The sequence below is a fragment of the Ranitomeya variabilis genome, chromosome 2 (genome assembly GCF_051348905.1).
Source record: "Ranitomeya variabilis isolate aRanVar5 chromosome 2, aRanVar5.hap1, whole genome shotgun sequence".
Lineage (NCBI taxonomy): Eukaryota > Metazoa > Chordata > Amphibia > Anura > Dendrobatidae > Ranitomeya > Ranitomeya variabilis.
In genome coordinates, this window is record NC_135233.1 from 935,896,068 (window position 1) to 936,445,479 (window position 549,412).

General features: G+C 45.9%; 3 protein-coding genes across 3 annotated transcripts; all 3 read right to left on the reverse strand.

Moving 5' to 3' along the window:
• Window positions 1-30,709: 30,709 nt before the first annotated feature.
• LOC143808244 (vomeronasal type-2 receptor 1-like) lies at window positions 30,710-357,770 on the reverse strand. The gene is made up of 6 exons (XM_077290698.1): window positions 357,341-357,770; window positions 236,425-236,716; window positions 203,717-204,580; window positions 121,267-121,491; window positions 59,930-60,053; window positions 30,710-32,605 (listed from the first exon to the last, which is right to left on the reverse strand). Exons 1-6 carry the CDS (start codon window positions 357,580-357,582, stop codon window positions 31,608-31,610), a joined length of 2,745 nt encoding a protein of 914 aa, XP_077146813.1. The 5' UTR covers window positions 357,583-357,770; the 3' UTR covers window positions 30,710-31,607.
• A 79,461-nt stretch (window positions 357,771-437,231) lies between these two features.
• On the reverse strand, window positions 437,232-442,078 carry LOC143804003 (uncharacterized). Its single transcript, XM_077281750.1, has 5 exons — window positions 441,594-442,078; window positions 441,130-441,193; window positions 440,637-440,799; window positions 439,723-439,964; window positions 437,232-438,916 (listed from the first exon to the last, which is right to left on the reverse strand). The coding sequence occupies exons 1-5, from the start codon at window positions 442,076-442,078 to the stop codon at window positions 438,809-438,811; spliced, it is 1,062 nt and encodes a 353-aa protein (XP_077137865.1). The 3' UTR covers window positions 437,232-438,808.
• A 27,926-nt stretch (window positions 442,079-470,004) lies between these two features.
• Window positions 470,005-483,315, reverse strand: LOC143804005 (extracellular calcium-sensing receptor-like). The gene is made up of 5 exons (XM_077281751.1): window positions 483,001-483,315; window positions 482,016-482,813; window positions 479,203-479,430; window positions 478,910-479,033; window positions 470,005-470,927 (listed from the first exon to the last, which is right to left on the reverse strand). The coding sequence occupies exons 1-5, from the start codon at window positions 483,313-483,315 to the stop codon at window positions 470,017-470,019; spliced, it is 2,376 nt and encodes a 791-aa protein (XP_077137866.1). The 3' UTR covers window positions 470,005-470,016.
• Window positions 483,316-549,412: the final 66,097 nt, after the last annotated feature.

Here is a 549,412-nt window from a genome sequence, read left to right on the forward strand (position 1 = left end):
ACCCTATGTCGTCTTATAGGGCCGGTGAATATGTGCCTTTTGGGGGGGGGGGAGTGATCCTGATGAGGACGAGGGGGCGTCTCACAGGAAAGTGAGTATCCCCCATTACCTTATCATAGCGCTGCAGCGTGGGGTCTCTGTGCTGGGAGCGGCGGCTGCTGTGCTGTGCTGTGCTGTGCTGTGGCGGCTCCTCTTCTGCAGTGTGGGGCCTCTGGTGCTGTGGGGCGGTGGCGGCGGCGTATCTTCATACAGTCGGGGCTCCTCCGGCATCTCAAAGACTGGAAGCCCCGCCGGCAACTCCATGGGTACAATGCGGTCAGGTGGCCTCCGGGAAGATGGCCGCTGCTCAGATTCAGATCTCGTCCCGAGATCTCGGGAGACGAGATCTGAATCTGAGCAGTGGCCATTTTCCCGGAGGCAGCTCAATAGGTGCGATGCGGTGGCCCGGCCGCTGGGGGCTGCGCATGCTCAGATTCAGATCTCAACGAGATCTGAATCTAAGCAGCGGCCATTTTCCCGGAGGCCAGCGCATTGTACCGATGGAGTTGCCGGCGGGGCTTCCAGGCTGAGATGCCGGAGGAGCCCCGACTGCATGAAGATACGCCGCCGCCGCCACCGCCCCACAGGCCCCACACTGCAGAAGAGGAGCCGCCACAGCACAGCAGCCGCCGCCGCTCCCAGCACAGAGACCCCACGCTGCAGCGCTATGATAAGGTAATGGGGGATACTCACTTTTCTGTGAGACGCCCCCTCGTCGTCATCAGGATCACTCCCCCCCCCACCCACCATATACACCCGGCGTACAAGGCGATTCCCGGCGTACAAGACGACCCCCGACTTTTAAGAAGATTTTCAGGGGTTAAAAAGTTGTCTTGTACGCCGGAAAATACGGTACATTAAAAAACATTCTCATTATTATTTATTCATAACCTAGGACACTAAAAAATATTAATAACAAAAATTAGATAACTTAAAATAAATTTAGAACAAGTCCTGAATTAAATCACAAATAGTAAAACAGAGTATTCGAACCTGAGAACTTCACATAGTAATTCCATTTTGTGGGTTATTCTAGTCATTGTGCCACGGCATACTGATACGTTCTTTCCAATTTCTCATGACGAGTAATACTAGAAACCCCCCATGGGATCAAAAGTAAGTTGTTATTGGAGTGAGGTTTAGTGATTATCACCACCCTTCGGTTCGAGATTTTGTTAAGTCATAAAATATCTGACATTACATTTAACCCTCCAGGCTCGGTTCGAGATTTTGTTAAGTCACAAAATATCTGACATTACATTTAACCCTCCAGGCTCAAGGGAATTCAAGGTATATATCCAAAAAACCTCTTTCTTATTAAGTGACTGTATGCGATTGGGGACATGTGCAGGAACATGATCAATAGGGTGAACATGAAATAGTGAAGGATTGCAGTTATGTGAAATACTGAAGTGTTTGGAAAGACCATGTTTAAGGTAACCTATTTTAATATTGTGTCGGTGAGAATTCATACGGAGGTGAAGTGGTTGTGTGGTCCTGCCAACATATATCTTGTTGCAAGGACAGGTAATAATATAAATGACATAAGAAGTGATACAGGTGAAATGGTGACTGATTGGAAAGGGGTGAGGGAAGGAGGGATGTTTAAATGCTGTACTGGTATGTGCAATAATATCACAGCACCGACAATTCTTATGATTTTCAAATGTTTTCATGATTTTGGGCAGGTAAAAGGGATTCAACATCATATCCCCACAGGAGATCATCCACCCATAAAAGAGAGGTACCGTCCTGTACCCCCAGCTCATTATCAGTGTGCCAAAGACATGTTGTGAGTAGTGTTGAGCGATACCGTCCGATACTTGAAAGTATCGGTATCGGAAAGTATCGGCCGATACCGGCAAAGTATCGGATCCAATCCGATACCGATACCCGATACCAATACAAGTCAATGGGACTCAAGTATCGGACGGTATCCCTGATGGTTCCCAGGGTCTGAAGGAGAGGAAACTCTCCTTCAGGCCCTGGGAACCATATTAATGTGTAAAATAAAGAATTAAAATAAAAAATATCGCTATACTCACCTGTCCGACGCAGCCGGGACCTCAGCGAGGGAACCGGCAGCGTTGTTTGTTTAAAATTTGCGCTTTTACTTGGTTACGTGAAGTCCCGGCTTGTGATTGGTCAGGGCGGCCATGTTGCCGGGACGCGGACCAATCACAGCAAGCCGTGACGAAATTACGTCACGGCTTGCTGTGATTGGTCCGCGTCCCGGCAACATGGCCGCCATTAACCAATCACAAGCCGTGACGTCACGGGAGGCTGGACATGCACGTATTTTGAAAAGCGCGCGTGTCCAGCCTCCAGTGACGTCCCGGCTTGTGATTGGTTAATGGCGGCCATGTTGCCGGGACGTCACTGGAGGCTGGACACGCGCGCTTTTCAAAATACGCGCATGTCCAGCCTCCCGTGACGTCCCGGCTTGTGATTGGTTAATGGCGGCCATGTTGCCGGGACGTCACTGGAGGCTGGACACGCGCGCTTTTCAAAATACGCGCATGTCCAGCCTCCCGTGACGTCCCGGCTTGTGATTGGTTAATGGCGGCCATGTTGCCGGGACGTCACTGGAGGCTGGACACGCGCGCTTTTCAAAATACGCGCATGTCCAGCCTCCCGTGACGTCCCGGCTTGTGATTGGTTAATGGCGGCCATGTTGCCGGGACGTCACTGGAGGCTGGACACGCGCGCTTTTCAAAATACGCGCATGTCCAGCCTCCCGTGACGTCACGGCTTGTGATTGGTTAATGGCGGCCATGTTGCCGGGACGCGGACCAATCACAGCAAGCCGTGACGTAATTTCGTCACGGCTTGCTGTGATTGGTCCGCGTCCCGGCAACATGGCCGCCCTGACCAATCACAAGCCGGGACTTCACGTAACCAAGTAAAAGCGCGAAATTTAAACAAACAACGCTGCCGGTTCCCTCGCTGAGGTCCCGGCTGCGTCGGACAGGTGAGTATAGGTGAGTATAGCGATATTTTTTATTTTAATTCTCTTTTTTACACATTATTACATTAATGTTGTTGCGATACCCGATACCCGATACCACAAAAGTATCGGATCTCAGTATCGGAATGCTCAACACTAGTTGTGAGAGATGAAGGAGGCTGGGGTAGTGAGAGACAGTTGTAGCCCTTGGGCAGCTCCATTAGTCCTCGTCAGGAAGAAGGATGGCACAATGAGGATGTGTGTTGATTATAGGCAGCTAAATCGCATTACACATAAGGATGCATACCCACTGCCCAGGATAGAGGAGTCCTTGGCTGCTTTAAAATCTGCTAACTACTTCTCTACCTTGGATCTCACCAGTGGGTACTGGCAGGTTCCCATGGCAGAGGCGGACAAGGAAAAGATGGCCTTCACGACGCCGGTGGGTCTCTGCAAATTCAACTACATGCCCTTCGGATTGTGCAATGCCCCGGGAATGTTCCAGAGGATGATGGAGTGCTGTCTGGGGCACAAGAACCTTGAAACCGTGTTGCTATACCTGGACGATGTCATCGTCTTCTCCAAGACTTATGAGGACCATCTGAAGCACCTGGCCGAGGTGTCCGAAGCCCTGTCCAACTTTGGCCTAAAGGTAAAACCGTCCAAATGCCATCTGCTAAAACCCAAGGTGCAGTACCTGGGCCATGTAGTGAGTGCCCAAGGGGTGGCCCCAGACCCTGACAAGGTCACTGTGATCAAAGACTGGCCGAAGCCCGGCAACCTCCATGAAGTCCGGCAGTTCCTCGGGTTGGTAGGCTACTACAGGAGGTTTATCAAGGACTCCACCAAGAAGGCTGCGCCATTGCAAGACCTGTTGGTGGGCCAATCCAAGAAAACCAAGGGTAAGAATACCCCATTTGATTGGAACGATGGACTGGAAGGATCTTTCACTTGTTTAAAGTTGGCGCTGATGGAAGAAGAGGTACTGGCCTACCCTGAATATGACCAACCGTTTGTGCTGTATACGGATGCCAGCAATGTGGGACTGGGAGCCGTGTTGTCCCAGGTCCAGAAAGGCAAAGAGAGGGTAATCGCTTACGCCAGCAGGAAACTTCGTCCCACTGAAAGGAACCCTGACAACTACAGTTCCTTTAAGCTGGAATTCCTCGCCATCATTTGGGCTGTGACGGAGAGGTTCAAGCACTACCTGGCCTCAGCAAAATTCACCGTCTTCACGGATAATAATCCACTAACACATTTGGACACAGCAAAACTCGGTGCCTTGGAACAGCGGTGGATGGCCCGGTTGTCCAATTACGACTTCACCATCAAGTACCAGGCAGGGCACAAGAATGCGAATGCCGATGCATTGTCCTGGATGCCCAACTTGCCAGAAATGGGAGAAGACCCGGAAGCTTTTGAAGAGCTTGAAGAGGTAGAGCTGCCCGCTTTCCATCGCCCCAAGGCCACCCAGTGTTCCCATGTGGAGGACAGGCGCAAGAACTAGCAGGATGCCACGCTGAATCCTCTGCCCCACCACGGATGGGCAGAGACCCAGGATAGTGACCCAGCGATCCGTCGGGTGAAAGAGCTCCTGACGCAGGCAGGCTTGCATCCCGGCCCGGATGATCCACAAGAGACACAGCAGCTGTGGAAGGGGAGAGGCAAACTGTTTATTCACGATGGTAAGCTGTGCCAAAGAAGCATCGACCCACGCACTCATGAATTGGTATGGCAGATAGTAGTCCCAAGGCAAGATGCGCCAATGGTTCTGGGAGCGTACCACGATGGGGCTGGACACTTCGGATGGAGGAAGTTGGAGAGTCTACTCCGTGGGAGGTTCTACTGGATCGGCATGAAGAAAGCCATCGAAAAGTGGTGTTGAGAGTGTGGCCCATGTAGCCTACGCAGGAAGGACCGTGACAGCCAACGGGCTCCCTTGCAGCCTATCATCACCAAACGGCCGCTCGAACTGGTAGCGCTAGATCATGTGAAGCTAACACCTAGCCGGTCAGGCTATGTCTACGCTCTTACCAACGTGGACCACTACTCTAGATTCTGGTAGTTGTGCCTGTCAAAGATCTGACGGCCAGGACAGCCGCCAAAACCTTCCAGCAGTACTTCTGTAGACCACATGGGTACCCGTAGAAGGTACTGACTGATCAAGGGCCAGCATTTGAAGCGGAGGTGTTCCAGGAATTCTGCAATCTGTACGGGTGTAAGAAGATCAGAACAACACCGTACCATCCACAAACCAATGGGATGTGCGAGAAGATGAACCAAGTGGTAATCGACTTACTGAAGACGTTGCCTGTGGAGGAACGGAACTTGTGGCCAACAAAGTTGCCTGACTTGGTAGACATGTACAACCACATCCCAGTGAATTCCACCAACTGCACTCCAGCATACCTGATGCGGGGAAGATCTAGCAAGTTACCTGTTGATCTAGACATGGGGGTCCTAACCCCCGAAGAAACCTCGCCAGATGCAGACTGGGATACAGAAAGGCAGCAAAGGTACCGCAAAATACAGGAATGCGTGGAAAGAAGTCTAGCCCAAACCAGACAAAAACAAGAAAGGGACTACAACCAGCATGCTCCTGCAATTCCCTTGTCACCCGGTGAGCAAGTACTCAAACGGAAGAGAAGGTTACACAAGCTTGACGACCAATGGGAAGCGGAACCATCCTGCCATACGATTTTGACAATACGAAGGTCTGTCTCATCAGCAAAGATGGAGGAGAAACCTCAACAGCAATATCCAGAGACCACCTTAAAATATGCCCTGATAAGTTGAGAGAGAGGGAAACAGATCCAGGAACCTCTCCACCTGTAGAAGAGGAGAAGATGATACACACTGTTCTTGGTGATTTTCCCCAGTCTTGGACTCAAATAAACCAGGCCATCGTGGTACCTGTTTTAAAGTTTCGTCAGCTGAAACCACCAGAACTAAATGTGGTGCCAGATCATCCGGACCCACAATCACAGCTCTGCCGCAGAATGTAACTGTATCAGTGTGCTACGCGTGCCGATACAGTTACAGTAGCGTAGCTCTGGGTGGACTCCTCAGAGCACCGGGGCACCCGCACCCTCTGCCCCCCCCCAGTAGCTACGTTACTGGCTGTAGCGAATGGGCAACCACTGCATTGACTGGCACAGGGAAGAGGCATCGGTGTAGCAGTTGGAGAGGAATATGATCCTGGCTGCTGCATTCAGGATGGATTACAGAGAGGAGAGTTTAGTAAAAGGGAGAATGATTAGTACAGTTAGTTAATAGTCCAGATGAGAATGAATAAGAGCAACAGTAAAAGTTTTTGCAGCTTCAAAGTTGAGAAAACGTCAAATTCTAGAGATTTTGTTGAGGTGAGGTATAGATGGCATGAGCGATTGAGTGACCAGTTATGGGGAGTGAAGGATAGATCATAGTGAAATATTACACCAAGACAGTGGGCATGCTGTTGGGGAGTAATGGAAGAGCCACACACTTACATTATTATATTGGGCTTAGGAAGGTTAGCAGAGGGAGGAAGCATAAGCAAGCAGTTCATTATATACAGTAACTGGTTCAGTTTTAGATTGAGAGAGTACATGATGTTAGAGACAGCAGAAAGACAATCACTGATATTTTGTAGTAATGCAGAGGTGATGTGTATAATTAAGTGTCATCAGCAGGGCCAGACTGGGACTAAAATTCAGCCCTGGCATTTGAGGTTACACAGGCCCACTTGTCGCCTGGTGACTGTATAATATCTTTGTACACTTGTAGGTTACAAGAACCGAGGGGAGTGTAACACGACTATATATATATATAATTGTCTAAGGGTTATTCTGTCTGTCCTGGAAATCCCGCGTCTCTGATTGGTTGAGGCCGCCAGGCCTCGACCAATCAGCGACGGGCACAGTGTTGACGTAGATGTCATAATGGTTGCCATGGCGACGATGATGTCATAAAGGTTGCCTCGACCAATCAGCGATGGGCACAGTCTGCCGCGAATTCTGGAATCATCATTGTCCATATACTACGGGGACATGCATATTCTAGAATACCCGATGCGTTAGAATCGGGCCACAATCTAGTATAACATATAATCACAGCTGTATCCAGCATTACAGCTCAGTCCCCATAGAATGTAATGCAGCACAGCCCCCATAGAATGTTATGCAGCACAGCCCCCATAGAATGTAATGCAGCACAGCCCCCATAGTATGTAATACAGCACAGTCCCCATAGAATGTAATACAGCACAGCCCCATAGAATGTAATACAGCACAGCCTCCATAGAATGTAATACAGCACAGCCCCCATAGAATGTAATACAGCACAGTCCCCATAGAATGTAATACAGCCAGCCCCCATAGAATGTAATGCAGCACAGCCCCCATAGAATGTAATGCAGCACAGCCCCCATAGAATGTAATACAGCACAGCCTCCATAGAATGTAATACAGCACAGCCCCCATAGAATGTAATACAGCACAGTCCCCATAGAATGTAATACAGCCAGCCCCCATAGAATGTAATGCAGCACAGCCCCCATAGAATGTAATGCAGCACAGCCCCATAGAATGTAATGCAGCACAGCCCCCATAGAATGTAATGCAGCACAGCCCCATAGAATGTAATGCAGCCAGCCCCCCATAGAATGTAATACAGCACAGCCCCCATAGAATGTAATGCAGCACAGCCCCCATAGAATGTAATGCAGCACAGCCCCATAGAATGTAATGCAGCACAGCCCCCATAGAATGTAATGCAGCACAGCCCCCATAGAATGTAATACAGCACAGCCCCATAGAATGTAATGCAGCCAGCCCCCCATAGAATGTAATGCAGCACAGCTCCATAGAATGTAATGCAGCACAGCCCCATGGAATGTAATGCAGCACAGCCCCATGGAATGGAATGCAGCACAACCCCCATAGAATGTAATGCAGCACAGCCCCATAGAATGTAATGCAGCCAGCCCCCTATAGAATGTAATGCAGCACAGCTCCATAGAATGTATTGCAGCACAGCTCCCATAGAATGTAATACAGCATAGCCCCCATAGAATGTAATGCAGCCAGCCCCCCATAGAATGTAATGCAGCACAGTTCCATAGAATGTAATGCAGCACAGCCCCATAGAATGTAATGCAGCACAGCCCCCATAGAATGTAATGCAGCACAGCCCCCATAGAATGTATTGCAGCACAGCTCCCATAGAATGTAATACAGCACAGCCCCCATAGAATGTAATGCAGCACAGCCTCCATAGAATGTAATGCAGCACAGCCCCCATAGAATGTAATACAGCACAGCCCCATAGAATGTAATGCAGCCAGCCCCCCATAGAATGTAACGCAGCACAGCTCCATAGAATGTAATGCAGTACAGTCCCATAGAATGTAATGCAGCACATCCCCCATAGAATGTAATGCAGCACAGCCCCCATAGAATGTAATGCAGCACAGCCCCCATAGAATGTAATGCAGCACAGCCCCCATAGAATGTAATGAATGTAATGCAGCACAGCCCCCATAGAATGTAATGCAGCACAGCCTCCATAGAATGTAATGCAGCACAGCCCCCATAGAATGTAATGCAGCAAAGCCCCCATAGAATGTAATGCAGCACAGCCCCCATAGAATGTAATACAGCACAGCCTCCATAGAATGTAATACAGCACAGCCCCCATAGAATGTAATGCAGCACAGCCCCCATAGAATGTAATGCAGCACAGCCCCCATAGAATGTAATGCAGCACAGCCCCCATAGAATGTAATGCAGCACAGCCCCCATAGAATGTAATGCAGCACAGCCCCATAGAATGTAAAGCAGCACAGCCCCATATAATGTAATGCAGCCCCCCAAAAGCCCCACAATCCAGTTATCACTGTTTGAGATATAGATATATATATATATAATTAAAAAAAACACTCTCCTCATCTCTCCTCGTGCCCCGCGCTGCTCCTGACTCCGGTCTCAGCAGCTGCCGTCTGCCCGCCTGACAAACAGCAGGTACGCGATGATATGACGTCATTGCGCATCCGCAGTGTCAGCACGAGGCAGAGCAGGGAATGATGGGAGAGGGAGCGTCAGCAGATGCTCTCTCCTCCATCATTGCATTGAACTGTACCGGCGTCTATGACGCCAGTATAGTTGAATGCGGGGCGGGGACTATGGCGACAGCGGGGGGGAGTGCGCCGACAGTGGGGGGAGTGCGCCAACAGCGGCACACTCGAGCGGCCCACTACTGCCACCGGTCCTTCTGGCATTTGCCAGAACTGCCCAATGGCCAGTCCGGCCCTGGTCATCAGCATATGGATGTGCTGAAAACCAAATCTAATGATAATTTATCATATAGAGGCAGTGTAGAGGGAAAGAGGAGGGGACCTAGAGTTGAACCCTGAGGAACCCCATCAGTAAGCCAGCAAAAGATACAATGAAGGAGCCATCAGAGAGGCTGGAGGAGAAGAAGAGAGCAGTATCCTTGAGCCCAATAGAGAGGGGCATAGTGAGGAGGAGCTGGTGATCCACAGTGTCCAATGCCACAGAGAGATCCAGGTGCATGAGTAGGAGGTATTGAGCATTAGATTTAGCTGTTAATAGCTCATTAGTGACTTTAGTAAGGGCAGTTTCAGTAGAATGTAAAGAGCAGAAACGGACTGTAAAATGTCTAGAAAATCCCCTTACTGTCCTCTCACACTATTATCCACCATACTGTCTCCTCAAACTATTCTTCCATACTACTCCCTTACACTTTTCTCATCACATTGTCCCTTCACATATTACACCCCATACTGTCCTATCACACGTTTCTCCCCCCATGCTAACCCCTAACATTATTCCACCAATACTGTCCCCTCATACTATTCCCACTAATAATACCCTCTCACACTTTTCTCCCCTATACTGCCCCTCACACTTTCCCCCATACTGACTTCTCACAATTTTCCACTCATACTTTCTTATCTAACTTCCTCATACAGTCTCCTCACACTATCCCCCTCCATACTGTCCCATCACACTTATTTCCCCATACTATACATTCACACTTTCCTCCCCATATTGTCCCCTGTCCCCTTCCACTTTTCCCCCTCACAGTATTCCTCTATACTGTCACACTTTTCTGCCTATACTCTCCCATCACAATTTCTCCTCATATACTGTCCTATAACACAATTTCCCCCATACTGTCCTCTCACACTCCCCCATACTACCCCTCACAGTTTTTCCCCCATTCTGTCCCCTAGCACTCAGCCCTCCCTTGACTTATCCTTTGTGTCTAGCTATTGCCCCATATCACTTCTCCCCTATGCCTCAAAACTACTGGAACAACATGTCCATCTTGAACTGTCCTCCCACCTCTCCTCCTGCTCACTCCTTGACATTTACAGTCTGGCTTCCGACCGCACCACTCCACTGAAACTGCCCTGACTAAAGTCACTAATGACCTGCTAACTGCCAAATCCAAGAGACATTGTTCTGCTTTTGACACAGTGGACCATTGCCTCATACTACAGAGTCTCTCATCTCTTGACATCACAGACTTGGCCCTATCTTCGATCTTTTCATACCTAACAGACATTATATTCAGCGACTCCCACTCACATACCACTTCCTCATCTTGTCTCCTTTCTGTTGGTATCCCCCAAGGTTCAGTTCTATGGCTCCTGCACTTCCCCATTAACACCTTTGGCCCGTGACAGCTAATAGAGTTCCACAGCTTTCAGTATCATCTCTTTGCTGATAACACCCAGATCTACCTCTCTGGTCCCGATATCACCTTCTTACTAACCAGAATCCCACAATGTCTGTCCACTATTTCATCCTTCTTCTCTGCTAGATTTCTAAAACTTAACATGGACAAAACAGAATTCATCATCTTTCCCCATCTCACTCAACCCCCAAACAGACCTATCCATCAAAGTCAATGGCTTCTCACTCTCCCCAGTCCCACAAGATAGCAGCCTTGGCGCAATCCTGAACTCTGATCTCTCCTTCAACCCATATAGCCAAGCCCTTTCCACTTCCTGCTGACTTCAACTCAAAAATATTTCCAGAATTCGTACATTCCTTAATCAAGAATCTGCAAAAACTCTAATCTATGCCCTTATCATCTCTACTACTGCAACGTCCTGCTCTGTGGCCTCCCATCTAACCCTCTTGCACCCCTCCAATGTATCCTAAATTCTGCTGCCCGACTAATCCACCTGTCCCCCCACTATTCCCCAGTCTCTACCCTCCATAAATCCCTGCACTGGCTTCCCATTACCCAGAGACTCTAGTTAAAAACCCTAACAATGACATACAGAGCCATTCACAAAATGTCTCCTCCATAGATCTGTGATCTAGAATCCTGGTACTTCCCTGCATGCAACCTTCGATCCTCACAAGATCTCCTTTGCTATTCCCCTCTTATGCCCTCTTCCCACAATTGCATGCAAGATTTCTCCCATGCATCCTCCCTATTCTGGAAATCTCTACCCCAACATATCAGACTCTCGCCTGCCATGGAAACCTTCAAAAGGAATCTGAAGTCCTACTTCTTCCGACAAGCAAACAACCTGCAGTGACCCTCGTTCCACTATACCACTGCATGACGAGATCTACCCTCACCTACTGTATTGTCACCCATCCCTTGTAGATTGTGAGCCATCAAGGGCAGAGTTCTCTCTCCTCCTGTACCAGTCACTTTGTTTTGTTGTATTGTTTAAGATTATTGTACTTGTTTTTATTATGCATACCTCTTTCATATGTAAAGAGCCATGGAATAAATGGTGTTTTAGTATTAAATAATAATAAAATAATAATAAAATTTTTTCCCATCTTGTCACCTAACACGTTTCCCCCATACTGTCCCATCACACGTTTCCCCCATACTGTCACCTCACACATTCCCCCATAACGTTCCCTCTAACTTCCCCCTAGCTGTCTCCTCACACTTTTACCCCTCATACTGTCCACTTACACTATTCCCCCCATTCTTACCGCTCAGACTATTTCCCTCCATATTGTCCAGTCATACTATTTTACCCCCATTTTCCCAAATCATCTCTCCTTACACTTCCTCCATATTGCATCCTCATACTATTCAACACATACTGTCCCCTTACATTTTTTCTCCCTCCATACCGTCCCCTCACACTTCCTCCCATACTGTTTACTAATCTTTTCCTCACCATACAGTCTCCTCACACTATTCCCTTCAATATTGTCCCATTGTTATGGTAGTGTAGTGTAGGCTAGACGATGGAAACTAGGACCTATGCTGCTTGCCATAGGGCGCTTCACGTTCCTCCTAAAGAACCAGAGGGTAGAGCAGAGTGCAAATTGCCTATAGAAGGGTAAAGTATGCTGAAATAGAAAGAGGTCCCAGAGTGAGCAAAACAAACCAAGAAATACAGAATAAAGAATTAAGCATGTACTATTAGAGTATATGCCACCTACTTCCTAAAAAAACAGCAGAGAGGTGCATGGTAAAGAATATATCTAGCAGAGAGCTAAACCCTAGCTGGTCTTTCACGGACTGATTTAAACTACAGAAGTATGGCTGGACATCCAAGTGAGACTATCACCAGCAGGAAATACCAGCAGAGGGAAATAATATAGGAATATAGGGGTGATAGGGCAGCTAAATGAGTAAATTAAAACACCTGTTATCCTAAAAAGACTGAAGCAAGGATAGCAATCTAAATGACTGAAAAAAGGTGTATCTGTTGTGGCTCGGCGGACAGAGAAGCCGGCCACAAAGCACAGACTCAAGGGTTTGAATCCAGATGCATGACACACATCAGCAGTATGGCTGGACATCCAAGTGAGACTATCACCAGCAGGAAATACCAGCAGGGGGGAAGTATATAAGAGTGATAGGGCAGAAAAATTAGTAAATTAAAACACCTATTACCCTTAAAAGACTGAAGCAAGGATAACAGAAACTAAATGCCCAGAGAAAAGTTGTATCCGCTGAGGTTCAGCGGACCTAGAAGCTGACCACAAAAAACAGTGTCAAGTTTTCAAGCCCAGGTGCATGACACCCATCAGACATATGTTCCAGATACTGCCCATTTACACATTTCTCCACCCATTCTTTCCCCTGATACTATTCCTTCACTTTTTTCTGCCACCCATATTGTCCCCTCTCACATTTCTCCCTATACGATCTCCTTTAACATTCCACCATACATTCTCCTCAAACTTTCCCTCTTATACTGTCCACTCATACTATTCTCCCTCCATATTTTCCACTCACACTATTCCCCTCCATACTGTCCAATCACACTATTCTCTTTCATATTGTCCAGTCACACTTTTCTCTGATACTTACCTTTCCTCCAATTCTATCTACATACACTTCTCCCATTTTGTCACCTCATGCTATTCCCCACATACTGTCCTCCACACTTTTACCTCCCCATACTGTCCCCTCACACTTTTCTACCCCTTACAGTCCCCTTACACTTTCCTCATACTGTCCCCTAACATTCACACCCATACAGTCCGCCTACACTTTCCACCTCATACTGTGACTTCACACTACATTCCATTCACCCCATACTGTTTCGTCACACTATTCCCTCACACACTGTCCATTATACTTTTCACCCACATTCTGCATCCTCAGATTTCTCCCCCATAGTGTCCTCTCACACTATCTACTTATACTGTCTTCTCGCATTCCCCCTATACTGTCTTCTCAAATTTTACCCCTCATAATGTCCCCTCATACTTTTCTCTTTCCATACTTTCACCACACACTATTCCCCCTTACTATCACATTACACTTTTATCGCGCCATACTGTCTCCTCACACTTTTATTCCCACATACTTCCCCTTTCTTCACCCCATACTGTGCCCTCACACTTTCGTCCCCATAAAGTCCCCACATTTCCTAGCCATACAGTCTCCTCAAATTATTACATTCAATATTGTCCTATAACACATGTCTCCCCTTACTGTCCCCTCACACATTTCTCCCTCTATATTTCCCCTGACACTGCCCCCATACTGTTTTTTGTAACTTTATTCTTCCCTCATTCTGTCCCATCATACATTTTCCTCCCCATACTGTCCCCTCACACTATTCCTCAATTCTGTCTGTTCACAGTATTCCCCCTACACTGTCACCTAGCCCTTTTTTTTGTAGTCCGAGTCTTCTCACTTGTCCCCATCTTCTCACTTGTCCCCATATCGTCCACTCACACTCCCCCATACTGTCCCCTTATACTTACCCCCGTACTGTCACATCTTACCATTCACCCCATAGTGTCCCATAACATAATTCCTCTATAATATCCCACTCACATTCCTCCATACTATACTCTCCCCTCATACTGTTTCTTCACACTTTCCCTAATATTGTCTCCTCACTCTCCCACCCCATGCTGTTTCTTCAAACTTTTCTCCCTCTGATACTTTTCCATCACACTTTTCTCCACCTATACTATCAACTCACATTTTTCTTCCGACATACTTCCCTCCTACTCTCCCAATATTGTCCCCTAACACTCTCACATTTTTCTCCTCAAACTGTCATCTCACTAATTTCTCCACATACTCTCCCCTGACACTATCCCCACCATACCAATTCATCACACTATACCCACATACTGTGCTCTCACACCATTTCCCCATACTGTCCCCTCACAATTTCCCTCCATACTATCCTTTCACACTTTCCCCCATTCTGCCCTTACACAACACCTCATACTATCACCCACTCCCACACTATACTGTCCCCTCACTTTTCTCCCTCAATACTGCCCCCTCACACTCTCACACTCACCCCATACTGTTCACTCACATTTTCCCCATCACTTTCCCATCACACATGTCTCCCCCAAACTGTCACTTCACACTCACCCCATACTGTTCACTCACATCTTCCCCAACACTTTCCCATCACACATGTCTCCCCCAAACTGTCACTTGACACATTTCTCTTCCCTCACACTTTTTTCCCAAACTGTCCCCTGACACTACCTTCATACTATTCCTTGACATTTTTCTCTTCCCCTAATCTTTCCCCTAACACTTCTGTCCCCCATACTGTCCCCTCACACTATTCATTCCCCATGCTGCCACCTCATATTTCCCCCCCCTACAATACTGTAACTTCACACTTTTCTTTTCCTATACTATTCCCTTATAAATTACTCCCCCATGCTGTCCCCTTACACTTCTTACCCTCAAAATTTCACCTGGGAGACACCTCTGACTGCTGCATTAGGCAGTCTGACTAAGCCACCCTGCTGGCTGTGCCCGGGGCAAATGCGCTGCCTTCCTTCCACTGGAAACTCTCCTAGTTTAATAATACTGCCTGTCAGCTTTTCTTTTATTGAGATTTTTTATCTCACAAAACTCAAGTTGTGTTATTTAGCAAATAAGAATGCTAACTGGATTATTCGCACTCATAACATAACTCTAACAAAGGAGGACAGTGTGGGAACTTTGAGTCTATTAGGACCCAACATGATGACTGTAACTGCATGACTGCAAACTTGCACTCTGGAAACATCTAAATAGTCTACTGTTGTATGTGTCAGCAGTAACATAAAGTCTTTATTTACACATCAGTATTTTTTAAAAGAATTTCATCAGTATTTATGTGTCAAAACCAGAAGTGTCTCCAAAACACAGAACGGGTGTAAATCCTTAAATTATAGTTTTCTATGCAAGTTCCACTTCTGGTTTTGGCATACAAACACAGATACAAAATACTGACTAAGTACGGACGTGTGAATAAGCCCTACAACATGAATATATAATTTCATTTTATTCTATTAATACAATTTTTTAAAGCCGATATTATTTTTTTATTTAAAAAAAACTGGATCCACTAATATTGGAATAACACACAATTATTTTTATTAAATAAGTGTATGTGTATGTATTATAGTAGTCTAATTGCTTTCCATACAAATTTGTTTTACACAAATTACCACTGTTGCTAAGCATTATCACCATACAGTTACATCCATATATATTTGAAATTGACAACATTTTTCTAATTTTGGTTATAGACATTACCACAATGAATTTTAAACAAAACAATTCAGATGTAGTTGAAGTTCAGACTTTCAGCTTTCATTTGAGGGTATCCACATTAAAATCGGATGAAGGGTTTAGGAGTTTCAGCTCCTTAACATGTGCCACCCTGTTTTTAAAGGGACCAAAAGTAATTGGACAGATTGAATAATTTAAAATAAAATGTTCATTTCTAGTACTTGGTTGAAAACCCTTTGTTGGCAATGACTGCCTGAAGTCTTGAACTCATGGACATCACCAGACACTGTGTTTCTTCCTTTTTGATGCTCTGCCAGGCCTTCACTGTGATGGTTTTCAGTTGCTGTTTGTGGGCCTTTCTGTCTGAAGTTTAGTCTTTAACAAGTGAAATGCATGCTCAATTGGGTTGAGATCAGGTGACTGACTTGGCTATTCAAGAATATTCCACTTCTTTGCTTAAAACTCCTGGGCTGCTTTAGCTTTATGTTTTCGGTCATTGTCCATCTGTAGTATGAAACGACGACCAATCAGTTTTGCTGCATTTGGCTGGATCTGAGCACACAGTATGTCTCTGAATACCTCAGAATTCATTTGGCTGCCTCTGTCCTGTGTCACATCATCAATAAACACTAGTGACCCAGTGCCACTGGCAGCCATGCTTGCCCAAGCCATCACACTGCCTCCGCCAGTTTTACAGATGATGTGGTATGCTTTGGATCATGAGCTGTACCACGCCTTCACCATACTTTTCACTTTCCATCATTCTGGTAGAGGTTGATCTTGGTTTCATCTGTCTAAAGAATGTTCTTTCAGAACTATGCTGGCTTTTTTAGATGTTTTTTAGCAAAGTCCAGTCTAGCCTTTTTGTTCTTGATGCTTATGAGTGGCTTGCACCGTGCAGGGAACCCTCTGTATTTACTTTCATGCAGTCTTCTCTTTAAGGTAAATTTGGATATTGATACGCCTACCTTCTATAGAGTGTTGTTCACTTGGTTGGCTGTTGTGAAGGGGTTTCTCTTCACCATGGAGATTATTCTGCGATCGTCCACCACTGTTGTCTTCCGTGGGCGCCCAGGTCTTTTTGCATTGATGAGTTCACCAGTGCTTTCTTTCTTTCTCAGGATGTACCAAACTGTAGATTTTGCTACTCCTAATATTTTAGCAATTTCTCGGATGTTTTTTTTTTGTTTTCGCAGCTTAAGGATAGCTTGTTTCACCTGCATGGAGAGCTCCTTTGACCGCATGTTTACTTCACAGCAAAACCTTCCAAATGCAAGCACCACTCCTCAAATCAACTCCAGGCCTTTTATCGGCTTAATTGAGAATTACATAACGAAGGGATTGCCCACACCTGTCCGTGAAATAGCCTTGGAGTCAATTGTCCAATTACTGTACTTTTGGTCCCTTTAAAAACAAGGGTGGCACATGTTAAGGAGCTGAAACTCCTAAACCCTTCATGCAATTTTAATGTGGATACACTCAAATGAAAGCTGAAAGTCTGAACTTCAACTGTATCTTAATTGTTTTGTTTAAAATTAATTTTGGTAATGTCTATAACCAAAATTATAAAAATGTTGTCTCTGTCCAAATATATATGGATGTAACTGTATATACAATGGGGAAAAAAGAATTTAGTCAGCCACCAATTGTGCAAGTTCTCCCACTTAAAAAGATGAGAGAGGCCTGTAATTGACATCATAGGTAGACCACAACTTTGAGAGTCGAAATGAGAAAACAAATCCAGAAAATCACCTTTTCTGATTTGGCAAGATTTATTTTGCAAAATATGAAAATATGGTGGGAAATAAGTATTTGTTCACCTAAAAACATGCAAGATTTCTGGCTCTCACAGACCTGTAGCTTCTTCTTTAAGAGGGTCTCTATCCTCCACTCATTACCTGTAGTAATGGCACCTGTTTGAACTTGTTATTAGTATAAAAGACAGTCACACTCCAAACTCCACTATGGAGAAGGCCAAAGAGCTGTCGAACACCAGAAGCAAAATTTTAGCCCTGCACCAGGGTGGGAAGACTGAATCTGCAATAGGCAACAGCTTGGTGTTATGAAATCAACTATAGGAGCAATAATAAGAAAATGGAAGACATACAAGACCACTGATAATCTCCCTCAATCTGGGGCTCCACACAAGATCTCACCCCTCTCAAAGTGATCACAAGAATGGAAAGCAAAAATCCCAGAACCACATGGGGGGACATAATGAATGACCTGCATAGAGCTGGGACAACTGTAACAAAGGCTACAATCAGTAACACACTACGCCACCAGGGACTCAGTTCCTGCAGTGCCGGATGTGTCCCCCTGGTTAAGCCAGTACATGTCTGAGCCCGTCTGAAGTTTGCTAGAGAGCATTTGGATTATCCACAAGAGTATTGAGGGAATGTCATATTGTCTGATGAAACCAAAGTAGAACTGTTAAGTAGAAACAAAACTCGTTGTGTTTGGAGGAGACATAATGCTGAGTTGCATCCAAAGAACACCATACCTACTGTAAAGCATGGGGGTGGCAGCATCATGCTCTGAGGCTGATTCTCTGCAAAGGGACCAGGGGCGACTGATCCGTGTACATGAAAGAATGAATGGGGCCATGTATCGTGAGATTTTGAGTGGAAACCTCCTTCCATCAGCAAGGGCATTGAAGATGAAACGTGGATGAGTTTTTCAGCATGATAATGATCCTAAGTACACTGCCAGGGCAACGAAGGAGTGGCTTTGTAAGAAGCATATGAAGGTCCTGGAATGGACTAGCCAGTCTCCAGATCTCAACCCCATAGAAAACCTTTGGAGGGAGTTGAAATTCTGTGTTGCCCAGTGACAGGCCCAAAACATCACTGCTCTAGAGGAGATCTGCATGGAGGAATGGGCCAACATACCACCAACAGTGTGTGCCAACCTTGTGAAGACTTACAGAAAACATTTGACCACTGTAATTTGCCAACAAAGAATATATAACAAAATATTGAGATGAACTTTTGTTAATGACCAAATACTTATTTTCCACCATAATTTGTGAAATAAATCTTGCCAAATCAGACAAGGTGATTTTCTCGATTTGTTTTCTAATTTTGACCTCATGGTGGTCTACCTTTGATGTCAATTACAGGCCTCTCTCATCTTTTTAAGTGGGAGAAATTGCACAGTTGGTGGCTGACTAAATACTTTTATTTCCCATTGCACAGTAGCGATGCAGACCACCACAAGGTTAAAAGCAAATATAATTCATTAGGCCGGAGTCCCACTATCGTAGAATACATGCGAGTGCTATGCAAAAAAACATTGCATAACACTCGGACCAGTGTTAATCAATGGGGCAGCTAACGTCACCAGTTAGTTTCTAGGGTGTATTTAGTGTGCGTGTAAAATCGCAGCATGCTGCGATTGTCATCGAGACTCAGCCAAGATTCGCCAATGCATTCGGACCATGCTCGCGCCGATGAGTTCATGTGAGTTCATTGGCTGTGAAATCGCAGGACCTGTTAGACGGAACGGTGGGCAGAACTTTCTCACGCTCGCAGTGTTGTCAAATAGTTAATAGGAGTACACAGAGAGACACTGAACACATGGCGCTCAGAGTCTGCTGGATGATAGACTGTATGGTCGCATCATCGCATCTTGCAACCATGCAGACTGTCATCTAGATGTAGCAGAGCTAGACCAGTTGTGTGACAAATGGATTAGCAGGACCTCTGCGGAAAAGTGAGGAATATTGTTTGTTTGTTTTTTAACTCTTTTGCAGGTGACGAGGGCATCGAGGGAATCGACGAGGTCATAAGTATGGTTTAATTAAGATTATTAAAGCAGTCTGTCATTCGTTCAATTAAAGGACTTTTTTCTGGGTGTCTCTGTTTTCTTGCAATGTGATTATGTGGTTAATAATGGGGGCCTCTTATATATTGACGCCTATCCATTACTAACCTCAGGGCTTGATGTCACCTGGCACTACAAAGGTGACATCAAACCCATCAACTATCACCCCACTTGTCATCGCTACAGGGCAAGTGGAAAGAGCAAGGCTAAGTGCCAGAATTGGCACATCTTAGAGATGCGCCTTTTCTGGTTCAGCTGAGAGCTGATTTTGTTTTTAGCCTGGGGGCATACATGGCCCTTTCCTAGGCTATTAATATCAGCCCACAGATGTCTGCATACCCTTTGCTGGTTATTAATTATAGGCGGGAGCCCACGCCAATTTTTTTTTTAAATAAATCTTTTATTAAATACATGTACAGTAATTTGCACACATTGCACTAATTGTATTTGTCACTAACATCTATATATGTATCTATTGTATATGTATATACTGTATGTAATCCTTCTGTTCTATCCTGTCGGTAATTTTACAGCACATGGCAGATGAATTGCTGGCTTTTCTTCTGTCTATCTATCTATGTAATATATATATACATATATATATATATATACAGGAGTTGGACAAAATAATGGAAACACCTAACGTTTTGGCATCATAATCTTCGAACATATTATAAACATGCAAACTGTGACATATGGTAATGTTTTGTAGTTGATTATTTGTGTTATGTGATATGTGTATGTAAATTAACTGTTTGTTTTGCATAATTGTAGAAGATTGATGAAAACCTGATACCAATGGCAGACCTCTAGGATTTTCAAAGAGGCCAAATTGTTGGTGCTCGTATGGCATGCACTAGTGTAACAGAAAGTGCCCGAATGCTTGGTGTGTCAAGAGGTACTGTCTCCAAAGTAATGACGGCATTTGTAAGAGAAGGAAAAACGTCCGCAGCAAAGCACAGGTCCGGCCGAAAGTCGAAGTCGACTGAGAGAGACCGTCGGACTCTAAAGCGAATTGTGAGAGAGGATCGCAAGACCACGGCTCCGAAAATCACTGCTGAGCTCAATGAACACCTACAGAACCCAGTTTCCACGAAAACTTGTTAGTCGGGAGCTGCACAAATCTGGATTCCACGGAAGAGCTGCAATTAGAAAACCGCTGCTCACAATGACAAATGTTTCCAGTGGAAATGTGATATTCTCAGACAAATCATCGTTTACCCTATTATCGACCTCCGGCCGAGTGTACGTTTGGAGACAGCCGAAAGAATCATTCCATCCAGTCTACCTTCTCCCAACCATAAAACATGGTGGAGGGGAACGCCATCTTTCAGGATGATAATGCACCAATTCACACAGCTAGAATCATTAAAGCATGGCACGAGGAACATTCTAATGAAGTTGAGCATCTCATCTGGCCCCCTACACCATATTAAACTAAGGTTTATTGATGTTTCCAGGTGTTTCCATTATTTTGTCCAACCCCTGTATATGTATGTATATATATATATATATATATATATATATATATATAGTACAGACCAAAAGTTTGGACACACCTTTTCATTTAAAGATTTTTCTGTATTTTCATGACTATGAAAATTGTACATTCACACTGAAGGCATCAAAACTATGAATTAACACATGTGGAATTATATACTTAACCCCTTACTGACATCGGACGGGATAGTACGTCCGATGTCAGCTCCCCTGCTTTGATGCAGGGCTCCGCGGTGAGCCCGCATCAAAGCCGGGACATGTCAGCTGTTTTGAACAGCTGACATGTGCCCGCAATAGCGGCGGGTGAAATTGCGATTCACCCACCGCTATTAACTAGTTAAATGCCGCTGTCAAACGCAGACAGCGGCATTTAACTGGTGCTTCCAGCCGGGCAGCCGGAAATGACGGCATCGCCGACCCCCGTCACATGATCGGAGGTCGGCGATGCTTCTCCATTGTAACCATAGAGGTCCTTGAGACCTCTATGGTTACTGATCGCCGGTAGCTGTGAGCGCCACCCTGTGGTCGGCGCTCACAGCACACCTGATTTTCTACTACATAGCAGCGAACAGCAGATCGCTGCTATGTAGCAGAGGCGATCGTGCTGTGCCTGCTTCTAGCCTCCCATGGAGGCTATTGAAGCATGGCAAAAAATAAAAAATAAAAAGTTTAAAAAAATGTGAAAAAAATAAAAAAAATATAAAAGTTTAAATCACCCCCCCTTTCGCCCCAATCAAAATAAATCAATTAAAAAAAAATCAAATCTACACATATTTGGTATCGCCACGTTCAGAATCGCACGATCTATCAATAAAAAAAAGCATTAACCTGATCGCTAAACGGCGTAACGAGAAAAAAATTGAAACGCCAGAAGTACGTTTTTTTGGTCGCCGCGACATTGCATTAAAATGCAATAACGGGCGATCAAAAGAACGTATCTGCACCGAATTGGAATCATTAAAAATGCCAGCTCGCCACACAAAATAATAAGCCCTCAACCGACCCCAGATCATGAAAAATGGAGACGCTACGAGTATCAGAAAATGGCGCTTTTTTTTTTTTTTTTTAAGCAAAGTTTGGAATTTTTTTTCACCACTTAGGTAAAAAATAACCTAGTCATGTTAGGTGTCTATGAACTCATAATGACATAATGGAGAATCATAATGGCAGGTCAGTTTTAGCATTTAGTGAACCTAGCAAAAAAGCCAAGCAAAAAACAAGTGTGGGATTGCACTTTTTTTGCAATTTCACCGCACTTGGAATTTTTTTCCCGTTTTCCAGTACACGACATGGTAAAACCAATGATGTCATTCAAAAGTACAACTTGTCCCGCAAAAAATAAGCCCTCACATGGCCAAATTGACGGAAAAATAAAAAAGTTATGGCTCTGGGAAGGAGGGGAGTGAAAAACGAACACGGAAAAACGAAAAATCCCACGGTCATGAAGGGGTTAACAAAAAAGTGTGAAACAACTGAAATTATGTCTTATATTCTAGGTTCTTCAAAGTATTGCATAAGAAAGGAAGGAGGGCACTCACCGATCTGAAGCTTGACTTTGCTTTATTAAATGTTCATTAAAACATCATGGCCGGAGGGTAAACAAGGAGCTCCTGTGAGCAGTGTGAAGATGACAGCTGTTTCGCGCTCTCACTGCGCTTCCACGGGTCTGTATCAGATCCTTGTTTACTCTCCTGGCCATGATGTTTTAATGAACATTTAATAAAGCAAAGTCAAGCTTCAGATCGGTGAGTGCCCTCCTTCCTTTCTTATGCAATGCACTGATTTTCATGTGATTTCTGGAGGAGCACCCGGTAGCTTGTGGTGGAATTTGGACTGCTTTTCTGCATGAAAGCACTTGATGTGCACAGAGGCTGAAGGTCTCCAAGTGGAAGGTAGTGCCATCCCTCTTTTTTCTTTTTCTTTCGTCAAACAGTTCTTCAAAGTAGCCACCTTTTGCTTTGATGACTGCTTTGCACACTCTTGGCATTCTCTTGATGAGCTTCTAGAGGTAGTCACCGGGAATGGTTTTCAATTCACAGGTGTGCCTTGTCAGGTTTAATAAGTGGAATTTCTTGCCTTATAAATGGGGTTGGGACCATCAGTTGTGTTGTGCAGCAGTCTGGTGGATACACAGCTGATAGTCCTACTGAATAGACTGTTAGAATTTGTATTGTGGCAAGAAAAAAGCATCTAAGTAAAGAAAAGCGAATGGCCATCATTACTTTAAGAAATGAAGGTCAGTCAGTCTGAAAAATTGGGAAAACTTTGAAAGTGTCCCCAAGTGCAGTGTCAAAAACCATCAAGTGCTACAAAGAAACTGGCTCACATGGGGACCGCCCCAGGAAAGGAAGACCAAGAGTCACCTCTGCTTCTTAGGAGAAGTTTATCCGAGTCACCAGCCTCAGAAATCACAGGTTAACAGCGGCTCAGATTAGAGACCAGGTCAATGCCACACAGAGTTCTAGCAGCAGACACATCTCTACAACAACTGTTAAGAGGAGACTTTGTGCAGCAGGTCTTCATAGTAAAATAGCTGCTAGGAAACCACTGCTAAGGACAGGCAACAAGCAGAAGAGACTTGTTTGGGCCAAAGAACACAAGGAATGGACATTAGACCAGTGGAAATCTGTGCTTTGGTCTGATGAGTCCAAATTTGAGATTTTTAGTTCCAACCACTGTGTCTTTGTGCGATGCAGAAAAGGTGAACAGATGGAGTCTACATGCCTGGTTCCCACCGTGAAGCATGGAGGAGGAGGTGTGATGGTGTGAGAGTGCTTTGTTAGGGACACTGTTGGGGATTTATTCAAAATTGAAGGCATACTGACCCAGCATGGCTACCACAGCTTCTTTCAGCGGCATGCTATTTCATTCGGTTTGCGTTTAGTTGGACCATCATTTATTTTTCAACAGGACAATGACCCCAAACACACCTCCAGACTGTGTAAGGGCTATTTGACCAAGAAGGAGAGTGATGGGGTGCTACGTCAGATGACTTGGCCTCCACAATCACCTCACCAGACCTGAACCCAATCAAGATGGTTTGGGGTGAGCTGGACCGCAGAGTGAATGCAAAAGGGCCAACAAGTGCTAAGCATCTCTGGGAACTCCTTCAAGATTGTTGGAAGACCATTCCCGGTGACTACCTCTTGAAGCTCATCAAGAGAATGCCAAGAGTGTGCAAAGCAGTCATCAAAGCAAAAGGTGGCTACTTTGAAGAGCCTAGAATATAAGACATAATTTCAGTTGTTTCACACTTTTTTGTTAAGTATATAATTCCACATGTGTTAATTCATAGTTTTGATGCCTTCGGTGTGAATGTACAATTTTCATAGTCATGAAAATACAGAAAAATCTTTAAATGAGAAGGTGTGTCCAAACTTTTGGTCTGTACTGTGTGTGTATATGTATATATATATATATATATATATATATATATATATATATAATGTGTGTGTGTGTGTGTGTGTCACTGACATCTATATATCTGTATGTATATATCTGTTCTATTCTAACCTGTCACGATGTGATTATACTGTGCGTGGCACATGAATTGCCGGATTTTATTCCATCTATCTATTATATATAAAGCTCTGGCAAAAATTAAGAGACCACAAAATGTTCAGTTTGTCTGATTTTTCTCTTTATAGGTATATTTTTGAGTAAAATGTAAATTTTTCATTTATTCTATAAACTACCGACAACTAGTGTTGAGCGATACCGTCCGATACTTGAAAGTATCGGTATCGGATAGTATCGGCCGATACCGGCAAAGTATCGGATCTCGCTGATTCCGATACCCGATACCCGTGCAAGTCAATGGGACACCAAGTATCGGACGGTATCCTGATGGTTCCCAGGGTCTGAAGGAGAGGAAACTCTCCTTCAGGCCCTGGGATCCATATGAATGTGTAAAATAAAGAATTAAAATAAAAAATATTGATATACTCACCTGTCCGGAGGCCCCTGCACCTTACCGCTGTTAACCGGCAGCCTTCTTTGTTTAAAATGAGCGCGTTCAGCACCTTCCATGACATCACGGCTTCTGATTGGTCGCATGCCGCTCATGTGACCGCCACGCGACCAATCACAAGCCGTGACATAATTCTCAGGTCCTAAATTCCTCATTCTAGGAATTTAGGACCTGAGAATGACGTCACGGCTTGTGATTGGTCGCGTGGCGGTCACATGAGCGGCACGCGACCAATCAGAAGCCGTGACATCATGGAAGGAGCTGAATGTGCTCATTTTAAACAAAGAAGGCTGCCGGTTACCAGCGGTGATGTCCAGGGGCCTCCGGACAGGTGAGTATATCAATATTTTTTATTTTTATTCTTTATTTTACACATTCATATGGATCCCAGGGCCTGAAGGAGAGTTTCCGCTCCTTCAGACCCTGGGAACCATACACTGGAAACTTCCGATTCCGATTCCCGATACCACAAAAGTATCGGATCTCGGTATCGGAATTCCGATACAGCAAATATCGGCCGATACCCGATACTTGCGGTATCGGAATGCTCAACACTACCGACAACATGGGTTCGAATTTTCAAGCAATACATTTTGTACTTTTTTCTGAAAAGAAGTGGTAAAAAAACCCAAAAATAACAGTGCTTTCAGACCTCAAATAATGCAAGGATAACATGTACCGTATTTTCCGGCATATAAGATGACTTTTTAACCCCTAAAAATTGTCCCAAAAGTCGGGGGTCGTCTTATACCCCGGGTACGGCGTGTGCAGGGAGCGATCCTGGATGTTCCCAGGGTCTGAAGTAGAGGAGACTCTCTTCAGGCCCTGGGATCCATATTCATGTAAAAAATAAAGAATAAAAATAAAAAATATGGATATACTCACCCCTCAGATAGCCCCTGGACCTCACCGCTGCAAGCGTCTGCCTCCGTTCCTAAGAATGCAGTGAGTGTAGGACCTGCGATGACGTCGCGGCTTCTGATTGGTCGCGTGAGCGGTCACATGAGCGGTCACGGGACCAATCACAAGCCGCGACGTCATCGAAGGTCCTTCACACTGCATTCTTAGGAACGGAGGCAGACGCTTGCAGCGGTGAGGTCCAGGGGCCGTCGGAGGGGTGAGTATATCCATATTTTTTATTTTTATTTTTTACATGAATATGGATCCCAGGGCCTGAAGGAGAGTCTCCTCTCCTCCAGACCCTGGGAACCACACACCGTATAAGATGACTGGGCGTATAAGATGACCCCCGTCTTATACGGCGGGCATATCCCAAATTCCATATTTTATATGGAAAAGTTGGGGGTTGTCTTATACGCCCAGTCGTCTTATACACCAGAAAATACGGTACATAACCAGTTAGAAACAACAATACTAATGTTTCAATTCAGGAAGAGTTCAGAAATCAATATTTTGTGGAATAACCATGACTTTTAATCACAGCTTTCATGCGTCTTGGCATTCTTTCCACCAGTCTTTCTCACTGCTCCTGGTGCAAAAATTAAGCAGTTCTTCTTTGTTTGATGGCTTGTGACTATCCATCATCCTCTTGATTACATTCCAGAGGTTTTCAGTAGGGTTCAGGTCTGGAGATTGGGCTGCCTATGACAGGGTGTTGATGTGGTGGTCTCTTAATTTTTGCCAGAGCTGTATATATACAGTGGGAACAGACAGTATTCAGACCCCTTTAAATTTCTCACTCTTCGTTTCATTGCAGGCATTTGGTAAATTCAAAAAAGTTCTTTTTTTTCATTAATGTACACTCTGCACCCCAATTTTGAGTGAAAAAACCCTACAAATGTAGAAATTTTTGCAAATATATTAAAAAGGAAAAACTGAAATATCACATGGTCATAAGTATTCAGACCCTTTGCTCAGTATTGAGTAGAAGCACCATTTTGAGCTAGCATAGCCATGAATCTTCGTTGGAATGATGCAACAAGTTTTTCACACCTGGATTTGGGGATCCTCTGCCATTCTTCCTTGCAGATCCTCACCAGTTCCATCAGGTTGGATGGTGAACGTTGGTGGACAGCCATTTTCATGTGTTTTCAGAGATGATCAGTTAGGTTTACATCAGGGCTCTGGCTGGGCCAGTCAAGAATGGTCACAGAGTTGTTTTAAAGCCACTCCTTTGTTATTTTAGCTGTGTGCTTAGGATCAGAGCTGCCACTAGGAATTTCAGGGCCCAATACTTGCAAAATTTTTGGGGCCCCCTTGAGAGTCCACCCAGGCTCCACTCCAGCTCCGCCTCCACCCCTCAAACCATCCACAGTCCAACCACCCTCTCTTGGGAATAACTCCACTTCTGCACCACATCCTCACAAATTACACATTTGCAGTTCCCATCACCAGATAACATACATAGCCAGCAGCTTTTGTTTTGGCCAAAAGATTTTTTAATCCGCCACCATGACAAGGTAGATTCTTCTTGACTGGGCTCTACTCTACTGTAACTTAAGAATATAGCAAATAAATGTTGTAGTTTAAAACGTAACCTTTACTAGTTAGTTTGTATAAAAAGAGGTTTTCACCCCAATAAATATTCAGTGAACCCATGCACTAGTCCAGAAATATATAAAAAATGTCAGAAAAACATATTACTGTTCCCTGTCTGGGATAGACTACAGATCATATAGCTCCCTGTTTTGGAAGAAAGTTATGACTTCTGTCACATCATCCAAATCATTCATGTGAATCAACCACAAGCCCTAATCCTAAATGGGGAATTCCATTGAGCTTAGTAAACCATGTTGTTCACGTATATTAAACACAGGTTGTATAAAAAAGGAACAATCTCACCACTTGCTAGTTTCCATCCTTGGCTACAACATCAAGGAGTAGGGATCCAGGCAATAACCTTGTCAGTCCCTATTATAAGGCCGAACTGGCACCCCAAAACTCCTGCCCTTATAAGGGTAGTCCACAGCTAGGCCTGTCATTAGCCAGCCCTGGACTGACCCTGTGTGCCTCCCGACGCGTTTTCTCAACTGCTTGATTCATCAGGGGACTGGCACATATATTCTTCATCAGGAGTAACTGGGCAGCATATCCCTCCCCTGGGGATAGCTAAGAGGCAATGGTATTGCCTCTTGCCTTTGTCAGGGAGCATTGTATAGTGTCAGTACACAGGTAGCACACTGACTCACCGGTGACATCTCTAGTTGAAGTCCTTCATCTTTGCTTTTCATCTTCATCCAGTGCACACCACCATCAATTCATCCAGCCAGGACTCGTCACTGCAGAAAATAAAAGTTATCTAGAGCATATTCCCCAATTTTTCCCCAACCTCTATACTACACCAGATGAATAAAAAATCATCCATATTAGTATAATGTACCCTACAGTCATATATAGTATAATGCACCCACATAGTAGTATAATATACCCCATAGTCATATATAGCATAATGCACCCCCATAGCGATATAATGCACCCCCATTGCAGGATAATGCACCCCCATAGCAATATCATGCACCCCTATTGCAGTATAATGCGGCCCCATAGCAGTATAATGCAGCCCCATAGCAGTATAATGCATTCCCATGGTATAATGGAGCCCCATGGTATAATGCAACTCCTTTCCCTTCCTCCCCTCACCTCCATAGTATAATGCAACTCCATAGCAAAATAATATGCCTCAATTTGCAGCTTTAAAAAAAAAAAAGTTTTTCCTTACCTGGCCGAGCTCCAGTGGTGGCCTACTCTCTGATTCAGATGAGGTGTGCAGCATCGTTCCGGCGTATGACAGTGACATCATAGGTCGGTGACGTGAACGCTGACGTCAGCTGCCGGCCTGTGATTGGCTGGCGGCTGTTAACTGTTGCTGTGCGGGAGGAAACTCCTGCACGGCAACAGAATGTAACTGATCGTGTGTCGGAGGACGCGTGATCAGTTACTGAGACGGCAGGATCCTGCCACTGAGCCCCAGTGGGCAGAACAGAGAGGTCCGCTGCTGGCCCTTTCTGCTTATTGGGCCCCATACACCAGTAAGGGCAGTAATGCCCTGATTACGGCCCTGGCTACAGATAGTGAGGGGAACAGAGGTTACTTCTCTCTGTGTGTACTGTGTAAGGGATCTTGTAGAAAACTTAGCACTCAGGTAAATGTTGTAAGCTAATAATTTTATTTTGTGTAGGCAATCCAAAAATTAAGAAACATTTCGGTCCTACAATGACCTTCATCAGTTAGACAGATTGCAGTGTGCACAAGGTTGCAGGCAGAAAGGAACGCTCAGGATATGCATGTCACAAAGAAACAAAATAATACAAGTGCTAAAACAAGCTCAGTCACAATGTTTTTAAAATTCTGTACTTTATTTTATGTTTTGATCAGAATAAATCACAACCAGATTTTGTATTTTACTTGTATTTTATTAGTCCCACAAATTGCATCTTCTCATTTTGTCTCTTTATGTAGTATGTTATAAAATTGTTTTCCTAGAAAGATGTGCTGCAGAAGAAACCAGCACAAATGTAACTTCAACAGAAATATACCTTCCAAATGCTCTTCTCGCAGGTTATATTAATGTAATTAAATCTAAGAGTTAACTGAGATTATATGGTGGACATCTGATCAAAGTAAACATAGCTATAAATTTACATTTATTTACCAGAAATAAAAAGCGGTTGAAATGCATATCTTGCGATGAGTTATATACAGCTCTAATACTTATACACTGTACGAAATGTTATGAAGCTAGCACATTTTCTTTTTGTTAGGTTTCAATAAGTTAATCACAGGGTGCCTTGCTATTGTGACACCCTGAGGACAGTTGCAATCTATGGAGTAACGCAGCAGTAAGTATTAAAGCTCTGCAGCATCAGAATAGGGTAAAATAATAATTATTGAAACTAATGAGCTGTCTATGCAATGCATAGAATGGTTGGGTTGCTTAGAGTGAGGGAGGGATGGTCTTTCTAATCATTCTACACTCTGGGTAAGAGACCCCCTTTATGAGCGCAGCATTTATTATTGGATTTTTTTTATACCAGTCATTCATCTCAACATTGCTACATAAAACATTAAAGAAGCACTCCCATCAAAATGTTTCTCCTCTTAATATATTGCAATCATCATATTATATAACACTATATACTTACAATTGCTCATTTTGTTTTTCTACCCAGCTAATTCTTCTGTTTTTCCATTAGATCTATGACATCATGTGAGTAGAAACTGACCAGTTGAATCCTTCTGAGCTCTATGTAGAGACAGGAAGTCAAATTTCCCTGTATGAGTCAACAGTGACTGCAAAAGTCCCTGGCAGGGGGAGGAGGGAGCAGCTGGGTCAGGCGTTGAAGAAGGAATGATAAATGCAAGGAAAAGAGACTTCCTGTTTCTACATAGAGAAGAGAAAAGAGAAAAATTATCTGGGTAGAAAGACAAAATAAGTAATTGTAAATACACAGTGCTATATAATATGATAATTGTAATATAAATATATTAAGAGGATAAAAACTTTGATGGGAGTGCTTCGTTAAGGATATTGTGAAACACAAATTTTCTTTAGAAATAAAAAAGGAAAAATGATTACAATAAACAATGACAAACGGTATTTCCTTAAAAGAATAACTCTTAATTCATGTTATCTCCAGACTATCTACACAAGTAATATTAAAATCTGTGCTCATTTATATTACTATACATCCACCCATCAGTAATAAAACGTAGACAGTTCACATTTTCTTATAAGTGACCTCTGATTTTTGTTAGTCCCTATTCACACTGCGTTTCTGTACTGCATCATCAGGTTCAATCTGAACCCTTCTGACAGTGGGATTCAGACAAATCCAAAAGAGCCATAGGCTGCTATGACATAAACAGAATTCACATGAGTTCCATTTTTACTATTTAATGAAAGCGTCATTTTAGACAGGCAGAGAAACTTTGCTGATTACCATCTTAAAACAGGATTCAGACTACCCCAGGATGCTCTTCAGAAACGCAGTGTCAACAGGACGCTATGCAAAGTACATGGTAGACAATATGTGCTTCACATTTTTATATCCACTTTGCTTTTATTTATTATTTTTTTTTTCTTATACCTTATATATTTATGCTGTATTATTGAAACATTTATAAAATGAAAACTGCACATCCCCGTTAGGGTTAATTCAGATTCATAAAGCATGTTTGTGGTATTGTTGCCACCATCCTGTTTTTTCCTTTATCTAGGACCGAAATTGTATCCAAATGAGAGGGAAGATATACTCCTTCTCCCAAGTTTTGGATCCAATCACAGTTTTAGCAAAAAAAAAAAATATACCTTTATGTATTAATGTAATATTTATGTACTCTTAACACCAAGACACGGCCTTTGGTTAAGCTACAAAAACATTAATCATCGTGCACAATGGAGGACACTGTTGTAATATTCATCTCACTAGTAATAGAGGCTGATGTTGCTGGTGCACTTTTGTCATTAGTCGTAGCTTTACCGCCAACAATTTCTTCAGTGTTTCTCTCTGGTTTTATTAGAATGATATATCCTTTAGGGACATAAATACAACCAAGTAACCCAAAGCTTGATGCTAAAATGGCAAATATTTCAACAGCTACTTTGAATTTACCTCTTGTGCTTAAATAAGCTGGAACGAAGGATATCCAAACAATGAAGAAGACCAGCATGCCAAATGTGATAAATTTAGCCTCATTGAAATTGTCTGGAAGTTTTCGAGATACAAAAGCAGTTATAAAGCACAGTATAGCCAGGAGGACGTCAAACCCGAACATGGAGCACAAGAATTCAATGGAACCTTCATTGCACTCAAGAATTATCTTGATATTTTGGGACTCCATGTTTTTGTAAACCCAAGGAGGCGTCAAAATTAGGTAAGCTGTACATATCCCGACTTCAATTGTTAAGCCAGTGATGGCAACAATTTTCTGATACAAAGGCTTGAAGTCTATCGGTTTAGTTTTTTCAGCCATTTTTGATTTGGCAGCTCTCTTTGCTAGCATCAAAACAATTGTTTTACCAAGTATGCAGGAAAGACACAAAGAAAACCCTAATGCTAGTGTAGTTTGTCTCGCCATACATGACCATTCCTCTGGTTTCCCAACAAAAAGAATTGAAGTCATGAAAGTACAGACCAGTGAAACTTGAATAAGAAAACTCAAGCTGCGGTCATTTGCCTTGACCAGGGCAGTTTCTCTGTACATGATGTAAATAATGGTAAAGGCGATAACTAAAGAGGCACCGAAAACAGCAAGAAATATCAGCGTTATCCCCAAAGCTTCATCTGAAGCAAGAAATTCCACTTCTTTTAGCACACACTCATTCCTGTAGGCATTAGACCAGTAGTCCGATTCACATGATATACATTCTCTTGCATCTGAAAAACAGCCAGAGCAAAGAGTAAAATAATTACATTCTAAAACATACCTGGATCATATCCTTTTCCTTTACTCTCATACAGTATCTGACAAATATACCAAAAAGCCTGTCATTTATAGTTTAATATATAAATACTGTGACAACTTTAAGGTAAAACTACTTTTTCAGGCACATTTTATCCATTGATTAGAGTAGAGGCAACAGGTGTGGTCGAATATATATTTGTATGATTTGTATTTTTACTACTTGTTTTTGGTAGCACCTGCTAGAATAACCAGCATGTCGGCAGCAAGAAGTAAAAGGGAAGAATTCTGATCAATCTCAGAATATATACCAAGTGTATGCACAGGGCAGGAGACAGGTAAGGTGTGTAAGATTCTAACCAACAAGGTTCTTGTTCAATTTGATGCAAAATGTATTTCCTATGTCTCTTTATTTCATCTATAGTCATGCTCAAGAGCGTTGCACCTTTGAAAGTGTTCCAGAAAATGAATTCTCCCAATAAAGCATGGCAATTACACATGTTTTGTTTTACCAACTTTTTTCCTTTGTGTGTTTTGGAACAACACAAAAAACAGAGAAAAGAAGGAAAATTGGACATAGTTTCCCACAAAACCCCAAAACTGGGCAAGACAAAATTGTTGCCACTTTTTCAAAAATATGGGTAAACAACTTTGTTTCAAGTATGTGATGCTCATTCAAACTCACCTGTGACAAGTAACAGGTGTGCACAATATGAAAGCTTTCATGCTCTACATTTCTGAAACATTCCAAACCATCCACTACCGCTATACAATGCACAACACTTGCACAAATAACTGAATCGCCTGCTCATTCTCTATATACTCCTTAAATTTGTAGTTGGACTTGGCACATCTTTTCTAACCCTGGCCTTCCTTCCACTGGTAAACCTAAAACTATCTTCCTGCTGCACAGAGAAACTGTTCTAACCTAATCTTATTAACATTCATTGCATACGTTCTCCATTCTTCCTTATTGTCAGCGTTACTTAAGGTTCAGTCCTAGGCACACTACTCTTTCCTAAATACACTGCCCCCATCGGACCAACCATCAATAGATTTTATTTTCCAGTACTATCTATATGCTGATGACATCCAATTATACACATCTTCTGATATCACCCCCACCTTAATACAAAACAGTAATAGAAAAAACAACTCACAGACGTAAACAGCATGGCAGAGTGTTATAATACACCACAATGGGGAAACAAATGTGTTCACATAGGAATAAATCCTAGCCTGCTGTAATCCAACGGACCTAATAGACTGGACAAGTCGTGAATACTGAATAGACAAAAGAAAATGGCCAAAGGCCTGGACAAACAACCAAAAAGTCCATATATAAATAAGTACCAAAATTACTTTATTAGAAAATAATGTAAAAAACAATACAGACACAGGATATAGAAATAGCGCAAGGGAATGACAATCATAGCCAAAGAGTACGAAAAACAAGCTAGTGTGGATGGGCCCGTGGAACCCTCACATCTGAAATGCTATTGCTGTGTGTGGTAAGACTGATACCACGGTAGTCTGATATAGGTAATAAACCATAAATCAATTATATGTATAATTTATGCCCCCTGAGGAAGGAGAGTATCCGAAACGATCGTTGGGGTGTGTGGACGGCCCCGTTGCTCCCTCACATCGTATTGCTGTGGTATGTAATTTTTGTTCAAATGTTTGTGCTTACTGGGATTGCTAGTGAGTTTTCTTTTAGCTCTTCCTGAATGTAAAATGCTGCTGCCAATTTTGATATATTTTTGCATTGTCAGCATAAGGTTTCCCGGTTGTGGTCTGAGTTTCTTAAATTACACATATAATTGATTTATGGTTTATTACCTATATCAGACTACCGTGGTATCACACACAGCAATAGCATTTCTGATGTGAGGGTTCCACGGGCCCGTCCACACTAGCTTGTTTTTCGTACTCTTTGGCTATGATTGTCATTCCCTTGCGCTATTTCTATATCCTGTGTCTGTATTGTTTTTTACATTATTTTCTAATAAAGTAATTTTGGTACTTATTTATATATGGACTTTTTGGTCGTTTGTCCAGGCCTTTGGCCATTTTCTTTTGTCTACTTAATACAAAACAGCAGAGATTGTCTGTCATGGGGTTACAGCGACTGTGTGGAGCCAGAAGACCTCAGAGTCTCATTGCTCCTACTCCGGCGCTGACAAGTAGCACTTTTCCTTCATTTTAAAGTTTATTCCTTCTGGCAGAACAGGGGTTAATTGGTCATGTTGAAAATCTCTGTGCTCACAACTGAGCTTGGTTAGCCACTCCTTTCCCCTTTATAATCTGGGCTCTGTTACAAATCCTTGTCAGAGCTAGGAGGTCATATGAGAAGGAGAGTTAAACCAGTTATCAGTGACTGTTGCTTGGTTTGTGTGTGTAGTAATTCCCTGACCTTCTCTATTTTGGTTTAGTCCCCTACCTCCATGCCCCAGTGCATTCCTCTGTTATATGAGTGAATATTTTGTATGCCTGGAGTTTTTTGTTAACTCTTGTTCGTATAGCCTTATTTGTCGGGTTTGTGTACTACGGTGCACAGTAGCGCCCTTCTTCCCTGGGTGGGGGAAGAGAACAGACAGAGGGCTAACTCAGGCAATAAGGCAAGGGTGAAGTTTCCATCATCTTCACCTTCAGAAGTACCCTGGGGAGTAGGGCGAGCTAAGGCATCCCGTAGTGTTAGACAGGGACGAATGTCTACAACATCACGCTCTCCCTCTATTGAAAGCTAAATCTCTCCAAAACTGAACTTTTTGCATTTCCTTCCAATTCTAACTTGCCTATATAAGATATTGCAATTTCATTGGGTGGTTCAGTCATAACTCCCAAGCACCACACTCGCTGTCTAGGGGGGATATTTCACACAGAACTTTCTTTTATTCCCTATATGCAATCACTTACTTGCTCATGTCACTTGCACCTTAAAGACATCTCAACAATCTGACCTTTTCTCACCTTTGAATCTGCTAAAAGTCTTATTGTTGGTCTTCTTCATTCTCCTCTTGACTTCTGCTACTATCTATTAATTAGTCTCCCTCTTACTGAACTTTCTTCTCTTCAATCTATCCTGATTGTGGCAGTGAGGGTCATATTTCTGTCCAGCTGCTACACTGATGTTTCCACCTTGTGCCAGTCATTGAACAGGTTACGAATCCACGACAGAGTTCAATATAAACGTATCTATCTCACCTTCAAAGCTCTCCACAGTTATGCACCACCATACATCTCCACCCTCCTTTCTGCATTTCACCCTACCTGTGCTCTGCTTTCTGAGTAACATCCTCCATAATCTGAACATCCCACTTCTGGCTTCAAGACTTCTCTCATGCTGCACCAGTTTTCTGGAATGTACTAACCCAGATTATTAGATTAATACCTAGCCCCACATTTTTAAGTGGGCTTTAACCCCTTAACGACCGCCGATACGCCTTTTAACGGCGGCCGCTAAGGGTACTTAAACCACAGCGCCGTTAATTAACGGCGCTGTGGAAAAAGTGAATAGCGCCCCCCAGAGTCCGATTTTCTCTGGGGTCTCGGTTACCGGGGGTAGCCGAGACCCCAGAGAACATGATTCGGGGTTTTTTTACCGACCCCCGAGTTGCGATCGCCGGTAATTAACCGTTTACCGGCGGTCGCAAAAAAAACCCGCGATTTCCTATTTAATTTCTCTGTCCTCCGATGTGATCGCACATCAGAGGACAGAGAAATGGGGTCCCCGATCGCCCCCGATGGCCCCCCGATACTCACCTGTCTCTCCCGGTGCTCCTCGTGGCTCCCGATGGGCGCCGCCATCTTCTTCCGGCAAAAAAATGGTAGGCGCATGCGCAGTGCGCCCGCCGGCTGGCACCCGGGAGATCTTTGGGGTCTCGGCTGCTGGGGGTAGCTGAGACCCCAAAGAACATGATCGGGGTCGGTTTTTACCGACCCCTGTTTTGCAATCGCGGTAATTAATTGTTTACCGGCGACCGCAAAAAAAAAAAAAAAGCGATGTGTAATTCTCTGTCCTCTGATGTGATCGCACATCAGAGGACAGAGAAATAGGGGGATTCGGGGACCCTATCATACTTACCGGTGTCCCTGGGTCCTCCTGTGTCCCCTCCTGCCTGCCAGCTTCTTCCTATGGAAAGAAAATGGCGGGCGCATGCGCAGTGCGCCCGCTCTCTGCTGCCATCTGCCGGCCGGCAGGAGAGAGGAGTTGGGGCTAAAATTAGGGTTAGGGTTAGGGTTAGGGTTAGGGTTGGGGCTAAATTTAGGGTTAGGGCTAAATTTAGGGTTAGGGTTGGGGCTAAATTTATGGTTAGGGCTGGGGCTAAATTTAGGGTTAGGGCTAGGGTTAGGGTTGGGGCTAAAGTTAGGGCTAGAGTTAGAGTTTGGGCTAAAGTTAGGGTTAGGGTTGGGGCTAAAGTTAGGACTAGGGTTGCGGCTAAAGTTAGGGTTAGAGTTGGGATTAGGGTTTGGATTAGGGTTGGCATTAGGGTTACGTTTGGGATTAGGATTAGGTTTGGGATTAGGGTTAAGGTTAGGGTTGGGATTAGGGATGTATTGGGATTAGGGTTAGGTTTGAGGTTAGGGTTGAGATTAGGATTAGGGGTGTGTTGGATTTAGGGTTCTGATTAGGGTTATGTTTTTTGGGGGGTTAGGGTTGCGATTATCCTTAGGGTTGTGATTAGGATTATGGATCAGGTTGGCATTAGGGTTAGGCCTCTTTCACACTTCAGTCTTTTGGCATCAGTCTTAAACCGCCATTTTTGTCAAATAGCGGATCCGCCATTTTTTTTTGGCGGATCCGCTATTTTCCCATAGACATGCATTAGCGACGGATTGTGGCGGATGGTCGTCCGTTCCATCCGCCATGCGACGGATCCGTCGAGATTTGGCGGACGTCATCTAGACATTGACGGCCATTGTAACGTTGTCTGTCTGCGCCGAAATGGCGGTTCGCGACGGATCCGTCGCATTCGTCATTCCATAGAATGGCCGCCTATGGGCGACGGATCCGTCGTTACCGTCACTTCGGCGGATCCGTCGCCCAATCTGCTTTTTCAATTGCGCATGCTCCAAAAAGTAGATACTTTTCCCAGACAACCCCCAAGTAATGGATCCGTCAAAAAAACGGATCCGTTAGAACCGTTTTCTCAACAATTGTGACGGATCTGTCGATCCGTCACTATGTCGGAGCTGACTGACGCCAAACAACTGAAGTGTGAAAGAAGCCTTAGGGGTGTGTTGGGGTTAGGGTTGGAGTTAGATTTGGGGGGTTTCCACTGTTTAGGTACATCAGGGGGTCTCTAAACGCCACAGCCAATTTTGCGCTCAAAAAGTCAAATGGTGCTCCCTCCCTTCCGAGCTCTGCCGTGCACCCAAACAGTGGTTTACTCCCACATATGGGGCATCAGCGTATTCGGGATAAATTGGACAACAACTTTTGGGGTCCAATTTCTCCTGTTACCCTTGTGAAAATAAAAACTTGGGGGCTAAAAAATCTTTTTTGTGGAAAATTTTTTATTTTTTTATTTTCACAACTCTGCATTATAAACGTCTGTGAAGCACTTGGGCATTCAAAGTTCTCACCACACATCTAGATAAGTTCCTTGGGGGTTCTAGTTTCCAAATGGGGTCACTTGTGGGGGGTTTCTACTGTTTAGGTACATCAGGGTCTCTGCAAACGCAACATAATGCCCGCAGACCATTCTATCAAAGTCTGCATTCCAAAACGGCGTTCCTTCCCTTCCGAGCTCTGCCGTGCACCCAAACAGTGGTCCCCCCCCCACACATGGGGTATCAGTGTACTCAGGACAAATTGGACAACAACTATTGGGGTCCAATTTCTCTTGTACCCTTGTGAAAATAAAATCTTGGGGGCTAAAAAATCTTTTTTGTGGAAAAAAAAATATTTTTTATTTTCACGACTCTGCATTATAAACTTCTGTGAAGCAGTTGGGCATTCAAAGTTCATAACCACACATCTAGATAAGTTCCTTGGGGGCTCTAGTTTCCAAAATGGGGTCACTTGTGGGGGGTTTCTACTGTTTAGGTACATCAGGGGCTCTGCAAACGCAACATAACGCCCGCAGACCATTCTATCAAAGTCTGCATTCCAAAACGGCGCTCCTTCCCTTCCGAGCTCTGCCATGCAACCAAACAGTGGTTTACCCCAACATATGGGGTATCAGCCTACTCAGCATAAATTGCACAATAAATTTTGGGGTCCAATTTCTCCTGTTACCCTTGAGAAAATAAAAAATTGCAGGCTAAAAAATCATTTTTGAGAAAAAAAAAAGGATTTTTTTATTTTCACGGCTCTACTTTATAAATTTCTGTGAAGCACTTGGAGGTTTAAAGTGCTCACCACACATCTAGATAAGTTCCTTAAGTGGTCTAGTTTCCAAAATGGGGTCACTTGAGGGGGGTTTCTACTCTTTAGGCACATCAGGGGCACTCCAAATGCGACATGGTGTCCGATCTCAATTCCAGCCAATTCTACATTGAAAAAGTAAAACGGCACTCCTTCTATTCCAAGCTCTGCGGTGTGCCCAAACAGTGGTTTACCCCCACATATGGGGTATCGACGTACTCAGGAGAAATTGCACAACAAGTTTTGTGGTCTAATTTCTACTGTTACTCTTGTCAAAATAAAAATTTGGAGGCAAAAAGATCATTTTTGTAGAAAAAATGCGATTTTTTATTTTCACGGCTGTACGTTATAAACTTCTGAGAAGCACCTGGGGGTTTAAAGTGCTCACCACACATCTAGTTAAGTTCCTTAAGGGGTCTAGTTTACAAACTGGGGTCACTTGAGGGGGGTTTCCACTGTTTAGGCACATCAGGGGCTCTCCAAACGCGACATGGCGTCCAATCTCAATTCCAGCCAATTCTACATTGAAAAAGTAAAATGGCACTCCTTCTCTTCCAAGCTCTGCGGTGCGCCCAAACAGTGGTTAACCCCCACATATGGGGTATCAACATACTCAGGAGAAATTGCACAGCAACTTTTGTGGTCTAATTTCTCCTGTTACCCTTGTGAAAATAAGAATTTGTGGGTGAAATGATCATTTTTGTGTAAACAAATGCGATTTTTTATTTTCACGGCTCTACTTTATAAACTTCTGTGAAGCACTTGGGGGCTCAAAGTGCTCACCACACATCTAGATAAGTTCCTTAAGGGGTCTAGTTTCCAAAATGGTGTCACTTGTGGGGAGTTTCCACTGTTTAGGCACATCAGGGGCTCTCTAAACGTGACATGGCATCCGATCTCAATTCCAGCCAATTCTGCATTGAACAAGTCAAACGGCGCTCCTTCTCTTCCAAGCTCTGCGGTGCGCCCAAACAGTGGTTTACCCCCACATATGGGGTATCGGCGTATTCAGGAGAAATTGCACAACAACATTTATGGTTAAATTTCTGTTTTTACACTTGTGAAAATAAAAAAATGGTTCTGAAGTAAAATGTTTGCAAAAAAAAGTTAAATGTTCATTTTTGCCTTCCACATTGTTTCAGTTCCTGTGAAGCACGTAAAGGGTTAATAAAATTCTTGAATGTGGTTTTGAGCACCTTGAGGGGTGCAGTTTTTAGAATGGTGTCATACTTGGTTATTTTCTATCATATAGACCCCTCAAAATGACTTCAAATGTGATGTGGTCCCTAAAAAAAAAATGGTGTTGTAAAAATGAGAAATTGCTGGTCAACTTTTAACCCTTAACTCCCTAACAAAAAAAAAATTGTTTCCAAAATTGTGCTGATGTAAAGTAGACATGTGGGAAATGTTATTTATTAACTATTTTTGTGACATATCTCTCTGATTTAAGGGCATAAAAATACAAAGTTTGAAAATTGCAAAATTTTAACATTTTTTGCCATATTTCCATTTTTTTCATAAATAATCGCAAGTAATATCGAAGAAATGTTACCACTAAGATGAAGTACAATATGTCACGAAAAAACAATCTCAGAATCAGCAGGATCCGTTGAAGCGTTCCAGAGTTATAACCTCATAAAGTGACAGTGGTCAGAATTGTAAAAATTGGCCTGGTCATTATGTACCAAATTGGCTCTGTCACTAAGGGGTTAAAAACACATCTCTTTAGTCAGGCCTATCAACTCCCTTCATTAATCAAACTCTTCCCTGTTCCCCCTTTCTAAATTTTCCCAGAATCTGTTCCCTCCTATTCATTTGTTTCCTCATCCTCCAGGCATCCAATAGCTCTTTGTAACTACACTTATAACGATAATAGCTGATGACTGGTTCATGCAGTTTATTTTAAATGTCCTATTTATTATAATGATGGTTGAACCATACATGACAAGCATATTACCTATTGTGTGCCCCCGTTTCCTTGTAGATTGTAAGCTTGCGAGTGGGCCCTCGTTCCTTCTGTTATTGTTGAACTATATGTTACCTGGTAATGTCTTTATTATCTGTACATGTCCCTGTTTAATCGTAAACTGCTGCGGAATATGCTAGTGCTATACAAATATAATTATTATTATTTAGAATGATGTGGTTACCAGCACAATTTTCCACTATCCATAAACCTATAAAGTATGTTTAGAGCAACTGATTTATAAAATAGTAAATGACAATAAGATATTGGTGCAATTATTTGGTAATAAAGTATTTACATTATGTGAAAAAGTTTATATAAAAAAATTTAATGTGTGATGCCTAAACTAGGGTCTGGAGGAATGCAGGTAGTGCATAACATTGTTGTTTTTTCTTTGGTAGTCTTCTCGTCCTTGTGGCTTGTACTACCTCTTCAATAGGCATGGTTGTAGGTTTAGCCTAAAGTTTTTTTCTAAAAAGGTTATGTGTAGTGATGAGTGAGCGCTAAAATGGAATAGTCGGGTACTCGGGAATTAAGGTCTAAAAACTTCTGAAATTGATGTAAACACTGCTCAAATGACACAGGGACATCATGGGGATCGCCCCTGGAAGCATTTCTGATGCCAAGGTCACAGCTGTAAGCAATGTTGTCAGAGTTTCACGCCATTTTTACAGGTGCACCAAAAAACATACAAAAACGAAGCCAAAATGGATTTTGCTGGGAAATATGTTAAGGTACATCCTTTCCAGGGTAATGACTTGTATATAAGGCAAAATAATTAACCCCTGTCCAAAATGTTCCTCCACCACTTGGACTATGTTCACATGCAGCGTTTTTTATGCGTTTTTCAACTTTTACATTGCTTTCAACCAATACAAATGCATTCACTGGAAAATGTCATTGTAACATTTAACAACCCTAGCTGGCCATGTGGTGTGTGACACATAAGAGAAATATCTTGTTTCATTTATGAAAGACGGACTCAATCTTAAAGTCTCAAAGCCTATTTTTAGAGGGGCATCAGGCGGAATTAATATTCTTAAAGGGCTACTATTAAACAATGGGTCTCCTATGCTGTTATTGCCTATGAAGTGAGTGGCTGGGCTGCCAACAATTACAACAAACCCCAATACCTCTTTCATGAGAGGTACAGGATGGCTTCCTGAAAAAATTTGCATTGAATGCAAGGCCTGCCCTGCTATCAAGTCATATGCACCCCAATAAGCCTTTGAGTCCAGTTACTGGATGGCCACACTAAAAGCCACTTCACATTCTTCAGTTGGTCCTGCCTTATTGTTTTCTTATGCATTACCTGCAAGCCCTTCCCTGCTATCAAGTTATATGCACCCCAATAAGCCTTTGAACCCAGGTACTGGATGGCCACAGGAAAACCCACTTCACCTTCTTCACTTGGTCCTGCCATACTGTTTTCTTATGCAAGTTCCGCCTTGACCCAAATTTGCATGCACCCCAATCCCCTTTGGAAGAAACATGGAGGAGGGCATCATAAAAAACTGTCCCATAACAAAGGAGTGTGTCTCCTAGACTTGTAATGCCCATACACTAAGTGTATGGGCTGACAAACATTTCCCCATGGGGGGTAAATTTAACAAAAATATTTAATTGGGATCACAGACACCCTTGCCAAAAAATTGACTGTCTGTAGCAGCACGGAACACGTGAACCCTGGTGATCTAGTGGTGGAAAATGATGAGAGGTGGAGGAAGGCTTCATTAAAAACTAGGCCCAATGATAAGGAGCGCGTCTACTAGGCTTGTAACGACCATACACGAAGTGCATGGGCTGAGAAACATTTCTCCATGGGGGGTACCTTTTTTAAAAATCTTTTATGGACATCAGAGACAGGCTTGGCAAAAATTGTACTGCCTGTAGCATCACAGAACACATTAAGTGTGGTGATCTAGTGGTGGAGAATGAGGAGACATTGCTGAAAGGCTCATGAAAATCTAGGCCCAATGTAAAAGAGTGTGTCTCCTAGACATGTAATGCCCATATACGCAGTGAATGGGCTGACAAAAATTTCCCCAAGGGGGATACATTTTTAAAAAATATACTATGGGCATCATAAACACCCTTGCCAAAAATTGGACTGCCTGTAGCGGCACAGAAGACGTTAAGCCTGGTGATCTAGTGGTAGAGAATGAGGAGACAAAGATAAATCATACTGAAATAAAATTAAAAAAAAGGATGTGAATCCACCGATGAAAGTAAATAACAAAAAGGAGGAGCGAACACAGGTTCATATATACAGGGGCGGACCTACCGCCGGTTCAACCGGTGCAGCCGCACCGGGGCCCGGAGGTGGAGGGGGGCCCTTGCAGGCAGGGCCGGCGTTAGGGGAAGGAAGACCTGGCAGCTGCCTGGGGCCCCCACTCCCCCAGGGGCCCCCAGCTAGCGGCAAGTCACGCAGCCGCTATGGGGCCCCTATGAGGCAGGGGGGCCCGCCTGCCGCCAGCGCCGACTCCCCCGCCGCATTGAACTATACCGGCGTCTGCCGGTACAGTTCAATGCAATGATGGAGGAGAGAGCGTCACCTGACGACGCCCCCTCTCCCATCATTCCCCGCTCTGCCTCTGACACAGCGGGTGCGCGCGCACTCACTGTGTCCCAGGCAGAGCAGCGGCAGCCACTGACACAGGAGCAGGAAGGAAGCAGCGCGGGCTCGGGGAGAGGTGAGGAGCTTGTGTTTTTTTTTTTTTACTGGACTGTGGGGCCATTCTCAGGAGGGGAGGGAAGGGGGAATGAGCATGCTGTATACTATTGTGGGTTCTGCTGTATACTACTGAGCCCTGTGTTGTTACTGTGGGCTCTGCTTTATACTACTGTGGGCTCTGCTTTATACTACTGTGGGCTCTGCTTTATACTACTGTGGGCAGTGCTGTATACTACTGAGCCCTCTGCTGTTACTGTGGGCTCTGCTGTATACTACTGTGGGCTCTGCTGTATACTACTGTGGGCAGTGCTGTATACTACTGAGCCCTCTGCTGTTACTGTGGGCTCTGCTGTATACTACTGTGGGCTCTGCTGTATACTACTGTGTAGGCAGTGCTGTATTCTACTGAGCCCTGTGCTGTTACTGTGGTCTCTGCTGTACACTACTGTGGCCTGTGCTGTACACTACTGTGGCCTGTGCTGTACACTACTGTGGCCTGTGCTGTACACTACTGTGGTCAGTGCTGTATACTATATGGAGGACTATGGGAAGTGTATAATACTATATGGAGGACTATGGGGTGTATTATACTAAACAAGCAAAATGCTGCATATTCATTGGGTGATTGGATTGTTTATGCTGGAATAAAAATCCTTGTTCTCAGCAGCACATCACCGGTGTAAACTGTAGATATGCTGCTGATAACATGATGCTGTATGGTGATCTGTAGTGATCTAATAGTGATTGTTCTGTCCCCTTCATGCTTTCTCAGATGGTGGAAAGAGGCAGGGAAACAAGCGTCCATGACTTCAGTATTGTCGATCACACTCGTTTAGCGGCCTGAGATCAGCGCAGGTAAATACAACCGAAATGCTTCTGTATGATGTGCAATATGCTAGCATTTGGGGCCCCATTTTAAACTTTTAAACACTATGGAGCATCATGTGCGGTCATTATACAGTATGGAGCATCATGTGTGGTCATTATACAGTAAGGAGCATCATGTGTGGCCATTATACAGTATGGGGCATCATGTGCGGTCATTATACAGTATGGAGCATCATGTGCGGTCATTATACAGTATGGAGCATCATGTGCGGTCATTATACAGCATGGAGCATCATGTGCGGTCATTATACAGTATGGAGCATCATGTGTGGCCATTATAAAGTATGGAGCATCATGTGGGGTCATTATACAGTATGGAGCATCATGTGCGGTCATTATACAGTATGGAGCATCATGTGTGGCCATTATACAGTATGGGGCATCATGTGCGGTCATTATACAGTATGGAGCATCATGTGCGGTCATTATACAGTATGGAGCATCATGTGTGGCCATTATACAGTATGGGGCATCATGTGCGGTCATTATACAGTATGGAGCATCATGTGCGGTCAATATACAGTATGAATCATCATGTGCGGTCATTATACAGTATGGAGCATCATGTGCAGCCAATATACAGTATGGAGCACTGTGGCCATATTTTTTTGTTTATAATTATTCTTTATAAAACAGTGTGATCAGCAGTGCTAAATGGATGTGGTTGGGACGTGGATATGGGTGTGACTAGTTATGAATGGGTGTGGCCAGAGGCGTGGCCTAAAATTTGCCGCGGCGCGCGTTGCGCGCCGCACACTTTTCCCCCTCTTTCCCTTCTTCAAAACTTGGGAGGTATGATGCTGGGCAGGGAGGGGGGCCCAGACACATTTCTTGCACAGGGGCCCAAAGCTGGCAGTGTCCGCCACTGCATATATATGATGCCAGCTTGTGTCCAACGAGATATGTTTGTCCCTAGCAACAGCTCAGAGACAGGGATATAAAAAAATATATAACAGTATTCCAATATTTTCATATTGTAGAGGTATACACTGGGTCATAAAAGGACGGTGCAGAGATATAAAAACTGGAATATATACAGTTAAGTCCATATATATTTGGACAGAGACAACATTTTTCTAATTTTGGTTATAGACATTACCGCAATGAATTTTAAACAAAACAATTCAGATGCAGTTGAAGTTCAGACTTTCAGCTTTCATTTGAGGGTATCCACATTAAAATTGGATGAAGGGTTTAGGAGTTTCAGCTCCTTAACATGTGCCACCCTGTTTTTAAAGGGACCAAAAGTAATTGGACAATTGACTCCAAGGCTATTTCATGGTCAGGTGTGGGCAATCCCTTCTTTATAATAATAATAATAATCTTTATTTATATAGCGCCAACATATTCTGCAGCGCTTTACAGTTTAACAGTTTCAAACACAACAGTCATAATTAACAACGTTAACAATACAAGAATTAAAGCGAAATAAGATGACCCTGCTCGTGAGAGCTTACAATCTACAATGAGGTGGGGGAGATACAAAGCACAGGTGTGTATTTACAATGATGTATTTACAATGATGGTCCAGCCATCTTCAGGGGGTGGGGGATAGATGGGGATAGTGAATGGGCTACACACACACAAATATAAAATGAGTTTGATTAGTGAACGTGGTAGGCCGCTCTGAACTAATGTGTTTTGAGCGAGCGCCTAAAACTATGCAAATTGTGGATGGTCCTAATATCTTGGGGCAGAGCATTCCAGAGGATTGGCGCAGCACGGGAGAAGTCTTGGAGTCGGGAGTGGGAGGTACGGATTAGTGCAGAGGTTAGTCGGAAGTCATTTGCAGAGCGCAGAGGTCGGTTAGGCCGATAGACAGAAATGAGGGAGGAGATGTAAGGGGGTGTCACACTGTGGAGAGCTTTGTGGATGAGAACAAGTACTTTGAATTGTATCCTGTAATGAATGGGCAGCCAGTGTAATGACTGGCGAAGAGCAGACGCGTCCGAGTAACGATTAGCCAGATGGACGACCCTGGCTGCTGCATTAAGGATGGACTGGAGAGGGGAAAGTCGCGTGAGGGGGAGGCCAATTAATAGAGTGTTACATTAGTCCAGGCGGGAGTGTATCAGGGAGACAGTGAGGGTTTTTGCTGTTTCCATGGTGAGAAAAGGGCGGATTCTAGAGATGTTCTTTAGGTGTAAGCGGCATGAGCGGGCAAGAGATTGTATATGGGAAGTGAAGGGGAGTTTGGAGTCAAACATAACACCCAGACAGTGCGCCTGCTGCCGGGGTGTTATTACGGTGCCACCCACGGAGAGGGAAATGTCAGATTTAGAGAGGTTAGTAGATGGCGGGAGCAGAAGAAGTTCAGTTTTGGAGAGGTTGCGTTTCAGATAGAGAGCAGACATGATGTTGGAGACTGCAGACAGACAGTCAGTGGCGTTCTGTAGTACAGCAGGGATAAGGTCAGGGGATGACGTGTATAGTTGTGTCATCAGCATAAAGATGATACTGAAAGCCAAATCTGCTGATGATCTGTCCAATTGGGGCTGTGTAGAGGGAGAAGAGAAGGGGGCCAAGGACTGAGCCCTGAGGTACCCCGACAGTGAGAGGAAGAGGAGATGAAGTGGAGCCAGAGAACAGAACATTGAAGGAGCGGTCAGAAAGGTAGGAAGAGAACCAGGAGAGAGCAGTGTCCTTAATGCCTAGTGACTGGAGCCTAGAGAGTATGAGAGGGTGGTCAACAGTGTCGAAAAATGCAGAAAGGTTGAGAAGAATGAGCAGAGAGTGGTCACCGTTACGTTTTGCTGTCAGAAGGTCATTGGTCACTTTGATGAGTGCAGTTTCAGTCGAATGTAGGGGGCGGAAACCGGACTGTGAAGGGTCTAGGAGGGAGTGAGTGGAGAGGTCACGGGTAAGGCGGGAGTAGACCAGGCGCTCCAAGAGTTTAGAGATGAAGGAGAGATTGGAGACTGGTCTTTAGTTAGTTGGGCAGGATGGGTCGAGAGCAGGTTTCTTTAGTAATCGAGTAATGATAGACTGTTTGAAGGAGGAGGGGAAAATGCCAGAGGAGAGGGAGAGATTAAAGATTGTAGTTAGGTGAGTTGTGACGACTGGAGAGAGAGCCTGGAGGAGGTGTGAGGGAATGGGGTTGGTGGTGCATGTAGTCGGACGAGAAGAGGAGGAGCTTGGAGACTTCTTCTGTGATGGGATCGAATGTGGAGAGTGAGCCAGGGGAAATGCAGGGAGGGATGGGAGTCACTGAACTTTGTGATTGGGAGCGGATTTCCTGACGGATATTGTCTATTTTCTCTATAAAGTGGGAGGCCAGGTCATCAGCACAAATGTCTGTGATAGGGGCTTGTGCTTTTGGCCTGAGGAGGGAGTGAAAGGTGTCAAAAAGTTTCTTGGGGTTGTTGGATAGTGAGGAGATCAGGGTGGTGAAGTAGGTCTGTTTGGCAAGGTGAAGGGCAGAGTTATAGGTCCTTAACATAAATCTGAAGTGTATGAAGTCTTCTGGTGTGCCTGTTTTCCTCCATAAGCGTTCAGCACACCTAGAGCATCGCTGGAGAAATTGGGTTTGCGATGTGAGCCAGGGCTGTTTCACTCTGTGTTTGGAGGTTCTGAGGGTGAGGGGCGCTACTTGGTCCAGGGTGCTTCTAAGAGTGTCATTGAAGTGATGTACAACCAGATCAGGACAGGAAATAGAAGAGATTGTAGATAATGATGAGTGTAGGGAGTCTGAAAGTGTATGAGGGTTAATGGCATGTAGATTTCTGAATATGCGGTAGGTAGGAGTGTGCTGGGGTGGATGAGGATTTATGAGTGTGAAGGAGAGAATGTTGTGGTCAGAGAGGGGAAGTGGTGAGTTATCTAGGTAAAAGATTGAGCACAGACAAAGACCAGGTCAAGGGTGTTACCGTCCTTGTGTGTTTCAGAGGTTGAGAGCTGTGAGAGGCCTAGAAATGTGGTGAGTGATAGAAGCTGGGATGCAGATATGGACGTGGGGCTTTTTATGGGGATGTTGAAGTCTCCCAGGATAAGGGTTGGTAGTTCTGAGGACATGAAGTGCGGCAGCCAGGCAGAGAAATGGTCCAGGAAGTGGGTGGGTGAGCCTGGGGGCCGGTATATGACCGCTACTCTGAGGGAGAGGGGACGAAAGAGTCTGATGGTGTGGACCTCAAAAGAAGGGAATGAGAGTGATGGAGCTGGGGGGATGACCTGGAAGGTGCATTGTGGGGAGAGAAGTATGCTGACTCCACCACCATGTCTGTTTGTAGGTCTTGGGGAATGTGAGAATTGTAAGCCACCATGGGAAATGGCAGCAGGAGAGACCGTTATGTCATTCTCAATTAAGCAGATAAAAGGCCTTGAGTTGATTTGAGGTGTGGTGCTTGCATTTGGAACATTTTGCTGTGAAGTAAACATGCGGTCAAAGGAGTTCTCCATGCAGGTGAAACAAGCCATCCTTAAGCTGCAAAAACAGAAAAAACCCATCCGAGAAATTGCTACAATATTAGGAGTGGCAACATCTACAGTTTGGTACATCCTGAGAAAGAAAGAAAGCACTGGTGAACTCATCAATGCAAAAAGACCTGGGAGCCCACGGAAGACAACAGTGGTGGATGATCGCAGAATAATCTCCATGGTGAAGAGAAACCCCTTCACAACAGCCAACCAATTGAACAACATTCTCCAGGAGGTAGGCATATCAATATCCAAATCTACCATAAAGAGAAGACTGCATGAAAGTAAATACAGAGGGTTCACTGCACGGTGCAAGCCACTGATAAGCATCAACAATAAAAAGGCTAGACTGGACTTTTGCTAAAAAAACATCTAAAAAAGCCAGCACAGTTCTGGAAGAGCATTCTTTGGACAGATGAAACCAAGATCAACCTCTACCAGAATGATGGAAAGAGAAAAGTATGGCGAAGGCGTGGTACAGCTCATGATCCAAAGCATACCACATCATCTGTAAAACACGGCGGAGGCAGTGTGATGGCTTGGGCATGCATGGCTGCCAGTGGCACTGGGTCACTAGTGTTTATTTATGATGTGACACAAGACAGAAGCAGCCGAATGAATTCTGAGGTATTCAGAGGCATACTGTGTGCTCAGATCCAGCCAAATGCAGCCAAACTGATTGGTCGCCATTTCATACTACAGATGGACAATGACCCAAAACATAAAGACAAAGAAACCCAGGAGTTTATTAAAGCAAAGAAGTGGAATATTCTTGAATGGCCAAGTCAGTCACCTGATCTCAACCCAATTGAGCATGCATTTCACTTGTTAAAGACTAAACTTCAGACAGAAAGGCCCACAAACAAACAGCAACTGAAAACCACCGCAGTGAAGGCCTGGCAGAGCATCAAAAAGGAGGAAACACAGCGTCTGGTGATGTCCATGAGTTCAAGACTTCAGGCAGTCATTGCCAACAAAGGGTTTTCAACCAAGTACTAGAAATGAACATTTTATTTAAAATTATTTAATCTGTCCAATTACTTTTGGTCCCTTTAAAAACAGGGTGGCACATGTTAAGGAGCTGAAACTCCTAAACCCTTCATCCAATGTTAATGTGGATACCCTCAAATAAAAGCTGAAAGTCTGAACTTCAACTGCATCTGAATTGTTTAAAATTCATTGTGGTAATGTCTATAACCAAAATTAGAAAAATGTCTCTGTCCAAATATACAGTATATGGACTTAACTGTAAGAATAAATGGGAAAATTAAACGTACATCTCATTTTGATGACAGTTCCCCCTGGGGGAGTTTATTTTGGTTTCTAATTAGTAACAGGCATCTGAAATACACTATTGCACAAAAATTGAGTGACTTTTGCGTCACAGAATACGGTCACCCTGGTGTTGTACTGGTTGTGGATGATGAGGATGAGGATAAAGAGGATAACACCAAACAGCCGAAATCAGGAAGTGGATAGCAATGTGTGGTTGGGGAGAGGTGCATGACAATACACCTCCACAAAAAAGACAATGAATTGCAGGCTATGTTTCGCTGTTTTCACTTGGTGGTGTACAGAAATCTTGCCCAATCCAGCCCTTGTTCCTTTTTATAAGGTCAGCCTGTCAGCATTTTCAGTTGACAGGCGGATGCGCTTATCTGTTATAATTCCACCAGCAGCACTAAAAACCCACTCTGTCAGAACACTAGCAGCAGGGCAGGCTAGGACATCCAAAGCATAGAGAGCCAGTTCATGCCACGTGTCCAGCTTGGATATTCAAAATAATTAAAAGGCACAGAGCAATCACGGAGGACGTTTGTACGATCTGCAAGGAACTCCCTCAGCATCTTTCCAAACATTGCACTTCTTATGACAGCACCCCTTGCCTCTGTGCCAGCTCGATGGGAGGGTCTGAGAAAACTGTCCCAGAACTTTGCCATTGTTCCCCTGCCTGAGCTAGATTGTACTTCTGTCTCTCTCGCTTGGACTCCTTGGTTGTACAACAAACTCTGATGTCTGCTGCCAGCGTTCTCACATGGGAATTTTCTAAGTAATTCTGCTACAAGGGCCCTCTGGTACTGCAACATTTTAGTACACCTCTCTGCCTCTGGTAGAAGAGATTGAAAGTTCTCCTTGTAGAGTGGGTCTAGAAGTGTCACCAACCAATAATGAGTGTCACGAAAAATTTTTATAATGCGAGGGTCACGTGAAATGCAGCGCAATATGAAGTCAGCCATGCGTGCCAGACTGCTAACAGGTAAGGCTTCCATGTCCTCACCAACAGGACGACTGACCATGCTGTCCTCCTTCTGCTCCTCCTCCCTGTCCTCAGGCCATCCCCGCTGAACACATGGTATAACAGCTGTGCTTGTAGTACTGTCTATAGTGCATGAAAGTAGCTCCTGTTCTTCCCCCACCTCCTCCTCATTGCCTACCAATCCACGTTGGGAAGACATGAGGCTGGGCTGAGTGTTATCCCCCTGTATGGTTCCTTGGTCCATGTCCTCGTGCTCTGCTTGTAATGCATCCGCTTTAATTGTGAGCAGAGAGGTTTTCAGAGTGCTGAGAAGTGGGAAGGTGATGCTAATTATGGCATCATCACCGCTCACCATCTTGGTGCAGTACTCAAAGTTTTGTAGGATGGTACATATGTCTCACATCCATGTCCACTCCTAAGGTCTTATGTGTGGTGTCTGAACTGAAAATCGATGGCCTTATTGATGTTGGTAGTCAACTACTGCCCTCTTCTGCTCACAAATCCTTTCCAACATATGCAGCGTAGAGTTACAATGCGTGGGGACAACACACAACAGTCGGTGAGCCGGAAGCTGCAAACGCTGCTGAAACACGGCAAGGGAGGCTGAAGCTGTAGCTGACTTTCTAAAATGGGTAGACATATGGCATACTTTCACTAGTAGATGCAGAAGCTCCGGGTAGCTTTTCAGAAAATGTTGAACCACGAGGTTAAGCACATAGGCCAGGCAGTACGTGTGTGAGCTCACCTTGCCTCAGAGCCGCCACCAGGTTCTGGCCATTGTCACACACGACCGTGCCTGGCTGTAGGTTCAGCAGTGTCATCCAAATATCTGACTGCTCTTTCAGCGCTGTCCACAACTCTTCTGCATTGTGCAGTTTGTCACCTATACAGATTAGCTTCAGCACAGCCTGTTGCCTCTTGGCTGAGGCAGTGCTGCAGTGCTTCCAGCTTCTGACTGATGTGTTGATTTCAGAGATGGAGGCTGAAGAGGAGGAGGAGTTGCAGGAGCTGTAGACTGTGGGGGAAACCTTGATTGATGTAGGGCCCACAATCCTCGGCATGGGGAGGATGTGTTCCATCCCAAGGTATGACTGGGTCCCGACTTCCACTATGTTAACCCAGTGTGCCATCAGTGAGATGTACCGTCCCTGCCCACAAGCACTTGTCCATATGTCCGTGGTTAGGTGGACTTTCCCAGTAACAGCATTGTTGAGGGCATGGGTAATGTTGTGGGACACATGCTGGTGTAATGCCGGTACGGCACACCGGGAGAAATAGTGACGACTGGGGACCGAGTACCTTGGGATGGCCGCCGCTATCAGGTTGCCGAAAGCTTCCTTCTCAACGAGCCTAAAAGGCAACATTTCAAGTGCAAGAAGAAGAGAAATGTTAGAATTTAGTAATGTGGCCTGTGGGGCGATGACTGGGGTACAGATAACTGAAGGCTGTGCTGGGACAAGGACATGGATGGACTTGATGATGGTGCTGCTTGACTGTGGGCAACAACAGGTGCAAGGCTAGTGGCATCTTCACATGCACAGTGGACTGGGGATTAGCTTCTAAGTAAAACAGTTGAAGAAGCAGTGGTGTCACCTGCAGACAGTGTTCCTGGAGCCTGGGGTTCAGCCCACAAAGTCGGGTGCTTTGCTGCCATGTGCCTGATCATGCTGGTGGTGGTCAGGCTGGTAGTTTTGCTACCCTTGCTGATGCGGGCATGGCAGGTGCTGCAAATGGCCTGTTTGAGTTTATTGGCAGAGTAGCCTCCTTCCCCATGTGTGCTGCTGTCCTCGCTCTGCATGTCCTCCTGCCAGGTTGGATCAGTCACTATGTCATCCACCACTTCGTCTTCCACATCCGCACCCTGCTCCTCCTCCTGACTTTCTGACAATTGTGTCTCATCATCGTGCACCTCTTCTGACACTTTCCCACCGTCGTCTTCGTGTGCCCGTGGCTGGTCAAAGCTTTGGGCATCGCTACATGCAATCTCATCTGGCCCCACTTCAAGTTGACCGGCCGAGAGTATGGAATGTTGAAAGGGAAGACTGGACAGCTCTTCGGAGTGTCCAAGTGTGGGATCAGTTGTCTCATGGCATTCGGCATGGTGGGAGGAAGGAGGATCAGGGTGAGGAATATCCGGTCCACACTCATGGCTACTCAGACTTGACTGTGTGGAAGACAAGGTGGTGGTGGTGACTAAGTGACTTGAAGCATTATCCGCTATCCAACCAACAACCGTTTCACACTGCTCTGGCTTCAATAGTGGTGTGCTGTGATCCTTTAGAAACTGGAACAGGAAGGTTGAGCGAGAAGATGTGGATCTTTGTTGTTGTCCACTTTCAGATTGGCTATGGCCTCGTCCTCTGCATGCACCATCAGCATCACGTCCACTTCCCTCGCCTTGCCCATTTTAAATGGATTACTGAACTATTTCAAAAGCTCAACACAAATGTATTTATTTGGAGCAAAATTATATCAGATCAGTATGCCTTCAAAGCTACGATTTTTCCACCACAGATACAACAGGCCTCAGCCTGACATAACGAACTGTATACATTTTTTTTGTTTTGTTTTTTAGAGATTTTTTTTTTTAAACGAGTGGATCAAGGCTAGCAGACAGAACTATGGAACTTATGCCTGCGAAGCTACGATTTTTAGAACACAGATACACCAGGCCTCAGCCTGACATAACAGACTGTATAAAATATTTTTGGGGGGTGAATTTTTGAAAAAAAAAAGAAAGAGGAGAACAAGGCTAGCACACAGAACTATGATACATATGCCTGCAAAACTAAGATTTTTCCACTATAGATACACAAGGCCACAGCCACAGATAACAGACTGTCTCATTTTTTTTTCTCTTGTATGTGAAATTTGTCAAAAAATGAAAAATGAGTACAACAATGCTAGCAGACAGGACTATGAAACGTATGCCTGAGAAGCTATGATTTTTCCACCACAGATGCAACAGGCCTCAGCCTGACATAACAGACTGTATACATTTTTGGGGGGGGTTGGAGAATTTTTAAAATAAAAAAAAGAGTGGAACAAGGCTAGCAGACAGAACTATTGAACTTATGCCTGCGAATCTACGATTTTTCCACCACCGATACACCAGCCGTCAGCCTCAGATAACAGACTGATGTAAATGTGGCCTTGATCTTTTTTGGACACAACTAAATTGTGTCAACAAGTTGGCTATGACACAAAAAAAGATTTTTTTGGGGTACTCACATCTGGTGTCTGGGACAAAAAAAAGGTAGATTTGCGCCTTCTTAGATTTCAATAGCCTGGCTGTAGTAGGCAGTGTGAACAAGCAAATAAATGTTAAAATAAGGGGTCTATGTATTGCTTTTGAATAAAAGAAGCAGGTATCAGGTGAAGAAAAAAAGCCACAGAAAACCGCAGCTAGATATATATTAACCCCTTCACCCCGAAGCCTGTATTCAACTTCCTGACCAGGCCATTTTTTTCAATTCTGACCACTGTCACTTTATGAGGTCATAACTCTGAAACGCTTCAACGGATCCTGGTGATTCTGAGATTTTCTCATGACATATTGTACTTTATGATAGTGGTAAAATTTCTTCCATTTGACTTGCATTTATTTGTGAAAAAAAATGAAAATTTGTCGAAAATGTGGAAAATTTTGCAATTTTTAAACTTTTTTTGCCCTCAAATTAGAGAGTCATATCATGCAAAATAGTTAATAAATAACATTACCCACATGTCTGCTTTACATTAGCACAATTTTGGAAACAAGTTTTTTTTGCTAGGAAGTTATAGGGGTTAAAAGTTGACCAGCGATTTCTCATTTTTACAACAAAATTAGCAAAACCATTTTTTTAGGGACCACCTCACTTTGAGGGGTCTATATGACAGAGAATGCCCAAAAGTGATACCATTCTAAAAACTGCACCCCTCAAGGTACTCAAAACCACATTCAAAAAGTTTATTAACCCTTCAGGTGCTTCACAGGAATTTTTGGAATGTTTAAAAAAAATTGAACATTTTACTTTTTTTCACAAAATTTTTACTTCAGATCCAATTTGTTTTATTTTACCAAGGGTAACAGGAGAAATTTGTTGTACAATTTGTCCTGAGTACGCTGATACCCCATATGAGGGGGTAAACCACTGTTTGGGCACATGGCAGAGCTTGGAAGGGAAGGAGCGAAATTTGACTTTTCAATGCAAAATTTGCTGGAGTTGAGATCGGACACCATGACGCGTTTGGAGAGCCTCTGATGTGCCTAAACAGTGGAAACCCCCCACAAGTGACACCATTTTGGAAAGTAGACCCCTAAGGAACTAATCTAGATGTGTGGTGAGCATTTTCAACCTCCAAATGCTTCGCAGAAGTTTATAATGTAGAGCTGAAAAAAAAATCATATTTTTTTCACAAAAAATGATATTTTTGCCCCAAATTTTTTATTTTCCCAAGGATAACAGGACAAATTGGACACCAAAAGTTGTTGTGCAATTTGTCCTGAGTACGCTGATACCCCATGTGTGGGGGTAAACCACTGTTTGGGCACATGGCAGAGCTCGTAAGGGAAAGAACGACATTTGACTTTTCAATGCAAAATTGTCTGGAATTGAGATCGGAACCCATGTCGCGTTTGGAGAGCCCCTGATGTGCCTAAACAGTGGAAACCTCCCACAAGTGACCCCATTTTTGAAAGAAGACCCCCTAAGGAACTTATCTAGATGTGTGGTGAGCATTTTCAACCCCCAATTGTTTCACTATAGTTTAGAATGTAGAGCCGTGAAAATTATAAAAACATTTTTTTTCCACAAAATGATGTTTTAGCCCACAATTTTTTATTTTCCCAAGGGTAACAGGAGAAATTGGACCCCAAAAGTTGTTGTCCAATTTGTCCTGAGTATGCTGTTACTCCATATGTGGGGGGAACCACCGTTTGGGCGCATGGCAGAGCTCAGAAGGGAAGGAGCGCTGTTTTGGAATGTAGACTTTGATGGAATGGTCTGCGGGCGTCACGTTGCATTTGCAGAGCTCCTGATGTACCTAAAGAGTAGAAACTCCCATAAGTGACCCCATATTGGAAACTAGACCCCCCCAAGGAACTTATCTAGATGTGTTGTAAGAATGTTGAACCCCCAAGTGTTTAGCTAAAGTTTATAACGCAGAGCCGTGAAAATGAAAAATATATATTTTCCACAAAAATGACATTTTAGCCCCCAAATTTTTATTTTTCCAAGGGTAACAGGAGGAATTGGACCCCAAAAGTCGTTGTCCAATTTGTCCTGAGTATGCTGATACCCCATATGTGGGGGGAACCACTGTTTGGGTGCACGGCAGAGCTCAGAAGGGAAGGAGCGCCGTTTGGAATGCAGACTTAGATGGATTTGTCTACAGGCACCACGTTGCATTTGCAGAGCCCCTGATGTACCTAAACAGTAGAACCCCCACACGTGACCCCATATTGGAAACTAGACCCCCCCAAGGAACTTAACTAGATGTGTTGTGAGAACTTTGAACCCCCAAGTGTTTCACTACAGTTTAAAACACAGAGCCGTGAAAATAAAAAATCTTTTTTTTTTCCACAAAAATTATATTTTAGCCCCCAGTTTTGTATTTTTCCAAGGGTAACAGGAGAAATTGGACCACAAAAGTTGTTGTCCAATTTGTCCTGAGTACGCCGATATCCCATATGTTGGGGTAAACCCCTGTTTGGGCGCACGGGAGAGCTCGGAAGGGAAGGAGCACTGTTTTACATTTTCAACACAGAATTAGCTGGAATTGAGATCGGACGCCATGTCGCGTTTGGAGAGCCCCTGATGTTCCTAAACAGTGGAAACCCCACAATTCTAACTGAAACCCTAACCCAAACACACCCCTAACCCTAATCCCAACCATAACCCTAACCACACCACTAACCTTAATCCCAACTCTAATCCCAACTGTAAATGTAATCCAAACCCTAACTTTAGCCCCAAACCTAACCCTAACTTTAGCCCCAACCCTAACCCTAACCCCAACCCTAACCCAACCCCAACCCTAACCCTAACCCGAACCCTAACTTTAACCCCAACCCTAACCCTAACTTTAGCCCCAACCCTAACCCTAACTTTAGCCCCAACCCTAACCCTAACTTTAGCCCCAACCCTAACCCTAACCCTAATGGGAAAATGGAAATAAATACATTTTTTAAAATTGTATTATTTTTCCCTAACTAAGGGGGTGATGAAGGGGGGTTTGATTTACTTTTATAGCGTTTTTTGGTGGATTTTTATGATTGGCAGCCGTCACACACTAAAAGATGCTTTTTATTGCAAAAAATAGTTTTTGCGTCACCACATTTTGAGAGCTATAATTTATCCATATTTTGGCCCACAGAGTCATGTGAGCTCTTGTTTTTTGCGGGACGAGATGACGTTTTTATTGGCATCATTTTCGGGCACATGACCTTTTTTGATCACTTTTTATTCCGATTTTTGGGAGGCAGAATGGACAAAAAACAGCAATTCCTGAATTTCTTTTAGGGGGCGTTTATATCGTTCCGCGTGTGGTAAAATTGATAAAGCAGCTTTATTCTTCGGGTTAGTATGATTACAGCGATACCTCATTTATGTCATTTTTTTATGTTTTGGCGCTTTTACACAATAAAAACTTTTTTATATAAAAAATAATTGTTTTTGCCTCGCTTTATTCTGAGAGCTATAACTTTTTTATTTTTCTGCTAATGATGCTGTATGGCTCCTTGTTTTTTGCGGGTCAAGATGACATTTTCAGTGGTACCATAGTTATTTATATCCGTCTTTTTGATCACATTTTTATGGCAGTATGATGATAAAGCATTGTTTTTTGCCTCATTTTTTATTTTTATTTTTTGCTGTGTTCACTGAAGGGGTTAACTGGTGGGATTGTTTTATAGAGCGGGTTGTTACGGACGCGGCAATACCAGATATGTGTTCTTTTATTGTTTGTTTTTTTATTTACATAAATAAATGGATTTATTGGAAAATATATTGTTTTTTCTTCATTTGGGGATTTTTTTTTATTTTTATACATTCTTTTTTTTTTTTTTACACTTTATAACATTGTCCCAGGGTGGGACATCACTATATTTCATCAGATCGCTGATCTGACACTTTGCATAGCACTGTGTCAGATCAGCGATCTTACAGGCAGTGCAGGAGGCTTTCCGGAGCCTGCTCTGAGCAGGCGCCGGCAAGCCACCTCAACGGAGGACCCGGAAGGAGCCCCGTGGCCATTTTGGATCCCTTGTCCCTGCGCAATGCCCCTCCAAGTCACTGTCACTACTGACAGCGGCATCAGAGGGGTTAAATGCCCACGATCGGTGCTAGGGCCTTGCTGCAGGGTGTCAGCTGTCACATACAGCTGACGCCCGCATGCGATCGCCGCGGTGCTCACTGTGAGACCGCGCGATCGTGCCGCCGTACTAGTACTGTGGTTTGCGGGAACTTCGTTCCCGCAGAGCAGTACTAGTACAGCGCATGTCGGGAAGAGGTTAAATAAGCAGCAGCAGCAGACAGTAATGGAGCTTTTGGAGGTATGCCATGAGAGCTATGTACTCACATACAGTGCCTGCAGGCCTTGCACTGATGTGAATATGCGCACATAGACTCCCCTGCCTACCTAGCGCTGCAATCTCAGGACCCCCGAATTAGCCCTAAAAATGACTGCTGGTTTCTTAGGAGTTGTGGAATGAACAGTTGCGGAGCAGAATGCGGCGAGCAGGGCAGCGCCAGGTCTCTTATAGACCAGATGATGCTGTGCGGCTAGCCAATTACTGTAATACCACAACAAAGATGGCTGCGGCATTACAGTGCATGGCTGACAATTCCTCCACTGTCATTGGTGCTCTAAAGAGCACCAGAATTGCAGGGCAGAGACCCGAGCTCCCACCGAATAATCCCGGAAATACTCAGTGCTCGCCGAGTACACCGAGCATAGTGATACTCGGGCGAGTACCGAGTAGTGGCGAGCACGTTCGCTCATCACTAGTTATGTCCATGTGACCTTTAAGTGAATATATCAGCATCATGTGGGGCCTTGCTACGTTGCCAATGTGGGAACCAAATCAAGTGGCTTTATATGTAAAAGCAGGTCCAGTTCTTATGGGCGCAAACCTTACTTTGAATGGCCACCGTGTAAAACAGTGAAACAATCAATAGTGAAAAAGCATATTGCTGCTGGACTCACCACATTTATTTTTCTGCTCCAAAGCTAATATAGAAGGGTGCCGCTTCGCTACTTGCCCGCAGTGAATATCAAACGAACGTGAAAAAAAGCCAAACCGAATATATTTAAAATTGATTTTCTTTATTGTTTCCAACATTAAAAATTATAGATTTTCCTACATTAAACAGTTATAGATCTAAGACCCCATAAAGATCATAGACCCCATCTCTATGATATAAGGGCGAGGTTACCGCAGGAAACACATAAGATCATAGAGATGAGGTCTATGATCTTTATGGAGTCTTAGATCTCTATGATTAAGGGTTCCTGCCGGAAATGCGTAAGATGTATCCATGATGAAGCAACGCAAGTAACTTTTTAACGGCGGAATCAATAAAGAAGAAACAATTTTAAATTTACTCATGTGCCAGCTTTGTTTTTTTTTTCCTTTTGCCTAGTACAGCGAAACTTCTTCAAAAATAAATATCACCTCTTTGCCTCTAATAAGACAACTCTTTTAATTCTAACAGTAAAATACATAACATTTCAGAAAATATTTTACCTGTTTCGTTGGTAATTTCTCCATCTGCACATGAAATACAATCAAAACAGCAAACTGGTTCTCCCTGTCTTATGCCTTTTCTTGTGCCTGGAACACAACTAATACTGCAAACCGATACCGGAGACTGGAGTGAATGTGAAAATATTCAGCATGTTAGGAGGAAATATTAAAAGTTGTGCCATTTTATAATTTAGTTTTATTGGTATTTGAATACGCATCTTTTTACTTATTAAGTACTGTAGATAAAGCTTACTCCCCAGCTGCTGTAAAAAAGGCATTAACTAAATATGTTTCCCCAAATGCTGTAAAAACTTTTAGTGCTGCGCCATAAAAGTCTGTTATTTATTGATTCATTATAAGAGTTTAGCCAACTATTGATAACTTTGAAAATGTTTGTAGACCGTTCACAATAGTGACTTATTTGATATGCAGTCATGAGAAAAAGTGAAAATGTACACCCTCTTTGAATTCTATGGTTTTATGTATCAGTACAAACACTCCTCAACGTTAAATTTGCAACACAAAGAAAAAAAAAATTGTGGAATTATGGAAGTCAAAGGATTGCTACACATGTTAATGATATGCAAATAAGGAAACAATTTAAATACACTTTTCAAAACATTTGATTTTTTCAATTGCGAGTATGAATGCCACACGCAGAAATACACGTCGCACATGCACACCTTGACTGCTATCAATGAGATTACTAATGGTTGCCTGAGGAATTTTGTGCCATATTGAATGCACTTGGATAAGTAAATCATTAAGATGCTGACTAGTGATGAGCGAATATACTCTTTACTCGAGATTTCTCGAGCATGCTCGGGGGTCCTCCGAGTATTTTTAGTGCTCAGATATTTAGTTTTTCTTGCCGCAGCTGAATGATTTACATATGTTAGCCAGCATAAGTACATGTGGGGGTTGCCTGGTTGCTAGGGAATCCCCACATGTACTTATGCTGGCTAACAGATGTAAATCATTCAGCTGCGGAAATAAAAACTAAATATCCGAGCACTAAAAAATACTCGGAGGACACCCGAGTGTGCTCGGGAAATCTCGAGTAACGAGTATATTCGCTCATCACTAATGCTGACAGCTCACTTTGCAATTGCTAACCAATGACGTCACAGATTTGTGCTATGGGAGACAAGTCCGAAAACTCTGTAAGATATAGTAACACGTTTAGGTCACGCAGGCTGCTCACAGTAGCATGAGCAATGTGTGGCCTGGCATTGTTATGCTAAAAAACAGTTCCTGTGATAGGTTAGAAAAATGAATGTACCACTAGTTCCACCACAAAATCATCGTGAGGCCCCAGCTATAAGTGTAACTGGAATGAAAACAATAGGGGTCCAGCTACTGTACATCATACCTCCCCATGCTGTGACCAGTGTGATGTCTTCTTCATGGCGTTACCCACGTTATCTCGAAATAGGAACCGGAGGCTGGTATGGAGTAATGGAGTCTGGTATGGAGGTAGCGAAAAGTCCCACTGTTGTTTTGTATGCAATGATAGCCGGAGTTTGGTCATTAGTCAGCAATTAAAAAGGGAGCTGCTAGTGAGCCCAAGTGTATTTACAGTGGTAGAACATTCCTCAGACAACCATTACTAGCCTCATTAATAACATGCCAAAATGTATACTGTTAGTGCATGTATTTGTGCACGAGTATTTTGTTTCCATGTCTATATATCATGTGATTTTCATAATTTCACAACTTTTCCTTTTTGGTGTTGCAATCTAAATGTAGATGAGTGTGGTAAAACATACCTAAAACGTCTTGTCCTTGTAAAGTCTTAAAATTCATGTCTAAGCAGAGGATGTCACAGATTTCCTCTCAGCACTGCCACCTGCAATCTCCCATTATCCAGAGGACTGATGAAAGTCTTGTTGACAAAAATGTTTTATTTTTTTCTGAATATTCTATGTTTAATAAAATACTCCTGTTGGCCTAGCAGCATTTTCAGTTCGCAGGAGGATGAGCCTATCAGTTATTATGTCCAAGGTGGCACTGAAAACCCCTCAGAGAAAATACTAACTGTTGGGCAGGCCCACACCTCCAAGGCGTAGAGGGACAGTTCATGTCACCTGTCCAACTTGGATACCCAATACTTGTACAGCATTGTGGAATCACGGAGGATACTGGTGTGGTTGGCTAAGTACTCCTTCACCATACTCAAAAATGTTTCCCTTATTGTCAGACTACCTCGGGTATAATGGTCTGGGGGCTGGGAGGGTCTAATGAAAGAGTCGTAACCTTTGATAGTGTTCGCCTGCCTCTGTTGGACCTGGTATGTGACTCCCTCCTCTTTTCTCCATGGTTGCCCAAGGATCTATGACCTCTGGCAATAGAGTTGTCAGATGGAAATTTTTGCACTAATTGTTCTACTAGAGCTTTCTGGTATTGCACTATTTTACTAGCCCTATCTGCCACAGGAAGGAGATATGGAAACTTCTCCTTGTAATGTGGAGAAGGGTGAACAACCATTAATCATTGTACGACAAAATGCATATAACACAAGTGTTACAGGGAAGGCAACAGGACATAAAATCAGCCATGTTTGCCAGACTCCAACAGGCAAAATTTCCCTGTCCTCACCAGGAGGACGACTGTCCATCTCCTCTTCCTCCTCTTCAGCCTATCCATGCTGAACAGATGGGGTAAGTGGGACCGCTAGTATCCTTACAACTTCCCCATTGAAAAAGCTCATGCGAAACATGAGTCTGGGGTTGGTTCCTGGGAATCTCTTGGTCTGTACACCAGCACCATACACCATGCGTAAGTGTACTTGATTTTACTTACTCTGGCACAGGTATGCATGCCTATTCAATGCCTCCCCTTCACATATCAAGTTTACAATAATAGCAATACCTCTCAGTAGGGTTGAGTGACTTTTACTTTTTCAGGATCGAGTCGGGTTTCGCGAAACCCGACTTTGTCAAAAGTCGGGTCGGGTGAAATCGGCCGATCTTTGTGAAAAGTCGGGGGCCGACTGAAACACGAAACCCAATGCAAGTCAATGGGAAATAGAAGTCAGCAGTGAGTGGAGGACAGGAAAACACATACAGAGCCTATTTTAATGTCAAAAACATCAATTATTGTTACTTAAGCTTGTCAGTCTTAATTAACCTTATAATAATAGTTAGGTATTGAAAATTGGGGGTCATTTGGTTAAAGTTGTGGGGGGGGTGGAGGGCTGGCTCAATTTTATCTTGGGCCCAGGAAATGTGGAATACGTCACGGCAGTGGAGCAGGGAGAGGTAAGTATTTCAACTTTGCAAGTGCTGTGATCCTGAGCAAGCGGGGGGGCACACTCGTTCGCATTGCCACTGGCACAGGGCCCCTCAAAGTACGGCGTTGTGATTGATGGCGGGGGCGCCTCCCACCGGCACAGACACTTTTGCGTACTATGAGGGGCCCTGTGCCAGTGATGTCGCCAATGAGTATGCCCCCCCACCTGATGAAGGAACCTGCACTTTCATCTGCACCTTCCTCTTTGTCCCCATGTAAGGTGGTATAGTATGCGGGAAGGGGAACCTGAGTTTCAGCAGGGTCAGATTCAGGCTGTGTAGAGTGCAAGGGGAATGTAGTGGTCTGTGTCAATGTACTAGCAGACTCATCTAGCAGTGGCTGGGCAATGGGCGGGAATGAGGAGGAAACACAGATATAGGCCCAAAATAAAAAAGTAGGCTAAAAGCTGTTAAAAATTGGTAACAGGAGTTAACAGACGGCATTGGTTTGTTCAGTGGAGGAGAACAACAATCAGCGGCAGACACCGTTAGTAGGCCCAACCAAACAAGTAGGCCAAATGCAGTTTCATATTCGAAATATAGGCAGAAAGCCTGAAGATTGAAGCTCAGCTTTGTGTAGAAGAGGAAAACAAGAGGCTGCAGCAGACAACGTTACTAGGCCCAAACCAAGAACTAGGCCAAATGTAGTTTCATATTGTTGTTACAGGCCGAAAGCCTGAAGCTTCAAGCTCAGCTTTGTTTAGTAGAGGAAAACAAGAGGCGGCAGCAGACAATGTTACTAGGCCCAACCCAACAAGTAGGCCAAATGCAGTTTAATATAAAAAATATTTAAACGAAAGCCTGAAGATTGAAGCGCAAGAAAAATAAACCAGGAGAACACCAAAGAGCGGCAGACAATGTTAGTAGGCCCCAACCCAACAAGTAGGCCAAATGCAGTTTAATATTTGAAACGGGACAACAGTTGAAGTTCAGCTTTGTTCAGTGAAGGAAAAAAAAGATGCAGCGGCAGACACCGTTATTACGCCCAAATAATAAAGACAGTGGTAGTAGGTGCAAAGTATTAAATGGAGTCCAGGGCCCCTGTATATTTTAACTATCATCTATCATTTCAAATAATTCGTATTGGCAGTGCCATTTCAGGTTTTACCCGCACAGACTACACAGTGGTGGAGCTGGGAGAGGTAGTATTGCAAGTGGTAGAGCACAGTTCAATCTGGGGGGGGGAACACTCTCTCGTGGGCGGCGGTACTGGCACAGGGCCCCTCATATAACGATGGTGTAATATGAGTTGTGGTTCAGTGTCTCCCCCCCAAAAAATGAGGAAGTCTGGTGGAAGAGGCCGTGGGCGGGGGATGCCAGCTGGTACTGATGGTGCTGGTGGTGCTGCATCTCCTGGTAGTGGCAAAAGCACAGTAGCACCTAAGGCAGGAGGTGTTCAGCCTGTGTCATTGCCTGGCTACACAAGGCCTCGAAGGCTCCCTTACCTGGGAGTAGGAAAACAGCTTTTAAAGCCGGAGAAGCAGGAAAAAGTGTTGTCTTTCCTTGCTGACTCACCCTCTAGCTCTTTCGCCTCCTCTTCCCAAAGTTCTAAATGTAAGAGCAGCCAGTCATCAGTGGATGCTCCCGGTCAGGAAAAAGACGTTTCCTTGTGTCCTTCTCCCAAACCAAAAGTGAAGGATGCAGCAGGCGACACTACAGGTTACTCCATGGAGCTCTTTACACATACTGTGCCTGGGTTCGAAAGGGAAATTGTACACTGCCAATTACAAGAAGAATAGGACATGGATTGCACTGATGCACAGCCACAGCTAGATTGTGATGCTGCTCTATTGACTCTGATCACTACATTGCCCTCGCAGTTTACTGAGCCAGAATGTGACCCTGATGAGACTATGGTGCCCTGTCCCGAACGCTATAGCACCTTACACGGTGACACTGAGGAAGGTGCACATGACATTGAGGAGGAGGTGATAGATGACCCAGTTGTTGACCCAGATTGGCAGCCATTGGGGGAAGAGGGTGCCGCTGCCACTAGCTCAGAAGCGGAGGAGGATGATCCGCATCAGCCATCTACATTGCAACAGCTGTCATCTGGCAGGCCCGTATGAGGCCAAAAATGTTTGCGAAAAACAAAAACAGGTTTAGGAGAGCGTGGCCATTCGGTGAAAGTAGCACAGCGCACAATGCCTGAAAAGGTTTTCGATAGTAGGAAAAGTGTAGTGTAGCAATTTTTTAACCAAGATCAGAATGATCAGTCAAAAGTTATCTGTAAGAAATGCTCCAAGACCTTTAGCAGAGAGAAGAATCTTCAAAATTTAAATACAACGTGCATGCTTAGACATTTAACCACCATGCACTTGCAAGCCTGGACTAACTACGAAACGTCCCGTACCATTGGTGCACCTGCTCGGAGTGAAGGTATTCAGCAATGCTACATTGCTTCCCTCACTGTAAGCCCACCGGTTAGGACACCACCAGCAGCAAATGTGGAGGTATCGTCGTAAGGCCAAAGCAGTCAGGGAATCACAAGGTTATTGGTAGGAAAGACTCTATGTTGGCCAACAACAAGAATACCATAACAAACTCTCTCTCAATCCGTCATGTCCACCACCACCACCACCGCTAGTTCCACCATATGCAGCTCTCCAGTCCAGCTCACCCTACAAGAGACTCTCATTAGGAAAAGAAAGTACTCATCCTCTCATCCGCGTACACAGGATTTGAACGCCCACATTGCCATACTAATCTCATTACAGATGATGCCCTACCGTTTGGTTGAAATCGAAGCTTTCAAAGACCTGATGGCCCACGCAGTACCACGCTATGACCTACCCAGTCGACACTTCTTTGCGAGAAAAGCCATCCCAGCCCTCCACCAGCATGTCAAAGACCGCATTGTCCATGCCTTGAGGCAATCAGTCAGTGGAAAGGTGCACCTCACAACAGATGCATGGACCAGTAGGCATGGCCGGGGACATTACGTGTCCATCACGGTGCACTGAGTTAATGTGTAGGATGCAGGGTCCACAGGGGGCAGCCATAGTGCGACAGTTCAGCCTATCCCACAGTCTCAGGAAAAAGTTGGCATACGGCGTTCGCCACTTCTCCTCCTAATCCTCCTCCAGAAGCGAAAGCTCGTGCACAGAGCACAGTCGCCCTACCACTCCATCCGCAGCTGCCAGTGTTGCACACGGGGTGTCCCATTATCGAACAGCTAGTGGTAAGCGTCAGCAGGCTGTGTTTCAAATGAAGTGTTTGGGCGACAACAGACACACCGCGGAAGTACTGGTGGAGTACTTGCAGCAACAAACTCAGTCATGGCTGGGCAGTGTACATCTTGAGGCAGGCAAGGTATTCAGTGATAACGGAAGAAATTTTATGGCTGCCATAGCCCTTTCAGAACTGAAATACATACCTTGCCTGGCTCACACCTTTAACCTGGTGGTGCAGGGCTTCCTCAAAAATTATCCAAAGTTACCAGCCCTGCTCCTGAAGGTGCGAAGACTTTGCTCGCACATCCGCCGGATGCCCATACACTCCAGCCGTATGCTGAACCATCAGCGATCGCTGAATCTTCCCCAGCACCGCCTAATAATCGACGTTGCAACAAGGTGGAACTCCACACCACATGATTCAGAGGCTGTGCGAACAGAGGCGTGCTGTTATAAATTTGTGGGAGGATACACGGGCAGGCACTTGGATGGCAGACATGGAGTTGTCTGGTGTGCAGTGGTCGACGCCATCATAAGCATTAACATCCCACTTATGCGTCTGCTGATGCAAAGTTTGACGCACATTAAGGAGCAGGCGTCTGCAGCCGAGGACGAGGGAAGCCTTGATGACAGTCAGCCATTGTCTGCTCAGGGAACTGTCCAGGACGAATTGGCGGACGAAGAGGATGCGGAGGAGGATGATGGGGCTGAATATGTATGGGAGGAGGATGATTCTCAGGTGGCAATAGAAACTGTGGCATTGGAAGGTCTGGTACAGGTTTATTGAGGGACACAAGTGATGTTGATTTGCAAGAAAGTGGGCCTCAACCCAGCAGAAACAGTTAATTCACACCTGGAACATTGGCCCACATGGCTGAGTATACCTTGCGTATCCTAAAAAGGGACCCCCGCATTTTTAAAATGATGACCGATGATGACAACCGGTTGGCCTGCCTCCTGGATACAAGATATAAAGAAAAACTGCAAAATATCATGCCACATGAGAACCTAGTTCAAATATTGGCTACCAAACAAGCAACTCTTGTAGACCGTTTGGTTCAGGCATTCCCAGCACACAGTGCCGGTGATGGTTCTCACACGAGCTGCAGGGGGCAACATGGCAGAGGTGCTAGAGGTGCAGAAATCTGAAGTGGCGTTGGACAGAGGGGTTTTATGACAAGGTTGTGGAATGATTTCGCAATGACCGCTGACACGACAGGGACAGCTGCATCGATTCAAAGTGACAGGAGACAGCATTTGTCCAGTATGGTTACAAACTACTTTTCCGCCCTTATCAATGTTCTCCCTCTCAGGTCATTCCCCTTTGATTACTGGGCATCTGAACTAGACACCTGGCCTGAATTGCCAGAATATGGATTACAGAACCTCGATTGCCCTGCTGTCGGTGTGCTTTCAGAAAGAGTGTTCAGTGCTGCTGGTTCAATACTGACCGAAAAAAGGACACGTCTGCCTACCAAAAATGTTGATTAGCTAACCTTCATTTAAATTAACCAATCATGGATTTCACATTCTTTTGCCCCACCTTCCCCTGCTGACACGTAGCTTGCCTGAAAGATGACTTGCTTTTGGGGGGAGACACAGAACCCCAACTCTGGCCCTGTGGTATAACACAACACTATGAACGTGGAAGAAAGTGTCTGCCTGATATACGACGCACTAGCAGTACAGCTGAATATACACTGTGTGAGAAATACTATCTCACTTTTGGTGGGAGACACTGAACCACAGCTCTGGCCCAGTGGTATAACACAACACTATGAACCTGGCAGAAAGTGGCTGCCTGATATACGACGCACTAGCAGTACAGCTAAATATACACTGTGTGAGAATTTGAATCTCCATTTTTGGGGGGAGACATTGAACCCTAACTCTGGCCCTGTGGTATAACACAACACTATGCACGTGGCAGAAAGTGGCTGCCTGATACACGACGCACTAGCAGTACAGCTGAATATACACTGTGTGAGAATTTGAATCTCCATTTTTTGGGGGGAGACACTGAACCCTAACTCTGGCCCTGTGGGATAACAACACTATGAACGTGGAAGAAAGTGTCTGCCTGATATACGACGCACTAGCAGTACAGCTGAATATACACTGTGTGAGAATTTGAATCTCCATTTTTGGGGGGGAGACACTGAACCCTAACTCTGGCCCTGTGGGATAACACAACACTATGAACGTGGAAGGAAGTGTCTGATATATACAACACACTAGCAGTACAGCAGAATATACACTGTGTGCGAATTTTAATCTCCCTTTTTTTTTGGGGGGGAGACACAGAACCACAACTCTGGCCCAGTGTTATAACAGTAAACTATGAACGTGGCAGAAAGTGGCTGCCTGATATATACGACACACTAGCAGTACAGCAGAATATACACTGTGTGCGAATTAAGAATCTCCCTTTTTGTTGGGGGGAGAGACACAGAACCACAACTCTGGCCCAGTGATATAACAGTAAACTATGAACGTGCCAGAAAGTGACTGGAATTATTATTTAAAAAAATAAATAAATAAATAAATAAAAAAATACAATACTAAGCTCCCTACAATGAGCTCAGGACAAGTATGGCAGCAATAAAAAGGACTGCTGAACACAAAAATGTGGACAAATAAACAAGATAGGTAACTGTGCAGAAAGGAGCAACAGGAATTTTGCTTTTAACCCCTTTCTGACATCTGACGTACTATCCCGTCGAGGTGGGGTGGGCCCGTATGACCACCGACGGGATAGTACGTCATACGCGATCGGCCGCGCTCACGGGGGGAGCGCGGCCGATCGCGGCCGGGTGTCAGCTGCCTATCGCAGCTGACATCCGGCATTATGTGCCAGGAGCGGTCATGGACCGCCCCGGCACATTAACCCCCGGCACACCGCGATCAAACATGATCGCGGTGTACCGGCGGTATAGGGAAGCATCGCGCAGGGAGGGGGCTCCCTGCGGGCTTCCCTGAGACCCCCGCAGCAACGCGATGTGATCGCGTTGCTCCGAGGGTCTCCTACCTCCCTCCTCGCCACAGGTCCCGGATCCAAGATGGCCGCGGCATCCGGGTCCTGCAGGGAGGGAGGTGGCTTACCGAGTGCCTGCTCAGAGCAGGCGCTGGTAAGCCTGCAGCCCTGCACAGCAGATCGCCGATCTGACAGAGTGCTGTGCACACTGTCAGATCACCGATCTGTAATGTCCCCCTCTGGGACAAAGTAAAAAAGTTTTAAAAATTTTTTTTCCACATGTGTAAAAAAATAAATAAAAAATAAATTCCTAAATAAAGAAAAAAATATATATATTATTCCCATAAATACATTTCTTTATCTAAATAAAAAAAAACCAATAAAAGTACACATATTTAGTATCGCCGCGTCCGTAACCACCCAACCTATAAAACTGTCCCACTAGTTAACCCCTTCAGTAAACACTGAGAGAAAAAAAAAAAAAAACGAGGCAAAACAACGCTTTATTACCATACCGCCGAGCAAAAAGTGGAATAACACGCGATCAAAAAGACAGATATAAATAACCATGGTACCGCTGAAAACGTCATCTTGTCCCGCAAAAAACGAGCCACCATACAGCATCATCAGCAAAAAAATAAAAAGTTATAGTCCTGAGAATAAAGCGATACCAAAATAATTATTTTTTCTATAAAATAGCTTTTATCGTATAAAAGTCAGTCAAATAAATTTGTGAATAATATGTGTGTATATCCATATATACACACACACACCTATTGTGTGCAGCAAAATAAATCAATTCATAATAAAGTGCAATAGTGCAATAAAAAATAAATTGCATACAAAACAACCAGTGTGTCCACAAAAGTTGTGAGCCAAAAACAAAAAACAAATAATTATATATTACCCAGTAAAAGCGCTGCCAAATGTGCCAAAATATATTATGAATACTGACCAGTTAGGAGTACCACTGCCCTGCACACACCACTCCAACGCCGTTTCGCTCACTGCTTCATCAGGGAGATTTTGCTGCACACAATAGGTGTGTGTGTGTATATATGGATATACACACATATTATTCACAAATTTATTTGACTGATTTTTATCACATATTATATTATTAAATTATCATTTGCTGCATTATATATATTTTTATGTTTATTATACTGATCAGTTTGGACTTGCCCTGTCTTGCACATACGGGATTTTTATATATATTTTTTTTTATCTATCCCTAAGTAAACCTCGATTGGAGGAGATACATATTATCTATAGTTGTATGTTTTATATTCTTAATAAATAAATATCTGTTGTAGATTATACAATTTTAGTAATAATAAAAATTTCCATACGTTTTGGTGATGATTTTTGTGATTGCAATTTATTTTTAATAAAAAAATATATTTTATTTAATATAATCTGGTCTGATGGAATTTTTTAAGGGTTCATTTCTATAGTGTTTTTCCTCAGTTTATAAAAATTATTATCTCTGGTGTTTCTTTCTATATAGGTTGTTGTTCAAATATGGAAAAATTATAGCTTTCAAAATGTGGTAACGCCAAAAATATTTTTTGCAATAAAAAGCGTCTTTCAGTGTGTGACGGCTGCCAATCATAAAAATCCGCTAAATAACCCGCTATAAAAATAAATCAAACCCCCCTTCATCACCCCCTTAGTTAGGGAAAATTAAAAAAATAAAAAAAATGTATTTATTTCCATTTTCCCATTAGGGTTAGGGCTAGGGTTAGGGTTAGGGCTAGGGTTAGGGCTAGGGTTAGGGTTAGGGCTAGGGTTAGGGCTAGGGTTAGGGCTAGGGTTATTGCTAGGGTTAGGGCTAGGGTTAGGGCTAGGGTTATTGCTAGGGTTAGGGCTAGGGCTAGGGTTATTGCTAGGGTTAGGGCTAGGGTTAGGGTTATTGCTAGGGTTAGGGCTAGGGTTAGGGCTAGGGTTAGGGCTAGGGTTAGGGCTAGGGTTAAGGCTACAGTTAGGGTTGGGGCTAAAGTTAGGGTTAGGGTTTGGATTACATTTACGGTTGGGAATAGGGTTGGGATTAGGGTTAGGGGTGTGTCAGGGTTAGGAGTGTGGTTAGGGTTACCGTTTGGATTAGGGTAAGGGGTGTGTTTGGATTAGGGTTTCAGTTATAATTGGGGGGTTTCCACTGTTTAGGCACATCAGGGGCTCTCCAAACGGGACATGGCATCCGATCTCAATTCCAGACAATTCTGCGTTGAAAAAAGTAAAACAGTGCTCCTTCCCTTCAGAGCTCTCCCGTGTACCCAAACAGGGGTTTACCCCAACATATGGGGTATCGGCGTACTCAGCACAAATTGGACAACATCTTTTGGGGTCCAATTTCTCCTGTTACCCTTGGGAAAATACAAAACTGGAGGCTAAAAAATAAGTTTTGGGGGAAAAAAAAGATTTTTTATTTTCACGGCTCTGCGTTGTAAACTGTAGTGAAACACTTGGGGGTTCAAAGTTTTCACAACACATCTAGATAAGTTCCTTGGGGGGTCTAATTTCCAATATGGGGTCACTTGTGGGGGGTTTCTACTGTTTAGGTACATCAGGGGCTCTGCAAATGCAACGTAACGCCTGCAGACCAATCCATCTAAGTCTGCATTCCAAACGGCGCTCCTTCCCTTCCGAGCTCTGCCATGCGCCCAAACAGTGGTTTACCCCCACATATGGGGTATCAGCGTACTCAGGACAAATTGGACAACAACTTTTGGGGTCCAATTTATTATGTTACCCTTGTAAAAATACAAAGCTGGGGGCTAAAAAATCATTTCTGTGAGAAAAAAAGAGGAATTTTTATTTTCACGGCTCTGCGTTATAAACTGTAGTGAAACACTTGGGGGTTCAAAGTTCTCACAACACATCTAGATAAGTTCCTAGGGAGGTCTAGTTTCCAATTTGGTGTCACTTGTGGGGGGTTTCTACTGTTTGGGTACATCAGGGGCTCTGCAAATGCAACGTGACGCCTGCAGACCAATCCATTTAAGTCTGCATTCCAAATGGCGCTCCTTCCCTTCCGAGCTCTGTCATGTGCCCAAACAGTGCTTCCCCCCCACATATGGGGTATCAGCGTACTCAGGACAAATTGGAACAACTTTTGGGGTCCAATTTATTATGTTACCCTTGTAAAAATACAAAGCTGGGGGCTAAAAAATCATTTCTGTGAAAAAAAAGAGGAATTTTTATTTTCACGGCTCTGCGTTATAAACTGTAGTGAAACACTTGGGGGTTCAAAGTTCTCACAACACATCTAGATAAGTTCCTTGGGAGGTCTAGTTTCCAATTTGGGGTCACTTGTGGGGGGTTTCTACTGTTTGGGTACATCAGGGGTTCTGCAAATGCAACGTGACGCCTGCAGACCAATCCATTTAAGTCTGCATTCCAAATGGCGCTCCTTCCCTTCCGAGCTCTGTCATGCGCCCAAACAGTGGTCCCCCCCCACATATGGGGTATCAGCGTACTCAGGACAAATTGGACAACAACTTTTGGGGTCCAATTTATTATGTTACACTTGTAAAAATACAAAGCTGGGGGCTAAAAAATCATTTCTGTGAAAAAAAAGAGGAATTTTTATTTTCACGGCTCTGCGTTATAAACTGTACTGAAACACTTTGGGATTCAAAGCTCTCAAAACACATCTAGATAAGTTCCTTAGGGGGTCTACTTTCCAAAATGGTGTCACTTGTGGGGGGTTTCAATGTTTCAGCACATCAGGGGCTCTCCAAACGCAACATGGCATCCCATCTCAATTCCAGTCAATTTTGCATTGAAAAGTCAAATGGTGCTCCTTCCCTTCCGAGCTCTGCCCTGCGCCCAAACAATGGTTTACACCCACATATGGGGTATCGTTGTACTCAGGACAAATTGCACAACAACTTTTGTGGTCTAATTTCTTCTCTTACCCTTGGGAAAATAAAAAAATGGGGGTGAAAAGATCATTTTTGTGAAAAAATATGATTTTTTATTTTTACGGCTCTGCATTATAAACTTCTGTGAAGCACTTGTTGGGTCAAAGTGCTCACCACTAGTGTTGAGCATTCCGATGCTGCAAGTATCGGGTATCGGCCGATACTTGCTGTATCGGAATTTCCGATACCGAGATCCGATATTTTTGTGATATCGGGTATCGGTATCGAAACAACATTAATGTAAAAATGTGTAAAAGAAAGAATTAAAATAAAAAATATCGCTATACTCACCTGTCCGACGCAGCCTGGACCTCAGCGAAGGAACCGGCAGCGTTGTTTGTTTAAAATTCGCGCTTTTACTTGGTTACGTGAATTCCCGGCTTGTGATTGGTCAGGGCGGCCATGTTGCCGGGACGCGGACCAATCACAGCAAGCCGTGACGAAATTACGTCACGGCTTGCTGTGATTGGTCCGCGTCCCGGCAACATGGCCGCCATTAACCAATCACAAGCCGTGACGTCACGGGAGGCTGGACTTGCGCGTTTTTTTTAAAAGCGCGCGTGTCCAGCCTCCAGTGACGTCCCGGCTTATGATTGGTCACGGCGCCATGTTGCCGGGACGCGGACCAATCACAGCAAGCCGTGACGAAATTACGTCACGGCTTGCTGTGATTGGTCCGCGTCCCGGCAACATGGACGCCATTAACCAATCACAAGCCGTGACGTCACGGGAGGCTGGACACGCGCGTTTTTTAAAAAGTGCGCAAGTCCAGCCTCCCGTGACGTCACGGCTTGTGATTGGTTAATGGCGGCCATGTTGCCGGGACGCGGACCAATCACAGCAAGCCGTGACGTAATTTCGTCACGGCTTGCTGTGATTGGTCCGCGTCCCAGCAACATGGCCGCCCTGACCAATCACAAGCCGGGAATTCACGTAACCAAGTAAAAGCGCGAATTTTAAACAAACAACGCTGCCGGTTCCCTCACTGAGGTCCCGGCTGCGTCGGACAGGTGAGTATAGCGATATTTTTTATTTTAATTCTTTCTTTTACACATTTATATGGTTCCCAGGGCCTGAAGGAGAGTTTCCTCTCCTTCAGACCCTGGGAACCATCAGGAATATCGTCCGATACTTGAGTCCCATTGACTTGTATTGGTATCGGGTATCGGTATCGGATTGGATCCGATACTTTGCCGGTATCGGCCGATACTTTCCGATACCGATACTTTCAAGTATCGGACGGTATCGCTCAACACTACTCACCACACATCTAGATAAGTTCCTTAGGGGGTCTACTTTCCAAAATGGTGTCAGTTGTGGGGGGTTTCAATGTTTAGGCACATCAGGGGCTCTCCAAACCCAACATGGCGTCCCATGTCAATTCCAGTCAATTTTGCATTGAAAAGTCAAATGGCGCTCCTTTCCTTCCGAGCTCTGCCATGTGCCCAAACAGTGGTTTACCCCCACATATAGGGTATTAGCGTACTCAGGACAAATTGTACAACAACTTTTGGGGTCCATTTTCTCCTGTTACCCTTGGTAAAATAAAACAAATTGGAGCTGAAATAAATTTTGTGTAAATAAAAGTAAACATTTAACTTTTTCAAACATTCCAAAAATTCCTGTGAAACACCTGAAGGGTTAATAAATTTCTTGAATGTGGTTTTGAGCACCCTGAGGGGTGCAGTTTTTAGAATGGTGTCACACTTGGGTATTTTCTGTCATATAGACCCCTCAAAATGACTTCAAATGAGATGTGGTCCCTGAAAAAAAATGGTGTTGTAAAAATGAGAAATTGCTGGTCAATTTTTAACCCTTATAACTCAATAACAAGAAAAAAATTTGGTTCCAAAATTGTGCTGATGTAAAGTAGACATGTGGGAAATGTTACTTATTAAGTATTTTGCGTGAAATATGTCTGTGATTTAAGGGCATAAAAATTCAAATTTGGAAAATTGCGAAATTTTCAAAATTTTCGCCAAATATCCGTTTTTTTAACAAATAAACACAAGTTATATCGAAGAAATTTTACCACTATCATGAAGTACAATATGTCACGAGAAAACAATGTCAGAATCACCAAGATCCGTTGAAGCGTTCCAGAGTTATAACCTCATAAAGGGACAGTGGTCAGAATTGTAAAAATTGGCCTGGTCATTAACGTGCAAACCACCCTTGGGGGTGAAGGGGTTAAAAAAGCAGTTGATTTGCACAGCACCGTGCACACAGCTATGCATCTGCTGCACTAAAATACGACCTCCACTGTCCCTGCACAAAAAGGTGGTGTGGGACAGTGAAAATCGCTCCAGCACAAGCGGTTTGGGGGTTAATATTGCCTCCCTAACTCTGTCCCTGCTTCTGACGAAGCTGCAGCAACCTCTTTCTATGCTCAGATCAGCAGAAGTAAGATGGCGGTCGGCGTGCATGCCCCTTTATAGCCCCTGTGACGCCGCAGACAACAAGCCAATCACTGCCATGCCCTTCTCTAAGATGGTGGGGACCGAGACCTATGTCATCACGCTGCCCACACTCTGCGTCCTCCTTCATTGGATGAAAAACGGCGGTGACAGCGTCATATGAAACGCGACTTTGGCGCGAAGATCGCCGACCGTATGGCCGATCCCACTGTAGGATCGGTTCGGGTTTCATGAAACCCGACTTTGCCTAAAAGTCGGCGATTTATGAAAATGACCGATCCGTTTCGCTCAACCCTACCTCTCAGCACTTTATGTTTACTGTATGATATGGTTCTGTCCACTTGAGTGGCCAAACTTTAACATTTGCACAGTGATAGCTATTGTTTATATGGGTTTCTAATACTATGTATCTATGTAAATTGTGGAATAATCTCTTACCCTAACCTTGCATTCCCGGGGTACTTATCTACCTCTATATTTATGTTTGATATGTCACATCATGTATAACTGTATCAATAAAATTATGTTAATTTTATGAAGTCAGCACTCCAATCTCTTTTGTTTATATCCTTACAACGGAAACATCTCCTGGTACTATCAGGGTTGCTCATGTTTTTCAAGGAACACCAACTGGAGGAATTCAAGCCCAACTTCTGGAAAGAAACCAAAGACCATCCATAAACTGGTCCGAGGCAAGGACTCAAGCGAGTCTATTCCAGAGCTCCCAGAATAGACTCCTGAGTCTTTGTTAAAAAAGGTGGCTTCTATCAGGTTAATCAACGGGCACAAACACAGGACCTGGATGGCTATTCAGGGGGTTCTGCTCTGAGAACTTTCATGCTTGCCCATGGACTGTGTAATACTTGGGGTTCACATACAGTCAGCACTGTTGTGAACTCTGTTTTTGGGCTCCCTCTTGTGGTCACAAGTGGTACTGTGTGAGTGCTGTCTTTGGGCTCCCTCTGGTGGCTCTTTGTGTCTTTCTGCAGGTCTGAGGCGGATCAGCTGTCTCGTTATCTGTTAGCTGGTTTCCTATTTAGCTCACCTGGACTTTCAGTGTTTGCCTGCTGTCGATGTATTCAGTGCTATCTTGATCTCTTCTGACTTCCTTCGCTATCAGTCTCTCCAAGAGAAGCTAAGTTTTCTGTTTGGTTATTTTTTGCTCATTAGTGTTCAATATGTTTCTGGGTTATTTCCTTGTCCTTGTCCAGCTTGCTAATATGTGATTTCCTTGCTTGCTGGTAGCTCTAGGGGGCTGAGTTTCTCCCCTCACACCGTTAGTTGGTGTGGGGGTTCTTGTATTCTCAGCGTGGATATTTTGTATAGGGTTTTTTACTGACCGCACAGTTCCCTGCCTGTCTTCTGCTATCTAGTATTAGTGGGCCTCATTTGCTGAATCTGTTTTCATTTCTACGTTTTGTATTTTCCCCTTACCTCACCGTTAATATTTGTTGGGGGCTTACTATATCTTTGGGGTCTTTTCTCTGAGGCAAGTGAGGTCTTACTTTCTCTATAGGGGTAGCAAGTTTCTCAGGCTGCGTCGAGACGTCCAGGAATTTAGGCACGTTCACCGGCTACCTTCAGTGTGTTTGGTTAGGATCAGGTTTTGCGGTCAGTCCAGTTACCACCTCCCTAGAGCTCGTTCTATGTTCAGTAACTTAGCTAGTTCATTCTGTGATCCTCAGCCACTAAGGATCATAACAGTACAGCAGGCCATAAAGTGTTTAATGCATCGCAGAAGTGGGATAAGAGAAGTCCTGAGTACAATTTTTTTTTTCCTCTCCCTTTGCTGCAGTCTGTCCAGCTTCTCTCATCCCCTTAATCTCTGGGTGGCTTTGAGTTCAGCTGCAGACATGGATATTCAGAGTCTGACTTCTAGTGTGGATCATCTTGCTGCATTCAGGATTTTGTTGTTCACAGTCCTATGTCTGAGCCAAAAGTACCTATTCCTGAGTTGTTTTCTGGAGATAGATCTAGGTTTCTGAATTTTAAGAATAATTGTAAATTATTTCTTTCTTTGAGACCTCGTTCCTCTGGTGATTCCGCTCAGCAAGTTAGAATTGTTATCTCCCTGTTACGTGGCGACCCTCAAGATTGGGCTTTCTCCCTGGCGCCAGGAGATCCTGCATTGCTGAATGTGGATGCGTTTTTTCTGGTGCTTGGTTTGCTTTATGAGGAACCTAATCTTGAGAACCAGGCAGAAAAGGCCTTGCTGGCTCTCTCTCATGGCCAGGATGAAGCTGAGGTGTATTGTCAAAAATTTCGGAAATGGTCGGTGCTTACTCAATGGAATGAGTGTGCCCTGGCTGCAAATTTCAGAGAAGGTCTTTCTGAAGCCATTAAGAATGTTATGGTGGGGTTCCCCACGCCTGCAAGTCTGAATGACTCAATGGCTTTGGCCATTCAGATTGATCGGCGTTTGCGGGAGCGCAGATCTGCGCACCATCTGGCGGTGTTTTCTGAACAGAGACCTGAGTCTATGCAATGTGACCGAATTCTGACCAGAATTGAGCGGCAAAATCATAGACGTCAAAATGGGTTGTGCTTTTACTGTGGTGATTCAACTCATGTTATCTCAGCATGCTCTAAGCGCGTAAAAAAAAATCGCTAAATCTGTCACCGTTGGTACTATACAGCCTAAATTCATTTTGTCTGTTACTTTAATTTGTTCTTTGTCATCCTACTCGGTTATGGCTTTTGTGGATTCAGGTGCTGCCCGGAACCTGATGGATTTGTCGTTTGCCAGGCGCTGTGGTTTTGTTCTGGAGCCTTTAGAATTCCCTATTCCACTGAGGGGAATTGATGCTACACCATTGGCTGAGAATAAGCCTCAGTATTGGACTCAAGTGACCATGTGCATGACTCCTGTACATCAGGAGGTGATTCGCTTTCTTGTGCTGCATAATCTGCATGATGTTGTCGTTTTGGGTCTACCATGGCTGCAGGCCCATAATCCAGTTCTGGATTGGAAAGCTATGTCTGTTTCAAGTTGGGGTTGCCAGGGGATTCATGGCGATGCTCCTTTGGTGTCAATTGCTTCTTCCACTCCTTCTGAGGTTCCTGAGTTTTTGTCGGACTACCAGGATGTATTTGATGAGCCCAGATCCGGTGCCCTGCCTCCTCACAGGGATTGTGATTGTGCTATAAATTTGATTCCTGGTAGTAAGTTCCCTAAGGGACGACTTTTTAATTTGTCTGTACCAGAACATGCCGCGATGCGGAGTTATATAAAGGAGTCTTTAGAGAAGGGACATATTCGCCCGTCCTCCTCCCCTCTTGGTGCAGGATTCTTTTTTGTGGCCAAAAAGGATGGTTCTCTGAGACCTTGTATAGATTATCGTCTTCTAAATAAAATCACGGTCAAATTTCAGTATCCTTTGCCATTATTATCTGATCTGTTTGCTCGGATTAAGGGGTCCAGTTGGTTCACCAAGATAGATCTTCGTGGTGCGTATAACCTTGTGCGTATTAAGCAGGGGGATGAATGGAAAACAGCATTTAATACACCCGAAAGCCATTTTGAGTACTTGGTGATGCCTTTTGGACTCTCTAATGCTCCTTCTGTGTTCCAGTCCTTCATGCATGACATCTTCCGAGAATATCTGGATAAATTTATGATTGTGTATCTGGATGACATTTTGGTCTTTTCTGAGGACTGGGAGTCCCATGTGAAGCAGGTCAGAATGGTATTTCAGGTCCTGCGTGCTAATGCCTTATTTGTGAAGGGCTCAAAATGTCTCTTCGGAGTACAGAAGGTTTCCTTTTTGGGTTTTATTTTTTCTCCTTCTACTATTGAGATGGACCCAGTCAAGGTCCAGGCTATTCATGACTGGACTCAGCCTACATTTGTTAAGAGTCTTCACAAGTTCTTGGGTTTTGCTAATTTTTACCGTTGCTTCATTGCTAATTTTTCTGGCGTGGTTAAACCCTTGATGGATTTGACCAAGAAGGGTTCTGATGTGACTAATTGGTCTCCTGCGGCCGTGGAAGCCTTTCGGGAGCTGAAGTGCCGGTTTTCTTCGGCTCCAGTTTTGTGTCAGCCTGATGTCTCTCTTCCTTTTCAGGTCGATTTGCGCTCGGGCTAAGCCTTGCTGTTCTCGTGCCAGCGGTTTGCTTTTGCCTTTGCCTGTCCCGAAGAGGCCTTGGACGCACATTTCCATGGATTTTATTTCGGATCTTCCAGTCTCTCAGAGAATGTCTGTCATCTGGGCGGTGTGTGATCGTTTTTCCAAAATGGTCCATTTGGTGCCCTTGCCTAAGTTGCCTTCCTCCTCCGATTTGGTTCCTCTATTTTTTCAGAATGTGGTTCGCTTGCACGGCATCCCTGAAAATATTGTGTCTGACAGAGGATCCCAGTTTGTGTCCAGATTTTGGCGGATCTTTTGTGCTAAGATGGGCATTGATTTGTCTTTTTCGTCGGCCTTCCATCCTCAGACAAATGGCCAAACCGAGCGAACTAATCAGACCTTGGAAACTTATTTAAGATGTTTTGTTTCTGCTGATCAGGATGATTGGGTGACTTTTTTGCCATTGGCCGAGTTTGCCCTTAATAATCGGGCTAGTTCTGCTACTTTGGTTTCGCCTTTTTTCTGCAATTCTGGTTTCCATCCTCAATTTTCCTCGGGTCAGGTTGAGCCTTCTGACTGTCCTGGGGTGGATTCTGTGGTGGATAGGTTGCAGCAGATTTGGAACCATGTGGTGGACAATTTGAAGTTGTCACAGGAGAAGGCTCAGCGCTTTGCCAACCGCCGTCGCGGTGTGGGTCCCCGACTTCTTGTTGGGGATTTGGTATGGCTGTCTTCTCGGTATGTTCCTATGAAGGTCTCCTCTCCTAAGTTCAAGCCTCGCTTCATCGGTCCTTATAAGATTTTGGAAATCCTTAACCCGGTGTCATTTCGTTTGGACCTCCCAGCGTCGTTTGCCATTCATTACGTGTTCCATAGGTCTTTGTTGCGGAGGTATGTGGTGCCTGTGGTTCCTTCTGTTGAGCCTCCTGCCCCGGTGCTGGTTGAGGGCGAATTGGAGTACGTGGTGGAGAAGATCTTGGATTCTCGTATTTCTAGACGGAGGCTTCAGTATTTGGTTAAGTGGAAGGGCTATGGTCAGGAGGATAATTCCTGGGTTGTCGCCTCTGATGTTCATGCGGCCGATTTGGTTCATGCCTTCCATGTGGCTCATCCTGATCGCCCTGGGGGTTTTGATGAGGGTTCGGTGACCCCTCCTCAAGGGGGGGTACTGTTGTGAACTCTGTTTTTGGGCTCCCTCTTGTGGTCACAAGTGGTACTGTGTGAGTGCTGTCTTTGGGCTCCCTCTGGTGGCTCTTTGTGTCTTTCTGCAGGTCTGAGGCGGATCAGCCATCTCGTTATCTGTTAGCTGGTTTCCTATTTAGCTCACCTGGACTTTCAGTGTTTGCCTGCTGTCGATGTATTCAGTGCTATCTTGATCTCTTCTGAATTCCTTCGCTATCAGTCTCTCCAAGAGAAGCTAAGTTTTCTGTTTGGTTATTTTTTGCTCATTAGTGTTCAATATGTTTCTGGGTTATTTCCTTGTCCTTGTCCAGCTTGCTAATATGTGATTTCCTTGCTTGCTGGTAGCTCTAGGGGGCTGAGTTTCTCCCCTCACACCGTTAGTTGGTGTGGGGGTTCTTGTATTCTCAGCGTGGATATTTTGTATAGGGTTTTTTACTGACCGCACAGTTCCCTGCCTGTCTTCTGCTATCTAGTATTAGTGGGCCTCATTTGCTGAATCTGTTTTCATTTCTACGTTTTGTATTTTCCCCTTACCTCACCGTTAATATTTGTTGGGGGCTTACTATATCTTTGGGGTCTTTTCTCTGAAGCAAGTGAGGTCTTACTTTCTCTATAGGGGTAGCAAGTTTCTCAGGCTGCGTCGAGACGTCCAGGAATTTAGGCACGTTCACCGGCTACCTTCAGTGTGTTTGGTTAGGATCAGGTTTTGCGGTCAGTCCAGTTACCACCTCCCTAGAGCTCGTTCTATGTTCAGTAACTTAGCTAGTTCATTCTGTGATCCTCAGCCACTAAGGATCATAACACAGCACCCCGTTTTTGTAATGGGGCTTGTGGGGAAAACAGAAGCAAAGCAGAAAGTGACCCCAGGACTTACATGTTGGCGGTTAATTCATTTAATCGAATTACACATGATCCACACAAAACGTTTCAGCCCATCCCAGGATTTTGTCAATTGTGGGGAACCATATACAATGAAGATATATATGTACAAAAAATCCAAGGAAGTGACATCATACGATACGATACACTTTATTGATCCCGGGAGGAAATTACATCATAGTCATTAAAGAAAGAAACCATACAAAATAATACATCTCTCATAAAAAAATATATAAAAAATCAAAAGAATTATAAATATCATATATCACCAAGAGTCAATAAATTCCTATATAAAAGGAAAAATTATACCAACATAAATAATCATAATTGTAACATCTTCTCTGTTTGTAAAATGTGTTTTGAAATAAGAAATAGTTTTACATGAAACTAATTCCAGAAGTTCAATAATTAAATCTTTTTGTATCTCAGGAAAACTCTTCATTTCCAGAAGCCACCTAACCGCATGGTCTTAAAAAAGATTATGAAATTAATCGTTAAATGTTATTTGGTTCTTCTGGATTTTCCTTCTTGAATCCTTTTCTCATTTATTTTTTCATTTTTTAGACATCCTAGATGCATTAATTATATCTCCTTGGAAATTATGTCTTTGTGGAATTTCATACATTGTGGATGGACATCTATCTCTTGTTGGATTCTGATTAGAGATTTTTAGGTCATATACATAAGAGCATATGGATAGAATGGAGATTTACCGTATTTTTTGGACTATAAGACGTATTTTTTACTGCAAAAATGTGAAGGAAAATGGGGTTGCGTCTTATAGTCCAGATGTCCCTAATCTGGCCGTGATGGGTAGGTGGGGGAGCTGCAGCAATGGAGCAGCGAGTCACAGGAGGCAGGAGCTGGCTGCGGCAGCTAACTCCTGTGCCCAGTGCTAAAGAGAAATGAATATTCAGTCCATTCCACACCCATGGGAGTGGAAAGGAGTGAATATTCATTTCTCTTTAATAGCGAGCACAGTGTTATCCGCAGCAGCCGGCTTCTTGCAGCTGCCGGCTTTTGAGTGTGCTGGCTACTTAAGGCAATGAATATTCACTGCATTCCACTCCCATAGGCGTGGAATGCAATAAATATTCCTTCCTTATAGTAGCGGCACACGTGAAAGCCCAGCAGCTGCAGGAACATGGCGGCTGTGGCTGACACTGTGCTCGCTAAAGAGAAATGAATACTCACTGTGCTCAATGCACACAGTCCCATCGTGGAGAACAGTGAATATTCCGGCAGCTGTCCTCAGCTGTCATGCGCTGCTTACAAGCATAAATCAGCTGCTGGCACCAGAGCAGGACGTTGCAAGGGCGCACAGGGAAGGTAAGAATGTTTTTTTTTCTGCTTGGGGCAATGCTTACCATGATGGGGAAGGGGGCCAATCATACCAGGATAAGGATGGGGCCATGCATACCAGCATAAGGTTGGGGACAATCATAACAGGATAAAAATGGGGCCATGCATACCAGGATAAGGATGGGGCCATGCATACCAGGATAAGGATGGGGCCATGCACATCAGGATGAGGTAGGCCAGTCATACCAGGATAAGGACGGGGCCATGCAAACCAGGATAAGGATGGGGCCATGCATACCAGGATAAGGTTGGAGTCAAGCATATCAGGATAAGGTTAAGGTCATGTGTAGGGAGGTTGTGCTGTTATGGACAGTAAGGAACATGCTGACACTTTAAGAGACAGCACCCCCTTGTCTGCTGTGATGGAATGTTCTGCTCCCCCTGCAATAGACTGTGTAAGGCTGGTTTCACATTTGCGTTTTTGCCGCTGCGTTTTACCGCAAAAAAACGCATGCGTTTTTTCCCTATATTTAACATTAAAAACGCATGCGTTTTTTGTGCATGCGTTTTGCCGCATTTGTCGACGCATGCGTTTTTTCTCTGCTTGCGTTTGGTTGCAGAAATGCAACATTTAGTAATTTCTAGAGGCGTTTTTTTGCCACAAAACAACGCATGCGTTTTTTTGCGGCAAAAAAAGTATTGCTGTCTATGTAAACGCATGCGTTTTTAAGCACATGCATTTGTTTGCACACTGCTAAGCCACCCCCCACCATCACGGTGATAAAGGGATCCAAACCCTAACCCTAACCCTACACCTAATCCTAGGGATCCTAACCCTACCCCTAACCCTAACCCTAACCCTACCCCTAACCCTACCCCTAACCCCACCCCTAACCCTAGGGATCCTAACCCTAACCCTAACCCTACCCCTAACCCTACCCCTAACCCTACCCCTAACCCTAGGGATCCTAACCCTAACCCGGATCCTAACCCACTATAAATAGAAATAGTTAGGGTTAGGGGTAGGGTTCGGGGTAGGTTTAGGATCTGGGTTAGGATCCCTAGGGTTAGGGGTAGGGTTAGGGTTAGGATCCGGGTTAGAGTTAGGATCCCTAGGGTTAGGGGTAGGGTTAGGATCCGGGTTAGGATCCCTAGGGTTAGGGTTAGGGTTAGAATCCTTAGGGTTAGGGGTAGGGTTAGGGTTAGGGTTAGGATCCCTAGGGTTAGGGGTAGGGTTAGGGGTAGGGTTAGGAGCCATAGGGTTAGGGGTAGGGTTAGGGTTAGGCCCTAACCCTACCCCTAACCCTACCCCTAACCCTAGGGATCCTAACCCTAACCCTAGCTATTTCTATTTATAGTGGGTTTTCTTGTTGATTTTGATGATTGGCAGCTGTCACACACTTCTCAGCATGCGTTTCAAAAACGCAAACGCAGGAAAAAACGCATGTAAACACGGCAAAACGCTGCGTTTTTTTGCAGCATGCAAAAATGCATGCGTCTAAAAAACGTAGCGTTTGCACGCGTTTACATGCGTTTTTTCACCACCTGCATTTGCATTTAAAACGCTGCGTTTTTAAACGCAAATGTGAAACCACCCTTAATTAACTGCCTGTGCTAAGGGGAGGAGTAAAGTCTTGGGAGTGTGTGAGCAGGAGCTGCTGCAGAGAACATCTGTGCTAAGCTTGTACCTGTAAAAGAGGTCCCACAGCCTGGGACAGAGTGGACTCGTGAAATTGGACGGACTCTTCGGGTGCAGCAAGGGTGGCTGTCCTGTGCTAGTTTGAGAAGCCACGAAGATACCGAGAAAGGGATTTACAGTTTCCAGGAGCACCTTCAGGACCCAGAAGCAAGGAGAAGACAATGTTTCACGGAGCTGGCAGAGAGCCATACACACCACCGTACTAAACTGTTCGGAGCCCCCCAGGACTGGATCTGAGTCCCAAACATCACTGTGAGTTTGTTCCTGTTTTGTGCACATGTCAGGGCCTAGTGTAGGCTTCAATACACAGAACATGGCAGCCATGTGACCTGCTTAGTAGAGGCCAGGGAGGCTATACGTAGAGTAGCATCATTCTTTGTTTACTGTTTGCATTTGCTTGTGTGACATACAGTATATTGAGTCTGTAATAGTTGGAGCACCATGCTATTTGACAGCCCAGCTAAAGAATTCAACTCTTGTAAATTATCTTTTACCATTGCATACCCCTGTTTGCACCTTCCTCGTCCACTTCATTCCTTGCCTTCCAATAAATTTACGCTTTGTTGTTTGCCCCTCATCATGTGTATGGTAGTCTCCCTGCACTGTGGTGGTCCCCTGGCCATCACTTCAAGTGGTGCTGCGAGCAGGGTACTGTCACCAAGATGGAGGAAGCAGACAGCAATGGCAGGAATTCTAACATTAATGGGGATGCTGTGGGCATTGGTGGAACCACTGCAAAGACACTCCCTATGGGCACCATATTTAGTGGGCTACCAAAGCTTGACGGCAATAATATGCCACTGTCCAGCTGGGAGTCCCGGCTGCAAAGCACCCTGAAGATTTATAACATCAGCCCAGACCTTGAAGCGGACATTGCTTTAACTGACCTAGAGGGAGCAGCCCGTAGAAACGTCTGCCTACAACCAGAACTCATCCGTAGTACCCTGTAGGAGCTAGTGAAGTTCCTGGAAGAGATCTACGGTGAGACTGCTATTGTGGGACACCTTCACGCCAAATTTTTCTCTAGGCTGCAGCGGGAAGAAGAAGGAATTTCTCAGTATGCAACAGCACTGCAAGAAGTGTTAGAAGAGGTGCAGAGAAAGGAGTTGGATGGACTTCACGGCATGGGCTCTAAAGATCGGATACTCCGGGAGCAATTCATTCTGGGACTGCACAGCACATCTTTGAGGCGAGCACTGTCAGAATGGGTCTGGGCAGATCCGGCTCTTACATTTCCTCAAATCCTGTCGGAAACAGTGGCCCGAAGTAAAGAAGAAAGCTACGCGTCTGGGGTGATGCGTCCATCAGGAGGTGCTGGTCCAGGTGGTGCAAGACTAGCAGCGATCCCTTGTCAACGTGCAAGAGAATCTGACCCAGATGGAGCGAAAAGTAGGGGAACTACAACAGTCTGACCCATCGTACTCATGCAACTATTCTTTGCTCTGACCGATAAGGGATAAGTGGGAGCAAGCCCCCTCCCGTCAAGCATCAGAGGCATGAGGACAGGCTCGAGGTGCTCCCCGGCGAGGAGGACACATCCAATGCTGGGAATGTGGAGGACGGGGGCACCTTGCCAGAGACTGTCGGAACTATGCTCAAGGCCAGTGGGAGCCACCGTTAATCTACCAACCCCTGAAGTAGTGTGGCACTCTGCGGGGGAGGCGAGGAGAGAGGCCGCTCCATATCATAATGAACACTTGATTGCTGGGTGTCCCATCCTACGTGCAGAATTCGAGGGTGCTCTAGTGGATTGCTTGATAGATACTGGGTCACAAGTGACAACGATGCCAGAAACGTATTTCAAGCAGCATTTCCATGCCCTGGCCAAGCCAGAAAAAGAGACATTGATCCGGTTATTTGCTGCCAACCAACAACCGATCCTGGTCACAGGGGTCGTGTGGATGAATATTTGAATCTGTGGACAAGAAGTGGGGAGAAAAGGGATCCTGCTAGTCCCTGAGCCTATCACAGAAGATGTGCCTGTAGTACTGGGAATGAATATCCTACGTGAACTCGATCAGATTATGTTTACCAAATGGGGACCCGGATATTGGAAGAAGGCTACTACACAAAAGCCTACTCAAGAAGCCCAACAATGACTGATCTGCGTCTGTGGGATGCAGAAGATTGTGCCATCTTATCAGACGGTAGGGGTCATCAGGACCTCTGATAAAGAGCCTGTAATCCTGCCTCCCGAGCGAGAAACTATATTATACCTTTCAGTGGGGACTCATCGCAACCTCAACGGGTTGGAAGTGATTGTTCAGCCTGTGGTAGGCGGAGGAGTGGACCAAGAAGTCATGATAGCTCGTACGATAGCTGTGGTCCAGCGAGGACACATCCCCATAAGAGCTTTGAATGTGGGCCCCGGGAGGTCACCTTGCCACGAGGGACAGATCTGGCCCTGGTGTACCTACATAAGGGTGAAGTGGTGAGTCAGAAGGAGATATCTTTATCACCGAAAGAAGGTGCGTGGTGGATCCTAGGAGTTGCTGCGGGGGCCGAAGAGACGCCATCCCCGGAATGGAGTGGACGGGTCATCCTTGATCAAATGGAAGTGGATGTGATGGCCCTGGGCCCTGAGCGTGTGCAAGCGATAGAAGCTATGCTGTGGGAAAATCAGGCTGCATTTGCCTGTCACGCCAAGGATTTTGGCTGTACTGAAGCCAACAGGCATGAGATACCGACCGGGGAAGCTCGTCTAATTCGAGAATGATACCGGCAGATCCCACTCAAGATGAACCAAGAGGTGAAGACATTACTGAGGCAGATGCTGGATTCAGGAGTAGTCACAGCCCTTCGGCAGCCCCGGTGGTGCTCATCAAGAAAAAGGATGGGACCATCCGGTTCTGTGTAGATTACAGGAAACTCAATGCCTGCACTGTTCGAGACTCGTATCCTTTACCCGCATCAAGGAATCCTTGACAGCGTTGGGGAAAGCCAAGTACGTCTCCACCTTGGACCTAGCAAGCAGATACTGGCAAGTAGCCATGGCAGAGAAAGACAAAGAAAAAAACACCTTCATCCTCCCTATGGGGCTGTTTGAGTTTAACTGGATGCCCTTCGGGCTCTCCAATGCTCCGAGTACGTTTCAAAGGCTGATGGAAATGTGTATGGGAGACTTAAATTTTGAGGCTTTCCTGATCTATCTGGATGATATCATTGTGTTTTCAGCCTCATTCGAAGAACACCTTGCCCGGCTTGGACAGGTACTCGGAAAACTGTGGGCTCATAATCTGAAGGTGAAGCCAAAGAAGTGCCACCTCTTCAAGAGAGAGATCGAGTACCTAGGCCACATTGTGTCACAAGATGGAGTTCTACCCTCACCAGAAAAAGTGACTGCTATACAGAAGTGGCCAGTCCCTCGAACAGTGAGAGAACTCCAGGCCTTTCTGGGGCTCGCTGGGTACTACCGCCAGTTTGTCAAAGACTTTGCAAAGGTGGCGGGTCCTCTGAATGAGCTGCTGAGGGGGACCGCTGAAGTGCCGAAGACCCAGTACATCCCTTGGGCCCAGAGACAAGACGAGGCCTTCCAGGCTATAGCGAATGCCCTTACTTCAGCCCCGATTTTGGCCTATGCAGACTTCGATCAACTGATCCTGTTGTACACAGATGGTAGCCTTCATGGACTTGGTGCAGTACTTTTGCAGATACAGGATGGACATGAGAGATTTATCGGGTATGCCAGAAGGTCCCTGCGAGACAGCGAGAGAAACCCCCACAATTACAGCTCAATCCGGTTAGAGATCCTGGCCCTGGTGTCTGCCTTGACAGAGATATTTGCGGGATTCCTGACTTGGACCAAGATTCAAGTTCGAACAGACAATAATCCCCTGGCCCACCTTGAGAATGCTGAATTGGGGGCCTTAGAACAACGGTGGGTGACTCGCCTAGCCAAATTTGACTTTACCATCCGTTATCACTCTGCTACCGAAAACGCAAATGCTGACAGGCTGTCAAGAGTGACTGTGGAGACTCCAGTGGGGATCTCGATGAACAACTCAAAGAGGAGGAAACCTCAGACTTTTGTAAGTTCAAGCCCACAGTGGTTGCAGCCCAGTCAAGAAGGGAGGCCTGCACATTACCTCGGTCCCTGGGGAGAACCAATGAGGAATGGGGACATGTTCAGGATGAAGACGAAGGGCTGAGACAGATGAAATAGTGGGTAACTCAGAAGCGGAAGCCTGGCAAACAAGAGAGAGATGATCTGGATGCTGAAATGAAGAGTGTCTTACACCAGTGGGATAGACTGGAAGTGCGAGTATCAGTGCTGTATCGTAAGAGACAACAGCCAAAAGATATGGAAGTACGGTGGCAGGTGGACATCCCAGGAAGAATGGCTCAAGAAGTAGCTAAAGAAGCCCACGAATTTGGAGCTGATTTCGGGCCCACAAAGACCTACCAATGGTTACAGCAGTATGTGTATTGCCCCCGGTTGGAGTCTGTGGTGGAAGAGGTTTGCCGGCAATGTTGAGTATGCGACCTCATTTAGAGTACCGAACAGAGGGCACCCATCCAGACCATACAAACTAAGGAACCGCTAGAATTCTTGATGATCGATTATCTCCTTGTGGGACACTCGGCCCGGGGGCTACAGTACTGTTTGGTGATGACCAATCATTTCTCCAAGTACGCAGTAGTCACCTCAACTAGAGATCAGACTGCGGAGTCGGCAGCGCGAGCCATCTTTCAAGACTTCATCCGGGTGTATGAGTGCCCAAAGCGCATCCACTCCAACCAAGGCGCATGTTTCCAAGGCAAGGTGATGGAAGAACTGAATCGTATGTATGGCATCGAGCGGTCCCGGACCACCCCTTACCATTCTAAAGGCAACGGAGCATGTAAATACTTTAACCGTACCCTACTTCAGATGCTGAGAATGCTGCAATAGGATAAGAAGGCATGTTGGCCAGACTACCTGCCAGAGTTGGTCTGGACCTACAACAATCGGGTCCACTCCACCACGGGTTATAACCCCTTATCTACTGCTGTTTCGAAGAGCTGGACGAGAGATCATTGAGCTAAATTTGGAATAGCCAGAGGAGCTGATGGAGCGAACTGTCACTTCATGGGTGAAAGAGCATCAGCAACGATTACAAACGATACGGCGGTTGGCGGGTCAGCAGCTGCAGGAAAAAGAACATATGAGCCGTAAACCGACTCAGGATTTGCCGCTCCAACCCGGAGACTGAGTATTAGTCAGAAAGAAACGCCCCAAGAGAAAACTAAGTGAGAGATGGGAAGTACAACCTTACAGAGTAATCGTGCGAGTGTATGCTGATGGCCCGGTCTACAAGGTGTAGATTGAGAGTGGGGCATCCGCCCCTAGAGTACTTCACAGAAATATGCTGCGGCCTTGATGATCTGAGGTCTGTTCTATGCCACCTGAAGGCGCTACTCCACTTCCTGACTCTATCGTGCCTGATGGTGAAATCAATCATGAGTGGTGGACCGTCCCTGACACAGTAGGGGGTCCTCAGCCGTACAGAGATGGTAATCTCATGGATGTACCACTACCACCACGTGAGGACGAGACCAGACAAGAGCCCACTATGACTCCTGCAGCAAGTGTTCCTCTGGAAACTAGTCAAGCCTTGCTTGACAGCCAAGAGCTCTGTAGATCCCAGAGATCTAAAGCAGGGGTTACACCAGTCCGATATGTAGAACAGTGTACTCTGTCTGTTTTTCCAACTTTGTTGCCTCCTCTATAGGTGTTGTTTCCAAATTGCACGTTCCTTTATTACACTGTGACCTTGATGTTGTGATGGCTGAGGACGACCATCATTAAGTAGGGAGGCATGTAGGGAGGTGGTGCTGTTATGGATAGTAAGGAACTTAAGGTAGTTTAAGAGACAGCACCCCCTTGTCTGTTGTGATGGAATGTTCTGCTCCCCCTGCAATAGACTGTGTGAATGAACTGCCCTGTGCTAATGGGAGGAGTTGAGCCTTGGGAGCGTGTGAGCAGGAGCTGCTGCAGAGAACGTCTGTGCTAAGCTTGTACCTGTAAAAGAGGTCCCACAGCCTGGGACGGATGGGACTCGTGAAAATGGACGGACTCTTCGGGTGCAGCAAGGGTGGCTGTCCTGTGCTAGTTTGAGAATCCACGAAGATACCGAGAAAGGGATTTACAGTTTCCAGGAGCACCTCCAGGACCCAGAAGCAAGGAGAAGACCACATTTCACGGAACTGGCAGAGAGCCATGCGCACCACCGTACTTGACTGTTGGGGACCCCCGGGACTGGATCTGAGTCCCCAACATAACCATGACTTTGTTCCTGTTTTGTGCACATGTCAGGGCCTAGTGTAGGCTTAAATAGATAGAACACGGCAGCCGTGTGGCCTGCTTAGTAGAGGCTAGGGAGGCTATACGTAGAGTAGCATCATTCTTTGTTTATTGTTTGCATTTGCTTGTGTGACATATATTGAGTCTGTAATAGTTAGAGCACCTGTGCTATTTGACGGCCCAGCTAAAGAATACAACTCTTGTAAATTATCTTTTACCATTGCATACCCGTTTGCACCTTCCTCCACCACTTCATTCCTTGCCTTCCAATAAATTTACCCTTTGTCGTTTGCACCTCATCTTGTGTACGGTAGTCTCCCTGCACCGTGGTGGTCCCCCGGCCATCGCTTCACATGCATACCAGGATAAGGATGGGGCCATGTATACCAGGATAAGGATGGGGCCTTGCATACCAGGTTAAGGATGTGACCATGCATACAAGGATAAGGTTGGGGCCATGCATACCAGTATCCATGAATGCCAGGATAAGGATGGCGCAATGCATACCAGGATAAGGATGGGGCCATGCTTACTAGGATAAGGATGGAGCCACGCATACCAGGACTGAGATGGGGTCCCTGCATGCCAGGATAGGTATTAGGGCAAATCATTCCAGGATAATGATGGGACTATGCATACCAGAATAAAGATAGGGCCATTCATACCAGGATAAGGATGGGGCCATGCATACCAGGATAGTTGGAGCACCGTGCTATTTGACAGCCCAGCTAAAGAATGCAACTCTTGTAAATTATCTTTTACAATTGCATACCCCTGTTTGCACCTTCCTCCTCCACTTCATTCCTTGCCTTCCAATAAATTTACCCTTTGTTGTTTGCACCTCATCTTGTGTACGGTAGTCTCCCTGCACCGTGGTGGTCCCCCGGCCATCGCTTCACATGCATATCAGGATAAGGATGGGGCCTTGCATACCAGGTTAAGGATGGGGCCATGCATACAAGGATAAGGTTGGGGCCATGAATACCAGTATCCATGAATGTCAGGATAAGGATGGCGCAATGCATGCCAGGATAAGGATGGGGCCATGTATACCAGGATAAGGATGGGGCCATGCATACTAGGATAAGGATGGAGCCACGCATACCAGGACTGAGATGGGGTCCCTGTATGCCAGGACAGGTATTAGGGCAAATCATTCCAGGATAATGATGGGACTATGCTTACCAGAATAAATATAGGGCCATTCATACCAGGATAAGGATGGGGTCATGCATACCAGGATAAGGTTGGGACCATGCATACAAGGATAAGAATGGGGCCATGCATACCAATATTCATAAATGCCAGGAATAGGATGGGGCCACGCATACCAGGACAGAGATGGGGTCCCTGCATGCCAGGATAGGGATTTGGGCCAATCATTCCAGGATAATAATGGGGCCATGCATACCAGGATGGAGATGGGATCCCTGCATACCTGGATAGAAATTGGAGCCAGTCATACCAGGATAAGGATGGGGCCATGCATACCAGGATAGGGATGGGGCCAATCATACAAGGATAAGGATGGGCCATGTATATCAAGACGGAAATGGGGTCCCTGCATGCCAGGATAGGATTTGTGGCCATGTATACCAGGATGGAGATGGAGGCCCTGCATACCAGGACAGAGATGGGGGCCCTGCACACCAGGATGGGGATGAGGGGGCCATGCATACCAGGACAGAGATGGGAACCCTGCATATCAGAATAGAGATAAGGCAGCCATGCATACCAGGATGGGGGATATTAAGTATAGAATTAATCACATTTTTTGCTTACATTTTTTTTCTAATTTCCTTCTCTAAAACCTAGGTGCATTTTATGGTCCAGTGCGTCTTATAGTCCACTGGTCAACACAAAAAAATCATCAAAGATAATATGCCTGTTTTATGGAGTTTGATGAGCTAATTCCAAAAAAAGTTTAGTTTTGCTCTATCGCATAAAGTTTCTGAAATATAAGTATTTTTGTTTTTACGTTATTTCTGCATTTTCAATGTACCGTATATACTCGAGTATAAGCCGAGATTTTCAGCCCAAATTTTTGGGCTGAAAGTGCCCCTCTCGGCTTATACTTGGCGGCAGGGTCGGCGGGTGAGGGGGAGAGAGGTCTGTCATATATTCACCTGCTTCCGGGGCTCCTGGCGCTCCCCCTGCCTGTCCCATGGTCTTCGGGTGCCGCAGCTCTTCCCCTGTTCAGCGTTCACGTGGGACCGCTGATTAAAGTTATGAATATGGACTCCACTCCCATAGGGGTGGAGCCGCATATTCATTTCTCTAATGAGCGGTAACGGTGACCGCTGACAGAGGAAGAGGCTGCGGCACCCGGAGACCATCTGTCCGGGATAAGGAGCCAGGGACGCCGGGAGCAGGTGAGTATTACATATTTACCTGTCCACGTTCCACATGCCGGGCGCCGCTCCGTCTTCCCGTCCTCTTGCTCTGACTGTTCAGGTCAGAGGGCGCGATGACGTACTAATCTGCGCGCCGCCCTCTGCCTGAGCAGTCACTGCGGAGAGACGCCGAGACGGGACGCTGAGGAGCTGCGGGAGAGGTGAGTATGTCATTTTTTTTTATTGCAGCAGCAGCATTATATATTGCACAGCTTTATATGGAGCATCTATGGGGCAATAATGAACGGTGCAGAGCATTCTATATGGCACAGTTTTGTATGGAGCATCTATGGGGCCATAATTAACGGTGCAGAGCATTTTATATGGCACAGCTTTATATGGAGCATCTATGGGGCCATAATGAACGGTGCAGAGCATTCTATATGGCACAGTTTTGTATGGAGCATCTATGGGGCCATAATGAACGGTGCAGAGCATTATATATGGGGCAGCTTTATATGGAGCATCTATGGGGCCATAATGAACGGTGCAGAACATTCTATATGGCACAGCTTTATATGGAGCATCTATGGGGCAATAATGAATGGTGCAGAGCATTCTATATGGCACAGCTTTATATGGAGCATCTATGGGGCCATAATAAATGGTGCAGAGCATTCTATATGGCACAGTTTTGTATGGAGCATAATGGGGTCCTGTACACCCTATAAACCAGGTATAGCTGCAACACCCTCTTAACCTCACTCAGGGAAGCCCTGGGGATATATTGAAGTATAGACTCCCACTGGGACTCCGACAAGGGCCCCACATCCGCCACCAATTTCTCCTTAATCCTTAACGGATGCTTCAATAAAAAGGTATCCATCAGACCCCTGTACATCAAGGTAATGAACCCCCTCGTACTCCTCCGAGGCCCAATAAGATTCAAAATGCTATCTGACTGCAGAATCACACGCGACCCTTCATTTTGATAGTTTAGGGCGTGTCTCAACTGCAGGTACTGCTTCTGGGATAAAGGAAACTCAATCCTAAGTGTCTCTAATGTTTTAATAGCATCTCCATCAAGCAACTGAGACACAAACCAAATGCCAATTCGCTTCCACTGACCAAAGCCCCGTAGTCTCATAAGCTCTGCCAATCTAGGATCAAACATTCTGTTACTCCCCTCCACTGCTTAATTTTCTGCCAGACTTTCCCCATCATAGCTGTTGTGAATTCTGCTCTTGGGTTCCCTCTGGTGGTTGTTGGTGGTAATGCAGTTGTCCCTGGGTTGTAATGCCTCTCAGGTGTCCCTGCTTATTGCTTTCTCACTGGGTATTTAGGGTTGCAGTATCCATTAGTCCTTGCCAGTTGCCCATTGTTCTTGGAGGTTTCACATCTCTGTCTGGTTCCTCCTGCCCTGCTGCCCAAATCAGCAAAGATAAGTTCTGGTTTTTGTTTCTGCAGCCCTCATGCTGTGGGCTTTACAGTTTAGTGCTATTCAATGTTTTTTCTTGTCCAGCTTAGACTGTGTAAGGATTTATTCAGTCAAGTTGGATTCTCAGGAGATGCAGATATACATTCCATGTCTTTAGTTAGATGGTGGAATTTTTGTATTTTCTGCTGTGGATATTGTTTAGTGTTTTAATACTGACCGCTTAGTATTCTGTCCTATCCTTTTCTATTTAGCTAGAGTGGCCTCCTTTGCTAAATCCTGTTTTCAGTCTGCGTGTGTTTTTCCTCTCCTCTCACAGTCAATATTTGTGGGGGGCTGCCTATCCTTTGGGGTTTTTCTCTGAGGCAAGATAGTATTCCCATTTCTATCTATAGGGGTATTTAGTCCTCCGGCTGTGTCGAGGTGTCTAGGATTGTTAGGTACATCCCACGGCTACTTCTAGTTGCGGTTTTAAGTTCAGGGTTTGTGGTCAGTACAGGTTCCACCTTCTCCAGAGAAAGTTTTATGCTGCTCCAAGGTCACCGGATCATAACAGTACAACTGGCCCATAATGAGTTAAATGCATCTCAGAAGAAGGGAAGAAAGGTGTTGAGCCATTTTTTTTTTCTGTAGTCTGCTTTGTCTTTCCTTCCCTCTTTACCTCTGGGTGGCTGAGTTTTTTGCTAGCATGGATGTTCAGGGATTAGCTTCTCGTGTAGACCAGCTTGCTGCTAGGATACAAGGTATTTCAGATTATATTGTTCAGACTCCGGTTTTAGAACCTAAGATTCCTACTCCTGATTTGTTTTTTGGTGACAGGTCAAAATTTTTGAGTTTTAAAAACAACTGTAAACTGTTTTTTGCTCTAAAACCTCGATCCTCTGGTGATTCCATTCAGCAGGTTAAAATTGTCATCTCCCTGCTGCGTGGCGATCCTCAGGATTGGGCATTTTCCCTGGAATCAGGGAATCCAGCCTTGCTTAATATAGACGCCTTTTTCCAGGCTCTAGGATTATTATATGATGAACCAAATTCTGTGGATCAAGACCTTGTTGGCCCTGTCTCAGGGTCAAGAAGCGGCAGAATTGTACTGTCAGAAATTTAGAAAATGGTCTGTGTTGACTAAATGGAATGATGATGCTTTGGCGGCAATTTTCAGAAAGGGTCTTTCTGAATCAGTTAAAGATGTTATGGTGGGGTTTCCCACGCCTGTCGATCTGAGTGATTCTATGTCTCTGGCCATTCAGATTGATCGGCGCTTGCGGGAGCGCAGATCTGTGCGCTCTGTGGCGTTGTCCTCAGAGCAGATGCCTGAGCCAATGCAGTGTGATAGGATTCTGTCTAGAACGGAACAGCAAGGATTCAGACGTCAGAAGAGGTTGTGTTTTTATTGTGGCGATGCTTCTCATGTCATTTCGGTCTGCCCTAAACGAACAAAGAGGATCGCTAGCTCATTTACCATCAGTACTGTACAACCTAAATTTATGTTATCTGTGTCCTTGATCTGCTCATTGTCATCAGTTTCTGTCATGGCATTTGTGGATTCAGGTGCCGCCCTGAACTTAATGGACTTTGAGCTTGCCAGGCGTTGTGGTTTTTCCTTGCAGTCTTTGCAGAACCCTATTCCTTTAAGGGGCATTGATGCTACACCCTTGGCTAAAAATAAGCCTCAGTTTTGGACACAGGTGACCATGTGCATGGCGCCGGTCCATCAGGAAGATTGTCAATTTCTCGTGTTGCATGGTTTGCATGGTGCTGTCGTGCTGGGTTTTCCGTGGTTGCAGGTACATGATCCTGTGTTGGATTGGAAGTCTATGTCTGTGATTGGTTGGGGTTGTCAGGGGGTTCATAATGACGTCCCTTTGATGTCAATCTCTTCTTCCTCTTCAGAAATTCCAGAGTTTTTGTCTGATTTTCAGGATGTATTCGATGAGCCCAAGTCCAGTGCCCTTCCACCGCATAGGGACTGTGATTGTGCTATTGACTTGATTCCAGGCTGTAAGTTTCCTAAGGGCCGACTTTTTAACCTGTCTGTGCCTGAACATACCGCCATGCGGAGTTATGTTAAGGAGTCTTTGGAGAAAGGGCATATTCGGCCATCTTCTTCACCGTTGGGAGCGGGATTTTTTTTTGTTGCTGAGAAGGATGGTTCCTTGAGACCCTGTATTGATTATCGCCTCTTGAATAAGATCACGGTCAAGTTTCAATACCCTTTGCCTCTGCTTTCCGATTTGTTTGCTAGGACTAAGGGGGCTAGTTGGTTTACTAAGATTGACCTTCGGGGGGCATATAATCTTGTTCGTATTAAGCAGGGTGATGAATGGAAAACTGCGTTTAACACGCCCGAAGGTCATTTTGAATACCTTGTGATGCCATTCGGGCTCTCTAATGCTCCTTCTGTTTTTCAGTCCTTCATGCACTATATCTTCCGGACTTATCTTGATAAATTCATGATTGTATATTTGGATGACATTTTAATTTTTTCCGATGATTGGGAGTCTCATGTGAAACAGGTCAGGATGGTATTTCAAATCCTTCGTGATAATGCTTTGTTTGTGAAGGGGTCTAAGTGTCTCTTTGGAGTTCAGAAGGTTTCTTTTTTGGGCTTCATTTTTTCTCCCTCATCTATAGAGATGGATCCGGTTAAGGTTCAGGCCATTCATGATTGGATTCAACCCACATCCGTGAAGAGCCTTCAGAAATTTTTGGGCTTTGCTAATTTTTATCGCCGTTTCATTGCTAACTTCTCCAGTGTGGTTAAACCCTTGACCGATTTGACGAGGAAAGGAGCTGATGTGACGAATTGGTCCTCTGCGGCTGTCTCTGCCTTTCAGGAGCTTAAGCGACGATTTACTTCTGCCCTGGTGTTGCGTCAACCGGATGTTTCTCTTCCGTTTCAGGTTGAGGTTGACGCTTCTGAGATTGGGGCAGGGGCCGTTTTGTCTCAGAGGGATTCTGTTGGTTCCTTGTTGAAACCGTGTGCCTTCTTTTCCCGTAAGTTTTCGCCTGCTGAACGCAATTATGATGTCGGCAATCGGGAGTTGTTGGCTATGAAGTGGGCGTTTGAAGAGTGGCGACATTGGCTTGAGGGAGCTAAGCACCATATTGTGGTCTTGACCGATCATAAGAATCTGATTTACCTCGAGTCTGTCAGATGGCTGAATCCTAGGCAGGCTCGATGGTCCTTGTTTTTTTCCCGTTTCGATTTCGTGGTCTCGTATCTTCCGGGTTCTAAGAATATTAAGGCTGATGCCCTCTCTAGGAGTTTTTTGCCTGATTCTCCTGAGGTCCTTGAACCGGTCGGCATTTTGAAAGAAGGGGTGGTCCTTTCTGCCATTTCCCCTGATCTACGACGGGTTCTTCAGGAATTTCAGGCTGACAAACCTGACCGCTGTCCAGTGGGGAAAATGTTTGTTCCTGATAGATGGACTAGTAGAGTGATTTCTGAGGTTCATTGTTCTGTGTTGGCTGGCCATCCTGGTATTTTTGGTACCAGAGATTTGGTTGGTAGGTCCTTTTGGTGGCCTTCTTTGTCACGTGATGTGCGTTCTTTTGTGCAGTCCTGTGGGACTTGTGCGTGGGCCAAGCCTTGTTGTTCCTGTGCTAGTGGGTTGCTTTTGCCATTGCTGGTCCCTGAGAGGCCCTGAACACATATTTCTATGGATTTTATTTCTGATCTTCCGGTTTCCCAGAGGATGTCGGTTATCTGGTTTGTTTGTGACCGGTTCTCTAAGATGGTTCATTTGGTGCCTTTGCCTAAATTGCCTTCCTCTTCTGATTTGGTTCCGTTGTTTTTCCAGCATGTGGTTCGTTTGCATGGTATTCCAGAGAATATTGTGTCCGACAGAGGTTCCCAGTTTGTTTCTAGGTTTTGGCAAGCCTTTTTTGCTAGGCTGGGCATTGATTTGTCTTTTTCTTCTGCATTCCATCCTCAGACAAATGGCCAGACCGAGCGAACTAATCAGACTTTGGAAACTTATTTGAGATGCTTTGTGTCTGCTGATCAGGATGATTGGGTGGCTTTCTTGCCGTTGGCCGAGTTTGCCCTTAATAATCGGGCTAGTTCGGCTACTTTGGTTTCACCCTTCTTTTGTAATTTTGGTTTTCATCCTCGTTTTTCTTCGGGGCAGGTTAAGCCTTCTGACTGTCCTGGTGTGGATTCTGTGGTTGACAGGTTGCAGCAGATTTGGGCTCATGTGGTGGACAATTTGGTGTTGTCTCAGGAGGAGGCGCAACGTTTTGCTAACCGTTGTCGGTGTGTTGGTTCCCGGCTTCGGGTTGGGGATCTGGTCTGCTTGTCTTCCCGTCATGTTCCTATGAAGGTTTCTTCCCCTAAGTTTAAGCCTTGGTTTATTGGTCCATATAGGATTTCTGAGATTATTAATCCGGTGTCTTTTCGATTGGCCCTTCCGGCCTCTTTTGCTATCTATAATGTCTTCCATAGATCCTTATTGCGGAAATATGTGGTGCCCGTTGTTCCTTCTGTTGATCCTCCGGCCCCTGTGTTGGTTGATGGGGAGTTGGAGTATGTGGTTGAGAAGATTTTGGATTCTTGCTTTTCGAGTCGGAAGCTTCAGTACCTTGTCAAATGGAAGGGTTATAGCCAGGAGGATAATTCTTGGGTGTTTGCTTCTGATGTCCATGCTGCTGATTTGGTCCGTGCCTTTCATCTGGCTCGTCCTAATCGGCCTGGGGGCTCTGGTGAGGGTTCGGTGACCCCTCCTCAAGGGGGGGTACTGTTGTGAATTCCGCTCTTGGGTTCCCTCCGGTGGTTGTTGGTGGTAATGCAGTTGTCCCTGGGTTGTATTGCCTCTCAGGTGTCCCTGCTTATTGCTTTCTCACTGGGTATTTAGGGTTGCAGTATCCATTAGTCCTTGCCAGTTGCCCATTGTTCTTGGAGGTTTCACATCTCTGTCTGGTTCCTCCTGCCCTGCTGCCCAAATCAGCAAAGATAAGTTCTGGTTTTTGTTTCTGCAGCCCTCATGCTGTGGGCTTTACAGTTTAGTGCTATTCAATGTTTTTTCTTGTCCAGCTTAGACTGTGTAAGGATTTATTCAGTCAAGTTGGATTCTCAGGAGATGCAGATATACATTCTATGTCTTTAGTTAGATGGTGGAATTTTTGTATTTTCTGCTGTGGATATTGTTTAGTGTTTTAATACTGACCGCTTAGTATTCTGTCCTATCCTTTTCTATTTAGCTAGAGTGGCCTCCTTTGCTAAATCCTGTTTTCAGTCTGCGTGTGTTTTTCCTCTCCTCTCACAGTCAATATTTGTGGGGGGCTGCCTATCCTTTGGGGTTTTTCTCTGAGGCAAGATAGTATTCCCATTTCTATCTATAGGGGTATTTAGTCCTCCGGCTGTGTCGAGGTGTCTAGGATTGTTAGGTACATCCCACGGCTACTTCTAGTTGCGGTTTTAAGTTCAGGGTTTGCGGTCAGTACAGGTTCCACCTTCTCCAGAGAAAGTTTTATGCTGCTCCAAGGTCACCAGATCATAACACATAGCTATTGTTGGGATTTTTGGGGGGTTAATTCTGAATCTACGTGCTTCGAGACTGGCTAACAATGGGCCCTTCCCCACCGCATGTTCAATGATTATCCCTTCCGAAGAGCTTTGATCTGGCTTTCCCCAATCTACCATATGCTGGCATTGGGATGCTATATAGTAGATCCATGGATTAGGGACCGACAGACCATCCTCATCCTTTGCAGATGTCCTAATTTAATGCGCGCCCATCCACCCTTCCAAATTAAGTCCCTAAATAGAGTATTGATCCTATAAAATTTACTCTGAGGCAGCCACACTGGAGCATTATGCAATATGTAGAGGAGATGAGGCATAAGTATCATTTTGATCAAATTGGCTCTACCTGCGACCGACAGAAATAGCTTCTTCCAAGCCCCAATCTTCTGCTGCAATTTCCCAAGCAAAGGAGTCAGGTTGAGCCGCACACAGTCCTCTATTTTGTCCGAAACCACGATGCCAACATATTTAAACTCATGTACGACCCTTAAGGGAACCCCAGGGTCTAGTGTCAGAGGAGCGTCCATGGGCAACAGCACAGACTTATCCCAGTTAATAGTCAATCCGGAAAGAGCCCCAAATTTTGTAATACTATTCATAACGGCCACTAGAGACTCCTGCGCATCTTCTGTGATAGAAATATATATATCATGTAGATCTCACTTGCATGTATACTCCTCTATAATCAAATATATACATTATAATCAATGGTTTAAAATGGCTGACACGAACTGATATAACCTAGACAGATCATAAAATGGCTGACATGAACTGATATAAGCCTGATATAACCCAGACAGATCATATGGGGTTTTCCATCCCAAAAAGCGGAATAGTGTCAGATGTATTAACTGCTGATCAAATGTCTCAACTCTGTCCTACATGCAGAGAGCTACATTTTACTTGCTTGGTCAGCAGTCATATGAGCATTAATCACAATATTCCATATATGTTTAGATAACCAATGACAGAGGAGCTAGACAGTATGGTAATTAAATAACCACCCCTAACAACCCCTAACCACTCCTTTCTATCTGCTATCATAAAACTATGTATGTACAATAAAGTATCAGTATTGATGGAATGTTGTTCTGACACAATGGTGTTGCAGTCTCATTCCTTTGAGCGCTCAAAATACTCAGTCTAATTGGGAGCGGCCACAGCACACACAGAGGGATAAATTTATCCAACCCAAATATTTCCATAACATAATGGCCCCCAACAGCGAGGCAAAAGGACAAAACGCACGGGATCCTTCTGACTGGAGACATGGAGGTTTTAGCCGCGGCCTTGGTTCAGGGGATGGAGACTGCGCAGCTCCATAAGGTAAGAAAATGTTATCATCTTACCTGAAAGTCCCCTGTGCCCAGTCCGGGTCTATACCTCTTGCCGGTCAGGTGTGGTCACCAATTCCCAGGTAGTGTAAAAAGTCCGAAGCCAAATCCTAACCCTGGGAGGTGTCTGCTGTGTGCCGTGTATGTGTTCTGTGTTTGTGTAAAATCCGAGAGAAGGAAAAAGTGACTTTTGTTTATGGTGGCTGGGTAACAGACAGCAGGAGGTCAAATCACTGAATAAGCTATCACAGATTCCCGTGCAATAGGAGAGACAGAAGGTCTCGGGACAGGCAGTTCCATGTTCCAGGCTCGGATGGTGATAGCTTTGAGGGCTACCACAGATTCCCGTAGACGGCGGCCAGTCAGGACGACCGGAGCGGAGGGTGGTAGAGTCCGGTATATGCCTGTCAGTGCGATTGATAGTTGTCTGTTCCCAGCGCAACCTGCACGTGTCACAGAATTTAAAAGGGCATCTCTCGGATTGTCTATCTGTTTCTGTCTGTCAAGTGTTGCTTCTTTAAGAAGCATGAAATAGTAAAAGAAAGTTTTGGTTTTTTTTTCCTCTCTTGAACTTCCTCTTTTTTCAGCTGCGAGCAGAGATGTATTGTAAATCACACTGTCACATCTGTTTTTTTCCCTGACTGTTTTCAGCTGCAATGCCGGCTATGTGTAGCTATTTGTGAAGAAGTGATTGTATCTATCATTTTTGGTGCGACATACGTGTTTTCAGATACGTTATTTTAGTGATATTGGATACAGCAGCATATAAAAAGAGGAAGTGTGTCTCTGACTGTATTTGAGCGCAGAGATTCTAAAAGAAAAAAGGAGAAGAGAAAAGCCGTTTTAATTTTTAATTTTTTTTTACTCTCTTAAAGGGTCTTTTTCTTTTTTGCGGCATTTTAAAGTTTTTTAATTAAGTTTTCCTCAATCTTCAATCTCTTTACCTTTTTACTTTTTTTGGGGAAAAAGTTTTTTTCCCCTTCCTTTTGTATCGAAATTTTGAGTTTTTGGTTGTGAACTAAGTTTGACGGTTTTATTGTTTTGGGGTTTTTTTTTGAGTTTTTAAATACTCATTTTTAGAGGATTTTTGGTGTTATTTTCTTTTTCCTTTATTGTTGTTTTTTTTATTATTTTTCTTTTTGCCATGGGGAATAAAGTGGCCAAGCAACAGGAGAGTCTTTTATTTCCTGATGAGCAAACAGCCCCTAGATAGTGGCAGAACACGAAGGTGTTAAGTATGTGAAGAATTTTGGAAGGTATAAAGTACGTGAAATTCATTAGAATGGCAGACTTCAAGCTGCGGAGTGGCATGACGTAGAAAGGAAAATAAGGGAAGTTAGTTGATGTTAGATTGCTGAATACTAATACATGGTATGAAGTAGCAGCAGAGCTTACATCGTTTAGGTGGTACAGAAAGTTATGTGAGCAAACCAGGAAGTGATTTTTGTGGGTATAAGACGGGAGAATCTGCGCAGTAGGTAGTTATTTTTTGCACAGTATGTGGCGCACCCCGTCTCTCCCTACAGGGAGAAGGCATAATTGCTCCTCTCTATTATTCTTGTTGTTCTCCTCTATCCTCTTTTTTCTCTGTCAGTCTTTTCTCTCCGCATTCTTCTCTCTCTCTCCTTTCCTCTCCTCTTCCTCCACACGTTTCTCTCTCTCCCCCTCTCTATCTCTCTCCTCCATACCCTCCATCTTCTCCTCCCTCTTTCTCCACTCCCCCACCACACCTTTCTCCTCCTTCTTTTCCTTCTCCACACCCATCTCTCCTCACCCTCTCTTTCCCCTCCTTCTCCACTCCTCTCTTCTCCTCCCTCTTCTCCACATTCTCTCTCCCCTCCTATTAATCCTTTGTCTCACTCATCAACCCCTCCTCCTTCTTCTTCCTCTTTTTTTTCCTCTTCGTTGCCGGCCCAATTCAAACAATATGGTGCTTACAGCACAAGGTTCCCCTTCCATGTCCCTGGCACAGTCTAGCCATTGCCATTTGTGATATCAGGGAAAGAAGGTGAAAGCCCCCCCTACAGTGGGCAGCCCCAGACACATCAGGTAGCAGACAGCTCAGCCCTGGGTGCAGAGGGGGGAGGACTGATATCACCATGTATTGATAGTGTACAGCTCCAGCACTGGTCAGAGCTGCCTACATTCACACCAACATAGAACTATAAGCCTAATCCATTATAGCTTCAGCAAGGGGGAGACATCCTCACATAAAAAAGCAACTTCTAAGTCCAATATCAGTCAGTGTACGACCCCAGTACAAGCTATCACAACTATTCCTCTGATGAAGATGAAGAGGGAACATCATACATGCTGTCCAGTACTATAAAAGAAACCCACAGGCACCAAGAATGCAAGGGCAGATAGAGGCACCACCATTACACTAAGTGCACTGCACTTCAAGTCAGGTGACAATCTTCCAGACCCAGGGATGCATCCCATGCCATTTTACCGAAGAATGTAGCAGAAGCAGTAAACATATGAAGCCACCTGATATGCAGCCACCTGGAATGATCTCTGGGCCATGAATGAAAATAGAAGCAGGTGATGAACTCTGGCCAATCATGAAGGAACAATTCAAACTTCCAGCAGAATCAGACGTACACGCTTGGGAGTCAGGGCCACAGCTAATTGAACAGCTCAGAGAGTGGGCCAAAGGCAGATTGGCAGGACAAGCCATGACATGAGCCAAGATAAGACAGAGTCTGTAAAGAAGTTTCATGGCAGAGTAATGCAGGTATTTCAAGACTTGGGCTTCACCATTCATGACCAGATACACAGGCCTTTGTACATGGACTGAGACAGCCAATTAGGAAACCACTGATAGTGGCTAGGCCTGAGAACAGGTCAATAGCAGTGGACTGACCCAGCAAAATGGTTGATGTGCGCCTAGGAGACTGTTTATTGCTAATTGTTGCCAAAACTGCCGCCATTATAGCACCACAAAGAGCGCGAAGAAGGAAATGGGTGCTGTGCTGCTGAGAACGCCAGAAGGGGAGCCAGAGGTGAAGACGCTGCAAAGTGCCGACCAACACACCAGAAGAACCGCTGCAGACTCCAGAGAGGAGACACCGACCTCAATAAGGTTAGCAAAGGGGAGAAGCTATGTCAGACCAGGGGTAAGAAGTGACGGCAGATGCAGCCGCAGCCCCTGTAATGCCCCAAGACCTTGGGTTGGATGCAGCCGCCGGTCTCATGGCACCCCCGGGCCTCGTCACTGACGCACCTGCAGTCCCCATCTTACCACCGCAGCTTCAATCAGCAGGCCGGACCCCACTGCAGTACCCATCATGCCGTTGTCCACAGTAGCCAAAGGGATTAAGTCCCAACCAGGGGTGCAGAAGACAGCCCCTCTCATGGTGACCACTAACCTGGAAGCGCAACCACCCTACGGAGACAGAAAGTGTCAAGTGTTACATCTGTGGCAAGTTTGGCCATTACCAGAACCAGTGCAGGGCACCCATGCCCCCGAAGAGACTGGACCCATGCAACCCAAGAGTTGGTCCAGAGAAACCGGTCAAGGAAGAAGTGCAGAAAGCAATGAAGTACCCCGTCCAAAGGACAGAGGCAAGCAAGCCAGGTCCGCAAGACACTACGCTCCTGACATGTAAAACTTCATCTGCAAGACCAATACCTCAAATTACCCTTAAAATGGATGGCGTTGTCAGATCCAAAGTGGTGCAGCCAGAAGTGTGATGACACCTGTGGAACTCGCTGATCCCACCTGCCTATCAGAATCCTCTGTGTCTCGCATGAGCATTGGTGGTCAAGTCAGACATTCTCAGCTTACAAAGCCACTGAGCGTGTGCACTCAGCCAGGACACTCTATCCTGTCCCAGTTTGTGGTGTCAAGGAACTTCCACTCAACCTGCTGGGAGCGAACCTACTGCAGAAGCTGAAGGCAACCACAGTGTTCCAGGAAAATGGGTCCGTGACACTTTCTTCATCCCTGACCCAAGAAGAGTCATGCTGGCGGCCCTACAAGAACCTTAAGCAACTGATGAGGCCTACTCAAGGAGGTACTGGACGTAGTACCAGAAAGTCTATGGTCTAAGGGACCCCAGCACGTGAGAAAACCTCAAGTTGCCCCAGTACGGGTGTCACTCAAGCCATGTACCCCGTACCCTCGTAAGGCCCAGGCCAGGCCTAGAGTCAAGCTGCCTCTGACCAACTGAAGGTCTACCTGGAAATAGGAATCATTGTTCCTCGCACATCGCCTTGCAATACCCCGCTTTTCCCCGTCAAGAAAAAGACTGTAAAAGGAGAGCCAGCCAAGTTCAGAATGGTATATGACCTGTGAGCTGTGAATGACGCCACGGTGTTTGAAACTGCAATTATGCCGAATCCGCACACTCTGCTCTCAAATGTGCCTGCCACAGCAAAAGTGTTCACAGTGAACAACCTGGCTAATGTTTTCTCCAGTGTTCCCCTTCATCCGGAAGACCAGTTCCTGTTTGCCTTAATGCACCAGGGGGGACACCACACATGGACAGTGATGCCACAGTGGGCCCAGAACAGCCCTCCACAGTTCACCAAAGCAATGTCCACAGTCCTCACCAACTGGGTCACAGACCATGCAGAAGTAACCCACCTACAATACATGGATGATCTACTCCATTGTGCAATTGACTGACACGTGTAAAGCCCATTCCTTGTATCTCATACTCTACCTGGCGGAGCAGCACTGCAAGATCTCAAAGAACAAGGTCCAGTGGTGTCTGAAGCAAGTTACGTTCCAGAGACACTGTATTGCTCACCAGGCGAAACGCCTGACAGATGACCGGAAGACCACAGTGGAGAAGATGGTTCCTCCAACAACTCCGAAGGTGCTACAGGCCTTCCTTGGTCTAGTTTCGTATTGCAGAGCCTGGATCCCTGATGCCTCAGACCTAATGCAGCCTCTGTGTGAATACGTCAGCGTGACCCCGTTCCTCCTGACAGATGCAGCCCTCAGCTCGTTCAAGAAGTTAAAAGACTCTGTAGTCTCAGTGCCAGCACTAGGCCTATCTGACTATGAGAAGCCATTCCGTCTCTACTTGATGAGAAAAGAAGGCCTTGCTACTGGAGTCCTGACGCAGCTTTAGGGGGGAAGGCAGAGACTTTCGGACTACTTTTCAGCTCGCCTGGATCCAGTTGCAAGGGGAGCCTCTTCCTCCCGCTTGAGAGCAGCAGTTGCAGCACACGCCCTCCTGGACAGGACTACTGACATCAGTGGAAAAAAACATTGGAAATCCTGGCTCTGCATGACATCTCAGCAATCCTCAACCAAACCCAGCCAAACCATCTCTCCGCCTCCAGGCATCTTCGCCTCCAGTGCTCTCTACTCCTGCCCGACAATGTCACAATCTCCAGATGCACAGTCCTCAACCCGTCCACTCTACTCCCACTCCCAAGGGGGGATACAGATATGGACCCTCAGATAAAAAGTCTGATCAAAATCTGCATGATACCTTCGGCAGGGATCTGAATTTGCTCCGGACGGATGACCATGATTGCTTCAGCATCATGCAACAGGAAACAGCAGGACTATCCAAGGTAGTAGAAGAGCCACTGACCAACCCAGAGTTGATCCTCTATGTGGATGGCTCCAGATTTGCAGATGATGAAGGAAGATTAAACACGGGATGTGCAGTGACCAGCAATCAAGAGATCCTGTGGTCCAGAAGTCTGCCGCCCAGTCTGTCAGCCCAGGAAGCAGAACTGATAGCGCTGATGAAGGCCTACCAGATGGCAGAAGACAAGACTGAGAAAATGTATACCGATTCAAGGTACTTGCATGGCATAGCACACGACTTTGGACCCATCTGGGCTGCAGGGGACTTCATCACAGCAAGCGGAACAACCATGAAGCATCATGGAGCCATTAAGGACCTGCTGAACACACTTCAACTTCCAAAAATGGTGACAATACTAAAAGTCAAAGCGCATGGAAAACTGAACACAGTAGGGGCACGAGGCAACAACATGGCGGATATGGCAGCCAAAGAAGCAGTCAAGGGAAAACAATATGGAAAAGTGGAAGAGGTCGTAGAGCCGGACGGCTACTACAGGACGGCTGAAGACAGGAAACCTGACAAGATGACATCCTGGGATCTGCTCAAAAAAGCTGCAAGAGCAAGCCCCAAAGGACAAGAAGGAATGCTGGATGCAGAAGTGAGCAACACATGAAGAAGGAAGGGTATACTCAATGGACTACAAACCTTGTTTACCCCGAAGCATGTACCCTATGGTGGTCCAGTGGGCACATGGGCCCACACACAGATTAAAGACACAGATGAATGATCCGATTGGTGCTTACTGGTTTGCCCCAGAAATCTCCACCCTTACAGCCAAGTTCATAAACAGCTGTCTGACCTGTGGCCAATGCAACCCTGGAAGAATGGAGAAAGTTCCCATACACCATCTTGCCAGACCACTGTACCCCTTCCAGAGGATCCAGATAGACACATCCAAATTCCGCCAAGTGGAGGTTTCAAATATGCAATTGTGGCCGTGGACATGTTCTCAGGATGGCAGCCAGAAGCTTTCCCAGTGAAGAACCAGTCAGCAAAGACTACTGCAAAGAAGCTACTCTCAGAGACGAGATATGCAGCTATGGGGTCCCAGAAGTGATAGAGAGTGACCAGGGACCCACATTCACAGCAAACCTCACATGAGAGATCTAGTCAGCAGTAGGGTCAGACTTAGGCCTACACACTCCCAATCACACTACTCAGTGTTAGGCACACTCCCAGAGGCCCAGAAAAGCTGTTACCATATGAAATTTTGTTTGGGTCTAGTCCTAGGTTAGGGGTATCCTTTCCCTCAGCAGCTGATTATGCAATATGATACTTTGTCTGCTTATGTAAATTGAACTCACCAAGAAACTTGCTAACATCCATTCTCGAGTTTTTTCTCCATTCTCAGAACCAGATTCAGTGTCCGGTACGCACTCCTCAAAGCCAGGAGACTGGGTGTTGGTGAAAAAGTTTGTAAGGAGAACACCACTCGATCCCAGATTTGATGGTCCTGTTCAAGTGCTGCTGATGACACCAAACTCTGTGAAACTGGAGGGAAGACCCGCTTGGATCCACTCATCGCATTGCAAGAAAGCTCCCCTACCAGAAGATGACATCCAAGCCAGAATGATGTTGCGGCCTGACCGAAAAGATGACCTACCTGATAAAGACTACACATCGCTCACTACACATGCTATTGACTAAGAGACTGATTGCAACGAACCCCCGTTAGGGACAGATCTCCTGACCGCCCATTTGCGAAAAGTCTGTACGGAGTGGGGCACAGGCGTTAGGCTTGTGTCAGTTCGCCGACAGCACAAAAGAGTTGCAGCGCTTTGGGACAGGAGGCTAGGATTAGGGCAAGTGATATCTAAGGGGGGCTTGTGATAGAAATATATATATCATGTAGATCTCACTTGCATGTATACTCCTCTATAATCAAATATATACATTATAATCAATGGTTTAAAATGGCTGACACGAACTGATATAACCTAGACAGATCATAAAATGGCTGACATGAACTGATATAAGCCTGATATAACCCAGACAGATCATATGGGGTTTTCCATCCCAAAAAGCGGAATAGTGTCAGATGTATTAACTGCTGATCAAATGTCTCAACTCTGTCCTACATGCAGAGAGCTACATTTTACTTGCTTGGTCAGCAGTCATATGAGCATTAATCATAATATTCCATATATGTTTAGATAACCAATGACAGAGGAGCTAGACAATATGTTAATTAAATAACCACCCCTAACAACCCCTAACCACTCCTTTCTATCTGCTATCATAAAACTATGTATGTACAATAAAGTATCAGTATTGATGGAATGTTGTTCTGACACAATGGTGTTGCAGTCTCATTCCTTTGAGCGCTCAAAATACTCAGTCTAATTGGGAGCGGCTGCAGCACACACAGAGGGATAAATTTATCCAACCCAAATATTTCCATAACATAATATTTCCCTGGTGGTCTAGTGGTTAGGATTCGGCGCTCTCACCGCCGCGGCCCGGATAGCTCAGTCGGTAGAGCATCAGACTTTTTATCATTACATGTCATCTGCGTACAGGGCTATTTTTTCTTCATAGTTTCCATACCAAAACCTCTTTATGTCCTTATCCCTCCATATCGCCACCGCCAAGGGCTCAACAGTAATTGCAAACCGCAAAGACAAGGGGCACCCCTGCCGCGTTCCCCTATATAAAGGGAAATCCCCCGACAAGAGCCCATTTGACCGTACCTTAGCTCTCGGAGACGCATACATCAGCTGCACCCATCTTATAAATCTCTCCCCAAAACCCAGAGCCTTCATAACCTCCCACAAATATCGCCATTCCACACAATCAAACTCTTTAGCAGCTACTAAAGACACCACAACCCTCTGACCTATATTATCTGTCTTTACCTGCATATTGAGAAACAATTGTCTAAGATTACACGCTGTAGAACTACTGGGCATAAATCCCGATTGGTCCGGATGTATTAATGTCAATATCACCTTGTTAAGACAATTAGCCAACATCTTGGCCAGGATTTTGATATCTGTCTTGAATAAAGAGATTTGGAGATAAGAAGCAGGATCTTTACCCTGTTTTGGCAGCACAACAATTATCGCCTCACGCATGGAACGAGGCAACTCCCCCTCCACCAGACCAGCAGCATACACCTCCAACAAGGCAGGAAGCAATATCTCTTTATACTTTTTAAACACCTCCCCCGGGATCCCATCCACCCCTGAGGCTTTATCATTAGGCATAGAGACCAATGCGGCGTCAAGCTCCTCCAGATTAAATGGTTCCTCAAGAAGTCCCCGATTGGCTGCTGAGAGTCTGGGGAGCTGTACTTCTGTCAAGAAGCCATCCACCTCCTCCATCGTTGGCCATACCCATGATTTATAAAGATCCGAATAATACTCCGTCATCACCTCCAAAATTGGTTTGCAACCAGTGTGCTCCTTCCCATCCCTTCCCTTTAAAGCGACTATATGGGTGGAGTCTCTCTGTGCCGCCACTATTCTAGAAAGGAGATGGCTCGCCCTGTCCCCTTCTTCAAAGTATTTAGCAGTTTAAAACATTCTCCTACATTAAGCCTTTTTCATTGCCATCTGACATACTCTATTCTGCGCAACCGACAATCTCCCCTGTACCTCTGGGGACTGATCGGTGATTAATGTCTCCTCAGCCTCCTACAACTCTCTTATCAACATCTGATCCTTCCTGCCTGTTTCTGCCTTGACTCGAGATGTCCCCATAATACAAAGCCCTCTGAAATAAGCCTTCATAGCCTCCCATACCATCAATACTGAAACCGAGCTCGCATTAATTTTAAAATATTCCTTAATGTCCCCCCATGTGTCCATCTAAGTCAATAAGGTGTAGCCAGAACGGATTCAGCCTCCACATACACCCCCTAGCAGGTGTATCTTCCACTCCCTCAAGTATCACACTCATGGGGGAATGGTCCGATATTGATCTAGCCATATACGTTGCTTCCCCAACAAGGCCCAACATCTGTGTATTGCCCAAGGCCAAATCTATTCTTGACAAGGAAGTGAAAGAGGATGAAAAACAGGAATATTTGTACACCCCAGGATGAGAAATCCTCCATAAATCATGCAGGGCAGTTTCCCTCAGGACAGCACCAAATGGTGTACAATTACCACCCGACTTCAACGGCTCTCGTCTCCCCCTATCCCAGTGTGAGTCCGGAATGTTGTTAAAGTCCCCTATTATCAAAAACAGTATCCCTGGTGTCTCCTCCATTATCTCCAGAACTCTGTGAAGCACCGTTCCACAATATGGTGGTGGAATATAAATTGAAACCAGCCACATCAGACATTCATACAATTTACAAAGTAAACATACGAATCTACCTGACTGATCTATAATCGCATTGTGATACACAAAAGGTACCCCAGCACAGATGAGAATGCTGACCCCCCTGGAATATGCTGAATATGTGGCATGGTACCGCACCTGTACCCATGTCTTAGCCAGAAAATGCATTTTCTCCTTTATCATATGAGCCTCCTGCAGACAGATCACTGACGGCTTGGCATCATTCAAAAATTTAAACACAGCTTGCCGCTTCACACCAGATGCCAAACCCCTGACATTCCAACTCACAATTCTCACTCTTTCCAACATTTTACCTCCTCAGTACATATTGTCCCACATTCTTTCATCCAGTTGCAGCCGAAGCCACAACCACAGTAACCATGGTGATGCACATTATACAAAAATTTCCCCAGCCCCACCCCCCTCCCCCCCAAACAACAGAAAAACATTCCCAACAAATCCCCATCCCATGCTTTCATCCCCTCCTAACACAGAGGGGAGAGCGCACTTTATGCGGAACAGTCTGTTAACCACGTCCAACAGTCCCAAACAATTGGGACTCTCCTATGACTTGTGGATTGCAGCCTATTTAAATTTCAAAAACTCAAATTTTCCCCCAAAAAAACAGAAAAAACTCGAGATCCAACAAGGGCCTGTCCCCACCTCAAAAAAACACAAAAAGGGGGGAAAAAAGAGCCAATGGATCCCTTCAAAAAAGGGCAATAAGTAGTGTTGAGCATTCCGATGCTGCAAGTATCGGGTATCGGCCGATACTTGCTGTATCGGAATTCCGATACCGGGATTCCGATACTCTTGTGGTATCGGGTATCGGGTATCGGAACAACATTTTATTTTAATTCTCTCTTTTACACATTTTAACATTGTTAAAATGTGTAAAAGAGAGAATTAAAATAAAAAATATCGCTATACTCACCTGTCCGACGCAGCCGGGACCTCAGCGCAGGAACCGGCAGCGTTGTTTGTTTAAAATTCCCGCTTTTACATGGTTACGCGAACTCCCGGCTTGTGATTGGTCAGGGCGCCCATGTTGCCGGGCCGCGGACCAATCACAGCAAGCCGTGACGAAAATACGTCACGGCTTGCTGTGATTGGTCCGCGTCCCGGCAACATGGCCGCCATTAACCAATCACAAGCCGTGACGTCACGGGAGGCTGGACTTGCGCGCTTTTGAAAAAGCGCGCGTGTCCAGCCTCCAGTGACGTCCCGGCTTATGATTGGTTGCGCCGCGATCAACCAATCACAAGCCGGGAGGCTGGACACGCGCGCAATTTTAAAATGCGCGCTTGTCCTGCCTCCCGTGACGTCACGGCTTGTGATTGGTTAATGGCGGCCATGTTGCCGGGCCGCGGACCAATCACAGCAAGCCGTGACGTATTTTCGTCACGGCTTGCTGTGATTGGTCCGCGTCCCGGCAACATGGCGCCGTGACCAATCATAAGCCGGGACGTCACTGGAGGCTGGACACGCGCGCTTTTTCAAAAGCGCGCAAGTCCAGCCTCCCGTGACGTCACGGCTTGTGATTGGTTAATGGCGGCCATGTTGCCGGGACGCGGACCAATCACAGCAAGCCGTGACGTATTTTCGTCACGGCTTGCTGTGATTGGTCCGCGGCCCGGCAACATGGGCGCCCTGACCAATCACAAGCCGGGAGTTCGCGTAACCATGTAAAAGCGGGAATTTTAAACAAACAACGCTGCCGGTTCCTGCGCTGAGGTCCCGGCTGCGTCGGAGAGGTAAAGTATAGCGATATTTTTTATTTTAATTCTTTCTTTTACACATTTATATGGTTCCCAGGGCCTGAAGGAGAGTTTCCTCTCCTTCAGACCCTGGGAACCATCAGGAATACCGTCCGATACTTGAGTCCCATTGACTTGTATTGGTATCGGGTATCGGTATCGGATTGGATCCGATACTTTGCCGGTATCGGCCGATACTTTCCGATACCGATACTTTCAAGTATCGGACGGTATCGCTCAACACTAGCAATAAGAGAAACAAGAATAAAAAAGAACAGTTCTATCATCCCGCTGATTCTTTTAATTTTGCTTGAAGCAAATGTTGCTCGTTGCTGTTCAGCCTTCCGAGTGCTTCCTTATCCTTTGTGAAGAAGTGCACTTTCCCTTCAGCGACCACTCTCAATTTGGACGGGTATAGCATTGAGTAAGTGATGCCAATCTCCCTCAGCCTCTTCGTGATGTTGCCAAACTTTGCTCTTTGCTTCTGCACCTCTATGGAGAAGTCCGGAAACAGCCATTTATCTGCAAATTCAGGTTCTCTCTGGCATGTCTGAGAATGGCGTCTGTGTCACGGTATTGCAGGACCTTGACTAGCACTTGTCTAGGAGGACGCCCAGCGGGAGGGGATCCGTAGGGACGCGGTGTGCTCTTTCAATAGCGTATATCTGAGATAACTTGTCGGCTCCAATATGGTTTAGTAGCCATTTTTCAAAGAACTCCAACAGCGCCGCGCCTTCCGTCTTTCCAGGCACTCCAATCAGCCGCACATTATTGCGCCTGGACCTATTTTCAAGGTCATACGTTTTCGCTTGTATGGCAGAAATCGCAGAACTCATGCATTTTGTAGCCTTATCTGCTTTGGCAATATAGTCCTCAGCACTGCTAATGCATTTTTCCACCTCATCCATTCTTTCCTTAGTCACATGCATTGAATGTTGCAGTTTGGACAAGTCTGCCTGCAGGACCCCCAACTGCGCAGCCACATTGGTGATAGTAGCATGACTGTGAAGGACCACCTTAAACACATCCTTCAGAGTGGGCTCCTCAGGAATTTGCAGTCCACTGATGCATATTGCAGTGCCCTTCATGGTTCCCCCACTCTCCTCCTCCTCCTCCTCTTGCACACCAGTTCGGCCCCTGCCATCACTGTCTTCTCCCTCCTCCTCCCCAGCTCCTCCATATCTCTATGCCCTACCGGCTTATCTTTCACCTTGCCTGTCACCGCCGGGCTCCAGATCTCCTCCGTCTGTCAGGCGAAGCGTCGCAGCCTGGCTGCTGCGTCTGCTCCCCTGGAATCCTCCCCCACCTTCACCGCCTCCTCTAGCCGCATTTCCTCTTGGCCGGCGCCATCTTGTGTCTTTCTCTCCTGCTCCCCCGCAGTTTTCCTGGAGCTCCTTCTGCCGGTCATTGCCCCGCAGGCACACAGATCCGCAGGCACCACACCGGTCACAGGTTCCCCTGATAATTTCAGGTACCTGGCCCTGATTTTACAGGCTGCAATCCTGCATATAACTAATACTGAGCGGGAGCTCCTTCCGAAGATGATCGCTCACATCGCGTTCCGGCCACGCCCCTCCCTCAAAGTTTTGTATAGCCTCACAGATATCAGATATCCATGCCCACTCATCGGTAGTTATATATGGAGGCTGACCAGAATACCTATAGACATGTTGTAGCAAGTGGTCACTTCACACACTGGTCTGTGAGCTGGCACTTGCAAGAACTGCTGTAGCACTGCCCGTCTGTAACTGACTTGCTGAAATGGCTACAAACATGGCATACCTTCACAAGTAGCTCAGACAGGTCTGGTTAGGTTTTCAGAAACCACTGAACCACTAAGTTGAGCGCTTGGACCAGGCGTAGTATGTGTGAGAGGTTGCCAAGCATCAGAGCCATCACCAGGTTACAGCCATTATAACACGCGACAACGCTTTGTTGTGGGTTTAGCTGCGAGAGCCACAGCTCTGTCTGGTCTTATACCTTTACACAACTCTGCAGTGGTGTGCTGTTTGTTTTGTCAGCCTGTTGCTGCTTCACCGAGCTAGTGCTTCCAGCTTGTGACTGATAGGGACTTCCATTCGGAGGTGGAGGATGAGGCCCTCCAAAATGTAAGGACCACCTGCTGCCCCCTCCAAAATTTTTGCTTGAGGACGGCCTGATGGCCCTCTAAAATTTATCAGTAAGGGCCGCCTGATGGCTCTCAAAAATGTTTGACTGAAGGTGAGGTGGAGGAAAGCCTAATGGAACTATGGCCTGCAATCCTCGTCGTCGGTAGCACGTTTGCCGTCCCATGGTGATTCACTCCCAGCCTCCACAAGGTTCATTCAGTGTGCCATCAGGGAAATGTAGCATCTTTTGCCACAAGCACTTGTCCACGGATCGGTCCTTAAGCAAACCTTCCTAGTAACTGCATTGGTCTGGGAATCGGTGATGTTATGGGACACTTGCTGGTGTAAGGCGGAGACGGCACACTGGTAAAAATAGTGGCGGCTAGGGACCAAGTACCAAGGGATGGCCACGGCCATGAGGCCTCAGTGTCCACACACCTAAACGTCAACATTTCCAGGCTAAACAGTATCGCAATATGCCCATTTAGTGTTTAGGACTGTGGGTTGGTGGCTGGGTTTTTTCTTTTGCATACCAAGGCCTGCGGTAGAGACAGATGAATGCAGTGCTGGGCCAAAAAAGTTGACATGGTTGCTGATGGTGCTTGTGAATAAGTGCAGGGTAGGAGACATGCGTGTCAGCATCCTTGACAGGGTATCGGCAAGCAGTTAGCACAGTGGAAAGCCAGTGGTGTTGACCACAAACACTGATTGTGTACCCAGGTATTCAGCCCACATAGCTGAGTGATTTGATGACATGTGCCTGAGCATGCTGTTGGTGGTTAGGCTGGTAGTGGTCTGGCCCTTGCTCATCTTAGAATGACACTGCCTGCAAATGGCTGTTCTTTTATCAGCAACAATTTCTTTAAATATGTGCCAGACACAGGAACACCCGACCCTTGGCTTGAGAACTTGCCGAATGTGAATATTCATTGTAACAGTTGCCTGCCTTCTCCTTCAGGCTACCCCATGGCCTCTGCCTGCTTGTTGCAGTGCTCCAGATCCCTCCCACTCTACGCTGCTGTGCTCACTGTGTATGGCTCCTTCCCATGTTGGGTCAGTTACTTCATCTTCCACCACCTCGTCTTCCACTTCCACCATCTCTTCCTGCTGACTTGTTGACATAACAACATCACCTGTTGACAACTGTGTCTCATCATCATCTACCTCTTGGGACACTAATGGCCGTTCCCCACTGTCATCTTCTTCTGACTTTGGTTGCTCAAATATTTCGGCATCACTACGCATGATCTCCTAATGTATCTGTTGAAACGTGCAGGGTGAGAGGCCAGAATCAACAAATGGAAAAAAAAAAAGCTCCTTCGAGTGTCCGATTGTGGGATCACTTGTCTCCTGGGACTCCATGGTGTGAGGAAGGAGGATGAGGGTGAGGATTATGTGGTCCAGACTCCTGGCTAGTGAGACTGGAACGTGTGGAAGAAAGGGTGATGCTGGGAAACAGACTATAAGCATTATCTGCCATCCAACTTACCACCTGTTTGCACTGTTCTAGCTTCAAGAGTGGTGTCCCGTGCCCCTATGCAAAGTGGAACAGGAAGCTGGATCTCATGGATGGCTGCCTTTGTTGTGCTCCCACCTGCAAACTGTATGGTGTTTTTTTTTAATATAAAATATGTAGCCCTGAACATTAATTTAGGGCCGCCGGCTGGCCCTCCAAAATTTTTGCATGAGGGCCATTTGCTGGCCTCAAAAAATTATGAATGAAGGCTACCTGATGGACCTCCAAAATTTCTGACTGAGGAATGCCTGATGGCTTTCCAAAATGTTTGAGTGAGGGCCGTCTGATGGCCCTTCAAAATTTATGACTGATGGCCTTCCAAAATGTATAACTGGGGCTGCCTGATGGTCCTCCAAAATTTATGAGTGAGGGCAGCCTGACGGCCCTCCAAAAATTTTGAGTGAGGACTACATGGTAACCCTGTTGATATGGTGTAGGAGAAGGAGGACAAGAAAAGTAATAAATCATGAACCATATAACCTTTTTGACGTGAGAAGGGATGCATGGAAATATACCAGAAGAAAAAAAATGAATTGCCTTTATGTTAAGTTATGCTTAAGTTATGCTTAGAGAAGTATTTGCCAATCCAAGCTTTGTCCATTTTGAGATCATTCAGCCTGTCAGCATTTTCAGTTAACAGGCGGATGCACCTGTCAGTTATTATGCCCCCCGCGACACTAAATACCCATGGAATCAGCTTAAGCATAGAGGGATCAGTGAATGCGGCCTGTAAGACTCCGAATTGGCTCCAGTTTGTGGAGACTAAAATTATTAGTGAGAACCACTTAATAGCCCTCTAAAATGTATGACTGAGGGCCACCTGATAGCCCACCAAATTGTATTACTAAGGGTCACCTGATGACCCTCCAACATTTATGACTGATGGAACTCCAAAAAGTATGACTGAGGGCCACCTGATGGCCCTACAAAAATTTGGAGAAAGGGCCATATAATAAACCTGTTGCTATAGTTTAGGAGGACAAGAAAAAATAATAAACCACGAACCATACACCCTTTTTGGGGTGGGAAGAGGTGCATGGCAATACACCAGGAAAAAAAAGAAACTTTTCAATTGGCTTTATATTTCGCTGCTGCCATCTGCTACAGTTGAGAAGTCTGGCCTAATCCAAGTCTTACTAATTTTGAGAACAGTCAGCCTGCCAGCATTTTCAGTTCACAGGCCGATGTGCCTATCAGTTATTATGCCCCCAGCGGCAGTAAGAGCCCACGTTATCAACTTAAGCATGGAAGGAGCACTGAATGAGGCCTGAAAGAGTCTGTATCAACTCATAGTGAGAGCCACCTGATGGCCCTCCAAAATCTATGACTGAGCGTTGCCTGATGGCCCTCCAAAAATTTGGAGCGAGAGCCGCATGATATGGTTGATATGGTGTAGCAGGAGGAGGAGAAGGACAAGAAAAATAATAAATCATGAGCCATATACCCTTTTTGGGGTAAGAAGGGGTGCATGGGAATACAGCAGAAGAAAAAAAAATTGAATTGCCTTTATGTTGCGTTGCTGTTATCCAGTGGAGTTGAGAAGTCTTGGCCAATCTAGGCCTTGTTTATTTTGAGAACAGCACTTTCAGTTGACAGGCGGATGTGACTATTAGTTAATATGCCCCCAGTGGTACTAAAAAACAACTAAATCTACTTAAAGAGGTTGTCCACTACTTTTACAATGATTGGCTATCCTTAGGATAGGTCGTCAATGTCTGATTGAACGTGGTCTAACACTCGGCACCCCTGCCGTCAGCTTTTATCGGTGTCGGCGAAAGCAGCCGCCGGCTGGAGGTACTTACTTGCAGAGCTGGCCGTCTACTTGTAGTGTCTAGGGCTTGGTACTGCACATCCACCTCCTATTCACATCAATATAAAAGTAGTGGACAACCTCTTAAGCAGTGATGGTGCAGTGACCGTGGTGTGCGAGCCTCAGATTTGCCTTAACTCCATGAAAAAAGATAGATGCATTCATTCAATGGGAAACATGACCAAATCCACTTTTTGTGTGAATAAATGGACAAAGGATATGTGGTGTTCTTTCCCCAGGATAGGTTGGAGAAGTTTCCCCCACATGGTTCATGAATTTTCATTGGCAAAGTTCCCAAGGAATAAAAAAAATGTTTTGAAACCCCTGCTTTAATCTATTTGAAGTCTAAGGCCTGCCGGATGCCCTGAGCTGGCTCAAGATGAACTGCCGCCCACCTTAGCTGTAACAAAACCGGAGTTGGCTGCCTGAAAGTCCTTATTGTTCCACTTGTACCCCTAGTAGTGGCCTCGAATCCAAGACTCCTTGCTGTTGGCCACAGAAGTCCAACTCCTTCTATATGTAAATGTTTTCTGAGGCTACTCTACATGTGTTTCAGGGTGTATTGGAGTGCCTCCTTCTAATGTTTGGAAGCCCTTGAACACAGTGCATATGCTTTACCAGTCTAGGAGTTCCACTGCTTCCAAATTGTGAAAAAAATGTTTTCTGAGGCCATCCTCAACGTGTATTCCATAGTGTAATGCAATCCCTCCTTTCAATTTTTTATAAGCCTTGCACTTACTATATAGGCTTTAACAGTCTAAGAGCCCTACTCCTTACAAATGGGAATTTTTTTTTTTACAAATCTCATGCACAAGATTCCTTATTCTTTATTTTTCCTTACTGAAATTGGAAAACTGCATTTTTGAAAGAAGGACCATATCAATTCTTTCAGTGTTTTTGCAGTGTTTTCTCACCATTTAAAGTCATGAGAAAGTACAAAAACGCTATGTGTGAACATAGACTCAGAAGTGGAGAAGATATACTTTTTGTTTCTCTTTTTTAATTGCCTTATATGCAAGTAATTATATTGGAAAGAATGTTTTCTAACCTTTTTGTGTAAAATGCACTTTATCTTCAGTTTGGTATGTTTTATTTTTAGTCCGTTATAGTGGCGTAATACTCTGACAACATTGTTCCCAGCAGTGAACTAGGAGTAAGAGATGCATCCAGGCATTTACTCCATGCTGCTCTCATTTCATTTCCGCGGTGTTTCCTTCCGTCTCAGCGACATCCTGAGAAGGTATGCCATAAAAATGAGTCGAGAACCAAAGCAGTATGACCTGCTTGTTATGAATAACGAACATTCAAGCATTTTAATCACTGTTGATAATATTTGCAAGAAAGTATGGTACAGTAAATTTACCTTAAGGTCTGATCATGCAATACTCCAATAAATACAGCTTAGACTCTAAAGGCTTTCATCTTGTTGAATTTTCATGTTAATAACATTACATTGAAAAAAGGACTGAAACGAATATGGCTTACTTGGAAGTGTTACCAGTAGCATTGGACGAATTTACTCAATTGAAATTTAACGCCATCTGAATATCCCTCAAAATGGTGGCCACCTACAGTCACCATTTTGATGAACAAACGAGGGCTGACAAAAGGTTAAAATCAAAATAACTTAATACTCGCCTCACCACTCACCATTCCTGGCACCCTCATTGCCTCCGGTGTCTTCTGTTGACCATCTATTCTTCAAGGCCTCTTCCTTCAGAATCATGTGCCGATATCTTCTCTCTAGAAAAGGACCTCTGGCTAGAACAAAGCTTAGAAGATCACCGCATGTTGTAACAAACAACGTGTCATGACCTCAGAGATGTCATCAAGGATGGAAGTCCTGTTATAGATTAAAGACACCAGCGCTCAGAGATCATGAGGCTTCGTAACGTTGTGGCGTCATATCTCACACTGACCTTCGAGGCCTGGTCAAGGTCAGAAATCTTGTTCTAGAGTTAAGACATCAGCATGCTTATGCAGAAAAAAGATGCCCTAAGGACTGGATTACCAGACAGCATGCAGCCGTGTCAGTGAAAGTGTCGGGACAGATAAGTGATGAGGTGAGTATTAGGTTTTTCCATTTATTTTTTACAAGTCAAGGTCATTTTGATCTATGCTCTGGGGTCTGGAGAGACCCCATAGAATAAAAGATAACATTTAATTCACAGAGAATAGCTTTTGCTGTGAATCCAATTTCACAGTAAAATTCATGCAATTTGGCAGATATCAATCTCACCAAATCTGTTCATCTCTAGTTACCAGTAGAAAGCACCTTCTTTCAGAAAGGAGAATGGCAGCTAAAGTTTGTAAACTCGCTTCTGAACAAACCATGAGACAAACACAGCACATCAGCAAAACATTTTACACCAACTGCCAATCATACTTTTTCTCATGACTGTATAAGCACCATTTTTTTATAATTACATTTTATACTTCAATGGTTCTGTAAAAATTACAATTAATGTTCTACATTTGGTACCTACCACTCCATATTGGGTGTTCCAGAATATTGTGCTGTTGTCTATTTTAAGTTCAAAATTTTCTCCTTTTAATTTATAAAATCCAATTTTTGTAAAAGATACACTGTTATTTGTATGCAACTGCCAGTTTAAGATGTCATAATATCCATCTACATCTCCTGATGGATCAAACTTGATGGATTCATTAGTGAAAACTGTAAATTTTGCATTCCTCAAATAGTACATAAGCTGTTGGAAAATATAAAGAAATCTTATTAACACATAAACAATAGAACATATTCATTGTGCATATCAATATGTTTTTTCCACCTTTCAAAATGTTATAGGGTCATTATTTAGAGGGGGTTTTGCAGATATACAGTATATGGCATATCTAGAAAGGCATTTTCTGGCAAAGTAAAGCTGACCATAAACATAGCTGATGGACGGACGATCGTCTGTGATAAGCATTCATTTGTTTTAATGGAAAGAGATGAGAATACTGTTGCCAAACATTTCGGCATAGCAGCTGGTCTCTTCTGAAAACAAAAGGATCTGGTGTTATATAATTCCAAATGCCCAATCCTTCTCCCTCCCAACATCAGTTGATGACACATCAGATGGTCAGCAAGTCCCACCTGAAAATCAACACTTTTGGTAGACTTTATCTAATGTGTTTCAAGGCCTAAAGCCTTTGGAGTAGAGGCTAACTATCAAAGATAGACATAATTTCAGGGCACCAATGATCCTATTATCCTCACTCCTGTGCTTAACCACCGTGCCCGCCCCTTGTTGACATTACCATTACAACATCCTTCAGGCTGGCCACCAAAGCCGAGCCTGTTCACCACCATGAGGTTTTACATCCTCTTTTAATGAAAATGAGTCCACCTTGACTACAACTTCCACCTGACTCCTAAACCATCACCAAAAGAGGCCATTTGACACCTTAAATGGACTCAACCGCCATCAACCATGCCTATTCAAGCCAAGCTATGTAAATACTGTGTAAATGTGTAACGAAATTTCAGAGCAACGACAGATTAATTTACACAATGGAACTCTTCCAAATTGTGATTCATATTTTGCTGTAGTTACCAAACTAACAGTCACTAAAAATCCTGTAATGGGGAATGTGGAAAGTAAACTATAATAAAGGGAGAGACCACAGTCTAAATACCTGTATAATGACTTCTGTCATGCCTCAAAAACTATTATGCTGCATGTTTTGTAGTCAGTTCTAAAAATCCACCAATTCACAGTTTTTGGTTCTAGAAACCACCATTATGTACAGTAGCTGTGCTGTACATTAATAATTTTTTAAACCCACTTACTACTAACGGAAAAGTGATGAGTATATGTAAAGAGAAAGATATTATAAAGAGAGTACTTAACCCCTTAACGACCGATACGCCTTTTAATGGCGGCCGCTAAGGGTACTTAAACCACAGCGCCGTTAATTAACGGCGCTGTGGAAAAAGTGAATAGCGCCCCCCAGAGTCGGATTTTCTCTGGGGTCTCGGTTACTGGGGGTAGCCGAGACCCCAGAGAACATGATTTAGGGGTTTTTTACCGACCCCCGAGTTGCGATCGCCGGTAATTAACCGTTTACCGGCGATCGCAAAAAAAAACGCGATTTCCCATTTAATTTCTCTGTCCTCCGATGTGATCGCACATCGGAGGACAGAGAAATGGGGTCCCCGATCCCCCCGATGGCCCCCCGATACTCACCTGTCTCCTCCGGTGCTCCTCGTGGCTCCCAATGGGCGCCGCCATCTTCTTCCGGCAAAAAAATGGCGGGCACATGCGCAGTGCGCCCGCCTGCCGGCACCCGGGAGATCATGATCGGGTAATTACCGGCGACCGCAAAAAAAAAAAAAAGAAGCGATGTGTAATTCTCTGTCCTCTGATGTGATCGCACATCAGAGGACAGAGAAATAGGGGGATTCAGGTACCCTATCATACTTACCGGTGTTCCTGGGTCCTCCTGCGTCCCCTCCTGCCCGCCGGCTTCTTCCTATGGAAAGAAAATGGCGGGCGCATGCGCAGTGCGCCCGCTCTCTGCTGCCATCTGCCAGCCGGCAGGAGAGAGGAGTTGGGGCTAAAATTAGGGTTAGGGTTAGGGTTAGGGCTAGGGTTAGGGTTAGGGCTAGTGTTAGGGTTAGGGGTTAAATTTAGGGTTAGGGTTGGGGCTAAATTTAGGGATAGGGTTGGGGCTAAATTTAGGGTTAGGGCTGGGGCTAAATTTAGGGTTAGGGCTACGGTTAGGGTTGGGGCTAAAGTTAGAACTAGAGTTAGAGTTGGGGCTAAAGTTAGGGTTAGGGTTGGGGCTAAAGTTATGACTAGGGTTGCGGCTAAAGTTAGGGTTAGAGTTGGGATTAGGGTTTGGATTAGGGTTGGCATTAGGGTTACATTTGGGATTAGGGTTAGGTTTGGGATTAGGGTTAAGGTTAGGGTTGGGATTAGGGGTGTATTGGGGTTAGGGTTAGGTTTGAGGTTAGGGTTGAGATTAGGATTAGGGGTCTGTTGGATTTAGGGTTCTGATTAGGGTTATGGTTGTTTTGGGGTTAGGGTTACGATTATCCTTAGGGTTGTGATTAGGATTATGGATCGGGTTGGCATTAGGGTTAGGCCTCTTTCACACTTCAGTCTTTTGGCATCAGTCTGAAACCGCCATTTTCGTCAAATAGCGGATCCGCAATTTTTTTTTGGCGGATCCGCAATTTTCCCATAGACATGCATTAGCGACGGATTGTGGCGGATGGTCGTCCGTTCCATCCGCCATGCGACGGATCCATCGAGATTTGGCAGACGTCATCTAGACATTGACGGCCATTGTAACGTTTTTTGTCTGCGCCGAAATGGCGGTTCGCGACGGATCCGTCGCGTTCGTCATTCCATAGAATGGCCGCCTATGGGCGACGGATCCGTCGTTACCGTCATTTCGGCGGATCCGTCGCCCCAATCTGCTTTTTCAATTGCACATGCTCCAAAAAGTCGATACTATTCCCAGACAACCCCCAAGTAACGGATCCGTCAAAAAAACGGATCCGTTAGAACCGTTTTCTCAACAATTGTGATGGATCCGTCGATCCGTACCTATTTCGGAGCTGACTGACGCCAAACAATTGAAGTGAGAAAGAAGCCTTAGGGGTGTGTTGGGGTTAGGGTTGGAGTTAGATTTGGGGGGTTTCCACTGTTTAGGTACATCAGGGGGTCTCTAAACGCCACAGCCAATTTTGCGCTCAAAAAGTCAAATGGTGCTCCCTCCCTTCCGATCTCTGCCGTGCACCCAAACAGTTGTTTACCCCCACATATTTTGGGGTCCAATTTCTTCTGTTACCCTTGTCAAAATAAAAACTTGGCGGCTAAATATCTTTTTTGTGGAAAAAAAATATTTTTTATTTTCACAACTCTGCATTATAAACGTCTGTGAAACACTTGGGCATTCAAAGTTCTCACCACACATCCAGATAAGTTCCTTGGGGGGTCTAGTTTCCAAAATGGGGTCATTTGTGGGGGGTTTCTACTGTTTAGGTACATCAGGGGCTCTGCAAACGCAACATAATGCCCGCAGACCATTCTATCAAAGTCTGCATTCCAAAACGGCACTCCTTCCCTTCCGAGCTCTGCCGTGCACCCAAACAGCGGTCCCCCCCACACAAGGGGTATCAGTGTACTCAGGACAAATTGGACAACAACTATTGGGGTCCAATTTCTCTTGTAACCTTGTGAAAATAAAAACTTGGGGGCTAAAATTCTTTTTTGTGGAAAAAAAAATATTTTTTATTTTCACGACTCTGCATTATAAACTTCTGTGAAGCAGTTGGGCATTCAAAGTTCTCACCACACATCTAGATAAGTTCCTTGGGGGGTCTAGTTTCCAAAATGGGGTTACTTGTGGGGGGTTTCTACTGTTTAGGTACATCGGGGGCTCTGCAAACGCTACATAATGCCTGCAGATTATTCTATCAAAGTCTGCATTCCAAAACGGCGCTCCTTCCCTTCCGAGCTCTGCCGTGCACCCAAACAGCGGTCCCCCCCACACAAGGGGTATCAGTGTACTCAGGACAAATTGGACAACAACTATTGGGGTCCAATTTCTCTTGTAACCTTGTGAAAATAAAAACTTGGGGGCTAAAAAATCTTTTTTGTGGAAAAAAAAATAATTTTTATTTTCACGACTCTGCATTATAAACTTCTGTGAAGCAGTTGGGCATTCAAAGTTCTCACCACACATCTAGATAAGTTCCTTGGGGGGTCTAGTTTCCAAAATGGGGTCACTTGTGGGGGTTTTCTACTGTTTAGGTACATCAGTGGCTCTGCAAACGCAACATAACGCCCGCATACCATTCTATCAAAGTCTGCATTCCAAAACGGCGCTCCTTCCCTTCTGAGCTCTGCCATGCGCCCAAACAGTGGTTTACCCCAACATATGGGGTATCAACCTACTCAGCATAAACTGCACAATGAATTTTGGGGTCCAATTTCTCCTTTTACCCTTGAGAAAATAAAAAATTGCAGACTAAAAAATCATTTTTGAGGAAAAAAAGGATTTTTTATTTTCACGGCTCTACTTTATAAATTTCTGTGAAGCACTTGGGGGTTTAAAGTGCTCACCACACATCTAGATAAGTTCCTTAAGGAGTCTAGTTTCCAAAATGGTGTCACTTGTGGGGGGATTCCACTGTTTAGGCACATCAGGGGCTCTCCAAATGCAACATGGCGTCCGATCTCAATTCCAGCCAATTCTACATCGAAAAAGTAAAACGGCACTTCTTCTCTTCCAAGCTCTGCAGTGCGCCCAAACAGTGGTTTACCCTCACATATGGGGTATCGATGTACTCAGGAGAAATTGCACAACAACTTTTGTGGTCTAATTTCTCCTGTTACCCTTGTGAAAATAAAAATTTTGGGGCAAAATATCATTTTTGTAGAAAAAATTGGATTTTTTATTTTCACGGCTCTACGTTATAAACTTCTGAGAAGCACCTGGGGGTTGAAAGTGCTCACCACACATCTAGTTAAGTTCCTTAAGGGATCTAGTTTCCAAAATGGGGTCACTTGTGGGGGGTTTCCACTGTTTAGGCACATCAGGGGCTCTCCAAACGCGACATGGCGTCCAATCTCAATTCCAGACAATTCTACATTGAAAAAGTAAAACTGCGCTCCTTCTCTTCCAAGCTCTGCGGTGCGTACAAACAGTGGTTTACCCCCACATATGGGTTATCAACATACTCAGGAGAAACTGCACAACAACTTCTGTGGTCTAATTTCTCCTGTTACCCTTGTGAAAATAAGAATTTGTGGGCGAAAATATCATTTTTGTGTAAACAAATGCAATTTTTTATTTTCACGGCTCTACTTTATAAACTTCTGTGAAGCACTTGGGGGCTCAAAGTGCTCACCACACATCTAGATAAGTTCCTTAAGGGGTCTAGTTTCCAAAATGGTGTCACTTGTGGGGGGTTTCCACTGATTAGGCACATCAGGGGCTCTCTAAACGTGACATGGCATCCGATCTCAATTCCAGCCAATTCTGCATTGAAAAAGTCAAACGGCGCTCCTTCTCTTCCAAGCTCTGCGGTGCGCCCAAACAATGGTTTACCCCCACATATGGGGTATCGGCGTATTCAGGAGAAATTGCACAGCAACATTTATGGTTACATTTCTGTTTTTACCCTTGTGAAAATAAAAAAAATGGTTCTGAAGTAAAATGTTTGCAAGAAAAAGTTAAATGTTCATTTTTGCCTTCCACATTGTTTCAGTTCCTGTGAAGCACGTAAAGGATTAATAAACTTCTTGAATGTGGTTTTGAGCACCTTGAGGGGTGCAGTTTTTAGAATGGTGTCACACTTAGTTATTTTCTATCATATAGACCCCTCAAAATGACTTCAAATGTGACGTGGTCCCTAAAAAAAAATGGTGTTATAAAAATGAGAAATTGCTGGTCAACTTTTAACCCTTATAACTCCCTAACAAAAAAAAATTTTCATTCCAAAATTGTGCTGATGTAAAGTAGACATGTGGGAAATGTTATTTATTAACTATTTTTGTGATATATCTCTCTGATTTAAGGGCATAAAAATACAAAGTTTGAAAATTGCAAAATTTTAAAATTTTTGGCCATATTTCCATTTTTTTCATAAATAATCACAAGTAATATCGAAGAAATGTTACCACTAACATGAAGTACAATATTTCACGAAAAAACAATCTCCGAATCAGCAGGATCCGTTGAAGCGTTCCAGAGTTATAACCTCATAAAGTGACAGTGGTCAGAATTGTAAAAATTGGCTCGGTCATTAAGTACCAAATTGGCTCTTTCACTAAGGGGTTAAAAGCTGTAATTGTAAATAACTCCAAGGACCCACTAAAAAGGAAACACAAATAACTGCTCCTTTTTTATATGTATTATATAGATACATATAATGACCAGTAACAGTGTATTCATATGATAGCTTATTCTTAAGTTTAATTGAAAATGTAGGTATCTCTCACTAATAAATGCTAATTTTAAGAGCTCTTTACCAAAACCATTTTCCAAAAAAACAGTTCCTGAAATGTATGAGATATGAAATAAGTGAGGATGAAACACTATGTACGTACGTATGGGTTAGAGTTTGCAACCAAGGTATACAACTGGTTGATGTTGGAAAATATCCTATCGTATGGTCGGATACAGTCTTTGATGGGCAATGCTGTGTTATATGGTGAAACGATAAATGAGAAGCCGCCTGCTCCTCTGCTAACAGAGCAGTATGATGAGCCAACAGTGCCCCTCTACACAGTATAATAGGCTTACAGCTCCCCTATATACAGTATGATGGGCCCACAGCTCCCCTATACACAGTATGATGATCTCACAGCTCCCCTATACACCGTATGATGTCCACAATGCTCCCCTATACACAGTATGATGAGCCCACAGCTCCCCTATACACAGTATGATAGGCCCACAGCTCACCTATACAAAGTATGATTGGCCCACAGATCCCCTATGCACAGTATTATGATCCCACAGCTCCCCTCTACACAGTATGATGATCCCACAGCTCCCCAATACACTATATGATGTTCCCACTGCTCCCCTATACACAGTACAATGAGATCACAGCTCCCCTATACACAGAGAAAAGGCTGACAGAGCTCCACTATAAAAAGTATAATGCCCCCTAGAACTCGTCTACAGCCACAGCTCCCCTATACACAGTATGATAGGCCCACAGCTCACCTATACAAAGTATGATGGGCCCACAGATCCCCTATGCACAGTATTATGATCCCACAGCTCCCCTCTACACAGTATGATGATCCCACAGCTCCCCAATACACTATATGATGTTCCCACTGCTCCCCTATACACAGTACAATGAGATCACAGCTCCCCTATACACAGTAAAATGCTGACAGAGCTCCACTATAAAAAGTATAATGCCCCCTAGAACTCGTCTATATACAGAATAATGGGCCGACAGCTTCCCTATGCACATTATAATGCCTTCACAGTTCCCCTATACAAAGTATGGTGGGACCACAGCTCCCTTATACACACTATGATGGGCCCACAGCTCCCATAAATACCGAGTGTTACGATACCCGGGTAGTAATGCTGCAGGGGAAACTGCACCCAGCAGCAACGGAGCTGGACCAGAAACCGGGTAACTAACATGATCACCAACGGGACCTTTCATATGAGACAGAGTGATCAGGTAAAGCAAAAGGACCTAAGATCATGTGACAGAGTGGGAGGCGGTCAGGGGAGGAGCCAGATGTCAGGAAACAGAGAAGGAACAAACATAAAGGAATAGTGAAACAATCCGAGGTTGTAGCCAGGAGATTACAAGATACTAACAGGGAGAGTCAGGGAATAGTCAGAACAAGTCAAGCCAGGAGTCATAAATCCAGGAAAACGAATAAAGCACATGACAGCAAGACACTAAGCAAGCAAGAACACACTTCAGAGGTCAAGCATACAGACTGCAGAAAAACCTATAGCTGACAAGGATACCCGGTTAGGAGCGAGTATAAATAGCCCTCCCATCTTGAAAGAGAGGCTAAAAACATCAACTCTGAGAGCACAGGACATTAACCTTGTCCTAACCATGACACCGAGTTCCCTAATACATAGAATGATGTCCCCATTGCTCCCCTAAAACACAGTATAATAGTTAATAGCGTTCTGACACCGTTCGGTGCCCACAATGAGAGCCCATCTGCCAGGAGGTAATTAACTTTATTCCTCCTAGTAGCCTTGCTCTTCCAGTCATAGGGACAGAGCTGGCATGGTTTCAGTCACCGCTCTGTGTATAGAGAGTGGCAGCTGTAACCGTGACCTGCCACTGACTGACAGCTGGCTCAGCAGCCTCTACCACCAGGTAGCTGCACTACTGGTGCTCTATAAACAATAATGCTTTATAAGTGACCAATTAACATTTAATAATATCTTCCTATTCCCCTTATGTACAGTAATAGTGGCTCCAGTATCACTGATTCCAGCAGGCAGTCATTATTATTATTATTAGACATTTTTATAGTGCCATTATTTCCTTGGCACGTTACATGTGAAAAAGGGCAAATATAGACAAGTACAATAAACATGAGCAAAATCAAGGCACACACAAGTACAGAAGGAGAGAGGACGCTGCCTGCGAGATCTCACATACAGGGGATGGGTGAGGATACACTAGGAGAAGGTAGAGCTAGTTGTGTGGTGGTTCAGCAGACTGAGGATCACTTCAGGCTGTAGGCTTGTTGGAAGAGGTGGATCTTCAGGTTATTTTTGAAGGTTTTTGTGGTAGGTGAGAGTCTGATGTATTGGGGTAGAGAGTTCCAGAGTATGGGGGAAACACGGGAGAAGTCTTGTATGCGGTTGTGGGAAGAAGAGATGAGAGGGGAGTAGAGGAGGAGATCTTGAGAAGATCGAAGGTTGCATGTAGGTAAGTACCTTGAGACCATGTTTCAGATGAATGGAGGAGACAGGTTGTGAATTGCTTTGTAAGTCATAGTTAGGGTTTTGAACTGAAGGCTCTGGACAATAAGAAGCCAGTGAAGGACTTGGCATAGGGGAGAAGCTGGGGAATAGCGGGGAGACAGGTGGATTAGCTGGGCAGCAGAGTGTAGGATGGATTGGAGTGGTGCCAGAGTGCTAAAGGGGAGACCCGGGAGTAGGAGGTTGCAGTAGTCGAGGTGGGAGATGATAAGGGCGTGCACCAGTGCTTTTGTAGTTTTGTGGTCCAGGAATGCGTGGATCCAGGAAATATTTTTGAGTTTGAGACAGCAGGAGGAGGCAAGGGCTTGGATATGCGGCTTGAAAGAGAGGGCTGAATCGAAGATCACCCCGAGGCACCGAGCATGTGGGACTGGTAAAAGTGAGCAGCCATTGACATTGATGGATAGGTTTGGTGGAGGGGTGGACTGAAAAGGGGGAAAGAGGATGAATTCTGTTTTGTCCGTGTCCAGTGTTAGGAAGTGAGCAGAAAAGAAAGCTGAAATAGCAGACAGACATTGTGGGATTTTGGTCAGTAGGGAGGTGAGGTGAGGTCCAGATAGGTAAATCTGCATGTCATCGGCGTAGAGATGATACTGCAAACCGTGGGATTCTATGAGCTGTTCCAGGCCAAAGATGTAGATGGAGAAGAGTAGGGTCCTAGAACTGAGCCTTGGGGAACACAGACACACAGGGGGCAAGGTGCAGAAGTGGTGTGGGAGAGGGAGACTCTGAATGTCCAGTCTGTTAGATATCACGAAATCCAGGATAGGGCCAAGTCTGTGATGCCAAGAGATGAGAGAACCTGTGGCAGAAGGGAATAGTCCACAGTGTCGAAGGCAGGTCCAGGAGAAGGAGGACAGATTAGTGTTGCTTGCTCTTGGCAGTTAGTAGGTCGTTGGTGACTTTAGTTAGGACAGTTTCAGTTGAGTGATGTGGTCAAAGCCAGATTGTAACTAGTCAAAGAGGGAGCAGGAGGAGAGGTGGGTGGACAGTTCAAGATGGACATACTGTTCCAGTAGTTTTGAGACATAGGGGAGAAGAGATATCGGGCAATAGCTAGACACAGAGGATGGGTCGGGGGAGGGCTTTTTGAGGATGGGTGTGATCGAGGCATGTTTGAAGCATGAGGGAAAGACACCATTTGTAAGTGAGAGGTTGAAGAGGTGTGTTAGAGCTGGGATGACTGTGGATGGGAGCGGGTCAAGCGTGCGAGTGGTGAGGTGTAGTGATGAGGGAGTATACTCGTTGCTCGGGTTTTCCCGAGCATGCTCGGGTGATCTCCAAGTATTTGTTAGTGTTCAGAGATTTAGTTTTTGTTGACACAACTGCATGATTTACAGCTACTAGCCAGCCTGAGTAGATGTGGGGGTGGCCTGGTTACTAGGAAATCCCCACAAGTAATCAAGCTGTCTAGTAGTTGCAAATCATGCTGCTGCTGCAAGGAAAACTAAATCTCCGAATACTAACAAATAATCGGAGACCACCCGAGCGTGCTTGGGAAAACCCGAGCAACGAGTACACTCGCTCATCACTAGAGAGGTGTGATTTAGTCATGAGACGACTCCTTCGGCTTCTCTCAATTCTCTTCTATTGAGAGAAGCTAACCCTTTCTAGTCGACATATGCACATAGCAAACATGTGGTCGCATGACTGCCTGATAAGGTCAGTGATATTCGGGAGAGCAAGCGCTCCCTGTCATGATTTGGCAGTCTGCAGTTACAGAAAGTGCAGACATTTATTCCAAGACTTTATAAATATTATAATAATAAATTACTTATTATTAACCCGTTAATGAACACTGATACGCCATTTAACCACTTTACCCCCAAGGGTGGTTTGCACGTTAATGACCAGGCCAATTTTTACAATTCTGACAACTGTCCTTTTATGAGGTTATAACTCTGGAATGCTTCAACGGATCCTTGTACTTCATGATAGTGGTAAAATTTATTTGATATGACTTGAGTTTATTTGTGAAAAAAATGTAAATTTGGCAAAAATTTTGAAAATGTTTCCATTTTCCACATTTGAATTTTCATGCCCTTAAATCACACAGATATGTCACACAAAATACTTAAAAAATAACATTTCCCACATGTCTACTTTACATCAGCACAATTTTGGAAAAAAAAAATTTTGTTAGGGTGTTATAAGGGTTAAAAGTTGATCAGCAATTTCTCATTTTTACAACTTTTTTTTTTTTAGGAACTACGTCACATTTGAAGTCACTTTGAGGGGTCTATATGATAGAAAATACCCAAAAGTGACTCCATTCTAAAACCTGCACCCCTCATTGTGCTCAAAACCACATTCAAGAAGTTAATTAGCCCTTCAGGTGCTTCACAGGAATTTTTGGAATGTTTTAAAAAAATGAACATTTAACTTCTTTTCACAAAAAAATGTACTTCAGATCCAATTTGTTTTATTTTACCAAGGGTAACAGGAGAAATTGGACCCCAAAAGTTGTTTTTCAATTTGTCCTGAGTACACTGATACCCCATATGTGAGGGGGAACCACGGATTGGGTGCATGGCAGAGCTTGGAAAGGAAGGAGCGCCGTTTTAGAATGCAGACTTTGATGGAATGGTCTGTGGGCGTCATGTTCCATTTGCAGAGCCAATGATGTGCCTAAACAGTAGAAACCCTCCACGTTTGACATCATTTTGGAAACTAGACCCCCTAAGGAACTTATCTATATGTTGAGAGAACTTTAAACCCCCAAGTGTTTCACTAAAGTTTATAACGCAGAGCCGTGAACATAAAAAATCTTTTTTTCCCACAAAAATGATTATTTTAGCCCCAAATTTTTATTTTCACAAGGGTAACAGGAGAAAGCGGACTGCAAAAGTTGTTGTCCAATTTGTCCTGAGTACGCTGATACCCCATTTGTGGGGGTAAACCACTGTTTGGGCGCACAGCAGAGCTCAGAAGAAATGAGCACCGTTTGACTTTACAATGCAAAATTGGCTGGAATTGAGATCAGACGCCATGTTGCGTTTGGAGAGGCCGTGATGTGCCTAAACAGTGGAAACCCCCCAATTCTGACTCCAACCTTAACCACAACACACCCCTAACCCAAAAACACCCCTAACCCTAATCCCAACCCTAACCATAACCCTAACCACACCCCTAACCCTGACACACCCCTAACCCTAATTCCAACCCTAACCCTAATCCCAACCGTAAACGTAATCCCAACCCTAACCATTATCCAAACGTGTTATTCCATTTTTTTTTTTTGGCAGTATGATGATAAAGCATTGTTTTTTGCCTCTTTTTAATTTATTTTTTTTAGGGTGTTCACTAAAGGGGTTAACTAGTGGTATAGTTTTATAGGTCGGGTCGTTACCGATGCAGCAATTCTAAATATGTGTACTTTTATTGTTTTTTTATTTATTTACATAAAGAAATGTATTTATTGGAACAATAATAGCTACTCGGGGTAGCTGAGACCCTGGAGAACATGATTTGGGTCGGTTTTTACAGTCCCTAGTGTTGCGATTGCCATTATTCACCGAATAACAGCATCCGCAAAAAAAAATTAAGATTTCCCATTTATTTCTCTCTCCTTTGATATGATGTAGCACATCAGAGGAGAGAGAAATGGGGTCACCTGAGCCCCCCAGGTACCTCATGTGTCCCCCGATCCCTCCAACTCTGTCCCCTGGCACACGGTGTTGTCTTTCAGGAAGAAAATGAAGGGCGCATGCGCAGTGCGCCCGCCGAGATCTGCCAGCTGGCACCCGGCAACAATAGATTTTTCTTATTGATTCATTTTGATCAGTGATAGACCCTATCACAGTGACCAAAATAAAAAACCCAAACCCCCCTTTACCACCCCCTTAGTTAGGTAACAATAATAAAATAAAAAATATATTTTTTTTCCATTTTAGTTAGGATTGGGGCTAGAGTTAGGGTTAGGGTTGGTGTTAGAGCTAGGGTTAGAGTTGGGGCTGGGGTTAGGGTTGGGGTTAGAACTAGGGTTAGGGTTGGGCTAGGGTTAGGGTTGGGGCTAGGGTTAGAGCTATGGTTAGGGTTGCAGATAGGGTTAGGGTTGTTGTAGGGTTAGGGTTGGGGCTAGGGTTAGTGCTGCGGCTAGGGTTAGTGTTGAGGTTAGAGCTATGGTTAGGGTGGGGGCTAGGGTTATAGCTAGGGTTACAGTTGGGGCTAGGGTTAGGTTTGGGGTTAGAACTAGGGTTAGGGTTGGGCTAGGGTTAGGGTTGGGGCTAGGGTTAGAGCTAGGGTTAGGGTTGTGCTAGGGTTGGGGCTAGGGTTAGGGTTGTGGTAGGGTTAGGGTTGGGGCTAGGGTTAGTGTTGTGGCTAGGGTTAGTGCTGCGGCTAGGGTTAGTGTTGAGGTTAGAGCTATGGTTAGGGTGGGGGCTAGGGTTATAGCTAGGGTTACGGTTGGGGCTAGGGTTAGGTTTGGGGTTAGAACTAGGGTTAGGGTTGGGCTAGGGTTAGGGTTGGGGCTAGGGTTAGAGCTAGGGTTAGGGTTGTGCTAGGGTTGGGGCTAGGGATAGGGTTGTGGTAGGGTTAGGGTTGGGGCTAGGGTTAGTGTTGTGGCTAGGGTTAGTGTTGGGGTTAGAGCTAGGGTTGGGGTTGGGGCTATGGTTACTGGTGGGGGTTGGGTTTAGGTTTGGGTTGGGGTTAGGGTTGTGGTTAGGGTTGGGATTAGGGTTATGGTTAGGGTTGGGATTAGGGTTAGGAATGTGTTGGGGTTAGGGTTGGGGTTAGATTTGGGGGTTTCCTCTGTTTAGGTACATCAGGGGTCTTCAAACCGACATGGCACCAGCCACTGATCCCAGCCAATTTTGCGATCAAAAAGTCAAACTGTGCTCCTTCCCTTCTGAGTCCTGCCATGTGCCCAAACAGTGGCTTTCTCCCACATACTAGGTATCGGCGTACTCAGGAGAAATTGTACAACACATTTTGTGGTCCATTTTCTCCTGATACCATGGTGAAAATAAAAGAGGCTGTTCCAAAGTAAATATTTTGTGAAAAAATGTTTTCCTTCCACATAGCTTTAGTTCTCGTGAAGCACCTGAAGGGTTAACAAACTTCTTGAATGTGGTTGAGGGGTGCCGTTTTTAGAATGGTGTCACTTTTGGGTATTTTCTGTTATATTGACCCCCCAAACTCATTTCAAATGTGAGGTGATCCCTAAAAAAAGGTTTTGTAAATTTTGTTGGAAAAATTAGAAATCGCAGGTCAACTTTTAACCCTTAAAACATCCTAACAAAAAAAAATATGTTTCCAAAATTATGCTGATGTAAAGTAGACATGTGGGAAATGTTATTTATTCACTAATTTGTGCGATGTGACTCTCTGATTAAAAGGCTTAAAAATTAAAAGTTTGAAAATTGCAAAATTTTCCAAATTTTTGCCAAATTTCAGGTTTTTTCCAAAAATAAACGCAAGTCTTATCGAAGAAATTTTACCACTAACATGAAGTACAATTTGCCATGAAAAAACATTCTCAGAATCAGTGGTATCCGTTGAAGCATTCCAGAGCTATAACCTCATAAAGTGACACTATTCAGAATTGCAAAATTTGGCCCGGTCATTGAGTACAAAATTGGCTCTGTCACTAAGGGGTTAAGTTATTAAAGCACTACTCCAGCTGGGGGGGTGTTAACCGCTGGAGTGATGCTTTAAGCGCAGGTCCCCTGCCCCGGTCATATACTCATCCTCCGGTGTATTAACCATTTTTTGGTACCGCTCCAGTCCCTCGGCTCAATCTTGTGGGTGCAGCTTCTGAATGGCCAGAAGTTAGAAGCTGAATCACAAGCTCTCAATGTAAGTCTGTGAGAGCAAGAATGAGGTCAGAGCGAGGGTCTCTTAGACTTACATTGATTAGTGACCTCCATGAAACACTGGAGCTGCAGACAGGTAACAAACTGCAGGAGATGGAGCAGCGGTAAAAACAGATGAAAATGCCGGAAGGTGAGTACCTGACAGGGAGCTTGGATTTGAACCCCTTAAGGACCAGGGGTATTTCCGCTTTTGTATTTCTATTTTTTGCTCCCCTTCTTCCTACGGCCATAAATTTTTATTTTACCGTCAATATGGCCATGTGATGGCTTGTTTTTTGTGGGCCGAGTTGTACTTTTGAGTGGAACCATTGATTTTACCATATCATGTAATGGAAAATTGAAAAAAATTCTAAATGCTGTGAAATTGCAAAAAAGTGCAATTCCACAATTTTGGGGGGGATTTTTTTTTACCAAATGCTAAAACTGACCTGCCATTATGATTCTCCCAGGTCATTATGAGTTCAGAGACACCAAATATGTTCAGGTTCTTTTTAATTTAAGTGGTAAAAAAAAATTCCAAAGTTTGTAAAAAAAAATAAAATGTTGCCTTTTTCCGAGACCCCTAGCATCTCCATTTTTCGGGATCTGGGGCCGTGTGAGGGCTTATTTTTTGTGCGCTGATCTGTCATTTTTATTGATACTATTTTGGTGCGTATACGATCTTTTAATCGCCTGTTATTGCATTTTATTGCAAATGTAATTCTGGCATTTCGATTTTTTTCTCGCTACGCCGCTTACCGATTGGATTCATTTTTTTTTATGTTGATAGATTGGGCGAATCTGATCGCAGCAATACAAAATATGTGTTTATTTGATTTTTTTATTGCTTTATTTTGAATGGGGCGAAAGGGGAGTGATTTGACCTTTTCTATTTTTTCTATTTTTTTAATATTTTTAAAAACATTTTTTTTTGCTTGCTTCAATAGTCCCCATGTGAGACTAGAAGCTGCGATCATCCGATCGCATGTGCTGCAGCCCAGCTCTATGTAGCATATATGCTCACTTGCTATGAGTGCCGACAGCTGGGCGGTGCTCATAGCTATTCGCCGCTATGACAACCACAGGGGTCTCCTGCTGACCCCAGGTTGTCATGCCAACCCATCGGCGACCCGGGGTCATGTGACACAGGCGCTGATGGGAGGAGGTAATGACGTGCTTCCTGGGCGTGCATGTTAACTGCCGCTGTCAGAGATTGACAGCAGCATTTAACATGTTACCAGCCACGTGTGAATAGCGATTCCGCCTGCAGCTGTTAGGAGCACATGCCAGCTGATAGGATCAGTTGTCATGTGCCGGAAAAAGGTGCGGGCTCAAATGCTTTAAATGCAGCTCATGGTTACTACATGGGGACTTTTTATTCTAATATTCGTAAAATACCCGGCTGGTAAGTATAAAAAGCCCCCTATCTCCCCATCTCCAGCCTTCCCAGACAGCAACTATTACATGTGATGGAGTGCATATAATCTCATAACAAAACAGCATAGTAATCAGCCTCCCAGTGCCCTGTCCCCTGCTCACCCACCTCCACTTCAGCCCCCACAATACCCCATGGTCTCAAATTCACCCTCCAGTGCCCTGTCACCCCTCCCCCCTTCAGCTCCCACAATATCCCCATTCTCCCCCTTGAACCATGTCCCCCCTCCCAAACTCCACTTCAGCCACAACAATACCACTATTGTCTCACATTCACCCCCCATTGCCCTGTCCCTCCTCCCCCACCTCAGCCCCACAATACCCCATCATCTCACATTTAGCCCCCAGTGCCCTGTCCCCCCTCCCCCACCTCAGCCCCCACAGTACCCCATCATCTCACATTCACCCCCTGTGCCCTGTCCCCCCTCCCCAACTTCAGCTCCCGCAATACCCCCATTCTCCCCCAGTGCCTTTTCCCCCTCCCCACCTCTACTTCAGCTCCTGCAATACCCCCATTCTCCCCCCAGTACCTTGTCCCCCCTCCCCACCTCCATTTCAGACCTCACAATACCCTATTTCTCTCGCATTCACTCCACAGTGCCATATCCCCCTCCCCCACCTCAGCCCCCACAATACTTCATTGTCTCACATTCACCCCCCAGTGCTCTTTCCCTCCTCCCCCATTTCTGCCCCCACAATACACCATGGCCTCACATTCACCCCAGTGCCCTGTCCCCCCTACCCCACCTCAGCCCCCAAAATACCCCCATCATCTCACACACATTCATCCCCCAGTGCCCTTCCCCCACTTCAGCTTCCACAATACCCCGATAGTCTCACATTCACCCTCAGTGCACTGTCCCCCTCCTCCACAATACCCCCATGGTCTCACATTCACCCCCCATTGCCCTGTCCCCCCTCCCCCACCTCAGCCCCCAGAATACCCCTATCATCTTACACACACATTCATCCCCCAGTGCCCTGCCCCCCTTCCCCCACTTCAGCTTCCACAATACCCCATCATCTCACATTCACCCCCCAGTGCCCTGTCCCCCTCCCCTACCTCAGCCCCCACAATACCTCTATTTTCTCACATTCGCCTCACAGTGCCCTGCCCCCTATCCTCAGCCCCCACAATACCCCCCATCCTCTCACATTCATGCCCAGTGCCCTGACCCCCCTCACCCACCTCCACTTCAGCCCCCACAAAACCCTCATGGTCTCACATTCACCGCCCGGTGCCCTGTTCCCCCTCCCTCACTTCAGCTCCCACAAAACCCCTATTCTCCCCCAGAGCCCTTTCCTCTCTCCTCCACCTCAGCCCCCACAATGCCCCTATCGTCTCACATTCATCCCACAGTGCCCTGTCCCCATCCCCCAACCTCAGCCCCCACAATACCCCCATCCTCTCAAATTCACCCCACAGTGACCATGACATACTTCCATTCCCACTTACTGATCAAGTTTGTAGGCAGTGAGGCAGGACCAGGGAGTGTCTGAGTGAAACGCAAGGTGAGCACTTGGACCCAGCATTCCTGATCCAATCCAAGCCTGCAGAGAGTGAAAAAAAATTGCAGCCCAGGACAAGCTCCATCACCAGGTCAGACAGCACCATACACTGCAGGAGTGAAACTCTGCAACTGGCCACTGTGCTAGACAGAGTGCAGAGTCTCCGTCAGACAGGAGCAGACATTTAACTGCTCTCCTCCTGTGCTGTGTTCTGCCTCATCACGGGAGTGTCAATGGCTTCCAGTGGGCCTCTTTATGTGATGGGGCCAGGGACGACAGCCCCCTCTGCCTCTCAGTAGCTACGCTACTGTGTAGCAGACAAGGAGGTCACATATAGAAACCACATATATAGTGAGAAGTGATAACCTGAATACACAGGATCTATATACACAGCATAATCAGTATGTCAGACAGAGATGGGGTCACATACAGGTCACCAGACTCCATAAATGGGAAGGGGGCTAATAATCAGCACACAGCAGGGTCAGTGTACACTGACATGACGGGCCACCTGTCTTCATTATACACATAACTCCCACAACCTGTCTCTAGTACATGTGACTGCCCAGCTCCACCATAGCGAGCATAGTGATGGTAGACACTGTATGTGTCCATGCTCTGTCCTCCCACTATTACACAGTAATGGCAGACACTGTATGTGTCCATGCTCTGTCCTCCCACTATTACACAGTAATGGCAGACACTGTATGTGTCCATGCTCTGTCCTCCCACTATTACACAGTAATGGCAGACACTGTATGTGTCCATGCTCTGTCCTCCCACTATTACACAGTAATGGCAGACACTGTATGTGTCCATGCTCTGACCTCCCACTATTACACAGTAATGGCAGACACTGTATGTGTCCATGCTCTGACCTCCCACTATTACACAGTAATGGCAGACACTGTATGTGTCCATGCTCTGACCTCCCACTATTACACAGTAATGGCAGACACTTTATGTGTCCATGCTCTGACCTCCCACTATTACACAGTAATGGCAGACACTGTATGTGTCCATGCTCTGATCTCCCACTATTACACAGTAATGGCAGACACTGTATGTGTCCATGCTCTGACCTCCCACTATTACACAGTAATGGCAGACACTGTATGTGTCCATGCTCTGTCCTCCCACTATTACACAGTAATGGCAGACACTGTATGTGTCCATGCTCTGTCCTCCCACTATTACACAGTAATGGCAGACACTGTATGTGTCCATGCTCTGTCCTCCCACTATTACACAGTAATGGCAGACACTGTATGTGTCCATGCTCTGTCCTCCCACTATTACACAGTAATGGCAGACACTGTATGTGTCCATGCTCTGTCCTCCCACTATTACACAGTAATGGCAGACACTGTATGTGTCCATGCTCTGACCTCCCACTATTACACAGTAATGGCAGACACTGTATGTGTCCATGCTCTGACCTCCCACTATTACACAGTAATGGCAGACACTGTATGTGTCCATGCTCTGACCTCCCACTATTACACAGTAATGGCAGACACTTTATGTGTCCATGCTCTGACCTCCCACTATTACACAGTAATGGCAGACACTGTATGTGTCCATGCTCTGATCTCCCACTATTACACAGTAATGGCAGACACTGTATGTGTCCATGCTCTGACCTCCCACTATTACACAGTAATGGCAGACACTGTATGTGTCCATGCTCTGTCCTCCCACTATTACACAGTAATGGCAGACACTGTATGTGTCCATGCTCTGATCTCCCACTATTACACAGTAATGGCAGACACTGTATGTGTCCATGCTCTGTCCTCCCACTATTACACAGTAATGGCAGACACTGTATGTGTCCATGCTCTGACCTCCCACTATTACACAGTAATGGCAGACACTGTATGTGTCCATGCTCTGACCTCCCACTATTACACAGTAATGGCAGACACTGTATGTGTCCATGCTCTGTCCTCCCACTATTACACAGTAATGGCAGACACTGTATGTGTCCATGCTCTGTCCTCCCACTATTACACAGTAATGGCAGACACTGTATGTGTCCATGCTCTGACCTCCCACTATTACACAGTAATGGCAGACACTGTATGTGTCCATGCTCTGACCTCCCACTATTACACAGTAATGGCAGACACTGTATGTGTCCATGCTCTGACCTCCCACTATTACACAGTAATGGCAGACACTGTATGTGTCCATGCTCTGACCTCCCACTATTACACAGTAATGGCAGACACTGTATGTGTCCATGCTCTGTCCTCCCACTATTACACAGTAATGGCAGACACTGTATGTGTCCATGCTCTGTCCTCCCACTATTACACAGTAATGGCAGACACTGTATGTGTCCATGCTCTGACCTCCCACTATTACACAGTAATGGCAGACACTGTATGTGTCCATGCTCTGACCTCCCACTATTACACAGTAATGGCAGACACTGTATGTGTCCATGCTCTGACCTCCCACTATTACACAGTAATGGCAGACACTGTATGTGTCCATGCTCTGACCTCCCACTATTACACAGTAATGGCAGACACTGTATGTGTCCATGCTCTGACCTCCCACTATTACACAGTAATGGCAGACACTATATGTGTACTTCCTCTGTCCTCCCATCATTACCAACTAAGTGCAGATAGTGTATGTGTCCATGCTCTGTACTCTCACTATTACACATTAATGGTATACACTGTATGTTCTCAAGCTGTGTCCTCCAACTTTTACACAGTAATGGCAGACACAGTATGTGTCCATGCTCTGTCCTCCCACTGTTACACAGTGATGGCAGACACTACGTATCCATGCTTTGTCCTCCCACTATTACACAGTAATGGCAGACACTATGTGCAAAAGCTCTGTCCTCCCACTTTGACACAGTAATGGCTGACACTATATGCTCATGCTCTGTCCTCTCACTATTGCACAGTAATGGCAGACACTGTATGCTCATGCTCTGTCCTCCCATTATTACACAGTAATGGCAGACACTGTATGTGTCCATGCTCTGACCTCCCACTATTACACAGTAATGGCAGATACTGCATGTGCCCATGCTCTGTCCTCCCACTATTGCACAGTAATGGCAGATACTGCATGTGCCCATGCTCTGTCCTCCCACTATTACACAGTAATGGCAGATACTGCATGTGTATGTATATACTGTTGTACAGTATATAAAGCTTTCCCAGACTAGTGTTTCACTGGTTGGGCCCGGTCCATTTGTCTGCCCTTCACACTGAGATCAGCATTGGCACATGGTTGTCACGGGAGACCTAGGTAGGAAAGAGCTAATAACCCCGGCCCCTGCGATTTCCCTCAGACTAGGGAAACCCTGACTGACCCTCTCCCAGAGTTTACACTGATGCTGTGCATGTCTGGGCCTCCACCCTCGCCCTATCTCCTGTTTCAACCCTAGGCTGAAACTACCACCCACCACCCAGTGAAGAGACCACACTCCAATATCCACAGTTAGCACAGACAAGGATAACGGAAAAATAAGCACCACGCCGCAGTCACTCAGGAATACACTATAAGTGCAAAGGGCAAAACAAATACAAATATAGGAAGGAGAAAATAAGACAAAGGGAAATACACCACCAGGAAAGATACTCCAACTACTAGCTCACCACTCCAGACCGAGATAACCACGCACAAGACAGGAGCTATAATCGGCGACGCCCAATGTTCAGGAGAACTATTTAAAGGCAGTGGGCATGGCCCAGCTTCCAATCTGAGCACCAGGTAAATTAACCCCGGACCAGCTAGATAGAATCTAGCTGACGCCAATGAGCGCATAGTGGACAAAAGCAGAATTACCGCTGTCTGTCGAACGACCTGGTCTGAACAGCGTCCGACATGACAGTACCCCGCCTTCTACAAGGGACCCCAGGGCCCTCACGACTTATAGGACGCGGCTTGTCCGGATGGCGGCGGTGAAACAACCTGACCAGCCGATCCGCATGAACGTCCGAGGCTGGTACCCAGGACCTTTCTTCCTCAGGCCCATAACCACGTCAGTGTACCAAGTACTGTAAAGTGCGGCGCACTACACGAGAGTCAACCACCTTGGAGACTTCAAATTCCAAATTACCATCCACCAAGACTGGAGAAGGCATTGGTGTCGCGTCCACAAGACCCACCACCTTCTTTAACAACGATCTGTGGAACACGTTGTGTATTTTATACACCGTACGAAGCTCCAACCGATACGCTACTGGGTTAATGACAGCGGCGACCTTAAATGGACCAATAAACTGTGGACCCATTTTAAGGGATGGTATTTTGAGTCTTATGATTTTTGTGGATAACCACACCCAGTCATCCACACTCAGGTCCGGACCTGGCACACGCCTACTGTCAGCCACACATATGTACCTAGCAGCCACACTCAACAGGCGCTGTTTAACTCTCCTCCAGACTGATGATAATTGTGCTCCTAACTGGTCTTCCTCCGGGACGCCGGAAGAGCCCCCCTGGGCCCTGACTTAAAGTACAAAATTGAGGATGAAGCCCGTAAACACAAAAAAACGGAGACTCCCCAGACGACTCCTGGCGGTGATTATTGATGGCAAACTCAGCCAAAGGAAGGAACTTCGACCACTCCTCCTGGTTATCCGAAACAAAGCAGCGTAAGTACTGTTCCAAATTTTGGTTCATACGCTCGGTCTGACCATTTGACTGAGGATGAAAGGCCGAAGAATGAAACAACTTGATCCCCAGCCGTGAACAAAATGCTTTCCAAAATTTTGCCACAAACTGAGACCCCCTATCAGAAACAATGTCAGACGGAACCCCATGAAGTCTGTGCACCTCCTGCACAAATACCTGAGCCAGAGTCTTAGCGTTAGGCAACGAAGGCAAAGACACAAAGTGCGACATTTTAGAGAACCGATCAACGATCACCAAGATGACCGTGTTCCCAGCTGAGGAGGGCAAGTCAGTGATAAAATCCATGGAGATTTCTGTCCATGGCTTACTAGGTGCCTCGAGAGGAAGTAGTGTGCCAACAGGACGGGAGCGGGGCGTCTTAGTCCTAGCGCACGTGGTGCAAGCTGACACATATGAGACCACGTCCTGTTGGATCTTGGGCCACCAAAACTGATGTGACACCAACTCCAAGGTACCCCTAACCCCTGGATGGCCAGCCAGGACAGCATCATGATGCTCCGCCAAAACCTTTAAGCGGAGATGAAGCGGTACAAACGTTTTGTTGATGGGAAGCTCAGATGGTACCTCCTCCTGGGCCTCGGTAATCTCAGCCTCAACCTCGGTAGTGAGAGCCGAAACCACAACACCCTTTTGGAGGATGGGTACTGGATCTTCCCGAGGCTCTCTGTTGTGAATTAGACTTTTTTGGCTCCCTCTTGTGGTCATTAGTGATATGACTCTGGGATTGTCTTTCTTCAGTTTGGCACCCACCTGGGTCGTTAGTCCAGGGGTGTTGCTATATAAACTTCCTGGATCCTCAGTCCAGTGCCTGGCATCGTTGTAATCAGATCCTTTCTGTTTGCTCCTGTCTGCTGGTCTTGGTTCTTGCAAAATTAAGCTAAGTCCTGCTTCCTTGTTTTTTGGTTATCTGTATTGCTCTTATTTTCTGTCCAGCTTGTACTAAATGTGATTCCTGATTTTGCTGGAAGCTCTAGGGGGCTGGTATTCTCCCCCCGGGCCGTTAGACAGTTCGGGGGTTCTTGAATATCCAGCGTGGAAATTTTGATAGGGTTTTTGCTGACCGTATAAGTCATCTTACTATATTCTGCTATTAGTCAGTGGGCCTCTCTTTGCTAAATACCTAGTTCCTTCTTACGTTTGTCTTTTCTCCTTACCTCACCGTTATTATTTGTGGGGGGCTTGTATCCAACTTTTGGGGTCTTTTCTCTGGAGGCAAGAAAGGTCTATCTTTTCCCTTCTAGGGTTAGTTAGTTCTCCGGCTGGCGCGAGACGTCTAGAACCAACTTAGGCACGTTCCCCGGCTGCTGCTATTTGTGGTGCTAGGATTAGATATACGGTTAGCCCAGTTACCACTGCCCTATGAGCTGGTTTTTTATGTTTGCAGATTTGGTATGTACTTTTGAGACCCTCTGCCATTGGGGTCATAACAGTATGCCAGGCCAAAGTTGAATGTTTAATGCATTGCAGAAGTGGGATAATAAGAAAGGAAATTCTGAGTTTTTTTTTTTCCTCTCTTTGTTCCTCCCCTTTACCTCTGAGTGGCTTGTGCTTGCTGCAGACATGAATGTCCAGACCTTGATTACAAGTGTGGATCAGCTTGCTGCTCGTGTGCAGGGCATACAAGATTTTGTTACCAGTAGTCCAATGTCTGAACCTAAAATACCTATTCCTGAACTGTTCTCTGGAGACCGATTTAAGTTTAGGAATTTCAGGAATAATTGTAAATTGTTTCTATCTCTGAGACCCCGTTCATCTGGAGACTCAGCTCAGCAAGTTAAAATTGTTATCTCTTTCTTACGGGGTGACCCTCAGGATTGGGCCTTCTCACTAGCGCCAGGAGATCCGGCATTGGCAAATATTGATGCGTTTTTTCTGGCGCTCGGATTGCTTTACGAGGAACCCAATCTTGAAATTCAGGCAGAAAAAGCCTTGCTGGCTATTTCTCAGGGCCAGGATGAAGCTGAAGTGTATTGCCAAAAATTTCGGAAATGGTCCGTGCTTACTCAGTGGAATGAGTGTGCTCTGGCCGCAAATTTCAGAAATGGCCTTTCTGAAGCCATTAAGAATGTGATGGTGGGTTTCTCCATTCCTACAAGTCTGAATGATTCCATGGCGCTGGCTATTCAAATTGACCGGCGTTTGCGGGAGCGCAAAACTGCTAATCCTCTGGTGGTGTTGTCTGAACAAACACCTGATTTAATGCAATGTGATAGAATTCAGACTAGAAATGAACGGAAAAATCATAGACGTCAGAATGGGTTGTGTTTTTACTGTGGTGATTCTACACATGTTATATCAGCATGCTCTAAACGCCTTACAAGGGTTGTTAGCCCTGTCGCCATTGGTAATTTGCAACCTAAATTTATTTTGTCTGTGACTTTAATTTGCTCATTGTCTTCCTACCCTGTTATGGCGTTTGTGGATTCAGGTGCTGCCCTGAGTCTTATGGATCTGTCATTTGCCAAGCGCTGTGGTTTTGTTCTTGAGCCTTTGGTAAATCCTATCCCTCTTAGAGGTATTGATGCTACGCCATTGGCGGAAAATAAACCGCAGTTTTGGACACAGGTAACCATGTGCATGACTCCTGAACATCGGGAGGTGATTAGTTTTCTTGTTCTGCATAAAATGCATGATTTGGTCGTTTTGGGTCTGCCATGGTTACAGACCCATAATCCAGTCTTGGATTGGAAGGCAATGTCTGTGTCAAGTTGGTGCTGTCAGGGAATTCATGGTGATTCCCCGCCGGTGTCTATTACTTCCTCTACTCCTTCGAAAGTTCCTGAGTATTTGTCTGATTATCAGGATGTATTCAGCGAGTCCAGGTCCAGTGCTCTGCCTCCTCATAGGGACTGTGACTGTGCCATAGATTTGATTCCAGGTAGTAAATTTCCTAAGGGAAGACTATTTAATCTGTCTGTACCTGAGCATACCGCAATGCGTTCGTATATCAAGGAGTCTCTGGAGAAGGGGCATATCCGTCCATCCTCTTCCCCTCTTGGTGCGGGATTCTTTTTTGTGGCCAAGAAGGACGGATCTTTGAGACCTTGTATTGACTATCGGCTTCTGAATAAAATCACTGTTAAATTTCAGTATCCTTTGCCTCTGTTGTCGGATTTGTTTGCCCGGATTAAAGGTGCCAAGTGGTTCACCAAGATAGATCTTCGTGGTGCGTACAACCTTGTGCGCATTAAGCAAGGAGATGAATGGAAAACTGCATTTAATACGCCCGAAGGTCATTTTGAGTACTTGGTGATGCCTTTTGGGCTCTCTAATGCTCCTTCAGTGTTTCAGTCCTTTATGCATGATATTTTCCGGAAGTATCTGGATAAATTTATGATTGTTTATCTGGATGATATTCTGGTTTTTTCTGATGATTGGGACTCGCATGTAGAGCAGGTCAGGATGGTGTTTCAGGTTTTGCGTGAGCATGCTTTGTTTGTTAAGGGCTGAAAGTGTCTCTTTGGAGTACAGAAGGTTCCCTTTTTGGGTTTTATTTTTTCCCCTTCTGCGGTGGAGATGGACCCAGTCAAGGTCCGAGCTATTCATGATTGGACTCAGCCCACGTCAGTTAAAAGTCTTCAGAAGCTCTTGGGTTTTGCTAACTTCTACCGTCGTTTTATCGCTAATTTTTCTAGCGTTGTTAAACCTTTGACGGATATGACCAAGAAAGGTTCTGATGTTGCTAACTGGGCTCCTGCAGCCGTGGAAGCCTTTCAAGAGTTGAAGCGCCGGTTTACTTCGGCGCCTGTTTTGTGCCAGCCTGATGTCTCACTGCCCTTTCAGGTTGAAGTGGATGCTTCTGAGATTGGGGCAGGGGCCGTTTTGTCGCAGAGAGGCCCTGGTTGCTCTGTAATGAGACCATGTGCCTTTTTCTCTAGGAAGTTTTCGCCTGCTGAGCGGAATTATGATGTTGGCAATCGGGAGTTGTTGGCCATGAAGTGGGCATTTGAGGAGTGGCGTCATTGGCTCGAGGGTGCTAAGCATCGTGTGGTGGTCTTGACTGATCACAAAAATCTGATGTATCTCGAGTCTGCTAAACGCCTGAATCCTAGACAGGCCCGCTGGTCATTGTTTTTCTCCCGTTTTGACTTTGTGGTCTCGTATTTACCAGGTTCAAAGAATGTGAAGGCTGATGCTCTTTCAAGGAGCTTTGTGCCTGACTGTCCTGGAGTCGTAGAACCAGTTGGTATTCTTAAAGAGGGAGTTATCTTGTCAGCCATTTCTCCGGATTTGTGACGTGTGTTGCAGAGATTTCAGGCTGGTAGACCTGACTCTTGTCCACCTGACAGACTGTTTGTTCTGTCATGATCTCTGCAAGCAGAGATCATAGCAAGCCTATAGAGGGACAAGCTCTCGGAAGATGGAACTATACTGACCATGAACTAAGCCTGCCGCGCAACTAGAAATAGCCAGGTAGCATTTCCTATTTATCGCTAGATGCCCAGCTCTGGCCTAAGACCTAAATAGCTAGCAGAGGGAAATATTAGACCTGGCTCACCTCTAGAGAAATATTCCAAAGAAGACAGTAGCCCCCCACATATAATGACGGTGAGTTCAGATGAAACAACAAACGCAGCAGGAAAATAGTCTTAGCAAATTTGAGGTCCGCTTACTAGATAGCAGAAGACAGATAGTATACTTTCATGGTCAGCAGAAAAACACTAACAAAACACCATCCAGAGATTACCTTAAACTCTGGCATTAACTCATAACGCCAGAGTAGCAATCCCTGATCAACGAGAGCTTTCCAGACACAGTAACAAAACTTCAGCTGTGAACTGGAACAAATAGGCAAAACGAAACATGGACAAGGTCCAACTTATCAGTAGTTGTCTAGAAGCAGGAACAAGCACTGAGAGGCATCAGATAACATTGTTGACCGGCAAGAAACCACCAGAGAAATGAGCTTAAATAGCGACACCCACTACTGATGGAACCAGGTGAAACAGGAAAGAGGATGACAAGTCCAATTCCACAAGCGGCCACCGGGGGAGCCCAGAATCCAAATTCACAACAGTACCCCCCCCTCAAGGAGGGGGCACCGAACCCTCACCAGATCCACCAGGGCGACCAGGATGAGCCCTATGGAAGGCACGAACAAGATCAGAAGCATGAACATCAGATGCATTGACCCAAGAATTATCCTCCTGGCCGTAACCCTTCCAGTTGACCAGATACTGGAGTCTCCGTCTGGAAACACGAGAGTCCAAAATTTTCTCCACAACGTACTCCAACTCACCCTCAACCAACACCGGAGCAGGAGGCTCAACTGAAGGTACAACAGGTACCTCATACCTGCGCAACAACGACCGATGAAAAACGTTATGAATGGAAAAGGACGCAGGGAGGTCCAAACGGAAAGAAACAGGATTAAGAATCTCCAATATTCTATAAGGGCCGATGAACCGAGGTTTAAACTTAGGAGAAGAGACCCTCATAGGGACAAAACGAGAAGACAACCACACCAAATCTCCAACACAAAGCCGAGAACCAACACGACGATGACGGTTGGCAAAACGCTGAGTCTTCTCCTGGGACAACTTCAAATTGTCCATAACCTGCCCCCAGATGTGATGCAATCTCTCCACCACCGCATCCACTCCAGGACAATCCGAGGATTCCACCTGACCGGAGGAAAATCGAGGGTGAAACCCCGAATTACAGAAAAACGGGGACACCAAGGTGGAAGAGCTGGCCCGATTATTGAGGGCGAACTCTGCCAATGGCAAAAAAGCAACCCAATCATCCTGGTCAGCAGAGACAAAACACCTCAGATATGTCTCCAGGGTCTGATTAGTCCGCTCGGTCTGGCCATTAGTCTGAGGGTGAAAAGCAGATGAAAAAGACAAATCTATGCCCATCCTGGCACAGAATGCCCGCCAAAATCTAGACACAAATTGGGTACCTCTGTCAGAAACAATATTCTCAGGAATACCGTGCAATCGGACAACATTCTGAAAAAACAGAGGAACCAACTCAGAAGAAGAAGGCAACTTGGGCAGAGGAACCAAATGGACCATTTTAGAGAAACGGTCACAGACCACCCAGATGACAGACATCTTCTGGGAAACAGGCAGATCTGAAATAAAATCCATCGAGATGTGTGTCCAAGGCCTCTTAGGAATAGGCAAGGGCAACAGCAGTCCGCTAGCCCGAGAACTACAAGACTTGGCCCGAGCACAAATGTCACATGACTGCACAAAGACTCGCACATCTCGTGACAGGGAAGGCCACCAGAAGGATCTTGCCACCAAATCCCTGGTACCAAAAATTCCGGGATGACCTGCCAATGCAGAAGAATGTACCTCAGAGATGACTCTACTGGTCCAATCATCCGGAACAAACAGTCTATCAGGCGGACAACGATCCGGTCTATCCGCCTGAAACTCTTGCAAGGACCGCCGCAGATCAGGAGAAACGGCCGACAAAATTACTCCCTCCCTAAGGATACCTGTGGGTTCAGAATTACCAGGAGAGTCCGGGTCAAAACTCCTAGAAAGGGCATCTGCCTTAACATTCTTAGAACCCGGTAGGTATGACACCACAAAATTAAAGCGAGAAAAAAAATAAAGACCAGCGCGCCTGTCTAGGATTCAGGCGCCTGGCAGTCTCAAGATAAATCAAATTTTTGTGGTCAGTCAATACCACCACCTGATGCTTAGCCCCCTCTAGCCAATGGCGCCACTCCTCAAACGCCCACTTCATGGCCAAAAGCTCCCGATTCCCAACATCATAATTCCGCTCTGCGGGCGAAAATTTGCGAGAAAAGAAGGCACAAGGCCTAATGACGGAGCAGTCGGAACCTTTCTGCGACAACACTGCCCCAGCTCCGATCTCCGAAGCGTCAACCTCAACCTGAAAAGGCAGATTCACATCAGGCTGACGCAACACAGGGGCAGAGGCAAAACGGTGCTTAAGCTCCTGAAAGGCCTCTACAGCATGAGGGGACCAATTAGCAACATCAGCGCCTTGTCTGGTCAAATCAGTCAGTGGTTTAACGACATCCGAAAAACCAGCAATAAATCGGCGGTAAAAGTTGGCAAAGCCCAAAAATCTCTGAAGACCCTTAAGAGAGGAGGGCTGAGTCCAGTCACAAATAGCTTGCACCTTGACGGGATCCATCTCAATGGAAGAGGGAGAAAAAATATACCCCAAAAAGGAAATTTTCTGGACCCCAAAAACGCACTTAGACCCCTTCACACATAAAGAATTAGACCGCAGAACCTGAAAAACTCTCCTGACCTGCTGGACATGAGAGTCCCAGTCATCAGAAAAAAATCAGAATATCATCCAGATATATTATCATAAATTTATCCAGAAAATCGCGGAAAATATCATGCATAAAAGACTGGAAAACTGAAGGGGCATTAGAAAGACCAAAAGGCATGACCAAATACTCAAAGTGGCCCTCGGGCGTATTAAATGCGGTCTTCCACTCATCCCCCTGCCTGATCCGCACCAAATTATACGCCCCACGAAGATCAATTTTAGAGAACCACTTAGCACCCTCTATACGAGCAAACAAATCAGTAAGCAATGGCAATGGGTATTGATACTTAACAGTGATCTTATTCAGAAGCCGATAATCAATACATGGTCTCAAAGAGCCGTCCTTTTTTGAGACAAAGAAAAACCCAGCTCCCAAGGGAGAAGAAGATGGACGAATATGTCCCTTTTCCAAAGACTCCTTTATATATTCCCGCATAGCAGCATGTTCCGGCACAGACAGATTAAACAACCGACCCTTTGGATATTTGCAACCCGGTATCAAATCTATGGCACAATCGCACTCACGGTGCGGAGGTAATGACCCAAGCTTGGGTTCGTCAAAGACGTCTTGATAATCAGAGAGGAACTCAGGGACTTCAGAGGGAATGGACGACGAAATAGAAACCAAAGGTAAGTCCCCATGAATACCCTTACATCCCCAGCTCAACACAGACATTGCTCTCCAGTCCAAGACTGGATTGTGAGACTGCAACCATGGCAATCCCAGTACCAAATCGTCATGTAAATTATACAGCACCAGGAAACGAATAATCTCCTGGTGATCCGGATTGATACGCATGGTTACTTGTGTCCAGTATTGTGGTTTATTATTAGCCAATGGGGTGGAGTCAATCCCCTTCAGAGGAATAAGAGTCTCCAAAGGCTCTAAATCAAAACCACAACGATTGGCAAAGGACCAATCCATAAGACTCAGAGCGGCGCCAGAGTCAACATAGGCGTCCGTGGCAATGGATGACAAAGAGCAAATCAGGGTTACAGACAAAATAAACTTAGACTGAATGGTGCCAATGGAAACAGACTTATCAAGCTTCTTTGTACGCCTAGAGCATGCTGATATAACATGAGTAGAATCCCCACAATAGAAGCACAATCCATTCTTCCGTCTAAAATTCTGTCGCTCGCTCCTGGACAGAATTCTATCACACTGCATACTTTCTGGCGTCTTTTCCATAGACACCGCCAGATGGTGCACCGGTTTGCGCTCCCGCAAACGCCTATCAATCTGAATAGCCATTGTCATGGACTCATTCAGACCTGCAGGCACAGGGAACCCCACCATAACATCCTTAACGGCATCAGAGAGACCTTCTCTGAAAGTTGCCGCCAAGGCGCACTCATTCCACTGAGTAAGCACAGACCATTTACGGAATTTTTGGCAGTAAACTTCAGCTTCGTCTTGCCCCTGAGATAGTGCCATCAAAGTTTTTTCTGCCTGAAGTTCCAAATGAGGTTCCTCATAAAGCAAGCCCAAGGCCAGAAAAAACGCATCCACATCGCGCAACGCAGGATCCCCTGCTGGCAATGAGAAGGCCCAATCTTGAGGGTCACCCCTGAGCAAGGAAATCACAATCCTAACCTGCTGAGCAGGGTCTCCAGCTGAACGAGACTTCAGGGACAAATAAAGCTTACAATTATTTCGGAAATTCTGGAAGCTAGCTCTATTCCCTGTGAAGAACTCCGGCAAAGGAATTCTCGGCTCAGATACCGGAGCATGTACCACAAAATCTTGTAAATTTTGTACTTTCGTGATGAGATTATTCAAACCCGCAGTTACACTCTGAAGATCCATTATTGTCAGGTGCACACAGAGCCATACAGAGATTAGGAGGAGAGAGAGAAAAAAGACTGCAGCAAGGCAAACTGGAGGAAAACAAAAAAAAAAAAAAAAAAAAAAAAAATTCCAGCAGACTTCTTATAACTCTCCTTCTCAACCTGGGTCTTTAACACTTTACAGGCCGGTCAAACTGTCATGATCTCTGCAAGCAGAGATCATAGCAAGCCTATAGAGGGACAAGCTCTCGGAAGATGGAACTATACTGACCATGAACTAAGCCTGCCGCGCAACTAGAAATAGCCAGGTAGCATTTCCTATTTATCGCTAGATGCCCAGCTCTGGCCTAAGACCTAAATAGCTAGCAGAGGGAAATATTAGACCTGGCTCACCTCTAGAGAAATATTCCAAAGAAGACAGTAGCCCCCCACATATAATGACGGTGAGTTCAGATGAAACAACAAACGCAGCAGGAAAATAGTCTTAGCAAATTTGAGGTCCGCTTACTAGATAGCAGAAGACAGATAGTATACTTTCATGGTCAGCAGAAAAACACTAACAAAACACCATCCAGAGATTACCTTAAACTCTGGCATTAACTCATAACGCCAGAGTAGCAATCCCTGATCAACGAGAGCTTTCCAGACACAGTAACAAAACTTCAGCTGTGAACTGGAACAAATAGGCAAAACGAAACATGGACAAGGTCCAACTTATCAGTAGTTGTCTAGAAGCAGGAACAAGCACTGAGAGGCATCAGATAACATTGTTGACCGGCAAGAAACCACCAGAGAAATGAGCTTAAATAGCGACACCCACTACTGATGGAACCAGGTGAAACAGGAAAGAGGATGACAAGTCCAATTCCACAAGCGGCCACCGGGGGAGCCCAGAATCCAAATTCACAACATTGTTCCTGATAAGTGGACCAGCAGAGTCATTTCCGAGGTTCATTCCTCGGTGTTGGCAGGGCATCCGGGAATTTTTGGCACCAGAGATCTGGTGGCTAGGTCCTTTTGGTGGCCTTCCTTGTCACGGGATGTGCGGTCATTTGTGCAGTCCTGTGGGACTTGTGCTCGAGCTAAGCCTTGCTGTTCTCGTGTCAGCGGGTTGCTCTTGCCCTTGCCTGTCCCGAAGAGGCCTTGGACACACATTTCCATGGATTTCATTTCAGATCTTCCGGTGTCTCAGGGCATGTCTGTCATCTGGGTGGTATGTGATCGCTTTTCCAAGATGGTCCATTTGGTATCTTTGCCTAAGCTGCCTTCCTCTTCCGATCTGGTTCCTTTGTTCTTTCAGAATGTGGTTCGTTTACACGGCATTCCTGAGAATATTGTGTCTGACAGAGGATCCCAGTTTGTTTCCAGGTTCTGGCGATCCTTTTGTGCTAAGATGGGCATTGATTTGTCGTTTTCGTCTGCCTTTCATCCTCAGACTAATGGACAAACGGAGCGAACTAATCAGACTCTGAAGGCTTATTTGAGGTGTTTTGTTTCTGCAGATCAGGATGATTGGGTGACCTTCTTGCCGTTGGCTGAGTTTGCCCTTAATAATCGGGCTAGTTCCGCTACTTTGGTTTCGCCTTTTTTTTGCAACTCTGGTTTCCATCCTTGTTTTTCCTCGGGACATGTGGAGCCTTCTGACTGTCCTGGGGTAGATTCCGTGGTGGATAGGTTGCAGCAGATCTGGAATCATGTGGTGGACAACTTAAAGTTGTCACAGGAGAAGGCTCAGCGTTTTGCCAACCGCCGCCGCGGTGTGGGTCCCCGACTTCGTGTTGGGGATTTGGTATGGCTGTCTTCTCGATTTGTTCCTATGAAGGTCTCCTCTCCTAAATTTAAGCCTCGCTTCATCGGTCCTTACAAGATATTGGAAATCCTTAATCCTGTGTCCTTTCGCTTGGATCTTCCGGTGTCGTTTGCCATTCACAACGTGTTCCATAGGTCTTTGTTGCGGCGGTACGTTGTGCCTGTGGTTCCTTCTGTTGAGCCTCCTGCTCTGGTGTTGGTTGAGGGCGAGTTGGAGTACGTGGTGGAGAAGATCTTGGATTCTCGTCTCTCCAGACGGAGGCTTCAGTATCTGGTCAAGTGGAAGGGCTATGGCCAGGAGGATAATTCCTGGGTGGTTGCCACTGATGTGCATGCGGCCGATTTAGTTCGTGCCTTTCACGCTGCTCATCCTGATCGCCCTGGTGGTCCTGGTGAGGGTTCGGTGACCCCTCCTTAAAGGGGGGGTACTGTTGTGAATTAGACTTTTTTGGCTCCCTCTTGTGGTCATTAGTGATATGACTCTGGGATTGTCTTTCTTCAGTTTGGCACCCACCTGGGTCGTTAGTCCAGGGGTGTTGCTATATAAACTTCCTGGATCCTCAGTCCAGTGCCTGGCATCGTTGTAATCAGATCCTTTCTGTTTGCTCCTGTCTGCTGGTCTTGGTTCTTGCAAAATTAAGCTAAGTCCTGCTTCCTTGTTTTTTGGTTATCTGTATTGCTCTTATTTTCTGTCCAGCTTGTACTAAATGTGATTCCTGATTTTGCTGGAAGCTCTAGGGGGCTGGTATTCTCCCCCCGGGCCATTAGACGGTTCGGGGGTTCTTGAATATCCAGCGTGGAAATTTTGATAGGGTTTTTGCTGACCGTATAAGTCATCTTACTATATTCTGCTATTAGTCAGTGGGCCTCTCTTTGCTAAATACCTAGTTCCTTCTTACATTTGTCTTTTCTCCTTACCTCACCGTTATTATTTGTGGGGGGCTTGTATCCAACTTTTGGGGTCTTTTCTCTGGAGGCAAGAAAGGTCTATCTTTTCCCTTCTAGGGTTAGTTAGTTCTCCGGCTGGCGCGAGACGTCTAGAACCAACTTAGGCACGTTCCCCGGCTGCTGCTATTTGTGGTGCTAGGATTAGATATACGGTTAGCCCAGTTACCACTGCCCTATGAGCTGGTTTTTTATGTTTGCAGACTTGGTATGTACTTTTGAGACCCTCTGCCATTGGGGTCATAACAGCTCTCCCCCCGGAAAACACCTGGACAGAGCATCCGCTTTAGTGTTTTTAGAACCAGGTCTGTAAGTGACAACAAAGTTGAACCGCGTGAAAAACAATGCCCAGCGAGCCTGCCTGGGAGACAGAAGCTTGGCAGACTCCAAATAAAGCAAATTTTTATGGTCGGTAATAACAGTAACCTCATGAACCGAGCCCTCCAAGAAGTGTCGCCATTCCTCAAAGGCCAATTTGATTGCCAATAACTCTCTGTTGCTGATATCGTAGTTACGTTCGGCGGGCGACAGTTTCTTGGAAAAATAGGCGCATGGACGCAAACCGCTCAAGGATGAGCCTTGTGATAGCACCGCCCCCACACCAACCTCAGACGCATCGACTTCTACAACAAAAGGTTTCGATACATCTGGCTGCACAAGAATGGGAGCCGAAACAAAACTGTTCTTAAGGAATTCAAATGCGCACACAGCAGCCTCAGGCCAAACGGAGAAATTGGTACCCTTTTTAGTCATGTCAGTTAGCGGTTTAGCAATGATGGAAAAATCCTTGATAAACTTCCTATAGTAGTTAGAAAACCCAAGGAACCGCTGAAGTGCTTTTAGGTTATCAGGCCGTTCCCAATGCAACACCGCTTGCACCTTAGCGGCGTCCATTTTAAAACCAGAAGCAGACACAATATAGCCCAAGAAAGGCAACTTCTGTATCGAAAATACACATTTCTCCAGTTTTGCATATAGCTTATTCTCTCTGAGAAGCTGTAACACCTGCCTGACATGATGTAAATGAGTATCACGGTCGCAAGAATATATGAGGATGTCATCTAGGTACACAATAACGAATTTCCCCAAAACATGCGAGAACACATCATTTATGAAATGTTGAAACACTGCAGGTGTGTTTGTCAACCCAAATGGCATCACCAAATTTTCAAAATGACCCTCAGGGGTATTAAAAGCCGTCTTCCACTCATCACCTTGACGGACTCTTATGAGGTTGTACGCCCCCCTGAGGTCAAGCTTGGTTAACCACTTAGCACCTGCCACCTGGTTGAACAAATCCGGTATCAATGGCATAGGGTATGGATCACGAACCGTAATCTGGTTTAACTCCCTGAAATCCAGACACGGCCATAGTCCGCCATCTTCCTTCTTAACGAAGAAGAACCCTGCTGCCACTGGTGAGGATGAAGGCCTGATGTGCCCTTTGCTCAAACTTTCAACAGTGTAATCCTTTAGCGTTTTTCTTTGACAGCAGAGGACAGATATTAATAAAATGACCAGTTTTACCGCAGTAAAAACAGGCTCCCTGCTTCCTGAGTACAGCGGCTCGATGCTTAACATGTGATACCCCTGCGATTTGCATAGATTCTGTGGGCTCACCTGCAGCAACCTCACGTGAACCTAAACCTTCTCCCACAGGCGGCGTCTCATGATCCCCCCCGACGCAAATGGTGATCAATGCGGACAACAAGACTCATAGCGGAATCTAGTGAAGCAGGAGTCTCGTACATCAGGAGGGCTTTTTTAACCCTATCAGAAACTCCATGAATAAAGTGACTCCGCAGCGCGGGATCATTCCACTGTGTGTCGACCGCCCAGCGGCGAAATTCAGAACAGTACTCCTCTGCAACACGCTCCCCCTGGCGAATAGTGTGTATCGTAGATTCTGCTAGAGCCATTCTGTCCGGATCGTCGTAAATGTGTCCTAGAGCAGAAAAAAAACTCTCCACAGAGTTAAATGTAGCAGAATCAGACGGCAAAGAAAACGCCCATGCTTGGGGATCCCCGCTTAATAATGACAACACCAGGCCCACACGCTGAGCCTCATTACCGGAGGAGATCGGGTGCGTACGGAAATACAGTTTGCAAGCTTCAAGAAAAGAAACAAATTTACTGCGTTCCCCAGCAAACTTTTCAGGCAAAGGAAACTTAGGCTCAGCAACTTTACCTGTAACTCCGGCTTGCACATTAGATACTGCTAGTCTCTGTTGCTGCACTGCCCCCCCTCAACTCAGTGACCTGTAGGGACAGCGCCTCCAACTGGCGGGTTATGGAAATCATGGGATCCATGGAAATAATGTTAGCCGATTATAATGTCACGGGAGACCTAGGTAGGAAAGAGCTAATAACCTGGGCCCCTGCGATTTCCCTCAGACTAGGGAAACCCTGACTGACCCTCTCCCAGAGTTTACACTTATGGTGTGTATGTCTGGGCCTCCACCCTCGCCCTATCTCCTGTTTCAACCCTAGGCTGAAACCACTACCCACCACCCAGTGAAGAGACCACACTCCAATATCCACAGTTAGCACAGACATGGATAACGGAAAAATAAGCACCACGCCGCAGTCACTCAGGAATACACTATAAGTGCAAAGGGCAAAACAAATACAAATATAGGAAGGAGAAAATAAGACAAAGGGAAATACACCACCAGCAAAGATACTCCAACTACTAGCTCACCACTCCAGACCGAGATAACCACGCACAAGACAGGAGCTATAATCGGCGACGCCCAATGTTCAGGAGAACTATTTAAAGGCAGTGGGCATGGCCCAGCTTCCAATCCGAGCACCAGGTAAATTAACCCCGGACCAGCTAGATAAAATCTAGCCGACGCCAATGAGCGCATAGTGGACAAAAGCGGAATTACCCCTGTCTGTCGAACGACCTGGTCTGAACAGCGTCCGACATGACAATGGTAAGGTTTTTGCTTGTTATGTACCTAGCTACAGCAAGGTTTTTGCTAATTTTTTCTCTTGTAGGTTTTATATGTTTTATGGCCAATGTGAACATGCGCTTATGAGCTGCATGTGTACCATCTCAAGTTAAGCTCAATTTTTGTGTTTTTTCTTTGTATTATTGCATTCTGTGCAAGCTGGGGTGTGGCCTCCCTGTTTCTGAGCTGGAGATTGTATATAAGGCTTTCCCAGACTGGTGTTTCACTGGTTGGGCCCGTTCCATTTTTCTGCCCTTAGTCACACTGAGGTCAACATTGACACATAGTAAGGTTTTAATATTAGACAGTGTAGGATCGTCCCCATCAGAGTTACCTTGTTGTGGTGGGATGGCTTTTATGCTATTTTTGATCAAAAACCGTTTTAATAAAAACTCTGCTATTTAAATGCACTTTTTGCTTTTTATTTACTTTGTTACAGCAGGGTTTTTGCTCATTTTTTCTCTTGTAGGTTTTATATGTCTGTAATGGCAGACACTGTATGTGCTGAAGCTCTGTCCTCCCACTATTACACAGTAGTGGCAAATGCTATATGTGTCCAAGCTTTGTCCTCCCACTATTAGGCCGGCGTCACACTCAGCATAAGACAATACGGAGAAGTGTTCCCAAAATAGTGATCCGTAGGCAGGGTGTGTCAGCGTATTTTGCGCATGGCATCCTCCGTATGTAATCCGTATGGCATCCGTACTGCGATATTTTCTCGCAGGCTTGCAAAACCGACATCTAATGGATTTATGTGCTCAAATGTTCGGGAAAACATATATACAGTATATATATATATATATATATATATATATATATATATATATATATATATGTCATTGAGACACATATATATATATTCTGTATTTATATTTAATTCAGCGCGATATCTGTGAAAAGCCGGTAATTCAATTGCCGGCTTTTCATTTCTCCTTCACAAACCCGACAGGATATGAGACATGGTTTACATACAGTAAACCATCTAATATCCCCCTTTTTTTGCATATTCCACACTACTAATGTTAGTAGTGTGTATGTGCAAAATTTGGGCGCTGTAGCTTGTAAAATAAAGGGTTAAATGGCGGAAAAAATTGGCGTGGGCTCCCGCGCAATTTTCTCCGCCAGAGTGGTAAAGCCAGTGACTGAGGGCAGATATTAATAGCCAGGAGAGGGTCCATGGTTATTGCCCCCCCCCCCGGCTACAAACATCTGCCCCCAGCCACCCCAGAAAAGGAACATCTGGAAGATGCGCCTATTCTGGCACTTGGCCACTCTCTTCCCACTCCCGTGTAGCGGAGGGATATGGGGTAATGAAGGGTTAATGCCACCTTCCTATTGTAAGGTGACATTAAGCCAGATTAATAATGGAGAGGCGTCAATTATGACACCTATCCATTATTAATCCAATTGTCTGAAAGGGTTAAAAAAACACACACACACATAATTAAAAAGTATTTTAATGAATTAAACACACAGGTTGTTTTAGTATTTTATTGCTCCCACGGGAGTGGGAAGAGAGTGGCCAAGTGCCAGAATAGGCGCATCTTCCAGATGTGCCTTTTCTGGGGTGGCTGGGGGCAGATGTTTGTAGCCGGGGGGGCCAATAACCATGGACCCTCTCCTGGCTATTAATATCTGCCCTCAGTCACTGGCTTTACTACTCTGGCGGAGAAAATTGCGCGGGAGCCCACGCCAATTTTTTCCGCAATTTAACCCTTTATTTTAGCAGCTACAGCGCCCAAATTTTGCACATACACACTACTAACATTAGTAGTGTGGAATATGCAAAAAAAAAAGGGGATATGAGATGGTTTACTGTATGTAAACCATGTCTCATATCCTGTCGGGTTTGTGAAGGAGAAATGAAAAGCCGGCAATTGAATTACCGGCTTTTCACTAACACCGCTGCGTATTTCTCGCAAGTCACACTGCTGGCCCATGTGGAATCCGTATTTTTCTTGCCCCCATAGATTTTCATTGGCGTTTTTTTGCGCAATACGCTGACAAACGCAGCATGCTGCGATTTTGTACGGCCGTAGAAAGCCGTATAATACTGAACCGTAATATATACGGCTGATAGGAGCAGCCCCATTGAGAATAATTGTGCCGTTTGTTTGGCGAGTTTTATGGACGTATTTTCTGCGCTCTTACGTCTGTAAAACTCGCTAGTGTGACGCCGGCCTTACACTGTAATGGCAGACACTATGTGCCCATGCTCTGTCCTCCCACTATTACACAGTAATGGCAGACACTGCATGTGCCTATGCTCTGTCCTCCCACTATTCGACAGTAATGGCAGACACTGTGCTCAAGCTCTGTTCTCCCACTATTACTTAGTAATGGCAGACAATATACTGTATATGCTTTTGGTCTGTCCTACCACTATTACACAATAATGGCCAATACTGTGTCCATGCGCTGTCTTCTCACTATTACGCAGTAATGGCAGACACTGGTATCATTTTTTCCAGAGTAGAAACAGTATAATAGACATTTGACACACCTTCTACTACAGGCAAACCACCAGATGGAGACCTGTCATGATTCCAATGGCAGGGAATCACCAAAAGGGCAAGCACAAAAATAGGACAAGCTCTAGGGTGATGGAACCTGAGCTGACCGCGATCCTGAACTTAACACAAACACTATCAGCAGCCGGGGAACGTACCTACGGGGACTCTAGACGTCTCGCGCCAGCCGGAGAACTAACTTCCCCTAGAAGATGAAAAGCAGACCTTTCTTGCCTCCTAGAGAAATACCCCAAAGGGATAGCAGCCCCCCACATATAATGACGGTGAATTAAGAGGAAGGCACATACGCAGGTATGAAAACAGTTTTAGCAAAATGAGGCCCGCTACAGCTAGATAGCAGAAGGATACAAAAGAGATCTAGGCGGTCAGCGAAAAACCCTTTCTTCAAAAAACCATCCTGAAATTACTGGGACCCATGTGCCAACTCATGGTACATGGGGAGTAATTTCAGCCCACTAGAGCAACCAGCAGCAAAGATTCATATGTATGCAAGCTGGACTAAAAACATGATAAGGCAGAACACAAAAAACAGGAAAATCAGAACTTAGCTTGTCCAGCAGATTATAGGAGCAGGTAGCAGAGGCAAACAGAGACACTCTGATTACATTGATAGCCGGCAAGGGAATGACAGGAAAGCCAGGTTAAATAGGAAACACCCAGCCTATGATGGACAGGTGGAAACCAGAGACCGCAACCCACCAAAGTCACCCAGTACCACTTGTAACCACCAGAGGGAGCCCAAAAACAGAATCCACAACAGTACCCCCCCTTGAGGAGGGGTCACCGAACCCTCACGAGAACCCCCAGGGCGATCAGGATGAGCTCTATGGAAGGCGCGGACCAAATCAGTCGCATGAACATCAGAGGCGACCACCCAGGAATTATCCTCCTGACCATAACCCTTCCACTTAACCAAATACTGGAGTTTACGTCTGGAAACACGAGAATCCAAGTTCTTCTCAACAACATACTCCAATTCTCCCTCCACCAGCACCGGAGCAGGAGGCTCAACCGAAGGAACAACGGGCACCTCATACCTCCGCAATAACGACCGATGGAACACATTATGAATAGCAAACGATGCTGGGAGATCCAAACGAAAAGACACAGGGTTAAGAATCTCCAAGATCTTATAAGGACCGATGAACCGAGGCTTGAACTTAGGAGAAGAGACCTTCATAGGGACAAAACGAGAAGACAACCACACCAAGTCCCCAACACGAAGTCGGGGACCCACGCGGCGACGGCGATTAGCAAACTGCTGAGCCTTCTCCTGAGACAACTTTAAATTGTCCACCACCTGATTCCAAATCTGATGTAGCCTGTCCACCACCACGTCCACTCCAGGACAATCCGAAGGCTCCACCTGACCAGAGGAAAAACGAGGATGAAATCCCGAATTACAAAAGAAAGGAGAAACCAAAGTGGCAGAACTAGCCCGATTATTAAGGGCAAATTCGGCCAGCGGCAAAAAGGCAACCCAGTCATCTTGATCAGCAGAAACAAAACACCTTAAATAAGTTTCCAAGGTCTGATTAGTTCGCTCCGTCTGGCCATTCGTCTGAGGATGGAATGCAGACGAGAAAGACAAATTAATGCCCATCTTAGCACAAAACGTCCGCCAAAATCTAGACACAAACTGGGATCCCCTGTCAGAAACGATATTCTCCGGAATCCCATGCAAACGAACCATGTTCTGAAAAAACAAAGGGACCAACTCAGAGGAGGAAGGCAACTTAGGCAAGGGTACCAAATGAACCATCTTAGAAAAGCGGTCACACACAACCCAGATGACGGACATTTTCTGTGAGACAGGGAGATCTGAAATAAAATCCATGGAAATGTGCGTCCAAGGCCTCTTCGGGATAGGCAAGGATAACAACAACCCACTGGCCCGAGAACAGCAAGGCTTAGCCCGAGCACACACTTCACAAGACTGCACAAAGGTACGCACATCCCTTGACAAGGAAGGCCACCAAAAAGACCTGGCCACCAAGTCTCTAGTACAAAATATTCCAGGATGACGAGCCAATGCAGAAGAATGGACCTCGGAGATGACTCTACTGGTCCAATCATCCGGAACAAACAGTCTTTCTGGTGGACAACGATCAGGTTTATCCGCCTGAAACTCCTGCAATGCACGTCGCAAGTCTGGGGAGACGGCGGACAATATTACCCCATCCCTAAGGATACCAGTAGGCCCAGAGTCTCCAGGAGAGTCAGGCACAAAACTCCTGGAAAGAGCATCTGCCTTCACATTCTTTGAACCTGGCAGGTATGAAACCACAAAATTGAAACGAGAAAAAAACAATGACCAACGAGCCTGTCTAGGATTCAGACGCCTGGCAGACTCAAGGTAAATCAGATTTTTGTGATCAGTCAAGACCACCACACGATGTCTAGCACCCTCAAGCCAATGACGCCACTCCTCAAATGCCCACTTCATGGCCAAAAGCTCCCGATTACCCACATCATAATTCCGCTCGGCGGGCGAGAATTTTCTAGAAAAGAACGCACATGGCTTCATCACCGAGCCATTGGAACTTCTCTGTGACAAAACCGCCCCCGCTCCAATCTCGGAAGCATCAACCTCAACCTGAAAAGGAAGTGAAACATCTGGTTGACATAACACAGGAGCAGAAGAAAACCGGCGCTTAAGTTCCTGAAATGCCTCCACAGCCGTAGGAGACCACTCAGCAACATCAGCACCTTTCTTAGTCAAATCAGTCAAAGGTTTAACAACACTGGAAAAATTAGCAATGAAACGACGATAAAAATTAGCAAAACCCAAGAACCTCTGAAGACTCTTAACAGATGTAGGTTGTGTCCAGTCACAGATCGCCTGAACCTTGACGGGATCCATCTCAATAGTAGAAGGAGAAAAAATGTACCCCAAAAAAAGAAATCTTCTGAACTCCGAAGAGACATTTTGAGCCCTTCACAAACAAAGAATTGGCCCGCAGGACTTGAAACACCTTCCTGACCTGTAGAACATGAGACTCCCAGTCATCAGAAAAAACCAAAATATCATCCAAATACACAATCATAAACTTATCCAGATATTCACGGAAAATATTGTGCATAAAGGACTGAAAGACTGAAGGAGCATTAGAAAGTCCAAAAGGCATTACCAAATACTCAAAATGGCCCTCAGGCGTATTAAATGCGGTTTTCCACTCATCACCCTGCTTTATCCGCACAAGATTATACGCACCGCGAAGATCTATCTTAGTGAACCACCTAGCCCCCTTAATGCGAGCAAACAAATCAGTCAATAATGGCAATGGATACTGATATTTGACTGTAATCTTATTCAGAAGGCGATAATCTATACAAGGCCTCAGGGAACCATCTTTTTTAGCCACGAAAAAAAAACCTGCTCCCAGAGGGGACGAAGATGGACGAATATGTCCCTTTTCCAAGGACTCCTTAATATAATTCCGCATAGCAGTATGCTCTGGCACTGACAGATTAAATAAACGACCCTTAGGGAACTTACTGCCAGGAATTAAATCTATAGCACAGTCACAATCCCTATGAGGAGGGAGCGAATTGAGCTTAGGCTCCTCAAAAACATCCCGATAGTCAGACAAAAACGCAGGGACCTCAGAAGGAGTAGATGAAGCGATTGAAATCAGAGGTGCATCATCATGAACCCCCTGACATCCCCAGCTTAACACAGACATTGTTTTCCAATCCAGGACTGGATTATGAGTTTGTAACCATGGCAGACCAAGCACTAGTACATCATGTAAATTATACAGTACAAGGAAGCGAATCACCTCCTGATGAACGGGAGTCATGCGCATGGTCACTTGTGTCCAGTACTGCGGTTTATTCATAGCCAATGGTGTAGAGTCAATTCCCTTCAAAGGAATAGGAACTTCCAGAGGCTCCAGACTAAAACCGCAGTGTTTGGCAAATGACCAATCCATAAGACTCAGGGCAGCGCCCGAATCCACATAGGCATCGACGGAAATGGATGACAGTGAACAAATCAGAGTTACAGACAAAATGAACTTAGACTGCAGAGTACTAATGGCAAAAGATTTATCAACCTTTTTTGTGCGTTTAGAGCATGCTGATATAACATGAGCTGAATCACCACAATAAAAACACAATCCATTTTTCCGCCTATAATTTTGCCGTTCACTTCTGGACTGAATTCTATCACATTGCATAGTCTCAGGTGCCTGTTCAGAAGACACCGCCAACTGGTGCACAGGTTTGCGCTCCCGTAAACGCCGATCAATCTGAATGGCCATAGTAATAGACTCATTCAGACCTGTAGGCGCAGGGAACCCCACCATAATATCCTTAATGGCCTCAGAAAGACCATTTCTGAAGTTTGCAGCCAGGGCGCACTCATTCCACTGAGTAAGCACCGACCATTTCCGAAATTTTTGACAATATACTTCCGCTTCATCATGCCCCTGAGAGAGGGCCAATAAAGCCTTTTCAGCCTGAATCTCCAGGTTAGGTTCCTCATAGAGCAATCCCAGTGCCAGAAAAAACGCATCCACACTGAGCAATGCAGGATCCCCTGGTGCCAATGCAAATGCCCAATTCTGAGGGTCATCCCGCAGGAAAGATATAACAATCTTGACCTGCTGAGCAGGGTCTCCAGAGGAGCGAGATTTGAAAGAAAGAAACAATTTGCAATTGTTCCTGAAATTCAAGAAGGTAGATCTATCTCCAGAAAAAAACTCTGGAATAGGAATTCTAGGTTCAGACATAGGAGTGTGAACAACAAAATCCTGTATGTTTTGAACCTTAGCAGCAAGATTATTCAGGCTGGAAGCCAAACTCTGGACATCCATGTTAAACAGCTAAGGTCAGAGCCATTCAAGGGTTAAGAGGAGGTAAGAAGCAGCTAGACAGCAATTAAGGGCTAGGAGCAAAACTCTGAGGAAAGAAAAAAAATCCCCCTCAACACTTCTTTTTCTCCTGCTTCAGCCAAAACAATTAACACTTTCAGGCCGGCTATACTGTCATGATTCCAATGGCAGGGAATCACCAAAAGGGCAAGCACAAAAATAGGACAAGCTCTAGGGTGATGGAACCTGAGCTGACCGCGATCCTGAACTTAACACAAACACTATCAGCAGCCGGGGAACGTACCTACGGGGACTCTAGACGTCTCGCGCCAGCCGGAGAACTAACTTCCCCTAGAAGATGAAAAGCAGACCTTTCTTGCCTCCTAGAGAAATACCCCAAAGGGATAGCAGCCCCCCACATATAATGACGGTGAATTAAGAGGAAGGCACATACGCAGGTATGAAAACAGTTTTAGCAAAATGAGGCCCGCTACAGCTAGATAGCAGAAGGATACAAAAGAGATCTAGGCGGTCAGCGAAAAACCCTTTCTTCAAAAAACCATCCTGAAATTACTGGGACCCATGTGCCAACTCATGGTACATGGGGAGTAATTTCAGCCCACTAGAGCAACCAGCAGCAAAGATTCATATGTATGCAAGCTGGACTAAAAACATGATAAGGCAGAACACAAAAAACAGGAAAATCAGAACTTAGCTTGTCCAGCAGATTATAGGAGCAGGTAGCAGAGGCAAACAGAGACACTCTGATTACATTGATAGCCGGCAAGGGAATGACAGGAAAGCCAGGTTAAATAGGAAACACCCAGCATATGATGGACAGGTGGAAACCAGAGACCGCAACCCACCAAAGTCACCCAGTACCACTTGTAACCAACAGAGGGAGCCCAAAAACAGAATCCACAACAGAGACCCAACTCGGAGTTTCCACATTTAAAAAAATTATTAATTGTCACACACCACTAAAGTGCATCAATTTCCACAGAGTAGAAACAGTATAATAGGCCTCTGACACACCTTCTACTACAGGCAACCCACCAGTTGGAGTTCAAAATTGGAGTCTCCACTAGGGATGAGCAAATAGCTTTGGCTAACTTCTTATCAGAATAGCTATAGTGCTTACCGAATAGTTGCATCGGGAACCTGGATACCAGGAGCACTCCCGATGATCAGCTGTTCGGCACCTCAGCTGCACGTGTCGTGGCTGTGTGACAGTCACATCACATGCATGGAGAGAAGAAGGGTGCGGAAGTCCTTCATCTGTGCCCACTCCGCAAGCAAGATTTGCACCTAGACTGGACTGCGTTGGCCCAGGCTATGCAAAAGAACATACTGCACCAAGGTTCATTGCTGCTGCCACAGTCGCTGCAACATGTGCAGAGTGGAATTCCACTGTGTCAGATCATTGCAAATCAAACAGTTAACCAGTAGGCTGAAAGACCTCTGTAGCAATGCAAGTCGATGACCTGCGGTGTACAATTGTCAGAAGTGAGCACACAGAGACCGGGCTTTCTGCAGCAGCGCATTCAGGCCGGGATAGTAATGGAGAAATTGCTGTAACACAAAGTTGAGATCGTGAGCCATGCAAAGCACGTGTGTGAGGTTGTCTTGGCGTAGGGTCGCTACCAAGTTTGCAACATTATTGTACAGGGCCTTTCCTGGCTCCAGGTTCACCCATTGCTCTAACTCGGCCTGGATAGCTGTCCACAGCTCTTGAGCTGTGTCACTGCAATTCCCAAGTCACATTCATTTGAACGCTGCCTGATTGCAGTGAGCCATGGCTGCACAGTATTTAGGTGTGGGGGATTCTATCTGCACTGTTAAGGGAGAGATTGAGGGCACAGGTGGAGGCCCTAGAGGAAGTGGAGGAGAATTAGTGAAGGAAGTGCTAGATACAAAGGTTTGTCCCACAAACCTTGGTTATTCAAAGACTTGCGTAGCAGCCTCTTGAATGCCTGCCCCCACAGCCACTCAGTGCCCAGTCAGTGAGATATAACACCCCTGCCCATATTTGCTCGTCCTGGAGTCAGTGGTGAAATGCACCCTGGAAGACATAGATTTTTTCAGGGAACAGCTGCTGTGTCACGGGAGTACTGGGTAGACTAAGGCTGGTTACCCGGGCCCCTGTGATATCCCTCAGGCTAGGGAAACCCTGTCTGTCCCTCTCTCAGAGGTTACACTAAAGGTGTGCATGTCTGGGCCGCCAGGCCTGACCCTGTCTCCTGTTTCAGCCCTAAGCTGAAACCACCACCCGCCACCCAGTGAAGAGACCACACACCAATCCCCACAGAAAGCACAGACAGGGAAAACTGAAAAACGCACCACGCCGCAGTCACACAGGAATACACTATAATGTGCACAGGGCAAAACAAATACAAATATAGGAAGGAGAAATATGACAAAGGATAATACACCACCAGATACGATATTCCTTCTCCTAGACCACCACTCCAGACCAAGATCACCAGGCTAAAGACACCAGCTATAATCGGCGACGTCCCAAAGTCAGCACAACTATTTAAAGGCCGTGGGCGTGACCCAGTCTCCAACCAAATTACCAGTTAGATTAACCCCGAGCAAGCTGGATAAAGTCTAGCCAACGCCACTGAGCATGTAGTGGACGTAAGTGGAATTACCGATGTCTGTCGGATGCCCTAGTGTGAACAGCGTCCGACATGACAGTATCCCGCCTTCTACGAGGGACCCGAGGGCCCTCACGACTTATAGGACCCGGCTTGTCCGGATGGCAGTGGTGAAACATACTGACCAGCCGGTCCGCATGTATGTCCGAGGCTGGTACCCAGGACCTCTCTTCCGGCCCATAACCACGCCAGTGTACCAGGTACTGTAATGTGCGGCGCACTTCTCGAGAATTGACCACCTTAGAAACTTCAAACTCCAAATTGCCATCCACCAAGACTGGAGATGGCATAGGCGCCATGTCCACAGAACCCACCACCTTTTTTAATAAAGATCTGTGGAACACGTTGTGAATTTTATATACCGTAGGGAGTGCCAAACGGTAGGCTACCGGGTTAATGATGGCGGTGACCCTAAATGGACCAATAAACCTTGGACCCAATTTCAAGGATGGAATCTTGAGTTTTATGTTTTTTGTGGACAACCACACCCAGTCACCCACACTCAGGTCCGGACCTGTCACACGTTTACTGTCAGCCACTCGTTTGTACCTTGCACCTACACTAAGCAAGCGCTGTTTCACTCTCCTCCACACAGATGCCAGTTGTGCTCCTAACTGGTCCTCCTCCGGGACGCCAGAAGAACCCCCTTGACGCAGAGTACAAAACTGAGGATGGAGCCCGTAAACACAAAAGAATGGGGACTCCCCAGACGATTCCTGGCAGTGATTATTTATAGCAGACTCAGCCAAAGGAAGGAACGTCGACCACTCCTCCTGATTGTCAGAAACAAAACAGCGTAAGTACTGCTCCAAATTCTGGTTCATACGCTCGGTCTGACCATTTGACTGAGGATGAAACGCAGAAAAATGCGACAACTTGATCCCCAGCCGTGAGCAAAGAGCTTTCCAAAATTTTGCCACAAACTGAGTACCCCCATCAGACACAATGTCAGACGGGACCCCGTGAAGTCTGACCACCTCCTGCACAAATACCTGAGCCAGAGTCTTAGCGTTAGGCAACGAAGGCAAAGACACAAAGTGCGACATCTTTGAGAACCGATCCACAATCACCAAAATGACCGTGTTCCCAGCAGAGGAGGGCAAATCTGTGATAAAATCCATGGAAATCTCCGTCCATGGCCTACTGGGTACCCCGAGAGGATGTAGTGTGCCAGCAGGACGAGAGCGGGACGTCTTAGCCCTAGCACATACATGCTGATACGTAGGAGACCACGTCCTGTTGGATTTTAGGCCACCAAAACCGACGCGACACCAACTCCAAAGTACCCCTAACCCCTGGATGGCCAGTCAGGATAGCATCATGATGCTCACCCAACACCTTTAGGCGAAGATGGAGCGGTACAAACGATTTATTAATGGGAAGCTCTGGTGGTACCTCCTCCTGAGCCTCGGTAATCTCAGCCTCAACTTCGGTCGTGAGAGCCGAGACCACTACACCCTTTTGGAGGATGGGTACCGGATCTTCCCGAGGTTCTCCCCCTGGAAAACACCTGGACAAAGCATCCGCTTTAGTGTTCTTAGACCCAGGTCGGTACGTTAAAAAAAAGTTGAACCGCGTGAAAAACAATGCCCAGCGAGCCTGTCTGGGGGACAGACGCTTGGCTGACTCCAAATACAGCAGATTTTTATGGTCGGTGATAACTCTAACCTGATGGACAGACCCCTCCAAAAAGTGTCGCCATTCCTCAAAAGCCAACTTGATAGCCAACAACTCCCTGTTGCCGATATCGTAATTATGTTCGGAAGACGACAGCTTCTTGGAAAAAAAGGCGCAAGGACGCAACTCGCCCAAGGATGAGCCTTGTGACAGCACTGCCCCCACTCCAACCTCAGACGCATCAACATCCACGGTAAATGGTTTGGATACGTCCAGTTGCACCAGAATGGGGGCCAAAGCAAAACTGTTCTTCAGAAATTCAAATGCGCGCACAGCAGCCTGAGGCCAGGCGGAGAAATTGGTACCCTTTTTCGTCATGTCAGTAAGCGGTTTAGCAATGGTAGAAAAATCCTTGATAAACTTTCTATAATAGTTGGAAAACCCAAGGAACTGCTGGCGTGCTTTTAGGTTATCAGGCCGTTCCCAATTCAGCACCGCTTGAACCTTAGCGGCGTTCATTTTAAACCCTGAAGCAGACACAATATAACCCAAGAAAGGCAACTCCTGTACCGAAAATACACATTTCTCAAGTTTAGCATAGAGCTTATTTTCCCTGAGTAGCTGTAACACCTGCCTCACATGCTCTAAATGAGTATCACGGTCGCATGAATAAATGAGAATATCATCTAGGTACACAATAACGAATTTCCCCAGAACATGCGAGAATACATAATTTATGAAATGTTGAAAAACTGCAGGCGCGTTTGTCAACCCAAATGGCATCACCAAATTTTCAAAATGACCCTCAGGAGTATTAAAAGCCGTCTTCCACTCATCACCTTGACGGACTCTTATGAGGTTGTACGCCCCCCTGAGGTCAAGCTTGGAAAACCACTTAGTACCAGCCACCTGGTTGAACAAATCAGGTATCAGAGGCATAGGGTATGGATCACGAACCGTAATCTGGTTTAACTCCCTGAAATCCAGACACGGGCGTAGTCCGCCATCTTTCTTTTTAATGAAGAAGAACCCCGCTGCCATCGGCGAGGACAAAGGCCTGATGTGCCCTTTGCGCAGACTCTCAGCAATGTAGTCTTTTAACGCTTGGCTCTCAGGACCAGAGATGTTGAACATCCTAGCTTTCGGCAATTTGGCCCCTGGTTTAAACCTATTAGTACAGTCATAGGGGCGATGTGGTGGCAATTAGGAGCAACCCTTCTCTGAGAACACATCCGCAAAATCCAGCAGTGACTCAGGAATGCTTGGAGTCACAGCGGACACACATGTGGCCAGGCAATTCTCCTGGCAAAATCCGCTCCACTGAATTATGTCCTGAGTTTTCCAGTCAATCATCGGGTTGTGCATAGACAACCATGGAAAACCCAGAACCATTTGTGCAGGAAGATTACTGAGCACCCTACATGTAACCTGCTCAGAATGTAGGACCCCAATGTGGAGTTTAATCTCAGCCACAAACTCAGTAATCTCCCCCTGTGGGAGAGGGGTGGCATTGATGGTGACCACCCGGATAGGATGAGGCAATTTTTCGACTGTGAACCCGGCCGTGCGCGCAAACTTCTCATCAATGAGATTAGCGGCCGAACCACTATCCACAAAAACAGTGATTGGCAGCTCTCTGCCAGCGACAATAACTCTGGCAGGAAGCATACATTGGGAGACCACCATGGAGGATATGCATAAGCTCAGATTGGCCTCCTCCACACCCTCTGAGCTTAGTAGTTTTCCGCCGTTGCGCTTTTTCTTTGAAAACAGAGGACAAGCATTTACATAATGCCCCTTTTTACCACAGCAAAAACAGTCCCTGCTTCCTGAGCGAGGGGGCTTGATGATGCGACACCCCTGCGATTTGCATAGCCTCCGTGGGCTCACCTGCAGCAACCTCACGTGCACCTACGACCTCCCCCAAAGTCGGCGTCTCTTCAGATTGGTAAGTATTCTCTGTCACATCTACACGTGACAATTTTTTTTTCTTTTTCAGAACAGTTCTTCAACTGCGGCAGAGCAGGAGCAGCGTGGCCACGGTCATGTAACAAGGCGGCGTGTAAGTATACCTGACTTATTGTACTCTGTTTATTGTATCCTGACTTTACTATTCTTGGCTGTTCATTTCTTTACTTTGCCCTTTCTTTACCTTTTTTTCTTGACTCCTTTTTTTTTCTTGACTTTGAATATTCTTGCCTGTTTTCTGTCTCTGTTGTTTTCGTTCTTTTTCTTATGTTAATGAGTCAAACATTAATGTATTTATTTATTTTCTAGGTTCCAGAATGGGATGAGGACGTCATTGACAATGACATCCTCATCTCCCTGGTCCATGAGCGAGTCCCGTTGTGGGACACCCGGGTTCCGCAGCACTCGGACAGCGTGACGATCCGGCGACTATGGAATGAGGTGGCCCAAGCGATGTGGGATGGCTGGGACAACGCCCTGGCTCGAGTCCACAAGGTATTTCATAAGTATTGCAATGCGGTGTGATGCAGCAGTGACCTTGGCCAGGATCACACAACTGTGTATGATGAGAGAAACTCCTGAGAGTTTCTCTGATCACACAGAGTTGTGTGATCCCAGCCAAAAAGTGCATTGTCTAGCCATTTTATTTTTAAACAGTGCTCAAAGTCAGAACAGAAGTCGTTGGCTTTCGATGAAGGATCGCTTCAACAAGGACCTTTGTCAAGAGAGCCGGGTTCCCAGTGGTTCTGGAGCAAGGATCAGAAAATATAAGCATCACCGCATGCTGGCATTTTTGAGACCGGTCCTTGCCCAGAGAACGTAAGTATTTTTGTCTTGCATTGGATTGAGTTGTATTGCCTAATCTGTATTTTTCAATTCCACGGGTGTTGGCGCTTTTACTATTATAAATGTTTTGTACTAATGTTTTTTTTTTGTTCACAGCACCTGGAGCAGCACTCTTGACCCTCGTTCTGGAGCAGTCCTTCATAAAACAGCCACAGACCCGTCCCAGCCATCCAGCAGCACAGCAGCAAGTGGGCATGCAACACAGACTAGAGACCAGGAAGCTGGTCCATCATGTGTTCCCCTGTCCCAGTCCTCTGCCTCTTTTTTTTGGGCTCTTCCCGGCAGCGGCATTTGGCCTCGGACAGGTCACTCATGCCCGAGTTTTTGCACTTGAGCTCGATCTTTCATGATGGACTCAAGGCGATGGGAGGCAGACTGGATAGTGGCTTAAACCATATGAATACACTTATCCAGGATGTCACCAGAAGCCTTGACCAAGTGAATGTCGACCTCCAAAGGCCAGCACATCATTTGTTTAATCAGATAGAAAAGGGCATGTCGGAACACCTTACTCCTGATCTCCAGCTAAGTGTCATGCAGGCCTGCAATGCTGCTTATGTGCAGGCTATGCAGCAGACTCAGTATTTTCAGCAGCCACTGGTGGCATTTCTACATGTGCCAACACTGTCATGCTTGACCTCAATGCCGAGCTCTGCTGCAGGATTTCCTTAGTATTGCATAGGCGAAGGAATTAATGCTTGAGCAGGTGATGAAATTATCACCTGTGCAATACTAAGGAAATTCTGAAAACATGACCTGTTGTGGGGTCTTGAGGACTGGCGTTGAGAAACACTGACGTAATCTATTTCACAGAAACTGAAGAGACAATGGAGGTCATACAAGGCGTATCTATACTCACCTGGACAGGTGTCAGAAATAGTGAATTCACGAGGCTGGGTTTTTTTGCATCATGAAGTCATTTCTCACACATGAACTGGTGAATATAGATCTGCTTTGTATTATACCTCCATCGTCTCTTCAATCTGCGTCCAATAGAAACTGCAGAACAGATTCAGGATGTAATGACGTCAACTACCTTACCACTAACAACATAAGTGGTTTTTAAAGGACAGACATAGGAGTCTCGGTACAGGTATCAAAACACGTTGTTTATTAACAAAAAATATTAGTAACATTTAAAACATAACTGGTACAGACCCAAAACCAACAGCAAATTTTACACAATATCATCTTGCTATGCCACACGTCCGATGTCAGACACAAAATAGGCAGCAAATTGTTCCGCATGTGGGCATCTTCAACAGTTGACCGCAGACGGTGATGCTGGTAATCTGGCAATGGGTTTGCAACTGGTTCATCCTGTTCAATGTTGGGTCGCTCCTTAGCCATTATGTAATTGTGGAAAACCACGCAGGCTTTGACAACTTCATCGACTGTCTCCATTTTTAGATTAATGGCTGTCCCAAGAATGCGCCATTTTGAGACAAGAATACCAAAGGTACACTCAACTGTTCTTCGGGCCCTGGTCAGTCTGTAGTTATAAATTGTTTTAGTGTGGTTCAAGTCCCGACTGGAATATGGCTTCAGTAGGTTTTCACATATCTGAAAGGCCTCATCCCCAACCATAACAAATGGCATCGGTGGGCCTTGAGTGTTGTGGAGAGGTCGTGGCAGGGGAAAATTAAAATTTTTGCCATACAAACGTCAGCCCATATCTGAATTCTTGAAAGTCTGGGAGTCATTGCCACTGCCAAAAGCTCCAATGTCCATGGCGATAAAGCAACAGTCTGCATCTGCTATTGCCATGAGCACTAAAGAAAAATATTTCTTGCAGTTAAAGTACTCCGATCCAGATCTGGTGGCTTTGATAAACCGTATGTGCTATTTCCATCTGATAGCCAGCATAAGTACATGTGGGGGTTGCCTAGCAACCAAGCAACCCCCACATGTACTTATGCTGGCTATCAGATGTGAATCATTCAGCTGCGGCAAGAAAAACTAAATCTCCGAGCACTAAAAAATACTCGCTCGAGAAATCTCAAGTAATGAGTATATTTGCTCATCACTAGAAACTAACCTAAGGCAGAATCAGTGAGAGATGAGGGCAGACTATATCTATCTATTGCTGATAATGACAGACTGCTACAAACTACAGATTTTCATCATTTTTGCAGTTTTGCGATAGGTCAGCTGTAAATCACAAGTTGATCACATCTCATGTGAACATTCTCACCTTGCACCTCAAATATCATAGATCTGAAACTTTGTGATGCTGCAATTGGCAATTTTCTGTGTGGGCAATTTTCTATGTGGGCAATTTCCCATGTGGGCAATTTTCCATGTGGGCATTTTTCTTGTGGGCAATTTTCCCGTGGGGATTTTTCAGGGAACCTTCTATTGGAGCAGGTGTAAACCCGCAGCGGAATGCGCACAAAGAATTGACGTGCTGTGGAATATAAACCGCTGCGTTTCCGCAAGTTTTTTTCCACAGCATGTGCACTGCAGATTTCCTTTTTCGCATAGGTTTACATTGTACTGTAAACTCATGGGAAACCGCTGCAGACCCACAGCTGCGGAAACGCTGCGGTCCCGCAGCAAAATCCGCAGCATGTTCACATACCCTGCAAGTCTGATGTATCAAATTAATCAATTAACTAACCACTACAGTAAACACCATAAAAAGAAAAAAATAAAACACCAGATTTGTTGCTTTTCAGGCACCACACTTCCCTAAAAAACATACAGCAAGAAGCGATCAAAACTATGTATCTACCGCAATATGGTATCAATAAATACTATCAGCGCAAATCAAAAAAATAACCATTAAAAAAGATCCTGCAGCAGAAAATTAAAAATGTTACAAGTCTTTGAAAATTACAACAAAAAAACTAATTTTTTTCTTTACAAACTAAAGATTTTTTTCCACTTAAAGGAAAGGTGCCGCATTTTATTTTTTGTATTAAAAATAATTGTTTATATTATCAATTATTTTTCATACAAACTTCCTTTTTTTAACTTTAACATTTTTTTATTATTAATTTTTTTTTAAGCCACTGGGCGCCGCCATTTTGCTTTGCAGGAGTGTAAGTGAAGCTGCACGTCACTTACACTCTGCATTTATGGCAGCCCAGGGCATAGAGATCTGCGGTCGGGAGCCGACTCTATTCCTAGCATTATAATCTGCTCCCTGCTCTGGTCTGGCCACGCCCCCTGAGCCGTCCACAGCACGGCAGAGGCAGGAGACCAGCGCCATCTTCCTGGAGCTCACACTGCAGCTGTGAGCTCTAGGCCAGCTTCCCAGGATGATCGCAGGAGCCCTGCAGTCATAGGAGGAGGAGACCATGGACGGGAGGGAGGAGACCATGGACGGGAGGGAGAAGCACTCAGCAGGCAGCCGTGAGTATCAGTGGGGAGGGGGAGAGGGAATCTAATCCTCTCCTTTGTGGTGCTGACTCTGAGCAATTATCTCCTCCCATGTATGTTACTGAGCTGTGTATCTACTCCTCTCCTGTGTGATACTGTCTGCTTAGCCATGCATCTAATCATCTCCTGTGTGATACTAACTGAGCTGTGTACCTAATCCTCTACTGTGTGCTGAGCCATGCATCTAATCCTATACTGTGTGATACTATGCTGAGCCATGCATCTAATCCTATACTGTGTGATACTTTGCTGAGCTGTGTACCTAATCCTATCCTGTGTGATACTGTGTGCTGAGCCATGCATCTAATCCTATACTGTGTGATACTATGCTGAGCCATGTATCTAATCCTATACTGTGTGATACTATGCTGAGCCATGCATCTTATCCTATACTGTGTGATACTATGCTGAGCCATGCATCTAATCCTATACTGTGTGATACTATGCTGAGCCATGCATCTAATCCTATACTGTGTGATACTTTGCTGAGCTGTGTACCTAATCCTATACTGTTTGATACTGTGTGCTGAGCCATGCATCTAATCCTATACTGTGTGATACTATGCTGAGCCATGCATCTAATCCTCTCCTGTGTGATACTAACTGAGCCGTGTATCTAATCCTATCCTGTATGATACTGTCTGCTGCGCCGTGTATCTAATCCTCTCCTGTGTGATACTATGTTGAGCCGTGTATCTAATCCTATCCTGTATGATACTGTTTGCTGAGCTGTGTATCTAATCCTGTCCTGTGTGATACTGACTGCTGAGCTGTGTATCTAATCCTCTCCTGTGTGATACTGTGCTGAGCCGTGTATCTAATCCTATACTGTGTGATACTGTATGCTGACCTGTGTATCTAATCCTATACTGTGCTGACCTGTGTATCTAATCCTCCTGTGGAATACTGTCTGGTGAACAGTGTATCTAATCCTATCCTATGCATTCCTTTCTCCCCTGCATGTCTTTCCCCATTGCACACACAACTCTATGCGTGCGATAACAGGAGCTGCAGGGGTCATGCTGTATTATGGCATTATGTGAGATCTATATGACGGTATTATGTGATCTGTATGGTGGTATTATGCTTGATCAGAATTGTGAGAATTATATGGTGGTATTGTGTGTGATCTATATGGCGGTATTATGTGAGATCTATATGGCGGCATTGTGAGAAGTATGTGGCGGTATTGTGTTATCTATATGGCGGTATGCGAGAACACTGGCGGTATGTGTGATCTATATGGTGGTATTATGTGAACTGTATGACAGTATTGTGTGATCTATTTGATAGTATTGTGTGTGATCTATATGGCGGTATTATGTGTGATCTATATGGCGGTATTATGTGAGAACACTATGGCAGTATTATCTTCAGAAAGCGGACCCATTCTATGGTGGTTCTGGCTGAGCACCTGCACGCGGGTCTGGGGTAATAGAGGGGGCAGCATGACCTCCAGTTAGGTGCAGTCAGGGCTGGTGAGGCAGCTTTAGAGAGGGGTCTCATTTTTATCGTTACTATATGGCTACATTTCCCCCCAGCGTCACCCCAGACTGCGCCTGTCGTCTCACTTTCACACATCGCCAAGACAGGATCTGAGGAGCCCGACGTACCGACGCATGCTGTGAAAGAAATGCCCGACGTGGGCAGCAGAAGCAGTCTTACAACGCTTCCGCTGCCCCATTGCAAGGTCCGGGCAGGAGGGGGCGGAGTTTCGGCCGTGCATGCGCGGTCGAAAATGGTGGGACTCGACAAACAAAAAAAGTTACATGTAACTTTTTTTGTGGCGGCGGTCGCACGACGGTTGCAACGTGTGGCAATACATCGCAATGCGTCGGTAATGTTAGTCTATGGGGAAAAAATGCATCCTGCAGACAACTTTGCAGGATGCGTTTTTTCTCCTAAACGAAGTAAAGTAGCCTAAGGCTGCCGTCACACTAGCAGTATTTGGTCAGTATTTTACCTCAGTATTTGTAAGCCAAAACTAGGAGTGGGTGATAAATACAGAAGTGGTGCATATGTTTCTATTATACTTCTCTAAGTGTTCCACTCCTGGTTTTGGCTTACAGATACTGAGGTAAAATGGTGACCAAATACTGCTAGTGTGACGGCAGCCTTACTCTGCAGTCACCAACAAAATGGCTGCTCACTGGGTTCCTGAATATCATCCTCTCATCCCTTAGCAGACACCCAGAAGGGGAGGAGAGGAGACATCACACACGTCAGCAGACTCCGCCCATAATTACTGCAGTGCAGTAATGTGAGCTAGTTGTACACTAGGTTTTTCTGAAATTTCAGCAGCTGCTCCCCCTAGTGTTTAAAAGTGGAAATTCCAAAACTTTTCAAATTATTTTTCATATTTTACTAAATTATAAACAAATGATAATATTTTTTAAGGAAATGTAAACATTAATTCTTTACATTTTTACAATTGCTGTAAAAAAAATTTTTTTGATGGCACCTTCCCTTTAAATACAAAAAAAGCTATGCATGTTTGGAATTGATGTAATCATACTGACCTGGACAATTATTTTTTCAGGTTATTTTCACCATGTAATCACTGTAAAAACAAATCCCCAAAAACTATGACAGAATTAAATTTTTTTCACCATTTCATCTCATGTATGGTAAAATGAATGATGTCATTGAAAACTATAACTCATCATGCAAAAAACAAACCCTGATATGATTGTTATAAAATTAAAGGCTATACCTCTTGGAAGAATGGGAAAAAAAAAGTTAGTGCAAAAATTAAAAATCGCCCGGGGCATTAACCCCTTCCCGACATTTGACGTACTATCCCGTCGAGGTGGGGTGGGCCCGTATGACCGCCGACGGGATAGTACGTCATCACCGATCAGCGGCGCTCACGGGGGGAGCGCGGCCGATCGCGGCCGGGTGTCAGCTGCATATCGCAGCTGACATCCGGCACTATGTGCCAGGAGCGGTCACGGACCGCCCCCGGCACATTAACCCCCGGCACACCGCGATCAAACATGATCGCAGTGTACCGGCGGTATAGGGAAGCATCGCGCAGGGAGGGGGCTCCCTGCGGGCTTCCCTGAGACCCCCGGAGCAACGCGATGTGATCGCGTTGCTGCGAGGGTCTCCTACCTCCTTCCTGGCTGCAGGTCCCGGATCCAAGATGGCCGCGGCATCCGGGTCCTGCAGGGAAGGAGGTGGCTTACCGAGTGTCTGCTCAGAGCAGACGCTTGGTAAGCCTGCAGCCCTGCACAGCAGATCGTCGATCTGGCAGAGTGCTGTGCACACTGCCAGATCGATGATCTGTGATGTCCCCCCCTGGGACAAAGTAAAAAAGTTAAAAAAAAATTTTTCCACATGTGTAAAAAAAAAAAAAAAAAAAATCCTAAATAAATAATAAAAAAAAAAAATATATTATTCCCATAAATACATTTCTTTATCTAAATAAAAAAAACAAAACAATAAAAGTACACATATTTAGTATCGCCGCGTCCGTAACGACCCAACCTATAAAACTGCCCCACTAGTTAACCCCTTCAGTAAACACCGTAAGAAAAAAAAAAAAAAAACGAGGCAAAAAACAACGCTTTATTACCATACCGCCAAACAAAAAGTGGAATAACACGCGATCAAAAAGACTGATATAAATATCCATGGTACCGCTGAAAACGTCATCTTGTCCCGCAAAAAACAAGCCGCCATACAACATTATCAGCAAAAAAATAAAAAAGTTATAGTCCTGAGAATAAAGCGATACGAAAATAATTATTTTTTCTATATTTTAGTTTTTATCGTATAAAAGCGCCAAAACATAAAAAAATGATATAAATGAGATATCGCTGTAATCGTACTGACCCGAAGAATAAAACTGCTTTATCAATTTTACCAAACGCGGAACGGTATAAACGCCTCCCCCAAAAGAAATTCATGAATAGCTGGTTTTTGGTCATTCTGCCTCACAAAAATCGGAATAAAAAGCGATCAAAAACGGTCACGTGTCCGAAAATGTTACCAATAAAAACGTCAACTCGTCCCGCAAAAAACAAGACCTCACATGACTCTGTGGAGCAAAATGTGGAAAAATTATAGGTCTCAAAATGTGGAGACGCAAAAACTTTTTTGCTATAAAAAGCGTCGCTGGTTTCACACTTGCGTTTTTGTCTGCAGCGTTTTTTGCACAAAAAAACGCATGCGTTTTTTCCCTATATTTAACATTGAAAACGCATGCGGTTTTTTTGTACGCGTTTGGTCGCGTTTTCAAACGCATGCGTTTTTTTTCTGCATGCGTTCATTTTCAGAAATACAACCTGCAGTATTTTCTTGCGTTTTTAAGCACATGCGTTTGTTTGCGTTAAAAACGCATGCATTTAAACACACTGAAAAGCCACCCACCACCATCAAGGTGATAAAGGGATCCAAACCCTAACCCTAACTCTACCCCTAACCTCACCCCTAACCGTTTAATGAACATTTTCTGACAGTCATAGTGCCACGTATTTCAGTGCCACGTATTTCAGTGCCACGTATTTCAGTGCCACGTGTTTCAGTGCCACGTATTTCAGTGCCACGTATCACATATTTCAGTGCCACGTATCACGTATTTCAGTGCCACGTATCACGTATTTCAGTGCCACATATTTTAGTACCACGTATTTCAGTGCCACGTATTTCAGTGCCACGTATTTCAGTGCCACGTATTTCAGTGCCACGTATTTCAGTGCCACGTATTTCAGTGCCACGTATCACGTATTTCAGTGCCACGTATTTCAGTGCCACGTATTTCAGTGCCACGTATTTCAGTGCCACGTATTTCAGTGCCACGTATCACGTATTTCAGTGCCACGTGTTTCAGTGCCACGTATTTAAGTGCCACGTATCACGTATTTCAGTGCCACGTATTTCAGTGCCACGTATTTCAGTGCCACGTATCACGTATTTCAGTGCCACGTATTTCAGTGCCACGTATTTCAGTGCCACGTATTTCAGTGCCACGTATTTCAGTGCCACGTATCAGTGCCACGTATCACATATTTCAGTGCCACGTATTTCAGTGCCACGTATTTCAGTGCCACGTATTTCAGTGCCACGTATTTCAGTGCCACGTATTTCAGTGCCACGTATCACGTATTTCAGTGCCACGTGTTTCAGTGCCACGTATTTAAGTGCCACGTATCACGTATTTCAGTGCCACGTATTTCAGTGCCACGTATTTCAGTGCCACGTATTTCAGTGCCACGTATTTCAGTGCCACGTATTTCAGTGCCACGTATTTCAGTCACGTTTAGGGTTAGGGTTAGGGGTAGGGTTAGGGTTAGGGTTAGGGCTAGGGTTGGAGGTAAAGTTAGGGTTGGGGCTAAAGTTAGGGTTGGGGCTAAAGTTAGGGTTAGGGTTTGGATTACATTTACGTTTGGATTAGGGTTGGGATTAGAATTATGGGTGTGTCAGGGCTAGGGGTGTGGTTAGGGTTACCGTTGGGATTAGGGTTAGGGGTGTGTTTGGGTTAGGGTTTCAGGTAGAATTGGGGAGTTTCCACTGTCCAGGCACATCAGGGGCTCTACAAGCGCGACATGGCGTCCAATCTCAATTCCAGCCAATTCTGCGTTGAAAAAGTAAAACAGTGCTCCTTCCGAGCTCTCCCGTGCGCCCAAAAAGGGGTTTACCCCAACATATGTGTTATCAGCGTACTCGGGACAAATTGAACAACAACTTCTGGGGTCCAAGTTCTCTTGTTATCCTTAGGAAAATAAAAATTTGGGGGGCTAAAAATCATTTTTGTGGGAAAAAAAAGATGTTTTATTTTCACGGCTCTGCGTTATAAACTGTAGTGAAACACTTGGGGGTTCAAAGTTCTCACAACACATCTAGATAAGTTCCTTGGGAGGTCTAGTTTCCAATATGGGGTCACTTGTGGGGGGTTTGTACTGTTTGGGTACATCAGGGGCTCTGCAAATGCAACGTGACGCCTGCAGACCAATCCATTTAAGGCTGCATTCCAAATGGCGCTCCTTCCCTTCCGAGCTCTGTCATGCACCCAAACAGTGGTTCCCCCCCACATATGGGGTATCAGCGTACTCAGGACAAATTGGACAACAACTTTTGGGGTCTAATTTATCCTGTTACCCTTGTGAAAATACAAAACTGGGGGCTAAAAAATCATTTTTGTGAAAAAAAAAAAGAATTTTTATTTTCACGGCTTTGCGCTATAAACTTTAGTGAAACACTTGGGGGTTCAAAGTTCTCAAAACACATCTAGATAAGTTCTTTGGGAGGTCTAGTTTCCAATATGGGGTCACTTGTGGGGGGTTTGTACTGTTTGGGTACATCAGGGGCTCTGCAAATGCAACGTGACGGCTGCTGACCAATCCATTTAAGTCTGCATTCCAAATGGCGCTCCTTCCCTTCCGAGCTCTGTCATGCGCCCAAACAGTGGTTCCCCCCCACATATGGGGTATCAGCGTACTCAGGACAAATTGGAAAACAAATTTTGGGGTCCAATTTATTCTGTTACCCTTGTAAAAATACAAAGCTGGGTGCTAAAAAATCATTTTTGAGAAAAAAAATAAAAATTATTTTCACGGCTCTGCGTTATAATCTGTAGTGAAACACTTGGGGGTTCAAAGCTCTCAAAACACATCTAGATAAGTTCCTTAGGGGGTCTACTTTCCAAAATGGTGTCACTTGTAGGGAGTTTCAATGTTTAGGCACATCAGGGGCTCTCCAAACGCAACATGGCGTCCCATCTCAATTCCAGTCAATTTTGCATTGAAAAGTCAAATGGCGCTCCTTCCCTTCCAAGCTCTGCCATGCGCCCAAACAATGGTTTACACCCACATATGGGGTATCAGCGTACTCAGGACAAATTGCACAACATTTTTTGGGGTCCAATTTCTTCTCTTACCCTTGGGAAAATAAAAAATTGGGGGCGAAAAGATCATTTTTGTGAAAAAATATGATTTTTTATTTTTACGGCTCTGCATTATAAACTTCTGTGAAGCACTTGGTGGGTCAAAGTGCTCACCACACATCAAGATAAGTTCCTTAGGGGGTCTACTTTCCAAAATGGTGTCACTTGTAGGGGGTTTCAGTGTTTAGGCACATCAGGGGCTCTCCAAACGCAACATGGCGTCCCATCTCAATTCCAGTCAATTTTGCATTGAAAAGTCAAATGGCGCTCCTTCCCTTCCAAGCTCTGCCATGCGCCCAAACAATGGTTTACACCCACATATGGGGTATCAGCGTACTCAGGACAAATTGCACAACATTTTTTGGGGTCCAATTTCTTCTCTTACCCTTGGGAAAATAAAAAATTGGGGGCGAAAAGATCATTTTTGTGAAAAAATATGATTTTTTATTTTTACGGCTCTGCATTATAAACTTCTGTGAAGCACTTGGTGGGTCAAAGTGCTCACCACACATCTAGATAAGTTCCTTAGGGGGTCTACTTTCCAAAATGGTGTCACTTGTAGGGAGTTTCAATGTTTAGGCACATCAGGGGCTCTCCAAACGCAACATGGCGTCCCATCTCAATTCCAGTAAATTTTGCGTTGAAAAGTCAAATGGCGCTCCTTCCCTTCCAAGCTCTGCCATGCGCCCAAACAATGGTTTACACCCACATATGGGGTATCAGCGTACTCAGGACAAATTGCACAACATTTTTTGGGGTCCAATTTCTTCTCTTACCCTTGGGAAAATAAAAAATTGGGGGCGAAAAGATCATTTTTGTGAAAAAATATGATTTTTTATTTTTACGGCTCTGCATTATAAACTTCTGTGAAGCACTTGGTGGGTCAAAGTGCTCACCACACATCAAGATAAGTTCCTTAGGGGGTCTACTTTCCAAAATGGTGTCACTTGTAGGGAGTTTCAATGTTTAGGCACATCAGGGGCTCTCCAAACGCAACATGGCGTCCCATCTCAATTCCAGTCAATTTTGCATTGAAAAGTCAAATGGCGCTCCTTCCCTTCCAAGCTCTGCCATGCGCCCAAACAATGGTTTACACCCACATATGGGGTATCATCGTACTCAGGACAAATTGCACAACATTTTTTGGGGTCCAATTTCTTCTCTTACCCTTGGGAAAATAAAAAATTGGGGGCAAAAAGATCATTTTTGTGAAAAAATATGATTTTTTATTTTTACGGCTCTGCATTATAAACTTCTGTGAAGCACTTGGTGGGTCAAAGTGCTCACCACACATCAAGATAAGTTCCTTAGGGGGTCTACTTTCCAAAATGGTGTCACTTGTAGGGGGTTTCAGTGTTTAGGCACATCAGGGGCTCTCCAAACGCAACATGGCGTCCCATCTCAATTCCAGTCAATTTTGCATTGAAAAGTCAAATGGCGCTCCTTTCCTTCCGAGCTCTGCCATACGCCCAAACAGTGGTTTACCCTCACATATGGGGTATCAGCGTACTCAGGACAAATTGTACAACAACTTTGGGGGTCCATTTTCTCCTGTTACCCTTGGTAAAATAAAACAAATTGGAGCTGAAATAAATTGTGTGTGAAAAAAAGTTAAATGCTCATTTTTATTTAAACATTCAAAAAATTCCTGTGAAACACCTGAAGGGTTAATAAACTTCTTGAATGTGGTTTTGAGCACCTTGAGGGGTGCAGTTTTTAGAATGGTGTCACACTTGAGTATTTTCTATCATATAGACCCCTCAAAATGACTTCAAATGAGATGTGGTCCCTAAAAAAAAATGGTGTTGTAAAAATGAGAAATTGCTGGTCAACTTTTAACCCTTATAACTCCGTCACAAAAAAAAATTTTGGTTCCAAAATTGTACTGATGTAAAGTAGACATGTGGGAAATGTTACTTATTAAGTATTTTGCGTGACATATGTCTGTGATTTAAGGGCATAAAAATTCAAAGTTGGAAAATTGCGAAATTTTCAAAATTTTCGCCAAATATTCGTTTTTTTCACAAATAAATGCAAGTTATATCGAATAAATTTTACCACTAACATGAAGTACAATATGTCACGAGAAAACAATGTCAGAATCGCCAAGATCCGTCAAAGCGTTCCAGAGTTATAGCCTCATAAAGGGACAGTGGTCAGAATTGTAAAAATTGGCCCGGTCATTAACGTGCAAACCACCCTTGGGGGTGAAGGGGTTAAGGGATTAAATGTTTTTTAAAGGAAACCTGACAGGTCCCCCAAATTACCAGTATATCCATATTCCTGTACAAATTCCCTGCCCAACAGTCGCTTTATAATACTTGACACATTAACAGATCGTTAGAAAAAGTATTACTAAAGTCTGTTTTTAATATACCAATCTCCCTTTGACCAGTCGATGGGGCGTTTGTTTCCCCAGACTAGTAGTCCCACTCAGTATGTAATCACATGTGTGCTGAGACCAACGAAAAAGGCTGACATCAACAAAGGAGAAAAGAAGTGCAGAAGCCTAAAAAATTAAAATGTTTCACTATTTAACTGGTCTTCCTTTAAGAGCATTTATATTAGGGCTCATTTCCACTTGAGAGAAAAAAACCGGTCCGATTTACGGACCGAAAAAACTGAGGTAAATCATGCGAGTGTCATGGAATTTTTTTATTGCAACATCCATATGACATCCGTATGCAATCCGTGTGCTATGTGATTTTAACATGAGCTTTTACATACAGCAGTTCTCTGACATTTACACATTGTTGTACAATGAAATATTCTTCAAAACACACACACACATATATATATATATATATATATATATATATATATATATATATATATATATACAGTACAGACCAAAAGTTTGGACACACCTTCTAATTTCAAGATTTTTCTGTATTTTCATGACTATCAAAATTGTAAATTCACACTGAAGGCATCAAAACTATGAATTAACACATGTGGAATTACATACTTAACAAAAAAGTGTGAAACAACTGAACATGTCTTATATTCTAGGTTCTTCAAAGTAGCCACCTTTTGCTTTGATGACTGCTTTGCACACTCTTGGCATTCTCTTGATGAGCTTCAAGAGGTAGTCACCAGAAATGGTTTTCACTTCACAGGAGGTGTGCCCTGTCAGTTTTAATAAGTGGGATTTCTTGCCTTATAAATGGGGTTGGGACCATCAGTTGTGTTGAGCAGAAGTCTGGTGGATACATAGCTGATAGTACTACTGAATAGACTGTTAGAGTTTGTATTATGGCAAGAAAAAAGCAGCTAAGTAAAGAAAGACGAGTGGCCATCATTACTTTAAGAAATGAAGGTCAGTTAGTCTGAAAAAATTGGGAAAACTTTGAAAGTGTCCCTAAGTGCAGTGGCAAAAACCATCAAGTGCTACGAAGAAACTGGCTCACATGAGGACCGCCTCAGGAAAGGAAGACCAAGAGTCACCTCTGCTTCTGAGGATAAGTTTATCTGAGTCACCAGCCTCAGAAATCGCAGGTTAACAGCAGCTCAGATTAGAAACCAGGTCAATGCCACACAGAGTTCTAGCAGCAGACACATCTCTACAACAACTGTTAAGAGGAGACTTTGTGCAGCAGGCCTTCATGGTAAAATAGCTGCTAGGAAACCACTGCTAAGGACAGGCAACAAGCAGAAGAGACTTGTTTGGGCTAAAGAACACAAGGAATGGACATTAGACCAGTGGAAATCTGTGCTTTGGTCTGATGAGTCCGAATTTGAGATCTTTGGTTCCAACCACCGTGTCTTTGTGCAACGCAGAAAAGGTGAACGGATGGACTCTACATGCCTAGTTCCCACCGTGAAGCATGGAGGAGGAGGTGTGATGGTGTGGGGGTGCTTTGCTGGTGACACTGTTGGGATTTATTCAAAATTGAAGGCATACTGAACCAGCATGGCTACCACAGCATCTTGCAGCAGCATGGTATTCCATCCGGTTTGCGTTTAGTTGGACCATCATTTATTTTTCAACAGGACAATGACCCCAAACACACCTCCAGGCTGTGTAAGGGCTATTTGACCAAGAAGGAGAGTGATGGGGTGCTACGCCAGATGACCTGGCCTCCAGTCACCAGACCTGAATCCAATCGAGATGGTTTGGGATGAGCTGGATAGCAAAGTGAAGGCAAAAGGACCAACAAGTGCTAAGCATCTCTGGGAACTCCTTCAAGATTGTTGGAAGACCATTTCCGGTGACTGCCTCTTGAATCTCTTCAAGAGAATGCCAAGAGTGTGCAAAGCAGTCATCAAAACAAAAGGTGGCTACTTTGAAGAACCTAGAATATAAGACATATTTTCAGTAGTTTCACACTTTTTTGTTAAGTATATAATTCCACATGTATTAATTCATAGTTTTGATGCCTTTAGTGTGAATTTACAATATTCATAGTTATGAAAATACAGAAAAATCTTTAAATGAGAAGGTGTGTCCAAACTTTTGGTCTGTACTGTATATATATTTATTTATATTTAATACAGAGATAGATAGCAGAAAAGCTGGTAATTCAATTGCCAGCTTTGGCTATCTCCTTCCCAAACCCGACAGGATATGAGACATGGTTTACATACAGTAAACCATTTCATATAGCTTCTTTTTTTACATATTCCTCACTACTAATGTAAGAAGTGTCTATGTTTAAAATTTTGTGGCTCTAGATGTTAAAATAAAGGGTTAAATCACGGAAAAAATTGGGGTGGGCTCCTGCGCAGTTTTCTCCGCCAGAGTGGGAAAGCCAGTGACTGAGGGCAGATATTAATAGCCTAGAGATGGACCATGGTTATTGCCCCCCCTCTGGCTAAAAACATCTGCCCCCAGCCACCCCAGAAAAGGCACATCTGTAAGATACGCCTATTCTGGCACTTGTCCACTCTCTTCCCACTCCCCTGTAGCGGTGGGATATGGGGTAATAAAGGGTTAATGTCACCTTGCTATTGTAAGGTGACATTAAGCCAGGTTAATAATGGAGAGGCGTCAATAAGAGACCTATCCATTATTAAGATGTTTTTAGCCAGGGGGGCCAATATCCATGGTCCCTCTTCTCTAGGCTATTAATATCTGCTCTCAGTCACTGGCTTTCCCACTCTGGTGGAGAAAATTGCGTGGGAGCCCACGCCAGTTTTTTCCGTGAATTAGCCCTTTATTTTAACACCTAGAGCCCCCAAATTTTACACACAGACACTTATTACATTAGTAATGAGGAATATGTAAAAAAAGAAGGGATATGAAATGGTTTACTGTATGTAAACCATGTCTCATATCCTGTCGGGTTTGGAAAGGAGATAGCAGAAAAGCTGGTAATTCAGTTGCCGGTTTTTGCTATCTAGCGCTGTATTAAATATATATATATATATATATATATATATATATATATATATATATATGTATATACGTGTCTCACTGACATATATATATATATATATATATATATATATATATATATATGCATATATATATATCTACCTATATTATGTGTAGACATTTATTTTATCTATTCTATTCTAACCTGTCAGTGTGATTTTACTGTACACCGCACTGAATTGCTGGCTTTTCAATGGACACTGGTGTGTAAAAATCGGACAGCATTCGCATGGTCCGAGTGCTGTGCGATTTTTTTTCTCGCACCCATTGACATACATTGGCGAGTCTCGTCCGAGAATCGCAGCAATACGCAGCATGCTGCGATTTTTTTCTCAGTCCGATTTCAGCTGAGAAAAAAATCACAGATGAGATGTCACCCATTGAATAACATTGGTCCGAGTGCAATCCGATTTTTTATCGGATTGCACTCGTCCGTTTTTCTCTCAAGTGGAAATGAGCCCTTATAGTGAGATACACAGTTAATCCCTCTCTAATTTGTAACCACAAGGTTAAGATTTAATGCCAATCTGTTATAAGGTAAAAATAGTCCTATCAGCCTGACTCTTTACCCACATGGAAGTGACATCACTATCTCGGTCCGTTAGCAGAGTATAACCGCTTGGGTCAACCGGCAGTGGTTGCCTTTCCGCTTGCCACTGGCTGGAGCTGTGAAGGGTTAAACTAAGATCAAAACTAAAGGCTTCATTTTTTTGCTTGAAACTCTGTCCTGTTTCTCACAAAGATAACATTTTGTTACTTAATTAGGCTATGGTTTATAATTGGTGTAAAGACCTTGAGTGTTCTAACTCGAGCCAGGGAAGGGACTCGGGGGTGTATCGCTAGATAAGACTTTGAGGCACCTGTTAACATGTTGTTTTATGCCAAAAAGACACAACCATATATGTAGTTTCCGTTTTTTCTGTATCCTCATAGGTTAAGTTTTTCCTGCATTTTTATAGGTTAAGTGCTGAAAGTGTGTTTTTATACTATTGGTTGAAGTAGAATTTGCTAACATGATAAAAGTACAACACAATAAACGGGGGCTAGGAATCTCCTTTGATTCTCCCAAACAGAGCTACGTCTCCGTCTGGTCATTCTCAGTTGCCGGCAACACCCTGTTAATTAATTTGAAAATCACTAAGGTCAACCGTGAAGGGTCACTTTAGATCCTCCCTCAACAGCTTGGCGCCCATACGTGGGGCTCCCAATTAGGGACTCCTCTTCCCCGGAGGACAACAAGACAAAGGACCCTCGGACCGGACACAGGCACTGGAAAATTGGGACTGATCATCCCCCACGACAACCACGGTAAGTTGGCAGTTATACTGTTCAGACTGACCGTTTGGTGTGGTTTTCCTGTGTTTGTTGCTGCAAAGAGGATCTGAGGTTGTCCCCTATGGTGGGGTGATTCTTGGGTGGAATCATATAGAGGTGTAGTTCCGTTGGGGGCCCAGTGCTCGAACCGTACCTCATAAGGGACAGACACCCCGGATTGACCAGTGATTGTAATTCTCTTTTCAGTCAAAATATCCTGAATTCCTGATCATTGTTAGAATCAGGCACAGTGAGGTGATCGAAGATTGGGTAGGATACGTAACTCAGGAATATATAGAAGTATACAGTATATATCCAGGAGGTGTCCGGAGGGAAGTCTAAGACGCCCTCCTCCTTTCACTGAGTACCGCGTTTTTGGGTTGTCCCAGTGAGGGACAGAGAGACCCGTGGAACAACCGTAAGGCCACTCGGTATTGTGCACAAGTAAAGTCAGGATATTTAGCTCAAAAGGTGAATCATGTTTCCGTGGAACAAAAAGAAGACTGAATTTGCGTGATGGATCTGATACCGTTAGTCTTATGATTCAAAGACGGGGAAAGAAATCTGTTAGGAATGCAGGAAAAATATTCTCAATTATGGGTTTTCCTAAGGGCGGGAGGCTACAGCCTACGTTATGGGACGAAGGTATCAGAAAGAACAAGGGAAGGTTGATTGATAATGGTTTGTTTAAAGATGCTGTGGAATTCCGTGGTCTGGCACATGAATTATGTGACGAAGGGTATGTGGAGGTAGAAGAGGAAGTGAGTTCTGATTGTCTCTGTTATTGCTACGTGGAAAAAGGAAAGCTGTCTACTCCTATGATAAAGTCTGGATGTTTTGTGGTGCAGGAAGGTATTGAGAAAGCGATTGAGAATAATGTGTCAGAAAGACAAACAATTAAAAATGATGATCTGGAACAGGGGGTCTCCCTGCTAGATGATATGGTCCCTCCCCAGGAAATCAAGCCTCTTCTCCCGACTGTAAGCTCTGTGCCCCTTAACCCCAAAGCTCCAATATATCCTGGGTTGTCAAAATCCAGTGCGCCCCCACCCTATGATCCTGCTGGGTGGATTTGTGATGTACGCACAGTTACTAATTCTCAGTGGAGACAGGTCTGTTACAATTGTGAAGCAAGAAGACCCGGAGTTGTAGCCCCCACCTTTCCCTTGCTAAACGCTGACGGCACTTATTATCAGCCACCGCCAGCACCGGTCCCTGCTATGCCTAGTATTGCTAGTGGTTATGAGTTTCCACCCCCTCCTACTTTGGTCACCCGCTCAGAGACGGGATATACAGAGGAGACAGAAGATTTCCAGGAAATGTATTCTAATGTTTTTCCTGGACCCCACCGTCATGATGTGCTCTTTAGGATAGGGACAGGGGATCTTACGAAGCAGCACGTTGGGGCCATAGTAAATGCCGCAAATAATCAACTCCACCATGCTGGAGGACTGGCTGCAACAATTTCACAGAAAGGCGGACCCATGATACAGGGAGAATCTATTTCATATATACAAACTTATGGCCAGGTAGAAACAGGACAGGTCGCAGCAACCAGAGCAGGACAGCTGCCGTGCCAATATGTGATACATGCAGTGGGACCACGATATGATCCTACCAATATCCCAAGATCCCAACAATTACTTACTGAGGCTGTCCAGAATGCAATCTTGCATACCTCCTCTGTCCCCCCCAGTACGATGCCTCAACGTACAATGGCCATACCATTAATCTCTGCCGGTATCTTTCAATATTCCAGGAAGGATGCTGCCATGATCATAGTATCAGCAATAGAGCGCTGTATACAGGAAAACCCCATAAAATTGGAGGAGGTCCGATTTGTCCTTGACAGCCGCCTAACGGCCCATCAGGCAATACAATCTCTAACTGTAACAGAGCCTCCTGCCCCGCTTCCGCAGCAGATGCCTCTTGTACCCGTACTACCGCCACCTCCTCCCGCCTCCGAGTCAGTAATATCAGAGTTTGGAGAGGATGATGTGGAAACTACTCCTGACAGGCCAAAGTATACCCCCTTTTCTCCATCCCAGATAGACACCCTTTGTAACCAGTTACCCGATCCAGAAACATCCCCCATGGCCTTCTATAGACAAATAGCAGCGAATCGAGAGATTTATTCCACTCCCCGAAGAGATCTGTTACACTTACTCCAGGTGAAGGCTGGAGAGGGGTATTTTCCAATTATTGAGGGTGGCATAATGTATAATGTGAACCTGGATGGGGGAACCTATGAGAGTGGTGTTGATTTCTGTAATGCTTTAAAGGTTTGGGCACAAGATAGACTAGCGGACCAAGCTACCTCCCTCACAGATGTCACACAGGACAAGGGGGAGAGTGCCGAGAAGTTCTATGGGCGTCTTATGGTAGTGTTTAAAGATTTGGGATTCTCATTGTATAATAAAGCCCATTCACACCTTTTTGTGGCAGCTTTGATGTCTGGCCTTAAATCTGAATTGAAAGAGGCAATAATGTTAGTTAGACCTGACATCGAGAATTCCACTCCGGATGATGCATTAAAAGTAATTAAAAGTTTTCAGAAAAATTTAGCACGTTCTGCATCAACAGGGAAATCAAGGGTTAAAACTGTAGCTGCAGCAATCTCAGCTCCAATTTCAGCTCCAATTTCAGCCCCCACCCCAGGTACAAGCACGCAGCTGGCTCCTTATCAGTGGCCTGCCCAGCAGCAAACTCCAGTTCCAGCCCTCCCACCTTATACGAATTCAGTCCTCTACTCAAATATCCCTTTTAACACTATGTCTGGAAGTATCGCTTCCCAGCCCCGCCGCACCAATTCTCGCTTGCAGTGTTGGCGCTGTGGCCGACCCGGTCACTTTCAGAGAGATTGTCACACCCCTGCTGACAGATGCTACCCTCAAGTTCCCCCTTCCAGTCACAACCTGAATACAGGGAACCCCAGAGGATACCCCAATTACAGACAGCCTCAAAATCCTGATAATCGCCCATACTGAAGGGGTGGCCAACCAGGGTCTGCCATCACAATGTCCTCCACGAAACCTGGGGCATGCTCATCTGTCACGCTTCCTGTCGGGGACACCCTTGTTAAGTTCATGGTAGACACTGGGGCGGCCAACTCTATAATCAAGTCATCAGATGTACCTACAGACATCCCTATTCAATTCTCAGACCAAGAGCTTGTTTTAATTGGAGTAGATGGCAGACCCAATAAACATACTCTTACAAAACCCATTCCTGTGGGGCCTTTCCCTGAAGTTACTGCCCAGTTTGTAATCTCTCCCACATGTCCTGTAAATTTACTGGGGGCAGATTTATTATCACAGTTCCGCTCCAGAACACAATTCCAAGATGATGGTCAGATGGTCCTCACATTATATAACCCCTATGCAGATAAAGATAGTGAGGAGATCTGTATCCTACATGCCCTTCCTACGGTTATGATGGCCCTGATAGGCCCAGATCCACCCCCAATAATGCCCGAGGACCAGCGACTCGCCCCCTATCTCTCAGAGATACCACCTAAACTTTGGTCAAAAGGGCCAGATGATATAGGGAAAATGCCTGTAGAACCAGTAAAAGTGTTTCTCAAACCTGGTGCCCCTTTTCCCAAAGTCCATCAGTACCCTTTGAAACATGATCAGGAGCAGGGCCTCAAGGGGCAAATACAAACATTACTCGATAATGGTGCCCTGGTACCCTGTGTTTCCCCATGTAACACGCCCTTGTTTCCCGTTAAGAAATAGACACCACCCGGCCAACCCCCTGTGTACCGGCTGGTACAAGATCTACGGGCAGTTAATGCAGTTACTGTTCTAGAAACTCCGGTGGTGCCTAATCCACATACTCTCTTGTCCCAGATACCTCAGGATGCTGCTTGGTTCACAGGCATCGACCTCGCCAATGCCTTCTTCAGCATTCCATTACACCCAGATTGCCAGTTTCTGTTTGCATTCACTTATCAGGGACAACAATTGACATGGACAGTTATGCCACAAGGGGCCCAAAACAGTCCCAATCAGTTTACAAAAAATATGGGCGAGTGTCTTTTACCCTGGCAGTTAGAACATCCCTATGTCACGCTGCTTCAGTATGTGGATGATCTTTTGTTGTGTGCACGAACAGCAGAGCAGGAAGCCATTGCTGCCACTGTTAGCCTCCTCAGTTATCTGGCAGATCTGAACTGTCGGGTTTCGGCCTCGAAACTTCAGTTTTGCCTTGGTCAAGTGATATTTTTGGGTCACTGTCTCCTTCAGGGTGCCAGACACCTCACAGAAGAAAGAAAAATAGCCGTCAGCTCCCTTCCTTTCCCAAAAGATGAGACTGAACTCCAGCGTTTTCTTGGACTATGTACTTATTGTCGTCAGTGGATACCGGATGCATCCCGCATAATGCAACCTCTCTACAATGCCTTAAAAGACGGTATAATGAACTATAAGGAAAGATCACCAGTTTGTATGGAAAGCCTTTATCGTGCCTTCTCTGAATTAAAGCGACTTATTGCATCTGCCCCTGCCTTGGGCATCCCGGACTATACTCGACCATTCCATTTGTATGTGTCTGAGAATGAAGGACACGCAGCAGGGGTACTCACACAGTCGCATGGCAATAGGCAACGACCAGTGGGCTATTATTCGGCCCGCCTCGACCCTGTGGCCCGAGCATCACCAAGTTGCATGAGAGCAGTTCACGCCACTCACTCGTTGCTTGACAAGACTGCAGACATAATTCTTGGACATGAGACGCACATTTTTGCCCCGCATGATATCGCAGCAATACTGACACTCCAACAGCCAAGACATTTGACCGTACAACGACACTTGCGGCTGCAGTGTTCACTCCTTTTGCCTGACTACGTCAAATTGCATCGCTGTACTACAATCAACCCTGCTACTTTACTGCCGGTCCCCAAGAAGGATGGCAGTGATGATGATTACCTCCAACATGACTGTTCCCAACTTCTGACTGAAGAAACAGCTACTCCGCTAAATGTCAGTGAAAATCCACTTCCAAATCCTGATCTGGTGTTATACACGGATGGTTCAAGATATGCTGATGAGTTTGGCAGATTCCACACCGGATACGCTGTTACTACGGAAGACACTGTGGTGCACGCAGCTGCACTCCCTCCCTCACAGTCAGCACAAGAAGCAGAACTTCAGGCTCTGTCTACTGCATGTGTTTTGGCGGGCTAATATATACACGGACTCACAGTATGCATTTGGTATTGCTCACGATTTTGGGGCTCTATGGGCCAATCGAGGGTTTATTACTACTGCCGGAACTCCAGTGAAGAATGCTGAAGCTGTTAAAACCCTCATGGACTCAATCAAATTACCTACCCAGGTGGCCATTATCAAGGTCAAGGCACACGGTCCTAGGAACAGTCCACAGAGTGTTGGTAACGCTTTTGCGGATATGCAAGCAAAAGCCGCTGCTCTTCTGCCTGTTGAACTGACCATACCTACTATGGTGACCACACGCTCTCAGCGTAAACAGTTACAAGAAACACTGACTTTACAGGAACCTGATGATCCACGACAGACTGAGGTTTTCTGCCGGACCCCACGAGACCGCTTACTGACGATGCAGAGAATGTCTCCAAATGAAGAAGTGAAGCAGTGGAAGGCTGATGGAGCATGTATGGACAATGGTCTCTGGAAAAAGGACCAACTTGTGTGCCTCCCTAAGCGGATGTACCCTGCTATTGCCACGTGGGGACATGGGCCCACACATCGAGGAAAAAACCAGGCCCTTGCCCTGGTACAAAAATTCTACTGGGCTCCAGGTATTTCTACAGTCCTGACAGCACTCAACCGTGCATGTAATATCTGTTAGACCTGCAATCCCGGTCAACTTCAATGTGTACCCCCGAAACACCTTGCTAAGCCCGACTATCCTTTCCAAAGGCTCCAGGTGGACCACATCACGTTGCCTAAGTCTGGAAGGTATGAATATTGTCTGGTGGTTGTCGACATGTTCTCCAGTTGGCCAGAAGCATTCCCTGTTACCAACATGACTGCAAAGACCACAGCGAAGAAACTGGTGATGGAAGTCATATGCAGATATGGTGTTCCAGAAGTCGTCGAAAGTGACCAAGGCCCGGCCTTTTCTTCTCATGTGTATCAGGAGGTTCTGACAATGCTTGGATCCACTGTAGCCCTCCATACTCCGTACCATCCACAATCCAGTGGGAAGGTTGAGAGGTTGAACGGCACACTGAAGGGACAATTGACCAAAATGATGCAGGAGACCACGGCTCCATGGCCAGAGCTCCTACCCATTGTACTGTACCACATTCGCACTACCCCTATTGCAAAACATGGCCTGTCCCCATATGAGATATTGTTTGGTGCTAGGCCCCCAGTTGCAAATTTCCAGCCTCAGCAGTTGTCAGAGGAAACTGACCGTACTGTTCAATATGTTATTCAGCTCAGTAGAAATCTTGCTAACACCCATGCTCTAGTTTCTTCTTCCCTTCCAGATTCAGCAGAAACAGACACTTGTCACAACTTGAAGCCTGGTGATTTTGTGGTCGTGAAAAGGCATGTCAGAAAACACGGACTAGAACCCTTGTATGACGGTCCTCCTCATCACCCCTACGTCAGTGAAACTGGAAGGAAGGCCGACGTGGATCCACGCATCGCACTGCAAGCTGGTCAAACAGACTAGTAGCAAATATGAGAACATAATGTTTTGGTTTTTCGCATCTCCATATTATTATTGGTAACCGCATGGGACAGCCTAAATTCCCCAACTTCCTTGAATAATAAGTTTGTACAACATCATGAAAGATTACTGAGAGATTTGTTGGATAATTCCCAGTCTCTGGCAGATTGCTGGATTTGCACTCATTCACCAGTGTCAGCCACAAGTATCCCTTTTTTGGCTATTCCTGTCCCACCTGAGGAGTTGTTTGCCTGGACTAACTGTTCTGACACATTCGCTAACAATGCCACAGATAATGCTAAATTATGGAATACTACTGTCGGTATACCTATTGTGGGATGGGTGGGGTACCCCTGGTGGCAAGGTAACCTTTCAGGAAGCGATACACACCTTCAATATCTAGCCTATAAAGGAGCGACTTGGGTACCTAAGAATAAGACTAGCCTAACCAATCTAGGGCAAGTTCCAACGTATGGTTTACAAATTAGTTTTGATGTGACCTCATACTCTACTGATGCTTTCAAACCAATAATGTTAGAAAGAATGATACATAATACGTCATGGAAATTTTCTAGTCTGTTTTTACAAGGTTCGAAAGATATCTGCGCTAGCATTCCTGGCAATATACCTTGCAATGAGTCCTCTGGATATGTGCCAGGAACCCCCACTTGTGGGAATCCTAATGTAGGTTATTGTAGTCCTCTAGGACAGTCTCCACCTTGGTGCATGCTCCAGAATGTCTCAGCCTTCATAGACTTAGCGCATAGATTGGTACTGCAACATTCAGCCTTATGGGATTTACCTGTTGATATGTTCTGGGTGTGTGGAGACAATGCTTATAAATGGTTGCCAGTAGGGGTAAAGGGCACTTGTACTATAGGTCGATTGACCCCGGCCACCTTTGTCCTCTCAAGTAAACAGTTGGATACACAGGCTATACCCAAACATACATTGTACAAAAGAGCTGCAGATAATTCACCCCGCCCTTCGGGAAGACCACATGTAGTACAAATGGGTATAGCCAATAAAATTGTCAGTTCTATTTTCATTTACCCTATGATTACACAAATGTGGGATAAATTGGTTAGGGCCACAGACTATCTAGATGATCAAATTTGGGATATATTGGATATACTTAATACTACTGTTGCTGTACAAAAGCAACTTATTATAGTCACTAATCAACATACTGTAGTACTGGATTACTTAACAGCAGCACAGGGTGGTATGTGTCAGGTTATTGGACCCGCATGCTGTCATTATATAGATCCCAATAGCACTATGAAGTTAAAGTTAAAGTTAGAGGATATTCAAAGACTTAGAGATCAATATGATAAAGACAATGACCGTAATAAGGACAGTTGGTGGGCAGACACCTTCTCCTTTCTTAATCCAGCCAATTGGTTTAAGGGATTTGGGGGCTGGATAGCTGGAATCTTGCAAAGTTTGTTACACATTGCTGCCTTTATCCTTGTTATGTATGTAATACTAAAACTTGTTTTTTGGTGTATTCCTGTATGTATTAGGAAATTCTGCACTAGGACAGCTAATGATGATACCAAAAGCGCTGCCACCCCTGCTCTTCTCTACACCGATTTCACAAAGTTATCTGATGAAGATGTTGAAGCCAAGCGCATGGCTACTTTCAAAAGATCCCCACCATTGTCATCAACAATTGTTATTCATAAATTCTAGCATACAGGGGGGACGGGTACGCCGCAACAGCCATGGCTGGTAACATGGCACCAGTCATGTGAAGACCAACCAGTACCCCTCGAGCTTATAGCTTGGGATAGTACCTCTGATGCTGGACATTAATTACCAAAATTTATCTAGGGGGGATTGTGAAGGGTTAAACTAAGATCAAAACTAAAGGCTTCATTTTTTTGCTTGAAACTCTGACCTTTTTCTCACAAAGATAACATTTTGTTACTTAATTAGGCTATGGTTTAAAATTGGTGTAAAGACCTTGAGTGTTCTAACTCGAGCCAGGGAAGGGACTCGGGGGTGTATCGCTAGATAAGACTTTGAGGCACCTGTTAACATGTTGTTTTATGCCAAAAAGACAAAAACCATATATGTAGTTTCCGTTTTTTCTGTATCCTCACAGGTTAAGTTTTTCCTGCATTTTTATAGGTTAAGTGCTGAAAGTGTGTTTTTATACTATTGGTTGAAGTAGAATTTGCTAACATGATAAAAGTACAACACAATAAACGGGGGCTAGGAATCTCCTTTGATTCTCCCAAACAGAGCTACGTCTCCGTCTGGTCATTCTCAGTTGCCGGCAACACCCTGTTAATTAATTTGAAAATCACTAAGGTCAACCGTGAAGGGTCACTTTAGATCCTCCCTCAACAGAGCTGCGCTAGTTTCATTGGATAACTGCACAGCATTCACTTTGAAGTTGTACGCGTGGATACCTGCCTCTTGTATCCACATCCTGCGGCCCTGCAGGTTTCCCTATCTGGGATCAACATGCCACTACACCTTCGCATATCTCTCTGGCAGACTGGAGAGAGACCACGAACATAACCTGCCTCCAGTGTGAAGCTTCAGCAGCAGGCACAAGATCCTGTCCTCTCACCAATGCTCAGGTCTTGACAGCTGCCCCTGCAGCGGCCTACGTACTTTGGACTCCTCTACCTCCACCGCGTGGATCAGCAGTACCGCTAGCAATCCTGCGGCAGGCAGGAACAGTACTACATGGCGCAAATTCTCATCTCTGCCGATACCCAGGCATTGGGACAACGCACGCCACGCTTCTCCTACACAGCTACAGGAGCAGGTAATATCTCTCTCGCCTTTGCATATTATTCATTAGTTATTTGCCATTTAGGGACTGCTTTGTAGCCTTTCTCCCTATCTGGTGACCATCTCTCCATACAGACCACCAATCCTCCATTGTAAGTACTGGTATGTAGGGTTGAGCGACTTTTATTTTTATAGCATCGGGTCGGGTTTCACGAAACCCGACTTTCTCAAAAGTCGGGTCGAGTGAAATCGGCCGATCCTATAAAAAAGTCGGGGTCGTGGTCGGCCGAAACGCGAAACCCAATGCAGTGCAATGGGATACTATGGTTCCCAGGGTCTGAAGGAGAGAAAACTCTCCTTCAGGCCCTGGGATCCATATTTAAGTGTAAAATAAAGAATTAAAATAAAAAATATTGATATACTCACCCTCTGACGCGCCCTGGTACTAACCGGCATCTTCCGTTCCTAAGAATGGCGCTTGAAAGACCTTTCGAATGCTTCACGGCTAGTGTTGAGCGATACCGTCTGATACTTGAAAGTATCGGTATCGGAAAGTATCGGCCGATACCGGCAAAGTATCGAATCTAATCCGATACCGATACCCGATACCAATACAAGTCAATGGGACTCATGTATCGGATGGTATTCCTGATGGTTCCCAGGGTCTGAAGGAGAGGAACCTCTCCTTCAGGCCCTGGGAACCATATTAATGTGTAAAATAAAGAATTAAAATAAAAAATATTGCTATACTCACCTCTCCGACGCAGCCTGCACCTTACCGAGGGAACCGGCAGCGTTGTTTGCTTAAAATTCGCGCTTTAACTTCCTTACGTGAAGTCCCGGCTTGTGATTGGTCGCGCGCCGCCCATGTGGCCGCGACGCGACCAATCACAGCAAGCCGTGACGTAATTTCAGGTCCTTCAGGATTTTAAAATTACGTTCCGGCTTTGTGATTGGTCGTGTCGCGGTCACATGGGCGACGCGACCAATCACAAGCCGTGACGTCACGGGAGGCAGGACACGTGCGCATTTTAAAATGCGCGCGTGTCCAGCCTCCCGTGACGTCACGGCTTGTGATTGGTCGCGTCGCCCATGTGACCGCGACGCGACCAGTCACAAAGCCGGAACGTACTTTTAAAATCCTGAAGGACCTGAAATTACGTCACGGCTTGCTGTGATTGGTCGCGTCGCGGGCGGCGCGCGACCAATCACAAGCCGGGACTTCACGTAAGGAAGTTAAAGCGCGAATTTTAAGCAAACAACGCTGCCGGTTCCCTCGGTAAGGTGCAGGCTGTGTCGGAGAGGTGAGTATAGCAATATTTTTTATTTTAATTCTTTATTTTACACATTAATGTTGTTTCGATACCGATACCCGATACCACAAAAGTATCGGATCTCGGTATCAGAATTCCGATACAGCAAATATCGGCCGATACCCGATACTTGCGTTATCGGAATGCTCAACACTATTCACGGCTTGTGATTGGTCGCGGCGGCCCACGTGACCGCTCAGCGACCAATCACAACAAGCCGTGACGTAATTCTCAGGTCCTAAATTCCTCATTCTAGGAATTTAGGCCATGAGAATTACGTCACGGCTTGTGATTGGTCGCTGAGCGGTCACGTGGTCCGCCGCGACCAATCACAAAGCCGTGACGTCATCTAAGGACCTTCACACGCTAATTCTTAAGAAGGAAGGCTGCCGGAAAGAAGCCGAGGGTGAGTATATTCCTATTAGGTATATACTCACCCTCGGACGCACCCTGCTTCTTTCCGGCAGCCTTCCTTCTTAAGAATTAGCGCGTGAAGGGCCTTAGATGACGTCACAGCTTTGTGATTGGTCGCGGCGGCCCACGTGACCGCTCAGCAACCAATCACAAGCCGTGACATAATTCTCATGGCCTAAATTCCTAGAATGAGGAATTTAGGACCTGAGAATTACGTCACGGCTTGTTGTGATTGGTCGCTCAGCGGTCACGTGGGCTGCCGCGACCAATCACAAGCCGTGAAGCATTCGAAAGGTCTTTCAAGCGCCATTCTTAGGAACGGAAGATGCCGGTTACCAGCGGTGATGTCCAGGCTGCGTCGGAGAGGTGAGTATATCAATATTTTTTATTTTAATTCTTTATTTTACACTTAAATATGGATTCCGATACCGAGTTCCGATATCGCAAACATATCGGAACTCGGTATCGGAATTCCGATACCAGATTCAGAAGATCGCCGACCTCATGGCCGACCCCACACAGGGGTCGGGTCGGGTTTCATGAAACCCGACTTTGCCAAAAGTCGGCGACTTCTGAAAATGGCCGACCCGTTTCGCTCAAGCCTACTGGTATGCATTTAGCACAACTGGACTTTTACCTCCAGACTATCTCACTTGGGTTATTGCAAGTACATACAGTATTCCCCTTGGTCTAAAGTGCCGTTTGGACAAATTTTTTAATTTTAACAGTCATTACCCTTGAAAACAGGTGGTAGTTATCCAGCAAACTAGGCAGCTAAGACCAGGTTTTACGGATTCGAGCGCCAGTGGTTTTGATACTTAATGTGTTCATCTGTTTTATTTTAGTTCACCAGTGAGCAGAGAATTTTATATTTTTATTTGATTCATCATTTGTGAATGTTTGAATGTGGTAAACTTTGGCACAAATGTTCTCCATTCCATCCCCAACATGGAAGAGATTTTAAGGATACACTCTCCGCAAGGAGAAACGATACTTCTTGGATCCCGGTCAGACGCCTCTCAATCAGCCAAACCAGATCTCCACTTTGCACTGATGAGGGGCAGTACCCCGAAACACAGTGTCTGCAAATTGAGATTCTGGTTTGGCTATTATCCTAAGTCATGTGACAAGGCTCGTTAAAGGGTCGACATTGACTGTTAGGATTGCTACTTCCTAGAGGTGACACTAGAGTTCTAGTCCCCTTCCTCTTTGAAGAGACAATTTGCATATTTCCCAGAGGAGCATTGCGGCTTTATGTCTCCTCACCTCGACATGCTTATCATGTCACTCTCCGCAAGGAGAAATTATACTTTTTCGATCCCGGTCAGATGCCTCTCAATCAGACAAACCAGATCTCCACTTTGCACTGACGAGGGGCAGTACCCCGAAACACAGTGTCTGCAAATTGAGATTCTGGTTTGGCTATTATCCTAAGTCATGTGACAAGGCTCGTTAAAGGGTCGACATTGACTGTTAGGATTGCTACTTCAGAGAGGAAGAGGACTAGAACTCTAGTCCCACCTATTGGAAGAGACAATTTGCATATTTCCAAGAGGAGCATTGCGGCTTTAAGTCTCCTCACCTTGACATGCTTATCATGTCACTCTCCGCAAGGAGAAACGATACTTCTTGGATTAAGGATACCCCTGTAATTTTTATGCAAATTTTGCTACATTTTAGCAGATCATGCAATTTTTTTTAGCCAAAAAAGTTACAAAAAAACAAAAAGGAAAAGCATTTTTTATTTTGCCGAACATTCATGAACGGCATATACAATTTTGAAAAATTTGGAGGAAAAAGATTGATGAATAGCACAAGACTAAAAAAGAAACGTGACTTCAAAAAATGCAAATGATGAATCAGACCCAATTTATCAGCAAAATGTGAACAAAGTTCAATACGGGGTTGTCTTTCATGCTACACTTCAAAACTGTTGGTGATTTACGGTAGTTTAATTTATTCTACAATTATTATTTTTTATTTATTATTATTTTTTTCTGTACATTTGAAATGCTATCTAAGGATATGTCATGCAGAAAATGAGGAATATGGTGATTCAGAGTCCGCTCTGCCTAAGATTTGAAGCACTTTAACCGCTGGGTTTTGGAGCAGAGCTGCCATAAAAAGGTGTCATATGCACATACCATAAAATGAGTTCATGGTGTTCAAAAACTTGAATAATTAGTTCTTCTCACATCCACTTAAAATAATTTTAAATTCAAGAATCTATAGCATAAATACTGTATCTGTTTATAGATACTGCTTTATTTAAGCTACACCTAAAATAGTCATGTCAAGGTAATACACACTAGGCCTCATTCACACATCCTTGTTGCACGTACATGTTCTATCCAGCTTTTTTCATGGATATAACACGTGCCTTTTATAACCTATGGTGCTATTCCCATGTCCGTCTTTTGCAACGGACCGTTTGTCCATGCAAAACTCACGGAGACATGTCCATTTTTAACAGTATCACGGATAAAAAAGGCCAACACAATTCTATGGGTCACTGAAAAATAGTTCAGCACTTGGATGGCATCAGAGTGCTGTTCGTATTTAGCATGGCAAAGGATAGGAGAAGCCTTGAAATGTATCAATTTATCCATTCATGATAAACACTGATAACACACTGATGGTAAAAAAGACACACTGATCCAAAACACTGATGACACACGGTATGTGTTTAAACACAAAGGTGTGAATGAGGCCTTAAACCGTGTTTATATTTCTTTTGCACATTCACGTCTCATTGGTAAATACTTACTTGCCATGGTTCAAAATCAAGCAAATTTGCACAAGTTTTATCGGGAAAAGGCCCTGATCCTGGCACACATGCATCCAAATCATGGAGAGCAGTAGCAATGGTGTAAATAGACTTGTAAACGCTGTAGGTGATGCGCAGTTCGGACACATCAGTATAAGTATTCAGTATATCTTTAAACTGCTCTCTTCCAGTGCAGAGCTGGGGAGATATGTTTCTTCTCCGTCCTGCTACAATTGCTTCTATGCTTATATTGGTATAGAAAGCTGCTCTTTGTGTTGGCCAGGTACAATTAAAGGCTTCTTCCCAGAACTCATAGACCAAATCATCAGTTCCATGTTCAGGGTGAATGTTAAGGAGAAAGTTCTGAAAACCTGGAATTTCTGCTCTACGAATAGCAAACCCAATGGTTCCTCGAAGGAATGAAAAGTATTCTGGCTTAGCTATCAGTGCAGATGTTGTCCAGGCTTCACTGGATAAATAAGTTTTACCAGTAATATTAGTTGCTGCCAGAGCTTCCATTAATGGACTAAGGTCAATGTCTGATGAAAAGATGACAATAACATTGGCATTCGACCCACGGATTACCTTTACAATGCCATCTATAGTTTCTTTGCTATAGATCCTTGGCAGTGTCTCAGAGAAAGCAATGCATACACCATTTTTTTCAACCTCTTCTTTGAAAACCTTGATGCCATATTTCCCATAGTCATCATCTGCAGCAATTGTTCCAACCCATGTCCAACCAAAATATGTGACTAGATCAGCAAAGCCTTTGGACTGGGCTTGGTCACTAGGGATTGTGCGAAGAAAAGATGGAAACTGAAACTTGTCACTGAGAACTGAGCAAGAAGAAGCATATCCCACCTGTAGATTAAGAAAAGAAATATGTATTCATAAGAAAAACCTCTGTGTATTAGGCATACTCATTTATCATGAAATAAGTGATCTGACTACTTCATACAATATGTTGAGGCTGAGCACTACAAATTCTGAAAATTAGTTTCACCCTACAATATAAATTATGAATGCTAAATATTTCTAAATAATAAATAACAATAATTCATTAGACATTACCAAATGTTTAGTTGGTGGGTTCCACATCTATTAGACATTTATAGCATATACTGTATATATACCATAAATATATGAGATTGGGATATCCCTTTAATTTTCTATAGCGGTTATGTACTATATATATAAATTGGACTATTGTTGTAACAGTTCTGATGACATTGCATAGTGGAAAAACTTACAATAAGGGACAAATCTTTAATGGGGATACATGTAACATCTCATAGGAATGCAAAAGAAAAGGTACCCTATATACTCCAGTATAAGCCGAGATTTTCAGCCCATTTTTTCAGGCTAAAAGTGCCCCTCTCGGCTTATACTCGAGTCATTGTCCCAGGGCGTCAGCGAGGGAGGGGGAGAGGGAGCGACAGGAGTGGCGGCTGTCACATCATACTCACCTGCTCCCAACATGGTCTCTGCACTTCTCTGCTTCTCTGATGGTCTCCGGCACCTGCAGCTCTTCCTGTCTTCAGCGGTCACGTGGTACCGCTCATTAAAGTAATGAATATATGGACTCGACTCCACTTCCATAGGCGTGGAGCGCATATTCATTAATTAATGAACGGCACCATGTGACTGCTGAACACAGGAACAAGTTGCCAGCACGCACCGGAGACCATCAGAGAAGCAGGGACATACAGAGACCGCATCAGGAGGGGGTGAGTATGAAGGGGGAGGGTGAGCCATGCGATATTCACCTGTCCCCGTTCCACTGCCGTGCTGTGTCTTCCGCGTCCTCTGGTTGTGACGTTCAGGTCAGAGGGCGCGATGACGTGGCTAGTGCATGCCCTCTGCCTGAACAGTTACTGCAGAGACCCAGAAGACACAACGACGAGCAGCGGTGGAACGGGGACAGGTGAATATCGCAAGTGATGTGTCCTGAGCCAGCGGCGACTACCGCATCTGGCCTCCATAGCGCGTCTGTGTCCCCACCTACTCAGGCCCCCGGCACTCGGCACCCAACGTCGAGAGGTGAGTGTGTCTTTTTTTAATTTTTCTTTTAATTGCAGCAGCAGCATACGGGGCATATTATTCTATGGAGCTTCTTATAGGGCCATAAACCTTTGTGCAGCATTGTATGGGGCAAAATATTCTATGGAGCATCTTATGGGGCCATCAATCTTTGTGCAGCATTGTTTGGGGCATAATATTCTATGGAGCATCTTATGGGGCCATCAACCTTTGTGCAGCATTATATGGGGCATAATATTCTATGGAGCATCTTATAGAGCCACCATTAACTTTTTATGCAGCATTATTTTGGGGCATATTTTAATATGGAGCATCTTATGGGGCCCATCATGAACTTTATGGAGCATTATATGGGGCTCCTGATTCAATATGGATATTCACAAACGCTTATGAGTTGCCCACCAGGGCAGTGGGGTACTCGGTACCGGGTCCAGTATTAAAGGGAAAGTCACGGTGGCTGCGACCTGGTCCGTGGACCTGGGCGCCCAATGAAGGGGACAGTCTTTTAAGGGAAAAGTGTTTATAGTCTGTCGTGACGCCACCTGTGGTGTTCGGTCAATAGTGGGACTGATGCTGCGTTACAGGGGTCCTCTGGGGGATGTTATTGAAGCACTGATGGTACACTTCCCACAGGTGAAGCAGGGTCCCCAGGGGTCCTAAGGTGTATGGTGGGGGATGATGGTTGCTGGTAAATGAGTAAATGACACAAGTTGTAAGTCTTTACCTGGTTTACTGTAGTTGGCAGGCCACAGTCCAGCAACAGGTACATAGGAGTCCAGGCAGCCCGGAAACAAGCGGAATCCCCTTGGCAAGTCAGGTTAGGAGCCTTCCACTCTGTGCTTGCTAAAGTCCCTTGCTGCCTGAAGTGTTCCAAACAAGGTCCTAATTCTTTTCAGTTCTTTCTCCCGTCCTGGGACAGGTACCTGTATGGCAGGCAGCTTGAGCCATTCTTTCTGGGGTCTCTACACGGTGACTCCAGGCTCCAGGATGCTGCTGTGCCACAGGAGTAATTTGGGCAATGTCTGTATAATCTTATGCCCTCCAGTTCTGCAGAGTGTCCTGTAGTTCCACTCTAGCCTCGGGCTCCTGGTACCCGGTCTCTGCGCACTGACTCATCGGATGCCTATTCTCAGCCTCCTTGAGCCCTAAATCTCTCCTTTGCTCCTTTCCGGTCTGTCCTCGCTCACAGACTGTCTGTACAAACTGAACTCACTCCTCCTCCAAACCAGGATCCTTATCCAGGGAAGCTTCCCTAAAACAGGGTTTTGAGCTCCCCCTCCTGGCCTGGATTTGGAAAGTGTTGTGTGTGTGATAACCTGCCAAAGGGAATCTCACTTGTCTCCAGGCATAGCACTACCCTCCCCGAGAGGAAGGCAGCACTACTGTGGTACCCAAACTCCTGGGGTGCCACACTTAACCTACTGATGTCTCAATTAATTTTACTTTTATTGGTAACTATTTTTATTTTTGACATTTACCAGTAGCTGCTGCATTTCCCACCCTAGGCTTATACTCAAGTCAATAAGTTTTCCCAGTTTTTTGTGGCAAAATTAGGGGTCTTGTCTTATACTTGGGTCGGCTTATACTAGAGTATATACAGTATATTGATTAATAAAAGTGTGTTAGGCATTGGTTATTATAAAAGCATCAAAGCATTTGAGAATTTTCAGGCACAATGCTAAATAAGGCAAAAAGTAATGGGTCCAGAAAATTCTTATCTTCTCTCGCTGCCAACTTTATCTTTCAAAAGGTAGAAGAGAGAGCAAGAGGATCTGGAATCTTGGACCTAATTCTTACCAACAGGGAGAAAATGGATGAGGAAGTAAAGATGGCTGTTAATTATAATAATAATAATAATAATAATTTTATTTATATAGCGCCAACATATTCCGCAGCGCTTTACAAATTATAGCGGGGACTTGTACAGACAATAGACATTACAGCATAACAGAAATCACAGTTCAAAATAGATACCAGGAGGAATGAGGGTCCTGCTCGCAAGCTTACAAACTATGAGGAAAAGGGGAGACATGAGAGGTGGATGGTAACAATTGCTTTAGCTATTTGGACCAGCCATAGTGTAAGGCTCGAGTGTTCATGTAAAGCTGCATGGACCAGTTAACTGCCTAAGTATGTAACAGTACAGACACAGAGGGCTATTAACTGCATAAAATGTATGAGAACATGATACGAGGAACCTGATTATGTTTTTTTATGATAGGCCACACAGGGATCGTTAGGTTAATGCATTGAGGCGGTAGGCCAATCTGAACAAATGAGTTTTTAGGGCACGCTTAAAACTGTGGGGATTGGGGATTAATCGTATTAACCTAGGTAGTGCATTCCAAAGAATCGGCGCAGCACGTGTAAAGTCTTGGAGACGGGAGTGGGAGGTTCTGATTATTGAGGATGCTAACCTGAGGTCATTAGCGGAGCAGAGGGCACGGGTAGGGTGGTAGACTGAGACCAGAGAGGAGATGTAGGGTGGTGCTAAGCCATGGAGTGCTTTGTGGATGAGGGTAGTAGTTTTGTACTGGATTCTGGAGTGGATGGGTAGCCAATGTAATGACTGGCACAGGGTAGAGGCATCGGTGTAACGGTTGGTGAGGAATATGATCCTGGCTGCAGCATTCAGGACAGATTGGAGCGGGGAGAGTTTGGTAAGAGGGAGGCCGATTAGTAGAGAGTTACAATAGTCCAGACGGGAATGAATAAGTGAAACAGTAAGAGTTTTTGCAGAGTCGAAAGTAAGAAAAGGGCGAATTCTAGAAATGTTTTTGAGATGCAGATAGGAAGAGCGAGCCAGTGATCGGATGTGGGGGGTGAATGAAAGCTCGGAATCAAGGATGACCCCAAGGCAGCGGGCATGTTGCTTTGGAGTAATGGTGGAACCGCACACGGAGATGGCAATGTCAGGCAAAGGTAGGTTAGTAGAGGGAGAGAACACGAGGAGTTCAGTTTTTGACAGGTTCAGTTTCAGATAGAGGGAGGACATGATGTTAGAGACAGCGGTAAGACAATCACTGGTGTTTTCTAAAAAGGTCGGCGTGATAACAGAAGAGGTGTATAATTGGGTGTCGTCAGCATAGAGATGGTACTGGAAACCAAATCTACTGATTGTTTGTCCAATAGGGGCAGTATACAAAGAGAAGAGGAGGGGGCCTAGGACTGATCCTTGAGGAACCCCAACAGTAAGGCCATGTGCACACGTTAAGTATTTTTCGCGTTTTTTTCGCTATAAAAACGTGATAAAAACGCGAAAAAAACGCTTACATATGCCTCCCATTATTTTAAGTGTATTCCGCATTTTTTGTGCAAATGTAGCCTTTTTTTCCGCGAAAAAATCGCATCGCGGAAAAAAAAGCAACATGTTCATTAAAATGCGGAATTGCAGGGGATTCCGCACACCTAGGGGTCCATTGATCTGCTTACTTCCCGCACGGGGCTGTGCACACCATGCGGGAAGTAAGCAGATTATGTGCGGTTGGTACCCAGGGTGGAGGAGAGGAGACTCTCCTCCACGCACTGGGCACCATATAAGTGGTCAAAAAATAAGAATTAAAATAAAAAATAGCGATATACTCACCCTCGATGTCTTCCCGCCTCCACTGCATGCTGCCGCTTCGGTTCCTGTAGCTGATGTGCGGCGAAAGACCTTGCCGATGACGTCACTGTCCTGTGATTGGTCGTGAGCGGTCATGTGACCGCTCACGTGACCAGGACGTCACGGAAGGTCCTGCGCGCACACACCAGCTATAGGAAGACGAACGGACGCCGCTGATGAGATGTCTGGGTGAGTATAAGCATTTTTTTATTTTTTTTATTATTTTTAAACATTCTCTCTTTTACTATAGATGCTGCATAAGCTGCATCTATAGTAAAAAGTTGGTCACACTTGTCAAACAGTATGTTTGACAAGTGTGACCAACTTGTCAGTCAGTTTTCCAAGCGATGCTACAGATCGCTTGGAAAACTTTAGCATTCTGCAAGCTAATTACGCTTGCAGAATGCTAAAAAAACGCGAAAAAAACGGAAAAAAAACGCAAAAAAAAAATGCGGATTTCTTGCAGAAAATTTCCGGTTTTGTTCAGGAAATTTCTGCAAGAAATCCGCAACGTGTGCACATACCCTAAGGGGAAGGTGAGAGGAGGAGGAACCAGCAAAACATACAGTGAAGGATCGGTCAGAGAGATAGGAGGAGAACCAGGAGAGAACGGTGTCCTTGAGGCCAATGGAGCAGAGCATATTGAGGAGGAGCTGATGATCCACAGTATTGAATGCTGCGGAGAGATCCAAGAGAATTAGCATGGAATAGTGACCATTAGATTTAGCTGTTAGTAGGTCATTAGAGACTTTAGTGGGGGCAGTTTCAGTAGAGTGTAAAGAGCGGAAGCCAGATTGAAGAGGGTCGAGAAGAGAGTTATCTGAGAGATAGCGGGTAAGACGGGAGTGGACCAGGCGTTCGAGGAGTTTAGAGATGAAGGGAAGATTAGAGACAGGTCTATAATTAGCGGCACAGTTTTGGTCGAGGGAGGGTTTTTTAAGTAATGGATGTATGATGCTTAAATGAGGAGGGAAAAATACCGGAAGTGAGAGAAAGGTTGAATATTTTTGTTAGGTGAGAGGTGACAGCCGGGGAAAGTGACTGGAGGAGATGTGACGGAATGGGGTCTGTTATGACCCCAATGGCGAGGGTCTCAGAGGAACGTGGAAGTCTGCAGAATACAAAAATCCAGCTCATAGGGCAGTGGTAACTGGGTTGACCATATATCTACTCCTAACGCCAACACTAGAAGTAGCCGGGGATCATTCCTACGTTGATTCTAGATGACACGCGCCAGCCGGAGAATCTAGCTACCCCTAGTAGAGGAAAACAAAGACCTTTCTTGCCTCCAGAGAAGGGGACCCCAAAGCTGGATAGAAGCCCCCCACAAATAATGACGGTGAGGTAAGAGGAAATGACAAACACAGAAATGAACCAGGTTTAGCACAGAGAGGCCCGCTTACTGATAGCAGAATAAAGAAAGGTAACTTATATGGTCAACAAAAACCCTATCAAAATCCACACTGGAAATTCAAGAACCCCCGAACCGTCTAACGGTCCGGGGGGAGAACACCAGCCCCCCTAGAGCTTCCAGCAAAGGTCAGGATATAGTTTTGGAACAAGCTGGACAAAAATACAAAACCAAAACAAATAGCAAAAAGCAAAAGGCAGACTTAGCTGATATAACTGGAACCAGGATCAGTAGACAAGAGCACAGCAGACTAGCTCTGATAACTACGTTGCCAGGCATTGAACTGAAGGTCCAGGGAGCTTATATAGCAACACCCCTAACTAACGACCCAGGTGCGGATAAAAGGAATGACAGAAAAACCAGAGTCAAAAAACTAGTAACCACTAGAGGGAGCAAAAAGCAAATTCACAACAGTACCCCCCCCCTTAGTGAGGGGTCACCGAACCCTCACCACGACCACCAGGGCAATCAGGATGAGCGGCATGAAAGGCACGAACTAAATCGGCCGCATGAACATCAGAGGCGACCACCCAGGAATTATCCTCCTGACCATAGCCCTTCCACTTGACCAGGTACTGAAGCCTCCGCCTGGAGAGGCGAGAATCCAAGATCTTCTCCACCACGTACTCCAACTCGCCCTCAACCAACACCGGAGCAGGAGGCTCAGCAGAAGGAACTACAGGCACAATGTACCGCCGCAACAAGGACCTATGAAATACATTGTGAATAGCAAACGACACAGGAAGATCCAGACGAAAAGATACAGGATTAAGGATTTCCAATATCTTGTAAGGCCCAATAAAACGAGGTTTAAATTTGGGAGAGGAGACCTTCATAGGAACAAAGCGGGAAGAAAGCCATACCAAATCCCCAACGCGTAGTCGGGGACCCACACCGCGGCGGCGGTTGGCAAAGCGCTGAGCCTTCTCCTGTGACAACTTCAAGTTGTCCACCACATGATTCCAGATCTGCTGCAACCTATCCACCACAGAATCCACCCCAGGACAGTCAGAAGGCTCCACATGACCCGAAGAAAAGCGAGGATGGAAACCAGAGTTGCAGAAAAAAGGTGAAACCAAGGTGGCGGAACTAGCCCGATTATTAAGGGCAAACTCAGCCAACGGCAAGAATGTCACCCAATCGTCCTGATCAGCAGAGACAAAACACCTCAAATAAGCCTCCAAAGTCTGATTGGTTCGCTCCGTCTGTCCATTAGTCTGAGGATGGAAAGCAGACGAAAACGACAAATCAATGCCCATCCTACTACAAAAGGATCGCCAGAACCTGGAAACGAACTGGGATCCTCTGTCAGACACAATATTCTCAGGGATGCCGTGCAAACGAACCACGTTCTGGAAAAACACAGGAACCAGATCGGAAGAGGAAGGCAGCTTAGGCAAAGGAACCAAATGGACCATCTTGGAGAAGCGATCACATATCACCCAGATAACGGACATGCCCTGAGATAGCGGAAGATCAGAAATGAAATCCATGGAGATATGTGTCCAAGGTCTCTTCGGGACAGGCAAGGGCAAGAGCAAACCGCTGGCACGAGAACAGCAAGGCTTAGCTCGAGCACAAGTCCCACAGGACTGCACAAATGACCGCACATCCCTTGACAAGGAAGGCCACCAAAAGGACCTGGCCACCAGATCTCTGGTGCCAAAAATTCCCGGGTGACCTGCCAACACCGAGGAATGAACCTCGGAAATGACTCTGCTGGTCCACTTATCCGGGACAAACAGTCTGTCAGGTGGACAAGACTCAGGCCTATCAGCCTGAAATCTCTGCAACACACGTCGCAGATCCGGAGAAATAGCTGACAAGATAACTCCATCTTTAAGAATACCAACAGGATCAGCGACTCCAGGAGCATCAGGCACAAAGCTCCTAGAAAGAGCATCGGCCTTCACATTCTTTGAACCAGGTAAATACGAGACAACAAAATCAAAGCGGGAGAAAAACAATGACCAGCGGGCCTGTCTCGGATTAAGGCGTTTAGCAGACTCGAGATACATCAGATTTTTGTGATCAGTCAAGACCACCACACGATGCTTAGCACCCTCGAGCCAATGACGCCACTCCTCAAATGCCCATTTCATGGCCAACAACTCCCGATTGCCCACATCATAATTTCGCTCGGCAGGCGAAAACTTCCTAGAGAAAAAGGCACAAGGTTTCATAACAGAGCAACCAGGGCCTCTCTGCGACAAAACGGCCCCTGCCCCAATTTCCGAAGCATCCACCTCAACCTGAAAGGGAAGTGAGACGTCAGGCTGGCACAAAACAGGCGCCGAAGTAAACCGGCGTTTCAACTCCTGGAAAGCCTCCACGGCAGCAGGAGCCCAGTTAGCTACATCGGAGCCCTTCTTGGTCATATCTGTCAAAGGTTTCACAATGCTAGAAAAATTAGCGATAAAACGACGGTAGAAGTTAGCGAAGCCCAAGAACTTCTGAAGACTCTTAACTGACGAGGGCTGAGTCCAATCAAGAATAGCTCGGACCTTGACTGGGTCCATCTCCACAGCAGAAGGGGAAAAAATGAACCCCAAAAAGGGAACCTTCTGTACACCAAAGAGACACTTTGAGCCCTTGACAAACAAAGAATTTTCACGCAAAATTTTAAAGACCAACCTGACCTGCTCCACATGCGAATCCCAATTATCAGAAAAAACCAAAATATCATCCAGATAAACAATCAAAAATTTATCCAGATACTTCCGGAAAATGTCATGCATAAAGGACTGAAAAACTGAAGGCGCATTGGAGAGACCAAAAGGCATCACCAAGTACTCAAAATGACCTTCGGGCGTATTGAATGCGGTTTTCCATTCCTCACCTTGCTTAATGCGCACAAGGTTGTACGCACCACGAAGGTCTATCTTGGTGAACCACTTGGCACCCTTAATCCGGGCAAACAAGTCAGACAACAGCGGTAAAGGATACTGAAATTTGACAGTGATCTTATTTAAAAGCCGATAATCAATACAAGGTCTCAAAGATCCGTCCTTTTTTGCCACAAAAAAGAATCCCGCACCAAGAGGGGAAGAAGACGGACGAATATGTCCTTTCTCCAGAGACTCCTTGATATATGAACGCATAGCGGTATGTTCAGGTACCGACAGATTAAACAGTCTTCCCTTAGGAAATTTACTGCCTGGGATCAAATCTATAGCACAGTCACAGTCCCTATGAGGAGGCAGTGCACTGGACTCAGACTCACTGAAGACATCCTGATAATCAGACAAATACTCCGGAACTTCCGAAGGCGTAGAAGAAGCAATAGACACAGGCAGGGAATCCCCATGAATACCACGACAGCCCCAACTTGAGACTGACATAGCCTTCCAGTCCAGGACTGGATTATGGGTCTGTAACCATGGCAGCCCTAAAACAACCAAATCATGCATTTTATGTAAAACCAGGAAACGTATCACCTCGCGGTGTTCAGGAGTCATGCACATGGTAACCTGTGTCCAATACTGCGGTTTATTTGCAGCCAATGGTGTAGCATCAATACCCCTAAGAGGAATAGGATTTTCTAATGGTTCAAGAGTAAAACCACAGCGCTTAGCAAATGAGAGATCCATGAGACTCAGGGCAGCACCTGAATCTACAAACGCCATGACAGGATAAGATGACAGTGAGCAAATCAAAGTTACAGACAGAATAAATTTAGGTTGCAAATTACCAACGGTGACAGGACTAACAACCTTAGCTATACGTTTAGAGCATGCTGAGATAACATGTGTAGAATCACCACAGTAGTAGCACAAGCCATTCCGGCGTCTATGAATTTTCCGCTCATTTCTAGTCAGGATTCTATCACATTGCATTAAATCAGGTGTCTGTTCAGACAACACCATGAGGGAATTTGCGGTTTTTCTATCACATTGCACCGAATTAGGTGTCTGTTCAGACAACACCATGAGGGAATTTGCGGTTTTGCGCTCCCGCAACCGCCGGTCAATTTGAATAGCCAGTGCCATAGTATCATTCAGACCTGTGGGAATGGGAAAACCCACCATAACATTCTTAATGGCTTCAGAAAGGCCATTTCTAAAATTAGCGGCCAGTGCACACTCGTTCCAATGTGTCAGCACGGACCATTTCCGAAATTTTTGGCAATACACTTCAGCCTCGTCCTGCCCCTGAGACATAGCCAGCAAGGCCTTTTCTGCCTGAATCTCAAGATTGGGTTCCTCATAAAGTAAACCGAGCGCCAGAAAAAACGCATCAAGATCAGCCAATGCCGGATCTCCTGGCGCCAGCGAAAAAGCCCAATCCTGAGGGTCGCCCCGTAAGAACGAAATAACAATTTTTACTTGCTGAGCAGAATCTCCAGATGAACAGGGTCTCAGGGACAAAAACAATTTACAATTATTCACGAAATTCCTAAACTTAAACCTGTCTCCGGAAAACAGTTCAGGAATCGGTATTTTAGGTTCTGACCTAGGATTTCTGATAACATAGTCTTGTATGCCCTGCACACGAGTAGCCAGCTGGTCCACACTTGTAATCAAGGTCTGGACATTCATGTCTGCAGCAAGCATAGCCACTCTGAGGTAAAGGGGAAGAAGAAAAAAAAAAAACTCAGAATCTTCTTTCTTATAATCCCTCTTCTGCAATGCATTAAACATTTAATACTGGCCTGGCAAACTGTTATGACCCCAATGGCGAGGGTCTCAGAGGAACGTGGAAGTCTGCAGAATACAAAAATCCAGCTCATAGGGCAGTGGTAACTGGGTTGACCATATATCTACTCCTAACGCCAACACTAGAAGTAGCCGGGGATCATTCCTACGTTGATTCTAGATGACACGCGCCAGCCGGAGAATCTAGCTACCCCTAGTAGAGGAAAACAAAGACCTTTCTTGCCTCCAGAGAAGGGGACCCCAAAGCTGGATAGAAGCCCCCCACAAATAATGACGGTGAGGTAAGAGGAAATGACAAACACAGAAATGAACCAGGTTTAGCACAGAGAGGCCCGCTTACTGATAGCAGAATAAAGAAAGGTAACTTATATGGTCAACAAAAACCCTATCAAAATCCACACTGGAAATTCAAGAACCCCCGAACCGTCTAACGGTCCGGGGGGAGAACACCAGCCCCCCTAGAGCTTCCAGCAAAGGTCAGGATATAGTTTTGGAACAAGCTGGACAAAAATACAAAACCAAAACAAATAGCAAAAAGCAAAAGGCAGACTTAGCTGATATAACTGGAACCAGGATCAGTAGACAAGAGCACAGCAGACTAGCTCTGATAACTACGTTGCCAGGCATTGAACTGAAGGTCCAGGGAGCTTATATAGCAACACCCCTAACTAACGACCCAGGTGCGGATAAAAGGAATGACAGAAAAACCAGAGTCAAAAAACTAGTAACCACTAGAGGGAGCAAAAAGCAAATTCACAACAGGGGTCACTGGTGCAAGTGGTTGAGCGAGAAGATGCAAGGAGCCCGACTACTTCTTCTGTAACTGGCTCAAAGTCAGAGAGTGAACTAGATGCAGTGGGGGAGGGAGGACAGTGCATGGTATGAGGTAGGACGTAGTGATCATGCTATCCTCAAACTTTGGATTACAAGAGGAGGAAGACAAGGGGGACTCAGACTTTAAGGTTGGACTTCAGAAAGGCAGATTTTACTAGACTCAGAAAGAGGGTAGGAAAGGTCCAATGGCTGTATGTTCTAAAGGACAGAAATGTCCAAGAAGGATGGGAGATTTTGCTAAATGAAATTCTCACGGTACCAGAAAAAAACGGCGCACAGCCATAGAGTTATGTGCAATTTAGAGGGTGCAAATAGCAGTAATAATTGCACAAAAAAAAAGGGGGGGAGAAAAAGACACTGCTATAAAGGAATGCACACCATCAATTATATAAACATACAAAACAACACTTTATTGGCATAAGAAATAAAAACAATTAAAATCAATACGTCACTACGGACCACCTGGACAACCGATACATATACACACCAAATAGTATGCAGCCTGTCAATAAATCTCATTTACATAGGCAGTTGTAGTAATAGCATCCTACCTAGCGGCTCATGGGGAATCTAAATAACCACAAAAGCTCCCATATATATAGTGGGACATTAGTCCGAGCTATAAGGGCATGGTACCCGCAGCAAAATGCAACCCACCTATGTTAAGACAAGCTGAAGTGTCCAGGGGGCCGAGTGGACCGTGACCCCACGCGTATCGCCTCCCGAATGAGGCTTCGTCAGGGGAAGTACCTAGCCTACCAATATGACAGTGTATATATACATGCATCATCAATGCCTTAAGCACCTACCGGTGTGTCAAAAATCGTAACATGGGAGCGGGGCTAACGCGTCACTCCCAGCCGGAAGTGACATGCCCCAGAAGGCCCAACGGTAAAGCACATAGAGCGCCTGCGCCCGTAAAAGATAGAGACCAGCACAGGGATCGCGCATGCTCAGTAAAGTGCGGAGAAGCGTACTCAAAAGTTTTTTTTGCTTTAGGACCTTTAATGGAGTTTGTAACATTGATCTTGCTATATATGGTCTGGCTTTGGCTCATGGGGGGTAACTCAGGCGACCCGGATCGGCTCATGGGGATAGATACAATATATGTGTTTTCTTGATATGTGGGACGGACCCAACTGGGCCATCTTGGGCACATATTCCCAAGGCCTTTTTGGTTAGGATGGGTTGGTTCAATTTATGAGCCCCCTTTTGGTCCTTACATTATATATGGGCCTTCTTTTTCTTCCCTCCCCTTTCCCCCTTCAAAAAGCACCCTCCTGCCATTCCCATATCCTCTATTCTTATTGGTTTTAGAGGATTGTTAGCCAGGTCATTTTAAAACCTTTAGTGGACAATGTGGTATATATTATACAGTACAATTCTATCTCATAGGAAGTACAACGTCTGTTCATTGAAGTACACTATAAACTTTTACTCATATTTTTTATATATTATAGGCAATAAATAAATATTTATAACATGGATTGCTTTATATTATCATTGAATTATGGTGGTGTATGATGTATGTCTGACTCCCCTTTTAGGGTGATATGAGAACTTTTGTCGTGGTTATATGACCTGAGTGGTACTGTGCATACATGTGGTTCATATGTGCCGGGTATATATGATCGTGACCTTATAGGGATGATGTGATTATGTGTACCTTTGGAGAGCAGGTGTGGTGTTTGTATGTAGGTGTGGATCATGGTGTGTGGTGTGGTTACATCTGTGACATTGTTTGGGTTGTTCCACACACCTTCTTGGTCCATGATATTAAAGCATTAATACATCTTATTCCTTATAAAAACTCTCCTTTCCATATATATTTGCTGGACCAGAACTTGGTATAAGGGCCCTTTTGTTTATTTTTATTTTTGCCCCCCTATCTGCGTGTGCTCGGGAATTATACCCGGTTGCACGCAGTGGGGTCGCTTATTCCACTTACATGTGGGCACATATGTATCATTGGTTTTACCATGACATAATCTCGTATGTGCGCCAATCTATTCATACAGTGTGTTCTCTTATTGTGGCCATACAGATGAGCTGATCCAATTGGATTTTTTTATCCTGGCGGTTCTTGGCTGGGATTTCAATGGTATGCGTACGTATTAAAGTAATACCATTTTATCCCTCACGGGTGTTGTTTCTTATTGGATGTTTGTTTCATCCTTGATAATGTCTTCCTGGATATTATGGCGCACGCGCGATCCAATTGTAGGTCTATTGATCTATGCACGTGCATTGGAGCTGCGTGCACCTTATCCCCTAATATGATACTTTTGAGTACACTTCTCCGCACCTTACTGAGCATGCGCGATCCCTGTGCTGGTCTCTATCTTTTACGGGCGCAGGCGCTCTATGTGCTTTACCACTGGGCCTTCTGGGGCATGTCACTTCCGGCTGGGAGTGACGCGTTAGCCCCGCTCCCATGTTACGATTTTTGACACACCGGTAGGTGCTTAAGGCATTGATGATGCATGTATATATACACTGCCATATTGGTAGGCTAGGTACTTCCCCTGACGAAGCCTCATTCGGGAGGCGATACGCGTGGGGTCACGGTCCACTCGGCCCCCTGGACACTTCAGCTTGTCTTAACATAGGTGGGTTGCATTTTGCTGCGGGTACCATGCCCTTATAGCTCGGACTAATGTCCCACTATATATATGGGAGCTTTTGTGGTTATTTAGATTCCCCATGAGCCGCTAGGTAGGATGCTATTACTACAACTGCCTATGTAAATGAGATTTATTGACAGGCTGCATACTATTTGGTGTGTATATGTATCGGTTGTCCAGGTGGTCCGTAGTGACGTATTGATTTTAATTGTTTTTATTTCTTATGCCAATAAAGTGTTGTTTTGTATGTTTATATAAATGAAATTCTCACTGCACAATCAGTAACAATGATGAAAAGAAAGAAGAATTGGAAGCATTTAAAGAGACCAGGATGGATGAACACAGAACTTAAACGGCCATGTGAGGGCTTATTTTTTGTGGGACGAGTTGTACTTTTGAACGACATCATTGGTTTTAGCATGTCATCTAATATTTAAAGCTGAATGTGTGTATGTGTGTGTGTGTGTGTGTATGTCCGGGATTGGCATCTGAACCGTCGCAGCTACAGCCACAAAATTTTGCACAGTCACACGTCTGGACCCCGAGAGCGTCATAGGCTATGTTGTGAGGTGAAATTTTAACCCCGCGCTTTCCAATTCACCAAACAATTTTGCCCCTATCTACATAATGGGGAAAAAGTGAAAGGAAAAGTGTTGGAGGCGTCGCAGCTACAGGCACAACATTTTGCACAGTCACACGTCTGGACCCCGAGAGCGTCATAGGCTATGTTGTGAGGTGAAATTTTAACCCCGCGCTTTCCAATTCACCAAACAATTTTGCCCCTATCTACATAATGGGGAAAAAATGAAAGGAAAAGTGTTGGAGGCAAATTAACAGCTTCCAGATGTGAACAAGGGGGACTTAAAGAATGACAGCGATGGCGCCAAAGAGTATATACTGTACAGTTGCTAAGGTGGGGCCCCGACATGGGATAATCACCACACCACCACGGGGATATGAACACACACACAAAATGCGCCACACACTACCACGTGCTCGAACACATATACCACCCTCAGCGCACATTTCACCACACATACACCAACCTCGCCACATAAAAGTCGAAACACAAGTCGCCGCTCAAAACTCGCCATGCGCAAAACTCTCCACATGCAAAACTCGCCACACGTGCAAAACTCGCCACATGGAAAACTCGCCACACGCAAAACTTGCACACGCGGAAAAATTGCCACATGCACAAAAGTTGCAACACATGCAAGAGTTGCCTCACACAAAACTTGCACATACTCAAAAGGCACCACACATAAAACTCGCTACGCGCAAAACTCGCCATGCGCAAAACTTGCTGCACACAACTTGCTACACTAACCTGTCACATGCAATTCGACACACAAAAAGTTGCTACACGCATGTCGCCACACAAAACTCATCTCACAAAAGTCGCTACATGCATGTCGCCACACGCAACTCAACACACACAACTTGACACACGAAACTCGCCCTAAACCACACACAAGTCTGGTATTATCCTTCAAAAATAAAAATCTGATTAATAAGCAGACAAACTACAAGAGCAACAAATGTACCATATAGGAATCCGGCAGCTGTCAGTCACATGACCAGTCTATTATGTGTATGTGTGAGCTAATATATACTGCCAGGGGGTGGGCTTCCTGTAGGCTGGGGATTTATCAGGCTGCCAATTTAGCTTACAAATACTGAGGTAAAAATACTGACCAAATAACGTGTGAACGAGGTCTAAAACAGGAGGAGATGACATACAGATATATACTATATACAGGAGGAGATGACATACAGGTATATACTATATACAGGAGGAGATGACACACAGGTATATACTATATACAGGAGGAGATGACACACAGATATATACTATATACAGGAGAGATGACACACAGGTATATACTATATACAGGGGAGATGACACACAGGCATATACTATATACAGGAGAGATGACACACAGGTATAAAGTATATACAGGAGGAGATGACATACAGGTATATACTATATACAGGAGGAGATGACACACAGGTATATACTATTTACAGGGGAGATGACACACAGGTATATACTATATACAGGAGGAGATGACACACAGATATATACTATATACAGGAGAGATGACACACAGGTATATACTATATAGAGGAGGAGATGACATACAGGTACATACTACATACAGGAGGAGATGACATACAGGTATATACTATATACAGGAGGAGATGACACACAGGTATATACTATATACAGGAGCAGATTACCTACAGGTATATAGTATATACAGGAGGAGATGACATACAGGTATATGCTATGTATAGGAGGAGATGACATACAGGTATATATTATATACAGGAGGAGATGAACACAGATATATATACTATATATAGGTGAGATGACACACAGGTATATACTATATACAGGAGATTACATACAGGTATATCTAATATATAAAGCTAAATGTGTGTATGTATGTATGTGTGTATGTCCGGGATTGGCATCTGCACCGTCGCAGCTACAGCCACAAAATTTTGCACAATCACACGTCTGGACCCCGAGAGCATCATAGGCTATGTTGTGAGGTGAAATTTTAACCCCGCGTGTTCCAATTCACCAAACAATTTTGCCCCTATCTACATAATGGGGAAAAAGTGAAGGGAAAAGTGTTGGAGGAAAATTGACAGCTGCCAGATGTGAACAATGAGGACTTAAAAAATGAGAGCGATGGCGCCAAAGAGTATATACCGTACAGTTGCTAAGGTAGGGCCCCGACATGGGATACTCACCACACACCGGGATATGAACACACACACAAAATGCGCCACACACTACCACGTGCTTGAACACATATACCACCCTCAGCACACATTTCACCACACACACATCAACCTCGCCACATAAAAGTCGAAACACAAAAGTCACCACTCAAAACTCGCCACGCGCAAAACTCGCTACATGCAAAACTCGCCATATGCAAAACTAGGCTCACGCAAAACTCGCCACATGTGCAAAACTCACCTCATGGAAAACTCACCTCATGCAAAACTTAGTAAAACCGCACAGTAATGACACCAAAGTATAAAAATAATAATAAAATTTTATAAAAATATGTATATATATATATATATATAATATATTATAATTGATGGACCACCACGTGTGCGATATTTGTAGTGAGAAACCACTAGAAAATGGAAACCAAAGCTCCCGACGTAAGGACCTGAACCAATAAGAACAGGACAGGGAATATTAATAATATTAATTAATTTATTTTATTAAGTGACAATAGTGACAAACATTAATTGAAAATATATAGACAATTAGGGTGCACACTAATTAGCCGTTGGCAGCCTGGGGTCATTCCCTTGCTCTACCATTGTAAGTAACTGGCATTTTTCCATAAGCACATAGCACTTTTTGGCCCTTTGGTCATTTTCTGGCACCTTATGTATGTTTAATGGTGGTTCAACTCTTGCACATAGCACTTATATATATTTTCTTCATGGTCACTTTGATATTTGAGAGTGAATTGTTCGGAGTTCTTTTGTGATATCCTTATATCACTGGCACAAATTGATTTTTATACACATAATTTTTATATATATTTTTTTATTATTTTTAGTGTGTATATTGGGATAATGTGCCATATATGCTATAACTTATTATGAGGATCTGGCTTGCCCTATAAGTGTTGCGGCCTTTAGTGTGCACAATAATCTTTTTATCAATATATGTATTTTTATAATTAATTTTATGTCTATATATTTTCAATTAATGTTTGTCACTATTGTCACTTAATAAAATAAATTAATTAATATTATTAATATTCCCTGTCCTGTTCTTATTGGTTCAGGTCCTTACGTCGGGAGCTTTGGTTTTCATGCAAAACTTGCACACACAGAAAAATTGCCACATGTACAAAAGTTGCACCACATGCAAAAGTTGCCTCACACAAAACTTGCACATACTCAAAACGCACCACACATAAAACTCGCCACGTGCAAAACTCGCCATGCACAAATCTTGCTGCACACAACTTGCTACACTAACCTGTCACATGCAACTCGACACACAAAAAGTTGCTACACGCATGTCACCACACGCAACTCAACACACACAACTTGACACATGAAACTCGCCCTAAAACACACAGAAGTCTGGTATTATCCTTCAAAAATAAAAATCTGATTAATAAGCAGATAAACTACAAGAGCAACAATTGTACCATATAGGAAATACGGCAGCTGTCAGTCACATGACCTGTCTATTATGTGTATGTGTGAGCTAATATATACTGCCAGGGGGAGGGCTTCCTGTTGGCTGGGGATTTATCAGGCTGCCAATAGCAACCAATCACAGCTCAGCTTCTATTTTGCTACAGTTAATTAATCTGAGCTCTGATTGGTTAATATAGGCAACAAAGACATTCTCAGTATAACAAAGCTAATATATGTTAAGAAATGCTTCTATTAGCTTAGTTTTTGCCTTTTAATAATTACATTTCTATCTATTTGTTTTGTGGTTTTTGTGTGCAGAATAAATTTTTGTTAACACATTCTATTTTGCTAACAGCAGTCATTAACCCGAGCGAAGCCGGGTAGTACAGTTAGTTTTTTATATAAGTGGTGAAAAAAATTTCAAACTTTGCTAAAAAACAAAAGCGCCATTTTCCGATACCTGTAGTGTCTCCATTTTTCGTGATCTGGGGTTGGGTGAGGGCTTATTTTTTGCACCCCGAGCTGACGTTTTTTAACTATACCATTTTGGTGCAGATACGTTCTTTTGATCGCCCATTATTGCATTTAAATGCAATGTCACGGCGACCCAAAAAAATGTAATTCTGGCGTTTCTAATTTTTTTCTCGCTATGCCATTTAGCGATCAGGTTAATCCTTTTTTTTATTGATAGATCGGGCAATTCTGAACGCAGCGATACTAAATATGTGTATATTTGTTTTTTTTTTAATTGTTTTATTTTGAATGGGGAGAAAGGGGGGTGATTTAAATTTTTACATTTTTTTTATTTTTTTCAATTTTTTTTAAAACATTTTTTTTTACTTTAGCCATGCTTCAATAGCCTCCATGGGAGGCTAGAAGCTGGAACAACTCAATCGCCTCTGCTACTTAGGAGCAAAGCTCAGATCGCTCCTATGTAGTAGAGTGGGGTGGCGCTCACAGCAATCCGGCATCAACAACCATAGAGGTCTCCAATAGACTTCTGGTTGTCATGCCTATGCATCGCTGACCCCCGATCACGTGACGGCGGCATTTAACTAGTTAATAGCGGCGGGTGAATCACGATTCTACCTGCCGCTATTGCGGGCACATGTCAGCTGTTTAAAACAGCTGACATGTCCTGGCTTTGATACGGGCTCACCGCCAGAGCCCGCATCAAAGCAGGGGATCTGACCTCGGATGTACTGTCCTGTCTGAGGTCAGAAAGGGGTTAAGTAAGGCTTGCAAGGGAGACCAAAAGCAATTAAAAAGGATTTCAGGGGCATATCAAAAGGAAAACAAAAGTCAAAGATGCTATAGGATTTTTACAGGATGAAAATGGTGAAGTGGTCAAAAATGATGCTGCAGCGCCCCAGAGTCCTGGTCGTTGCAGTAATGTCGCTCTGCCACTAAGGGGAGTGATGTTACGTCTGATTGCACTAAAGGAGTTTCTCTGACCAGGTAACACTCACACTACACTTCACACTCCGGCCACCAGGGGGGGTGGTTCTATCTAGTAGGCCACTCCTCACACTCTGGTAAAACTGGGGGTTGGACAGGAAGACAGAGAGAGAAGTAACTGGGAAGAGCTAGTGAGAGGACCTGTCAGGGATGGGATCCTGGCAGACTCCTAAGAGCAGAACTAACCAGTGAACAACGGGAATACAGTAAAGAGGAATTAGGACCAGAAGGAGTCGTGCTGTTAGACCGAGGCAACATCCTTCTGAGGCGCAAACAGTCGGTGGCCGGAACGCCGAGCAAGTAAGAGACTCTAAGTACTACTGCAAACCACGGCCGGACAGCCAATTATAGGTTGGCTGTCTCACACAAATCACCTAAGCAGACAACGGAGGCAGCTGTGGGAGAGGGGCGACTCTAGGGTCCCGGAAGAACTCCAGGCCTACCCCGTCATACGGGTGCGTCCTACCATATCACCTGGGGGACGGAGAGAACGAACATGAGAGACAGGCAGAATCAGTTGTGAGGACTATCCCGGGAGCTCAGCAGGGAAGAACTACAACACCCAGCGCTAGAAGGTAGACACTGATTCCCACCTGTAAAGGGAACTCTTGATGTGCCTTTGGACCGGCCGGTCTTTGACAGCCCTGTTGACAGGGCTCTGGACTGAGGACTCTAAAACCTTCAGTAAAGAGGTAAAGAGACTGCAACCTGGTGTCCTCGTTATTTACTACGACCTACACTACACCATCTACATCATCCCATACCTCCATCTTTATTGTACGCCCCACAGCAGGGTCACGGACCGGGTCTAGCCACCGTGACAACCCCAGAACAGAGACTCAGAGGCCCGGTACCGGGTACCTCTCGGCCCTGGGGACGCTACAAACTGGCGTCACGAACAGGATCTACTTAAGCCTGAAGAATCAGGTCATGTGTGCCTTGGAATTATGATTTATTGTGCTTGGACTGTAACTTATTGCAAAGACAGTGCGTCGACGATTGCCGCCAAGAGTTCTCGCCACGATTCGCCATCGCAGTGTGCGGAGGGAGGAGACACAGCTTCGTGGGTGGAACCGGCCAAAAGAAGCGCGGAACGAGAAAGCGCGGTAACGTGCCGATCCCGGAAGAGGAACCCCGATCTCCAGCAGGTTAGTGGAGGAAGGGCCAGCCATGTCCGAGTCGGGAGGAGCGGAGGAGGAGGCCGCAACCGGGGACACAGGGGCACCTCCGGGCCCCGCAGCGGGCGAAGCCGCGGCCCTAATACCACCACCGGTTGCCGCAGAACCCGCTGCCCCCAGCAGTCAGTCGGACACTGCCGCTACCACAAAGGCCATAATGCCCTTCTCTATGCCGTACCTGCCCGGAGCGGCCTGGCTCCCGCGATACTCCGGGGAGTCGCATACATTCACTGACTTTAAGGAAGGGCTCTGCAGCCTGCTCGAGTTCTATCCCCTGACAGAGCCTCAGAAGGTTCATATGATAACCGGCCAACTCTTTGGGGCGGCTCTGAGAGAATTGAAGTCCTGGCCCGCCGAGGATAAGGGAACTGCACAGCAGATTTTCGCAAAGCTTAAAGCCACCTTCGATACTCGCACTGCTACAGAAATTAAACTGACCTTCTATGGATGCAAACAGAGACCGCAGGATAGCTTACGGGACTATGCCCTTAATCTCCAGGAGGCGATGCGGGCCATTAAGCAGAGTGACCCCGGCAGCATGCAGGATGAGGATAAACTCCTGAAGGAGCGGTTCATTGAGGGGCTCCTGTGCAGACACCAGCGGGGCCAATTGCACTTCTTGGCCATGCAAAATCCAGACTTGACTTTTGCGCAATTCAAAGATAAAGCTATCCAGGCATTGCAGGAGCGACAGCCAAGCCGTGCAGCACCTCCCCGGCGCCCCGCTCTCACATACCACCAGGAGGTGGCGTCGGATGCCCCAGTCGCCGCCGAGACCGATGCCCAGAGCCTAGAGGACGACTCCCCTGCAGGACTTCGCCTCCAGATGCAGGAGCTAACCAAGAGCATTGCTGCCCTGGCCCGGACGGTGCAGTCCCTACAGGAGGCCCCCAAGGAGAAGATCCAGTTGGCCTCCAGACCAGAGGATGTCCCTTGGATGCGACAGAGGAGGACTCCGCCGACCAGAGGCCGGAACGACGATCGCTTCCACCAGGACGGACGACCCATCTGCCGCCGCTGTCACCAGGTGGGCCACCTTGCAAGGTACTGTCCTTTAAACGAGCAACCCCTGGGGCAAAGGGCCAACCCCCAGCAGTAGGACGGTAAGGCCCGCAGCATTGGAGAACCAAGTACATTGGAGGACGACCAGTTCTCCCTGTAGTAGTTGATGGAATTCCCTTGAACGCTTTGCTGGACACCGGTTCTCAGGTGACGACTATACCTTACGTGCTTAATAGACGGTATTGGGAGGACACCAATATTACTTGTGGCCCTGACGATGATTTCACCATAATAGCCAGTAATGGTCAGCCGTTGCCACAAGTGGGGTATAAGGAGGTCACCATCAAGGTGGGGCGGGTGGAATTGAAAACCCAAGGGATTGTGATTGTTGATATTGACCGTCGAGAATGTAATCCCATGATGACTCTTGGTACTAATGTTATAGAAAATTGTCTTGCAGAAGTTATTGTTTTATTGCAACAGGTGGCAGAAACCGCTGGCCACAGTGAGCAATGTGCCCTGCAGAAGGAAATCAGAGCTCTGATGCAGAGACAGCAGGTAGAGCTGACTGGTGGTGAGATTGGTCGTGTCACTGTGAGTGATTCAAACCCCATCGCGATACCCCCCAGGAGTGAAATGTTAATATGGTGTCGGGCAGCCATAGGCCTCAGGGGAAAGGACTACCAGGCCTTGGTAGAACCCGTATATTCAGACAATAGGCCTACTATTCTGACAGCCCGGGGGGTGGTCGACGTCCGCCAGGGGACGTGTGCCCGTACGTGTCCTCAATTGTGGGGAGGAAGAGGTTCACCTCACCAAGTATGCCACGCTTGCCAAATTGTTCACTGTTAATAATAGTGTGATACAGACACCTGAACCCTTGGTCCCGTCAAACGTGGCGGAGGACAACGGTTCTGCAGAGCACTCGAAAGACTGGTGTCGGGAATTGCATGTGGGCACTGACTCTACCCCATCCCATCAAAAGCAGGGGGCCTACAGGGTGGTACACGAGTACGAGCAGGTATTCAGCAAATACCCCTTAGATTTTGGGCAGGTGAAAGGGATCCAACACCATATCCCCACGGGAGATCACCGACCCATAAAAGAGAGATATCGCCCTGTACCCCCAGCTCATTACCAGTGTGCCAAGGACATGTTGCGGGAAATGAAGGAGGCTGGGGTGGTGAGAGACAGCTGTAGCCCCTGGGCAGCTCCGTTAGTCCTTGTTAAAAAGAAAGATGGTACAATGAGAATGTGTGTTGATTACAGGCAGTTGAATCGCATTACACATAAGGACGCATACCCACTGCCCAGGATAGAGGAGTCTCTGGCTGCCTTAAAATCTGCTAACTACTTCTCTACCTTAGATCTCACCAGTGGGTACTGGCAGGTTCCTGTAGCGGAGGCGGACAAAGAGAAGACGGCCTTCACGACACCAATGGGTCTCTGCGAATTCAATTACATGCCCTTCGGATTGTGCAATGCTCCCGGGACGTTCCAGAGGATGATGGAGTGCTGCCTGGGACACATGAACTTTGAAACCGTGCTGCTGTATTTGGATGATGTCATTGTCTTCTCTAAGACCTACGAAGACCATCTGAAGCACCTGGCCGAGGTGTTTGAAGCCCTGTCCAACTTTGGCTTAAAGGTGAAACCGTCCAAGTGTTATCTGCTAAAACCCAAAGTGAGTACCTGGGCCATGTGGTGAGCGCTGAAGGAGTGGCCCCAGACCCCGACAAGGTCACGGTGATCAAGGACTGGCCAAAGCCCAGTGACCTTCACGAAGTCCCGCAGTTCCTCGGGCTGGTAGGCTATTACCGGAGGTTCATTAAGGACTTTACCAAGAAGGCCGCACCCTTGCAAAACCTGTTGGTGGGCCAACCAAAGAGGACCAAGGGGAGGAACACCCCCTTTGATTGGAACGAGGAGCTGGAGGGATCCTTCACTTGTTTGAAGTCGGCACTGACGGGAGAAGAGGTACTGGCTTACCCCGAATACGACCAACCGTTTGTGCTGTACACAGATGCCAGCAATGTGGGATTAGGAGCCGTGCTGTCCCAGGTCCAGAAAGGCAAAGAAAGGGTGATCGCTTACACCAGCAGGAAACTCCGTCCCACGGAAAGAAACCCTGATAACTACAGTTCCTTTAAGCTGGAATTCCTTGCCATCGTCTGGGCAGTGACAGAGAGGTTTAAACACTACCTGGCCTCCGCGAAATTCACCGTCTTCACGGATAACAATCCGCTAACGCATCTGGATACTGCCAAACTCGGGGCCTTGGAACAGCGGTGGATGGCCCGGCTGTCCAACTACGATTTCACCATCATGTACCGGGCAGGACACAAGAATGCCAATGCCGATGCCTTGTCCCGAATGCCCAATTTGCCAGAAACGGGAGAAGACCCGGAGGCACTTGAAGAGGTGGAGCTGCCTGCATTCCATCGCCCCAAAGCCACTCAGAACTCTCATCATGTGAAGAACAGGCACAGGAACCAACCGGATGCCACGCTGAATCCCCTGCCCCATCACGGATGGGCAGAAACTCAGGATGGTGACCCCGCGGTCCGTCGGGTGAAAGAGCTCTTGACGCAGGCAGGGTTGCATCCCGGCCCAGATGATCCACAGGAAACCCAACAGCTGTGGAAGGGGAGAAGCAAACTGTTTATCCATGATGGCAAGCTGTGCAGGAGGAGCATCGACCCACGTACTCATGAATTGGTGTGGCAGATAGTGGTGCCAAGGCGAGATGCGCCAATGGTTCTGGGAGCCTACCACAATGGAGCCGGACACTTCGGATGGAGGAAGCTAGAGAGGCTACTCCGAGGGAGGTTCTATTGGATTGGCATGAAGAGAGCCATTGAGAAGTGGTGTCGGGAGTGCGGTCCATGTAGCCTGCGCAGAAAGGACCGTGGCAGCCAACGGGCTCCCCTGCAGCCTATCATCACCAAACGGCCGCTCGAACTGGTCGCGCTGGATCATGTGAAGTTGACACCTAGCTGGTCCGGCTATATCTACGCTCTTACCATCGTAGATCACTACTCCAGATTTCTGGTGGTTGTACCTGTCAAGGATCTAACGGCCAGGACTGCCGCCAAGGCCTTCCAGCAGTACTTTTGTAGGCCCCATGGCTACCCGGAGAAGGTACTGACTGATCAGGGACCAGCATTCGAAGCAGAAGTGTTCCAAGAGTTCTGCCAACTGTACGGGTGTAAGAAGATCCGAACCACGCCGTACCATCCTCAAACCAATGGGATGTGCGAAAAGATGAACCAGGTGGTGATTGACTTATTGAAGACCTTGCCCGTAGAGGAACGGAACCTGTGGCCGACAAAGTTGCCTGACTTGGTGGATATCTACAATCACATCCCAGTAAATTCCACCAACTGTACTCCAGCGTACCTAATGAGGGGAAGGCCTTGCCAGTTACCCGTTGATCTGGACATGGGGGTCCTAGTCCCCGAAGATACCTCGCCGGATGCAGATTGGGATGCAGAAAGGCAGCGAAGGTACCGCAAAGTACAGGAGTGCGTGGAAAGAAGTCTCGCCCAGGCTAGGCAAAAACAGGAAAGGGACTACAACCAGCACACTCCTGCGATTCCCCTGTCACCTGGTGAGCAAGTACTTAAATGAAAGAGGAGACTACACAAGCTCGATGACCAATGGGAAGCAGAACCGTATACCATCCTGCCATCCGAATTTCGACAACACGAAGGTCTGTCTCATCAGCAAGGACAGAGGGGAGACCTCGACAGCGGTATCCAGGGATCACCTTAAGGTCTGCCCCGATAAGTTGAGAGAGAGGGACACGGCCCCAGGAATCTCCCCGCCGGTGGAAAAGGAGAAGATGATCCATACCGTCCTTGGTGACTTTCCCCAGTCCTGGACTCAGATAAATCAGGCCATCGTGGTACCTGTTCTAACGTTTCAACAGCCGGACCCACCAGAAACAGTGGTGGTACCAGATCATCCGGCCCTGCAACCTCAATAAGCCCTACCTGAAGATGCCATGCCAACCGTTGAACCGGCAAATCCTCCCTCTGCTATCGGTGAGCCTGCCGTACCTACTGTTGCCAGCAGCAGCAGCCCTGAGAGCTTCAGCCTGCCAGTGCTACCCAGACTCACTGAAAGTGTAGCTAGAAGGCAGTACACTACACCAGGGGTAGCAAGTATAGTGGGCCCTGTTAGGCCAGTAGCAACCCCTGTGCTGCGAAGGTCCACATCCAGCACTCAGAATCAAATTCCCCTCCGCTACAAAACTTAGAGATACTAATAAGGGCTGTTATTTAGTTGAAAATGTTTGTGTATATATCTTTTGTTACAGGTTTTAAAATGGACAATAGAGTAATGGATGGTGAATTGCTCCACAAACTTCTAAAAGGGGACCCCTTTGTTTACCCGGGGTCCCCGCTGTTTCAACCACTGAACTGAGAGTCATAAACTGTGCATGACCTAACTTTCGCAACGTTCAAGAGTCCTCACCTCCCATAAAGGGAAGCACTGCTATGTTTAATTGTTTATGATATTTCAAAATTTTGTGTGTTTTCTGTTAACATGTAATGTTGTTCTTGTTTTCCCAGTCCGGGAGTACTGGATGTAACCGGGGGGGTAATGTCGCTCTGCCACTAAGGGGAGTGATGTTATGTCTGATTGCACTAAAGGAGTTTCTCTGACCAGGTAACACTCACACTACACTTCACACTCCGGCCACCAGGGGGGGTGGTTCTATCTAGTAGGCCACTCCTCACACTCTGGTAAAACTGGGGGTTGGACAGGAAGACAGAGAGAGAAGTAACTGGGAAGAGCTAGTGAGAGGACCTGTCAGGGATGGGATCCTGGCAGACTCCTAAGAGCAGAACTAACCAGTGAACAACGGGAATACAGTAAAGAGGAATTAGGACCAGAAGGAGTCGTGCTGTTAGACCGAGGCAACATCCTTCTGAGGCGCAAACAGTCGGTGGCCGGAACGCCGAGCAAGTAAGAGACTCTAAGTACTACTGCAAACCACGGCCGGACAGCCAATTATAGGTTGGCTGTCTCACACAAATCACCTAAGCAGACAACGGAGGCAGCTGTGGGAGAGGGGCGACTCTAGGGTCCCGGAAGAACTCCAGGCCTACCCCGTCATACGGGTGCGTCCTACCATATCACCTGGGGGACGGAGAGAACGAACATGAGAGACAGGCAGAATCAGTTGTGAGGACTATCCCGGGAGCTCAGCAGGGAAGAACTACAACACCCAGCGCTAGAAGGTAGACACTGATTCCCACCTGTAAAGGGAACTCCTGATGTGCCTTTGGACCGGCCGGTCTTTGACAGCCCTGTTGACAGCACTCTGGACTGAGGACTCTAAAACCTTCAGTAAAGAGGAAAAGAGACTGCAACCTGGTGTCCTCGTTATTTACTACGACCTACACTACACCATCTACATCATCCCATACCTCCATCTTTATTGTACGCCCCACAGCAGGGTCACGGACCGGGTCTAGCCACCGTGACAACCCCAGAACAGAGACTCAGAGGCCCGGTACCGGGTACCTCTCGGCCCTGCGGCAGTGGGGGCGCTACAATGCTAAGAAGGTCAAACTTTTAAATTCCTATTTTGCATCTGTGTTCTCTAAGAAAACAATTGTAACATCAGCTGATCTTTAAGGTGCCATAGAGGAATAAAGAATTCAAACTATCTATAAACAGAGAGATAGTGAGGGAACACTCAGTTAATATTAATGAATTTAAGGCTATGTGCCCACGTTGCAGAAATGCTGCGGAAATGTCCGCAGTATTTCCGTAACTCCCTGCTGCGAGTAAAACACATGCGGAATTCGCACACATTTTCCCGCAAAACACAAGCGTTTTTAGCTTGCAGAATGCTTGCATTTTCCAAGCGATTTGAAGCATCGCTTGGAAAAGTGATTGACAGGTTGGTCACACTTGTCAACCATAGTGCTTGACAAGTGTGACCAACTTTTTACTATTGATGCTGTACAGATAGGAATAGTGGATTTCTACTGTGCTGCAAGATCCGAAAACACCTATGCAGCATCAACAGTAAAAGATAGAATGTTAAAAATAATAAAAAAATTAAAAATATGGTTATTCTCACCTTCCGACAGCCCCCGATCTCCTCAGCGGTGCTCCCGGTATATTCCGTTCCCAGGGATGCTTTGCGCGAAGGACCTTTGTGACATCACGGTCGCGCGACCGCGACATCATCCCAGGTGATTTGCGCAATACATGCCGGGGAACGGAAGCCACCGCGTGCACCGCTGAGAGCCAGGAGGACTCTGTGGGCCATCAGAAGGCAAGTATATCCATATTTTTTACTTTAATTCTTTTTTTTACAGAAATATGGTTCCCAAGGGCCTGGAAGAGAGTTTCCTCTGCTCCAGACCCGGGTACCATCCGCACATGAAGCGGTCACTTTACGCATGTTGGGTATAGCCACATGTGTAAAGAGAGCATTTTAATGCAATCCTATGGCTGCGGAATTGACGCGATTCCGCAGAAATAATGAACATGCTGGGGATTTTACCGCTATGCGATTCCGCAGCGGGAAAATCCGCAGCATGGGCACAGCAACTGCGGAATCCCATAGGAGTGCATGAGAATGCGGTTTTTAAGCGTTTTTATGCATTTACGCTGTGGCAAAAAACGCGGCAGAAACTCATAAAAGCGCACCGTGGGCACACAGCCTAAATCTCCTGGTCCACATGAATTGGGGTCTCGAAATAGTAAATCCCGACTTCAGCAAAGCATTTGAGCAGTATCTCATACTATCCTTATTGAAAAATGACCAAGTATTGGATTATTGGATTGACAAGGCTACAGTTAGATGGATTCATAACTAGCTCAATGATCGTGCTCAAACAGTGGTAATAAATGGTTGCACATCCAATTGGAAGAGTGTTTCAAGCGGGGTACCACAAGGCTTTGGCCTCAGTGTTGTTCAACATCTTTAGAAATTATCTAGATAAGGTAACTGAAGGGACTCGGACATATTATTCGAGCACGCCCAAGATGTTTGGATAGCACCCGAGCATGCTCGGATAACACGTTACACGAGCATGTTCTCTCATCACTAGTAAATAGGAATTATCTTCAGCAAGCCTTGTTTTATAGCTCCATAATCTGTGAGGCAGCAAAGCATATTGCACATTTAATCACGTATAGGGCTCGTGCAGACGACCGTAGTTTCAGTTCGAGTACTATCAGACAAAACATCAGATCACATTCGGATTATCAAATGAGTCTGTGCGCATGTCTGAGGAAAGAAATCACAGCATGGATGTTTTGCTTCCAATAATCGGACCATACTTGACCCAAGTCTGTGGGTCCGTGAAAAAAAATCGGACCATACTCAGATGAATTTGACAAGTTGATAGAATGGAGAAAGAAGTTGAAGAAACTTTTTATTATTATTATTCTCCACACCTGAGAAATATGGATCCCCCTCTGATCATACTGTGATCAAACTCATCAAACCCTAATCAGTCTTATAAGGGGGTGATTAGCATATGACCGTTTTTCTCAGATGTGGAGAATACGGTAATGTGACCCTAGCCTTAGGCTAAGTTCAGACGAGCACATAAAAAACATCAGTTTCATCCAGAAAACACAGACAATTTTTTTTTTCACTTGTCATGTGCATGCAATCCATTTTTTTTACAGCAGCTGTTAATTACAAGAACATTTACAGTTTCTTATTTTATAGAATTGTAATGTATCTGTGAAAAAAATGAATGCTAAATGGTGGCTCCGTATGGAATCCGATTTTTTTTTTGTGCACTCAGACTTGAATTAGTGAGTCTCGTCTGATGCACGGAAAAAAAAAGTGCATGCTGTGATTTTTGTCACATTTTTGTACATTTGGTCAGTAAAAAAAATCTCTCATCTGCACTGCCTGATTGAATACATTAGTCCTTGTGCTGTCCGTTTTTTCACAGACAGCACTAATATTGATAATATGCTGGTGTGAAGCTACCCTTGTAAAGAGCGTGCAACCAATAATACCAATGCCTATCCGATAGAGTTATATATGCTACACTATGTCTACTAGTCTTAGATCTTAGGTCACATGATCTGTGTGACACGTCCCTGTGCTGTCGACATTCTTCTCGGACAGCAAACTGACCCATAAAGGTTTATTGATCTATACACACAACAGTATTAAAAACGGGTCCAAGTCTCCAGACATGGATGAAACTAGAAATGCAGACTTACCTCAGTTTTCCATCCAAGTATTTTCCATTTTTAACTGATTCATTGCTAAGAGTCAATGGATAAAAAAGATCAATCTGTTTCAGTGAAAAAGGGAATGAAGAAAAAGCTGATGCAACTAAGACGCAACTAGGATTAAACTACCGTAAGATGTAGCTAGGATGACACCTGAGGAAATCATTCCCTTTCTCTCAGATGGCAACTCTCACCCAGATGTGTGAATGCAGACCTGCATATGAGAAATAGTGAGTTTCATTCAGAAAACTGATGATTTTTATTCAATTTACATTCATGTGCCATCCTTGCGTCTGTTTTTTCTGTCCATGTGATGTTCATGTCCAATCCATTTTCATTCAGCTACCTTAACATATGTACATGATCAAATCCAGTTTCCTCTGTTTATAGTAGAAACTAGAAATAGGCCCGATGCTATCGCATTGGGAGTGCGGTGAAATTAACATTGCGTTACCGCGCATGCGTGGGTAGAGCGGTTAGAGTGCGCAGTTGTGGCTGTTACTGCACGGGAATAGTCACTTGCGCAGGCACAGTTCGTGGTCTTGCAGCCACAAACTGGGCAAGTGACATACATGTCACCGCTATTCCCGCGCATGTGTAGTAATGACGCGGCTGTTATTGCGCCTGCATGGGAATAGCGCAGACGTGTGTGTCACTTGCGCAGGCGCAAGTAGCACTGCCGCAGTGCCTTATGGGATTTGGGGACAGCAGCCAGAAGTCCCAACTGGCAATTATATATGTAGATGTATCCATAAAAATCGGACTTTCTGGGTGGTATCCGTTTTTTTGTTTTTTTTTCTTACCCATAGACTTGAATGCTGAGTTTCATCCGAGACTTGGGAGAGAGTGCTGCATGCTGCCATTTTTTTCCCAACAGCACCAATGAATAACATGGGTCAGTGCACTGTCCGTGTGCTATCCTATCCTCGCCCTCCACAAATCCAGTCCACAAACAGATCCCATCGAGGTACATCCAAGGAATGCACAGACATCGTCATACAATACATATGGGCATCCAGTGTTGTATGCTATGCTTATTACATCCAAACAATGACATTAAGCATTTGGTGAAGCTTTTATAATGTATATAAACACACAATATGAGAGCTAATCTTTCACTCATTATAACATGTTCTTTCCTAAAACTCTGTACCTTGTCAGCATGGCAGAAGCTAGACCTGATCTATCTAGCCACGGTACTACCATAAATCATTACATTTTCTCACCACTCCTCTTTTTATGTATATTCTTTTTTGCAAACAACTTTATTCACAAATTCCTTACGTGAAGGAGATGATTCTTTCAACCAACATTGATCAATAAGCTTTAATATGGTCAGGAGCTGACAAGTCTTTCTTATATCCTGGGACACACACATATGGAGTTCACTGTACTGAAAATTTACATACTGAATTAATTAACAATATTTTAAAATTTTATATAATATACATATAAAGTCAATGAAGAATTTACCTGTGGAAAATAATAGAGCCCGAGTATTCTGGCAGTGGCAATGGACAAAGCTGATCCTCCTGCTCCAATCACAGCTGCTAATGGTGCTCCCGCACTGCAGCGGAAGTTTGGGTGGGTTTCATTCTGTCCAGTAAGAAATGATAAGGTGGCTTCAACAGATTTGGAGATAGTAAAGCATGTATCAAAAATTTGGTAACCTAAAGTAATGTTTGGTAGAATGTCTGTGCGTTTATTAATTTCATCAATAGCAAACATCATGGCTCTGGTCCAACGTAAAGCCCGAAAATTGAACCTGCATAAAAAAAATAAAAACGTATCTGTAACTAGTTACAATGGTAGAAAGCAAATTAAATTTTCAAGAACTTCAGACTGCAATAGATGCATTATGTTCTTCTGCTTCAAGAAAACCATAACTAAAACATTGAAAGTCTAAAGGATCAGTCCTCCATATTGGACTTTACTGTTACCATCCATATATTAGAATGAATTTGTTTTAGTCTTTTTCATCTGGCCTTAGTCACTTAGTAAGTAGCAGTTATATCCTTTAGTAAGAACTGTGCTCACTTTTTTCCATGATTGCCATTCTTATCAATATGTTCCTTTATGCATACATCATCTGTCAAATTCCATATACTGCTATAATAGATGAATGTGGATAAAATCCGCGCTGCTGCGACAAATGATGGTTATAAGATGTTCGGGTGATTTATTCAACGCGTTTCGAAGCACATGGCTTCTTCTTCAGGAAGTTTCCACAGAAAGATATCAGTTCTCTCATAATTGATTGGAAACAATCCTGGGGATAAAACCCTATTTGCGCTTTTTTTGTCTCCTACCTTTCTATACTAGTAAATTCCATATACTGTAACTGCCATAAAATGATATTGCTGTCATGCAAATATACAAAGTAGGTTTTAGATTTGTCACCTTTAAATTGAAATTGTCACCATGAAAATCCAGTCCAATATGCAGGTCCCATGCAAGGGGAGCTGAGCGGACTGATATATAGTTTTGTAAGAATATATTCACTACAACCTGTTTTAATCCTTTAAACCTCTGCTTTTTCTGGGACTTTCGGTCCAGTGGGCCGTCCTGTCAGTGACTGACAGCTATCTCTGTAAGCACACATATACAAAATAAAATGGCACTGATGAGACCGCCCATTAAGGAGGATTAAAGAATTAATGTCATGAGTGTGTCACGCCTACCTGAGAGATCTGGGGGTAGAACATCACTGCATATTGGGAATCGCAGATCTTCCCTTTAGCCTGGGTGTTTGGATCCCATATTAAATTAATTTGATTTTCTTTGGTGCTGAAGAGGTTAATGATTATTTCTACACTGGTCAGAAACATGCAGCTCCATTTCAGCTGCTCCTGATCTGGTCGTTATCTCTCCTTATAAAACCTGGCCAGACCCTCTCTGACCTGCTGGTGAAAGCTCTACTTCTTTGCTCTTAGGAGATGCTGTGCTGAATAAGAGTCTGTTGTTGCTATTGGGAATACATCTTCCTGTCCTCTAAAGCTAAATAGTTGAATTTTGGAGTTGGAGTTGTGGTGTTTTGTAGGTTGCTGTTATATGTGTGTATTTATCTCCTGTTCTCTTTTCGTATTTAGTTTATTCCTCCCTGTCCCTAGCCTCCTCCTCCTTATTATTGGTTAGTGCTTTTGTATTATAGCAGTTTTCTGTTATCCCTGTTTTGGTCTTTGTGTCTGGTTTACCTTTCATTTCTTTCCCATGCCTTATGGGGTGGGGGAGTGGACAGATTAGGGTTTTTACAGTGGTATAGTAAGGTCAGACACTTGGACTCTACCTTTTAAGAGTACCCCCAGAACAGGGATAGATAGGGTCCCAGCTCCAGGGACTGTTTGAGGCCCCTCTTCCTTACTGAAGACCATCACAGCATGGCAATTAAAACCCAAGTGATATCGAATCAATCTTTTCTCCTAAAATTATATATCAATCTTCTCAGCTTCTCCTACTCTATAACATGGTGCCTACAGATTAGACTGCATATTAATGGTGACAGGCTCCCTTCAACCCCTTAACGACCGCCGATACGCCTTTTAACGTTGGCAGTTAAGGGGCCTTATTCCTTAGTGCCCCTTTTTAACGGCGCTGAGAAATAAAGGTATAGCGGCCCTCAGCTTTGGAAAATCTCCGCTACTGGGGCTAGCTGAGACCCCAGAGAACATGATTCTGGTCGGTTTTTACCGTCCCCAGTTTTGTGATCATCGTTATTCACCGAATCACTTATTCTTTCCGCAACGTGTGAATCGGGATTTTGTAAAAATGCAATTCACTTGTATTGTGCTGTAAAGTGCTGCAGATTTGGTGTGTGGAACCTGTAATGTAAACTGGCTACAGACCCTGAAAGTGTGAACATGACCATCTAGGAAATATTACCCCCATACTATTACCGAAGTCCACTATACCAAGACCAATATGCCAATAATACCACATACAGGAAATAAATAATACTGATAATTATTACAAATCACTGTACTAACACTAATATTAGCCCAATACAATGACTGTATAGTGGAAGGTATTAGTATATACAGTGCAGGTAACTCCAGAGGCTCACCAATGATGTCTCTTGTTGAAGTAATTTATTTTCTCATTTTCTCTTTTCTCATTCATTATACCAACTTCTACCAGCAAGGACTCGACACTGCGACATGTAACAATCATTTCCACTTTTCCCTTACTATTCTACAGTGACAGTACCTCCCTTTTGTCCCACAGTATAGAAGGGATGTTCCCCTGTTTCCTCTATGCTTTAATAATGCTCATGTCCCTTTTGTACCCAAGTACAATAGAATTTCCCCCACCATAACACCCATACAGAAGTATTGTCAATCTAACATACCCCTTGCAGGTGTAACGATCTTCTTTGTGGCCCCGATATAATAGAAATATTCCCCTTTGTAGCTCCATACATTAATAATGTCTCCAAATATGGTTCCTATATAGTACTACGTCTCCCTATGTAGCCACCATACATTTATAATACAATCCTATGTGGCTCTCATGTAGTAACATTGCCCCTATAAGGCTCTGGCAAAAATTAAGAGACAACTGCAAAATTTTCAGTTTGTCTAATTTTTCTCTTTATAGGTATAATTTTGAGTAAAATGTAAATTGTTCTATTAGTTTATAAACTTCTGACAACATGTCTCCGAATTTCCAAGCAATAATTTTTGTATTTTTTACTGACAAAGAAAAATGGTCAAAATTAAAAAAACAAAACAGGGCTTTCAGACCACAAATAATGCAAAGAAAACAAGTTTATAATCATTTAGAAACAACAATACTAATGTTTTAGCTCAGGAAGAGTTCAAAAATCAATATTTTGTGGAATAACCATGATTTTTAATCACAGCTTTCATGTGTCTTGGCATGCTTTCCACTGGTCTTTCACACTGCTTCTGGCGCAAAAATTTAAGCAGTTCTTTGTTTGATGGCTTGTGACTATCCATCATCCTCTTGATTACATTCCAGGGATTTTCAATGGGGTCCAGGTCTAGAGATTGGGCTGCCCATGACAGGGTTTTGATGTGGTGGTCTCTTAATTTTTGCCTGAGCTGTATGTGGCACCTATCTAAAAGTAATAAATTCACTGTGCCACTGTGGTCTGCCCCCACAGTGCTCCTCGTACTATACTATATTCTACTCTAACCTCACTCCCACGCCAAATGGCTCTCTTTTCTTCCTCCTTCTCCTGACTGGCTCCCTTCCCTGCATTTATCGTACAGCAGTTAGCCTATCAGAGGCCCACAGCTTCAGAGTATGCCTATGATTCTAGAGCAGGGGTGGGGAATCTTTTTTCTGCAAAGGGCCATTTGGATATTTATATCATCCTTCAGGGGCCGTTCAAACTCCGCCCACAAAGTACATCCTGACTCTGGCACTGGTTTCAGGACATAATCTTTCATTGCATGCCCTTCAATGTTCAGTAGTGAACACTGTGTGCGTGTGCTAACAGAGCAAGAAGAAATTAATGAGCTTGTGGCAATCAAAATACAGCTTTTTGCCCAAGAGAATCTGCTTGAAGGCCTGATAAAAGGTCATTGAGGACCGTAACTGGCCCTGGGGCCTGAGGTTCCCCACCCCTGTTCTAGAGTAAGTGCAGGGCAGGGAGTCAATGGGTTGCTGCTCTGCAATAGTTTTTAACTGGAGGTACGTATGAGGATGCACTTGAAAAACAAGGCTGGCTCTGGCAAGCCCCCTCCCACACAGGCCTGTTAGCAGTCGCAACTCCTGTGACCGTGATTACTACCCCTCTGTGCAAGGCCTGATATAGATGTAAATGAGTGGAAGAGCTGTCTGCACCTTTTCTGAAAAATAGAAAAACATTTGTATGAATATGATGCAATGGCCTATTTTACCTGTTGTTTTATATATTTTCTGTGTTGCAACAATTAGGTAACCTGTAGACAGGGAGAAAGCGGTTGTCTGGCCTAAAATTAAATTCTGGAATCACTCCGTGTGACTGCAGACTTTTAAATCCCCCCAGCGTACCTGCTGGGCGCTGCAAGGATTCGCCGATTTTTGAGCTGTGAACAGTGGTGATGTATGCGATATGCATACTCCCGGCAGCTAGAAGGAGTAAGCTACAATGGTACCAGACTCTTTCACATATTTTCAAGGTTACTCCCTGATACTTAAGGGTTAAATGTATTTTGATGCATTTGTATATGCTAAAGGTATAATACCATTCTGGGGCAGAAGTTAGCTGGGACAGCATTAACTGAAGTGGCCAGCCCAGTTGGGAGGGGGAACTGAGTGTTAGTGACAGAGGTAGGAAGGGACCGTCAGTTAATCCGATAGCAGTAGTGAGTTCGCAGCAGTACTCTTGGCTGCTAGGGACAGCATGAGCCTAATATTCGGGGCAGTGGATTGCCGCAAATACCCTTCCGTGTGATTCTGTCTAATGGCCAAGGGCAACCACAAGATGGATGTTGGGGGTCAGGGACACACTCAGCTTGTGAAACTATAGGAAAAGATGGACTCAGACCACATGGGGCGGAAGATATTGCAATCTAGATATACTGCTAGAGGTGAGGAAGATCCCAAAGGGCTAGGAAAGCCAGAGAGGGGGATATGCTACCTATCCCGAGAACCAGAACTAAAGATGTATCCGGTACATGTGGGAAAGATGACAACCCGTTGGGCCTTATCCTTTGAACCTGCTTGTAAATACTGTACAGACTGCCATTCTCAAAGTAAAAGCTTGGTTTCTATTAACCATATTTCTCCTGGGTTATTTGCTGCCCTTGTTCGAGAAGAAGGATTCCTGGAGTCTGAAGAGGCCTGCAGGCCAAAAGTAAGTGGGAAGCACCACATACACAGCAGCACACCAGGACTGAGACACACTGTCTGTAGGCTGCCAGAGAGAGTCGGGATCAAAGCTCGCCCACGACTACCTTGCTGTTGTGAATTTGCTTTTTGCTCCCTCTAGTGGTTACTAGTTTTTTGACTCTGGTTTTTCTGTCATTCCTTTTATCCGCACCTGGGTCGTTAGTTAGGGGTGTTGCTATATAAGCTCCCTGGACCTTCAGTTCAATGCCTGGCAACGTAGTTATCAGAGCTAGTCTGCTGTGCTCTTGTCTACTGATCCTGGTTCCAGTTATATCAGCTAAGTCTGCCTTTTGCTTTTTGCTATTTGTTTTGGTTTTGTATTTTTGTCCAGCTTGTTCCAAATCTATATCCTGACCTTTGCTGGAAGCTCTAGGGAGCTGGTGTTCTCCCCCCGGACCGTTAGACGGTTCGGGGGTTCTTGAATTTCCAGTGTGGATTTTGATAGGGTTTTTGTTGACCATATAAGTTACCTTTCTTTATTCTGCTATCAGTAAGCGGGCCTCTCTGTGCTAAACCTGGTTCATTTCTGTGTTTGTCATTTCCTCTTACCTCACCGTCATTATTTGTGGGGGGCTTCTATCCAGCTTTGGGGTCCCCTTCTCTGGAGGCAAGAAAGGTCTTTGTTTTCCTCTACTAGGGGTAGCTAGATTCTCCGGCTGGCGCGTGTCATCTAGAATCAACGTAGGAATGATCCCCGGCTACTTCTAGTGTTGGCGTTAGGAGTAGATATATGGTCAAACCAGTTACCACTGCCCTATGAGCTGGATTTTTGTATTCTGCAGACTTCCACGTTCCTCTGAGACCCTCGCCATTGGGGTCATAACAGTTTGCCAGGCCAGTATTAAATGTTTAATGCATTGCAGAAGAGGGATTATAAGAAAGAAGATTCTGAGTTTTTTTTTTTTCTTCTTCCCCTTTACCTCAGAGTGGCTATGCTTGCTGCAGACATGAATGTCCAGACCTTGATTACAAGTGTGGACCAGCTGGCTACTCGTGTGCAGGGCATACAAGACTATGTTATCAGAAATCCTAGGTCAGAACCTAAAATACCGATTCCTGAACTGTTTTCCGGAGACAGGTTTAAGTTTAGGAATTTCGTGAATAATTGTAAATTGTTTTTGTCCCTGAGACCCTGTTCATCTGGAGATTCTGCTCAGCAAGTAAAAATTGTTATTTCGTTCTTACGGGGCGACCCTCAGGATTGGGCTTTTTCGCTGGCGCCAGGAGATCCGGCATTGGCTGATCTTGATGCGTTTTTTCTGGCGCTCGGTTTACTTTATGAGGAACCCAATCTTGAGATTCAGGCAGAAAAGGCCTTGCTGGCTATGTCTCAGGGGCAGGACGAGGCTGAAGTGTATTGCCAAAAATTTCGGAAATGGTCCGTGCTGACACATTGGAACGAGTGTGCACTGGCCGCTAATTTTAGAAATGGCCTTTCTGAAGCCATTAAGAATGTTATGGTGGGTTTTCCCATTCCCACAGGTCTGAATGATACTATGGCACTGGCTATTCAAATTGACCGGCGGTTGCGGGAGCGCAAAACCGCAAATTCCCTCATGGTGTTGTCTGAACAGACACCTAATTCGGTGCAATGTGATAGAAAAACCGCAAATTCCCTCATGGTGTTGTCTGAACAGACACCTGATTTAATGCAATGTGATAGAATCCTGACTAGAAATGAGCGGAAAATTCATAGACGCCGGAATGGCTTGTGCTACTACTGTGGTGATTCTACACATGTTATCTCAGCATGCTCTAAACGTATAGCTAAGGTTGTTAGTCCTGTCACCGTGGGTAATTTGCAACCTAAATTTATTCTGTCTGTAACTTTGATTTGCTCACTGTCATCTTATCCTGTCATGGCGTTTGTAGATTCAGGTGCTGCCCTGAGTCTCATGGATCTCTCATTTGCTAAGCGCTGTGGTTTTACTCTTGAACCATTAGAAAATCCTATTCCTCTTAGGGGTATTGATGCTACACCATTGGCAGCAAATAAACCGCAGTATTGGACACAGGTTACCATGTGCATGATTCCTGAACACCGCGAGGTGATACGTTTCCTGGTTTTACATAAAATGCATGATTTGGTTGTTTTAGGGCTGCCATGGTTACAGACCCATAATCCAGTCCTGGACTGGAAGGCTATGTCAGTCTCAAGTTGGGGCTGTCGTGGTATTCATGAGGATTCCCTGCCTGTGTCTATTGCTTCTTCTACGCCTTCGGAAGTTCCGGAGTATTTGTCTGATTATCAGGATGTCTTCAGTGAGTCTGAGTCCAGTGCACTGCCTCCTCATAGGGACTGTGACTGTGCTATAGATTTGATCCCAGGCAGTAAATTTCCTAAGGGAAGACTGTTTAATCTGTCGGTACCTGAACATACCGCTATGCGTTCATATATCAAGGAGTCTCTGGAGAAAGGACATATTCGTCCGTCTTCTTCCCCTCTTGGTGCGGGATTCTTTTTTGTGGCAAAAAAGGACGGATCTTTGAGACCTTGTATTGATTATCGGCTTTTAAATAAGATCACTGTCAAATTTCAGTATCCTTTACCGCTGTTGTCTGACTTGTTTGCCCGGATTAAGGGTGCCAAGTGGTTCACCAAGATAGACCTTCGTGGTGCGTACAACCTTGTGCGCATTAAGCAAGGTGATGAATGGAAAACCGCATTCAATACGCCCGAAGGTCATTTTGAGTACTTGGTGATGCCTTTTGGGCTCTCCAATGCGCCTTCAGTTTTTCAGTCCTTTATGCATGACATTTTCCGGAAGTATCTGGATAAATTTTTGATTGTTTATCTGGATGATATTTTGGTTTTTTCTGATAATTGGGATTCGCATGTGGAGCAGGTCAGGTTGGTCTTTAAAATTTTGCGTGAAAATTCTTTGTTTGTCAAGGGCTCAAAGTGTCTCTTTGGTGTACAGAAGGTTCCCTTTTTGGGGTTCATTTTTTCCCCTTCTGCTGTGGAGATGGACCCAGTCAAGGTCCGAGCTATTCTTGATTGGACTCAGCCCTCGTCAGTTAAGAGTCTTCAGAAGTTCTTGGGCTTCGCTAACTTCTACCGTCGTTTTATCGCTAATTTTTCTAGCATTGTGAAACCTTTGACGGATATGACCAAGAAGGGCTCCGATGTAGCTAACTGGGCTCCTGCTGCCGTGGAGGCTTTCCAGGAGTTGAAACGCCGGTTTACTTCGGCGCCTGTTTTGTGCCAGCCTGACGTCTCACTTCCCTTTCAGGTTGAGGTGGATGCTTCGGAGATTGGGGCAGGGGCCGTTTTGTCGCAGAGAGGCCCTGGTTGCTCTGTTATGAAACCTTGTGCCTTTTTCTCTAGGAAGTTTTCGCCTGCCGAGCGAAATTATGATGTGGGCAATCGGGAGTTGTTGGCCATGAAATGGGCATTTGAGGAGTGGCGTCATTGGCTCGAGGGTGCTAAGCATCGTGTGGTGGTCTTGACTGATCACAAAAATCTGATGTATCTCGAGTCTGCTAAACGCCTTAATCCGAGACAGGCCCGCTGGTCATTGTTTTTCTCCCGCTTTGATTTTGTTGTCTCGTATTTACCAGGTTCAAAGAATGTGAAGGCCGATGCTCTTTCTAGGAGCTTTGTGCCTGATGCTCCTGGAGTCGCTGATCCTGTTGGTATTCTTAAAGATGGAGTTATCTTGTCAGCTATTTCTCCGGATCTGCGACGTGTGTTGCAGAGATTTCAGGCTGATAGGCCTGAGTCTTGTCCACCTGACAGACTGTTTGTCCCGGATAAGTGGACCAGCAGAGTCATTTCCGAGGTTCATTCCTCGGTGTTGGCAGGTCACCCGGGAATTTTTGGCACCAGAGATCTGGTGGCCAGGTCCTTTTGGTGGCCTTCCTTGTCAAGGGATGTGCGGTCATTTGTGCAGTCCTGTGGGACTTGTGCTCGAGCTAAGCCTTGCTGTTCTCGTGCCAGCGGTTTGCTCTTGCCTTTGCCTGTCCCGAAGAGACCTTGGACACATATCTCCATGGATTTCATTTCTGATCTTCCGCTATCTCAGGGCATGTCCGTTATCTGGGTGATATGTGATCGTTTCTCCAAGATGGTCCATTTGGTTCCTTTGCCTAAGCTGCCTTCATCTTCCGATCTGGTTCCTGTGTTTTTCCAGAACGTGGTTCGTTTGCACGGCATCCCTGAGAATATTGTGTCAGACAGAGGATCCCAGTTCGTTTCCAGGTTCTGGCGATCCTTTTGTAGTAGGATGGGCATTGATTTGTCGTTTTCGTCTGCTTTCCATCCTCAGACTAATGGACAGACGGAGCGAACCAATCAGACTTTGGAGGCTTATTTGAGGTGTTTTGTCTCTGCTGATCAGGACGATTGGGTGACATTCTTGCCGTTGGCTGAGTTTGCCCTTAATAATCGGGCTAGTTCCGCCACCTTGGTTTCGCCTTTTTTCTGCAACTCTGGTTTCCATCCTCGCTTTTCTTCGGGTCATGTGGAGCCTTCTGACTGTCCTGGGGTGGATTCTGTGGTGGATAGGTTGCAGCAGATCTGGAATCATGTGGTGGACAACTTGAAGTTGTCACAGGAGAAGGCTCAGCGCTTTGCCAACCGCCGCCGCGGTGTGGGTCCCCGACTACGCGTTGGGGATTTGGTGTGGCTTTCTTCCCGCTTTGTTCCTATGAAGGTCTCCTCTCCCAAATTTAAACCTCGTTTTATTGGGCCTTACAAGATATTGGAAATCCTTAATCCTGTATCTTTTCGTCTGGATCTTCCTGTGTCGTTTGCTATTCACAATGTATTTCATAGGTCCTTGTTGCGGCGGTACATTGTGCCTGTAGTTCCTTCTGCTGAGCCTCCTGCTCCGGTGTTGGTGGAGGGCGAGTTGGAGTACGTGGTGGAGAAGATCTTGGATTCTCGCCTCTCCAGGCGGAGGCTTCAGTACCTGGTCAAGTGGAAGGGCTATGGTCAGGAGGATAATTCCTGGGTGGTCGCCTCTGATGTTCATGCGGCCGATTTGGTTCGTGCCTTTCATGCCGCTCATCCTGATCGCCCTGGTGGTCGTGGTGAGGGTTCGGTGACCCCTCACTAAGGGGGGGGTACTGTTGTGAATTTGCTTTTTGCTCCCTCTAGTGGTTACTAGTTTTTTGACTCTGGTTTTTCTGTCATTCCTTTTATCCGCACCTGGGTCGTTAGTTAGGGGTGTTGCTATATAAGCTCCCTGGACCTTCAGTTCAATGCCTGGCAACGTAGTTATCAGAGCTAGTCTGCTGTGCTCTTGTCTACTGATCCTGGTTCCAGTTATATCAGCTAAGTCTGCCTTTTGCTTTTTGCTATTTGTTTTGGTTTTGTATTTTTGTCCAGCTTGTTCCAAATCTATATCCTGACCTTTGCTGGAAGCTCTAGGGAGCTGGTGTTCTCCCCCCGGACCGTTAGACGGTTCGGGGGTTCTTGAATTTCCAGTGTGGATTTTGATAGGGTTTTTGTTGACCATATAAGTTACCTTTCTTTATTCTGCTATCAGTAAGCGGGCCTCTCTGTGCTAAACCTGGTTCATTTCTGTGTTTGTCATTTCCTCTTACCTCACCGTCATTATTTGTGGGGGGCTTCTATCCAGCTTTGGGGTCCCCTTCTCTGGAGGCAAGAAAGGTCTTTGTTTTCCTCTACTAGGGGTAGCTAGATTCTCCGGCTGGCGCGTGTCATCTAGAATCAACGTAGGAATGATCCCCGGCTACTTCTAGTGTTGGCGTTAGGAGTAGATATATGGTCAAACCAGTTACCACTGCCCTATGAGCTGGATTTTTGTATTCTGCAGACTTCCACGTTCCTCTGAGACCCTCGCCATTGGGGTCATAACACTTGCTTGAGCATCTTACATTTGGCGTAGTCGGCAGGATGTGACTACTGCACAAAGAAAGCGAGGAAGATATGGCATATGGCATAGATGGAAGGGCGCTGGAATACATGCGGTCCAAGATGGCAGCCCGAAGCATGGATTCCAAGATGGCGACGGTGAAGAGAAGAAACACTGCCTATTGTTGGCATGGACGGCACCCAAAAGCGCGAAAAGATGCTCAGCCCCCACCAGTGACTGCCCGAAGAAGGATGGGTCCAGTGAAAAAGGGCCTGCCCAGAATAGGAGATATGTTCTGGAGGAAGACATGGCGCAGCTTGAGATGTGGCCCACTGTGTGAGAAAATGCATTGGAAGGCGGCACGGCTGAAGGCAGAGTCGCTGAGAGTAAAGTGTGACCCGGCGGTCACATCAAAGGTTCGGCCCAGGAAGAAAACGAGTCAAGCGTGCAGGAAATGCTCAATCGGAATGCGTTTGGCACCATTTTCCCTGTGTCAAGTGAGAGGTGAGACATGCTGCAAGATACTCTCACTGAAAATGGCTTCTGACCCCATGCTGTGAGTGAGCTGTATCTCAGTCTGGAGGGCGCCAGTGATGAGGAGATGGAGGAGTTTATTACCCCCAAGGCCGCTGCTGGAAGCCTGTGTACAGCGGGAGCCGTTCCAGAGCAGGTGCTGCCACCGCCAATGCTGCTCCAATGGCTGGCAATGCCTCAACCAGATGTGGGTCTCCTAGCCCACGAGCTCCACATAATTTGCTGGACCTAGATACCAGCAGAAGAGACCCCTTCAGCTGAAATGGAAGAATCCAGAGAGGGCGTGTTGGTGACTTGCTTTAAAGAGAAGAGCGGGTACGTTCTACCACAAGCGGTTACAGAGCCAGTCCCTATGGAAGAGTCAGAGAGTCCTGTGACCATCAGTGACTCGGAGTAAAGGATGGGTATGGTAGAGGAGGCTCTGGAAGTTAATTGGAGAGTAATTGAGCTGGATATGATGGAGAACCCCCCATGGTGGGCCAGTGCAGCTCTAGACTAAAATGGCTGGGTGAACACGCTACACCAAAGATGGTAAAGGAGGAACGGAAATGGACTGATGTATTTCTGCGGCACTGGCTGGAGGGTTCCCATGTGGGAGTCAGGGGAAAACTCCCAGACTAGGGGCCTGGTCCTCGAGTATTATGTCAATGAGGGATATGGACTCCTGGAGGAGGACTTCACTGGCGACGAAGTTTACATCAGCCGCGATGCAATGAAGCGGAAGTACTTTCCATCTCGCCTGCGCAACTTATACCCCGTTGATGTGGTGTGTTTTGTGAAGTGCGAGTACAAACGGGATGGTACGCTGCTGTAGGATGCTAGCAGATACGTAGGATGCAGTGACACACAGGAGGCAGAACAAGGGTTAACAGGTTCTTTATATATATAGTAAAAGTAATGGTATAAGCATGGGGGTAAGGAATGTGATTGGAGGATAGGGGGAAAGTCAAATGCAATGGAATGCAACAGGTTAACTTATCAGTCTCTGTGCGCTGGAGGAAGGTGGCTGGAATATCCCACAGCGGTGCCTCAGGCGGCACGAGATGTCTCTGTTCCGGTCCCGCAGATGAGCGATGCACTTTCTCCTTGTGACGACGAATCCGCCGGATTCTTTGGCACACGATCTCCTTATCCATGCACACAGTGAGGCAGAGGTGATGGTCGGCGGCACAGGAGAAGAAGCAGAGAGTTCAGTGAGCAAGGCTGCAGTAGGAGCACACAGTCCAGCGGACACAGCCACAGGCATGGGCCACAGCAGGAACCGCAAGGATGGGACTAAATGGTGCCTCCACGGTGGTCACTACCCGGAGAGGAAGTCTCTCTGGGCTGAGGATAGGAAGCATCAGCAGTCTGGCTAGCTGGGGGTAAAGGCACAGCTAGCGGGCGTGTGTTCGTGAAGAGGGAGTTAACCGTCTTACTACTCACAAGCTCGGTCTCCACCAAGTGTCCTGTCTTCCTGCTCAAACTGCTATTTAAGTCTGACCCGCCCCCATCAGTCAGATGCCCTGTACTGCTCCGGTCAGCAATCTCTTCCCCCTGCAACACTGGTAACAGGCCTGATGGTTCCGGACCAGATACGCAGGAGAGACCATCAACTTGGTTCTCCTCCCTACACTACCCCGGCTCGTTTTCCATAGGCAAGACTCTTTGAGAAGTGTATGGCCGTCTTCTCTTCCTCTGTGCAAATTGTTGCCAGACGAAGTTCTCATGGCATTCGGGGGGCTTGCCAGCCGTTGTTCGCTTGGAGCGGCTCAGTTCAGAAGAAGTAGTGGAGCCCTCTCTTGTGGGGCCGAATCCGGCTGTAAGGAAGGAGCCATAGGGGAGCTTGCATCCTCTGCTTCTAATCTCTCGGAGCTTATTCCTGGATGCCTTCTTCGTCCTCTGCTTCTACCGGCATATGGACCATTTCAGGAGCTCTTCTTCTATTCAAACAGGGCTCTTAGACAAGCATGGTCGGAGCATGTTCCTATGAAGAATTCGAGTGGGGGCATCTTCTCTTCCTTCAGGTTGAACTTCATAAAAAGGTCCCTCTGGACTAACTCTTCTCTTCACCCGATACGGGTCTTTCACCCAATGATTTTCCAGTTTGTCTCGAGGGCGCTTCTCCCATACTAAGACACGGTCTCCAACTCGAAACTCTGTGGCTCCGGACGAAGTCCTCTCTGCGTGTTCTAGTTCCTGTAACCTGGTCTGGACCAACAGGTGTAAGGTCTTCAGGCAGTGTCGATGTTCTCAAACCCAGGAGGACACCCCCATCCGTGGGCAGTCCTCTTCTGGGTCCAACACCAACTCAGTGATTCCTTTTCCGTCTCGGCCGAATAGAAGGGAATAAGGTGTATATCCCATGCAGGGCCGCCATCAGGGTATTACTGCCCTGACTGGCATATGGGGCCCGGTGGGCAGAGGGGGCCCACATCAGGCCCCGTCTCATCTGTTCACCGGGCCCCTACCGGCAGGCTAAACCGGGCCCTTAGCAGCACTGAGGCAGCAAAGCTATTGATGTGCGGGCCCGTGCCCGCACGTCAATAGTTAACAGCCGCCAGCCAATCGGAGGCTGGCAGCTGACGTCAGCCGCAGTGCGCATGTTGCCAGCGTTTGACATCATTGTCAGCCACCGGTGAGTGCCGGCTTCAGCTGAGTGGAGGGAGCTTCGCCTTCGCAGCAGGAGCGCAGCAAGGTAAGAACTTTTTTTTTATTATTATTATTGAGAGCGGCGGTTCGGGGGGCCCCGGGGCAGAATGCCAGAGACACGGGGCAGGGGGCACAATGCTGGAGACACTGGGGCATAAAGCTGGAGACACTGGGGCACAATGCTGGACACACTGGGGCACAATGCTGGACACACTGGAGGCAGACTGCTGGACATACTGGGGGCACAATGCTGGAGACACTGGTGCAGAATGCTGGACACACTGGGGGCACAATGCTGGACACACTGGGGACTGAATTCTGGAGACACTGGGGGCACAATGCTGGACACACTGGGGGCACAATGCTGGACACACTGGGGGCACAATGCTGGACACACTGGGGGCACAATGCTGGACACACTGGGGGCACAATGCTGGACACACTGGGGCAGAATGCTGGACACACTGGGGCAGAATGCTGGACACACTGGGGCAGAATTTGGACACACTGGGGGCAGAATGCTGGACACACTGGGGGCAGAATGCTGGACACACTGGGGGCAGAATGCTGGACACACTGGGGGCACAATGCTGGACACACTGGGGGCACAATGCTGGCCACATTGGGGGCAGAATGCTGGAGACATAGGGGGCATAATGGAGAAACGAGGCATGATTGGATCATGAGGCAGGATGGATACAATGGAGACAGATGGGGCAGGATGGGGAGATCATATGGGGCAGAATGTATACTCATGAGGGCAGGAAGGAAGAACATATGGGTGACACCAGGAATGAGACACGAGGGCCAGGATGGTGAAAATGATTACCATAGGGGCTAATTAAGGGATATTATTACTGCAGTGATGTATTTATTTTATTTTTTGAGTATACTGTTTTAAATGAGGGGGCAGGCCTGTTACTGTGTTGAGTGACACTATGTTGCCTCTTTTTCTTCATGTGGTGTAATGTAGAAGTTGGGAAAAATTAGTTATTGTGTTCTACAAGCAGAGCTCAAGATAACTGTGTTATTTCCTGCAGAGATGAGCCCTGGCTGGAATAAGTGATGGTGGTCTGTGCTGGATCAAAAACAAAGATGAAGGACTTCACCTAGAGACATCACTGGTGAGTCACTGTGTTACCTGTACACTGACACTATACACTGTATACTATATACAGAGCTCCTGTGTATAATATCACCAGGAATCACTGTATTACCTATATATTATATACAGAGCTCCTGTGTATAATACCATCAGTGATCACTATTACCTGTACACAAACACTGCACACTAAAGTACAGATCTCCTGTGTATAATGGCACTGATGGTGATAGTATTGTGTTTTTTTTTTATTACTGATCAGAATTGTAGTATTCAGTCACTATGTGGTGGTAATATGTGGTCTGGACATGGTGTTGCGGTATTTGTCCCTTGTATGTGCTATTTGGTCACTATGTGGTGGTAATATGGTGCCTGGTCATGGTGCGGTGGTATTTGTTCCTTGTATGTGATATTATTCGGTCATTGGTGGTAATATGTGGTCTGGACATGGTGTAGCGGTATTTGTTCTTTGAATGTGATATTATTGGACATTTTAAAAATTGAAAAATAAATAAAAATATACCTAAATTGTATTGCATATTTTAACAAATATTTAATAGGTTACAGTAGAGTAGGGCCCAGCCAAAAGTGTCTACTGTGTTATGGTGGCGGCTTAAAAAATCTTTTGGCCAAAACAAAAGCTGCCGGCTATATGTGTGATCTGGCGATGGGAACTGTTAAATGTGTGATTGGTGAGAAGTGGAGTTTTTCCAAGAGAGTGGTGGGACTGTGGACAGTTTGAGGAGTGTAGCGTGGTGGCAGGGCTGGGGTGGAGGCTGGGTGGAGTCTCAAGGGGGCCCCAAAAATTTTGCCAGTATGGCGCCCTGAAATTTCTAGTGGCAGCCCTGATCCCATGGTTCGGTGTATTCGATTATTGTACACCCACATCAGTTCTGAGATGTATTCTGGCCACCCGGCATTCTGATCTTCCTCTAGAGTCCTTAACATCTGGATCAGTGTACGGTTGAATTGTTCACATGCACCATTACCTTGAGGGTGGTATGGTGTGGTGCTGGATATGTCAATCTGGTACAGACGGTGCAATTCATTCATTACTTTTCCCAAGAAACAAGCTCCCTGATTGGAGTGAATTCTCTTCAGACACCCATAGGGTTGAATTAAGTTCTTACATATTGCATATGCAGCAGACTCTGCAGTCTGATCCCGTGTTGGAGTCACCATGGCGAACTTTGTAAAATGATCCACCATTACCAGGCAATGTTCGTGGCCCTGATGGGCTGGTCCAATGGTCAGATAGTCTATTGTCAGGAGTTCCAGAGGAGCGGAGGTTATAATGGACTGAACGGGAGCCTTCTGTTCTGGCAGCTTAGTCAGCTCACATGTCCGGCACTTTCTACAGGCCTCGTCCACTTTCGCCTTCAACTGAGGATGGAAGATGAACTCTTGTAGCCATTGGAAGGTCTTCTCTGGACCAAAGTTGGCTCCTTGCTCGTGTGCAGTGACAGAAATTTCAGCTAGTGATGTTGTTGGAATGAGGACTTGTCAGGTCACATTCAGCTCGGTCTGCAGTTGCGCTTTTCGATATAGTAAGCCATTCTTCATTCGTAGTTGTTCCCACTGTCGTAGGATCCGCAACGCCTCTGGGGACAAGGTTCCCCTTTCCGACGAGCTCAGTAGTCTCTGAGAAGCAACCCATCATCTTAGTAAAGCCAGTTCACCATTTCTTGCTGAAGCTGAACCCACTCATCTCGAGTTCGTCCCAGTATGTCATCTTGGGCTGGGGTATGTATCTGTCCCTGTGTTGCCACCACCATCCTGTCGGACCTCCAAAATCTAGGGACCTCTTCATCCTCTAGCTCTTCATCTCTGTCCCACTCGGGTCTGGTACTCTTCCTCCAGGACAGGTCATCGGCGTGGGTATTTTCTGTCCCCTCCTGTAGGCAATTTTATAATGGAATTTTGCCATCCTGGCTACCCAACGCTGTTCCAAGGCCCCCAGTCTCCCATTCTCCCGATGTGCAAGCGGGTTGTTATCGGTCCGCACCAGCACTTCAGAGCCGGACAGATATTCCGCAAATCTCTCCATCATAGCCCACATCAAAGCTAACAGCTCCAACTTGCATTCAGAATCGTGAAGGGACCGACTGGCGTAAGCGATCACCCTCTATCTTCGGTCCTGCTTCTGCGACAACACAGCCCCAAGTCCCAGCAGACTCCCATCAGTGTGGAGAATGAACAGTTGAGAAAAATCTGCGTAGGCCAGGATGGGAGCTTCGGTGAGTGCCCTTTTGAGATGTAGAAAGCCTTCTTTTGGAGGCTCCTGCCAACAGATTTTCCAGTTCTTGCCACCAGGGGGTACCTTTTTCAACAATTCCTGTAAGGACTTTGCCCGTTGAGCGAAATTCTTCACAAACCGCCTGTAATAACCGGTCAGTCCCAGGAACACCGGCACATCTTTCACGGTCTCTTTAGTGGGCCAGTCTTGAATCACGGTGACCTTCTCTCTGGAGGGTTCCACCCCTTCGGAAGAAAGGACATGACCCAGGTATTCAATCTATGTGCGGAACAAATGACACTTCTGGGGCTTCACCTTTAGTCCATGCTTCTGAAGGCGGGCCAACACTTGTTCCAGGCATTGCAGATGTTCCTCAAATGAAGCTGCGAAGACTATAATGTCATCCAGATAGATCAGTGTCAACTCAAATTCAAGTCCCCCAGGCACCTCTCCATGAGATGTTGGAAAGTTCTGGGAGCATTGGCTAGGCAAAACGGCATGCGGTTGAACTCGTATAGACCCATGGGAAGAAAGAAGGCAGTCTTTGCTCGATCTTCTTCAGACATGGGGACTTGCCAGTAGCCGCTGGCGAGGTCCAGTGTAGAGAAGAACCTGGCTTTCCCCAGAGCAGACAGGGACTCCTCAATCCAGGGCAGCAGGTACAAGTCCCTCACCATACAGGCATTAAGTTTTCGGTAGTCCACACAAAACCGCAAAGAGCCATCTTTCTTTCGCACCAACACAATTGGAGCAGCCTACAGACTCTGGCTCTCTCGGATCACACTGGCCTGCAACATGTGATTCAGCATGTTTTTCACTTCCTGGTACAACTGTGGGGGAATTTGTCGGTAACGCTCTAGTATGGGCGCTGCACTTCCAGTTAGTATTTTCTGTGTGCAATGGCTGCAGTGCAGCCAAAATCATCTTTGTGGAGGGCAAAGACTTCCTTATACTTCCCCAGCAGAGCTCCTACCTGTCGTACCTGAGCGGGCTGGAGTTCGGCCAGTTCAGCCCGCATTTATTCCAATATGGGCTGGCCTTCCTTGATGTAACGAGGTTCTGACACTGAAATGGAGTTCACTGACAGTCCAGGAGTCTCCAGGTTGTGCCTCCAATTGCACTGTTTGAGGGGGCATTACTTCTTCCTGTATGTTCATGATTCGGGCCACCGCACTTCTGGGAATGACAGTAATGTTCTGATCTTCTAAGTTAATGCACCGCACCAGAACAGTTCCTTCCCTTACAATGGCCAACGTACACGCCACCAGGAGTACCGTGGGTAGTTGTTCAGAAGAGGATGGTTTGATATGGACCTCAACCCCCTCCAGGAGAACACAATCACGAACGGGCAGGGACAGCACTGTTTTGTCATGGTGGAAGTACAATCTTGGTGGAGGCCGGAACAATTACTTTCCCTAGCACTCCCCCTCGCTGTTAGACTCCTGCGCTTGTGCCACTCATGTCAGTTGCGAGAAAATTCTTCTCTGTGGTGTGTGTGGGCCCCATTGTTTCAAAGTCTCGTTAGAGGGATCTTTGAGGAGAAGGCTTCCAAACTCCTTCAGCACATTCATCACCAAGGTTACGACGGGTCCATAGTTCCACAGATGGATACTTGCATCCATACCACCCCTGTGACCGGGATGCGTAGTTGGTTGGCCGCCATTAACTTTATCTCAGAGCCCCATTCAGGTTGGTTTTCCCGGGGAAAATGTTTTCGGTAATAAGCCTCTAGCATCGTTGTCACCTGCGAGCCCATGTCCACCAGGCATCGCACTGCACATCTGTCCATTTCTGCCCATATCAGGGGGCATGTTGACACTAAACTTGCGGGACTTCCACTACTCTTCCTTACTTCTTCTGGCTCTGGGCGGTGTCCCCCCAGCTCAGAGCCCTCTAGTTTAACAGGCGACGAGACGTCACTCTTCCGCGGCGAGTGCACTCTCGTACAATGTGTCCATTCTCTCCGAAGTTGTAACACATGATAAGCCTCGGTCGACAAAGTATTCTGGAGTCATGGCGGGGCTCTGGGCCCTCCCTGCCCTCTGAAGGGTTACTGGTAGCCTCTGTTTTTCTCTTGATGTCAGCCAGTTCTACTTTCACACTCAGAAATTCTCTTCTCAGTTCTTCTACCAACTGGGGTTCAGCAATAGCATTAACAGACACCCCCATGCTCTGGACCTTCCCCATCAGGACTGTCAGGCCCTGCTCCTGTTCACGCATGCGTGCCTCACTCCCTACTTCAGGGACAGTCATTTGGGGGTTAACCCGTACACATTCTCGCAGGGCTTGTTTTGTCAGCACGTCTCTCAAGCCTGTCACTAGGAGGTCTTGTAGCATTATGTCTGTGGGTCCTACTCCCCTGCCATCTTTCCTAATAATTGCGGTGTGTAGCTCTTGCAAGGCATTCATATATTGGGTCACGGTCTCCCACTCCTTCTGAATCCTACTAAAAAGTCGCATTCTCAGTTCCCCTATGTCTGTGGGGTCCCCGTGGGTCTCCTCCAAGACCTTATTAAAGGTATCCCGGTCTCGTGGGGTCCGTAACATTACTGAATCCCTGGCTTCTCCATGCAGGGCCATAATGGCATAATGGCCACCTCAGCCTCCAGCGTGGGGGTCATGGGGTGCATTCTCATCATGCCTCGAAGGCACTCTGTCCAGCTCCAAAGCATAGTGTTGCTCCCATGAACTTGGGCAAATTACTCAGCATGGCCCCCAAGGAAAGGCTAGCCCTGGGGCCACCCCAAACTACTTGGTCTGCTGCCTGCATGCTATTGGACTGCATCCTGTCGACTACGCCACTTGTAGGATGCTAGCAGGTGCATAGGATGCAGTGACACACAGGAGAACAAGGGTTAACAGGTTCTTTATGTATAGGAACAGTAATGGTACAAGCAGGAGGGTAAGGAATGTGATTGGAGGATAGGGGGAAAGTCAAATGCAACAGAATGTAACAGATTAACTTATCAGTCACTGTGCGCTGGAGGAAGGCAGCTGGAAGATCCCACGGCGGTGCCTCAGGCGGCCTGAGATGCCTCCGATCCGGTCCCGCATATGAGCGATGCACTTTCTCCTTGCTATGACAAATCCTCCGAGTTCTTTGGCACGCGATCTCCTGATCCGTGCACATGGTGAGGCAGAGGTGATGGTCGGCGGCACAGAAGAAGAGAGTTCAGTGAGCAAAGCTGCAGTGGGAGCACACAGTCCAGCGGACACAACCACAGACACGTGTCGGTCCTCAGCAGGCACCACAAGGATGGGACTAGGCGGTGCCTCCGCTGTGGTGAGCGGAGCGAAGGTCTGTACTCTATCCTGGTCACTACCCGGTGAGGAAGTCTCCCTGGGCTGAGGGTAGGAAGAGTCGGCAGTCTGGCTAGCTGGGGGTATAGGCACAGCTAGCAGGCGTGGGTCCGTAAAGAGGGAGATAACCGTATTACTACTCACAAGCTCGGTCCCCACCAAGTGTCCTGTATCCCCGCTCAAACTGCTATTTAAGTCCGACCCGCCCCCATCAGTCAGGTGCTCTGTACAGCTCTGGAAAGCAATCTCTTCCCCCTTCTACACTGGTGAAAGCCCCGACGGTTCGACCATCAACTTCTCCTCCCTGCACTGCCACAGTGGAGCACCCCTATACTTGGGAAGACACCCTAGAGAGAGACCGGGAGATCTTCACTCAGAAGGCCCAGAGGGAGGCCCAGAAGAGGGAGGCCAAAGAGGCCAGGCAGAAATGGGCCAGGGAAGCCCCAAAAGAGCGTCGTGACTACTGCGAAAGGCAGCGACTTTGATTCGGAAGCTATGGAACTTGACCAGCTAAATGAGAAGCCGTTAATCAGGGATGGGCCGATCAGAGGACGGGACCCTTTCACTACCATGGGGGGGCAAGCTGCTGGCTTACCTTGAGGATCGGCAAATGAGTCCAAAATGCTGGGGCTGAGGTAGGAACCAGTGCCGCCACTTGACAGTTAATACAAGAATTTCATGTGGTGAGTTATGGGCCCACCCAAGTGGAAATGCAGCCGCTGTGGAGGAAGATCCCGATACAGTGAAATTTCCCAACCAGCCATGGCGATGGAAAAGACCACCATCTCCCACTGCTTGGGCCGCTTTCATGGAGGAGAGGAGGAAGGGCCAAGCAAAGCCCTGACTGGACATAAGGGCAAGTAGTATCTTCTGTAGCAGAGTTGGAGGAAGCTGCTGTGAGTTGGGGCAGTACCTCATCCTGAATAAGGACTGTTCAGGACTGTTTTTGGTTGGATTAAATAAAGGGACGGTTCCTTTTCCCTTTGAGCTTGAAGAGGCCAAAGTTCAGTTAAATGACTGTTTTTACAGACTGTTTTGCTTTGTTGCGCTTTTTCTGCTGGAATAGCAGAAGCTGGCACTCTCAGCGGGTTGTTGCAATATTTCCAACCAGGATTGTACCGCTCTGCATTATGTTGCAACTGGATGCAATTGATGTGCTGGCCTACAGGCCATAAGTGTTAAAAAAAAATATCAACATTATGTTCCAGGGACCTTACAGAGAAGGACCGGTATCTGTGGAAAGGCTAACGGACATGGACTGTCACATATATGGTTCCAGGGCCCTTAACCGAGAAAGACCAGTTTTAAGGAATGGGGGGAATTTTTTTCCCCATGGTGGAGTTACTCTTTGCCACATGGGGTTTTTTTGCCTTCCCCTGGATCAACATGTTAGGTGTCATGAATCCCAATGGCTAGGGATAGCACAGGACAAGCAAAGTACAAATATATTACGGACGAGCTCTAGGGTGATGGAACCTGGGCTGACCGCTGCCCTACGCCTGACAAACGCAACTAGAGATAGCCAGGGAGCGTGCCTACGTTGGTTCTAGACGCCACGCACCAGCCTAAGAGCTAACTAGCACTGCAGAGAAAATAAAGACCTCACTTGCCTCCAGCGGAATGAACCCCAAAAGATATAGTTGCCCCCCACATGTATTGACGGTGAAATGAGAGGAAGGCACACACATAGAGATGATATATATAGTTTTAGCAAATTGAGGCCCGCTGTAAACTAGAAAGCAGAACAATACAAAAGGGGACTGAGCGGTCAGCAAAAAACCCTAATCAAAAAAACCATCTTGAGATTACAAGAACCCATGTGCCAACTCATGGCACATGGGGAGAACCTCAGTCCACTAGAGCTACCAGCTAGCATAGAGACATAATAAGCAAGCTGGACAAAAAAACCAAACAACTGAAAATCAGCACTTAGCTTATCCTGAAAGATCTGGGAGCAGGTAGGCAGGAACCAAACAGAGCACATCTGAATACATTGATAGCCGGCAAGGGAAATGACAGAAAGGCCAGGTAAAATAGGAAACACCCAGCCACTGATGGACAGGTGGAAACCAAAGGCCGCAACCCACCAAAGTCACCCAGTACCAGCAGTAACCACCAGAGGGAGCCCACAAACAGAATCCACAACAGTACCCCCCCCTTGAGGAGGGGTCACTGAACCCTCACGAGAACCCCCAGGGCGATCAGGGTGAGCTCTATGGAAGGCGCGGACCAAATCAGTCGCATGAACATCGGAGGCGACCACCCAGGAATTATCCTCCTGACCATAACCCTTCCACTTAACCAAATACTGGAGTTTGCGTCTGGAAACACGAGAATCCAAGATCTTCTCAACAACATACTCCAATTCTCCCTCCACCAGCACCGGAGCAGGAGGCTCAACCGAAGGAACAACGGGCACCTCATACCTCCGCAACAACGACCGATGGAACACATTATGAATAGCAAACGATGCTGGGAGATCCAAACGAAAAGATACAGGGTTAAGAATCTCCGAGATCCTATAAGGACCGATGAACCGAGGCTTGAACTTAGGAGAAGAGACCTTCATAGGGACAAAACGAGAAGACAACCACACCAAATCCCCAACAAGAAGTCGGGGACCCACGCGGCGACGGCGATTAGCAAACTGCTGAGTCTTCTCCTGAGATAACTTCAAATTGTCCACCACCTGATTCCAAATCTGATGTAGCCTGTCCACCACCACGTCCACTCCAGGACAATCCGAAGGCTCCACCTGACCAGAGGAAAAACGAGGATGAAACCCCGAATTACAAAAAAAAGGAGAGACCAACGTGGCCGAACTAGCCCGATTATTAAGAGCAAATTCGGCCAGTGGCAAAAAAGCAACCCAGTCATCTTGATCAGCAGAAACAAAACACCTCAAATAAGTTTCCAAGGTCTGATTAGTTCGCTCCGTCTGGCCATTCGTCTGAGGATGGAATGCAGACGAGAAAGACAAATCAATGCCCATCTTGGCACAAAACGTCCGCCAAAATCTAGACACAAACTGGGATCCCCTGTCAGAAACGATATTCTCTGGAATCCCATGCAAACGAACCACGTTCTGAAAAAATAAAGGGACCAACTCAGAGGAGGAAGGCAACTTAGGCAAGGGCACCAAATGAACCATCTTAGAAAAGCGGTCACACACAACCCAGATAACGGACATTTTCTGTGAAACCGGGAGATCAGAAATAAAATCCATGGAAATGTGCGTCCAAGGCCTCTTCGGGATGGGCAAGGATAACAACAACCCACTGGCCCGAGAACAGCAAGGCTTAGCTCGAGCACACACTTCACAAGACTGCACAAAGGTACGCACATCCCTAGACAAGGAAGGCCACCAAAAAGACCTGGCCACCAAGTCTCTAGTACCAAATATTCCAGGATGACCAGCCAACACAGAAGAATGGACCTCGGAGATGACTCTACTGGTCCAATCATCCGGAACAAACAGTCTTTCTGGTGGACAACGATCCGGTTTATCCACCTGAAACTCCTGCAATGCACGTCGCAAGTCTGGGGATACGGCGGACAATATTACCCCATCCCTAAGGATACCAGTAGGCCCAGAGTCTCCAGGAGAGTCAGGCACAAAACTCCTGGAAAGAGCATCTGCCTTCACATTCTTTGAACCTGGCAGGTATGAAACCACGAAATTGAAACGAGAAAAAAACAACGACCAACGAGCCTGTCTAGGATTCAAACGCCTGGCAGACTCAAGGTAAATGAGATTCTTGTGATCAGTCAAGACCACCACACGATGTTTAGCACCCTCAAGCCAATGACGCCACTCCTCAAATGCCCACTTCATGGCCAAAAGCTCCCGATTACCCACATCATAATTGCGCTCGGCGGGCGAGAATTTTCTAGAGAAGAATGCACATGGCTTCATCACTGAGCCATTAGAACTTCTCTGTGACAAAACCGCCCCCGCTCCAATCTCGGAAGCATCAACCTCAACCTGAAAAGGAAGTGAAACATCTGGTTGACACAACACAGGAGCAGAAGAAAACCGGCGCTTAAGTTCCTGAAAGGCCTCCACGGCCGCAGGAGACCAATCAGCAACATCAGCACCCTTTTTAGTCAAATCAGTCAAAGGTTTAACAATACTGGAAAAATTAGCAATGAACCGACGATAAAAATTAGCAAACGCCAAGAACTTCTGAAGGCTCTTAACAGATGTAGGTTGTGTCCAGTCACAAATCGCCTGAACCTTGACGGGATCCATCTCAATAGTAGAAGGAGAAAAAATGTACCCCAAAAAAGAAATCTTCTGGACTCCGAAGAGACACTTTGAGCCCTTCACAAACAGAGAATTGGCCCGCAGAACCTGAAACACCTTCCTGACCTGTAGAACATGAGACTCCCAGTCATTAGAAAACACCAAAATATCATCCAAATACACAATCATAAACTTATCCAGATATTCACGGAAAATATTGTGCATAAAGGACTGAAAGACTGACGGAGCATTGGAGAGTCCAAAAGGCATTACCAAATACTCAAAATGGCCCTCAGGCGTATTAAATGCGGTTTTCCACTCATCACCCTGTTTTATCCGCACCAGATTATACGCACCGCGAAGATCTATCTTAGTGAACCACCTAGCCCCCTTAATGCGAGCAAACAAATCAGTCAATAATGGCAATGGATACTGATACTTGACTGTAATCTTATTCAGAAGGCGATAATCTATACAAGGCCTCAGGGAACCATCTTTTTTTGCCACAAAAAAAAAAAACTGCTCCCAGAGGGGACGAAGATGGACGAATATGTCCCTTTTCCAAGGACTCCTTAATATAATTCCGCATAGCAGTATGCTCTGGCAGTGACAGATTAAATAAACGACCCTTAGGGAACTTACTGCCAGGAATCAATTCTATAGCACAGTCACAATCTCTATGCGGAGGGAGCAAATTGAGCTTAGGCTCCTCAAAAACATCCCTATAGTCAGACAAAAATGCAGGGATATCAGAAGGAGTAGATGAAGCGATAGAAATCGGAGGTGCATCATCATGAACCCCCTGACATCCCCAGCTTAACACAGACATTGTTTTCCAGTCCAGGACAGGATTATGAGTTTGTAACCATGGCAGACCAAGCACTAGTACATCATGTAAATTATAAAGTACAAGGAAGCGAATCACCTCCTGATGAACGGGAGTCATGCGCATGGTCACTTGTGTCCAATACTGCGGTTTATTCATAGCCAATGGTGTAGAGTCAATTCCCTTCAGAGGAATAGGAACTTCCAGAGGTTCCAGACTAAAACCGCAGCGTTTAGCAAATGACCAATCCATAAGACTCAGGGCAGCGCCCGAATCCACATAGGCATCGACGGAAATGGAAGACAGTGAAAAAATCAGAGTCACAGACAAAATGAACTTAGGCTGCAGAGTACCAATGGCAAAAGATTTATCAACCCTTTTTGTGCGTTTAGAGCATGCTGATATAACATGAGCTGAATCACCACAATAGAAACACAATCCATTTTTCCGCCTATAATTTTGCCGTTCACTTCTGGACTGAATTCTATCACATTGCATAGTCTCAGGTGCCTGTTCAGAAGACACCGCCAACTGGTGCACGGGTTTGCGCTCCCGTAAACGCCGATCAATCTGAATGGCCATAGCCATAGACTCATTCAGACCTGTAGGCGTAGGGAACCCCACCATAATATCCTTAATGGCCTCAGAAAGACCATTTCTGAAGTTTGCAGCCAGGGCGCACTCATTCCACTGAGTAAGCACCGACAATTTCCGAAACTTCTGACAATATATCTCCGCTTCATCATGCCCCTGAGAGAGGGCTAATAAAGCCTTTTCAGCCTGAATCTCCAGGTTAGGTTCCTCATAGAGCAATCCCAATGCCAGAAAAAACGCATCCACACTGAGCAATGCAGGATCCCCTGGTGCCAATGCAAATGCCCAATTCTGAGGGTCGCCCCGCAGGAAAGATATTACAATCTTGACCTGTTGAGCAGGGTCTCCAGAGGAGCGAGATTTTAAAGAAAGAAACAATTTACAATTGTTCCTGAAATTCAGGAAGGTAGATCTATCTCCAGAAAAGAACTCTGGAATAGGAATTCTAGGTTCAGACATGGGAGTGTGAACAACAAAATCCTGTATGTTTTGAACTTTTGCCGCGAGATTACTCAGGCTGGAAGCCAAACTCTGGACATCCATGTTAAACAGCTAAGATCAGAGCCATTCAAGGGTTAAGAGGAGGTAAGAAGCAGCTAGACAGCAATTAAGGGCTAGGCAGCAAAACTCTGAAGGGAAAAAAAAAAAAAAATTTCCCTTAAACACTTCTCTTTCTCCTGCTTCAGCCCAAACAATTAACACTTTGTGGGCCGGCTATACTTTCATGAATCCCAATGGCTAGGGATAGCACAGGACAAGCAAAGTACAAATATATTACGGACGAGCTCTAGGGTGATGGAACCTGGGCTGACCGCTGCCCTACGCCTGACAAACGCAACTAGAGATAGCCAGGGAGCGTGCCTACGTTGGTTCTAGACGCCACGCACCAGCCTAAGAGCTAACTAGCACTGCAGAGAAAATAAAGACCTCACTTGCCTCCAGCGGAATGAACCCCAAAAGATATAGTTGCCCCCCACATGTATTGACGGTGAAATGAGAGGAAGGCACACACATAGAGATGATATATATAGTTTTAGCACCAGTACCAGCAGTAACCACCAGAGGGAGCCCACAAACAGAATCCACAACAGTTAGGGCATGTTAGGTTAGGCTATGGGTTGAACTAGATGGACTTACAGTCTTCCTTCAACCTAAATAACTATGTAACTATGTAACTATGTAACTATGTAAGAAGTGGACGTCGAGAACAACTTGCCATCTGTTGTTTATAAAAATTACTGATGTTTATAATCCCTGTCTCTGCACTAACATTTCTTTTAAGGTCTAACATGGTCAGGAACGACCATGATTAAAGTGTGGGGGAATTTAACAGTGGTGGGAACTAATGGATTACTCCCTGATACTTAAGGATTAAATGTATTTTGATGCATTTGTATGTGGTAAAGGTATAATACCCCTCTGGGGCGGCAGTTAGCTGGGACAGGGTTAACTGAAGTGGCCAGCCCAGTTGGGATGGGGAACTGAGTGTTAGTGACAGAGGTAGGAAGGGACAGTCAGTTAATGTGACGGCAGTAGTGAGCACGCAGTAGGACCTTTGGCTGCTAGGGACAACGTGAGCCTAATATTCAGGGCAGTGGATTGCCACAAATACCCTTCCATGTGATTCTGTGTAAAGGCCAAGGGTATCCTCGAGAAGGGCATCCTCGAGATGGACATCGGGGGTCAGGGGCACACTTAGCTTGTGAAGCTACAGGAAATGATGGACTTAGATCACATGGGGCAGAAGGTATTGCAACCCAGATATACTGCTAGTGGTGAGGAAGATCTCAAAGGGATAGGAAAGCCGGAGAGGGGAATATGTCGCCTGTCCGGAGAACGAGGGCTAAAGTTGTATCCGGTACCTGTAAGAGAGATGACAACCCGTTGGGCCTTATCCTCTGAACCTGCTTGTAAATACTCTACAGACTGCCATTCTCAAAGTAAAAGTTTGTTTTTTATTAACCATGTGTTTCCTGTATTATTTGCTGCCCTGGTTCCAGAAGAAGGATTCCTGGAGTCAGAAGAGGCCAGCAGGCCAAAAGTAAGTGGGGAGCACCACATACACAACAGCACACCAGGACTGAGACATACGTTGTTTGCAGGATGCCGGAGCGAGTGGGTACCGAAGCTCTCCCACGACTTATTTGCTTGGGCATCTTACACTAACAAATCACTTGAGGCCGGAATAGATGTCAACAGCAACCCCCCAGAGTACTCGCACACATTCAGGGGTACCATAACCAGGTACTTTGGTACCGTGATGCAAAACTCGCCACGAGAGGTCCTTTACATAGAATTTTGTGATCACTATGAAAAAAATAGTGTCTACTGCTCAACTGTAATTTTTCTGTGGGTGTTTTATCACATACAGATTTCGAACCAGTTTAGCTAAGCTAAATTGCGTATTCAATCTGAATTAGATGGGTTATTTAAAAAGCAGCAATGCTGCAAAATGTAAAAAAAAAATTATACTCACCGTCGGATCCAGGACTATGTCTCCAATATTCACAACTGGTATACTGTATACATTGGCTGCAGATGTTTCTTAACCAGTATACCTACTGCTGAGGCCAGTGATTGACTGCAGACAATGTAAACCAAATACCAACATATTGAATTGACCCTGGAACTGAGAAATTCATTATGTTGGCAATATTGCTGCTTATGGTCAACTTCTGTAATCTCATCTGCCAGAAAATTGATCTGACATGATTAGAGTACTGAAAACAAAAGAAGAAACATGCAGCCATAAAGTCCCATAAAATGTAACCTTTATTAAGCAACATTTAAAATTACCAAAAAGGACCACAATGGTGCAAAATAGGGGAATACATAAGTGTAAATGGCCATAGAAAACGGGTCGGAACATAAACACTAATCCTGCTATGACATACTAGTAGGACAAATTATGATGGGTATCCATAGCTGCAAAAACAAGTATTGAGCCAGTGCCACAGCTTTGCTAATGATAACATCAGCCATCAGATGTGAATACATTACCGAGTCTATGCAGGATAGGTAAGTGACCGGACCCGACCCCGACGCGCGTTTCGGAGCGGGCAGCTCCTTCCTCAGGGGGCATGTGTGGTCACTGTGGCATGTGTGTATATATACACATCGCCAGCCGGAAGTGTGCAACTCACCAGCGCACCGCAGAAGACCACCAAGCACAATGTGCGGTATCCCGCACAGCCGCCGGCGCCGGAAACACGTGGGGCCCCACGTGAACACGCGCCGGATGGAAGGAGGGAGACCACACATAGCCGAGCAGGACCGGTGCATGCGCACAGGGGAGAGGCACAGACGGCCATACTGGAAAAGGGCAAGAATGAGGGCAAAACCACACAAGAAGAAAAAACTAAAGTGTAATATATTAAACATACCAAGTCTAAATATCACAGGTGCAGCGAAAAATATTAAATATAAGAAAGACACGCACCTACTAATACCGTATAGCAGTAGACCACTATATTAAATGGAAAGGTAGGCTACACCAGTACAGCGCAAAAATAGATTTACATACTACTACAAAGCCATATGTTATATCAATGGTAGTACTCCGTCAAAGTAATATGTAGCTCAGCAAACTTGGAGCCTCCTGTTCCCGTGACCCGACTGCGGTCACGTTTTCTTTAAGATTCGGCACTCCGTCCGCTTCTCCTCAGTTGCTCCCGTCACCCACCAGGCCTCTTCTGCTGTGGGAACCCATGGCTCATCCAGATAGATGTCACGGGAGGATGCAGGTGACGAGGCAGGAGTCAGTGTAGGATCTGAGGTGGGCACAGGCCTCTCACTCACCGGAGCTGCGGTTGGCTGCGACGGTCCTCCATTGCGGCCTCGTGAACTTGGAATCACGGCTGCGATGGGCCCTCTGTCATGGTTCTCAATGGCAAGAGACCGTAGTAAAGCATACAAAGGACTAGCTCTTGGAAGATGGGAACTCGAGCTGACTGTGAGCTAAACCTACCGCACAACTAACAGTGGCCGGGTAGCGTGCCTACGTTTTATCCCTAGACGCCCAGCGCCAGCCGGAGAACTGACTGACCCTAGCAGAGGAAAATACAGACCTGGCTTACCTCTAGAGAAATTTTCCCCAAAAGGCAGACAGTAGCCCCCACATATAATGTCGGTGATTTTAGAGGAAATTGACATACGAAGTATGAAGATAGGTTTAGCAAATTGAGGTCCGCTTACTAGATAGTAGGAAGACAGAAAAGGGAACTACACAGTCAGCTGAAAACCCTTTCAAAACACCATCCTGAAATTACTTTAAGACTCTAATATCAACTCATGACACCAGAATGGCAATTTCAGCTCACAAGAGCTTCCAGCCTCAGAAATATTCAAACACCGAGAACTGGAACAAAAATGCAAAACAAACTTAGGACTCAAAGTCCAACTTAGCTGATAGTAGTCTAGGAGCAGGAACATGCAACAGAAAGGCTTCTGGTAACATTGTTGGCCGGCATAGAAATGACTGAGGAGCAAGGCTAAATAGACAACTCCCACATCCTGATGGAAACAGGTGAACAGAGGAGATGAAGCACATAAGTGCAGTACCACCAGAAACCACCGGGGGAGCCCAGAAACCAAATTCACAACAGTACCCCCCCCTCAAGGAGGGGGCACCGAACCCTCACCAGAACCACCAGGGCGATCAGGATGAGCCCTATGAAAGGCACGGACCAAATCGGAGGCATGAACATCAGAGACTGTCACCCAAGAGTTATCCTCCTGACCATAGCCCTTCCACTTGACCAGATACTGAAGTCTCCGTCTGGAAACACGGGAGTCCAAGATCTTCTCGACAACGTACTCCAACTCACCCTCAACCAACACCGGAGCAGGAGGCTCAACGGAAGGCACAACCGGTACCTCATACCTGCGCAACAATGACCGATGGAAGACATTATGAATAGAAAAAGATGCAGGGAGGTCCAAACGAAAGGACACAGGGTTAAGAATCTCCAATATCTTGTACGGGCCGATGAACCGAGGCTTAAACTTAGGAGAAGAAACCTTCATAGGGACAAAACGAGAAGATAACCACACCAAGTCCCCAACACAAAGACGAGGACCAACACGACGACGGCGGTTGGCAAAATGCTGAGTCTTCTCCTGGGACAACTTCAAATTGTCCACCACATGCCCCCAAATCTGATGCAACCTCTCCACCACAGCATCCACTCCAGGACAATCCGAAGACTCCTCCTGACCGGAAGAGAAACGAGGATGAAACCCCGAATTACAGAAGAAAGGAGAAACCAAGGTGGCAGAACTAGCCCGATTATTGAGGGCAAACTCCGCCAAGGGCAAAAAGGCAACCCAATCATCCTGATCCGCAGACACAAAACACCTCAAATAAGTCTCCAAGGTCTGATTAGTTCGCTCGGTCTGGCCATTAGTCTGAGGGTGGAAAGCAGATGAAAAAGACAAATCAATGCCCATCCTAGCACAGAACGCTCGCCAAAATCTAGACACGAATTGGGTTCCCCTGTCATAAACGATATTCTCCGGAATACCATGCAAGCGCACCACATTTTGAAAAAACAGAGGAACCAGCTCGGATGAGGAAGGCAATTTAGGCAAGGGAACCAAATGGACCATCTTAGAAAAATGGTCACACACCACCCAGATGACAGACATCTTCTGAGAAACAGGGAGATCAGAAATAAAATCCATGGAGATGTGAGTCCAAGGCCTCTTCGGAATAGGCAAGGATAACAACAATCCACTAGCCCAAGAACAACAAGGCTTGGCCCGAGCACAAACATCACAAGACTGCACAAAACCTCGCACATCTCGCGACAGGGAAGGCCACCAGAAGGACCTAGCCACCAAATCCCTGGTACCAAAGATTCCAGGATGACCTGCTAACGCAGAAGAATGGACCTCCGAGATGACTCTACTGGTCCAATCATCAGGAACAAACAATCTACCAGGCGGGCAACGATCAGGTCTATCCGCCTGAAACTCCTGCAAGACCCGTCGCAAATCTGGGGAAACAGCAGATAATATCACTCCATCCTTAAGGATACCTGTAGGTTCAGAATTGCCAGGGGAATCAGGCTCAAAACTCCTAGAAAGGGCATCCGCCTTCACATTTTTAGAACCCGGTAGGTAAGAAACCACAAAATTAAACCGAGAGAAAAATAACGACCAGCGCGCCTGTCTAGGATTCAGGCGCCTGGCGGACTCAAGATAAATCAAATTCTTGTGGTCGGTCAATACCACCACCTGATGTCTAGCCCCCTCAAGCCAATGACGCCACTCCTCAAAAGCCCACTTCATAGCCAAGAGCTCCCGATTACCAATATCATAATTTCACTCAGCGGGCGAAAACTTACGAGAAAAGAACGCACAAGGACTCATCACGGAGCAGTCGGAACTTTTCTGCGACAAAACCGCCCCAGCTCCGATTTCTGAAGCGTCGACCTCAACCTGAAAAGGAAGAGTAACATCAGGCTGACGCAATACAGGGGCGGAAGAAAAGCGGCGCTTAAGCTCCCGAAAGGCCTCCACAGCCGCAGGGGACCATTCAGCAACATCAGCACCCTTCTTAGTCAAATCAGTCAACGGTTTAGCGACATCAGAAAAACCAGTTATAAATCGACGATAAAAATTAGCAAAGCCCAAAAACTTCTGAAGGCTCTTAAGAGAAGAGGGTTGCGTCCAATCACAAATAGCCTGAACCTTGACAGGGTCCATCTCAATGGAAGAGGGGGAAAAAATGTACCCCAAAAACGAAATCTTTTGAACCCCAAAAACGCACTTAGAACCCTTTACACACAAGGAATTAGAGCGCAAAACCTGAAAAACCCTCCTGACCTGTTGGACATGAGAGTCCCAGTCATCCGAAAAAATCTAAATATCATCCAGATACACAATCAAAAATTTATCCAAATATTCACGGAAAATGTCATGCATAAAGGACTGAAAGACTGAAGGGGCATTTGAAAGACCAAAAGGCATTACTAAATACTCAAAATGGCCCTCAGGCGTATTAAATGCGGTTTTCCACTCATCCCCCTGCTTAATTCGCACTAAATTATACGCCCCACGAAGATCAATCTTAGAGAACCACTTGGCCCCCTTTATTCGAGCAAACAAATCAGTAAGCAGTGGCAAAGGATACTGATATTTAACCGTGATTTTATTCAAAAGCCGATAACACAGGTCAACAAAAAAAAATTTTTTTTCTGGTGTCCAAAATATTTTAATGAATTTGGGGTATTTTTGGGGTGCTGATTCTGAATATGCTATCAGTTTTGCCAGATTGGCTCAAGTTTTTGACATTTTTGGTATCTTATTTATAGCACTTGTTGGTAAATGCGACGCATCATCTCGTTAATTTCTTTGGATTAGTACTTGAACTGAGCAGTTCTCAATATAGTTTTGTGTTAATTAGTGTTCTAAAAGTTTGTTCATAGCTTGATTTTTGCACTAACTTTATGTTGTTGTCTGTTTTCCAGTGAAAAGCATGAACTCATCAAGAAGAAGTTGTTTTAACGATCCAGACTCATTCTGTTACATTTGTGGTGAATATACACTGCCAAAACATAGAAGAAACATAACAGACTTCGTAAAAAAAGTGTATTTTGCCTATTTTGGGGTTATGCTTGGGGACCAAGACAAGTTTTGGGCACCACACATAGTGTGCAAAGCATGTATCGAATTATTACGAAAATGGAGCAAAGGACAAAGAAAAAGCTTCAAATTTGGTGTTCTAATGGTGTGGAGAGAGCCAAAAAATCATCATGATGACTGTTATTTCTGTGCAGTGCAAGTGCAAGGATTCAATAAGCATAAGAAACGAAAATGGGAGTAACATGGAATCTGCAAGAAGGCCTGTCCCTCATTGTGAAGATGTGCCTGTACCTGTGTTTACCATAAATAACAGTCATCATGATGATTTTTTGGCTCTCTCCACACCATTGGAACACCAAATTTGAAGCTTTTTCTTTGTCCTTTGCTCCATTTTCGTAATAATTCGATACATGCTTTGCACACTATGTGTGGTGCCCAAAACTTGTCTTGGTCCCCAAGCATAACCCCAAAATAGGCAAAATACACTTTTTTTTACGAAGTCTGTTATGTTTCTTCTATGTTTTGGCAGTGTGTATTCACCACAAATGTAACAGAATGAGTCTGGATCGTTAAGACAACTTCTTCTTGATGAGTTCATGCTTTTCACTGGAAAACAGACAATAACATAAAGTTAGTGCAAAAATCAAGCTATGAACAAACTTTTAGAACACTAATTAACACAAAACTATATTGAGAACTGCTCAGTTCAAGTACTAATCCAAAGAAATTAATGAGATGATGCGTCGCATTTACCAACAAGTGCTATAAATAAGATACCAAAAATCTCAAAAACTTGAGCCAATCTGGCAAAATTGATGACATATTCAGAATCAGCACCCCAAAAATACCCTAAATTCGATGAAATATCTTTGGCACCAAAAATGCTGTTGACCAGTGTAATCAATACACGGCCTCAAAGAGCCATCTTTTTTAGATACAAAGAAAAAAACGGCTCCTAAGGGAGATGACGAAGGACGAATATGTCCCTTTTCCAAGGACTCCTTAATATATTCCCGCATAGCAGCATGTTCAGGCACAGATAGATTAAATAAACGACCCTTTGGAAACTTACTGCCCGGAATCAGATCTATAGTACAATCGCACTCTCTGTGCGGAGGTAGTGAACCAATTTTAGGCTCCTCAAAAACGTCACGATAATCAGATAAAAATTCCGGAATCTCAGAGGGAATAGATGACGAAATGGAAACCAAAGGTACGTCCCCATGAGTCCCCTGACATCCCCAGCTTAACACAGACATTGCTTTCCAGTCGAGGACTGGGTTATGAGATTGCAGCCATGGCAATCCAAGCACCAACACATCATGTAGATTATACAACACAAGGAAGCGAATAATCTCCTGGTGATCCGGATTAATACGCATAGTTACTTGTGTCCAGTATTGTGGTTTATTACTAGCCAATGGCGTGGAGTCAATACCCTTCAGAGGTATAGAAACTTCCAGAGGCTCTAAATCAAACCCACAGCGTTTGGCAAAGGACCAATCCATAAGACTCAAAGCGGCGCCAGAGTCGACATAGGCGTCCGCGGTAATAGACGATAAAGAGCAAATCAGGGTCACAGATAGAATAAACTTAGACTGTAAAGTGCCAATTGAAACAGACTTATCAACCTTCTTAGTACGTTTAGAGCATGCTGAAATAACATGAGTTGAATCACCACAATAGAAGCATAACCCATTTTTTCGCCTAAAATTCTGTCGTTCGCTTCTGGACAGAATTCTATCACATTGCATAATCTCTGGCGCCTTCTCAGTAGACACCGCCAAATGTTGCACAGGTTTGCGCTCCCGCAAACGCCGATCAATCTGAATAGCCATTGTCATGGACTCATTCAGACCTGTAGGCACAGGGAACCCCACCATAACATCCTTAATGGCATCAGAGAGACCCTCTCTGAAATTCGCCGCCAGGGCGCACTCATTCCACTGAGTAAGCACAGACCACTTACGAAATTTTTGGCAGTATATTTCAGCCTCATCTTGCCCTTGAGACAGGGCCATTAAGGCTTTTTCAGCCTGAATCTCTAAATGAGGTTCCTCATAAAGCAGCCCCAAAGCCAGGAAAAACGCATCCACATTGAGCAACGCAGGATCCCCTGGTGTCAAAGCAAATGCCCAGTCCTGAGGGTCGCCCCGGAGCAAGGAAATTACAATCCTGACCTGCTGTGCAGGATCTCCAGCGGAGCGAGATCTCAGAGACAAAAATAATTTACAATTATGTTTGAAATTCTGGAAGCGAGATCTATCCCCGGAGAAAAATTCAGGTAAAGGAATTCTAGGTTCAGATATAGGAGCATGAATAACAAAATCCTGTAAACTTTGAACCTTCCCAGCGAGATTATCCAAACCTGTAGCTAAACTCTGAGGATCCATATTAATCAGGTGAAATCAGAACCATTCAAGGATTAGAAGGAGAGAGAGACGAAGGCTGCAGTAAGCAGAGATGCTAGAGAATCAACTAATGAGCAAACTCAGGAAAAAAAAAAAAAAAAATTCTCTGCAGACTTCTTTTCTCTCCTTTCTTCTGCCAATTATTTTAACCCTGGGCCGGCCAAACTGTCATGGTTCTCAATGGCAAGAGACCGTAGTAAAGCATACAAAGGACTAGCTCTTGGAAGATGGGAACTCGAGCTGACTGTGAGCTAAACCTACCGCACAACTAACAGTGGCCGGGTAGCGTGCCTACGTTTTATCCCTAGACGCCCAGCGCCAGCCGGAGAACTGACTGACCCTAGCAGAGGAAAATACAGACCTGGCTTACCTCTAGAGAAATTTTCCCCAAAAGGCAGACAGTAGCCCCCACATATAATGTCGGTGATTTTAGAGGAAATTGACATACGAAGTATGAAGATAGGTTTAGCAAATTGAGGTCCGCTTACTAGATAGTAGGAAGACAGAAAAGGGAACTACACAGTCAGCTGAAAACCCTTTCAAAACACCATCCTGAAATTACTTTAAGACTCTAATATCAACTAATGACACCAGAGTGGCAATTTCAGCTCACAAGAGCTTCCAGCCTCAGAAATATTCAAACACAGAGAACTGGAACAAAAATGCAAAACAAACTTAGGACTCAAAGTCCAACTTAGCTGATAGTAGTCTAGGAGCAGGAACATGCAACAGAAAGGCTTCTGGTAACATTGTTGGCCGGCATAGAAATGACTGAGGAGCAAGGCTAAATAGACAACTCCCACATCCTGATGGAAACAGGTGAACAGAGGAGATGAAGCACATAAGTGCAGTACCACCAGAAACCACCGGGGGAGCCCAGAAACCAAATTCACAACAGCCCTCTCTCCACCACTTCCGGCTTCTGTATCATTCTTTCCGGCGCCAACTCCTCTGCATTCGCGGTGTCTCTGCTCTCAGTAGGTAACTTGATGGGTAATGGCGTCCCTCTTCCAGGCACGCAGTCTTGCTCTTCTCGGATCCACCCATTTGTGGGTGGAGTTACTTCTGACTGCGCCACCAGTTTCTTCATGCTCCGCTGGAAAGGCTGAAGCTTCCTCTTTGCCCGCATCCATTTCGGGTGGGCATAAATAACAGGGGGATGGGGCCTCCATCCTTTTGTCGCCAATTTCCTTCCATGATGCCCACGAAAGGTGGCACTGCCATCCATCTTTAACTTTTTCATGGCTGTCATCTTCAAAAGTTTCTTCACTTTCAGCACACATGGTATCGGGATCCTGCCGACTACGCCAAACGTAACAAGTGGTATGGGGTGGTAATCATGGACGAGTCTATTAACCCCTTAAGCCCCAAGGGTGGTTTGCACGTTAATGACCGGGACAATTTTTACAATTCTGACCACTGTCCCATTATGAGGTTATAAATCTGGAACGCTTCAACGGATCCTGATGATTCTGACATAGTTTTCTTGTGACACATTGTACTTCATGATAGTGGTAAAATTTATTTGATATTACCTGTGTATATTTGTGAAAAATACGGAAATTTGGCGAAAATGTTGAAAATTTCGCAATTTTCCAAATTTAATTTTTATGCCCTTAAATCACAGACATATGTCACACAAAATACTTCATAAGCAACATTTCCCACATGTCTACTTTACATCAGCACAATATTGGAACCCAAATTTTTTTTTGTTAGGGAGTTATAAGGGTTAAAAGTTGACCAGCAATTTCTCATTTTTACAACACCATTTTTTTTAGGGACCACATCACATTTGAAGTCATTTTGAGGAGTCTACATGATAGAAAATAACCAAGTGTGACACCATTCTAAAAACTGCACCCCTCAAGGTGCTCAAAACCACATTCAAAAAGTTTATTAACCCTTCAGCTGTTTCACAGGAATTTTTGCAATGTTTAAAAAAAAAATGAACATTTAACTTTTTTTCACAAAAAATTTACTTCAGCTCCAATTTGTTTTATTTTACCAAGGGTAACAGGAGAAAATGGACCCCAAAAGTTTGGGCGCATGGCAGAGCTCAGAAGGGAAGGAGCACCGTTTGACTTTTCAATGCAAAATTGACAGGAATTGAGATGGGATGCCATGTTGCGTTTGGAGAGCTCCTGATGTCCCTAAACATTGAAACCCCCACAAGTGACACCATTTTGGAAAGTAGACCCCCTAATGAACTTATCTAGATGTGTGGTGAGCACTTTGACCCACCAAGTGCTTCACAGAAGCTTATAATGCAGAGCCGTAAAAATAAAAAATCATATTTTTTCACAAAAGTGATTTTTTTCGCCCAAATTTTTTATTTTCCCAAGGTTAAGAGAAGAAATTGGACCCCAAAAGTTGTTGTGCAATTTGTCCTGAGTACTCCGATACCCCATATGTGGGGGTAAACCACTGTTTGGGTGCATGGCAGAGCTCGGAAGGAAAGGAGCGCGATTTGACTTTTCAATGCAAAATTGACTGGAATTGAGATGGGACGTGTTATGGACCTGGTGGTTAGGAGAACCCGAAATGACCTGATGGTTAAAATGGAAAACCTGGGACAAGCTCTGAGGAAGTGGTAACTCTACTGACCGCAATCCCTAATCCTGTCACACACACTAGAAATAGCCGTGGAGCGTACCTAACTCTCCCTAGACGCCTCTTCACAGCCTAAGAGCTAACTACCCCTAAAGATAGAAATAGTAGCCTACCTTGCCTCAGAGAAATTCCCCAAAGTAAAGGTAGCCCCTCACAAATATTGACCATGAGTTAAGAGGGAAGTAACAAACACAGGAATGAAACAGATTTTAGCAAAGGAGGCCGAATCTTCTCTAGAAAGACAGAGGATAGGAAAGGGAACTATGCAGTCAGTATTAAAAACTACAAAAACCACGCAGAGTGTGCAAAAAGACCTCCACACTGACTCACGGTGTGGAGGTGCAGCTCTGCACCCCCAGAGCTTCCAGCTAGCAAGGAAATATCATAATAGCAAGCTGGACAAAAACATAGCATGTACTGAGAAATATATTCAAAAAAACAATGAACAGCAAATGGACTAGCAAGGACTTAGCTTCTGCTGGAGTACACAGGTCATCAGAGAAATCCAAGAGAGATCTGAACCAGTACTGAGACATTGACAGCTGGCATGAACTAACGACCTGGGCAGAATTAAATAGGGAAGTCAGCAGCAGCAATAAACGACGGCAGCTGAGAAAGCCAACCTCAAAGATCAGCAGTTCCACTCAAAGCCACCAGAGGGTGTCCAAGGACAGAACTCACCAAAGTACCATTCACGACCACAGGAGGGAGCCCGAGAACGGAATTCACAACAGTACCCCCCCCCTTGAGGAGGGGTCACCGAACCCTCACCAGAGCCCCCAGGCCAATCAGGACGAGCCAAATGAAAGGCACGAACCAAATCGGCAGCATGGACATCGGAGGCAACAACCCAGGAATTATCCTCCTGACCATAGCCCTTCCATTTAACCAGGTACTGAAGCTTCCGTCTCGAAATACGAGAATCTAAAATCTTCTCCACCACATACTCCAACTCCCCCTCAACCAACACCGGAGCCGGAGGATCAACGGAAGGAACCATAGGCGCCACATATCTCCGCAACAACGACCTATGGAACACATTATGGATGGCAAAAGAAGCTGGAAGGGCCAAACGAAACGACACAGGATTGATAATTTCAATAATTTCAATAAAACGAGGCTTGAACTTAGGAGAAGAAACCTTCATAGGAACATAACGAGAAGACAACCAAACCAAATCCCCAACACGAAGTCGGGGACCAACACAGCGACGGCGGTTAGCAAAACGTTGCGCCTTCTCCTGAGACAACGTCAAATTGTCCACCACGTGAGTCCAAATTTGCTGCAACCTGTCCACCACAGAATCCACACCAGGACAGTCAGAAGGTTCAACCTGCCCTGAAGAAAAACGAGGATGAAAACCAGAATTACAAAAAAAAGGCGAAACCAAAGTAGCCGAACTAGCCCGATTATTAAGGGCGAACTCGGCCAATGGCAAGAAGGTCACCTAATCATCCTGATCAGCAGAAACAAAGCATCTCAGATAGGTTTCCAAGGTCTGATTGGTTCGTTCGGTTTGGCCATTTGTCTGAGGATGGAACGCTGAAGAAAAAGACAAATCAATGCCCATCTTAGCACAAAAGGACCGCCAAAACCTAGAAACAAACTGGGAACCTCTGTCCGACACAATGTTCTCCGGAATGCCATGCAAACGAACCACATGCTGAAAAAATAATAGAACCAAATCAGAGGAGGAAGGCAATTTAGGCAAGGGTACCAAATGAACCATCTTAGAAAAGCGATCACAAACCACCCAGATGACAGACATCCTTTGAGAGACCGGAAGATCAGAAATAAAATCCATGGAAATATGCGTCCAGGGCCTCTTCGGGACAGGCAAAGGCAAAAGCAACCCACTGGCACGAGAACAGCAAGGTTTGGTCCGAGCACAAGTCCCACAGGACTGCACAAAAGAACGCACATCCCGTGACAAGGAAGGCCACCAAAAGAACCTAGCAACCAAATTTCTGGTACCAAAAATCCCAGGATGACCAGCCAACACTGAACAATGAACCTCAGAAATAACCCTACTAGTCCATCTATCAGGGACAAACAGTTTCTCCACTGGACAGCGGTCAGGTCTATCAGCCTGAAACTCCTGCAGCACCCGCCGCAAATCAGGGGAGATGGCAGACAGAATCACCCCCTCTTTAATAATACCAGCCGGCTCAGGGACTCCCGGAGAATAAGGCAAAAAGGGCATCAGCCTTCACATTCTTAGATCCCGGAAGGTATGAGACCACAAAATCGAAACGGGAGAAAAACAGTGACCATCGAGCCTGTCTAGGGTTCAACCGCTTAGCGGACTTGAGGTAAGTCAGATTCTTGTGATCAGTCAGGACCACCACGCGATGTTTGGCTCCCTCAAGCCAATGTCGCCACTCCTCGAATGCCCACTTCATAGCCAACAACTCCCGATTGCCGACATCATAATTATGCTCAGCAGGCGAAAACTTTCTAGAAAAGAAAGCACATGGCTTCATCAAGGAGCCATCAGAACTTCTCTGAGACAAAACAGCCCCTGCCCCAATCTCAGAAGCATCAACCTCGACCTGAAAAGGGAGCAAAACATCTGGCTGAGGCAACACAGGGGCCGAAGTAAAATGACGTTTAAGCTCCTGAAAAGCCTCAACGGCCGCAGGGGACCAATTCACCACATCAGCGCCTTTCTTCGTCAAATCAGTCAAAGGCTTAACCACACTAGAAAAATTAGCGATGAAGCGACGGTAAAAATTAGCAAAGCCCAGGAACTTCTGAAGACTCTTCACAGATGTACGTTCAGTCCAATCATAAATGGCCTGAACTTTAACAGGATCCATCTCGATAGTAGAAGGGGAAAAAATGAAGCCCAAAAAGGAAACCTTCTGAACTCCAAAGAGGCATTTAGAGCCCTTCACAAACAACGCATTAGCACGAAGGACCTGGAACACCATCCTGACCTGCCTTACATGAGACTCCCAATCATCCGAAAAGACCAAAATATCATCCAAATATACGATCATGAACCTATCCAGATACTTCCGGAAGATGTCGTGCATAAAGGACTGAAACACAGATGGAGCATTAGAAAGCCCGAATGGCATCACCAGGTACTCAAAATGGCCCTCGGGCGTATTAAATGCTGTTTTCCATTCATCGCCCTGTTTAATACGCACAAGATTATACGCCCCTCGAAGGTCAATCTTGGTAAACCAACTAGCTCCCTTAATCCGAGCAAACAAATCAGACAACAGAGGCAAAGGGTACTGAAATTTGACCGTGATTTTATTGAGAAGGCGGTAATCTATACAGGGTCTCAGAGAGCCATCCTTCTTGGCCACAAAAAAGAACCCTGCTCCCAACGGCGACGAAGACAGGCGAATATGCCCTTTCTCCAAGGACTCCTTTACATAACTCCGCATAGCGGCATGTTCTGGCACAGATAAATTGAACAGTCGGCCCTTAGGGAACTTACTACCAGGAATCAAATTAATAGCGCAATCACAGTCCCTATGAGGAGGTAGGGCACTGGACTTGGGCTCATCAAATACATCCTGGTCATCCGACAAAAACTCAGGGACTTCAGAAGGAGTGGAAGAAGAAATTGACATCAAAGGAACATCACCATGTATCCCTTGACAACCCCAACTAGACACAGTCATTGATTTCCAATCCAGTACTGGATTATGAACCTGTAACCATGGCAAACCCAACACGACAACATCATGCAAATTATGCAACACCAAAAAGCGAATATTTTCCTGATGTGCGGGAGCCATGTACATGGTCAGCTGAGTCCAGTACTGAGGTTTATTCTTGGCCAATGGCGTAGCATCAATCCCCCTTAAGGGAATAGGACTCTGCAAAGGCTCCAAGGAAAAACCACAACGCCTGGCAAACTCCAAGTCCATCAAGTTCAGGGCAGCGCCCGAATCCACAAATGCCATAACAGAGTAGGACGACAATGAGCAAATCAGAGTAACAGATAAGAGAAATTTAGGCTGCAAAGTACAAATGGTGACAGACCTAGCGAACCTCTTAGTGCGTTTAGGACAATCAGAGATAGCATGAGAGGAGTCACCACAGTAAAAACACAGCCCATTCTGACGTCTGTGTTCTTGCCGTTCAGCTCTGGTCAAAGTCCTATCACATTGCATAGGCTCAGGCCTCCGCTCAGAGGACACCGCCAAATGGTGCACAACTTTGCGCTCGCGTAAACGCCAATCAATCTGAATGGCCACAGACATTGCCTCATTCAGACCAGCAGGCGTGGGGAACACCACCATAACATCCTTAAGGGCTTCAGAAAGACCCTTTCTGAAAATTGCTGCCAGGGCACACTCATTCCATTGGGTAAGCACAGACCACTTTCTAAACTTCTGGCAATACACTTCTGCTTCATCCTGACCCTGACATAGAGTCAGCAAGATCTTTTCTGCCTGATCCACAGAATTAGGTTCGTCATAAAGCAATCCAAGCGCTAGAAAAAATGCATCCACATTAAGCAATGCAGGATTTCCTGGCTCAAGAGAGAATGCCCAGTCTTGCGGTTCACCACGCAACAAAGAAATAATAATCTTTACTTGCTGAATGGGATCACCAGAGGAGCGGGGTTTCAGAGCAAGAAACAGTCTGCAATTATTTTTGAAATTCAAAAATCTAGATCTATCCCCGGAAAACAAATCAGGAATTGGAATTCTAGGCTCTAACATCGGATTCTGAACTACATAATCTTGAATACTCTGTACCCTAGCAGCGAGTTGATCCACACAAGAGGACAAACCTTGAATATCCATATCTACACCTGAGTCCTGAACCACCCAGAGGTTAAGGGGAAAAGAAAGACAAAACAAGCTGCAAAGAAAAAAAATTGACTCAGAACTTCTCTTTTCCCTCTTTTGAGATGCATTAACACTTTGTGGGCCAGCTGTACTGTTATGGACCTGGTGGTTAGGAGCACCCGAAATGACCTGATGGTTAAAATGGAAAACCTGGGACAAGCTCTGAGGAAGTGGTAACTCTACTGACCGCAATCCCTAATCCTATCACACACACTAGAAATAGCCGTGGAGCGTACCTAACTCTCCCTAGACGCCTCTTCACAGCCTAAGAGCTAACTACCCCTAAAGATAGAAATAGTAGCCTACCTTGCCTCAGAGAAATTCCCCAAAGTAAAGGTAGCCCCCCACAAATATTGACCGTGAGTTAAGAGGGAAGTAACAAACACAGGAATGAAACAGATTTTAGCAAAGGAGGCCGAATCTTCTCTAGAAAGACAGAGGATAGGAAAGGGAACTATGCGGTCAGTATTAAAAACTACAAAAACCACGCAGAGTGTGCAAAAAGACCTCCACACTGACTCACGGTGTGGAGGTGCAGCTCTGCACCCCCAGAGCTTCCAGCTAGCAAGGAAATATCATAATAGCAAGCTGGACAAAAAGCAATGTACTGAGAAATATATTCAAAAAAACAATGAACAGCAAATGGACTAGCAAGGACTTAGCTTCTGCTGGAGTACACAGGTCATCAGAGAAATCCAAGAGAGATCTGAACCAGTACTGAGACATTGACAGCTGGCATGAACTAACGACCTGGGCAGAGTTAAATAGGGAAGTCAGCAGCAGCAATAAACGAGGGCAGCTGAGAAAGCCAACCTCAAAGATCAGCAGTTCCACTCAAAGCCACCAGAGGGTGTCCAAGGACAGAACTCACCAAAGTACCATTCACGACCACAGGAGGGAGCCCAAGAACGGAATTCACAACAGGGACGCCATGTTGCGTTTGGAGAGCCACTGATGCGCCTAAACACTGAAACGCCCCACAAGTGAAACCATTTTGAAAAGTAGACCCCCTAAGGAACTTATCTAGATGTGTTATGAGAGCTTTGAACCCCCAAGTGTTTCACTACAGTTTATAACGCAGAGCCGTGAATATAAAAATTCTTTTTTTTTTCCACAAAAATTATCTTTTAGCCACCAGTATTGTATTTTCCGAAAGGGTAACAGGAGAAATTAGACCCCAAAAGTTGTTGTCCAATTTGTCCTGAGTACGCTGATACCCCATATGTGGGGGGGAACCACCCTTTGGGCGCATGGCAGAGCTCGGAAGGGAAGGAGCGCCGTTTGGAATGCAGACTTAGATGGAATGGTATGCAGGCGTCACATTGCGTTTGCAGAGCCCCTAATGTACCTAAACAGTAGAAACCCCCCACAAGTGACCCCGTATTGGAAACTGGACCCCCAAGGAACTCATCTAGATGTGTTGTGAGAACTTTGAACCCCCAAGTGTTTCACTACAGTTTATAACGCAAAGCCATGAAAATAAAAATAAAAAATTCCACAAAAATTAATTTTTAGCCCCCAGTTTTGTATTTTCCAAAGGGTAACAGGAGAAATTGGACCCCAAAAGTTGTCCAATTTGTCCTGAGTACACTGATACCCCATGTGTTGGGGTAAACCCCTGTTTGGGCACACGGAAGAGCTCGGAAGGGAAGGAGCACTGTTTTACTTTTTCAACGCAGAATTGGCTGGAATTGAGATCAGATGCCATGTCGCGTTTGAAGAGCCCTGATGTGGAAACCCTCAATTCTAACTGAAACCCTAGCCCAAACACACTCAAAATCCCAACCACACCCCTAACCCCAACCACACCCCTAACCCCAACACACCCCTAACCCTTATCCCAACCCTAACCACACCTCTAACCCTAATCCCAGCCATAACCCTAACCACACCCCTAACCCTGACACACCCCTAACCCTAATCCCAACTGTAAATGTAATCCAAACCCTAACTTTAGCCCCTATCCTAACTGTAGCCCTAACTTTAGCCCCAACTCTAACCCTAACTTTAGCCCAACCCTAACCCTAACTTTAGCCCCAACCCTAACCCTAACTTTGGCCCCAACCCTAACTGAAGCCCTAACCCTAACTTTAGCACCAACCCTAACCCTAACTTCAGCCCCAACCTTAGCTGTAGCCCTAACCCTAGCCTCAACCCTAACCCTAGCCCTAACCCCAACCCTAGCCCCAACCCTAACCCTAGCCCTAACCCTTGCCCTAGACCTAACCCTAACCCCAACCATGGGAAAATGGAAATAAATACATTTTTTTTATTTTATTATTTTCCCTAACTAAGGGGGTGATGAAGGGGGGTTTGATTTACTTTTATAGCGGGTATTTTAGCGGATTTTTATGATTGGCAGCTGTCACACACTAAAAGACGGTGTTTATTACAAAAAATAGTTTTTGCTTCTCCACATTTTGAGACCTATAATTTTTCCATATTTTGGATTTTGGTCCACAGAGTCATGTGAGGTCTTGTTTTTTGCAGGACGAGTTGACGTTTTTATTGAAAATATCCGAAAAAAGGGAAGTACTACTCAAACGTATAAAATGGAATACTTTATTAATTAATTTATTAAAAAGAACAAAGATAATAAATATATATATATGATACTTAAAAACAAGGGGGCAGGGCAAAGTAAACCAGAGCAATCCAGATACAGGGATATTAACCACATAAGAAGATTTTAATCATAATAAGATTTTTTGTGGTGTGTTAGATAAATACATTTTATACACCAGCAGGTGTCGCCACAGCACACATAATAATATAGAGGTAGTCAGTTGATAGAAATAGAGCTGCAACGAAGAAGTCTATGCAAAAATGCTATGGTGGATAAATAAATATAAAGTGTCACTACATGTGCAGTACTGGATAAGTAAATAGGTAAGAGTTAATCAATCTCCTAAGGGAAATATATAACAGTGAGGTATCTTATGCATGTGCAATTATATGTGCCAGAGACGCAAGTGTGAAGCAGTTTAGGAGAATTCAAACATAGCAGCAAAGTTGCAGTTTACAGGTACCTGCTGGTGGGTGTTGGTAGGTGGATCGCAGTGGGCAGGGAAACCCCGACGCGCGTTTCGCAAAGTCGCTTCTTCCTGGGGGTCTTGGTAAAGTGGGGGACTGATTGGAAGCCTTATATGTGCGGCGGTTGTCATGGCGCTGGCGCAAATCGTGCTCCAAACAGGAAGCGGTGGGTCCGGCGTCCCACGTCACAAAATCCCGCCCCACTCCGACATGTCAGAGAGGTGGGGAAGGAGGAAGCGACGCTAGGGGCACGTTACCACGGCAACCCGCAAAGGCCGACGTGCGCAAGCGCACCACGCTGCAGAAGGGAAGCGCAGGAGCGCTGGGATTAGGGAGCATGTACAGAGGAATTAAGCTATTAACGCAAAACATGGGTAGTATAACGGGTGGTGGGGGCACGGCAAATGACTGGGTAATGCATAGATGGAAGTGCAGTTGTGTATGGCAATAAATATAATCGATAAGGGGATACAGTGATAAAATGATAGAACAAGAGACTGAACTATATTTGCATGGGGAAATGGTTATATAGAACAAGTGGATAAAGTGATAAGTGCATAGAGTGTGGGCATAATATGAGGATACAGCACAAAAAATCAAGGTTTAAAATGAAAGAAGCAGTGCATGATGAAAAAAAGTGAAACCAAAGAAAAAATGAGAGCATATATACAGTTGTACGCATACACGCAAACATTTATATAGATAATAATATATGCACACATATAGATAGAGATAATACAAAGAAAAAAATATAAATAAAGTAATTAATAGTGTTTTCTTATTCCCCGTAGATGGAGCCGTCAACCGTGCACGCTCTCCGACGTTTTTATTGGTATCATTTTCGGGCACGTGACATTTTTTGTTCGCTTTTTATTCCAATTTTTGTGAGGCAGAATGACCAAAAACCAGCTATTCATGAATTTCTTTTGGGGGGAACGTTTATACCGTTCCACATTTGGTAAAATTTATAGAGCAGTTTTATTCTTTGAGTCAGAACGATTACAGCGATACATCATTTATGTCATTTTTTATGTTTTGGCACTTTTATACGATAAAAACTATTTAACCCCTTTCTGACCTCGGATGGGTTAGTAAGTCCGAGGTCAGAAGCCCCGCTTTGATGCGGGCTCCGGCGGTGAGCCCGCATCAAAGCCGGGACATGTCAGCTGTTTTGAACAGCTGACATGTGCCCGTAATAGGCGCGGGCAGAATCACGATCTGCCCGCAACTATTAACTAGTTAAATGCCGCTGTCAAACGCAGACAGCGGCATTTAACTACCGCTTCCGGCCGGGCGACCGGAAATGATCGCATCGCCGACCCCGTCACATGATCGGAGGTCAGCGATGCTTCAGAATTGTAACCATAGAGGTCCTTGAGACCTCTATGGTTACTGATCCACGGTAGCTGTGAGCGCCACCCTGTGGTCGGCGCGCACAGCACACCTGCATTTCTGCTACATAGCAGCGAACATCAGATCTATCAATAAAAAAAAGCATTAACCTGATCGCTAAACAGCGTATCGAGAAAAAAATTCAAAACGCCAGAATTACGTTTTTTTGGTCGCCGCGACATTGCATTAAAATGCAATAATGGGCGATCAAAAGAACGTATCTGCACCAAAATGGTATCATTAAAAACGCCAGCTCGGCACGCAAAAAATAAGCCCCCAACCGACCCCAGATCATGAAAAATGGAGACGCTATGAGTATCGGAAAATGGCGCAATTTATTTTTTTTTTAGCAAAGTTTGGAATTTTTTTTCACCACTTAGATAAAAAATAACCTAGCCATGTTAGGTGTCTATGAACTCGTACTGACTGACTGGAGAATCATAATGGCAGGTCAGTTTTAGCATTTAGTGAACCTAGCAAAAAAGCCAAACAAAAAACAAGTGTGGGACTGCACTTTTTTTGCAATTTCACCGCACTTGGAATTTTTTTCTCGTTTTCTAGTACACGACATGGTAAAACCAATGATGTTGTTCAAAAGTACAACTCGTCCCGCAAAAAAATAAGCCCTCACATGGCCAAATTGATGGAAAAATAAAAAAGTTATGGCTCTGGGAAGGAGGGGAGTGAAAAACGAACACGGAAAAACGGAAAATCCCAAGGTCATGAAGGGGTTAAGGCTGGGTTCACATTGCGATAACAGCAGCCCGTTAAACACATACGTTAACAGGCTGCTTTAACGCAAGTGCCGGCATGGCTGTCCGCTAGCGCAGATAGAGCATCTGCTAGCTCTATCTGCGCTAGCGGTGACGGACCCGGAAAAGTTGCAGCCTGTGTCTCAGGGTCCATCACTCAATGACGGAACATCGCTAGCGCACGCCCATTGTGGGCGTGCGCTAGCGATGCGTCCGACATTGCATTCAATGCCGGTGTTAACGGACTACGTTACACCGCGTTATGCTGTGGTGTAAAGTAGTCCGTTTAACGGACGCGCAGAACGCAATGTGAACCTAGCCTTATAGAAAAAATAATTATTTTTGCATCGCTTTATTCTGAGGACTAACTTGTTTATTTTTTCACTGATGATGCTGTATGGCGGCTCGTTTTTTGCGGGACAAGATGACATTGTCAGTGGTACCATGGTTATTTATATCCGACTTTTTGATCGCGTGTTATTCCACTTTTTGTTTGATTTTGTATGATAATAAAGCGTTGTTTTTTGCCTTTATTTTTACGGCGTTCACTGAAGGGGTTAACTAGTGGGACAGTTTTATAGGTGGGGTCGTTACGGACGCGGCGATACTAAATATGTGTACTTAAATTTTTTTATTATTTAGATAAAGAAATGTATTTATGGGAACAATATTTTTTCTTTTTACACATCTAAATATTTTTTTTTTTTTACTTTATAACGTTGTCCCAGGGAAGGACATCACACTATAGGGTCACATCGCTGATCTGATACTTTGCACAGCGCTGTGTCAGATCAGCGATCTGACAAGCAGGGCTGCAGCAGTGCCTGCTCTGAGCAGGTGCTTGTAAGCCACCTCCCTGTGGAGTGCCCCCAGTAGGGCAGTGGGGTACTCGGTACCGGGTCCCTCGGTTCTCAGCGGGGATGTCACGGTGGCTGACCCTGTCCGTGGCCCTAGGGGCGTCCGTATTAAAAGGGAAAGGTCTTTAAAGGGATAGTGTTCGTGACGCCACCTGTGGTATTCGGTCAGGGTGATCGACGCTGCTTGGGGGTCCGCTGGGGTGATGTTATGGCAGCTAGATGGTATACCTTCCCACAGGTGAAGTGCATCCCCAGGGCTTCCCAGAGTGTAGATGGTGGATGGTGTAAGGCGTGGTGAATAACGAGGACACATGGTTGCAGTCTCTTTACCTTTTACTGGAGGCTTCAGTGTCCACAGTCCTGGGCACCGGATCACAGGGTAGGCAGAGTCCGGTTGGTCTGAAGGCAAATCCAGAGTCTCCTTATCCAGATGGAATGCAATAGCCTTCCTATGCGCACAGCAACACAGTAGGTCCTCACTTACTTAAGCTCTAATGAGATCCTCACTGTTGTTACTCTTCTCTCTCTGTTCCCCGTGGTCGGATAGAACAAAACCCGTATGACTGATGGCCTGAGGCTTGTTTATAGGGACCCTAGAGATGCCCCGACCCCCACAAGTTGCCATCGTGTCTTCTTAGGTATTAAGGTCGAGCAGCCAACTTGGAATTGACTGTCCTGCCAGTCTCTGAAGCAATGGCGTAGAGCACTTTACTCCCTCGGTATTCTGGCTACCGGAACGCGCACCAGAAGGATGCAGCTCCTCTCGTCTACTATCCTCTCTGGTATCCACTTGTTGCTATGCCTTCGTTTCTCACTCACTACAACACGCTTCCTTTCAATGTCTCTCTCTTTGGATGCTGCCGCACGTGGGGCAGGCGCAGCTCCGTAGACCCTCGTCCTCCTCAGACCGCAGTCTGGATCTGACTGGAACTCCCTCCAGCCAGCTCGGTCTGGAGACCTTTCTCTCTCAGTCTCCAGCCAGGAACTCTCTAACTTTCTAACCAACCCACCAGTTTTACCTAACTGTGAGGAGTGGCCTAGTAGATAGAACTTTTGCACCCCCTGGTGGACTGGAGTGTGAAGTGTGTGGTGTGTCTGTGATACCTGGACAGGAGATCTCCTTTATTGCCTCCAGACGTAATATCACTCCCGCTGGTGGAGGAATAATACTACTGCAGCAACCAGGACTCTGGGGCGCTGCACCTACAGGACCCGGAACTAGCCCCGTGGCCATTTTGGATCCGGGGCCTGCAGGGAGGAGATGCTCGGGAAAAGGTGAGCACATTGCCTTGTACCGAGGGTCTCAGGGAAGCACACAGGGAGTCCCCTCCCTGCGCGATGCTTCCCCATGCCCCCGGAATGCTGCAATCATGTTTGATCGCAGTGTTCCAGGGGCTAATGTGCGAGAAGCAGTCCGTGACCGATCCTGGCACATAGTGCCGGATGTCAGTTGCGATAGTCAGCTGACACCTGGCCATGAGCGTGGCAGATTGCATATGACGTACGATCTTGTCACTGGGGATTAAGTCCCAGGTCACCTCGACGGGATAGTACGTCATATGGGATTAAGGGGTTAAAGGGAACCTGTCACCCCGTTTTTTCCGTATGAGTTAAAAATACCGTTAAATAGGGCCTGAGCTGTGCATTACAATAGTGTATTTTGTGGACCCTGATTCCCCACCTATGCTTCCGAAATACGTTACCAAAGTAGCCGTTTTCGCCTGTCAATCAGGCTGGTCTGGTCGGATGGGCGTGGTGACATCGCTGTTTCTTCCCCCAGATCTTGCTTATTTTTCCGTTGGTGGCGTAGTGGTTTGCGCATGCCCAAGTGCCGAATCCACTGCATAGGTGAGGAAAAAGAGCGCGATCTGCGCTATTACCCTGGTGATCGGTGGGGGCGGCCATCTTCCTGTGGCCGCGTGTGCGCAGATGGATCGCTCTGCTACCCGGGGCTTCAGGAAAATGGCTGCGGGATGCCGCGCCTGCGCAGATGGAGATCGCGGCAGCCATTTTCCTGAAGCCGAGATGCGAACTCTGCTTCAGGAAAATGGCCGCCGCGATCTCCCTCTGTGCACACGCGGCATCCCGCGGCCATTTTCCTGAAGCCCCGGGCAGCAGAGCGCTCCATCTGCGCACGCGCGGCCACAGGAAGATGGCCGCCCCCACCGATCACCAGGGTAATAGCGCAGATCGCGCTCTTTTTCCTCACCTATGCAGTGGATTCGGCACTTGGGCATGCGCAAACCACTACGCCACCAACGGAAAAATAAGCAAGATCTGGGGGAAGAAACAGCGATGTCACCAGGCCCATCCGACCAGACCAGCCTGATTGACAGGCGAAAACGGCTACTTTGGTAACGTATTTCGGCAGCATAGGTGGGGAATCAGGGTCCACAAAATACACTATTGTAATGCACAGCTCAGGCCCTATTTAACGGTATTTTTATCTCATATGGAAAAAACGGGGTGACAGGTTCCCTTTAAGCAACACTCAGAGAACACCCCGGCACTTTGCACATGGAGAGTTGAGTACTCGCTGTGTCTGCTGGAATTCTAGTCCCATGAGTCAGTTCTTTTCCAATAGTTGAACTTTACTAAACAGCAAGGCATCTATCACATCAGCAGCACAGTTCACACAGGGCAATGTTTCCTGTACTTTCCCTGCCTTGCAAGCAGACTTTATTCTCTCTGCGCTTTCCTTTCCTCTGCCATCCGGGCAGTCCCTTTGGACAGTTCATGTCCCATCTGTACCTTCAGCATCACCAGCTTGAGCTGGTGCCCAAATGTACTATTTTCCAGCATGGGGTCCCTTACTGCCGTCTGCAGCTTTATCCCCATGGCTTGTAACTGTCTCCTGAACTGCATGCACCCTGCCCTTAGGCAGGCTGCCCCGAAGTCTGCTTCCAAACAGGAAGTCCCCTTCCTATATCTCCCTTGTCTGTGCTTCTCTCCTCCAACCCCTCCCTTCTGAATAAACCCTTGCTGCCTGTGCCTAAACTAATACTATTATCTATCCTAGCCTCTATCTCTACTGTGCCCCCTTCTATTCTAATCCCGCTATTACTCTATGCTACTTCTATCCCTAATCCTATACATATACAGTACAAACCAAAAGTTTGGACACACCTCATTTAAAGATTTTTCTGTATTTTCATGACCATGAAAATTGTAAATTCACACTGAAGGCATCAAAACTATGAATTAACACATGTGGAATTATATACCTAACAAAAAAGTGTGAAACAACTGAAAATATGTCTTATATTCCAGGTTCTTCAAAGCAGCCACCTTTTGCTTTGATGACTGCATTGCACACTCTTGGCATTTTCTTGATGAGCTTCAAGAGGCAATCACCAGAAATGGTCTTCCAACAATCTTGAAGGAGTTCCCAGAGATGCTTAGCACTTGTTGGCCATTTTACCTTCACTTTGCGGTCCAGCTCACCCCAAACCTTCTCGATTGGGTTCAGATCTGGTGACTGTGGAGGCCAGGTCATCTGGCGTAGCACCCCATCACTCTCCTTCTTGGTCAAATAGCCCTTATACAGCCTGGAGGTGTGTTTGGGGTTATTGGCCTGTTGAAAAATAAATGATGGTCCAACTAAACGCAAACCGGATGGAATAGCATGCCGCTGCAAGATACTGTGGTAGCCATGGTGGTTCAGTATGCCTTCAATTTTGAATAAATCCCCAACAGTGTCACCAGCAAAGCACCCCCACACCATCACACCTCCTCCTCCATGCTTCATGGTGGGAACCAGGCATGTAGAGTCCATCCGTTCACCTTTTCTGTGTCGCACAAAGACACGGTGGTTGGAACCAAAGATCTCACATTTTGACTCATCAGACCAAAACATAGATTTCCACTGGTCTAATGTCCATTTCTTGTGTTCTTTAGCCCAAACAAGTCTCTTCTGCTTGTTGCCTGTCCTTAGCAGTGGTTTCCTAGCAGCTATTTTACCATGAAGGCCTGCTGCAGAAAGTCTCCTCTTAACAGTTGTTGTAGAGATGTGTCTGCTGCTAGAACTCTGTGTGGCATTGACCTGGTCTCTAATCTGAGCTGCTGTTAACCTGTGATTTCTGAGGCTGGTGACTCAGATAAACTTATCCTCAGAAGCAGAGGTGACTCTTGGTCTTCCTTTCCTGGGGCGGTCCTCATGTGAGCCAGTTTCTTTGTAGCGCTTGATGGTTTTTGCAACTGCACTTGGGGACACTTTCAAAGTTTTCCAAATTTTTCAGACTGACTGACCTTCATTTCTTAAAGTAATGATGGCCACTCGTTTTTCTTTATTTAACTGCTTTTTTCTTGCCATAATACAAATTCTAACAGTCCATTCAGTAGGACTATCAGCTGTGTATCCACCAGACTTCTGCTCAACACAACTGATGGTCCCAAACCCATTTATAAGGCAAGAAATCCCCCTTATTAAACCTGACAGGGCACACCTGTGAAGTGAAAACCATTTCCGGTGACTACCTCTTGAAGCTCATCAAGAGAATGCCAAGAGTGTGCAAAGCAATCATCAAAGCAAAAGGTGGCTACTTTGAAGAACCTAGAACATAAGACATATTTTCAGTTGTTTCACACTTTTTTGTTAAGTATATATTTCCACATGTGTTAATTCATAGCTTTGATGCCTTCAGTGTGAATTTACAATTTTCATAGTCATGAAAATACAGAAAAATCTTTAAATGAGAAGGTGTGTCCAAACTTTTGGTCTGTACTGTATACAGTACATGGCAAATACATGACATAGTACATAAACATTACATTTCACATTAAAGAACAATGAAGTGCCACATGTGACATAGATGAACAGTATTCAGGGGAGAGAAGGTACATGAGGGTCTCCGCCACCTACTTACACTGTAATAGTACATCCCTGGTCAGATAGGCCCAGGGCACAGGGACGTATTATTGCGACAAATGTCAGAAAGGGGTTAAAGCACTGTAGCAGAACGGGTGACATATACCAGGATGGGGGATATATACCAGGATGGGGCCCAGGATAAGAGACATATACTGTATACCATGATGGGGGGTAATGTATAAATATCAGGGTGCAGTCCATGATAAGGGATATGCATACCAGGATAGGGCCAGGAAGGAGAACATACAGTGGCTTCTGAAAGTATTCAGCCTCTTGGCATTTTTCATGCTTTCCTACTTCACAACCTGGAATTTCACGGTTTTCTTTTGCATCAGTTCATGTAAAGAACAACTGTGAACATTTGGTTTTCTTTATATTATGAAGCAAACAACAAATAGGACAAAATAACTGAAAACTTCAGTGTGCATAACTAATCACCCCCCTAAAGTCAATACATAATAAAGTATGAGTTTTCCACATCTTGCCACTGGGATTTTTGCCCATTCCTCAAGGCAAAACTGCTCCACCTCCTTCAAGTTAGATGGTTTCCTCTGGTGAACAACAGTCTTCGAGTATGACCACAGATTCTCAATGTGATTAAGTCTGGGTTTTGACTAGGCCACTCCAAAACATTGACAGCTTTAGTCTTAAGCCGCTCCAGCATTGCTTTAGTGGCATGTTTTGGTTCATTGTCCTTTTGGAAGGTGATCCTCTATCCCAGTTTCAAATCACTGACAGACTGAAACATGTTTTGCTAAAGAATATCCCTGTATTTCGCACCATCGATCTTCCCCTCATTTTGGATCATTTTCCCTGTTCTTGCTGCCAAAAACATCCCCACAGCATGGTGCTGTCACCACCACATTTCACTGTGGACGTGATATTCTTAAGGTGATGAGTTGTGTTGGTTTGGCTCCAGACATAGCATTTACCTTGGTGACCAAAAAGTTCAATTTTGGTCTCGTCTGACCACAGCACCTTCCTCCATACATTTGGGGAGTCTCCCATATTTATTTTGCTAACTCAAAACCAACCATACAATTTTTTGTGTGTAAGTAAAGGCTTATTTTCTTTCAACCCTTCAGTAAAGGCCACCTCTATGGAGTGTACTGCTTATTGTGGTCGTATGGACAGATACTCCAGTCTTTACTTGGCAGCTCTGCAGCTCCTTCAAGATTAGATTTGATATCTGTGCTGCCTCTCTGATTAATGTCCTCCTTGTCCGGGCTGAGAGTTTTGGTGGGCAGCCCTCACTTGTCATGACCGCGTATGCCGAGTACGGTCTTTCCTTTATGTAAAAGCCTAAACCACCAAACCCTGACCCACCGTCCCAACCCTCTCCTTAAATAAAAACACAACCAATAATATACTTTTTGGATATTTTGGCCACAGCGGCCAACTTTATTAACAAAAATAACATAAACATTAATACAACAATATATATAAATTCGAGGGGAGGGTTCTTGGAGCTAAAAGATATGGCAAAACCCCACAAAAGAAGAACGACCACCATATTACCCTCAGCCCTGCATCCCAGCTCGAGGGCACCGTTCATCCCGTTCCGCGAAGAGAAAAACCACCAACAGCTCCCAGGGTAAAACCCCGTCCAGAGCCCATACCAAAATGCCAGATCAAACCCCACAACATTTTAAATTGCCTGTAATTATGTTCCAATTCCTTCCCCCAACCAATCAGCGTCAACTCTAAGAACCCCCACCCCCCCACCACACACGAACAGCCCTGACCACCTCAGGCTCGTGAGTGCCCCAACGCCACCAACGCCCTTTCAACCCCTTCTTGTAACGCCAAAGTCCACAAATCAATACCAATCGCATTTAAGTGAACTCCGTCCTCCAACCAGTAGTTACCAACCCCCGACTCCAATTCAAAATGCCTAACGCTAATTCCCCCATTTCTGGAAACGAAACCCGAAACTGCCCTATTCAACTTGACCCTAGCTCTGTTAATACCCTTCAAAGATCTCGCCACTTTCCACCGCTTCCTAGGCACAACATCCGACCACACGATCAACACACCAGGAAATGATACCTGTAACCTCAAAAAGTCAAACCGTATGTCCCTGATCAACTCTCTGACGGGCCGTACTCCCAAATCGTTCCCCCCCAAATGCACAATCAAAATATCAGGCTGTCTATCCAAGCGGACAGCCTTGGAAAATTCAGCAAGGGCCCTGCTGCAAACCATCCCCCTATATCCCAACCAACGAATGACCACTTGCCGCCTACTAAAACCCAGCTGCCTACCGTCCGGCCTGACCTCGGCCCGCAGCGCCCCCCAGTGAACGAACGAATGTCCGAAGATCCAGGCTAAGTAGGGGGAACCACCTGCAACAAGATACACGAAGAAAAACCACTAGAATCAAATACAAATTCGTAAAAAACATCAACTGACATTAATGACGAACATAACTTAAGTAACGATTCGAAGTCCACCTGCCAATTCGACGTATGTCATCCGCGCCCAAACCCAAACAATCAGCTTCCGAAGCCGCCCCGATACGAAATGAATGCGACCCGAACAAATCCGGGGAAAGACCCAACTCCCGCAAACCACGTTTTAACACTGCAATAAACTGAAAACGTGATAGAAATGACCCCTCTGCGTGACACAACAAGGAGCCTGCTCTGCCTGGCCACAATCGCCAGTATACATCCAAACATCCCCTAGGGCACATCAAAGACCCGTTAACCCTCCCCAACACCACACGTTGTCCTCTCCCGAACTGGTCAGTCTTTGAACTCCGAATCCAAAAAACGATCCCCCCCATCCAAAACTCCACATCCTCTGCCAACAAACCCCCTGCCCTATCCCTGGAGCTTGACACCAGCTCCCCAACACGCATTGCCCCAAAAAATGCTAAAGAAAAAGCAAGTCGAAACAACGCCAACTCAAAATTAGAACTACAAATAAACTCCAAAACTTCGCCCAACCGTTCCAAAAGGCTAAAAGAAATGGGGCGGCGCCGGTCAATCGTCTGCTTACCTCTCCTAAAACCCCTAAGCGCCTGTCTAACCAAAAAATGTTTTGTAACATCCGCCAACCCCTGCAACTTAAAAGCAAAAGCCAGTCCAGCAATGAATTTATTTACTTTAGAAATCGACCAACCTACCTCGGCCGCCTTGCCGATAAAAAATAAAACCGCCAACATCCTATCTTCCTCGGATGCCAACTGGCCCCAAACAGATACCCAACTTTGCCATACCCGCCACGAAGCTTCATATGATGACCAGGTTTGGCTCGTAACAGACTCCTGAATCATCCGGCCCGCTCGTCCATAATCATGCTCCATAGATGTGAAGGGCATTCCTCTCCCGAAATCTCCGCATCCGGCGCCAATTCCCGAAAACGCTCCCACTGGAAACGAGACAATGCATCAGCTATTGAGTTCTGCACACCTGGTACATGCACCGCCGAAATACACGCATTCAACCTGAAAACCAACTCCCTCACCAACTTAATCACGGGGGGGGGACAAGGCCGACAGACTGTTAATCACCGCCACAACGCTCATATTGTCGCAATGAAAACGGACCCTTCTGTTAGCAAACATTGCCCCCCAAATGAAAACCGCCACAACGATAGGAAACAATTCTAACAAAACCAGGTTTTTTGTAAGGCCCAACTCCCTCCAATGAACCGGCCAACGTCCCGCACACCACCGACCTCTGCAATAGGCCCCATAACCGGCCGAACAAGCTGCGTCTGTGTATATCTCTCAGTCAAAATTGGTTAAGACCTCCTGTTGAATCAATGACCGCCCATTGTAATTGCTCAAGAAACGTTGCCACACTAGCAAGTCGTCCTTGTGTTCCTTATTCAAATGAATAAAGTGGTGCGGCTCCTTCACCCCCGCCGTCGCAACAGATAACCTGCGACAAAATATCCTCCCCATGGGTATGATCCGGCATGCAAAATTCAATCTACCCAACAGAGACTGCAACTCCTTCAAGGTCAGCTTCCGCATCCTCCTAGCTCTATCCACCTCTTGCTGCAGGAGGGCAAGCTTGTCCTCTGGCAACCGACACTCCATTTTCTCGGAGTCAATTAAAATGCCCAGAAAACTCAAAACTGTACTGGGACCTTCCGTCTTTTCCGCCGCTAACGGAACCCCAAAACGCTCCGCAACCCAAAACATAGCCGTTAACGCATTACGGCATACCGTGGAATCAGGCGGACCAATAAACAAAAAATCATCCAAATAATGGATAACTGACTGAACTCCCGCCACTTCCCTAACCGCCCACTCCAAAAAAGAACTGAATGTCTCGAACAAGGAACAAGAAATGGCACAGCCCATTGGTAAACATCTATCCAAATAGTAACCACCATTCCAAAAGCAACCTAACAACGGGACGCTGTCCGGGTGCACCGAAAGCAAACGGAAAGCCGATTCAATATCCGTCTTTGCCAACAAAGCCCCAGGGCCGAACCTCCTCACCCACTGCACCGCTGCGTCAAATTATGTATATTCAACAGAGCATAGCTCTTGGGCGATGCCATCATTTACTGACCGGCCTTTTGGATACGACAAATGCTGAATCAACCGAAACTTATTCGGCTCTTTCTTGGGCACTACCCCCAAAGGGGAAACAACCATCCCTTCCATCGGTGGGTGCAAAAACGGCCCCGACATCCTACCCAACTCCACTTCTTTCTGAAGCTTAGCATCCACAACCTCGGCATGCAACATTGCCGACCGCAAATTCTTAATCGGGAAAGGAACCTCATGACCCGGGGGAGGAATCCTAAAACCATCTGCAAAACCATCAAAAATAATGCCCGCTTTTTCCTGATCAGGGTACCTATTTAGAAAGGGGGCCATCTCGTGAAGCCTCACCGGGCTCTCCCCCTTGACTGGCACCCAATGCTGGCTTTCCTTTCCCCTTCTTAAAACATTTTGAAGCCCCATGGGAGCTTCCGTTACAGTGGGAACACACATGCTTAAACTTACAGGTATTCCCGTATTTACACTGGCCGTCATTAAACTGCCAGCAGGTTCCGGACTTTTCCTTTGTTCCCTGAGTACCCTGACTACTGCTTCCATGTCCCGCCTGCTGGTTGCCACTACCTCCGGCCCCGTGAAAGGACTGCCCGTGTCTAGCAGGGGCCATAACCTTCAGCCAAAGGCCTATATCCTTCTGGTCCCACCTAATCTCCGGCCTCACCGCCTTTATCTGCCTAAACTGCTCATCATACCGCAGCCACGTCTGACCGCCATATGTACGATGCGCCTCCCCAATTGAATCTAAATAACAAAACAAACCCGAGCAGTTCTCGGGCGCCTTCTCCCCCACCACACTCGCCAATATTGCAAATGCCTGCAACCAATTCAAAAATGTCTGCGGAATTAACCGCCACCTCCGTTTTTCTTCCTCCTCCTTCTTGTTATCGTCCTTTTTCCCCTTTATCTAAGTTAAACTTCTCTAAAGGGAGCAGGGAAAAAATATCCACGTACTCATCCCGCCAAATCTTCTCTTTTACCTCCTTCAAATGCGCTCCCAGCGGTCCCTCGAAACACACATAAACTTCCCCTTTCGCTCTATCGTCTAATTTAACCGTATCGCCTTTTTCCTTTTCTGTCTGAACCGAAACGGATACACCCGACGATGCTACCTCCAGCACCCGACCAGGGCTTAACAACCCACTCCCCGAAGGGGGTTCCACCCCTCGCCCAGATATCCACGCCTCAATCGGCGATGTAGCGACCTCAGTCACAGCCCCTGCATCTAGTCTACGCAAAATTTGCGACACACCTTGCAATAAGTCTCGCAGGCCTGGCACCTCCGCCACACAGCCCCCCCTATCTTCCTGCAACCCAGCCCCTGTGGGCGACAAACCAGACATAGAATCATACTCACACCGCTGTGCGGGTGCTGTGTCCCGGCCAGCCGGACCTCCGGATCCCTGTCGCGCCGTCCCTCCGTGACGATCGCTGTCGTTCGCTGATACCTCCTCGCTGCGTCGCTGCCCCAGGCCCACACCCCTGGCCTCCTCGTCACCAGGGGGGACCCGAGCGTGTTGGGATCACTGCTCCACTAGCACTCTCTGCCCCAGGCCCGCGCCCCTGGCCTCCACGTCACCAGGGGGGACCCGAGCGTATTGGGATCGCTGCTCCGCTAGCACTCTCTGCCCCAGGCCCGCGCCCCTGGCCTCCTCGTCACCAGGGGGGGACCCGAGCATGATGAAGCTGTTGGACCGATCCACTCCTCCGTCCGCGGCCAGTATCCCCGGCCACCTCGCCATTGGATGAGTTCCGGGTACGCACTGTTCTTTCTTCGGGAGACCTCCTAGGTGACCGCGACTGCTCCTGGTGTCCCAACCCGGGCGAGCCAGCCCGGTCGTACAAGCTTCCATCCTCCCGAGCAGCCAGCTCAACGCTGCTGCCTGCTCCTATATCCTCACTGCGCCGGGCCCTGGTTGCAGGCAGCTGAGGGGCTCTCTGCTGCTGCCTGCCTGCAGCTTGAGTCGTTCTGGAAGCGATCCCAGCAGGCACCCTGGAAGGGGCTGCGCTGGGGGTGCCTGCCGCAAGTGGAGGGGCCGCATTACTCACTGCCGCCGCTGACCGTCTCTGCTGTGTGCCTCTTCTTCCCGCTGCTGTTGAATGCCTGGGCGCCGGGGGCCTGCTGGAAACAGGGGGAGCGGCGGCTGCGTGCTGTCTGGATCGCGCAGGCCGCACTTCCGGTCCGGCGCTCCCAGCAGCAGCAGCATCGATAACCTGGTCCTGACGCCGGGTGCCTGCAGGCCGGGTGGGTGGATTCCTGCCGGAGCGGGAGCGCTGAGAGGGGGTAGCGCTGCTGGACTCACCGCCCGCAGGGTCCCTGGAGGGGCTCCGGAGCCTGCGCCTGCCACGCGCCACCACTTCGGGTGAAAGTCTCTCTGGGGGCCTGGTTCTCCTGCCCCTTGTGCTCACACCGGATCCCTCTGCCGCTCCCAGGATAGATGACAGCTGGTCTTCAAGCCAGCCTCCCCTCCTGGACCGGGCAATCTCCTGAAGCCGGGACATCATGGCCCCCGCAGACTCCATGGGGTGTGTCTTCCTCAGCCTGGATTAAGGTATGGAATGGCGGTTTTCCCGCACTTTCCCAACCAACTCCCCTTATAGCTCCTCCCCCCCATGCTATCCTCCTATCACAAGCCATGCATTATTTAAAAGCCCGGCCAGCTCAAAGCAGTCATGGGGGGCCTCCGTCCAGCTGCGCCCTACTCCTGCCCCCATCTGGTTTGTTGTGGTACCATGTTCTTTCCATTTGATGATAATGGATGTGATTAATCTCCAGGGGATCATCAGAGATTGGGATTTTTTTTTAATTACCCACCCCTGACTTCTCAAACAACTTTTTTCCAGAGTTGGTTGGAGCTCAACCTTGGTATTCATGGTGTTTTTTTGTTAGTGGTGCCTCTTGCTTAAAGGGACTCTGTCACCTGAATTTGGAGGGAACAATTTTCAGTCATATGGGCGGGGTTTTCGGGTGTTTGATTCACCCTTTCCTTACCCGCTGGCTGCATGCTGGCTGCAATATTGGACTGAAGTTCATTCTCTGTCCTCCATAGTACACGCCTGCGTAAGGCAAGATTGCCTTGTGCAGGCATGTACTACGGAGGACAGAGAATGATCTTCAATCCAATATTGCAGCCAGCATGCAGCCAGCGGGTAAGGAAAGGGTGAATCAAACACCCGAAAACCCCGCCCCTATGGCTGAAAATTGTTCCCTCCAAATTCAGGTGACAGAGTCCCTTTAATGGTGTTGTAGCCTCTGTGGCCTTTCAGAAAAGGTGTATATAGGCTGACAGACCTTGTGACATTAGAGTGCATACATATGAACTTCATGTCACTAAGAATGTGACTTATGAAGGTAATTGCTTGCACTAGAATTTTTACGGGCTTCGTCGCAAAAGGGGTGAATACATGTGCACATGCCAATTTTTAGTTGTTTGATCCCAGAAATTTAATTCATGCCTATATTTTTCTCACCTTACTTCACCAACTTAGACTATTTAGTGATGATGCATCAAACACAAATCACATTACAAAAATATTTAAACACAGGTTGTAATGAAACAAAATAGGTAAAAAGCCAAGGGGGGCAGATACTTTCACAAGCCTCTGAATATACTGGGATTGTGGCCATACAGTGGGAAAAATACATATTTGATACACTGCCGATTTTGCAAGTTTTCCCACCTACAAAGAATGGAAAGGTTTGTAATTTTTATTGTAGGTACACTTCAACTGTGAGAGACAGAAGCTAAAAATAAAAACCAGAAAATCACATTGCATGATTTTTAAATAATTAAAATGTATTTTATTGCATGAAATAAGCATCTGATCACCTACCAACAAGCCAGAATTCTGGCTCTCACAGACCTGTTAGTTTTTCTTTAAAAAGCCCTATAATTCTGCACTCATTACCTGCATTAATTTCACCTGTTTGAACTCGTTACCTGTATGAAAGATATCTGTCCACACACTTAATCAATCACACTCTAACCTCTCCACCATGGTCAAGACCAAAGATCTGTCTAAGGACACCAGGGACAAAATTGCAGACCTGCACAAGGCTGGGATGTGCTACAGGACAATAGACAAGCAGCTTGGTGAGAAGGAAACAACTGTTAGCACAATTATTAGAAAATTGAAGAAACAAGATGCCTGTTAATCTTCCTCGGTCCTGGGCACGATGCAGGGTCTCGCCTCGTGAGGTAAGGATTAGTGACTTGTTACTCGAGATTTCTCGAGCATGCTCGGGGGTCCTCCTAGTATTTTTTAGTGCTGGGAGATTTAGTTTTTCTTGCCGCAGCTGAATGATTTACATCTGTTAGCCAGCATAAGTGCAATGTGGGGGTTGCCTGGTTGCTAGGGAAATCTTGAGTAACGAGTATATTCACTCATCATCACTAGTAAGGATGATTCTGAGAAAGGTCAGGAATCATCCCAGAACTACATGGGAGGACCTGGTCAATGACCTGAAGAAAGCTGAGACAACAGTCTCAAACATTACCGTTAGTTACACACTACGCCATCATGGATTAAAATCCTGCGGGCATGCAAGGTCTCCCTGCTCACACCAGCAAATGTCCATCTGGATGATCCAGAGGAGGCATGGAAGAATGTCATGTAGTCAGATGAGCCAAAAATATAATTTTTTGGTATCAACTCCACTCGCCGTGTTTGGAGGAAGAACAAGGATGAATACAACCCTAAGAACACTATCCAAACCATGGAACATGGTGGTGGAAACATTATACTTTGGATGTGCTTTTCTGCAAAGTGGACAGGATGACTGAACTGTATTGAAGGGAGGATGGATGAGGTCATGTATCGGGAGATTTTGGCTAACACCCTGTTTGGACTGGCGGAACTTACCAAATAATAATTAGAGAGGATATGAGGTGCGTTCGCAGTCTGGGGTCCACCATGCAGAAAGGACACCTGCTACTCGGTAATGGCCGACTAGATGGTGGTATAATGAGAATACACACACGGGTTAGCTTCACCCGGTATGAAGGAAGCGAACCCTGTTGCGTCACAGGGCTGCGATACCGCACAGAGAGCGCAAGTAAAGAGTCACAGAACTCTGTCCCAAGACGCGAGGAAAGAAGTCCTCTAGACCTCTACGCTCGACACCGCTACTGTGGTGTCAGGGATAGAACTGAACTAATAATTAATCGCACAAGAGTGCGTACAGCGCCGCTCTGGCAGATGCCACTAACCACCCTAACAAGGGCCAGGAAAGCACACTAAGCGCACGGCACCGCACTGGCGGTCGCTGCTGGGAGACACTGAATTGCGTGCTGGATGTGCAGAGTAGCACTGTCTGGCTCTAGGTAGTTTCCACCATTCGCGAGCAGGCAACAACACTAAGGGTGGGAATGATTCGGAGCTTTCATCCATCAACAGGCATACATCCACACACACACATTAGCAAGTTTACACTAGCGCATGGCCGAGTGGCCATGCAATCCTTTTATAGCAGTAGCGCTCTGGGACCTTCCTGATGGTCCAATAGGAGCCGCAACAGGACCTGAGCATGTGACCCCCGACCTCCAATGGGAGGTCGTCCCAGGAGCATGCTCAGTATGGGAAAATCAGGACTTAGTCCCAGAAAGGCCTGCTCGTTGCTGATCAATGCTGGCTACAAAGGCAGAGCCTGGAAAGGCAGCAGTAACCATTCACACAGTATCAGCTTGAGCCAGACGCTGGGACTGACATCTCCACTGAGCAGGTTCCACTGTGGCTGGAGGAGAATGGGAGACCGCAGCGGACATGGTTCGAGATTCTCCCTGTGCAGCGGAGGGAACTTGACACCTAACACACCCTCCTTCCCTCAGTAAGACCATTGAAGATGGGTTGTGGCTGGGTCTTACCGCATGACATTTACCCAAAACACACACAGCCAGGGCAACTAAGGAGAATTTTAAGGTCCTGTAGTGGCCTAGTCAGTCTCCAGACCTGAACAGAATATAATTTTTATTTTTTAAGATTATGTCTCTTAAGGTACCGTCACACTAGGCGAGGTTGCAGCGATATCGCCAGCGATCCGTGACGTTGCAGCGTCCTGCATAGCGATATCGCTATGTTTGGCACGCAGCAGCGATCTGGATCCTGCTGGGATATCGCTGGTTGCAGGGAGAGTGGACGAACTTTCTTTCATCGCAACTCTCCCGCTGACACCGCTGGATCGCCGTGTGTGACGCCGATCCAGCGATGTCTTCACTGGTATCCATGGTAAACATCGGGTAACTAAGCGCAGGGCCGCGCTTAGTAACCCGATATTTACCATGGATACCATGGTAAAAGTAAAAAAAAAAAAACACTACATACTCACCGTCTGTTGTCCGTCACGTCCCCTGGAGCTTGCCGTACTGACTGTCTCAGCGCCGTCCGGCCGTAAAGCAGAGCCCAGCGGTGAACCTGCAGTAACAGCGGTTCACCGCTGGGCACCGCTGTTACGGCCGGCCGGCGCTGAGACACAGTCAGTGCGGCAAGCGCCGAGGGACATGAAGGACGACAGAAGGTGCGTATGTAGTGTTTTGGTTTTTTTTAACATGGGGACTTCGGCATCGCTGAAGACAGTTTCAGCGATGCCGAAGTCGCTTGGTCGCTGGAGAGAGCTGTCTGTGTGACAGCTCCCCAGCGACCACACAGCAACTTACCAGCGATCACGTCGCTGGTCGCGATCGCTGGTAAGTTGCTTAGTGTAACGGCACCTTTACAGTTGAAGTTTACCTATGATAAAAATTACAGACGACCTCTCCATTCTTTTTAGGTGGGAAAACTTACAAAGTCAGCAGTGTATCAAATACTTATTTTCCCCACTGTATAAACCAGGATATGGCCCAGGATAAGGGACATATAAACCAGGATGGAAGATATGTATACCAGGTTGGGGCCCAGGATAAGGGACATACACTCACCGGCCACTTTATTAGGTACACCATGCTAGTAACGGGTTGGACCCCCTTTTGCCTTCAGAACTGCCTCAATTCTTCGTGGCATAGATTCAACAAGGTGCTGGAAGCATTCCTCAGAGATTTTGGTCCATATTGACATGATGGCATCACACAGTTGCCGCAGATTTGTCAGCTGCACATCCCAAAGATGCTCCATACAAGGCAGGATGGATCCATGCTTTCATGTTGTTTACGCCAAATTCTGACCCTACCATCCGAATGTCGCAGCAGAAATCGAGACTCATCAGACCAAGCAACGTTTTTCCAATCTTCTACTGTCCAATTTCGATGAGCTTGTACAAATTGTAGCCTCAGTTTCCTGTTCTTAGCTGAAAGGAGTGGTACCCGGTGTGGTCTTCTGCTGCTGTAGCCCATCTGCCTCAAAGTTCGACGCACTGTGCGTTCAGAGATGCTCTTAGGCCTACCTTGGTTGTAACGGGTGGCGATTTGAGTCACTGTTGCCTTTCTATCAGCTCGAACCAGTCTGCCCATTCTCCTCTGACCTCTGGCATCAACAAGGCATTTCCGCCCACAGAACTGCCGCTCACTGGATTTTTTTTCTTTTTCGGACCATTCTCTGTAAACCCTAGAGATGGTTGTGCGTGAAAATCCCAGTAGATCAGCAGTTTCTGAAATACTCAGACCAGCCCTTCTGGCACCAACAACCATGCCACGTTCAAAGGCACTCAAATCACCTTTCTTCCCCATACTGATGCTCGGTTTGAACTGCAGGAGATTGTCTTGACCATGTCTACATGCCTAAATGCACTGAGTTGCCGCCATGTGATTGGCTGATTAGAAATTAAGTGTTAACAAGAAGTTGGACAGGTGTACCTAATAAAGTGGCCGGTGAGTGTATATATCAGAATGGAGGATATATACATACCAGGATTGGGGGGCTCCCAGTTCAAATCTTGCACTGGGGTCCATAGAACTCTAGTTACGCCACTACACAGACCAGTACAGTATATATAGGCCTACATCCAAGGTGGACATTAGTAATTACTAGTGATGAGCGAATATACTCATTACTTGAGAGTACCCGAGCACGCTCGGGTGACCTCCGAGTATTTCTTAGTGCTCGGAAATTTAGTTTTAATTGCCGCAGCTGAATGATTTACATGTGGGGGTTGCCTGGCTGCTAGGGAATCCCCACATGTACTTATGCTGGCTAACAGATGAAAATCATTCAGCTGCGGCAATAAAAACTAAATTTCCGAGCACTAAAAAATACTCTGAGGTTATCCGAGCATGCTCGGAAAATCTCGAGTAACGAGTATGTTCGCTCATCACTCGTTATTACTAGTGTTGAGCATTCCGATACCGCAAGTATCGGGTATCGGCCGATACTAGCGGTATCGGAATTCCGATACCGGGATTCCGATACTTGGCGCGTATCGGATACCGGAATCGGAAGTTCAATGATTCAAAATTCAGAAATTCAGCCAATGAGAAAGATTCCAAGTGTGGGCACATCCTGTTTAGCATGGAGGGCATGAAACTACTGGCAAGGCTGTGATTGGCTGCTGAAATGATGTCATGATGCAGTTTAAAAGTCGCTGGCGCCATTTTCCGATCACTCTGCTGTGAATTCAGTTAGTGACAGGACGCTGTTTGCTGACTGAGGGACAGTTTAGAGATAGCGATTTGCTTCTTTGTGCTTTCCAAAGGCTAATTTAGCAACCGCTGTGTTCACCTACTATTCACCTTGCTTTTGCCTTGTAGCGCTGTTTTCACAGCGATCTGCAAGGTCTGTGTGTGTGTGTGTGTGTGAGTGCAGCCCACTCTCTAGTCTGAGTGCAGCCACATAGGCCATCCATAGCTGGTTGTATTCAGTTCAGGGAGGGTGGTTCATTGCCTCATACTGTCCTTTTTTTTTTTTTTTTTGAAGTAGTGCAGGCTGCTGCACATTTTTTCCAAAAATTCCTATTAGTGTCTTTCCACCCGTCTCCAGCTAATTTGTGGAAAAACACTACATAGGATAAAGTAGAGGAGGGTTTTTGGGCCTTGCAGCGCCGTTTACGGCTGTCTGCACGGTCTCCGTGTGACTGCAGCTCGCCCTGTAATCTGTGAGCAGCTATAGCCTGGTTGTCTCCAGCTCAGGGTTTTTCACTGCGTCATACCGCCAAATCAATTTTCTTTTTTTTCAAAGTAGTGTAGTCTGCTGCTAATTTATTTTAAAAAATCCTATTAGTGTCTTTCCACCCGTCTCCAGCTAATTTGTGGAAAAACACTACATAGGATAAAGTAGAGGAGGGTTTTTGGGCCTTGCAGCGCCGTTTACGGCTGTCTGCACGGTCTCCGTGTGACTGCAGCTCGCCCTGTAGTCTGTGAGCAGCCGTAGCCTGGTTGTCTGCAGCTCAGGGTTTTTCACTGCGTCATACCGCCAAATCAATTTTCTTTTTTTTCAAAGTAGTGTAGTCTGCTGCTAATTTATTTTAAAAAATCCTATTAGTGTCTTTCCACCCGTCTCCAGCTAATTTGTGGAAAAACACTACATAGGATAAAGTAGAGGAGGGTTTTTGGGCCTTGCAGCGCCGTTTACGGCTGTCTGCACGGTCTCCGTGTGATTGCAGCTCTATCCGTTGTCAGTTCAGCCCCCAAAAAATAAATAAATAATAAAGTTCACCAAACACACCAGTTACACACCACTTTACATTTGTGTAGGCCACATTAGCTCATATTCAAGTCTAGTCCACACTTTAGAAAATTAGTGTGTCTTATACCTGTTAGGAGGAGTTGCTCAGGAATAAGCACACAAAGCCGTTAGTACTTTTCTGCTTATCTTTATCAGTCAACCAAGATGAAGAAGGCAGTGAGTAAGGCACGTGGGCGTGGGCGTGGGCGCGGAGCAGGGAGGGGACGTGGGGATTCTGTGCCTGCTGCGGGCACCGGTGAGTCATCAGCACCCACTTTCACAAGGGAACAGTCGTTCATGCGCAGCTTTGTCGCCGAGCGCCGTACACCGCTGCTGCGTGAAGACCAAATTGAAGCCGTTGTGGGATGGATGGCAGCTAATGCATCAACTTCCATTAGTGCCACATCCTCTCAGACACAGAGCACTGGAGAGCAGCCATCTGTCTCTTCACCACCTGCAAAATTGCCCAGGCAGACAGAGATCCCAGGACAGGAGCAGTCTCTACTTCTGTTCTCTGAATCATCTCTTGGCTTGGAAACAGGGGGCCAGCCAAGCAGCATTGGAGAAATGGAAGAAGAGGCAGGGTGCAGTGATGCCCAACAGCTTTTTCTGTCTTCCTCTGAAGAGGCGGGTGGGCCAGTGGCTCCGGTCACCACCTCGCAGGCCGCATCAGCTGATGATGACACTCAGGTGCCACTTACTGGTGCGTGCTCTGCTGCTGAGACTACCCAGGAGGAGCAGTTGGGGGCAGAGGGTAGTGTAGATGATGAGGTCCTTGACCCATCTTGGCGTCAGGGACAGGAAGGTGGTGGGAGCAGCTCTGAGGAAGAGATTCCCCGTACGGCCCAAAGAGGGAGAGGGAGGGGGAAGACTGCAGATCCTGCAGCCTCCGCTTTGGCACCCGTAAGGAGCATGTCTCTTCCAAAAGGGGGGCTCCCAAGACTTGCAGTGCCTGGTCCTTTTTTGACACAGTTGCAGATGACATTTGCTATGTCAGATGCAAGGTGTGTCATCAAAAAATCAAAAGAGGTCAAAAAGTCGCCAACCTCAATACCTCCAACATGTGGAAACATGTGCGCAACAGGCACCCGGCGGAGTTAGACAAACACACTGAAGAGCTAGGCCAACCAACAGCGGCAGCTACCACCTCTTCAGCTCGTGTTGCCTCTTCCTCTAGCTCACACGCAGCTGGTTCGGCTTCCTCCCAGGATCGCCGTGGAAGAACCTCTGGCCCTGTTGTCCAGAGACCCGCTGTCATTCCACCCGCAGCACCACTTTCCCAGTCAACCACACACTCCCAGCCCAGTCTACAGCCATCGGTAGTACAGGCATGGGAGAAAAGGCGGCCTTTCTCGTCAAACCACCCACGAGCACAGGCTCTGACTGCAGGCATTGCCAAACTTCTGTCACTGGAAATGCTGTCATTCAGGCTGGTGGAGACTGACAGCTTCCGTGACTTGATGTCATTGGCAGTCCCACAGTACAGTGTGCCCAGCCGCTTTTACTTCAGCAGGCAAGCCGTCCCTGCCCTGCACAAGCATGTGGAGGGACACATAAAACACGCGCTACTGAACGCCGTCAGTAGCAAGGTCCACCTCACCACCGATGCGTGGACCAGTCAACATGGACAGGGGCGATACCTTTCCCTCACTGCCCATTGGGTTAATGTCGTTGAGCCGGGTACAGACCGTGCGAGTGGCGCAGGACGTGTCCTGCCCACTCCAAGGATTGCAGGAATCCATTCTGTACGCATTGACTCCTCCTCTTACACCAGTTCCTCAGAATCATCGCTGCAGGAGCCGTCACAGTCCACCTCCACATGGACCCGTGATGAACGTGTACCTGTTACGACTGACATGAGCACAGCCGTGGCCAAACGTCAACAGGCCGTCTTGAAATTAATTTTTTTGGGGAATCGTAGCCACACAGCGCAGGAGCTCTGGAATGCCATCAAGCAGGAGAGCGATGTGTGGTTTGAGCCAGCGAATCTCCAGCCAGGCATGGTAGTGTGTGATAATGGCCGAAATCTGGTGGCAGCCCTGGGCCTCGGCAACCTCACTCACATCCCATGTCTGGCACATGTGCTCAATTTGGTCGTGCAGAGTTTTTTGAGGGACTATCCGGATCTTGATGCACTGCTGCACAAGGTCCGCCTAGAGTGTGCTCACTTGCGGCGTTCCAGCACGGCAAAAGCGCGCATTGCGGCTCTGCAGCGCCGACACCGCCTGCCGGAACATCGCATCATATGTGACCTACCTACCAGGTGGAATTCCACGTTACATATGTTGGAGCGGTTGTGTGAGCAGCAGCAAGCTGTAATGGAGTACCAGCTGTATCAGGCGCAAAAAAGTCGCAGTCAGCGCCGTACAGACTTCACAACCACAGAGTGGGCCACTATGAAGGATGTCTGCCAGGTTTTGCGTCCCTTTGATTATTCCACGCGGATGGCGAGTGCAGATGATGCACTAGTCAGCATGACTGTCCCCCTTATCTGCCTGCTTGAAAAATCACTGCAAGCGCTAAGGGATGATGTTGTGGAAGAGGTGGAGGATGAGGATTCACCACTTCCATCATCTTCTGGACAGTCAGCGCCACGTGGTTCCTCACAAACGCGTAGGCAGGGGACAGTTTGTGAGGAGGATGAGGAGGAGTCAATGGAGGAGGAAGACATCCGTCCAGAGGAGGGAGTTCCCGAATTGTCCAGTACTCAGTGTGTACAGCGAGGGTGGGGTGATGACGAGCGGGCAGAGATCACGCCTCCAGCTGGGGACAGCGTTTCTTGGGCAGTTGGCAGTCTGCAGCACATGGTGGATTACATGCTGCAGTGCCTGAGAAACGACCGCCGCATCGACCACATTCTCAACATGTCTGATTATTGGGTGTTCACCCTCCTCGATCCTCGCTACCGGGACAACGTAGAAAGCCTCATCACACCGTTGAACCGGGAGCGAAAAATGCGGGAGTACCAAGACACACTGGTCAGTTCCATCATCTTCTCCATTCCAACTGAGAGAAGTGCTGCTAGTGCATTCCAAAGCAGCTCAGTGCGTCCAGGCAGTGGTGGAGGCTCTGCACAAAGAGGGAGCAGAAGCAGTGCCTCTGCCCAAGGCAAGACCAGTATGGCCGAACTGTGGCACAGTTTTCTGTGCCCGCCACAAAAGTCTACACCATCACAGACGGCTCCAGTCAGCAGGAGGCAACGGTTCCGTCAGATGGTGACAGACTACATGTCTTGCCCTCTTGCTGTACTCCCAGACGGCTCTTCCCCTTTCAAGTTTTGGGTCTCAAAGCTGGATACATGGCCAGAGCTAAGCCAGTATGCATTGGAGGTGCTGTCTTGCCCTGCGGCCAGTGTATTATCGGAACGTGTCTTTAGTGCTGCAGGTGGTGTACTAACTGACCGTCGCATGCGACTATCCTCCGATAACGTTGACCGGCTTACTTTCCTGAAAATGAACAAGGCCTGGATCTCGCAGGAATTTGCCACTCCTCCTCCTGATTAAATAATTAGGTCACTGTATACGTTATCCAGGTCTCCTGTTGTGTTCATCTTTCTACCACCTGAACTTAAATTCCTGGGCTCCAACACCGCCAGTTGAGGCTCAGATGTGCCGTCTGCACAGTCAAAACATACGACCCAGTGTTATTGGGTTTCAGTAACGTCAGCTGATCCCCAGCTGTGTAGCCGGCAATGTGTCATGCGACCGCCACGCTGACACAACAACTGAAATGTAAGGGAATCTGTCCCCCCCCCCCCCCAAGGCGTTTGTTACTGAAAGAGCCACCTTGTGCAGCAGTAATGCTGCACAAGGAAAAAGGTAGCTATTTTGGTTTTGCTCCTTGCACACGCAAAACTTAACACTTATAAAATGTGTCCACTGATACCGTAAAACCGTCCCGGAGGTGGGACTTTCCTTCGTAATATGACGCAGCACAGCCGTCATTCCTACCCCCCCGGCGCCGCGCCCCGGCTCCTCAGCGTTGTTTGATTCCGTCCCGGAGCCTGCGCTGTTATGTTATCCCGTGGCCAGGCACACTTAGCGCTGCCCGTCTTCTGGCATCATTTGGTGTCAGGCTGGCTGCGCCTGTGCGGCCACGCTGGCCGAGAGCCCGCCTCGCAGTGTCTTCTGATTTAATCCCACTGGGGGCCTGGGATCTATGGACATGCGCAGTGCATATCTGAACCTCCACCTCTCACTCATCTCCCTATGGCTTCTTCAGACTGTTCGGTGTCAGCTGGTCCCTAATAGCATGCCACGGCCGTGACACCGCACAGTCTGAAAAAGAAGCCGTAGGGAGGGGAGTGAGAGGCGAGGATATGCACTGCGCATGGCCATGGATCCCAGGCCCCCAGTGGGATTACATCAGAAGACACTGCGAGGCGGGCTCTCGGCCAGCGCGGCCGCACAGGCGCAGCCAGCCTGACACCAAATGATGTCAGAAGATGGGCAGCGCTAAGTGTGCCTGGCCACGGGATAACATAACAGCGCAGGCTCCGGGACGGAATCAAACAACGCTGAGGAGCCGGGGCACGGCGGCGGGGGGGTAGTAATGATGGCTGTGCTGCGTCATATTACGAAGGAAAGTCCCACCTCCGGGACGGTTTCACGGCTTCAGGGGACACATTTTAAAAGTGTTTAGTTCTGTGTTTGCAAGGAGCATGATGAAAAGAGCCACCTTTTCCTTTTGCATCTTTTGTGCTGCACAAGCTGGCTCTTTCAGCTACAAACGCCTTGGGGGGGGGGTTAAAGGTTCCCTTTCGACTTTCTCAGGCTTCGGCCTACATTGTGTTCCTCTGCTTTTCCACCTGCCCCTGGGCTCCAACACCGCCAGTTGCCGTCCAGAAGTGCTGTACGCACAGTCAACAGTCCCTCCTCTGTTATTGGGGTTCAGTAACGTCAGCTGTTCCCCTGCTGTGTGTGTGGCAATCCCTCCTACCTCCTCCTACCTCCTCCAACCTCCTCCTCCTCCACCTGTCCCTGGGCTCCAACACCGCCAGTTGCCGTCCAGAAGTGCTGTACGCACAGTCAACAGTCCCTCCTCTGTTATTGGGGTTCAGTAACGTCAGCTGTTCCCCTGCTGTGTGTGTGGCAATCCCTCCTACCTCCTCCAACCTCCTCCTCCTCCACCTGTCCCTGGGCTCCAACACCGCCAGTTGCCGTCCAGAAGTGCTGTACGCACAGTCAACAGTCCCTCCTCTGTTATTGGGGTTCAGTAACGTCAGCTGTTCCCCTGCTGTGTGTGTGGCAATCCCTCCTACCTCCTCCTACCTCCTCCAACCTCCTCCTCCTCCACCTGTCCCTGGGCTCCAACACCGCCAGTTGCCGTCCAGAAGTGCTGTACGCACAGTCAACAGTCCCTCCTCTGTTATTGGGGTTCAGTAACGTCAGCTGTTCCCCTGCTGTGTGTGTGGCAATCCCTCCTACCTCCTCCAACCTCCTCCTCCTCCACCTGTCCCTGGGCTCCAACACCGCCAGTTGCCGTCCAGAAGTGCTGTACGCACAGTCAACAGTCCCTCCTCTGTTATTGGGGTTCAGTAACGTCAGCTGTTCCCCTGCTGTGTGTGTGGCAATCCCTCCTACCTCCTCCTACCTCCTCCAACCTCCTCCTCCTCCACCTGTCCCTGGGCTCCAACACCGCCAGTTGCCGTCCAGAAGTGCTGTACGCACAGTCAACAGTCCCTCCTCTGTTATTGGGGTTCAGTAACGTCAGCTGTTCCCCTGCTGTGTGTGTGGCAATCCCTCCTACCTCCTCCAACCTCCTCCTCCTCCACCTGTCCCTGGGCTCCAACACCGCCAGTTGCCGTCCAGAAGTGCTGTACGCACAGTCAACAGTCCCTCCTCTGTTATTGGGGTTCAGTAACGTCAGCTGTTCCCCTGCTGTGTGTGTGGCAATCCCTCCTACCTCCTCCTACCTCCTCCAACCTCCTCCTCCTCCACCTGTCCCTGGGCTCCAACACCGCCAGTTGCCATCCAGAAGTGCTGTACGCACAGTCAACAGTCCCTCCTCTGTTATTGGGGTTCAGTAACGTCAGCTGTTCCCCTGCTGTGTGTGTGGCAATCCCTCCTACCTCCTCCTACCTCCTCCAACCTCCTCCTCCTCCACCTGTCCCTGGGCTCCAACACCGCCAGTTGCCGTCCAGAAGTGCTGTACGCACAGTCAACAGTCCCTCCTCTGTTATTGGGGTTCAGTAACGTCAGCTGTTCCCCTGCTGTGTGTGTGGCAATCCCTCCTACCTCCTCCTACCTCCTCCAACCTCCTCCTCCTCCACCTGTCCCTGGGCTCCAACACCGCCAGTTGCCGTCCAGAAGTGCTGTACGCACAGTCAACAGTCCCTCCTCTGTTATTGGGGTTCAGTAACGTCAGCTGTTCCCCTGCTGTGTGTGTGGCAATCCCTCCTACCTCCTCCAACCTCCTCCTCCTCCACCTGTCCCTGGGCTCCAACACCGCCAGTTGCCGTCCAGAAGTGCTGTACGCACAGTCAACAGTCCCTCCTCTGTTATTGGGGTTCAGTAACGTCAGCTGTTCCCCTGCTGTGTGTGTGGCAATCCCTCCTACCTCCTCCTACCTCCTCCAACCTCCTCCTCCTCCACCTGTCCCTGGGCTCCAACACCGCCAGTTGCCGTCCAGAAGTGCTGTACGCACAGTCAACAGTCCCTCCTCTGTTATTGGGGTTCAGTAACGTCAGCTGTTCCCCTGCTGTGTGTGTGGCAATCCCTCCTACCTCCTCCAACCTCCTCCTCCTCCACCTGTCCCTGGGCTCCAACACCGCCAGTTGCCGTCCAGAAGTGCTGTACGCACAGTCAACAGTCCCTCCTCTGTTATTGGGGTTCAGTAACGTCAGCTGTTCCCCTGCTGTGTGTGTGGCAATCCCTCCTACCTCCTCCTACCTCCTCCAACCTCCTCCTCCTCCACCTGTCCCTAGGCTCCAACACCGCCAGTTGCCGTCCAGAAGTGCTGTACGCACAGTCAACAGTCCCTCCTCTGTTATTGGGGTTCAGTAACGTCAGCTGTTCCCCTGCTGTGTGTGTGGCAATCCCTCCTACCTCCTCCAACCTCCTCCTCCTCCACCTGTCCCTGGGCTCCAACACCGCCAGTTGCCGTCCAGAAGTGCTGTACGCACAGTCAACAGTTCCTCCTCTGTTATTGGGGTTCAGTAACGTCAGCTGTTCCCCTGCTGTGTGTGTGGCAATCCCTCCTACCTCCTCCTACCTCCTCCAACCTCCTCCTCCTCCACCTGTCCCTGGGCTCCAACACCGCCAGTTGCCGTCCAGAAGTGCTGTACGCACAGTCAACAGTCCCTCCTCTGTTATTGGGGTTCAGTAACGTCAGCTGTTCCCCTGCTGTGTGTGTGGCAATCCCTCCTACCTCCTCCAACCTCCTCCTCCTCCACCTGTCCCTGGGCTCCAACACCGCCAGTTGCCGTCCAGAAGTGCTGTACGCACAGTCAACAGTCCCTCCTCTGTTATTGGGGTTCAGTAACGTCAGCTGTTCCCCTGCTGTGTGTGTGGCAATCCCTCCTACCTCCTCCTACCTCCTCCAACCTCCTCCTCCTCCACCTGTCCCTGGGCTCCAACACCGCCAGTTGCCGTCCAGAAGTGCTGTACGCACAGTCAACAGTCCCTCCTCTGTTATTGGGGTTCAGTAACGTCAGCTGTTCCCCTGCTGTGTGTGTGGCAATCCCTCCTACCTCCTCCAACCTCCTCCTCCTCCACCTGTCCCTGGGCTCCAACACCGCCAGTTGCCGTCCAGAAGTGCTGTACGCACAGTCAACAGTCCCTCCTCTGTTATTGGGGTTCAGTAACGTCAGCTGTTCCCCTGCTGTGTGTGTGGCAATCCCTCCTACCTCCTCCTACCTCCTCCAACCTCCTCCTCCTCCACCTGTCCCTGGGCTCCAACACCGCCAGTTGCCGTCCAGAAGTGCTGTACGCACAGTCAACAGTCCCTCCTCTGTTATTGGGGTTCAGTAACGTCAGCTGTTCCCCTGCTGTGTGTGTGGCAATCCCTCCTACCTCCTCCAACCTCCTCCTCCTCCACCTGTCCCTGGGCTCCAACACCGCTAGTTGCCGTCCAGAAGTGCTGTACGCACAGAGCCAAACACCTCGCCAATGTGTTAGTGGGGTTCAGCACCGCCAGCTGTTCCCCTGCTGTGTATACGGCAACGTGTACTGCGACCGCCACGCAGACACAACAAGTTAAATGTAAGGGAACCTGACCCCCCCCCCCCCCAGGCGTTTGTTACTGAAGGAGCCACCTTGTGCAGCAGTAATGATGCAAAGGGAAAAAGTGCCTCTTTTCGTGATGCTCCTTGCACATGCTGAACCAAACACTTATGAAATGTGTCCCCACACAGCGTTAAACCGTCCGGTAGGTGGAACTTTCCTTTGTCGTGTGACGCAGCACAGCCATCATTTTTACCCCCTTGGCGCCGTGCGCCCCCTCCTCAGCGTTGTTTGAATCTGTCCCGGAGCCTGCGCTGTTAGGTTAGCCCTTGGCCATGCACACATGTTGCGCTGCCCGTCTTCTGACCTCATTTGGTGTCAGGCTGGCTGCGCCTGTGCGGGTGCGCTGGCCGAGATCCCGCCTCGCAGTGTCGTCTTATGTAATCCCACCGCGGGCCTGTGATCCGTGCCCGTGCGCAGTGCATATCCTCTCCTCTCACTCCCCTCCCTACGGCTTCTTCAGACTGTGCGATGTCAGCTGGTCCCTAATAGCATGCCACGGCCGTGACACCGCACAGTCTGAAAAAGCCGTAGGGAGGGGAGTGAGAGGAGAGGATATGCACTGCGCACGGGCACGGATCACAGGCCCGCGGTGGGATTACATTAGACGACTGTTGTGAATTTGGATTCTGGGCTCCCCCGGTGGCTACTGGTGGAATTGAACTGGTGTCTTCATCTTCTCTGTTCACCTGTTCCCATCAAGATGTGGGAGTCGCTATATAACCTTGCTGCTCTGTTAGTTGCTTGCCGGTCAACAATGTTATCAGAAGCCTCTCTGTGCTTGTTCCTGCTCCTAGACAACTACTAGATAAGTTGGACTCTTGTCCATGTTTGTTTTTGCATTTTTGTTCCAGTTCACAGCTGTAGTTTCGTTACTGTGTCTGGAAAGCTCTTGTGAACAGGAATTGCCACTCTGGTGTTATGAGTTAATGCCAGAGTTTTAAAGTAATTTCTGGATGGTGTTTTTGATAGGGTTTTCAGCTGACCATGAAAGTGTCCTTTCTGTCTTCTGCTATGTAGTAAGTGGACCTCAAATTTGCTAAACCTATTTTCATACTACGTTTGTTATTTCATCTCAACTCACCGCCAATACATGTGGGGGGCCTCTGTCTCCTTTCGGGGTATTTCTCTAGAGGTGAGCTAGGACTAATATTTTCCTCTGCTAGCTTTATTTAGTCCTCCGGCTGGTGCTGGGCATCTAGAATCAACGTAGGCATGCTACCCGGCCACTGCTAGTTGTGCGTTAGGTTTAGTTCATGGTCAGCTCAGTTCCCATCTTCCAAGAGCTAGTTCCTATATATACTTATGCTATGTTCTCTTGCCATTGAGATCATGACAGTTTGACCGGCCCTCAAAGTGTTAATTGTTTGGGCTAAAGCAGGAGAAAAAGAAGTGTTGAAGGGAAATTTTTTTTTTTTTTTTTTTTCCTTTTCCCCTCAGAGTTTTGCTGCCTAGCCCTTAATTGCTGTCTAGCTGCTTCTTACCTCCTCTTAACCCTTGAATGGCTCTGTGTCCACCTGTTTGTAATGGATCTTCAGAGTGTAACTGCAGGTTTGAATAATCTCGCCACGAAGGTACAAAATTTGCAAGATTTTGTTTGTCATGCACCTGTATCTGAGCCGAGAATTCCTTTGCCGGAATTTTTCTCGGGGAATAGATCCGGGTTTCAGAATTTTCGAAATAATTGCAAATTATTTTTGTCCCTGAAATCTCGCTCTGCCGGAGACCCTGCACAGCAGGTCAGGATTGTGATTTCCTTGCTCCGGGGCGACCCTCAAGACTGGGCTTTTTCATTGACACCAGGGGATCCTGCGTTGCTCAATGTGGATGCGTTTTTTCTGGCCTTGGGGTTGCTTTATGACGAACCTCATTTGGAGCTTCAGGCAGAAAAAACTTTGATGTCCCTATCTCAGGGGCAAGATGAAGCGGAAATTTACTGCCAAAGATTCCGTAAATGGTCTGTGCTTACGCAGTGGAATGAGTGCGCCCTGGCGGCGACTTTCAGAGAGGGTCTCTCTGATGCCATTAAGGATGTTATGGTGGGGTTCCCTGTGCCTGCGGGTCTGAATGAGTCCATGACAATGGCTATTCAGATCGATAGGCGTTTGCGGGAGTGCAAACCAGTGCACCATCTGGCGGTGTCCACTGAGAAGTCGCCAGAGAGTATGCAGTGTGATAGAATTCTGTCCCGAAGCGAGCGGCAGAATTTTAGACGGAAAAATGGGTTGTGTTTCTATTGTGGTGATTCTACTCATGTTATATCAGCATGCTCTAAGCGCACTAAAAATTTTGGTAAATCTGTTTCCATTTGCACCTTACCGTCTAAATTTATTCTATCTGTGACCCTGATTTGCTCTTTGTCATCTATTACCACGGACGCCTATGTCGACTCTGGCGCCGCTTTGAGTCTTATGGATTGGTCCTTTGCCAAACGCTGTGGGTATGATTTAGAGCCTTTGGAGACTCCTATTCCTCTGAAGGGGATTGACTCCACCCCATTGGCTAATAATAAACCACAATACTGGACACAAGTAACTATGCGTATTAATCCGGATCACCAGGAGATTATTCGCTTTCTGGTGCTGAATAATCTACATGATGATTTGGTGCTAGGATTGCCTTGGCTGCAATCTCACAACCCAGTCCTCGACTGGAGAGCTATGTCTGTGTTGAGCTGGGGATGTAAGGGGGCTCATGGGGATGTACCTGTGGTTTCCATTTCATCATCCATTCCCTCTGAAATTCCTGAGTTCCTGTCTGACTATCGTGACGTCTTTGAAGAATCCAAGCTTGGTTCGTTACCTCCGCACCGAGAGTGCGATTGTGCCATAGATTTAATCCCGGGTAGTAAATACCCAAAGGGTCGTTTATTTAATCTGTCTGTGCCTGAACATGCTGCTATGCGAGAATATATAAAGGAGTCCTTGGAAAAGGGACATATTCGTCCATCGTCATCTCCCTTAGGAGCCGGTTTTTTCTTTGTGTCAAAAAAAGACGGCTCTTTGAGACCATGTATTGATTATCGGCTTTTGAATAAAATCACTGTTAAATATCAATACCCATTGCCGTTGCTGACTGATTTGTTTGCTCGCATAAAGGGGGCCAAGTGGTTCTCTAAGATTGATCTCCGTGGGGCGTATAATTTGGTGCGAATCAGGCAGGGGGATGAGTGGAAAACCGCATTTAATACGCCCGAGGGCCACTTTGAGTATTTAGTGATGCCTTTTGGTCTTTCTAATGCTCCGTCAGTTTTCCAGTCCTTTATGCATGATATTTTTCGCGATTATTTGGATAAATTTATGATTGTGTATCTAGATGATATTCTGATTTTTTTCGGATGACTGGGACTCTCATGTCCAGCAAGTCAGGAGGGTTTTTCAGGTTTTGCGGTCTAATTCTTTGTGTGTGAAGGGTTCTAAGTGTGTTTTTGGGGTACAGAGGATTTCCTTTTTGGGATATATTTTTTCCCCCTCTTCCATTGAAATGGATCCTGTCAAGGTTCAAGCTATTTGTGATTGGACGCAGCCCTCTTCTCTTAAGAGTCTTCAGAAATTTTTGGGCTTTGCTAACTTTTATCGTCGATTTATTGCTGGTTTTTCGGATATTGCTAAGCCATTGACCGATTTGACTAAGAAGGGTGCTGATGTTGCTGATTGGTCCCCTGATGCTGTGGAGGCCTTTCGGGAGCTTAAGCGCCGTTTTTCCTCTGCCCCTGTGTTGCGTCAGCCTGATGTTGCTCTACCTTTTCAGGTTGAGGTCGACGCTTCTGAAATCGGAGCTGGGGCAGTGTTGTCGCAGAAAAGTTCTGACTGCTCCGTGATGAGGCCTTGTGCCTTCTTTTCCCGTAAATTTTCGCCCGCTGAGCGGAATTATGATGTTGGGAATCGGGAGCTTTTGGCCATGAAGTGGGCTTTTGAGGAGTGGCGCCATTGGCTTGAGGGGGCCAGACATCAGGTGGTGGTATTGACTGACCACAAAAATTTGATTTATCTTGAGACCGCCAGGCGCCTGAATCCTAGACAGGCGCGCTGGTCATTATTTTTCTCTCGGTTTAATTTTGTGGTGTCATACCTACCGGGTTCTAAGAATGTTAAGGCGGATGCCCTTTCTAGGAGTTTTGAGCCTGACTCGCCTGGTAACTCTGAGCCCACAGGTATCCTTAAGGATGGAGTGGTATTGTCAGCCGTTTCTCCAGACCTGCGGCGGGCCTTGCAGGAGTTTCAGGCGGATAGACCTGATCGTTGCCCACCTGATAAACTGTTTGTTCCTGATGATTGGACCAGTAGAGTCATCTCTGAGGTTCATTCTTCTGCGTTGGCAGGTCATCCTGGCATTTTTGGTACCAGGGATTTGGTGGCAAGGTCCTTCTGGTGGCCTTCCCTGTCACGAGATGTGCGAGGCTTTGTTCAGTCTTGTGACGTTTGTGCTCGGGCCAAGCCTTGTTGTTCTCGGGCTAGTGGATTATTGTTGCCCTTGCCTATTCCTAAGAGGCCTTGGACGCACATCTCGATGGATTTTATTTCAGATCTGCCTGTTTCTCAGAAGATGTCTGTCATCTGGGTGGTGTGTGACCGTTTTTCTAAGATGGTCCATTTGGTTCCTCTGCCCAAGTTACCTTCTTCTTCCGAGTTGGTTCCTCTGTTTTTTCAAAATGTTGTTCGTTTGCATGGTATTCCTGAGAATATCGTTTCTGACAGAGGGACCCAATTCGTGTCTAGATTTTGGCGGGCATTCTGTGCTAGGATGGGCATAGATTTATCTTTTTCGTCCGCTTTCCATCCTCAGACGAATGGCCAGACCGAGCGGATTAATCAGACCCTGGAGACATATCTGAGGTGTTTTGTGTCTGCTGACCAGGATGATTGGGTTGCTTTTTTGCCATTGGCGGAGTTCGCTCTCAATAATCGGGCCAGCTCTGCCACTTTGGTGTCCCCGTTTTTCTGTAATTCGGGGTTTCATCCTCGATTTTCCTCTGGTCAGGTGGAATCTTCGGATTGTCCTGGAGTGGATGCTGTGGTGGAGAGATTGCATCAGATCTGGGGGCAGGTGGTGGACAATTTGAGGTTGTCCCAGGAGAAGACTCAGCTTTTTGCCAACCGCCACCGTCGTGTTGGTCCTCGGCTTTCTGTTGGGGATTTGGTGTGGTTGTCTTCTCGTTTTGTCCCTATGAGGGTCTCTTCTCCTAAGTTTAAGCCTCGGTTTATCGGCCCGTATAAGATATTGGAGATTCTTAACCCTGTTTCCTTCCGTTTGGACCTCCCTGCATCCTTTTCTATTCATAACGTTTTTCATCGGTCATTATTGCGCAGGTATGAGGTACCGGTTGTGCCTTCCGTTGAGCCTCCTGCTCCGGTGTTGGTTGAGGGTGAGTTGGAGTACGTTGTGGAGAAAATCTTAGACTCTCGTGTTTCCAGACGGAGACTCCAGTATCTGGTCAAGTGGAAGGGATACGGCCAGGAGGATAATTCTTGGGTGAATGCATCTGATGTTCATGCCTCCGATCTGGTTCGTGCCTTTCATAGGGCCCATCCTGATCGCCCTGGTGGTTCTGGTGAGGGTTCGGTGCCCCCTCCTTGAGGGGGGGGTACTGTTGTGAATTTGGATTCTGGGCTCCCCCGGTGGCTACTGGTGGAATTGAACTGGTGTCTTCATCTTCTCTGTTCACCTGTTCCCATCAAGATGTGGGAGTCGCTATATAACCTTGCTGCTCTGTTAGTTGCTTGCCGGTCAACAATGTTATCAGAAGCCTCTCTGTGCTTGTTCCTGCTCCTAGACAACTACTAGATAAGTTGGACTCTTGTCCATGTTTGTTTTTGCATTTTTGTTCCAGTTCACAGCTGTAGTTTCGTTACTGTGTCTGGAAAGCTCTTGTGAACAGGAATTGCCACTCTGGTGTTATGAGTTAATGCCAGAGTTTTAAAGTAATTTCTGGATGGTGTTTTTGATAGGGTTTTCAGCTGACCATGAAAGTGTCCTTTCTGTCTTCTGCTATGTAGTAAGTGGACCTCAAATTTGCTAAACCTATTTTCATACTACGTTTGTTATTTCATCTCAACTCACCGCCAATACATGTGGGGGGCCTCTGTCTCCTTTCGGGGTATTTCTCTAGAGGTGAGCTAGGACTAATATTTTCCTCTGCTAGCTTTATTTAGTCCTCCGGCTGGTGCTGGGCATCTAGAATCAACGTAGGCATGCTACCCGGCCACTGCTAGTTGTGCGTTAGGTTTAGTTCATGGTCAGCTCAGTTCCCATCTTCCAAGAGCTAGTTCCTATATATACTTATGCTATGTTCTCTTGCCATTGAGATCATGACAGACGACACTGCGAGGCGGGATCTCGGCCAGCGCACCCGCACAGGCGCAGCCAGCCTGACACCAAATGAGGTCAGAAGACGGGCAGCGCAACATGTGTGCATGGCCAAGGGCTAACCTAACAGCGCAGGCTCCGGGACAGATTTAAACAACGCTGAGGAGGCGGCGCACGGCGCCAAGGGGGTAAAAATGATGGCTGTGCTGCGTCACACGACAAAGGAAAGTTCCACCTACCGGACGGTTTAACGCTGTGAGGAGACACATTTCATAAATGTTAGGTTCCGCATGTACAAGGACAATAATTAAAAGAGCTAAGTTTACCTTTTCCAGCATTAGTGCTGTACACAATGGCTCTTTCAGCTACAAACGCCTGGGGGGGGGGGGGGGGTTAAAGGTTTCCTTTCAACTTGCTCGAGTGCAGGCTTCGGCCTACACTCCGCTCCCCCTGCTCCTCCTGCTGACCCTGGGCTCTAACACCGCCAGTTTTTGCCCAGATGTGCTAGCTGCACAGAGAAAAACACCAGCCAATGTGTCAGTGGGGTTCAGCACCGCCAGCTGTTCCCCTGCTGTGTAGCCGGCAACGTGTCCTGCGACCGCCACGCAGACACAAGAACTGAAATTGAAGGGAACCTGTCCCCCCTCCCCCAGGTGTTTCTATGTTTTACAGCTACCTTGAACAGCAGTAATGCTGCATGTGTTCAAGGTGGCTCAGAAACGTATTCTCCTCGCACATGTGGAACTGAAAACACGTCTGAAATGTGTCCTCTGTGTGACCATTTAACCGTCCCGGTGGTGTGACTTTCCTTTGTAATGACACGCTGCAACCCCCTTGGTAGCGCTGCCCGTCTTCTGGCATCATTGTTTGGCTGGCTGCGCCTCTGCGGCCGCCCTGACCCACACAACGCCCCTCGGTGTCTTATTTATTGGGACTGCGAGGGTGTGATTGATGGGCAGGATCAGTGCATCAGTTCGCCTGTCCCTCCTCTCCTTCCGCCTTCTTCGGACTGTGCGGCTTCATGGCCGTGGCATGCGATAAGGGATCAGATGACGCCGCACAGTCTGAAGCGGGTGTAAGGACCCGAGTGTGAGAGGCGAACATATGTGCTGCGCCAGGCCCTGAATCCCAGCCCCGCAGTGTTTTAACAATGTTAAGACACTGCGGGGCTGGGATTCAGGGGCATCGCGAACCGCACCGGCCGACATTACATGATGCCAGAAGATGGGCAGCGCTAACGGCGCTAGGCCAGGGGATAACACGACAGCGCAGACTCCTGTACAGCAAATAACAACGCTCGGGAGGCTGCACCCAGCACCAAGGTGGGATTCTTGACACCTGTGCTGCGTCTCATTACAAAGGGAACTCTCGCCTCCATTACACAGTTTGACTGTATAAAGGGCTAAATGTTATACGTGTTCCATTCAGCGTGTGCAAGGAGAAAAATTACAAGAGCAACCTTTGACTTGCGCAGCACTGCTGCTGCATAAGCTGTGGCTCTTCTACTTTGTAACCCCTGAGGGGGGGTTAAAGGTGACTTTTGAAATCGGTTCAATTAGGCTTCGGCCTACACTCTGCTCCACCTGCAGAGCCCGGGCTCCAACAACGCTAGTTGCTGTCCGGAAGTGCTGGCTGCACAGAGCCAAACACCTCGCCAATGTGTCAGTGGGGTCCAGCACCGCCAGCTGTTCCCCTGCTGTGTAGCCGGCAACGTGTCCTGCAAAAGCCACGCAGACACAACACACCCAAAGCTGCCGCCTGTGCAGGCTTCGGCCTACACTCCCCTCCCCCTGCTCCTCCTCCTCCTGCTCCTCCTCCTGCTGTCCCTGGGCTCTAACACACCGCCAGTTGGGGCCCAGATGTGCTAGCTGCACAGAGAAAAACACCAGCCAATGTGTCAGTGGGGTCCAGCACCGCCAGCTGTTCCCCTGCTGTGCAGCCGGCAACGTGTCCTGCAAAAGCCACGCAGACACAAGAACTGAAATTGAAGGGAACCTGTCCCCCCTCCCCCAGGCGTTTTTACGTTATCCAGCCACCTTGTACAGCGGTAATGCTGCATGTGTGCAAGGTGGCTCAGAAACGTATTCTCCTCGCACATGTGGAACTGAAAACACGTCTGAAATGTGTCCTCTGTGTGACCATTTAACCGTCCCGGTGGTGTGACTTTCCTTTGTAATGACACGCTGCAACCCCCTTGGTAGCGCTGCCCGTCTTCTGGCATCATTGTTTGGCTGGCTGCGCCTCTGCGGCCGCCCTGACCCACACAACGCCCCTCGGTGTCTTATTTATTGGGACTGCGAGGGTGTGATTGATGGGCAGGATCAGTGCATCAGTTCGCCTGTCCCTCCTCTCCTTCCGCCTTCTTCGGACTGTGCGGCTTCATGGCCGTGGCATGCGATAAGGGATCAGATGACGCCGCACAGTCTGAAGCGGGTGTAAGGACCCGAGTGTGAGAGGCGAACATATGTGCTGCGCCAGGCCCTGAATCCCAGCCCCGCAGTGTTTTAACAATGTTAAGACACTGCGGGGCTGGGATTCAGGGGCATCGCGAACCGCACCGGCCGACATTACATGATGCCAGAAGATGGGCAGCGCTAACGGCGCTAGGCCAGGGGATAACACGACAGCGCAGACTCCTGTACAGCAAATAACAACGCTCGGGAGGCTGCACCCAGCACCAAGGTGGGATTCTTGACACCTGTGCTGCGTCTCATTACAAAGGGAACTCTCGCCTCCATTACACAGTTTGACTGTATAAAGGGCTAAATGTTATACGTGTTCCATTCAGCGTGTGCAAGGAGAAAAATTACAAGAGCAACCTTTGACTTGCGCAGCACTGCTGCTGCATAAGCTGTGGCTCTTCTACTTTGTAACCCCTGAGGGGGGGTTAAAGGTGACTTTTGAAATCGGTTCAATTAGGCTTCGGCCTACACTCTGCTCCACCTGCAGAGCCCGGGCTCCAACAACGCTAGTTGCTGTCCGGAAGTGCTGGCTGCACAGAGCCAAACACCTCGCCAATGTGTCAGTGGGGTCCAGCACCGCCAGCTGTTCCCCTGCTGTGTAGCCGGCAACGTGTCCTGCAAAAGCCACGCAGACACAACACACCCAAAGCTGCCGCCTGTGCAGGCTTCGGCCTACACTCCCCTCCCCCTGCTCCTCCTCCTCCTGCTCCTCCTCCTGCTGTCCCTGGGCTCTAACACACCGCCAGTTGGGGCCCAGATGTGCTAGCTGCACAGAGAAAAACACCAGCCAATGTGTCAGTGGGGTCCAGCACCGCCAGCTGTTCCCCTGCTGTGCAGCCGGCAACGTGTCCTGCAAAAGCCACGCAGACACAAGAACTGAAATTGAAGGGAACCTGTCCCCCCTCCCCCAGGCGTTTTTACGTTATCCAGCCACCTTGTACAGCGGTAATGCTGCATGTGTGCAAGGTGGCTCAGAAACGTATTCTCCTCGCACATGTGGAACTGAAAACACGTCTGAAATGTGTCCTCTGTGTGACCATTTAACCGTCCCGGTGGTGTGACTTTCCTTTGTAATGACACGCTGCAACCCCCTTGGTAGCGCTGCCCGTCTTCTGGCATCATTGTTTGGCTGGCTGCGCCTCTGCGGCCGCCCTGACCCACACAACGCCCCTCGGTGTCTTATTTATTGGGACTGCGAGGGTGTGATTGATGGGCAGGATCAGTGCATCAGTTCGCCTGTCCCTCCTCTCCTTCCGCCTTCTTCGGACTGTGCGACTTCATGGCCGTGGCATGCGATAAGGGATCAGATGACGCCGCACAGTCTGAAGCGGGTGTAAGGACCCGAGTGTGAGAGGCGAACATATGTGCTGCGCCAGGCCCTGAATCCCAGCCCCGCAGTGTTTTAACAATGTTAAGACACTGCGGGGCTGGGATTCAGGGGCATCGCGAACCGCACCGGCCGACATTACATGATGCCAGAAGATGGGCAGCGCTAACGGCGCTAGGCCAGGGGATAACACGACAGCGCAGACTCCTGTACAGCAAATAACAACGCTCGGGAGGCTGCACCCAGCACCAAGGTGGGATTCTTGACACCTGTGCTGCGTCTCATTACAAAGGGAACTCTCGCCTCCATTACACAGTTTGACTGTATAAAGGGCTAAATGTTATACGTGTTCCATTCAGCGTGTGCAAGGAGAAAAATTACAAGAGCAACCTTTGACTTGCGCAGCACTGCTGCTGCATAAGCTGTGGCTCTTCTACTTTGTAACCCCTGAGGGGGGGTTAAAGGTGACTTTTGAAATCGGTTCAATTAGGCTTCGGCCTACACTCTGCTCCACCTGCAGAGCCCGGGCTCCAACAACGCTAGTTGCTGTCCGGAAGTGCTGGCTGCACAGAGCCAAACACCTCGCCAATGTGTCAGTGGGGTCCAGCACCGCCAGCTGTTCCCCTGCTGTGTAGCCGGCAACGTGTCCTGCAAAAGCCACGCAGACACAACACACCCAAAGCTGCCGCCTGTGCAGGCTTCGGCCTACACTCCCCTCCCCCTGCTCCTCCTCCTGCTGTCCCTGGGCTCTAACACACCGCCAGTTGGGGCCCTAGGAAGACAAGCTTGAATAGGTCCCCATCCGGGTTCCAGTACCGTCAGCTGGTTCTCGGCAGTGTCTTTTGCTCTTGTACCTTCTGCTCCCCATCCTGGTTCCAGTACCGTCAGCTGGTTCCGGGCAGAGCCTTTGGCTTAGGTGCCTCCCTCTGGGTATCCGAGTTCCACCAACGTCAGGTGGTCCTTGGTAGTGCTTTCAGGCACGGGTACCTCCTGCTTAGTAACCGGGTTCCAGTAACGTCAGCTGGTCCTCGGTAGTTCCATTGGCTCTTGGACCTTCGGCTACCCATCCGGGTTCCAGTACCGTCAGCTGGTTCTCGGCAGTGTCTTTTGCTCTTGTACCTTCTGCTCCCCATCCTGGTTCCAGTACCGTCAGCTGGTTCCGGGCAGAGCCTTTGGCTTAGGTGCCTCCCTCTGGGTATCCGAGTTCCACCAACGTCAGGTGGTCCTTGGTAGTGCTTTCAGGCACGGGTACCTCCTGCTTAGTAACCGGGTTCCAGTAACGTCAGCTGGTCCTCGGTAGTTCCATTGGCTCTTGGACCTTCGGGTAGCCATCCGAGTTCCAGTTCCATCAGCTGTTTCTCGGCATTTTCTCAGCCTTCTTGTACCTTCTGCTACATTTCCAAGTTCAAGACCCGAAAGACGATGACCCGGAAGACCACCCCTAAGATGATGACGACACCAGAGACGACAACCACCGAGATGACGACGACCCTGGAGACGATGACCCTGAAGACGACCCCGATGACGACGACCCCGATGACGACGACCCCGATGACGACGACCCTGGAGATGACGACCCTGGAGATGACGACGACAACCTGGAAGACCGAGAAGCAGAAGAACAAGAGGCTGCAGAACAAAGAGCAGAAGAACATTAAGCATAAGACTAAATATCAGAGCAAAAGATATTATCTAAATTATAAGCAGAAGAAGACTAAGCAGTGTATGGGGGTGAGTCCGTTCCTCCTCGTGGTGCCCCTGGATAAAGCCTGATGCTGCAGGCCAAACTGAACGCGGACAAATGTAACTGTTTTGTGACAGGCAGAACGGAAGGTGTAATCTTCAAACTTTTATAGATAACAACTACGGGAATGCCTGTCACAAATAAGAATATGATGAAGAAGTTGAATATAAAAAAGATAATAGTTAAATAAAAAGAATATGAACAATGTAAAAAAAAAAATATATATATACGTAGAAAAGAAGAAGATGAATAAGGTGAAGAAGTTGATGTCACAGAAGCTGATGATGAGGATAATGAAGAAGAAAGTGTGGGAGAAGTAAAAAATAGGGTGAAGGGCGTGGAAGTAGTGAAACATCAATATCTGACAAAATAAATAAAAAATTAACATAGTCAAATTCTTTCTAACGCCGAACGTCATAAAAAAATTAAAAATACTGCTATTCTATTTGATTGGGATAAACCCCTGTGCCTTTAATGTCTCCGCCACCTCCCCCAATACATCCTACATTATTCTTAGTTGTTTTCCTTCATGTAGAATTAACCTACAAGGAAAGAAAGGGTTTATTTTAATTCCGATATTTTCGTCCCATTGACTTGCATTGGGATCGGGTATCGGTATCGGATTGGATTCCGATACTGTGACGGTATCGGCCGATACTTTCCGATACCGATACTTTCCGATATCGGAAAGTATCGCTCAACACTAGTTATTACCTTTTCTGGGTTATAATGAGTTTGATAAATGTAAATGGGTTGTCCCACAAACATTTTAATTAATAGAGCTTGGATAGGGATGAGCGGACTCATGGATGTCTGGGTTCGTTAAGTTCGGATGAACTGTATTTCAAAGTTTAGAAAGTATTGGCCACGGCACTCAGGGATTCTTGGGAGGTGCTCAAGTAGGGGATCCAACCCGTAGTAGCAAATATAATAATTCTTGGCACTCAGGAGAAATTTGTAGAATGATTCAAAAAGTAGATTTTTATTCTAGTGCATCCAGCTCAACATATAAACGTTTTCGGTCTCGACAACTGAGACCTTCATCAGATATGGTTGTCAAATGCTGGAGGACACTGGTAGTGTGTATGAGTCACACACTGTGTGTGTAGCCGAGGAGCGGGAGAGCAATGCGTCTCCCTCCTGCACAGCAGCGCAGCGTCCTCTCCACCCCTGACAGCGGCAACATCCAGCGCTCCTCACTTTGCGAGTATCTCGCATTACCACAAGCGCCTATACTGCCGTCCAGTGCTTTCAGACGCATTGCTCTCCCGCTCCTCGGCTACACACACAGTGTGTGACTCATACACACTACCAGTGTCCTCCAGCATTTGACAACCATATCTGATGAAGGTCTCAGTTGTCGAGACCGAAAACGTTTATATGTTGAGCTGGATGCACTAGAATAAAAATCTACTTTTTGAATCATTCTACAAATTTCTCCTGAGTGCCAAGAATTATTATATTTGTATTTCAAAGTTTGGCATGTGAACTTGACCCCGAACCCAATAGATGTCAATGGGGACTCGAACTTCGGTGCTTTAAAATGGCTGTAAAATGGTCATAGTAAGGGCTAAGGGGCTGCAAAAGGAAGCAAAATGGGGGCTAGAGAAGAACAAATGCCCTGCATGACTTAAATTAACAGAATAAAAAATAAGAAAATCTATATATATAATTGTCTAAGGGGTACTTCCGTCTTTCTGTCTGCAACTTATGTCACGGATATTCATTTGCTGATTGGTCTTGCCAGCTGCCTGTCATGGCTGCCGTGACCAATCAGCGACGGGCACAGTCTGATTAGTCCCTCCCTACTCCCCTACAGTCAGTGCCCGGCGCCCGCTCCATACTCCCCGCAGTCACGGCTCACACAGGGTTAATGCCAGCGGTAACGGACCGCGTTATGCCGCGGGTAACTCACTCCATTACCGCCGCTATTAACCCTGTGTGACCAAGTTTTTACTATTGAGGCTGCCTATGCAGCCTCAATAGTAAAAACATCTAATGTTAAAAATAATTTAAAAAAAAATCTTTATATACTCACCTTCCGCCGCCTTTCCGACGCTCCGGTGACCGCTCCATGCAAGCGGCAGGTTCCAGTGCTAAGGTTGGTGTGCGACAAGGACCTGCCATGACGTCACGGTCATGTGACTGCGACGTCATCACAGGCCCTGCGCGCCTGCGCGAGAAGGACCTGCCATGACGTCACAGTCATGTGACCGCGACGTCATCGCAGGCCCTGCGCGCCTGCGCGAGAAGGCCCTGCTGTGATGTCACGGTCTTGTGACCGCGACGTCATCACACCCTCGGACCGGAAGCTGCCGCCTGAACCGAACACAGGCGACAGAACTACAAGGGGCCCCTCAGAAGGTGAGTATATGTTTATTTTTTATTTTTTAACCTGTGACATACGTGGCTGGGCAATATACCACGTGGCTGGGCAATATACTACGTGGCTCTGTGCTGCATACTACGGTACGTCGCTGTGCAATATACTACGTGGCTCTGTGCTGTATTGTTATGACCCCAATGGCGAGGGTCTCAGAGAAACAAGTAAGTCTGCGACGTACAAAAATCCAGCTCATAGGGCAGTGGTAACTGGGTTGACCATATATCTACTCCTAACGCCAACACTAGCAGTAGCCGGGGAACATGCCTACGTTGGTCGCTAGATGTCTCGCGCCAGCCGGAGGACTAACTACCCCTAGAAGAGGAAATGACAAACACAGAGATGAACTAGATTTTAGCAAAGAGAGGCCCACTTTACTAATAGCAGAATGTAGTAAGATAACTTATATGGTCAACAAAAACCCTATCAAAATCCACGCTGGAGATTCAAGAACCCCCGAACCGTCTAACGGCCCGGGGGGAGAACACCAGCCACCCTAGAGCTTCCAGCAAGGTCAGGAAACAGATTATATACAAGCTGGACAAAAATGCAAACAAAAACAAATAGCAAAAAGCAAGAAAGCAGACTTAGCTTAATCAAGCAGGAACCAGGATCAGAAGACCAGAGCACTACAGATTAGCTCTGATATCAACGTTGCCAGGCATTGAACTGAAGGTCCAGGGAGCTTATATAGCAACACCCCTGACCTAACGACCCAGGTGAGCATACAAGGGATGAATGACATACCCAGAGTAAAATCACTAGTAGCCACTAGAGGGAGCCAAAAGGTAAATTCACAACAGTACCCCCCCCTTAGTGAGGGGTCACCGAACCCTCACCAAGACCACCAGGGCGATCAGGATGAGCGGCGTGAAAGGCATGAACTAAATCGGCCGCATGCACATCAGAGGCGACCACCCAGGAATTATCCTCCTGACCATAGCCCTTCCACTTGACCAGGTACTGAAGCCTCCGCCTGGAGAGACGAGAATCTAAGATCTTCTCCACCACGTACTCCAACTCGCCCTCAACCAACACCGGAGCAGGAGGCTCAGCAGAAGGAACCACAGGCACAACGTACCGCCGCAACAAGGACCTATGAAATACGTTGTGGATGGCAAACGACACCGGACGATCCAGGCGAAAGGATACAGGATTAATGATTTCCAATATCTTGTAAGGACCAATGAAGCGAGGCTTAAATTTGGGAGAGGAGACCTTCATAGGAACAAATCGAGAAGACAGCCATACCAAATCCCCAACGCGAAGTCGGGGACCCACACCGCGGCGGCGGTTGGCAAAACGCTGAGCCTTCTCCTGTGACAACTTCAAGTTGTCCACCACATGCCCCCAGATCCGCTGCAACCTATCCACCACGGAATCCACCCCAGGACAGTCAGAAGGCTCCACATGTCCCGAGGAAAAACGAGGATGGAAACCAGAGTTGCAGAAAAATGGCGAAACCAAGGTGGCGGAACTAGCCCGATTATTAAGGGCAAATTCAGCCAACGGCAAGAAGGTCACCCAATCATCCTGATCAGAAGAGACAAAACACCTCAAATAAGCCTCCAGAGTCTGATTAGTTCGCTCCGTTTGTCCGTTAGTCTGGGGATGGAAAGCGGATGAAAACGACAACTCAATGCCCATCCTACCACAAAAGGATCGCCAGAACCTGGAAACAAACTGGGATCCTCTGTCCGACACAATATTCTCAGGAATGCCGTGCAAACGAACCACGTTCTGGAAGAACACAGGAACCAGATCAGAAGAAGAGGGCAGCTTAGGCAAAGGAACCAAATGGACCATCTTGGAGAAACGATCACATATCACCCAGATGACAGACATGCCCTGAGACACCGGAAGATCAGAAATGAAATCCATAGAGATGTGTGTCCAAGGTCTCTTCGGGACAGGCAAGGGCAAGAGCAACCCGCTGGCACGAGAGCAGCAAGGCTTAGCTCGAGCACAAGTACCACAGGACTGTACAAATGACCGCACATCCCTTGACAAGGAAGGCCACCAAAAGGACCTGGCCACCAGATCTCTGGTGCCAAAAATTCCCGGGTGCCCTGCCAACACCGAGGAATGAACCTCGGAAATGACTCTGCTGGTCCATCTAGCAGGCACAAACAATCTGTCAGGTGGACAAGAGTCAGGCCTACCAGCCTGAAATCTCTGCAACACACGTCGCAGATCTGGAGAAATAGCAGACACGATAACTCCTTCCTTAAGAATACCCACAGGTTCAGCGACTCCAGGAGCATCAGGCACAAAGCTCCTAGACAGAGCGTCGGCCTTCACATTCTTAGACCCTGGTAAATACGAGACCACAAAGTCAAAACGGGAGAAAAACAATGACCAGCGGGCCTGTCTAGGATTCAGGCGTTTAGCAGACTCGAGATACATCAGATTTTTGTGATCAGTCAAGACCACCACACGATGCTTAGCACCCTCGAGCCAATGACGCCACTCCTCAAATGCCCACTTCATGGCCAACAACTCCCGATTGCCCACATCATAATTTCGCTCTGCCGGCGAAAACTTCCTAGAGAAAAAGGCACAAGGTCTCATAGTAGAGCAACCAGGGCCTCTCTGTGACAAAACGGCCCCTGCCCCAATCTCCGAAGCATCCACCTCAACCTGAAAAGGAAGTGAGATGTCAGGCTGGCACAAAACAGGCGCCGAAGTAAACCGGCGTTTTAACTCCTGGAAAGCCTCCACGGCAGCAGGAGCCCAGTTAGCTACATCAGAGCCTTTCTTGGTCATATCCGTCAGCGGTTTAACAACGCTAGAGAAATTTGCGATAAAACGACGGTAGAAGTTAGCAAAACCCAAGAACTTCTGAAGACTCTTAACTGACGAGGGTTGAGTCCAATCATGAATAGCTCGGACCTTGACTGGATCCATCTCCACAGCAGAAGGGGAAAAAATGAACCCCAAAAAGGGAACCTTCTGTACACCAAAGAGACACTTTGAGCCTTTTACAAACAAAGAATTTTCACGCAGAATCTCAAAAACCATCCTGACCTGCTCCACATGCGAGTCCCAATCATCAGAAAAAACCAGAATATCATCCAGATAAACAATCAAAAATTTATCCAGATACTTCCGGAGAATGTCATGCATGAAGGACTGAAAAACTGAAGGTGCATTAGAGAGACCGAATGGCATCACCAAGTACTCAAAATGACCTTCGGGCGTATTGAATGCGGTTTTCCATTCATCGCCCTGCCTAATGCGCACAAGGTTGTACGCACCACGAAGGTCTATCTTGGTGAACCACTTGGCACCTTTAATCCGGGCAAACAAATCTGACAACAGCGGCAAAGGATACTGAAATTTAACAGTGATCTTATTTAAAAGCCGATAGTCAATACAAGGCCTCAAAGATCCGTCCTTTTTGGCCACAAAAAAGAATCCCGCACCAAGAGGGGAAGAAGAAGGACGGATATGCCCCTTCTCAAGAGACTCCTTGATATATGAACGCATCGCGGTATGTTCAGGTACCGACAGATTAAACAGTCTCCCCTTAGGAAACTTACTGCCAGGAATCAAATCTATTGCACAGTCACATTCCCTATGAGGAGGCAGTGCACTGGACTTAGACTCGCTGAAGACATCCTGATAATCAGACAAATACGCCGGAACTTCCGAAGGCGTAGAAGAAGCAATAGACAAGGGCAGGGAATCTCCATGAATTCCATGGCAGCCCCAACTTGACACTGACATAGCCTTCCAGTCCAAGACTGGATTATGGGTCTGTAACCATGGCAAACCCAAAACAACCAAATCATGCATTTTATGCAGAACAAGAAAACGTATTACCTCCCGATGTTCGGGAGTCATGCACATGGTAACCTGTGTCCAAAACTGCGGTTTATTTTTTGCCAATGGCATAGAATCAATACCCCTAAGAGGGATAGGATTTTCCAATGGCTCAAAAACAAATCCGCAGCGCTTGGCAAATGACAGATCCATAAGGCTCAGAGCAGCACCCGAGTCCACAAACGCCATGACAGGATACGATGACAGTGAGCAAATCAAAGTTACAGATAGAATAAATTTAGGTTGCAAATTACCAATGGTGACCGGACTAACAACCTTAGTAAGACGTTTAGAGCATGCTGAGATAACATGTGTAGAATCACCACAGTAGTAACACAAGCCATTCTGGCGTCTATGAATTTTCCGCTCATTTCTAGTCAGGATTCTATCACATTGCATTAAATCAGGTGTCTGTTCAGACAACACCATGAGGGAATTAGCGGTTTTGCGCTCCCGCAACCGCCGGTCGATTTGAATAGCCAGGGCCAGAGAATCATTCAGACCTGTGGGAATGGGAAAACCCACCATCACATTCTTAATGGCTTCAGAAAGGCCATTTCTAAAATTAGCAGCCAATGCACACTCGTTCCACTGGGTCAGCACGGACCATTTCCGAAATTTTTGGCAATACACTTCAGCCTCGTCCTGGCCCTGAGACATAGCCAGCAAGGCCTTTTCTGCCTGAATCTCAAGATTGGGTTCCTCATAAAGCAAACCGAGCGCCAGAAAAAACGCATCAATGTCAGCCAATGCCGGATCTCCTGGCGCCAGCGAGAAGGCCCAATCCTGAGGGTCGCCCCGTAAAAAAGAAATAACAATTTTTACTTGCTGAGCGGAGTCTCCAGATGAACAGGGTTTCAGGGACAAAAACAATTTACAATCATTCCTGAAATTTCTAAATTTAAATCGGTCTCCGGAAAACGGTTCAGGAATCGGTATCTTAGGTTCTGACATAGGACTTCTGATAACATAATCTTGTATGCCCTGCACACGAGCAGCAAGCTGGTCCACACTTGTAATCAAGGTCTGGACATTCATGTCTGCAGCAAACACAAGCCACTCAGAGGTAAAGGGGAAAAGAAAAAAAAATGAGAGAGAGAAAAAAAAACTCAGAACTTTCTTTCTTATAATCCCGCTTCTGCAATGCATTTAACATTTAATTCTGGCCTGGCAAACTGTTATGACCCCAATGGCGAGGGTCTCAGAGAAACAAGTAAGTCTGCGACGTACAAAAATCCAGCTCATAGGGCAGTGGTAACTGGGTTGACCATATATCTACTCCTAACGCCAACACTAGCAGTAGCCGGGGAACATGCCTACGTTGGTCGCTAGATGTCTCGCGCCAGCCGGAGGACTAACTACCCCTAGAAGAGGAAATGACAAACACAGAGATGAACTAGATTTTAGCAAAGAGAGGCCCACTTTACTAATAGCAGAATGTAGTAAGATAACTTATATGGTCAACAAAAACCCTATCAAAATCCACGCTGGAGATTCAAGAACCCCCGAACCGTCTAACGGCCCGGGGGGAGAACACCAGCCACCCTAGAGCTTCCAGCAAGGTCAGGAAACAGATTATATACAAGCTGGACAAAAATGCAAACAAAAACAAATAGCAAAAAGCAAGAAAGCAGACTTAGCTTAATCAAGCAGGAACCAGGATCAGAAGACCAGAGCACTACAGATTAGCTCTGATATCAACGTTGCCAGGCATTGAACTGAAGGTCCAGGGAGCTTATATAGCAACACCCCTGACCTAACGACCCAGGTGAGCATACAAGGGATGAATGACATACCCAGAGTAAAATCACTAGTAGCCACTAGAGGGAGCCAAAAGGTAAATTCACAACACTGTATACTGCGTCACTGGGCAATATACTACGTGGCTGGGCAATATACTACATGGCTGGGCAATATACAACGTCACTGGGCAATATACTACGTGGCTGGGCAATATACTACGTAACTGGGCAATATACAACGTCGCTGGGCAATATACTACGTCGCTGGGCAATATACATAGTTATTAAAGTTGAAGGAAGACTTTAAGTCCATCTAGTTCAACCCATTGCCTAACCTAACATGCCCTAACATGTTGATCCAGGGGAAGGCAAAAAAAACCCATGTGGTAAGAGTAAGCTCCACCATGGGGAAAAAAATTCCTTCCCGACCCCACATACGGCAATCAGACTAGTTCCCTGGATCAACGCCCTATCAAAGAATCTAATATATATACCCAGTAACATTATACTTTTCCAGGAAGGTATCCAGTCCCCTCTTAAATTTAAGTAATGAATCACTCATTACAACATCATACGGCAGAGAGTTCCATAGTCTCACTGCTCTTACAGTAAAGAATCCGCGTCTGTTATTATGCTTAAACCTTTTTTCCTCCAGACGTAGAGGATGCCCCCTTGTCCCTGTCACCGGTCTATGATTAAAAAGACCATCAGAAAGGTCTTTGTACTGTCCCCTCACATATTTATACATTAACATAAGATCACCCCTTAGCCTTCGTTTTTCCAAACTAAATAGCCCCAAGTGTAATAACCTATCTTGGTATTGCAGACCCCCCAGTCCTCTAATAACCTTGGTCGCTCTTCTCTGCACCCGCTCCAGTTCAGCTACGTCTTTCTTATACACCGGAGACCAGAACTGTGCACAGTATTCTAAGTGTGGTCGAACTAGTGACTTGTATAGAGGTAAAATTATGTTCTCCTCATGAGCATCTATTCCTCTTTTAATGCATCCCATTATTTTATTTGCCTTTGTAGCAGCTGCCTGACACTGGCCACTGAATATGAGTTTATCATCCACCCATACACCCAGGTCTTTTTCATTGACGGTTTTGCCCAGAGTTTTAGAATTAAGCACATAGTTATACATCTTATTCCTTCTACCCAAGTGCATGACCTTACATTTATCCCCATTAAAGCTCATTTGCCATTTATCAGCCCAAGCTTCTAGTTTACATAAATCATCCTGTAATATAAAATTGTCCTCCTCTGTATTGATTACCCTGCAGAGTTTAGTGTCATCTGCAAATTTTGAAATTCTACTCTGAATGCCCCCTACAAGGTCATTAATAAATATGTTAAAAAGAAGAGGGCCCAATACTGACCCCTGTGGTACCCCACTGCTAACCGCGACCCAGTCCGAATGTGCTTCATTAATAACCACCCTTTGTTTCCTATCCCTGAGCCAGCTCTCAATCCACTTACACATATTTTCCCCTATCCCCATTATTCTCATTTTATGTAACAACCTTTTGTGTGGCACCGTATCAAAAGCTTTTGAAAAGTCCATATACACTACATCCACTGGGCTCCCTTGGTCCAGTCCGGAACTTACCTCTTCATAGAAGCTGATCAAATTAGTCTGACATGAACGGTCCCTAGTAAACCCGTGCTGATACTGGGTCATGAGGTTATTCCTCTTCAGATACTCCAGTATAGCATCCCTTAGAATGCCCTCCAGGATTTTACCCACAGTAGAGGTTAAACTTACTGGCCTATAATTTCCGAGTTCAGTTTTTGTCCCCTTTTTGAATATTGGCACCACATTTGCTATACGCCAGTCCTGTGGTACAGACCCTGTTATTATGGACTCTTTAAAGATTAAAAATAATGGTCTATCAATGACTGTACTTAATTCCTGCAGTACTCTTGGGTGTATCCCATCCGGGCCCGGAGATTTGTCAATTTTTGTGATTTTTAGACGCCGCCGTACTTCCTGCTGGGTTAAGCAGGTAACCTTTAATTGGGAATTTTTATCACTAGTCATATTGGCTGCCATGGGATTTTCTTTTGTAAATACTGATGAAAAAAAGTCATTTAGCATATTGGCTTTTTCCTCATCCTCATCCACCATTTCACCCAGACTATTTTTAAGGGGGCCAACACTATAATTTTTTAGTTTCTTACTATTTATGTAGTTAAAGAATATTTTGGGATTATTTTTGCTCTCTCTGGCAATGAGTCTCTCTGTCTCAATCTTTGCTGCCTTGATTTGCTTTTTACAGAATTTATTTAATTTTCTGTATTTATTTAATGCCTCCTCACTACCTACTTCCTTTAATTCTCTAAATGCTTTCTTTTTGTCCCTTATTGCGCCCCTTATAGCTCTATTTAGCCATATTGGTTTCCTCCTATTTCTAGTATGTTTATTCCCATACGGTATATACTGTGCACAGGTCCTATCCATGATGCTAATAAACGTCTCCCATTTTCTTTGTGTATTTTTATGCCTCAGGATATCGTCCCAGTTAATTGCACCAAGATCCTCTCTCATCCGTTGGAAATTTGCCCTCCTGAAGTTTAGTGTCTTTGTCACCCCTCTACTACACATCTTATTAAAGGAGACATGAAAACTTATTATTTTGTGATCACTATTCCCCAAGTGACCCCCAACCCTTATATTTGATATGCGGTCTGGCCTGTTGGTTAATATTAGGTCTAGCAGTGCCCCCCTCCTTGTTGGGTCCTGAACCAGTTGTGAAAGGTAATTGTCTCTCATAGTTGTCAAAAACCGATTACCTTTACTGGAACTGCAGGTTTCTGTTCCCCAATCTATTTCAGGGTAGTTGAAGTCCCCCATAATAATGACTTCTCCTTGAGTCGCAGCTTCATCTATTTGCTTTACGAGGCTATTCTCCATTGCTTCCATTATTTTTGGAGATTTATAACAAACCCCTATCAGTAATTTATTATTTTTTCCCCCTCCCCTTATCTCCACCCACAGGGACTCTACATTTTCATTAGATTCACCTATATTATCACGTAGGATGGGTTTTAAGGTCGATTTTACATACAGACACACCCCACCCCCTCGCTTATCTGTATGGTCATTTCTGAAAAGGCTATAACCCTGCAAGTTAACAGCCCAGTCTTGGCTCTCATCCAGCCATGTTTCAGATATCCCCACCATGTCATAATTATGTTCCAACAACATTAGTTCTAATTCGTCCATTTTGTTGGCGAGGCTTCTGGCATTAGTATACATACACTTGATGTTCCTCTCTGTACCTCTATTCTTTCTGAAATTACTAACTGTTCTAACCCCACCCCCCATGCCCATACTACGTGGCTCTGTGCTGTATACTACGTCACTGGGCAATATACTACGTGGCTCTGTGCTGTATACTACGTAACTGGGCAATATACTACATCACTGGGCAATATACTACATAACTGGGCAATATACTACGTGGCTGGGCAATATACTACGTTGCTGGCCAATATACTATGTGGCTCTGTGCTGTATACTACGTAACTGGGCAATATACTACGTGGCTCTGTGCTGTATACTACGTAACAGGGCAATATACTACGTAACTGGGCAATATACTAAGTGGCTCTGTGCTGTATACTACGTAACTGGGCAATATACTACGTCACTGGGCAATATACTACGTCACTGGGCAATATACTACGTAACTGGGCAATATACTACGTGGCTGGGCAGTATACTACGTTGCTGGGCAATATACTACGTGGCTCTGTGCTGTATACTACGTAACTGGACAATATACTACGTGGCTCTGTGCTGTATACTACGTAACTGGGCAATATACTATGTCACTGGGCAATATACTACGTCACTGGGCAATATACTACGTCACTGGGCAATATACTACGTAACTGGGCAATATACTACGTCACTGGGCAATATACTACGTCACTGGGCAATATACTATGTCACTGGGCAATATACTACGTGGACATGCATATTCTAGAATACCCGATGTGTTAGAATCGGGCCACCATCTAGTAAATAATAATCTTGAACCAGCAGGTAGAGGTCCAAGTTGAAGAGGAGGTGGTGTAGGTGGAGGTGGACGTGTCGGTGTATGTGGAAGAGCAGGGGAGGAAGTATTCAACACTGCTTTTGTCTTGTTTTATGTTTTGTTTGTTTTTATTGTTTTTTGTTGGGGTGCGGTTAGGAAACTGATTTAAAAAAACATAGGAAAATTACTTAAAATAACATAGAATAAAAAAAATATAAAAAATAACAATCTAGAACCAGGAGATGGAGGTCAAAGTGGAGTAGTCTACCTAGGAGGTAGAGGTGGATGTAGTGATGTAGATGGAAAAAGAAGGGGAGGAGGTAGCCAACACTGTTTTTGAGTTTTTATTTTTTTTTTTAGTGGGGGGGGTTTAAGGAACTGACTTCAAAGAACACATAATAAAAAAAAAAAAGAAAAGAAAAAATAACAACCTAGAACCAGGAGATGAAATTTCAACTGGAGGAGTAGGTAGAGGTGGACATGGGGGTGTAGGTGGAAGAGGCAGGGGAGGAGGTATCCAACACTGTTTTTGTGTACTGTTTTTTTTTTAGGGAACTGTTTTTGAGTTTTTTTGTTTTTTGCTTGTTGCATGTTGAGAACATTTAGCATGCAAACCACGCATTTCTTGTAGTCAACACATTGGCTTAAAAAATGCCAAGCCAGGAAGTTTCTTTGTGCTGGCTTTGGTTTGGTCATTTTGTAGGCACGATGGGCAATAGCAAGTGACGTTTTGGCTAGAGGTTTTCTGCTGGGGCTCAGACCGCTTGGCTGATTTGCAAGGGGGTGAAGTGGAAGCCAGATGACCATGGTCCTTCGGTTCCAACTCTGCAGGGGACTGGGTGGAAGATAATGTGAAGGACCTGGAGGCACTGTCAGACTTCCAATCTAACATTGCCTCACCATGTTCTAGCCTCACCACTCGTGTACGGTACTCAGCCCTACGAAATGACACAAAACGTCCTGTTGCCTGCATGCACCAGAGGAGGGTATTTCAAGTGAGCACACAGCAGGCACAGAACGACCACGTCCTCTCCCTGCAGCAGCTGCTCTACCAGCAGCACCCAATCCACAAACTTGTCCCCTATTTGATGCTCTCCTCATTTTTTTGTGGTTTTTATGCACAGTACTCTTACACACACGAGTGCAGAGTACAACAATTTGCTTTTAAGCACAGTAATCCCACAGACACAGATAAATAGGGGTGAGTTGTGTCAATATTTGTAGTGCCTCTAAAAAAGATATGTACATTGTACCCAATGCCATCAGACACAGAAGCAGATTAAAAAATAGGCAATAGACCTACCGGTAATTATGTTTCCAGGAGTCCATCCTGACAGCACCCTGGAGGACGTCCTCCTCCCCCTTGCTGGGACAGGAAACACACAAGAGTTTAAAAGGTCATGTCCCACCCCAATCCTCAGTGTTGTAACAGGAACCGCCTCATGGAAATGCAAAAAGTACTTTAATGGTAAATAGAACACATTACATCATATGCTCAAAAACACATTACATCATGCATATAAATATCAGACCAGGGAGTGAACAACCAGTGCTGTCAGGATGGACTCCTGGAAACATAATTACCGTAGGTCTAATGCCTATTTTCCAGGACGTCCCTCCTGACAGCACCCTGGAGAGTACGAAAGCACCTCCTCAGGGTGGGATTACCGCTTGGAGAACTTTTCTCCCAAATGCAGTATGTTGACCAGACAAAACATCAAGTTTATAATGTTTACAAAAGGTATTGGCACTAGCCCATGTTGCTGCCTTACAAATCTGCTCCAGAGAGGTGCCTGCCCTCTCAGCCCAAGAAGTAGACATCCCTCGTGTAGCGTGTGCATGAAGACCCTCCGGAGGTGGAACCCCTTCAGACTGGTAGGCCTCAGAGATCACAGACGTGATCCAACGAGCGATAGAGGCCTTAGAGGCCTTCTTTCCCTTATTCTTTCCCCCGAACAGAATGAACAAATTTGGGTCTATCCGCCATGAGCTGGTGGCCGCTAGGTAATCTAAGACTGCCTGTCTGACATCAAGGGAATGAAGGGCTTTTTCTTTTGCGTTAGGAGGATTATTACAAAATGAGGGTAACACAATTTCCTGATTTCTGTTCTTTGCCGATCCTACTTTTGGAATAAATGAGGGATCTAGTTTAAGGATTAAACTATCCTCTCTAATCTGTAGGTACGGGTCCCTAGTACACAGGGCCTGAATTTCCCCCACCCTTTTGGCCGTGGTGACTGCCACTAAAAATGCTGTTTTACGTGTGAGGATTGATATTGGCATATTATCAGCCGAGGCGTATGAGTCTTTACATAGGAATCTGAGGACCAAGTTGAGGTCCCAGGGAGGCGTCAACTGCCTAATGGTGGGGCACAACCTCTGAGTAGCTCAGATAAATCTGACCACCCATGGGTGAGATGCTAGGGGATAGTCAAAAAAATAGCTAAGTGCCGAGATCTGCACTTTCAAGGTGCTTGGTCTAAGACCCTTGTTGAACCCAGCCTGCAGGAAATTTAGGATTCTAGGTATGTCAGGAGTGTCTGCCGCAACCTCAGACCTGCCACCTTCCAGACAGAAACGCTTTGAGATCTTTAAATATATTGCCGAAGTGACTGGCTTCCTGCTGGATTTAATAGTGGCTATCACTTGGTCTGATAAGCCTCTTGCCTTCAGGATGTCCCCCTCAGGATCCATGCCGAGAGATGGAGTTTCTCTGGATTCGGGTGATAGACTGGACGTTGGTGGATTACATCCTCCCTGAAAGGTAGCTCTATTCGGTTCTCGATCGCCAGGTCCGCTAGCAGAGAGAACCAGCTCCTTCTTGGCCAGTATGGAGCAATCAGGATAACCTGAGCTCGATCCTTCTTGATCTTTCGGAGAACGGCTGGGATCAGTGCCAGAGGTGGAAACGCATACGAGAGGCGTTCCGTCCAGTCCTGGCTCAGGGCGTCTACCCCTTCCGGGAGGTCCCATGGGTTGAGAGAGAAGAATCTTGAGACCTTTGAGTTTCTTCTGTTTGCAAACAGGTCTATACTGGGAGTTCACCAGCGAAGACATAACTAATGGAAGATATCCTGGTTGAGTTCCCACTCTGTTGCGAACACGTGTCTTCTGCTCAGATAGTCTGCTATCACGTTCTGAGAGCCCTCTAGGTGAATTGCAGAAATGGATAGGACCAAATTTTCTGCCCAGCGAAATATTCTTCCTGCTAGATACTGGAGCAGATGGTGTCTTGAGCACCCCTGATGTTTCAGGAAAGAGACCGTTGTCACATTGTCGGATAGTATCCTGACTAGTGTTGAGCATTCCGATGCTGCAAGTATCGGGTATCGGCCGATACTTGCTGTATCGGAATTTCCGATACCGAGATCCGATATTTTTGTAATATCGGATATCGGTATCGAAACAACATTAATGTAAAAAGGTGTAAAAGAAAGAATTAAAATAAAAAAAATCGCTATACTCACCTGTCCGACGCAGCCGGGACCTCGGCGATTGTAAGCGGCAGCGTTGTTTCTTTAAAATTCGCGCTTTTACTTGCTTACGTGAATTCCCGGCTTCTGATTGGTCAGGGCGGCCATGTTGCCGGGACTCGGACCAATCACAGCAAGCCGTGACGAAATTACGTCACGGCTTGCTGTGATTGGTCCGCGTCCCGGCAACATGGCCGCCATTAACCAATCACAAGCCGTGACGTCACGGGAGGCTGGACACGCGCTTATTTTGAAAAGCGCGCGTGTCCAGCCTCCCGTGACGTCACGGCTTGTGATTGGTCACGGCGCCATATTGCCGGGATGCGGACCAATCACAGCAAGCCGTGACGAAATTACGTCACGGCTTGCTGTGATTGGTCCGCGTCCCAGGAACATGGCCGCCATTAACCAATCACAAGCCGTGACGTCACGGGAGGCTGGACACGCGCTTATTTTGAAAAGCGCGCGTGTCCAGCCTCCCGTGACGTCACGGCTTGTGATTGGTCACGGCGCCATATTGCCGGGACGCGGACCAATCACAGCAAGCCGTGACGTAATTTCGTCACGGCTTGCTGTGATTGGTCCGAGTCCCGGCAACATGGCCGCCCTGACCAATCAGAAGCCGGGAATTCACGTAAGCAAGTAAAAGCGCGAATTTTAAAGAAACAACGCTGCCGCTTACAATCGCCGAGGTCCCGGCTGCGTCGGACAGGTGAGTATAGCGATATTTTTTATTTTAATTCTTTATTTTACACATTTATATGGTTCCCAGGGCCTGAAGGAGAGTTTCCTCTCCTTCAGACCCTGGGAACCATCAGGAATACCGTCCGATACCTGAGTCCCATTGACTTGTATTGGTATCGGGTATCGGTATCGGATTGGATCCGATATTTTGCCGGTATCGGCCGATACTTTCCGATACCGATACTTTCAAGTATCGGACGGTATCGCTCAACACTAATCCTGACGTGACAATTTTCCAGAGTGTGTCGATTTCTTCTCAAGGCCTCCCAAACAGCATACAGCTCTTTGAAGTTGGAGGAGCTGTGAATGACCTATGCTGGCCACCTTCCTTGTGGGATCTTGCCCTTTAGATGGGCTCCCCATCCCCATGCACTGGCGTCTATAGTGACTACTATGTATGGGGAGGTAGACCACAGTACTCCGAATCTTAAGTTCTCTGGCTGTGTCCACCAGAGGAGAGACCTTCGTACTGGAACTGTTAGCTTTAGAATACTGTCCAGTGAAAACTGGCGACGGTCCCATCTGGAGAGAATTAATCTCTGCAGAGGTCTTGAATGAGACTGTGCCCATCTGACACATGGTATGCAAGCCGTCATTAGGCCTAGTACTCTCATGGCCATCCTTATTGAGGCTCTGTTCTCTAATAGGAGCCTGATCTGGGTCTGGATTGCCTCCAGCTTGTTCTCGGGCAGTAGGGATATCCTGCTTCTGGAGTCTAGACACACTCCCAAGAAGGTCTTCCTGTATTCCAGAGTCAGGTCGGACTTCTGCCAGTTTATGACCCATCCTAATTGTTCCATTACCGATATGATCCGGCTCCTGTGGGCTGATAATGTCTCTGGCGATCTTGCTACAAGGAGAAAGTCATCGAGATATGGAACTATTAAGATCCCATGGTTTCTCAGGAATGCGACGATCTCCGACACTAGCTTTGTGAATATACGAGGTGCCGAGGCAAGCCCGAAGGGAAGGCATTGAAACTGGTAGTGACAGGTCCGGGACGGCAGAGCTACAGCAAACCTCAGAAGCCTCTGAGATGAGGGGTGGACGGGTACCTGATAATAGGCACTCTTCAGGTCGAGAGTGCACATCACAGCATCCCGGTCTATGAGGTGAATTGCCGATCCTATGGACTCCATACGGAACCTTTTGTACCTGACCCAGGCATTCAAAGGTTTCAGATTTATTATCGTGCGGGAGTCGCCCGATGGTTTTGTGATGGAGAATAGGGAAGAGTAGTGTCCCTGGCCTACTTCTAGTGACAGGACCGGAATTATGACCTGTGAAGAGAGCATGTCCTGCAAATCTATCAGCATGGCAGAATCCTGTACGACCACCGTAGGTGCAATGTATCTTTCTGGAGGAGGGGAATAGAGCTCGATGCTGTATCCCTCTGCCACTGTCCGGAGGACCCACTGATTCTGAGTGACTCGGGACCAATTTTCTGCAAAGTGGCGGAGTCTTCCCCCGATATATGTGTTTTGGACTTAGAGGAGGGGCTAAAGAAGAAACTCCTGTTCTTATTGCCCTGGCTACGGGAACCCCTATAAGATCCTCTATTGGATCTACCCCCTCTGAAATCATACTGCCTCCTGAAGAGGAATCCTTTCCGAAAGGACTGAGACCTCTTAGGTTTGTCCTCTGGAAAACCTTTCTTTTTATCAGAGGCAGATTCTAGAATGGTATCTAGAGAAGGACCAAATACTCTTGACCCTGAAAAGGGGATTGAGCAGAGCTTGGTCTTAGGGTACCGTCTCACAGTGGCACTTTCGTCGCTACGACGGCACGATCCATGACGTTCCAGCGATATACATACGATCTCTCTGTGTCTGACACGCTACTGCGATCAGGGACCCCGCTGAGAATCGTACGTCGTAGCAGATCGTTTGAAACTTTCTTTCGTCGCTGGATCACCCGCTGTCATCGCTGGATCGGTGTGTGTGACACCGATCCAGCGATGTGTTCGCTTGTAACCAGGGTAAATATCGGGTTACTAAGTGCAGGGCCGCGCTCAGTAACCCGATGTTTACCCTGGTTACCATTGTAAATGTAAAAAAAAAAAACACTACATACTCACATTCCGGTGTCTGTCACGTCCCTCGCCGTCAGCTTCATTCATCTCCTCAGCCTGGAAGAGGTATTTCCTGTGGTGGCCCTGGCTCCCTGAGGGGAGCTCCCCCTCTTCTTCTGAGACTGAGTCCTCTGGGTCAGACCTGTCCTCAGAACTAAACTCCGTCTCTCTCAGGTCTCACACTCGTCTGTCTCTCTTGTGGCCAGGGATGGGGCTGGACTGCCCTGAAATACTGGACAAGGAAGCCTGGACTTCTTCCCAGATTAGGGACCTCATCTCTGACAAAAGTGAAGATTGTTCGTCCCTCATAACCTTAGATGTGCAAGATGCACACAAGGTCTTGCCATGGGAGTCCGGGAGTTTCAAGTGGCATATAGGGCACCTGTTGGACTTTGTAGAGACCTTGCCGGATTTCTTAGCTGGAGCGGGGGGGACAGCGGGGGTTCCCTTATCCTTAAATGACATAAGATAGGGAGTAAAATAGGGTAGGGCTGCTTGAACGTGTAGTGAGGGAAGTCTGCGCTATGCGCACTTACCCCTTCCTCGCCTGGCATGTCTTCCATGGCACCTTTACAGAGGTAGAAGGTCCCCATGACTCTGGACGCTGGATAGGAGCATCCTTGCTGCCTTGCTGCTATGCGTTCCAACAGTGGAGTGCACGCACTTCCCCGCCTTTACAACATCACCGGAAGTGACGGTCACCGGATGCCGCGATACCGGAAGTGACGCAGTTCCCTTGGAGTTCCGGAAGACACCAAGCAGGGCGTGACGCCGCTCTGGATGCCGCGACTCCCTGCCACGTGGAACAGCGTCTCCTCCTCTGGGAGGAGCGGCTGCCACCAGGAGCCTCGTCCCGCTCCTGGTCTTTGGAGCAGAGGGACTCCCCACCCGGAGAGTTTCTGCCCTGAGCCACTTGACAGGGGGAAGGGTATTGGCAAGCCGCAAGATCCCCCTGAGCTCCGGTAAGCCTGCGCAGCTTCTCTCGTGCGTCCCTCCTTGCAGGGACAGGAAAAACACTGAGGATTGGGGGTGGGACATGACCTTTTAAACTCTCGTGTGTTTCCTGTTCCAGCAAGGGGGAGGAGGACATCCTCCAGGGTGCCGTCAGGAGGGACGTCCTGGAAAAAAATGTTTTAATGCACAGTACTCCCACAGACACAGGTTCAGATTAGAAAAATTTGGTTTAAAGCACAATACTCCCATAGACATGGGTGCAAAGCAGAAAAATTTGTATTTACACACAATATTCCCACAGACACAGGTGCAAAACAGAACAATTATTTTTTATGCACAGTACTCCCACAAACACAAGTCCAGAGTAGAAAAATCTGTTTTTACGAACAGTACTCCTACAGACACGGGTGCAGAGTAGAACACTATTCACCCTGTGCAGAGGCGGGAACTCGACCCCTAACGACTGGGCTTCCACGTAATTTTAATAACCAGCAGAGGGAAAGCCCACAACTGGGGGATGATTTTACTTATCTGGGAAAGGGGACAATATCCCCAAAGATTCCCAGGATATTATTAACAGCTTACAGCTGTTTGCTTAGTCTTTACTGGTTAGTTTACGGGAACCTCAGAAAATAAATGATGTAGGGTCCCCCTATAAATTCTAACCAGTAAAGTCTAAACAGACAACTGTGGACTGATATTAATAGCCTGGAAAGGGGCCAGGGATATTGTGCCCCCTCCCAGGATGCCAACATCAATCCTTAGCCGCCCCAGAAATGATGCATCCATAAGATCTTATTGTGCCATTTCTGGGGCTGCTGAGAACTGATGTTATTAGCCTGGGAGGGGAGCCAATATCCCTGGTCCCTTTCCAGGCTATTAATATCAGTCCGCAGTTGTCTGTTTAGCCTTTGCTGGTTATAATTTATAGAATTTATAGGGGGACATCATTTTTTTTCTGGGGTTCCCGTAAACTAACCAGTAAAGGCTAAGCAAACAGCTATAAGCTGTTATTAATATCCTGGGAACCTTTGGGGATATTGCCCCTTCCCTGACTATTCGCTGTATAATTGGCTGAATTATGCTACAGTAATAGACAGTGCTTATTAGTAGTTTTTCATTGCAGCATGTGAGTTGAGTGTAGAAGGTGAACCCTACAGTACTTTTTGGTCTGTCTTAAAGTTGGGTCCTCATCTCCTTTCTCCAGTCTTCTCCTGAATCTTCTCCTGAAGATTGATTTTTCAGACCAGCGAAATCATCACACAGCTGGCCTGACCTTTGTCTATTCCGATGCCGCAAGCAGACACAGGCTTTGCCATTGCAGCATGGGAGTACAGATTTGACATTTGTCTAGGAAACTGGCTACTTCTGATAGACTATAGAATTAAAAATCCATCCATTCTTGAGAACAGAGATTTTTAATAGTAAGCAAATGCAAATTTGTTTTTACAAGCACTTTGTAATTTTAACCGATTTATGAACATGAGATCCCGAGTTTCACAGCCTCAGAGATATTTATGAAGTTGCCACACTCGGATTGGGAGACCTTCAGCCAGTCCTTCAATTACGGTCCGTGCTTGAACCAATTTGCAAGGACCTCTGAATGAGTCCGAAGTAGATGTCTCCCTATGTTTTTCTGTTTTTATAAATCCCAATCATTTTATTATAAAACCTATCATTTCCACTGTGGTAGGAGCCTGTACTTGTGAGTATATTGTAATGAGCTTTAAACATAAAAGGGATGTCCCACAACGGACATATATCAACTTCCCACATGATAGCTGTTAAACATTTGATTGCCATTAGCTGATTTCATTAGCACTATAGACATTGAATGTATCAGCATGGTGGGCATCTAATTACTGCACCAGGCAAAATTCTCACTGTGATCATGCAGGGGTCATTTTAGTGATTAGTAGGAATCCCGGCAATCTGACTTTTTTACCTATTCTCTGTTTGGAAGATAAATATCTTTTGTGGGAAAACCCCTTTAAATGATGAAATAGTGACTTTATAACAAATATCACAACATATGGCTCATCCAAAATCGGCTCACCTGAATTTTATTCAGGGATGAAGGATATGGTAGACTTTTTATAGACAAGGATGGTGGAAGTGCCTTATCCCACCTTTTTAATTGAGGGTTATCCTTCCTGATTATAGAGCTGAGGTTATTAGGATCAAATCTCACCTGAATATCACAGCTGTTGCTGCCGTTACTCTACCTGTCAATAACACTTAACATATTTAACCATCTGGTCCAATTTACTTTACTCTTATGCAAATCGAACATTAATTATAAACTTCAATCTATGGTAAGAAAGATGAAACTACCAAAATATGGCTATATTGCATTGCAGTAATGGGCACCTACTCATGGCTCCTGATATTTTTCACACCCTACTGTTATGCTGTATTACGAATACCAGGTTCATACCACACTACTGAGAGTAGATCTGACATTATCAATGATGGTTGTAAATGTGATGGTAAAATATTTAACGGTGTTTGCATACCAAGGTTAATAATGGGTGCAGAGGTTGCAAAAAATAATATAAAAATGAAGTGCAGGGAAATTTGATGTTTCATAAAAATTACCCCATAATGTTATCCCTGCAGACATAACAATATACTGTGAGGCAGTGACTCGTGTCACAGGTAGGGGTCGCTGTGTGTTCTCCCCAGGTTGTGCATGGAGACGGATGAAGTCCATAGGTGTGCATGGCAGTCATGGATTTCCGGTCTGGGTTTTCCATGTTGCTGAAAGCCACAGGTTTGTTTGTTAACCCTGCAGTAAGGAGTGTGGGTGTGTCAGGTGTCAGGTGCAACGTCAGTGTCAGTCTGGTGTGTGCTGAGGCCTGCAGAGCACTGGCTGTCTGTGTGAAGTGGCACAGGCCATCGGAGCCAGCAGCTATGGCAGCTGAATAGCCTGGTACCCGCAGTGTACATAGCGATGCAAGTCGTCCATGGTTACTGGTCTCGGATGTGGACAGTCCTGTGCCCGCAGGTGTATCGAAGGTGGATGTCCTGTGAACAAAAGAGAACTGGCATGTGTAACGATTGCAAACAGGTGTATATGGTGCACGGCTGCTATCCGGAGGATATCCTGGGCTGTGTACGGTTGTGTGAGTAAAGAGACAGTGATACAGTGATGCAGGACACCCACGGGAACTAGTCAGAGGAGGACTAGCATGTGTAGTGTCTGCAACATGTAAAGCTGTGTTTGGAGACTTTAATATGGCATGCGGTCGCCCAGGGAGATTGGACACTGGGAAGTCCAGCCTGTTTAGGGACTGCAATCTAAAGCCATATGATGTGTAGTGCTATGAAATGGGCACTGAGACAAGATGCAACTGTGTGTATTGAACGTGTACTGTAAAATGAAATGCACCTTTATGTGTGAAGTAACATGCAGCGCCCCAGAGTCCTGGTCGTTGCAGTACTGTGGCTCCGCCGCTAAGGGCGGCTATGGTACGTCTGATGGCACTGAAGGAGTTCCTCTGACCAGGTATCACATACACCAATACATTTCACAGTCGGGCCTCCAGGGGGAGCTAAGGGTGCTATTTATTAGGCCACTCCTCACCGTGTGGGTAAACTGGGGGTCAGGCAGGGAGTAAAGGTACCTTCACACGAAGCGACGCTGCAGCGATAGCGACAACGATGCCGATCGCTGCAGCGTCGCTGTTTGATCGCTGGGGAGCTGTCACACAGACCGCTCTCCAGCGACCAACGATGCCGAGGCCCCCGGGTAACCAGGGTAAACATCGGGTTGCTAAGCGCAGGGCCGCGCTTAGTAACCCGATGTTTACCCTGGTTACCAGCGTAAAAGTAAAAAAAACAAACAGTACATGCTCACCTGCGCGTCCCCCAGCCTCTGCTTCCTGACACTGACTGAGCTCCGGCCCTAACAGCACAGCGGTGACGTCACCGCTGTGCTTTCACTTTCAGTTTAGGCGCTCAGTCAGTGTCAGGAAGCAGAGGCTGGGGGACGCGCAGGTGAGCATGTACTGTTTGTTTTTTTTACTTTTACGCTGGTAACCAGGGTAAACATCGGGTTACTAAGTGCGGCCCTGCGCTTGGTAACCCGATGTTTACCCTGGTTACCAGTGTAAAACATCGCTGGTATCGTTGCTTTTGCTTTCAAACACAACGATACACAGCGATCGGACGACCAAATAAAGTTCTGGACTTTATTCAGCGACCAGCGATATCACAGCAGGATCCTGATCGCTGCTGCGTGTCAAACGAAACGATATCGCTAGCGAGGACGCTGCAACGTCACGGATCGCTAGCGATGTCGTTTCGTGTGAAGGTACCTTTAGACAGAAAGCTGACTGGGTTGGAACCAGACAACACCTTGTGGCAGGGGGTGTTGTGGGGAAGATTCGGTAGGGTCCCTGTCAGGTTTGGGACCCTGACAGAGGCCTGGCTACAAGAAAGAACGTCACGGGACCGTGCCTGCTCAGCATAGCGGCGGTGCCCTAAGAAAGGATCAGAAGCGAGATATATTGTGCTGAGTGAGAAACGAGATCAAAGCAAGAAGAGAGAATACCAGTAGGAGTCGTGCTGTAAGACCGAGGCAACATCCTACTGAGGCGCACAACCGGCGGCCGGAACGCCGAGGAAGTATTCATATATCTAGCTCCAAGTAATACTTCAAACCAACGGCAGGGCAGTCAGTCACAGGCGGGCTGTCTCACCTAAATCACCTATGCAGACTTGGGGGGCAACCTGTGGAGAGGAGCGACTCTAGGGTCCCGGAAGAGCTCCGAGCCTACCCGTCATATGGGTGCATCCCAACCATAACACCGGGAGGGACGGAGGATTAGCAGGACATCATCTAATCGAGTTGTTGTGAGGGAACACGAGAAACAGACACAACAGTTGTGGGGACTATCCCGTAAGCACAGCAGGGGAGGACCACAAAACATAGCGCTAGCAGGAAGGCACAGATTTCCACCTGCAAAGAGAACTCTGGAGGTGCCATTGGACCGGCCGGACTTGCGCAGCCTGGTGAACCGTATTACGGACTGAGGACCCAGAGACCTTCAGTAAAGAGGTAAAGAGACTGCAACCTGGTGTCCTCGTTATTTACTGCACCGCACCACCACCACCATCCACATCCATCACATCATTTACTGTACGCCCCTCAGCAGGGTCACGGACCGGGCCTAGCCACCGTGACAACCCCAGAGCAGAGACTTAGAGGCCCGGTACCGGGTACCCCTCGGCCCTGCGGCAGTGGGGGCGCTGCATAACACATTAAAGAGACTTTTGTGTTTGAACTTTGTGGGTCACTGCCTCTTCACTGCTACGGTGCTACCGCAGCATTACAATACTGTTTTAAAAAAAAATCCATGTGTAAAATGTATATGCTGCAATACAGAGGCAGACATTTTATTGCTGCAGCCTGTGCAGTTTCACAGGGGCCCAAGAGGTAAGGGGGCCACTACTACGTTCAAAGAAGGTGAAATTGTGCATTGCGATGAGCTGTTCGACTGCACACATCAAGTTGTATAGTCTTAATATAGGCACTAATTGTGACAGAATTGGAAACATAAACCCCTCATCAAGCCCCATATCTGTAAAGGTATCTCTAAATAGTACCAGATTAGCATGTTCAAGTATTCAGCTGGGCCACACCATAATACATTTCCAACAAGAGCAAAATGAGTCTGGAAGAGCTAAAAAAAACCCTCACAATCTTTTATTTCAAGCAAATTAAAAAATAAATAGTGAGGTTCCAAAATTTGATGAAAAAAGTGATGACAGGGGTTTGACAACTCTCACTACCAGTGAGCGTTCCTAAATTACTCCCCATTAGTCCAGTTGTATGTCTCATGTGTCGGGCATGCTGTCAGCATTACAACCATGCAGGCATGGTCATGACATCAGACAAAAGGAGAAAGCAGGGTAAGTGTATGTGCACATGAGGTCCTTTAGACACCAGCGTATCCACTACCACTAAGTTTTTGATGCAGAAGATGCTTCAGGAAAATGGTGATTTTCCTGAAGCATTTTTATTGCCATTTTTTTTCTGCCATTTTTGTATGTCCCTCAGTCCCTAATTTGCCTCAGGTTTTCCACTAGCATAAAATTTGCAAAAATTCCTAATTTTTTACACCAGAAAACTGGTTCATACACCTTGGTACATACCACATATAGAAAACCAAAAATGAAAAAACCCTTAAAAAGTAACTTTTATTCGTATTCATTAAAAATCAAGTGTAAACCTAACATAATGTAACACTGCATTCCTAACACATGCGGTCTGGATGGCAAGATTTCCATTACAGCATTGTTCTCCACCCTGAATCTATCCCCTGATGAACCCCTTATCCTACATACAGGGAGAGAAACAGGTCGGGATGGGGTACTCTAATATAAGTCTATCATCTAAATTTACGGTTATAGGCAATTGGTCTGCTTACCTGTCCTTACTGTGTACTAATTCTAATGTGGACATGCTGATGGTTTATGGTTAAAGTCTGGCATTTCTAATTGATGATTTTGTGACAAGCACTGACCTTTGAAGTGCTTGCGTTTATGGCTAACAACTTTGCATATACAGCTCAGACAACTATTAAGAGACCACTGCAAAATGTTCAGTTTGTCTGATTTTTCTCTTTATAGGTATATTTTTGAGTAAAATGTAAATTGTTCTTTTATTATATAAACTTCTGACAACATGTCTCCGAATTTCCAAGCAATAAATTTTGTATTTTTTTCTGAAAAGGAGAAATGGTCAAAATAAAAAAAAATAAAAAACTGTGCTTTCAGACCTTAAATAATGCAAAGAAAACAAGTTCATAATCATTTAGGAACAACAATACTAATGTTTTATCTCAGGAAGAGCTCAGAAATCAATATTTTGTGTACTAATAACCATGATTTTTAATCACAGCTTTCATGCGTCTTGGCATGCTTTCCACCAGTCTTTCACACTGGTTCTGGAGCAAAAATGTAAGCAGTTCTTTGTTTGATGGCCTGTGACTATCCATCATCCTCTTGATTACATTCCAGAGGTTTTCAATGAGATTGGGCTGCCCATGACAGGGTTTAGATGTGGTGGTCTCTTAATTTTTGCCAGAGCTGTGTATATAAAAAAAAAAAGATTCCAATCACTTACTGGATCTAAACTTCATCTGACATGATGTATGTGCGTATATTTGATCTGTATTCAGCACCTATATAGATGCATATTTGGGAGATATATGTACTGGGCACCTTATTTAACAGCATTTGGTGTCTGTATATATGTTCATCAGATTTATTAAGTCTATCCAATCCTACTGTTCAGCCAAGCACAGTATATACAAAAATTTGTTATAGCACTTAAGCACTTTATTTGGGTGTTGGTGGAAGCATTTTTGGGAGGTGTATTGAGGGTCAAGTATCGACATCCTACATTGAGCGGTGGAGGCAAATCGAACAATTAGGGTGCCAACTTCCTCTGCCAGTAAGGGTAACTAAGGGTAAGATACTTCCCTTTTCCCTTAGGTCATTTCCTGTATTGAATTAATTGTGTTGAACATACTGACCTGGCGATATATACTTTTTATGACCCATTTTTTGTCCTGATCGGCATTATATTATTTTTTCACTTTATTTTAACTAATGCAAATAAAAGTTAGTTTTAAGGGTTGGTTTTCTGTGATTTATAAACCTTTGTCCACATTATTTAGGTGTTCTAAATATCACATATGTCTTCCAGCTTCTAGCTACTCTGGCAGGGACTTTTATATTTATTTAGGGCTCAATCAGGCGAGTCTATAATCGTTCCATGTGCTGGCCATGGGCGCCATGGATCGCACACAGCAGACGGCCCCGTTATAGCCTGTAGTAGCATGCACTACTTTGGCCCATTTTACGGACCACAATAATGCTTTCAATGTGAAGACAGCTTCAACACCAGTTCACAATGTGGACAAGAATACAGAGCTGCACAGAAGCTGCACCATTATCTGCCCTATGTTAAACACAGTAAAGCCAACTAACAAAAACACAATATTTTATGCTAAGAGGGCCCTTTAAAATATGATACTGATAGATCGGTTGTGAGTTGGCACTAATATTTCCACAGTAATCAATTTAATGTGTCATCAAGTCTTCACACACGCACGCACGCACACACACACAGTACATACTATCTTCCTCCTTTCATTTCTAGAGGGAAATTAATAGTCTCTCTATCCTTATATAGTTAAAAACAATACTTGAAGAACCATATGGATCTATTAGGCTAAGTTCCCACGAGGAGTATTTGATGTTTTTTTCTGATGTGTATTTTTGTGCACAAAAGACGCAACATATTACAGTTCCAAAAGGATGAATGACATTTACATAAATCTCATGTCCACTTAGTGGAAAAAAAGCAGATAAAAAACACAAGTGTGTCTTTAGTTCTTTTCTGCAATGATAGCGCAATTTGCACGTCTTAATAAAGTATTATCAAAATTCAGCAAAAGGGAAGTTTTTAAAACAAAGTTTACATTTAATGTAAGTTTACATCATGATTGGGAAGGTGTTCCCGCAAAATGACGTAAATTTACATCATGGCACTCATGCGGGCATAGGAGCTGCACATGCACGATTGCCGCTGGGAGCTCGGCATAAGCTGTAGCCGAGATCCGGCTGTCACTGCTAGGAGCACCACCCATGCCACTTAACCCCTATTTGCAGCGATCGTTAGTGATAGAAGCATTTAGAAGGTTGGAAGAGGGAGGGGACTCCCTGTCATTTCAGACCGGCACCCCCACGGCGTTATCATGAGGGCTCAATCGTTGCCATGGCCATGCTGAGAGCAAGGTCTAAGAGGCTTCTATCAGGGCAGCACTGACAGGTATAATGCAATGCAATGCTGGTACACTGCAATGCTTTATAACAGCGATCAAAGTGATAAAAGTTAAAGTTCCATAGAGGAACTAAGTAAAAAAGTTTTTAAAAAAGTATTAAAAAACTGTAAAAATATTAAAAATAAAAACATTGAATAAATAAATAAAAATGAAAAAAATATTAAAACAATAACTAGGTAAAAAAAAAACCTAAATAAAACAAATACAGACATTTTGTATTACCACGTACAGAATGCCCTGATCTATAAAACTGTCACATTAGTTAACCCCTTCAGTGAACACCGTAATACATTTTTTAATGAAAAACATAGCAAAATACAATGCTTTTTCATCATAATTCCAAAAAAGTGGAATAAAACATGACCAAAAAGTCAAGTGTAAATAAATATGGTATCACTGAAAACATCATCTTGTTCCGCAAAAACAAGTCACAACATAGCTTTGTAAGCAAATAAATAAAATAGTTATAGCTCTCAGAATACAGTGATGCACAAACTATTCTTTTTTCTATAAAATAGTTTTTGTTCTTTAAAACCAGCAAGACATGAAAAAAAATTATATAAATGTGGTATCGATGTAATCGTACTGACCGAAAGAATAAAGCTGTCTTATGTTTACCATATGGTGAACGGCATAAAATAACAAGAAAAAAGCAATTCCTGAATTGCTGGTTTTTGTTTATTCTGTCTCCCAAAAATCAGAATAGAAAGCGAGAAAAAAAGGTCTTGTGCCCAAAAATGGCAATAATAAAAACAAATGTCAACTCGTCCCGCAAAAAACACGCCCTCACATGACTCCGTTGGCAGAGCTATAGAAAAATTATAGCTCTCAGAAAATGCCAATGCAAAAACTTTATTTTACAAAAAATAAGTGTCTTTTAGTGTGTGATAGCAGCCAAATATGAAAAAACAATATAAATCTGATATCTCTTTAATCGCACTGACCTGAATAATAAATTTGTCTAATCATATATACCGCTCCAGGAATGTGTGATTGCAGCCAAACATGAAAAATGCATATAAATGTGGTATCTCTTTAATCACACTGACCCGAATAATAAATTAGTCTAATCACATATACCACACCAGGAATGGTGGAAAAAATAAATACATCAATTCTCAACCTGCTGCTGATTTGTTCATTCTGTTTCCCAGTAAAGCTTGTATCACATGCATCCTGCACTCTGTGCTAAGCGCTCACATCTGAGGTTCTGTGTAAATCTCTAAAATATGTCATTCAGATGGAACCCCACATGAAAAGTTCCCTATAATGAGGCAGATGGAGTCGCTGTGTACGCCGTCTGTCCGCCTATGATCCTCCGGTGTCAGTCTTTTTGAGCAAGCATAAAAGCGTGATCAGCCACAGTTTTATGTAACTCTGAAAAGATGGACACAGCTAAACAGAAGCCAGATGGAGTCTAAAGTAACTCTGCTGCCTCATTACAATGAATGGGCCCATTAGGGTTTCATCTGAATCACGTCATTCAGAGATTTAGGATGGAATCACATCATCATGGTGTTCACATGCTCACTACACCCCTAGATGAATGCAATGGGGTTGTGTTGTAAAATGAGATCAATTATGAGAGGTTCCGCTGCTCTGGCACCTCAGGGGCTCTGCCAATGTGACATCACACCTTCAAGCAAAATCTGAACTCCAATATGGCACTTCTTCCCTTCTGAGCTTTGCACTGTGCCTCAAAAGTAGTTTTTGACCACATATGGGGTATTGGCATACTTAGGATAAATTGTGCAACAAATTGTACCATTTATTTTCTCCTATTATCTCTTTTGAAAATTAAAAAATTTGGGTCAAAGCAACGTTTTAGGGGAAAGATGGTTTTTTGCCATTTATTCAGTCTAAAGCTATACAATTCTATGAATGGCCTGAAGGTTAAAAATGCTCACTACACCTATAGATGAATTCCTAGCAAGGTCTAGGTTACAAAATGGGGTCACTTGTGAAGTTTTCTGTTTTGTCATGTCAGGGGCACTTCAAATGTGACATGGCATATGCAATCTATTCCAGCCAAAATTGAGCTCCAGAATTCAGTTGGCGCTCCTTCCCTTCGGAGCCCTTTCATGTGCCTAAACAGTTAGTTTTCCACCACATATGGAGTATTGCTGTACTAAGGTGAAATTGTGCAGTCCATTTTCTCCTTTTACATTGTAAAAATTTGGGGAAAAACTAACATTTTTTAGGGAAAAATTAATCTTTTCATTTTAGCGATCAACGTTATAAAATTCTGTGAAGCACATGTGGGTTTCTAGACAAGTTCCTTGTAGTTTCCAAAATGGGGTAATTTGTGAGGTTTTTCCACTGTTTAGGCGCATCACGGGTTCTGCAAACGCGACATGGCATCTGCAATCTATTCCAGACAATTTTGCACTTCAAAAATCAAATAGTGCTCTTTCCTTTCCGAGCCCAGCCATGTGCCCAAACAGTAGTTTCCCCCCACATATGGGGTATCTGTTTACTCAGGAGGAATTGCCCAACACATTATACACTGCATTTTTTCCTGTTACCCTTGTGAAAATTAAAAAATTGAGGTTAGATCTACATTTTTGTGGGCAAAAGTAAAATTTTAATTTTTTCCTTCCACATTGCTTTAATTCCTGTTAAGCATCTGAAGGGTAAATAAACTTGTTGAATGTGGTTTTGAGCACTTTGAGGGGTGCACTTTTTGAAATGGTGTCAATTTGGGTATTTCCTGTCACATAGGCTCCTCAAAGTCACTTCAAATGTGATGTGGTCCCTAAGTTGCTGATAAACTTTTAACTGTTCTAACTTCGTAATAAAAAAAATTATGTTTAAAAAATGATGCTGATGTAAAGTAGACATGTGGTAAATGTTATTTATTACATATTTTGTGTGATAGAAATATCTGGTTTTAGGGCATAAAAATTAAAATGTTTGCCAAAATTCCGATAATTTCACAAATAAATGCAAAAAAACCTGCCTAAATTTACCACTGACATGAAGTACAATGTGTTGTGAAAAACAATCTCAGAATCAATGGGATATGTTGGTCAGGAAGGTGAAAACAGACTCTGGAGTGAAGGGGTTAAAACATGAAATGCCAAAGAGACAAAACCCACAGCTGAAAAATGTCCATTTAAAAGAACGCAATAAAAAAATGCAAATAACCTTTATTCCTTTATTAGCTAATTGGTGCTGAAATGCTCCAGAAAATCTGCATAATCAAAAATGCACAACTCTCATTGTGAGAACTTAGCCTTAGATAGCAGATGCGAACGTCAGCTATGACCTCCCTGAAGATGCTGCTATTTACCGGATGCATCCCTGACTGACCAAATCTCACAAACTCTACAAGTCAGCAAAGAGTAAAATGTAAGATCCAAGTTCTAAATCATTATCAGTTCATTAAAAGTTATTTCACATTTATTGAATCCCTCCAATGTTTCTGCACCTTAGTGAATAACTGGTAAAACATTATTACATTTAAATGAAACACACACACATATATATATATATATATATATATATATATATATATATATATATATATATATATATATATATATATATATATATTAGATAAAAATATAAAGAAGGGCTACTACCTGGTCTCCTTTTTAACATCACATCTATGATTTATTGTTTGACGCCTCTGCTAAGTAATGATAACAGTTTGGACTTACCCTTCACATTTCGGGGATTTGGGTTCTTCCATGTCAGTGTCATTAGTCAAGATGGTCCTGAAGTGGAAGGGAAACATGCCGCCAATGATAAGTTCATGGTTCTTAGATTCTACAAATCCATGGAGGTCAAATTTTCCGATCAGCCTGCACTCTTGGCCACATACCAAATTCTGGTTCAGTAGACATATGACCAAAGCCACCACTATATGGAACATCTTGTGGCTCTTTAGCTTGGTCGTCATGATGATGAGGATGATGATAAAAGAACACCGTTTTGATCAATATCTGAGACTCTCAGTTAGTATCCAAGCTTTACAATAAAGACACCTTTACAGTTGTTGACCTGTAAAGGTATAACAGGGTGTCCCCGGGATAAGAAGGCCTGATGCTTCCTCACGCAGATCATGGCACATTTGTCAGTCAGGAGAGAAACAGCTGTCAGCAGGTAGTGATCCCGATGCTTCGCTGTTCATTATGTTAAATACACCTGCAGGTATTCCTGAGGGATCTCTCTGCTTTCTTGATTGGCTAGAAACATAAGTCATGAATGAAAGGTTTAAAGTATCAGATGTCACCTAAACATATGTTATATCAACCCTTGCAGCTACTGAAGATATTGCTATTGTTGGAGTCACACAGTCAGGCTTGTAAAGTTCAACATTTCAATAATATTATTACATTTGCAGATTGCTCATAATGCACTTTCCTAATATAATATTCAGTGAATTTATATGTGAACTTCACACTCCCCTCATGTAAGGGTTAACACAAGTAGCTGATAACCAGGGGATTCAGCATCTGGACTTCTAGCTGACTTATAGATCTGGTTGTATATGAGCAGGGATCTTCATTGTGAATGAAACATTATACAGTACACTGTAATAATCAGACATACTTTCGTAGAGTTAATATTTTCCTTAAAATACTTAAAATATTGTCTGGGACTAAACAACTGATGGTCTATGCCTGGGCTGTCACCAGGAATTTCAGGGCTACATAATGACAACATTTTGGGGCCCCCTTGAGACTCCGCCAAGGCTCTACCCCAACTCTGCCTCCACTCCTCGAACTTTCCACAGTCCCCCTGCCAGCGTCAAACTGGAGCACCTTGGGCCCACCAGAGAAAATCATTCTTGGGACCCACTAAGTAGCTACATAGAAATAAATACAAGACCAACAATTGTGCCTTAAAATGCGCTAATATCAGGGTATAATATAAGGTAGTACACGTCTTAATTGTGTAGCAGGGGTTGGGGTAGCCCCTCGTAGAAAATAAAGTAGCCCCTCATAGAATATACAGTAGACCCCTTCATAAAATATAATGTAGCCTCCCTCATAGAATATAATGTAGCCTCCCTCATAGAATATAATGCAGCCCCCCTCATAGAATATAATGCAGCTCCCCTCATAGGGCATAGTGCAGCACCCCACAAAATATAATGCAACCCCTCATAAGGTATAATGCAGCCCCCCCAATAGAATATAATGTAGGACCCTCATAGGGTATAATGCAGACCTCCTCATATAGTATAATCACAACAGGAGGAAAAAAAAGGAGGAAAAAAACCTCCACTATTCTGGAAAAAACACCACAGAAAAACAGTCAAATGTGCTTACGTGTCTAGGCCTCAAATCAAATGCACTTTCATGGTGCAGTGGGCCCAAGTAAAGATGGCGACTACACAGGTGCGGTAATACCAAATGAGACAGCCAGCCTACAATCAGGGATTGGCCGCTTGGCACACCAGTGCAAATAATCTGCAGCAGTGTTCACACAGAGTATGCACAGCATCTGGATCATAGCCTATTAGTTACGCCCTGTGGCGGCTGCCCAGTGCTAACTGAAAAGCGTCCCGTGTGAACAGAGGCCACAACTTACAAAGCCCAACTGCACCTCAAAAAGTAAAAAGTAAAAAAAAGTGCATAAGAACATATCAAAATATATCAAAAGATTATTTATTTGCACTGGTGTGCCAAGCGGCCAATCCCTGATTGTAGGCTGGCTGTCTCATTTGGTATTACCGCACCTGTGTAGTTGTTATCTTGTTATCCGGCTGTCACTACTAGGAGCACCACCCATGCACTTAACCCCTATTTGCAGCTATCGTTAGTGATAGCAGCATTTAGAAGGTTGGAAGAGGGAGGGGACTCCCTGTGATTTCAGATCGGCACCCCCACGACGTTATCATGAGGGCTCAATTGTTGCCATGGCCATGCTGTGAGCAAGGTCTAAGAGGCTTCTATCACTGCCCATGCACCATGATAGTGCATTTGATTTGAGGCCTAGACAGGTAAGCACTTGTGCCTGTTTTTCTGTGGTGTTTTTTCATATAGTATAATGTAGCCCCACCACAGAATAAAATGTAGCCCCCTCAGAGTATAATGCAACCCCCTCATAAGGTATAATGCAGCTCCCCATAGGGCACAATGCTGCCCCCCTCATATAGTATGATGTAGCCCCCACAGTATATAATGTAGTCCCCTGAGAGAATAATACAGCCCCACACAGTATATCTTGCAGCCCCCACAGAATATAATCCACAGAATATAATGTAGCCCCCTCAAAGTATAATGCAGCCCCCTCCACCTCCATTATTGTTCTCCCCCTCCACCCCCATCATTGTCCTCATCACCACCTCCATCATTGCCTTCTCCCCCACCACCCCATCATTGTCCATTTCAACACCTCCATCATTGCCTACCCCCACCACCCCCATCATTGTCCTTTCCACGACTACCATCATTGCTTTCTCCCCACCATTTCCCATTTCAGCACCTCCATCACTGCCTCCCCCACAACCATCATTGCCTTTTCCCCCTGCACCCCATCATTGCCCATTCCACCACTCCATCATTGCCCATTAAAACACCTCCATCATTGCCTACCCCCACCACCCCATCATTGTCCTTTCCACCACAACCATCATTGCTTTCTCCCCTACCACCCCATCATTGTCCATTTCAACACCTCCATCATTGCTTCCCCCACCACCCCATCATTCTTTCCACCACCATCAATATTGCCTTCTCCCCCACCACCCATATCACTGCTCTCTCCATCACCCACATCATTGCCAATCTCCAATACACACATCTCTAATACACACACAGCACCGCACCACTCTGTCATACACACACAAAGCACCGCACCACATACACATGCACACACGCAGACAGACACACAGCACCACTCACCTCTCAGAACGTTCCCCGCAGCACATCCCGGCAGCATCTTCGTCGTCAGCTACTTTCTGTCTGAAACAGCCACACGCTGAATGATGATGTCATCCAGCTGCGCTGTGTCAGACAGGAAGCACTGGGCAGCGGGCAGGAAGCAGGACGGCATTGGATCCCTGCAGCTCTGATCTGCTGCCAAGCTGCAGGGATCCCTCCCTGCCTGCCAATTGCCCTCAGGGTTAGCTGCCCAGCAGGGGCCCACCTCTGGGGCCTGATGCAGCTGCACCAGCTATACATGCAGGCAGTTTTAGCCGCAGCCTGTGGCTAACAGTGCCTGCTGTTAAAGTGAAATGAATGTTCTCTCCTCTCCATGCCCATGGAGACGTGGGGAAGCGTGAATATTCATTTCTCTTTAGCAGCGGGGACAGGCTCCTGTCTCCAGCAGCTGCTCTGCTGGCACCGGGTGGGCACCCTTGACTCAGGGCCCCATAGCTGATGGGTGCCACTATTAGCGACACGCCACAGGCTGGGGGCCCCTGGAGCAGTGGGGGCCCTAGGCAACTGCTGGCCAGTATGCCAGCAGGTGTCAGTGCCTGGGCCCACCGGAGAATCCTAAGGTTCTCTGGTGGGCCAGTCCGACCATGCCCACTGCTCACTCTTGGAAAGACTCCACTTCCAAATACACATTAACAGTTCCCATCGAACATCATATCACACAAATAGCCAGCAGCATTTGTTTTGGCCAAAAGATTTTTTAAGCCACAAAGGTAGACTCTTTTGGCCAGGCCCTACTCTACTCCAACCTATTAAACATTTCTTAAAGTACCCAATACTCTTTTTAGGTATATTTTAAGTGTCACCCTCCCAGTCATACTCACCCTCCTGGTGCGGTCCCTGGCAGCTTCTACGATGCGATGGTGCCTGGTGCCGGTGGCTTGTTCCTGTGTTCAGTGGTCACTGGTACTGCTCATTAAAGTAATGAATATACGCTCCACCCCTATGGGAGTGGAATCGCGTCCATATTCATTACTTTAATGAGCGGTACCACATGACTGCTGAACACAGGAAGAGCTTCCGGTGCCCGGAAACCATCGGAGAAGCAGGGACATGCAGAGACACGTCGGGAGCAGGTGAGTATAATGTGACAGCTGCCGCTCACCCTTCCCCGCCGACCCCTGGGACAATGACTCGAGTATAAGCCGTGAGGGTCACTTTCAGCCTAAAAAAAATGGGCTGAAAAGCTAGGCTTATACTCGAGTATATACAGTACATGTTTTCATCTTTTGCATTTTAAAAATTGCAAAAAGTAAAATGCTAAAGTTTGTGCACCCTTGGAGATTTATTTATTTATACTTTGCTTATATAGTACTATCATCTTCTGCAGCACCTTACATACGTTATCATTAGTGTTGAGCGATACCTTCCGATATCGGAAAGTATCGGTATCGGAAAGTATCGGCCGATACCGTCAAAGTATCGGATCTAATCCGATACCGATACCCGATCCCAATGCAAGTCAATGGGACGAAAATATCGGAATTAAAATAAACCCTTTATACACTTGTAGGTTCATTCTACATGAAGGAAAACAACTAAGAATAATGTAGGATGTATTGGGGGACGTGGCGGAGATATTAAAGGCACAGAGGTTTAGCCCAATGTAATAGAATAGCAGGATTTTGCGTTTTTTTTTATGACGTTCGGCGTTAGAAAGAATTTGACTATGTTATTTTTTTTTTTAATGTCAGATATTGATGTTTCACTGCTTCCACGCCCTTCACCTTTTTTTTTACTTCTCCCACGCTTTCTTCTTAATTATCCTCATCATCAGCTTCTTTGACATCAACTTCTTCACCTTATTCATCTTCTTCTTCATCTTCTACCTATTATTTTTTGGGTTACATTGTTCATATTGTTTTTAGTTTACTATTATCTTCATCATATTCTACTTCTTCATCATATTCTTATTTGTGACAGGCATTCCCGTAGTTGTTATCTATAAAAGTTTGAAGATTACACCTTCCGTTCTGCCTGTCACAAAACAGTTACATTTGTCCGCGTTCAGTTTGGCCTGCAGCATCAGGCTTTATCCAGGGGCACCACGAGGAGGAACGGACTCACCCCCATACACTGCTTAGTCTTCTTCTGCTTATAATTTACATAATATTTTTTGCTCTGATATTTTGTGTTATGCTTAATGTCCTTCTGCTCTTTGTTCTGCAGCCTCTTGTTCTTCTGCTTCTCGGTCTTCCAGGTCGTCGTCGTCTCCAGGGTCGTCGTCTCCGGGGTCGTCGTCATCGGGGTGGTCTCCGGGGTCGTCGTCATCGGGGTGGTCTTCAGGGTCATCGTCTCCAGGGTCGTCGTCATCACGGTGGTTGTCGTCTCTGGTGTCGTCGTCATCTTAGGGGTGGTCTTCCGGGTCATCGTGTTTAGTCTCTTGAACTTGGAAATGTAGCAGAAGGTACAAGAAGGCTGAGAAAATGCCGAGAACCAGCTGATGGAACTGGAACTCGGATGGCTACCCGAAGGTCCAAGAGCCAATGGAACGACCGAGGACCAGCTGACGTTACTGGAACCCGGTTACTAAGCAGGAGGTACCTGTGCTGAAAGCACTACCAAGGACCACCTGACGTTGGTGGAACTCAGATACCCAGAGGGAGGCACCTAAGCCAAAGGCTCTGCCCGGAACCAGCTGACGGTACTGGAACCAGGATGGGGAGCAGAAGGTACAAGAGCAAAAGACACTGCCGAGAACCAGCTGACGGTGCTGGAACCCGGATGGGTAGCCGAAGGTCCAAGAGCCAATGGAACTACCGAGGACCAGCTGACGTTACTGGAACCCGGTTACTAAGCAGGAGGTACCCGTGCCTGAAAGCACTACCAAGGACCACCTGACGTTGGTGGAACTCGGATACCAAAGGGAGGCACCTAAGCCAAAGGCTCTGCCCGGAACCAGCTGACGGTACTGGAACCAGGATGGGGAGCAGAAGGTCCAAGAGCAAGTGTCTGCGTGGCTTTTGCAGGACACGTTGCCGGCTGCACAGCAGGGGAACAGCTGGCGGTGCTGGACCCCACTGACACATTGGCTGGTGTTTTTCTCTGTGCAGCTAGCACATCTGGGCCCCAACTGGCGGTTTGTTAGAGCCCAGGGTCAGCAGGAGGAGGAGGAGCAGGAGCAGGGGGAGGGGAGTGTAGGCCGAAGCCTGCACTGGCGGCAGCTTTGGGTCTGTTGTGTCTGCGTGGCGGTCGCAGGACACGTTGCCGGCTACACAGCAGGGGAACAGCTGGCGGTGCTGGACCCCACTGACACATTGGCGAGGTGTTTGGCTCTGTGCAGCCAGCACTTCCGGACAGCAACTAGCGGTGTTGGAGCCCGGGCTCTGCAGGGGGAGCAGAGTGTAGGCCGAAGCCTACTTGAACCAATTTCAAAGGTAACCTTTAACCCCCCCTCAGGGGTTAGAAAGTAGAAGAGCCACAGCTTATGCAGCAGTAGTGCTGCACAAGTCAAAGGTTGCTCTTTTAATTTCGCTCCTTGCACACGCTGAATGAAACACGTATAACATTTAGCCCTTTATACAGTCAAACTGTGTTGGAGGCGCGAGTTCCCTTTGTAATGAGACGCAGCACAGATGTCAAGAATCCCACCTTGGTGCTGGGTGCAGCCTCCTGAGCGTTGTTATTTGCTGTACAGGAGTCTGCGCTGTCGTGTTATCCCCTGGCCTAGCGCTGTTAGCGCTGCCCATCTTCTGACATCATTTAATGTCGGCCGGTGCGTTTCGCGATGACCATGAATCCCAGCCCCGCAGTGTCTTAACATTGTCAAAACACTGCGGGGCTGGGATTCAGGGCCTGGCGCAGCACATATGTTGGCCTCTCACACTCGGGTCCTTACACCCGCTTCAGACTGTGCGGCGTCATCTGATCCCTTATCGCATGCCACGGCCATGAAGCCGCACAGTCCGAAGAAGGTGGAAGGAGAGGAGGGACAGGCGAACTGATGCACTGATCCTGCCCATCAATCACACCCTCGCAGTCCCAATAAATAAGACACCGAGGGGCGTTGTGTGGGTCAGGGCGGCCGCAGAGGCGCAGCCAGCCAAACAATGATGCCAGAAGACAGGCAGCGCTACCAAGGGGGTTGCAGCGTGTCATTACAAAGGAAAGTCACACCACCGGGACGGTTAAATGGTCACACAGAGGACACATTGCAGACGTGTTTTCAGTTCCACATGTGCGAGGAGAATACGTTTCTGAGCCACCTTGCACACATGCAGCATTACCGCTGTACAAGGTGGCTGGATAACGTAAAAACGCCTGGGGGAGGGGGGACAGGTTCCCTTCAATTTCAGTTCTTGTGTCTGCGTGGCTTTTGCAGGACACGTTGCCGGCTGCACAGCAGGGGAACAGCTGGCGGTGCTGGACCCCACTGACACATTGGCTGGTGTTTTTCTCTGTGCAGCTAGCACATCTGGGCCCCAACTGGCGGTTTGTTAGAGCCCAGGGTCAGCAGGAGGAGGAGGAGCAGGAGCAGGGGGAGGGGAGTGTAGGCCGAAGCCTGCACTGGCGGCAGCTTTGGGTCTGTTGTGTCTGTGTGGCGGTCGCAGGACACGTTGCCGGCTACACAGCAGGGGAACAGCTGGCGGTGCTGGACCCCACTGACACATTGGCGAGGTGTTTGGCTCTGTGCAGCCAGCACTTCCGGACAGCAACTAGCGGTGTTGGAGCCCGGGCTCTGCAGGGGGAGCAGAGTGTAGGCCGAAGCCTACTTGAACCAATTTCAAAGGTAACCTTTAACCCCCCCTCAGGGGTTAGAAAGTAGAAGAGCCACAGCTTATGCAGCAGTAGTGCTGCACAAGTCAAAGGTTGCTCTTTTAATTTCGCTCCTTGCACACGCTGAATGAAACACGTATAACATTTAGCCCTTTATACAGTCAAACTGTGTTGGAGGCGCGAGTTCCCTTTGTAATGAGACGCAGCACAGATGTCAAGAATCCCACCTTGGTGCTGGGTGCAGCCTCCTGAGCGTTGTTATTTGCTGTACAGGAGTCTGCGCTGTCGTGTTATCCCCTGGCCTAGCGCTGTTAGCGCTGCCCATCTTCTGACATCATTTAATGTCGGCCAGTGCGTTTCGCGATGACCATGAATCCCAGCCCCGCAGTGTCTTAACATTGTCAAAACACTGCGGGGCTGGGATTCAGGGCCTGGCGCAGCACATATGTTGGCCTCTCACACTCGGGTCCTTACACCCGCTTCAGACTGTGCGGCGTCATCTGATCCCTTATCGCATGCCACGGCCATGAAGCCGCACAGTCCGAAGAAGGCGGAAGGAGAGGAGGGACAGGCGAACTGATGCACTGATCCTGCCCATCAATCACACCCTCGCAGTCCCAATAAATAAGACACCGAGGGGCGTTGTGTGGGTCAGGGCGGCCGCAGAGGCGCAGCCAGCCAAACAATGATGCCAGAAGACGGGCAGCGCTACCAAGGGGGTTGCAGCGTGTCATTACAAAGGAAAGTCACACCACCGGGACGGTTAAATGGTCACACAGAGGACACATTGCAGACGTGTTTTCAGTTCCACATGTGCGAGGAGAATACGTTTCTGAGCCACCTTGCACACATGCAGCATTACCGCTGTACAAGGTGGCTGGATAACGTAAAAACGCCTGGGGGAGGGGGGACAGGTTCCCTTCAATTTCAGTTCTTGTGTCTGCGTGGCTTTTGCAGGACACGATGCCGGCTGCACAGCAGGGGAACAGCTGGCGGTGCTGAACCCCACTGACACATTGGCTGGTGTTTTTCTCTGTGCAGCTAGCAGTACCGGGCCCCAACTGGCGGTGTTAGAGCCCAGGGTCAGCAGGAGGAGCAGGGGGAGCGGAGTGTAGGCCGAAGCCTGCACTCGAGCAAGTTGAAAGGAAACCTTTAACCCCCCCCCCCCCCCCCAGGCGTTTGTAGCTGAAAGAGCCATTGTGTACAGCACTAATGCTGGAAAAGGTAAACTTAGCTCTTTTAATTATGGTCCTTGCACATGCGGAACCTAACAGTTATGAAATGTGTCCCCTCACAGCGTTAAACCGTCCGGTAGGTGGAACTTTCCTTTGTCGTGTGACGCAGCACAGCCATCATTTTTACCCCCTTGGCGCCGTGCGCCGCCTCCTCAGCGTTGTTTGAATCTGTCCCGGAGCCTGCGCTGTTAGGTTAGCCCTTGGCCATGCACACATTTTGCGCTGCCCGTCTTCTGACATCATTTGGTGTCAGGCTGGCTGCGCCTGTGCGGGTGCGCTGGCCGAGATCCCGCCTCGCAGTGTCGTCTAATGTAATCCCACCGCGGGCCTGTGATCCGTGCCCGTGCGCAGTGCATATCCTCGCCTCTCACTCCCCTCCCTACGGCTTTTTCAGACTGTGCGGTGTCACGGCCGTGGCATGCTATTAGGGACCAGCTGACATCGCACAGTCTGAAGAAGCCGTAGGGAGGGGAGTGAGAGGCGAGGATATGCACTGCGCACGGGCACGGATCACAGGCCCGCGGTGGGATTACATTAGACGACACTGCGAGGCGGGATCTCGGCCAGCGCACCCGCACAGGCGCAGCCAGCCTGACACCAAATGATGTCAGAAGACGGGCAGCGCAAAATGTGTGCATGGCCAAGGGCTAACCTAACAGCGCAGGCTCCGGGACAGATTCAAACAACGCTGAGGAGGCGGCGCACGGCGCCAAGGGGGTAAAAATGATGGCTGTGCTGCGTCACACGACAAAGGAAAGTTCCACCTACCGGACGGTTTAAAGCTGTGATGGGACACATTTCATAACTGTTAGGTTCCGCATGTGCAAGGAGCACCACTGTTGTGAATTTGGATTCTGGGCTCCCCCGGTGGCTACTGGTGGAATTGAACTGGTGTTTTCATCTTCTCTGTTCACCTGTTCCCATCAAGATGTGGGAGTCGCTATATAACCTTGCTGCTCTGTTAGTTGCTTGCCGGTCAACAATGTTATCAGAAGCCTCTCTGTGCTTGTTCCTGCTCCTAGACAACTACTAGATAAGTTGGACTCTTGTCCATGTTTGTTTTTGCATTTTTGTTCCAGTTCACAGCTGTAGTTTCGTTACTGTGTCTGGAAAGCTCTTGTGAACAGGAATTGCCACTCTGGCGTTATGAGTTAATGCCAGAGTTTTAAAGTAATTTCTGGATGGTGTTTTGATAGGGTTTTCAGCTGACCATGAAAGTGTCCTTTCTGTCTTCTGCTATGTAGTAAGTGGACCTCAAATTTGCTAAACCTATTTTCATACTACGTTTGTTATTTCATCTTAATTCACCGCCAATACATGTGGGGGGCCTCTGTCTCCTTTCGGGGTATTTCTCTAGAGGTGAGCTAGGACTGATATTTTCCTCTGCTAGCATTATTTAGTCCTCCGGCTGGTGCTGGGCATCTAGAATCAACGTAGGCATGCTACCCGGCCACTGCTAGTTGTGCGTTAGGTTTAGTTCATGGTCAGCTCAGTTCCCATCTTCCAAGAGCTAGTTCCTATATATGCTTATGCTATGTTCTCTTGCCATTGAGATCATGACAGTTTGACCGGCCCACTAAAGGGTTAAAATCCTTGGCTGAGAAAGGAGAGAAATAAGTAGTCTGCTGAAATTTTTTTTTTTTTTTTTCTCTCTCCTTCTAATCTTTGAATGGCTCTGTGTCCACCTGTTTGTAATGGATCTTCAGAGTGTAACTGCAGGTTTGAATAATCTCGCCACGAAGGTACAAAATTTGCAAGATTTTGTTTGTCATGCACCTGTATCTGAGCCGAGAATTCCTTTGCCGGAATTTTTCTCGGGGAATAGATCTGGGTTTCAGAATTTTCGAAATAATTGCAAATTATTTTTGTCCCTGAAATCTCGCTCTGCCGGAGACCCTGCACAGCAGGTCAGGATTGTGATTTCCTTGCTCCGGGGCGACCCTCAAGACTGGGCTTTTTCATTGACACCAGGGGATCCTGCGTTGCTCAATGTGGATGCGTTTTTTCTGGCCTTGGGGTTGCTTTATGACGAACCTCATTTGGAGCTTCAGGCAGAAAAAACTTTGATGTCCCTATCTCAGGGGCAAGATGAAGCGGAAATTTACTGCCAAAGATTCCGTAAATGGTCTGTGCTTACTCAGTGGAATGAGTGCGCCCTGGCGGCGACTTTCAGAGAGGGTCTCTCTGATGCCATTAAGGATGTTATGGTGGGGTTCCCTGTGCCTGCGGGTCTGAATGAGTCCATGACAATGGCTATTCAGATCGATAGGCGTTTGCGGGAGCGCAAACCAGTGCACCATCTGGCGGTGTCCACTGAGATGTCGTCAGAGAGTATGCAGTGTGATAGAATTCTGTCCCGAAGCGAGCGGCAGAATTTTAGACGGAAAAATGGGTTGTGTTTCTATTGTGGTGATTCTACTCATGTTATATCAGCATGCTCTAAGCGCACTAAAAAGCTTGATAAATCTGTTTCCATTTGCACCTTACCATCTAAGTTTATTCTATCTGTGACCCTGATTTGCTCTTTGTCATCTATTACCACGGACGCCTATGTCGACTCTGGCGCCGCTTTGAGTCTTATGGATTGGTCCTTTGCCAAACGCTGTGGGTATGATTTAGAGCCTTTGGAGACTCTTATTCCTCTGAAGGGGATTGACTCCACCCCATTGGCTAATAATAAACCACAATACTGGACACAAGTAACTATGCGTATTAATCCGGATCACCAGGAGATTATTCGCTTTCTGGTGCTGTATAATCTACATGATGATTTGGTGCTAGGATTGCCTTGGCTGCAATCTCACAACCCAGTCCTCGACTGGAGAGCTATGTCTGTGTTGAGCTGGGGATGTAAGGGGGCTCATGGGGATGTACCTGTGGTTTCCATTTCATCATCTATTCCCTCTGAAATTCCTGAGTTCCTGTCTGACTATCGTGACGTCTTTGAAGAATCCAAGCTTGGTTCATTACCTCCGCACCGAGAGTGCGATTGTGCCATAGATTTAATCCCGGGTAGTAAATACCCAAAGGGTCGTTTATTTAATCTGTCTGTGCCTGAACATGCTGCTATGCGAGAATATATAAAGGAGTCCTTGGAAAAGGGACATATTCGTCCATCGTCATCTCCCTTAGGAGCCGGTTTTTTCTTTGTGTCAAAAAAAGACGGCTCTTTGAGACCATGTATCGATTATCGGCTTTTGAATAAAATCACTGTAAAATATCAATACCCTTTGCCGTTGCTGACTGATTTGTTTGCTCGCATAAAGGGGGCCAAGTGGTTCTCTAAGATTGACCTTCGTGGGGCGTATAATTTGGTGCGAATCAGGCAGGGGGATGAGTGGAAAACCGCATTTAATACGCCCGAGGGCCACTTTGAGTATTTAGTGATGCCTTTTGGTCTTTCAAATGCTCCGTCAGTTTTCCAGTCCTTTATGCATGATATTTTTCGCGATTATTTGGACAAATTTATGATTGTGTATCTGGATGATATTCTGATTTTTTCGGATGACTGGGACTCTCATGTCCAGCAAGTCAGGAGGGTTTTCCAGGTTTTGCGGTCTAATTCTTTGTGTGTGAAGGGTTCTAAGTGTGTTTTTGGGGTACAGAGGATTTCCTTTTTGGGATATATTTTTTCTCCCTCTTCCATTGAAATGGATCCTGTCAAGGTTCAAGCTATTTGTGATTGGACGCAGCCCTCTTCTCTTAAGAGTCTTCAGAAATTTTTGGGCTTTGCTAACTTTTATCGTCGATTTATTGCTGGTTTTTCGGATATTGCTAAGCCATTGACCGATTTGACTAAGAAGGGTGCTGATGTTGCTGATTGGTCCCCTGACGCTGTGGAGGCCTTTCGGGAGCTTAAGCGCCGTTTTTCCTCTGCCCCTGTGTTGCGTCAGTCTGATGTTGCTCTACCTTTTCAGGTTGAGGTCGACGCTTCTGAGATCGGAGCTGGGGCAGTGTTGTCGCAGAAAAGTTCTGACTGCTCCGTGATGAGGCCTTGTGCCTTCTTTTCCCGTAAATTTTCGCCCGCTGAGCGGAATTATGATGTTGGGAATCGGGAGCTTTTGGCCATGAAGTGGGCTTTTGAGGAGTGGCGCCATTGGCTTGAGGGGGCCAGACATCAGGTGGTGGTATTGACTGACCACAAAAACTTGATTTATCTTGAGACCGCCAGGCGCCTGAATCCTAGACAGGCGCGCTGGTCATTATTTTTCTCTCGGTTTAATTTTGTGGTGTCATACCTACCGGGTTCTAAGAATGTTAAGGCGGATGCCCTTTCTAGGAGTTTTGAGCCTGACTCGCCTGGTAACTCTGAGCCCACAGGTATCCTTAAGGATGGAGTGGTATTGTCAGCCGTTTCTCCAGACCTGCGGCGGGCCTTGCAGGAGTTTCAGGCAGATAGACCGGATCGTTGCCCACCTGATAAACTGTTTGTTCCTGATGATTGGACCAGTAGAGTCATCTCTGAGGTTCATTCTTCTGCGTTGGCAGGTCATCCTGGCATTTTTGGTACCAGGGATTTGGTGGCAAGGTCCTTCTGGTGGCCTTCCCTGTCACGAGATTGTCGAGGCTTTGTGCAGTCTTGTGACGTTTGTGCTCGGGCCAAGCCTTGTTGCTCTCGGGCTAGTGGATTATTGTTGCCCTTGCCTATTCCTAAGAGGCCTTGGACGCACATCTCGATGGATTTTATTTCAGATCTGCCTGTTTCTCAGAAGATGTCTGTCATCTGGGTGGTGTGTGACCGTTTCTCTAAGATGGTCCATTTGGTTCCTCTGCCCAAGTTGCCTTCTTCTTCCGAGTTGGTTCCTCTGTTTTTTCAAAATGTTGTTCGTTTGCATGGTATTCCTGAGAATATCATTTCTGACAGAGGGACCCAATTCGTGTCTAGATTTTGGCGGGCATTCTGTGCTAGGATGGGCATAGATTTATCTTTTTCGTCCGCTTTCCATCCTCAGACGAATGGCCAGACCGAGCGGACTAATCAGACCCTGGAGACATATCTGAGGTGTTTTGTGTCTGCTGACCAGGATGATTGGGTTGCTTTTTTGCCATTGGCAGAGTTCGCTCTCAATAATCGGGCCAGCTCTGCCACTTTGGTGTCCCCGTTTTTCTGTAATTCGGGGTTTCATCCTCGATTTTCCTCTGGTCAGGTGGAATCTTCGGATTGTCCTGGAGTGGATGCTGTGGTGGAGAGATTGCATCAGATCTGGGGGCAGGTGGTGGACAATTTGAGGTTGTCCCAGGAGAAGACTCAGCTTTTTGCCAACCGCCACCGTCGTGTTGGTCCTCGGCTTTGTGTTGGGGATTTGGTGTGGTTGTCTTCTCGTTTTGTCCCTATGAGGGTCTCTTCTCCTAAGTTTAAGCCTCGGTTCATCGGCCCATATAAGATATTGGAGATTCTTAACCCTGTTTCCTTCCGTTTGGACCTCCCTGCATCCTTTTCTATTCATAACGTTTTTCATCGGTCATTATTGCGCAGGTATGAGGTACCGGTTGTGCCTTCCGTTGAGCCTCCTGCTCCGGTGTTGGTTGAGGGTGAGTTGGAGTACGTTGTGGAGAAAATCTTAGACTCTCGTGTTTCCAGACGGAGACTCCAGTATCTGGTCAAGTGGAAGGGATACGGCCAGGAGGATAATTCTTGGGTGAATGCATCTGATGTTCATGCCTCTGATCTGGTTCGTGCCTTTCATAGGGCCCATCCTGATCGCCCTGGTGGTTCTGGTGAGGGTTCGGTGCCCCCTCCTTGAGGGGGGGGGTACTGTTGTGAATTTGGATTCTGGGCTCCCCCGGTGGCTACTGGTGGAATTGAACTGGTGTTTTCATCTTCTCTGTTCACCTGTTCCCATCAAGATGTGGGAGTCGCTATATAACCTTGCTGCTCTGTTAGTTGCTTGCCGGTCAACAATGTTATCAGAAGCCTCTCTGTGCTTGTTCCTGCTCCTAGACAACTACTAGATAAGTTGGACTCTTGTCCATGTTTGTTTTTGCATTTTTGTTCCAGTTCACAGCTGTAGTTTCGTTACTGTGTCTGGAAAGCTCTTGTGAACAGGAATTGCCACTCTGGCGTTATGAGTTAATGCCAGAGTTTTAAAGTAATTTCTGGATGGTGTTTTGATAGGGTTTTCAGCTGACCATGAAAGTGTCCTTTCTGTCTTCTGCTATGTAGTAAGTGGACCTCAAATTTGCTAAACCTATTTTCATACTACGTTTGTTATTTCATCTTAATTCACCGCCAATACATGTGGGGGGCCTCTGTCTCCTTTCGGGGTATTTCTCTAGAGGTGAGCTAGGACTGATATTTTCCTCTGCTAGCATTATTTAGTCCTCCGGCTGGTGCTGGGCATCTAGAATCAACGTAGGCATGCTACCCGGCCACTGCTAGTTGTGCGTTAGGTTTAGTTCATGGTCAGCTCAGTTCCCATCTTCCAAGAGCTAGTTCCTATATATGCTTATGCTATGTTCTCTTGCCATTGAGATCATGACACACCACGAAAAGAGGCACTTTTTCCCTTTGCATCATTACTGCTGCACAAGGTGGCTCCTTCAGTAACAAACGCCTGGGGGGGGGGGGGGGACAGGTTCCCTTAAAGTAAACTTGTTGTGACTGCGTGGCGGTCGCAGTACACGTTGCCGTATACACAGCAGGGGAACAGCTGGCGGTGCTGAACCCCACTAACACATTGGCGAGGTGTTTGGCTCTGTGCGTACAGCACTTCTGGACGGCAACTGGCGGTGTTGGAGCCCAGGGACAGGTGGAGGAGGAGGAGGTTGGAGGAGGTTGGAGGAGGTAGGAGGGATTGCCACACACACAGCAGGGGAACAGCTGACGTTACTGAACCCCAATAACAGAGGAGGGACTGTTGACTGTGCGTACAGCACTTCTGGACGGCAACTGGCGGTGTTGGAGCCCAGGGACAGGTGGAGGAGGAGGAGGAGGAGGTTGGAGGAGGTAGGAGGGATTGCCACACACACAGCAGGGGAACAGCTGACGTTACTGAACCCCAATAACAGAGGAGGGACTGTTGACTGTGCGTACAGCACTTCTGGACGGCAACTGGTGGTGTTGGAGCCCAGGGACAGGTGGAGGAGGAGGAGGAGGTTGGAGGAGGTAGGAGGGATTGCCACACACACAGCAGGGGAACAGCTGACGTTACTGAACCCCAATAACAGAGGAGGGACTGTTGACTGTGCGTACAGCACTTCTGGACGGCAACTGGCGGTGTTGGAGCCCAGGGACAGGTGGAGGAGGAGGAGGAGGTTGGAGGAGGTAGGAGGGATTGCCACACACACAGCAGGGGAACAGCTGACGTTACTGAACCCCAATAACAGAGGAGGGACTGTTGACTGTGCGTACAGCACTTCTGGACGGCAACTGGCGGTGTTGGAGCCCAGGGACAGGTGGAGGAGGAGGAGGAGGTTGGAGGAGGTAGGAGGGATTGCCACACACACAGCAGGGGAACAGCTGACGTTACTGAACCCCAATAACAGAGGAGGGACTGTTGACTGTGCGTACAGCACTTCTGGACGGCAACTGGCGGTGTTGGAGCCCAGGGACAGGTGGAGGAGGAGGAGGAGGAGGTTGGAGGAGGTAGGAGGGATTGCCACACACACAGCAGGGGAACAGCTGACGTTACTGAACCCCAATAACAGAGGAGGGACTGTTGACTGTGCGTACAGCACTTCTGGACGGCAACTGGCGGTGTTGGAGCCCAGGGACAGGTGGAGGAGGAGGAGGAGGTTGGAGGAGGTAGGAGGGATTGCCACACACACAGCAGGGGAACAGCTGACGTTACTGAACCCCAATAACAGAGGAGGGACTGTTGACTGTGCGTACAGCACTTCTGGACGGCAACTGGCGGTGTTGGAGCCCAGGGACAGGTGGAGGAGGAGGAGGAGGTTGGAGGAGGTAGGAGGGATTGCCACACACACAGCAGGGGAACAGCTGACGTTACTGAACCCCAATAACAGAGGAGGGACTGTTGACTGTGCGTACAGCACTTCTGGACGGCAACTGGCGGTGTTGGAGCCCATGGACAGGTGGAGGAGGAGGAGGAGGTTGGAGGAGGTAGGAGGGATTGCCACACACACAGCAGGGGAACAGCTGATGTTACTGAACCCCAATAACAGAGGAGGGACTGTTGACTGTGCGTACAGCACTTCTGGACGGCAACTGGCGGTGTTGGAGCCCAGGGACAGGTGGAGGAGGAGGAGGAGGAGGAGGAGGTTGGAGGAGGTAGGAGGGATTGCCACACACACAGCAGGGGAACAGCTGACGTTACTGAACCCCAATAACAGAGGAGGGACTGTTGACTGTGCGTACAGCACTTCTGGACGGCAACTGGCGGTGTTGGAGCCCAGGGACAGGTGGAGGAGGAGGAGGAGGTTGGAGGAGGTAGGAGGGATTGCCACACACACAGCAGGGGAACAGCTGACGTTACTGAACCCCAATAACAGAGGAGGGACTGTTGACTGTGCGTACAGCACTTCTGGACGGCAACTGGCGGTGTTGGAGCCCAGGGACAGGTGGAGGAGGAGGAGGAGGTTGGAGGAGGTAGGAGGGATTGCCACACACACAGCAGGGGAACAGCTGATGTTACTGAACCCCAATAACAGAGGAGGGACTGTTGACTGTGCGTACAGCACTTCTGGACGGCAACTGGCGGTGTTGGAGCCCAGGGACAGGTGGAGGAGGAGGAGGAGGTTGGAGGAGGTAGGAGGGATTGCCACACACACAGCAGGGGAACAGCTGACGTTACTGAACCCCAATAACAGAGGAGGGACTGTTGACTGTGCGTACAGCACTTCTGGACGGCAACTGGCGGTGTTGGAGCCCAGGGACAGGTGGAGGAGGAGGAGGAGGTTGGAGGAGGTAGGAGGGATTGCCACACACACAGCAGGGGAACAGCTGACGTTACTGAACCCCAATAACAGAGGAGGGACTGTTGACTGTGCGTACAGCACTTCTGGACGGCAACTGGCGGTGTTGGAGCCCAGGGACAGGTGGAGGAGGAGGAGGAGGTTGGAGGAGGTAGGAGGGATTGCCACACACACAGCAGGGGAACAGCTGATGTTACTGAACCCCAATAACAGAGGAGGGACTGTTGACTGTGCGTACAGCACTTCTGGACGGCAACTGGCGGTGTTGGAGCCCAGGGACAGGTGGAGGAGGAGGAGGAGGTTGGAGGAGGTAGGAGGGATTGCCACACACACAGCAGGGGAACAGCTGACGTTACTGAACCCCAATAACAGAGGAGGGACTGTTGACTGTGCGTACAGCACTTCTGGACGGCAACTGGCGGTGTTGGAGCCCAGGGACAGGTGGAGGAGGAGGAGGAGGTTGGAGGAGGTAGGAGGGATTGCCACACACACAGCAGGGGAACAGCTGACGTTACTGAACCCCAATAACAGAGGAGGGACTGTTGACTGTGCGTACAGCACTTCTGGACGGCAACTGGCGGTGTTGGAGCCCAGGGACAGGTGGAAAAGCAGAGGAACACAATGTAGGCCGAAGCCTGAGAAAGTTGAAAGGGAACCTTTAACCCCCCCCCAAGGCGTTTGTAGCTGAAAGAGCCAGCTTGTGCAGCACAAAAGATGCAAAAGGAAAAGGTGGCTCTTTTCATCATGCTCCTTGCACACGCAGAACTAAACACTTATAAAATGTGTCCCCTGCAACCGTAAAACCGTCCCGGAGGTGGGACTTTCCTTCGTAATGTGACGCAGCACAGCCGTCATTCCTACCCCCCCGGCGCCGCGCACCGGCTCCTCAGCGTTGTTTTATTCCGTCCCGGAGCCTGCGCTGTTATGTTATCCCGTGGCCAGGCACACTTAGCGCTGCCCATCTTCTGACATCATTTGGTGTCAGGCTGGCTGCGCCTGTGCGGCCGCGCTGGCAGAGAGCCCGCCTCGCAGTGTCTTCTGATTTAATCCCACTGGGGGCCTGGGATCCATGGACATGCGCAGTGCATATCCTCGCCTCTCACTCCCCTCCCTACGGCTTCTTAAGACTGTGCGGTGTCACGGCCGTGGCATGCTATTAGGGACCAGCTGACACCGAACAGTCTGAAGAAGCCATAGGGAAATGAGTGAGAGGTGGAGGTTCAGATATGCACTGCGCATGTCCATGGATCCCAGGCCCCCAGTGGGATTAAATCAGAAGACACTGCGAGGCGGGCTCTCTGCCAGCGCGGCCGCACAGGCGCAGCCATCCTGACACCAAATGATGCCAGAAGACGGGCAGCGCTAAGTGTGCCTGGCCACGGGATAACATAACAGCGCAGGCTCCGGGACGGAATAAAACAACGCTGAGGAGCCGGTGCGCGGCGCCGGGGGGGTAGGAATGACGGCTGTGCTGCGTCACATTACGAAGGAAAGTCCCACCTCCGGGACGGTTTTACGGTTGCAGGGGACACATTTTATAAGTGTTAAGTTCTGCGTGTGCAAGGAGCTAAACAAAAATAGCTACCTTTTCCTTGTGCAGCATTACTGCTGCACAAGGTGGCTCTTTCAGTAACAAACGCCTTGGGGGGGGGGGACAGATTCCCTTACATTTCAGTTGTTGTGTCAGCGTGGCGGTCGCATGACACATTGCCGGCTACACAGCTGGGGATCAGCTGACGTTACTGAAACCCAATAACACTGGGTCGTATGTTTTGACTGTGCAGACGGCACTTCTGAGCCTCAACTGGCGGTGTTGGAGCACAGGAATTTAAGTTCAGGTGGTAGAAAGATGAACACAACAGGAGACCTGGATAACGTATACAGTGACCTAATTATTTAATCAGGAGGAGGAGTGGCAAATTCCTGCGAGATCCAGGCCTTGTTCATTTTCAGGAAAGTAAGCCGGTCAACGTTATCGGAGGATAGTCGCATGCGACGGTCAGTTAGTACACCACCTGCAGCACTAAAGACACGTTCCGATAATACACTGGCCGCAGGGCAAGACAGCACCTCCAATGCATACTGGCTTAGCTCTGGCCATGTATCCAGCTTTGAGACCCAAAACTTGAAAGGGGAAGAGCCGTCTGGGAGTACAGCAAGAGGGCAAGACATGTAGTCTGTCACCATCTGACGGAACCGTTGCCTCCTGCTGACTGGAGCCGTCTGTGATGGTGTAGACTTTTGTGGGGGGCACAGAAAACTGTGCCACAGTTGGGCCATACTGGTCTTGCCTTGGGCAGAGGCACTGCTTCTGCTCCCTCTTTGTGCAGAGCCTCCACCACTGCCTGGACGCACTGAGCTGCTTTGGAATGCACTAGCAGCACTTCTCTCAGTTGGAATGGAGAAGATGATGGAATTGACCAGTGTGTCTTGGTACTCCCGCATTTTTCGCTCACGGTTCAACGGTGTGATGAGGCTTTCTACGTTGTCCCGGTAGCGAGGATCGAGGAGGGTGAACACCCAATAATCAGACATGTTGAGAATGTGGGCGATGCGGCGGTCGTTTCTCAGGCACTGCAGCATGTAATCCACCATGTGCTGCAGACTGCCAACTGCCCAAGAAACGCTGTCCCCTGCTGGAGGCGTGATCTCTGCCCGCTCGTCATCACCCCACCCTCGCTGTACACACTGAGTACTGGACAATTCAGTAACTCCCTCCTCTGGACGGACGTCTTCCTCCTCCATTGACTCCTCCTCATCCTCCTCACAAACTGTCCCCTGCCTAAGCGTTTGTGAGGAACCACGTGGCGCTGACTGTCCAGAAGATGATGGAAATGGTGAATCCTCATCCTCCACCTCTTCCACAACATCATCCCTTAGCGCTTGCAGTGATTTTTCAAGCAGGCAGATAAGGGGGACAGTCATGCTGACTAGTGCATCATCTGCACTCGCCATCCGCGTGGAATAATCAAAGGGACGCAAAACCTGGCAGACGTCATTCATAGTGGCCCACTCTGTGGTTGTGAAGTCTGTACGGCGCTGAGTGCGACTTCTTTGCGCCTGAAGCAGCTGGTACTCCATTACAGCTTGCTGCTGCTCACACAACCGCTCCAACATATGTAACGTGGAATTCCACCTGGTAGGTAGGTCACATATGATGCGATGTTCCGGCAGGCGGTGTCGGCGCTGCAGAGCCGCAATGCGCGCTTTTGCCGTGCTGGAACGCCGCAAGTGAGCACACTCTAGGCGGACCTTGTGCAGCAGTGCATCAAGATCCGGATAGTCCCTCAAAAAGCTCTGCACGACCAAATTGAGCACATGTGCCAGACATGGGATGTGAGTGAGGTTGCCGAGGCCCAGAGCTGCCACCAGATTTCGGCCATTATCACACACTACCATGCCTGGCTGGAGATTCGCTGGCACAAACCACACATCGCTCTCCTGCTTGATGGCATTCCAGAGCTCCTGCGCTGTGTGGCTACGATTCCCCAAAAAAATTAATTTCAACACAGCCTGTTGACGTTTGGCCACGGCTGTGCTCATGTCGGTCGTAACAGGTACACGTTCATCACGGGTCCATGTGGAGGTGGACTGTGACGGCTCCTGCAGCGATGATTCTGAGGAACTGGTGTAAGAGGAGGAGTCAATGCGTACAGAATGGATTCCTGCAATCCTTGGAGTGGGCAGGACACGTCCTGCGCCACTCGCACGGTCTGTACCCGGCTCAATGACATTAACCCAATGGGCAGTGAGGGAAAGGTATCGCCCCTGTCCATGTTGACTGGTCCACGCATCGGTGGTGAGGTGGACCTTGCTACTGACGGCGTTCAGTAGCGCGTGTTTTATGTGTCCCTCCACATGCTTGTGCAGGGCAGGGACGGCTTGCCTGCTGAAGTAAAAGCGGCTGGGCACATTGTACTGTGGGACTGCCAATGACATCAAGTCACGGAAGCTGTCAGTCTCCACCAGCCTGAATGACAGCATTTCCAGTGACAGAAGTTTGGCAATGCCTGCAGTCAGAGCCTGTGCTCGTGGGTGGTTTGACGAGAAAGGCCGCCTTTTTTCCCATGCCTGTACTACCGATGGCTGTAGACTGGGCTGGGAGTGTGTGGATGACTGGGAAAGTGGTGCTGCGGGTGGAATTACAGCGGGTCTCTGGACAACAGGGCCAGAGGTTCTTCCACGGCGATCCTGGGAGGAAGCCGAACCAGCTGCGTGTGAGCTAGAGGAAGAGGCAACACGAGCTGAAGAGGTGGTAGCTGCCGCTGTTGGTTGGCCTACCTCTTCAGTGTGTTTTTCTAACAACGCCGGGTGCCTGGTGCGCACATGTTTCCACATGTTGGAGGTATTGAGGCTGCTGACATTTCGACCTCTTTTGACTTTGTGATGACACACGTTGCATCTGACATAGCAAATGTCATCTGCAACTGTGTCAAAAAAGGACCAGGCACTGCAAGTCTTGGGAGCGCCCTTTTTGGCTTTTGGAAGAGACATGCTCCTAACGGGTGCCAAAGCGGAGGCTGCAGGATCCGCAGTCTTCCCCCTCCCTCTCCCTCTTTGGGCCGTACGGGGAATCTCTTCCTCAGAGCTGCTCCCACCACCTTCCTGTCCCTCACGCCAAGATGGGTCGAGGACCTCATCATCTACACTACCCTCTGCCCCCAACTGCTCCTCCTGGGTAGTCTCAGCAGCAGAGCACGCACCAGTAAGTGGCACCTGAGTGTCATCATCAGCTGATGCGGCCTGCGATGTGGTGACCGGAGCCACTGGCCCACCCGCCTCTTCAGAGGAAGACAGAAAAAGCTGTTGGGCATCACTGCACCCTGCCTCTTCTTCCATTTCTCCAATGCTGCTTGGCTGGCCCCCTGTTTCCAAGCCAAGAGATTCAGAGAACAGAAGTAGAGACGGCTCCTGTCCTGGGCTCTCTGTCTGCCTGGGCAATTTGGCAGGTGGTGAAGAGACAGATGGCTGCTCTCCAGTGCTCTGTGTCTGAGAGGATGTGGCACTAATGGAAGTTGATGCATTAGCTGCCATCCATCCGACAACGGCTTCAATTTGGTCTTCACGCAGCAGCGGTGTACGGCGCTCTGACACAAAGCTGCGCATGAACGACTGTTGCCTGGTGAAAGTGGGTGCTGATGAGTCACCGGTGCCCGCAGCAGGCATAGAATCCCCACGTCCCCTCCCTGCTCCGCGCCCACGCCCACGTGCCTTACTCACTGCCTTCTTCATCTTGGTTGACTGATAAAGATAAGCAGAAAAGTACTAACGGATTTGTGTGCTTATTCCTGAGCAACTCCTCCTAACAGGTATAAGAAACACTAATTTTCTAAAGTGTGGACTAGACTTTAATATGAGCTAATGTGGCCTACACAAATGTAAAGTGGTGTAACTGGTGTGTTTGGTGAACTTTATTATTTATTTCTTTTTTGGGGGCTGAACTGACAACAGATAGAGCTGCAGTCACACAGAGACCGTGCAGACAGCCGTAAACGGCGCTGCAAGGCCCAAAAACCCTCCTCTACTTTATCCTATGTAGTGTTTTTCCACAAATTAGCTGGAGACGGGTGGAAAGACACTAATAGGATTTTTTTAAATTAATTAGCAGCAGACTACACTACTTGAAAAAAAATTAAAATTGATTTGGCGGTATGACGCAGTGAACAACCCTGAGCTGCAGACAACCAGGCTACGGCTGCTCACAGACTACAGGGCGAGCTGCAGTCACACGGAGACCGTGCAGACAGCCGTAAACGGCGCTGCAAGGCCCAAAAACCCTCCTCTACTTTATCCTATGTAGTGTTTTTCCACAAATTAGCTGGAGACGGGTGGAAAGACACTAATAGGATTTTTTAAAATTAATTAGCAGCAGACTACACTACTTGAAAAAAAATTAAAATTGATTTGGCGGTATGACGCAGTGAACAACCCTGAGCTGCAGACAACCAGGCTACGGCTGCTCACAGACTACAGGGCGAGCTGCAGTCACACGGAGACCGTGCAGACAGCCGTAAACGGTGCTGCAAGGCCCAAAAACCCTCCTCTACTTTATCCTATGTAGTGTTTTTCCACAAATTAGCTGGAGACGGGTGGAAAGACACTAATAGGATTTTTTTTAAATTAATTAGCAGCAGACTACACTACTTGAAAAAAAATTAAAATTGATTTGGCGGTATGACGCAGTGAACAACCCTGAGCTGCAGACAACCAGGCTACGGCTGCTCACAGACTACAGGGCGAGCTGCAGTCACACGGAGACCGTGCAGACAGCCGTAAACGGCGCTGCAAGGCCCAAAAACCCTCCTCTACTTTATCCTATGTAGTGTTTTTCCACAAATTAGCTGGAGACGGGTGGAAAGACACTAATAGGATTTTTTTGAATAAATTAGCAGCAGACTACACTACTTGAAAAAAAAAAAAAAAAAAGAACAGTATGAGGCAATGAACCACCCTCCCTGAACTGAATACAACCAGCTATGGATGGCCTATGTGGCTGCACTCAGACTAGAGAGTGGGCTGCACTCACACACACACACACACAGACCTTGCAGATCGCTGTGAAAACAGCGCTACAAGGCAAAAGCAAGGTGAATAGTAGGTGAACACAGCGGTTGCTAAATTAGCCTTTGGAAAGCACAAAGAAGCAAATCGCTATCTCTAAACTGTCCCTCAGTCAGCAAACAGCGTCCTGTCACTAACTGAATTCACAGCAGAGTGATCGGAAAATGGCGCCAGCGACTTTTAAACTGCATCATGACATCATTTCAGCAGCCAATCACAGCCTTGCCAGTAGTTTCATGCCCTCCATGCTAAACAGGATGTGCCCACACTTGGAATCATTCTCATTGGCTGAATTTCTGAATTTTGAATCTTGGAACTTCCGATTCCGGTATCCGATACGCGGCAAGTATCGGAATACCGGTATCGGAATTCCGATACCGCAAGTATCGGCCGATACCCGATACTTGCGGTATCGGAATGCTCAACACTAGTTATCATTGTTGTCTCCATTGGGTCTCACAATCTAAATTCCTTATCAGTATGTCTTTGGAATGTAAAGGTACCTTCACACGAAACGACTTTGTAATGATATCGCTAGCGATCCGTGACGTTGCAGCGTCCTCGCTAGCGATATCGTTTAGTTTGACACGCAGCAGCGATCAGGATCCTGCTGTGATGTCGCTGGTCGCTGAATAAAGTCTAGAACTTTATTTGGTCGTCCGATCGCCGTGTATCGTTGTGTTTGAAAGCAAAAGCAACGATACCAGCGATGTTTTACACTGGTAACCAGGGTAAACATCGGGTTACCAAGCGCAGGGCCGCGCTTAGTAACCCGATGTTTACCCTGGTTACCAGCGTAAAAGTGAAAAAAACAAACAGTACATACTCACCTGCGCGTCCCCCAGCGTCTGCTTCCTGACACTTACTGAGCGCCGGCCCTAAAGTGAAAGTGAAAGCACAGCGGTGACGTCACCGCTGTGCTGTTAGGGCCGGAGCTCAGTCAGTGTCAGGAAGCAGACGCTGGGGGACGCGCAGGTGAGTATGTACTGTTTGTTTTTTTTACTTTTACGCTGGTAACCAGGGTAAACATCGGGTTACTAAGCGCGGCCCTGCGCTTAGCAACCCGATGTTTACCCTGGTTACCCGGGGACCTCGGCATCGTTGGTCGCTGGAGAGCGGTCTGTGTGACAGCTCCCCAGCGATCAAACAGCGACGCTGCAGCGATCGGCATCGTTGTCGCTATCGCTGCAGCGTCGCTTCATGTGAAGGTACCTTAAGAGTAAAACAAAGTACCTGGAGGAAACCCATGCAGGGGGAAAACATACAAACTCCTTCCAGATGTTGTCCTTGGTAGGATTTGCACCCAGGACCCCAGCGTTGCAATGCTAACCATGGATCCACCGTGCTGCTCACATACCTTTGATTACTGTGGCCAAAGAATTCTATTTCAAACTCATTGGTCCACAGGACTTGTTTCCAAAATGCATCAGGCTTGTTTAGATGTTATTTTGCATATTTCTGACGCTGAACTTTATGATGTGGATGAAGGATAGGTTTTCTTCTGATGACTCTTGCATGAAGGACATATTTGTGAAGGGGTCTCTGAAAAGTAACACAATGTACCACAGCTCCAGAGTCTGCTAAATCTTTCTAAAGGTCTCTTGCAGTCAAGCGGGGTTTCTGATTTGCCTCTCTAACAAATCTGTGTGTATTATATATTGTGTGTGTGCGGCTGCTGTTGTGAATTCTGCTCTTGGGCTCCCTCCGGTGGTTGTAAGTGGTAGCGCTGCTGTCTCTGAATCACAGCATTTATCAGGTGTTTTCACTTTTTGCAATTTGGACAGGGCTATTTAGTCTTGCTTCACCCTTTAGTCAGTGCCAGTTGTCCATTGTTCCTGGAGGATTCACATCCCTTCCTGGTCTCTTCTGCTTTGCAGTTCTTTTCTACAAAGATAAGTTCTGGCCTTGATTTTGCTGTCCACATGCTGTGGTCTTATTGTTCAGTTATTTTCCATGTTTTGTCTTGTCCAGCTTGGTCTGTATAAGGATTTGTTTAGCCAAGCTGGTATCTCTGGAGATGCAGATATACCCTCCATGTCTTTAGTTAGCTGTGGAGTTTTTTGTATTTTCTGTGGTGGATATTTTCTAGTGTTTTAATACTGACCGCATAGTACTCTGTCCTGTCCTTTCTATTTAGCTAGAAGTGGCCTCCTTTGCTAAATTCTCATTTCAGTCTGTGTAATTAGTCCTCCGGCTGTGTCGAGATGTCTAGGGAGCGCTAGGTACATTCCACGGCTACTTCTAGTTGCGGTGTTAGGTTCAGGGTCTGCGGTCAGTACAGGCACCACCTTCTCCAGAGTACGTCCCATGTTGCTCTTAGGCTACCAGATCATAACAGGCTGCATGATATTGTGTGTGTGTGCCTGCACTATACTGTGTGTGTGCCTGCAATATACTGTGTGTCTGTGCCTGTCTGTGTGTCTGCATTATACTGTGTGTGTGTGCATGTGTGCCTGCATTTTACTGTGTGTTTGACTGCATTATACTGTGTGTGCCTGCATTATTCTGTGTGTGTGTGTGTGGCTGCATTATACTGTGTGTGTGGCTGCATTATACTGTGTGTGTATGTGGCTGCATTATACTGTGTGTGGGGGGCTACATTATACTGTTTGTGGGGCTGCATTATACTATGTGCGGGGCTTCATTATACTGTGTGTGTGTCTGTGGGGCTGCATTATACTGTGTGTGGGGCTCCATTACACTGTGTGGGGGGGTGTTGCATTATACTGTGTTGGGGGCTGCATTATACTGAGTGTGTGGGAACTATACTCTATGAGGGGGTGCACTATACTCTATGAGGGTGCCTGCATTATACTTGTGTGTGGGGCTGCATTATATTGTTTGTGGGGGGTGCATTATACTGTGTGTAGGGGGCTGCATTATATTCTATTAAGGGGGCCGCATTATACTCCATTGAGGACTATGGGATGCATTATGCTTTATGGGGGTTGCATTATACTCTATCAGGAACCATGGGGAGTGCATTATACTATATGTACTAAATGGGACATGCATTATACTGTATCAAGGACTATGGAAAATGCATTATATTATATGAAGGACTATAGGATGCATTATACTTTGAGGAGTGCATTGTACAATATAGAGAACTATGGGGTGTGCATTATACAATATGGAGGACTATGGGATGCATTATACTATATGAAGGACTATGGGGAGTACATTATACTATAGGGAGGCTATGGGATGTATATTATACTATATGGAGCACTATGGGTAATGTGTTAAAGTATATGGATGGATATGGGGCACATTATTCTTTATGGAGGCCTATGGGGCACACTATACTATAATGGGGACTATGGGGCATGCATTAAAAAATATTGAGGGCTATGGGGGGCAATATACTATGTGGAAGACTATGGGGTGTATTATACTATGTGGAGAACTATGGGATGTAGGTGAAGCAGAAGTCCAGCGTGAGTGATATCCATAAAAAATAACTTTTATTCCATTTTCATTAAAAGCACATAAGTCCAAAATCCATCTTTATATCCAGAGACACAAAAAAGGGTGATTCATACTAGGTTTAAAGTGCATTTAACCCCTTAAGCCCCGAGGGTGGTTTGCACGTTAATGACCGGGCCAATTTTTACAATTCGGACCAATGTCCCTTTATGAGGTTATAACTCTGGAACGCTTCAACAGATTCTGGTGATTCTGACTTTGTTTTCTCGAGATATATTGTGCTTCATGATAGTGGTAACATTTCTTTGATATTACCTGTGTTTATTTGTGGAAAAAAATGGAAATTTGGTGAAAATTTTGAAAATTTTGCAATTTTCCAACTTTGAATTTTTATGCCCTTAAATCACAGAGATATGTCACACAAAATACTTAATAAGTAACATTTCCCACATGTCTACTTTACATCAGCACAATTTTGGAAACAATATTTTTTTGTTAGAGAGTTATAAGGGTTAAAAGTTGACCAGCAATTTCTCATTTGTACAACACCATTTTTTTAGGGACCACATCACATTTGAAGTCATTTTGAGGGGTCTATATGATAGAAAATATCCAAGTGTGACACCATTCTAAAAACGTCACCCCTCAAGGTGCTCAAAACCACATGCAAGAAGTTTATTAACCCTACTGGTGCTTCACAGGAATTTTTGGAATGTTTAAAAAAAATGAACATTTAATTTTTTTTCACAAAAAATTTACTTCAGCTCCAATTTGTTTTATTTTACCAAGGGTAACAGAAGAAATTGTACCCAAAAAGTTGTTGTGCAATTTGTCCTGAGTACCCTCACACCCCATATGTGGGGGTAAACCACTGTTTGGGTGCATGGCAGAGCCTGGAAGGGAAGGAGCGCCGTTTGACTTTTCAATGCAAAATTGGCTGGAATTAAGATGGGACGCCATGTTGCATTTGGAGAGCCCCTGATGTGCCTAAACATTGAAACCCCCCACAAGTGACACCATTTTGGAAAGTAGACCACCTAAGGATCTTATCTAGATGTGTTGTGAGAGCTTTGAACCCCCAAGTGGGTCACTACAGTTTGACACAGAGCCGTGTAAACAAAAATTCTTTATTTTTCCACAAAAATTATTTCTTAGCCCCCAGTTTTGTATTTTCCTAAGGCGTAACAGGAGAAATTGGACTCCAAAAGTTGTTGTGTAATTTGTCCTGAGTACGCTGATACCCCATATCTGGGGGGATCACCATTTGGGAGCATGGCAGAGCTCGGAAGGGAAGGAGCGCCATTTGGAATGCTGACTTAGATGGAATGGTCTGCAGGCGTCACATTGCGTTTGCAGAGCCCCTAATGTACCTAAACAGTAGAAACCCCCACAAGTGACCCCATATTGGAAACTAGACCCCCCAAGGAACTTATCTAGATGTGTTGTGAGAACTTTGAACCCCCAAGTGTTTCACTACAGTTAATAACGCAGAGCCGTGAAAAAAAATATTTTTTTTTCCACAAAAATTATCTTTAACCACCAAGCTTTGTATTTTCCCAAGGGTAGCAGGAGAAATTGGTCCCAAAAAGTTGTTGTCCAATTTGTCCTGAGTACGCTGATACCCCATATGTGGGGGGATCACTGTTTGGGAGCATGGTAGAGCTCGGAAGGGAAGGAGCGCCATTTGGAATGCAGACTTAGATGGATTGGTCTGCAGGCGTCGCGTTGCATTTGCAGAGCCCCTGATGTACCTAAACAGTAGACACCCCCCACAAGTGACCCCATATTGCAACCTAGGCCCCCCCAACAAACTTATCTAGATGTGTTGTGAGAACTTTGAGCCCCCAAGTATTTCACAACAGTTTATATTGCAGAGCCGTGAAAATAAAAAATCATTTTTTCCTACAAAAATGTTTTTTTAGCCCCCCAAATTTTTATTTTCCCAAGGGTAACAAGAGAAATTGGACCACAGAAGTTGTTGTCCAATTTGTCCTGAGTACGCTGATACCCCATATGTTGGGGTAAACCCCTGTTTGGGCGCACGGAAGAGCTCGGAAGGGAAGGAGCACTGTTTTACTTTTTCAACGCAGAATTGGCTGGAATTAAGATCAGGCGCCATGTCGCGTTTGGAGAGCCCTGATGTGCCTAAAGAGTGGAAACCCCCAATTCTAAATGAAACCCTAACCCAAACACACCCCTAACCCTAATCCCAACCACACCCCTAACCCCAACTCCAACACACCCCTAACCCTAATCCCAACCATAACCCTAACCACACCCCTAATCCTGACACACCTGTAACCCTAATCCCAACTGTAAATGTAATCCAAACCCTAACCCTAGCCCCAACCCTAACCCTAACCCTAGCCCTAACCCTAGCCCTAACCCTAACCCTAGCCCTAACCCTAACTAGCCCTACCCCTAATGGGAAAATGGAAATCAATTTTTTTAATTTTATTATTTTTCCCTAACTAAGGGGGTGATGAAGGGTAGTTTGATTTACTTTTATAGCGGGTTTTTTTAGTAGATTTTTATGACTGGCAGCCGTCACACACTAAAAGACGCTTTTTATTGCAAAAAAATATTTTTTTGCGTTACCACATTTTGAGAGCTATAATTTTTCCATATTTTGGTCCACAGAGTCATGTGAGGCCTTGTTTTTTGCGGGACGAGTTGACATTTTTATTGGTAACATTTTCGGGCATGTGACATTTTTTGATCGCCTTTTATTCCGATTTTTGTGAGGCAGTATGACCAGAAAACAGCTATTCATGAATTTCTTTGGGGGGGGGGCGTTTATACCATTCCGCATTTGGTAAAATGGATAAAGCAGTTTTATTCTTCGGGTCAGTACGATTACAGCAATACCTCATTTATATCTTTTTTTATGTTTTGGCGCTTTTATACGAGAAAAACTATTTTATAGAAAAAATAATTATTTTTGCATCGCTTTATTCTGAGGACTAAAACTTTTTTATTTTTTCTCTGATGATGCTGTATGGCGGCTTGGGACAAGATGACATTTTCAGCGGTACCATGGTTATTTATATCCGTCTTTTTGATCGCGTGCTATTCCACTTTTTGTTCGGCGGCATGATAATAAAGCGTTGTTTTTTGCCTCGTTTTTTTTTTACGGTGTTCACTGAAGGGGTTAACTAGTGGGACAGTTTTATAGGTCGGGTCGTTACGGACATGGCGATACTAAATATGTGTGCTTTTATTTTTTATTTTTTATTTAGATAAAGAAATGTATTTATGGGAGCAATATTTTTTTTTTCTTTATTTAGGATTTTTTTTTTTTTTACACAACTAAATATTTTTTTAACTTTATAACATTGCCCCAGGGGGAGGCATCATGTTATAAGGTCAGATCGCTGATCTGACACTTTGCAGAGCACTGTGTCAGATCAGCGATCTGACATGCAGGGCTGCAGGCTTACCAGCACTTGCTCTGAGCAGGCGCTTGGTGAACCACCTCCCTGCAGGACCCGGATGCAGCCCCATGGCCATTTTGGATCCGGGACCTGCAGGGAGGAGACACTCGGTACAAGGTGAGCACATCGCCTTGTACCGAGGGTCTCAGGGAAGCCCACAGGGAGCCCCCTCCCTGCGCAATGCTTCCCTATGCCCCCGGATCGCTGCAATCATGTTTGATCGCTGTGTGCCAGGGTTTAATGTGCTGGGGGCGGTCTGTGACACATAGTGTCGGATGTCAGCTGCGATAGGCAGCTGACACTAGGCCGCGATCGGCCGCACTCCCCCCGTGAACGCGGCCGATCGCTATGACGTACTATCCCATCCCTGGGAATTAAGTCCCAGGTCACCTTGACGGGATAGTACGTCAAATGGGATTAAGGGGTTAAAATCATATGCGTTTCAACTATGGGGTGTATTATACTAAACAAGCAAAATGCAGCCTATTCATCAAGTGATTGGATTGTTTATGCCGGAACAGAAATCATTGTTCTCAGCAGCACATCGCCCGGTGACAACTGCAGATATGCTACTGATAACATGATACTGTATGGGGACAGATTGATTTACTAGTGGTCGTTCTGTGCCCATCATTCTTCCTCAGCCGGTGTAATGAGGCCGGAAATTAAGCCTCGAACGACTTCAATATTGTCGTTTAACGACCTGAACTCAGAGCATGTAAATGCAACCGAAATGTTTGTGTGATGGTGGAATATGTTAGTGGAGCGCCCCCACACCGCCGCAGGGCCGAGGGGTACCCGGAGCCGGGCCTCTAGGTCTCAGTCCTGGGGTTGTCACGGTGGCTAGACCCGGTCCGTGGCCCTGTCTGTCAATGGGGGACGTCCGGTGCAATAAGTGGTGTGGTAACGGTGCAGGTCGCGGTAAATAACGAGGACACCAGTTTGCAGTCTCTTTACCTCTTTACTGAAGATGTTGGAGACCTCAGTCCAGAGCGCTGTTAACTGGGTTTTCAGAGACCGGCCGGTCCAACGACACATCAGGAGTTCTCCTCACAGGTGGGAATCAGTATCTACCTTCTAGCGCTGTGTGTTGTAGTTCTTCCCTGCTGAGCTCCCGGGATAGTCCTCACAACTGTTTCTTTCTGTCTCTACTGTTCGTTCTCCGTCCTCCAGGTGATATGGTAGGACGCACCCGTATGACGGGGTAGGCCTGGAGTTCTTCCGGGACTCTAGAGTCGCCCCTCTCCCACAGCTGCCTCCGTTGTCTGCTTAGGTGTTAAGTGAGACAGCCAACCTGTAATTAGCTGTCCTGCCGTGGTTTGCAATGTACTTAAAGTCTCTTACTTGCTCGGCGTTCCGGCCACCGATTGTTTGCGCCTCAGCAAGGTGCTGCCTCTTTCAACAAAACCCCTGCTGGTATTCTCCTTTTCTGTATTCCCGTTGTTTGCTGGTTAGTTCTGCTCTGAGGAGTCTGCCAGGATCCCCATCCCTGACAGGTCCTCTCACTAGCTCTTCCCAGCTACTTCTCCCTGTCTTCCTGTCCAACCCCCAGTTTTACCAGAGTTGTGAGGAGTGGCCTACTAGATAGGACCACCCCCCCTGGTGGCCGGAGTGTGAAGTGTGGTGAAAATGTACCTGGTCAGAGAAACTCCTTAGTGCAATCAGACGTACCATAGCTCCCCATAGTGGCGGAGCCGCAGTACTGCAACAACCAGGACTCTGGGGTGCTGCACTCCCCCCCGGTTAAATCCAGTACTCCGGGACTGGGAAAACAAGAACAATAATACATGTTAACAGGAAACACACAAACTTTTGAAATAGCATAACAATTGAACATAACAATGCTTCCCTTTACGGGAGGTGAGGATTCTTGAACGTTGCAAAAGTTAGGTCATGCACAGTTTATGACTCTCAGTTCAGTGGTTGAAACAGCGGGGACCCCGGGTAAACAAAGGGGTCCCCCTTATGAAAGTTTTTGAGCAATTCACTGTCCATTACTCTATTGTCCATTTTAACAACCTGTAACAAAAAGATATGCATACAAACATTTTTAATGAAATAGCAGCCCTTATCAATACCTCCACATTTTGTAGCGGAGGGGAGTTTGGTTCTGTGTGCTGCGTGTGGACCTTCGCAGCGCAGGGGTTGCTATTGGCCTAACAGGGCCCGCTATGCTTGCTACCGCTGGTGTAGTGCGCTGTCTTCTAACTACACTTCTAGTGAGTCTGGGTAGCACTGGCAGGTTGGGGCTCTCAGAGCTGCTGCTATCAACAGTGGGTACGGCAGGCTCACTGATAGCAGAGGGAGGATTTGCCGGTTCAACGGTCGGCATGGCTTCTTCAGGCAAGGCTTGTTGAGGTTGCGGGGCCGGATGATCTGGTTCCACCATTGTTTCTGGCGGGTCCGGCTGTTCAAACATTACAACAGGTACCGCAACGGCTTGGTTTATCAGAGTCCAGGACTGGGGAAAGTCACCAAGGACAGTATGGAACATTTTCTCCTTTTCCACCGGCGGGGAGATTTCTGGGGCCGTGCCCCTCTCTTTCAATTTATCAGGGCAGACCTTAAGGTGATCCCTGGATACCGCTGTCGAGGTCTCCCCTTTGTCCTTGCTGATGAGACAGACCTTAGTGTTGTCGAAGTCGGATGGCAAGATGGTATACGGTTCCGCTTCCCATTGGTCATCGAGCTTGTGTAACCTCCTCTTTCGTTTAAGCACTTGCTCACCAGGTGACAGGGGAATCGCAGGAGCGTGTTGGTTGTAGTCCCTTTCTTGCCTCTGCCTAGCCTGGGCGAGACTTCTCTCCACACACTCTTGCACTTCGCGGTACCTTCGCTGCCTTTCTGCATCCCAATCCGCATCCGGCGAGGTATCTTCGGGTACTAGGACCCCCATGTCCAGGTCAACGGGTAACCGACTAGACCTTCCTCGCATCAGGTACGCTGGAGTACAGTTGGTGGAACTTACTGGGATGTGGTTGTACATATCCACCAAGTCAGGCAACTTTGTCGGCCACAGATTCCGTTCCTCCACAGGCAAGGTCTTCAATAAATCGATTACTACCTGGTTCATCTTCTCGCACATCCCGTTGGTTTGAGGGTGGTACGGTGTAGTTCTGATCTTCTTACACCCGTACAACTGGCAGAATTCTTGGAATACTTCTGCTTCAAAGGCAGGTCCCTGGTCGGTCAGTACCTTCTCTGGGTAGCCATGGGGCCTACAAAAGTGCTGCTGGAAGGCCCTGGCGGCAGTCCTGGCCGTTAGATCTTTAACCGGCACAACCACCAGAAACCTGGAGTAGTGGTCCACGATGGTAAGGGCGTAGATATAGCCCGACCGGCTAGGTGTCAGCTTCACATGATCCAGCGCGACCAGTTCAAGCGGCCGTTTGGTGATGATAGGCCGCAGGGGGGCCCGTTGGCTGTCACGGTCCTTTCTGCGCAGACTACATGGACCACACTCCCGACACCACTTCTCAATGGTTCTCTTCATGCCAATCCAATAGAACCTCCCTCGGAGTAGCTTCTCCAGCTTCTTCCATCCGAAGTGTCCGGCTCCATCATGGTAGGCTCCCAGAACCATGGGCGCATCTCGCCTTGGCACCACTATCTGCCACACCAATTCATGAGTACGTGGGTCGATGCTCCTCCTGCACAGCTTGCCATCATGGATAAACAGCTTGCTTCTTCCCTTCCACAGCTGTTGGGTTTCTTGTGGATCATCTGGGCCAGGGTGCAACCCAGCCTGCGTCAAGAGCTCCTTCACCTGACGGACCGCGGGGTCACTATCCTGGGTTTCTGCCCATCCGTGGTGGGGCAGGGGATTCAGCGTGGCATCCGGTTGGTTCTTGTGCCTGTTCTTCACATGGTGAGAGCTCTGAGTGGCTTTGGGGCGATGGAAGGCAGGCAGCTCCACCTCTTCAAGTGCCTCCGGGTCTTCTCCCACTTCTGGTAAATTGGGCATTCGGGACAAAGCATCGGCATTGGCATTCTGGTGCCCTGCCCGATATTTGATGGTGAAATCATAGTTGGACAGCCGGGCCATCCACCGCTGTTCCAAGGCCCCGAGTTTGGCGGTATCCAGATGCGTTAGCGGATTGTTGTCCGTGAAGACGGTGAATTTCGCGGAAGCCAGGTAGTGCTTAAACCTCTCCGTCACTGCCCAGACAAGGGCAAGGAATTCCAGTTTGAAGGAACTGTAGTTGTCAGGGTTCCTTTCCGTGGGACGGAGTTTCCTGCTGGCGTAAGCGATCACTCTTTCCTTGCTGTTCTGGACCTGAGACAGCACGGCTCCTAGTCCCACATTACTGGCATCTGTGTACAGCACAAACGGTTGGTCGTATTCGGGGTAAGCCAATACCTCTTCCCCCGTCAGCGCCGACTTCAAGCAGGTGAAGGATTCCTCCAGCTCTTCGTTCCAATCAAAGGGGGTTTTCCTCCCCTTGGTCTTCTTTGGTTGGCCCACCAGCAGATTTTGCAAGGGTGCGGCCTTCTTGGTGAAATCCTTAATGAATCTCCGGTAGTAACCTACCAACCCGAGGAACTGCCGGACTTCGTGGAGGTCACTAGGCTTTGGCCAATCCTGGATCACTGTGACCTTGTCGGGGTCTGGGGCCACTCCTTCAGCGCTCACCACATGGCCCAGGTACTGCACTTTAGGTTTCAGCAGATGACACTTGGACGGTTTCACTTTTAGGCCGAATTTGGACAAGGCTTCAAACACCTCGGCCAGGTGCTTCAGATGGTCTTCGTAGGTTTTAGAGAAGACTATGACGTCATCCAGATATAGCAGCACGGTTTCAAAGTTCAGGTGTCCCAGGCAGCTCTCCATCATCCTCTGGAACGTTCCGGGAGCATTGCACAATCCGAAGGGCATGTAGTTGAACTCACAGAGGCCCATTGGCGTCGTGAAGGCCGTCTTTTCCTTGTCCGCCTCCGCCACAGGAACCTGCCAGTACCCACTGGTGAGATCTAAGGTAGAGAAATAGTTAGCAGATTTTAAAGCAGCCAGAGACTCCTCTATCCTGGGCAGTGGGTATGCGTCCTTATGTGTAATGCGATTCAACTGTCTGTAATCAACACACATCCTCATTGTACCATCTTTCTTTTTAACAAGGACTAACGGAGCCGCCCAGGGGCTACAGCTGTCTCTCACCACCCCAGCCTCCTTCATTTCCCGCAACATGTCCTTGGCACACTGGTAATGAGCTGGGGGCACAGGGCGATATCTCTCTTTTATGGGTCGATGATCTCCCGTGGGGATGTGATGTTGGATCCCTTTCACCTGTCCAAAATCTGAGGGGTGTTTGCTGAATACCTGTTCGTACTCGTGTACCACCCTGTAAGCCCCCTGTATTTGATGAGATGGGGTAGAGTCAGTGCCCACATGCAATTCCCGACACCAATCTTTCGAGTGCTCTGCAGAACCTTTGTTCTCCGCCACGTTTGACGGGCCCAAAGGTTCAGGTGTCTGTATTACACTATTATTGACAGTGAACAGTTTGGCGAGCGTAGTATACTTGGTTAGGTGGACCTCTTCCTCCCCACAATTGAGGACACGTACAGGCACTCTCCCCTGTCGGACGTCTACCACCCCCCGGGCTGTCAGAACAGTAGGCCTATTGTCTGAATATACAGGTTCTACCAAGGCCTGGTAGTCCTTACCCCTGAGGCCTATGGCTGCTCGACACCATATTAACATTTCACTCTTGGGAGGTATCGCGATGGGGTTTGAATCACTTACAGTGACACGACCAATCTCACCACCAGTCAGCTCTACCTGCTGTCTCTGCATCAGAGCTCTGATTTCCTTCTGCAGGGCACGTTGCTCACTGTAGCCAGCGTTTTCTGCCACCTGTTGCAACAAAACAATCACTTCTGCAAGACAATTTTCTATAACATTAGTACCAAGAGTCATCATGGGATTACATTCTCGACGATCAATATCTACAATCACAATCCCTTGGGCTTTCAATTCCACCCGCCCCACTTTGATGGTGACCTCCTTATACCCCACTTGTGGCAATGGCTGACCATTACTGGCGATTATGGTGAAATCATCATCAGGGCCACGAGTAATATCAGCGTCCTCCCAATACCGTTTGTAGAGCACGTAAGGTATAGTCGTCACCTGAGAACCGGTGTCCAGCAAAGCATTCAAGGGGATTCCATCAATCACTACAGGGAGAACTGGTCGTCCTCCAATATACTTGGTTCTCCAATGCTGCGGGCCTGACCGTCCTACTCCTGGGGGTTGGCCCTTTGCCCCAGGGGTTGCTCGTTTAAAGGACAGTACCTTGCAAGATGGCCCACCTGGTGACAGCGGCGGCAGATGGGTCGTCCATCCTGGTGGAAGCGATCGTCGGGCCGGCTCCTGGTCGGCGGAGTCCTCCTCTGTCGCATCCAAGGGACATCCTCCGGGCTGGAAGCCAACTGGATCTTCTCTTTGGGGGCCTCCTGTAGGGACTGCACCGTCCGGGCCAGGGCAGCAACGCTCTTGGTTAGCTCTTGCATCTGGAGACGAAGTCCTGCAGGGGAGTCGTCCTCGAAGCTCTGGGCGTCGGCCTCCGCGGCAACTGGGGTATCCGATGCCACCTCCTGGTGGTATGTGAGAGCGGGGCGCCTGGGTGGTACTGCGCGGCTGGGCTGTCGCTCCTGCAATGCCTGGATAGCTTTATCTTTAAACTGCGCAAAAGTCAAGTCTGGATTTTGCATGGCCAGAAAGTGCAATTGGCCCCGCTGGTGACTGCACAGGAGCCCCTCAATGAACCGCTCCTTCAGGATTTTATCTTCATCCTGCATGCTGCCGGGGTCACTCTGCTTAATGGCCCGCATCGCTTCCTGGAGATTAAGGGCATAGTCCCGCAAGCTATCCTGTGACTTTTGTTTGCATCCATAAAAAGTCAGTTTAATCTCTGTAGCAGTGCGAGTGTCAAAGGTGGCTTTAAGCTTGGCAAAAATCTGTTGTGCAGTTCCTTTATCCTCAGCGGGCCAGGATTTCAATTCCCTCAGAGCCGCCCCAAAGAGTTGGCCGGTTATCATATGGACCTTCTGGGGCTCGGTTAGGGGATAGAACTCGAGCAGGCTGCAGAGCCCTTCTTTAAAGTCAGTGAACGTATGCGCCTCCCCAGAGTATCGTGGGAGCCAGGCCGCTCCGGGCAGGTAGGGCATGGAGAAGGGCATTATGGCTTTTGCATTAGCGGCAGTGTCCGACTGGCTGATGGGGGCAGCGGGTTCTGCGGCAGTCAGTGGTGGTATTAGGGCCGCGGCTTCGCCCGCTGCGGGGACCGGAGCTGCCCCTGCGTCCGCGGCTGCGACCGCCACCTCCTCTCCTCCCGACTCGGACATGGCCGTCCCTTCCTCCCACTAACCTGCTGGAGGTTGGAGTTCCTCTTCCGGGATTGGCGCCTCACCGCGCTTTCCGTTCCGCGCTTCTTTTGGCTGATCCCGCCCACGTAGCTAAGGCTCCTCCCTCCGCGCGCGGCAATGGCGAATTTTGGCGGCAAATGGCACAGCACAGTCTTTTCAATAAAGTACAGTCCAAGCACAATAACTCACAGTTCCAAGGCACACATGACCTGATTCTTCAGGCTTAAGTAAATCCTGTTCGTGACGCCAAGTTGGAGCGCCCCCACACCGCCGCAGGGCCGAGGGGTACCCGGAGCCGGGCCTCTAGGTCTCAGTCCTGGGGTTGTCACGGTGGCTAGACCTGGTCCGTGACCCTGTCTGTCAATGGGGGACGTCCGGTGCAATAAGTGGTGTGGTAACGGTGCAGGTCGCGGTAAATAACGAGGACACCAGTTTGCAGTCTCTTTACCTCTTTACTGAAGATGTTGGAGACCTCAGTCCAGAGCGCTGTTAACTGGGTTTTCAGAGACCGGCCGGTCCAACGACACATCAGGAGTTCTCCTCACAGGTGGGAATCAGTATCTACCTTCTAGCGCTGTGTGTTGTAGTTCTTCCCTGCTGAGCTCCCGGGATAGTCCTCACAACTGTTTCTTTCTGTCTCTACTGTTCGTTCTCCGTCCTCCAGATGATATGGTAGGACGCACCCGTATGACGGGGTAGGCCTGGAGTTCTTCCGGGACTCTAGAGTCGCCCCTCTCCCACAGCTGCCTCCGTTGTCTGCTTAGGTGTTAAGTGAGACAGCCAACCTGTAATTAGCTGTCCTGCCGTGGTTTGCAATGTACTTAAAGTCTCTTACTTGCTCGGCGTTCCGGCCACCGATTGTTTGCGCCTCAGCAAGGTGCTGCCTCTTTCAACAAAACCCCTGCTGGTATTCTCCTTTTCTGTATTCCCGTTGTTTGCTGGTTAGTTCTGCTCTGAGGAGTCTGCCAGGATCCCCATCCCTGACAGGTCCTCTCACTAGCTCTTCCCAGCTACTTCTCCCTGTCTTCCTGTCCAACCCCCAGTTTTACCAGAGTTGTGAGGAGTGGCCTACTAGATAGGACCACCCCCCCTGGTGGCCGGAGTGTGAAGTGTGGTGAAAATGTACCTGGTCAGAGAAACTCCTTAGTGCAATCAGACGTACCATAGCTCCCCATAGTGGCGGAGCCGCAGTACTGCAACAACCAGGACTCTGGGGTGCTGCACTAGCATTTGGGGCCCCACTTTAAACTTTTGCCCAAGGCCCCACTTTGCCCGGATTCTTCCTCATTGCTCCTCGTTGCACTACGTTTCCAATGCCTTCAGACATTTCAGTGGGTGAGCTGACTTTCCTACTCTTGTATACATTTTTTTATGTTCCTCACTGATTTATGTGTCTCGTAGTTTTGCCTGTATAAAGCTCTTAGCTCAAGGTATTACCCGAAAATGTTCAGTGTGACATTTTACCACCTTAGGCTCCTTCATGCTATAAGGCATACTTGTTATTACTTGTTTCTTTCCCTTCCAGCAATACAAAACACCTGAACCTGCCAGCGATGCTAATGTTTTGTTTGTCAGGGGACGGAGATAATAGCGGATAAATTATATGTTCCTGTTATTAACACAGAACATGCTGGATATGATGCAGTAACTCTTACATGCACTGTAAATGGTTTCCATAGAAATCCTGTAATCCATTCATACTGGTAAACAGCTTCTAAAATCATGAAAATGTCACTTGTAGGGTGACATTAAACTGTTCCCCATTACCTATAAAAACAGCAGGGCCATATGTTTGGAGGATGATTTTTTTTTATTTGGGCTCAAGAGCAGAGAGATTGTAAATGCCAAGAAATCCTCAAAAGAGCAGCTGTCACTTTACCTGCAATGTGGTGGAGATACCTAAAGGGAACCAGTCTGCCGAAACCGCAGGCATCATGAATCACAGCCTGCCTGCACGATTGCAGCTGTGGCATTTTACAAAAAATATCATTTGAAGACCTGGTAGAGATCATAGGGAGAGAAAACTAATCCCTTTGGCCGGCTCTTCTCAGCGCTGCCAGAAATAGAAATGATTGACAGGACTTTACCTATGTACACAGGTAACACTATAATTAACTTTTGATAATCTTTTCAACCATTGCCAAAAAGGATGTAATAGGAAATGCTAGGTTGGTAGTTAAACAGAAAAGCAAAATGTGGCAGCAGGCTGGAGTATAGTGTTGGTGTGTACGGTTGTCAAATTGTGCTAGCAAAACAACTGCAAAAGCAGGCATGCACAGTAAAATGTCTAATTTTTTCCTATTTTTTTCAACATAATTCAACCATCTTTACAAAAGTGATAGCTAAGAAATGCTTAGTAGGAACACAACCAAAAAGCCATCAACAGCATCAGTGCGCTATATCGGTGTTGGGAGTATAGATGTAAAATTTGACTTGTAAAACAGACATGCAAAAAAATTTAAAAAACTTGCCGCATGCACACTTTGTGAGGTAGACAGTCGTAATTAAATGTATGGATCTTTGGGAATTTTTTTAAAACTTTTCAAGACCAGACATTTTTTTTTGTTTTTTTGCGCTTTAGTATTTTATCCCCTTCTTCCAAGAGCTTCCATAACTTTTTTACTTGTTTTTTGTCGGATTTTTAATGACACTATTTATTTTACCATATCATGTACTGGAAAATATGAAAAAAAATTCAGAGTGAAGTGAAATTGTGAAAAAACTCCAATTAGCAATTATTTTTCGAGTTTCATTTTCACGACAGTTATTGTGCAGTAAAAATTGTCCTGGCAATATGAATTCTCAGGTACATTCGAACAGGAAGGATGATACCAAACTTATATTGTTGTTTTATATTTTAAAAGTAATTAAAAAAATAGGAATTTGTAAAAAAAAACTAATAAAAAATATATGTGTTGTATGTCTTCTTTGATACCATTCTGAAGGACATATGACATATTTATCACTTTTTATTGCATTTTTAGGGAATTCCATGGAATGAAAGATTGCAAATCTGGTGGGGGGGTTTTGAATTTTTTTTTTACATTCAACGTATGTTTTAAATAATTTAATATTTTGATGGACCAGACTTTTATGGATGCAGACATACTAATCATGTTTATAATAATAATTATTATTATCATTATTTTATCACAGGGAAAAAGGGGGTGATTTCGACTTTAATATTTTTTTCTTTGTTTTGAATACTTTTTAACCCTTATCGACCGCCGATACTCCTTTTAACGGCGGCAGTTAAGGGTACTCAAACCACAGCGCCATTAATTAATGGCGCTATGGAAAAAGTGTATAGCGCCCCCCAGAGTCGGATTTTCTCTGGGGTCTCGGTTGCCCGGGGTAGCCGAGACCCCAGAGAACAGGATTCGGGTCAGTTTTTACTGACCCCCGGGTTGTGATCGCCGGTAATTTAATTTCTCTGTCGTCCGATATGATCGCACATCAGAGGACAGAGAAATGGGGTCCCCGATGACCCCCGATACTCACCCATCACCCCAGATGCTCCTTGTGGCTCCTGATGGGTGCAGCCATCTTTTTCTGGGAAAAAAATGGCGGACACATGCGTAGTGCGCCCGCTGGCCGGCACCCGGAAGATCTTTTGGGTCTCGGCTGCCGGGGGTAGCCGAGACCCCAAAAAACATGATCGGCGTCAGTTTTTACCGACCCCTGTTTTGCGATCGCCGGTAATTATCCGTTTACTGGCGACCGCAAAAAAAAAAGCGGTGTGTCATTCTCTGTCCTCTGATGTGATCGCACATCAGAGGACAGAGAAATAGGGGGATCGGTGTTCCTGGCTGGCGGCTTCTTCCTCTGGGAAGAAAATAGCGGGTGCATGCGCAGTGCGCCCGCTGTGATCTGCCAGCCAGCAGAGGAAGATTCTTCCTCTTGTTTTATTTTGGTCACTGTGAGATCCTATCACAGTGATTAAAATAGAAAAAATAATAAATAAACCCCCCTTTATCACCCCCTTAGTTATGAAAAACAATTAAATAAACAAAAATGTATGTATTTCCTTTTTCCAATTAGGGTTACGGTTAGGGCTAGGGTTAGGGTTGGTGCTAAAGTAAGGGTTAGGGCTAAAGTTAAGGTTAGGGTTAGAGTTGGTGCTAAAGTTAGGGTTAAGGTTGGGGCTAAAGTTAGGGTTAGGGTTAGGGCTAGGGTTAGGGCTAAAGTTAGGGTTAGGGTTGGCGTTAAAGTTAGGGTTGGGGTTAGGGTTGGTGCTAAAGTTAGGGTTAGGGTTGGGGCTAAAGTTATGGTTAGAGTTGGGATTAGGGTTAGGGTTGGGATTAGGGTTTGGATTAGGGTTAGGGTTGGTATTAGGGTTAGGGTTGGCATTAGGGTTAGGGTTGGCATTAGGGTTAGGGTTGGCATTAGGGTTAGGGTTGGCTGTCATGAATCCCCAATGGCTAGGGATAGCACAGGATAAGCAAAGTAAAATAAATATCGGACGAGCTCTAGGGTGATGGAACCTGGGCTGACCGCTGCCCTACGCCTGACAAACGCAACTAGAGATAGCCAGGGAGCGTGCCTACGTTGGTTCTAGACGCCACGCACCAGCCTAAGAGCTAACTAGTACTGCAGAGAAAACAAAGACCTCACTTGCCTCCAGAGGAATTAACCCCAAAGATATAGTTGCCCCCCCACATGTATTGATGGTGAAATGAGAGGAAGGCACATACATAGAGATGATGTATATAGCTTTAGCAAATAGAGGCCCGCTGAAAACTAGAAAGCAGAATGACACAAAAGGGGACTGAGCGGTCAGCAAAAAACCCTAATCAAAAAAACCATCCTGAGATTACAAGAACCCATGTGCCAACTCATGGCACATGGGGAGAACCTCAGTCCACTAGAGCAACCAGCTAACAGAGAGACATTCTAAGCAAGCTGGACAAAAAACCAAACAACTGAAAATCAGCACTTAGCTTATCCTGAAAGATCTGGGAGCAGGTAGGCAGGAACCAAACAGAGCACATCTGAACACATTGATAGCCGGCAAGGGAAATGACAGAGAGGCCAGGTAAAATAGGAAACACCCAGCCTCTGATGGACAGATGGAAACCAAAGGCCGCAACCCACCAAAGTCACCCAGTACCAGCAGTAACCACCAGAGGGAGCCCGCAAACAGAATCCACAACAGTACCCCCCCCTTGAGGAGGGGTCACCGAACCCTCACGAGAACCCCCAGGGCGATCAGGGTGAGCTCTATGGAAGGCGCGGACCAAATCAGTCGCATGAACATCGGAGGCGACCACCCAGGAATTGTCCTCCTGACCATAACCCTTCCACTTAACCAAATACTGGAGTTTGCGTCTGGAAACACGAGAATCCAAGATCTTTTCAACAACATACTCCAATTCTCCCTCCACCAGCACCGGAGCAGGAGGCTCGACCGAAGGAACAACAGGCACCTCATACCTCCGCAACAACGACCGATGGAACACATTATGAATAGCGAACGATGCTGGGAGATCCAAACGGAAAGACACAGGGTTAAGAATCTCCGAGATCTTATAAGGACCGATGAACCGAGGCTTGAACTTAGGAGAAGAGACCTTCATAGGGACAAAACGAGAAGACAACCACACCAAGTCCCCAACAAGAAGTCGGGGACCCACGCGGCGACGGCGATTAGCAAACTGCTGAGTCTTCTCCTGAGATAACTTCAAATTGTCCACCACCTGATTCCAAATGTGATGTAGCCTGTCCACCACCACGTCCACTCCCGGACAATCCGAAGACTCCACCTGACCAGAGGAAAAACGAGGATGAAACCCCGAATTACAAAAAAAAGGAGAGACCAACGTGGCCGAACTAGCCTGATTATTAAGAGCAAATTCGGCCAGTGGCAAAAAAGCAACCCAGTCATCCTGATCAGCAGAAACAAAACACCTCAAATAAGTTTCCAAGGTCTGATTAGTTCGCTCCGTCTGGCCATTCGTCTGAGGATGGAATGCAGACGAGAAAGACAAATCAATGCCCATCTTGGCACAAAACGTCCGCCAAAATCTAGACACAAACTGGGATCCCCTGTCAGAAACGATATTCTCCGGAATCCCATGCAAACGAACCACGTTCTGAAAAAACAAAGGAACCAACTCAGAGGAGGAGGGCAACTTAGGCAAGGGCACCAAATGAACCATCTTAGAAAAGCGGTCACACACAACCCAGATAACGGACATTTTCTGTGAAACCGGGAGATCAGAAATAAAATCCATGGAAATGTGCGTCCAAGGCCTCTTCGGGATGGGCAAGGATAACAACAACCCACTAGCCCGTGAACAGCAAGGCTTAGCTCGAGCACACACTTCACAAGACTGCACAAAGGTACGCACATCCCTAGACAAGGAAGGCCACCAAAAAGACCTGGCCACCAAGTCTCTTGTACCAAATATTCCAGAATGACCAGCCAACACAGAAGAATGGACCTCGGAGATGACTCTACTGGTCCAATCATCCGGAACAAACAGTCTTTCTGGTGGACATCGATCCGGTTTATCCACCTGAAACTCCTGCAATGCGCGTCGCAAGTCTGGGGATACGGCGGACAATATTACCCCATCCCTAAGGATATCAGCAGGCCCAGTGTCTCCAGGAGAGTCAGGCACAAAACTCCTGGAAAGAGCATCTGCCTTCACATTCTTTGAACCTGGCAGGTATGAAACCACGAAATTAAAACGAGAAAAAAATAACGACCAACGAGCCTGTCTAGGATTCAAACGCCTGGCAGACTCAAGGTAAATGAGATTCTTGTGATCAGTCAAGACCACCACGCGATGTTTAGCACCCTCCAGCCAATGACGCCACTCCTCAAATGCCCACTTCATGGCCAAAAGCTCCCGATTACCCACATCATAATTGCGCTCGGCGGGCGAGAATTTTCTAGAGAAGAAAGCACATGGCTTCATCACCAAGCCATTAGAACTTCTCTGTGACAAAACCGCCCCCGCTCCAATCTCGGAAGCATCAACCTCCACCTGGAAAGGAAGTGAAACATCTGGTTGACACAACACAGGAGCAGAAGAAAACCGGCGCTTAAGTTCCCGAAAGGCCTCCACGGCCGCAGGAGACCAATCAGCAACATCAGCACCCTTTTTAGTCAAATCAGTCAAAGGTTTAACAATACTGGAAAAATTAGCAATGAACCGACGATAAAAATTAGCAAACCCCAAGAACTTCTGAAGGCTCTTAACAGATGTAGGTTGTGTCCAGTCACAAATAGCCTGAACCTTAACGGGATCCATCTCAATAGTAGAAGGAGAAAAAATGTACCCCAAAAAAGAAATCTTCTGGACTCCGAAGAGACACTTTGAGCCCTTCACAAACAGAGAATTGGCCCGCAAAACCTGAAACACCTTCCTGACCTGTAGAACATGAGACTCCCAGTCATCAGAAAACACCAAAATATCATCCAAATACACAATCATAAACTTATCCAGATATTCACGGAAAATATTGTGCATAAAGGACTGAAAGACTGACGGAGCATTGGAGAGTCCAAAAGGCATTACCAAATACTCAAAATGGCCCTCAGGCGTATTAAATGCGGTTTTCCACTCATCACCCTGTTTTATCCGCACCAGATTATACGCACCACGAAGATCTATTTTAGTGAACCACCTAGCCCCCTTAATGCGAGCAAACAAATCAGTAAATAATGGCAATGGATACTGGTATTTGACTGTAATCTTATTCAGAAGGCGATAATCTATACAAGGCCTCAGGGAACCATCTTTTTTTGCCACGAAAAAAAAACCTGCTCCCAGAGGGGACGAAGATGGACGAATATGTCCCTTTTCCAAGGACTCCTTAATATAATTCCGCATAGCAGTATGCTCTGGCAGTGACAGATTAAATAAACGACCCTTAGGGAACTTACTGCCAGGAATCAATTCTATAGCACAGTCACACTCTCTATGGGGAGGGAGCGAATTGAGCTTAGGCTCCTCAAAAACATCCCTATAATCCGACAAAAACGCAGGGATCTCCGAAGGAGTAGATGAAGCTATAGAAATCGGAGGTGCATCATCATGAACCCCGTGACATCCCCAGCTTAGCACAGACATTGTTTTCCAGTCCAGGACAGGATTATGAGTTTGTAACCATGGCAGACCAAGCACTAGTACATCATGTAAATTATACAGTACAAGGAAGTGAATCACCTCCTGATGAACGGGAGTCATGCGCATGGTCACTTGTGTCCAATACTGCGGCTTATTCATAGCCAATGGTGTAGAATCAATTCCTTTCAGAGGAATAGGAACTTCCAGAGGCTCTAGACTAAAACCGCAGCGTTTAGCAAATGACCAATCCATAAGACTCAGGGCAGCGCCTGAATCCACATAGGCATCGACGGAAATGGAAGACAGTGAAAAAATCAGAGTCACAGACAAAATGAACTTAGACTGCAGAGTATCAATGGCAAAAGATTTATCAACCCTTTTTGTGCGTTTAGAGCATGCTGATATAACATGAGCTGAATCACCACAATAAAAACACAAACCATTTTTCCGCCTATAATTTTGCCGTTCACTTCTGGACTGAATTCTATCACATTGCATAGTCTCAGGTGCCTGTTCAGAAGACACCGCCAACTGGTGCACGGGTTTGCGCTCCCGTAAACGCCGATCAATCTGAATGGCCATAGCCATAGACTCATTCAGACCTGTAGGCGCAGGGAACCCCACCATAATATCCTTAATGGCCTCAGAAAGACCATTTCTGAAGTTTGCAGCCAGGGCGCACTCATTCCACTGAGTAAGCACCGACCATTTCCGAAATTTCTGACAATATATTTCCGCTTCATCATGCCCCTGAGAGAGGGCCAATAAAGCCTTTTCAGCCTGAATCTCTAGGTTAGGTTCCTCATAGAGCAATCCCAATGCCAGAAAAAACGCATCCACACTGAGCAATGCAGGATCCCCTGGTGCCAATGCAAATGCCCAATTCTGAGGGTCGCCCCGTAGGAACGATATAACAATCTTGACCTGTTGAGCAGGGTCTCCAGAGGAGCGAGATTTCAAAGAGAGAAACAATTTACAATTGTTCCTGAAATTCAGGAAGGTAGATCTATCTCCAGAAAAAAACTCTGGAATAGGAATTCTAGGTTCAGACATGGGAGTGTGAACAATGAAATCCTGTATGTTTTGAACCTTTGCCGCGAGATTACTCAGGCTGGAAGCCAAACTCTGGACATCCATGATAAACAGCTAAGATCAGAGCCATTCAAGGGTTAAGAGGAGGTAAGAAGCAGCTAGACAGCAATTAAGGGCTAGGCAGCAAAACTCTGAAGGAAAAAAAATAAATAAATTTTCCTTGAACACTTCTTTTTCTCCTGCTTCAGCCCAAACAATTAACACTTTGTGGGCCGGCTATACTGTCATGAATCCCCAATGGCTAGGGATAGCACAGGATAAGCAAAGTAAAATAAATATCGGACGAGCTCTAGGGTGATGGAACCTGGGCTGACCGCTGCCCTACGCCTGACAAACGCAACTAGAGATAGCCAGGGAGCGTGCCTACGTTGGTTCTAGACGCCACGCACCAGCCTAAGAGCTAACTAGTACTGCAGAGAAAACAAAGACCTCACTTGCCTCCAGAGGAATTAACCCCAAAGATATAGTTGCCCCCCCACATGTATTGACGGTGAAATGAGAGGAAGGCACATACATAGAGATGATGTATATAGCTTTAGCAAATAGAGGCCCGCTGAAAACTAGAAAGCAGAATGACACAAAAGGGGACTGAGCGGTCAGCAAAAAACCCTAATCAAAAAAACCATCCTGAGATTACAAGAACCCATGTGCCAACTCATGGCACATGGGGAGAACCTCAGTCCACTAGAGCAACCAGCTAACAGAGAGACATTCTAAGCAAGCTGGACAAAAAACCAAACAACTGAAAATCAGCACTTAGCTTATCCTGAAAGATCTGGGAGCAGGTAGGCAGGAACCAAACAGAGCACATCTGAACACATTGATAGCCGGCAAGGGAAATGACAGAGAGGCCAGGTAAAATAGGAAACACCCAGCCTCTGATGGACAGATGGAAACCAAAGGCCGCAACCCACCAAAGTCACCCAGTACCAGCAGTAACCACCAGAGGGAGCCCGCAAACAGAATCCACAACAGTTGGCATTAGGTTAGGTTTGGGATTAGGGTTAAGGTTAGGGTTGGGATTAGGGTTAGGGGTGTATTGGGATTAGGGTTAGGTTTGAGGTTAGGGTTGAGATTATGATTAGGGGTGTGTTGGGCTTAGGTATTGATTAGGGTTAGGGTTGGGATTAGGGTTAGGGGTGCTTTGGCATTAGGGTTGTGATAAGGGTTATGGTTAAGGTTGGGATTAGGACTAGGGGTGTTTGGGGGTTAGGGTTTTGATTAGTGTTATGGATTGGGTTGGGATTACGGTTAGGGGTGTGTTGGGGTTAGGGTTTCCACTGTTTAGGTACATCAGAGGGTCTCCAAACGCGACAGCCAATTTTGCGCTCAAAAAGTCAAATGGTGCTTCGTCCCTTCTGAGCTCTGCCGAGAGCCTAAACAGTGGGGCATAAGCATACTCAGGACTAATTGGACAACAACTTTTGGAGTCCAGTTTCTCCTGTTACCCTTGCAAAAACAAAAAAAATTGTGGGCTAAAAAAATTATTTTTGTGGAAAAAAAAATTATTTTTATTTTCTCGGCTCTGCGTCAAACTTCTGTGAAGCACTTGGGCATTGAAAATGCTCACCACATATCTAGATAAGTTCCTTGGGGGGTCTAGTTTCCAAAATAGGGTCACTTGTGGGGGGTTTCTACTGTTTAGGTACATCAGGGGCTCTGAAAATGCAACATCACACCCGCAGACCATTCCATCAGGACTCAGGACAAACTGGACAACAAATTTTGGGGTCCAATTTTTCCTGTTACCCTTGAGAAAATAAAAAATTGCGAGCTAAAAAAATCATTTTTGAGGGAAAAAAGGATTTTTTATTTTCACGGCTCTACGTTACAAATTTCTGTGAAGCACTTCGGGGTTCAAAGTGCTCACCACACATCTAGATAAGTTCCTTAAGGGGTCTAGTTTCCATAATGGTGTCACTTGTGGGGGTTTCCACTGTTTAGGCACACCAGGGGCTCTCCAAACGTGACATGGCGTCTGATCTCAATTCCAGACAATTCTGCATTGAAAAAGTCAAACGGTGCTCCTTGTCTTCTAAGCTCTACCGTGCGCCCAAACAGTGGTAATAAAAAAAATTGGTTCTGAAGTAAAATGTTTGCAAAAAAAAGTTAAATGTCCATTTTTTCCTTACACATTGTTTGGCTACGTTCACACGATCAGGATTTACATCCTTTTTTTTTCCTGCCCGTTTTTGGAAAACGGCAGCTAAATTCCGCAGTGAATTTGAGCTGCGTTTTCTGATCCTTTTTCTTCAGCGTTTTCCACTGCGGGTTTCCAATAGCAGTTTCCTATTGGAGCTGCTGGAAAACCGGTGCGGAATCCGCTGAAAGAATTGACATGCTACTTCTTTTTTCCGCTGGAAAATCCGCGCGGATTTTCCAGCGGAAAAACGGATCGTTAGCACAGCGGTTTTGGTTTTCCATTGGGTTACATTGTACTGTAACCAACATGGAAAACTGATCCGGATCCGCAGCTGAAAATCCGCTACGGATCCGGATCAAAATCCGGATCGTGTGAACGTAGCCTTTCAGTTCCTGTGAAGCACGTAAAGAGTTAATAAACTTCTTGAATGTGGTTTTGAGCACCTTGAGGGGTGTAGTTTTTAGAATGGTGTCAAGTTTGGGTATTTTCTGTCATGTATACCCCTCAAAGTGACTTTAAATGTGAGGTGGTCCCTAAAAAAATGGTGGTGTAAATTTTGTTGTAAAAATGAGAAATTGCTGGTCAACTTTTAACCCTTATAACTTCCTAACAAAAAAAATGTTGTTTTCAAAATTGTGCTGATGTAAAGTAGACATGTGGGAAATGTTATTTATTAACTATTTTGTGTGACATATCTCTCTGATTTAAGGGCATAAAATTCAAAGTTTGAAAATTGCAAAATGTTACAAATTTTCGCCATATTTCCGTTTTTTTCATAAATAATCGCAAGTAATATCAAAGAACTGTTACCACTAATGTGAAGTACAATATGTCACGAAAAAATAATCTCAGAATCAGCGGGATCCGTTAAAGCGTTCCAGAGTTATAACCTCATAAAGTGACACTGGTCAGAATTGTAAAAATTTGCTCGGTCATTAAGTACCAAATTGGCTCTGTCACTAAGGGGTTAAACCATTTTATTTACTGTTTACCTTATTTTTTAGCCCCCCTATGTGACTTTAATCTGTGACCATTTCATTGCTTATGCTAAATACTGCAATATCACAATATTACAGTAAATAGTATAAATCGCAGTCTTTTTTGAAGACTTGAGCAAACAATTACTGCACCCATGGCTTATCTGGTGGATCAGTCGTCAATGGCAACGGATGGATATGGACTGACTCGGACATTCCAGCTGCGAACTTGAGGATAAAGTTTTGGATTTGTTTGTAAGTCGGAAAATAAAGTTGTTTAAGTTGAACTTTCTTGGGTCACTGCCTCATTGCGGCACAGACACGAAAGCCGCTGCCTTACAGCACTTAGTTGCAGGCTACTACACTCATCCTCGTCTTCACTGCAACAGTTGTACAACACATTACTGTCTTGAGTAGTATTTATTCAATGTTTTAGGGTTTATTTTCCTGTCACTATTGCTGAGCTGTGAGCTCTTATGTCCTCTGACTATCTGAAAATCACTCATACATTCACTGTTTTAGCTACTGTACAAGTAATTATAGTCCCTTCTGATTGGGTGTGCTATACCATGTGATCTCATACCAGCAAGGCGTTATGCAGTAGCCTCCGTGATTGCGCCACAGGTCACATCGACCTTCTGTGGCTTATAGAATATTTTGCATTGCGTAAAATTGAGCCGATCCACTTAAAATAGTTGCAATATGTACAAATTAGCCAGGACATTTTATAGAATACGGCTCAAATTCTATTCATTATGCTTAACATGTCACTCTCCGCAAGAAGAAACGATACTTCTTGGATATCGGTCAGACGCCTCTCATTCAGCCAAACCAGATCTCCACTTTGCACTGACGAGGGGCAGTACCCCGAAACACAGTGTCTGCAAATTGAGATCTGGTTTGGCTTTTATCCTAAGCCACGTGACTCGTTAAGGCTATGTGCACACGTCAGGATTTCTTGCAGAAATTTCCTGAACAAAACCGGACATTTTCTGCAAGAAATCCGCATTCGTTTTTTTCACGTTTTTTGCGTGGGTTTTTTTGCAGATTTTTTGCGTTTTTTTCCGGAGGTTTCCAATGCAATAATATAGTGGGGAATCCACAAAAAATCTGCAAAATTAATGAACATGCTGCGTTTTTTACCGCGATGCGTTTTTTTCATGGAAAAAAACGCAACATATGCACAAAAATTGCGGAACGTATTATAAATGATAGGATGCATTTTTAAGTGTTTTTAGGGCATTTTTATAGTGAAAGAAACGCGAAAAATCTTGAACGTGTGGGGTCGACATTGACTGTTAGGATCGCTACTTCCAATAGGTGGCACTAGAGTTCTAGTCCTCTTCCTCTCTGAAGAGACAATTTGCATTCATTATCTCTAATACTCAGGCAATTTAGCAGCTGTACGGTTTACTGGTGCTTCTTCTGGGGAAAACATTGATTGGACATATCCGGAGCTTATTCTTCTTTCCATATTGCAATAAACTCAGACTTTTAGCAATTGGATCTCTGTAGTATGCAGCACACGCAAGTGGGAAATCATAATGTTAAATATTTTGCGAACAGCTTTATCATCAGTGCTGAGAAGCTAATTCAAAAGTGCCAATCAATGTGATTGTACTACTGTAAGGCCGGAGTCACATTAGACCGTAATACGGACGAGTGCTATGCGAAAAAAAAAAAAATCACATATAGCTCGGCCCAATGATAATCTATGGGGCAGCTCCTATCATCCGTTGTTTTCTCGGCCGTATTCAGGATCCGAGTGAAATCGCAGCATGCTGCGATTGTCAGCGTATCTCGGCCGAGATTCGCCAATGCAAGTCTATGGGTGCGAGAAAAACCATCAGTGTGACATCCGTATGCAATGCAATTTTAACATGAGCTTTCACATAGAGAGAACTGCTGTATGTAAAAGCTCATGTTAAAATTGCATTGCATACAGATGACATATGGATGTCACACTGTTACTAGATGCAAGCAAATCACATCCTCGCATTGCACACAGATGACACACGGATCACTATTCGGGAACATCTGTGCGATTTTCGGCCGTCAAAATCGGACCGATTTTTTATACGGTAAGTGTGACTCCGGCCTAATTGTACCAATATGACTGAACTATCTACATATCTGACCCATCAGAAAAATGTCAATTTTTCAAGAGAATCTAATTATCAAATTGGCCATTACCTGTGTCCGTTTTGATTTAAACTCCCATTTAAAAAATTAACAAATGCATTATATTTATGTTTGTAAGGTGTGATCTCTACAGGATGTGTTCATTCGTCCATGACAGGCATACATTTCCTAGTTATTCACACTCTGGCATGTTCTACCCGCACCTAGTTTTCAGTCTCATTTTAAGTGTGCAGAACAAATCAGTACCAGTAGAGGGCGTTCATAGAGTAAATACAGTAATTGTATAATGCTTATTTAATAAACATGTCTGCTTTATATTCATTCTATTGCTTTATATACATACTGTATGTTACATAATATATTTGTAAATTACAATGTACAAATAACAAATCTAAACATTCAATTTATAATGACATACCTTTGGCAAAGAAAACTTATTAATAAAGTGCCAGCTATTATTTAGAACCTATCAGTCCAATTTTGCATGTTAAGGGCACAGTCAGTTGGCTGTAAAACAGACGAGTATTGTATCGCAATGTGTGAGCAGGTTGTGGGATGCAGTGACAGGCAGGAAACAGAGCAAGGGTTAACTGGGTTTTAATTAACAGTGGGATACTCCACGCAGGGAGGTAAAGGGTTAAACAAGGAATACAACAGTTCAATGTTGAAATTGTGGGTAGGGTTAAAGAACAGGAAAGTCACGATCAGTGGGTGCACTGCACGTCTTTTCTCACAAGTTCTGCTGGCAGCAGCAGGGAAGGTCTGGCGTGGGCCTGCGTAGTGTCGGTACTCGAGGGCAGGAGCGCTCACCCCTGTCTGCTGCTCGCTGTCCCTTCCCGGCAAGTCTGCTCGCTTTTGCGCACGCTCCGCTCTTCCTGAGCTACCTACGCCCCCTGCTGCTGAGTGTAAAGGTTGGTCAGGTTGCTTAAGCTTTCCCCCGGACAACAGAGGAGACACCGCAACAGTTCCAAACCCGGCGCAAGAAAGATACCCCCAGCCTGGTCCTTGTGCTTACATTCCCCCTCTCCTTTTACTCGCCATTCCACGGGTGAGAGGTCTTGTAACAACCGTTGAAATACTTCTACTTCCTGGATGATTCTCTGACAAATAAATTGGTCTTGATTGTATCTGTTGGGGGGTCTTCTAGCTGTTGCTCATTCGGTGCGACATAAGTCTGATTGCGAAGTAGAATCAGGTTGAGTAGTCGAGTCAGGTAGAACAGGTGAGGACAGGGACCACCCAAATCGGTCCTTCTGCTTTCAAGTGCACGGACTGGCCAGTGGCTCACCTGACCCAAGTATGATAACTGTATAGAAATACATGTTGTCACACTTAGGTCAGGAGAGCTGCCGACCAGTCCGAGCACTGTCATGTGATCGTTATCCGTGTTATATGGCCTTATGACTGCGCCCCAAAACAAAAGATGTGGCCTTAATGGCACTGGTATACAAATTAAATACGGTAGATACATTTAGTGAAGAAATCTTCATAGTGGTAACTCCTGGGCCCGTAGCTAAAGAGGAATGAATATTCACCTCATTCAACGCCCATGGGCGTGGAGGGCAGTGAATATTCATTGTTCTTTAATAGCATGCACGTTGCTCGCCTCAGCAGCCGACTTCCTGTAGCTGTGTTCGCGTGTGACCGCTACTTAAGGCAATGAATATTCACTGCGCTCTACTCCTATATTCATTCCCTTAAAGGGAACCTGTCACCACGTTTTTGGAAGATGGGATAAAAATAGCGTTAAATAGGGGCAGAGGTGGGCGTTACATTAGTGTGTGTGTTATGCGTTTATTACCCACCTAAGTTGCCGAAATAACTTTGCAAAGTCTCCGTTTTCGCCTGTCAATCAGGCTGGTCAGGTCGCATGGGCGTTGTCTTCCCCCAGATTTGGCGTAGTTTTCCGTTGGTGGCGTAGTGGTGTGCGCATGCCCAAAGTCCGGAATCCTCTTCCAGGGGATTTAAAATAGCGCGGTGTTCGTTATTGCATTGGTGATCGGTGGGCGCGGCCATCTTCCTTTGGCCGCGCGTGAGCAGAAGCGGCGCTCTGCTGGCCGCGGCTTCAGGAAAATGGCCGCCGCGATATCCATCTGCGCACGCGCGGCATCCCGCGGCCATTTTCCTGAAGCCGCGGCCAGCAGAGCGCCGCTTCCGCGCACGCGCGGCCAAAGGAAGATGGCCGCGCCCACCGATCACCAATGCAATAACGAACACCGCGCTATTTTAAATCCCCTGGAAGAGGATTCCGGACTTTGGGCATGCGCACACCACTACGCCACCAACGGAAAACTACGCCAAATCTGGGTGAAGACACCACGCCCATGTGACCTGACCAGCCTGATTGACAGGCGAAAACGGAGACTTTGCAAAGTTATTTCGGCAACTTAGGTGGGTAATAAACGCATAACACACACACTAATGTAACGCCCACCTCTGCCCCTATTTAACGCTATTTTTATCCCATCTTCCAAAAACGTGGTGACAGGTTCCCTTTAAGTAGCGGCATGCGTGAACGCCCAGCAGCTGCAGGAAGCAGGTTGCTGCGGCTAAAACTGTGTTTGCTAGTAAAGAGCCATGAATATTCACTGCTCTCCATGCACATAGTCCCAGCGTGGAGAGCAGTGAGTATTCCGTCAGCTTGTAAGCAGCGCATGACTTTTTAATTCTTGCAACTGAAACTTAGAGCCCAATTTATTACTGCATTTGCGCTTTTTTTCTCTAGTTTTTGATATTTTTGCCCATTTTCATTTGCATATTTGTTTATTGAGATTTTTTACCTCAGTATTTGCAAGCCAAAACCAGGAATGGGTAAAAAATGCAGAAGTGGTGCACATTAGGGATGAGCAAGCACTAAAACGCTCGGAGGCTCTTTACTCAAACAGGTCAATTCCCAATTCCTGATGCTCGTTTCGAGTAAGAAGTATAAAGTGAATCAATGGGAAATCCAAGCATTTTTCCAGCAGACCCTCCAAGGAGGTTTGAAGGGGCAGAGAAAGTGTTGAAATGGATGTAAAGAGTGCTTAATGAAGACCAACAGAAGAACATGGGAAAGACACTTGGAAGCATCTCTGACTCCAAGATCGTTGCTGCGGACAATGGTGTCACACTTTTTACTTCACTTTAAGGATTGACAATAAAACATTCAAAATCGAGAAATAAATTTACAGGAAAAAAAATTTAAAAAAAAAACATTTTTTCCTGTATAATGACTCATATATTGAAAAATGTAAAAATGATTTTTTTAAAAAAATAAAAGTAAAAGTAAATTAAAATTGAAATTTTTATTTAAAAAATGAAAATTTAAGTATAATTTATAAAGGCAGCAAGAACTGTTGTGAATTCCGTTCTTGGGCTCCATCCTGTGGCTATGAATGGTATTTTTGGGAGTTCTGCTCTTGGGCTCCCTCTGGTGGTTTCGAGTGGAACTTAGCAGCTGCCTTCACTAATCGGTTCCCTGGCCTTGTTATTTAACTGGGCTCTAGTCTGTAGTCGATACCAGCTGTCAATGTATTCCTGCTGGATTCAGTCCTCTCCTGGAAGTACTCTGTTGGCCAGTCCATTTCAGCTTAAGATAAGTTCTGCTAGTTCTTGGGCGTATCCCTGCTTTTGACCTTCTGTTCAGGTTTAAGTTATGTCTCTTTTGTCCAGCTTGTCATTATGAAATATTCAGGCTAGTTGGAAGCTCTGGGGTGCAGATTTGCCCCTCCACACCGTGAGTCGGTGTGGAGGTTATTTTTGTAAACTCTGCGTGGATTTTAGTTTTTATACTGACCGCACAGTATCCTTTTCTATCTCTGTCTATTTAGATAGTGTTGGCCTTCTTTGCTGAAATCTATTTTCATTTCTGTGCTGCTCCGTAATCACCAGGTCATAACTGTGATTGTTGTCGGTGGAGCTGCCACCTCCTCGGAGCTTGTCCATGATTGGTTTTACCCACCAGGTCATCTCAGTGCTACTCCGTAACCACCAGGTCATAACAGTACAGCTGGCCTACAATGTGTTAAATGCATCTCAAAAGAGGGAAAAAAAAGTTCTGAGTCATTGTTTTTTTTTCCTTGTTGCCTGTTTTGTCCTTTTTTTTCCCCTTGATCTTTGGATGGTTCAGGAGCTTGGTGCTGATATGGAGGTTCAGGGTCTGTCTGCGCGTGTTGATCATCTCGCTGCAAGGGTACAGAGTATCCAAGATTATGTTATTCAAACTCCTGTTTCTGAGCCTAGAATTCCTATCCCTGATTTGTTTTCTGGGGATAGATCTAAGTTTTTGAACTTTAAAAATAATTGCAGATTGTTTTTTGCTCTGAGACCCCGTTCCTCTGGTGACCCCATTCAGCAGGTGAAGATTGTTATTTCTCTGCTGCGCGGAGACCCGCAGGACTGGGCATTCTCGCTTGAGCCAGGGAATCCTGCATTGCTCAATGTAGATTCATTTTTTCAAGCGCTTGGACTGCTTTATGACGAACCTAATTCTGTGGATCAGGCAGAAAAAATCTTGCTGGCTCTTGGTCAGGGTCAGGAAGCAGTAGAAATATATTGTCAGAAATTTAGAAAGTGGTCTGTGCTTACAAAATGGAATGAGGATGCCCTGGCAGCTATTTTCAGAAAGGGTCTTTCTGAAACCCTGAAAGATGTTATGGTGGGGTTCCCCACGCCTGCTGGTTTGAACGAATCAATGTCTCTGGCCATTCAGATTGATCGACGCCTACGTGAACGTAAGGTGGTGCACCATATGGCGGTGTCCTCTGGGCAGAGTTCTGAGCCTATGCAATGTGATAGGATTTTGACGAGAGCAGAACGGCAGGAGTTCAGACGTCAGAATGGGCTGTGTTTTTACTGTGGTGACGCTACTCATGCTATCTCTGACTGCCCGAAGCGTACTAAGAGGGTTGCTAGGTCGGTTACCATCAGTACTGTACAGCCTAAATTTCTCTTGTCTATTACCCTGATTTGCTCATTGTCGTCTTTTTCTGTAATGGCATTTGTGGATTCTGGCGCTGCCCTGAACTTAATGGACCTAGAATTTGCCAAGCGCTGTGGTTTTTCCTTGGAGCCCTTGCAGAGCCCTATTCCCTTGAGGGGGATTGATGCTATGCCATTGGCCAAGAATAAACCTCAGTACTGGACACAGTTAACCATGAACATGGCTCCAGCACATCAGGAAAATATTCGCTTTTTGGTGTTGCATAATTTGCATGATGTGGTTGTGCTGGGGTTTCCATGGTTACAGGTACATAATCCAGTGCTGGATTGGAAATCTATATCTGTGACTAGTTGGGGTTGTCAGGAGATACATAGTGACATTCCTCTGATGTCAATTTCCTCGTCCCCTTCTTCTGAAGTTCCTGAGTTTTTGTCGGATTTCCAGGATATATTTGAGGAGCCCAAATCCAGTCCCCTGCCTCCTCATAGGGACTGTGATTGCGCTATTAATTTGATTCCTGGCTGTAAGTTCCCTAAGGGCCGACTTTTCAATCTGTCTGTGCCAGCACATGCCGCTATGCGGAGTTATGTAAAGGAGTCCTTGGAAAAGGGGCATATTCGCCCATCTTCGTCACCGGTGGGAGCGGGGTTCTTTTTTGTTGCCAAGAAGGATGGCTCCTTGAGGCCCTGTATATATTATCGCCTTCTCAATAAGATCACTGTCAAATTCCAGTACCCTTTGCCTTTGCCCTCTGATTTATTTGCTCGGATTAAAGGGGCTAGCTGGTTTACCAAGATTGACCTTCGAGGGGCGTATAATCTTGTCCGCATCAAACAGGGTGATGAATGGAAAACAGCATTTAATACGCCCGAAGGCCATTTTGAATATCTTGTGATGCCTTTCGGGTTCTCTAATGCTCCATCTGTGTTTCAGTCCTTTATGCATGATATTTTCCGGGAGTATCTGGATAAATTCATGATTGTATATTTGGATGATATTTTGTTTTTTTCCGATGATTGGGAGTCTCATGTGAAGCAGGTCAGGATGGTGTTTCAGATTCTTCGTGCTAATGCACTGTTTGTGAAGGGGTCTAAGTGCCTTTTTGGAGTTCAGAAGGTTTCTTTTCTGGGGTTCATTTTTTCTCCCTCGGCTATTGAAATGGACTCTGTTAAGGTCCAGACTATTTATGATTGGACTCAACCCACATCTGTGAAAAGCCTCCAGAAATTTTTGGGCTTTGCTAATTTTTATCGCCGCTTCATTGCTAATTTATCTACTGTGGTTAAAACTCTGACCGATTTGAGCAAGAAAGGTGCTGATGTGGTGAATTGGTCCTCTACGGCTGTGGAGGCCTTTCAGGAGCTTAAGCGTCGTTTTACTTCTGCCCCGTGTTGCGTCAGCCAGATGTTTCTCTCCCTTTTCAGGTTGAGGTTGACGCTTCGGAGATTGGGGCAGGAGCTGTTCTGTCTCAGAGAAATTCTGATGGCTCTGTGTTGAAACCGTGTGCTTTCTTTTCCAGAAAGTTTTCGCCTGCTGAGCGTAATTATGATGTCGGCAATCGGGAGTTGTTGGCTATGAAGTGGGCATTTGAGGAGTGGCGACATTGGCTTGAGGGAGCTAAGCATCGTGTTGTGGTCTTGACCGATCATAAGAATCTGATTTACCTAGAGTCTGCCAAGCGGTTGAATCCTAGACAGGCTCGGTGGTCTTTGTTTTTCTCCCGTTTTGATTTTGTGGTCTCGTATCTTCCGGGATCTAAGAATGTGAAGGCTGATGCCCTGTCTAGGAGTTTTTTGCCTGATTCTCCGGGAGTCCCTGAGCCGGCTGGTATTCTCAAGGAGGGGGTGATTCTTTCTGCTATCTCCCCTGATTTGCGGCGGGTGCTTCAGGAGTTTCAGGCTGATAGACCCGACCGCTGTCCTGTAGGGAAATTGTTTGTTCCTGATAGATGGACTAGTAAGGTGATTTCTGAGATTCATTGTTCTGTATTGGCTGGTCATCCTGGGATCTTTGGCACCAGAGATTTGGTTGCCAGGTCCTTTTGGTGGGCTTCTTTGTCACGGGTTGTGCGTTCCTTCGTGCAGTCCTGTGGGACCTGTGCCCGGGCTAAGCCCTGCTGTTCTCATGCTAGTGGGTTGCTTTTGCCTTTGCCTATCCCTGAGAGGCCCTGGACGCATATTTCCATGGATTTTATTTCTGATCTTCCTGTTTCTCAGAAGATGTCTGTCATCTGGGTGGTTTGGGACCGATTTTCTAAAATGGTCCACTTGGTATCTTTGCCTAAGTTGCCTTCCTCCTCTGATTTGGTTCCTTTATTTTTTCAGCATGTGGTTCGTTTGCATGGTATTCCGGAGAATATTGTGTCTGATAGAGGTACCCAGTTTGTTTTGTTTCTAGGTTTTGGCGGTCCTTTTGTGTTAGAATGGGCATTAATTTGTCTTTTTCTTTGGCATTTCACCCTCAGACAAATGGACAGACAGAGCGAACCAATCAGACCTTGGAAACCTATTTGAGATGCTTTGTGTCTGCTGATCAGGATGATTGGGTTACCTTTTTGCCGTTGGCCGAGTTTGCCCTTAATAATCGGGCTAGTTCGGCTACCTTGGTTTCGCCTTTTTTTTGTAACTTCGGTTTTCACCCTCGTTTTTCTTCAGGGCAGGTTGAGCCTTCGGACTGTCCTGGGGTAGATTCTGTGGTGGACAGGTTGCAGCGTATTTGGACTCATGTGGTGGACAATTTAACATTGTCTCAGGAAAAGGCTCAACGTTTTGCTAACCGCCGTCGGTGTGTTGGTCCCCGGCTTCGGGTTGGGGATTTGGTCTGGTTGTCTTCGTCATGTTCCTATTAAGGTCTCTTCCCCTAAGTTCAAGCCTCGTTTTACTGGTCCTTATAGGATTTTGGAAATTATCAATCCGGTGTCTTTTCGTTTGGCCCTTCCAGCTTCTTTTTCCATTCATAATGTGTTCCATAGATCTTTGTTGCGGAGGTATGTGGTGCCCATTGTCCCCTCCGTTGACCCTCCTGCTCCGGTGTTGGTTGAGGGGGAGTTGGAATATGTGGTGGAGAAGATTTTGGATTCTCGTCTTTTGAGGTGGAAACTTCAGTATCTGGTCAAGTGGAAGGGTTATGGCCAGGAGGATAATTCTTGGGTTTTTGCCTCCGATGTCCATGCTGCCGATTTGGTACGTGCTTTTCATTTGGCTCGTCCCGATCGGCCTGGGGGCTCTGGTGAGGGTTCGGTGACCCCTCCTCAAGGGGGGGGTACTGTTGTGAATTCCGTTCTTGGGCTCCATCCTGTGGCTATGAATGGTATTTTTGGGAGTTCTGCTCTTGGGCTCCCTCTGGTGGTTTCTAGTGGAACTTAGCAGCTGCCTTCACTAATCTGTCATGTTCTCAATGGCAAGAGAACATAGCATCAGCATATATAGGAACTAGCTCTTGGAAGATGGGAACTGAGCTGACCATGAACTAAACCTAACGCACAACTAGCAGTGGCCGGGTAGCATGCCTACGTTGATTCTAGATGCCCAGCACCAGCCGGAGGACTAAATAATGCTAGCAGAGGAAAATATTAGTCCTAGCTCACCTCTAGAGAAATACCCCGAAAGGAGACAGAGGCCCCCCACATGTATTGGCGGTGAATTAAGATGAAATAACAAACGTAGTATGAAAATAGGTTTAGCAAATTTGAGGTCCACTTACTACATAGCAGAAGACAGAAAGGACACTTTCATGGTCAGCTGAAAACCCTATCAAAACACCATCCAGGAATTACTTTAAAACTCTGGCATTAACTCATAACACCAGAGTGGCAATTCCTGTTCACAAGAGCTTTCCAGACACAGTAACGAAACTACAGCTGTGAACTGGAACAAAAATGCAAAAACAAACATGGACAAGAGTCCAACTTATCTAGTAGTTGTCTAGGAGCAGGAACAAGCACAGAGAGGCTTCTGATAACATTGTTGACCGGCAAGCAACTAACAGAGCAGCAAGGTTATATAGCGACTCCCACATCTTGATGGGAACAGGTGAACAGAGAAGATGAAAACACCAGTTCAATTCCACCAGTAGCCACCGGGGGAGCCCAGAATCCAAATTCACAACAGTACCCCCCCCTCAAGGAGGGGGCACCGAACCCTCACCAGAACCACCAGGGCGATCAGGATGGGCCCTATGAAAGGCACGAACCAGATCAGAGGCATGAACATCAGATGCATTCACCCAAGAATTATCCTCCTGGCCGTATCCCTTCCACTTGACCAGATACTGGAGTCTCCGTCTGGAAACACGAGAGTCTAAGATTTTCTCCACAACGTACTCCAACTCACCCTCAACCAACACCGGAGCAGGAGGCTCAACGGAAGGCACAACCGGTACCTCATACCTGCGCAATAATGACCGATGAAAAACGTTATGAATAGAGAAGGATGCAGGGAGGTCCAAACGGAAGGAAACAGGGTTAAGAATCTCCAATATCTTATACGGGCCGATGAACCGAGGCTTAAACTTAGGAGAAGAGACCCTCATAGGGACAAAACGAGAAGACAACCACACCAAATCCCCAACACAAAGCCGAGGACCAACACGACGGTGGCGGTTGGCAAAAAGCTGAGTCTTCTCCTGGGACAACCTCAAATTGTCCACCACCTGCCCCCAGATCTGATGCAGTCTCTCCACCACAGCATCCACTCCAGGACAATCCGAAGATTCCACCTGACCAGAGGAAAATCGAGGATGAAACCCCGAATTACAGAAAAACGGGGACACCAAAGTGGCAGAGCTGGCCCGATTATTGAGAGCGAACTCTGCCAATGGCAAAAAAGCAACCCAATCATCCTGGTCAGCAGACACAAAACACCTCAGATATGTCTCCAGGGTCTGATTAGTCCGCTCGGTCTGGCCATTCGTCTGAGGATGGAAAGCGGACGAAAAAGACAAATCTATGCCCATCCTAGCACAGAATGCCCGCCAAAATCTAGACACGAATTGGGTCCCTCTGTCAGAAATGATATTCTCAGGAATACCATGCAAACGAACAACATTTTGAAAAAACAGAGGAACCAACTCGGAAGAAGAAGGCAACCTGGGCAGAGGAACCAAATGGACCATCTTAGAGAAACGGTCACACACCACCCAGATGACAGACATCTTCTGAGAAACAGGCAGATCTGAAATAAAATCCATCGAGATGTGCGTCCAAGGCCTCTTAGGAATGGGCAAGGGCAACAATAATCCACTAGCCCGAGAGCAACAAGGCTTGGCCCGAGCACAAACGTCACAAGACTGCACAAAGCCTCGCACATCTCGTGACAGGGAAGGCCACCAGAAGGACCTTGCCACCAAATCCCTGGTACCAAAAATGCCAGGATGACCTGCCAACGCAGAAGAATGAACCTCAGAGATGACTCTACTGGTCCAATCATCAGGAACAAACAGTTTATCAGGTGGGCAACGATCCGGTCTATCCGCCTGAAACTCCTGCAAGGCCCGCCGCAGGTCTGGAGAAACGGCTGACAATACCACTCCATCCTTAAGGATACCTGTGGGCTCAGAGTTACCAGGCGAGTCAGGCTCAAAACTCCTAGAAAGGGCATCCGCCTTAACATTCTTAGAACCCGGTAGGTATGACACCACAAAATTAAACCGAGAGAAAAATAATGACCAGCGCGCCTGTCTAGGATTCAGGCGCCTGGCGGTCTCAAGATAAATCAAGTTTTTGTGGTCAGTCAATACCACCACCTGATGTCTGGCCCCCTCAAGCCAATGGCGCCACTCCTCAAAAGCCCACTTCATGGCCAAAAGCTCCCGATTCCCAACATCATAATTCCGCTCAGCGGGCGAAAATTTACGGGAAAAGAAGGCACAAGGCCTCATCACGGAGCAGTCAGAATTTTTCTGCGACAACACTGCCCCAGCTCCGATCTCAGAAGCGTCGACCTCAACCTGAAAAGGTAGAGCAACATCAGGCTGACGCAACACAGGGGCAGAGGAAAAACGGCGCTTAAGCTCCCGAAAGGCCTCCACAGCGTCAGGGGACCAATCAGCAACATCAGCACCCTTCTTAGTCAAATCGGTCAATGGCTTAGCAATATCCGAAAAACCAGCAATAAATCGACGATAAAAGTTAGCAAAGCCCAAAAATTTCTGAAGACTCTTAAGAGAAGAGGGCTGCGTCCAATCACAAATAGCTTGAACCTTGACAGGATCCATTTCAATGGAAGAGGGAGAAAAAATATATCCCAAAAAGGAAATCCTCTGTACCCCAAAAACACACTTAGAACCCTTCACACACAAAGAATTAGACCGCAAAACCTGGAAAACCCTCCTGACTTGCTGGACATGAGAGTCCCAGTCATCCGAAAAAATCAGAATATCATCCAGATACACAATCATAAATTTATCCAAATAATCGCGAAAAATATCATGCATAAAGGACTGGAAAACTGACGGAGCATTTGAAAGACCAAAAGGCATCACTAAATACTCAAAGTGGCCCTCGGGCGTATTAAATGTGGTTTTCCACTCATCCCCCTGCCTGATTCGCACCAAATTATACGCCCCACGAAGGTCAATCTTAGAGAACCACTTGGCCCCCTTTATGCGAGCAAACAAATCAGTCAGCAACGGCAATGGGTATTGATATTTTACAGTGATTTTATTCAAAAGCCGATAATCGATACATGGTCTCAAAGAGCCGTCTTTTTTTGACACAAAGAAAAAACCGGCTCCTAAGGGAGATGACGATGGACGAATATGTCCCTTTTCCAAGGACTCCTTTATATATTCTCGCATAGCCGCGTGTTCAGGCACAGACAGATTAAATAAACGACCCTTTGGGTATTTACTACCCGGGATTAAATCTATGGCACAATCGCACTCTCGGTGCGGAGGTAATGAACCAAGCTTGGATTCTTCAAAGACGTCACGATAGTCAGACAGGAACTCAGGAATTTCAGAGGGAATAGATGATGAAATGGAAACCACAGGTACATCCCCATGAGCCCCCTTACATCCCCAGCTCAACACAGACATAGCTCTCCAGTCGAGGACTGGGTTGTGAGATTGCAGCCAAGGCAATCCTAGCACCAAATCATCATGTAGATTATACAGCACCAGAAAGCGAATAATCTCCTGGTGATCCGGATTAATACGCATAGTTACTTGTGTCCAGTATTGTGGTTTATTATTAGCCAATGGGGTGGAGTCAATCCCCTTCAGAGGAATAAGAGTCTCCAAAGGCTCTAAATCATACCCACAGCGTTTGGCAAAGGACCAATCCATAAGACTCAAAGCGGCGCCAGAGTCGACATAGGCGTCCGTGGTAATAGATGACAAAGAGCAAATCAAGGTCACAGATAGAATAAACTTAGACGGTAAGGTGCAAATGGAAACAGATTTATCAAGCTTTTTAGTACGCTTAGAGCATGCTGATATAACATGAGTAGAATCACCACAATAGAAACACAACCCATTTTTCCGTCTAAAATTCTGCCGCTCGCTTCGGGACAGAATTCTATCACACTGCATACTCTCTGGCGACTTCTCAGTGGACACCGCCAGATGGTGCACTGGTTTGCGCTCCCGCAAACGCCTATCGATCTGAATAGCCATTGTCATGGACTCATTCAGACCCGCAGGCACAGGGAACCCCACCATAACATCCTTAATGGCATCAGAGAGACCCTCTCTGAAAGTCGCCGCCAGGGCGCACTCATTCCACTGAGTAAGCACAGACCATTTACGGAATCTTTGACAGTAAATTTCCGCTTCATCTTGCCCCTGAGATAGGGACATCAAAGTTTTTTCTGCCTGAAGCTCCAAATGAGGTTCGTCATAAAGCAACCCCAAGGCCAGAAAAAACGCATCCACATTGAGCAACGCAGGATCCCCTGGTGTCAATGAAAAAGCCCAGTCTTGAGGGTCGCCCCGGAGCAAGGAAATCACAATCCTGACCTGCTGTGCAGGGTCTCCGGCAGAGCGAAATTTCAGGGACAAAAATAATTTGCAATTATTTCGAAAATTCTGAAACCCAGATCTATTCCCCGAGAAAAATTCCAGCCAAGGAATTCTCGGCTCAGATACAGGTGCATGACAAACAAAGTCTTGCAAATTTTGTACCTTCGTGGCGAGATTATTCAAACCTGCAGTTACACTCTGAAGATCCATTACAAACAGGTGGACACAGAGCCATTCAAGGGTTAAGAGGAGGTAAGAAGCAGCTAGACAGCAATTAAGGGCTAGGCAGCAAAACTCTGAGGGGAAAAAAAAAAAAAAAAATTCCCTTAAACACTTCTTTTTCTCCTGCTTCAGCCCAAACAATTAACACTTTGTGGGCCGGTCAAACTATCATGTTCTCAATGGCAAGAGAACATAGCATCAGCATATATAGGAACTAGCTCTTGGAAGATGGGAACTGAGCTGACCATGAACTAAACCTAACGCACAACTAGCAGTGGCCGGGTAGCATGCCTACGTTGATTCTAGATGCCCAGCACCAGCCGGAGGACTAAATAATGCTAGCAGAGGAAAATATTAGTCCTAGCTCACCTCTAGAGAAATACCCCGAAAGGGGACAGAGGCCCCCCACATGTATTGGCGGTGAATTAAGATGAAATAACAAACGTAGTATGAAAATAGGTTTAGCAAATTTGAGGTCCACTTACTACATAGCAGAAGACAGAAAGGACACTTTCATGGTCAGCTGAAAACCCTATCAAAACACCATCCAGGAATTACTTTAAAACTCTGGCATTAACTCATAACACCAGAGTGGCAATTCCTGTTCACAAGAGCTTTCCAGACACAGTAACGAAACTACAGCTGTGAACTGGAACAAAAATGCAAAAACAAACATGGACAAGAGTCCAACTTATCTAGTAGTTGTCTAGGAGCAGGAACAAGCACAGAGAGGCTTCTGATAACATTGTTGACCGGCAAGCAACTAACAGAGCAGCAAGGTTATATAGCGACTCCCACATCTTGATGGGAACAGGTGAACAGAGAAGATGAAAACACCAGTTCAATTCCACCAGTAGCCACCGGGGGAGCCCAGAATCCAAATTCACAACACTAATCGGTTCCCTGGCCTTGTTATTTAACTGGGCTCTAGTCTGTAGTCGATGCCAGCTGTCAATGTATTCCTGCTGGATTCAGTCCTCTCCTGGAAGTACTCTGTTGGCCAGTCCATTTCAGCTTAAGATAAGTTCTGCTAGTTCTTGGGCGTATCCCTGCTTTTGACCTTCTGTTCAGGTTTAAGTTATGTCTCTTTTGTCCAGCTTGTCATTATGAAATATTCAGGCTAGTTGGAAGCTCTGGGGTGCAGATTTGCCCCTCCACACCGTGAGTCGGTGTGGAGGTTATTTTTGTAAACTCTGCGTGGATTTTAGTTTTTATACTGACCGCACAGTATCCTTTTCTATCTCTGTCTATTTAGATAGTGTTGGCCTTCTTTGCTGAAATCTATTTTCATTTCTGTGCTGCTCCGTAATCACCAGGTCATAACTGTGATTGTTGTTGGTGGAGCTGCCACCTCCTCGGAGCTTGTCCATGATTGGTTTTACCCACCAGGTCATCTCAGTGCTACTCCGTAACCACCAGGTCATAACAAAGAACTGCCAAAAATTTGATGGAAAAGAGACTCAGATACACCCTGTATTAGACATAAAGGTGGGCCTCATACACATTCTGTTCAAATTGTTGTACTCCTGCACTTATTAAGGCTATGCACTAAGTGCAAAGGCTGCTACAATTTGAAGCAGGATCATCCATGCACCCTTCAATGCACCAACTGTAATATCTCTTTCAAATATTGTGAACAAACTGTACATGAGGTACTCCAACACTCATAAAAGGTCTGCACACAGTGAAAAGCTTGCCAAGAATTACAAGCATGGTCATCCACATACCCTTCAAGACACTAACTGTAATACCTCATTCAAATATTGTGAACAAAGAGCAGTTATGGCACTCCCACACTCATAAAAGCTCTGCAGACAGTGCAAAGCCTACCAAAAATTAGAAGCAGGGTCATCCATACACCCTTGAAGGCACCAACTGTAGTATCTCATTCAAATATTGTGAACACAGTGTCGTTTTGGTACCCCCATACTCATAGAAGGTCTGCACTAAGTGAAAAATATGACAAAAAATTACAAGCAGGATTATACATACACCCTTGAAGGCACCAACTGTAACATCTCATTCAAATATTTCAAATATTGTAAATAAAGTGTAGTTTTAGTACTCCCACACTCAAGAAATGTCTGCAGCCAGTGCAAAGCATACCAACAATTACAAGCAGGGTTATCCATACACCCTTAAAGGCACAAACTGTAGTATATCATTCAAATAATGTGAACAAAGTGTAGCTGTGGAACTCCCACACTCAGACAAGCTCTGTAAACAGAGCAAAGACTGTCAATAACTCCAAGCAGGGTCATCCATGCACCCTTCAAGGCACTTACTGTAGAATCTCATTCAAATATTGTGAACAAAGTGTAGTTCTGGTACTCCCATACTCATAGAAGGTTAGCACTAAGTGCAAAGCATGCCAAAAATTACAAGGAGGGTCATCCACACACGCTTGAAGGAACATACTGTGGTATAAAGTGTAGTCATGGTACTCTCACTCATAAAAGGTCTGCAGACAGTGCAAAGCCTACCAAAAACAAGCAGGGTAATTCATACACCCTTGAATGCACAAACCATAGTATCTCATTCAAATATTAAGAATAAAGTGTAGTTGTGGCATTTCCATAATCATAAAAGGTCTACAAAAAAGTGTAATTGTGGTACTACTACATTCAAAAAGGCTCTGTACACAGAGCAAAGACAGAAAAAAATTATAAAGCAGGTCATCCTACAACCTTGAAGACACCAACTGGAGTGCCGCATAAAAAAAATTAAGAAAGTATAGTTATGAAACTTCTACACTCAAAGGCTTTGCGCAAAATGCAAGCACAGGAAAAAAATATAAGTAGGGTCATCCAGTCATTCATGGACACTTGAAGGCAACAACTGGCAGGCCTCATTCAAATATTTTGAAAGTGTAGTTGATGTACCCCTACACTAAGAAAGGCTTTGCACAAAGTGCCATGCCAGGAAAAAAATAAATAATAAATAGGGTAATCCAGTCATCCATAGACCCTTGTAGGCAACAACTGACAGGCTTATTCAAATACTGAAGATTAAAAACAATTCATGTGCTGCTTTCATCTGGTGGTGTGAAAAAGTCGATGCTAATCCAGGCTTTGTTCATTTTTATCAGAGTGTGCATGTCAGCATTTTCTGTTGACAGCTTAAAGCACCTGTCTGTTATAACACCCCCAGGTGGCACTAAAAACCTGCTCAGACAAGATGCTAGTGGTAGGGCAGCACAACACTTCCAAGGCATAGAGGGACAGCTCATGCCAGACATCCAGCTTTGAGACCCAATAGTTGAAGGTTGCAGAGGAATTAAGGAGTATGCTGGTTTTGTCTCCCAGGTATTGCTTGATCATCTTTAAAAACTTTTTCCTCCTTGTAAAAAATACCCGGTCATCAGGGCATGTACTGTTGTGAACTCTATTTTTGGGCTCCCTCTAGTGGTCACAAGCGGTACTGTGTAGTGTTGTCTTTCTGTAGGTTGGCAGCATCAGCTGGTTCGTTATCCTTGGTTGGTTTCCTATTTAGCTCACCTGGATACTCAGTTCCTTGCCTGCTATCAATGTATTCAGTGCTCTTCAGATTCCTTGTGACTACCTTGCTCCCAGTCTCTCCAAGACAAGCTAAGTTTTTGTTTGTTCATTTTTTGATTATCAGCATTCATTATGTTTCTTGTCCAGCTTGCTAAAATGTGATTTCCTCGCTTGCTGGTTGCTCTAGGGGACTGAGTTTCTCCCCCCACACCGTTAGTTGGTGTGGGGGTTCTTGAAATCTCAGAGTGGATATTTTTGTAAGGGTTTTTTACTGACCGCATAGATTCCCTTTTCTATTTTCTGCTATCTAGTATTAGTGGGCCTCATTTGCTGAATCTGCTTTCACCCCTGTGTATGTGCCTTCCTCTTACCTCACCGTTATTATTTGTTGGGGGCTTCTATATCTTTGGGGATTATTTCTCTGGAGGCAAGAGAGGTCTTTCTTTCTCTCTAGGGGTAGTTAGTTCCTCAGGCTGGCTCGAGACGTCTAGGATTTTTAGGCACGTTCACCGGCTACTTCTAGTGTGTTTGGATAGGTTCAGATTTGCGGTCAGTCCAGTTTGCCACCTCCCTAGAGCTTGTCCTATGTTTGTTACTTAGCTGGAGTATTTGTGATCCTCAACCACTAAGGATCATAACAATGTACGCTGGGAGGGTGTCATGAAATTGGTCTAGGCCTTTGACAGTGTATCTTTGCCCATGCTGTACCTAGTGTGTGTCTGCCTCGCCTCTCCTCCTTGGTTGGACAACGAAGCTTGCCCCCTGCCGCTAGTTTTGTCTGATAGAAATTTTTTCAACATATTTTCCACAATGCCCTTCTGCTGTATCACCATTTTAGTAGACCTTTCCACCTCACCAAGGAGAAATGCAAGTTTCACCTTGTAGCAGGGGTCTAGCAGGGTGAACAACCAGTGCTCTTTTTTGGCCAAGATGAATTTAACGCGAGGGTCACAGGAAAGACAGTGGTACATAGAGTCGGCCATATGTGCCAAGCTCCCTACAACCAACACTTCCCAGGTTCCGCCATGATGAATACTCTCCATCTCTTGCTCTTCATTCCCCTCCTCAGCCCATCCACATAGGAGAGATGGGATGAAGCTTGTGTGGGTACTAGCCTCTTTTGCACTTGCTGTCAGCTTCCTTCTCAACCTCCACCTCCTCATTGATACCCAATCCACGCTAAGCAGATGAGATGAGGCTGGGTTGGGCAGTATCTTCCTGTCTCATGTCTTCCATCTCCACCTAGTACGCATGCAAAGCTTAAGCCTCAATTGTAAGCAGCGACTGTTTAAGTAGGCACAGAAGCAGAATCTTTACCGATTATGGCATAATCGCCGCTCACCATCTTTGTGCAGTCCTCAAAGACTTGAAGAATGTCAGACATCCATGCCCACTCTTCAGTTATGTGCGGAGGCTGCCAAGAATACAGATGGGTGTGTTGCAGCTGGTATTTGACAATTGGCCTCTGCTGCTCACAAAGCCTTGCCAGCATTCCAGATCGTGGTGACATCGCACATCAGTTGGTGAGCTGGCACTTGTATGCTCTGCTGCAGCACTGCCAGAGTGACAGTAGCTGTAGCAGACTGGCGGAAATGGGAGCTGATGAAGAGTACTTTGACCAGAAGCTCTGGCAAATCTCTATAGGATTTCAGAAACCATGGAACCACAAAGTTTAGCATGTGGGCCAAGCATGGTACGTATGTGAGCTGGCCAAACTTCACAGCCGCCATCAGGTTACAGCCATTATCACACTCGGCCATGCCTGGTTGGAGGTTCATCGGCGAGAGTCACAGAACTGTCTGGTCTGTTATTCCTTTGTCTCCTAGACAAATTAGCTTCATCAGAGCCTGTTGCTGCTTTAATGAGGCAATGCTACAGAGCTTCCAGTTTCCAGCTGATGTGGACGACGTGCTCTGAGAAACCAAATTGGAGATGGAGGATGAGGAGGAGCAGGAGGAGGTGCAGAAACTGGTGTAAGAGGTGAAGGAAACAAGATAGAAGTAGAGCCAGCAATCCTCGGCCTCAGTAGCATGTGTTGTGCCAGGGTGGGACTCTGCCCAGCCTTCACAATGTTTACCAGTATGCATCAGGGAAATCTAGCATCCCTGGCTGCAAGTGCTTGTTCACTTGTCAGTCAGACTGGATAATCGAAGTAACTGCTTTGGTAAGGGCACAGGTGATGTCCCTGGACACGTGCTGGTACAAGGGAGGAAAGCCACACTGGGAGAAATAGTGGTGGCTGGGGACTGAGTATCAAGGGGCGGCTGCTGCCATGAGTCGGTGGAAATCCTATGTAATGTCTACAAGCCTAAACAACAACATTTCTATGGCAAGCAGCCTGACAATGTGTCATTTTAGCCTTTTTTGTATATGATTGTATTTCAATAAAGCTTATCTTCTTATTTATTCTGGACTAGTACACCTTTTTTCTGTGGTTGTGTATATTTTGGTGTGTCCTACACATCGTTTCCATTTTGACTTCTATTTATGGCACTATGTCACTTTTTTGCGTTAGGAGTCATATGTGCTTTCCGTGTCTTTATCTGACAATGTGTCAGTGTAGCGTTTGGGCCTGTGGGTGGGTTGCTGGGAACTTTTTTATTCCAAGGAATGGAGTAACTACAGCTGAACGCTGTGATGAGACAAAATTTTGTAAATGCCTGATGATAGTGTCTTAGAATGTGCAAGGACAGGTGCAGGGAATCTGCACCATTGTCATGGACAGGGGATTAAGAAGCACCTTTCACAGGGAAAGAGTCAGTGTTGTCACCTGCTGGCACCAATCGTAGACTCAGGCGTTCGGTCCACCAAGTCGGGTGCTTAGATGACATGTCCCCGTTAACAGCCCCACTTCCACATCTGCATCCCAGCTTCTATCACTAAACAGTTCTCTAGGCCTCTCACAGCTCTCAACCTCTGAAACACACAAATTCGGTAACACCCTTAACCTGGTCTTTGTCCGGCTCTTTTCAATCTCCTACCTAGATAACTCACCGCTTCCCCTCTCTGACGACAACATTCTCTCATTCACACTCACAATTCCTCACCCACGCCAGCACACTCCTACCTACCACACTTTCAGAAATCTACATGCTATTAACTCTCATACACTTTCAGACACCATACACTCATCATTGTCCCCAATCTCCTGTTTTTCCTGTCCTGATCTGGCTGTACATCACTACAATGACTCTTAGAAGCACCCTAGGTCACTAGGCATTAAGGACACTGCTCTCTTCTGGTTTTCTTCCTATCTTTCTGATCGCTCTGTCACTGTTACGTTCGCTGCTCCACTTCATCTCCTCTTCCTCTAACTGTTGGGGTACCTCAGGGCTCAGTCCTTGGCCCCCTTCTCTTCTCCCTCTCACCATGGAAACAACAAAAACCCTCACTGTCGCCTTGATCCACTTCCATCTGGATTACTGTAATGTTCTATTAATTGGCCTCCCCATTACTTAACTTTCCCCTATCCAGCCTTAATACAGCAGCTATGGTGGTCTATCTAGCTAATCGGTATTCAGATGTGTCTGCTTTTCACCAGTCATTACACTGGCTGCCCATTACTATAGAATACAATTCAAAGTACTTGTTCTCAACCACAAATCTCTCCACAGTGCGGCACCCCCTTACATCTCCTCCCTCATTTCTGTCTATCGGCCTAACCGACCGCTGCGCTCTGCAAACGACTTTCGACTAACCTCTGCACTAATCCGTACCTCCCACTCCCGATTCCAAGTCTTCTCCCGTGCTGCGCAAATCCTCTGCAATGCTCTACCACAAGATATTAGGACCATCCACAATTTGCATAGTTTTAGGCGCGCCTTCTAAACACATTTGTTCAGAGCAGCCTATCACGTTCACTAATCAAAGTCATTTTATGTTTGTGTGTGTGCGTCTTTGTGTAGCCCATTCACTACTTCCATCCATCCCCCACCCCCTGAAGATGGCTAGACCATCATTGTAAATACATCATTGTAAATACATCATTGTAAATACACCCCTGTACTTTGTATCTCCCCCACCTCATTGTAGATTGTAAGCTCTCACGAGCAGGGTCGTCTTATTTTGCTTTAATTATTGTATTATTAATGTTGTTACTTATGACTATTGTGTTTGAAACTGTTAAACTGTAAAGCGCCGCGGAATATGTTGCCGCTATATAAATAAAGATTATTATTATTGTTATTATTATTATTATTATGTGTCTGATCATGCTGGTGCTGGTAACTGCCATAGCACAGGTTGCAAATAGCCATTTTTTTGTCTCTGAACTCTCTTTGAAAAAGTCACAGACTGGTGAACACTTAAAGGTACCTTCACATTAAGCGACGCTGCAGCGATAGAGACAACGATGCCGATCGCTGCAGCGTCGCTGTTTGATCGCTGGAGAGCTGTCACACAGACCGCTCTCCAGCGACCAACGATGCCGAGGTCCCCGGGTAACCAGGGTAAACATCGGGTTGCTAAGCGCAGGGCCGCGCTTAGTAACCCGATGTTTACCCTGGTTACCAGCGTAAAATGTAAAAAAAACAAACAGTACATACTCACATTCACGTCCCCCGGCGTCCGCTTCCTGCACTGTGTGAGCGCCGGCCCTAACAGCAGAGCGATGACGTCACCGCTGTGCTGTACTTTCACTTTCACTTTACGGCGCTCAGTCAGTGTGGGAAGCGGACGCCGGGGGACGCGAAGGTGAGTATGTAGTGTTTGTTTTTTTTACATTTTACACTGGTAACCAGGGTAAACATCGGGTTACTAAGTGCGGCCCTGCGCTTAGTAACCCGATGTTTACCCTGGTTACCAGTGTAAAACATCGCTGGCATTGTTGCTTTTGGTGTCAAACACGACGATACACGCCGGTCTGACGACCAAATAAAGTTCTGAACTTTGTTCAACGACCAGCGATATCACAGCAGGATCCTGATCGCTGCTGTGTGTCAAACTAAACGATATCGCTAGCCAGGACGCTGCAACGTCACGGATCGCTAGCGATATCGTTTAGTGTGAAGGTACCTTAACTCTTTGATGAAGAAATTCACAAGTGTCGGTGCGCTGCACAACAGTTGCCAGTCTTCTCCCTCTGGTCACCCCACTTCCTCTTCCTGCTGGTTTCAGTGCTGCCAATATCTCCCCCTTAGCACTGCTGGCCTCCCTCTGCATGCCAGATTCCTTAATTGAGTCGGTGACTTTGTCATCCGCCACCTTGTCTTCCGCTGCAGCACCCTGGTCATCCTGACTTGGTGACTGAACAACTTGATTTATCCGCAACTGTGCCTAATTATCATCTACCTCTTTAGACAAAATTTGCCATTCTCCACCATCATCTTCTGCTGATCGTAGCTGCTCTAAGTTTTGTGCATCACTATACAGCATCTCCTCCTGTCTCTCTCGAAACATGCAGGGTAAATGGCCACAATCAAGAAATAATGTTGTAAACAGCTCCTCAGAGAGTCCTAGTGTGGGATCACTGGTTTCCTGCCTGAGACTCAACATATTAGGAGGATGGAGGATCAGGGTGAAGATTAAGTGATTCAGACTTTTGGCTGGGGAGAGTGGACCCTGTGGAAGACTGGATGATGCTGGCAAGCATGCTGAAGGCATTATCTGCTATCCAAATGACCAACTGTTTGCACTGGTGTGGCTTCAGAAGTGATGTCCCATGCCTCCCTGGAAAGTGTGACAGCAAGCTAAATGTCATGGATGTAAGTCCGCAAGGACAGGGTCCTCTCCCCTCTGTACCAGTCTGTCATTGTAAATTTGTTTACTGTAAACAATATCTATAACTCTGTTCATAACCCCTTTTCTCATGTACAGCACCATGGAATTAATGGTGCTATATAAATAAACTAGATGGTGGCCCGATTCTAACGCATCGGGTATTCTAGAATATGCATGTATTGCACAGCCCACGTAGTATATTGCCAAGCCACGTAGTATATTGCCGAACCACGTAGTATATTGCCCAGCCACATAGTATATTGCCCAGTCACGTAGTATATTGCCCAGCCACGTAGTATATTGCCCAGTCACGTAGTATATTGCCCAGTGACATAGTATATTGCCCAGCCACGTAGTATATTGCCCAGTTACGTAGTATATTGCCCAGTGACGTAGTATACAGCACAGAGCCACGTAGTATATTGCACAGCAACGTAGTATACAGCACAGAGCCACGTAGTATATTGCCGAACCACGTAGTATATTGCCCAGCCACGTAGTATATTGCCCAGTCACGTAGTATATTCCCCAGCCACGTATGTCACAGGTTAAAAAATAAGAAATAAACATATACTCACCTTCCGAAGGCGCGTTGTAGTTCTGTCGCCTGTGTGCGGTGCACGCGGCAGCTTCCGGTCCCAGGGTTGGTATGAGTGCAGGACCTGTGATGACGTCGCGGTCACATGACCGTGATGTCATGGCAGGTCCTTCTCGCATACCATCCTTGCCAGCGGAACCTGCCGCTTGCATGGAGCGGTTACCGGAGCGTCGCGAGGAGCGGGAAAGGTGGCGGAAGGTGAGTATATAATGATTTTTTATTTTTTTTATTATTTTTAACATTAGATCTTTTACTATTGACGCTGCATAGGTAAAAACTTGGTCACACAGGGTTAATAGCGGCGGTAACGGAGTGAGTTACCCGCGGCATAACGTGGTCCGTTACCGCTGGCATTAACCCTGTGTGAGCGGTGACTGCGGGGAGTATGGAGCGGGCACCGGGCACTGACTGCAGGGGAGTAGGGAGGGACTAATCGGACTGTGGCCGTCGCTGATTGGTCGCGGCAGCCTTGACAGGCAGCTAGCGAGACCAATCAGCAAGTTGGATTCCATGACAGACAGAAGGACTAACGCATCGGGTATTCTAGAATATGCATGTCCCTGTAGTATATGGACAATGATGATTCCAGAATTCGCGGCAGACTGTGCCCGTCGCTGATTGGTCGAGGCAACCTTTATGACATTATCGTCGCCATGGCAACCATTATGACATCTACGTCGATACTGTGCCCGTCGCTGATTGGTCGAGGCCTGGCGGCCTCGACCAATCAGAGACGCGGGATTTCCATAATAATAATAATAATAATCTTTATTTATATAGCGCCAACATATTCCGCAGCGCTTTACAGTTTAACAGTTTCAAACACAACAGTCATAGGTAACAATGTTAACAATACAGTAATAAAGCAAAAATAAGACAAAATAAGACGACCCTGCTCGTGAGAGCTTACAATCTACAATGAGGTGGGGAGATACAAAGCACAGGTGTGTATTTACAATGGTGTTTTTACAGTGATGGTCCAGCCATCTTCCGGGGGTGGGGGTAGATGGAAGTAGTGAATGGGTTACACACGCACAAAAACATAAAATGAGTTTCCAGGACAGACAGACAGACAGAAAAAACCTTAGACAATTATATATATAGATAATAATAATAACAATGGATGGGCGTGTTTCCTGTGCTCCAGCAACACCTGCTTCACATCCTTAGTGTCTGGGTGCACCATCATCAGCACTTCCACTTCCCCATCCCTTACCCCACGCCTTATGCATTTTCTAATTGCTAGGTGTCTGGAAATCTGGTTTCCTTTATTAATTGAAACTAACTAACTTTTTTTTAATAAGCCAAAAAATGTGGTCAACTGTAGCAGGCTAAGCGGTTTTTAAACATTTTAAACCACTGTAATTTTATACAGAGCATTTTAAAATGTAGGGATGATTAATTGAATCCAGAAAAAAAATTTAACGTTTTTTGAGTTTTATATACCACCAAGATGTAACAATAAGCAGTGTGTTAACTTCTATGGATGGCTAACTGAATCCACTAAAAAATTTTGAACTTTTTTTTGAGCTTTGTATACCATCGCAATGTAACACGAACCACGTTAAAATGCATGGGTGACTAATTGAATCCAGAAAAAAAAAATAGTTTTTTTTGAAGTTTTATATATATGGATGACAATACAGTACGTTTAAAAAAAAAAAACAATGATGGTTTCTCCAATGTGACGGGTGTAGGTTACATGGTCACCAGCATTTAGGTCCCTGTCAGGATGTCCTTCCAGTAGATGGGACTCCACATCCCTCCGGTTGATGAAAATCTCATTAATCATCCCAGCTCCCTTAATAAATCCCCAGCCTCTCTGCTTGTTGAATACCACTACTTTCCCCAGCCACAGTGGTCCTCTTTCTGCCCGTGGGATCTTACGCATACGGGCCTTCCCTGCCAGATTTTTCTCTTTGAACGCTGCTTCACGGGCCAGGGATTCCTGTCACTCCCTCTCCTCCCGCCATGTAATCATAGGGATCTCACCCTGAAGCACGATCATGTCCTCCTCCGCGGGTCCCTCTGCAAATATCATGGGCTCCAGGGAGCTAGCCTGGGGCCCACTAACGGGGATTAGCAGAGCTGTCATCTGCTTCAGGCCACTGGTGTTCTGCGGCAGCCGGTGACATGTCTGTCCGGGTGGTGGTGCTGGCAGGATAGTGAAGCGGCCTAGCAAGGCCCAGAGGTTGGTGTCGAGCTAGTGGCCGGGATACCCTCGAGGTGCGGTGGCGTGTCATCGAGGGCCTCGTAACCCTGGTCAGGTGTATACAGCGGGGGAGATGAGTCGGGAATGTCTATCGGGCCTTCCGCCATCGGGGTTGTCAGGGTCATGCCCCTTACCTCTGCCTCCGGAGCATCGGAACTCCTCTTCGGCTCCAGACCGGTCAGGGTAGTTAGCGGTCATCCGGCAAGACTTCCGATCAAGGCCTCTCTCCACCCAGTCATGGTTTCCTGCTGTAACTGCATGAGTTGTCGGGTCAGTTCCTCCACTTCTCTCCGCAGGAGGTACGGGTTCATCGTCGGTGACGGGTGCAGTTCTTGCAGGTCCTGGCTGGGAGAGTCCTCTTGCTCCATCCCACGCTCCAAGGTCTGCTCACCTCCCTCCGCCATGTTAATTACCGGTTCTGCCTCCTCTGTGTTGCTTCCCGCGGTTTTTCTGTACCACGCCCGTCTTCGTGGGCAGTTCATTTTGTTCTCTCCTCCATCCCAGATCAGGAGGCGGACCTCTCTAGTTGATGGGCATATTTCTCTCACATAGTAATACTGATGAGGGGCGGCCGTGGTTTTCACGCCGTTCCCCCAGGTGCCGCTCACGACAATGCACCCATTTCCTCCTGCATGCCACATGGTGCTATAATGGTGGCGTTTTTGGTGCAATTTGCAGTTCACAGTCTCTCAGCAAATCAGTCTCTAAGGCGCACAAGACCCGATTCTCAGGGTCGGTCCATCCTGTTTGTGACGCCAAAATGGAACGCCCCCTAGGGCCTTGGGGCATTCAGTACCGGTGTAACATGCCAGATTAACCCCCTGCCCAGAATATACCCGGGGTTAAAGATTATACCCCGGGTATATTCTGGCCTAGCCCAAACTATACCCCGTGGTATAAATTGGACTAGTCCAGTTTATACCCCTCTGGGCCAGATTATACCCCGGGTATATTCTGGTCTAGCCCAAACTATACCCCGGGGTACAAATTGGACTAGTCCAGTTTATACCCCTCCAGGTCAGAATATACCCCAGCTACTGTAGATCAGATTTTTCAGGCTTTTGAGAACCATTGAGTGACATTCGACGGGGCCCCAGGCAGCACACAGGGGCCCCAGGCAGCACACAGGGGCCCCAGGCAGCACACAGGGGCCCCAGGAAGCGCATGGGGTCCCAGGCAGAGCACAGGGGCCACAGGCAGCGCATAGGGCCCCAAGCAGCGCCCAGGAGCCCCAGGCAGCGCACATGACCCCAGGCAGCCCACAGGGGCCTCAGACTGCCCACAGGGCCCCATGCAGCCCACAGAGCCCCATGCAGCCCACAGGGCTCCAGGCATCGCACGGGGCCCCAGGCAGCAAACAGGGGCCAATTCAACAATAATGTCCAAATATATAATATGGCACTTCTTAGCATAGAGAACAACGATTAGGAGGTTCAGTGGAATCAACACCTAGCTCCAATGAAGAGATCCACACAAAGCCAAATAAAATCAATTATTTATTTAGCCAAATTTATAAAACCATAACAAAGAGACATACATTACAAAGAAATACCCAAGGGGCCGGAAAAATACCCTTGATATACATGTATACCATCAGAAAAAAGAACTAAAACAGCCCTTATGAATTAAAGCCTTGTGGAACCTATATTGAACACAGTATATAGCACAATCCACCCAATGAATGTCTACTAGCAATATATAGTAATAGGTACCAAACAAAGGAATCCGCACTATATTGTCTAAAGTAGATAGATATAAGGTTTAAGAAATATAGATAATCTCACCGCTAAAGCACGTATATTCTGTGGTATCAGGTGATCAGGTGATCCGGCGTTCCCCTGTCGCCCCGACGCGCGTTTCGCCCGTAGCTTCTTCCGGGGGCGTGCCCAAGGGATGAAGGTGCGGTTTTTTAAATAAATGGGAACCAATGGACATGGATCTACTATACAGGATGTGACGTTAGTGCCTCCTAAGTGGACAGACCGTATCCAGGTTACCAAGCAACATTGCCCGATAAACCGGAAATAGCTAGTGTGACTCGCAAGTGAGGCGTATATGAAATATCCATTCTATGCTTTGAAATTATTACAGGCACCAGGTGTAGAATACACGGCGCATGCGATCATCGGAATCCTCCTTAATAAGGTATTTCTCTGGTAACGCTCCCTGCACCAGGCACCAAAATTGGCGCCGGCGCAGTCAGGAGCGTCCCTGGAAATGCAAGGTTTTCCCGACGATTCACACATGCGCACCTTCTCACCGGTGTCAGGGGAAAATAGTAGGAAAACTATTTCTAAGTGCATGGCTATAAACAGTGAGTATAAAATATAAACGGACAGAATATGTCTTAAGTGCTGCGTGACTAAAATGCCTGAAAAGAATTTAATATTTTATATTTATTTTTGCATGAATGCACAATAACCAAATAAATAGCGTGTATACCATCTCAATGGAGCCAGATAGACATCAATCATTAATAGACTATCTGGGGACCAAGATATATCCAAAGTGCTAAGTGACTAAAGTGCCAAGTGCAAAGATATGAGTGCTTTTAAAGAACCCATAAAATTTGGCATATACAACGTTTTTATGTTATATTACTGTGAACTGAATAAATATTATAAATAAAGAGCAATAAATCAACAGTGCTCCAAAGTGAGAATGTGATTACTATATTGTGCACAGAATAAATAATTCAACCATATCCCCATAAGCAACCACCAATGGAAACCAATACTATCCAAAGGATTAAATACAATAAGATATAAATCCCAAGGCATATTTGAATATAAATAAAATTATCTGCAAACAAAATATTTAAATCCCTCACTAATGCCCGTCACATGAGCGTCACTATCACCCACAATAACATAATAAATACTATATGAATACCATGTATTAGAGAATATGAGTCCCCAGTACTACAGTCCATACATAAACACAGACACAAGAACATCTTGAGATGGTTTAACTAAGGAGGCCACGTTGAATTCATGCATATCCATTGAAGATCTTTGACCCAAGCATATAAATTCATGGAATTCCACATAAGTTCTTTTATTCAGACCGAAAAATGTCCCGAGGAATATTCCAAAGAAGAGGGCCCACAGGATATCTTGCACATCCATGGCTTCCATTCAACCGCCACAAAACTGACACAAAGTCGAATCTTAGAAAAGAAGTATAATAATAAAAATTATTAGTACACACAAGATACACAACCATGTTAAAAACAATAAAACCCATCCCTAAAAAAGATACTTCAAAAAATTGGTATAAGGCATAGCATATCTACAGAAAAGCCGCAAATCCCAAACTTTCATTAAGGCCTCTAGGGCTCATGGTGTCCAAAAGGTAGATCCACCTGCTCTCTACTCTAGCTAAAGCTCTAGATAGATCCCCACCCCGCAATCCTAGTACAACCTGATCAATTGCTTTGATTATCAAACCTCTTGCGCTACATCCATGGTGATATTTAAAATGCCTGGGGAGACTTTTAAGTAACAAATCTTCATCATTGGGCTTAACCTTCTCAATATCTCTAATGTGCTCACGTGTTCTTACCTTCAATTCCCTAGTGGTCAAGCCAACATAGACCTTCCCACAGGGACACGTGGCGTGGTAGATCACCCCGACCGATGTACACGTAAGGTGTTTTCGAATGTTGTAGCTGCGAGATCCATTCCAATTAGTAAAGGTGGTGGATTTGGTATGGTTGAGGCACCCTTTACAAAGGCCACAGGGAAAGAAACCTGGCAATCCTTTCTGGTTAACTTGATTGTTTACAGACCTCGTGGATTCATAATGACTGTGGACCAAAAGATCCTTTAAATTAGCCGATCTTCTGGCTACAATCGATGGTTGGGTAGGTAATATATTGCGTAGCACTGGATCAACCAATAACACCTCCCAATGTTTGTGGATAATGTCCTTCAGACTTTTCCATTCTTTATTGAATGTAGAAATGAAACGTACCTGATTATCATTAGTCCTTTCTCCAGGTATGGAAGTACGATATAAGAGTTGGTCTCTTGTTAACTTTACTGCCCTTTGATAGCCTCTCTTGATTATCCTTTTGCTGTAGCCTCTGTCAAGGAATCTGCTTGTGAGGTCAATAGCTTGCTTATTAAAATTTTCCTCATTTGAGCAGATTCGTTTGGCTCTAAGAAACTGGCCAATCGGTATTCCCCGGATAGTAGATGAAGGATGAGATGAATCTGCGGATAGAAATGAATTAGTGGACGTAGGTTTTCTAAATATGTCTGTATTGATTCGTCCATCCACATCGACATACATCTGAATATCCAAAAAATCCATTTCTCTTCCTGATTTAAAGGTCAATTTTATATTCAAATTGTTATCATTTAATGATCTCATCAGTGTATTCAGTTCTTCCGGGGTACCCTCCCATATGAAGAGGACATCATCAATGTACCTCATCCAGTTGTGAACATTAATCATTCCCTGGATGAGGTCACTGTGAAAGATGTCCATCTCCCAGGCACCCAAAAACAAATTTGCATAAGATGGGGCGCATGAAGCCCCCATTGCAGTGCCCTGCAATTGCAGGTACACTTGGGTGTTAAAAATGAAAGCGTTATGGGTTAACAAGAATTCCAAGAAAACCAAAATAAGTTCTACCAAGGGGGCCTCCAGAGAACTTGAAGAAAGAAATCGTTGAACTGCCTTAATCCCGTCCTGATGACGAATGGACGTATATAAAGATTCCACGTCAGCCGTGACAATAGTCATATTCTCATTAAGGTATAGCTGATCTAATCTTTGTAAAGCTGATGTAGTATCCTTGATATAGGAAGGTAGGTTTGCGACTAGTGGTTTTAAAAAATAGTCCACAATGTTTGCAATCAGTTCACAAGGTCCATCATTACCTGAGACTATCGGGCGACCGGGTGGATCCAAGGCGTTCTTGTGGAGCTTCGGGATCAGGTAAAAAGTAGGGAGTTTAGGTTGGTTCCGCCGTACCGTATCCAACAATTTTTTGGAAACTATTCCTTGTGTGAAGGCTTTATCAATGATGTCCAGAAGAAGTGTCTGAAAAGAAGACAAGGGATTGAAGGTAAGGCGTTTATAACAAGCTGTCTCGTTAAGTAGTTTATACGCTTGTCTTTCGTACTGGTCCTTAGGCCAGATGACCAAATTGCCGCCTTTATCGGCCGGTTTGAACACAACATCCGGCCAATTTTGAAGTTCTTGTATGGCCTGTCGTTCCGCCTTAGTTACATTTCCAGCACTTTTTTGAGTTCTGGCTAAGTTTTCAATATCACTTGATACTAATCTCGTAAATATATCGACCGCCGGACAAGTGCTAAGAGAAGGGAATTTTTTTGATTTTGAAAAAAATCTTTGAGGAATAGTACTCACCTCTGTCGTGTTATTCTCTTCCTCCAATGCAATCAAATTATCCAGGGTTTCTCTGTCCTCTGGGCTAAGAAGGGAGCCAGGATCAGGATTTTTATGATGAAGTTTTTTGAGTATCAATTTTCTGGCAAATAAATGAACGTCTTTCACAGATGTAAACGCATCTAGGTGGTGTGAGGGGGAAAAAGTTAGACCTTTCTGTAACACTTTTGTTTGAACAGAGGTAAGAGTGTGACTAGAAAGGTTTACTACCTGATATTGATTATTCTTCTTTTTGCCCTTTTGTGCCTTATTAAACATCTCAGGAAATTTCTTCCTCCCATTACCACTTCTAAGGTGAAAATCCCGGGTGGACTCAACATCACTAGTAGAGGTATTACTTTCCACCCCCGATGCACTCGATATTTCTGAATTCCTTCTAGATTTTGAATTGACCTGCCGAATGCCGATCCATTGTCCTTTGTTGCCATCTGAATACTTTATCCGCATCATAGTCACCAACATCACGTTGAAATTTCTTCAACTTATCCTGACTGACTCGTTCTTCTAATACATTAACCTCAATTTCCAGATCTTTAGACCATTTAGCAAGTTGCTCTTTAGGCATATCCATGGACAATCTCTTATAGGTCTCTTCCAGCTCCCTATCCACTTCAGACAATGACAGTGTATTCTTAGCAATTAATATGTCCATAAATTCAAATGAACATTTAGAAGCTACTGAAATCCACCTTTTTGTTAATTCCAGCTCCCCCAAGTCATACGTGGGATAAAGCTGAATCCTAAGACCTCTAGGAATGATTTTCTTATCCACATAATTTTCCAATGACGAACGGTTCCACCATAGTCTCGTTTTTCGTTGTAACGCATTTCTATATTTATGCATAAGATCCTTAATCTCAAATGAAGTATCTTGCGAAATAGCGGGGGTATTCTTTGAAAATATGTCCATAGCTTTTGATTGTCAGGCACTTTCCCTGGCCTTTGTTTTGTTTTGTTTTGATTTGTTTGGTACCTATTACTATATATTGCTAGTAGACATTCATTGGGTGGATTGTGCTATATACTGTGTTCAATATAGGTTCCACAAGGCTTTAATTCATAAGGGCTGTTTTAGTTCTTTTTTCTGATGGTATACATGTATATCAAGGGTATTTTTCCGGCCCCTTGGGTATTTCTTTGTAATGTATGTCTCTTTGTTATGGTTTTATAAATTTGGCTAAATAAATAATTGATTTTATTTGGCTTTGTGTGGATCTCTTCATTGGAGCTAGGTGTTGATTCCACTGAACCTCCTAATCGTTGTTCTCTCAGCAAACAGGGGCCGCAGTCAGCGCACAGGGCTCTAGTCAGTGCAAAGGGGCCCAAGGCAGCGCACAAGGGCCCCACGCAACGTACAGGGCCCCAGGCAGTGTACAGGGCCCCATGCAGCGAACAGGGCCCCAGGCAGCACACAGGGGTCCCAGGCAGCACACAGGGCTCCAGTCAATGCAAAGGGGCCCAAGGCAGCGCACAAGGGCCCCAGGCAACGTACAGGGCCCCAGGCAGTGCACAGGGCCCCAGGCAGTGCACAGGGCCCCAGGCAGTGCACAGGGCCCCAGACAGAACACAGGGCCCCAGACAGAACACAGGGCTCCAGGCAGCGCACAGGGCTCCAGGCAGTGCAAAGGGGCCCAAGGTAGCACACAAGAGCCCCAGGCAACGTACAGGGCCCCAGGCAGTGCACAGGGCCCCAGACAGAACACAGGCCCCATGCAGCGCACAGGGCACCAGGCAGCAAATGAGGTCCCAGGCAGCACACAGGGGCCCCAGGCAGCGCACAGGACCCAAGGCAGCCCACAGGGGCCTCAGGCAGCCCATAGGGCCCCATGCAGCCCACAGGGCTCCAGGCAGCGCACGGGGCCCCAGGCAGCAAACAGGGGCCCCAGGCCGCAAACAGGGGCCCAAGGCAGCGCACAAGGGCCGCAGGCAATGTACAGGGCCCCAGGCCGTGCACAGGGCCCCAGACAGAACACAGGGCCCCATGCAGCGCACAGGCCCCAGGCAGCGCACAGGGACCCATGCAGCACACAAGGTCCCATGCAGCACACAGGGGCTCCAGGCAACACATGAGGTCCCAGGCAACACACAGGGGCCCCAGGCAGCACATGGGGCCCCAGGCAGCACACGGGGGCCCAGGCAGCACACGGGGGCCCAGACAGCGCACAGGGGCCCTAGGCAGTGCACAGGGGGCCCCAGGGAACACACGAAGTCCCAGGCAGCACACATGGGCCCCAGGCAGCACACGGGTTCCCAGGCAGCACACGGAGTGGCAGAGACAGTGCACAAGGGAGGGGAAGAGACAGCATGCGAGGGGGAAGAGACAGTGAACGGGGACCCAGGCAGCACACAGGGTGCCAAGCAGCACACAGGGGGGCAGAGACAGTGCACAAGGGAGAGGGAAGTGACAGTGTGCAAGGGGGGAAGAGACAGCGCGCAGGGCCCCTGTGCGCTGTCTCTGCCCCTGTGCGCTGTCTGGGATCCCATGTTCGCTGTTTGGGACCCCCTGTGTGATGTTTGTGGCCCCGTTCTTGAGTATATTAAAGATTAAAGCATATAAAAGATCAGATTTTTCACACTTATGAGAACCATTGAGTGATGTACTCAAGAACGGGGCCCCAGACACCGCACAGAGGCCCCAGACATCGCACATTGCACAGGGGCCCTAGACATCTTAGGCTAGTTTCACATTTGCGCACGGCTGTATACGTTCTTAGTCAAACCCTGCCCACTGCCGCGCCCGCCAGTTAAGCTCCGCCCGGGTACGCATGCGGCCTCCGTACCCTATCTTTATCATTGGGTACGCAGGCCCTGCGGATGTTTGCGTTTGCATCCGCATGTGTTGTTTTGACAATTCGGTGAATGCAAGAAAATCCAACTTGTTGCCTTTGCCACGGGTTGCAGCACCGTCAAAAGAACGTGGGCGGAGCTTAACCGGCGGGGCGCAGCAGTGGTCAAGGCTTCACTGAGAGCGTATGCATGCGCACGGCTGTACGCAAATGTGAAACTAGCCTTACAGGATTGAGTGATATACTCAAGAGCAGGGCCCTAGACATCGCAAAGGGGGTCCCAGACAGCGTACAGTGGGTCCCAGATAGCGCACAGGGGACATGCTCTGTCTATTTCTCCCCTTGCGCGCTCTTACCCCCTTGCTCACTGTCTCTGCCCCCTGTGCGCTATCTGGGACCCCCTGTGGTCTGCCTGGGGTCCTGTGGGCTGCCTGGGACTCCTGTGGGCTGCCTGGGGCCTCTGTGGGCTGCCTGGGGCACCGTACGTTGTTTGGGACCCCGTGCACTTCCTGTGGCCCCTGTGCTCTTCCTGGGCCCCTCTGTGCTGCCTAGGGCCCTGTGCTCTTCCTGGGGCCCCTGTGCTCTTCCTGGGGCCCTTCTGTGCTGCCTGGGGCCCTGTGTGCTGCCTGGGGCCCCTGTACGCTGCCTTGGGCCCTGTGCGCTGCCTGGGGCCCTGTGCACTGCCTGGGGCCCTGTGTTCTGCCAGGGGCCCCGTGTGCTGCCTGAGGCCCCGTGTGCTGCCTGAGGCCCCTGTGCACTGCCTGGAGCCCTGTGGGCTGCCTGGGGCCCCTGTGGGCTACCTGGGGTCCTGTGCACTGCCTGGGGCACCGTGCGCTGTTTGAGGCTCTGTGTGCTGCCTGGTGCCCCTCTGTGCTGCCTGGGGCCCCTCTGTGCTGCCTGGCTCCCTGTGCGCTGCCTGGGGCCCTGTGCACTGCCTGGGGCCCTGTGTGCTGCCTGAGGCCCCGTGTGCTGCCTGAGGCCCCTGTGCACTGCCTGGAGCCCTGTGGGCTGCCTGGGGCCCTGTGGGCTGCCTGGGGCCCCTGTGGGCTGCCTGGGGCACCGTGCGCTGTTTGGGGCTCTGTGTGCTGCCTGGTGCCCCTCTGTGCTGCCTGGGGCCCCTCTGTGCTGCCTGGGTCCCTGTGCGCTGCCTGGGGCCCCTGTACTCTTCCTGGGGCCCCTGTGATCTTCCTGGGGCCCCTCTGTGCTGCCTGGGCCCCCTCTATACTGCCTGTTGCCCTGTGCGCTGCCTGGGGCCCTGTGCACTTCCTGTGGCCCCTGTGCTCTTCCTGGGGCCCCTGTGTGCTGCCTGGGGCCCCTCTGTGCTGCCAGTTGCCCTGGGCGCTGCCTGGGGCCCCTATGCTCTTCCTGGCGCCCCTCTATGCTGCCTGGGTCCCTGTGTTCTGCCTTGGGCCCCTGTGCACTGCCTGGGGCCCCTCTGTGCTGCCTGTTGCCCTGTGTGCTGCCTGAGGCCCTGTGTGCTGCCTTGGGCTCCTGTGCGCTGCCTGGGGCCCTGTGTGCTGCCTGGGGCCCTGTGCTCTGCCAGGGGCATCGTGTGCTGCCTGAGGCCCCTGTGCGCTGCCTGGAGCCCTGTGGGCTGCCTGGGGCCCAGTTTGCTGCCTGGGGCTCCGTTATTGATTATATCACTCAATGGTTCTCAAAAGGCTGAAAAATCTGATCTACAGCACCTGGAGGGGTATAATCTGGACTAGTCCAATTTGTACCCCGGGGTATAGTTTGGGCTAGGCCAGAATATACCTGGGGTTTAATCTGGCCCAGAGGGGTATAAACTGGACTAGTCCAATTTATAACCCGGGTTATAGTTTGGGCTAGGCCAGAATATACCGGGGTATAATCTGGCCTAGGCCACTTTAACCCCGGGTATATTCTGGGCGGGGGGTTAATCTGGCCTGTTACACCGGGTCCAGTCTTAAAGGGGATCTCACGGTGGCTGCGACCCGGTCCGTGGCCCTGGGTGCCCAGTTAAAGGTGAAAGGTCTTTTAAGGGATATTGTGGATAAAGTCTATTCTTTGTGACGCCACCTGTGGTGTTCGGTCAGTGGGGACCGACGCTGCTTAAAGGGGTCCTCTGGGGTGATGGTATGCAGCAACATGGTCACGCTTCCCACAGGTGAAGCGGGGTCCCCAGGGCTTCCCAGGTGTAGGGCACCAATGGTGTGGTGGATGGTATGGCTAAGAACGAGGACATAGGTTTGCAGTCTTTACCTGGTTTACTGATGATAGCAGTCCTCAGTCCAGGGTACCAAGTGCAGGGTAGCTGTGGTCCAGCCGACTTGGAGGCAATAGGGGATCTCTCTCCCAGGTGAGGTCTGTAAGCCTTTCCTACTTGCGCTACTTTAGTTGGCGAGGTCCCTGCCACTTGAAGCTTGGTTGCAAAGTCCACTCTCTCCTGTCCTAAGACAGATGTCTGTACAATAGGCAGTGCGATCCTGTTTATACGGTCTCTATCATGACCCGGGCTCTCAGGTTACTGCTTCACCTCAGACTTGATGTGGGCAATTGACATACAGTCCTATGCCCTCCAGTTCTGTTGCATGTCCTGGAGAACAACACGACCTCGGGCTCCCAGTACCCGGTTTCTGCCCTCTAGCTCCTAGGGTGTCCTTCCGCTGTTCACCTCCTGAGCCTCTTCCTCCTCTGTGCTTCTTTCCTCTAAGCTCCTCCACTATTCAGATCCTTCAAGTTCTCACTCTTTCCAGGGGCCACAGCTCCTATGCGGCTGTGCAGCCCCTCCGTCTCTTCCAGACATTCTTCTCCTTTCCTCACTCCTCTACAACTCTCTGCAACTGGCTGACTCCTCCTCCTGACCTGGATACATAAAGTCTAAGGAAGCTCCCCTGAATCCGGGTCCTGAGCTCCCCCTCCTGGCCTAGATTCAGATGTGTTGAATGTGAGTGCCTTACCTGATAGAAAGAATCTCCCTTGCCTCCAAGCGTGACATGACTCTCCCCCAAAGGAAGGCAACATCACTGTAGCAACCAGTTACCTGGGGTGTTACACTTGCATCAAGAGGATCCCATAAATGTAAAGTATCTTAACCCCTTCATGCTGCAGCCCTTTTTCGTTTTTGCGTTTCTGTTTTTTGCTCCCCTTTTTCCCACAGCCATAACTTTTTTTTTTCCATCAATATGGCCATGTGAGGGCTTGTTTTTTGCAGGACAAGTTGTACTTTTGGTTGACCCCATTGGTTTTACCATATCGTGTACTCAAAACACGGGGAAAAAAAATTCAAGCGCAGTGAAATTGCAAAGAAAGTGCAATTCCCCAACTTTTTGGGGGATTTTTTTTACCATGTTCACCAAATGCTAAAACTGACCTACCATTATGATTATCCAGGTCATAGACACCAAACATGTCTAGGTTCTTTTTTATTTAAGAGTTGAAAAAAAATCCAAAGTTTGTTAAAAAAAAAAAATGGCGCCATTTTCCAAGACTCGTAGCGTCTCGATTTTTTGTTATCTCGGGTTGGCTGAGGGCTTATTTTTCGCATGCTGATATGATCTTTTGATCTCCCATTATTGCATTTTAATGCAATGTCGCGGCAACAAAAAAACGTAATTCTGGAGTTTTGACTTTTTTTCTCGCTACGCTGTTTAGCGATCAGGTTAATCCTTTTTTTAATTGATAGATAAGGCGATTCTGAACGCAGCAGTACAAAATATGTGTATGCTTCATTTATTTTTATTGTTTTATGTTGAATGGGGTGAAAGGGAGGTGATTTGAACTTTTATATTTTTTTTAATTTTTTTATATTTTTAAAAACCTTTTTTTTTTTTACTTTTTGCATGCTTCAATGGTCTCCATGGGAGACTAGAAGCTGCCATAACCCAATTGGGTCTGCTACATACAGGCGATGATCAGATCGCCTTTATGTAGCAAAATTCTTGACTTGCTATGAGTGCTCACCACCGGGCGGCGCTCATAGCAATTGGGCATTGACAACCATAGAGTGAGCACCCTCTTATACATCTCCCTGGTTGTTTATGGAGATAAAACCCTATTTTGCTCTATCTCTTTCTCCTATTTTTATCCACTCCCCTAAATTAGACACGGTAGCCATGGCTCTGCTGCTTTTCATGCAGGAAGTTCTTGCCACATCCATGGCTGTGCTGGCCTTTGCTACATTGGTTTTGTCTCACTCCCTTGTGTTTAAGGTACCACATGCAGTGGCAGTCATGTTACTGTAAAACAAAAATGGATGGATAAAGTTTAAAGTATGTATGTGTACTGTAAAGGGAAAGTCCATCCTACCAAGTAATCTATTTTGATTTTCTGCTATATTGAGCCATGGGACAAGCCATTTATCAACAGGAAAAATGGTAAAAATCATATCTAAGGTAGTCACAGTATAAAGATTCAAGAATTATTTTAAAAAAAATTGCCTTGCATGCCATATTTATGCTAAACATAATTCCCAGGTGAATTGGAGACCTAGACGAGGGCAATTACCAAAACCACAGTACTCATTCCAACACATATGCATGGACTTCATAGAATTAAATAAATGTGAAGGAAAAATATTGCCTAGTGATTATTGATGTATTGACAAAATAGACAGAAGTCTTTCCTAATGCTAACCGAGACAGTGGCAAAGCACTAGTAAAAGAAATTAGACCCATGTTTGGGATACCTGAAAGGATACACACCAAAAGGAAATGCTGGACCGCACTAATAATCATAATATCAACTTTATTTAAAGAACAGGTAAAACCAAATACATAAAAAATGAGACACCACAGAGAACAGACACAGCTGGAAGGGATGGCTGGGAAATAAGTGGCTAACATAGAACAACCACCTCCCAATATGATATTAAAGCAGATAGTAATAACACTCAACCAGTTCCAAAGTATAGCTACCGATATGGTGACTGAAAAAGTGCAATAGTGCAAATCAATCAAACAATGACATAAGTTAATAAATATTCACAGATGTGATGTAGTACCAAGTGGTATACTATATATTATAAAAGTATGTAAAGGGCATCAGTCAGCATATCGGAAAGCATATCATACATCCATTAGTACATACCAGGAGGAACATATTTACCTAATAGGTGCCACCAGCCAGAGACCCGACCACACCCGACGCACGTTTCGCCAAGGAAAGCTTCGTCCAGGGGTGGTGGGTAGCTGGGAAAGAGGCTTATTTATATCGGTCATTGGCCAATGACAGGAAGGCAAATTGCCTCCCCTTAAAAAACACAAAAAAGTTTAATGATCATCACATAATAACCATCAAGCATTATAAACTAGCGGCAGACACAAATATCATATTGAAAAAACATTATATAAACCCATATAAACTGTTTTCTGTGACCACTGGCAGAATCACTTCCTGAATGTCTAGGTTAAACTTCCGGGTCACGGATCAGGATACCCACAAGAACAAAACATAACATGACCGGATAATCATGGTGCAATGATGCGTTCATATAACTAGTAAATGTCCAAAGTAAATGCAAGAACTTTACAATTTCTACATGCAACCAGAACGCCGTAACCATGGTATCATAGTCCGGTCACATGACCAACAGAGATCCGGCCGAGTAGTAACATTTCCGGTCCTGGAATGATTGGCACAGCAAAGTAATGATAGTAACCTGCCATAAACAAAGTGTCGTAGTCCGGACACGTGTGCAGCAGATATCCGGCAACATAACATCATTTCTGGTCACGGATCGATCACACAAAAGGGTACCCATAGTAATAAAATGTATTCTCATTGATAAGAAAAGTACAAAATAAGTAAGTATATCAGTCCAACCTATAACCGTGGTGCGAGGGACAAAGCAGGTAAACAGCAAAGAAAAATCCCGGGAAGACTGCAGGTTCAAGAACATCTAAGCCATATATGACACAACATGCAAAATAAGAAAAACCGTGAAAATTAAAAGTACAAGAAGAAAGGAAATAAAAAATGATGTGTATAATATATGAAAAAATGTGAAAAAAACAAAGAATAAGAGACACAAACCAAAAAGTGAGAAAATATAATATTTTGTTATCAAACTAAAACAAATAGCAAATATAATGAACACATGATGTGCACGTGAAAAAAGATAATATTTTGTTATCAAAATAAAACAGATAACAAGTATAATGAACACATGACGTGCATAGGTGTATAAGTATACACACACGTGAATAATTTAATAAATATGGCATGGAGTATCCGGCCAGTATTAATTCCATCCATGGCAGTCATCCTGTAGCAGAAAAAGGTGAATGGGGACAATGGCATAGAATAAGCCTCTGAAAAAACAAAAAATAATAATTAAGACATAAAAAGCAATAACGAGCTACCCACAAAACAAAAGACTGACAATTAAAAAATATATATGAGAGAAAAATATATACAATATATATATATATATATATATATATATATATATATATATATATATATATATATATATATATAATAAAAACATAAATAAAAGCAAATATAACTACAACCTCTACTCGCAAAATGGTGGTAATAGAACACAAAATGGCAGAATAAAACCAAATTATAGAATAAGGTAAGTCAATAGTGTCAGGGGTCCAAGGCTGTTTTATATGGGAAGAAATGGGACAAAACTATTATGATCATTTAGGCCATATGGGGCAATGGTGTTTAACTTAAAAATCCACTGCGACTCCCTTTGCGCCAAAATCCTCTTCCAATTTCCACCCCGTGTGCCAGGAAATACCCTGTCAATTCCTGTCACTTGAAATTTCGATGAGTCACAACCATGAAACTTAAAAAAATGACGTGGAATGGTTTTCAAGCTAGTGACATCTTCAACCTCCCTGGCAGGCTCAATATCCAAGATGTGTTCTCGAACCCGCCGACGTAATTCCCTAGATGTCATGCCAATATAAATAAGATTACATGGGCATGTCCCATAATAAACAACGCCCTTAGTAGTGCAGTTAATGCAATGAGTAATGACATACTTTTTGGTATTAGAAGAATCAACAAAATCCTTGGTTGTCATGATGTTTTTACAAGCAACGCATTTACCACACGTAGAACAACCCCAACTTGGGCCTTTAGAATTAAAAACATACTTGTCTTTGACTTTTTTATGATGGCTATGAACTAGTTTGTCACGGAGATTGTTTGCCCTTCTAAATGTCACGGATGGAACAGTATCAGTGATCTTGGCGATAGTATTGTCCAATCGTAGAACATTCCAATGTTTGGCCAAAATAGCATACACCTCATCACTTCTGGAGTGAAAGTCCAAAATACATCTTACCTTCGAATCAATCCTTGACCTGTCAGAGCGTCTCTTCAGTAATTCAGTTCTATTACTCCTAAGTGCCCGTATGTGGGCCTCACGAATATACCGATGTTTATACCCACGATCCAAGAACCGTTGGTGTAGATCACTAGCTTGTTTGGCAAAATTTGATTCGTTAGAGCAAATTCTTCTAGCTCTTAGAAACTGTCCAGTTGGAATATTACGTATAAGATTTCTAGGATGCTGAGATGATGCATGAAGAAGAGTGTTGGTGGAAGTAGGCTTCCTAAATAGGTCTGTCTGTAGATATCCCTCATGATCCACCTGGATGAGAATATCCAAAAAGTCAATCTGAGTCTGGCTTGATTTGTGCGTCAGTCTAACATTGATGTTATTTTGATTTAACTCAACAAGGAAACCTTCCAGTTCAAATTAGGATCCATGCCAGATCATCAGTACATCATCTATGTACCGGCCCCCAAAAATGGCCTTTTCGCATGAAGACACTGGATCAGTTTGAAAGATAGCCCTCTCCCACAGCCTCAGGAAGAGATTAGCATATGAGGGCGCACAAGACGCCCCCATAGCTGTCCCCTGGAGCTGTAGGTAGAGGGCATTACCAAACATAAAAAAATTATGGGTAAGTATGAATCGTAGTGCCTTAAGAATAATCTGACATAGATCAACATCCAAACCGCTCATATCCAAAAAGAATTTGACAGCGTCCAGACCATCCTCATGACGGATCGACGTATACAAGGACTCAACGTCACAAGTCACCAGGTACATGTCAGATTCAAGTTGAATCCCATCCAATCTTCTCAACACATCAGAAGTGTCTCGGAGATGTGATGGCAGTGTGTCTACCAAAGGTCTCAAATGATGGTCAATCCATTTACATAAGGGATCACAAATATTATTCATCCCTGAGACAATAGGCCTACCTGGTGGTGACGCTGAGTCCTTGTGGATCTTTGGAAGATGATAAATGGTTGAGATGGTGGGTTCATCAATCCAAAGTCCTTTCATTTGTTCATTTGTCAATACACCATTGTCAACCGCCTCGGACAGTAGAGTCTGTAACTCACTTCTAAAATTAGAAAGAGGGTTGAATGTTAATTTTCGATAACATTCCATCTTCAACTGTCTGTACATCTCTTTCTCATACATATAAGTAGGCCAAATGACAATATTGCCCCCCTTATCCGAGGGTTTCACAATGACATCCTTCATTTGTTCCAATTGCTTTAAAGCGACTCTCTCCCTGTGATTTAAATTGTCATATTTGATGGTTTCGGGGATTGATTGAATCTCCCTGGTTACTAGTCTGACAAAAAGATCAACCTCCGGGTGGGCAGCAATTAATGGAAATTTCTTAGATTTAGGTAATAGACGTGGTGGGAACTTACCATTGTTCCCTCAGACTCAGCCGCTAAATCCTCCAAGTCCCTTAGGGCTTCTTTTTCAGCTGCTGATGGAAAGATTTCATCAATAGTATGGTCAAAAAAACATCTTTTTATAAATTAATTTTCGAGCAAAAAGCTGTAGATCTTTAACTGTAGAAAGACAATTGAACCTAGATGATGGTGAGAAAGACAAGCCCTTATTGAGTACAGCAAGTTGATCAGAGGTAAATGTGATGTTAGATAAATTAATTACCTTGGAGGTAGTATCCATCTGATTATTGAGGAAATTAGACCTATCAGGTCGTTTTTTCCTATCATACCGACGGTATGGCTCAAATCTTCTTTTTCCAAATCTCAATGGATATCTCTCATTATCCGACAAGGAGCTGTGGGAGGTGCCAGCAATGGAACTAGCTGTAAATTCAGATGTTGTTTTATCAGTGTTCATATTCCTATTATGCTGCCACCGAAACATTTTATTATTTTCTTTATCACTTAGATCCCTTTGAAATTTTTTAGTCTTTGTCTCAGAAATTTGGGTTTCCCACTCAACAAAACATTTGTCCATTTCCATCCTGTACTCATTAATTTCTTCAATAGAACACTGTTGTTGTAATTTATTTTGTATCTCATCTATTTCAACATTCAAATTTTCCAGACTTTTACTATTCATCTCCACAAGGAGTTGCATAAATGTGACCGAGCACAAGTTACATGCTGCTTCCCACCTCACTCGAAGACTTTCATCTTCTACAGGAAAAGCTGGAAATATTTGTACTCGGAGACCCCTGGGTACCAACCCCTTGGTAATATAATTCTCCAAGAAGGTCCTATTCCACCATATGCGAGTTCGGCGATTAAGCAAATTTTTTAAAACCTTTTTAATAGCAATCTTCTGTGCTGTCTCCTGCACCTGTGGAGCCCCATTAGAAAAAACATTCTGAGCTCGTATAACCCAGGAGGCCTCTCTACTCCTGTGATCCATCACGGAAACTGCATAGAAATCGCAGAAAGCAGATTAGAATAAACACCTATAAGTAGCAAATTTAATTACGCCAAGCAATAATAATTATACATGCAGCGCCCCCACTGCCGCAGGGCCGAGGGGTACCCGGTACCGGGCCTCTGAGTCTCTGCTCTGGGGTTGTCACGGTGGCTAGGCCCGGTCCGTGACCCTGCCGAGGGGCGTACAGTAAATAAGTATGACAGATGATGGTAGTGGTGCAGTGAAGTAAATAACGAGGACACCAAATTTGCAGTCTCTTTACCTCTTTACTGAAGGTCTCTGGGTCCTCAGTCCGGAATCCGGATAACCAGGCTGCGCAAGTCCGGCCGGTCCAATGGCACCTCTAGAGTTCTCTTTGCAGGTGGAAATCTGTGCCTTCCTTCTAGCGCTATGTGTTGCGGTCCTTCCCTGCTGTGCTTACAGAAAGTCCCCACAACTGTTGTGTCTGTTTCTTGAGTTCCCTCACAACTCGATTAGATGATGTTCTGCTAATCCTCCGTCCCTCCCTGATGTTACGGTTGGGATGGCACCCGTTTGACGGGTAGGCTCGGAGCTCTTCCGGGACCCTAGAGTCGCCCCTCTCCACAAGTTGCCCCCCAAGACTGCATAGGTGATTTAAGTGAGACAGCCCGCCTTAGACTGACTGTCCTGCCGCTGTTTAGAGTATTGCTTGAAGCTGAATGTTGTAATACTCCCTCGGCGTTCCGGCCACCGGTAGTGCGCCTCAGTAGGATGTTGCCTCGGTCTTACAGCACGACTCCTACTGGTATTTCTCCTCTTGCTTTGATCTCGTTTCTCACTCAGCACAATCTATCTCGCTTCTGATCCTTCCTTGGGCACCGCCGCTATCCTGAGCAGGCACGGTCCCGTTACGTTCGTTCAAGTTGCCAAGCCTCTGTCAGGATCCCACCCCTGACAGAGACCCTACTGTATCTTCCCCCACAACACCCTCTGCCACAAGGTGTTGCCTGGTTCCAACCCAGTCAGCTTTCTCATCTAACTTCCTGCCTGACCCCCAGTTTACCCACAATGGTGGGGAGTGGCCTAGTGAATAGAACCCTTAGCTCCCCCTGGAGGCCCGACTGTGAAATGTATTGGCGTCTGTGATACCTGGTCAGATGAACTCCTTCAGTGCCATCCGACGTACCATAGCTCCCCTTAGTGGCGGAGCCACAGTACTGCAACGACCAGGACTCTGGGGCGCTGCATACACACCAAAAGGAAATGCTGGACCGCACTAATAATCATAATATCAACTTTATTTAAAGAACAGGTAAAACCAAATACATAAAAAATGAGACACCACAGAGAACAGACACAGCTGGAAGGGATGGCTGGGAAATAAGTGGCTAACATAGAACAACCACCTCCCAATATGATATTAAAGCAGATAGTAATAACACTCAACCAGTTCCAAAGTATAGCTACCGATATGGTGACTGAAAAAGTGCAATAGTGCAAATCAATCAAACAATGACATAAGTTAATAAATATTCACAGATGGGATGTAGTACCAAGTGGTATACTATATATTATAAAAGTATGTAAAGGGCATCAGTCAGCATATCGGAAAGCATATCATACATCCATTAGTACATACCAGGAGGAACATATTTACCTAATAGGTGCCACCAGCCAGGGACCCGACCACACCCGACGCACGTTTCGCCAAGGAAAGCTTCGTCCAGGGGTGGTGGGTAGCTGGGAAAGAGGCTTATTTATATCGGTCATTGGCCAATGACAGGAAGGCAAATTGCCTCCCCTTAAAAAACACAAAAAAGTTTAATGATCATCACATAATAACCATCAAGTATTATAAACTAGCGGCAGACACAAATATATTGAAAAAACATTATATAAACACATATAAACTGTTTTCTGTGACCACTGGCAGAATCACTTCCTGAATGTCTAGGTTAAACTTCCGGGTCACGGATCAGGATACCCACAAGAACAAAACATAACATGACCGGATAATCATGGTGCAATGATGCGTTCATATAACCAGTAAATGTCCAAAGTAAATGCAAGAACTTTACAATTTGTACATGCAACCAGAACGCCGTAACCATGGTATCATAGTCCGGTCACATGACCAACAGAGATCCGGCCAAGTAGTAACATTTCCGGTCCTGGAATGATTGGCACAGCAAAGTAACGATAGTAACCTGCCATAAACAAAGTGTCGTAGTCCGGACACGTGTGCAGCAGATATCCGGCAACATAACATCATTTCTGGTCACGGATCGACCACACAAAAGGGTACCCATAGTAATAAAATGTATTCTCATTGATAAGAAAAGTACAAAATAAGTAAGTATCTCAGTCCAACCTATAACCGTGGTGCGAGGGACAAAGCAGGTAAACAGCAAAGAAAAATCCCAGGAAGACTGCAGGTTCAAGAACATCTAAGCCATATATGACACAACATGCAAAATAAGAAAAACCGTGAAAATTAAAAGTACAAGAAGAAAGAAAAAAGGAAATAAAAAATTATGTGTATAATATGTGAAAAAATGTGAATACCTGAAAGGCTATATAGTGATAATGGTCCATGTTTTGTAAATATAATCTTTACAGTGGTGGGACTACCGTATATGTTATGCCCCCGCTCATTTGTAATGGATGATGAGGAAGATGACCAAACTTTAGCAGAATATATGACGAAGATGCTAGCAAACCTTCTATTCTAGAGCAAGCAGTTCCTCAAGAATTAATAGTAAAACCTGGAGATTGGGTCCTGATTAAAGTGATTAAGAAGAAGCATTGGCATAATCCCAGTTAGGACAGACCATTCCCAGTTTTATTAACCACTCCAAATGCGGTAAAGGTGGCAGAGAGGAACCTTTCTCATTGAAAACTGGAAAAAGGTCCCCAGTGGGAAGAAAAGGGACTGAAAGGGAATCACCACCATCTCTGGAGGCAAAAGTCTGACTACAAAGGGGTGTCCCCTTAAAAGGAGAGGACTCGTCTCAACCTCTGTGCAGAAACCTGAGGCTAAAAGAGAGAAAGGGTGATGGGTTTTAGACAGGTGGCAGTTATTCTGGGGATAATACTGGGTTCAAGGAAGGTAAATATCACCCCCAAGGATTGTAACCGAGATACAGGGTTACAGCAGAGGCTTTAGCCTATTATAAAAAGGCTTGTTCAGAATGCACGGAATTTAATAACTGAAATTATCTACTGCTAACATTAGAAATTGGGTAGAACACATACGATAAGAATTCAGGCCAATATTCCATTCTTATGAAAGTATGTATTCGAGACAAAGTACACTGCAAAAACTATAGAAAAATTAATAATTGCATCACCTGTGCACAAATGAAGGCCTCAGTTAGGGTCTGCCCCTTCCGAGTTAAATATGGACAATGATCTTGAGGGTCTGCAACGCATTTTGCAGCTGTACAAGACTCAAATGCCTCAATCACTGATAAATGTAAAACATTATCTTTGTTGTACCCCCGGTTAAGGGAAGAGATATGCCCCCACTTGTGACAGCATGCCCTGGAAACTACACATGTTTTGAATAGGAGAAATGTAAAAAAAATGTCAAGGACTTGTGTACCTATACCTTAAACCTCACAGAAACGGGAGGTAAATACTCTCCTGGTTAATTTGAGAACCAGACCACCTCGAGGGAAGATTTACGGTGGTTGTGCAGGGACAGGAGACTGGGACCTGTGCTACTGACCAAATACAAGGGGGATGTGCCTTGCTACAATTCCTGATGCCCTTCCACCTGTTCTCGACCGTGAATCTCACTGGGCCAAAGGAGGCCCTGTTGAAAAACTGGCACAGGTCCAAAAGAAGCAACCCATTTGGGTAGTTCGATCCACAGATTTACATAGCTGAGATAGGGGTCCCCAGAGTAATTCCAAATGAGTTTAAATGTTGGAAACCAGATAGCTACAGGGTTCGAGTCTCTCCTGTTCTGGTGGGCTACAAAAAACAAAAATGTGGATTGGATTGATTACATATATTATAACCAACAGAGGTTTGTTAACCCCTTCCCAACATATGCCGCACTAGTACTGCTCTGTGGGAGGTGCGTTCCCACAAACAGCAGTACTAGTACGGCGCACCGATCGCGCGGCCTCACGCTGAATGATGCAGCGATTGCATGCAGGCGTCAGCTGTATGTGACAGCTGACACCCCGCAGCAAAGCCGACAATCGGTGCTAGCATAGTATACTCGCTCATCACTAGTAACAAGCAGAAAAAGGTGGTGTAGGTAAGATGTTTGGAACTTACTGTTGTACTTTTATTCCCAATAATACAGCCCTGGATGGTAGTATAGCCAAAGCCCTGGAGGGCCTGACATCACTGTCTGAGGAACCAGTGGAAAACTAGTGAACTAGTGATCCATTTACAAACAGGTTGTAAGGATGTTTTGGCAGATGGAGCGGACTAACTACCTTGCTACTGATGTCTCTTTGTGTGATGGCAGCCATATTAGTGATCTGTGGATATTGTTGTGCACCTTCCATAAGAGGACTTCTCCAGAGACTGATTGACACCACTATAACTTTAAATATGTACCAGGAGAACCATTGAGAGTTATCAGTACTGATGAGACTTCCTATCAGGAGTATTCCAGATACCAGGTTAATGGCAAATTCTGAAAAGCCTAGGTGGGAAAAGGACTGCTTTAATGATATGGACATTTGGGATATATTTTATATAAACAGGAGGGAAATATAAGGTAAATCAAGAGTTAAAACGTATGGCAAAACATATTTCCAACAGATGTTCACATATCAGGGACAAAATCTTTTGCGGCCTTGTAAAAGACATTGGCTTATCTAAAATTTTGCTATATCCTTGAATTTTCACTAGTTTGTAACTATCTGCACCTATTAGATACCGGCAGAAATATGCAGGGAGTACGTCTTCAATATGAGTTACTCTTTACCTTTATTAGATTCTGAGAAACTTGCTTACTCATATAAATTTTAGACCAATAAGGAATAGATAAGTACAGTATGTTCGAATTGTCCATTGTATTCTAAGAGTATAAAAGGTCCCTTGCTGCAAGACTAGAATAAAAAGCTGACTGGTTTCAGATGACTCCATGCCTCGCGAGATATTTTTTCTAAAAAAATGACCAGTCACCTGCAGCCATTGAGCATTAGTTATCCGAAAGCATTACATATACAACAGTGGGGTTGTAATGTAAGTAAGTATGTTTAATGCTTTCATGAGAATGGATAATCAGTAAGGTTATTGGTATATAGTACAGGGTGGGCCATGTATATGGATAGACCTAAATAAAATGGGAATGGTTGGTGATATCAACTTCCTGTTTGTGGCACATTAGTATATGGTAGGGGGAAAACTTTTCAAGATGGGTGGTGACCATGGCGGCCATTTTGAAGTCGGCCTATTTGGATCCAACTTTATTTTTTCCAATGGGAAGAGGGTCATGTGACACATCAAACTTATCGAGAATTTCACAAAAAAACAATAGTTTGCTTGGTTTTAAGGTAGCTTTATTCTTTCATGAGTTATTTTCAAGTTTCTCTTTGTTTACAGCCATTGACATGTCACAGAGGTTAACACGTGAGGAGCGGATAGAAATTGTGTTAATGTCTGGTGAACGCCGTATCCGAGTCATTGCAGCAGATTTCAATGCAAGACACCGTATGCAGGAAAACGGTCACCACTCTCGTGTTATTTAGGTGTATCAATATAAATGGCCCACCCAAAAAAGTGTTTCTCATCACTGAACATAATGTTCTGTTTAAACTGAGGGTCCTGTTCCAATTTTAGTTTTGCCCATTCTGCAAATTCAGCGCACCAATCTGGGTCATCCTCATTTAGATGCTTCAGCAGCTGGATTTTGTAGGGGTGCCATTTGTGAGTAGCTAATATCCGCCAAAGGGATGTTCCACTGATGCCAGATCGGCGCGCAGAATTTGCAGAATGGGCAAAACAAAAATAGGAACTGGGGAGCCTTCTGCAGCCAGGTTATGTATTATCTACTACTTTTTCTCTCCTCTTTGTCACGATTTATGATTGAATAGCACTATGCACCTTAAACTTGTGCACTGCATTGTTTATACTCTGGCATAAATACTATATACAACTACATGCAGCACTAGCAAGCACTGAAAACAGCACCATTATCATGTGAAGGGTGCATAAGGTTTTGTATGAGGAGTGTGTCTTTTAGTTCTTTGGCTCTCTTATTTCTATGTGATTGATCTTGCTTTGTTGGAAATTATTTGATGAATAGACTAGCACTAATGGCTTACTGGCCCTCCTATAATATCATTGAATCACTTGAATTTATTGCTTTAAGAAATTTAATGATGTAGGGAGTTATTATTTATTTGAAAATCCTGTGTTTACGTACTTACATCAAACTTTACAAGCACTAACCGCATGAACATTTTTTTCAAAAATTGGATTTTATTAATGCGGATTCCTCCTTTGTTATATCTTTAGCAACAAGAGACCAATTTATTAAAAAGAAAACAATAGCGTATACATATATTTTGGTTATAATATTCCTGTGTTTGCAGATCCATTTGGTGTATACCCACTGAGAAATATATAATTCTTTTAAAGTGTTTGTTCTACAGTGTTTAATAAAGATTCTTGTAATTTTTTATTTACTTGGCATCTGCTTCTTATGTATGTATAGGTATAATATTCAATGTGGAAGTGCCATTATTGGCTAGGACTGTTTATTTTGTGTAGTGTCATCATATAAAGCCTATGTTAGGTGTCGAGTTCCTTCCGCTGCACAGGGGGAATCTCGAACCATGTCCACTATGGTCTCCCATTCTCCTCCAGCCACAGTGGAGTCTGCTCAGCAGAGACGTTGGTCCTAGCGTCTGGCTCAAGCTGATACTATGCGTCTGGTTACAGCTGCCATCCCAGGTTCAGCCTTTGTAACCAGCATTGATCAGTGGTGAGCAGACGTTCCAGGGACTAAGTCCTGCTTTTCATCTACTGAGCATGTGTAGTGCCCCCACTGCCGCAGGGCCGAGGGGTACCCGGTACCGGGCCTCTGAGTCTCTGCTCTGGGGTTGTCACGGTGGCTAGGCCCGGTCCGTGACCCTGCCGAGGGGCGTACAGTGATAGATTTGATGTGGATGGTGGTAGTGGTGCGGTGTAGTGCCGGTCGCAGTAAATAATGAGGACAACAGGTTGCAGTCTCTTTACCTTTTTACTGAAGGTCTCTGGGTCCTCAGTCCAGAATACAGTTCACCAGGCTGCGCAAGTCCGGCCGGTCCAATGGCACCTCCAGAGTTCTCTTTGCAGGTGGAAATCTGTGCCTTCCTGCTAGCGCTATGTGTTGTGGTCCTCCCCTGCTGTGCTTACGGGATAGTACCCCACAACTGTTGTGTCTGTTTCTGATGTTCCCTCACAACTCGTTCGGATGATGTTCTTCTCCTCTGTCCCTCCCTGATGTTCTGGTTGGGATGGCTCCCGTTTGACGGGTAGGCTCGGAGCTCTTCCGGGACCCTAGAGTCGCCCCTCTCCACCAGTTGCCCCCCAAGACTGCATAGGTGATTTAAGTGAGACAGCCCGCCTTAGACTGACTGTCCTGCCGCTGTTTAGAGTATTGCTTGAAGCTGAATATTGTAATACTCCCTCGGCGTTCCGGCCGCCGGTTGTGCGCCTCAGTAGGATGTTGCCTCGGTCTTTAAGCACGACTCCTACTGGAATTCTCCTTGTTGCTTTGATCTCGTTTCTCACTCAGCACAATCTATCTCGCTTCTAATCCTTCCTTGGGCACCGCCGCTATGCTGAGCAGGCACGGTCCCGTTACGTTCGCTCAAGTTGCCAAGCCTCTGTCAGGATCCCACCCCTGACAGAGACCCTACCGAATCTTCCCCCACAACACCCTCTGCCACAAGGTGTTGCCTGGTTCCAACCCAGTCAGCTTTCTGATCTAACTTCCTGCCTGACCCCCAGTTTACCCACAATGGTGGGGAGTGGCCTAGTGAATAGAACCCTTAGCTCCCCCTGGAGGCCCGACTGTGAAATGTATTGGTGTCTGTGATACCTGGTCAGATGAACTCCTTCAGTGCCATCAGACGTACCATAGCTCCGCTTAGTGGTGGGGCCACAGTACTGCAATGACCAGGACTCTGGGGCGCTGCACTCCCCCCTGGTTAAACACAGTACTCCGGGACTGAGAAGAAAACAACAATACAAGTTAGCAAAAAGACATACAGTTTTGTTGAGTGCAACAACAATAAGTATATTTAAACAGAGCTTCCCTTTATGGGAGGTGAGGACACTTGAACGTTACAAACATGGTTAAATATCATAGCAACATGCTATAAATAACTTTTCTTACCCAACCGGGTATTCTACTAGTACAAACTTTTGAACAATAACTTAACATCGCCTTTAAGGATGTACACTCTGAATCCGCTAAAGACCTTCTTATAATCACATTATAAGGCAATTTAACTTTTACATTCTCCTTCTTTAAATCTGCAGGACCGCCTATCCTAATGGCACCAGACCTACTGCCTCTCCTTTCTCACAGGACCGCTCCTTTCAGCCCGAGCCTTCTGTCTTTTCAACTACTATGCACAGTATAGAACATAACATTACTTTCAGTTTAAGAGCACCGAGCCATCTCTACATGACTCCTAGGAGGACTCAGGGTTCACCTTCTGTCCTCATTGTCTATCAACATTATCAAACATTTTCTATAGAACATTAAACCTTCTCATTATTTTTCTTACTGACATGTATGCTGGGCACTACGCCTACCCCCATGGGCCCACTGCATCCTTCTTCTAGCTTTCACTTTCTTTCAGGGGACATCATCAGCATTTCTTTACAATTAACTAGTTGGATACATATAACTTTCTCACGCAAACATTATCATCACTTTCTCTTTATCAAAACATTATTGCTATCTCTCAGTCTTAAAGCAATACTATTCTCTAAGTGCAACACATGAACATCCCCTTTAAGAGGGGACCAAGTCTCTATGAGGTAGCATATCTTCTCAAGCTACCACTCCGTACTCAGCAAAAGTTCCAGTGTGGTATCTTCACAAAGAGTCCTTTTTGAAGTAAAACCAGTAGGGAGCACCTTTAATAAGGTGCAAACTATTTACAAAAAGTTTGTATCATGCACTGTTCATGATTGCGGCAGTTCTGGAAACTTGTGCAAAAACTTAGAAAACAAACCAAAAAGAAGCAGAAACAATAGGGATCCCGGGTCAACAAAGGGATCCCTTTAAAAGTTAACCCTGAATGGGTTTAGCAGCAAAAATCAGAAAACGAACAAACAGTTAAGAAACTATATACATATTTTAAAGCATTCCTGCTTACTCAGTCTTGTAATGTGGGGGATGGTCTTCTTCCGGGCCTCACCCAGCCAACGGGTCGCCTTGGTGTGGCAAGGGCCGGTCCTGGCTCCAGCAGCGACAGGATCCCTCGCCGGGATGCCCTCCTAGCTTGTGGGCGAGCGCGACCCAGAGGCACGCGGTGGACCCGGTCCTCCTGCGGCCCCATGGGGACGGGTTCCGGCACCTTCCTTACAGAAGGCTCATCCTCCGGCACTCCAGTAGCAGCCTGCAGGGCGACGCACCGCTGGACACCCCGAGCTACCCAGCCTGTTCCACCCGCTTCCTTCCTCCACCGGGTGTAGGTCACGGCATCGCCAGGCTCCAGGTCAGCGTCATACCTTCCTCCACAGAGCTCGACTTCTTCCCGGTCCACGCGGACCTGCAGTGGCTCCCCGATCTCTTGGATGACTCCCTTCCCATGTCGGGAGTTGAAGGAGACCACCACACCCCAGTGGGACGGTGGGGTTTCGTCCACACGGGTTAGATCCACCTGGGCGGCAGGCTGAGGTCTGTCCCGCCACGCTGCCATGAGGCGCCGCAGATGTTCGGCCTCCGGCAGGATCCTCAGGCCCGACGCGCGCAGCTCACACTCTGCCGCGGCCTGGATGAAGGAGGCAGGGGACACTGGAGACAGGCGGACCTCCGTAGGCTGGCCCAGCCGAGAGATCACACGGGCTTCGGCTTCCATGCGGTAAGCTATCCGCCGGGCCTCGGCTGCGGCCACACACTCCTCTGACAGCGGCCTAGGAGGTTGGCCCATCGTTGGCTCTGCAAGGGTCAGCTCCCGCAGTGACGGCGTATCTTGGGCTGCATCGGGCTGTTCGGCCTCTCTCCGAGTCTGATCATTCCCATGCGGGGTCTCTGGCGTCGCCATTTTCGTTTTTCCTCCAGTGTCCTCTTCCCGCGGTCTCTTTCGTGGGCGGCCCCGTCTCCATGGTCTCCATCCTCCAAACAAGATCAGGAGGCGGACCTCGGCTGTTGACGGACACGTCCTCAGGACACAAAAATATTTAGACTGGGCGGCCATTGTTTTTCGCGCTCTTCAGCTTGTCTACGCCTACTCCACGCTCTTCCCTCTTCCTGCGCTCTCCTCAGCGCTGTAATGGCGGCAGATTTTGGCGGTAAATAGCGCAGCACAGTCCTTGCAATAAAGTACAGTCCAAGCACCATAAATCACAATTCCAAGGCACACATGACCTGATTTTTCAGGCTTAAGTAGATCCTGTTCGTGACGCCAAGTTGTAGCGCCCCCACTGCCGCAGGGCCGAGGGGTACCCGGTACCGGGCCTCTGAGTCTCTGCTCTGGGGTTGTCACGGTGGCTAGGCCCGGTCCGTGACCCTGCCGAGGGGCGTACAGTGATAGATTTGATGTGGATGGTGGTAGTGGTGCGGTGTAGTGCCGGTCGCAGTAAATAATGAGGACAACAGGTTGCAGTCTCTTTACCTTTTTACTGAAGGTCTCTGGGTCCTCAGTCCAGAATACGGTTCACCAGGCTGCGCAAGTCCGGCCGGTCCAATGGCACCTCCAGAGTTCTCTTTGCAGGTGGAAATCTGTGCCTTCCTGCTAGCGCTATGTGTTGTGGTCCTCCCCTGCTGTGCTTACGGGATAGTACCCCACAACTGTTGTGTCTGTTTCTGATGTTCCCTCACAACTCGTTCGGATGATGTTCTTCTCCTCCGTCCCTCCCTGATGTTCTGGTTGGGACGGCACCCGTTTGACGGGTAGGCTCGGAGCTCTTCCGGGACCCTAGAGTCGCCCCTCTCCACCAGTTGCCCCCCAAGACTGCATAGGTGATTTAAGTGAGACAGCCCGCCTTAGACTGACTGTCCTGCTGCTGTTTAGAGTATTGCTTGAAGCTGAATATTGTAATACTCCCTCGGCGTTCCGGCCGCCGGTTGTGCGCCTCAGTAGGATGTTGCCTCGGTCTTTAAGCACGACTCCTACTGGAATTCTCCTTGTTGCTTTGATCTCGTTTCTCACTCAGCACAATCTATCTCGCTTCTAATCCTTCCTTGGGCACCGCCGCTATGCTGAGCAGGCACGGTCCCGTTACGTTCGCTCAAGTTGCCAAGCCTCTGTCAGGATCCCACCCCTGACAGAGACCCTACCGAATCTTCCCCCACAACACCCTCTGCCACAAGGTGTTGCCTGGTTCCATCCCAGTCAGCTTTCTGATCTAACTTCCTGCCTGACCCCCAGTTTACCCACAATGGTGGGGAGTGGCCTAGTGAATAGAACCCTTAGCTCCCCCTGGAGGCCCGACTGTGAAATGTATTGGTGTCTGTGATACCTGGTCAGATGAACTCCTTCAGTGCCATCAGACGTACCATAGCTCCCCTTAGTGGTGGGGCCACAGTACTGCAATGACCAGGACTCTGGGGCGCTGCACATGCCCATGGGACGACCTCTCATTGGAGGTCGGAGGTCACATGCTCAGGTCCTGTAGCGGCTCCGATTGGACAATGGGAAGGTCCCGGAAGGCTACATCTATAAAAGGCTTGCATGGTGTCTCGGCCATGCGCTAGTATAAACCTGACTAGGTGTGTGAGTGCTGTGTGTTTGTGACTGGTGAAAGCTCCTAAATGATCCCCATCCCGTTGGTTGTTGTTTGGGCATTAGGGTGAGTGGAGCAAACCATCAGTACCATATCTAGGCGACACAGCCGTGTTTATACCACCGGCCAGCGTAGGGTGTGAATTTCCGCTTGGACACAGCATCTCACTCAGGGCGTCCTCAGGCACGGGCTCAAAAGCCACCGAGGGTCAGAGCAAGTCCAATCACCAGTATAGTGGGGGTGAATCATAGGGATCCCACTAGCATCTACCTGCTGCACCCTGTGACTGCTAACACGGCACAGCGTACCTTCAGCGACTCTGTGAAGCAACAAAGTTCGCTTCAATTCACACTGGGTGAAGTTTACCCACGTGTGCATAAGTGTTCATCCGCCATTACTAAGCAGCATGTTCCATCTCTGCACGGTGGACCCCGGGCTACGAACACACCTTATTAATACCTTTCTATTATTTGGTGCGCTCCACCAGCCCTAACAGCCTATTTCTACACTCTAGTTACCATATCACTATAAGCCTGTCTGTAATCTCTAATTGCCATATTAATGTCAGAGGATTAATCCCAAGTAGATACGTAGCCCTTACACAAGGTTCAAATACAGAAAGAGTAAATTAAATAAAAACCGCTAGCATAAATCTGACTAATACATTACATGAAAACAATACATGATATCACTAGTTAGGCTAAATGCATAAAGCTTGGTATATAGGCAATATAAATCCTACTTACTCACACTGATTCAAACATAAGAGATCTCTAATTACTATGCAGATGAGGTATATATGTATATCCCAAACTAATCAATAACAAAGTGGATTGTGCTGGTATGTAGTGTCATTACAGACTACAGCAGTATTAGGAATGCACTATCTGCATATGTTAAAAAAGATGCAGAGGCCTCAAGTATAGCAGCAAGTAACAGCAAGTGCAAACAGCAAAGAGATCAATAAGGTGACATGTGCATAAGTAAGCAAATGGTATACGACCTATGTAGGCAGCGCAGACTCCAGAAGCGCTTTTTGCGTGTTGCTTCTTCCCCCATAAAGGCCTGACTAGTGGAGGGCTGCAGTGATAGTTGACTTTGTGGAACTTTCTCCAATTTCCCTACTGCATCTCTGGAGCTCAGCCACAGTGATCTTGGGGTTCTTCTTTACCTCTCTTCACCCACGATTGCTCAGTTTGGCTGGACGGCCAGGTCTAGGAAGACTTCTGGTGGTCCCAAACTTCTTCCATTTAAGGATTATGGAGGCCACTGTGCTCTTAGAAACCTTTAGTACTGCAGACATTCTTTTGTAACCTTGACCAGATCTATGCCTGGCCACAATTCTGCCTCTGAGCTCCTTGGCCAGTTCCTTTGACCTCATGTTTCTCAGTTGGTCTGACATGCACTGTGAGCTGTGAGGTCTTATATAGACAGGTATGTGTCTTTCGAAATCAAGTGCTATCACTTTAATTAAACACAGCTGGCCTCCAATGAAGCAGTAGAACCATCTCAAGGAGGATCACAAGGAAATGGACAGCATGTGACTTAAATATGAGAGTCTGAGCAAAGGGTCTGAATACTTATGACCATGTGATATTTCAGTTTTTCTTTTTTAATAAATTTGCAAAAATTTCTACATTTCTGTTTTTTCAGTCAAGATGGGGTGCAGTGTGTACATTAATGAGAAAAAAATTAGAATTTACCAAATGGCTGCAATGAAACAAAGAGTGAAAAATATAAAGGGGTAGGAATACTTTCTGCACCCACTGTAGGTAGAAAGGTAATAATACTCATATTAACCACACCAGATAAAATCGCATACGGCAAATACAGTATGCTACAGCATAAAAATAATACAATAACACAGGTCAACAAAAAAAAATTTTTTTCTGGTGTCCAAAATATTTTAATGAATTTGGGGTATTTTTGGGGTGCTGATTCTGAATATGCTATCAGTTTTGCCAGATTGGCTCAAGTTTTTGACATTTTTGGTATCTTATTTATAGCACTTGTTGGTAAATGCGACGCATCATCTCATTAATTTCTTTGGATTAGTACTTGAACTGAGCAGTTCTCAATATAGTTTTGTGTTAATTAGTGTTCTAAAAGTTTGTTCATAGCTTGATTTTTGCACTAACTTTATGTTGTTGTCTGTTTTCCAGTGAAAAGCATGAACTCATCAAGAAGAAGTTGTCTTAACGATCCAGACTCATTCTGTTACATTTGTGGTGAATACACACTGCCAAAACATAGAAGAAACATAACAGACTTCGGAAAAAAAGTGTATTTTGCCTAATTTGGGGTTATGCTTGGGGACCAAGACAAGTTTTGGGCACCACACATAGTGTGCAAAGCATGTATCGAATTATTACGAAAATGGAGCAAAGGACAAAGAAAAAGCTTCAAATTTGGTGTTCCAATGGTGTGGAGAGAGCCAAAAAATCATCATGATGACTGTTATTTATGGTAAACACAGGTACAGGCACATCTTCACAATGAGGGACAGGCCTTCTTGCAGATTCCATGTTACTCCCATTTTCGTTTCTTATGCTTATTGAATCCTTGCACTTGCACTGCACAGAAATAACAGTCATCATGATGATTTTTTGGCTCTCTCCACACCATTGGAACACCAAATTTGAAGCTTTTTCTTTGTCCTTTGCTCCATTTTCGTAATAATTCGATACATGCTTTGCACACTATGTGTGGTGCCCAAAACTTGTCTTGGTCCCCAAGCATAACCCCAAATTAGGCAAAATACACTTTTTTTACGAAGTCTGTTATGTTTCTTCTATGTTTTGGCAGTGTGTATTCACCACAAATGTAACAGAATGACTCTGGATCGTTAAGACAACTTCTTCTTGATGAGTTCATGCTTTTCACTGGAAAACAGACAACAACATAAAGTTAGTGCAAAAATCAAGCTATGAACAAACTTTTAACAAACTTTTAGAACACTAATTAACACAAAACTATATTGAGAACTGCTCAGTTCAAGTACTAATCCAAAGAAATTAATGAGATGATGCGTCGCATTTTCCAACAAGTGCTATAAATAAGATACCAAAAATCTCAAAAACTTGAGCCAATCTGGCAAAACTGATGACATATTCAGAATCAGCACCCCAAAAATACCCTAAATTCGATGAAATATCTTTGGCACCAAAAATGCTGTTGACCAGTGTAATCTATAAAAATGTGAACCCTCAGGTTATACTGAAATTATCATTAAAAGAGAAGATTATTAATATCCTACAAAACATTAAATTATGTACACACAAGCTGCACAGGGCCGGTTATGGATCTTTTTATATATTTTATGATTCTGTAGTTATAAATGAATGGTGGCACTGTTTATTAGTGGAGGATCACACATGACCACGATGGGTACAGTGAGCGATTTCAATAGCTGTACAGCACCGCAGAGCACATTGCTGCTATATAAGATATAGGTAATAGAGTGATCACTTAAGAAAAAGTGGTAAAATAGATACAGGCAGGAAAAACCTCCACTTTACTATTGTTTTTTTTTTTATTAGCTCCAATGTGGCAGTTTGTGGATTGTTTTGATCGTTTATTTTGGTTTATTGAGAAATAATAAAAATGTGTTTTTCACTATAATGGTGAATAATGATTATAGGTGCAGGGACCCATAAATTCATATATAAGGAGTGAAAGTTCACATCAGGCAAGAGGTGATGAAAAGAAAATATATGAAATGTGCGTTAGTTTGATAAATTTTGTGTAATTTGTCCCAGTCTCAAATACTTAAATAAAATACAACAAGGTACAACACTATTAATAAATTCTTCCCAGTAAGGAGTGAAGAGAGCCAAGTTCGCCTTTTGCATATGCCCTCTACACTACGCACTGTTGTCGGGCATCTTAGGGTATGTGTCCACTTGCAGGAAACGCTGCGTGTTTGACGCTGCGCAGAGCCGCAGCGTCAAACACGCAGCGTCCAGATGTTACAGCATAGTGGAGCGGATTTTATGAAATCCCGTCTCCACTATGCGTGGTAACACACACCCGGCGGCCCTGCGATAACGGACATGCTGTGCGTCTTTTAAGATCGCAGCATGTCCATGCACCTTGCGGCGACGCTGCGCTGCCGCAAGGTATATCACAGGGCCCTATGTGTGGGGTGCGATGATGTCGGATGTGTGCAATGAACACATCCGGCATCATCGCGTCACAGAAGGGGGCGGGGCTTAGGGTGGAGCGGGTTTGCCGCTCCGTCCAAACCGCCGGCCATCCTGAAGGTGGAAACATACCCAAAATGATTGAATCGCTCAATATTATAGCAGAGAAAATTATTTTTTGATATACATAAGTTTTGTATACTGTATATTCAGCTTCATGTCTGTACACCTTAACAATCTACATCTGATCTCTGATGTAGTTGACCTATTCAGGCTCCTATACACACCAGGGCCATAATAGGACAAATAAACTCACTTTTTATAGTATTTGCTTCCAAGTTAGTAGCAAATGATTGAGGATTTTTTTGCAACTTCACATTTATTTTTCAAGGTTGGGGCGTGAAGTTAGGTTTTTCTTGGAATTTTTCTCTGGCTTTAGTAGTATAATGTAACATTTAGGAAAGAAAATGCAAGTAAGCAATCCAGCAGCAGAAGAAAGAATAGCAAAGATTTCTACAGCAGTAACATATTTGCCACTTGTGCTCATGTAGCCAGGAATGAAGCTCACCCAGACCACGACAAACACCAATAAGCTGAATGTTATAAACTTTGCCTCATTAAAACTGTCTGGCAAATTTCTAGCCAGGAAGGCAAGGATGAAGCAAATTACTGCCAGGAGGCCAATATATCCGAAAGAAACTAGAAATGTGAGCTCCGACTCCCGATTGCACTCTATGATGATCTTGGTCATTGCAGCTTCTCTGTTCTTCCTCGTGAAAGAAGAAGTGGATGATAAGAACCCCATGCAGATGACCAACTGAATAATCGTTGTGAATCCAACTAATATTCTCTGATGGGAAGGGTGGAAATATTTCATCACACCCTGGTTTGGCCTTGACATTGTAAATGCTAGAATGACAACTAACGTCTTTACTAGGATACATGATATAGTTAAGACAAAGCTTATGCCAAACACAATTTGTCTAAGGAGGCACAGGCAAGTGGAGGGTTCTCCAATGAAAGTGAAGGTTCCAATGAAAGACAATGTCAATGACGTTAGGAGCAGGAAGCTGATTTCTAAGTTGTTGGCTCTGACAATTGGGGTATTTCTATATTTTATGAACACCACTATAACCAAAAGAGTCTGACAGATACCAAATCCAGCAGCTGCAGAGAATGTGATTCCAAGTGGCTCTCCAAAGGACAGGTAATCTACCTCCTTGGGAACACAAGCATCTCTATTCCTATTAGACCAGTAGTCTGGTGGGCACTTTAAACAGTCTGTATAATCTAAAAATAAAGAAAGCATAAATGTCAAAAAGAATTAAATGGAAATATATTTATTAATCTATATTCTATTGTATATATAGTATACATGCAAATGCATATAACCACACTCAGTGTGCACTAAAGTTTATGTGAAAATTAAGTACATCAGTTTTATCCCCTTAACAGCCTTGGGGTTTTTCATTTTTGTGTTTGGTTGTGCTTTTGCTTCCTATCTTCCCACAGCTATAACTTTTTTATTTTTAGGTCAATATGGCCTTGTGTTTTGCAGGATGAATTGTACTTTTAATATACACCATTGCATTCACAATGTCATGTACTGGAAATGGGGAAAAAAATTCAAAGTATTGTGAAATTTAAAAAGAAGTGCAATTCTACAATTTTGTTCAATCATGTTTACTAAATACTAAAACTGACATGTCATTATCAGTCTCCACGTAATTACAAGATCGAAGATACCAAACATTTAAAGGTTCTGTTTTATTTAAAAAATAAAAAAGGTGAAAGAAAAATAAAAAATTTGCAAAAAACAGGGTGCCATTTTCCGAGACCTGTAGCGTCTCCAATTTAGGGATGTGGGGCTAGGTGAGGGCTTATTTTTTGTGCACCGAGTTGACATTTTTATTGCTACCATTTTGGTGTAGATATGATGTTTTCATCATCTTTTATTGTGTTTTATTGCAATGTTGCAGCGACCCAAAAAAAAAGCAATTCTGGCATTTTGATTTTTTCTTGCTACATTGTTTACCAATCCGATTAATTCTTTTTAAATTTTGATAGATCGGGCATTTCTAAACGAAGCGATGCCAATTTTTTTTTATTGTTTTATTTATAATGGAGCGAATGGGGGGGGTAATTTAAACTTTTATAATTTGGAAATTTTTAAAATATTTTTTAAAACATTTTTTTTCTTTTGCTTTTCACCGGCTTTAATAGTTTCCATGAAAGACTAAAAGCTATGATCATCTGATCGCCTGTGCTACACATGGCAGGGCTGTCACCCTGCCATGTGTAGCTAAAATGATCATCTGCTATGAGGGCTGGCCAGAGAGTGGCGCTCATATCGATCCAGCAATGACAACCTCAGGGGTCTCTTGCAGACCCAGGGTTGTCATGCCAACCCATCAGGGACCCACGTTCGTGTGACAGGTGCCAGTGGGCAAAGTTTGTGACATGCTTCTGGCACAAGCATGCTAAATGCCGCTGTCAGAGATTGACAATGGCATTTAACATGTTAATGATTGGATCGTGATCCTATCAGCGGCTGTTAGGAGCACATGACAGTTGGTCAGAACATGCAGGCTCAGGCCGGAGCACGCATGAAGTGTAGTGACTAGTGTTGAGCATTCCGATACTGCAAGTATCGGGTATCGGCCGATATTTGCTGTATCGGAATTCCGATACCGAGTTCCGATATTTTTGTGATATCGGAAATCGGAATCGGAAGTTCCCAGTGTATGGTTCCCAGGGTCTGGAGGAGAGGAGACTCTCCTTCAGGCCCTGGGATCCATATTCATGTAAAAAATAAAGAATTAAAATAAAAAATATGGATATACTCACCCGTCCGGCGGCCCCTGGACCTTACCGATGTGACCGGCAGCCTCCGTTCCTAAGAATGCAGTGAGTTTAGGACCTGCGATGACGTCGCGGCTTGTGATTGGTCGCGTGAGCGGTCACATGAGCGGTCACGCGACCAATCACAAGCCGCGACATCATCGAAGGTCCTTCACTCCTCATTCTTAGGAACGGAGGCTGCCGGTTACATTGGTAAGGTCCAGGGGCCACCGGAGGGGTGAGTATATCCATATTTTTTATTTTAATTCTTTATTTTTTACATGAATATGGATCCCAGGGCCTGAAGGAGAGTTTCCTTTCCTTCAGACCCTGGGAACCATCCAGGATACCTTCCGATACTTGTGTCCCATTGACTTGCATTGGTATCGGGTATCGGTATCGGCGATATCCGATATTTTTCGGATATCGGCCGATACCATCCGATACCGATACCTTTGAGTATCGGAAGGTATCGCTCAACACTAGTGGTGACACGACCTTTGACGTGTATATACGTCAAAGTTTGTAGAGGGGTCAAACTGTATTTCTGTACAGTGGCATATACTGTATATATACTGTATATATATATATATTCAAATTGCCTCTTCTGAGAAAAAGAGGACTTAAACGCTATAGCGCCACCTGTTGGAAGTAGCTATCCTACAAGTCACAATCAACCCTTTAACGAGTCGTGCAATATGACTTAGGATAAAAGCCAAATCTGTATCTCGATTCGCAGACACGGTGTTTCGGGCTGTTGGCCCTCGTCAGTGCGAAGCATGAGAACTGATTTGGCTAGGTGAGAGGCTCTGGACTGGGGTCTAAGGGGTAGCGTTTCTCCTTATGGAGAGTGACATACCAGCTCTGGCTTGTCAAGGTAAGAGGCTTATTCGCCGTGCAATGTGACTTGTAGGATCGCTACTGCCAACAGGTGGCGCTATAGAGATTAAGTTCTCTTTTTCTCAGATGAGGCAATTTGAATATTTAATTTCCCAGAGGAGCATTGCACGGCGAATAAGCCTCCTTACCTTGACAAGCCAGCTGGTATGTCACTCTCCATAAGGAGAAACGCTACCCCTTAGACTATATATATATAGTCATTTTTTTCATTTAAAAAATTACAAAAAAGGAAATGAACAATGCAAAAGGTTAGGTACCCTTGGATATTTGTGTGCTCAGATAACTTTGACCAAGGTTTCAGACTTTAATTAGACTGTTAGGCTTATGACTGTTCACTATCATCATTAGGAAAGGCCAGGCAATGCAAATTTCTCAGTTTATAAAAACCCAGCCTCCTCTAACTTTTTGCTAAAAAAGAGTAGCTGTGGGTTCATCTAAGCAGCTGCCTAGCAAATGAAAACAGTGGAGGCCTGCAAAGCAGGAGAGGGTTATAAGATGAAAGCAAAGTGTTTTCAAGTAGCCCTTTCCTCAGTTCAAAATGTAATTAAGAAATGGAAGCTAACAGGAACAGTGGAGGTCAAGATAAGATCTGGAAGACCAAGTAAAATTTAAGGAAGAATTGCACGTAGGATTGCTAGAGAGAGGTAAATCAGAATCCCCGCATGACTGCAAAAGACCTGAAGAAAGATTTAGCAGATTCTGGAGTTGTGGTACATTGTTCTACTGTTCAGAGACACCTGCACAAATATGGCCTTCATGGAAGCATCATCAGAATAAACAATAAACAACATCTCAACAACTATTAAGCATGGGGGTGGATCAACCATACTTTGGGGTTGTGTTGCAGCCAATGGCACAGGGAAACATTACACGGCTAGAGGCAAAAATGTATTCAATGAAATTTCAACAAATTCTTGATGCAAAAATAACACTATCTGCATAAAAAGCTTAAGTTGAAAGAGGATGGCTTCTACACATGGATAATAATCCTAAACACATGTCAAAATCCACAATAAACTACGTCAAAAGGTGCAAGCTGAAGGTTTTACAATGGCCCTCACAGTCCCATGATCTGAACATCATTGAAAAGCTGTGGCTAGACCTCAAAATAGCAGTGCATGCAAAATGACCCAGAAATCTCACAGAACTGGAAGAATTTTACAATGAAGAATGGATAAAAATCCTTCAAACAAGAATGAAAAGACTCTTGTCGGGCTGCAAAAAGCATTTACAAGGGGTGCTACTAGGTACTAACCATGCAGGATGTCCAAACTTTTGCATCTGCCCAGTTTCTTTTTTGTAATTTTTAAAATGTAAAAGATGAAAAATATATTTATTTTTTGCCTAAAATACTAAGGAAATGTGTAATCTTTAACTTAAGGTATATAGAGATCATTTCATCTTCAACTTCCTTAACTGTTCTCCATAACAACAATTTTGATGAGAGGTGCACAAACTTTTACATACCACTGTACTGTAGTATTGCGGTATATAGAACAAGTGATCAGAGGATCACAGGTTCAAGTCCCTTAGAGGGACTAAAAAACAGTGTAAAACATTTTACAAAAAGTTATAAAAAAAAAATATATATATACAGTGCCTACAAGTAGTATTCAACCCCCTGCAGATTTAGCAGGTTTACACATTTGGAATTAACTTGGCATTGTGACATTTGGACTGTAGATCAGCCTGGAAGTGTGAAATGCACTGCAGCAAAAAAGAATGTTATTTCTTTGTTTATTTTTTTTTTTAAATTGGGAAAAGTTTTTTCAGAGGGTCATTTATTATTCAACCCCTCAACCCACCAGAATTCTGTTTGGTTCCCCTAAAGTATTAAGAAGTAGTTCAGGCACAAAGAACAATGAGCTTCACATGTTTGGATTAATTATCTCTTTTTCCAGCCTTTTCTGACTATTTAAGACCCTCCCCAAACTTGTGAACAGCACTCATACATGGTCAACATGGGAAAGACAAAGGAGCATTCCAAGGCCATCAGAGACAAGATCGTGGAGGGTCACAAGGCTGGCAAGGGGTACAAAACCCTTTCCAAGGAGTTGGGCCTACCTGTCTCCACTGTTGGGAGCATCATCCGGAAGTGGAAGGCTTATGGAACTACTGTTAGCCTTCCACGGCCTGGACAGCCTTTGAAAGTTTCCTCCCGTGCCGAGGCCAGGCTTGTCCGAAGAGTCAAAGCTAACCCAAGGACAACAAGGAAGGAGCTCCGGGAAGATCTCATGGCAGTGGGGACATTGGTTTCAGTCAATACCATAAGTAACGTACTCCACCGCAATGGTCTCCGTTCCAGACGAGCCCGTAAGGTACCTTTACTTTCAAAGCGTCATGTCAAGGCTCGTCTACAGTTTGCTCATGATCACTTGGAGGACTCTGAGACTGACTGGTTCAAGGTTCTCTGGTCTGATGAGACCAAGATCGAGATCTTTGGTGCCAACCACACACGTGACGTTTGGAGACTGGATGGCACTGCATATGACCCCAAGAATACCATCCCTACAGTCAAGCATGGTGGTGGCAGCATCATGCTGTGGGGCTGTTTCTCAGCCAAGGGGCCTGGCCATCTGGTCCGCATCCATGGGAAGATGGATAGCACGGCCTACCTGGAGATTTTGGCCAAGAACCTCCGCTCCTTCATCAAGGATCTTAAGATGGGTCGTCATTTCATCTTCCAACAAGACAACGACCCAAAGCACACAGCCAAGAAATCCAAGGCCTGGTTCAAGAGGCAAAAAATCAAGGTGTTGCAGTGGCCTAGTCAGTCTCCTGACCTTAACCCAATTGAAAACTTGTGGAAGGAGCTCAAGATTAAAGTCCACATGAGACACCCAAAGAACCTAGATAACTTGGAGAAGATCTGCATGGAGGAATGGGCCAAGATAACTCCTGAGACCTGTGCCGGCCTGATCTTATAAAAGACGAATATTAGCTGTAATTGAAAACAAAGCTTATTCCACAAAATATTAAACCTAGGGGTTGAATAATAATTGACCCACACTTTTATGTTTAAAATGTATAAAAATGTAACTGAGCAACAAAACTTTTTGGTTTGTAAGATTTATGCATCTGTTAATAAATCCTGCTCTTGTTTCAAGTTTGAAGGCTCTAACTTATTTGCATCTTATTAAACCTGCTAAATCTGCAGGGGGTTGGATACTACTTGTAGGCACTGTATATGTATATATATATATATATATATATATATATATATATATATATATATAAAAAATTCAAATTGCTCAATGTTAAAAAAATTATTAAACATATTTGGTATGGACATATCCATAAAAGTCAAGTCTATCAAAATATAAAATCAATGAACCCATAAACTGTAAATAGAAACAAAATCAAAAACACCCAAATTAGGGTTTTCTGGTCACCACAACTACCTAAAAAAATTCATTAAAAAATAATGCAAATGTCATGTACCGCAATTGTTTGCAATGCCAGTGACAAAAAAATCAAGACCTCAAACAACTCCATTGATGGAAAAATAACAATGCAAAAATCTCGGAAAATAGCGCCAGAAACCATTTTTTTTTACAACCGGCTAATTTTTTTTCACCATTTAAATATAAAAGTGCACGGTTGGTATAGAGGTATTCATATTGAATTGTAAAATTATATTTGCAGGTCATTTTTACTATATAATGAACACTGTAAAAACTAAACCCAAAAAACAATGGCATAATTGCCTTTTTTTCAACATTGCATCCCTTTTGCAATTTTTTTCTGGTTTTCAGTAAGCTGCGTAGCAAAATGAACGGTGTAATTCAAAATGATAACTCCTCTGACAAAAAACAAGTCCTCATATAGATGTTTTGACAGAAAGATAAAAAAATTATGGCTCTAGGAAAAAGAGGAGGAAAAAAAAAGAAAAAGCAAAAAAGAAAGTTGTCCTGTGCATCTTGTGATGTTATTGATGCATTTCCTCTATTATCTTTCTGCAACTGTCAATTGATGTATTGTGAGTAGAAACCTTCTGAAATTGAGTAATCACATCATTACTAAATTGTGGAGAACTCAGATGAGATTGACTCCCATGTCCAGTACTGTGGCAAGCTGCTTAAAGGGGTATTATCAAGTTCTTAAATTGCTTTAAATTGTTAGACAGCATTCTTAAGTCGATTACTAAGCTACTCTTCTTTTCTTTTCGGTTCTAATTTTATATTTCTTTTCTTGAGCCCCACCTACTTGGGCTCCCCCCTCTATTTCCTCTTCTTTCTATCTCCCCCCTGGGTGAGCTGTTCACCTTCCACCAGTTCGGTGTGATAGGTCTGTACCATGATTTACCAGTTACTTATATAATGATACTATTTGCGTGCATGTCTCGCTCTAGGGGACATGGGCGAACTGATTTTAGGTATGCTTTTTTTTTTTTTTATTCACGGTAATGAAAGTCCTCGCCTGTTGCGGGGGCAAGGAGTTATTGCTTATATGTTCAAGTTACCGTGGTCATTCTAGAGGGTTTACTCCCTCTAATTTTTTTCTTTTTTTTTCTCTCTTTTATGTAAGATTTATGCAAGGTTTGTGAACGAGTGTTTTTTGTGTTACTCTTCTCGAATTGTATATTATAAGGAAAAGTACTTTGATCATTGTCGTAGTTTTCGACTACTGTTTTTCTTGTAAAATTCTTTTCTCTTTAATAAAAATATATTTACCCATAAATTGTTAGACAGCATCTGAATTACTTTTTATATCTGCTGTCATTCTCCTGCCTTGAGAGCTTTCATCTTTTATAAAATACAGCTCATTTTTATGGAGCCCAGTCTCCAGAGCATGGACAAGAATGACAATATTTACACTCCAGGAGAGGGGTTAACTCTTAACATTCCAGCCCCCTCTCTCCAGTTCATTGATTTCTATATATAGCAGTTCCTCTCATCTTGTGCAGAGAATCCGTTACAAATCTTGAAAAACCACCAGCCTACAACTTTTCACAGCCGATCTCCAAATCACAGCTTTCTGCTCTTGCTGTTTGGGTCTGTGCTTGTTTAAATACCTTAATATCTCTATGTGTAAATACAGTGAAAACAGTGTAGACTTGGAACAAACCACAGACAGATTAATGTGTTATAGCAGAAGTGGTGCTGAGCTTTATAATTCTACTAATAGTATAGTTCTGGAACTCACCAGACATGTCACTCAAAGAGGAGAGCTGGTGCTGCTGGAAACTAGGAAGTAAGGAAACTAAGGAGACGGCATAGCTCTAAGCTGCGCAAGAGACAACTTGAAAATACCCCTTTTATGAATTAAAAAGATGAAGGCAGGTTATGATTGAAAAAAGGTGAAGGATTCAGAGTTTGATGATATATTTTACGGGACATGTTGCAAGGAGAAGGTAATGAGAAGAAGGGAGAATGTATTATGAGATTGTTGTTAATATTTCTTTGAAAGATACCATCGCACCCCATGGTCTGTTCACATCTCAATACCAAGTAGGTCTTAAGACCATCATCTACCACTCTACTACACATTATTAAGGACTAGAAGATCAATATCAAGTAAAAGGCTTATACCAGTTCCATTGGATATTTCACCATCGGGGCATGGAAGACAATTGAAGCAGCACACTGGTTGCCCTTGTAAGATACTTTTTCTATATCCAGGCTTGCAGCTTTTACTGCACTCTGATAGTGGAGGCTGAGGCAAAGGAATTACAATAAATTATTACTACAAATAAACCAAATAGAGATTTTACATTATATTTTATATGTTGGCATTTTTCCAGTAATGGGGGAAACTGAAATACAAAGATACTTTTTGAACACTAGACAAAGCAAAATTTAAATGAACTTAGAACAATCCAAACCTGAGACTTGTCTCCATTCCACAAGGTACTCTGTTCATTAATCACAAGCTGATGGTCCATAAGTGTGCTGTCATAGTAGCTTCCAACCTTCTTGTAGCTTAGAAAGCCATTTTCTCCTATCTGCCAGTTGACAACATCATAATTTGCTACTGGATCTCCATTTTTGTCAAAGTAGTGAAAATTTCCGTTTGGATCTGTGAAATTGACTGCTTTTAAAGCTTCAACCAACTACACAGAACAAAGAAATATAGATATTTATACAGTAGAAAAAAGTTTGATATTATGTAGCATGAGAAACTACAACTCCCAGAATGTGGTTGTGCTTTGCAATCACTACCTTTATTACCTTAACTGGACATAAATATCTTAACGACACAGATGTCTTCCATGTGTAACTGGAAAAAGATCACATTTTCTTGTAGTGCCCACATATTTATAGTTTATACATGTTCATATTTAGTCATTGCATTATTTGATTGTAACATTATTTCGTAGATTTAATTTCAACACAGGACAAAGCACACTTGAACATACTGGCATAACTTTTCCAAGTACTTATCTGCTGAAAAGCTGACTACATAGCCTCCCTTTTAGGATATGTGCACATGACACCTTTTAGGCACTGTTTTTCCTAAAGCATCTTTTTTGGCGTATCCTGCGTTGGGATTTGTAGCAGCTTTGTCGACGGCCTTTTTCTTTAAGCATTATGTATGCAATAGTGAGAAGCTTCCAAATAGAATCCATCTAAAAAAAATGTCTTAGCTTCTTTTACCTGCATTATGGTTTCATAGCGGGCTCACCTGAAAAAGACGTAGTGTGCACATGTTCTAACAAGCTTCAAGGAGCAGTGCAAAGACTATTTTTAGCTGACTAGAGGAGGAAGAATAGAGAAAGAAGCTTTGGTAAGACTGCAAAAACTACCGGGAGCTAGATGCTGCCCATCCACAAATCACCAATGGAGTAGAGGATAAAGTCTAGAACAAGCCATTGGAAGAAAGGTGAAAATTTGAGTTTAAATGATCTTTAGAAATTAACATTAATTATATGAATCCTGTAGGTAAGAGGTTCATGGAATAACTCCTTTTAAGCTGATCTTTCACCAGTTATCACAATGCAACTTTCATACATTATCAAATGCATCTCCTAGACCTGACAATAAAGATAAAGAAGTTGACTGTGAATAAAATATGCACAAAAGCATCACGAACATGTGCTCATCAGTTGGATATTATTATATTTGTCAACACATACAGTCGTGCTCAAAAGTTTGCATACCCCAGCAGAATTTTTGCTTTCTTGGCTTTTTTCAGAGAATATAAATGATAACACCAAAACTTTTTCTCCACTCATGGTTAGTGGTTGGGTGAAGTCATTTATTGTCTAACTACTGTGTTTTCTTTTTTTAAATCATAATGACAACCCAAAACATCCAAATGACCGTGATCAAAAGTTCACATACCCTGGTGATTTGGGTCTGATAACTTGTAATAAAGTTGACACAAATGGGTTTGAATGGCTACTAACGGTATCATCTTCACCAGTGACCTGTTTGCTTGTAATCAGTGTGTGTGCATAAAAGCTGAGTGAGTTTCGGGGATCCAGACAGACTCTTGCATCTTTCATCCAGCCACTGATGATTCTGGATTGGGAGTCATTGGGAAAGCAAATGAATTGTCAACGGATCTACGAGAAAAGGTTGTTGAACTGTATAAAACAGGAAAGGGATACAAAAAGATATCCAATGAATTGATAATGCCAGTCAGCAGCATTCAAACTGTGATTAACAAATGGAAAATCAGGGGCTCTGTAAAAACAAAATTATACCAACAAAAATGTCTCCCACAACTGCCAAGAAAATTTTTCAGAATGCAAATAAAAACCCACAAATAACATCAGCTGAAATACAGGAATCTGAAAACTAGCTGTGTGCTGTTTCAAAGTGCACAACAAGGAGGCACTTGAAGAAAAATGGGCTGCATGGTCGAGTCGGCAGAGAGCAAAATTGAACTTTTTGGCCACAACCATAAACATTACATTTGGAGAGAGGTCAGCAAGACCTATGATGAAAGGAACACCATTACTACTGTAAAGCACTGCGGTGAATCCCTGATGTTTTGGAGATGTGTGAGCTACAAAGGCACAGGAACCTTGGTCAAAGCTGAAGGAAAGATGAATGCAACACGTTATCAGCAAATACTGGAGGCAAATTTGCACGAAAGCTGCACATGGGATGTACTTGGACGTTCCAACATGACAATGATCTAAAACACAAGGCCAAGTCGACCTGTCATTGGTTACAGCAGAACAAAGTGAAGGTTATGGAGTGGCCATCTCAGTCTCCTGACCCCAATATCATTGAGCCAATCTGGGGAGATCTCAAGCGCGCAGTTCATGCTAGACAGCCCAGGAATTTACAGGAACTGGAGGCTTTTTGCCAAGAAGAGTGGGCAGCTTTACCATCTGAGAAAATAAACAACCTCATCCACAACTATCACAAAAGACTTCTAGCTGTCATTGATGTTAGAAGGGACAATACACAGACTAAGAAATGGGGTATGTGAACTTTTGATCAGAGTAATTTAGATATTTCGGGTTGTCATTATGATTTAAAAAGAGAAAACACAGTAGTTTGACAATAAATGGCTTCACTCAACCACTAACCATGAGTGGAGAAAAGTTTTGGTGTTATAATTTATATTCTCTGAAAAAAGGCCAAGAAAGCAAAAATTCTGCTGGGGTATGCAAACTTTTGCGCACAACTGTATATGACTACATCATACAACACACAGCAAAAAGCACTGATCTGCAATTACCTGATAGGGTTGCAGGCTGTGTCCTCTTGCACATGGCTCATTGTCACAAGACCATAAGCTGTTGATCGCATGTGCAATAGCATACACCGCATTGTAAACATTACAGCTAATTCTCAGCTGGGACACATCTGTATATATATTGTTCACCAATGTAATATCTTCATTACCAGTGCAAATCGTCATGTTGCTTTGTATTTTTGTATGATCGGGCCAGGAACACTTGAATGTGTGTTCCCAAAATGATTTTGTTATGATATCTACAGGGTCTTGTTGAGTGTTCAGCTGAAGGAGGAAATTTTTAAGGCCTGGAATACTCCCTGTGGGTATCGTTAGCCCCAAAGTGCCACTAAAAAAACTAGTGTGCTCCTTTTCTAGGGCAAAAACCGATGTGCTCCAGCCTTCACTTGCCAGCCAAGTTCTGCCAATAATATTTTGCTTGGCTATTTCCCAAACTAGTGGTAATAAGTTGGTGTCCCCTGAGAATACAATGATAACATTAGCTGAGGATTGTTTTATAGTCTCAGCAATCTGAAAGTATTTGGTCTTGGAAAACACCAAAGGAATTGTTTCTGAGAATGCAATACAGACACCAAGTCGTACAACCTGGTCAGTGAAAAGCTGAACTCCAATTTTCCCGTAATCATTGTCTTCAGCTAGGGTTCCCACCCATTTCCAACCAAAGAGTTCCACTATGGCCGCAAAGGCAATGGTTTGAAATCTGTCACTCGGAATGGTCCGAAAGAAAGAAGGGAATTCATATTTATTACTCAGGATATTGATGGAGGAGAAATAGCTTACCTAGAAATGAAAAGAGAATGGAACAAATTTTAAATTTAGCAGTGTAATTGCCAAAATACAGAGTCCAGTATGTCAGCAATATGCTGAGTGTAACCATACTTTTTATATGAGTGTGTATATATATGTATGTGTTTTGTACACTTTTATACAATTTTATATATATAAATTTATTTTAACATTAACTTACTTGTGGATAGTGGTATATGCCCAATATCCTAGCCATTGCTATGGATATAACAGAAGCTGATTCACCAATAACAGCAGATAATGTAGATTTCTCCTGGTATTGGTAATTTGGAATCCCTTTTGCTTCAACTCCGGCTCCGGAGATCAATGCGAATATCTGTTTTACGACTTCCGCTATATTATCACAAGTGTCATAGAGTGAATAGCCTAATGATATGTTAGGAAGCAAGTGAGTGTTATTATTTATCTCTTCTATGGCATAGATCATCGTTCTGATCCAACGGAAGCTCCTGAAATCAAAGCTAAAGACAAACATTTTTAAAAAATATATATTATTAATATCTTATGTTTATAGAATAGACAATAAGCCATAAAAATGTATTACAAAAAAACTGCCTAAAAGTGTAGGTAAACATTTTTCAATTTTGCGATCTGTAACATTTCAATAGAAAATGAACAAAGGGAGGAAACCTTTTAAGTAGACCACAGTCTCTCTACATCTCCTAGTCTGTTTCCTTGTGCTGTCCTTTAGCACTCAACCCTTATTTTACTTTTCTCCTCTCCAATTTTCCTTCAAGCTCTGTTCATCCTATTTTCTTAGAATCCAGGTTTAGTCTAGAATCTAGTTCCTGTTTAGCATGGTTGGTCCAAAGTGGTTTTCCTATTTCCATGCTAATGTGGATTCTTTAAAAATACAATAATGGATTGTTTGGGATTTTCTATTTCATAAAAAAATAAAATTATTAAAGTACATATGTGTGGTTGAATATGAACAATGTAAAGTCCCTCCTGCATTCAACAAACTTAATAAAAATAAATGTAAATAATTGCCCATATGATATGAACACTCACCTATCATCACACATTTGAGATGCCGGGTTTGAAGTAAAATTTATAATACCTACATTACTAGACCTTTTGACGGGGAAGACTCCTCCAATCACTATATCTCCGGAGCTGAATATGCCTGGGATTACATTTGTGTCTAGTGTACAAGAGGGGAAAGCTACTTCACAAAAACATACATGATACATCAGCAAGTGCAGCATGTAACACAACATCTTGGAGCTTTATGAGATCTCCTGCACCAGGCTCCCATTTATACCCTCAAGAACACTTGTGTACTCAGGTTTAATTGTTAAAAAACCTCGCAGTCAGGCCCTCTGGGAGGCTCCAATGCGGATGCACAAACTGACAAGAGTTTTTCCTGTCAGTCCTGATTATACTTGATGTGAGTGCAAACTCCTCACCAGAGAGATTTTCTTGCTAAATTAAACCCAAAGATAAGTGTTACATATATTTTCCAAAATTCCACATACATGATATAGATGGATAAAATATGCACTCAGATTGATATCTTATTAATATCATCTGTGAAACAAGAGGAGACTCCTTGTTAAGCACTTGAACATAACAAACAGAATACACACATGGTCAAAATTGTTGGTACCCCTCATTTAATGACAGAAAAACCTACAATGGTCACAGAAATAGCTTGAATCTGACAAAAGTAATAATAAATAAAAAATCTATGAAAATGAACAAATGAAAGTCAGACATTGCTTTTTAACCATGCTTCCACAGAATAAAAAAAATAAATATATGAAATAGGCCTGGATAATAATGATGGTACCCTTAACTTAATATTTTGTTGCACAACCTTTTGAGGCAATCACTGCAATCAAATGATTCCTGTAACTGTCAGTGAGACTTCTGCACCTCTCGACAGGTATTTTGGTCCACTCCTCAAGAGGAAACTGCTCCAGTTGTCTTGTGTTTGAAGGTTGCCTTTTCCAGACGGCCATTCTTGGGTATTTTTAGCTGTGTGTTTTGGGTCATTATCCTGTTGCTAGACCCATGACCTGTGACTAAGACCAAGCTGTCTGACACTGGGCAGCACATTTCTCTCTAAAATCCCTTTATAGTCTTGAGATTTCATTGTACCCTGCACAGATTCTAGACACCCTGTGCGAGATGCAGCAAAGCAGCCCCAGAACATAACATAGCCTCCGTCATGTTTCACAGTAGGGACAGTATTCTTTTCTTGATATGCTTCATTTTTCCATCTGTGAACATAGAGCTGATGTGCCTTGCCAAAAAGTCCCATTTTTGTCTCATCTGTCCATAGCACATTCTAACAGAAGCTTTGTGGCTAGTCAACATGTTGTTTGGCAAATTCCAGTCTGGCTTTTTTATGATTTTTTTTCAACAATGGTGTCCTCCTTGGTCTTCTCCCATGAAGTCCACTTTGGCTCATACAATGACGGATGGCACGATCTGACACTGATGATCCTTGAGCTTGAAGTTCACCTGTAATATGTTTAGAAGTTTTTCTGAGCTCTTTTGTTACCATTCGTATTATCCGTCTCTTTGATTTATCATCAATTTTCCTCCAGCATCCACGTCCAGGGAGGTTGGCTACAGTCCCATAGATCTTACATTTCTGAATAATTTGTTCAACTGTAGTCACAGGAGCATCCAGCTGCTTAGAGATGGTCTTATAACTTTTACCTTTAACATGTTTGTCTATAATTTTCTTTCTAATCTCCTAAGACAACTCTTTCCTTCGCTTCCTCTTGTCCATGTTGAGTGTGATACACACCATGTCACCAAACAGCACAGTGAGTATCTGTAGCCCTATATACAGGCCCACTCACTGATTCCAAGATTGTAGACACCTGTGATGCTAGTTAGTGGACACACCTTGATTTAACATGTCCCTTTTGTCACATTATTTTCAGGGGTACCATCATTTCTGTCCAGGCCTATTTCATGAGTTGTTTTTTTTTTTTTTTTAATTCTGTGGAAGCATGGTTAAAAAGCAATGTCTGACTTTCATTTGTTCATTTTTGATCTTTAATTTATTATTACTTTTGTCAGATTCAAGTTATTTCTGTCACCAATGTGGGTTTTTCTGTCATTAAACGAGGGGTACCAACAACTTTTCGCACATGTGTATATTTCATATTACCCCTTCCGTCGGAGGGGTGAGTATATCAATATTTTTTATTTTTATTCTTTATTTTACACATTAATATGGATCCCAGGGCCTGAAGGAGAGTTTCCTCTCCTTCAGACCCTGGGAACCATCCAGGATACCTTCCGATACTTGGTGTCCCATTGACTTGTATTGGTATCGGGTATCGGTATCGGCGATATCCGATATTTTTCGGGTATCGGCCGATACTATCCGATACCGATACTTTCAAGTATCGGAAGGTATCGCTCAACACTAATTTTGAGCTAAATAAAAATAAGCATAAAAACAATGAAGATTTTACCAGCAAAGAGCCAGATCCCATGATACATGTGTATTTGAAAGGGAAATCCAGATTTTACCCAATTCAAAGTCGAGGTCACCACATCAAAACCTTTACTGATTTGGTTCTAGAGGACTTCAAGGGACTAAAGTTAGAAGAAAAACAGCATAAAAAGATAAGAAAATCTGGTGGTAACCTCACTGAGTGTAAATGGAAGGCTATTATCACCCTTAAAAACAATAGGGACATTATCATAAGAGCTGCCGATAAGGGAGAAGGGATATCCATCCAAGATAGAAACATCTATCTAAAAGAGGCGCACCGCATACTTTCAGACACCAGCACATATGGGCTATCCAATATGGACATATATAATAAGTCCATCCACACATACAATGAGTTAATCAAAGGTGGAGCGGCATTGGGGATTTTAAACAAACATGAGAAGGATTTGTTGTGCATGAAAAATCCAGCAATGGCATTCGTATACCATCTCCCCAAGCTACACAAAAATATTTCCAACCCCCTAGGATGCCAAATCATCTCTGGGATTGGTGCTTAGACCTCAAATCTAGCAGCTTATATAGATGGAATAATGAATCCCAAAGTTAGTCAGTTGAAAAGTTTTTTAAGAGATTCAACACATTTAATTCAAATCATTGAGACCATTAGGTGGGAGGAGTCCTATTTATTTATATCCATGGATGTAACAGGACTATATGCAAACATTGACCATGTGACAGGTCTGGAATGTTTTGAACTGTTTGTCGCTGGTGACGATAGGGTCCCGGAATTTCAAAAGGATTTCATTATGAGAGGCATGTCCTTCAGTTTGAATAAGAATTACTTCACGTTCAAGGGGAAGGTTTACCATCAGAAACAGGGCATGGCCATGGGCTCGAGGGTGGCACCTATGTATGCAAATTTATTCATGGCCACCTTCGAGTCCTGGCATGTTTTCAATAATACACATTACTCAAGGTTCCGGGTAGTCATGCCTGTTAAAGACCAAACAGCAAAGAGGGCAGCCAAAGCATTCCAAGAACACTTTTGTCGACCGCATGATTACCCTGAACAAGTGCTCACTGACCAAGGCCCAGCCTTTGAGGCAGAAGTGTTCCAGGAGTTTTGTAACCTGTACGGTTGCAAGAAAATCAGGACACCGCCAAACAATCCACAGACAAATGGCATGTGCGAGAAAATGAACCAGGTGGTAATTGACCTGTTGAAGACCTTGCCCCTGGAAGAGCAAAATCTGTGGCCAGAGAAGTTGCCAGATTTGGTAGATCTATACAACCATATCCATGTAAACTCCACCAACTGCACTCCGGCCTACTTGATGAGAGCAAGACCTGGCAAGGTACCCATCGACACGGACATGGAAGTCATAACACCTGAAACAACATCACCAGATGCAAACTGGGATACAGAGCGGCAGCAGCAATATCGAAAAGTGCATGAATGCGTAGAGAAGAGTTTGTCCCAAGCCAGGCAGAGACAGGAAAAGAGCTACAACCAACAAGCTCTGGCTACTCCTTTAGTACCGGGAGAACAGGTTCTCAAAAGAATGAGGAGGATGCAGAAATTAGATGATCAGTGAGAGGCTGAACCATACGCCGTCATGCCTTCAAACTTTGATAACACCAAGATGTACCTCATCAGTAAAGATGGAGGAGCAGCGTCGAGGGATCATCTGAAAGTATGCCCTGACCAATTGAAAAACAAAGAGGAAGACCAACATGCCCCTCAACCCATAGAAGAGGAGGAAGAGAAAATCCATACAGTTCTTGGAGACTTTTCCCAGTCATGGATACAGGTGAATAAAGCCATCGTAGTACCTGTCCTGATGCTTCCCCAGCTTACTGCACCTGAAGCAGCAGAGACTTTAGACCCGTCGGCTCCAGTAATAGATTCCACATCCACAGTGGAATGTGAGAATCTACCCCCTGCTAGTGGTGAATCTGTCAGACCCATGGTGAGTCTAAGAAGTCACAGACAGTTGCCCAGTTTACCAATACAATGCAGGCCTACAAGTAGCACAGACACTAGTGAGTCCACAACAACATCAACAAACACACTAGACCACGCTAGGTCATTAGAGATACCTGTACTGCGTAGATCCACCCGTAGTACCAGAGTTCAGGACCCAGTCCGGTATAAGGACTAAAATATAAATGTGGTGATAATGTAAATAAGTTAATAATGTGTGCAATTGCAACCATTAAGCATGGGAGCCTACAGAGACTTACTGTATGAATTTTAAAAAATCTTTGGTAATAATCTGTTGAAGGACAATTGGGTCACAGGACTATGTGTGACCACAAACTCACTTGTGTATAGTTACCAACTTGGCTCAGGAATGACCAATGGACAATGACGCATGAACTAATAGATGCCAGGACTATTTTTGAGCTTTGGTTTTTGTAATTTATCATTTTTGAAATCTTGTAAATAGTTATTATTGTTTACTTTTTATGGTTTGTTTCCTCAGTCTGAGGAGTACTGAATTTCACTGGGGGAATGTGGCACTCCTGGAGTCTGGTTGCCACAGTGGCATTGCCTCCCTCATAGCGGGTGATGACATGCCTGGAAGCAAGGAGGGATTCCCTTATCAGGTAACACTTACAGCCAACACCTTTCCTACTTCTGACCAGAAGGGGGAGCTCTAACATCTGATTTTGGGGAGCTTTCCTGATAAGTTCTGGCCTGGAGGTGGAGTCAGGCAGTCTAGTGTGGAGTCTGAGGGAGACAGAGAGGAGAGAGGAAGTCAAGGAAGAACCTGAGGAGTGGAGCTGTAAATAAGCTCACTTCAGGACCAAGTGCTAGAGACTGGACGCCGGAGTCTGTGGTTAAGCGGGTACTGAAGTCCCAGCAGCTAAATCCTTAGGGCAGGGGACTGCAGGTCTCCTGGCCAATCACAACATCTTAAGGCACAGCAGCCACCTGTAATAGGCTCAAGCTGCCTGCCATACAGACAAGGATAAAAGAACAAGAAGGAGCAGAGGACTGGGCAAAGCATTAGGCAGCAAGGACCTCAAAATACAGCACAATAGGGAGGCCTACTCTGAAACTCTGAACTCACCTGGTTAGGTGGATCCCAAATTGCTTCCAGGCTGCCCGTATTGCCATTACCATCTGTAATCAGTGCCATGAACTGCACCACAAACCGTGAGTAAAAGTGTGAAGACTGCACCCTGCTGTGTCCTCAGAGTTATTTAGGCTACGTTCACATTAGCGTTAAGCTAATGTGCGTCGGGTTTGCGTCGGCGACGCAGCGGCGACGCATGCGTCATGCGCCCCCTATACTTAACATGGGGGACGCATGCGTTTTTTTTTGTTGCGTTGTGCCACACATGCGTCTTTTTTGCCGCAAGCGTCGGACCAAGAAAACGCAACAAGTTGCATTTTTCTTGCGTCCGATTTTCGGCAAAAAACGACGCATGCGTCGCAAAACGCAGCGTTTTTGCGTGCGTTTTGCCGCGTTTTTGCGTGCGTTGTGCGTTGCGTCGCCGACGCAGCGGCGCACAACGCTAGTGTGAACTTAGCCTTACTGCACCATCCACTCTGCACTACAATCATCACTATCATCTTTCACATCATAAGTACCCTGGGACTTAGCTCTACCTGTGGAGAGCTGTACTAACTCTGCTGCATCACCATCAGCCCCAGCAGTCCCTTTAAGGAGCGTCGGCTATCCCTTGCCGAATACCACAGGTGGCATCATGAACTATCCCCCATAGACTTTATTTCCCCTTTTATCATCATTTTCATTGGTAGCCCAGGGCCCCGGACCGGGTCACTGCTGCCATGACACATCCCTTTAAGACACGGCCCGATACCGAGTATCCCCACGGCCCTGGCGGGCGCTCCATGAGCATTGCAGATGACATTTTTAGCCCACACATCTGACTGAGACCCATCATATTTTTCCTGTCAGTTGTGTGAATCTCTTTGTTGAGGGCAGTAGTGGTATACATAAGCGTTTCCAATACGCTGTGCTATGATACTGGAGGTCTATGTAGGCACAAGTTCAGACATAAAAACACACAGTTTCTGAGTATGACCTGAACCAACAAAAAAAAACAACAGAGTTTTGTGTGTGGCGTAATAAAGGATCTGAAGCCAAAAAATATATAGTCAACCATGTGTTCATAAACATTCTGGGTTTTTTAATCACTGTACTGAAATATTAATGTAAATATTAAAACAATGAATGACTGTTAGGATATAGTTGAATAGATTGGTTGCTTAGCATTACATGTCTAAAATATCCTCAAGGGATTGCACTTAATTTAGCTGAAATCATTGCTTTATTGTGCAATTTAATGAGCTGGAATTGAAGCTCACCCTTATGGCAATCATAAGACGACTCTCAGCAACTTTAATGCATCAGGGAAAAAGAGAAAACTCATCAAGTGGATGCAAATGCAAAGTGCTATTGTCCAAATGTATAACATAAAAATATCACATTAATGGTGACTCAAAATGTCATGTATTCACTTCTCAGCATGTGACGTGTTGTGCAAATTCATGGGTTAACCCATCTCTTCAAAGGCTATGTGCATACGATGCGGATTTAGTGTGGATCCGCAGCAGACTTTTCCACGCAGAAACGCTGCAGATCCGCACTGTGATTTACAGTACAATGTAAATCAATGTAAAAAAAAAACTGTGCAGATGGTGTGGAAAAATCCGCACGGAAACGCTGTGGATTTAAAAGAAGTGCATGTCACTTCTTTTGTGCGGATCTGCAGCGTTTCTGCACCCTTCCATTATAGAAATCCGCAGTGGTAAAAAACGCAGAAAATCCGCATAAAAACCGCACAAAATCCGCATAAAATCTGCGGCAAATCTGCACCTGCGGATTCTGCCAGGAGATGCAGATTTTGTGCAGAAAATTCTGCATCCCATTCCGCATTGTGTGCACATAGCCTAAATCTTGCACTCAACCTTCCTTAAATATGTGTTGGAAAACTACTGTTTGGGTGCACAGCAGGGCTTGGAAAGGAATGAGAGCCATTTGACTTTTTGAACCCAAAATTGGTTGAAATAGTTAGCAGATGCCATGTTGGATTTGGAAAGCCCCTGATGTGCCTAAATAGTGGAAACCCGCCACTGGTAACACCATTTTGGAAACTAATCCCTTCAAGGACCTTATTGTCACGGGGAGACTAGGTGGGCGAGAGCTAATAACCCGGGCCCCTGCAATTTCCCTCAGACTAGGGAAATGCTGACTGACCCTCTACCTGAAGTTTACACTGAAGGTGTGCATGTCCAGGCCTCGAACCTCACCCTGGCTCCTGTTACAACCCTAAGCTGAAAACCTCAGCCCTCCACCCAGTGAATGTAATACACCAATACCCACAGTTAGCACAGACAAGGATAAAGGAAAATATACACCATGACGCAGTCACTCAGGAATACACTATAAATGTGCAGGGCAAAATAAACACAAATATAGGAAGGAGTAAATAAGACAAAGGAAAATACACCACCAGCAACGATTCTCCAACAACCAGCTCTCCACTCCAGACCGAGATAACAACGCAAGACAGAAGCTATAATCGGCGACGCCCAATGATCAGGAAAGCTATTTAAAGGCAATGGGCATGGCCCAGCTTCCAATCCGAGGATCAAGTAAATTAACCCCGGAACAGCTAGACAAAATGTAGCCGACGACAATGAGCAAATAGTGGTCAAAAGCGGAACTACCGCTGTCTGTCGGACGACCTGGTCTGAACGGCGTCCGACATGACAGTACCCCGTTTTCTACGAGGGACCCCAGGGCCCTCACGGCTTATAGGACCCGGCTTGTCTGGATGGCGACTGTTATGAACTGGTGGCCTAGGAGCAGCATGGACGAGCTCTGGAAAAGGTGGCCTCCATACTGAACGCAGACCCTGAACTTAACACCGCAACTAGAAGTAGCCGTGGGATGTTCCTGTCACTCCCTAGACACCTCGTCACAGCCTGAGGACTAATTACCCCTAAAGAAAGAAACAGGAAAACTATCTTGCCTCAGAGAAAATCCCCAAAGGATAGACAGCCCCCCACAAATATTGACTGTGAGAGGAGAGGGAAATTACATACGCAGACTGAAAACAGAATTTAGCAAAGGAGGCCACGCTAGCTAAAAAGAAAGGACAGGACAGAGTACTGTGCGGTCAGTATTAAAATGCTACAAATATCCACCACAGAGAATACAAAAATCTCCACACCTAACTAAAGGCATGGAGGGTAACTCTGCATCTCCAGAGCTTCCAGCTTGGCTGAATAAATCCTTACACAGACAAAGCTGGACAAGAAAAAACATAGAAATGCACTGAGCTATAAGGTCCACAGCAATTGGACTGCAAAAACAAAGCCAGGACTTATCTTTGATGACTTGGACAGTCTAGCAGGAGAAACCAAGCAGAGATGTGAATCCTCCAAGAAACAATGGACAACTGGCACTGACAAAAGGATCTAGCCAGAATAAATAGCCCAGTCAGAATTGGTAGTAAGTGAAAGCACCTGATGACTGCTGAGATCCAAAGGAGCAGCAGTACCACTTACAACCACCGGAGGGAGCCCAAGAGCAGAATTCACAACAGGCGACGATGAAAAAACCTGACCAGCCGATCCGCATGAATGTCCGAGGCTGGTACCCAGGACCTCTCCTCAGGCCCATAACCATGCCAGTGTACCAAGTACTGTAAAGTGCGGCGCACTACACGAGAGTCAACCACCTTGGAGACTTCAAATTCCAGGTTACCATCCACCAAGACTGGAGGTGGCATAGGCGCCGCGTCCACAGAACCCATCACCTTCTTCAGAAGAGACCTGTGGAACACGTTGTGTATCTTATACACCGTAGGGAGCTCCAGTCGGTACGCTACTGGGTTAATGACGGCGGTGACCCTAAATGGACCAATAAACCGTGGACCCAATTTAAGGGACGGTATTTTGAGTCTTATGTTTTTTGTGGATAATCACACCCAGTCATCCACACTCAGGTCCGGACCTGGCACTTGCCTACTGTCAGCCACACGTTTGTACCTAGCACCCACACTCAACAGGCGCTGTTTAACTCTCCTCCAAACTGACGACAATTGTGCTCCTAACTGGTCCTCCTCCAGAACGCCAGAAGAGCTCCTCTGACTCAAAGTACAAAATTGAGGATGTAGCCCGTAAACACAAAAAAACGGAGACTCCCCAGATGACTCCTGACGGTGATTATTGATGGCAAACTCAGCCAAAGGAAGAAAGGTAGACCACTCCTCCTGGTTTTCAGAGACAAAACAGCGTAGGTACTGTTCCAAATTTTGGTTCATACGCTCAGTCTGACCATTTGACTGAGGATGAAACGCCGAAGAATGGGACAACTTGATCCCCAGCCGTGAGCAAAATGCTTTCCAAAATTTTGCCACAAACTGAGACCCCCTATCAGACACGATGTCAGATGGAACCCCATGAAGTCTGACCACCTCCTGCACAAATACCTGAGCCAGAGTCTTAGCGTTAGGCAACGAAGGCAAAGACACAAAGTGCGACATTTTTGAAAACCGATCAACAATCACCAAGACGACCGTGTTCCCAGCTGATGAGGGCAAATCAGTGATGAAATCCATGGAGATTTCCGTCCATGGCTTACTAGGTACCTCAAGAGGAAGTAGTGTGCCAACAGGACGGGAGCGGGGCGTCTTAGCCCTAGCGCACGTGGTACAAGCTGACACGTATGAGACCACGTCCTGTCGGATCTTGGGCCACCAAAACCGACGTGACACCAACTCCAAGGTACCTCTAACCCCTGGGTGGCCAGCCAGGACAGCATCATGATGCTCCGCCAAAACCTTTAAGCGGAGATGAAGCGGTACAAAAGATTTGTTGATGGGAAGCTCAGATGGTACCTCCTCCTGAGCCTCAGCAATCTCAGCCTCAACCTCAGTAGTGAGAGCCAAAACAACAACACCCTTTTGGAGGATGGGTACTGGATCCTCCCGAGGTTCTCCCCCCTGAAAACACCTGGACAGAGCATCCGCCTTAGTGTTTTTAGACCCCGGTCTGTAAGTGACAACAAAATTGAACCGCGTGAAAAACAATGCCCAGCGAGCCTGCCTGGGGGACAGACGCTTGGCTGACTCCAAATACAGCAGATTCTTATGATCGGTAATAACCGTAACCTGATGTACCGACCCCTCCAAGAAGTGTCGCCATTCCTTAAAGGCCAACTTAATAGCCAACAACTCCCTGTTGCCGATATCGTAGTTACGTTCGGCGGACGACAGTTTCTTGGAGAAATAGGCGCACGGACGCAAACCACTCAAAGATGAGCCTTGAGATAGTACCGCCCCCACACCAACCTCAGACACATCGACTTCCACAACAAAGGGTTTCGATACGTCTGGCTGCACAAGAATGGGGGCTGAAACAAAACTGTTCTTAAGAAATTCAAATGCGCGCACAGCAGCCTCAGGCCAAACGGAGAAATTGGTACCCTTTTTAGTCATGTCAGTTAGCGGTTTAGCAATGATGGAAAAATCCTTGATACATTTCCTATAGTAGTTAGAAAACCCAAGGAACCGCTGAAGTGCTTTCAGGTTATCAGGACGCTCCCAATGCAGCACCGCTTGCACCTTAGCGGCGTCCATTTTAAAACCAGAAGCAGAAACAATATAACCCAAGAACGGCAACTCTTGAACAAAAAACACACATTTCTCAAGTTTAGCATACAGCCTATTCTCTCTGAGAAGCTGTAACACCTGCCTGACATGATCTAAATGAGCATCACGGTCGCAAGAATATATGAGAATGTCATCTAGGTACACGATAACGAATTTCCCCAAAACATGCGAGAACACATCATTGATGAAATGTTGGAACACTGCAGGTGCGTTAGTCAACCCAAATGGCATCACCAAATTTTCAAAATGACCCTCAGGGGTATTAACCCCTTCATGACCCAGCCTATTTTGGCCTTAATGACCTTGCCATTTTTTGCATTTCTGACCAGTGTCCCTTTATGAGGTAATAACTCAGGAACGCTTCAACGGATCCTTGCGGTTCTGAGATCGTTTTTTCGTGACATATTGGGCTTCATGTTAGTGGTAAATTTAGGTCGATAATTTCTGAGTTTATTTGTGAAAAAAATGGAAATTTGGTGAAAAATTTAAAAATTTTGCAATTTTCACATTTTGAATTTTTATTCTGTTAAACCAGAGAGTTATGTGACACAAAATAGTTAATAAATAACATTTCCCACATGTCTACTTTACATCAGCACAATTTTGGAAACAATTTTTTTTTTTGCTAGGAAGTTATAAGGGTTAAAATTTGACCAGTGATTTCTCATTTTTACAACAAAATTTACAAAACCATTTTTTTTAGGGACCACCTCACATTTGAAGTCAGTTTGAGGGTTCTATATGGCTGAAAATACCCAAAAGTGACACCATTCTAAAAACTGCACCCCTCAAGGTGCTCAAAACCACATTCAAGAAGTTTATTAACCCTTCAGGTGTTTCACAGCAGCAGAAGCAACATGGAGGGGAAAAATTAACATTTAACTTTTTAGTCACAAAAATTATCTTTTCGCAACAATTTTTTTATTTTCCCAAGGGTAAAAGGAGAAACTAGACCACGAATGTTGTTGTCCAATTTGTCTTGAGTAAGCTGATACCTCATATGTGGGGGTAAACCACTGTTTGGGCGCACGGCAGGGCTCGGAAGAGAAGGAGCGCCATTTGACTTTTTGAATGAAAAATTGGCTCCAATCTTTAGTGGACACCATGTCGCGTTTGGAGAGCCCCCGTGTGCCTAAACATTGGAGCTCCCCCACAAATGACCCTATTTTGGAAACTAGACCCCCCAGGGAACTTATCTAGAAGCATAGTGAGCACTTTAAACCCCCAGGTGCTTCACAAATTAATCCGTAAAAATGAAAAAGTACTTTTTTTTTCACACAAAATTTCTTTTAGCCTCAATTTTTTCATTTTCACATGGGCAACAGGATAAAATGGATCCTAAAATTTGTTGGGCAATTTCTCCTGAGTACGCCAATACCTCATATGTGGGGGTAAACTACTGTTTGGGCACATGGTAAGGCTCGGAAGGGAAGGCGCGCCATTTGACTTTTTGAATGGAAAATTAGCTCCAATCGTTAGTGGACACCATGTCGCGTTTGGAGAGCCCCTGTGTGCCTAAACATTGGAGCTCCCCTACAAGTGACCCCATTTTGGAAACTAGACCCCCCAAGGAACTAATCTAGATGCATAGTGAGCACTTAAAACCCCCAGGTGCTTCACAGAAGTTTATAACGCAGAGCCATGAAAATAAAAAAATATTTTTCTTTCCTCAAAAATGATTTTTAGCCCGGAGTTTTTTATTTTCCCAAGGATAATAAGAGAAATTGGACCCCAAATGTTGTTGTCCAGTTTGTCCTGAGTACAATGATACCCCATATGTGGGGGTAAACCACTGTTTGGGCGCACGGCAGGGCTTGGAAGGGAAGGCACGCCATTTGGCTTTTTGAATGGAAAATTAGCTTCAATCATTAGCGGACACCATGTCGCGTTTGGAGAGCCCCTGTGTGCCTAAACATTGGAGCTCCCACACAAGTGACCCCATTTTGGAAACTAGACCTCCCAAGGAACTAATCTAGATGTGTGGTGAGCACTTTGAACCCCCAAGTGCTTCACAGAAGTTTATAACTCAGAGCCATGAAAATAAAAAATTATTTTTCTTTCCTCAAAAATGATTTTTTAACCCACAATTTTTTATTTTCCCAAGGGTAACAGGAGAAATTGGACCCCAAAAGTTGTTGTGCAGTTTCTCCTGAGTACGCTGATACCCCATATGTGGGGGTAAACCACTGTTTTGGCACACGTTGGGGATCGGAAGGGAAGTAGTGACGTTTTGAAATGCAGACTTTAATGGAATGCTCTGCGGGCGTCACGTTGCGTTTGCTGAGCCCCTGATGTGCCTAAACAGTAGGAACTCCCCACAAGTGACCCCACTTTGGAAACTAGACCCCCAAGGGAACTTATCTAGATGTGTGGTGAGCACTTTGAACCCCCAAGTGCTTCACAGAAGTTTATAACGCAGAGCCGTGAAAATAATAAATGTGTTTTCTTTCCTCAAAAATATTTTTTTAGCCCAGAATTCTTTAATTTTCCCAAGGGTAACAGGAAAAATTTGACCCCAAAAGTTGTTGACCAGTTTCTCCTGAGTACGCTGATACCCCATATGTGGGGGTAAACCACTGTTTGGACACATGCCGAGCGCCTGATGTGCCTAAACAGTAGAAACCCCCCCTCAAGTGACCCCATTTTGGAAACTAGACCCCCCAAGGAACTTATCTAGATGTGTGGTGAGCACGTTCAACCCCCAAGTGCTTCACAGAAGTTTACAACGCAGAGCCGTGAAAATAAAAAATCATTTTTCTTTCCTCAAAAAAGATGTTTTAGCAAGCAATTGTTTATTTTAACAAGGGTAACAGGAGAAATTGGACCCCAATATTTGTTGCCCAGTTTGTTGTGAGTATGCTGGTACCCCATATGTGGGGGTAAACCACTGTTTGGGCGCAAGTCAGGCCTTGGAAGGGAAGTAGTGACATTTGAAATGCAGACTTTAATGGAATGGTCTGCGGGCATCACGTTGCATTTGCAGAGCCCCTGATGTGCCTAAACAGTAGAAACACCCCACAAGTGACCCCATTTTGGAAACTAGACCCCAAAAGGATCTTATCTAGATGTGTGGTGAGCACTTTCAACCCCCAAGTGCTTCACATAAGTTTATAACGTAGAGCCGTGAAAATAAAAAATAATTGTTCTTTCCTCAAAAATTATGTTTTAGCAAGTAATTTTTTATTTTTGCAAGGGTAACAGGAGAAATTGGACCCCAATAGTTGTTGCCCAGTTTGTCCTGAGTACGCTGGTATCCCATATGTGGGGGTAAACCACTGTTTGGGCGCATGTCGGGGCTTGGAAGGGAGGGCGCACCATTTGACTTTTTGAACGCAAGATTGGCTGGAATCAATGGTGGCGCCACGTTGCGTTTGGAGACCCCTGATGTGCCTAAACAGTGGAAACTGTTATGACCCCAATGGCAGAGGGTCTCAGAAATAATTACTAAGTCTGCAAACACAAAAAACCAGCTCATAGGGCAGTGGTAACTGAGCTGACCATATATCTAATCCTAGCACCACAAATAGCAGCAGCCGGGGAACGTGCCTATGTTGGTTCTAGACGTCTCGCGCCAGCCTGAGAACTAACTAACCCTAGAAGGGAAAAGAAAGACCTTTCTTGCCTCCAGAGGAAAGACCCCCAAAAGTTGGATACAAGCCCCCAACAAATAATAACGGTGAGGTAAGAGGAAAAGACAAACGTAAGAATGAGCTAGGTATTTAGCAAAGAGAGGCCCACTAGCTAATAGCAGAATATAGTAAGATGACTTATATGGTCAGCAAAAACCCTATCAAAATATCCACGCTGGATATTCAAGAACCCCCGAACCGTCTAACGGCCCGGGGGGAGAACAGCAGCCCCCTAGAGCTTCCAGCAAAGTCAGGAATCACATTTAGTACAAGCTGGACAAAAATAAGAGCAAGCAAATAACCAAAAAACAAAGAAGCAGGACTTAGCTTAATTTTGCACGAACAAGGAGCAGCAGACAGGAGCAAACAGAAAGGATCTGATTACAACGATGCCAGGCACTGGACTAAGGATCCAGGAAGTTTATATAGCAACACCCCTGGACTAACGACCCAGGTGGGTGCCAAACTGAGGAAAGACAATCCCAGAGTCATATCACTAGTAACCACAAGAGGGAGCCAAAAAGTCTAATTCACAACAGTACCCCCCCCCTTAAGGAGGGGTCACCGAACCCTCACCAAGACCACCAGGGCGATCAGGATGAGCAGCGTGAAAGGCACAAACTAAATCGGCCGCATGCACATCAGAAGCAACCACCCAGGAATTATCCTCCTGACCATAGCCCTTCCACTTGACCAGATAATGAAGCCTCCATCTGGAGAGACGAGAATCCAAGATCTTCTCCACCACGTACTCCAACTCGCCCTCAACCAACACCGGAGCAGGAGGCTCAACAGAAGGAACCACAGGTACAACGTACCACCGCAACAAAGACCTATGGAACACGTTGTGAATGGCAAACGACACCGGAAGATCCAAGCGAAAGGACACAGGATTAAGGATTTCCAATATCTTGTAAGGACCGATGAAGCGAGGCTTAAATTTAGGAGAGGAGACCTTCATAGGAACAAATCGAGAAGACAGCCATACCAAATCCCCAACACGAAGTCGGGGACCCACACCGCGGCGGCGGTTGGCAAAACGCTGAGCCTTCTCCTGTGACAACTTTAAGTTGTCCACCACATGATTCCAGATCAGCTGCAACCTATCCACCACAGAATCTACCCCAGGACAGTCAGAAGGCTCCACATGTCCCGAGGAAAAACGAGGATGGAAACCAGAGTTGCAGAAAAATGGCGAAACCAAAGTAGCGGAACTAGCCCGATTATTAAGGGCAAACTCAGCCAACGGCAAGAAGGTCACCCAATCATCCTGATCTGCCGAAACAAAACACCTCAAATAAGCCTCCAGAGTCTGATTAGTTCGCTCCGTTTGTCCATTAGTCTGAGGATGAAAGGCAGACGAAAACGACAAATCAATGCCCATCCTAGCACAAAAGGATCGCCAGAACCTGGAAACAAACTGGGATCCTCTGTCAGATACAATATTCTCAGGAATGCCGTGTAAACGAACCACATTCTGAAAGAACACAGGAACCAGATCGGAAGAGGAAGGCAGCTTAGGCAAAGGCACCAAATGGACCATTTTAGAAAAGCGATCACATACCACCCAGATGACAGACATGCCCTGAGACACCGGGAGATCCGAAATGAAATCCATGGAAATGTGTGTCCAAGGCCTCTTCGGGACAGGCAAGGGCAAGAGCAACCCGCTGGCACGAGAACAGCAAGGCTTAGCTCGAGCACAAGTCCCACAGGACTGCACAAATGACCGCACATCCCGTGACAAGGAAGGCCACCAAAAGGACCTAGCCACCAGATCTCTGGTGCCAAAAATTCCCAGATGCCCTGCCAACACCGAGGAATGAACCTCAGAAATGACTCTGCTGGTCCACTTATCAGGAACAAACAGTCTGTCAGGTGGACAAGAGTCAGGTCTACCAGCCTGAAATCTCTGCAACACACGTCGCAAATCAGGAGAAATGGCCGACAAGATAACTCCCTCTTTAAGAATACCAACTGGTTCTGCGACTCCAGGAGAGTCAGGCACAAAGCTCCTTGAAAGAGCATCAGCCTTCACATTCATTGAACCTGGTAAATACGAGACCACAAAGTCAAAACGGGAAAAAAACAATGACCAGCGGGCCTGTCTAGGATTCAGGCGTTTAGCAGACTCGAGATACATCAAATTTTTGTGATCAGTCAAGACCACCACACGATGCTTAGCACCCTCGAGCCAATGACGCCACTCCTCAAATGCCCACTTCATGGCCAGCAGCTCCCGATTGCCAACATCATAATTCCGCTCAGCAGGCGAAAACTTCCTAGAGAAGAAAGCACATGGTCTCATTACCAAGCAACCAGGGCCTCTCTGCGACAAAACGGCCCCTGCCCCAATCTCAGAAGCATCCACTTCGACCTGAAAGGGAAGTGAGACATCAGGCTGGCACAAAACAGGCGCCGAAGTAAACCGGCGCTTCAACTCTTGGAACGCCTCCACGGCTGCAGGAGCCCAGTTAGCAACATCAGAACCTTTCTTGGTCATATCCGTCAAAGGTTTAACAACGCTAGAAAAATTAGCGATAAAACGACGGTAGAAGTTAGCAAAACCCAAGAACTTCTGAAGACTCTTAACTGACGTGGGTTGAGTCCAATCATGAATAGCTCGGACCTTGACTGGGTCCATCTCCACAGCAGAAGGGGAAAAAATAAACCCCAAAAAGGGAACCTTCTGTACTCCAAAGAGACACTTTGAGCCCTTAACAAACAAAGCATTCTCACGCAAAACCTGAAACACCATCCTGACCTGCTCCACATGTGAGTCCCAATCTTCAGAGAAAATCAGAATATCATCCAGATAAACAATCATAAATTTATCCAGATACTTCCGGAAAATATCATGCATAAAGGACTGAAACACTGAGGGAGCATTAGAGAGCCCAAAAGGCATCACCAAGTACTCAAAATGACCTTCGGTCGTATTAAATGCTGTCTTCCATTCATCTCCTTGCTTAATGCGCACAAGGTTGTACGCACCACGAAGATCTATCTTGGTGAACCACTTGGCACCTTTAATCCGGGCAAACAAGTCCGGCAACAGAAGCAAAGGATACTGAAATTTAACAGTGATTTTATTCAGAAGCCGATAGTCAATACAAGGTCTCAAAGATCCGTCCTTCTTGGCCACAAAAAAGAATCCCGCACCAAGAGGGGAAGAGGATGGACGGATATGCCCCTTCTCCAGAGACTCCTTGATATACGAACGCATTGCGGCATGCTCAGGTACAGACAGATTAAATAGTCTTCCCTTAGGAAATTTACTACCTGGAATCAAATCTATGGCGCAGTCACAGTCCCTATGAGGAGGCAGAGCACTGGACTATTTCCGAAATTTTTGGCAATACACTTCAGCTTCATCCTGGCCCTAAGAAATAGCCAGCAAGGCTTTTTCTGCCTGAACATCAAGATTGGGTTCCTCGTAAAGCAATCCAAGCGCCAGAAAAAACGCATCAATATTTGCCAATGCCGGATCTCCTGGCGCTAGCGAGAAAGCCCAATCCTGAGGGTCGCCCCGTAAAAAAGAGATAACAATTTTAACTTGCTGAGCTGAATCTCCAGATGAACGGGGTCTCAGAGATAGAAACAATTTACAATTATTCCTGAAATTCCTAAACTTAAATCGGTCTCCAGAAAACAGTTCAGGAATAGGTATTTTAGGTTCAGACATTGGACTACTGGTAACAAAATCTTGTATGCCCTGCACACGAGCAGCAAGCTGGTCTACACTTGTAATCAAGGTCTGGACATTCATGTCTGCAGCAAGCACAAGCCACTCAGAGGTAAAGGGGAGGAAGAGAGGAAAAAAAAACAACTCAGAATTTCCTTTCTTATTATCCCACTTCTGCAATGCATTAAACATTCAATGTTGGCCTGGCATACTGTTATGACCCCAATGGCAGAGGGTCTCAGAAATAATTACTAAGTCTGCAAACACAAAAAACCAGCTCATAGGGCAGTGGTAACTGAGCTGACAATATATCTAATCCTAGCACCACAAATAGCAGCAGCCGGGGAACGTGCCTACGTTGGTTCTAGACGTCTCGCGCCAGCCGGAGAACTAACTAACCCTAGAAGGGTAAGGAAAGACCTTTCTTGCCTCCAGAGGAAAGACCCCCAAAAGTTGGATACAAGCCCCCAACAAATAATAACAGTGAGGTAAGAGGAAAAGACAAACGTAAGAATGAGCTAGGTATTTAGCAAAGAGAGGCCCACTAGCTAATAGCAGAATATAGTAAGATGACTTATATGGTCAGCAAAAACCCTATCAAAATATCCACGCTGGATATTCAAGAACCCCCGAACCGTCTAACGGCCCGGGGGGAGAACAGCAGCCCCCTAGAGCTTCCAGCAAAGTCAGGAATCACATTTAGTACAAGCTGGACAAAAATAAGAGCAAGCAAATAACCAAAAAACAAAGAAGCAGGACTTAGCTTAATTTTGCACGAACAAGGAGCAGCAGACAGGAGCAAACAGAAAGGATCTGATTACAACGATGCCAGGCACTGGACTAAGGATCCAGGAAGTTTATATAGCAACACCCCTGGACTAACGACCCAGGTGGGTGCCAAACTGAGGAAAGACAATCCCAGAGTCATATCACTAGTAACCACAAGAGGGAGCCAAAAAGTCTAATTCACAACAGGAAACCCCTCAATTCTAACTTCAACACTAACCCCAACACACCCCTAACCCTAATCCCAACTGTAGCCATAACCCTAACCACAACCCTAACCCCAACACACCCGTAACCCTAAATCCAACCCTAACCCTAATCCTAACCCTAATCCCAACCCTACCCACAACTGTAACCCCAACACAACCCTAACCCTATCCTTAACCCTAACCACAAGCATAATCTTAACCCTATTTCCAACCCTAGCCCTAATTCCAACCCTAAGGGTACCGTCTCACATAACGATTTACCAACGATCACGACCAGCGATACGACCTGGCCGTGATCGTTGGAAAGTCGTTGTGTGGTCGCTGGGGAGCTGTCACACAGACTGCTCTCCAGCGACCAACGATGCCAAGGTCCCGGGTAACCAGGGTAAACATCGGGTTACTAAGCGCAGGGCCGCGCTTAGTAACCCGATGTTTACCGTGGTTACCAGCGTAAAAGTTAAAAAAAAAAAATGTACATACTCACATTTCGGTGTCCTTCAGGTCCCTTGCCGTCTGCTTCCCGCTCTGAGTGAGTGCCGCCATACAGTGAGAGCAGAGCGCAGCGGTGACGTCACTGCTGTGCTGTGCTCTCACTTTCCGGCCGGCAGACAGTCAGAGCGGGAAGCAGACGGCAAGGGACCTGAAGGACACCGAAATGTGAGTATGTACATTTTTTTTTTTTTAACTTTTACGCTGGTAACCACGGTAAACATCGGGTTACTAAGCGCGGCCCTGCGCTTATTAACCCGATGTTTACCCTGGTTACAAGCGAACGCATCGCTGGATCGCTGTCACAACGATCCAGCGATGATAGCGGGAGATCCAGCGACGAAAGAAAGTTCCAAACGATCTGCTACGACGTACGATTCTCAGCAGGGTCCCTGATCGCTGCTGCGTGTCAGACACAGCGATATCGTATGGATATCGCTGGAACGTCACGGATCGTACCGTCGTAGCGATCAAAGTGCCACTGTGAGACGGTACCCTAACTCTAATTCCAACCCTAACCCTAAGGCTATGTGCCCACTTTGCGGATTCGTGTGAGATTTTTCCGCACCATTTTTGAAAAATCCGCAGGTAAAAGGCACTGCGTTTTACCTACGGATTTACAGCGGATTTCCAGTGTTTTTTTGTGCGGATTTCACCTGCGGATTCCTATTGAGGAACAGGTGTAAAACGCTGCGGAATCCGCACAAAATTGACATGCTGCGGAAAATACAACACAGCGTTTCCGCACGGTATTTTCCGCACCATGGGCACAGCGGATTTGGTTTTCCATAGGTGTACATGGTACTGTAAACCTGATGGAAAACTGCTACGAATTCGCAGCGGCCAATCCGCTGCGGATCCGCGTCCAATCCGCTGCGGATCCGCGGCCAATCCGCTGCGGATCCGCGTCCAATCCGCTGCGGATCCGCGGCAATCCGCTGCGGATTCGCAGCCAAATCCGCACTGTGTGCACATGCCCTAACCCTACCCCTAATTCTAACCCTAATTCTAACCCTAGTTCTAACCCTAGTTCTAACCCTAACCCTAGTAGAAAAAAATATATATATATATTTTATTTATTTTTATTATTGTCCCTATGGGGGTGATAAAGGGGGGTCATTTACTATTTTTTTTATTTTGATCACTGTGATAGGCTATATCGCAGTGATCAAAATACATCTGAAATGAATCTGCCAGCCGGCAGATTCGGCAGGCGCAGTGCGCATGCGCCCGCCATTTTGGAAGATGGCGGCGCCCATGGAGAAGCCGGACGGACACCGGGAGGCCCGGTAAGTATGAAAGGGGGGTGATCGGATCACGGGGGGGGACCGGAGCACAGGGAGGGGGGACCGGAGCACGGGGGGAGCGGACAGGAGGACGGAGGAGCGGACAGGACGACTTAGGGGGGCGGACCACGTAACGGAGCACTGGGGAGGAGATCGGTGGGTGTGGGGGGGGACAGATTAGATTTTCCAGCCATGGCCGATGATATTGCAGCATCGGCCATGGCTGGATTGTAATATTTCACCGTTTTTTTGGGTGAAATATTAAAAATCGCTCTGATTGGCAGTTTCACTTTCAACAGCCAATCAGAGCGATCGTAGCCACGAGGGGGTGAAGCCACCCCCCCTGGGCTGAAGCACCACTCCCCCTGTTCCTGGAGATCGGGTGAAATTGGAGTTAACCCTTTCACCCGATCTGCAGGAGCGCGATCCCTCCATGACGCATACGCTGCGTCACAGGTCGGATTGGCACCGACTTTCATGACGCAGCGTATGCGTCAAAGGTCGGGAAGGGGTTAAAAGCCGTCTTCCACTCATCACCTTGAGGGACTCTTATGAGGTTGTACGCCCCCCTGAGGTCAAGCTTGGTAAACCACTTAGCACCTGCCACCTGGTTGAACAAATCTGGTATCAGTGGCATAGGGTATGGATCACGAACCGTAATCTGGTTCAACTCCCTGAAATCCAAACACGGGTGTAATCCGCCATCTTTCTTCTTCATGAAGAAGAACCCTGCTGCCACCAGCGAGGATGACGGCCTGATGTGCCCTTTGCTCAAGCTTTCAGCAATATAATCTTTTAACGCTTGTCTCTCCGGACCAGAGATGTTGAACATCCTTGCTTTAGGCAATTTGGCCCCTGGTTTAAACCTGATAGAACAGCCATAGGGACGATGTGGCGGCAACTCTGAACAACCCTTCTCAGAAAACACATCCACAAAATCCAGAAGTGACTCCGGAACGCTTGAAGTCACCGCAGCCACACATGTGGCCAGGCAATTCTCCTGGCAGAACTCGCTCCACTGAATTATGTCCTGAGTTTTCCAGTCAATTACCGGGTTGTGCATAGACAACCAAGGAAAACCCAAAACCACCTGAGCAGGAAGATTCCTGAGCACCTTACAAGTAACCCGCTCGGAATGTAGAACCCCAATGTTGAGTTTCACCTCAGCCACAAATTCAGTAATCTCCCCCTGAGAGAGAGGAGCTGCATTGATGGTGACCATGCGGATAGGATGAGACAGTTTTTCAATCCTAAAACCTGCTGTGCGCGCAAACTCCTCATCAATGAGATTTGTGGCTGAACAACAATCCACAAAAACAGTAATTGGCAGCTCACTGCCAGCGATAAAAACCTTAGCAGGGAGCATGCATTGAGAAACCACCATAGAGGATATACATAAGCTCAGATTGGTCTCCTCCACACCCTCTGAGCTTAGAAGTTTTCCACCGTTGCGTTTTTCTTAGTCAGCAGAGGACAGATCTTAATAAAATGACCAATTTTACCACAGTAAAAACAAGCTCCCTGCTTCCTGATCTCTGGGGCTCGATGCTTTACATGTGACACCCCTGCGATTTGCATAGGCTCCGTGGGCTCACCTGCAGCAACCTCACGTGAACCTAAACCTTCACCCACAGGCGGTGTCTCATGCTCCCCCTGACGCAGACGGCGATCAATGCAGACAACCAGACTTATAGCGGAATCTAGAGAAGCAGGAGTCTCGTACATCAGAAGGGCTTTTTTAACCCTTCCAGAAATCCCATGAATAAACTGACTCCGCAATGCTAAATCATTCCATTGGGTATCGATCGCCCAGCGGCAGAATTCAGAACAGTAATCCTCTGCTACTCGCTCCCCCTGGCGAATGGAGCGTATCTTAGATTCTGCCAGAGCCATTCTGTCAGGTTCATCGTAGATTTTCCCAAGAGAAGAAAAAAAACTCTCCACAGAGTCAAATGCAGCAGAATCAGATGGCAAAGAAAACGCCCATGCTTGGGGATCCCCGTTTAACAATGACAACATCAGGCCCACACGCTGAGCCTCATTACCCGAGGAGATCGGGCGCATGCGGAAATATGGTTTGCAAGCTTCACGAAAAGAAACAAATTTACTGCGTTCCCCAGCAAATTTTTCAGGCAAAGGAAATTTAGGCTCAGCAACTCTTTCTGTCGCTCTAGCTTGCACATTAGATACTGCTAGTCCCTGTTGCTGTACTGCCCCCCTCAACTCCGTGACCTGTAGGGACAGCGCCTCCAACTGGCGGGTTATGGAAGTCATGGGATCCATGACAAAACACAAAAAAAATAAACCCTTTTTTTTTTTTTTTGTTGGGCCGATTATAATGTCACGGGGAGACTAGGTGGGCGAGAGCTAATAACCGGGGCCCCTGCAATTTCCCTCAGACTGACCCTCTACCTGAAGTTTACACTGAAGGTGTGCATGTCCAGGCCTCGAACCTCACCCTGCCTCCTGTTACAACCCTAAGCTGAAAACCTCAGCCCTCCACCCAGTGAATGTAATACACCAATACCCACAGTTAGCACAGACAAGGATAAAGGAAAATATACACCGCGCCGCAGTCACTCAGGAATGAACAAATCATTAGTAGGATAAGAATTGATTTAATTTATTGTTTACGCTGTTCCTCATGCTGCATAAGTGATTAGACAACTTTATTCTTTGGGTCGCTGCGATTACAGCGATACCAGATTTACTTCAGGTTTTTATGTTTGGCTGCTGTCATACACTAATAGACGCTTTTTTTTGTATGGTCATATTTTGAGAGCTATAATTTTTCCATATTTCTCCCGACAGAGTCATGTTATTGCTTGTTTTTTGCAGGACGAGTTGAGATTTACAGTTGTGTGAAACAGTATTTGCCCCTTCTTGATTTCCTATTCTTTTGAATGTTTTTCACACTTAAATATTTCAAATCACCTAACAAAATTAAATATTGGACAAAGATAATACAAGTAAACACAAAATGCAGTTTTAAAATGAAGGTCTTTATTATTAAGGGAAAAAGAAATCCAAACCTACAGGGCCCTGAAAAAGTAATTGCGTCCTATATCTTAAAATGTAAATCAACTGTGGTTTATCAAATCTTTGGGAAGTTCAAATTCCCTTGCCACATGCAGGTCTGATTACTGCCACACTTGTTCTCAATCAAGAAATCATTTAAATAGGACCTGCCTGACAAAGTAAAGTAGACCAAAAGGTCCTTAAAAGATGGAGATCATGTCGTAATCATAACAAAGTTATTGAGATCTTTCAACCTATAAAAAAGTTATAAAGCCATGTCTAAAGCTTTGGGACTCCAGCGAACTACAGTGAGTTATCCACAAATGGCGAAAACATGGAACAGTGGTGAACCTTTCCAGGAGTGGCTGGCAGACCAAAATTACGCAAGATTGCCTTGTGCAGGCGTGTACTACGGAGGACAGAGAATGAACTTCAATCCAATATTGCAGCCAGCATGCAGCCAGCGGGTAAGGAAAGGGTGAATCAAACACCCGAAAACCCCGCCCATATGACTGAAAATTGTTCCCTCCAAATTCAGGTGACAGAGTCTCTTTAAGGTCAGTGTTCATGACTCCATCATAAGAAAGAGAATGGGCAAAAATGGCCTGCATAGCAGAGTTCCAAGTTGAAAACGACTGCTGAGCAATAAGAACCTGAAGGCTCGTTCCTGTTTTTCCAGACATCTTGATGATCTCCAAGACTTTTGGGACAATACTATGTGGACTGGAGAGACAAAGTTGAGACCGTTGCACTGCATCTGTCTGCAGAAGGACTTATTAGTTTGCTTTGCAGACTTCTGCCTTGTCCTTCTGATGCTAGGACCCAGTGGCCACCTCCCCTGGTGCTAATGGCCACACCTGGACCTGAGTGTTGATATACTTCCTGCTTGCTAGCTTGGGTGATATTTTTTATTTGCAGCAGCATTTCCCTGTTGAGGCTTGGAGCAGTAGCAGTCGGCTATCATTCTTCTTGGAGCTTGGAGGACATGGGTGTTTCTCTCTGTGTCTTCTCAAGCTAAGTGTTCCCTTGTTTCGTTTGTCTATCCCAGCTTTCTTTAGCTGTAGTGAGGATTGACTAGTGCTCATCCTGGCCTCCCCGGTCAGGGTCAGGCAGGGATTAGGTATTCTGCTCGGTGATAGGTGCAGAACCTATATAGGGATGATAGGACAGGCAGGGTGACGTTAGATCTGTTTAGGGGTCTCCACTTTCCGCATTCCTAGTGTTGGGTCCCCCTTCCCCTTATCCCTTTGTGTTGCACTTAGTCTGTCCTTCACTGTGCGTGACAGTATGTCCCATTACATCTGGCATACAAATAAGACAGCATCTCAGAAAAGGAACATCATACCAACAATAAAATATGGTGGTGGTAGTGTGATAGTATAGGATTGTTTTGCTACTTCAGGACCTGGAAGACTTTCTGTGGTTAATGGAACTATGAATTCTGCTGTCTACCAAAAAATCCTGAAGGAGAATGTCCGTCCATCTGTTTGTGTCCTCAAGCTGAAGCGCACTTGAGTTATGTAGCAAGACTATGATCCAAAATACACCAGCTAGTCCTCCATTGAATCGCTTAAAAAACAAAATTAAGACTTTGGAGTGGCCTAGTCTAATTCCTGACCTTAATCCAATAGAGTTGTTGTTGCATGACCTTAAAAAGGCAGTTCATGTTCGGAAACTCTTCAATGTGACTGAATTACAACAATTCTGCAAAGATGAGTGGGTCAAAATTTCTCTAGAGCGTTGCAAAAGACTCATTGCCAGTGATTGTAAAATCTTTATTGCAGTTGTTGCTGCTAAGGGTGGCCAAACCAGTTATTAGGTTTAGGGGGCAATCAATTTTTCACACAGGGCCCTGTAGGTCTGTATTTGCTTTTCCCTTAATAATAAAGACCTTCATTTAAAAACTGCATTTTGTGTTTACTTGTGTTATCTTTGTCTAATAATTACATTTGGTGATCTGAAACATTTAAGTGTGAAAAACATGCAAAAAAAAAATGAAATAAGAAGGGGGCAAACATTTTGTGATACAACTGTATATTGGTAACATTTTCAGGCACATAACATTTTTTTATTGCTTTCTATTCGATTTTTGGGAGGCAGATTGAATGAAAGCCAGTAATTCAGGGTTCATTTTTTTTTGGGGGGGGTTTATACTGTTCCACATGTGGTCAAATTGAGAAGATAGCTTTTTTTCTTCGGGTCAGTACGATTACAGCGATGATACGTATATATAATTTTTTTTTATGTTTTGGGGCTTTTACGCAAAAACAACAATTTTAGAGAACAAATAATTATTTTTGCATTGCAGTATTATGAGAGCTATAACTTTTATATTTTTCCGCTGATGGAGCTGTATTGCGGCTTGTTTTTGTTGAACAAGATGACATTTTTAGCAATATTTTTATTTACATAAATTTTTTCGCTTTTTATTTCACTTGTTTTTCTGTAGAATTATGAAAAAGCATAGTTGTTTGCTGTTTTTTCTTTATTTTGTTTTTGCGGTGTTCACTGAAGGTGTTATCTAGTGACAGCTTTATAGGTTGGGCCGTTCCATACCAAATACGTGTACTTTTTTGTTCACTTACACAAAAATACTTATTTATGGGTACAATATATATATATTATATATACATACATACATACATACATACATAAACACACACACACTCGTGCATCTCACAAAATTAGAATATCATCAAAAAGTTCATTTATTTCAGTTCTTTAATACAAAAAGTGATTCTCATATATTATATAGAGTCATTACAAACAGAGTGATCTATTTCAAGTGTTTATTTCTGTTAATGTTGATGATTATGGCTTACAGCCAATAAAAACGCAAAAGTCATTATCTCAGTAAATAAGATTACTTCATAACATCAGCTTGAAAAAATGATTTTAAAATCCAAAATGTTGGCCTACTGAAATTTATGTTCAGTAAATGCACTCAATACTTAGTTGGGGCTCCTTTTGCATCAATTACTGCATCAATGCAGCGTGGTATGGAGGTGATCAGCCTGTGGCACTGCTGAGGTGCTATGGAAGCCCAGGTTGCTTTGATAGCAGCCTTCAGCATTGTTGAATCTGGTGTCTCATCTTCCTCTTGACAATACCCCATAGATTCTCTGGTATCAATATGCTTGACATGAGCATTCGTGGTGGAGATATGTCTAGGAGGTTCGCCCAACTTGAGTCCAGGTGGATATTGACCCTTGGTACGGTCCATCCATCTGGACTCAATGAAAGTATCTTGTGATAGAAATATATATATATATCATGTAGATCTCACTTGCATGTATACTCCTTTAAATCATATATACTTACATAAAAAAGCAAATATATATAACTATATACTCAGCTACTTTATAATCAATTGCTCAACTTAATCAAATGAGTTAGGCAAGATGGACCTTGGTACTTTCCACTATGTCTAAATCGCCAGAAAACGGGAAGTTAAAACAGATGGTCCGAAACTAATGTCTAAGAATGTTGCTGACTAGCAGGATAAGGGTGACAGTTATTTTCGAGGGTGCTAAATCAGCTTGTTGCTAGGTAGACCATAGTTCGAATATGCCATGTACTCAGTTAAATACATTATGTACTCAGTCAGCCAATGAAATAATAGCTAAATTGTATGTTAATTTACTAACCACCCCCCTTTTATATGCTTTTATAAAAGTATGTATCAAGGAATAAAGCGCCAGAGATCTGGATGGAATGTTATACTGTCACTTTGTGTCTGAGTTCATTCTTGAGCGCTCAATATATCTGATCTGATAATAATTGGGAACGGACACAGCATACACACAGGGGGGTAAATTCACCCCAAGCCAAATTTCGATATCAATGTTATGCCCCATTCATATAGTCCTCCCCCCATTGTTGATCTATGGTGACTTGTTTCCCATTGTTTTAACTTTATCACTTTGTTTTGTCTTTTAGTTTACTGTCAAATAGTGTTTCTTCGTGTATACCGCTATCTCAAGGTGGAGCAGATTGTGACAGTATGTGTTCTTATACATTATGGAAAAGCTATGAAGTGAACTTCGTCCTGAAAACATCATTCAATCCAAATGATTTAATGTCTAATCACTGATATAATTATGTTGTAATCTGTATGTTATTTGTTAGATTAATGTATGGTGGTTTAGGGCATTGTATTGTATGGTCTATGATGATTTGGGTTATGCCATATAGATATTTGTGGGTATTATTACAACATACTGGATGCTGGTACATTGATCCAGCCGTGTGGGTTTGCTTCTACTGCGATTTATCTGTCCCATCATAGTTTTTATTTTTATTTGTGATTCATATTGTATGTAGTATGTGTGTTTACATGGTCTCAGTACTTCTGCCCCTGTATGCGCCTGCTGCCCACTCATTGCTGCGCCTGTTTGCTTTCGGCGTCTTGTGACGTGCTTTGGGCCCGCCCCGGCTCTGCCTACGCTGTGACGCCGAAGCTTGCTGGCGTTGTTGTTGACTGGGCAACAGCGCGCATCATATCCGGGGTAGAGAACGTAATCTCCAGCTATGCGGCATGCCACGCTGCAGCCAGGAGATATAAATAACGGAGACACATGTGTGATAGTAGGCCCCTTGAGAAAGGAGTCCGAAACGCGTGTCGGATGCGCTGTTCCAGGCGGTAGCGGCATTCCACACTGCGGTTATCCTAAGGTAATTATACCTAAGTATTTATATTCAGCATGGTCTGCTTAGATGGGTAAACCGATCAGTGGTAGTGGGTAGGCGGAGGCATACAGGATTAAGCAATATGTCAACTATATATTTGTGATATCTGTGCACTTGGGTGACACAATGAAGATTGGTAGTTAAAAAGATTGTCTGTTTATTCTGTTCTCTGTGATGCAATGTACTATTGGCCATCCACCTGCATTCATTTGTGTGCTGAAGATGTCTGCTACCTGGAGCTGTGCCTCGGTAATGGGTGATTTTTTTTAAATAGGCCTGTTTGTCTTTTCCTAATCTTGGCAGTATGGTTTTAAAATGAGGTTTCCTCAATTAAATGATGCTTTTGATACATTAGTAGTAGCCTTGTGATCATCCTTTTTGTTTGGTTCTGTGTAGTAATTGATGATAAGCTGTAGTAATCTGGCTGATTACATGGTAAAATATCTTAAAAATTAATAGTATACCATGATTGATTGTCATACCTGTTTATCTATGGTGTTAAGGTCAGATAAGTTTGCTTGCCAATCAAGCACAGTGATAGTGTTGTTTTTCAACCAGGAATTAGTACTTTTGGCAGTGTGGACAGGTGCCAAGTCCTGCTGGAGAATTACATTTCCATCTCCAGTAAGCTTTTTGGCAGAGGGAAGCATGAAGTGCTCTAAAATTTCCTGGTATTCGGCTGCGCTGACTTTGGTATTGATAAAACACAGTGGAGCTACACCAGCAGATGACATGGCTCCCCAAACCATCATTGATTGTGGATACTTCACCTCATCCTCCCTTCTATGGGAACTGTATTCAGGGATCTTCTGCGCATCTGACAATACATCTCAGATTGGAAAGTTGAGTTAGAGCCACAGGACCACTCAAATTATCCAATAAATCAGATGTACAGCAAAATTCTATAGAATTCTATAAAAGTATATAGATAAGAGAAGAGTGCTCTGTGAAAAGCGGGTGAGTACTCCCCAGACCAAGAGAACAGCCCAACAACTAGACAAAGGATCCCCCAGAGAGACACCGCATAATAGGACTTGGAATCAACCCATATAATTGCTCAAATGCCTCATAGTGGCAGACCCTTATATCTCTCTCTGATAGATAGATAGATAGATAGATAGATAGATAGATAGATAGATATCTCTATATATATATATATATCTCTATATATATATATATATATACACATCTCTCTCTCTATATATATATATATATATATACAGTTAGGTCCATATATATTTGGACAGACACAACATTTTTCTAATTTTGGTTATAGACATTACCACAATGAATTTTATACAAAACCATTCAGATGCAGTTGAAGTTCAGACTTTCAGCTTTTATTTGAGGGTATCCACATTAAAATTGGATGAAAGGTTTAGGAGTTTCAGCTCCTTAACATATGCCACCCTGTTTTTAAAGGGACCAAAAGTAATTGGACAATTGACTCCAAGGCTATTTCATGGACAGGTGTGGGCAATCCCTTTGTTATGTCATTCTCAATTAAGCAGATAAAAGGCCTGGAGTTGATTTGAGGTGTGGGTGCTGCATTTGGAAGGTTTTGCTGTGAAGTAAACATGTGGTCAAAGGAGCTCTACATGCAGGTGAAACAAGCCATCCTTAAGCTGCGAAAACAGAAAAAACCCATCCGAGAAATTGCTACAATATTAGGAGTGGCAAAATCTACAGTTTGGTACATCCTGAGAAAGAAAGAAAGCACTGGTGAACTCATCAATGCAAAAAGACCTGAGCGCCCACGGAAGACAACAGTGGTGGATGATCGCAGAATAATCTCCACGGTGAAGAGAAACCCCTTCACAACAGCCAACCAAGTGAACAACACTCTCCAGGAGGTCGGCGTATCAATATCCAAATCTACCATAAAGAGAAGACTGCATGAAAGTAAATACAGAGGGTTCACTGCACGGTGCAGCCACTCATAAGCATCAAGAATAAAAAGGCTAGAATGGACTTTGCTAAAAAACATCTAAAAAAGCCAGCACAGTTCTGGAAGAACATTCTTTGGACAGATGAAACCAAGATCAACCTCTACCAGAATGATGGAAAGAGAAAAGTATGGCAAAGGTGTGGTACAGCTCATGATCCAAAGCATACCACATCATCTGTAAAACACGGCGGAGGCAGTGTGATGGCTTGGGCATGCATGGCTGCCAGTGGCACTGGGTCACTAGTGTTTATTGATGATGTGACACAGGACAGAAGCAGCCGAATGAATTCTGAGGTATTCAGGGACATACTGTGTGCTCAGATCCAGCCAAATGCAGCAAAACTGATTGGTCGTCGTTTCATACTAAGGATGGACAATGACCCAAAACATAAAGCCAAAGCAACCCAGGAGTTTATTAAAGCAAAGAAGTGGAATATTCTTGAAAGGCCAAGTCAGTCACCTGATCTCAACCCAATTGAGCATGCGTTTCACTTGTTAAAAACTAAACTTCAGACAGAAAGGCCCACAAACAAACAGTAACTGAAAACCACCGCAGTGAAGGCCTGGCAGAGCATCAAAAAGGAGGAAACACAGCGTCTGGTGATGTCCATGAGTTCTAGACATCAGGCAGTCATTGCCAACAAAGGTTTTTCAACCAAGTACTAAAAATGAACATTTTATTTAAAATTATTGAATCTGTCCAATTACTTCTGGTCCCTTTAAAAACAGGGTGGCATATGTTAAGGAGCTGAAACTCCTAAACCCTTCATCCAATTTTAATGTGGATACCCTCAAATGAAAGCTGAAAGTCTGAACTTCAACTGCATCTGAATTGTTTTGTTTAAAATTCATTGTGGTAATGTCTATGACCAAAATTAGAAAAATGATGTCTCTGTCCAAATATATATGGACCTAACTGTATATATATATATATATATATACACACATCTCTCTCTCTCTCTCTCTCTCTCTATATATATATATATATATATATATATATATATATATATAATAATAATAATCTTTATTTATATAGCGCCAACATATTCCGCAGCGCTTTACAGTTTAACAGTTTCAAACACAACAGTCATAGGTAACAATGTTAACAATACAGCAATAAAGCAAAATAAGACGACCCTGCTCGTGAGAGCTTACAATCTACAATGAGGTGGGGAGATACAAAGTACAGGTGTGTATTTACAATGATGTATTTACAATGATGGTCCAGCCATCTTCAGGGGGTGGGGGGTAGATGAGATAGTGAATGGGCTACACACACACACACAAACATAAAATGACTGATTAGGGAACGTGATAGGCCGCTCTGAACAAATGAGTTTTGAGTGAGCGCCTAAAGCTATGCAAGTTGTGGATGGTCCTAATATCTTGGGGTAGAGCATTCCAGAGGATTGGCGCAGCACGGGAGAAGTCTTGGAGTCGGGAGTGGGAGGTACGGATTAGTGCAGAGGTTAGTCGAAAGTCGTTTGCAGAGCGCAGCGGTCGGCTAGGCCGATAGACAGAAATGAGGGAGGAGATGTAAGGGGGTGCCGCACTGTGGAGAGCTTTGTGGGTGAGAACAAGTACTTTGAATTGTATCCTGTAATGAATGGGCAGCCAGTGTAATGACTGGCGAAGAGCGGACACGTCCGAGTAACGATTAGCCAGATGGACGACCCTGGCTGCTGCATTAAGGATAGACTGGAGAGGGGAAAGTCGCGTGAGGGGGAGGCCAATTAAAAGAGAGTTACAGTAGTCCAGGCGGGAGTGGATTAGGGCGACAGTGAGAGTTTTTGTTGTCTCCATGGTGAGAAAAGGGCGGATTCTAGAGATGTTCTTTAGGTGTAAGCGGCACGAGCGGGCAAGAGATTGTATGTGGGAGGTGAAGGAGAGATCGGAGTCAAACATGACACCCAGACAGCGTGCCTGCTGCCTAGGTGTTATTATGGTGCCACCCACGGAGAGGGAAATGTCAGATTTAGGGAGGTTAGTAGAAGGCGGGAGCAGAAGAAGTTCAGTTTTGGAGAGGTTGAGCTTCAGATAGAGAGCGGACATGATGTTAGAGACTGCAGACAGACAGTCAGTGGCGTTCTGTAGTACAGCGGGGGTAAGGTCAGGGGCTGACGTGTATAGTTGTGTGTCATCAGCGTAAAGATGGTACTGAAAGCCAAATCTGCTGATGGTCTGTCCAATTGGGGCCGTGTAGAGGGAGAAGAGAAGGGGGCCAAGGACTGAGCCCTGAGGTACCCCGACAGTGAGAGGAAGAGGAGATGAAGTGGAGCCGGAGAACAGAACACTGAAGGAGCGGTCAGAAAGATAGGAAGAGAACCAGGAGAGAGCAGTGTCCTTAATGCCTAGTGACTGGAGCCTAGAGAGTAGGAGAGGGTGGTCAACAGTGTCGAAAGCTGCAGAAAGATCGAGGAGAATGAGCAGAGAGTGGTCACCGTTACATTTTGCTGTCAGAAGGTCATTGGTCACCTTGATGAGTGCAGTTTCATATATCTCTCTCTATATATATATATATCTCTCTCTATATATATATATATACACTCACCGGCCACTTTATTAGGTACACCATGCTAGTAACGGGTTGGACCCCCTTTTGCCTTCAGAACTGCCTCAATTCTTCGTGGCATAGATTCAACAAGGTGCTGGAAGCATTCCTCAGAGATTTTGGTCCATATTGACATGATGGCATCACACAGTTGCCGCAGATTTGTCGGCTGCACATCCCAAAGATGCTCCATACAAGGCAGGATGGATCCATGCTTTCATGTTGTTTACGCCAAATTCTGACCCTACCATCCGAATGTCGCAGCAGAAATCGAGACTCATCAGACCAAGCAACGTTTTTCCAATCTTCTACTGTCCAATTTCGATGAGCTTGTACAAATTGTAGCCTCAGTTTCCTGTTCTTAGCTGAAAGGAGTGGTACCCGGTGTGGTCTTCTGCTGCTGTAGCCCATCTGCCTCAAAGTTCGACGCACTGTGCGTTCAGAGATGCTCTTAGGCCTACCTTGGTTGTAACGGGTGGCGATTTGAGTCACTGTTGCCTTTCTATCAGCTCGAACCAGTCTGCCCATTCTCCTCTGACCTCTGGCATCAACAAGGCATTTCCGCCCACAGAACTGCCGCTCACTGGATTTTTTTTCTTTTTCGGACCATTCTCTGTAAACCCTAGAGATGGTTGTGCGTGAAAATCCCAGTAGATCAGCAGTTTCTGAAATACTCCGACCAGCCCTTCTGGCACCAACAACCATGCCACGTTCAAAGGCACTCAAATCACCTTTCTTCCCCATACTGATGCTCGGTTTGAACTGCAGGAGATTGTCTTGACCATGTCTACATGCCTAAATGCACTGAGTTGCCGCCATGTGATTGGCTGATTAGAAATTAAGTGTTAACAAGAAGTTGGACAGGTGTACCTAATAAAGTGGCCAGTGAGTGTGTGTATATATATATATATATATATATATATATATATATATATATATATATATATTTCAGGTTTGCTCAGGATATATAAAAAACATGTGCAGTAAAAACAAAGTGCAATAGTGCAGAAAAATATATTATTTTAAAACATACCTGAAGTGCACATACCATGTGCTATGCATATATATCTATATAGATGGCACAAAAAAAAAAAAGAAGTGCCAAGTGCTTTATATCAAAATAATCCGATGTATCAACACCCTTTATGTAACAACACAGCAAGTCAAAATTAAGGTGCACAGTGCAAAGGGAGAAATAACAATGAACAATGATAATAATCCCGAGTATTACCTTAAAGAAGGGGAAGGGTCGCCACGTCCTATATTCTGCACCCCAGGCATTTTTTTTTTTGTGCCATCTATATAGATATATATGCATAGCACATGGTATGTGCACTTCAGGTGTTTTAAAATAATATATTTTTCTGCACTGTTGCACTTTCTTCTTACTGCACATGTTTTTTATATATCCTGAGCAAACCTGATATATATATATATATAGAAGGGTCTGCCACTATGAGGCATTTGAGCAATTATATGGGTTGTTTCCAAGTCCTATTATGCGCACCATTGTTTGTTTTTATATACTCATATTGTCATATAAACTTAATAAAGGCATTTTTTAAATCTATCCCCTGTATGGTGTCAGATTGGAAAGGAAAGACACCATGTATGAGGGTGGGACAGGGGACAGAAAATGATGTTTTGAGGGTGCGGGAGTGCACATAATGATGAAATTAGGGTGGGGGAGAGCAAATGATGCTGTATTGAAGGTGGGGGAGAGCAAATGATGAACTGAAGGTGGGGAAAGCAAATATTGATGAATTGATGGCTGAGGAGAGCAAATAATGATGAACTGAGGGTGGAGGAAAGCAAATAATGATTAATTGAGGGTGCGGAAAAGCAAATAATGAATTAGGGGTGGGAGAGAGCAAAGAAATTATGCTGTATTGGGGGTGTGGGAGACTAAATGATGTATTAAAGGTGAAGGAGCATATAAATGATCAGTATTGTAGTATTTGGTCACTATGTGGTGGTAATATGAACTCCGGTCATGGTGTGGTGGTATTTGTTCATGGTATGAGGTATTATTCGGTCACTATGTGGTGGCAATATGTGATCTGGTCATGGTGTGATGGTATTTGTCCCTTGTATGTGGTATTATTTTGTCACGTTGTGGTGGCAATATGTGATCTGCCATGGTGTGATGGTATTTGTCCCTTGTATGTGGTATTATTGGTCATTTTTAGTGATGAGCGAATAAGCCGGATTACTCACCGGTAATGCTCTTTTAATGAGTCCACGACAGCACCCCACATGAGAGAGAGGGATCCGCCCCATAGGAACAGGAAACCTACAGAATAAAAGGAGGCGGTCCCCTCTCCTCCTCAGTTTAGTTTACAGAGTACAAAAAGGGAACCGCAAAAGCTTTAGTATTAATTCTTATTCAGCAAAATATCTTAAACTCTATACAACCATTATTTGTGAATTTAAAAGGAAGAGCTGTGCATAACTTAGGGAGGGTAGTAAATGGGTGCTGTCGTGGACTCATTAAAAGAGCATTACCGGTGAGTAATCCGGCTTTTTACCCTTCGCCACGACAGCACCCCACATGAGAGATTTTCAGAGATTCATTATTTGGGTGGGATTACTGTATTTAGAACAGCTCTACCAAAGGTCAGATCCGAAGATGCAGATAGATCAAGTCTATAATGGTTGTAAAAGGTAGAAGGTGTAGACCAAGTTGCGGCCTTACATATTAGATGGATCGGGACATCCGCTTGTTCCGCCCAGGAGGAAGCCATGGCTCGTGTTGAGTGCGCTTTAATACCCACTGGAGGAATCTCGCCTTTCGATGTATAGGCCAAGCAGATAGCATCTCTGATCCACCGAGATATGGTAGCTCTCGTGACCCCATGTCCTTTCTTGTGGCCCTGAAAGGAGATAAACAGAGCCCTACTCTCCCTCCATGTGTGACACCTTTCTATATAGGTCAGGATGGCTCTTCTGACATCTAAGGTGTGGAATTTATGCTGTTCTGGAGTTACAGGTGAATCAAAAAAGGAAGGGAGAAATATCTCTTGGGACCTGTGGTAGGTGGACGCTACCTTAGGGAGGTATGAGGGGTCTGGTTTTAGGACTATCCGATCCTGGAATATCAGTAAGAAGGGTGGGTCTACTGATAGGGCCTGGATGTCGCTAACCCGTCTAGCTGAGGTTAGGGCTACCAAGAGGGCTACTTTATATGTCAGGACTTTTAAAGGTATTGAATCTAGTGGCTCAAATGGGGAGCTGGTTAAGGCCTCTAGCACTAGATTTAAATCCCACGGAGGTAGACGGGGAATATGGACCGGTTTACTACGTTCACAAGATTTTATGAATCTGGAGATCCACCTATTAGCTGCTATATTGCATCCATATAGGGCTCCTAATGCCGAGACCTGAACTCTCAAGGTATTTACAGATAATCCTAACTCTCGGCCTTTCTGCAAGAACTCTAAAATAGGTGTGATTGGAACTTGCTTAGTGAACGGTACCGTGTGAAAGTCTAAAAATTTATTCCATACCCTACTATATATTAGGGTGGTAGATCTTTTTCTGCTCAATAAGAGGGTGTTAACTAGTTCTGCTGAGAACCCTCTTGATCTTAGTAGTTGCCTCTCAAATTCCACGCCGTCAAGTGAAGACCTTTCACTTGCGGGTGGAAAAAGGGGCCTTGGGACAGCAGTTCCTTGTCTGATGGGAGGATCCATGGATCGCATAGGCACATGGTCTGGAGACAAGAGAACCATGGTCTTTTCGGCCAGAATGGTGCAATGAGGATCACTCTTGCTTGTTCCCTCCTGATTTTTCTGATCACTAGAGGAATCAGAGACATTGGAGGAAAGGCATATGCCAGCTGGAATCTCCAAGGATGGTGGAGAGAGTCCAACATATCTGGGTGATCCATGACGTTCAGGGAAGCGAACCTTTTTACTTGCCGGTTGTCTCTTGTGGCAAATAGGTCGATTTGTGGTATCCCCCATGACTCTGTTATCATACTGAATATGGATCTGTTTAAGGTCCATTCCCCTTGACGTAGCTCGTTTCGACTGAGATAGTCTGCCCTGATGTTTTCTACACCTCTGATATGCAGGGCTGTTAGGGATGTTAGATGAGTCTCTGCCAGCTGAAAGATGTCTGCAGCTATGGTCATTAGACTTCCTGATCTTGTACCACCCTGACGGTTCACATATGCCACTGTGGTGGAATTGTCCGAGTAAATTCTTACATCTGCTCCTTGAATCTGCGGAAGAAAGTGATTTAAGGCATACTCTACCGCTTTTAACTCCTTCCAATTGGAGGAACATGACAATTCTGCCTGGTCCCAAGTATCTTGGGCCAGACTGTTTTTCATATGTGCTCCCCACCCAATAGGGCTGGCGTCAGTGGTAATTATTTTAGACGGGTCTATTATCCATGGCACACCCTCTGAGAGGTGGTCCATGTCTAGCCACCAGGATAGCGATTCTAAGACATCTTTGGAAAGAGTTATTTTGCTTTCTAGATGTCCGTCTTTATCCTGAGCCGACAATACCTCATACTGTAATTGACGAGTATGAAATTGTGCCCATGGTACAGCAGGGATACATGATGATAATGACCCCAGTAAGGACATGCTCTTCCTTAGTGTCATGTAGGGGTTGCGTATTGCGTCTGATACCCTTGATTGTATAATCAGTTTCTTTGCCTGGGGGAGGAAGCATCTCTGACTTACGGAGTCTAGCTGGATTCCTAGAAATGTCTGGACGGTTTCTGGATTCAGCCGGGATTTTTCGAAGTTGATGATCCAACCTAACTCCTGTAGGGACGAGATCGTATTAGATAGACGAGTTTTACACTGAAGCATGGAATTTCCCACCACTAGAAAGTCATCTAGGTAGGGTATTATCAAGGTATCTTGTTGACGTAGATGAGCCATTACTTCTAATATCACTTTAGTGAAGATGCGGGGAGCCATAGAAAGCCCAAATGGCATTGCAACATACTGAAAGTGACGAACCTGTCCTCCCAGGATGACTGCTACCCTTAGATACTTTTGATGTTCCGGATGTATGGGAAGATGATAATAAGCATCCTTTAAGTCTATTCCGGCCATGACACACCTAGGAAACAAGAGTTTTATGGTTGAACTAATAGATTCCATTTTGAAGGTATGATTACGCAGGAAGGCATTTAACCTCTTGAGGTTTATGATGGTTCTAAATGAACCATCAGGCTTATTGATCAAGAATAAAGGGGAATAGAACCCCTTCCCTTCTTGATCTCGGGGAACTTCTATCAGGACTTTTTTAGACAGAAGAGATAGGATCTCTGATTCCAGAGCCCTTTGTTGGTCTTGACCTTTTGGAGATGTTACTATAAAGGAATCCCAAGGGATTCGATCAAATTCCAATTTTAGGCCGTATTGTACAATGTCCAGAATCCACTGGCTGGATGTAATTTGTTCCCATCTGGGGAAGAAGAATTTCAATCTGCCGCCTACCTCCTGGTTAGCGGTATTTACGTTTCGGGTTATGGGACCCGCTAAAAAAGGCACCTTTTTGCTTCGGGTCCTTCGACTCCCATCGCTCCCTTTGTTCGAACGGCTTGTTCCTGGTAAAGGGACGTCTTTTGAAGGCTCTCCTGTAGGATGGAAGATACTGGTTAGGGAAGCCTTTTTTCCTTTCACCTGCTTTACTTAGGAGCTCATCCAGTGCTTTTCCGAAAAGAAACTCACCCTGGCAGGGGATCGCACAAAGTTTTGCTTTGGCCTGTGCGTCCCCTTTCCAGTTCTTTAGCCAGAGTGCTCGCCGGGCTGTGTTCACTAGGCCGGCTGACCTGGCTGCTAGGCGTAGCGAGTCCACAGAGGCATCAGCCAGGAATGCTACTGCTTCTTTGATTAGAGGGAATTTCGGCAGGATTGACTCTCTCGAAGTTCTACCTCTAATCTGTTCCTCCAGTTGCTCCATCCATACTAGCAGTGACCTCGCAGTGCAGGTGCTAGATATGGCGGGTCTGAACGCCCCCGTGTTGGCTTCCCACGACCTTTTTAGTAAAGCCTCCGCTTTACGATCCAGCGGGTCTGTCAGGACTCCTGAATCTTCCACCGGTAAGACCGACTGTTTGGTTGTGGAGGCTACAGCGGCATCCACCTTCGGCACCTTTGACCAGGTATTTAGTTCCTCGTCACTGAAGGGATAGCGTCTTTTAGAGGATGATGGTAGAAAACCTCTATTTTGCTTATCCCACTCTTTTTTTACTATTTCTTTAATAGTTTTTATGACGGGGAAGGACCTACGTTTTTTCTGTCCTAACCCCGCGAACATGATGTCCTGAGCCGTTTTACTTTCTTTCTCGTCTGAGCACCCCATCGTGCTTCTGACGGATTTTATCAAATTGTCCACACTGCTGTTGGGAAGACAAAGTCCCCCTTCAGCCTCGGATGAGCTCGGCTGGGATTCCGCTTCGCCTGAGGATATACATACGTCCTCTGACTGTGAGCTGACCGGAGATTTGGACCTACTAGGCTGACGGGTACTGGTGGTACTAGCCTGTGCCAACCCCTGCATTTCTTCCCGGATTATAGCTCGGACATCTGACGGAGTCATTATGTTTTCCTGTCGTAAGGTTTGCACGATACATTCCGAACACAGTTTTTTGACATAATCATCCGGGAGGGGCTGTGTACATAAAGCACATTCCTTGTGCTTGGACTTGTGTGTCCTTTTCTTAGTCTAGAGGAAGGATACAGGAGGAACATATATCAGCATATAGGTAGAGACTCTTTCAAAAACTCACCCAGTGAAGCTGACAGGTACCGGTTCTGGAGGCGGATTTCGTTTGGTGGTAGAACCCTTCCCTGGAGGTCGATCACCACTTTTTGTGCTGCTCCTAGCGCTCCTCTCCTTGCTAGGAGAACGCTGTTGCACCGCGGGCAAGTGCGCATCGTCGGCCGGTGAAGCCATCTTACACACACCGGCCCGACGCTAGCGCTGCATTTTTAAAACTGCCGCCCATTCTCCTGCCTCCCCGGACCAACCCGGAAGTGCTCCAGCGACTTCCGGGTTAGACGCGCCGCTCTCACTCACCATGCGGCGGCTGGGGATATTAAGCCGGCCGCAGCAGCGCGCGCGTCCTCACGGTGCCGGGCGGACCCACGGTGACCGGACCCGGACCGTGGATGTATGGCCAGACGAGGGGGGAGGCTGCAAGCAGGGGCTCCCCCGCCGCTGCTTCTGGAACCGCAGCCCCTGCCGTTCCCATAGATACCGACGCAGGCGGGTGCATGGCCCAGGGATCCTCTTCATCTGTAGGTAAGCTGGGTCCCTGTAGGAACAGGAAACCTAAACTGAGGAGGAGAGGGGACCGCCTCCTTTTATTCTGTAGGTTTCCTGTTCCTATGGGGCGGATCCCTCTCTCTCATGTGGGGTGCTGTCGTGGCGAAGGGTAAAATACTCGTTACTCGAGACTTCTCGAACACGCTCGGGTGTCCTCCGAGTGTTTTTTAGTGCTCGGAGATTTAGTTTTCATCGCCGCAGCTGAATGATTTACATCTGTAGGATAAAGTAGAGAAAGGCTCTGCCAAAAGAGTGTACGTTGTCGTGGTGGGAGGCTGAAAAAAATATTTTGTCTAAAAAAAAAAAAAGCTGATGCTATGTATGTGGTATGGTGTCCAATGGGAACTGTTAATGTGTGATTGGTGAGGACATGGTGCAGAAGTGGAGTTTTTCCAAGAGTGGGCTGTGAGACTGTGGAAGGCTTGGGGGTGAAAGTGGAGCTGGAATGGAGCCTAGGTGGAGTCTCAAGGGGGCCCTAATATGTTGCCAGTATGGGGCCCTAAAGTTACTGGTGGCAGCCCTCCCTACTGATACAAGCAACACACATGAAGGAGTCTCAACTTGGAGTCCAAACATTTCCAAAACGTTAATAAGGCTGCTGCAGTAGACTGAAGATCAGTGATTGTCTTGGGAGCACCTGTGATGCGAATGTTGCTTTTGCAAGCACAATTTTCAAAATCTTCCACATTCTTAGACCACTGTGATGGTGTTTTACTTTACTCTATTTACACAGATGAACACGATTTACCACAAAGATTAGAGGAAATATGTACCTTGGAATAGAATTTCTAAACATGACTATACAGAGTGATTAAAAAAGAATGGTACAATTTGGACAAATTGCACTTTTTTTTTTCACTTAAAAATAAGCTAGTCCAGCATTGAAACGCATTGTGGAAATAAACCGTTAAACTCATCTTGGTCCTAAGGATTCATTGTGACAGCAGCGCAGCCAAATATCATGTTATCATCCAAATTGGTCAACTATCCTGGGGAAGATCATCCCCCGACATGAGGCAGCAGCTGATATCTTCAGGTGTTCATGGAAGTTGTGCCTGCACACAATCTCCTCAGGTGAGCATCTTCCTATTACTTTCCTTTGCAGCTGAAAGGGTATCATTTGATGGTCTTGTGTGCTTTTGTTCCCCAAAGTTTTTCTAAAATTATAACCTTAGTATTCATAACTAAGAAAATATACGATATTTATTAACATGTGAAGACACGCTTTCTATCCATTCCAAATATTTAACATGATATTCATTGGTGAGTTGGCAGATGTCCAGGTGTCAACCTTTTCTGTCCAGGCATGTGCCAGGATATCTTTGGATATGGACTCCATTGGTTCAGTGATGCATTGTCTCCCATCTGTTCGTCCCCAGTGTATCTGCCCCTCCAGCCAGATCCTGTGGCTGGAGAGGGCAGATATACTGAGGTCTTGTTGTTGCCCCACAAAAAGTAGTCATAGAGTATTATATTTGATTAAAATGGAGGCCAGCACAACATTGGTGAATCGACCTGAGAAACTGAATGAGGCATTTTCAATTAGTTCGAGTGGAATGGCAATTCACACACACACACACAACCGCCACTCCATTCATTCCCTATGACAGCGTCTGGCAGTCAGGAGGTGGGATTAAATTTTTTAACAACAGGTTCAATGTTTATGTAAGAAACCACACCCATTTAAAAGGCACCTCTATTTTGCTAGCCATACCCATTTTCACACACACACACACACACACACACACACACACACACACACACACACTTTCCTCAACTTCAAAATACAAGTAATGGTAACTAAAAGTAATAGTGCGTTCCCCTTCTTGCCCCACCTATACCTTCATTTATAGTTTCAATGCCTCCTGTTCAGTTCATGTTGTGCCAGTCACACGGTCAGTCACTTCTTAGTAATGTGTAGTATTAAAGGGATTTTCTACAAGTTTTGAAAATTAGTACTAAAGGATCCCTGCTCAAATTGGAAAGGACGACCTCCTTCCTGTCCATCTGTCAGCTCAACTGTCTGCTGCACCTAATCACTGTCCTCAGCAAACACATTCAAGTAATTCCATATACGAGGGAGAAATACGGCCACACCATGACCAAACCACACATTACCCCCACATAGTGACCGAACAATACCACATATAATGGTAAAATACCACCACACTATGACCAGGCCACATTTTACATCAACATAGTGACTGAATAATAGAACTGCATATAAGAGAAAAATGCCATAATGACTAGATCACATATTCCCACCACATACTGACCAAATTATACCACACACAGGGCATAAATACCGCCACACCTTGACCGGACCACATATTACCACATACAAGGGACAAATACCACCACACCATGACCAGACTACATACAGAGGCATGTAAGTTTGGGCATCAAATTTACCATTCTTGTGAATAGTTAAGTTGAAGATAAAATGATCTCTAAAAGTTAAAGCTGACACATTTTCTTTGTATTTTAAGCAACAACAAAAAAATGTCCTTGTCTGCATTTTAAAAATTACAAAAAGGAAAATGGTCAATGAAAAAGTTTGGGCACCATTGGACATTTAAAAAAAAAAAACACAAATTGAGCAGGGAATTTGAGTTGGTATGCATGCAACATATAGACGCATGTTCACATTGACCTTAAAACAGACAAAACCTACAAGAAACAAAATGAGCATAAACCCTGCTGCAACTGAATAGGTAAAAAGCAAAAGTCAATTTAAATAATTTAGGGTTCTTCGTAACACTGTTTTTGATCAAAAATAGCATTAAAGCCATCCCACCACGGCAAGGTGACCCTATTTGGAACAGTCCTAGATTGTCTAATATTAAAAACTTAACGTGTCAATAAGGGCAGGCAAAGGACTGGGGTTCAAACACTGAATAACTCAGCCTAGGGAAGCATTTTATAATTGAATTTCCAGCTCAATGAGGAAAGGTCGCACCCTCACTTGCACAAAATGCAGAATTCCAAGGAAAAACAGACACATTGAGCTGGCGTTTGAGTTGGTATACATGCAACATATACACGCATGTTCGCATTGGCCATAAAAGCAGACAAAAACCTACAAGACACAAAATGAGCATAAACTTTGCTGTAACTAAATACGTAAAAAGCTAAAGTTAACTCTAGCCCTTTTAGAGGTAATTTAATCTTTAACTTTGTGAACTATTCACAATAACCGTAATTTAGACAATTTATGCCTGAACTTTTACATGCCACTATACTACCACCACATACTGACCAAAATAATACCACATACATAGTACAAATGTCACCACACCATGACTGGACTACATATTACTATCATGTGGTGACCAAATAATACCACATACAAGGGACAAATACCGCCACACCATGACTAGACAACATATTACTACCACTACATTGTGACTGAACACTACAATACAGATCATTAATTAACCCCTGTACCCCCCGAAGGTGGTTTTCATGTTAATGATCAGGCCAATTTTTCCAATTCTCACCGCTGTCACTTTATGAGGTAATAACTCTGGAACGCTTCAACGGATCTTGCTGATTCTGAGAATGTTTTTTCGTGACATACTGTACTTCAGGTTCCTTGTAAAATTTCTTTGACATGACTTGCGTTTCTTTGTGTAAAAAACTGAAATTTGGTGAAAACTTTGCTATTTTCAAAATTAGAATTTTAATGCCCTTAAATCAGAGAGATATGTCACAAAATGGTTAATAAATAAAATTTTCCACATGTCTACTTTACATCAGCATAATTTAAAAAAATAAATACATTTTGTTAGAAAGTTATAGGTTAAAAGTTGACCAGCGATTTCATATTTTTATAACAATTTACAAAACCATTTTTTTAGGGACCACCTCACATTTGTAGTCACTTTGAGAGGTCTATATGATAGAAAATACCCAAAAGTGACACCATTCTAAAAACTGGAGCTTAAAACCACATTCAAGAAGTTTATTAACCCTTCAGGTGCTTCACAGGAAATAATGGAATGTTACATTTTCTCCTGAACATGCCTATACCCCACATATGGTTAAAAAATACTGTTTGGGCGCCCGGCACAGCTTGGAAGAGAAGGAGTGACATTTGACTTTTTAAACGCAAAATTGGCTGGCATTGAGATCGGACGCTATATCACGTTTGGATGATGATGTGCCTAAACAGTGGAACTAGTGATGAGCGAGTATGCTCGTTACTCAAGTTTCCCTGAGCATGCTTGGGTGGTCTCCGAGTATTTTGGCGTGCCCTGAGATTTACCGTATTTTTCGGATTATAAGACACACTTTATCGAGATCTCGGCACCAGGGACACAGCACAGCAAAGCACTGCCACCGTGGACAGTGGACAGCGCCTCACTGCCACTGAAGACACATAGCAGCACTGTCACCGGGACATCCGCACTTTGGAAAATCCACTCATCTGAGCCTGCGGCAACGCTCCTCTCCTGCCTCCTCCACCACTGACCCTGGAACCCCGCTTCACCGCAGCCACCACCCCCTGGTAAGCAATAAGATGCATGGATTATAAGAAGCACCAATTTATTAAAAAAAAAGTTTTTTTTCCTCTTTTTCTCCTCAAAATTTGGGGTGCGTCTTATGATCCGGAGCGTCTTATAAAGCAAAAAATACGGTAGTTTGTGCCGACGCAGTGACATGATTTGTGGCTGCTAGACAGCTTGAATACATGTGGGGATTCCCTAATAAACAGGCAATCCCTGCATGTATTCAAGCTTTCTAGCAGCCACAAATCATGCAGCTGCGTCGACACAAACTAAATCCCTGAGCACAACGAGATACTCGGAGACCACCCGAGCATGCTCGGAGAAATTCGAGTAACGAGCATACTCGCTCATCACTAGTGGAAACCCCCCACAAGTGACCCCACTTTCGAAACTAGATCCCCTAAGGAACTTATCTAGATGTGGGGTGAGCACTTTCAACCTCCAAGTGCTTAACAGAAATTTGTAACATAGAGCTGTGAAAATAAAAAATCATATTTTTTCCACAAAAATGATCTTTTAGCCACCATTTTTTTATTTTCCCAAGGTTAACCGGAGAAATGTAACCACAAAAGTTGTTATGCAATTTGTCCAGAGTGAGTACGCTGATACCTCATATGTTGGACTAAACTACAGTTTGGACACACGTTGGGGTTCGGATTGGAAGTAGTGACATTTTGGAATGCAGACTTAGATGGAATGGTCTGCGGGCATCATGTCGCGTTTGCAGAGCCCCTGATGTGCCTAAACAGTAAAAAGCCCCCATAAGTGACCATATTTGGAAACTAGACCCCTTAAGAAACTTATCTAGATGTGTGGTGAGCACTTTGAACCTCCAAATGTTTGGGGAGGGGAAGGGAAGGGGTGAGAACAGATAGGGGAGCACGAACTGCTACCCAGGAATGGCCAGTAGACAAATCTGATGGAAGACCTCCTGATGCAAGGACCATTCCCCTGCCGCGAGACCTTCGCGGCTGAGGAAGTCGTCGGCCCAATTGTCCACGCCGGGGATATGCACCGCGGATATCACCGGAACTGTTGCCTCTGCCCAGAGGAGGATCTTGGATACCTCGGCCAAAGAGCTCCGAGTCTCCCCCCGATGGTTGACATATGCCACCGCCGTGGCATTGTCCGTCTGGATTCGGATAGGTAGACCCTTGAGAATCCTTTCCCAGTGAGAAAGGGAGAGAAAGATGGCCCGAATCTCGAGGACATTGAATGGCAGAGAAGACTCCTGCGCCGACCAACGACCCTGAACAGTCAGGTGACGAAACCCCGCACCCCAGCCGAGAAGGCTGGCGTCGGTCGTCACCACCTGCCAGTGAACTGGAAGGAAGGACCTGCCCTGGGAGATGAGAGGTGATGTCAGCCACCAGTTGAGTGACCGTTTGACCTGGGGAGAGTCGAATCGGACGATCCAGGGAGAAGACAGACCTGTCCCACTGTGACAGGATGGCCTGCTGAAGAGGTCATGAATGAAATTGGGCGAGGGGAATTGCTTCCAGTGTTGCAACCATCCTCCCCAGAACCTTCATGGAAGGAGGGAAACCGAGGACCCTGGAGCAAGCGTACGTCCCGACGAAGGATGGATCTCTTGTCTTCGGGAAGGAAGACTTTGGTCTGACGAGTGTCGAAGAGCATGCCCAAAAAGACGAGCCGCTGGGAAGGAACAAGACAGGATTTCTTCCTGTTGACAAGCCACCCGAAACGGGCTAGTGTCGAGGACGATGGACAGGCTCTCGTGAGCCTGAGAAAAGGACAGAGCCTTGATGAGGAAGTCGTCGAGGTACAGAAAAAGTACCAGTCCCCTGACCCTCAAGATGGCTATCAGCGCTGCCATGATCTTCGTAAAAACCCTGGGAGCGGTTGCGAGACCGAACGGCAGGGCGACAAACTGAAAATGGTCCTGGAGCACCACAAAGCGCAGGAATCGGTGATGTCCCGGGAATATCGGGACGTGGAGGTAGGCGTCCTGAATATCTATGGAAGAGTTCCTGGGCCTCCATGGAAGCAGTTACTGAACGAAGGGATTCCATTCTGAATGGTCTCAGACGAACTTCTTGTTTAGCAATTTGAGATCCAGAATGGGACGAACCTTGCCATCTATTTTCCATACCATGAAAAGATTTGAATAGAACCCTGTGAACCGCTCTTTTTCTGGAACGGGAACGATTACCCCGGATTCGAGGAGGGAAGTGATGGCTGCAAAGAAACCCAGAACTACAGCAGGGTCTCTTGGAGGGCAGGACTCGAAGAAACGATCCCGGGGCCGTGAAATGAACTCTATTTTGTATCCCGAGGATACCACTTCCCTGACCCATGCATCCGCCACTGAGGAGATCCAGACGTCCCTGAAGAAAAATAGATGGCCGCCCAGCTTGGGAGGTGCGCTGGAGTCTTGCTGTGAGTCATGCCGAGGTGGATCTTCCAGTCCTACACCGGGAAGATCTACCTTGGGAGTAGAGGGGACGCCGAGAAGGAGTGGGTCTAAAGGATACTGCCTTCTCTTGACGTGCCTGCGGCCTCTGCTGCTGCAAAAAGGAGTTTGACACCGCAAAGCGACGAAAAGGCCGGAATTGCCGCCTAGGAGGAGGCGGTGAGGCTTGGACTGGGGAAGAAGGGAGCTTGTGCCCCCGGTAGCGTCCTTAATAATTTGGTCCAGCTTGGAACCGAAGAGACGAGATCCCTGAAAAGGCAGACTGGTAAGGGACTTTTTGATGACAAATCCGCCTGCCAGGCCATGAGCCAGACAGTACAACGGATGGCAACATTACTAGACGCCTGAGCGGCACAAGACGCGGCGTCCAGGGAAGTAGAGACCAAGTATTCCCCAGCGTGAGAAATCTGGGTGGAAAGTTCCGCCAGCTGTTCTGGTGGAGCTCCGGCCAGAATGCCCCGAAGGAGTTGTTTGGCCCATTCGGATATACACTTCGAAACCCAGGTGGAAGCAAAGGCCGGGCATAGGGCAGAAGTGGCCGCTTCAAAAGGCCGACTTAGCAAAGGACTCTATGAATTTATCGTTGGAATCTTTCAGAGACGCTCCGCCCGACAGCGGGAGGACTGTGTTGGTGGAAAGTCTAGAAACTGGCAGATCCACAGAGGGAGAAGTCCAGTTGGCGATGAGATCCGGGGAAAAAGGATATAAGACGCCAAGGTGCTTTCCTCTTTGAAAACGTCTGGTCGGATTCTCCCTTTCTCTGGTCAGAAGCTGATCGAACTCAGGATGAGGAGCGAAAACCTTGGAAGGTGTTTTAGACCGTCTAAATGAAACCACCTGGTCTGCGGGTTCCTTAGAGGAATCTTAGAGGCCACAGGTCTGATTGATTGCTCTGATGAGACTCTGAACCATATTCCCTCATGCTAGCGATTTGGTTCGAATCCAGCTCCAAATTATCCTCTGAAGGCGCATCAGAGAAAGCTTCGCCTGACTCAGGTGAGGAGGACCGAGGGGAAGCCGATCGCAGAGAAGGACCGTGTGGCGAGATGGAACGGGAAGAGGATTCAGACCAGCGTTCCTGTCTGGATCTTTTGCGGCCTATAATGGGAGGTTCGGACGGAGGTTCCTGCGACCCGCTGGCTACTGCGGGAGTCTACAGGGGCAACCTACCAAGCACAGACACAAGGGTCTGGGACACCCGTGTTGGATCCGCTACCGATAGTGACAAAGCAGAAGACCAGCCCGGGGTCGGGGTATCACTCAATCGGAGCAGCAGGGGGATCCTGGGCGGTGGGAACAATCGGGTTGCTGCAGGCCTGACAGAGGGGAGAGGACTGACCTGAGGGTAGCCTGCAGTTACAAGACAAACACACAAAGTGTGTGTTGACGAGTGACCTCCCTTAGAATTAGACATGGTGAACGAACCCCTGAGTAATGCCAGAAGGTTAGGGGACAGGAGGGCAGAGGAGATTGTCAGTCTGCAGTGCAGAGCTACTCACTGCAGACGATTCGGCGTCCACTGCCCAGCGTGGAAGATGCTCCTCAAGAGCGTCAGACAAAGACGGCTTCAGGATCTGGAGCTAGATGCGGGCAACAGCAGGGAGATGGCATCCGAAAAGTAGCCGGGGACGCCAGGATTTGTGCTTTTGGAGGGGGCAATCGTGGCGCTGAAATGCTTCCTGTAGGGGCACAGGAGTGGTGGGCGGAGCTAAACCGCCTGTAGGGGAGCACCAAGATGGCATCGGTGGGCGGGCTATGACAGTCGGGCGGGAGAAAAGCCCGCCCGAGAGAAGAGGAAGTGGGCTGAGTCGGCTTGGAAGAGTAGGCCCGAGCAGAAGCCGGGGCCTAAATTAGAGGCCGGAGGCCGCCAGAGAGGGCCGCAGCGTCGGGAAAAAGGACAGTGCAGCCGCCAGAAAAAAAAAGGAGCATAAGGCAGTGCGGCCGCAGCCGGGAGGAGACGCGGCTGCCTGCAAAGGCTGCCGTGTCGGAAAGAAGATAGTGCGGCCGCCGGAAACGGGGAGCAGCGCGAGAAGGGACGCAGGTGCGTGCAAAGGCCGCCGTGCGGATGAAGATCTGTCTGCAGCTAAGATCCCTGCTGCCTATGCAACAGCGACGACCGGGCCAAAGGTAACCTGCACCCTATATTAACGCCTATTGCCTAATCTGGGACAGGTGGGGAAATACTCACCTCACACATCCCACGTCGTCCGTTACTAACCTTAATCCAAGGAAGGTATGAGACGTCCAGGGAGCTGGTTATGGACGTCCTCGTCTCCTCCAACCAACAGGCTCTGGTGGGCGAGTGGGTGGGGGACGGAGCTAGGACCGGACTTCTAAGCACGCTTGTGTGCTAGTATCATGGTCCTACTGAGGGATCTATGAGGATACGGGTTGGCAGTACACGCCGTACTCAGTCTTTTTTTTTATTGTGGGACTACAGGTGTGACTGTTCACCCTGTATCCTTCCGGAAAAACCTGAAAGAAAAACGACGCACATTGAGGTAGACAAGGGTCTAATGAAAGTTGGTGGGGTGTACACGGCAGAGGAGCAGCTAACTTTTTTTGTGCATAGTGTCAGCCTCCTAGTGGCAGCAGCATACACCCATGGTTCCTGTGTCCCCCAATGAGAGGCGATAGAGAAATAAAAAGCCGGATTACTTACCGGTAATGCTCTTTTAATGAGTCCACAACAGCACCCCACATGAGAGAGAGGGATCCGCCCTATAGGAACAGGAAACCTACAGAATAAAAGGAGGCGGTCCCCTCTCCTCCTCAGTTTAGTTTACAGAGTATAAAAAGGGAACCGCAAAAGCTTTAGTACTAATTCTTATTCAGCAACATCAATTTCTTAAAACTCTATACAACCATTATTTGTGAACTTAAAAGAAAGAGCTGTGCATAATCAGGGAGGGTTGTAAATGGGTGCTGTCGTGGACTCATTAAAAGAGCATTACCGGTAAGTAATCCGGCTTTTTACCCTTCGCCACGACAGCACCCCACATGAGAGATTTTCAGAGTCATTATTTGGGTGGGATTACTGTACTAAGAACAGCTCTACCAAAGGTCAGATCAGAAGATGTAGATAGATCAAGTCTATAATGGTTGTAGAAGGTAGAAGGTGTAGACCAAGTTGCGGCCTTACATATCAAATGAATTGGTACATCCGCCTGTTCCGCCCAGGAGGAAGCCATGGCTCGTGTTGAATGTGCCTTTATGCCCACTGGAGGAACTTCACCCTTTGACGTATAGGCCAAACAGATTGCTTCTCTGATCCACCGAGATGGTGGCTCTTGTAACCCCATGTCCTTTCTTGCGGCCCTGAAAGGAGATAAACAGAGCCCTACTCTCCCTCCATGTCTGAGACCTCTCTATATAAGTCAGGATGGCTCTTCTGACATCTAAGGTGTGGAACTTATGTTGTTCTGGAGTTACAGGAGAATCAAAAAAGGAAGGGAGAAATATTTCCTGAGATCTGTGATAGGTGGATGCCACCTTAGGGAGGTATGAGGGATCAGGTTTTAGGACTATTCGATCTTGAAATATTAACAAGAAAGGTGGGTCTACTGATAGGGCCTGGATGTCACTAACCCTCCTAGCTGAGGTTAGGGCTACCAATAGGGCTACTTTATACGTTAGAACATTTAGAGGTGTGGAATCTAGAGGTTCAAACGGAGAGCCAGTTAAGGATTCTAGTACTAAATTTAAATCCCATGGAGGTAGACGGGGAATATGGACCGGATTACTTCGTTCACAAGACTTAATAAATCTGGAGACCCATCTATCAGCTGCTATATTACATCCATATAGGGCTCCTAATGCTGAGACCTGGACTCTCAAGGTGTTTACTGACAATCCTAATTCTCTGCCTTTTTGTAGGAACTCTAGAATAGGTGTCACTGGAACTTGTCTAGTGAATGGTATTGTATAACAGTTTAAGAATTTTTTCCATACCCTACTATATATTAGGGTGGTAGATCTTTTCCTACTTAGTAGCAGGGTGTTTACTAGTTGTTCTGAAAATCCCCTTGAACTTAGTAACTGCCGCTCAAATTCCACGCCGTCAAGTGAAGCCCTTTCACTTGCGGGTGGAAGAAGGGCCCCTGGAACAGTAGTTCCTTGTCTGATGGAAGAATCCATGGGTCGCATAGACACATGCTCTGGAGACAAGAGAACCACGGTCTCTTTGGCCAAAAGGGTGCGATGAGGATTAACCCTTGCTTGTTCCCTCCTGATCACTAGTGGAATCAGAGACATTGGAGGAAAGGCGTACGCCAGTTTGAACTTCCAAGGATGGTGTAGAGAGTCCAACATGTCTGGATGATCCTTGAAGTTCAGAGAAGCAAATCTTTTTACCTGCCTGTTGCTTCTTGTGGCAAATAGATCTATTTGAGGTATACCCCATGATCTTGTTATTGCTCTGAATATGTCTCTGTTTAGGGTCCATTCTCCCTGGCGTAGCATGTTTCGACTGAGGTAGTCTGCTTTGGTATTTTCTACCCCTCTGATATGTAGGGCTGATAGGGATGCAAGATGAGTCTCTGCCAATTGGAAGATCTCTCCCGCTATAGTCATCAGACTTCCTGACCGTGTACCACCTTGACGGTTTACATAGGCCACTGTGGTGGAATTGTCCGAGAAAACTCTTAAGGTACCTTCACACTAAACGATATCGCTAGCGATCCGTGACGTTGCAGCGTCCTGGCTAGCTATATCGTTTAGTTTGACACGCAGCAGCGTTCAGGATCCTGCTGTGATATCGCTGGTCGTTGAATAAAGTTCAGAACTTTATTTGGTCGTCAGACCGGCGTTTATCGTCAGGTTTGACACCAAAAGCAACGATACCAGCGATGTTTTACGCTGGTAACCAAGGTAAATATCGGGTTACTAAGCGCAGGGCCGCGCTTAGTAACCCGATGTTTACCCTGGTTACCATCGTAAAAGTAAAAAAAACAAACAGTACATACTCACCTGCGCGTCCCCCGCCGTCCGCTTCCTGCTCTGATTGAGCGCCGGCCCTAAAGTGAAAGTAAAAGCACAGCGGTGACGTCACCGCTCTGCTGTTAGGGTCGGCGCTCACACAGTGCAGGAAGCGGACGGCGGGGGACGCGCAGGTGAGTATGTACTGTTTGTTTTTTTTACTTTTACGATGGTAACCAGGGTAAACATCGGGTTACTAAGCACGGCCCTGCGCTTAGCAACCCGATGTTTACCCTGGTTACCCGGGGACCTCGGCATCGTTGGTTGCTGGAGAGCGGTCTTTGTGACAGCTCTCCAGCGATCAAACAGCGACGCTGCAGCGATCGGCATCGTTGTCTGTATCGCTGCAGCGTCGCTTAATGTGAAGGTACCTTTACATGTGCTCCTTGGATCTGTGGAAGAAAATGATTTAAGGCATTTTCCACCGCTCTTAATTCTTTCCAATTGGAAGAACATGTTAATTCTGCTCGATTCCAGGTGTCTTGGACCACATTATCTTCCATATGTGCACCCCACCCCGTAGGGCTGGCGTCGGTAGTAATTATTTTAGATGGGTCTATTATCCAAGGTACACCCTCTGAAAGGTGTCCCATATCTAGCCACCATGACAGGGATTCTATGACATTCCTGGAAAGAGTTAGTTTACTTTCCAGATGTCGTTTTTCCCCCTGGATTGATAATACTTCATACTGTAACTGACGGGTATGAAATTGAGCCCACGGTACAGCTGGGATACATGAGGATAATGATCCTAATAAGGACATAGCTTTCCTTAGTGTCATGTGGGGATTTTCTATTGCCTTTGACACCTTTGACTGAATGGTTACTTTTTTTGAATGCGGGAGGAAGCTTTTTTGACTTACGGAGTCTAGCTGGATCCCTAGAAATATTTGAATGGTCTCTGGGTTCAGTCTGGACTTTTCGAAGTTGACGATCCAACCCAACTCCTGTAGGGATGAGATCGTGTTAGACAATCGCATTTTACATTGAGATATAGAATCTCCTACTACCAGAAAATCATCCAGGTAGGGTATTATCAAAGTGTCCCATTGGCGCAGATAAGCCATCACTTCTAATATCACTTTTGTGAAGATGCGGGGAGCCATAGAAAGCCCAAAGGGCATTGCTACGTATTGAAAGTGACGAACCTGTCCCTCCAGGATGACTACAACCCTTAGGTACTGCTGATGTTCGGCATGTATGGGAAGATGATAATAGGCATCTTTTAGGTCTATCCCGGCCATGACACACCTAGGGAACAAAAGTTTGATGGCAGAACTAATGAATTCCATCTTGAAAGTATGGTTACGCAAAAAGGAATTTAATCTTTTGAGATTTATGATGGTTCTAAATGAACCATCTGGTTTATTGATCAAAAACAAAGGGGAATAGAACGCCCTTCTCTCTTGATCTCGGGGAACCTCTATCAATACTTTTTTAGATAGAAGGGATAGGATCTCAGATTCTAGAGCTTTTTGTTATTCTTGTCCCCTTGGAGATGTTATTATAAAGGAATCCCAAGGGATTCTCTCAAACTCTAGTTTTATCCCATATTTAATAATGTCCAGAATCCAGTGGCTAGTTGTTATCCGCTCCCATTTGGAAAATAAATATTTTAATCTACCGCCCACTTCATAGTTAGCGGTACTTGCTACGTTTTGGATTATAGGATCCCGTAAACAGAGCACCTTTTTGTTTTGGGTCTTTTGTTTCCCAGCGCTCCCTTTGCTCAGTAGGTTTGTTCCTGGTAAAGGGGCGTCTTCTGAAGGCTCTCCTGTAAGAGGGAAGATATTGGTTAGGGAAGCCCTTCTTCCGCTCTCCTGCTTTATTTAAGAGCTCATCTAGTGTTTTCCCAAACAGGAACTCACCCTGGCAGGGGATCGCACAAAGTTTTGCTTTGGCCTGTGCGTCCCCTTTCCAGTTTTTTAACCAGAGTGCTCGCCGGGCTGTGTTCACTATGCCGGCTGACCTGGCTGCTAGGCGTAGCGAATCCACGGAGGCATCTGCCAGGAATGCTACTGCCTCTTTCATTAGAGGGATTTTCGATAGGATTGTGTTCCTCGAAGCTCCACCTCTAATTTGTTCCTCCAGCTGCTCCATCCACACTAGCAGCGACCTTGCAGTGCAGGTACCAGAAATAGCTGGTCTGAATGCCCCCGTATTAGCCTCCCATGAACTTTTAAGTATGGCTTCTGCCTTTCGGTCTAATGGGTCAGTTAGAGTCCCCGAGTCTTCAACAGGTAAGACCGATTGCTTGGAAGTTGAGGCTACTGCGGCGTCAACTTTTGATATTTTTGACCAAGAATTTAGCTCTTCATCACTGAAGGGATAGCGTCTCTTAGCAGAAGATGGCAAGAATCCCCTTGTATGCTGTTTTTCCCACTCCTTTTTAACTAGTTCTTTAATTGTGGGTATGACGGGGAAGGATCTATGCTTTTTTTGTCCTAACCCCGCAAACATGATGTCTTGAGCTGACTTCTTTCCCTTCTCGTCTGGGCACCCCATCGTACTTCTAACAGCTTTTACTAAGTTGTCAATGCTGCTGTTGGGTAGACAAAGTCCCCCTTCATTTTCGGATGAACTCGGCTGGGTTTCATCTTCCTCTGAGGATCTATGTATCACCTCTGACTCCGAGCTTGCTGGAGATTGGGACCTGCTTGGCTGTCAGGTACTGGTGCTACTTGCATGCGCCAAACCCTGCATCTCTTCACGGATTATGGCTCTAACATCAGACGGAGTCATTACATTCTCCTGCCGTAAGGTCAGTGTAATGCATTCTGAGCATAATCTCTTAATATATGAGTCCGGGAGGGGTTGCAAACATAAAGCACATTCTTTGTGTTTGGATTTATGTGTCCTTTTCTTAGTCTAGAGGGGATACAGGAGGAACATATATCAGCATATGGGAAGAGACTTTTTTTAAAAACTCACCCAGTGAAGCTGACAGGTACCGGTTCTGGAGGCGGGTTCTTTGACAAAAGATCCCTCTGTTTGGTGGCAGATCGCTTTTCCTAAGGTCGATCCCCACTCTTAGTGCTGCTCCTGGCGCTTGTCTCCTTGCTGGGAGAACGCTCTGTTGCAGGCAAGTGCGCTACATCGGCCGGTGAAGCCATACTTACACACACCGGCCGACGCTAGAGCTGCACTTTTAAATGTGGCACCGAATCTCCTGCCTCCCCGGACCCAACCCGGAAGTGCTCCAGCGACTTCCGGGTTAGACGCGCCACTCCTTCTCACCATGCGGCGGCTGCTGCATAAAAAGCCGGCCGCTGAGCGCGCGCGTCCTCATGGAGCCAAGCGGACCAGCGGCACCGGACCCGGACCATGGCGATCGATCAGATGAGGGGGGAGGCTGCAAACAGTGGCTCCCCCGCCGCTGCCTCTGGAACCGCAGCCCCTGCTGTTCCCACAGACACCGACGCAGGTGGGTGCATGGCCCAGGAATCCTCTTGCTGCAGGTACTCCAGATTCCCATAGAAACGGGAAACCTAAACTGAGGAGGAGAGGGGACCGCCTCCTTTTATTCTGTAAGTTTCCTGTTCCTATGGGGCGGATCCCTCTCTTATGTGGGGTGCTGTCGTGGCGCAGGGTAAAAATGGCAATATTCTCACCTTCCGGCATCCCGCACAGCGTTACCGATGCTCGCGATGCTAACGCCAGCTGGCGTTCCCAGTAATGCATTGTGAAATGACCGCAACGTCATCAGAGGACATTGCACGCAAGGCATTACTGGGAACGCCAGCTGCTGGGAGCATCGCAAGCATCGGTAATGCTGCACAGGACACCGGAAGGTAAGAATAGAGGGATTTTTGGTTCTTACCGTAAAATCTTTCTTGGAGCCTTCATTGGGGGATACAGGTAACCATGGGTGTATGCTGCTGTCACTAGGAGGCTGGACACTATGCAAATAAGGAAGAAGTAACTCCTCCCCGGCAGTATACACCCTCCGACAGGCACCAGGCAACTCAGTTGGTGCAAAAGCAGTAGTAGGAACAGGTAATATAAAACTCAACCTATGAACCCACAACAACGGCACGTTAGCCAACACGGTACAACTTCAAGGGAGGGTGCTGTGTCCCCCAATGAAGGCTCCAAGAAAGATTTTAAGGTAAGAACCAAAAATCCCTCTCTTTCTTTCTCACTTCATTGGGGGACACAGGTAACCATGGGACGTCCAAAAGCAGTCCCTAGGGCGGGTATTCTGCAGAAAAAGAGGAGCTAGGTCAGCCGATGAGAAACCGCCGCCTGCAGTATCCTCCTACCCAGGCTCGCGTCTGCGCAAGCCTGAGTATGCACCCCGTAAAATTTGACAAAGGTGTGCATGGATGACCACGTAGCGGCCTTGCAAACCTGTGAGGCCGAAGCTTGATGACGAACTGCCCAGGAAGCTCCCACTGCCCGGGTAGAGTGAGCCTTCACCCCCGAAGGAGGCTGTTTGTCTTGGGCACAGTATGCCTCCAGAACCGCCGAACGGATCCAACGAGCAATCGTGGACTTGGAGGCGGGGAGTCCCTTTCGACGCCCATCCGAGACGACGAACAGAGGATCAGCCTGACGAATAGAGGCAGTTCTGGCGATGTAAATCCGGACAGCCCTGACCACATCCAGCTTGTGAAGGGATTTCTCCAATGGATGAACCGGGGAAGGGCAAAAGGACGGGAGGACAATGTCCTCGTTGATATGAAAAGATGAGACAACCTTCGGTAAGAAGGAAGGAACCGGACGAAGAACCACCTTGTCCTGATGCAGGACTAGAAAGGGAGAACGACAGAATAATGCCGCCAGTTCTGAAACCCTTCTAATGGAGGTGATGGCGACCAAAAAGGCTACCTTCCAGGATAGAAGTGAGAATGAAACGTCCTGAAGCGGTTCAAAGGGCGCCCGCTGTAGGGCGTCTAATACGAGGTTGAGATCCCAAGGCTCAACAGGAGAACGGTAAGGGGGAGCTATATGAGCGACCCCCTGGATGAAGGTCCTCACCTGAGGCAGGGAAGCCAGGTCTCTTTGAAAAAGAATGGATAGAGCGGAGATCTGACCCTTCAAGGTGCTAAGGGAAAGACCCGAATCTAGGCCCGTTTGAAGAAAGCTGAGAAGGGAAGGAAGGGAAAAGGTCATAGGAAACAGATTGTTATCCCGACACCATCGGAAGAAGGCCTTCCAACATCTGTGGTAGACATGCGAGGAGGCCGTTTTTCTCGCTCTTATCATAGTCTGGATGACGCTATGAGAAAAACCCACGTTCTTCAGGACCGCGGCCTCAACGGCCATACCGTTAAATTCAGCGACCGAGAATTCGGGTGGGAGAGGGGCTCCTGTGAAAGAAGGTCCGGAAGATCCGGAAGTCTCCACGGAACGTCCGATAACATGTTCATCAGCTCCGCGTACCAGGCCCTGCGAGGCCAAACTGGAGCTACCAAGGGTATGGGGACCCCTTCCGACTTGATCTTCTTTACAACCCTTGGGATCAGAGGGAGAGGCGGGAACAGATAGGGCATCCGGAACTGGGCCCAAGAGATCACGAGAGCATCGCATCCAACGGCCATCGGGTCCCGAGACCTGGAGACGTAGTGGGGAACCTTGTGGTTTGCCCCGGAGGCCATCAAGTCGACATCTGGAACGCCCCACCGCTGGCAAATCTGGCTGAAGATTGCAGGAAGAAGAGACCACTCGCCCGCCACGATGCCCTAGCGACTTAGAAAGTCGGCCTCCCAATTGTCCACCCCTGGGATGTGGACGGCTGACAGAGAGGGAACGTGACCCTCCGCCCAGCGGAGAATTTTTGCCACTTCTGCCATGACTTGACTGCTGCGAGTCCCCCCTTGGTGGTTTATGTATGCCACGGCCATGGCATTGTCCGACTGAATGCGGACCGGTTTTCCCGAGAGGAGGGACTCCCAGCGGATGAGGGCTAGGAAGATGGCTCTGATTTCCAAGAGGTTGATCGAGAGGCACGCCTCTTGAGCAGTCCAGCGGCCCTGGGCTGTGAGGTGAAGAAAGACCGCTCCCCAACCCTGGAGACTGGCGTCGGTGGTAATCACCTGCCAGTGGGGAGGGAGAAATTACCTCCCGCGCAGAATGGAGGTGGACAGCGTCCACCAAGTGAGAGACTGCTTCACCTTGGGAGAGGGGCAAAACGGACGGTCCAGGGAAAGCGGATTCCTGTCCCAGGCAGGCAGAAGAGCCAGCTGGAGGAGACGAGAGTGGAACTGAGCATAGGGGACCGCTTCCATAGAAGCGACCATTCTCCCCAGAACCTTCATGGCTAGACGAAGGGACAGAGGGCTCGGACCCTTTAGCGCTCTGACACCCCGACAAAGAGAAAGAAACTTCTCCTTGGGAAGTAAGACCTGAGCCCAAAAGGTATCGAATTCCATGCCTAGGAACTCCAGCCGCTGGGTTGGAATCAAGGAAGACTTCTGGTAGTTGATCAACCAGCCTAGGCGAACTAGGGTGTCCAGAGTAAGCTGGAGGCTCTGGTTGCAATCCCGCTGGGATGAGCCCTTGATCAAGAGGCCGTCGAGGTATGGGATTACCAGAATCCCTTTTGAACGCAGAATGGCCATGACAGCTGCCATGACCTTCGTAAAGACCCTGGGAGCAGATGCCAGCCCGAAGGGGAGGGCAGTGAACTGGTAATGATGGTCCCTGATCGCGAACCGGAGGAACCTCTGATGCTGTACGCAAATCGGAATGTGAAGGTACGCATCCTGAATGTCCACTGAGCACAGGAACTCTCCCGGCTCCATGGACGCGATCACAGAGCGCAGAGATACCATTTTGAAGTGTCGTATCCGAAGGTGGTGGTTCAATCGCTTGAGATGCAGAATCGGACGGAGAGAGACGTCCTTTTTTGGAACCACGAACAGGTTTGAATAAAACCCGGAAAACCGCTGGCAGAAAGGCACTGGCACTACAACTCCTGAGGCGAGGAGCGAATCGACGGCCTGGAGAAGCCCTGGGAGATGAGAGGGCTGTTTGGGAGGACGAGAGAGCATGAAACTTCCTGGGGGCGAAGAAAATTCTATTTTGTAGCCTGACGTGACGATTTCCCTGACCCAGGCGTCGTCGACTACTGAAAGCCAAACCTCTGAAAATAGAAGAAGGCGGCCTCCCACCCTGGAAGGAGTTCCAGGTGGGGGCGACCCGTCATTTATTAGAAAACCTGTGGCCCCGAGATCCCGATGGTTTTGCGGGGTGGCTCTTGGCTCTCCAGCATGGCGGAGGCCTGAAAGAAGGTTTTCTTTGGTCCCCTTGTGAGGAGTGCGGGGGCAGCGTTCCACGCCTTTAGCCAAAGAATCCGGCAAATGGCGACAATGTTGCAGTTAGCCCTGGTAGAGCAGGCCGCTGCATCAAGGGATGCATTCATGAGGTATGTTCCTGCCAGCGAAATCTGATCCGCTAATTCAGACAGTTCTTCAGCAGGAGCAGAGGCCAAAGTGCCCCTGCGCAGAGTTTGGCCCAGGCTGATACAGCCTTCGCTACCCATGACAAGGCGAAACTAGGGCAAAGGTAGGCTCCGGAGGCCTCAAATGCCGATTTTGATAGCGTCTCGATTTGTCTGTCCGTGGGGTCCTTAAGGGAAGCCTCGTCCGGAATAGACAGAACTGTCTGTGAGGATAGCCTGGACACGGGCGGGTCAACCTTAGGAGACTCGGACCATTTGGAGACAAGGTCGGAGTGAAAAGGGTATAACACGTCAAGCCATTTCCTGCCGGGGAAACGCTTACCAGGGTTTTCCCAGTGAGTGGAGGTAGTGCTGTCAAACTCCTTGTGATTAGGAAAAACCCTAGAGGGACGTTTAATCCGTTTAAAAGCAAAGGAGAGCTTGCCTCATCTTCCTTAAGATCAAGTGTCTGAACGATAGCTGAAATAAGGCTATCGACCATCTCCTGTGCTCCGGAAGTCTGATCTGCATCAGAGTCAGATTCCCACTGAGACGTTACGTCATACCCGAGGTCCGCCTGTGAGGAGGGGGAATGGGCAGATAGGGGAATCCCGATGTGGTCCAATGAACAGGAGGGAGATCTAGATAAGGTCCTCTTTCTGTCTCTTTTGTCCGGTCTGCCTCTGTGAGGGTCTAGGACAGGTGCGAGCAAATCGCCGTGTGAGGCGTTTGTGGCACTGGTGGCATTAGAGAGAAGCGGGATGCGTTCATGTGCCTGGACCAGGGACTGAGATACCTTAGTCAGGTCGGACACTGATTGAGACATAGCAACAGCACACTCTGGGGGAGGGGGTGTGCACTCAATCCGGGACCCAGAAGCTTCCTGGGGCACTGACATGGTAGGAGGAACGCAGGACGGGCAGAAAGGAGATGGCTGACCTGAGACCCACTTATTCTTACAGTGAGCGCAGGCGTAATGGATGGCCGTAGGGGCAAAGGCCGGGGTGGGGTCGGACATAGGTGGATATTACCTTGTCCCCAGAGAATACTGCCAGGTGGAGTAGGTAGTAGCGCTGAGCCTGCTGAAGGACAGCGATAGCCGCAGGTGCCTGTGTTCCCCCGAGAAATCCTGTGTCCCACGTGGTGAGCAGACGCTGACAGGGAGCAGGAAGCAGGAGAAAGAGTGCGGAGACAGTGTGACTCTGTGGGCGTGCACAGGACCGAAGGGGGGAAAGAAAGGAACACCCCCTGTAAAACTGAAAGCGTCCCGGCCGCCATACCGCCGGCCGCCACAAGAAGGCGCTCAAGAGCCAAGAAAGGGACAAAACAGGAAGACGCTGAACTTCGCGGCCGCAGTAACACCGGCCGCCACCAGAGTGCGCTCAAGCGCCAAGAAAGGGAAAAAAGCCGGGAGAACAGAGAGAAATGGCGGGCTGCAAGTTTGAATAAGGGGAAAGATGCCAGCGTTCCTGCTCCCATCCCTACGTGGTAGCACATCCCGACGCCCGAATATGCGGCCCACTCCCCTGACAGATACTCCCCTCTGGTAAGAGATCGCCGCCGGGCAGGGTCATTGGTGGGAGGAGAGAAGGGGGGTCGTTTGTTGATTGAAGGATCCCTACCTGCAGATGAGGAACCATCAGGATCCCTGGAAGAGAGAGAGGGTCCTGGAGTAGTCCTCCTTCCTGCGCCACGACTCTCTGGGGCAGAAGACGGCGTCGACCCCTAACCAGGGGGAGAGGGTCACTGGATGTGACCGCCGTCTTCCTCTCAGCCCTCTCCGAGGAGAGGGATGAGGAGGGGTAACGGGCAGGACTGGCCACCGAAGAAAGGGTCACCCTGAACACCCGAAAGGGTGACAGGGGACGAAGTCCTGCCCAGCGGGTCCGAGAGGGTGCGATGTGGGTGAAACCACACTGCTCTCTCGGTCGCTCAAAGTGGGGAAAACAGGGTGAGAAAACTGCACCCTGTTACCCTGAAGAAAAAGGTCTGAAAAATAAAGGGGAAATGATTAATAACAAACAATAAATCCCTGCAAAAGAAATGCGGATCTGGTGTTAGATCCAGGTCCGCCTCCTACAGACACTAAGCAAAAACTGAGTTGCCTGGTGCCTGTCGGAGGGCGTATACTGCCGGGGAGGAGTTACTACTTCTTTATTTGCATAGTGTCCAGCCTCCTAGTGACAGCAGCATACACCCATGGTTACCTGTGTCCCCCAATGAAGCGAGAAAGAAATAGCGTTTTATTTTTTATTATTTTTAACCTGGGTTGTATTGTGTATGCGTTTTCGCAGCAGAAAACCACCGCAAAGACGCATACACAACAGGTGCACATAGCCTCGACGGGTCCGTTAGAAAAACGGGCCCAGTGCACCCATTTTTTACAATCTGCACAGGATCCGTCTTTTCAACATTTTGACGGATCCTGTGCAGATTGTAAAAACGGAAGTGTGAAAGAAGCCTTACTGGGAAGCCGCAGCAGCGCGCCACACATTGGAACACCCCTCATCCAAGCCTGCGGCCTGCAGCATCGCCCCACTCCTGCCTCCTCCAGCAGCAACCCTGGGACCCCGCTTCACCGACCACCACCCCCCAAGTAAAGCAATAAGACACATGGATTATAAGAAGCACCATTTTATTTAAAAAAAAAAAAAAATCCTATTTTTTTCCTTCAAAATTTGGGGTGCATCTTATAATCTGAAGCATCTAATAATCCGAAAAATACTAGTAAATTAAGGAGATAAAAAAGCGCAAATAGGGTCTTACCCTTCGGATTAATTGCAGTTTTTAACAAGGAGCTGCTCACCTGACGGCATAAAGCAAACGCATGTGTGTATCGGCTGCTGCAGATCCACGGGCCGCCAATGCGACCTTTTCAGAGACATTTGTAAAGGATAATTTGTGGATTAAATCTGCGCTGCCACAATGATACAAATTCAGATATAATGATAAACTCTGGTGGTTTATTCAACGCGTTTCAAAGTCTATCTGACCCCATCATCAGGAAAATTACCACCAAGACATGATGATTATCCTTTACAACGAATCCGAAAAATCCGGTAGTTGACAAAGTCACTGGTCTGCAAATCTGCTCTATAGAAGCAAAAGACCTCTCAGTCCAGGAGACCACGATTGCTCCAGTAGAATGAATTTAAGGTCTTTCTGGGGAATTTGGTCCCAAGATTTTTTTTTCTTTTTTTTTTAAGATTCATAAATTGAAGATTTTGTTTTGGTCTTTTTGCTAATTTTTGATTCATTTTATTAGCAGCCTGGAATTTCACAAATATATGGTTCATCCTTCTCCAAAAGCTTGTGGCAGATAAGTAGACAAAACTGAGCTTTCTTTGAATTTGGCGAAGGACTTTTGGCAAGGCCTGAGAGAACAAGTCATGCAACCATCCTGATGAAGCAGTATTTAATCAATCATGTGTAAGACGAAGCAGTGATATCCCTGAAAAGCACTGTGGGATGTAACCATAGTGAGGAAAGACTGCCATCTGCTGGCGGGGCGCAATCAGGTGGAATGAATTTGTACCTGAAGAATTGCAGGGGGAGCAGCTTCATGTGCTGGACCTGATCAGATGACTCACAGGAAGAGTTCCGGCATATAAAAGCCCTGCGCAATAAATCAAAGGCAGAGAGAAGCAGATGCGGACCAGGGATGGCACTGAAGCCAGCGTTATAGGCTTCAGCTGGAAGTATGCACCATCAGGGTGCCAGTCACTGCCTGACAAGGTTCAGACTACATTTGAAAAAACTGACCGTCACATCCAAACATAGATTAAGTGTGAACAGGTGCTGAACCTTAGAGTCACCAACTCCTATACAGTCAAGCAAAAAAGGCAGCACACTGCAGCGCTAACACATGCAAACATGAAACACAGAAATTGAATTGCATTACTGCACTAGAAATATGAAAAATGAGAGCGTTTAGCGCATAAAAAAGGCCAATTTTATGTGTACCTGGTAGCCACTTTACGGCATCTCTCTTATACCAGGTCCTACGCTTTCCTTCCTCGCTGAGAATAAACGTCTCCATGTGAATGGGTACCTATGAAAACCTCTTATGAGACTAACATTCTCTCTCTCTGTGGAGGGGTACTGGACCTGCTGCAATTAAGACACCTGTGACTAGGAGGCGGAGTGCTCGGTCAGAAGGCTAATTTCAAATGTATTATTTAGCCTTCTGACCGAGCACTCCGCCTCCTAGTCACAGGTGTCTTAATTGCAGCAGGTCCAGTACCCCTCCACAGAGAGAGAGAGAGAGAATGTTAGTCTCATAAGAGGTTTTCATAGGTACCCATAAACATGGAGACGTTTATTCTCAGCGAGGAAGGAAAGCGTAGGACCTGGTATAAGAGATGCCGTAAAGTGGCTACCAGGTACACATAAAATTGGCCTTCTTTATGCGCTAAATACTCTCATTTTTCATATTTCTAGTGCAGTAACGCAATTAAATTTCTGTGTTTCATGTTTGCATGTGTTAGCGCTGCAGTGTGCTGCCTTTTTTGCTTGAAGGTTCAGACTACATCTGGGAAGACCCAGAGTTCCGACTGCGCCGGTCAAGACCAGGACTTGCGCCAGTCAAGACTCAAGAGACCAGATGTCGCCTGTCAAGAGCCAAGCCCCAGTCCTTCCCGCTGCACACCCAGGAGACGTCAACTGACAAGTAGCGAAGATCTGAGCAGAAATTATGACTAGAGAGGCACACCTGCGATTGCAGATGGACAGCGCAAATGAGCAGGGCAGTCACTTCCACTTTTGACATACGGCACAAGGGCCGGCTGGGACCAGGACAACAGTTTGGGAGGGGTCCAGTTGGTACATGGAAGACTCAACATGCTTTAATAGACTTGGGCACAAAGACTTGCGGCCTAGCGGGAAAACTCGGTGATCCCCGCTAGGGCCAGAGTTAAAGAGAACCTACGTGGTAACTCCCTTGAATGGCCATACCAACTTTGTAAAAAGGACAGTAGTATTATATAGTGAAGAACTATTGTTCCTATTTAATTTGTATCGTTATTTGGTATATTGTTGATTTGCTTTGTTATCACCAACTGTTTGAATCACTGTAAATTACTATTGTCTTTTAACAGAATTATATTATTCACTGACCGATCCTACCTTGCTCTATCCGTGGGCTGCCCCCAGTCGCCTGCATTACATGGGTCATACTGTCCAGTGAGCTAGTGTATTTAATCCTATCAAGTGTGATATTATCTGCAGAGTCTGGGAATCCAATCATACCATTTCTGATCCACAGTGTATAATTCTATTGTGTTTGACACATTGGTGATAAACTTGTGTATTATGTGTGATGGTATATAAAGTTCCAGAAGGATATATAAAATTTGCTTTTCCATAACTTACTCCAAACATATGCCTCTAACAGCCGCAGCCCGCGGCTGTTAACCCGTTAAATGCCACTGTCAATGCCTCTGACAGCGGCATTTAACTTGCACTTCCAGCAAGTACACCGGAAATCCAGCCACCCATCGGTGAACCAGTTACGTGATCACGGGTCACCGATGGGTTGGCATGACAACCAGGTCTGTAGAAGACCGCTATGGTTGTCACTGCCAGATTGCTATGAGCG

Coding starts and splice junctions, on each gene's coding strand:
- LOC143804005 (XM_077281751.1), bottom strand. CDS start 483,315: ATGTTTGTCTTTAGCTTTGATTTCAGGAGCTTCCGTTGGATCAGAACG. Junction 479,034..479,202: donor GGAATGGAGACAAGTCTCAG/GTTTGGATTGTT, acceptor CCTTTGCCTCAG/CCTCCACTATCAGAGTGCAG. Junction 470,928..478,909: donor TGAAATATCCAATGGAACTG/GTATAAGCCTTT, acceptor CTTTATTTTTAG/ATTATACAGACTGTTTAAAG.
- LOC143804003 (XM_077281750.1), bottom strand. CDS start 442,078: ATGGACATATTTTCAAAGAATACCCCCGCTATTTCGCAAGATACTTCA. Junction 441,194..441,593: donor GCGGATAAAGTATTCAGATG/GCAACAAAGGAC, acceptor CTCCCTTCTTAG/CCCAGAGGACAGAGAAACCC. Junction 439,965..440,636: donor CGGTCGCCCGATAGTCTCAG/GTAATGATGGAC, acceptor TTCTATCCGCAG/ATTCATCTCATCCTTCATCT.
- LOC143808244 (XM_077290698.1), bottom strand. CDS start 357,582: ATGACGACCAAGCTAAAGAGCCACAAGATGTTCCATATAGTGGTGGCT. Junction 204,581..236,424: donor GGCTCTATTATTTTCCACAG/GTAAATTCTTCA, acceptor CTTAATCTACAG/GTGGGATATGCTTCTTCTTG. Junction 60,054..121,266: donor GGAACACCCAATATGGAGTG/GTAGGTACCAAA, acceptor CATTCACTCCAG/TCTCCGGTATCGGTTTGCAG.